The sequence below is a fragment of the Anabrus simplex genome, chromosome 1, assembly GCF_040414725.1.
Source record: "Anabrus simplex isolate iqAnaSimp1 chromosome 1, ASM4041472v1, whole genome shotgun sequence".
Lineage (NCBI taxonomy): Eukaryota > Metazoa > Arthropoda > Insecta > Orthoptera > Tettigoniidae > Anabrus > Anabrus simplex.
This window is the reverse complement of record NC_090265.1, coordinates 1,711,723,348-1,712,300,063: the sequence shown is the minus strand read 5'-3', so window position 1 is coordinate 1,712,300,063 and position 576,716 is coordinate 1,711,723,348. Positions and strand designations below refer to the sequence as shown.

Genomic DNA, 576,716 nt, shown 5'->3' with positions numbered 1-576,716 from the left:
CATTGGGCCTAAGAAATTTTATCATGATTCTTCTTTCTAGTATTTTAAGTTTATCTAAAATATATTTCAAAACTAGACATTCATCACTGTATTGTTTTATTTGAAGAATTTTAGATAAGCCTTTCTTGTTGTAACATTCTTAGTGATGCCATACGCGCCTTCTATTTTGCGTAACCTTTCTTCTACAACAGATATTTCTAAAGCATTTCCTTGAATTATTTCTCCCATGTGTTCAAATTTCTATACTTTCTCTATTCGATCAGTATCTGTCGAATTATTATTATTATTAGTTATGGCACCTCAGCAACTCGACAAATCCTAAAAATTTGTTAGTAGTACGTAAAAACGACAACCGTGTAATCATTGGGTTTTTCGAGTGGCGTGTCACATCTTTACTGCCACGTCTTGCTTACAGTTCCTTTTGGCTGTTTTAAGGAATGTTTCAGGGTGTTGTGTTTTATGTGAAGTTCTGTTCCGTCCGCCATCAGCTTTGTTCGCACTCTCATGCAAATTACAGAGTTGTCTTGACAGCCAAGTGGAAGCCACACGTGTTAAGTCGAGCATACATAATACAACGGTGCTTAATATTTGAGCTGAAGCCTTGTGACTTGTCGCTTGCAAGATTCATGCAACGCAGAATGCTGAGGTTCGAGCCTGATCAGGATATTAAATCCTGGAGATTATAAACGCACGTTATCTCAGCAGCTTCCGTTGTACGTCTATTTTAATACCTCATGCCTTTATTCTTATACATCACACTGCCCACGAAATTCCCCCCTCATTTGCCGTACAATTAACATTATTACGTCGTGAGCTACTTTACAGAAGTCTGCCAGTTTTCACTTTCTCTAACATTATGTCCTTAATTTTTGCTTTTCTATAATAATAATAATAATAATAATAATAATAATAATAATAATAATAATAATAATAATAATAATAATAATAATAATAATAATAATAATAATAATAATAATAATAATAATAATAATAATAATAATAATAATAATAATAATAATAATAATATCTTTAGGCAACCTCTCAGGCTCAATACCTTAGTTGTAACATTGAGGTTGATCACAATCAGCCTGTTGGCATTATGCCGTTTTTCAACGATGCACCTACTCCAGGCACTAGTATACATACTAGTTTTTCTGGGTCATCGGATTCTGGGGGGACGGAGAACATCATGGGGGAATATATAGGAGCTTCACAAATCTCTTCGCCCAAAATGTAAGACTTTCATTGGTAGTCTAAACATCAACACACATCGGAAAACTGAGAATTTAATGCAATTGAAAGACATCTTAGATAACTTAAAGATCCAAATTTTAGCATTTCAGGAAACTAGACACAAGGATGAAAATCATTTTGACTCAGGAAATTATAGAATTTACAAAGGCTAGCCAGCAATCTCCCTTTATAAAAGGCCATAGAAATTTGGCGCTGGATTCGCTGTATGAAGAAACATTATTAAGTCAATATTGAACTTTTCTACACCTTCTGAAAAAAACTTCAAAATGATCCCTTAAATCAAGAAACGAAGCTTATACATTGATTAATGCGCATCTCCCACCAATAACTACAATAGAAAACATCCACAAGTCATGAAAGACTCATGCGAACTGCTAGGAGAAACTACAGCCACAATTCCAAAACATCACATAAAAATTCTATTGGGAGATTTTAATGCTCAAATTGGTAGGGAAAAGAAATTCAGGTTCATTGTAGGTCTATACCCAGCGCACAATAGGACTAGTAAAAGTGGAGATAGATTTAATTTTGTAAAAATTTTGATCTGAAATTAATGTCAACACATTTCCGGGCGCTTTCACACAAGAAAAACCTGGAGATCCCCAAAGTTTCACTTGGGAGTGTTTCAGATAGATCATGTGGCTATTTCTAACAACAATCGAAAAGAAAGTTTGAATGTTAAAAAAAGGAACCATTGACTCTGATCTTAATCAAGGTGAAATTTCAACCAAATAGGTCCAAGCCAAGAATAACAAAACCCTGTGCTTCGATCCGGAATATCTTAACCAGAGCACCAATACTTTCATTGAAATTATCCCTACTCACAATACTTCGAAATGGGCAGAACTCAAAGACATACTTTTGAAGGCTTCCCAAAATGTTGGCACACAACCCAGGAAACGCAAAACATAGGTGGTGGAGTGATACCCGCGACAAGGCCATAAACTTTAGAATTAAAGCCTGGCAGAAATGGAATTCTCATAAAACTGAAATAACCATAAAAATCATCACGTCTGAGAAACACAAACATGATCACTGCAGGTTGGCAGAATTTTTTTTGCAAAAACCTATACACGTAAGTACTACAAAAATTTTCCGAGAAGAATTATCAAATTATCAGGCACTTGGTCTTTGCTTCAAACGCCCGGATGGAAAATTAGAAGGTAATAATCAAGAAAATTGCAAAATTCTAGCAGTGTATTTCAAGGATATTTTAAACTCTAAAGAACAACTCTCCTTTGAAACACCCCCATCTAATCAAGATTCAGAACCCCCAATATTGGAAGAAGCCAAAGAAATAATCCACGGTCTCAAAAATTACAAAGACCCAGGGGAATATGTCATAATTGCTGAATTGCTAAAGATGGGAGGTAAGAGCGTAGCTCGGAAAATCCACTCGATTCTTAAAAACAACTATATCATTGAAGAAATCATTTTTATTTATTTATTTAATTATTAGATACAGACTATGGAGGGCCATTTTACTCTAATAATAATAATGTTCACACGGCAGTGCATCGGCCTCTCACCGCTGGATACCGTGGTTCAAATCCCGGCCATTCCATGTGAGATTTGTGCTGGACAAAGCGGAGGCGGGACAGGTTTTTCTCCGGTTTTTCCTGTCATCTTTCATTCCAGCAACACTCTCTATTCTCATTTCGTAGCATCTATCATTCATTAATATATCACTTTTGGGAGTGGCGACCCCATCGTTATAATAGCCTATATATGATTCATTCATAACATCCCTGGCCCGGTCACTGACTGGACAACAGGTTGTAGGTTCTTTTAATTCAAGTATAAAAGGTAACAAACGTATAAACAACAATATTAAGTATCAACAATAAATTTACAATTATTATCAATAACAATGTTACAACAACGGAACAATAAGTGGCAAGTGTCGGTTACAGAATTAGGAAGAAGAAAGGTCGAAGGTTGGATGGACAGAAGGAAATGGAAACATGGAGATGACTGCAAAGGAATCTTTTCCTTGTGGTTTGGAAATGTGCGCTAATCCATCCACTGCACAAGCAAGAGGATAAAACTAGATAATTATAGAGGAATTATCTTGCTACCGGTTGCTTACCAAATATTTTACAAAGCCCTACTCACTAGACTTGAGAAACCAACAAACTATATAATTGGTGAATGCCAGGCAGGTTTCCGAAAAGGAAGATTTTATACAGAACAAATCCTTAATATTAATACTATCCTACAAATAAGCAAAACCAGACAAACTGTCATTACTTTTGTATGTTTCAAAAAAGCATATGACTCTATAGACCGTCAAACATTTTTCAGTACTCTAGAAAGGTTTCAAGTGGATAAAAAAAGGCAAGGGAATTAATCTGACAAACACTGTCTGGCACTACTTCAAAAGCTAAATTCCTAGGCAAAATACCTGAGCCTTTTACTATTAACACCGGTTTCCTTCAAGGAGACGGATTATCTCCATTAATGTTCAATCTCATACTTGAGAAAGTCATAAGGACCTGCGAAAAGGAAATTAAATGAATAACCTTGGTAGACTACTTAAAGATAGAATTCATTAGCCCTGTCTGGCCTTTGCAGATGACATAGCAAACCCTTCTAAGAACAGGCAAGAAGCAATTCATTATTGTAAAATTACATGAATTTCTCATATGAGAAAACTCAAAATATGGAAGGAGCTACACAATATTTATATGGACAACCTATGATAACTAAATTCGGCAAAACCGTTCAATTCAACCAATTCAACCGATTCAGATATTCAGGAGAAATTATTCAATCCTCTGGTTTAAACCGCGACGCAAATAAAGAAAGAGTTTTCAAGTTACAGAAATCTTACAGGATCACTTGAAACAGGTACACCGAGCTCGATAGCTGCAGTCGCTCAAGTGCGGCCAGTATCCAGTATTCGGGAGATAGTAGGTTCGAACCCCACTGTCGGCAGCCCTCAAAATGGTTTTCCGTGGTTTCCCACTTTCCCACCAGGCAAATGCTGGGGCTGTACCTTAATTAAGGCCACGGCCGCTTCCTTCCCACTCCTAGCCAATTCCTGTCCCATCGTCGCCGTAAGACCTATCTGTGTCGGTGCGACGTAAAACAACTAGCAAAAAAAAAAATGAAACAGGTACAACAAAACATCCATATCTCGGAAAGAAAGACACTATAATACAGTAATCAAACATGAAGCGTTAAATGCTTCAGAAACCTTAATCATTGCTGGTGGGTCTCTAACCGAAGACATAGAGAAGCTGGAAAGAAAAATTTTAAGAAAAAACTTTGGCCCTGTTTGTATAGAGGGAATATGGATGAAAAAATCATTCCAGGAAATATATTGCCATTCTGAAAAGTATCTCTCACTTTTCGGAAAACACGACTGTAATTGTATGGACAGATTATCAGAATGAACAGTAACAGAATAACTAAAAGAATTCTCAGCCTGGCCCTTTCATCTAAAACGAAGAATAGCTGGATTGACATTGAAACAGATCTCCAGGAAATCAACATCTCGGAAGACATTATACTGGACAGATGTAAATTCAGAACCAAAATCAACAATCACCAGTTTGAGGACAAACCCAACACCAAAGCCACTATTACTTAGACAGAAGAACGAAGGAAGAAGTTCAGCGAGAGGATGAAGAGATTTTGGGAGGAAAAGAAGGCCAAAACAACGACGTAATAATAATAATAATAATAATAATAATAATAATAATAATAATAATAATAATAATAATAATAATAATGATAATAATAATAATCCAGGGTCAACAAAGTGAAAATGTCATACTTTTAACCAGAAGCAGCTATAATAAAATAATAAAAGATTACTGTAACGTTATCCTATAGAGGCATTCTATGCGACGTAATTCTTTGCATAATAATAATGCCCGCCTCTGTGGTGTAGTGGTTAGTGTGATTAGCTGCCACCCCCGGAGGGCCGGGTTCAATTCCTGGCTCTGCCACGAAATTTGAAATGTGGTACGAGGGCTGGAACGGGGTCCACTCAGCCTCGGGAGGTCATCTGAGTAGAGGGGGCTCGATTCCCTCCTCAGCCATCCTCGAAGTGGTTTTCCGTGGTTTCCTACTTCTCCAGGCAAATTCCGGGATGGTACCTAACCTAAGGCCATGGGCGCTTCATTCCCTCTTCCTTGTCTATCCCTTCCAATCTTTCCATCCTTCGACAAGCATAGCAGGTGAGGCCGCCTGGACAAGGTACTGGTCATCCTTCCCTGTTGTATCCCCGGACCCAAAGTTTCACGCTCCAGGACGATGCCCTTGAGGCGGTAGAGGGTGGATCCGTCAGAGAGTCTGAGGGAAAACAACCCTGGATGGTAAACCGATTAGTAATAATAATAATAATAATAATAATAATAATAATAATAATAATAATAATAATAATAATAATAATAGTATTACGTCCTACTAAGTATTTTACGGTTTTCGGAGATGCCGAAGTGCCGGATTTTGTCCCTCAAGAGTTCTCTTACATGCTGGTATATCTACTAACACGAGGCTGACGTATTTGAGGACCCGCAAGTACCACCGGACTGAGCCAGGATCGATACTGCCAAGTTGGGTTCAGATGGCATGCGCTCTACCGTCTGAGCTACTCAGCACCCCCCCCCCGAGAACAAGGGGATGAAAACAGTGACAACGTTGCCGTGATTTACGATGAATTAGCGACATAGTCTGACTTCTTGTAATAGAAACATTTGATTATGACTTCCTAGTTTATTAATTAATTATACCCAATTTTTGTTAACAGTAAAAAAAATGTGAAATGTAGAAAACAGAAAATAATTTGTAAATAAACTTTTTTCATCTGAAAACATACTCCGGATTGCATGGAAACAGTAGTCTATTTTATTAACAACCATTTATCTGATTCCCTTGTATTGATTGGCAGCCTACTGTTAACCTTTTTTGTGTTTGACAGATAAAAGTCTGTTGTAACAGTTTGATACTCCCGAGCCCTCTACCAATAATAAAAACTAACCATATGTCTCCATTTAATTGCGTGTCCTGTGTTTAGCTAGAAAAGGAGTTCAAAGCGAATATTTCAATCCTTGCCAGGTAGAGTGAAATGCTAATTTCTGTGCCTACACTTCGTTGAGATGAAACTACTTAAATATTTCACTATTAGATTAAACATAGAATTTGGAACAATTGTTACTCGTTTATAAGACTATGAATAAAAGTAAATATGTTTTAATTAAACTAATCCACTTGATTTATTATAACTTTATGTTGGAAACGATTTGTTTGGGTATGCATTTGTAATAATACGAATATAATAAATCATAATTTAATGTAATATTAAAATGTATAAGAAGAAATGGGATTATACGGCACCTTGTCTTGTGGCGATATTCGTAAAGGCGTCATGACTTTGTGTCGACACTGCGGTAGGTCAATTCGAGTCCCATTGATGTAAAAAGAAAAATTACTATCAGAATTGTAGTCGGCAGGGTACGAGAGCGGGTGCTATCACTAGATTGCGAGCCCAAAGCCTGGATTCAATTCCAAACCTGTTCTTAGTGTTAATATGGAGTGAGATATGGTGGTGGTTGTGATTATTGTTTTAAGAGGAAGTACAACTACTGTAGGCAACCACCCTCTATATAACACTAATTAGAGGGGAAGAATAGAAGGGATTCGACACTTCGAAAAATGAAAGTATCGGTCAAAGGAAGACAAGGGCCACGAAGGTCGTGAAAATGAAACACCAGCTATTGAGTGAAAATAATGCTTGAAATCAGCTCAGGGCCCCGTGGTCGCCAGGCAACGCTCCCTAGTTGAGATCCTCCGGGACATACGTTGAAGGTCATTCGTACGTCGGATTACGACGTTAAGCCCTGAGCAGAATCCTCGCTGTTATTGGACAGGAGTAGGCTACTTGTCGACACCTTGTTTCAAACACTCCCTCATGATCATTGTCGCACAACCAAATTCGCAGGTCGCCCATGGGAGTCATATAGAACGACCTCCACCATGTGAGATGAGCATGTCCTTGGACACTCCCGGCACTAAAAGCCATACGAAAAATAGATACAAGTAAACATGTTGTCATTAAATTAATTAAATGCATTTGTTATTACTGTATGTTAGAAACGGTTTGTTGTTTGCCATGGTCAACCTGTGTGTGTGTGTGTGTGTGTGTGTGTGTGTGCTTGTCTCACTAACAAAGGGAGATCACCATGTTGTTTTCTAGACACGTCTTCAAATTTTGAGGATTTGCCTTGCATTAACATATAGTTTAGCACTGTTTGGGAGTTTTTGCCGATGGTCCTTGTTTTGTTAAAACAATTACCGTATATAATCTATCCTCAATTTTTTTAAATTTCTGACCTGTCTCCTTAGCGTAGCCGCTAGCGCACTGACGTTGACAACTGAAGTTTCCGAGTTCGAATCCGACCTTGTTCTACATTTCCATTCTTTCTTCATTTTCCTTTTAATTGTATGTTTTTGTGTCAATATTTAATTCTGTAGATTACATCAAATACTTTACCACTTGTTGTTGTTTTTTCTATTTACGTCCGCCTCTGTGGTGTAGTGGTTAGTGTGATTAGCTGCCACTCGCGAAGGCCCGGGTTCGATTTTCGGCTCAGCCACGAAATTTGATAAGTGGTACGAGGGCTGGAACGGGGTCTACTCAGCCTCGGGAGGTCAACTGAGTAGAGGTGGGTTCGATTCCCACCTCAGCCATCCTGGAAGTGGTTTTCCGTGGTTTCCCACTTCTCCTTCAGGCAAATGCCGAGATGGTACCTAACTTAAGGCCACGGCCGCTTCCTTACCTCTTCCTTGTCTATCCCTTCCAATCTTCCCATCCCCCGCAAGGCCCCTGTTCAGCATAGCAGGTGAGGCCGCCTGGGCGAGGTACTAGTCATCCTCCCCAGTTTTATCGCCCGACCCAATGTCTGAAGCTCCAGGACACTGTCCTTGAGGTGGTAGAGGTGGGATCCCTCGCTGAGTCCGAGGGAAAAAACGATCCTGGAGGGTAAGCAGATTAAGAAAGAAAGAAAGAAAGAAAGAAAGAAAGAAAGAAAGAATAAATATTTAAATTAAGTACTACGTTTGTCACATTTTCACTCTTCGTCTGACAATGAGTCGGTTAAACTTGACTCATTATTACACTACTTTGGGTGGTATATTTTATGGAAGCATTGGAAACAAAACATTTCGCGACAACGAGCACATTTAATAAATCCAGGTTCAGAGCAACACTTTGACCTCATTTTTCACGAGAAAAACAGGTATTGTTCACAAATAGAAAAAATCAATGTCGAATTTGAACTCAGAAACTTTATATCCCAATGCCAATGCAGTAGCGACTATGCCACGGGGACAAGTCGGAAATATCTGCGGGAATAAGGCTACAAACGTTTGAGGATCAATTTTAAACGTTACATTTGGAGCAAAATAAGGCCCATTGGAAAAAAAACGCTCGAACAGGTCTAACATATTTTTAAATGAAGGGGTAATCCTAAAAATTGGAACACTTTTCTAGAAAACCACATGAGCTACTGTAAAAAACGCCTTCACACTTTACTTGGCAGAGTGATTTAACTACTTAATATAACTTCCTCTTCTCACCTAGTGATGAGCTTTGTTCATGGTTTAGTTTTTCTGTACCGGAATTTACTTGAAACCACTGGACTAACTCATGAATGAGCTGGTGTTATCAAGAGATGAAAATGAGTTTCTGCCAACGTTAGATAAGAGGAGACGTTACTGGATACTAGATGCAATGGGACAATTCCCTGCTTTTGATTATGAATAATATTATTAAGAATTATTTTTCGCTGTGTTCAACCTTAATTAAATAATTTAAATTTTATTTACCTTAAAACTTGCATTTGACGAGTTCACCCTTCGTATTTGCAACACTTCGTACCAAGGTAACGTCATATTATCCAGTGTTATACTGGATGGTTTGCATCGTATTACGGAATCTGCATGTGTTGGTACGTGGAGCGCATAAACCTACTCTGCAAACTTAATGGCAGTTAAATGCATTCCAGGTAGCGGCCGAATAAGCCACTTTGATTCCACCTATAAACAAGAATTAGCAGTAATTGTCAGTCAAGTCTGTTCCATTCTGGCTTATCAAATATTGTGGAGAGACCAACGAAAAGTCTCGTCTGTCTGTTACAGCTTAGGAACCTTGGTCACCAGAAAGAGCTATATCCGGCTTGCCGAGCAAATATCGATTATATCGTATGTTCCCCACGGGTTCCGATCCCAGGAAGAGTCCCTCCCCCACACGTCTTTATCCAGAGAACGTGAATGTGCCACTGTGCTGACATCTAGTTGGCCACAAGCACAGCCTAAGAAATCGATATACGACCCCACAATCGATAACCAATACTCGATGGTGAAACCCAGATAGAATTTTAAAGGAAGCTGCTATTCCACACCGGCTAGTCATGAAATGGCATTTTTGGTGTTACATTCCGTAGCAGGTCTCTCTAATTAGCTCGGTATTTATTTAATGGAATTCCTGCAGAATGTCGGCAAAAATGTGCGTTATTCTGCGGTGCATGCATTCCTCGATAAGCTTCATTTCAAGTAGCTGAAAAATAACGTATAATCTTACTTTTTGATGAGGAATTATCTACGTGGTGTATTGGGCTTTGTGCAAGTTTTGTTTTGAGTGATCCTAGGGCTTGGATTTTTTTTGGCAGTAATAGCTTAGAATGCCAACTTATTTGGCTAGTGGGAAGTGTACGGTAGCCCGTTGTTCCGAAATGTACCTAGAGTAACGTAAATCCTAGGCGTTCTAATAGGCTGTACCCCTAACGTTTATGCAAACCTCATGGTAAGACGGTTGTGCGGTTGGATTACGCATGTTACTCGCGTCATAGAGATTGCATTCTTGCCTACAAATCCGGACTCTAGGCTAATCATTTCTATTACGTACGTTCACACATTCACTTGCATATAAGTCAGTGCTTGACAATCTCCGAGTTATCTTGAAGAGAACAGTAACTGTTACACCAACAGGTCAATAGTAGCTGTCCTGATGGATCAGCAGCAGTGACATCCCACGTTCACTGGTTCAATCCCGCCTCAGGTAGCTCTGAAGGTCGGCCCTCCATGCCAATGTTGTTGGCATGTTTTGAATCTCTGGGGGCGCCTTGAGTGTTACCTGACAAAATTGAATTCACTCAGCCATTGAAACCGTCCAGCAGCATTCCAATTTCGTTGCTACAGAGCGGCTCAATCGGAATGTTGAGATTGGTAGACATTGTTACGTGCCAACTCTCTCGTAGATCCTTTCAGTATTTTCTGGCAGGGATTTGCGAGTCCAGACCATCCGGCCTGGAGGGCATGGCCGGCCTCTCCCTGCCTGATTACCCGTGTGCTTTCTTGAGGGGGAAACTAGAAACTTCCCTTTTAACCGTTTCGCGAATATTTCGGTATCCTATCGACCAAGCTATAAAAAGGAGGCTAGCTATGAACAATCGGTCATTGTTGGAGTTCAGTCGTCGGACTGGGGCAATAGTAGTGCTGCGCGTCGCCAGTGTCCCTACTGAGTCTGAGTATCGCCGTGCGAGAGTACTGTGTGTATACTACCGCGGACTGTATTCGTGGGGTCAGAGTATGAAACGGTTCGTGTGAGTAGAATTGGAGCTGTGTCAAGTGTCGTTGGTTTGTAGAATATTGTAGTGCTGACTAGCACTGTTGAGTTGTTGTTGTTGAGTGACCGCTCCTAGTTGTCATTGTTCAGTAGTTCAGTATGTGAGAATGGTGGACTTTCTTTGGAGTCGAACCAAGGAACAGTCGCTATGTATTTTGGCTATTGGCCCTCTGTTCAAAACTTGCAGTCTGCGAGCAGCTACTGCTTGTAAACGGACTGGGCTTGCAGGAGTGAAACTGAAAAGCCTGTGTATAGGTAATACCAGCAGGCTGGACTGCCTACCATGAAGAAGACCGACTTTGTACACTGACTGACAGTGACAATGCAACACCAAGGAGGAGTGGTTTGAAAGGGATGAAAGTTGGAAAAAAACAGAGACGGCACGGACGAATAATTGATGTTTATTTCAAACCGATATGCAGGTTACACAATGCGCACGGCATCGACTCAGTAGGATGTAGGACCACCGTGAGCGGCGATGCACGCAGAAACACGTCGAGGTACAGAGTCAATAAGAGTGCGGATGGTGTCCTGAGGGATGGTTCTCCATTCTCTGTCAACCATTTGCCACAGTTGGTCGTCCGTACGAGGCTGGGGCAGAGTTTGCAAACGGCGTCCAATGAGATCCCACACGTGTTCGATTGGTGAGAGATCCGGAGAGTACGCTGGCCACGGAAGCATCTGTACACCTCGTAGAGCCTGTTGGGAGATGCGAGTAGTGTGTGGGCGGGCATTATCCTGCTGAAACAGAGCATTGGGCAGCCCCTGAAGGTACGGGAGTGCCACCGTCCGCAGCACATGCTGCACGTAGCGGTGGGCATTTAACGTGCCTTGAATACGCACTAGAGCTGACGTGGAATCATACGCAATAGCGCCCCAAACCATGATGCCGCGTTGTCTAGCGATAGGGCGCTCCACAGTTACTGCCGGATTTGACCTTTCTCCACGCCGACGCCACACTCGTCTGCGGTGACTATCACTGACAGAACAGAAGCGTGACTCATCGGAGAACACGACGTTCCGCCATTACCTCATCCAAGTCGCTCTAGTCCGGCACCATGCCAGGCGTACACGTCTATGCTGTGGAGTCAATGGTAGTCTTCTGAGCGGACGCCGGGAGTGCAGGCCTCCTTCAACCAATCGACGGGAAATTGTTCTGGTCGATATTGGAACAGCCAGGGTGTCTTGCACATGCTGAAGAATGGCGGTTGACGTGGCGTGCGGGGCTGCCACCGCTTGGCGGCGGATGCGCCGATCCTCGCGTGCTGACGTCACTCGGGCTGCGCCTGGACCCCTCGCACGTGCCACATGTCCCTGCGCCAACCATCTTCGCCAGAGGCGCTGCACCGTGGATACATCCCTATGGGTATCGGCTGCGATTTGACGAAGCGACCAACCTGCCCTTCTCAGCCCGATCACCATACCCCTCGTAAAGTCGTCTGTCTGCTGGAAATGCCTCCGTTGACGGCGGCCTGGCATGCTTAGCTATACACGTGTCCTGTGGCACACGACAACACGTTCTACAATGACTGTCGGCTGAGAAATCACGGTACGAAGTGGGCCATTCGCCAACGCCGTGTCCCATTTATCGTTCGCTACGTGCGCAGCACAGCGGCGCATTTCACATCATGAGCATTCCTCAGTGACGTCAGTCTACCCTGCAATTGGCATAAAGTTCTGACCACTCCTTCTTGGTGTTGCATTTGCTCTGTCAGTCAGTGTAAATTGACAGCAATTAGTAGAAATCGGTCATTCATGGTTGAGTAGAATTTTGTGTGTGTGTGTGTGTGTGTGTGTGTAATTATTACGTCATCCTAGATGCAAATTAGATCGCTATGACGGACAGTGAATCATTCGTATTATTTTTCATTCGTCAAGAGTAGAAGTCACAAAATTTCGAAGCACTTCACCTTCAATGGATCAAAGATAAAAATTTTATTCGGTTCTTTTTTTTTTTGCTATTTGCTTTACGTCACACCGACACAGATATGCCTTATGGCGACGATGGGATAGGAAAGGCCTAGGAAGTGGAAGGAAGCGGCCGTTGCCTTAATTAAGGTACAGCCCCGGCATTTGCCTGATGTGAAAATGGGAAACCACGGAAAACCATTTTCAGGGCTGCCGACAGTGGGGCTCGAACCCACTATCTCCCGATTACTGGATACTGACCGCACTTAAACGACAGCAGCTATCTATCTCGGTATATTCGGTTCTTAATGCAAGTTAGAACTTTCTTCATCCTAACTTACTCTCTCCTATGGCTCCTTTCACACTACACGGTTTCGACCGTACGGCAAACATACCGTACGGCCACACTGCTTTAGTGGCGTGAAGAAGAGAATTACACCTTTCATATTACACGTGCCGTTGCCGTGCCTTGCCACTGGAATGGACGGCTGCCGTTGACTCAGTGGCGCACACAGCTAAATGCGTGCTTTCACACTTACGGTTTGTTAATCGTAGAGCAGCCCCCGAGCAGCTGTAAAGGAGATAACGCAAGAGATATCTAGACACAAGTTTAACGCATTAGTATTGTAGTGTTTTATTGTTTTACTTTGCTGTTAAAATGTTCAGTGCAAGTGCTTTGTAGGATTTATGGTTGGTTTTGTGAAATGGTTACATAGATTGTGAAATTCTGATTACTCTGATTCAAGCCAGACCTGCGCTGTGGGACAATACTACAGACATTTATACAGTAGCGCCGGTTGTGGGGGGGGGGGCGGGCAAAAATGTACAGACAGCAAAAAGTATCGAGGTTTGTGAGATATGGCCGTGGCGACGGGGTATAAACCTCTAAACTTTAAAAAAGCCTACAAAGGAAGGTAAAACTTATCAGACTACCAACTTAAGAGCGGTAATAATAGTTTCTTTTATAGATTTTGATTCAATACTATACAGTAAAACTTTCATCAAAGGAGCAATCTTACACATGTACTAAAAGTAATTACAAGTACTGTGTGATAACAATTAAAAATCGTTTGGTATTTGACTACATACTAAGAAACTAATACACTAAAGAGATTGCCACACTGATGAATGCGCCCGGCAGGCGGGTGAATCATACCTCAGGGTCCATGACCTTAGCAAAGAAACCACCAAGCGAGTTGGCCGTGCGGTTAGGGGCGCGCACTGTGAGCTTGCATCCGGAAGATAGTGGGTTAGAACCCCACTGTCGGCAGCCCTAAAGATGGTTTTCCGTGTTTTCTCATTTCCACACCAGGCAAATGCTGGGGGCTGTACCTTAATTAAGGCTACTGCCACTTTCTTCCCATTCCTAGGCCTTTCCTATCCCATCGTCGCCATAAGACCTATCTGTGTCGGTACGACGTAATGCAAATTGTAAGAAAATAAATATATACCCCTGCTACCCTTCCTCACAGCACAGACAAAGGCTCCACTAGTTGCTGTAGCGCTATACAAATCGGTTAGCCACGGCGAACGAATTTTTTTGCGTATTCCTGCTAATAGTTTAGTTGATAATCAAATAAAATAAAGCTGATAAGACAAAAGGGCTTGTACTAATTTTTTTTATTCCTATTTTCAGCCGGTTAAAATGGAATAAAAATGTAATGTTTTCTCCACAGAGTGGATCTTTATAAATGCAGGAAATTATAAATGCGAGAGGATATGCCTGGCTTGAAGTTAACTTCACACTGAAACCAGATTTTGAAGTAATTGAAGACAAAGAAAAATGCGTTTGGTAAGTTTTATTTTCAGTTATACAATATTATTACACATACAGATTCACAAAAAATTCTTATGATACAATTTCCCAATTTCATTTTAGCCAAAAATTACTAATATTAGGAAATCATCCTATTATTTAAAATTACTCTCTTGCATGACTAGCATCAAGACATACACTGAGCTTCCCGCGGCAAAAAAAAAAAACGAAAACAAAAAAACCGTTGCAATGTGAAAGCAACATCACCATTGCAAAAGAGTCGTACGGTTTTTTTGCAGTACCGTCGGAAGCATGTAGTGTGAAAGGAGCTTATGTGAAGTGTGTGATTCGAATCCGAACATTACTACAACTAATAATGTACTTGTTTATTTAATCCTTTTACCCTCCAGAGTTGGCTTTTCCCCGGACTCACCGAAAGATCCCACCTCTACCACCTCAAGGGCAGTGCTCTGGAGCGTGAGATATTTGCTCGGGGATACAACTGAGAAGAAGGACCAGTATTTCGCTCAGGTGGCCTCGCCTGCTATGGTGAAGAGGAGCCTTGTGGGGAATGGAAAGCTTGGAAGAGATAGGCAAGGGAAAGGGAAAGAAGCGGCCCTGGCCTTAAGTTGGGTACCACCCCGGCATTTGGATGGAGAAGAAGAAGAAGAAGAAGAAGAAGAAGAAGAAGAAGAAGAAGTGGGGAAACTACGGGAAAGCACTTCGAGGATGGCTGAGGTGCGAATCGAACCTTCTATACTCAGTTGACCTCCCGAGAAAGATTCGACCCCATTCCAATCCTCGTATCAATTTTCAATTTTCGTGGCAGAGCCGGGAATCGAAACCGGACCACCGGGAGTGGCAGCTAATTACACCAACCACTACACCACAGAGGAGGACTTTCTCCGAATGTCTTGTTGACCGTTCGGCTTATGAATTACTCTCTGCTGCTGATTACAAGGGAAAGGCATTTTAGCCACTAATATGTTAGAATGCAAACGTATTTAACCAAGGCGCAAGCGTCTACCCGCACAACGGTTCTGCAGTGAGATCTACATTAATATCAGCCATCTACCGGAACGCCTAAAATCTATGCAACTCACCTATATAAGTGTAAAGCGCCTGGATGATAAGATCACATCTGCTTTAAGTCCAATTTCCTCCGCACCCCTCTTTACCTCTTCCGCCGACTTCAAACCTGCAATGTAGTTAAAGATCTTCGTCGTCAATCACTTCTCGTCCATTCTCACCCGATATACATAGAATTTCAACCTTCGTGATGTCATGAGTGTATCTGTAAATGTGCCTTCTTTTCTTCCAGTTCCCATACGTAAATCTCAGTGGTTCATGAATGTTTCCTCAGTATTTTCCTATCTTTTTCGTTCGAGCTCCTGCAGTTCCCCTTATAATAATAATAATAATAATAATAATAATAATAATAATAATAATAATAATAATAATAATAATAATAATAATAATAATAATAATGTCCGCCTTTGTGGTGTAGTGCTTAGTGTGATTAGCTGCCACGACCGATGACCCGGGATTGAATCCCGGCTCTGTCACGAAATTTGAAACGTAGTACGAGGGCTGCAACGGGTTCCATTCAACATCGAGAGGTCAACTGAGTAAATGGGATTCAATTCCTTCCTTAGCCATCCTCGAAGTGGTTAGCCGTGGTTTCCCAACTCTCCTCCAGGCAAATGCCGGTATGGTACCTTACTTAAACCACGGCCGCTTCCTGCCCTCTTCCTTGTCTATCCCTTCCGATCTTCCCATCTCCCATAAGGCCTCAGTTCAGCATAGCCGGTGAGGCTCCTGGGCGAGGTATTGGTCCTCCTCCCCTGTTGTATATCCTGACCCAAACTCTCACGCTCCAGGACACTGCCCTTGAGTTGGTAGAAGTGGGATCCCTCCCTGATTCCTTGGGAGAAAACCAACCCTAGAGTGTAAGCGGATTAATAAAAAAGATAATAATAATAATAATAATAATAATAATAATAATAATAATAATAATAATAATAATAATAATAATAATAATATGGCATTGCATATTGAGTTCCATATCTGAATTGGTGCCATGTAAAAAGCCTGCAAACCAGTTTTTACATTCCAATCATAGTGGCATCTAACAACAAAACCTGAATAATTGTAATGGATGGATAAACTGGCGGAGCGAATGTGATTATTTTCGGGTGACTCCCAGTGAGTCACCAGAGATCTCAACATACCAACAATGATGATATGGCAGGCCACAATTTTTGACCATATTTCGACAGTCATAGCTGGGATCGAATCATATTAAAAGCCATATTTATTGCATGTTGTAGAAACGGATATAATAGACATAATAACGCATCACATATAATTAGAATATTAAAGATCAGCGTATAACAGAATATCAGAGATATTTGAATAAATTTTCGTTATTGCAACGATCAAACATAATGATTAAATGTTAGGCAAATACAATTTCTCAGCAATGCTTGGAGAAACCAAAGCTATATACACACAGGAACGCAAGTTGTAGTATCGACTATTTGAGAAACTCGCGTACGATATGAAATGACACATAATGTGCATTACCTTGCAAGTAACCTCCAACTCTGTCTCCAGTATTGGTCCAAGTATACACACTCACCTGCAAAGAAGAGAGAAGGCAATTAGTAAAATCTTATTAACGATGCTCAGGAGTACAGTCTGTGCAAGGAACAATCAATTTTAACGAGTCTTTGTAAAGGCACTCCAGATACATTCAAACGCATAAAATATGATCACTAGCTAAAATCGAAGAATCCGCCTCATTAAAGACCCACCAATCAGTGCAAACCTGTACATTACTGGGCATGAAATGGAAGAATACATAGTATGTGGTTTGTAGACATCACTGAGATTCGATTTATAGATCGACGCATAACGTACAAACAACAAATAGCGCGGGGAATTGTTTCTATAAGGCGATGGAGCGACCCTTTATTAACACAGCTCATCGCTAAATGGAGGTTATACGTCCTGTTCCGACTGTGGGAAGTAGTAGCTTAGTTGACAGAAGTGCTGTATGTGGGCGATAGGACATAAATCGCAGTGCTCGAATCCACCGAGTGCTCGCTGTCGCTAAGTGGAGCAACTTGGAAACACAATTACAAAGAACGGGCAACAGTTATTGCCATTCTTTTCTTTTCATCGGTCAAAGGAAGACAGGGGCCACAAACGACATGAAAATGAAGGACTCCCTAGGGTTCCATACGTAATACCGTCGGGGTCTGAAAAGGACAAGAGTTGACCACGGGAGGTCGGATAGATTAAAGTGAGGAGCCTGGCACAAGTAAGTGGAAGCAATGCCCCATTTAGTCGCCTCTTACTACAGGCAGGGGATACGGTGGGTGTTATTCTACCGCCCCCACCTACAGGGAGAGGCCCGTGAAGGAAACGAACCTTGGGGCCTTTTGTACCGAAGGTGAAATACTCACAGTTTAGCCATGATACCAGACATAAAAATAAATACATAAATATTATGCGTTACCACTGAACGTAAATTGGGGAAACCGCCTGGTGGCCATGATCGTTAAGGAGTTGAAGTCTAAACGGTCTGACACCGTTGTTAGCCGGTTTGATTCCCATTAGTCAAAAAGGTTTTCACCATCAGAATGTTAGCCAGCAGGGTAGGGGAGGTGGTGATATACAATTTCTAATCACTAGATTGCGTACCAAAAGCCTGGCTTAAATACCAAACCTCGTCACAGTGCTCATATGGAGTGAAGGCATATGACGCTCTTGATGAAGATTCGTCCGTCGGATGGGGACTTTAAGCCTTGAGCAGACCTCTTGGTGCTGTTCAACAGGAGTAGGCTATGTGCCGGCACCGGTTTCACCCTCTCCCTTCCTACTATCATATATCACGTCATTCGTTTCATCTTATTAACTCCTCAGATGAGGTTGACGTCAAGAAAGGCATCCGGTCATAAAAGCCCGTCACGACAGGCTCATCTCACCTCATACTTGACTCCGTAGAGAAACGGGTCAAGGATTGAACAAACAAAATGAACGTAAATTGAGGCTATTGTGCGAACAAACAACTAACTACAGAATCAACTTGTATTGGGATATCATGAAGGAGAATTTCACACTCGATCACTATAGGGAAGCTGATATACATTTTTTAAATTGCCGGATTGGCTCATAACGTTCCTAAGGGCGATCTGACCGAGGAATTTATCTGCGGTGTCTGTCATAGCTTGCTGCGGGGTTAATACAGACATGTGACCCGTCGGTCACTCGCATACCATGAGGTTAACCCTGCTATCTTATCGCAGCATAGCTAACTGACCCTCGTGTTGGGGTTTGTGCCCGGGGCTGTGCCCTAAAAATATGCATTGCAACAGTTGGATTATTGAGGTCCAAGCGAATGTTACAGATATTGCACTGGGATTAAGCTGATTTTCCAATGACTTCACCAGCAGATACTAGCTGGCAGTCATTACATTTAGTCCTGTACTGGACACTGCGGTAGATTATCACATGTTTAAGTACAGCATCCATGTTTTTATGCCTCACATGATCAGAGCGCCATATTGTGCTGCAGGTCAAGTAGGTCAACCATTGAATTTTACTACATTGCGCAATTATCTACAGAATGTATGAAAACGCAGTACTCCGACTGGTAGGGATGGTGGAAGGGACCAAAGGGAAGGTTTATGGTAAATAACCATGAGTCTGAAGTGAACTATTGAATGAAAAACAATAAACTGCACTGTAAATGTATAAATGATGCCTATCATTCTTAAAATATTTCTGTTAAACATGCCATGATATCAGGATATGATAGTATCCGCATTAATATTATTTCTTCTACTTATTCTTCCGTTTTTTCGCACATCTGTGGGGTCGAGGGCGTAAACTGTCTCCACATGTGGATTTGACCCTGCTTTGCGACCGGATGTCCTTGCTAACACCAACCCTAAATGGAGGGATGTAATCACTATTGCGTGTTTCTGAAGTGGTTGGTGGTGTAGTGTTCTGTCTGAGTAAGAAGATGAAAGTGTTGGGACAAACACAAAAACCCAGTTCCCGATACAGATGGATTAATCGGACCCGATTAAAATCCCTGATATTGCCATGGAATGAACTCGGGACCCTCTGAACCGAAGGCATCAACGCTGACCATTCATCCAATGATTCGGACAGTATTATTTATTTACAATGATTCTGTTCAGAAATGTGAAAGTTCTAGAGGAAAAGAGTGAGCTCCCATGTACATATAAAATGTTCCCTAGACCTAACATAAGATGAGATATTAGTTATGATATTTACATAGTTTACAAAATACCTAAATGGTACTCCGCGAGATATACATATATACTTAATCTCCTACTGCTCGTTCATTCTGTCTATCGATAGCTAATTCTATCATTCCTAATCTCACATACTACCTTTCACTCTACATATATGCCATTTGCTCATTCATCGACACAATCAGAGATACATGCAGCAGTTCCATTAAATTACATTTAAAAAAAATATAATACACATCTGAAATTATGGACGGGACAAGTTCTTGACATTCCCTGACAACGAGTTCCATGGCTTTGCTGAGCACCAATAGAAACCCTTCTGAAAATCAGAGGTGTGGTCGAAAGGCGGACAACTCTGAGCTGAGTCATAAACAAGTGATAGACGTTGGAAGGGATCAGTTTCTATAGTACAGGCAAAGAGGGACTTCTGGAGAAAGATCAGTGTTTGGCTATTGTTTCAGTGGAAGGTAACCTTATTGGACGGAAGGGAACGTGACGGTTAATTGGCCTTTCGGCCCGGCGCTGTACTCTCTGCTTCATACTTATATTCTCCGATGTCGTCGGCACTTAAATGATCTCTCATGACCCATCTGATGTTCACCCGACAACATTAATCAAAGCTCAGCTATAGATGCCCAGAAGAGATTCCGTTTACTCCGCCATATAGTTGGCTTAGAATAAAACGGAACGTCGAATTTGACGAGCAGGCAACTAGATAGCGTCAAATGAAAATGTATGAACACAGTGGCTGAGGCCCTACGAATCTCCTTCTTATTATTATCTTTCAAAAAAAAGCTTTAAGTAAAACTAAATTATACGTATTATTCAAACCATACGAATTACTTCATTCTGGTGCAGTGAATTTAAAAGAGATGCGAGAAACTACTCTACAAATTTAAATTTTAGAGACACAGGAACACCTTAGGCAGTTTTAGCGCTGAACTACCCTTTCATCAATGATTTGTCACCTTACACTTATTTATTAACTGTACGGGACAGCAGCTGTAGTCTATAAAGTGCTGATAGAGGAAGATTTAGCGGTTTATGTAGGCACCATGAATGGGTATGTATTCACGTTTGAAATTGCGATTTAGGTCAAAATAATCAATATTTAGCTTTTGATGTCAAATGGAAGCCTGGAATTTCTAGTTTCTAAATATGTAAGTATCATTGGCCTGAGACATATAGAACTGCCGTAAATTGCATTTAAATGGACCACTGCATTCATGATTTATTTGCTCTGGGGGCGTGGTCTGGTGCTAACATTCACTAGCTTTCCATACTCAAGCAGTTTTTTCCACATAATTACATTTCAATACATCGCACTGGTGTTTCCCCATGTAGTACCTTTGTGAACCAAAAGATAGCAGTGGTTGTCACATGATATATCTCTGGAGAAGGAATGTTGAATCTTGCATAAATGCTGTGCAATCCAATTATGAATGCCACGTGCTGTGTTATTTGTGTTTATATCGAGTAACTAACTTCTGCTAAGTGAATAATGGGTAGTAATAGACATAGTGGCTATAAAAGAAAGCGCCGTTTTAATGGAAATAAGTATACAATGAATAAAAAAATATTACTGAGACAGTAGTCCAAAATGAGAACAATAAAAATCAACTTCCCAATGTCAGTAGTGCTTCTGAGTCTAAAACTTTCTACTTCGCATTATGACAGTAATTGTGGTGATTCTCAAGTATTTTTAACATTAAATTTAGTGTGTAATGTGTAGAAAAACTGTTATCTGAAATGTGGATCAATATCGCTGAAAAACTTCTGTAAACAGAGGTTAGGTTGGGCATTTTGTTTTTTTTGTTTTTGTTAGTTTGGTGTGTAGTAATAGTGATTTTCAATCTGAACCTCAGTGTACATCAAGGGGAAATTGTCAGATTATGAAATTAATAGAAGACTTGTGTATGGGATGCGCTTCAATGGGTGTGGTGGAAGTGAAGCAAGAAAATTTTCGAATATTTTGAATTTACCTCCACCGCCCGCACCTGCAGTATATACTGAACATGTCAAGATTCTGGCTGAAGTTACCACTGAAAGTATCTCAGAGGAAGAAAACGACTCAAAGAGGACAAAATACTACAATAAGAGGGACCTACTTATGCATCAAACCAAACCAAACCCACTGGCACTAGAGCCCTTGAAGGGCCTTGGCCTACCAAGCGACCGCTGCTCAGCCCGAAGGCCTGCGGATTTCGAGGTGTCGTGTGGTTAGCATGAAGAATCCTCTCTGGCATTATTCTTGGCTTCCTAGACCGGGACCGCTATCTCACCGTCAGGTAGCTCCTCAATTCTAATCACGTAGGCTGAGTGGACCTCGAACCAGCCCTCAGGTCCAGGTAAAAACCCCTGATTTGGCCGGGAATGGAACCCGGGGCCTCCGGGTAAGAGGTAGGCACACTACCCCTACACCACTGGGCCGGCACTTATGCCTCAGGAGGGTTTTAATTAGCCAAAGTAAGCAATTTCAATCCCGAAATAAACTTCCAAGATTCAAGTTCAATTTTCCACACAGTGAATTTCTCCAGATTTTTCATAATTCAAAAAATCATAACGTCTTCAAATTTTAAGTTATAGAATACATTGATAAGTCAAATTGAAGCTTATTAAAAGTAGAATGTTCTGAACTAAACATAATAATAAATAAGACTATAATAAAAAGGTGCCAAATGAAAAAACGAATCTAAATATTCTAAAATTTTGACCGCCATGAAAAATATATTATAAAAAATATGATATCAGTGAATTATTAAATTCTGTTTAGTTCATCACATTATATGCATTATTAGGATGAATTATGCGCAAAAATAATTGGAATTGAACTATTTTCCTGAAAGCTATGATTTTTGGAAATTTATGCAAAATTTCGGAGTTTTTGTCAATTATTTAGGAAACGGTACCTTAAGTGTGAAATTTTTATAGTGTAAATATATTCCGTAAATGCAAGTATTTCGTTGTAAAAATTTCAAAAACATTGATAAAATAGTATAGATTTTGGTCCGAAACGTGAATACATACCTTAAATGATCTCTCATGACCCATCTGATGTTCACCCGACAACATTAATCAAAGCTCAGCTATAGACGCCCAGAAGAGATTCCGTTTACTCCGCCATATAGTTGGCTTAGAATAAAACGGAACGTCGAATTTGACGAGCAGGCAACTAGATAGCGTCAAATGAAAATGTATGAACACAGTGGCTGAGGCCCTACGAATCTCCTTCTTATTATTATCTTTCAAAAAAAAGCTTTAAGTAAAACTAAATTATAAGTATTATTCAAACCATACGAATTACTTAATTCTGGTACAGTGAATTTAAGAGAGATGCCAGAAACTACTCTACAAATTTAAACTTTAGAGACACAGGAACACCTTAGGCAGTTTTAGCGCTGAACTACCCTTTCATCAATGATTTGTCACCTTACACTTATTTATTAACTGTACGGGACAGCAGCTGTAGTCTATAAAGTGCTGATAGAGGAAGATTTAGCGGTTTATGTAGGCACCATGAATGATAAACGACAACATTGTGATGTACTGAATAAAAGATAGCGACGCGACGTTAATTTCAAATTTATGGTTGTGGCGACCGCCCCGAGTTAATCACGTCTACACGGCGCTCTTCTTCTCCTTCTATATAATTCAAATCTCCTCGGCCAAGCTGTATACAATTTCCACTCAATAAGTGTAGAGATATTGGAAAATCACAACCTCACGTTACATTTCGGTTGCTTTCCTGGACTTCCTTAATACGCACGGAACAACCATAGCTTTGTAACTCCGAAACGTAATCCGGAGTTCGATCCCTGACGAGTAGACGACTTTGAAGGGCGCACGATACCAAAACTATTGGCATCCTAAAGGCCCGCGGGAGCATAGCCAGTATTCACTGAAAATAATTAATTAAAATTTAGAAACAATTCAATGAAGTTATGCTCTGCTGCTAGATGGTGATGAAAATGGTACCCCGATAATGGTTCCTTAAGTATCAAAGTGCAGCAGTTCAGAATGTTTTCAAGTTGATAGCTCAAACCATATTCTTTTTCTTTTCTTTTTCTTTTTCTTTTTCTTTTTCTTTTTCTTATTGTTGTTGTTGTTGTTGTTGTCGTTGTTCTTATGTCCGACTCGTTGGCTGAATGACCAGCATACTGGCCTTCGGTTCAGAGGGTTCTGGGTTCGATTCTCGGCCGGGTCGGGGATTTTAAATTTCATAGGTTAATTCCAATGGCTCGGAGCCTGGGTGTTTGTGCTGTCCCCAACATCCCTGCAACTCACACACCACACATAGCACCATTTTCCACCACAACAACACGCATTTTCGTACACATGGTTGATGCCACCCACTCTCATCGGAGGGTCTGCCTTACAAGAGCTGCACTCGGCTAGAAATAGCCACACAAAATTGTTAATGTTGTTAGTAGTAGTAGTAGTAGTATAAGAATTTAGCTGTGATTACATACTTCATTGACACTGGGAAACTAGAAAAGAAAAGAAAAAACAACAATTTTGACATATGTATGTTTCATGGCTGGAGCATCATCCAAAGATTTGTGTAACGTGACGCGACAAAATGTGTGACAGAAGTGTAACCCTAGCAACCGTGCAGGCAGCGATGTAAGGTATGGATGGATGATCAGACAATGTTACCTAGCAACCGTGCAGTCTGTGATGTAAGGTATGGATGTATGGTCAGATAATGTTACCTAGCAACCGTGCAGGCAGTGATGTAAGGTATGGATGTATGGTCAGACAATGTTACCTAGCAACCGTGCAGGCAGTGATGTAAGGTATGGATGTATGGTCAGATAATGTTACCTAGCAACCATGCAGGCAGTGATGTAAGGTATGAATGGATGGTCAGGCAATATTACCTAGCAACCATGCAGGCAGTGATGTAAGGTATGGATGGGTGGTCAGACAATGTTACCTAGCAACCGTGCAGGCAGTGACGTAAGGTATGGATGGGTGGTCAGACAATGTTAGCTAGCAACCGTGCAGGCAGTGACGTAAGGTATGAATGGATGGTCAGACAATGTTACCTAGCAACCGTGCAGGCAGTGACGTAAGGTATGGATGGGTGGTCAGACAATGTTAGCTAGCAACCGTGCAGGCAGTGACGTAAGGTATGAATGGATGGTCAGGCAATGTTACCTAGCAACCGTGCAGGCAGTGATGTAAGGTATGGATGGATGGTCAGGCAATGTTACCTAGCAACAGTGCAGGCAGTGATGTAAGGTATGAATGGATGGTCAGACAATGTTACCTAACAACCGTGCAGGCAGTGATGTAAGGTATGGATGGATGGTCAGACAATGTTACCTAGCAACCGTGCAGGCTATGATGTAAGGTATGGATGGGTGGTCAGACAATGTTACCTAGCAACCGTGCTGGCAGCGATGTAAGGTATGAAAGAGTGGTCAGACAATGTTACCTAGCAACCGTGCAGGCTATGATGTAAGGTATGGATGGGTGGTCAGACAATGTTACCTAGCAACCGTGCTGGCAGCGATGTAAGGTATGAAAGAGTGGTCAGACAATGTTACCTAGCAACCGTGCAGGTTATGCCTTATGACTGGTTGCTATCTGAAATTAGCAGTCGTTGATGCATGGCCATGACCGGGAGACATATTTATGATCATTTGATTTTTGCAAAGGAAAAAGTGGTTTCTTTCTATACATCATTTCCAGCTCTTTAATCGAAATTCATCCTCAACTACTGCGAAGGAGCGGGGGCGACATGGGCTGGGCTGCGCGTCACGGAATATGAATCAATTCGTTTGATAGAATGGCAGAGTTGTCTCGCTACACGGAGCACAGACAATGGTGTGACATTGACGAGGGTGTAACACACCGAGTGTTGTACCCAGTCCACGCGACTGCTCTCAGTTATAGCTATCAATTAGACACAACAACTGAATTACCTCCCAACGCACGCGCCATTTGTAGACAAGGAATAAGGACAAAACCTAACAGGCGAAGGGATAATGTATTTTTTAATTAACGCGATTTAATGGACATGCTCTTCTGAAACTTAAATTACAGAGTTTACTTTTTCCCTTCTTACTGTTCAAGAATATAAAGTTACTCTGATGCCTCCAGAATGACATAAATCATATAAGGGTATCTCAGATTAACTGTCAGTTTTACAAGTTACAAGCTGGACCGAATTAAAATGGCTTGGGATTCAAATCTCAACGTTTGACTGCGTTGTAGGCACAAAGAACACTACCTCACACTAAACGCAGGCGACTGAGAAACAAATCGTTCATGGACAGTTCAGACGTCAGGCTGGTGATACTTAGTGGCTATTAGTAGAAATGAATGATCAATGTCTATGGTAAATGCCTTCTCTGTGTCGATACAGGTATGGATACCGGAATTATGGCCTTAATAGCAGTCCGGAGTCTTTGTACACTGCATGATATACCAACTAGATGGCGAATTCTGAAGCTCACCTAATTATTTTTAAACTTACCTACACAAAATATTTTCAGATTAAAACAAACTTACACATAAGAAGAGGATTTTAGGCACTGGCAGGTTAGAATGCAGACGTATTTAACCAAGGGGAAAGTGTCTTCTAGCCGGCATAACGGTTCTGCATTGAGAGTTGCATAAATATTAGTGATCTGAACTACCAGAACCCCTACAGTTTATGCAACCCACCTACATAATTATTGAGTGGCTGGACTATATTGACGCCTATCAGTGCCTAACAATTCTTGACCTACGATACATAATAATGTGTGCGGCCTGGTGCAGATTTTTGAATGAGGATGGGGGCCTACCTATGATGAATGATAACGAGCCATCGGAATTAACCAATTAAATTAACCTTACCCCGATCTGGCCGGGAATTGAATATGGGAACTCTTGGATTAACCATTAAGCTATTGAGCAGGACAACTTTTACAAGATACTACGCGAGTGTCCAAAAGTTAAGCATAATAACTAAGCGAGGCCATACCGCCTGATAGGTATGTCAGACGGATTGCTGAACGAACGAAAGCTGACTCACACGCTATATGTCACTCAACTTGTCCAAAAAAAACAGTGTCAGAATGGTTCTGATAGCTAAGGTACACCTTTGACAACAATTAACAAAACTTGGCAATATCTTTCACAACAAAATATGCAGTTAATAGGGTGTATGTTTATCCCTAACGGCCACACATGCTTCGCAGCGACGTGGCATGTTGTCTATCAGATGGTCAAAGAGCTCTGGTGGCACTCGATTCCATTCCTCCGAAAGGGCAATGCCAAGGTTTTAGAGGGTCCTTGGTGGAGGCTGACGGAATGAAATTCGCCTCCCCAATGCATCCCAGGTATGTTCTATAGGATAAAGATCCGCAGACTTCGCTGGCCAGTCCATGCGATGAATGTCTTCCCCAGCCAGAAATTTATCCAGCGCGGTGTTGTCGGGCATTATCGTCCATTAAGAGGAATTCTGGAGCAACGGCACCTCTGGAGAGTCGAACATGTGGTCTCAGCACCTCATCCCTGTATCTCCGAGCGTTAACAGTGTTCCTCGGACCACCCATGAAGGTGTGCATGTCCGTACGGCCATTCAACCACCACCACCTTACAGGTCCCGTTCCACGATGTTCCTGTGGTTGTATCGGCTACTCGGTTCTCTTCAGTTTAATGTGGGACGGGAATCGTTCTGCAAACTGAAGCGGGATTCATCTCTGAAGAGCACATGCCTCCATTCATTCATGGTCCAGTTTCAATGTTGGCGGCTCCACATTAAACGGGCCCGTCTCTGTGCTGGAATGAGCGGGACGCACACCGCTGGACGTTGGGCAAACAGCCCTGCTGTTCTGAGCCTCCGGTGCACAGTTTGTCAGGAAACTGCAACCCCTGAGGCGGCTGCAAGCTCCGCCGACAATTGTCTTGCAGGTGCACTCCGATTTCGTTGGGCGGTTAAGGCCAGACCAGATATCGGTCCTGCTGTGGGTGGTTACCCTTGGTCGACCTGGTACTGGCCTATGACTTACATCTCCCTGTCTCGAAATCGTCTCCAAAGCCTGGAAATGACACTATGTGGCACATTCAAGGATACGGCGACTTCGGTCTGTGTCTGACCTGCTTTCAGGCGGCTGAGTATTCTACCCTGCAAAACGGGCTCCAAATGGCATCGTTGTTCCATTATGTTGCCACGTTCACCACGAGGCTACACTCCGCACACTATACGAGGGCAAACACGACTGAGGGAATATGAGGAGCAGGCACCGGCTATGTTTACCTTGCGGTTATGCCGCTGGTCAAAGTAGGGATCACGCCTTTCCTATACAGAGCGAACACGTAAGTTTGGTAGGTGCATATGTCATGCGATTTGCTTTCTATTTCCTGTTGCCCTGCTTACTCGTAACTTATGCTTAACTTTTGGACACTAGTGTACTAATTAAATACAAGATATTTCTTGGAAACAAATAGAGTAATATACACCTAAAATTCCGCCATGCGTTGAACATTATCTTAAGCTTATTTGACCGTTGAGGCTGTTTAGCTGTGGGAATAATTCAAAACGAGCTGAGCTGAGTGGCTCAGACGGTTGAGGCACTGGACGCCTGACCTTAACTTGGCAGGTTCGTTCCTGGCTCAGTCCGGTGGTATTTGAAGGTACTCACCTACGTAAGCTTCATGTCTGTAGATTTACTGGCACGTACAAGAACTCCTGCGGGACCAAATTCCGGCATCTCATCCTCTCCGAAAACCGTAAATGTAGTTAGTGGGACGTAAAAAAACCAATAAAATTATTAAAAATTGAAAACGAAGTTCTAGCGGTTGTAAAACTGACCCAGTAAATGTAATGAAGTTATAATGACTGTTGTCCAAGTACATAATTTATACTGTTGTACTACTAATTTATCTTCCAGCCCGAAGGCACTACTCGATTAGTAAGAAACATTGTACGTATCACAGCAATACAAAAATATATTTTCAATTTACTGGAACAATACTGTTATTGATTTCGTTAGCGACCCAGTCCGACACGAGGCTGTCCTATTCAAACACCTTGAAATTCCATCAAACTGATTGTCAGACGAAGTTGCGAAATGAAGAATCACAAGTGTAGTTCTCTACCGTCTGAGTCAGTTACTCCGCCTGTCCCAATACACACATCACACTACCATTCACGACAGAAATACACAGCATTGGAATATATGACTATTGTCAGGAATGATATCGGTTCGTAACGCTGCGAGACTCGGATCGCAACCACGACCACACCATAGTGTGAGATAAGTAGCCGAATAAATTTTAACTCGTCAAGAATTTGAGCAATTCATTCTTAAACTATTCATATAAGAAAAAGTCCATCTTAAATTCCCTGCACGTACATTTAACGGCTGATTATCTTTCAGTTCCGTTCTTTAAAAGGTTAACTGACACTCCTCTGATTCCTTCAAGGACTTCTTTCCTTGATGGTCACTTGCTAGGTTTCATGAGAAGTACTGAATGTCTGTGCATAGGAAAAACATCTGAAGACATTTTGCTTACAATGAATTTTGGAATTTCATATTCACGGAAATGACGTATATATCAATTCCATCCCTCCGTCTTCTCACCACCTGAATGTTTCTTCTTTCTGTTGTAAGAATTTGTCTAAAAAGTAAATAGTTTTTCTTTAGAATGCTATTTAATTTAATTGGAGCGGATGTGTGATTACATCTGTCACAGAGTGAACAGTGATTCTTTTTTTAACATGATATCGAAGGTATCATTTACATTAACATTTTACGTATCTGAGTTAACGAATTAATTCGGGAAAGGAAAATTATACAATAAGCCGTAGTGGTACAAAACACTGGTAAGTTCATGACGAATTAAATTAGGTGCGATAAAACGCTCACGTGCGACATTGCGCGTCACATTAGACGTTTATTGATATTTTACTTACTTTTTGATTATTTGTATGCTTATTTATTGATATAGTTAGTTAGGTAGTCATTTCAAAATTTCCGTTTACAGAGCTTAACTCCACATAAAAAAGAGAGCCCATATAACGCTGACAAAGAAAATAGAGAGAGGGAGAAAAGAAGAGGAAATTAACGCGAAAAAGAGCCTCCGTCTCGCAGACAATATGTATTTTTCTCTAAAGGTCCACTTTTTGCAATATTTGTCCCAGAGAGATCAACTGAACTCCATACATAATATTTATATATATAGATTTACATACCAGGTAAGATATTATATTGATCTTTCTAACAACTTGTTCATAAAGAAACACTTTAAACGTGAACTATCACATTTTGATATTTAATATATAATATTTTTGTGATCAATATTATGCTTATTTTCAAGATATCTTTCACCTGTTATGTAGCTACTATCCCTGTAGATACCCTCAACAAATATTACTTCAAATAGTTCAACAGTTTCAGATAAAAGTGTACCTTTAGACAACAATACATTGCAAAATAATATTTTGCACATGAAGATAAAATTAATTTTTTGGAACTGAATGCATAAATCATGCCATTCTTTGTTCTGGGTTAAGGAATATCTATGTATGCGTGTGTAAAATTTGAGTGTTCTATGTGTAACAAGATGGGATTAAAGGGAATAAAACATGTATTTTGAGGTTAGTTCTATTTCCAACTCTACCCTGTGTCCTTAAATCTACACATGAAAATATGTTGTTTTTTTTTAAATGAAAGCATAAATCATGCAATTTATTGTTCTTTATTAGAGAAGAAATATATAATGAATGTGTAAAATTTGAGTGTTCTATGTGTTCTTTTTCGTGTGGCTATTTCTAGCCGGGTGCAGCCCTTGAAAAGCAGACCCTCCGATGAAGGTTGGCGGCATCTGCCATGTGTATGTAACTGCGTGTTATTGTGGTGGAGGATAGTGTTATGTGTGGTGTGTGGGTTGCAGGGATGTTGGGGACAGCACAAACACCCAGCCCCTGGGCCATTGGAATTAACCAAAGAAGGTTAAAATCCCCGACCCGGCCGGGAATCGAACCCGGGACCCTCTGAACCGAAGGCCAGTACGATGGCCATTCAGCCAACGAGTCGGACGTTCTATGTGTAACAGGATGGGATTAAGGTGAAGGTGGTTAGTTCTATTTCCAACTCTACCATGTGTACTTAAATATAAAAATGATTAGAATTTTAATTCTAATTAGTAAGAACACCTACAATCCTCGAAGTGGTTTTCCGTGGTTTCCCACTTCTCCTCCAGGCGAATGCCGGGATGGTACCTAACTTAAGGCCTCGGCCGCTTCCTTCCCTCTTCCTTGTCTATCCCTTCCAATCTTCCCATCCCTTCACAAGCCCCTGTTCAGCATAGCAGGTGAGGCCGCCTGGGCGAGGTACTGGTCATTCTCCCCGGTTGTATCCCCCGACCAAGAGTCTGAAGCTCCAGGACACTGCCCTTGAGGCGGTAGAGGTGGGATCCCTCGCTGAGTCCGAGGGAAAAGCCGAACCTGGAGGGTAACCAGATGATGATGATGATGATGATGATGAAGAACACCTACAACCTATTTTCCAGTCATTGAGCGGGTCAGGAATGGAATGAATGAAGCCCCCATCTTGCGGCGAGGATAGGAATTGTGCCGGCTGCCGAGGCCTGTCGCACTTCTCTGGTGCAATGATTAATGACTGACAGATGAAATGAAATAATATTGGAGAGTGTTGCTGGATTGAAACATGACAGGGAAAACAGGAGTTCCCAGAGAAAAACCTGTCCTCCCTCCGCTTTGTCCAGCACATATCTCACATGGAGTGACCGGAATTTGCACAACGAATCCCAGCGGTGAGAGGCCGACGCGCTGCCGCCTGAGCCACGGAGGCTTTTTAATTCTAATTAGAAATTTTAAATAATATTATGAAAAGCGAAACTGCAGTAATAACAGAAATACTCCACGCTTAGGTAACACTTACAATGAGGTCATGCATAAACAAATAATATGACCCAGTAATAGCAATTTATTTATTTCCTACCGTCGTTTCGCCTAGAAAAACCGCTATGTGATAGTATTTTAGCTTAGAACTCTGACCAGGAATGTTCTGTCATCTAAGGTTCAGTATTGCATGAACTATATCAACGAGTCTTCGTTCTAAATGAGACCTGTACTGCGGGTCAGTATTTCTCCCCTGAACAGAATCACACAACGGTATTGCAAGGCATGGCGACGATATAATCCCTAGATACAACGACCAACGTTGGGTTAAACCGGTAGTATTCAGTTATAGATTCGTTCCTCGTGTTTCAGTCGGCCCAGACCACATCAAGGGAGCGGAGGACGGTAGAACTTGTGTAAACTAATAGCCTATAAAGTCTATAGAAGAGATAACGGTAAGAAATACAACACACACACATGGGCCGATGACCTTCGATGTTAGGCCCCTTAAAACAACAAGCAAGCAGCTACAACACACACAGCTATGTGCGGATAAATAGAAATGAATAATCCGAAATGGTAACAGACACAGAGAGGAGATTACAACTGAAGTCCAATTACAATACTGTTCTGCCCCAGGAAGGAACTCTGGACCACCCGGAATGCACAAGGAAATGAGACTGTGTATTGAAACACGGAGCCTTGTTGATGCCACCAAACTAGGGAGGGTGCTATTAATACTCCCTGGTTTGATTCATAGCTTATAACGTCCATCCTGAATTAGACCCTCGCATGGTTTAGTGAAGCATTTCAACATTAAAACCGGGCGAGTTGGCCGTGCGCGTAGAGGCACGCGGCTGTGAGCTTGCATCCGGGAGATAGTAGGTTCGAATCCCACTATCGGCAGCCCTGAAAATGGTTTTCCGTGGTTTCCCATTTTCACAGCAGGCAAATTCTGGGGCTGTACCTTAATTAAGGCCACGGCCGCTTCCTTCCAACTCCTAGGCCTTTCCTATCCCATCGTCGCCATAAGACCTATCTGTGTCGGCGCGACGTAAAGCCCCTAGCAAAAAAAAAGTCAGCATTAAATGTTTGAAGTCAGAGGGTACTTTAGTTAAGTCTATCTCTGTGGATCACTGATCGAATCCCAGTCTCTGAATTTCTGACGTTTGATGTGACAAATTCATAACTAGACATAACACCGGGAGTTTCAGAAAAGAATTCTTTCGTGTATTTTCCGATTTGTGTTTTTATTCCGGAGTGGATTTCATGCCTTCCTCCTCATCGGAAATGTGGAAAATACGGCCCCCGAAATGGCTACAATTTCCTGTTCTAACGATAGAAGTAGGCTGCTAAAAATGCTGGGAACACATAATAATGGTAGATAAATGGCAGTGAGTTCCTTTATTCTGGCCAGTTGTGTGGCGGTGCTCCCCTTTCACCAAGGCTAACCCATAAATTGAATCTTGACTCTAGAGCAGCGGGGAGCGCACTGCTCCGAGTAAAGAATTAGCCCCTGCGTTTAAAAGGCTCCACCGATAAATCTTAGTGACAGCAGACTTCTGACCACACCGTTTCTACGTTGACTTTTTAATGAAATGCAAAATAAGGAAACAAAAAAACGCAAGAGTATGCTTATATTCCTCGGTTGAAAAAGGAGGAAGAAGAAGCGCATTGCAATTATTGTACGAGTAACGTTGAGAAAATAAATGCATTGCTATTGACGATTCGTTGAAGGTATTGCAACATTTTTGTCAAAAGTATCATTTTCTTATTGTGTGCTTGTAATGTAAATGTGAATCTGTGTTGTTTTGATGTCTCCACTATAATGAGCTCTGGACGCCAGAATTCGGTGTTAAGCAGGGTGATATGTGTAATGAATACTTTCCCAGCAATAACATTGCGTTAGCCTTGGAATTTAGTGGATTTTCCTCGAAACATTTTTCTTGAAAGAAATCTATTGCATTTGATTTAACGATTCAGGCTCAAATTTTGAGAGAAAACCGGGGTAATTTTGGATAGAAACTTTATTCAAAACACTATTGTCTCCTTTTTTTGCTAGTTGCTTTACATCGCACCGACACAGATAGGTCTTATAGCGACGATATTGTCTCTTTTGAGACAGGTATTCTTTGGTGAAGAAAACCTATTACTCGTGGAGAAAAAGTAATGCTAATGATTCCAAAAAAATTGACCTGTATACCCTACAATCAAACTTAGGAACGGAAATGTAGTTCCACGAGAAAGTAGGCGATCTCCAGTGACGTAGCAGAAAGGAGACTCCCTGAGGTGTGGGCTGCGTCCACTGTCATTGGAGGGGTGATTTTCTGGCACGACGAAAGAAAGAAAAGACACTAATCGTGCACTAATGTGGTAGAGAGGTCTCTGTGGACTATCTGGCCCACTGTTTGTGGTTTCCGTGCAGCATCCTCAACGAAATAAGAGCCTAATAGAGCAATATAAGACTTGTTGGAGAATTCGTCGAAATTCTCGTTCGTGGCGACGGTTCGTGGGCGCCCTGTTGTCCTCTTTCGTTGACATACGAATAACACTGTCTGACGGAACCTGTCATTGACAGGTAACATTGTTATTTTGTTTCATGCCTCGTTACTAAATCACTTCTCGTACCTTTCTTTAACTTGAAGCAAACGTGGACCTTTCTGACGCTCCACTCTGTACGACTGGAAATGATGTTCTAAGATAAACACTTTCTGCTCTGTTGTGAGAACCACAATTTCAAAAACCAACACAATACTAAATTCACAATGTTCCAAACTATTATATAACATAAAGAGAGAGAAAATCTAAAACAAGTAACTGACCTTGTATACGGTGAATGTAGAGCCTTATAAGTAATTTTTCAAACAATATTTGGATAGAATTTCGAGTTAATGTGTCTGTTATTTATTGATCGACTATTTTTCAAGATTCTACTCAAGAGTAAGTTATTTAGTTTGTAATTTGTCGTGCTATACAAATGGTCATTTACAATTTGAAGAGAGTCGCTGAGAATATTAGTGGCAATTTCTTATACAGTACCTAAAAACCGTAAGCGAAAATCAGTTAATGAACTCGTAGTCCTACATTAATTATACGAATTGGTCTGAAAATCATTTAGGATTATTCATGTTTATATACAACTTATAAAAATGAAACCTTGAATTATCGAATGAAGTTTGTGGGTTATAACTTTTGAAACGTTTTGAGAACTATAAATGTATCTCACTCTTCAGTGTAAAGACCAGCGTGTTGAGCAAACTACAGCAGACATCAAGGCTACATAATTTTCTTTAATATCTCTCCAATATAATGTACTTTTCCGTAGAAGCCGAAAGATGAAATCATGTCAACGTTTTCCGGGCTTGTAGCCGGTGGTCCAGGAGCATGTGACGTCCCGACGTTTCACCGAAGACTGCGTTCGGAATTATCAAGGCTTCCGACTGATTTCGATAGTGAAATGAAGTGGTGTTGTAATTCCATATCATTATATAGTGCAAGCTACGGTACGTTGCTTGCCTATTGGTCCGCCATGCTGGGAGGTGGCGGCCGCTGATTGGCTGTTCTTCGACCAATGGTTGAAGATGAAAGTATCCCAGAGTTATTTATTCTGCGTTTTTCACGACACTCACTTTCGGACAGTGACTGTAACCTCAAAGATAAGAAAGATATTAGTCAGCAATAATTCTTCATCTGTAACATGTATCAATCCCTGCGATCTGTTAAGCGAAGCTGTACTATGTGAGTAGCCCAAGTGCTGTGACGGTAGCTAATTTCAAACATTTTTTCAAGCATTTCTAAAGACAGTGTTAGTTTTTATTATTTTTGTGAGAAATTTCTAAAAGAACTTCCCAAGGAAGACGACGCTATGATATTAACACTGATGCTTTCACGACCCGTACTTGAAGACTTGCGCTTACGCCGTGTCACGGAAATAAAGTATTTTTTATAGGTTCTCAAAATGTTTGAGAAATGATAACACTTATACTACATCCGATTTCAAGGGTTCTTTTTCATAATATGTACATTAACACAAACAAGCCAAAAACATGGTATCCAAATATTCTTTAAATTGAGTAAAATTCGATAGGTAAACTCCTCTCTGATGACAGTGGTGTTAATATGGAACGTGTGTGTTCAATTCAACTTAACCAACTGTCTGTACTATGGGTGTCGCATAACAAGGCACATATACCACCTTTTAGGAGGATACAGTGGGGAATTAGTACAATAAATTCGTAAAATTCGTACAATAAATGGGGGAGCAATTCGTACAATAAATGCAGAACTACGAGTTCATTAACTGATTTTCGTTGGTGGTCTTATACTTCTGTTAGGTACTGTAGTTTCAACATACTAACTCCAAAATTCCGAAAGAGAGATACCACTCCTCGAACACCAAACTGCAGCTCAATCACCTCCCAATTTTGTAGCGGAATGTATTTCTCCTCTGAGTGTTTGTATTATCTCTTGTTTTCAGCAACAACCCCTACTGCTTGTCTGCTTCCTGCTTCAAACCTCACACTTGAATCTATAGCGAAGTCGATCTTCATCTTTTTATCGATTGCTATGGTGTCTACAGACTTTGCGGAGAGCTTCAGATGAAATATTTCTAATTTACTTGACTTTTTGAGGTAACTAACAATGCAGTTGTGGTGTCCCCTTTGCGGCAGGAAGTCAAGAACATGAGGAATGGTTTATTTCTCGTTGCAGTGAAGGGTTTCTTGGCTTCTACCAAGGATACTGCAGACTGCGTTGATGTTCCAATTCCTTTATTTTTGCATTAGACCATTGAAATGAGTTCAGGCCTCTTTTTCGTGGAAACTGAGGGGTGCAACAAGAGATACCTCTCTACCTCAGAGATAAGCATTTCTAGATATCATACAGTTTTTCTCCTAATTTGGCTCTAAGTTTCCGCTTGGAAAACGTGGAAAGCAGACAAGCAATAATTTCAGTATCATTTGGTTTTCCGAATACCGTAATAATAATAATAATAATAATAATAATAATAATAATAATAATAATAAGAAGAAGAAGAAGAAGAAGAAGAATGAATGCAGAATTTTCAGCAAAAGTGCAAGAAAGGTAAAAGTGAAACGGCGTACAAGACAACGTCACAGGTATCCTTTATTAATTATTTTGAAGAAATAATTCTTCCTTCGGGATTAGACAGTTTGTCCAATAGAAAAAGAGTCTCAAAACTTCAGAGGGTATTTAGAATAACATGGGATCACTACAATAAACGTGTAATGCCACGTAAAGATAAATTAAAACATTGCAAGAGAGTTATCCTACTGTAAGCTACATCGGAAACCTTAACCTTAGGTCATTCTAAAATTGCAGATATTGAAAAATAAGAACATAAAATTCTTAGGAAATTTTTCGTCCCCAGAAATAAAATGGAATTTGGGTCAAAATGACAAATGCAGACCTCTATAGTCACACAGAGGAGACGTATGAAATTTTGCACCCATTTTTAGGATGGATAACAATAGACTCACAAGATGATTTCTCAATATAATAAATTCACATAACAGGATGATAAATTGTCTGGAGGAAACAGGAAGAGTTCGGAATGAATTGAACATCGGAGAAGACATACAGAGTAATCGCAAAATCTTCAGGACCTCAGTAAATATACACACCCTTATGATGGAAACTAGCAGCAGGACTGGTACAAAGTGGTCAGAAGAACGGACGAGGCAACACAATGAGTTCATGAAGAGATTTTGGAAGAATACGAAGGCTAAAGTCATCGAGCCAATTAATAAGTTCTATCGCGCTCTATAAATGGGCATAAGGAAACAAGAAGAACAACAAATTAGAGAGAATGATTCAGAATGACATATTCTAATCAGGAAAGACATCTTATGAGCCATGAAGAAAGGCAATGAGATGTTAAATACAGAGGATAAATAATTTCCGCTTTCGTTTACTTTCTCCTTACATAAAGTACTATTATGTCAAGATTCTTAATAATAATTTCCGCAAAAGAAATAACGACGAGACGGAATATCATTCTCGTGATGCTGTAGACGGTCATGGAAATCAACGTTTAATCAGTTTGTTGTCTGGTGGAAACATCGGGGCATGGAGTTCATAAGACATTGCCCATTGATCACTTTTTAACTTTATACATTGTTGAAGGTGATCGAGATCAGACACCGGGAGAATTATCTACAATGTGTATAAAAATCAGTCTGCAGTGATAATGTGAATGTAGCTTCGGTCATGCTATAAATATAACGTAGGAATGAATATTATTGTAGAGACTCATTGCTCTGTTAATTGGGGAGTTCTTACGAAATTCAGTCGTAGCCTTTGATAGAAAGAAGATATTTCTAGGACGACATAGTCTCTGTGGTGCGTTGAAAGTGGCTGACAGCAACAATTTGAGTCACCAATTGTATAATTATTTTATACAAGAAAATCAAATATTTGCAATTTCGTCTGTGGCGCAAGATATTCACACCATGTTCCTTCAGTACACTTGAATAATTTATGAAAGTTGGGTGATTTCCTCTGATGTTATTAGTCATGAATTTTGTTTTGAGCACTGCCGATAAGACTGATATTCTTTGTGGCCATTGGGTTCCAAATAATTGAGCCGTACTCAATTCTCGACCTTACGAATGACATGAAGATTTATGATGGTGAATGCATTACTGAAATCTATTGAGTGTTCCAGAGGCTAGTCTTCGCAAACGAACAAACTCACAATTTTCCTTTCTCTTTCTTATTGGTATATACAAGTGGTGAGGGGAGAAGTTTGCCTCGTTGAACTTTCACTTAAAACAATAATCAACCCCCACCGTCACCTATTCCTCGCTAGCGTTCTCGCCGCAGGTGTAGGGTCCATAATTTTTTACACGGAACTCGGTGGGATATCTCCACATGTCATTATGAAGTATAAATTACGGGAAGTGCTGTTCTGTAGTGGTCCAGGCGCTAATGAGTACGAGGAAGAGTTAGTTCCAGCTGCACGGAGAGTCACGAGCGGAATTTGCATGTGAAACGCTCAGCATTGTCCGGAGAAGGCACAAGTGATAACTGTCAGAGAAAATGGCCCGGAGACGAGGAACTAGGAGATTATCCCGGCTCATATCTTGGGCGAGGATTACGGTCTTAGGAGAAATGACACGTAAATACGACGATAAGGGAAAGTGTGCAGGCATGGCGGGAGATATAATTAAATTATACCTGACTGCGAGAGGTCCTTTAGCTCCACGGCTAAATTAAGGTGAACTTATTCTGGAATATATCCAATAAGATATACTCTTCACCAGTTGTTTGTATGGAGCTTTTAAGCAAGTGCAGAAGGATTCTGGATAAACATATGAATTATCATATCATCTGTGACAGTTGAAGTGGAGAGTAGCAACCTACTGTGTTATACGAAGGATAATTTTAAGTAAGGTACGTTCGTCAATATAAAAAAAGTAATGAAATTGCCAAGGACTTTTGTCATTGTGTCCTCTTTACACATTGAGCTAGTATTTCACATAATTACCGTGTTTGTTTAAACATTTATCATAGAGTTCCACCAATGTTTGTATCCCCTCATCGCAGAACTCTGCCGCCCGTGACTGAAGCCAAAATTCAATTACAGTTTACACTTCCTCGACGGTGTCAAAGCATTGACCTGCCAGGAACTGCTTCAGGTAACGGAACAGATGATAGTCGCTCGCCGCATGATCCGGGATGTACGGTGGATGATCCATTTGATCCTATCCAAAAGATCTGATTAACTCCTGAGTTTGAGCAGAAGAATGAGGTCGTCCATTGTCATACCGCAATAAAACTCCAGATGACAACAGGCCACGTCTGTTATTCTGTACGGCATTCCGATGAATGTCAGCAGCTGACACGTTCTTTGTTGTAAAAAACAATCGGATGGCATACCTTATTTCATACTCGGCGGGGCGCTCAGTGATCTGAAATATTTCTACTGCCCACACCAAATTGTTCTGGGTCATTTCCAACAAAAGAGTAGCAAATGTAGCAAAGTTTGGGCTGGGAAGAATTGGGAGAAAGAAGAAGAGCTGCTCGACTAAGTGGTATGTTCAGAGCTGTCAGCGGAGAGACGGCGTGGAATGACATTAGGAGACGAATAAGTTTGAGTGGCGTTTATAAAAGTAGGAAAGATCACAATATGAAGATAAAGTTGGAATTCAATAGGACAAACTGGGGCAAATATTAATTTATAGGAAGGGGAGTTAGGGATTGGGGATAACTTACGAAGGGAGATGTTCAATAAATTTCCACTTTCTTTGAAATCATTTAGGAAAAGGCTAGGAAAACAACAGACAGGGAATCTGCCACCTGGGCGACTGCCCTAAATGCAGATCAGTATTGATTGATTGATTGATTGATTGATTGATTGATTGATTGATTGATTGATTGATTGATTGAATCATACGCAATGATGTTATGACAGCAACTGGTCTCGTTTCATGCCCAAGACATGCTGTGAGACAGCGCGCGAGCATATTTCGTAAAGGGGCACTAACTTAACAAAGCTACAGGACCTTAGTAAAAAGAAAAACCCTCCTGGTACACAGCTTAGTTGACTAGGAATAAGAGTACGAGATACCTATTCCTAAAACGGAAGAGAGGAAAATGAAAGAATACTTGTTTCCTTCCTGGAACCGTATCTACCTCCATCGTGTAACGGTTATCTGGCTTCGATTCTCGTTACTTTCAGAAATTTAATTCTGGAAAGAAGGCTGATATGCAATTAAAATCGTTCACAAGTACACATTTCTCAAAAACAATAGGACCTACGAATATAATGTTTGTTTTTGGTGTTATAGAGTTTGTCTACATGAAAGGTGAATTACGTTTTAATAATCACTAAAACCAAGTATGATAATATATTGAATGTGATGAGTGTCTGAACATGATGTTCACCTCCATTGACGATTCTGCCTTCTCTGGACAACGACACGAATTTATATATTTTTTTTTTTTTACCTGGAACCGTGGGGGCCGCGAGAAAACAAAAATTCACGAAGAGAATTCGGACAGTAAAAGTAAAAGTAACACCAGAGTCACAATGTACCAAGTGATCAGCACACGAGTCTCTCAACTCTTGAATTCCTGGAGTTATGAGAAAAAACACGCGGCAACTAATGTACATTAAATATTTGTCCTTATTTGTTACAGAATAAAAGTATGAGCTTTAGTCATCGAAAACGGGCAAAATATAAAAGGATTTTCTGGTATACGTTTGAGATTGACTCCATTGGTACCAGTCCAGAATGAAGGGAAATAATAGAAGTCGTATTCATATCATAAGCAATGGTGATTTTGGTGCCGGTGATGATTGATTTAAGGGAAAGTAATACGAGATAACCGACAGCAATCAGAGTTGAATGTTGAATGTGGGGAATAAATGTATCATTAAGAAAAAACGAAGGGGCATAAAAGGCGTGAAAATGAAAGACTCCCTTAATTTTGAAGACATTCATATTGAAGGCGGGCCGGACGAGCTCAAGTGGTTCAGTTCGGGTTCAATCGTTCACTTGGAATTGACGAGTCGGTCTATGTGTGTGATGTCACTCTGTGTTAGGTTCTGTGATATGTGCGAGTGTACTGCTGTTAGTTCACAGTTCACTGGTTCAGTTCGAGTCGAGGAGTCAGTGCAACGAGTGCAGTTCTATCCATGAAGTGAGACACTGGTGCAGCGAGAGAGAGGTTGGCAAGGGAGACTGAACGGAGTCTGTTGCGAGTGTACGGGTCGTGTACGACGTACAGGATTGTGGGACTGTTGTGCGTGAGCAGTGGCTGTGATAGTGTACAGCGAGACTATTTGGAAAACGGACTTAAAATATAAGTGACAGTATTGATAGAGTGGTAAAGTGATTGTTTTAGTTCGTAAGTGGTAGAGTATGACAGGGTAGTGAGAGCAGAGAGAGCGCATACTGGTGTCAGAAGGGAGATATACTGGTAGCGTAAACCGTAGTCTGTAGAAATTTCTAGTAACGAAATGGATGCCGAATCCATCCTGGCTCCTTTCAGCAAGTTCGTTATCGAACTTGAACCTAGTCATAGAATGTTAACGCTACTATTGTTATGTTTCGATTAACCACCCCACCACGCCATAATGCTACTACTAATAATAATCGTTTCTAGCAGGCACAATAGTGGGAGACGTCAGACTTTTCTTACCGTGATGGGTGTCAAACTGCTTTAAGAGAGGAACATAGAAAAATGGGAGTATTTTAAATATTTTTCCTCAGCAATGGAAATAAATACTAAAAGGAAATTTAGTGTGACAAACGTATTATAACTTAAAATATGCTTACATATTCAGAAATCATATAAACCTACGTCATTATATATAATTTTCAAAATGGCGGTGTATAATGTCAAATATTTTGCCGTTTCTCCACTATTCTTTATTATTATGATTAATAATGTTATAGGTAAAAATGCACGAGAATCAATGCAGACCATCAAGTATAGATATACTTTTCATGATGTTATTTTCGAGTAGTCAAATTTATCATTAATTTTCATTTGAAAATATATTTTTTAAACTTAACCAACTCTTCTCTATGAAGTATACATGCATGCAGAATTTCCTCATATTATCTTTAAAAGTTTCAGAGTTAAAAGGGAAACAGTTCTGAAAAACCAAAATTACGGGGAACGAGAAACAAACTTACCGATAAAGGGCTTGCTTGGCTGACAGGTTTTCACTTTTTTGGTGAAAAGTCCGAAAGTATTGGGGATATTAACAAAACATTTGCATCGTATTTTTGGTTCGCTCGAAGGTGTTGTTCCGCACCCCCCCCCCCTTTCTCAGCTGGGATCCAAACTGCTGTCTTGGAACAGGGTTACTGAGGGTGGCGCTATGTTTCTGATGTTCTACTGGAAGGAGATTGTTTCGTCATAAAGCAAGGAAATAAACAGCATGTGTTACTAATAATAAATGACAAAGTTAGCAGTACGTAAATCCTCTCTGAGAGGCGGACGGCAGAGCAATGGCACAAAAGAATCTCTTGAAATGTGATGGCTCATTAAACTCTACTTTCACACTTCGCCGGTCTTTCATAGCGACATTAATACGGCAGTTTAAATATTCAATGAAGCTGTGTCGCACAGGATGGAGAGAGAGTACTTCCTACTTCAGCAGCATGTGACTAGCATTCATGGAAAGATATCATCTGAAGAGTTTGCCTCCCTGACCGACCCAAGTGTCTACGTTCCTTACATTTGAAATATGCCCTAAAGGTTACCGGTGCGCGATCCGACGCCTGTGCCACGCTGTGTGGGTTGCCTATCCTTCGGGTGAATACTGGGTGCTTCGGGAAGTGTACATCCAACCAGAGTTCGAAACAGTACAGTAGTAGGTTTGGCTACATGTAGGAGTGTATACGATGCTGACATCCAGGTGTCAACATAGTGCCTCTGGAGATTACACTCTCGATTTCGGAATTTAAAGTGGTTCCAAGCTATGTGTGTTTTCTAGTGTACAGAGTGGTCCACCAGTACCTTAAAATCCTTGAAGATACGCAACCCATTTAACACTAATAGTCCTTAAGGTCTGTTCGCTAGTTATCCATCAACAAAATAAAACGAGCCATCCGTACATAGGAAAAGGAAATTACCATTCCACAAACATGCTATATATTGTGCACTATTGTACTATGTACGATACTACGTACGGACTATCGTACTATGTGCGATAATACGATCAGGACAATATGTTGGGCGAAGTTATCTGTTGACGGACAGAATGGTAAATTAATCTTGTAAATAATTAATCAGGGGTTTGCCATGGAGATTAGTTGTCGAGGTGGAAAGAGCACACAGAATTAGTGCAATCCCTTCTATCGCGGAGAACATTGTCTTTATAGAAGAATCAGTAAATTAGTGGATGTCTGTGGGATCTGAAAATGAATGGACGGGTCGAATCTTACACTATTCAGATATTCCTCACCGCTTCATTCTTCTCGTATGCGGAATAATAATAATAATAATAATAATAATAATAATAATAATAATAATAATAATAATAATAATAATAAAAATAATAATAATAATAATAATAATATTGTTGGTTTGGCATCTCTTCAACAGGCACGGATTTAAAAGAACGTCGTAGTGGCGGACTTTCTGCCCCAAGAGTTTCTTCACCTGCTGAAAGTTAACGACAAGAAAATATTATTTTGATCATCGTCAATTGTCATAGCTAGACTCGAACCAGCTATCTTGGGAATTGAAGTGCTATGAAACACTGAAGTCGAAAATTCAAAGTAGCCCTATGTTACACAATCTTCAGTTTCCTCTGCCTCTTTTACTACACACATGCAAACTTGGCTTTGGTTAACGGCTGGATGCCCTTCCTGTCACCAGCCTATGTCCCATAATATAACATAAATTTGTACTTCACAAATGATGCCAAACTCTATAAACTTATTCTTCTAAATGACCCTAAGGAAACCTGTTTCTTGGTCAGATGGTTTGCCCAAATGTTATGGCTCCAAAGCGTAAGAAAGAGAAATATATGAGATAATCAAGGTCATTGTTCTTAGAACTGAGTAGAGAAACAATTGCTAACAAACAGGCCATCGCATGGACGAACGCAAATTAGCACTTAGACAGTCACAAAGAAATTCAGTTCAAACAAACTGTTCTATGTGTATATGTTGATTGTTGAAGGACTTTTGTCTATCGCTGATAATTTGCTTACAGACGCAAGCCTAATTGGACTGAGAACTGAAGCAGTACGTCCATCATTCGCTCACTGTTATTTTGTCAATAAACTTCTCCTTGATTATTGCAGTCTTGCTATTACTTCCACTTTCATTACCAGCTACAGAAGCTTTCTCCTGTAAGGCGTATTTATTCAACTCTTGAATTTGTTTGAGGAAGCTGGATGACTTTAATCACGGCACATAAGATTAAAAGAGTTTTTCAAAGGAACGGATGAGTACACGTCGTCGACGAGAAGGTCTTTATTTTCATTCTCCTGTGACTTGCAACATTTCATAAATCATACGATTCTTTTCTTACATTGAGCTTAAGAAAAATAAGTAGTGTCTCTTCTCTTGACGAAGAGTCGTGTGATCTTTTATAGCAGTATTTTTGTGCTGCCTCCAAGACAGCGGAAACTAAACAACCAGGCCAAGCTGACAAATGTTTGTATACATTCAACAGACGAATTCTTTGTTACTCCTCGCCAGTTTGGTAGCTCTGCTGAATTTTGTGATAGCGAATGGTTATATCTGACTAGTACAATGTTGAAAGTTTAAATGTACTGTCCAAATATGGCTCTTTAATGGTTATTCTTCTTCTGCTATTACTTCTTTTTCTCATTCTTCTTATTGTTAACTCCAAGAGCACAACAATTGTAAAAGTTTACTTAATCATTCTCGACTGCTCGTTTACAAACTCACTTTGCTTTTACAAACGCCGTTCAATACATCTGGGAGCTCATCGTATTAGCCCTGCCATACCTTGATATCGTTTCACAGAATTTATATCTGATCTATTTGAAATGATCTACCTGTTCCATTTCCGTGTTCTTCCCAATCAATTAGGTCATAAAACTGTTAATATTCGTAGAGTTTCTTGTCAGCCTCTCTCCTTGTCTGAACGGTCAGCGTATTGGCTTTCCGTATTGGCCGTGGGTTTGATTCCCAGCCGGGCCCCGGATTCCAACTATGTATAGTTTATTCCTTTTGTCTGTCTCCATGGCTAAAAGGTTAGCGTTCTGGCCTTCGGACCAGAGGGTCCCCGTTTCGATACCCGATCGGACTGGGGACTTTGACTTTCATTGGTTAATTCCGATAACTTGGCGGCTTGGTAATTTTACTGTCCCCAACATCCCTGCAACTCAAACACCACACATAACACTATCCTCCACCACTATAACACGCAGTTACCTATACATGGCAGATGCCGCCCACCCTCATCGGAGGGTCTGCCTTGCAAGGGCTACACTCGGCTAGAAATAGCCACACGAAAATGAATTCCTTTTGCTCGGGGACTGGTTATTTGTGTTTATCTTACTGCAACACTTCACATTACCAAGAAACATATACACACGCCATGGTTAATACGTCCCTGCTCATAGGTTTGGAGTCAGGAAGGGCATCAGGCCGTAAACCTGGGCTTAATCTACATTAGTGCCGACCTTAAATGATTTGGTAAAAGCCAGGAAAGAAAGAAAAAATCGTCGCATTTCTTATCAAGCTCATAGACTTCAAACGAGAAATATTCAAAACAACATGTCATTAATAACAATCGTATAGCCTAAGCTATTTTGTATAGGCATTTTGATTCGACGTCACTGAAGCTGCCTGAGTATCAGTTTCGAAGTTCCATTTCACCCCACCAGATGACAGATGAACGAATTTCTGGTGAGTGGTCAATGGCTGAGTAAACACCAAATATGTCACCAGAGACCTTCTACATGCCGACATCGTACGACTTGGAGTGTCGAATGGAAATTTCCTCTCCCCTTCAAATATCTGACTACCACTGATTGGTTTGAACCCAGGATCTTGGGATATGGACGTCGACACTCTGACACTGATCTTCAGAGGGAGGAGCTTAGTTGACCATGATTTATTTATTGCACAGTAAAGGGATTATCATTCCATTTACAGTGTCTTGCTTGAGCCTCCGTGCCTCAGGTGCCAGCACGCCGCTCTTTCACTGCTGGGTTCCATGGCTCAAATCCCTGTCACTCCATGTGAGATTTGTGCTGGACAAATCGGAGGCGGGACGAGTTTCTCCGGATACTTTGCTTTTTCCCGTAGTCTGTCATTCCAGAAACACTCTCCAATATCATTTAATTTCATCTGGCAATCGTTAATCATTGCCTCAGAGGAGTGCGACAGTCTTCAGCAGCCGGCACAATTTCTATCCTCGCCGCTAGATGGGGACTTCATCCACTTCATTCCTGACCCGGTCGAATGACTGAAAACAGGCTGCAGATTTTCATTGTACTGTAATGTAATAAACTATGAATACTAACAATTACACAAGCAATGATTATGAATACGTGTTACATTTAAATATATATGAAATACACAATTAAATTTGTCTTTACTTTAATAGTCGGTGATTTTATTTATTTAAATAAGTCGAAAGATTTATGCAATTTGAAGGGGGACCACTAACAGAATAACAACATATAAAAATAATTTATTTATTTATTTATTTATTTATTTATTTATTTATTTATTTATGTATTTATTTATTTATTTATTTATTTATTTATTTATTTATTTATTTATTTATTTATTTACCGTATTTCTTTTAGGCCGGGAGTGTCCGAGGACATGTTCGGCTCGCCTAGTGCAGGTTTTTTCTCTTTAACGCCCATAGACGATCTGCACGTCGTGATGTCGAATGACGATGATAATAAGGTAGGGAGAATTCGAAATCCATTGTCAGCATATACCCTACTCCTGTCCAGTTATACCAAGAGTTATGCTGAAGACTTAACGTATTCATCCGACGGACGAACCACTATCAACAGCTTCAATTACCCTCACTCTGTATGAACAATACGAAGAGGTTTGTAACTAAATGCAGGCTTTTGGGACGCAGTCTAGTCATTGTACACCACCACCTCTCCTACTCCGCCGGCCAACATTTTGACGGTGAGAAGTTTACCAAAAACGGGACTCGAACCGGCGAACCACGATATCAGACCTTACAGAGTTAGCGATCATGGCCATAACGCGGGCTAAAAAAATACTGATTTGCCTTCTATATACATTACCAGAAAGGTGTGGGTGAATGTACAGTCATTTACAATTTTGTTGTTCGGAAATCATGAGTGGATGACGGTTTAGACGCTGTGATGTCTATTATGAAGACTTTGATTGGCGATATGAAGTCCATCTAGCTTTATTAAAAACCGACTTGTGTTAAAGTAAATGCATTTCCATGAAGGCAATGAAGGCCCTCGGGAGGAGTTGTAGATAATGATTTTCATTGTCTGTAATCACTACACCACGTGAAATAGAGTGAACAGCGCAGTGTTTGAATGTCTGTAGGCTCAGAGCCACGCCTTGTCACCCTCCCAGCTGTCGGAGAATGGAAGTTAAAAATGATGACGATACCCTTGTCTAAATGAACGAGTGCGAATGGAAGGCTGAATTCATTAATTCCCTCATTAAAGTCTGGCAGAATTAAATTAGTTTGTTTTTATGTTTTAAATACAAAAAAATCTCTCTTCCTTGTCCCTAGCCCTGCCTCGTAAAGTAACGTTTCAATTCCGGGACACGAGGGGATGGAGTTTCCAGCAGGCCCACGCCGTTAATTTCCGCTCACATACATACAACTCCCCACTACGCGCAGAATAAAATCTGTCGCCATGTTCAAGCGAAAATAATTTCTTTTGTATCCACTTATATTTGTAAACTCGTCTGGATTTTAACAATGGCGAAGTTGCGGCGATTTGCTGCTAGTTTGTGTACAGGAAGGGCCGCGAAGTCAAGATAAGATATTTTCTATTCAGTTATTATATAGCACTGAGATCTTTCTTTGCTCTTGTGGGGAGGAGAGAAAGCGGAGTCATGGTTGTTACAAGGGAACTGTTTGGGCTGGAAACTACTGTACAGCTAGGTCATCATCCCCTAATGACACGAGGTGCTACGAAACGAAACGATAATTAAAACTTCAAAATGTATCCATTGACTAGAATCTAAACCGATTGATGATTAAAAAATGACCATGAATTCGAAACAATTATTGGATCCGATTCACAATGCCTTATTTTTAAGGATGATGTTTGTTGTCCAAAGGGGCCTAAAATCCATGTCACCGCCCCCTCGTATTACTAATCACAGGTAACCAAGAATCATAGTGCTCCTCGCATGGTGGTACTAATCATAGGTAATGTAGACCCAGGGTATCGCGTACATAACGGTACTATTCGCAGGCAACGCAGACCCATGGTATTCCTCACAGAGAGGTACTAATCACTGGTGCCAGACAGAGCTGTGATGTTCCTCATATAAGGATAATGAGATTCCTCACGTAAGGATACTACTAGCAATTAACGCAGACCCATTGTGTTCCTCACAGGGAGGTACTAATCATTGGTGCTAGATAGAGCCGTGGTGTTTCTCATATAGTGGTACTAATTACGGGCCAAGTATACCCATCGTATTGCTGGCATACTGGTGCTCATCATAGGCAATGTAGACTCACGGTGTATCATACATTACGGCACCCCCGCAGGCATCACAGACTAATGGTGTTCTTCACATAATGTTACTACTCCCATAGCAATCCTCTCCCGATGATACTAAACACAGACCCAGCTGGGAGCATCAGCAGCAGTACGAGTTCCTCACGTAGTAGTGATTATTGTCTAAGAGGGAACACAACCAGGCACATGTAGTAGAACCAATCGGCAGTAAAGTCGACACATGGTGTTCATCGCGTAGTGGTAATAATCACAGATTGTTTTATGGTTATAAATGTATCATCCCTTGGTCCCCCCCTTTTATTCGCATCTTACGACATGCAAGGGATACTTTGGGTGTATTATTCGTCTGCGTCCCCCACCCACAGGGGATAAATCTAGAAGAGATCACAACAAGACCAACGTACTGAATTCAGAGACGAAATGGACGATAGAAGACCATGTGGTAGAGAGAGTCGGCATATTCCGGTCCCTGGGTGGGACTACAGGCAGACTATAGGGACAGAGCACAACTATTGCAGAAACTACGATACACGTCCAAGGCAATTTACAGGAAAATAACCTTTGCATTCGTTAATTTAATTTTCTTCGCTACACGGAAAAGCAAAGATTCGTGGACACATTTTTTGGGTTTAGAAGCCGAGAGAGCAAGTTCATACACGCTTATGTTCCTTTCCGTCTACTGGAGAAAATATACGAGTGTACAGCAGCGTAGAGCAGGGCGTCTCCGAGTGCATTGCGCGGCACAAGGTGCATAAGACGACCTCGCTAGGTTGACGAGAGTGTCTCTCTCTCTCTCCCTACGCCTGTCTCGCTCGCTCCACCTGTCTCCCCCTTCCTCATTTGCTCTGCAGCGCTCCACCATCCGAGCAGAGTTGAGCCGAGCTTAGCTGAGTTGCCCCGAGACAAAACGCCGGTCCGAGTCGAGCCGAGTCGGACTGATGCACGGTGCACAGAACCTCTGCACCTTGGTTTGCACGCGTGAGATTTCGGGCGTTGAGAGGCCCTGGCGTAAGGGTTCTATTACGTATTTTTCGCGAAGAAAAATTACAATATCGAAGGAACGGGACAAAAATATACACATAGGTTTGGATACTCAGTAATGGATGGTGACAAGTAAAGTACAAAATATACGGTTGGGTTGTTAAATGGTTTACGTCAAGATAATTCTTAAAATAAATTAAGAATACAATTTTACACCTATTCAGTATAAAGTTATTACCTCTTTAAATGATATATCTAATATGTTATATAATGAAAGGGCACGTTTCTACCTTACTAGAGGTCTTCTTCAGCTTAAAGATGACTAAGAAACAAGATATACATACAAAATAGTGGTACAGTAATAAGAAGACAACGTACCCAATTTGTTCAAAACAAATTTTTCATCTTATGACAACAAGACTGAAAAACGATATTCGTTCTAAAATACTGAGTTTTATATTATCTGTGTAATTTTATATCACAGGAAATATAGTTTGGGAAAACTCCAGCTAGAAATCAAAGTATGACCTAGGAAATTAAGGGAGAGAAGGTGAAAGTAATTTTTATAGTGAGGGAGATTCTAAGTGATGCGTGGTAAACTGCTACAGAGTAGGAATCCTTTCATCTCGAAAGCCGATTTAAAGTTGCGAAGAATCTTCAAATCTCCACCAGAGTTGTAATGCCTGTTCTGTATGGATTTTATGAATATTCATGAAGATACCTTAGTTCCAACTACACGGCCAATTTATCGTTCCTGAGTCTCATTTCTGCTCAAGTCTTGACACGTTCTTCCACCTAAAGTTTCTTTTTACCAGTTCACCACTTAGTAGAGAACTTGTGAGCTTTTCCAATACACTGGCCGCCCACTTCAAGGTAACTAATGGACTCTGACGTGTGAGAAGCTTTCCTAATATTGTCTTCTAGGCTGGCGTGCGTCAGACACAGCTGTTAGTAGGCCCTTCGTCAGAGGACAACTAAAACAGCAATCAAACTTGCACCTTTACGGGAGTCTTGATGTCGTGATCCACATTCAGTTTTAGGTGCAATTACAGGGCCGTGTTATTTCAGTTTAGAAATCCCACGTGCAGCGACCGGCATTCGAACCGGGGCCACTTTCATGAGAAGGTAGTAGCGATGACACGGGGCTATGACGGTCTTTTTTGTTCTTCTTCTTCTACTTTGTCATATAACATTCCCTTGACACTGGCAACAATTGAGCAACTGTATGATACATAACTGACTTTGGTTATCAGGTTTTACTGTTTTTGAAAAAATATGGGACCTACAATCCGACTTGCAGATACACCAGACCACACTGCGATCTTTAAAATGGTGAATAGGCTCCTCATGAATCATATGCAGATTGTTTGCTAACCAGAATCTAGTGTTGTGGGAGTTTACACGTCCTGTCGTATGTAACCAAGCTTCATCACTTATGGACAGGGCCTGGAATTTTAGACAAACGTTGTTTAGAATGCAAACCTATTGAGGGGAACCCGGTCCCTAAAAGTGATGACATTTTGGGTTTTCAGTTTATTATGAAATTAAATACTACGGTTTTTCCTCTTTAAAATGAGGTATTAACCCTCCTGGTAGCTCATTACCAAGTATTAAAATATGTCTTTAATAATGTGTTGTAGTATGTTCCTTCCATTAAAATTTCCCGGTCTTTCCGAAGACATTATATTAATTATGTAAGGCATATTTCTTGTATTGGCTTCTTGATATGACAGGTCTGCATTGTCTGCATTAGTGTATTCCTTGGATATCGTTGTTTACATTGAGTCATTTGGCGGTTAGTTCAAGATTCGTATTGGAATATTTCCATTGTGTGACTGGAACTTATCGAACATGCCTCGATTTAGTAACATAGTTTATGGGATGAAAAAGCCTCCTTTGGTACGCTAGTGGAACTGAGAGAATTTCTCATATCGCAGGAAATGATTCTGAAAATATTGAAGATATACATGAAGTGATACCTACTCCTGTCTCTAGCACAAGCAAGATGTTACATGGATCAACTGACAAATACTCCCATTCATTATAACAGTGTATTGATGATAATGTGAATGAAATAATTAACAATCCCTTGTTATAAAAAGTGATATTTAATTCGGTATTGTGTAATGTATGTTGAAAAATGACCTATCTCATTAAATGTTAAGCAACACAAAGAACTTAAAAATAAAAATGAGAGTTTAAATAACGTAATATGGACCAGAATCACAGAAAATGTGTTCGTTAAAACTTATACTCTTGATTTTGGAGTATATGATGCTTTGTTACATACAATAAAGGTAAAACTATAAATTATGAGGATGCAGTCGATGGGAGTAATGTCCGGAAAGTACCTGGTAACTGCTATGATGTCGATAGACGATAATAGAAAACGGAATGCTGATAGGAGAAGGAGTGTGACAGGCAAGCCAAATAAATAATGAAAGGTGTAAAAGGAAGGATAGATGAGGAGATGTCTACAGACAGTGCAAACCGCTCTTATGGTTTTGGACTCCACTAGAAATGTAGTTAAACTTTGAACCTTGTTTTACACAAGTTTACTTGTTGCAATATAAAGAATATTTTCTCCCAAACTATGAGAGATACAGATCTCATATTTTCAGAGATTGTAAGCAATGCCAATATACACCTCCTGTCATAGCCCTTTTGTCCTACTTAATTGACGTCAGATTTTATGTCAAAGATATTATGTCAAATATGTGCCGACTATTTTCAGTAACAAAATAATCTTGCCCATAAAATACCGAAACATTAAAATCCCTATGGAACATGATCTTAAATAAATGTAATATGCTACTGTAAAAGTGTTAATAGTTTAGAAGAAAATGTTCCTTACATTTAACATTGAAGGTAGAGGAAGTTTCGTTTCTCCTGAAGCGGATAACAAATGTAGTCCATCCTGCGCAACGAGTTTTGCATAAACGTTAGGGGTACAGCCACAGCCATCTTGATATATAAGAGGCATGCTACCAATAGCTGTGACGTCACGCGTACAGTGCTCAGCGTCCGCCGTCTCGTGTAATTCCTATATTCCTGATAGGATCCTTTTTCTCAGAATAGGACAAAGGGAATGCAATAAGCCTATAAACGCATAACATCGAAGAAACACTATAAACAAAATACGAATTCACAAATATATGCACTCAAGGTAGTAACTAATATTATATATCGTAAAATGTTCACCTGGACTGTACGCTGATATTGAATAGGATAATTGTTTTCTCTAAAAACAATGTCATTCTTTTATGCTCGTTTGAGCATATTATTTTGTTAATTATTTATGAATGACTCTTAAAAAATTTGTTTCCCAAAATATGACAGATCTTGGTCATATTTTGGGACATACCCACACTTGTCACAGATTTTTCAACTGTCATTATCAAAACACTGAAAGAAACAACCCTACGATTTCCACTGTTAAAGAATTAATCTTCGAATCAGATAGAAAGGGCTGAGTTAATGTGTAGCTTTCCACAATTTGAAAAGTAGTACGACGGTCACTAGGCAAACTGTTGCTGTCTCTAAAATGTAATTATATTTCACTTATTTCAGCACATAGTGGAATTAATTATGTATGATTAACAGATAGAACTAATATTTGCAAAGCTATGATAGATATTGGCCACAAGACTCATTAACTCTACTGCACACTCGTCACAGAAATTACCATGTTCTTCAACTTTCATGTTGAAAACCTTGAAAGAAACATCCGTATGATTTCTTCTATTTAAAAGTGCGCCTTTGTAACAGGTATCAAGGTTTCAATTAACGTGTAGCTCTCCACAACAATTTGAAAATAGTATGACGGTCACTAGGCAAAGAGTTGCTGTCTCTAAAATGCCATTATATTACACTTATTTGAAGGTTAGTTCATCATTCTGCAAAATATATTCTCTCCTTTCTTCTGGCGATTTTTGTTTGGCAGGTGTTGGGTGAGACATATATGACGGCTGCCTAGGAAATATAGTTCAAAGCATCGTCAGTTAATTTTAGCTTTACCCACGGCACAGTTAAAACGGAACCGTCTGGACTTTTTGCAGTGTCATCTCGAATTATGCCATTTTCGGATTTTTTTATACAGGCATAGACATATTTACTGGGATCAAAATTAGCTCGGTGTATAGCATGAATCCATTTAGCTCGCTTCTCCTTATCACTAGGAAACGCAAATGTTGAGATAGTCACCTCCTTATTTGAACGGTAATCGGATGTACATCCAGGCACACTATACGTCCGTCCCATTGTGCAGAAAGGAGCGTACACCACATTATAATAATAAACATAATTAAATAATAAACTTTATAGTACCTTAGACAATTCATAATAGCTCAGTGGGTTCACATAACCTATCACATAACCTAGCAATATTTCCTAACACCAGGCTGCTGAAATTAGAATGCTATAGTATTTAACACATATATTTGCTGAAAATACCTGATGCGTTTTCATACAGTTATCACTTGGAAACACGAACGAACGCCTCTAATAACGTTGAAATAACAACAACGTGCTACCAAACCACCACGAAAACAAGACTCGTACCTCCATACCAATGCACTAAACGGCTGACGTCATCACTAAGGAACTGTCATGTGTAACAGACCGGAACTTCGAGTTGGCCGTGGTACAGCCCATCAGAACCATACAATCTATGCTACTCTCACTACATAACGGAAGAACGTGCTAAACGGCACTTCCTAATACTCAAATGAGTTTGAATTCTAACCTCTTACTGTCTAAGCTGCCGGAGTCCACTCATGAAATACTGCATTTGATACAACATCGCACTCAAAATTATTTGAAATAGCCATATGCAGATATTCACACGTTTTGCCTTGTATTCCTCCTTCCATTCTTGGGCTCATGAAATTTTTCAGGGTTTCAGCCCTACAACGTGTAGAACACACGGTAATCTAAAAGTTCATCTGTTGTGGCAATTTACATGTGGACTTCCGGTTTGGGTCATTCGTGCTCAAATATCGTGCACGAATGGATGGTGTTCGATTCCTTTTTTTTTTTTTTCGAATTTGCAACTGACCCTGTAAGTACACTGCCTTTTCATCAAATCCTGTTTACTGCGCTTCTGTGGATGGAAACGCCACGAATCTTGCTTGTAAAAATGCCCCGAGTTTCCTGAAATTAACCGGTAGACACGTAAGCCTTTACTATTGCGATTCTTGGTAGAAGAAAATACGAGGGTGAGTCAATAAATAAGTCGCAAAACTGAACTGAGGCAAAAATAATCAAAGTAACTTTCTGACATTTATTTCACTTTTCCACATATTCACCCTGTACATTCAGGCCCTTATCCCATCTCTTTACAAGTCCTTGAAAGGCAGCAGCAAAGAAGTCCTTTGGTTGCTGTCGCAGCCAACGTAAAACCTCATAGATTACGGCGCAATCTTTATCAAAATGACGGCCACCCCAAAATATTTTTTAGGGGCCCAAGCAGACGAAAATCACTGGGGGCTAAGTCAGGACTGTACGGTGGATGTTCCAAGCGCTCCCCATCTCGATGCTTTTCCTTCCATCGTTAAACTTCTGGATCCAATTCAACACAGCTTTCCGTGAGAAACAGTTTTCACCATAGACGGGATACCATTTCGCGATGCAATTCTTCCCTGGACAGTCATTTGGCCCATAAAAAACGCACAACTGCACGCTGTTCTTCTTGTGTACAGTCATGCAACACATGTGCCATCGTTCACTAACAGCCTCTGACTGATTGAATGCCTGCGAGATGTCTTTCGACAAGCATACATATGCTGCCATCTGCTGGCAAAACTTGCGCGCGTAATTTCAAATGGTATAAGGCACACACATGTTTGCGACTTATTTATTGACTCACCCTCGTACATCTCGCCGAGCACTTCCCTGACAATTTTTTCTCACAATTGGCTTTACGTCGGACCGACACAGATAAGTCTTATGGCGACGATGGGACAGAAAAAGGCTAAGAGTGGCAAGGAATCGTATGCTGTGGTTTTAACTAAGTTACAGCCTCAACATTATTCTGGTGTGAAAATGGGAAACCATGGAAAACCATGTTCAGGGCTGCCAACGGATCGGTTTGAACCCACTATCTCCCGAATGCAAACTCACAGCTTTGCGCCCCTAACCGCACGGCCAACTCGCTCAGTTAGTGACAATGTTAAAGTACACATAATCCCAAGAGATTCGTAACAATAAGTGACCATGACAATGACATTAACAATGAGGCAGTATCAGTTTATATACGGGCCGGTGTTTCGTGCGCCACTTTATCTCTTCATATGTAATGATTTTCTACTTGGAGTCGATAAAAGTAATATTCTAATAGGACAAACAGCGCTTTGATGTCAAGTGGTTTGTCACCCATCAATAAACGCTAGTGATATACGGTACGTGTTCTATTAAATTTGCCGGTGTACGAGTTTTATTATTTTAAAGTCTGTGGCTGTTGCCCAAATCCCCACAGTTGAGTGTAATTGCTGCGCTAACTAGGACGGCACATTATGCAACCCACCACACAAACAAACAGCTCAAAGCTACCGGGATAGTAGGATAGAGAGCACTAGTTTCAAATGCTACCGTAATCAGATCAGCAGCATTTTCAGCAGCTTGCCAGAATTGAACGTTGTAATTGGAAATGTTCTTATTCTGAACTAAAATACACACAATAGACTGAGGGAAGTACATTCGTGTAACCGATTGCATTATCCAGAAATAATCTAAGCAGTGCATGAGATGAATCAATGCAAATTTTAAGAGGAAAGACTTATCGAGTCGACCGCGTGATGTGATTCGGAGGTCCCGGGTTCGATTCTCGGCCAGGTCAGCAATTTGTACCCGGATCTGACGGCTGGTTCGAGGTCCACTCAGTTTACGTGTTAAGATTTAGGGAGCTGTCTTACAGTGAGGTAGCGGCGCCGGTCTAGAAAAATAAGAATAAAGACCGAGAGGATTCGTCGTGCTGACCACACGACACCTTGTAATCTTCAGGCCTTCGGGTTCAGTAGCGGTCACTTGGTAGGCCAACGCTCTCCGGGACTGTTGCGACATAACACATATTTCTTTCTTAATCCGTTTAACCTCCAGAGTTGGAATTTTACCTTCCGACATAGCGAGAGATCTCACCTGTACCGCCTCAAAGGCAGTATCCTGCAACTTGAGACATTTTGTCGGGGGATACAACTGGGATAAAGGTCCAGTACCTCACACAGGCAGCCTCATTAGCTATACTGGACAGGGGTCTTGTGAGGAGTGGCACGATTGCAAGAGATGGACAAGGAAAAGGGAAGGGAGTAGCCCTGGCTTTAAATTAGGTACTATCCCAGCATTTGCCTGGACGAGAAATGGGAAACAACGCAAAATCGGTTCTAGGATGGATGAGGTGGGAATCGAATCACCTCTACTCAGTTTACCTCCCGAGGCCGAATGGACCCCTCGTACAACTTTTCAAATTTCGTGGCAGAGTCGGGAATGGAACCCTAGCCTCCGGGTTGATAGCTAATCATACTAAGCATTACACCACAGATAAAATAATGAGACATTTATTATCTTGTCCAGTCCTCTAGGAGATATTTATTGTATTTTCTCTACAATGTACATTGCAAAGAGTCTGGTTCAGTTATATTTATGATTTCATCATTAGTGAATATTTCGTCGTAGCGGCTGCTACTACAACAACATGAAATATTTTAACTTAGAACTTTGGTCGGTAAGGTTCTGCCATTTAAGTTTCAATACTGTGCGATTATGATCAAGGAAATCTCGTTCCTCATAATATACAGAGTGAAACAGAACTATACGTGCAAAAAGATCAGATGATCTTCGTGTTAAGGTGCAATCGGTTTGGCGGAGAATCATTTTTTAGAGAAAAATGAGGTTACATTGTTCCTTTCGGGTGCACGATTCAAATTGACGAACTCCCCGTATTCGCATTGCCAGAGCACAAGCCGCTGCCCTGCCTCATGGAAGAGAAGGGGAGGGAGGGGAAGTGAGGTAGGTGTATGATGGAGACGGAGATAATGCTCCACACGTACGCACAAGTTTCCTCGTTCGACTCGCACAGGTTTGTCCTTGTGTGTTATACACACAATATCAACAGTTCGTTCATTAAACAGCAGTAACTACACACGTAGTACAAGAACACACTGTAATGTAGACACGCTTGTCAGTCAAGGAATGCACCAGATCGTTTCTCCTCTCTTCTGTTGATCGCAGTAACGTTCTTTATTATTTAACATGCTCGAAGATGCAACGCTGCCACCCAACGATTGCGTATTCCTTCACTCACAATATTGTAAATGGAATGGAATACGAACTAAGGAAACAATACACCCACTGTTTTTTTTTCAGTTGATGTTCAATATGCTCTCTCCTCCTTTGATGTCCAGGTAACAGTATTGAACTTTGGACTGCCATTCACTTCTCGTGAAGCTCTCAAAGTACAACATTGTCAAAATAATATGGGTACCAGGGCATGCAGGTATAGAAGGAAATTAAAAGGCAGATAAACAAGCCAGAAATGGGGCAGAAACACATTTCGTAGGCCCAGAACCTGTATGTGGGATATCCTAAGGACAAGCTAAACAGTACATGGGAAAATGGGTACAAAAGAAACCAAATGGAGAACTGGAAAAATACTCCAGGGTGCAGGCTTGCAAAGGAACTGACAAAAGGACCAAACAAGAAGAATACTAAAGAACTGTTGAAACTCAGCAGAGAAAATATATGTTGGGTAGTAGGACTGTCTACAGGACACTGCCATCTGAGAGAACACCAACATAGAATTGGAGGTATTAAGAGACAATATATGTAGGAAATGCAATGAAGCAGATGAACCAGATGAACACATACTTTTCGAATGTGAGGCGCTGGGTAAAATCATTCTCTCCACACTAGGACTACCAGGTGAAGAGAAAAAATGTCCAAGAAGACCCAATAAGAACAACCTGCAACTTTGTGAAGGGAGCAGGTACATCTAGGTGGGAATGAAGGAAAACCATGGTAGCAAAATATCTTACAGGTCGAAGCTAATTAGGAACTAATATTTAGAGGCCCCATGAAGAAAACAAGAAGATGAAGAAGAAGAAATTTGGACTCTTTCAGGATGTGTGGTGTGTCACGAACGACCCGGAAAGCTGCCTGTATTCTTGGTACGAGTCCATCTCCTCTTTCTATGGGGTTTGCATAGTAGTCAGTTTGTGCAGAACAAACTGTACACTGTCTACTGGAGCTGGGAAGCGACTATGCGAAACGAACGAGAAACTTGTACATTTGCACCGAGCATTATCTCTGTCTCCCATTACCCACTTCCCTTCACTCTTCCGACGCACAGAAACAGGCAGCGGTTGGTTCTCTGGCACAGGAAATATGGCAAGTTCGTCAGTTTGAAGTAACATCATTTCCTCGAACAGAACATTTTGACCGCCAATCCTAATAATAATGTTATTTGTTTTACGTCCCACTAACTACTTTTAGGGTCTTCGGAGACGCCGAGGTGCCGGAATTTAGTCCCGCAGGAGTTCTTTTACGTGCCAGTAAATCTACCGACACGAGGCTGTCGTATTTGAGTACCTTCAAATACCATCGGACTGAAACCGCCAATCCGATTGCCCCATCGTTTATATCATAACACGAAGGGCACCCCTGATTTTTATGTCGATATAATTCTGAAACAGCATGTATGTTCTGCGGGTCAGTATTCCTCTAATAATATTATTATCACTGCTTTCCCAGGCGCAGCGAATTTAATTTTCTATTTCTAAGAAATTCCAGTGGCATATGATGTCTAAAATCTAAATTAGCAAGGGAGATTACACAGTGTTTTAAGTACTATTCTGATTTACGTCGCACCGACACAGATAGGTCTTATGGTGACGATGGGATAGAAAAAAAGGGTTAGGAGTGGGAAGGAAGCGGCCGTGGCCTGAATTAGGGTACAGCCTAGCATTTGCCCGGTGTGAAACTGGGAAACCATAGGAAACTACGGGAAACCATTTTCAGGACTGCCAACAGTGGGGTTCGAACCCACTTTCACCCGGATGCAAGCTGATATCCACGTGACCCAAACCGCACAGCCACTTGCTCAGAATAATAATAATAATAATAAAAAGAACATCGCAACTAAGTTAGTGGCACTTACTTGTTAGAGTGCACAAATCACAGTGATTTTAAACGCATCATCATTTTTCGAACGATATAAATGAGGTCAATGTAGGAAATATGTTTTATATTCGATACCAATCAATGTTTTGGCTGAAGTATAGCGGTGCTCTGTGTGACTGAGTTGTCGTAAACAATACTATTTCTATAACACGTGATCTGGTTGACTTCATAGTTTCAGTCTCCAAACTTCTGCCCTTATTTAATACGAGTTTTTGAGAGCTCAAGAAATAAATACCGCATTCGAATTATCGAATTATTAATTACACCAGAAGCTTCAATCAATGAACGTGACACCTTGCGTGGCGTGCCGTACGCCACTGACGGCCAAGGAAGAGCCCTGTATTTTCGCACGTCGTTGCAAAGAGGAGAGAGCACCTCATAGCGCACGCTACATTCCAGAGTGGACGTGCTACGCGTACCGGAGGGTTCTATTACAGTCTGGTCACACGAACCACAGAGCGCAACTTGATAGGACTTTCACTCTCAGCGTTTGATACACCGCCAACGTTTTGCTCACACTGGTTCTAGATTGCAAGCTAGATTTTACTCACTTGAACACTGACTTTCCATTCATTTATTCATTTTAAATTGTGTATCCATTTGATGTGTTTCTACTTCCATGTTTCCACGTGCTAGTGAGGTTGCGGGTGTGAACTGCCTCTTACTCATATGCTTGGTCCTGTTTCACAGCTGGATGCCCTTTCCGACAGCAACCTATATGGAGCTATGTTGACTGTTCCTTTGGTGGTGTATTGTATGAACTGGGACACGCACAAAGATATGGCCGCCCGAGTCATTCGTATTAATAATAATTTCGTGAGGCTATTTCTAGCCGGGTGCAGCCCTTGTAAGGCAGACCCTCCGATGAGTGTGGGCGGCATCTGCCATTTGTAGGTAACTGCGTGTTATTGTGGTGGAGGATAGTGTTATGTGTGGTGTGTGAGTTGCAGGGATGTTGGGCACAAACATCCAGTCCTCGAGCCATTGGAATTAACCAATGAAGGTTAAAATCTCCGACCCGGCCGGGAATCGAACCCGGGACCCTCTGAACCGAAGGCCAGTACTCTGAACATTCAGCCAACGAGTCGGACAGTCGTATTAATGAAACGGGGTTAATATCCCCGAACTGACCGGGAATCGAACCTGAAGTACTGAAGGCCTCGACGCTAACCAGTCAGCCAAGTAACTAGATATTAAACTTATTTTGGCTAGTGGCTTTACGTCGCACCGACACAGATAGGTCTTTTGGCGATGATGGGACAGGAAAGGCCTAGGAGTTGGAAGGAAGCGGCCGTGGCCTTAATTAAGGTACAGCTCCAGCATTTGCCTGGTGTGAAAATGAGAAACCACGGAAGACCATCTTCAGGGATGCCGTCAGTGGGATTCGAACCCACTATCTCCCGGATGCAAGCTCACAGCCACGCGCCCCTAACCGCACGTCCAACTCGCTTGGTAATAATAATAATAATAATAATAATAATAATAATAACAATAATAATAATAATAATAATAATAATAATGGCGTATGGCCTCCGAAGAGACCTGGTGCGGGTTTTTTCTCGTAGACGGCCTATTAGGCGACCTGCATGTCTGTAAGGATGAAGGCCCTACATAGGATGATTTCTAATGCTGAATACGCCACACACACCCAGCCCCCGAGTCATTGGAATTAACCAATTACGGTTAAAATCCCCAACGCGGCTCGGAATCGAACCCAGGACCCTCTGAACCGAAGGCCAGTACGCTGACCAGCCAACGAGTCGGTCTTTAAACGTTTATATATTTGTACTTCATTATAAGCTTAACTCGAATGTTTCATTCATGGCAGGAGATAATTTATGTTTCTCACGTGACACAACCTACCAATTCGATTGCTGCCCACGCACATCGTGTGTGACGTAGTCAGTGTGATGACATCCTCAGTCGTAGAGCTCGGCTTTCCCGGCCGGGTCTGATACTTGCCATGACGTCATTTCCTTACTTGTCCTCAAGACGCTGATCTCACTTTAATTTATTGGGGTGATGAAAATAAGGTAACATGAGGATTCAGACGTCATTCATTGTAATAAGTACGAGAGGTGTTGTCGACTTTTTGATGTGATGTTACTTCGGCAGCTTCTATGCCAGTTTCAACGCTGCGATTACACTGCTACCTTGACTAAGAATCGCTTTCAATAACTGGAAATTCGTGGTTAATTTAGTGCATTAAACACGTCCAAAAAAAACCAAACCCCATGGCACTACAGCCCTTGAGGGCCTTGGCCTACCAAGCGACCGCTGCTCAGCCCGAAGGCCTGCAGATTACGAGGTGTCGTGTGGTCAGCACGACGATTCCTCTCGGCCGTTATTCTTGGCTTTCTAGACCGGGGCCGCTATCTCACCGTCAGATAGCTCCTCAATTCTAATCACGTAGGCTGAGTGGACCTCGAACCAGCCCTCAGGTCCAGGTAAAAATCCCTGACCTGGCCGGGAATCGAACCCGGGGCCTCCGGGTAAGAGGCAGGTACGCTACCCCTACACCACGGGGCCGGCAAACACGTCCAATAAATACATAAAAATATAAATATGGAAATAAAAATCTCCCTCGTACATTTTCTCCCCCATTTATCGGAATCCCTTTATTTCCTCAGTGTCATCTACAAAATAATGGTAAGGCTCATGAATTGTGAGCAAATGAGATATTCTAGATGTCTTAAATATAATGCTAAGATTAATATTAGCCTGCCCTGTGGTGTAGAGGTAGTGTGATTGTTTCTTATTTCAAGAGCCTGGGTTCGTTTTCGGGCTGAGGAATAGATTGCTGTTCACGTTATAAGAGATTTTCTGAAGATTTTATTTACAAGAAGAAAGCGCACAGTGAGAGGATGTCACTAATGACCTCGTATGGATAGATGCACACTCGCTGTCATGGTTACAATGGTGTTAGAAAATTGATAACGATAATTCCAGACAGACCAAAACATATCGAGGTCAATACATAATATAAATAAGTATATACCAAAAAATGGGTATCGAAGTGTAGCGAGGCATAAAGGAAGGTCATCGTCCATGTTATCATCATCATCATCACCATTAAAGTCCGGTCAATTTCTTTTCGGACCAAAGGCCTGCCCATCATCTGTCTGGACCAGTTATCCGCAACGGTAGTCACAGTATCTGACCACCTAGATTAGAGCTTTGCCAAGTGGGTGCTACGAATTCGATATAACATTTACGGAAAAATTAATACTGTGGTAATCTCCCTTGACCCCGTAGTATTAACAATAATCTGATTATTGCATACCAATACAACGCTGAAGTACACCCTATGCATTCGATATGGTTGCCACGATAATCTGAATTTGAGAAATGGTGCCAGCAGAGAAGCAAGGGTCTAGGTTAGAAACAACGATAACCTTTCTGGCACGGAGTGGAGAGGCGCACTGAAAATTACATGCAACCTTGCACCTGTAAGACCTGTACCTGGAAGTTCCCTTGATGGTAACCGCTGCAGAAGATGCAGTGAGCCTGATATACCACCTCACGTCTTAACTTCCTGTGCCTTCGGTGAAGTTCGTCGAAACAACAGACATCACAACAGGTCGTCCATAAATTTTACAGACGCTCCGTGAGAAAGGATTTCAAGTGTATGAGGAAGTCCATGGCATGGGAGTGAATGGCAACACGAGAGGGATACACATGATCGCCATTAAAGGGAAGAAATTATATATATTAGATCCCACAGTAAGATTTGAAACGCACCCTGACCAACCAGACCAAGTAAACAGAGAAAAGAAATCTGTCTAACTGCCTACAGTACCGTATTATGTGGACGACGTAGAAGTGACGGGTCTTATGATCGGTGCGAGGGGGGAAGTCCCTAAAACGATAAAACTGCTGAAGACCTTCAAGATTATTTCCAATAAACTCATCGACTGTGGCAGAAAGCGTTCAGGGGTTCTCTTCTGATACTCAGATACGACTTATTTTCGCCAGACTGAGGCATATTTAGAAACAAATTTTTTGAATGAAATTGTTTTTGTGTATTCTTTGTCGTAGACAGCCTCCAAGTGGAGGAAGATTTTGAAAATAAACTATATAGTTGAGTTTCTCAATCCTCGCATTCCACAGAGCTAATGCTTCGTTAGTGGCAGAAATAGCCACTTGTTTTCTTCGACATGTGTTGTTTCTCAGTTGTGTGTTGTATTTTAAAAGTGAATGAAGCAGCAAAAGTGGAGAAATTAAGGTCAGACATTATGAGAACGATAACCCAACAAAGAGAATAAGGAGAGAGGACGCACTATTGGAGCATTTCATTAAGACAAGTTATACATTTCACATATTTAAGGATACAAACAGAATTTAAACATTAATGTTTCTTTATGTCCAAATTTTTTAACTAAAATGTGTGATTTGATAGAATTTGATTATGTTCTTTAAAGAGCGAGAGATACCATTATTTGTTTAATGGTGTATTTTGTATGTAGGTGTTGGACAGATTGAAGAAACTGAGTCGACATTGAAAAGTACGACTTACTTCTTAACAAACTCACTAAAAAACATCTACTTCTGATGAAGAAATTAGTTAATATATAACGTTAGTATTTCATACTAAAGTAATTAAAAATTGAATATTTCTTTATTCCTCAGATAACACTGGATTAGTGCCGCGTAAAATCATGTGGTGTTAAAAGGTGCCGATGTGAGACAAAGTTTCTCGGATACCACTCCATTAATGCCTTCGTCCATTTCTGAGAAGTATATCTTGCTAAATGCCAGTCCACTTCCACTTCCTTAGTCCAGGTTTAAGCCATATGATGTTACGGAGACGGTCTCAGGGAAACACCCACTCAACTTCCTTCCATCCTTCGCTGACAGCTTAAAAGTTGTTTGACCTTTTATCTAGTTGGGGACCTTGTCTCAGCACCGATAGAAAACAAGTGTCCGTTACCTCTCTCCTGACGTTACGTGGATAATCATTCTTAAGACGGTAGGTATAAAACTAAAAATATATATGACACCAATAATTCCTGTAGAAACTTACAGATTGGTACATCAAATCTCCACATTCTTTTAAAAACCTAAAGCGCCTCAAACTCCCGGAGGAGTTTAGACTGGAAGGAGAGAGGCCTGGTTCGTAACTGGGTGTCATAACCAAAACCACTAGTCAAAAATTGTTATTATACTGAAGAACTTGGTGGACGTAGTTCAGCTCTTTATGTAGCGCGATCCATTACATTCGTAATATCCACTTATCGTTCATAACTCATGACGCGTTGTACGTGTAGCGAAGTGCAAAACATTGCGAGTATGCATATAACTGAGCAAATAGGATACAAATTCTGTTTTGTTGAATAAAGTTTGTTTTTCTAATAGTCTCCAGGTATCTGAGGATTCTCCAGGGATTGGTGATGCCCTCATTCTGTCAGAGCACGGCTCCGGGACAAGTGGACTTAAGTGTAGTGCGACGTATAGCTGTTGTTACCAGCATATCCCTGAGGAGACGACCAGCATCATGACAAACTGTCACTTGAACAATTTCTCTAACTCTCCTTGCAGTGCAGTAATCAGTCTACCAGGCCACTGATGGTGCATAATATCTGCACAAGTTTTAAGAACACGATGATTATTTACTGTACATTACAAGTTCGGCTTCTTAGCTGAAATGTAAGCGTAGTCTTCTTGAGTTCAGAGGGGTCATGTGTTCGAATCTCAGGCGTGCGAGAGTTTCAGCTATTTCCTCTACCTCGGGAGCTGGTGTTTGTGTTCGTCAACAATCCAGCACAGAATACGCAACAGTGAGTACACTTCTCGACATAGAGTTGACGTTCGGTCACAAAAGTGGGCTAAATCTGTACAAAGTTCGACTGCAGTCAGAAAACTCCAGCAAGAAGAAAAAGAAGAAGAAAAGAAGTAATTCACGTTTTTATGGCCGAAGGTGAATTTTTATGTACGACTTGAGATGCTTCCAAATGAATACGTGGAGCTCTTTCGCTCGTAAGACGTACAATTTTTTATTTCAAACTATGATCATTTTAAAATTTAAATACACTTCAGGGTCCCTAATTGGAACAGTTTATGCCACCCACGAGAGAACTGGTATCATTCAAAACTCAGTCAGCAGATGAACTAATCTGACAACATGAGACAGTGCGGTATAAGACTCTTTACCTGAAAGGCCAGCGTTGAGGCCCTCAGTTCAGAGGGTTCCGGGTTCAATTCCCGGCTGATTCGGGGATTTTAAAAGCGTCTAATTAATTCGTCTGGCTCGAGATTTTTGTGTGTGATTCAACACCTTCCTCTTTATATTCAGACAACATTATACTACCAACCACCATAGAAGCACGCAATATATTAAAGGGAAGGGCATCCTGGCGTAAAGCAGATCCAAAACAACGTGTGCGACATAGCTCACACCCGCGACCCCACTGGTGTAAGTAAATATGAAGAAGAAGAAGAAGAAGAAGAAGAAGGGACGATGCAGTCACCTGATAAACACCTATGTAACTGTTTATTAATCACAATATTATTGGTTTTACGTCCCACTAACTACTTCTACTGTTTTCTCAGACGCCAAGTTGCCGAAAGTTTGTCCCCCTGGAGTTATTTTACTTGCCAGTAAATTTACCGACACGAGGCTGCCATATTTGAGCAACTTCGGATACCACCGGGCTGAGCCATGAACGAACCTGCCAAGTTGGGGTCAGAAGGCCAGCGCCTTAACTGTCTGAGAGACTCAGCCCGGCACAAATCAAATAGAACGGTATTTATAACCTATACAGAAAACAGAACTTAAGCAGGTAAATACACAGTTTCATTTTTCGCGTTTAAATTATTTGGTACTCAATCTCCCAGTATGCCAGCTATTAGCTTCATCAGAGTGTCTTAGGTACGTCCTGCTGATTGTGTGGTCTGAACTCAAATATGCCAGGCGGCCATCGAGCGCCATACTTTCTACTTACAAATGTTCCGCATGCACACATGATGAATGGGATGCCTTAACCGATTTTCACAGGGGTCCTACTACCAGCAGGTAAGTTACGTCAGAATATGTAGAGATAACAACTGGACGGTCGCACGTAGCATGTTCCTCAGCGCTACCCGTCTAATGCAACCTCTTGCGTTAATAAATCTTGTTTCCGACCACATAGAACTAGACTGGTGTATGATACAGCAGCACTAATTTTGCTGTCTGCAAATCGGCATTGGCTAGTATGTTCAGCAACGACGAATATACTGTACATCTATGGAGAATCTGGTCGGAATGCAGCCGAAGCTCGCAGATGGTATGCACACGAGTTTCCAAACAGACGTCTGCCTTCTACACAGGTATTTCGCCGAACAGTATTAGTTTTTGTTTCATACAAACAACTGTCCTATAGAGTGGAATGTCTACACGAGTATAAATTAATAAGTTATTAAATTTTACTTTCTGCATCTTTGGCGTATTTACAAATGCACCTTGTTAAGGAACGTCTGCAGCAAAATGACTGCTATTATTGGTTCGCAACATCCAAAATACAATATGTTGTAACGCTCTTTCGAAAACAAGTGACTAGGCATCCCTCGCGTCACCGGTGGATGCGGGACATTTGCAAGTAGAAAGTACGGCGCTCGTGGGCTGCCTGGTATTACTGAAAATGTTTCAGTGCGCTATTTTAATGAACTTATAGAAGAACAAGTGCACATAGACGTGATAAAATGAGAGTGATGTCAAGAGTGCGATAACATTTTGGCGATACACAGCTGTTGATTGGTTCAAGTTTCTAAATTCTTACACCCGGTTGGTTACTGGAGCAATGAACAAAGTAGTCAGAGAAAAGCAACGAATAAGTAAAGTTTTGTAAGACGAAGTACGATGAAATAAATGTAGAGGAGGGTAGAGAGCTGTCGCCGTCATTATTAGAGAATAGTTGTGATGTGAATGATGACTAACATTCTTGGCTTACGTGTTTCTAAGGTAAGTCGGTTTGTACGTACCTGAATAGTTCACTTTCAAACTGTAAAGTTTGAAGGAAACTTTACTCAATGTTTGGAAGTGAAACTAGGTCACAACCTCATTATATACAGAGTAATTCATTCACTGCTTTGTGTTAATTAACTACGAACTTTATTGTCCAACTTCACAAACGAACGAGCATTATTTGTTTGAAAGTAGTGTGTAACCAACATGTATTGATATAACAGACTTTGGAATACTGGAACTGTAATTTACATCAGAATTAACAAGACCAGCAGAGAGTAGAAATTACTGTCGAGATAGTTTATGGCCCGCGAACAACAATAGCAGAGAAACACAACAAGAGCCATGTAGTTCTTCTCAGCTGGCGTGTAGCAAATTGCAAACGAGAAAGCCGCAATATCAAAGAAGATATCTGGAGCGTGGAGTCCATACGCGAAACCGATTATAAGCTTACTGAATTTCAGTCTACTGAGAATAGACTGAGAACATTATAGCTAATGACAAAGGGTAACATTTCTGTTAGATGTAACGTTGTAGGTAATATGTTAATGGCACATCCAAAAGATTCTCAACATTCTTTCATAGTCGTGCCGGGATGTTGAGAACGGTCTGCACATTTACAGTAGAGACGGAATTACGAAGTGCAAAGTATTTTTAAAATATGGCTCGCATGAGTTCAGCCCGCCTAGTGATATCATCGTTAAGGCTCAAGTCTATATCGTGTGACACCGTCGCTACCAGTTTCGAGTCCCATTCGTCAAAAAATAACTTCAATATCAGAAAGTTGGCCGGCAAGGTAGAATAATACTGTTATTCGCTTTACATCTCACTAACTACATTTAAGATTTTCGGAGACGCCGAGGTGCCGAAATTAGTCCTGCAGGAGTTCTTTTTGCGTAAATCTACCGAACCGAGGCTGACGTATTTGAGCACCTTCAAATACCATCGGACTGAGCCAGGATTCAACCTGCTAAGTTGGGATCCGGCAGGGTAGGAGAGGTTGTGGTATACAGTTTCTAACCACTAGATTGCGTGCCAAAAGCCTGGATTCAGTTACCAATCTCTCCGCATTGCTTATATGGAGTGAGGTCATTAACGACGCTGTTGATGGTGATTCGTCCTCAGCTAAGCCTTGAGCACACCCTTTGGTATTATTGGAGAGGAGTAGGCTATGTGCCCCGTAGAGAATATGGACAAGGGTTGGATATACATGATTGGCCTCGGTGCCTCAGAGGGTAGAGGGCGGAGTTTTGAGCTGAGGATGGCTCTCGGGGATGTCGAGGACCCGGAATGTTATCCTGTATACCTTTTTTTACGTCGTGCCAGTAAATCTGTCAGCATAAGGCTGAAATGTATGAGCATCTTCAAACACAACCGGACGGAACATTTGTATAACAACTGGCAGATCGAGGAAACGCGGGAATTAATAATGATGCTCAGATATCAACTAAAAAAGTAATCGTTGTATTAACAGGTAAAAAATCAGGCACCTGGTAGCGAAATACCTCTTGCTTCTTCAACAATCATGTATAAAGTCGACTCGACCAGAGGAAACTTTGAAATACCTAGGAGTACAGTCAATGACAGCATCAGATTCGACTTTGAAGACGTTATGACCTTTCTAGGAAACGACCTCGAATTGTTAACATCAGTGTTACCACAAACCAGAAACCCAACATGGTATATCAATATATTTGTCCGAAACTTGTTTATCCCTTGCAGATCGCTTCCTGTCAAGGAAACTCTCTTCCTGGCACCCGGCATTCCAAACAGCATGTTCTATACAAGTACAGAAAAAGGCTCAGATGTTTGGAGTTGATCAATTCACATGAAAATCTATTCTTCAGCAATGCAACACTTGCACAGTGTTGATGATATCTGATCATGCTCATATTAAGAGAGACAGATCGCTTATGTATCCGCCCTAACCTATCATATCCGATCAAATTAACAACACCTATAATGAACAACTTCCGAATTGTGCAGACGTGAGTTTGAAAGTCTTAATCCGGGGAAGAAAAGGGAGGGCAATTGTTCCCCTAAGTGACTGTTGTCGCAGTTAGATCTCACGGACAAACATCCTCAGGGCTGCCGGCAGTGGCATTCGAACCCACTATCTCCCGGATGCAAGCTCACAGCTCTGCGCCCCTAACCGCATGGCCAACTCCGTGCAGAAATGACTGCCCATAGGGATAAACACTTGGTCACGCCTTGTGAGAATGTGACCGTGGATTGCACGTGCGAAATGCCCACTACCATATTGCTGCAGTTCTAAAACTTTAAGGTTGGGAAGTTGTTGAGGAATGCTCCTATATTGCTCAGAATGCACAAATACAACGTGTTGACATTGTAGCCTACAATACCAAAACTAGGCTGTTTTCATAAAATGCTATTTATTCGGGGCGTCGACGTAGAAAGATCTTTTGTACTTGCAGCTGCGTGTATTTGGAAATTGCGGAAGTGTAAAGTGTTGAAAGTGAGGAAAGGAACGTTAAGGACGACACAAACACCCAGTCCCTAGGCCAGAGATATTAATAATTTACAATTCAAAACCCCTGACCCGGCCGGGAATGGAACCCGGGGCCGCCGTGTGACAGGCGGACGCGTTGCCACCTATACCGCAGGACCGGACATGCTGGGGTTTATTACTGATTCAACAATTACGTGGTGATCAACTTTCTGATGTGGGCAATGAAAATAATATAATTGCAGTTGTCTGCCAAATTATTACACTCACAAGGATAATGATTTTTGGAGTACTGTATATAGTATATACGGAATGGTAAAAAATTATTCTTCCTTTATTCGATGCACATTTTATGTGATTTATAATACATTTTCTAGAAAAACAATTTGATAATCATTTTTTTTTCACTCTGTCATCAGCCACAGTTTCAGTCTCTTGAAATGCATTTTCCTGTCAGTTTCTTGGATTTGCCAGTCCTCATTTGCTCCTTATATGAGCATATTATAGTTGCTAATAACTCCTTCTTTCTTCTGTGCCATCGAAATATTTTCTATGGGGTTCAAGTTAAGAGAACTTCCTGGCCAGTCTTTAGTATTAATTTCTAGATTATATGCAATAGCTGCATCAGATTTACCTAGTGCCATGGTGCAGCATCAAGTATGATAATATAAATATTTGTTTGAGATAGAAAACTAACTCATGTTGATCTCTCTCCACTGTTCCTTTCAGACATCCTTAAAAATGGAATACCTACCTGAGAGTATATTAATTTGGCAGACCGCTGTGTTTATATTTCCACCAGTCCATATTTCAAGGGGAATTTAAATCTGACCAACATCGCAGAGTTGGGTGTTGTAGTGGGAGCGCGGGGATCTATTTCTAAGTTCTTTGATGAATTTAGGAAGCGTTTCCGTTTAAGAGATGAAACTGTACTATCTGTACTGAAAAAAAAATCATACTAATTGTTGAACCATCATCTCAGTTCAAGTTAACTGTTAGCATACAGTAGCTATAAATTGTACATTTATGTATTTTTACACTATTCTGTAACAAACTTATGTGTGTACATTAAGTCTTATTTACTATTTTCGTTGGAAAGCAGTATTTATAAATTTAAAAATGAAATAAAAGACCGGGTGAGTTGGCCGTGCGGTTAGGGGCGCGCAGCTGTGAGCTTGCATTCGGGAGATAGTGGGTTTGATTCCCACTTGCGGCAGCCCTGAGGATGTTTTCCCGTGATTTCCCATTTTCACACCAGACGAATACTGGGGCTGTACATTATTTAAGGCCATGTCTGGTTCCTTCCCACTCCTAGCCCTTTCCTATCCCATCGTCGCCATAAGATCTGTCTGTGTCGGTGCGACGTAAAGCCATTAGCAAAAACAGCTGAAATGAAAGAGGTAAACTGTTACATCAATTACAAATGACAGTAGGATATATACTGTATAACCAAAAATCTGTTCATTTGCATTACATATAGTTTTAATATATACAAAATAGCAAGATAAATGTTAGATTTATATATTACTTATTAATAAATATTTTTACTTCTTACCAACAGATTTAGGTTTTATGGCGACGATGGAATAGGTCTAGGAATGGGAAGGAAGTGGCCGTGGCCGTGACCCAGCATTTGCCTGGTGTGAAAATAGGAAACCACGGAAAACCATCTTCAGGGCTGCCAGCAGTGGGTTTTGAACCCACTATCTCTTGGATGCAAGCTCACAGCTGTGCGCCCCTAACCGTAAGGGCAACTCGCCTGGTTATTAAATATTTAGTTTCCTTCGCAGCCTATGTCGTTTCGAAAAAATGCCATTTTTGGTACATTTGCAGTGTGTTTGTGTCATAAACCGAAAGAGTAATAGTATAAATACACTTGCAACTGTACAATATGGTATAAGAATAATGAAATTTTTCTTCTGAAAAATAATTACCTCGTCAGCTATTCAGAAACGTAAAGCCCTATCTATCATTCCGACCTCAGGATGAGAATTTCCGAATAACTCCGTTTTCGTCTAAATCTAGCATTTCTAAAATAATGTCATCTTGACTACATGTGGATGTTTCATCACGATCCTAAGTGGAAACTTCATGCGCTTTCCTTTGTGAGTGCAAACCAGAAGAAAAGAGTGAAATAACATTACAAGGTCACCTGTAAAACATCAATGCATAATACATGACCACAAACAAGTGTAATCAGTAATATACGAGTGATTACCCTATCAGCTGAGGTTTGTGTTGCTCAGTAATAAATTGCTGGTCTGCTACTTACATAATAACACTTGCGTCCTCTTCGACCTGAATGACGTCTTCTGAAGTCAAGGTGACGTTACTACGTCTTAGGAGACTTAAACGAGAGCGTAAGCTGTTATTGTTGCGTTAAGCAATATTTCTTAAGATCAAAAATAAGAAAGATACTCAGACGATATTGTTTTGGTTAGTGAGTCATGTCAGGCAGTCTTGGAACCATGGCGAATGATACTAGAGGCAAATGGTCGCAGAAAGCAAAGTACATTATGTTGTTCAATTTTGCGCACCCTGGGCAAGGGGGCCCACACAACACTGTCCTTCTTGCTGGAGAACCACTGATGATGACAGGTAAGTTCAAATATCTTGGATCAGTCATCACAACTGATGGTAATATCAATGCAGATGTCAAGAACCCCACCAGTGTTGGCTGGATGAAAAGTTGGTCCCTTGCTGGTGTTGTGTGTGATATGCGGATGACAGTCAAATTAAAGGGCAAAGTGTAAAAAACCACTGTCCGGCCTGCCCTTATAAACAGCTCCGAACGCTGGGAAAAGCAGAAAAAGCATGCCCAGTGAATGCATGTCACAGTGATTGCGGATGTTGCGATGGTCGGCGGGAGTCACTCTGCATTCTGCGCAATGAACACGTGCGAGCATCCTTTAAAGTTGTGCCCATCAGCGACAAGACGGAGGAAAAACATCTTCGCTTCTTTGGTCACGTCAGAGGAAGGAATGAACACCATTTAGTACAGAAAGCTCTTGCTATCCAACAGCCGAAGACGGGAAGAGGGTGTCCTAAGGAAACATGGAAACGAACTGCTGAGGCTGCCTGAAAAAGTGAAGTGCCGTTAGATCTGGTGCATTTTCTCTCTGAGTCAACTATGAGTGGGTATATATACAACCAGCAAAGAAGAAGAAGAAGAAGAAGAAGAAGAAGAAGAAAACCTAGTCGTCTTACGAAAATTTCTACATAGTCTTTGATTTCACTTCTCAGCACTGCATTAGTGAGATATCTTCCTGATACCATCTTGCTGTTGAGGGCCCCAACTGAGATATCTTCCAATTACCTATCTTCAAAATTGAATTCTTTCTTCCTCTCTTTACCAGAAAAATACATTCTCTGTTACCACTCTTGCTATTTACTCCGGAAGCCTATAATGGATAATTTATTGGGATGGACACGAGATTATGGAACTCAGTTCTGAATAACTTTCGAAACAAGAACTCTCCATTTTACGAGTTTTCATACGGAAAATCCCTGCAATGAGCATAAGCTAAATCAACCGTGTGAATCGTAAATGATACCGCAAGCGTCTCGTAAATTTTAGTACAATAGTAGTTTTCCTAATGGTGCGAACATATTGTGTCATTGCTGGCAATATGTAATGTTTCTAGTGCACTATTACCTAGAACGTCGGCCGCGCGGTGTAGGGGAAGCGTACCTGCCTCTTACCTGGAGGCCCCGGTTTCGATTCCCGGCCAGATCAGGGAATTTTACCTGTATCTGTGGGCTGGATCGAGGTCCACTCAGCCCACGTGATTACAATCGAGGAGCTATCTGACGGTAAGATAGCGGCCCCGGTCTAGAAAGCCAAAGATAACGGTCGAGAGGATCGTGCTAACCACACGACACCTCGTAATCTGTAGGCCTTCGGTTGAGCAGCGGTCGCTTGGTAGGCCATGGTCCTTCGGGGCTGTTGCCCCATGGGGTTTTGTTTTGGTTTGGTATGAGCTGGGGAGTCCGCCTCTGTGGCGTAGTGGTTAGCGTGATTAGCTGCCACCCCCGGAGGTCCGGGTTCGATTCCCGGCTCTGCCACGAAATTTGGAAAGTGGTAAGAGGACTGGAACGGGGCCCACTCAGCCTCGGGAGGTCAACTGAATAGAGGTGGGTTCGATTCCCACCTCAGCCATCCTGGAAGTGATTTTCCGTGGTTTCCTACTTCTCCCCCAGGCATATGTCGGGATGGTACCTCACTTAAGGCCACGGCCGCTTCCTTCCCTCCTCCTTGTCTATCCCTTCCAATCTTCCCATCCCTTCACAAGGCCCCTGTTCAGCATAGCAGGTGAGGCCGCCTGGGCGAGGTACTGGTCATTCTCCCCAGTTGTATCCCCGACCCAAAGTCTGAAACTCCAGAACACTGCCCTTGAGGCGGTAGAGGTGGGATCCCTCGCCGAGTTCGAGGGAAAAGCCAACCCTGGAGGGTAAACAGATTAAGATAAGATAAAATGAGCTGGGGAATTGACCTTTCTCAGTCTCACCTTGGCTTTGACGATGCGGAAGTGACCGAGGTATGAGCGATGCTAGAAGTGACATTACCGAGTGAGTGGCCGCTTAGTTTTTGGCACCTAGCTGTCAGCCTGCATTCGGGAGATAGTGGGTTCGAATCCGACTGTCGGCAACCCTGAAGATAGTTTTCCGTGGTTTACCATTTTCACACCAGGCAAATGCTGGGGCTCGGAAACTTGTGATGTGTACGGGAACCTGTGTGTTATTGTGTTGGTGGAAATTGTTAGGCTATACGTGAACGGCAGGAATACAGCACAAAAACCCAGTCACTGAGTCTGGGGAATTAAACATTTACGAATATAATTCCATGACCAAGCCAGGAAGCGAACCTGCGAAGCTCAGGACCACTTCGTGTTGATGTGTAGTTAATACCTATTTAGAATGACCGATATATTGTGTATATATAAGAAACTAATTTCAGAGACTTGATGTGAAAAATCGCCAAAAACACCTCGAGAATGGCGAAGATTTCAAGCCATATTTTGTGCCAATTGTGTTACCTGAGATGCAAACTAGTTCCAAAACCTGTCTAATAATCGTCGTGGCAAACAAGGGAATAATTAGGATTTATTGAGGAGATTGTATTCAGTGTGTACATGACATCTCTGGTGAATTCAGTAGCCAAAATTGTATTCAGTAATAATTGGGGAAAAGGAATCCACCTTTTAGAACTTCTGCTCCCTATACAACTTCTTCTACAGAACAGTAGAACGGACTGCATTAATTCCGATACCAAGCTGCGTTAACGAATAGGAACATAGAAACAATGGCATGATCAACCATTCTGGTCAGTTCCAGAAATAGCTTTTAGGGGCCACTCGAATGGATTGAAACAGTACTGAAATAGCGACCGTCCCGCACAAGAACACAGGGCTATCTTTACAATTAATTAGATCTGACAAGCTGATAACTACAACAAAGCTTGTCTATTCAACCACAATTGTCTGTGCTAACTCTCTTGCCCAGAAGTACATTAATACCTTGGTGTCTGTCGTTCGGTATTAGCGAACGACAACACAACACCTATACTAATAGAGAAGTTGCTTCAGTTAGCATAGTGATAATAATAATAAATTAATTGTGTAGTGAAAATGTTTTTAAGGGCATTAATAAATTTAGTTCTGAGCTTCGTGTATTGAAATTAGTATTAATTAGAACAATTGTTTTGATAATCACCCAGCTTTTTGACTGATAATCGCAAGTTTACGTGTTTTCAGTCCTATTTAGTTGGGTACAGTTCGCATTATTTGAGAAACAGTGAAGTTTAATGGAGTTATTTTTTATTTTTACTTTTTTACAATTGGCTTTACGTCGCACCGACACAGATAGGTCTTATGGGGACGACTTAATGAAGTTAAAGACACAGACTAGATATTTGTTCATTTAAAGATACGGTGGATGGGAACTTGAAGAGCAGGCTTTGTAAACGTATTATATTTGTCATAAACAGACTCTGTAGGTCTCAAATCTTTATAAAGGTAGATCGAAGGCTTCGTTTCTTTAATGCTATGGATAGTAATAGCTATTGAAATATTCGACGTTTCTGAAGTCTCAACCGTTGCGACTCTATGTAGTAGGAAGCTATGCGTTCAAGACTGTGTGTGTGTGTGTGTGTGTGTGTGGGTGTGAGAGGGAGAAAGAGACATCTTAAAAACGACAAGAATATTTTTAAGTCCCATATATACGAACTGAATACAAAGGTCGCCTGTGTTTATAAACTTATGGCTTAGAGGTTAAGCACATTATCATCAGTTTATGCTTATTTTATAGTGGTGAAGAAATCTGAGGAGGGCTTTCGTAACTTCTCAGTTAAGATATCGAGGAAGATAACGAATAGATTATGGAGTTAAATAAAACGCTTATGATGATGACATTTTGTCCGGAGGTCGGGGAAATAACATTTTCAATGTTCTTACGCTCAGGGCAAGAAACGTTGACTTGGACTGGAAGCACGAGGATACAATTCCAAATCTTAAAAGATGTCACAGACAGTGTGTCAGTGAGTGTGTGGGTGAGAACACAGTAGGCCATCACCTGTGTGTTACAAGAACTGCATCGGGTAACCGAGCGAGATGGCAGTGCGGTTAGGGTCGCGTAGGAATGAGCTTGCATTCCGAATATCGTGAGTTCGAACCCCACCGTCGGTAGCTCTGAAGATGGTTCTCCGTGGTTTGTTATTTTCACACCAGGCGAATGCTGGGGATGCACCTCAATTAAGGCCAACTCCACTACCTTCCCAGCCCTATCACTTTTCCATCCTTGCATCGCCGAGGACTTTCGATATGTTAGCGCGACGTTAAACCACTAACAAAAACATCGGATGCTAGTTGCTTTACGTCGCACCGACACAGATAGGTCTTATGGCGACGATGGGATAGGAAAGGCCTAGGAGTTGGAAGGAAGCGGCCGTGGCCTTAATTAAGGTACAGCCCCAGCATTTGCCTGGTGTGAAAATGGGAAACCACGGAAAACCATCTTTAGGGCTGCCGACAGTGGGGCTCGAACCCACGATCTCCCGGATGCAAAAACATCGGATGACATGACAAAGTACACAAACATACATTATAGAGTGTTATGGCTTTTAGCGTTCAAGCTGCAAACCTCTGTGGATGAATTATGTTGTATTAGAATCACAAGTGGAGAGATACTGAAGCGAATTAGTGAGACGAGAACCACTGGGCGACATTTGACCAGAAGAATAAATACACTTGTAAGACACATCTTAACACACTCAGGGCCTGTTGACTTAGGGAAGTGTGGGCGGTAAGAACGGTAAGGGTAGACCAAGGCATGAACATGGCCTCGTTTAGTTTCACACCTCGTATCAGTAAATCATTAGAAACTGAGTCTAGCAATTACCACTTGGTCTCACTCTACTCTTCTTACCCTGAGTCCATAGTTCTCTTAGGTAACATGACACCATAACCAAAGTCCGGTTATACGTACAGATTCATCCATAGAGTTCATTTCTATCTTAGCCTTTATCTCCTGCCATTGTTACCACCTGATTCTATTCGCACTACTTTCATTCTTGTCACTTGGAACTTATGAGTAAAGACCCTGAGTCACCCAGCTTTCACTCCCATACAGGAAAGTCGATGTGAAGCACAACCGATATAAAGAGAGTTTCGTCCGAGAACTCGCTCCTTTTTTGTTGCAGTATACCGCTGAACGCAACTGCGAGCTCACTACTACACCAGCTCATTATAGTAGCATCCTACATCCCAAGTTCTTCACCTATTTTAGAACTGGCATTAATTCCCCCTTTTTCCTTTCCAATATCACATTAGTGTTGGAGATACTAATTTTTATATCACATTCGCTGCACCTCACTCCTTGCAAACATTCGGGAACAGCGCAACTTCGCGTTACATAGGCCGAGGATACGAGCTTAGACCGATAGAGCGCAACTGCTATGCAGAGATCAACAGTAAGCTCCTCGCGCTCCCACTGTCAGCATTCCCTGTATAGGTCTCTATAGTGCTGAGAGGGAACTTCAGAGAGGGACATGTGAAGAACGTCCAAAACGACTACTGTGTGTCTGTTAAAGCTAGAACACACCAAACGACAAAGTTGCGGAACACACGTATCGCGACAAGTTCCAGAGAAGTCCCGCGACATTTTTTCCGTGTTTGGAACTGTCGCGATACAAAAGTTGCATGTCACAGGTCTCCCATTCGAAATGGGATACATGATACAAATGTTGCGCAACATGATGTAGTCTGGACGTGTCGCGAGACAAAGTCCTGGACACGCCAATGCAAGTGTGTAGATAGCCGCAACATGTAGGTGTTGTGTTTCGTGTTCTGTTGTTCTGCGATGGAAACTACTCTAAAAATCATTGAGGATTTACACACCCTCCCTTGTCTTAGGGATGTTATGTCTACCGAGTACAAAAACAGAGACAAAAGGAGGGAAGCAATGGAGTCTCTGGCTAAAAGTTTCACTATGTCCATTCACGAGATGGAGAAAAACATTCACAACATTTAAAGCACATAAAGCAATTTCTTGCACCATTTCGCGCCGATTCCTGTGGTGCAACTGGCTCTATAGGTGTGGACGCGGGACACTGTATCGCAACAGTCTAGGTACAGTGTCTCGCAACTGTCCCCACACAATGTCCCGCGACTTTGTCGCTAGGTGTGTACTAGCCTTTACGGTCCACCGACCCGAGTCGAGTATGGATTGGGATGTTGTGGATGTTGTATTGGTGAATGCACAAAGATATTTTCAGAAGACAGTTGTTGTTTGACCTGCGGTCGTGTCAATCACTCAGCATACTGATACCTTTCTCCGTCTTGTTTTCCATTTCATAATGTGATGATTTATCTGTGGAGCATAATTACGATGCTGGTCAATTAAAGCCTTAATAAATATGATAACTTGTCGCACACTGCAAGGTGGAGAGAGGGAAACAGGGTGACAGGATATTGCTCAATGCATGTTCCGCGAGTGTACTGTAGTTAGAGGAAACATTCGGCTCGAAGTAGGTTATATACACTTTCCTGAGCGATCTTTCAGAATGAATGCTGGTGCTAGCATTAAGAAACACATATGATTTTCATCTTCAAACGAAAAACGTGCATTTATATTGCTGCTGTCTAATCAAAAGACATAACACAATCACCAAGACTCATGAAAAGACTCTCGTGTATTTCAAGGTTTAAAAGTTACCAGTAGTGAACTCTTCATCTGATAATCCTGGATAATTACCTAATTTACACTTTACGATCTCAAAATCTACCTTTCTCTGTGTGGATGTCACTAAAATCTTGAAGCCCCCAGTCTCAATAATACCTCACTCAGGAAGTTCAAACGACGCCTGTCACTCAGTCTGAAGCTGAGACACTACAAAACAGTTATTCGTCCGGAAACCCTGTTCACCATGAACTGTCTGCCACTAAACAGAAAAGGTGACAATGAAAAACCGAAAGACAGAGAAAAATACACAGTCTTACTCCCAGAAAGAGAGAATTTCTGTGACATGAATAGAAGAGTAACTTTATATCGTCACGTGGCAAGATTGTCTACTTGTTTATATTCTGTCGAAAGAAGAAAGTCAGTAACCCTCTGGCTGATGGAGATTGAAAAGGACATGAAACAACTGGGGCTGGCAGACTGACTGTAAGAAACAGTCAGATTCTGAAGAAAGTCCGTTGTTTTCTATACAAACTTCTGTAGAAGAGAGTTACCTCCTGTTCAGAGGAACGATATTAGTTACACCGCGAGAACATGCAACAGTACTGTGCAAAGATCGCCGCTCAGTGATTAGGTCCATTCGAGACTAGGTAAAGGAGAAGAAGAAGGAAGGAAGAACTCAAAAAGTATCAAAATAGAACTGTGGAGTACTCTAACTGCGGAAGTGTCAGCTGGGCTACGAGCGGGAGAGAAAAGCTTCCCAGGTCATGAGTGTGATCGAATAACCTGGAAACCCTAAACAGGATTCGAACAGGAGAGCAAAGATTCGCAAGAATTTTACATAAATGGGAATATGTGGGCAATAACGATACTTCACTATGTATATTCGGAGAAACCCAGACTTTGAACTATCTTACTCAATGCCCAATGCATCCTGCTGCAGGTAGTGGAGTACTGGGGCTAGTGTGCCACTTTTAGATATGTGTTATCTCTGGCATTGTAAATATCTGATGATATTGTTTTTATCTGTGCAGAATACAGTATGTTCTTTTCTTAAAGCCATGCCTAAATATTCTGACACGAATAAAGAAAAAAACTTAAACATGGCAACACGGTGGTATAAATATATTTCTTTGAGGAAGAAGGGTTTTACTCCATCATGTAGGAAACGACAAAGGAGGAGTGGGATTTAGTAACCGGTAGTAGAATTCCAAATCACCTGGCACACCGTTTGAATACAAAGGAGAGATCTTACTGAATACAGTTGGTATGAGAGTCACATCGCAGTGGCCCTCACGTTCAACAAGAGGGGATCAAAGATATTGCCTCTCTGGGGGTATGCATATCCTTGTGTTACCACGAGACAAGGTATGAGTCCAGGATTAATCCGCAAAATGGGGAGCAGAGCTCCTGTCACACCAGTGGAAACAACGCTCAGCGAACAACCTCCGTCTAGTTCAACCACCCCGTGAGATAAACTGACACACATCTTATGCACTGAAAGGTCACTGAGCACCAAATGTTGTGATAAATTTAATTTCTCCTATTTCGTTTTAAATTGGTGATAATTTCTCTTTTACATACGGTAAGAATTATGTTAACATCTCAACTCGAAATACTTCGTAATTATTGTTTTGGAAAACTATACATATATTTCATGCGCAAATGCTACGCATTTACATTGCGACTTCTGAGCGGAAGGATGCATGACAAATATTTTAAAAAAGGGTCACTCGCGTGACTCGAGAAAATATTGACTTAAAGTATACATTGTCCGCCTCTGTTTGGCAGTAGTTAGTTTGATTAACTGCTATCCCGAGAGGTCCGGGTTCGATTCCGTATCTGCCACGAAATTTGAGAAGTGGTACGAAGGCTGGAACTGGTCCCACTCAGACTCGGAAGGTGAACTGAGTGGGGGGGGGGGGGTTCGATTCCCACCTCAGCCATCCTGGGAGTGGTTTTCCACTCCTCCTCCAGGCAAATGCCAGGATGGTACCTAACGTAAGGCCACGGCCACTTCCCCTGCTCTTCCTTGTCTATCCCTTCCAGTCATTACATCCTCCCACAGAGCCCCTGTTCAGCATATCAAGCGAGGACGCCTCGGTGAAGTACTGGTCCTCATCTTCAATTGTATCGCCCGATCCAAAGTCTCGCGCTCTACGGCCGGCCGCCTTTGCCCCCAGGAAATAACCTGGTAGTCATTTTTGGTGTAGGCTGAGTGAACCTCAGGGCCATATGCACCTCCGGAAGTGGAAATCTCGTTTCTTAAATTTTACGACTTCCTGACGGGGATTCGATCCCACGTCCTTCCGGGAGAACCGAGCACGTCTTTACCGCCTCGGCCAGGCAGACCCTCTTACAAACCAAGGTACAATTAATTAAACATCAAAAAATTAAAATATTAAAAACTGACGAAATAATTTTTAAAAAGCTCGGCATACCTTCTGCAGAGTGAAGATTGACGTCAACACAATGTTTGACAAGGAAAGTCGGGCGGTGGAAATAAGCTAAGGTGTAAAACTGTTCAATTTATTAATAACAGAGTAGTCAGGAAAGGAAGTTTGTTTCCTTAATTCACGTTTCTTCATTATTTTTGACACATTTTAATATTTCTACAGAATATAACACGGAGCCGCTTGTTTCATTATTAAGAATTTTGACCCGGCTGAGAATCGAACCCGGGATCCCATGGACCAGATAGCCGCGGAGTCGGACTACCACAGAAATATATTTACAGATAATGTGTTGTAGAAGAACTGCATCCCTCGAAGAAATGCATTTTCTATTTACATAAAAGCTTAGCTAACCTAGGGCCTCCATTTACGTTGTTCCGTGTTCGTTTCACGGCCGGATCGTGGATTTTTACCGCGTACATATGTTTGTGTTTGTCCCTGTTTACTCCTCTTTGAGTACACTCGTCACACCGTAGTGAATACAGCCTTCCAAATCAGGAAGGGCATCTGGCCGTAAAGCAGGACCATGTTCACACGTACTGTGTCACACCTCTGCAAGCGCACAGAAGACGAATAATAATAAGAAGAATAAGAAGAAGCTGACCAAAATACTGTTCCATATACTCAACGTACGAATGAGTTATCATGGCGTACGCCTTTGAGCTAAGGCTCTATAAGATGGGTATGCTTAGCCGCCATTTTGGTTCACACATGCGCAATGGGCCATGTGATCAAACTCTAGTTTCTCCTACGAGCGCTCGCTTCGTCACATTGAACGTATTGCTTTAATCACCGCGTGCATTGGCAGAATAGTGCTATATTTGTGCGCATATTTATTACATAATGGTGGGTTGTTCTGCAACTAATTGTAGTAATGTCTCTACTGCGCGATACAGGTTGTTTCGATTCCCTTCTGTCATGCATTATGCCTCCACTGCCTCTGCTACACCTTCTACTTCAACTGCTGACTTAAACCCGCATCCAGCTCCCACTGACATTACTACAACCCTTAATTCAGTCACATTGATCATTCAATATTCAGTTCTACCCCCATATTCCGGCAACAGGAGTTCGACATCTAAACAACACAGTTACAATATTTGTCAAAACTAACTTCATATGACAGAAATAATTTGTTTAACATTGGTGGTAGTACAACAAATGCATTATTGAAAACCACGGTCTGCGGTAGGCCTATATGCAGACAGGTCTTAAACTATGAGCTTTTAGACTCAAGCTCTGAAACATTCGGTTTTTTTAAATTTGCGTGGTCTAAAGAAACCAAATTGTGAAGTTATGAAATTAATTTGTAACTGTGAGGACTTCTGTAGGGACTATAAGCATAATATAATGCAAAATGGTGCAAATCCTGTACTGGAGAAAACTTTGAATGATAAATATACCAGTACATGTTCTCCAATTTAAAAGAAAAAATTGTTAGACACTTCCTCAAAATTCGTTCGTGCTGTTCTGGACTTTAACAAGAATGTACGGAAACGAGGTAAAATGTATGGGACTGCTTCGGAAAAGAAGAGCAAAATGTAAACAAGAAATGGAATGTTATTGTTTTGTAAATACTGTATTAAAAGGAGATAGGACATTTGTGAAATATTACTTAAATACCTTTCCTTTTTAAAGATGTTGGCTGAGAAAGTTAACCAATGTTGCAACCCTTTGAAGTTTAATAAGGTGAGTCGTGTTGAGAAACCATACTACTCCTCAAACCAGAGGAATCCATGTAAAAACAAAGTACTGTTAACTTTGGCAAAATAAAAAATTTTCAATATCCTCCATAGCACGTGGGTCATTCCTCCTACAAGTCAATGGTAACTGATTATCAGTGCAATACTTCAGGATGGGAGAGGAGATTCAGCTATATAAGTAGTTACTCTATCCCTACTTTCTTCCTGAATGTCATTTAAAATAACATAACATTTGTTTCATGAATGCTCGGTTGAATAAACTAAAATCCTCTGTTCATTATAACTGCATAACTTAAGCAGATGAGATTCATAACACTCACTGGCAAATAAGAAAAGGGATTCAATTTTAGAAGAAATAAACTTAAAGAATCCCAGTTACTTGGGTGTGCTCGTCTTCGTACATCACATTTCAGCGTTATTTTTGTTCGAAAAATATTATCCTTATTATTTTTACAACACTGAAAATAGCGCTGAATAAAATTCACACAAGTGTAAAATACCCACTGAGATCATATGGTATCAAAATCTCCTTGCACAATTTATATATCTTCGAGAATGGGTGATTACCATGTCAAATCCCAATATTTAAGAATGACAGCAGCCTATATCAATACCACGGTGTCCCTCATTTCATTTGACGGTACCACGGCGCATAGCTTACGAACAACGTATCCTACTTATCAATAATATCATAATAATAAACCGATTTACTAGTAAGCTATTTTTCTAATATTTATCCTGTGAGAGTACATGCCTAGTTTGTTTGTTTGTTAAAAGGCAAATTATCAACGACCTTGTCTTTACAATCACCATCTCGAGTAAAAATTACACAATAATGGTACGAAATATACTAATATTTATGTTGAGTAACCGTTTGAGTAATACTGAGAATGAGTATTTTTACAGTATGTTTAGCATTATTTTCTAGTGTGGAGAACAGTAAAGAAGAGGGATATACAAGGCTGGGGCGGTCAAAACTGCCTTACCAACGTAGTGCAGGAATGAACCATAATGGCGGGAGAGCATACCTAGTCTTTAGAGAGCCCTACTTTGAGCTTTATCGTGTTATAATAACTTAAGCTGAATAGGAAAACTTTCGTCGTCTTTACTGAGAAAATTAAAAAAAACGGTCCTTTCCGTAATTTTCAAGAAAGTGTTAAATAATGTATAGGCCCATATTAAAGATGTTCAGCTTATTTATTTTCATAATGAACGGTGCGGACTTTTCTGCAGCTGTCACTTTGACAGCTTGGAATTCCTTGCACGCTATTTTAATTCAAAGCTCGTGATATGTTTGAACGCTTCATTTGTTATACTCAGATGTTAGTCTCTCTGGTGAGCAGCAGGTGACAGCGGACCTAGCCAGATTGTATTCTTGGCGAAATGTTTACATAGGAAAACACAGGATCCCAGTGAATCGTTCAACGGCCTGATTTAGCAACGTTGCCCAAAGCATGTGCACATAGTAGCTGAGAGTATTTCACACCGAGCGGGTGACTGCGTAGTTTTAGCTGTCAGCTTGCATTTGGGAGGTAGTGGATTCAAATCCCACTGTCGGCAACCCTGAAGATGTTTTTCCGTGGTGTCCCAATTTCACACCAGGCAAATTTACATTTATCAAGGCGAGGGTCGATTCCTTTCCCCTCTAGCCCTTTCCTGTCCAATAGTCGCCACAATAAATATATATTGGTGCAACGTAAAGCAAATCGTACAAAAATAAAAGAAACAAGTATTTGCTATTTTAACAATGGAAGCACTTTAGTAATGGATATCCTGAAGTAGGCTGGAATCAATCCGGCCAAGCAGACAGTGTCCGGCGTAGGTGTCGTAGATAAGAAACACCTCAATCTGCCTCTGAAGCAGTGTACTCCGGAGCAAAAATGACGGAGATGTTTATGGGCTAAGAGGAAGCAAAATATAGACCTAAAATTTCAAGAATAAGGCAGCAGCTATGACGCTGGATATTTATAGCAGTAAAAAGCTAAGGGACCTTACTCTAAATCTGTACCTCAATTTTAAGTGACCTGATAATTTTTTCAATATTTATCATTATTTAAGCAAATTAAGTGTCCATTTAGAAATTCGATTTCTTTAAAAATTAAAATTAAAATAAATAATGCAGGCAGTTTTTTTTACCAGAATAATGCAATTATATTGAAATTAAGGGTACGATCCCCCCCGCTTACACTTTTCTCCCAGAGAATAATTTATAGAACAACATTAATAAATTTTCCCCTATCAAATCAACAAGAACTATTCTGCTATACAACACTGAGAACATACTGCAGAGCAGTTTTCTGTAACAATGAGTCCTTTAGGTTAAATAGGAACAGATATATAGAGTTCTAAAAAATGCTATTTATGTAATTTGTCTTTTAAAAAAGAGCCTCCAGAAATTATTTAATGTTAGAAATTCATTAACTTATATCTCAATAATCTGTGACATAAGTTTAAAGAAAGTGGGATCACTTTTGCAGAAATTTTATCACTAATGTCAAGGAATACCTGAAGACAAAGTGTTGCTTCACAGTGGTCGAGGTAGAACACCTCTTCAGAAAAGTTTATATCTGTGTTTGTGGAGTATTTCACCGCTCATATATAAAAATGAAAGAAGGTAAAGGGGAAAGAATAATGAATACAGATAGAGGGCAAATATGTGGTGGGAATGTGGAAAGGAATCATCAGATTAGCATATCATTGTGGGGTTTATAATTGACTACGTGTGTATCTCCAGCGACGAGGATTTTAGCTCAGGTAATTTGCATACACATTACGAACGAACACTGTGAGGGGGAAGAAGAGATCAGTGGGGTCAAGAGTTAGTTAACCCCGTGTCGCCATGTCTCGTCTCCGCCATCAAACACAGTCCAGTGGATGGCTTTACAGTTCCAAGGGGTGTCGGGATGGTACTTCTTCCCTCGAAACAAGAATATCATTTGAGTTGTGAAACTCTCGGAGTGATCCGTGTTCAAACAGACGTCGGTATATTACGGAATATTTCCACAAAACAATTTATTCTTATAACTTTAGATTTGTACAACGATCTTTCCATGTTCCAAGTGGAATCAGAAAAAAAAACACTGGACAACCCCCAAATAAATCAGCGCTTTCATTATTTTGATGGAACAGTACAGGTAATCAGGTAAAAGAAAGTATCCCTCAGATTTTTTTGATGCAGATTTATCTTATCAGGTTGGATGTAAAATTGAAGTGAACTGTATTACAGTGTGCAGGGTAGAGACATGACCATTGCATAAAACTGTTGGATGGGACCTTGCTCCCTGTTTCCAAGGCTCCAGATTGTGCAGCAAAACGATTTGCTTTACGTCACGCCGACACTGATAGGTCTTGCGTCGACGATGGGAGAGGGAAGGAATCGTAGATTATAATGACGATGATGCTGTTGTTTAAAGAGTCCTAACATCTACGGCATACGCCCCTAATAGCACGAGGTTGAACGAGGGAAATGAGAACTGATATTTTGAAATACATCCGTTGATTAGAACTTAAAACGAATGATAAAAAACTATTACAAATAAAAATTATTCAGTGGATCTAAATCGCAATGCCTTATTTGCTGATAAAATTATAGAAAATGATGGTGACGATGGGACAGGAACGGGGTAGGACTGGGGAGGAAGCGACCTATGTCTTAATTAAAGAACAGCCCCACCATTTACCTGGTGTGAAAATGGGAAACCACAGAACACCATTCTCAGAGCTGCCAACAGTCAGGTTCGAAATGCAAGCAGCCAACTCACTCGGTCTGATCACGGGGCAACGTGCTCACTTTCTTTCACTACCAGTTAGGAAGTGAGCCGGTTAGTTCCAAAACTCAAAATGCCCATGTTAACTGAAATCGCAGGCTGAAGTGCACGCAACTACTCAAGCTGCCAACCAAGACTGCATTGGCATTGGTACTGTTATATTGATAGAGGAAGGGAGTACAAGGCAGGTAAACCTCATAAAGTGTTGCGTTCAAAGTTGAATTGTTGTTTTTCGAGCGGGATTCGTAGGTACATTTCCAGTATTAATGCTATCACGTAAAGACAATTATTTCATTTTGGCAACAATATTATATCTTTCTGCCTAAATAATAGATTCAGTTACAGCCACAAATTTCAGATAAATAGATACGAATTGTGTAAGCAATCAAGCTGATAAGGGTTGATACATTTGGAACACTTACTTCAATAACGGAATTTGAAAACGTGATAGCTTTTAAATTCCATATTAAAATGCTGGATGATTTCATACTTTTTAACTGATATTTACTCTCTCGTTCCGCTGCTCCATATTTATATTTCAATATTTTAAACGCTCAGTTGTTGTTTAGAGTTGACACATGTAATCACAGTGGAACATTTCATTCGAAATTATTCTTCTTCTAAAAATATGGCAAAAGGTTGAAAATGTTCTCGTTAATGGCATCGCTGTAATTTCCGCGCATTTCAAGCGCTCCATTTATTTGATTTAGAAATTATTTTATTAGGACAATGTAGTAATTAGTTTATTAGAATATTTGTCATGCCTGTTGTAATTAGTACTCCGCAGTGTCATGTGATATTCTCCCAGACTGCAAGGGCTCACTACATTCTCTCTCTCTGCATTAAACAACAGCATGTTGTTATAATATACGTCAACCCCTTCAGGCTCTCCCTGTATAATCATGCACATCGATTCTGAAGCTCGTATTTGGCTGTAAAATTCATTTAGACACATCAAGACGTGTTGTGCACTTATGAACATCAGATACAGCAAATTTTAGTACTGGTGCAGCCATCTGCAGGATCTCTTTTACGAACCCAGACCGAGCGCACGGTGTTTGTACCCTACGATACAGCAGCTGCTTCAGCCCAAATTAGGTCGCGCGCGGCCGCCCTGCTTTAAGCGTGTATACAATCTTATATGAAACCTTACCTTTTAAATGCCAATGGCCCTAGCCGTGTTGAAACACCGGATCCCGTGAGATCTCCGAAGTTAAGCAACATTGGGCGTAGTCAGGAGTTGGATGGGTTGCCACGCGCTGTTGGTGGGGGGTAAGGGAATGGAGGAGTGGAAAGGAACTGGCCACCCTACCGCACGTAAACTCCGGCTCAAAAACACCTCTGCGGAGGTTCGGACCTGACTTCGGGCAGAATAACCCTTACCTTAACTATAGTGAGAATTATGACTGTTCACGCGACCAGGCCTCATCCGAAAATCGAATGAACGATCATTAAATGATGCAAGATACCGATAACAATACCTCACTCTTGTGACTGGATCAGCAGGTTGTAAACAATGGGCCCGTGTAACCTGTGTGGTTTGGTGTGTAACAGCTTTGTAGCTCTGTGTGCAGAGCAAACAGAAACCCCTACTGTGCTAATTTTGTAAGTAAAATGAAAGGTCGTATGGCTTTTAGTGCCGGGATATTCCAGGACGGGTTCCGCTCGCCCGGTGCAGGTCTTTCTAACTGACTTCCGTAGGCGACCTGCGCGTCGTGATGAGGATGAAATGATGATGAAGACAACAACACACCCAGCCCCCGTGCCAGTGGAATTAACCAATTAAGGTTGAAATCCCCGACCCGGCCGGGAATCGAACCCGGGACCCTCTGAACCGAAGGCCAGTACAGTGACCGTTCAGCCAACGAGTCGGACATTTTGTGAGTGATTTATTCGGTGACCGTTCAAGATTCGTAACAATGTCGAGCCGACTCGTACTTAAAATAACTTGTACACGGTGTTGCAATGATAACTGTCTCACCGTGTTAACAGCTGAGATTCAGAGTGGTGACTGATGCTTGCCAGGTCGAACACGTGCAGGCTGGTTGCAAGGTCAAGAACTATGCGCGCGCCTTCTGTACAGCTGCTTAGGTCTTGGAGAGTACAAACGCCGCTGGACGGTCTGGGTTTAAAAGAGGGATCCTGCATACTGCAGATTACGGAACCACAGCATGTTGAAGAAATCATGGCTGACCATCAGCTCGTCGAGGTAAGGATACAACATTTTGTTTCTTTCACAAGGGGACATTACCTACTCGTCACCACCGATTGCGCTCATATTTATAGAACATGCAGGGCTTGGCTAGAAATGAAAGTGCCCGAAGTGGGAACCCCAGATGGCTAAGCGTATAGAAAATAAAAATGTTGATGCGGCTCTCGCACCGTATAAGCCACTTGCGTTTGTCCGCTCGCCGAGCAGTAGTTGGCGTAGCGGTACGAGCTCGGACTAGTATTTCGATGGTGGTGGGTTCGAATTTTGAAAAGTGGTACGAGGGCTGGAACGGGGTACACTCAGCCTCGGGAGGTCAACTGAGTAGAGGTGGGTTCGATTCCTACCTCAGCCATCCTGGAAGTGGTTTTCCGCGGTTTCCCACTTCTCCTCCAGGCAAATGCCGCGATGGTACCTAACTTAAGACCACGGCCGCTTCCTTCCCTCTTCCTTGTCTCTCCCTTCCCATCTTCCCGTCCACCGCAAGGCCCCTGTTGAGCATAGCAGGTGAGGCCGCCTGGGCGAGGTATTGGTCATCCTCCCCAGTTGTATCCCACGACCCAATGGCTGAAGCTCCAGGACACTGCCCTTGAGGCGGTAGAGGTGGGATTCCTCGCTCAGTCCGAGGGAAAACCGACCCTGGAGTGTAAGCAGATTAAGCAGAAGAAGAATGGTATGTTCAGATTACAACCTAAAATCAAAATTTCGAGGCTTCTTAGAAAATGGATTCAAGAGATATGTCGGTTTTACAATTACATCTCTGCGAATGTTCAATAGAGTGAACTCATTGACTCGATTTTCACTTGTTTCTGTTTATTATATTTTAGAAAATTTCTATAGGGGGAGGAAGTGTTTCTAAATCCCAGTAACCCACCCTTCCTCCTTGGTTACGCCGCTGCTTTATTTTATAATACGTAAAGCCCTTTAGTTTGGAGTTAGAACTCCTGACTGTTTAGTAAATGTTCATCGTATTTGCGTTGTATAATTGTAATGTCAAATGTTATTTAAATACTATATTCCTTCTCTTAGGGGATGCCTGGCTAAGACAGTAAAGCCATGCTTGCTTCTCCCGGAAGAACGCGAGTTCGATTCCCCGTCAGTAAGTCAAAATTTTAAGATACGTGATTTCCAATTCGGGAGGTGCATATGGTCCTGAGGTTCACTCACCCTGCACCAAAAATGAGTACCAGTGGAAAGGCGGCCAAGCATAGAGCTAAACACTGTATCGCACCAAGAGCCGAGGTTACGGATTACTTCCACCCCCTCGATATTTAGTTCTATACCTCTTAAATAGTTAGAAACTAAGTCTAACGATCGTCGTCTTGGTCTCCTTCTATTTGTCTTCTCCTACATAACACTCCATTATTCTCCTACGTAACCTATCCTCCTTCATTCGCCTCACATGTCCCCACCACCGAAGTCGGCTTATGCGTACAGCTTCATCCTTCGAGTTCAATCCCAACTTAGTCTTACTTCTGGCCGACATTGTACCTTCAAGAACGGCTCCTGTTAAGTGGTGCGGTAAGGACTACATTTGATTATTAATCTTTAATCACACCGGTAATAGCTGAAGGAACTCCCACGTTTAAGTTCACATACTTCCAACAGTGTTTGATGAAAAACTTAGATACGTTATGTGTTGAACATAAGTTTCTTAAATCTCCTATTAATTAACGCTGTATCTATATAAGGGAACATTCTCTTGTGTTTGTTCTATTGCTCCCGTTCCCAGATCATAGTCAATATTACGATCATGAAATCAGGCCTCCTTCAAAGTCACTTCTTCCATAAGGGAACATGCTCACGCTTTAATAGCCAACTCTTGAAGAGAAGGAAATATTGACAGACTTCCTTGAAATAACAGGGAACATGGGGCTAACTTTCTTGTAACAGTCTGAAACAGCAGCGATAGAACGTTAACACAATTTGAAATTTTAAATCTTAATAAATTGTGTCAGAATTATGCTCCATCATGCAGAAAACTGAAATTTTAAACACGTTTGAACATGACGTCAATCATGGGAGAGAAGTTGGGAAATGCTTCAGTGATTACAGCCAACTTAAAATTGTTCGTTCAAACGTTGTGTTAGTAACTAAAATAGAGAAGAAGCTACAGTGATGCTTGCATGGAGATAAAACAATAGGGTTGCCTAGTTAATTCCCAGAAAACTGAAGGATGTAATACATTATGAAGAAAATGTTCACAAAGCAGTATATTAGCACTGTGCAATACAACATGGAGTTGCTAGCATTTTCCCAGCGTGTTGACCATGCGGTTAGTGGCGTGCAGTTGTGAGCTTGCATTCGGGAGATAATGGGTTCGAATCCCACTGTCCGCAGCTCTGAATATGGTTTTCCGTGGTTTCCGATTGGCTGAGTATTATACGTGTTCCGACGTGACACCACTCGAACCGTCATGGTGAAGTTTGGGTCTCTCTCCTCCCGGCTAGGTTGAACCACTTCCATAGTCAGCGCTTCCGGTAGCGGAACTGAGAACTCCAAGATTTTCACGTGCTAGACAAGTTATGCATACATCAAACTTAATTTCGATGCAGGACATTAGGAAGCGTTGTCTGAAGGACTGCATGTGAAGGGTCGCGTTGTCTTCCTGATGTTCAGTTGAGCAGTGTATGGCTGTGTTATTGTACCACGTGCTATCGTGTTGTGAAATAGATAATAATGCTGATAATGGCCGCATTGTCTTCCAAAGAAAGGTTACAGTACATACACGTGAGAGGAATTCTATTGTAACATGCTAGTACCTCACATGTTACACAACACGGAACACTTTCCTTGAGTCAAGATACATCTTCTTGAACCAATATCAGTGCCACAATCTATTAGGCGTTGTCCCTCTATACCCAGGACACTGCGTTCCATCCACATTCAGGTTTAAATAAGAGCAAAAATTACATAACGTCTGTAGACAAAATTTTGACCACTCGGAGTCTCTTAATAGAAATTGAAGGTGCATTAAACAATACAACAGTAATGTGCTGAATAGGCCTCTTCCCTCTGAGCCTGTCAGCCCGGCGGAGCTAGGAAGCCAGTCGAATTTAAAGTCTTTAGAAGGCTGACTGAATCTTATCCAAACGGTTCCAGCATCAGCACTTACAGAAAAGTAAGAAGGTACTGAGTGGTTGTACTAGATACTTTTCATCGCTTTCCTCACTGAGTTATTCCTTAAGGCTGCAGACGGTAAGATGTGAATCGTCCACCTTCCGAGTGCAGGATATACCGAGCGGGTTGGCTGTGAGGTGGGTGCCATGTTGCTTGCATTTGGGTGGTAATTCACCACATTTTGAAGCGATTTATTGTCCACAAGTTGCAACATTTTCAGGTGATTTATAGCTCACATATTACCACATTTTGAGGTGATATATTTTCCACATGTCCCCACATTTTGAGGTGATTCATTGTCAACATATCTCTACATAATTTTGAGATATTTTTGTCCACATATCGCCACATGTTCAGGCGATTCATTGCACAAATATTACAGCATTTGAAGATAATTCATTGGCCACTTGTCACCCCATTTTGAGATGATTTACGGTCCACATGTCGCCACATTTTGAGGTGATTTATTGTACGCATGTCACCACATTTTAAAGTGATTTTTGAACGCATGTTACCACATTTGAGGCGATTAATTGTCCGCATGTTACCACATTTTGAATCAATTTATTGTCCACATACTTCCACGTTGTGAATCAATTTACTGTCCACATACTGACATATTGTGAAGCGATTTATTCTCCTCATACTGACACATTTTTAGGTGATTTATTTTACACATACTGCCATATTTTGAGCTGGTTTATTGTCCACACACTGCCACACCGTGAAGCTATTTACTGTCCACATACTGACACACCGTGAAGCTATTTACTGTCCACGTACTGTCACACCGTGAGGCTATTTACTGTCCAAGTACTGCCACACCGTGAAGCTATTTACTGTCCACATACTGACACACCGTGAAGCTATTTATTGTCCCATTATGAACATTTTGAGGTGATTTATTATCGTCATACTTACACATTTTGAGATGATTTTTTGTCCACATACTGACACATTTTGAGCTGATTTACTTTCCACACACTTCCACAATTCGAGGTGATTTAACGTTCACGTACTGCCACACCGTGAAGCTATTTACTGTCCACATACTGACACACCGTGAAGCTATTTACTGTCCACGTACTGTCACACCGTGAGGCTATTTACTGTCCAAGTACTGCCACACCGTGAAGCTATTCACTGTCCACGTACTGCCACACCGTGAAGCTATTTACTGTCCACGTACTGCCACACCGTGAAGCTATTTACTGTCCACATACTGACACACCGTGAAGCTATTTATTGTCCCTTTATGAACATTTTGAGGTGATTTATTATCGTCATACTTACACATTTTGAGATGATTTTTTGTCCACATACTGACACATTTTGAGCTGATTTACTTTCCACACACTTCCACAATTCGAGGTGATTTAACGTTCACGTACTGCCACACCGTGAAGCTATTTACTGTCCACATACTGACACACCGTGAAGCTATTTACTGTCCACGTACTGTCACACCGTGAGGCTATTTACTGTCCAAGTACTGCCACACCGTGAAGCTATTTACTGTCCACGTACTGCCACACCGTGAAGCTATTTACTGTCCACGTACTGCCACACCGTGAAGCTATTTACTGTCCACATACTGACACACCGTGAGGCTACTTAATGTCCACGTACTGCCACACCGTGAAGCTATTTACTGTCCACGTACTGCCACACCGTGAAGCTATTTAATGTCCACGTACTGCCACACCGTGAAGCTATTTACTGTCCACGTACTGCCACACCGTGAGGCTATTTACTGTCCAAGTACTGCCACACCGTGAAGCTATTTACTGTCCACGTACTGCCACACCGTGAGGCTATTTACTGTCCCCGTACTGCCACACCGTGAAGCTATTTACTGTCCAAGTACTGCCACACCGTGAAGCTATTTACTGTCCACGTACTGCCACACCGTGAAGCTATTTACTGTCCACGTACTGCCACACCGTGAGGCTATTTACTGTCCAAGTACTGCCACACCGTGAAGCTATTTACTGTCCACGTACTGCCACACCGTGAAGCTATTTACTGTCCACGTACTGCCACACCGTGAAGCTATTTACTGTCCACGTACTGCCACACCGTGAAGCTATTTACTGTCCACGTACTGCCACACCGTGAGGCTATTTACTGTCCAAGTACTGCCACACCGTGAGGCTATTTACTGTCCACATACTGCCACACTGTGAAGCTATTTACTGTCCACGTACTGCCACACCGTGAGGCTATTTACTGTCCAAGTACTGCCACACCGTGAAGCTATTTACTGTCCACGTACTGCCACACCGTGAGGCTATTTACTGTCCCCGTACTGCCACACCGTGAAGCTATTTACTGTCCAAGTACTGCCACACCGTGAAGCTATTTACTGTCCACGTACTGCCACACCGTGAGGCTATTTACTGTCCAAGTACTGCCACACCGTGAAGCTATTTACTGTCCACGTACTGCCACACCGTGAGGCTATTTACTGTCCCCGTACTGCCACACCGTGAAGCTATTTACTGTCCACGTACTGCCACACCGTGAAGCTATTTACTGTCCACGTACTGCCACACCGTGAGGCTATTTACTGTCCACGTACTGCCACACCGTGAAGCTATTTACTGTCCACGTACTGCCACACCGTGAGGCTATTTACTGTCCACGTACTGCCACACCGTGAAGCTATTTACTGTCCACATACTGACACACCGTGAGGCTATTTACTGTCCACGTACTGCCACACCGTGAGGCTATTTACTGTCCACATACTGCCACACCGTGAAGCTATTTACTGTCCACGTACTGCCACACCGTGAAGCTATTTACTGTCCACGTACTGCCACACCGTGAGGCTATTTACTGTCCACGTACTGCCACACCATGAAGCTATTTACTGTCCACGTACTGCCACACCGTGAGGCTATTTACTGTCCACGTACTGCCACACCGTGAAGCTATTTACTGTCCACGTACTGCCACACCGTGAAGCTATTTACTGTCCAAGTACTGCCACACCGTGAGGCTATTTACTGTCCACATACTGCCACACCGTGAAGCTATTTACTGTCCACGTACTGCCACACCGTGAGGCTATTTACTGTCCAAGTACTGCCACACCGTGAAGCTATTTACTGTCCACGTACTGCCACACCGTGAGGCTATTTACTGTCCCCGTACTGCCACACCGTGAAGCTATTTACTGTCCACGTACTGCCACACCGTGAAGCTATTTACTGTCCACGTACTGCCACACCGTGAAGCTATTTACTGTCCACGTACTGCCACACCGTGAGGCTATTTACTGTCCACGTACTGCCACACCGTGAAGCTATTTACTGTCCACATACTGCCACACCGTGAAACTATTTACTGTCCACATACTGACACATTTTGAGGTGATTTATTTTCCACATACTGTCGCATTTTGAGGTGATTTATTGTCCACATACTGCCATACTGACACATACTGAGGTGATTATTTGTCCAAATACTAACACTTTTTAGGTGATTTATTGTACACCTATCGCCACACTTTGACGTGATTTATTTCCTCATTTCACCACATTTTGAAGCGTTTTATTGTCCACAAGTTGTAATATTTTAAGCTGATAAATTGTCCACATTCTATCATATTTTGACGTTGTCTCTTATCGAGGGCTGTGAAAGAATAAAGATCTAATTGTACTCTAGTAGTTTTTGTGTTCATCAGCATCTCCTCCGGTTGTCAATTAATTTCTGGCGTCTTCGTGTGGCACGGAATAATTACTAACGGATAAATCCCCATATACCACCTATGTAGTTTGTTGAGACCTTGCCTCAGGTGCTGACGTCACAGCGCTCATTAGATGCCGTAAGATGAGAGATGAGATTAAAGCGTGAGACAGTGAGACGGGATGAAGTGTCACACAAGTGCTTCACAAAGCTTTGTATGCTGTGTTGATAGCGAGTGCTCGCTCATGCCACGGGAGACAGAGTTTTGAATCTCTGATACAAGAAAGTCGCAGTTCCTCTCATTCATGTACAGAATGTCTACTGGCGATTCCAGACGCCAGAATATGTTATATCGAAGTTTCGACATGGTAAGGAGCTTTGTCGCTTAGAACAGTGCCACATTCGCAGACCACAAATGGATTTAATTCTCCGTACGAATGTATTTTAGATAGTTGTATGGTATACGAGGGCAATTCAATAAGTATCTGCAATTTTGCTCTAATTGTCCTTGGGTTGGCCCTATGGCGTTGTGTGCTCACCAGCCGCTAGATGGCACTGTTTGCACCAAGGAAGAACAGTGTTCCGTAATCCGTTTATTGTGGTCTGGGGTTGCTCCAGGAGCGGAAATTCGTAGAAAAGTTACTCATCTGTTATTCAGGATCATATCGCGCACTTGCTCAATATTGGCATCAGTTACGATTGCACATGGACGCCCGGAGCTTTCCTCATTCTTCACGCTCGTGCGACCTTTTTTGAACTGTTAAATCCACTGGTAAACACTTTGCTGTGGCAAAACATTGTCCCCGTATTATGCTGAAAGTCCTCTGTGAATTTCCGCGCCTGGTACACCTTCAGACCACAAAAAACGGATGGAACGGTACGCTGTTCTTGTTTGGTGCAACGCGGCAACAGCAGAAGCTGTACTGAACCATAACGTTGAAACATACCAAAGACGTAGACAACGTCCCCCTGTGGGTGGGGGCGGTAGAATTACACCCACGGTATCCCCTGCCTGCCGTAAGGGGCGACTAAAAGGGGCCCCAGGGGATCTGAACTTGGGAGCGTGGGTTGGCGACCACGAGGCCCTCAGCTGAGTTCTGACATTGCTTCCACTTACTTGTGCCAGGCTCCTCACTTTCATCTATCCTATCCGACCCCCCTGGTCAACTCTTATTCTTTTCCGTCCCCGACACTATTAGGTTTGCGAGGCCTAGGGAGTCTTTCATTTTCACGCCCTTCGTGGCCCTTATCTTCCTTTGGCCGATATCTTCATTTTTCGAAGGATCGGTCCCTTCCATTTTTTCTCTCTGATTAGTGTTATATAGAGGATGGTTGCCTAGTTGTACTTCCTCTTAAAACAATAATCACCACCATCACCACGACCGTAGACAACGGTGTCACCTAGCGGCTGGTGAGCACACAACGCCATAGAGCCAACCTAAAGACAATCAGAGTAAAATTGCAGATACTTATTGAATTGCCCTCGTATATAACAGTTTATTTATTTATTTATTTATTTATTTATTTATTTATTTATTTATTTATTTATTTATTTATTTATTTATTTTACAATTTGCTTTACGTCGCACCGACACAGGTAGGTCTTGTGGCGACGATGGGATAGGGTAGGCCTAGGAGTGGTAAAGAAGCGGCTATAGCCTTAGTTAAGTTACAGTCCCAGTATTTGCCTGGTGTTAAAATGGGAAACCACAAAAAACCATCCTCAGGGCTGCCAACGTTGGGGTTCAAAGCTACTATCTCGCGGAAGCAAGCTTACAGCAGTGTGCCCCTAACCACACGGCTAACTCTTGTGGATATATATCCAGCTGTTTGCTTTCTGTGCAGAACAAAATATATAAGAGACCTGAAGACATAGGTAGCTGAAAATTTAAGTGTATGTATCATCTAAGTGGTGAGGGTGCAAGAATAATTTAAGAAAAACTTCTCATGGAGACAAAAAACCTGAATTTGCTAACTAAGTACTTTTCATTATCCACAACACATCATACTTTGCATATATTTGACTGTATTGTAAGAAAGTCTACCAGGACAGTTGAGGGGTGTCTGTTCAAAAGATACTACTATTCGTCCATTTGCATTGCAGTAGTAGAATACTATCGAATATCATGAACAATCCAGGCCAAAAATACGTAATCCTTTAATGGTAGTTCCTTGTCGTTTCCTTGCGGTTTACCACAACTTTCTTGGGGTAGAAACAGCGTCTTAACAGGCACTCCTCAGTTTGTAAGACGATACTAACTAGGGTGGGGAAAATAGGGGAAATTTCCAAAAACCGAGAAAACCAGAAATCCTCTACGAAGTTGTAAGGTTGTATGTAAACAACTTCTGAACCGTAATGCTGACAAACGATTACCACAGGGATCCATACAGAGGGACTCTTCCGGAAAATACTCAGAAACTGAAGAGATATCCTTTTCCATTGTCATCAATGGACTTTGCATGAAGAGGTTGACACAAGAAATAACGCCGGTAGCTCGATACATAAGGCACCTCACCAACAATGCACACACTTCCTTCTGCGAAACACACTTGATGTGATCACCCACCAATGAACTCCTTTTTACTTTCTCCCGAAAGGTGAATGCATGGAGAACGCTTCTTTGATTTATTATTGCTCAAGTCATAATGTCAAGCTTTCAGTTGGTTTGAATATTTTGTCTCACTTATTTCATCAATCAATACTGATCTGCATTTAGGGCAGTCGCCCAGGTGGCAGATTCCCTATCTGTTGCTTTCCTAGCCTTTTCCTAAATGATTTCAAAGAAATTGGAAATTTATTGAACATCTCCCTTGGTAAGTTTTTCTAATCCCTAACTCCCCTTTCTATAAATGAATATTTGCCCCAGTTTGTCCCCTTGAATTCCAACTTTATCTTCATATTGTGATTTTTCCTACTTTTATAAACGCCATTCAAACTTATTCGTCTACTAACGTCATTCCACGCCATCTCTCCGCTGACAGCTCGGAACATACCACTTAGTCGAGCAGCTCTTCTTATTTCTCTCAATTCTTCCCAACCCAAACATTGCAACATTTTTGTAACGCTACTCTTTTGTCGGAAATCACTCAGAACAAACCGGGCTGCTTTTCTTTGGATTTTTTCCAGTTCTTGAATCAGGTAATCCTGGTGAGGGTCCCATACACTAGAACCATACTCTAGTTGGGGTCTTACCAGAGACTTTTATGCACTCTCCTTTACATCCTTACTACAACCCCTAAACGCCCTCATAACCATGTGCAGAGATCGGTACCCTTTATTTACAATCCCATTTATGTGATTACCCCAATGAAGATCTTTCCTTATATTAACACCTAGATACTTACAATGATCCCCAAAAGGAACTTTCACCCCATCAACGCAGTAATTAAAACTGAAAGGACTTTTCCTATTTGTGAAACTCACAACCTGACTTTTAACCCCGTTTATCAACATACCATTGCCTGCTGTCCATCTCACAACATTTTCGAGGTCACGTTGCAGTTGCTCACAATCTTGTAACTTATTTTTCACTCTATAGAGAATAACATCATCCGCAAAAAGCCTTACCTCCGATTCCACTCCTTTACTCATATCATTTATATATATAAGAAAACATAAAGGTCCGATAACACTGCCCAGAGGAACTCCCCTCTCAACTATTACAGGGTCAGACCAAGCTTCACCTACTCTAACTCTCTGAGATCTATTTTCTAATGCTGACAAACAATTACCACATGGATCCATACAGAGGGACTCTTCCGGAAAATACTCTCAGGTCATCCCAGATGGAGCCACCCAGGATCACTTAGGTTCGGACTGTGTCTCTTCCTGGAGCCACCCAAGGTAATTTTTGTTTTCGACGGTGTTTCTTCCTGGAGCCACCCAGTATCATTTAAGTTCGGACGGTGTCTCATCTTAGAACCATCCAGTATCATTTAAGTTCGGACGGCGTCTCTCCTTGGAGCTATCGAGTATCATTTAGGTTTGGACGGTGTCTCTTCCTGGAGCCATCCAGGGTTATTAAGTTTTTTGACGGTGTCTCTTCCTGAAGCCAACCAGTATCCTTTAGGTTCGGCGGTGTCTCTTCCTGGAGCTACCCAGCATCATTTATGTTCGGACAGTGTCTCTTCCTGGAGCCACCCGGGAGAATTTTAGTTTTAACAGTGTCTCTTCCTGGAGCCATCCAGTATCATTTACGTTCGGACGGTGTCCTTTCCTGGAGCCACACAGTGTCATTTAGGTTCGGACGGTGTCCTTTCCTGGAGCCACACAGTGTCATTTAGGTTCGGACGGTGTCTTTTCCTATAACCGCCCAGTAACATTTAGGTTCGGACGGTGTCTCCTCTTAGAGATACCCAGTACCATTCAAGTTCGGACGGTGTCTCTTCCCGGATCCATCGAGTGTAATTTTGGTTTTTCACGGTCTCTCTTCCTGGAGTCGCCGTAGCTCATGTCGGTTTTGCTGATGCCTTATGACTTTTACGTAGAAATAACTTTGGATGGACCACGATTTTAACATTGACCGTCGGGTCTAAAAATAGCAGCTAAGTTACTAAACAAATCAGGAAACCCAATTGTTTACAGACTGGGAATTCTTGATTCTAAATTTCGATAATGATAGATGTACTGTGGAAAGCCACGTGAGGCATGTTAAACGCCATTCTTCAAGATGTATTATATTCAACACTTCTAACGGTGGTGATAGACGTCACAGTGTCTCACAAGAAGCCAACGACGCAGAATTGTCCCATTTTACACCCTCCAGTTCCACTTTATTTTCGCGTATGGCTTCAGGAGAGGCCTAATGCAGAACTTTTGAGATGACTCCTAAAAGCGACATGCGAGTGTGTGAGGATGAGGCCCTACCTATGATGAATTTAAATGATGAAAACGGCTCACACTCCTAGCCTCCAAGCCATCGGAATTAAACACTGAATTTTGAAATCCCCGGCCCGGCAGGAGTCGAATCACGAACCCCATGAACCAAACGCCAGTGCGCTAATCATGTAGCCATGCAGCAGGAATCTAGTTTCACTGATAACAGGTGGGACATTAATTCGCGAAATTGTCTTCGAATATACAATTTTAAGCTGGAAGGTGATCCAGTAAACTTGGAGGAACGCTCTCACTAGTCTTAGTAAAAATCTGAAATTATCGGTAAGTGTTTGAATATTGGACACATGAGCAGCACACCTACAGGTATATTACATCTGTGGAATCACTTTGGCTTGTTATGGCCTTTGGCTGCGGACTTAAAAGCAGATACCGAACCCGATGCTACATGAGTTTTCAAGTGTGAAAATTGCAGCTTGGGGTCCGCAGGAATTCGAACCTCGTCCATCCGAGAAGTGTATCAGCAACTAATACATTGTGCTAATCTCGCCCCAAGTCATTTACTGTGTATATGTAGGCATTATGGGATTTAAAAAATATACATATGCAGCTGGCGTCGTGAATTATATCCAAACTCATTAGGACCACACGAAATCAATTCATATTTGAGGGAGAATTTATTTTATTTTATTTTATTTTATTTTATTTTATTTTATTTTATTTTATTTTATTTTATTTTATTTTCTTCACCAGCGAATATCCATAAGGTAGGTTGATCAGAATCTCAGAATTCCAGGACGGATAGCCAGCTACTATCAGACCCACCACAGATCTTCGTCTGTTGTATACAGATAAAGAAGATGACAGCTCAACCATTAGCGAGTATATTCATTATTCTATTTTGTACACCGAAACTACCGCACCATTCCTAATGCAGATTGCACTTAATTGTGTAAGAAGCCCATATAGAACGAATGAATTCTAAGTGGTCTCTGCCTAAACTCATTTAACAATCTGCATAGTTATTGGTATAGCACTTCGGAACTATATAAATTCAAAACTGAGTGTAACAACGTGTTTGTGGTTTCGAATCAAAACTTCGAAAGAAGAAAATACCGAGCAGAAGTAGAGGTTGGAGATGATCGATCAAAGTAACATGTTCAATGAGCTTCCTATTCCTATTAAGCGGAGTCATCTTACAGCTGTATGGAGACCGTATTTTAACTTTATAGATACTACTGAGAAATACGAGAAGGAACTTTTACCTGACGGATTCGAACCCACCCCTTCCTAATGAACTGAGTACGCCTTTCCCGCCTCGGCCAGGCAGCCCCTTGGACATCGGACACCCACCTCGTAAGTTGTTTGTAAACCTACCCACACTACCTACTGTTGGGACGCCACACTCGAATCGAAGGCAGCATTTCAGGTGAAGTTTAAGGACCGGTAAGGAAGCATTAGAGGCGTGTTTGGATCTGTGTAGTGAACTTCCAACATTTCACGAAGGACACTGTTAGCCATTGATCGGGCCCGCATAATTACGTTACGGCAAGAAGGTGTCAACCACGGAAGTTGCTCGACGTGTGCACGGGAGACAAAGTGATATGGTGCGGGCATGGAAGCGGTTAGGAATGAAAATTGGTGTGAGGACTTAACCCGCACTGGCCGTCCACGTGCGACAACTGCTGGAGATAAACACTACTTTAACTTTTCACCCGGAGGAACCGAGGGCCTAGTGCTGCGGCATTGAATTCGGATTTCATGGGGTCCTATAAAGCCGTCTGGAGAAGACTACACCTTGTGCAATGCGACACCATGAAGATCGTAACATTTGGTCAAGAAATCATTCCGCGTGGTTGCACCAGGATTGGCTTAGGGCGGTTTAGGATGAATGTCGGATCTGTTTGTCCCTTGACAATGGCAGGCAACGTGTCTGGTGGTAAAATCGCACGCCTCCAACACAGTGCCACGCATGTGGAATAAGGTGATGGTGCAGTTATATTCTGGGGTGGCTTTACATGCAGTAAACGTACACCCCTCCAGGTTGTTGAGGGTACCATAAGTGCCTGACAGTACAGGAACAGTATTCTGCAACCCAATCGTGCATTTCTCGTGAACACCTTCCTTCATAGTGTTGGCATCATCCAGATTATGTGGCCTGGCTCTTTCCTAGACATAAACCCCGTCGAATATATCTGGGATCGACTGAAAGGTGCTATTTCTGGACGTCCGGACTGACCGCCTATTCTCCATGACTTACGCAGAGTCACTCATGGATCAGATGTCACAACGGACAGCAGCCTGTATCCTAAAAAAGAGACGTGCTGCCCCGTATTCATATTTATCATGACTGATGTGCAAACTCCTCATGAGAAACAAATTAATCTTGTACAAATGTATTACTTTCTGCGATTTGATGAGCTGAAATTATTGTAAATATATGCATTATTAGCGGCACAAAGGCTGCCCTCACAGAAGATTATTTTCTTTCACAATCCTGTTATCTGAAATAGAATGAACATACTGTGCAGGTGGTAAGATTTATAACATCCTCTTCAGACTAACGGCTATGTTCTTCAGTTTAGAGAAGGTATAAAATTAAATATTCCTTTGCCAGCCAGTATTTGGGCGGTTGACTGCATCCTCATGAATGAGGATCATGATATGAACTACATAATATCCGGGTGACACAAAACTTTTGTTCATGTGTGTGTTTTTCCGTATTTTCCTTCAAAGCATTTCTCAACTTTTGTGTCATAATATCTCGTTTTCATCATCAATTTAATGTTTTTAAAGAATGTCTTTCGCATCCGAAATTCTGACTTTTGTCATACATTGTATTTCTTTAACAATATCTTAGTTTAAATTTTCATGACTGAAGTTTTCTCACCGTTCACAAATCTTCTTTTTCTTGTTTTTAAAATGAGAGCTATTTTCTTTTCAGTTTTGTCCCGTGTGTCGAAATTACTGTAAAGAAATATTCGGGAAGAAAGACATTTAGCCTACTTAGTAACAGAACATTCCCGAGAAAGATAAATGGCTTTTAGACAGACTAGAAAACTAAAAGTTTATATACGTTCACAAGTAGACACTTGAGCAACCAATCAGACTGGGCGTAAGCACTCACCCCATCTTGAGCGACGTAAACGTCAAGATCCTCCTTCAACCGTCACTCACCTGGAAAAAACAACCATATCGTAGAATACAAATTCAAGGATACTAGAAAGAAGACGTGTAAAACATTAGCTAATACAAGCTACTTATTAGATGCTAATAAAGTAAGCAGAGTTCTAGGAATCCGTAACCACGTAAAAGAGAACAGTGTGGGACGACCATGAATGTCAGATGAGACCGTGGAACTCATCATGACAACCTTGTTGCTCAGTGCGCCGGGCTGGTCATCAAATAGCAAGAACTGTATATTGTGATATCTTCTTGAACTGCCTCTTCCTACAAATATAGGATGAAAATCAAACGATCATTTGGCAATGCAGCACAATACCATGCTGTTTCCCATACAAAGAAAATGCGGCCTATCCTGATGGGAGGGGCTGCCTTACTGGGTGCGTAATAGCCAAACGAAATTGTCTATTTATTATTATTATAAATAATACTTTAATATTCTCTTGTGCATAATAAGTACACAATCTGTATATATTTAGTAGTGGAACGTTAATGCAAATGTTGAAAGTGTAATTTACCGTACTTTATAGGTTGAAATGTGTAAAATTTCTTTTCGGTCGACTCACAGTGCACGTGAATCCACAGCTATTGTGAGAGAACTAGAGCAATACCATGCCTGGTTGGAGAACTCTTTCTTCTCGGCTGATCAAAGAGCTGTATAATTGTCCACTTAGCTCTGTGTGTGTGACAGGAATGGCGCGTCCTCCAGAAACAATACCCGGCCATTATCTGTCTCCCCTCTCAATCATCATCGGAAAAAAACGGAAATCGTCCGTTCAAAATTAAATAATTCCAGAAATGTTATCATCGGTACCTAATTCATTCATGAGTTTAAAGGAAAAACATTCTGTAGCTTTTCGCCTTCCCTATCCCGTCTGGAAGACCCTCAATCGACTGCGGATAGGTGTTTCAAAGTGAAAGTCTAACCGAGTTAAGAGGGGCTATGTACAAGGAGACATGACATGTGATTGTGGACTACTACAGGATGAAGAACACCTTCTGGTTTGTCAGCATTTACCATCACCGTGCACAAAGGAAGATGTCTTGTAGGCGAATAATAAAGATGTCTTTGTAGCCGAATATTCCTTAGCAGTGTATCCGGACACGGGAAATAAATAAATAAATAAATAAATAAATAAATAAATAAATAAATAAATAAATAAATAAATAAATAAATAAATAAATAAATAAATAAATAAATAAATAAATAGGCAGCTACTGATAATGAAGCATTGTGTTAAAAGAATGCGGCAATAATAATAATAATAATAATAATAATAATAATAATAATAATAATAATAATAATAATAATAATATGAGGTACTAGAAAGGAGAATACATACATACATTATCATTATAGACTGTTATGCCTTCCAGCGTTCAGTCTGCAAGCCTCTGAGAATTTACTAAACGTCGCCACAATCCTCTATTTGCAACTAGTGTTGTGGCCCCATTTAGTTCTATACCTCTTATCTTTAAATCGTTAGAAACCGAGTCTAACCATCGTCGTCTTGGCCTCCCTCTACTTCTCTTGCCCTCCATAGCAGAGTCCATTATTCTCCTAGGTAACCTATTCTCCTCCATTCGCCATGCGTACAGCTTCATCCATCGAGGTCATTCCTAAATTAGTCTTTATCTCCTTATTCCGAGTAACCTCCTGCCATTGTTCCCACCTGTTTGTACCAGCAATCATTCTTGCTACTTTCATGTCTGTTACTTCTAACTTATGAATAAGATATCCTGAGTCCACCCAGCTTTCGCTCCCGTAAAGCAAAGTTGGTCTGAAAACAGACCGACGTATAGATAGTTTCGTCTGGGAGCTGACTTCCTTCTTACAGAATACTGTTTATCGCAACTGCGAGCTCACTGCATTAGCTTTACTACACCTTGATTCAATCTCACTTACTGTATTACCATCCTGGAAGAACACACAACCTAAATATTTGAAATTATCGACCTGCTCTAGCTTTGTATCACCAATCCGGCATTCAATTCTGTAGAATTTCTTACCTACTGACATAAATTTAGTCTTCGAGAGGGTCTCGTGATCGATTTCCCGTCGAGCCGGAGATTTTGTGCACGGCAGGTCCAGCGTTACTTGTACATATTTTAGAGTAAAACACTGTTCGAGAGAGGACGTCATTCCAAGAGAATGTCAATTTCGTTGCAGTATACCTGCTTTTACGGTAAAAAGCCCCGAGTTGTACTCACAATGGGTTGAGTTCCGGATAGCCTGATGATGTATACCAAGCTCGTCCAGTGGACAATCAAAGTCGATTTTCACATATCCACTGAGGACTTCTTTTTGATAATTATTGTATATGTGAAAGTACATTCTTCTACGTTCTCCACTTATTTTCTTGTCCTCGAATGCATAATGGTTCTGTAGCAGGTGGAAAGGGCCCTGGTGAATTTATGTTTCATAGTGGGAGCACAGAACTTGTGTAGCAGTAGTTGATGATTAACTGTAATAATCAAATCCATCCAGCCTTCTTGGTGGCGGTGGTGATTACTGTTTTAAGGGAAAGTACTGTACAATTGGGCAACCATCCTCTATTAACACTAATCAGAGGGAAAAAAGTGGAAGGGATCCGACACTTCGAAAAACTGAGATATCGGCCAAACATAGACAAGGGCCACGAAGGGCCTGCCCCTCGGAAATATAATATCGTCGGAGTAGGAAAAGAACAAGAGTTGACCAAGGGAGGTCGGATAGGATGGATAAAAATGTCCTAAAAGTCGCCAACCAACGCTCGAAATTTAAGTGCCCCAGGAGCACCTTAGGGTCACGTTGTACACTTGTATTTTATCACGTGGATTTCTGCGTGTTTTTCACATAGCTGGACGACATAGCGTGGCTACACTTGCGTATTTGCACGGCGTCATTTTATTAGTGTGTTGTATATTGTGAAGTAGCAAAACATCGCCATTGCTCTGGAAGTAATTCCATGAAATAATAACTCCGTTGTTGCGTGATGTGCTGCGTTGTTCGTCGTCGTCAAAGAAAATATTGGATCCATCCTGTCGTAAGTGACAGGTCATCAAGTGGACAATTTATGCTCCTACATTCAATAAGAAATGGAACCCTTGGAAATTGTTTGAATATTACAGAATGTTCCTGACCTCATTTGAAATGCTTCTCTATTTGTTGAGAAATGCTATTAGCAAACGAATCATGTCTCCTCCAACACAGCGCCCGTTACTGATAACGACGCATCTCTCTTCATGTCTCTCTTTTCGAACTCTTGGTCTTTTGTATCGTAAACGCACGGGTATTTTTGTACCTCCAAAGTTATTAATTCACTGTCCAAATCCACTCTACAAAGTGAAAGTACAAAATGAACGCGCGGTGTTCCAACAAGGGAAATACTGCAGCGTCTCCTTCCCGCAAGTGTAGGCCTGGCGCGAACGGGAAAATACGCAGACAAAATGGACCTCGGCCCGTTCTGAAGCGGGCGACCTTGAGTACGTGTCTTGTCTCTTAAGGCGGCCGTACACGAGTGGGACTTCCTCAAGGTTCGGCCTGAACAGTCCAATACGTGAGGAATTCCTCAACGTGTGTGTTGGCGTCCTTAAGGCCGCGCTGGGTGCGAGTGATCCAAAAATCCCGAACAAAATTCAATTCTTTTCCGCCTTGAGGCCAAGCAGACCGTATTTTCCCAGTCTCTCGCTGGGTGTATGTGTTGACGGCAGTAGGCCTTGAGGATATGTGAAGTGAAGTGATTGTCGGGAGTGTCCTATATCGTCATGTCTCGAGAACTTTTAACACAATTTATACAAATACACCAGATTGAACCTTTCTTGTAGCAAGTGAGTTCAAAAAATTACCATGATGAAAATTATTTCCAACATCACGTGAACAACCAACCACCACCAGTCAACCTGGAGTTGAACCTTGAGAAAATCCCCAAGGCCTTTTCCTTGAGGATTTCTTCGAGGATACCCTCTCCGTGTGTGTGCGAGGGTTCGGTTGAGGAAATCCTCAAGGAAATCCCGGAGGCTTTTACCTTGAGGATTTCCTGTACGTGTATGGCTAGCTTTATACCGCTGCGGGAAATGACGCTGTGTGTGACCGCTCCCGTCCAAGTTAGTGTTGTGCATTTTTGACGCCAGATTTTAGTCAGTAATGCAGCGTGAAATCAAGCAAGTTTGATTGTAGCCTTAAAAATATCTAATTACTGTTATGAGAAGCTGAAATAACTACTACTAATATTATTGGCAGTTTTAATATCCGTCATATTCAGGCACTTTGCGAATGTCCCTTGTAATTTGCACGCAAGAAGGTGAACGCTATATGGTATCCCCTACTTATAGCATGTCCAGCAGTGAAACACGAGAACGCGTTTTACAATAATGTTCATACTCAGTAATTGCCGTATCCACTTTGATGTCACACGGGCAATAATGTATCACATTTGGCAATGTGCCACTTCATTTAGGACGTCATATCAAACACGCATTAACCACACTTTAATTAAAACTAATGAGTTATTCCTTTTAATAACATTTTTAATCTATCGTTTGTACGGTTGTAACGAATGCAAGAAATAATGCATTAGCGTATAATAGGCCGGAAAACAATGAGCTAGTCGACAAATCAAACCCAATTTACACATGAATGTCACATTTAACTAGTTCGACTGCACGATACGTGTCGTGTAACTGTAAGCATGCAATCCAGAGCTAGTGGGTTCCAACCTCACCGTAGGGCATCCTACGGTTGATGGTTTCTCCAGGCTTAATGGTGGTAGTGGTGGTGATTATTGTTTAAAGAAGTACAACTGGGCAACCATCCTCTATATAACACCAACAGTGGTGAATGTTATTGTTTTAAGAGGAAGTGCAACAGGGAAACCAGCCTTTATTAACACTAACTGTGGTGGTTATTGTTTTAAGGGGAGGTATAACTAGGCAACCATCCTCTAATTGTGGTGGTGGTTATAGTTTTACGAGGAGGTGCCACAGGGAAACCAACCTTTATTAACACTAACTGTGGTGGTTATTGTTTTAAGGGGAGGTATAACTAGGCAACCATCCTATAATTGTGGTGGTGGCTATAGTTTTAAGGGGTGGTGCAACAGGGAAACCATCCTTTATAGTGCTGGTGGTTAATGTTTTAAGAGGAAGTACAACTGGAAAACCATCTTCTATATAACACTAATTGTGGTGGTGATTATTGGTTTTACTCTATAGACGTTATTTTCCAGTTCATGTATTGCCAGGTATATCGAGTATCCGTATAGGAGTCGCCGGTGGGCCATTTAATTTATTGTTTTGGTTATACTACTATTATTATTATTATTATTATTATTATTATTATTATTATTATTATTATTATTATTACATTATTATTTTATTTAGGAGAGTAAAAGTTGAAGGTGTTTGCCTAGGTTGGGCAATATTATTTTTCTCCATTAAAGATCACTAAGGTAGAAAATACTGTAGATCTGGAGGGAAATAATAATAATAATAATAATAATAATAATAATAATAATAATAATAATAATAATAATAAAGGTTATTGGTTGTAGAGGAAGTATTACGAGGCAACCATTCTTTATAGTGCTTGGTTTTAAATTTGTTTTACGTCGCACCGACACAGATGGTCTTATGGCGACGATAGGAGAGGAAAGGCTTAGGAGTGGGAACGAAGGAGCCGTGTATTTAATTAAGGTATAGGCTCAGCATTTGCCTGGTGTGAAAATGGGAAACTATCATCGGGGCTGCCGACATTGGGGCTCAAACCCACTACCTCCCGGATGCAAGCTCATAGCTGCGCACCCCTTTATAGTGCTGGTGGTTAATTGTTTAAAAGGAAGTATAACTAGGCAACCATCCACTTTTAACACTAATGGTGGTGAAAACCGTTTTGAAATACAACTCGACAACCATCCTCTATTAACACTAATAGTGGCGGTGATGATCACTGTTTTAAAAGGAAGTGCAACCCTCAATTGTACTGGTGGTTATTCTTTTTTTTTTACAATTTGTTTTACATCGCACCGACACAGACGATTGGTCCCAATTAAGGCACAGCCGCAACATTTCTCCGGAGTGAAAATGGGATACCACGGAAAACCATCTTCAGGGCTACCGACATTGGTGCTCGAACCCACCATCTCTCGGATGCAAGCCCACAGCTCCGCGACCCTAAACGCACGGCCAACTCGACCGGCGATTATAGTTTTAAGAGGAGGTGGAAGTGGGCAACTATCCTCTATTAAGACTAATAGTGGTCGTGATTTTTGTTTCTTACAATTTACGTTACGTCTGCAGATAAAATAACAATATCATAGGCAAATTTCAGAGTTTTGATTTATTCTCCTTAGATTGCGATTCCCTTTCCAACTTCCTCTTTGATTTTAACAAAGTTTGGATTAACGTAACCTTTTCTATCTCACATCAGTTATAGCAAGTTCTAAGGTGTCTTCTCAGGCTCGACCTTCTCTACCTCAAAATGTTCAACTGTTTTATACTTGCACACTATACTGTAACACCATGCAGGAATCTTATTTGCTGTGTTACAGTATAGTGATGGACAAGCTGGTTTATTCTCTCAGAGAAAATGTAGGCTACTTCTCATACATTATTTTACGAAATTGGATGGTCTCTGCGATCACAATTTTATGCCTTACAAATCGTTGTCGTCCAGTTACAATGCCCGCGGTCCGTGGAGTTATATCACCTTGCAGACATCCATATTGCATGCGCTCCCTCCGTATAGCAGGCTTAAGTGTCCGTATGGAGCTGTGGACAGAGCTGAAAGATGATTTACCGGTAGACCAGATAAAACCTCGTTCTCACTTCCCTAGAAACCTGGTGACAATATGCTTTCAAGATTCGTCTGTTCGTGATGGACATTGCACAAGTAAGTGTTTGTGGGTATTCTAACAGTAAATGTGAAGAAACCGGATTAGGGTCTCCAGAGATGCAAATAAATGTCCTCAAAACTATAGTGCGTGATAGCTGAGTGATATTAAAAAAAATTGACCATGGTCAGTCAATGAATATGTGATTTTGAAATACGTCTAGACTGGCCGGCTCCTTGGCTCAATTCAAAGCATGGTGGCTCTTTCTTTAGAGATTTCCCGGCTCGATTCTCGGCTGGGACGGTGACATCAGGCTCGTTTGGTAAAGCCGCTGAGTAAGTGTTTATTTTCATCACACGATAGTTTCAAATCCCTCCACATAGCAATGACGCCTGGAAGGGTATCTGGTTGTAAAAATCACATGGGGTGCCGACCCCGAGTAAATTTGGAAATGAAGAAGACGATATTTTTTGCAAATTGCTTTACGTCGCACCGACACCGAGAGGCCTTATAGCGACGATGGGACAGGAAAGACCTAGGAGTGGGAAGGAAGCTGCCGTGGCAATAATTAAGGTACAGCTCCGGAATTTGCGTGGTGTGACAATGGGAAACCACGGAAAACTATCTTCAGGGCTGCCGACAGTGGGGTTCGAACCCACTCTCTCCCTCATGCAAACTCACAGCCGCGTGCCCCTAACAGCACGGCCAACTCGCCAGGTAGAAGAAGTAGACGAAGAAGATACAGCTATACTGAAAAGTTATATCTCGTACTGACAACAGATACATTACCGAATATAAACTTTAATAATAAACTATAAAAGTTTTAAGTACGTTCAACAACTGTCCAAATCGGAACCACGAGGATGTTCATGTTCATAGACAAGACGTCGTGGGTCACGATGGCAGCGAACCGCTGTATATTTAATAATTTTCTGTGAGCTTGCTTTCGGGAGATGTTGGGTACGTAACACACCGTCGGCAACACTGACTTTGGCTTTCCGTGGTCTCATATTTCCACACTTCAATTAATAAATATCGATATCCTAAATGCAGTTTCATTAGCAGAATGTTCAGCGTACTGACCTTCGGTTCAGAGGGCCCGGGCTTCATTTCCCGGCTGGGTTGGAGATGTCTAGGCTACTCTGTATGTTTATATTTTTTGACTCGGTGACTGGATCTTTGTGTTCGTCCCAACACTCTCCTCTTCATATTCGAACAACACAATACAACGCAACACAGCGCAATTGAACACATACCTCCACACAGGGATGGAGTCATGAAGGGCACCCGGTCGTAAAACCGGGGCAAAACGCCATGTACGGCACACTTTGCACGTGCGACCCCACTAGTGTGCAAAACGAGATGAAGGAAAAGAAAAATAAGGATAAGAAGAAGAAGAATAATGTTGATATTCTTAAAAAGTCTAGATATACTTGCCTCCTTATTGGCTGTATTTTGTTCGACTGACTAGTATCTTGTTTCATATTACTAGGCACCATTATGAATCAATATTATTATTATGTAATCAGCCGATAGAATTGTTCAATACACTTCTCCGAAGCTCGTACGACAGCCTGCCGACCTCTCAGCACTAGGTTCCGTGATTCAGACCCAGGCTATTTCATGTCAGACTTGAACTGGACGAGGCGGAGATGGGACAGGTTTTCTCCGGACACTCCAGTTTACCATGCCAACTTTCATTCCAGCAAAATTCTGCACAATCATTTGTATTCATTAATCATTGTCCTAAAAGAGTAGGTTAGGTTTCGACAGCCGGCACAGATTCCTATCCTCGGCACTAGATGGTTATTCATTCATTCATTTCATTTCATTTTATTTTATTTCTGGCTCGATCTGTTGACGGGATACAGGCTGTGGAGTTTCATTTCTCAAAGCTAACATATTCTATGTTGACCTCTTCATTTCTACACTCTGTTTCATTCAACGCCAATATCATTGACTATTAAATGTCCTGACTATAGTATTGAAAGGTAATCAAATTAAACAATTTGGATTTTTACATAAAATAATATCATCAATACCAGTAATTACATGGACTCACTACTGTTGTTAACAGTAAACCCCACAGCGCATTCACACGTTTGTCGACGACGCTATGAATGTGATGTATGGAAATGCTGAAAAATATAATTATAGATAAATGAGGTCTATGTAACTGAATTATATTGATAAAACCACAATTTGCAGCACAATTCACAAACCAATCATTTCAGAAACATAACGTAGATACTTCATATTCCAATACGTTTGATGTACCCCATCACTTTGTGTCATCCGATGTGTCGACTTTGAAATTTGTTACGAGAAGTGCCCTAATGCTGATTCCATTGGCACCCTCCATAATTAATATAGTTACGCAATGAGACGATAGATAACTGAAGAAACGCTGCTTGAATGTATGTAGACTGTTTGTAAGGTCTGATTATGTTTCTAACTGGGACCAATTAAATCTTTTGTGCTTTCTTCATAGGGATAGGGTATAATCTGGTGTTGGCACGTAACCCACTCCTGCCGAATAACATCGAGTGGTCTGCTCAAGAGCCAAAGATAATCAACAGCATCATATGCCTTCACTCCATACGAACCCTGCAGAGAGGTTTGTAATTGAACCCAGGCTTTAGGCACATATTCTAGTGATTAGAAATTGCATGCCAACATCTTTCGTATATTTCCGGCCGGCATTACGATGGTGGATTTTATAATGTTGAAGATATTTCTTAACAAAGTAGGAGTCCCCATAGTACTAAAAACACCTAGCTCGATAGCTGCAGTCGCTTAAGTGCGGCCAGTATCCAGTATTCGGCAGATAGTGGGTTCGAACCCCACTGTCGGCAGCCCTGAAAATGGTTTTCCGTGGTGTCCCATTTTCACACCAGGCAAATGCTGGGGCTGTACCTTAATTAAGGCCACGGCCGCTTCCTTCCCACTCCTATCCCTTCCCTGTCCCATCGTCGCCACAAGGCCTATCTGTGTTGGTGCGACGTAAAGCAACTAGCAAACAAAAAGTACTAAAAACGTATAATTAAGCAATTTCCTCAATTGCGTAGAAATATGAAGGGCTAAAGGGCCCGGAAAGGTTTAAAATTATGAGTCTCGGATAGCTCTATCGAACTAAAAAAACAACTTTCGAAAATCACTCTCGGCCTAAATGCAGTTCCTGGAAAACTCTTTAAAATTTGCTTGTTTCTTTACTCGTTTTGCTTTTGATTCAAATCCTAGCCAAATTAATGTATTTACATCATTATTTATTTATTGTGTTCCTTGGTTCATGAGTCTTACTCTAGTCAGAGAGCCAACGGCCGTCACCGTGTTGAAACACCGGATCCCGTGAGATCTCCGAAGTTAAGCAATATTGGGCGTGGTCAAGATTTGGATGGGTTGCTACGCGCTGTTGGTGGGGGGTAAGAGAATAGAGGAGTCAAAAGGAACTAGTCACCCTACCGTACGTAAACTCCGGCTCAAGCACACCTCTGGGGGAGTTCAGACCTGCCTTCGGGCAGAATACACCCTTACTTTACCTAATTAGAGACTGTCTACGAGTTACACTAAAAATGTCAGAACAAGATCTGACTCCATGCAATTGGAGAGTACCTTGACAAACCATGTACGAATTGGTGCCGTTATCTAATTTTAGTTAACATACACAACTATTCATCTGTTACAATAATTCTAGGGTCGGGGGATACATTACAACCGGATAGGAGGACCAGTACCTCGTCCTGGCGGCCTCACCTGCTATGCTGAACAGAGTCCATGTGCGGGGATGAGAAGACTGGAAATGGATAGACAAGGAAGAGGGAAAGAAGCGGCCGTGGCCTTAACTTAGGTACCTTCCGGAATTTGCCTGGAGAGGAAAAAGAAGTGGTGAACCACGTAAAACCACTTCGATGACGGCTGAGGTGCGAATCGAACACCCCTCTACTCAGTTGACCTGTCGAGGCTGAGCGGACCTCATTCCACCCCTCGTACCACTTTTCAATTTATTTTGGCAGAGCCGGGAATCGATTCCGGGCTTCCGGGGATAGTAGCTAATCACACTCACCACTACACCAGAGAGGCGGACCAAAAATTACTTTCAAAACATCATTTCCTCCTTTTATTAAAACAAAGTCCGGTTTCTTGGCTGGTCGGTAAGCGTAGTGGGTACCGGGTTCTATTCTTAGCAGGGCTGGGAATTTTACCCGAGTTTCTTTAAATTCTCTACGCCGGGGACTGTGTCATTTTGATCACCTTATCACACGTGTTCTTTTACGTACAAGTTATCGCCATACCAACCACCAGAGAAGCATGAAATAGGGTTGGCGTCAGGAAGGGCATCCGGCCGTAAACGACTAAACCGACCAAGTCGCGATAAAGGCCTAGAAATGAAATGAAGTGAGAGTAATATTTGGGGCAAAATTACTTTTAATTAATTTCAAGTTACATGTTTGCTCATTCCAATGGTAAATTCAATATTTCTATTTATGTAAATGAAACATTAACCCTTCGGATGCCAAGTCAGAAGAGGTTCACATGTACATAGAACGTGAGATAGCATTCATTCTAGATTCATTTTAATAGAAGCACCAAAGCATACCTTTCCTATATTTCAGCTGACTGACGGTAGAGTTCAGGCTTTCGGAGACCAAGTCGGCGGGTTTGGTCCCTGCTCAGTGCGGTGGTATTGAAGGTGCTCAAACACGCCATTTCAGGGTGCCAGATTTATCGGAACATTAAAGAACTTCCACGGAAGCAAATTCTTGCAACTCGGCGTCGACGGAAATCGTAAAAGAAGTCCGTAAAGGTAAAATCAATAAATAGTTATATTATTGAGACAGACTTTACTGTACGTGAGTGAATGTTGGGTGGACTCAGGATATCTTATTCGTAAGTAGAAGTAATGGATATGACATTAGTGATAGCAGTGTACTGGGAACAATGACATTGTAAATGAGATGAGAAAAGCTAAGGTCGATGGATGAAGCTGTGCATGGTGGTGGGGCCATGCGAGGAAAGTGGGGAAAGGATGTGTTAGCTAGGAGAATAACGAGGGTAAGAGGAGTAGAGAGAGGCCGAATGTATGGCGGTCACCATAGAGATGACAGGAAACAGAAGACTGTGGGGAAGCGTAACTTTTCTTTTGAGTGTGCAAGTCTTCGAGTGGACACCGTGTAGGCAACCAGCCTATGTGTGTGGATGGGGCTTTGTCTAAGATGAAATCGAATACCAAAAACGTCACAAACACTCATGAATGAAACTAATGAAAGTTAAAATCCTCGACCCAAATGGGAATCGAACTCTGAAGCCCTTGAACCAAAGGTCAGCATGCTAACCATTCAGTCATGGAGCCGGACGAAGCGTAGCTAATGCAACCGGGTTTGCAGACTGAGCGTTGGAAGGTATAGCCGTCTATAATGAGGAAGTATCTAGAGACATGATATTATTAAGTTTCCAGGGTAGCTCAAGTTGCTCTAGAATAGCCGGCGATTGCAGTCGCTTAGCTGCTGGCTTTCCACACGAGTGATCAAGGTTCGATTCTCTGGGGATCCAGTATTTGAATTTTTACCTGAAAATTTGTGCAAATACAAGAAGCACTAGCAGCCACACAAATAACTGGAATAAGCTGAAAATAGTTTAGTTTATTGTTGGAGTGACAGTTCACTGTGCTCACCCTGTGGTCGGAGCCGGTCCCAGATAACACACAGTGAGCTGACCAGACGCTCCATTGTTTGCTCTGCTACTCCACGGATAAGGGCTCTAACTTGCTCCCACGGGGAATGAAACTCCAATAATTTGCTCTGAGGATCAAATGGCTGAGGTCAGACGCAAATCCATCTCCTTGATCACTACAAAGTGAATGTGTTAGGCGCTCCTCACATCGGTAGCATTGGCGAAGACGTGAATTGGACTATAATAGGCAAGAAAGTGAAGCAATCTCGAAAATATTTCGAGAATACAAGTGATGACCTCGGTGCAAAAAACAGTCGAGTCCAAAAAATCAAATTTTACAAAAGAGAAAAACAAATTTCAGAACTTCCAAATGTTCATGAATTTTAAATCAAACTGTTCGCATAAAATGTAGGGTAATTATTGGAAATGTTGTGTCAATTAGTCACTACTGATCAATATTTAGGGCAGTCGCCCAGGTGGCAGATTCCCTATATGTTGTTTTCATAGCCTTTTCTTAAATTATTTCAAAGAAATTGGAAGCTTATTGAACATCTATCTCCCTTTGTAAGTTAATACAATCCCTATCTCCCCTTGTTATAAACGAATATTCACTCCAATTTGTCCTCTTGAATTCCAACTTTATTTTCATAATGTGATCTTTCCTACGTTTGAAGACGCCACTCAAACTTATTCTTTTATTAATGTCATTCCACGCCATCTCTCAACTGACAGTCGAGCAGCTCGTCTTCTTTTTCCCAAGTCTTCCCAGTCCAAACTTTGCAACATTTTTGTAACGCTACTCTTTTGTCGGAAATCACCCAGAACAAATCGAGCTACTTTTCTTTGGATTCTTTTTCCAGTTCTTGAATAAAGTAATCCTGGTGAGGGTCCCATTCACTGGAAGCATACTCTAGTTGGGGTCTTACCTGAGACTTATATGTCCTCTCCTTTACATCCTTACTACAACCCCTAAACACACTCATAACCGTGTGCAGAGATCTGTACCCTTTATTTACAATCACATTTATGCAATTACCCCAGTGAAGATCTTTTCCGCATATTAACACCTAGGTACTTACAGTGATCCCGGCCAGGTCAGAGATATTTCTCTCGACATGAGAGCTGGTTCGAGGTCCACTCAGCCTACGTGATTAGAAATGAGGAGCTACCTGACGGTGAGATGGCGTCCCCGGTGTAGAAAGCCAAGAATAACAGTCGAGAGGATGCGTCGTGCTGACCACACGACCCCTCGTAATCTGCAAACCTTCGGGCTGAGCAGAGGTCGCTGGGCAGCCCAAGGCCCTTTCAAGGGCGTTAAGTGCCACGGGATTTGGTTTGGTTTTGGCTCTTTACTTACAGTGATCCTCATAAGGAACTTTCACCCCCATCAACGCAGTAATTAAAACTGAGAGGACTTATCCTATTTGTGAAACTCACAACCTGACTTTTAACCGCATTTGTCATCATACCATTGCCTGCTGTCTATCTCACAACTTTATCGAGGTCATTTTGCAGCTGCTCACAATCTTGTAACTTATTTATTACTCTATTATATGCAAAAAGCCTTACCTCTTATTCCACTTCTTTAATCATGTCATTTATATACATAAGAAAACATAAAGGTACAGTAATACTGCCTTCAGAAATTCCCTTCTTCTGAAATGTTCCGGACTGCCACAAACAAGACAAAAATAGCCATCATGATCGCCAACATCCGAAACGGATAGGCACCCTGAGAAGAATTATTACAGGCTCAGATAAAGCTTCGCCTACTCTAATTATCTGAGATCTATTTTCTAGAAATATAGCAACCCATTCAATCACTTTTTGTCTAGTCCAATTGCACTAATTTTGTCCAGTAGTCTCCCATGATCCACCCTTTCAAATGCCTTAGATAGGTCAATCACGATACAGTTCATTTGACCTCCTCAATCCAAGATGTCTGCTGTATCTTGCTGGAATCCTACAAGGTGAGCTTCAGTGGAATAACCTTTCCTAAACCCGAACTGCCTTCTATTGAACCAGTTATTAATTTCAAAACGATGTCTAATATAATCAGAAAGAATGCCTTCCCAAAGCTTACATACAATGCATGTCAAAATGACTGGCCTGAAATTTTCAGCTTTGTGTCTATCAGCCTTTCTTTGATACACAGGGGCTACTATAGCAACTCTACATTCATCTGGTATAGCTCCTTAATGCAAGCAATAATCAAATAAATACTTCAGATATGGTATTATATCCCAACCCTTTGTCTTTAGTATGTCCCCAGAAATCTTATCAATTCCAGTCGCTTTTATTTTCAAATTTGTATCTTATTGTAAATGTAATTGTTATCATAGGTAAATGTTAACACTTCTTTAGCGTTAGTCACTTCCTCTATCTGGACATTATCCTTGTAACCAACAATCTTTACATACTGTTGATTGAATACTTCCGCTTTTTGAAGATCCTCGCATAGACCCCCCTTGTTCATTAATGATTCCCGGAAAGTCCTTCTGGGAACCCGTTTCTGCTTTAAAGTACCTACACATACCCTGCCATTTTTCACTAAAATTTGTATGACTGTCAATTATGCTTGCCATCATGTTATCGTTAGCTGACTTCTTTGCTAGATTCAATTTCCTAGTAAGTTCCTTCAATTTATCCTTACTTCCACACCCATTTCTAACACTATTTGTTTCCAATCTGCATCTCCCACTTATTTCTCTGTTATATTAAAGTGGGTCTTTTACATTACTTACCACCTTTAAGGGCACAAACCTGTTTTCACATTCCTAAGCATTTACAGTTTTATTTGCCGTTTTCCACCGATCATATTTCCTTTTTAAAATCTCCCTCGTGCCTGTTTTATCAGCCATATGGCGCTTCCTAATAGTCCTACTTTTAAGACATTCCTTTCTATCACATTTGTATTTAACAAAGACCGTTTTTTGTTTTGTTTCGTGCTTTTTTGTGTTTCGTACATAGACACATTTTTAGGATGACGGATCGAAGTGTTTCTTGACCCGAAAAGATCGAGTGCCGTATTAGTTATGCTAGAATTGTCTTTGTTTGTTAATTACTTGAAAATAAAACCATAAATCGTAGTTTACTCCCAGAAGTCAGGTTAATTTCCAAATAAGAAGATTGAGTGTTAAAAATCATTGCAAATGTTGAAGTCTTATACATATTTGCATACGCATATGTAAAGCACACACAAACTTAACTTTTTTCCATGTTATCCCAGCAAGGCCCGCGCTCTCTGTCGAGGCGCGCGGACGCGCGATTGGTGAAAATTACCCACAAGCAAAAATCGTCCTTAATTCTAAACCATGTAAATGATGATACATTAATGTAGTAAATCAATTGTAATAGTTTCGGAATAATTAGGTCGATGTTCAACTTTTGATTATACGAATGGATATTGAAATATCCACTTTCTCATAACGCTCACACATACCATGGCATCACTTAGTTGTATACATCACGTCGTTTATACTAGACACACATTTTCTTTATCAAAAGAGTCACATATGATGAAGACCCGTTAGGTGTAGATGGAAGAGCAGAGAGTAAGATTTGCAGAGGATGTTCAAAGATCGGACTTGATTGCACTTCCCTCCTGGTCCATTGTTTCCTGTTGTTCGTTCACATGTTCGACACATTCTCCACACGTTGGCTTCACAAGTTCCCGGCAAATTAGTTTTTCGCACATTACTCAACACGTTGTGGTTGTGGTTTTTCTGTCCCTTTTATATCCACAGCCTTTGTATATTCGTGCTTGACGCTTTCTGAGGATTGTGCTTTGCGTTTTCTCAGATTTTCCTGAAAGTCACTGACTTCGATGTGTTCCGAAATGTAAAGGAACCAAAATTGACGGAAGCATCACCAAATTTACTGGACATGAGAACCTGTGACTTCGTCCGTTACAAAAACTAAAGAACCAGATTCGATGGAAGCATCCACCAAATTTCTATCTATCTATCTTAATCTGTTTACCCTCCAGGGTTGGCTTTTCCCTCGGACTCGGCGAGGGATCCCACCTCTACCGCCTCAAGGGCAGTGTCCTGGAGTTTCAGACTTTGGGTCGGGGATACAACTGGGGAGAATGACCAGTACCTCACCCAGGCGGCCTCACCTGCTATGCTGAACAGGGGCCTTGTGGAGGGATGGGAAGATTGGAAGGGATAGACAAGGAAGAGGGAAGGAAGCGGCCGTGGCCTTAAGTGAGGTACCATCCCGGCATTTGCCTGGAGGAGAAGTGGGAAACCACGGAAAACCACTTCCAGGATGGCTGAGGTGGGAATCGAACCCACCTCTACTCAGTTGACCTCCCGAGGCTGAGTGGACCCCGTTCCAGCCCTCGTACTACTTTTCAAATTTCGTGGCAGAGCCGGGAATCGAACCCGGGCCTCCGGGGGTGGCAGCTAATCACGCTAACCACTACACCACAGAGGCGGACATCCACCAAATTTACTGGACATAAGAACCTGTGACTTCGGTCCGTTCCCCAAACTAAAGGAACCATCTTTGAGTGAAGTATCCACCATATTCACCGGACATAAACTCCCGTGATTTAAATCTGTTCTCCAAACTGAAGGAACCATGTTTATGGAAAGCATCCACCATATTGACTGGACATAAACTCCTGTGACTTCGATCTGTTCCTCAAAGAAAAGGAACTATCATTGAGGGAAGCGTTTTTATATACGAGATCCCATACCTCAAGTGACAGGGCACTCCGCCATTGACATCAACAATGACGGCACTCCTAGTAGTACCCTGCACCTTCCATGAATCAGACGAGGGTGAAACATGTTGCAGGAGATTATACTGAAGTGCTTTGGAGGGAGTTATGGTGGTTCTAAAATGAACGGCTTTACATATGGTATGTCTTATGTAAAGTCTGGAAATTACCTCAAATATTACGGATCCTTGCAAGAAGTATTTATGCGATGTCCTACAGTATATTAATAAATTATACTTACATAATCTTGTAACGTTTCGTTAGTTGTAGTATCATAAACAGTGTGTGTAATTAAAGTAACTTTTGTGTTAATTATGCCAACGGCCGTAGCCGTGTTGAAACACCGGATCCCGTGAGATCTCCGAAGTTAAGCAACATTGGGCGTGGTCAGGAGTTGGATGGGTTGCCACGCGCAGTTGGCGGCGGGGGGAGGGGGTAAGGGAATGGAGGAGCGGAAAGGAACTGGCCACTCTACCGCACGTAAACTCCGGCTCAGGAACACCTCTGCGGAGGTTCGGACCTGCCGCCGGGCAGAATAACCCTTACCTTGTGTTAATTATGATTAAAATAGTTCAATACTCTCTTCCCAATACGTGGTCATCTGTGGCTGGGAGAGAATGGTATTCCATTAATTCATTACTTAATTAATTAAATAGTTCATTCATTCATTTACATGTATATCCAAAAATTGTTTCCAGCTCTTGTATTGTTTATGCAGAGTAGAGCTTTCATTTTTCATAAAGAATTACTTTGTTAATGCTAACCTATAAGGGACAGTCAAATTGAAACCGAACACCCGCTACAATGTGACATGGAATGGTTTTATTCAAAAGTAATTTCAAAGCGTTAATACGTTTATCACAATGGGAGATGAGAGAATCAATTCCAGTTTTGTAGAAAGAGGTAGGTCGCTGATGGACCCACAACTGCAACCACTCTTGCACTCCATCGTGCGAATTAAACCGTAGTCCAGGAATGTCTTTCTTAAGATGTGAAAATCACAATGTGAATGACTTGGGCTGTACGGAGAATATTGTCTTTCTCAACCGAATTGTTGAAGCGTAGCTTTCACCAGATTGGAAATATGGGGGCAGTGATGTGCATCCTGCTAGGAATTTCCTATGCCGCTCGTGTATACTGGTCATGGACATGCAGTGTCGCAGACCCCAGCTTCCTCAGCCACCAGAAAACGAACCACACACCTCTGCTTTTCATTGTTTGCCTCCATTTCTTCAGATGGATGAACACACTAGATCAGACCGCGCACCAACACACACTTAACCCAACACTGCGTGCTTCGGGTGGGGACGGAGCGAGTAGAACTGTAGAGTAACTCGCTTCTTCAGGTTTACGTGACGTCACAGCGGAGCACCGATTCAACTCGAATACTCCGTATAGCGCTGCGGGTGCTTCAGTAAACCTTCCAGCCAGGCTACAATCGCAACACCACTGTGCTGTTGTTCAGACTCCAGACTGAGACGTCTGTTCTTTTTGTGTTTCCTTATACTACATATATCTTTGTTTAAAGTTGTTGTGCTATATTTTCTACCGATATTTGTAATAACAAAGAAGCAATAATGCCATGACAGTCCTCCTAAGCATGGCAGTATTTTACTAGCAGTCCAGGTAGAAAATCCGCTACTTGTAAAATTTCCAATCAAGGTGGAGGAACGTCAAATTTATGGAATCACATAAAACGGGAGCATCGTAAGGATATGGTACAGATACAGTTGCACATCGTAATTCCATTCCTACGTGTGGATGAGACAGTGCAGGAAAAAAAAATTGTTGCATAGGAGTTTGGCTACTTTTGTATGCGAAAACAGCAGTCACTGAGGGTTGCAGAGGATAAAGCCAGACCTGTAGCTTAGATCCTTTCCAACAGAACAAAATAGTACCAGGCCACCATAGCTCAATTGGTAGAGCTACCAACGCGAACTCGGGAGGTTGTTGGTTCGGATTCCACTGGTGTCCGGTTAGCCATTTTTTCTGTACTTAACATCTCTTCAACACGTACTAAATGTACGTTACACGACCTAATAGGTTGAAAGTCGATTTCGATTACAATGCGGTCGTGAAATTTTAAAATTCATTGACAAGTGAACTTTTTTTGCTTACCTTAGCGTACCTGCTACATCTGTGCCCGCATAGGAGGTGTTTTCATGTACTAGACAAATTATTTCAGACCGAAGGTCGTTGCTTTCTGCAAAACGAGCGGAAACTCTGACATTTCTGGATTGAAATTCCTCCTATATAACACCTGTTCCATGCAGTACAGAACACTAACGGTACTTCCCATACTGTCTGTTTGACATTATGTAAGTTTAGGCTCATTTCAAAGCACTATATTTCGTTTCGTCACTTATCACATTATGAAATACGGTACGTTTATCCATATGAATAAATATTTATTGTATTTATGTATTCATTTATATGTTTATTTCTTTATTTATGTCTACTTGATATGCCTCATATTAAGCACAAAGTTGTAATTACACTGTTTGTCACGTTATGTGTTAAATTTATGTTACATTATAAAAATTGTGCAAATAACCAACAATAGATAGTACCTACGGAACATTGTACCACTGATAATAATTGATAATCTTCTTTATGAATGTAAACTGTAACTTAGGAGGTCAATGTGAAGTTTAAATTTACCACTATAAAGTTGTACTCGGTTCTGTACTCGGTTTAACCGAGTAATGACGCCACACTACTTGCTCCGAACCGAACCGCTCCGTCCCCACCACAGCTGCGTGCACCTGTGAGCTGTCACTATGCAGTTCTCCTACCACAGCGATGACAGTATCGATAGGTAAGAACAGTACTGCCATCTTTCACGGGGAATGTGTGTTTTGGCGGGCGTTCGGTTTTCATGTGACTGCCCCTTATATATTTTATGCCATTCAGAAGACACTAGTGCACTGCAAACAGTATGTATCACAAGGGATTCACTCGAGCAAATGTTTGCATACATGCTTTTGTATGTAAATATGTGTAATTATACCATTAGTTGTTACGGAAACAAAGAAAATCGCGAGATCGGTGATTGTAACGTTCCTAGCAACAGATATTAGTGGGAAGGTTTCGTGTTATACTCATTCTGCTGGAAATCAGCGTGAAGTGGCTGAAATGAGGTGATTAGGGGGAGAGATAGAGAGGGGCGGGATGATAACGAGAAGGGGTACGCAGAGGCTCGGATACAGAGAATGGGAGGAGAAGCACGGAAGCATGGAGAGGGTAATTAATTAATTAATTGACTACTAATCATGTATCATCGTGATTGAACACTAGTGAGTGGCATCAAGGATTTGCATTATTCAGGGAGGTCCCGGAGGGGAATACCAGTTATAATATACCACTCGTAAAACTCATATGTTCCTAAAGAATTGGGAGAGGCAGGGGAAGAACTGTCCTACTGGGATTTGTAACAATGTCGCCCGCATTTAGAATATTACTTTGAGTGCAATGAAGGAAACATTAGCTAATTAATTCTATGGAATTTTATTTTCAAGTAGCCGATGGTAACTACAGAGAAATAGCAGAATGATAATGTAGTGGCTAATCATCACGTCAAATGTTCGTCTTCTTGGCTGAATGGTAAGTGTAGTGAATTTTAGTTCGGAGGGTCCCGGGTTCGATTCCCGACCGGGTCTAGGAATTTACTCTTAAATGCTTAATTCCTTGGCTTAAGGACTGGGTGTTTGTGCTGTTTCCAACATCCCTGCAACTCACACACCACACACAACACTATGCTCCACCACAAAACACGCAGTTTCCACACATCTCAGGTTCCATCCACCCTCGTCGAAGGGTCTCCCTTACAAGAGCTACGTAATGCTAGCAATAGTCACACGAAACATAAATAAAATAAAATAAATAAAACCGGTTAACTGATTTTATCTGCTCGACTATTTTGTTGTTGATGCTATTTATTGGGCATCTAGCGACACATGTGGCTTATTTTATATAGCCCGAACATATTTTTCAGTACGTTACTTCTAAAATGTGGTTCACCATGTAATTGTCCTAAGTATACCATAATGCTACCGTTATATTGGACAGAAGATTCTCCATTTAATGACGCTCGCCTGAGTATCGCAAATTGTATTCAGAAGTGAATATACAGATAAATTATCACGTTTTCTTAACTTTGACCCTAATCGCATTAGGGATTAGGGAGAGAGAGAGAGAGAGAGAGAGACTGCTGCTGCTGCTGCTACTAGGAGCTTTACGTCGCACCGACACAGATAGGTCTTATAGCGACGATTGGATAGGAAAGGCCTAGGAGTTGGAAGGAAGCGGCCGTGGCCTTAATTAAGGTACAGCCCCAGCATTTGCCTGGTGTGAAAATGGGAAACCACGGAAAACCATTTTCAGGGCTGCCGATAGTGGGATTCGAACCTACTATCTCCCGGATGCAAGCTCACAGCCGCGCGCCTTTACACGCACGGCCAACTCGCCCGGTGAGAGAGAGAGAAAGAGAGAGGGATTTCTAATAGTACCTCACATGCGGGATCGCAACTGATATTTAGATAGGCATATTCTTGATTGTTCAAAATTTTGGAGCAACGTTGCTATGTTCACAGTCACTTGGTCACAAACTATACTTGCATTCATCATAAGGCCACTTATATTTGTTAACCTATCATTCTATTCTCGACGTAATCGTGGGAATTTCATTGTGATCGATTCATTCCTTCGACATCGGGGATGGGTGCTTGTGCTATCCACGTCATCTTTGCACGGCACACACAACAGTTCACTGCAACACGCTAACACACATTTTCCTATACCCGGCAGTCACCACTGAGGATGAGGTTTAAACCGTACCATCTCCCGAATGCAATTCGCGCCTCATAGCAATCTATATATATATATATTAAAAGAGTTTACTAAACCAGCTTTGGCAAATCTGTCCGTCCGTTCCACTGGACCGATTTGCTCCATTTCTGTTTCATTTTTTCCATAATTATCCGCCGGTGAATGATGACACATTGATAGGCCTCTCAGTTCAGCCAACGTTGAGTACTCATAAAATCAAATATCATAAAATGATCACTCCAATAATTGCAGGCGAAGGCAGGTTGCTAAATATTAATATTACTGTACCGCTCGATTGTATAAAGCAGTTGATCCTAGATCAAGGATCAAAACTGATACCAGATCACGCTGATCCTGAAATTTGTGTTGTATAAACGTTGATCCGGGATCATTTCTTCTAGATCTCGGATCAAAATTGATCCAACAAATTCTTTGGATCAAACCTTGTGGTCCGGATCAAGTAGTGTTCTTGTATTGTAGACCACATTTGTCAACGTGAAAAGAAGGAGGCTTTTGTAGTGAAAAACAGTGCCATAACAATAAATCATGATAAGAAAATATAAAAAATGAGGTTATGCATTATTACCGGTATTTAGTCTGATGAAGGGATTTTTATCGCGATTCTTTCTTTGAATTACAGATGTCTGACTACCCCGATTTTTCTTCGAATGACGATAATGTATTTCGACGGTGTCCTCGAGTATTCCATGAAAGACGAAAGCCAATCATAGAACTTATCGACAAAGCCTTTAAAATGCGATTCCGTTTAACCAAACGCACTGTTGAGGTTATGGAAGGTAGACACCGAGAAGCTCTAATGAGAAGATCCAATAGAAACCAGCCTCTTACTCCGATGTTCCAGATTCTGTTGACTCTGCGATTTTACGCGACAGGGTGTTTTCAAATCGTAACTAGTGATTTATTCAAAACTGATAAAGCTAATCTCTTCTACTATAGATAGTACACAAGTGCCCATCATAATATCGCCAGAGAGTAACAACGCTGAAGTGTTCAGGAACAGGCATGGATGGTTCTCCCTGAATGCACACGTTATATGTGATACTAATCTGCGTTTTCTTGACATAGTAGCAAGGATCTGCACATAACAGTAATATATTCTATAAGTCTAGAACTCATGCTCTGTTTGAGGCGGAGGAAATGCCCGAAGGGTTTCTTCTCAGAGATAGTGCATTCCTACCTTTGCTGCAAGTATCTCCTCATTCCAGCATTACACAAAGCGACACCTGCAGAGTAACAGAGTTCATAAGTGATCGCGATCCACAATTGAAAGAACTTTCGGTGTTGTTAAATGACGATTTCCCTGCTTGAAGGTTGGTCTTCGAGTGAAGTTCCGCCTATTATAGTGGCAAACTTTGTCCTATAGTCCTATAACATGGCTTTGGATTTCATAGATGGTGAACCTGAAGTAGAAGGAGATATTTTAGCAGGAAGAAGGGTTTTCGAGGAACTTCCAGTCGTCGAGGAAGCTGGTCAACCAGTCATTAATATATAAATAGCCTATACCATATTTCTATGCTTGCCTTATCGTCTGCGGCCAACTTCATCATTCGTAGTTTATCATTCTTGTAGCATAACTGTACGGTTTTCCAATCCAGTCACGTCAAATTTGCGTGGGAATTGAAGTCTGAAACTAGTGCTTTGGAGGCGTTTTTCTTCTCTTTCGTACTTACAGCATCAGCCTTTATATTTTCGATGGCATTCTTATATTTTGTAACAACTAAACCAATTAACAAGTCCTTTTCATTCGCTGAAAAATTCGGGACTCGATTTGTTCGCTCATCGACATCCCTGTCATGCTTTTCCATGTTCATGTCCATTTTCCAGTCAATATGTTTGAGATCTGATTGACACTACATCAAAGAGAACAAAAGGATGAAATAAAAGGACACTACTACCAACACACTCCTGATCAGTTCGAATTCCCCAGGCTGTTTACGACGTTGCCAAGCGAAATTCTATGATCACGGATCAAAGTTGATTCGGATCATGAGATCCAAGATCAACGTTATACAACACAACGAGCACCTTGAAAAGGATCATTTTCTGATCTCGAATCAAAATTGATCCCGGATCAGCTATGTTTATACAATCGGCCCTACATGTGATTTTCGTCCTTAGTAATGTGATGTCATTGCATGCAGCCATGTTTGATTACTTCCTGTCAAGCCAGAGAGTATACACTTCTTCAGATGATGAAAGAATACTATTCTCTGCTAGATACTCTTTGATTCTCTGACCTTCCCCAGCATCTGAATATACTCAACAGATGGCAGAACGTTCCTAATAACTTACACGCTGCTAAGAGAACACAGTCTACGTACATACAGACAGGAAGGAATAAACTTGACTAGCCTTCTTTATGGCCATTAATAAAGCGCAGGGACAAACCCTTGAAAAAGCGGGTAGTCCACTTATTCAGCCACGGTCAACTGTATGTTGCACTATCTCGGGCAAGATCGTTCGAAATTGTTAAGATCCAGTTACGGCCGAATGGTCGAAGTAAAGGGAATATTGTATAGAAGAAGTGTTATAAACCACATTACGAATGAATCAATGTGTGTACCGGTATGAATTGTTCATGAAACTATTGAAAGGGGCACGAAAGAAATACCACTGTGAAAAGGATATCAATACGAGTTTTCTAACTTATTTTTAAGGAATGATACGGGTCCACTAGTGATTTTATTATTATTATTATTATTATTATTATTATTATTATTATTATTATTATTATTATTATTATTATTATTATTATTATTATTCTGCACCGATATGCTCTAAACAATTGAGAAATAGAATTAGAAGATATTCTATTAGCCAATATAAATGTGTTTTCAAGCCTCGGTGTTTACGCATAGTTTCATGAACTGATAATAACCAAACTGTTGCATGCTCCTAAAGCGATTCAACAGCATAAAAACAACACGTCTCAACTCGTCCTCTGAAGTGGAAATATGACTGGAGACCTCCATAATCATGGAAAATACCAGACGACAAGCTGATTACATTCCTTCTGAATGCTATTATCATACTTCAGTGAACTGTAATCCCCAGCCCTTTGATGTGGAGTCATTCAATTATATTTTATTAAACTTCAGCTCTTAGAAGATGAGAACAAAATTAATTTTACATGAACATTATGTGGAAATATTTGAATTTCGTACGTAATTAATATACAAATTCAAAGATGAGCTTATTTGATCAAAACTGCTAATATGCAAATAAAACCAGCTTGCGAATCAGCAACACAGTTTTTATCGAGGTTTTGTTCCAAATATAATCAGATACTTTATATGATATAAATAAAACGCACAGCAGATTTTACTAGTAAGAAGTCGCAACCAAAGCAAGAAAGTTAGGCTCAATATACAAAGCTTTGACACACCTTGTCTGAAGTAACGACTGTACGAACACAGGAGCGAAGTACAAATAATATATTCCCCAAATAGTATCAAAAAATCTATGTCAAAGATTTAACTCACAGAACATGTTTATATGCATGGAATTATGTTCGTGCTGTTGCTTTAATAAGAAACCGAATACTTTGAATAATAATTGGATGACTATCGTTAAGTTAAAGGATTAGGAGCATTACAAATAATGCAGGTGATTTTAATACACCTCCTAAAGACAACACTATCTCAGTATAATCGGAGCAATACATTAAAAAGTGCACCTAAGTGCCCAATTAATAATAATAATATTAATAGGAATAATCTACGTTATTAACTACACTGTGCGGGCATTTTGCTTTAGCCAAATTAAGGATGATTGTACGTCAATTTCATGGTTACATTAACCCTACCTGATAGCTAGGGTAAGTGACGATACAAGGACTGATCAAACAGTTACCCGAATAGGCTACTGTGTTGAAGAGAATATTACCTACCCGTGCCTACGCAGTCATCATCATTATCAATCATCAACGATCTGAATCTAGGTGGAAGATTCCCTATGAATTGCTTGCCTCATATTTACATTTATTTACAATTGTTTACCTAGCTTAAATATTTTTAACAAACTTCGAAATTTATCGAAAACTTCCCTTGATAATTTTTTCCAGTCCCTTAATCCTCGTCCTTTAAACAGATATTTACCCCTATCTGTCCTCTTGAATTCCACCTCCATCTTCATATTATGATCTTTTCAACTTTTAAAAACTCTACTCAAGCTTATTTTTCTACACATATGATTCTACGCCAGCTCTCGACTGACAGCTGGAAACATACCACATGATCGAGCATCTCGTCTCCTTACTCCCAAGTCTTCCCGGGGCAAAGTTTGCAACATTTTAGTAACAAATCGTGCTGCCATCCTTAGATTTTTCCAGTTCTCGTATCAAGTCTTCCTGGTGAGGTTCGCATACACTGGAGCCATACTCTAACTGATATCTTACCAGATACGCCCTCTCCTTTATATCCTTACTACAGCCTCTAAATACTCTCATAACCATTTGAATGTTCGAATTATTCATTTTTCACCACAAAATCGCCAGCCCAACAGTTTCTGACATTGCTAAAATGCGGCTTGGTAGTCATTTTGAACCCAGAGAGTTGGCCGTGCGGTTATGAAGCGTTGCTGTGAACTTCCATTCGGGAGATGGTGAGTTAGAATCCCACCGTCAGCAACTCAAGTTTTCAAACCAGGAAAATACTGGGGAAGTCCATTAATAAACGTTGCGGACGATTTCTTTTCCATCCTAGCCCTTTCCCATCGCTGCGTCGCACATAGGGGTATCTGATCCAAAATTGTGGACAAAATTCGGTAGTTACAAGCAAACGAATACGTCGAAATGGCGACTGATAACGTTGATATCCTGAGTGAACGTAAGAACATGGTTTGATTTTACCTGATTCACTCAGCGTGGCGTGGTCAGCCGTCGTCTAATCGCTTTGGTGAATGCTTGTACGAACTTCTGAAGTGGAATAAGGCAAGGTGCTGTGTTACATTCTATTATTTCTTAAATGTTGAAGACATTTCCTAACCAACTTATTACGAAAAACATATAATAATAATAATAATAATAATAATAATAATAATAATAATAATAATAATAATAATAATAATAATAATAATAATAATTTCGTGCGGCTATTTCTAGCCGAGTGCAGCCCTGTAAGGCAGACCCTCCGATGAGTGTGGGCGGCATCTGCCATGTGTAGGTGACTGCGTGTTATTGTGGTGGAGAATAGTGTTATGTGTGGTGTGTGAGTTGCAGAGATGTTGGGGACAGCATAAACACCCAACCCCCAGGCCATTGGAATCAACCAATGAAGGTTAAAATCCCCGTCCCGGCCGGGAATCGAACCCGGGACCCTCTGAATCGAAGGCCAGTACGCTGACCATTCAGCCAACGAGTCGGACAAGTCCTATCCTAATTAACTTATTTACATAATTCTTTCTGTAATGTCTTCCTTTGTTCAATACCCTTAGGCGTTCTTGGTTTTTGAAAAACTTCCGCACCGAATGTACCTAGTTATAAGGGCTTAATTAAATACAGTGCACTGACTCAAATCTAATCGACCGGATAACGATGGTTAAGAAAAGTATTGTAATTCTTAGGAATAAATAAAGAATACAGTATATTCTCATATTGTACTAAATTTTATTTACCTAAAATTCTTAGCTCATATCCCCAGGATCTTTTCAACATTGAGTTGCTTGCCTAAAGGTTTAGAACTGTGGATTTTAAAGTATTGTTGTGAATTTTGAAATGGATAACATTGAGCCAGGTATGTACTATTATTCGAACTAATTTCAAGTGTTTATAATTGCAGTGATTTACGTATAACTATATGATTTTGAAACTGAGAAGAAATGCCGTCTGTTTCATCTCAAGTTAAATTTACGAGTTAGTTAGTTAATGTTCCGGACTTCTTCGGGTTATGCTTTTTCTGAACATTTGAATTTTAATTGCCAAAATAGGGCCAATTAATTTTATATTATATGTTTTAGTGCAGCCATTGTTTGAGTGTTTGTTAAGAAAATTAATAAATTTGCGACTGGTCATCTCATTTCTCACTTTCTTTATGTTCAGGGCCTTCTAATGTGAATATTGGTACTCGAGAATTCATATTTAAGAAATTGAAGCAATATTCTGAGAAGGATTTTACGAACGAGAATGGATATATTTCGAAATGCAGTAAGAGATGATCCCAGTTTTCATAAAGAGCAATGTGCACATTATAAATAGATTATTATTGACGTCTGATCCCTGTTTAAGTTCCATTAGACAAAGAAGAACCAAATCAAAGCCTTTAGCTGTAGGAATGCTGCTTCGTTGAGAAAATAATGAATAAGTGTGTGAGAAAAATGCAGAAGAATAGGATGAAGAAGGTTGGGATTATTCCTGAGACATACATTTTTGCCTTATTTGTAATCATTTTAAAATAGTTAAAAAATATATTGTGAACTAAACTGTTTTATTTCCGTGTCCGTTCTGTATGAACAACTCTGTTTGTATACATACATTTAGTTATTACAAATATTTTTAAATTTTTCAAGTAAATAGAAATGTAAACAAAAAATCGCAGTGAGGAATATGGAGAAGCAGTTTAGCTCAATAGGAACTGCAACTACTCATATTTCTCTTTGCGTTGTTTGACAAGTAAGTGACAGGTGGTGAGTTTATCGTCACTATGAGGTCCTTTCTGTTTTATAATAAAGCGAAAGGAAGAGAAATTAGAAGGAATTAATTTTTTTCCCACTTGTGGCTAAATTCCTACCTCTGAGTCGCCGTAAGCCTCCAATATGTTAGTGGGGCGTTAAAATCATTAGTAAATAATAATTTTGCGTCGAAGACTTCAGAACCTTTTGTGATTCGAGCTAGATCTCGGCAATAGTATGAAACTGCGCCATCATGTTCGGGAAGAGGAAGAAGCTGGCAGAAGATAGTGAGATCGTCCCTTTGACGACTGCCGATTTGTCTCAGGTTTCTACCCGTACACTGAAGACTCATCATCGGTGATGACATTGGAGATCTTAACACAATCTGGTGTGATTTTCCTTACGGTCATTGTCTGCACTGACCCGTACGACACATTGGCGATATCTGCAATATCTTTAATTGTCCTCCGAAGATTCTCACGCACAATGTCCAGCATTCGTTTCATATTTACTGAAGTAATGCTCGCTGAATATCTTTCAGGTCGCTCCTCACCTTCAAGGGAAGTTCTTCCAACCGTTAAGTGCCTTTGCTACTTGAAACATTCACTGCTTCATCGTCGTCCACTTATCGAAGCATGTTCAATGTCCCTGTGGCCGATTTACCCTCTTTTTTGTACGAGATATTTCACGTTGGTTCGCTGTTCTTTCTGTCCACGATTTAATCACTGTCACCACACACATGTAATCACAGAAACACAACTGTAATATCTCCCACTTTTAGCACAGTGATATATCTTGGCATATAGCGTTATCACGATTGAAGGTCACTGTATCTGCCAGCGAAGCCCTGTTATGCAATTTCTTGGCGCACTACTGATTTAATCCAAGTACCTTTCTATCCGACCTGATACATTGTATTACATATTGCACAATTTCAATTAATTTTCTCGAATAATCAGCGAATATGTCAAGAAAGATAATTTACTTGGCGTTATAATAAAGTAAAGCTTAGTGCTATAAACTGCTATTTTCGGAGGCGCGCGTTCGATTCCCGCTACTGTCAGAGATATAAGACTGGTGTTTGGTTACAGAGGTTACCCTCCACAGGAAAATTGCTGTACCACCTCGGGGTCATGAATTCATCTTTCTTTCCGGCCCCAATGATGAGTGATCAGTGTCACGTCTTCAGTCCCCGTCGTCACGGAATCAATTCAAGGCTGGATGAAGGGATTATAACCTTAAAGGATTAATTCCTTTGGACCGGAGACTGGGTGTTCGTTCTACCCCAACACCCCTGTAACTCACACACTGCACACACAACAATATCCTCCGCTACAATGACACGTAGTTTCCCTTAAACAGCAGACGCCACATTTCCTTGTCAAAGGGTTTGTCCTTTAAGGACTGAACCAGGGAAGAAAGTCATTCGAATTTACGGGGAAAAACAAGGGGTACTGAAATTATAAACAAGCTGTGAACAACAAGTTAGTCATTAAATCATGTAACACGTATCTCTCTGCGTCGGTGCAGCAAGTTTTCTAATGGTGTACCGTCACTACACGCATTGTTCATGACGGTCTTATATAGATAGTCAAACATGTTGATGAGCACAGGTTGCTGGAAGGACACAAAATACTGTGAGTCGCTCAGGCGAATAGGACCAATCAGTCTACGGGAAGGTCCCTAAACTGTGAAAAAATGGATTCTCACAGGGGCGTTGTGTAAACGGGGTAGCATCCTACATCGATAAGTGGAAAAACAATGTGGACACAAGCACAACGAATCATAAACTTTGTCATTGAGCACAGCGTCATTTAAGGAGTGTGATCAATTGTTCTGTATGATTACACACTCGTTAGCTAATGGACATGAACATTGAATTTCTTACCTTTTTTACAATATGCTCTACGTTGCACAAACGCGGGTAGGTCTTAAGGCGACAATGGGATAGGAAAGGGCTACGAGTGCGAATAAAGTGGCCGTGGGCTTAATTAACGTACATCCCCAGCATCTGCCTGGTGTGAATTTCAGAAACCACGGAAAACAATATTCAGGGCTGTCGACAATGGGGTACGAACCCACTATCTCCCGAATGCAAGCTGACAGCTGATGAACATTCAAGAACAAGTGGCAACCTCTCCTCAGCACTTACGTTATATGCGGGGAGATCTATGTACCAGAACCTTCAGGTACATACTTCTCAGCAGAGTGAGTTGTCTGCCTTGTTCATTGTCGGAGCATTCAGCGCAATGCACGAAACGGCTACCTGCAACAACGTTACGTCGAAAAGTTGCCGCATGTTGCAGGGGCCACAAACTAGAGTGGAAACGGTGCGTGAGTAACCGTCTGCACTGCTCAACAAAATGGGTAGAGTTATATCGTATCCATGGAACAGGCGTGGGTTATTTGGAACATTTTTTTTGTGACTGAACATGTCACAATATTCGTACCTACTTTAATTTATCTTTGACTTCCATAGCCACACGACTGGACCTGCTAGATGATGCAATCCAACATACCGCAGAGTATGTATCTGAACCACCCGGTGCATTAACAAACGAACCTCACAGAACCTATTGACGTAAAAACATAACATTATTGTTATTAAGAACCCCAATGTACAAATAATATATTAATATAAAATTCTGAGGAAAATTCTTGGACCTCAGAAAACGACGGATGGTACGTGGAGGAAAAGGAGAAATGAGGATCTGTACAAGTATTCCGAAAAGATCACGGACACAATGCGAAAACGAAGACTGAAATTTTACGGACATCTCGTCAGAATGAATGACAACCGCCTGACTAAAAGGATATTTAAATATATAACTGGATTGAGGAGAACAACGAAATTGGTGGAGGAGGTTAAGAAGGACGCAGAAGAAATTAAAATAACACCAGAATTGATCCTCAACAGAAAGAAGTTCAGAACTCGAGTAGATGACCAAAAATTTCATGAAGAGTAGCGGAAGAACAGGCCGAAATGTGTAATATCTGAGGAGCAGATAAAAATAAGGAGTGAACGAATGAAGAATTTCTGGGAAGAGAAAAGAAGAAGACTGGCCAGAAAGCATTACGTTTCACGTGGGCCATAGTTGGCCAAATTCGGAAGCAAGAAGAAGAAACATATATTAAGGGCCTTCGCTTTCCAGCCAGATGGCCAACAGATATATAATATATATATAATATATCATCAGCATGAAGACATCTTTAGCTGTATTGCTTCGAATTCGTGACTGAATACGTTACTTCAGACACCGCTCAGTTCCTGAGTTTCCCACACGGGTATGATGTAAACTTCACTCCAGTTCTCAATCCAGACTTAATATCATGGCGTGCAAATAAAACCAACAATTGCGTTTATGGACGTGTCTGGAAACATTGTACCAGCCTGTTTATTGGTATTTCTCAAAAGTTAACCTAAACTGTAAAGACGAATGATTGGAGAGAGGGTACAATCATTTCAAGTACAACACTGCCTCGAAATTTGTCACCAGTAAATGCAAAAATTTCTGTACAAAATTCACTTCTCCGTCGTATGCCGCCGTGTTTTCAATTCCGAGCGTCGCAACTCCGACATCCTGAAGTCAAAGGTAAGCGTGTCTAAGCGTTGTAATTTACGAAGATGGGTGTGGACTTTACCTCGAGACATGGCCATGTCGCGTGAGAAGGATGAATTTTCCCTTCTCCTGCCACTGACCCGGGCTTACGTGTTTAGGTCGCAGAGATGAGGGGAACAACCCACCTTTCTTCAGTGATGTCTGATGCAGTCTTCAAAAACCTGCTCATATACGCGTCCGAATCAATGGCTGAGTGGTTCTCCTGGTTCACTTCTCGGCTGGACCGAGGAATTACTTGTAGAATGTCTGTTCGCTGAGCTCGGGGATATTTGCGCTGTCCCAAACAGTGTTGAAACTCATTTTATTTATGCTAGTTGTTTTACGTTGCACCGACACAGATAGGTCTTACGGCGACGATGGGACAGGAAAGGGCTAGGTGTGGGAAGGAAGCGGCCGTGGCCTTAATTAAGGTACAGCCCCAGCATTTGCCTGGTGTGAAAATGGGAAACCACGGAAAACCATTTTCAGGGCTGCCGACAGTGGGATTCAAACCTACTATCTCCCGAATACTGGATACTGGCCGCACTTAAGCGACTGCAGCTATCGAGCTCGGTGTTTTAACTCATACACCACATACAACGCTTCCGTCTAACACAACCAACCGCAATTTCGATATTTACGACAGAAGACATACTTTCTCGTCAGACGGTGTGCTTTACAAGGGCTGCACCTAGCTAACAGTCATCTCCTCCTCCGCTTCTTGTTCATTCCTTCTTCTTCAGTATATGGACTTCAACTGCTGAACATGGGCCTCCTATAATCTCTCCTGTACTCTTCTTTGCTGGGCAGTCTGGACTTTATATTTAATCATGCCATCTTGTCTAGCGTGCGCCGATGATTCTCCTTGACTCTTGGATTATCCAGCGTACCACTTTTGACCACTCGAGGTTACTTCTTGCTGTATGATCTACCAAATGCCACTTGAAATTCTCTACTCATTCCACCACATCTTTTGCTTCCTGATCTCTTCTTTCCGGATTCGATCTGTTAAGCTCATCCCCAAACATCACTTATCCCATTACTCGCTAGCAGACTCTAAGTCTCTTAGCCTTTTTCTTTGTGACAGTAGAAGTTTCAAGCCAATAGGTTATGACAGGTAAGGCGCATGTATTATAGAATATTGTCTAGAGGCTGAGAGGAATGTAGCCGAGTCTGTCGAGGGCCACGAAGGCATGTTTATCCTTCTGGTGATATAAATCATCTCGTTGTACCATCCAAGTGTACGTCATGTACACATGCCCATCGGTTTTCCCAAGTGTGTAATTTGAATGCCCTTTAGGCTCAAAATTTAAGTTTTCTGAGGGTTTATTTACAGTCCTACAGCTTGGGAGGCTTTCTGAAGTTCATTAAGCATTTCTTCAAGTTAATTAACATCGCTACTGAAGAGGACAAAATCAGTAAAGTGAATGTGGTTCAAATATTTTCCGTCGATGTTGGATCCTTTTATGTTCCGGTGTAGATATCTGCTTGCATCTTTCAGAGCCATCCTTTTTATTCTTTGTTAGTAGATATTTTATGTGTTAATTGATAACTTTGATTTCCAGAGCCAGTTAGTTACAGTCTTACTTGTAATTAACTTTAAATAAATAAATTTGTGATTTATGATTTCATTTTTTTGCTAGTGGCTTTACGTTGCACCGACACAGATAGGTCTTATGGCGACGATGGGATAGGAAAGGCCTAGGAATTGGAAGGAAGCGACCGTGGCCTTAATTGAGGTACATCCCCAGCATTTTCCTGGAGTGAAAATGGAAAACCACGGAAAACCATCTTCAGGGCTGCCGACAGTGGGACTTGCACCCACTATCTCCCGAATCCAAGCTCATAGCCGCGCGCCCCTAACCGCACGGAGCGGAGTGGCCACGCTATAATTATGAAGCCAAAAAGCTCTTAATTCGGGAGACGTGTGGGTTCAAACCCCTCCCCTCCGTCGTCTGTCTTGATAATGGTTTTCTATGGTTTCCCACTTTCACTTCCAGGCAAATACCGTCACAGCCCCTATTAATATTCCAAAGCCGATTGTTTCCACCTCCTTACCCAATTTCATCCATCATCTTTCATTTTCATTAGCTCCTCAACTGAGATTGGCGTTACGAAGGGCATCCAACCGTTAAAACATGCCATATATGTTCATCACACCTCATCCCCAACCCCGTAACAAGAAAGGGACTATGACGATAGACAGGCATACAATTTATTGACACAGTGTTATAAAATGTTCCATAGAAATGATATTGCAAAATATTAAGCGATCCTTTCAGTACATTATTACAGACGTCACTACCTTACATTCAGTGATGTCGAGTTCTTTCAGCAGAACGTGTTCAGAAACGTACGTACGTTCGTGGAATTCTGTTCTTAATATTCACATGCATTGGCCAGTATTCGAACCGCAGGCACCTTTCTGCGACTACAGCAATCATGTCAGCCAGTTGACATTATTTCATCTTAATTTAAAACACTCTGCTGAGGATTTAAATTCCTTTTTTCTTAAAAATATTTTATTTACATTTCCGTTAATTAGAAGTGTAAAATTAATTTAGAAACATCAGAACACGAAGCTGGACAAAGAGACATAGGAAAGTAGTTTTAGCTGTGAAACACTGAAAGTACTCACACAGTTTTTGGGAGATGATCCTTTCACTTGTTCCAGGTCATCTCTGTAGGAAAGGAATTCGCAGGTCAAGTACACACAACTCCACTCCACCGTGCCATTTCCATATCGGCCGTGCAGCGATCCGCACAAAGAACAAAGGCATGACGTCAGCGAATAATTAGCAGACTCACATTTCATGTGTAACAAAACTCTTTCGTCAGGAAACAAGATACGCAGTAATTATTAACGTGACTTATCATCCCCAGATCGATTTTATATTCAGGTTCATGATTGTGTTAATTAAATAACCTAATAAAAGGTGAAATATTGCTTTAAAATAATATCCGGATATTGCAGATAAATTCGGTTTGATGCTAGTTATGGCACGCGCGCGCACGTGCTAACATTTTCCCTGCCGAAATGCAGCCTACTACTTCAACGTGATCCGGTACAGCATTCAGCCCCTGTCATTCCAGATCGCATTTATTCACAACGAACATCTGAATGTGCACAAACACCAACAGAATAATACTCAGAGGTAACTGTTGATTTTAACACATAATACTGAACCCTTGAACTTACCATTCCATCGTTGGTCGGCGACAGCTGCTGCAGTAGAGCAATATTGAACTCTTAAATCTTGGGGTCGTAGCGGGAATAATTCGGTCACGATCTTAACCAAATGATGGGGTTCAGAAGAGAGCCTAACTACTTAAAATGAGGAGCAAATACGTGCTTACTAACTTTTATTGAATCAATTACCTGCAAAATAATATTTAATATAAAATCACTGATCAAAAAGATTAATTATTTAATGCTTCAAACGAAGTCACTTTGCATGGCGTTAGTTTCATTAGTTGCAATATCGAAGAATTTTATTCGGAGATAAGTAGAAATATCACAGATTAGTGGACAGCGAAAACTATAAAAATGAAAAGTAACCTGAAAATCGGGCACCTATTAATCCAAACGATAACTGAGAATTAATCCACACGATCCGTGGAAAATCTGACCTTCAACAAATATAATTCCAGATTTACTCTTAATTAAGGTTATCCACCATTCAAATACCCTGTCGAATATGGGAACACCCGCCGAATTGACCCTTAATCGAACCAAATTGACTATGAGTTGCTTTGGATAGGTTGCGAAATACTACTGGAAAGCATTGTGTTCGCTACACGTTAACAGCAACATTCATAATTGAAAATAAAATTCCACCATATATTGTCATCTCGTGACACCCTTAAGTTATAGACTAATCCCGATGCTGAAACGTGCATCACCCAAACAGCTGTTCAGAAGGAACCAACAACTCTCCATCCGAAAGGATCTTACGTTACGTCGTTCTGAACGAACAAAACTGCGAAATGCAGGAAACATTTATTCATCACGCATTTAGAAGAAATGCCAAATACTGAAGTTAAATGAAAAGTGGTAAATCACTTGAAAAATATTCTTAGAAAACCAACTTTTATGTTATGAACGGTTACGTTAAGGTTAATAAAATTATAAGTCCACACGGTAAAATAAAATCCAAATTTTAGGAGTTCTTTCCTTTACAACAACGACTACCATTACAGATCCATCTACTTATTGTTTGCCCCAACAAACTACCTACAAAGTCATTGATCGACCACAATCAACTACGTATTATAAAAATGAAGGAATGACAAAAATTGAAGAATAAAATATATTCCCGGCTGACGAATCGAACCCACGTTCGTAACTCAGGTCTCATACGAATAACCTAAGTGTCTACACGCACACTAGAAAAGCAGTCGGACGTCCGAACGACAATACAATTAAGTCCAAAAGTAAAATAAAATACTAAAGTTCAATGAACTCAAACACGCGTGGCGCACTGCAATAAATATTCAATCACCGTTAGCTCAGAACCCAATATTGGACAACCCTCGCGTTCATGCCACTAGTGGATCCATAATCTTAGGTAAACACCTTCCAGCAGGTAAGGGCTGTGCCAAGACATGGCCTCAATATTACATCGCTAACACTCTTCGCATTGCATACACTACTGCAGACACTACCATCGCTCAAGTCACTTCGCAAAAATACACCTAATCTAAGACTTGAGGATATACAGCCGATATCCTAAACCTATCGCCCTAACACTAACCTCTATGTACATACTCACACCTTCCTAAACCTATCGTTGAGCGTGAACTAGGACGTCTCATCATCAGTACTCCTAGGATAACATGTGACGTCCTAAATCTATTGTCGAGTGGAAATTGTGTTGTCTACGATTCCTCTAGAATGTCAGGCGAAATCGTAACTTCAAACACACTCTTAGATAGTGTTAGCTGTAAACCAATGTCGAAACTAATAGCACACAATGGAACAAATCTTGCCACAGAATGAACGCAAGTTGGGAAATGCAACTAAGTCCGTATCTTGTTAATAAAACGTGAAATTGAAAATAAATAACGCGTGGCAAACAATCCAAAACTCAAACACGATCTCGACATACGCAATGAAGTTTGGAAAAATAATAATGACTTTCAACACACGTCTAACATTAAGTGAACATCGCCAAAACAGTAATCATTACCATCGCAAAAACCACACTGTAATTCTAGAGTGGGGCCCACAAATCGCGTACCATCCCACTACTCCAAACAAATCGTATCCATAACTATCCAGTGAAGCGAAATTTAATGAGTCTACACAGCCAAACATATCGCTTTAATAACGTCCAATATCTTATTCCACAATGTTTCCGATTTAATGATAAATTATCGTCTCGTAATTATGAAACTAACTGAGTAGAAATTTGTTATTACAGTCAAATAACACCAACCGTGTAATCAGAATGGTCTTCTACCCTTGAGGTCGTATAATATAATATTCATTACGCTGACTTTACGTAAACTCGTCACTTGGACTTTTTTACACTCGGTGTCGATTAACAGCGCAAATAACGCACTTTCTTCGCGTTTAACATGCGACGAGCACGCTTTTCAAATGGCGACTGCCACAGTTTTCCCAGGACCCTGCTTTCGTTCACGATACTGCTGGCCAGACAAGAAAACAGATAAGAAAATCAGACCTCGCGGCCAACCTCCAGACTTCCCTTTCACAAATATTAAACGCACACAATTGTAATACAGATAGAAACTCAGCTACGTATTGTAACCAAATATCTAAATCCTCAAAGTTTTCATCGGCGGTAGTTCAGGAAAATTTCTATCATCTTCTACTTTAATATACTCCTTGAACCATTGACACGAATATGTAACAAGTTACTTTGAGAACAAAACCCCGCACTTTCTTGCAGACGAATGACGTGGGCTTCGCCGTTCAGACAATCAGACAGAGTGTGTCAAATAGGCGGAGGGTGTTTCTTTTATACCCTCTGGGAGGGAGGCCACCCTCTCCACGAGGCTCGGTTATGCAATCTGCTAATTCCACATCCACTGGACCAATTTTCTTGAAATTTATTCCATAACTTCGGACAGACTTACAATTCATTATGCTGTTAATTTCATATTTTTCCCGTACTTGCAACGGGCGAAATGGATTATTTCTGCCCTGGAGTTTCACGGCATTTTCTTCATAAAAATGACCTCGCCATGTGTCGCCGATCCGCGAGCAGGACGCCAACTTTTCTCCAGGCTTTACTGCATTTATATTTACCCTGGGGATTCTATATTCACATACGGTTTATAAATAATTTAGATCCTCTATTCCTGGATTTACCATGTCGCCAAAATCTCTCGTTATGAAGGATTTCTTGAATTTGATAAATTATTCATTACTCGAGGTCCACCGAAGTGTCCCGGCATTTCACGAGCTTGCGGCTCGCTCGTCACGGTGAGTTCGTTCCCAGGCGACAGAGATGCTCTTTAAATAAAAACCTGGCTACTCTCAAAAAGTTGTTTGTAGCTGAAATAAATATTTGGAAGTACATTCTTTTCATCGTAGAATTATGGGTTCAATACATGTTTCGGAGCGCCTACTGTATGTAAAGTGACGTACGGACGGTTTTATCAACATTCTTACAGCACATGCGCATATTCTGCGTGCTCATAGTTAGCGTAAAGCATTCGTTAAAAACAAGTTCGTGCGTGAAATATGTCTGTTTAGACATCACCTGCTTCGTTTATCCATTTGTGAATTTTAAAGACTTTTTGGGCAAATAATTATTAGAATATTAGCAGTAACAATTACGCTATGGCAAGCACACTGTAGATATTAATAAAACAATAAATTGGTAGGTGATACATAGTATCAAGTGAAAGTCTAAGGATATATGACGAAAGATGGAAAAAAGTATTTTGAATAACATTTTATGTATCGTACATCTTGTGTCGTATCATTGCTAGAAGGAAAACAATGTTCTAGGTTTGTTTTCACCGGGCGAGTTGGCCGTGCAGCTGTGAGCTTCCATCTGGGAGATGGTTGGTTAAAACCCAACTGTCGACAGCCCTGAATATGGTTTTCCGTGTTTTCCCATTTTCGAACCAGGCAAATATTGGGGCTTTACCTTAATTAAGTTCACGGCCGCGTCCTTCTCACTCCTAGGTCTTTCCTATCCCATCGTCGCCATAAGACCTATCTTTGTCAGTGCGACGTAAAGCCAATTGTAAAATAAAAGAAGTCTTCAGAATGTTTTCATAAAGTCAATTTAAAATATTTATTGATATAATTATTTAAAATTCATCTAAAAGAAATTATGTTAATAATAATAATAAGGAGAAGAATGAACAAGAGTCGACTAACAAAGAAATTCTTTAACTACACCATCAAATTAAAAACTACTAGATGGGTAGAAGAAACCAAAGGAAAGAAAAGGACTTGGAGGAAGTTGGCATTAATCGAAAAGAAACCTTCAATAGAGATATGTTTCGAGCTAAAATTGATAAATTCAAGGTGTTCCAGGAAAACAAAATAGAAAGTCCAAGAACATGTGGTCAGACGAGAGGAGCAACTACAACGAAATGATGAAGTTCTGGGAGAAGAAAAAATGACTAACAAGCAAGTCAATTGCTTACTGTGGTCCAAAGTAAGCCAAAATCAAAGATATAATAATAATAATAATAATAATAATAATAATAATAATAATAATAATAATAATAATAATAATAATAATAATAATAATAATAATAATAATAATAATTCTACAATTGGTTAGATCTTTCCGTAGCTTTAAAATGCCGCAGTTTTTCCGACAGTGGTGTTGTCAATTCAGAACTGACTAAACTACTTATATCCTAGACGTTCTAATGTTTAGGAGAGGTCCCTTTCTGGTACTTTCTAGTGCTACGTTGTGCTTAGGGACTATAACTAATTATTGAAAATGTTCGTGTTTAGAGGTTCGGAAACCTAATCACCCTTCAGTTGTTTGTTTGTTTGTTATTTTTGAGTTATCACTGTTATAAACATTATTCGCAAATCAAATTAAACATTACTAGATTCAATTCAACCATTACTATTTTTAAAGGCGTTATTATTCCAGAATTATATACCATCCTTCTGTAAAAGTTGCGATTTTTTTTAGCTAAGGTGTCTTTCTGCAGTGTATCTTTGAGAGTTCTACGTGACTGAGGAGATCTCCCTCGTGAAATTCTGGGGCGGGGGCTGGCGTGAGAAAGCGCTATAACCAGTTAAAGGCAGAATATTAACCTAACTATGTAATCATTATCTGCGTAAGAAGAAAGGGAAGATTTCAGCGTTCCCCCTTAGCATGTAAAGGTTAGGCCTACCTGGGTTTAATTTAATGTAGGGATTTATCTTTTGACTTTAAATGTAGATTTTCGTAGACAGTCTTACGACTTAAGATTATTCATCACTAATGGGAATTTTATAAAATGTAAGGACGCACGAGTGTGTACCGTCGTTTCCCTTCTTCTTATTGCTTTTGGGTGACTAGCTTTCCAATTTGTTTAAATTCTGCTGCCTTATTTCGGACTTAAGTTTCGTTTTCACCAGTCACCTAGTAGTAATGCTTAGCCGCTGCATCATCGGTCCTTATGTCCTGTAAAGTGCTTTCCTTAGACCTTAATTTCGGAGTGCTTACGTGTTTCAGCTTCCATTTTTCATATTTTGTTCTCAGTCTTTGTTGTGAATATTTATTTCTTTTCATAGCCGTGTAGTATGGGCTTCAGCCTCTGTTAACTTCTGGACCTTTCGACTCTTTTCGAGTGTATCTCCCCATAAGATAAGGGTAGCAGAAGTATCACCTTATTAATTTATTAAGCAGAATGATTTTCCTGCTTTAAGTGTCGGTGGTGTAAGACACTTAACATTAATGTTATCCCCTGTCCCATAAAAGTGCATTTCCAACTTATAATTGTGAATTGAGCTCCGGGGTTCGAGACCCGTCATGCGAAGCTAGCCTACCTTTGTTACGTAGAAGTTTATAAGACCGGCGGGTCTTACATCTCTCAAAGACTTGTTCGAAATGGGAGGTCTTCTTCAGTTTTGCGAACTTGACCGAGCTTCTAAGCTCCCTTTGTATTGTATTCCTCTTGTTAAACGTTCGTTGTTTAGGTTAAAGAACTCAAATTATAAGGAAGTAATTTTTTTCAGTAGAAAGTGTTGCTCAGTTTTAAACATGGTTTATGCTTTGTCCAGGTATTCATCCCTCACGCTTCGTTCCCTCTCACTATCACTGGAATCCGGCTGCGTGGTTTGGTTCACATAGGTATCTGCTTAGACTCGGGAGATGGTGAGTTTGAACACGACAATCGGCTGTCCTGAAAACAGCTTTCCGGATTGTCCCATTTCACTTCAGGGACCTTTTGGGGCTGTGCCCTAATTACCGTCATGGCAAATTCCTTCCAATTCCTTGTACATTAATCGAAAACCTGTCTGAATTAGCACAACTTCAAACCACTTACAAATAACAGTAATATTAAACTTGGTGTCAAATTTCCCTAGGGGACAATTAAATGATCATACGTTTATTTCTCGGTCAAGGCGATCCATCAACGGCTGATAATTTCAGATTACCGTCAGCCAAAAGACATAGCCTGAACGGTTGCTAGGTAAACATTGTCTGGCTATCCACTCATACATTTCATCACAGCCTGCACGGTTCTTAGGTAACATTGTCTTCCCATTCATCCATACTTTTTATCACAAAGTGCATGGTTGTTAGGTAAAATTGACCGACCATTCATCCATACCATTCATCACAGCTTGCACGGTTGTTAGGTAAAATTGTCTGGTCATCCATCCATACATTTCATCACAGCCTGCATGGTTATTAGGTAAACAATGACCATCCATCCATACATTTCTTCGCTGCCTGCACGGTTGCTAAGTAAACATTGTCTGACCATTCATCCATACCTTTGATCACAGCCTGCACGGTTGTTAGGTTACACTTCCATCACACGTTTTCTTACATGATATTATTTCATTACACAAAACTTCGGATGACCCCGACCTCTAAGACATATTTTGTCAAAAGCACAACCGTGATACCCACCACCTGGCTGATAACTAATATTTTATGACTGACTTCTTCTTAGAACCATAGAGACCGGGCGAGTTGGCCGTGCGCGTAGAGGCGCGCGGCTGTTAGCTTGCATCCGGGAGATAGTAGGTTCGAATCCCAATATCGGCAGCCCTGAAAATGGTTTTCCGTGGTTTCCCATTTTCACACCAGGCAAATGCTGGGGCTGTACCTTAATTAAGGCCACGGCCGCTTCCTTCCAACTCCTAGGCCTTTCCTGTCCCATCGTCGCTATAATACCTATCTGTGTCGGTGCGGCGTAAAGCCCCTAGCAAAAAAAAAAAAAAAAAAAGAACCATAGAGTTTTGTGACAGCAGACCTTTCATTTCTCACCTTCACATTAAGTCACCATCGTTGATGTAATGGCACGCCACAAATCATACATACTAAGATATTTTAATGTTTTTAGCATGTGCCTGCCTCTTACCCGAAGGCTCCAGGTTCGATTCCCGGCGGGGTCATGGATTTTTACCTGGATCTGAGGTCTGGTTCGAGGTCCACTCTCGCCTACGTGATTAGAACTAAGGAGCTATCTGACAGTGAGTTAGCGGCCCCGGTCTAGAAAGCCAAGAATAAAGGCCGAGAGGATTCGTCGTGCTGACCACACAACACCTCATAATCTGCAAGCCTTAGGACTGAGCAGCGGTCGCTTGGTAGGCCAAGACCCTTCAGGGCTGTAGAGTGCCAATTGGGGAGGGGGAGTTAGTTAGTTAAAGTGATCCTCAGTGACGCTAACATACTGAAGCGAGTAACAAGTATAGTCTAGCCCGGACAACATTTCTGCTATGAGATTTGCATGAAGATTACGGGTACAGCCTACTAAAACGCCTAAATGTTATGTTACTCTCAATACATTAATAAAGAGCCGGCCAGTCAACACTTCCTATTAGTCAAATTACAATATAATTATTAGTTTACATTCCGACCTATTACTGCTTAAACATCCAAGATCTAGTCATCATGTCGTCATGAATTTCATAATTATTAAGAAAGTGTTGTAAATGAGGCGGTGTGGTGATCCCGAGCGTCTTCAGGTGGATTATAACATATTTACCCTTCACAAAATAATAGTCTCTGTAGGGAGTTATAAACTTGGACCGTTTCTGTCATTCTACCACATTCTGTAGATGGAAACTTACCTCAGGATGTTACAACAGCGTTCTGACCGCTGTGAGGGGCACTCGACTGGCAGATACAGGAACCTAAAACAAGACAGATAGAGTGAATTGTTACATTTGTGTTATCCCACAACCTAAGCGTAGTTTCACAGAATGTACATAAAGCCAAGAAAATGGTCTACATGAATAACATTCCGTACCACCCTCCAGAGTCTTAGAGTCCATTAGTGGTTACACCATATTTATTATTATTATTATTATTATTATTATTATTATTATTATTAACGGAAACGTTACAATTGGGAGATATCTCGGTAGTATCACAACCAAGTAAAAATAAAACATATATTACATGACAACAACAGAAGTAAAAAAAAAAACAATTCCGTGAAAACCTATTATTACAACGAAGTATATCGCAACAAGTCATTTCTGGCCATAGTTCACGCGGCCGCGTATAACGTAAGCACCTCGGCACGATAAGACCGCCACACTAATCCGTTGCTTACATGTCCGTGCTGATATACCCGCATCCGAGTCGCGCTACGTTACATATCCGCTGCAGCAACGCTCTCAAACAAAAACGTTTTGTATGCGCCATATACTTTGCTACTCATGTCAATTTGCAAATTTTGTTTTAATGCACTTTCCTTTTTTATAGCAGACGGTGCAGTAGTGAGTGAGTAGCCGAGCGCACCAATTCAAAAATACGAACTTTAACGCTTTCTGCAGGTCGGACGAATTAATTTACGAAAAAAGTATTCTGGCCATTGTAATATTACTGGCTGATTTTACGTTTGTGCAAAATATGCATAAGATCGGTGATTCCTCGGCACGCACCCTTCCCATTGTCAGTCCCACTGTTGATTTTGTCAATATGAAAGTTGCTGAGCCGTGTATATTAGGAGTAACACCATTACTAATGCAGCTAGTCCCGGGCGTGAAAGTGTTACTCATCTGATCAGTCGGTATGTACACTTCAGTGAGTATGGTACACTGATATGTAACAGCACCTTCTGGTTGAATGTACAGAGTAACTGGAAACTACCTTACACCTTATTTCCTTAGTACGCGTCTTATGTGACGAGTACTTCTAACAGCTGACGCCGAATCAGTTAAGAATCCAACCAGCGTTCGGGCACGAGGGAAAAAGAACGGCTGGTCATTAAGGAGTCACAGTCGTTACCCCTCCAGTCTAAGGGCTCGTTTAAATTGGTTGCACGCTTGCGCGAGTAAACGGGTGGTGCGAACTCACGCAAGCTTGTACCAAGAAACAAACTAATCTGATTAAGAAATGGAATCTCTCTGGCGGCTGTTTACACTATCCGCACATTGGTTGCGCGTGCCTGCTCGTGGTTGCACCACCACCTCAATGAAAGAAAATAATTTGTTTCTGGACGAAAGCGTGCTGCTCGTCGATTGAAGCTGCGAAGTGTCTTTAACTTTTTAAATCATTTCATTAAAATACTAGAATAATTTATTTTTTAAACCTTTTGATTTTTATAGTATTTCTCCGTTTGTATAATCATGTCCGCCTCTGTGGTGTAGTGGTTAGCGTGATTAGCTGCCACCCCCGGGTTCGATTCCCGGCTCTGCCACGAAATTTGAAAAGTAGTACGAGGGCTGGAACGGGGTCCACTCAGCCTCGGGAGGTCAACTGAGTAGAGGTGGAAGTGGTTTTCCGTGGTTTCCCACTTCTCCTCCAGGCGAATGCCGGGATGGTACCTAACTTAAGGCCACGGCCGCTTCCTTCCCTCTTCCTTGCCTATCCCTTCCAATCTTCCCATCCCTCCACAAGGTCCCTGTTCAGCATAGCAGGTGAGGCCGCCTGGGCGAGGTACTGGTCATACTCCCCAGTTGTATCCCCGACCAAGAGTCTGAAGCTCCAGGACACTGCCCTTGAGGCGGTAGAGGTGGGATCCCTCGCTAAGTCCGAGGAAAAAACCGAACCTGGAGGGTAAACAGATGATGATGATGATGATGATGATGATGTATAATCATACTCAAGTACAGAGTGGTCACAAACAACATGAGCCGAGCATATGGGCATTGAGCGTTGGTCATACTGATAGGTAATTTGAAAATAAATACGCCGGTATATCGCGCCATTGTTACTTTATCAGCTGCTGAAGTTATCCAATCAGATCGTTTCGCGGGCGAATTCAAATGTAGCTGAATCTGCACGTGGCTAGATCGGGCTTGAGAGTCATGACGAGAAATGAGCATCAAACACTAACACACCGTGGGTTTCATCCAGTGCCACCGTAACGTGCTTACTATGAGGCGAGCTTATAAGCAGGAAGGTCCTTGTTCAAGTTCCTCCCCTGCAGAAGTTTATATATTATATTGGCGCTCGTCATAAGCCATGGCGAAAAATGAGCATCAAACACTAACACACCGTGGATTTTATCAAATGCCACCGTAACGTGCTTACTATGAGGCGAGCCCATCAGCAGAAAGGTCCTTGTTCAAGTCCCTCCCCTGGAGTAGTTTATATATTATATTGGCGCCTGTCATAAGCCATGCGCAGATTTAACAACACCGCCTCGCAAAGCCCATCTGAAGCCACATGCGCGGCGATCTGATTGGCTAAATTCAGCAGCTGATAAAATGACAACGACACGAGATATCTCATTATTGTTTTCAATTATGTATCAGTACGACTAACCTTCTAACGCTCATACACCCGGTGGACGTTGTTTCCGACCACCCTGTGTATATAATACTACTGTAATATACTACAGTGCGATAGATATTTGAAAGCTAACTAAAATTACTTCATATACCAATTTAAAAGACCAGGTTGTTTAAAGGTTGTAGGTATTTTTGTAAAACTTTAAGGTTACTTCAATGTAGCAGCGAGCTTTTCTTCTGGGACACGCAAATCCTAAAATTTGATTTGATTGTAGGAATATTATTTGAATTATTTTTGCTAATTGTCTTACATCGCACCGACACAGATAGGTCTTATGGCGACGATGGGACAGGAAAGGCCTAGTAATGGCTTTAATTAAGGTACAGCCCCAGCGTTTGCCTGCTGTGAAAATGGGAAACCACGGAAAACCATCTTCAGGGCTGCTGACAGTGGGGTTTGAACCCACTATCTCCCGGATACCAGCTTACAGCTGCGCGCCCCTAACCACAGGGCCAACTCGCCCGGTGAGTCATTTTTTACCAGGGTGTAATAAAATATTCGAAAGCATCGTTCGGAAATTTCCAAAGATCTTTTCCGGTTGTTTCAGTAGTACAGATAGGGAAAAATACATTTGTATTCTCCTGTATCAGTAAAATTTCTTTCAGCCATTCTTCTCTTATTACAACCGAATCCATGACTAAAAACATTAGAATACCATGTTCCATTACAAAGCTCTCGTTGTGTTGCATACAGTATGGCGACTTCACAAACATGCAAGCCACTTGTGCACCGCTCACATCACCAATTACTCGTTGAAGCGTGCATCCAATGTAAAGGAACGATAAGACTTCCTCATGCCAGCGTTAGTGTCACGTTAATCACATAATACTCTCTGGTGTTGAAAGGGAAAAATGCATGCTAACATGTTTTGGAAGATCACGATATGTAAATCTTATGACGTTAACTGTAGTTTCTGCTGTATGCTTGTCATTTTTCAGTTATTTATGAGGCAATTAGCAGATGCAATGGAAGTGAATTTATAGCCATAGCAGAAATACCGGCTGAATGGAGGGACGAGTAGCGTCAATTTGCTGCGCACTGAACGATAACTACGTGGACGTCCATCAATCAGTTGGCTGAGTTGGGACTACAGTTCGCCCTCGGAGTTCCGAGCGAGTTCATCTTTCCAGGTCACAGGCTTATTTTTGCTACTTTCGGGAATTAAAACACGTTACTCATGACGATCTCATCTTTTGTCGGAATTTGAGTCTTTTCAAGCTGCACTTTCTCAGAGCGTTGTGGAGTATACATACCAGAAACTCTCAATTTTGTAACACAGTCTGGTGACCATCCGCCTCTGTGGAATAGTGATAACTGTGATTAACTGCCACCCCAGGGGGCCCGGGTTTGATTCCCGACTCTGCCACGAAATTTGAAAAGTTGTACGAGGCTGAAACGGGGTCCACTCAGCCTCTGAAGGTCAACTAAGGAGAGGGGGTCCGATTCCCACCTCAGCCATCCTCTAAGTGGTTTTCCGTGGTTTCCCACTTCTCCTCTGTGCAAATGCCGGGATGGTACCTAACTTAAGGCCACGGCCGCTTCCTTTCCTCCTCCTTGTCAATCCTTTCCAATCTTCCCATCGCTCAACAAAGTCCTGTTCAGCACAGCAGGTCAGGCCGCCTGGACGAGGTAATTTTCATACTCCCCAGTTGTATCCTTCGGCCCATATTCTCTCACTCCAGGGCACTGCACTTGAGACGGTAGAGTTGGGATCCCTCGCTGAGTCCGAGGTAAATACCAACCCTGGAAGGTCAAGTTCAACAGATTAAGAAAGAAAGAAAGAACGAAAGGAAAAATAATAATATTTGGTGACCAAATTCCCGTAGCTGAGTCTGGTATATTTTCCCGTTACTACTATTGGGCTCCTCATTTTCCTTTTTCCCGCCCAACCTCTGCTGCTAAATATTTAGTTCCTTTCCAATCCTGATAGCATTAGTTTTCCAAGGCCTAGGGAATCTTTCATTTTCAAACCCTCCGTGGCCCTTGAGTTTCTTTGTCGATATCTTCATTTTTCGATGTGTCCAACCTCCTCCGTGTTTCATGTGATTCCAGCAGCGTTAATAAAGGACCGTTACCCAATTGTACTTTCTCTTAAAACAATAATCACAACCACCACCACCTAAGACGGTCGCATAATAAGATCAGTGCTCACAATAATGTGTGATTGTTTAGTTTCCAATATAGGTGCTGCAATAAGAATATCCCGTGACTCTTCAATGATGGACGTTAATTTAATTTTCAAAACCAGAAGAACTGTAAGGGTTATGTTCTTCTTTGTAGAACGCATCGGAAAGCTGGTGTCACTATACGACAAATGCATAAATCGTTTTGGCGATTATGTGGAAAAATGAGTACGAATCTATTAAACTTTTGGTGATAAAATAATTTTGTTATGAAAATGTGTATTCTTATTACCCATCGGAATTTGAAAAAATATAGCTCTCATAATTCGTAAGATCTGACTGTAAAGAACGAAGAATTACTTCAGCAAGAAGAACTGTAACGATTAGGAACTAGATATTTCTCAATCATTTACTTTCAAAAATGTCACATTGCTTTCACTTCCAGAAGGTGAACGTTTAGGAACTACGTTCTTCACAGCATGTGACTGTGGATATCACTTTACTCTCAATGTGGAACTTCGTGACTACAAATTGTGGAACCTCTCGACGTCGCTCAGTATCAGGTGATCCGTACGCTCCTGATACTGTCGACATGATCACTACAAAAGCCTGTCGTCACGTGTTACAAATAGGATGCTCTGAGAACAATGAGGAGCTGTTAGGCTTCCTCAATAGCTCATCTGAATTCTCCACAAGCTGCAGTTACAAGAGGCCTGTCTGGACCTGATTACAGCGACAGTAATGTAACCTCTCTACCCACAGAGTGCGAGAGATTAACTCAAAAGCCTCAAGGAAAAACTAAACAGGCCCGTCAGATATAGACTTTCAGGAGGAAAGAAAGCCGTAAATTGTAAGTGAATGTGCAGTTCTTCAAATAGTATTTTTAATGGAACAGCAAATTTTTCTGTATAACTAGCTCAGATCAAATAACGATAATTCATTCCGTGTGTAAAAGTGTACAAGTCTGGTTTTTCTCAAACTGCATGTATAGTTGGGGACAAATCATGACGACCTCGCCTCACACCACTACTTTCCAGCGGCAGCTTGGTGTCTATTAGCGACTTATAGGATTTACTATCTCTGCTGCAGCCAGAGTTGCCAAATCGGCTACTGCACTCTACACGAAGAAAGAGTAACTACTACAGAGAGTAAGAAAGTGGTTTGGCAGCCTCTCCAAAACAAACAAGGATCGCTTAGAACCCGTTAACTCAGCAGGGTGCAGTGTGTGATTGACTACTGGCTCCCAGCTCCCTTCTAGGAACTGAGGCCGTCATGTTTTGTCCCCAACTATAACTATTTTCACTGAGACGCTAGTAGGAGCTCTTACTGTTTGTTTAGGTGTTTGTAAGACTTGTTTCGTTCTTGTTAGAGTTTTTAGGGGAAGAAAAGTTGGGAGGCGGGATGTCACGTGATAAATTATCGGCCTGTGATTGGCAGTTCCTACATTTTATCATATGCTCGGCGCACAACTAGAACATATTTGCTTTAGCTCACACCCACACTTTCATATCTTCAATATTTGGAAGATCTGTTCATTTATGTTCAGATTTCAGAACAGAAACTGATTCAAACATTACTGTTGTACCAGAACGAATGGTTACTTAAATATTTTAAATTTGGGACTTTTTAGGATTTGTTCGTACGCTACTCGACCGTTACTTAGTTGATATTTTGTTTATTCTACGTATAGGACATGTTAATGACAGCATTTTATTCTTTTAGCAGATCACCGGAATATTTTTTTTTCTGAACGAAAAGTATCATTTAATTTAACCGAACACTCAGAGAATTACGACGATCACTGTTAACTGCAATAACAAATGGAATATTGATTGGCAGTCACTGCAATTTTGACGTAAGAGGAAGATTTGTACCATTCTTCAGCAAACGTTTACATTAATATGTCAGAGATTTAGGTTTCATCCTCCTCCTGTGGATGGGAGTTGTTAGAATATCATCCACGGTATCACCTGCCTGCCGTAAGAGGGGCGACTAAAAGGGGCCCAGGGAACCTGAAATTTGGAGCGTAGGTTGGCGACTACGGTGCCCTTAGCTGAGTCCTAGCATTGTTTCCACTTATTTATGCCAGGCTCCTCACTTTCATCTATCTTGTATGACCTTCCTTGGTCAACCCTTGTTCTTTTCTGACCCCGACGCTATTAGGTATCGAGGGCTAAGGAGTCTTTCATTTTCACGCCCTTGGTGGCCCTGGTCTTTCTTTCGCCGATATCTTCATTTATCGAAGTGTCAGATCCCTTCCATTTATCTCTCTGATTAGTGTTAATAGAGGATGGTTGCCTGGTTGTACTTCCTCTTGAAACAATAACCATCACCACCAACACTTGGGTTTCATCCGAACATTTGTGTAACGAAATAGCGTACGTAAAAAATGTGTGACGTGATGTAACCTAACAACAGTAATTTTAGTGTTGTACAGGCCATGGACCTGTATATTATGGCCATCCATCAATATTTCACATGAAAGCCTGCACGGTTGCTAGGTAACATCACTTGACACGTTTTACTGAAATAATTCATCATTAGATTTTCCAGGAGGGGAATTTCTTATGTTAGTTTTTTCGTTCCGTCGTGCCCCCTTTACTCTTCATTCCTTTCTATCACTAATCATTCGGTGTTAATTTATTGAAATAATTTATTTATTTATTTATTTATTTATTATTTAATTAATTAATTAATTTCAATTTATAACCCGATATGAATAAGAACATGAATTGTATTGGGCGGAAGCCTGTTTGTTCAACAATAAATACAATACAATACAATACTCATTCGGTGGCACAACAATTCGGACCGGGCGAGTTGGCCGTACGCGTAGAGGCGCGCTGCTGTGAGCTTGCATCCGGGAGATAGTAGGTTCGAATCCCACTATCGGCAGCCCTGAAAATGGTTTTCCGTGGTTTCCCATTTTCACACCAGGCAAATGCTGGGGCTGTACCTTAATTAAGGCCACGGCCGCTTCTTTCCAACTCCTAGGCCTTTCCTATCCCATCGTCGCCATAAGACCTATCTGTGTCGGTGCGACGTAAAGCCCCTAGCAAAAAAAAAGAAAACCAACAATTCGGCCGACGAGAAATTCTGTTGTTACTAATACTAATACTAATGCTAATACTAATACTAATGCTAATACTAATACTAATACTAATAATTAGTGGCCTGCGACAGCAAATGATGCCAGTTAAAACTTCTAAAGTGCTCTTACTGCTTTCCTAGGAACTGTAGAATGTTTTACTAGGAATTTGACATTAACTTTCAATTGTTGCCCTTGATGGTTAAGAGAGTCGATAGGCTTACTCACATGCTATGGTTGTTTTGTCTAGAAGTGTCATGTAATTTTTTCTGGTTTCAAGCAATTGTTGGCTAAAACATCCTGTTTATTCAAAAGAATGTTAGTGACACCTAGTTTTAGACATTCGTCTTGAAATTTTGGTACTTTTAATATTGAAAAGAATTCTTAGCAGGCAAATTAGGGGTCCCCATACCATGAAATACCTAAAATTACGCAACTTCCTCAATTGTACCGAAACTTGAAGAGCTAAATTGCCCGGAAAGGTTTTAAATTTTATAGTGGTAGAAAAAGGCAAACTGCTAATCGATTGGATCGGATAACGATGGTTAAGAGAAATGATTGTAATTTTTAGGAATAAATCAAAAATATATTCTCATACCTTCTTATATTTTATTTACCTAAATTCGTAGCTCATATCCCTAGGATGTTTTCAACAGTGAGTTGCTTGAATGAAGGGGTAGAACTGTGAATTTATATCGAAAAATTTACCTCACCAGCGAGAGGTGAAGCAGATTCGCATACTGTTCTTTAGTCGGCATTTGCTTGGGAGAACAGGCACTCGACGAAACACTTCCACGCGTTCGCCTTTTACCACTGTGAATCAACGACTTGTCTATAATTATGGCGATACATTTGCCACTAAAAATGTTAACTACCCCTACGCAGAACTCGAATAAATCCATCTGCGCAGAACAGTGTACTGTTCGCTGACATTGACAACGTGTTTCAGACTGAGTAAGAATAATCTATTCTCGTGCCTCGGTAAACTTTTCAAGTAGCGTGTTGTCAATATGCTACAATGAGAGGAATTTGGCACCACAGGTGGTATGTTCGGATCTGAAAAGCCGCTGGTTCATTGCTGTGGTCAAAGTCGTATACCAGCACAGAGTCTCCAAACTCCTGCTAGCAGGGTCTAATTGCTAGCCTTTCTTGTCAGCAGTTGTGATATTCTGAGTATGGTAATGTGTTTTCGTGATATTATAAGTTACAAGATTGTGAGCGGCTGCAGGGTGACCTCGATAGTGTTGTGAGATGGACGGTGGACAATGGTATGTTGATAAACGGGGTTAAAAGTCAGGTTGTGAGTTTCACAAATAGGGAAAGTCCTCTCAGTTTTAATTACTGCGTTGATGGGGTGAAAGTTCCTTTTGGGGATCATTGTAAGTACCTAGGTGTTAATGTAATAAAAGACCTTCAATGGAGTAATCACATAAATATGATTGTTAATAATGTGTACAGATCTATGCACATGGTTATGAGGGTGTTTAGGGGTTGTAGTAAGGATGTAAAGAACAGGGCATATAGGTTAAGTCTCTGGTAAGACCCCAACTAGAGTATGGTTCCAATGTATGGGACCCTCACCAGGATTACCTGATTCAAGAACTGGAAAAAATCCAAAGGAAAACAGCCCGATTTGTTATGGGTGATTTCCGACAGAAGAGTAGCGTTACAAGAATGTCGCAAAGTTTGGGCCGGGAAGATTTGGGAGAAAGGAGACGAGCTGCTCGATTAAATGGTATGTTCCGAGCTGTCAGACGAGAGATGACGTGGGAGGACATTAGTAGACGATTAAGTTTGAGGGGTGTCTTTAGAAGTAGGAAAGATCACAATGTGAAGATAAGGAGAACAAATTGGGGCAAATATTAGTTTATAGGAAGGGGAGTTAGGGATTGGAATAACTTACCAAGGGAAATGTTCAATAATTTTCCAATTTCTTTGCGATCATTTAAGAAAATGCTAGGAAAACAACAGATAGGGAATCTGCCACCTGGGCGACTGCCCTAAATGCAGATCAGTAGTGATTCATTGATTGACAATGTGTGAGTGTTGAATAAAAATTTTTAACAGGTGCTGAAGATCTTCTTACCCGGCTTACTGTACTGAAAATCTGAGGTTAGCAATAAATCTTCAAAAATGAGATGAAGTTTGTATCTTCATTTGAGCTTCCGATATTAAACGGTACCCACTTTTTTCTATACGAACGAGCTCTGTAGAAGGAACTGCGGAGTACAGCAGTAGTAGACGCGTGCGGCACAGAGAAGGCAGGTGTAGTAGCACAAGAGGACTGAATATGTTGTTAAGTGGCAGCATATTGAGGCGTAAATCTGCTTCCTGCAGTTAAAACGCTTTACGTCACAAAATGCATTTTTTTAAGGAAAACTAAAATAATGACCATTATTTGTTACAGTTGCCCGAATTTTAAGGAAAACCTTCATACATTTCTTTTCCAAATATTTTTTCGACCTTTCAACAATCACTGATCAATTTTGATTACTTTTTTTAGAAGCATATTGGACCTGGTGCCTTTTACGTCAAACTCGTTAGCTTGTTCATTATTACACGTAAGAAATAGCGTTTTCACACTGGAAATGAATGCAAACATTGCGGTAAAAGAATGGTCAAAAGTCTAATTTCGTAAAAAATGGGCATGGTGTGATTTACCTCCGGGCCACAGATATTAGCAGCAATTGTTGAGACTCTTTAAAGGGGATTTTTTTTAAATATTGTATATATTGCGATATATTCCACAGCAGTAGCCTATTTTAAACTCGTGTTTGTTGCAGTGATTTACGGAAGCGGTATTTTAATTTAGTGTTCAGAGAAATGTATTGGTAAAATACAACCTGTGATAAATTCATAATTCTAGCCACGCTGGGATTAATTTTCACTACTACCACGTAAGAACCAAGTTCTCCAAATTCGCTGTATAGGAACCGTGCCAGGTCTGTTCCTTTGAAGCTCACCAGCCCTTCACTTGTTTACGTATTTATTTATTTATTTATATAATTATCTACTTATGTTTTGTCTCCTGGATTTTAATGGTCCGACTCCTTGGCCGAATGGTCAGCATACCGCTCTTCGGTTCTGAGGGTCCCGGGTTCCATTCCCTGTCGTTTGTTTATCTATTCAAACTTGCTTTACGCCACACTACCACAGTTAAGTCTTATGGTGACGATGGGAGAGGAAAGGCTAGGAGTGCGACGGAAACGGCCGTGGCCTTAATTAAGGTACCTTAACATTTGCCTGGTGTGAAAATAGGAAACCACGGAAAACCATCTTAAGGGCTGCCGACATTGGGGATGCAAGCTCACAGCTGCGCGTCCCTAACAGCACAGCTAATTTTCTCGGTCATTCTCTGTCGTGTGGGGATTTTTAATCGCTTATGATTAATTTTTCTGTCTCGGGGACTGGGTGTTGTATCTCTCTCAAGACTTGACCCTTCGTTTTCAGACAATACACCACACTACCAACCATCACAGTAAAACACAATAGTGATTACATCACTCCATGTATGTATAGGGCGTCAGGAAGGGTATCCGCCCTTAAAACAGGGCTAAATCCTCATGTGTGACGCGGTTCGCACCCACGACCCGACAGATGTGCGACTGGAGTTACCGTGGATATTTGAATCCTATGGGTGACGAACACGTCTAGGTATGAGGTGAGGTAGAGACAGGGTTAAACCCGGTCTCTACATAGCCTAGCCCTGTCGAATAAGAAGAAGGAGTATACTCTAGGCTTAACGTCTCTTCTGACGGATAAATCACTATCAACAGTGACATATGAGAACGGCGGAGAGGTTAGAAGTGAATAAAGCCTTTTGGCAGGTAATCTAGTGGTTAGAAATTGTATACCACCATCTCTTCTACCCTCCTGGCCAACATTGTGGTAGTGAACATTTTTACACCAATGGGGCTGGAACCAGCTAATCTCGGTGTGGCCACCAGGCAGCTTGCAATCACCCCATGGCCTGCAAGGTTCTCAGTATATACAGAGTACGGCCTCTCGAGGTATTACGTCATACCGACCACTGAGACAGAACAGAAGCAGACGAAGAGAAACCCACTTTTTGCACTGTAACTAGACCTTCAACGAGCTCCCTGATTTGTGACGTGCTTTCAAAAGATTAAAAGCAAATAAAAGTAAATAATAGAAGCAAAGAAAAAAAGGAAGCATAGTCATCTGTATTAAGGCCATGAAGGTTCGTAACCTGGCACTAGGTGGGACAGCGTGGATTCTTTTCTTCATCCGGGCTGAGTGAACCTTAGGGTCATGCGATTCTCTACTACCTGGTTGGGAATCGTAACCATGTCGTTTACTATCATATTGCTAAATGAAAGAGCATTTCCACAGCTCTGCTGAAGGTTTTCGGTCGATCCCGCATGAGTATCGTAATATGAGGAAGATTTGATATCTGTAGGTGTCACAGTTTCATTCTCCGGCTTCGGTTACGACACCCCCCCAACGGCGCGGCTTTTTACGGGTCCATCTTCAATCGAGGGGATCCACTTGTTACTGTTCCAAGGGAGTAGGAACCAGATTCCCTTTCACACCATGGGATCCTAACACAGTACTCTCGAACCCAATGGGCATAATATTTCTCCTAGGGCTTAGGACCGACTGTGCAGCGGTTGTTCACATGTCAGTGCTCCAGGCCATCGCTGTAATATTTACTACTACCTCCAAGGTCTAAATCCATCTGTGCTCACCTCCGTGCCTTTTCCCCTGCGTTGGTCAGGCAGGTCCTTGCCCCAGCGTTGGGGTGGTAGTGGATTTCTACTCGGCCGAGTGGTGATGCCGAGGTTGACGGGCTGCGCTCTTCCTCTCGTTTAGCATCGAAGGTCTGTTCATCCTCGTCGCAAGGCGAGGAGTGGTGTTGAAGATATTTGAAAATATGAACTCTTATTAACCTTTTGACCGCCAGCCTCATATGCGGTGTCCATGTCCTATACCGCCAAGGCCTAATGATCACTTTTTACATTGCAGTAAATTATTCGTAATAACTTCTGTTCAATTTATGTAAATTGGATGGTAATTTTTTTGTTTCGAAGGTACACCCTTCTTACACTGTTTACAAATGTATCTGGTCTTTTTTCCAATTACCACCTTGACAGCAAGTTCCTCAACTAAACTTGTTGTATATAGTCTTATTTAATCCAATACTAGTCCAAAACATTTATTATACATTATTAAAACGAATAAATAAGTTGAAAAGTATTTTTTCCGGAACGTCCGATCAATTGGCGTTTTTAGACTTAACCTCAAACGTCCGATGAATCGGACGTTGGCGGTCAAAGGGTTAAGTGGTCTTATTACTTTGATGTTCCGAAAAATGTTTAAACCCAAAAAGTCAGTGTCAAGGAAGATGGTATAAAATGAGTCACTAATGTATAAGGGTGTACTTTAAACTTAGACTTAAGGGACTTCCGTTCACGCGACGTATTTCATTTTTCATTCGAACCAGAAGGTACAGCAGTAAAGTGAACAGCTGACGTCACTCTACAGTCTACTTCGTTCTCTACCACTCTCACAAGAGAGTTTCTAGCAAAACCACGTTTACCGGGCGAGTTGGCCGTGCGCGTAGAGGCGCGCGGTTGTGAGCTTGCATCCGGGAGATAGTAGGTTTGAATCCCACTATCGGCAGCCCTGAAGATGGTTTTCCGTGGTTTCCCATTTTCACACCAGGCAAATGCTGGGGCTGTACCTTAATTAAGGCCACGGTCGCTTCCTTCCAACTCCTAGGCTTTCCCTATCCCATCGTCGCCATAAGACCTGTCTGTGTCGGTGCGACGTAAAGCCCATAGCAAAAAAAAAAAAAAACACGTTTGACTATTCGCTTTACAAGCCTCATCTTGCTCCACGCAACGTTTTTTAAGATCATTAATGTTGTTGTTTTTGTGTCCCATTAACTACTTCGACGGTTTTTGGAGACGCCGAGGGACCGGAATTTTGTCCCGTAGAAGTTATTTCACGTGCCATTAAATTTATCAACACCAAGCTGCGGTATTTGAGCGCCTTCAAATACCACCGGGCTGAGCCAGGATCGAACCAGCCAAGTCGGGGCCGGAAGGCGAGCGCCTCAACCGCCTGAGCCACTCAGCCCGGCTCTTTTAGGATGAAGCTCATTGGCAGCTAATTTAGAAGATATTAGTTGTACCCATCCACTTGGGTTTCCTTTCTTTCGTTAGTGATTCTGTTTTCAGCCACATAAGGATGAGAAGGAGCTAGAATTGCGAACGAGGCAGGGTTCGAACCCACTATCTTCCGAATGCCAGCACATAGCTGAGTTAACCGGACCGTGCAGCCTACCTGCTTGGTCTATCCGATTAACCTAAACTTTGCAATGAGATTTAAGTAACAGATCACTATAATTGTACATTACGAATGTAATGTATCGAGTTGAATAACAACAGCAATGAGCAAGCGGGACAAGTTAAGGAGTCCCAATACTTTCGGTGAGATATGTGTATCCATAAATGTATAAAATTTGTACTACTTAAAAGGAATGTATCGGCACTACAGGAAGGAAAGAATCGTGATCTATTTCGGCATTCATTAGGAACTGTAGAGAGAAAACCAAGAAACATGACTTCTCAGATGTCTGTGTGAGCCTTAGATTTAAAGCTCTGCATGGCTGAGCAGTGGATGAAACACAGGCCAACCGCACGAACTCGGCGCTGTTCATGTTGTATAGTTATGAAAGGAATATTTTCCTTTCTGGCTGATGGAAACACATTTCTCTGTCAGAGGAATAAATCGAGAGGCAACGCCACTCTTTACGAGATGGCTGCTTGGAGAGTCAAAGGAGTCGAAGGTCTGACAGAAATTCAGAGCGGTTCATAAGGCAATATTATGAAAAGCAACATAATGGAAAACGCAAAGTAAATATTTGCGCAGGAAGCGAATTAAAACCATGTTAACTTTTATCCCAGGCTGCCACTGGCTGATTCTACCTCCTTTCTCACAGTCTGTGAGTGACATGTTCCACAATATGAGAGATAAGAGGATCGTCCGGCGGATTGCAGAATGGCCAGCGTCGAGGCCGAAGCAGGCTAGTGATTGTTCTGGTAGGCTATGATCGTGTAAGGTGGGTAAAACTGAAACATAAAGCGTAGTTTCAGCTTCATCAGCAAGGTTCGAATGTTAAGGAAAGTCGTATTTCATTCTCGAGGTGCACAAATAAATGCCGTGTAGACTCCGGAGAGGCCTCGTGCAGGTCCTTTGATTTGACACCTGTAGGCGACCTGCGCGTCTTGATGTGGATGAAATGATGATGAAGAATGCACAAACTCCCAGTCCCCGTGCCAGGAAAATTAACCAATTATGGTTAAAATTCCCCACCCTGCCGGGAAGCGAACTCGGGAACCCTGTGACGAAAGGCCAGTACGCTAACCACTGAGCCATGGAGCCGGACATTCCTGAGGTCATTTCACCCAAAATCTGAAAATTAACTGTTAATTACGGGTTGCTGACCACGTTGAAAGCAATTTTAGGCTATGTTGCGTATAACTGCATATGTCGGTTTGGTCATGATTAATGATTATAAGGTCATAAAGTATTTGGTTATATTTTTAGCATTTTTCTTAAAATTGAAGCGTCGTTTTTTACAAAGTACATGTTATCTGCGTCGAGTTTCAAACACAGGATTTCAGAATACTGTAGTAGATGAATTTTTCTTTTTTTCCCTGAAACAGGTAGCAGATTCAGAAGGCATGATTCCGGGAAAGAGATGCTGCACGAACTTACGCCGACAGTCACAAAAGCGCATGCTAATACTTCATTTCTGGCACTTGGGAGATATTGGGTTCGAACTCCACTGTCCACAGCCCTGTATATTGTTTTTGCGTGGTTTCCCATTTTTACACCAGGAAAATGTTGGGGATGTACTATAATTAAGGCAACGACCGCTTCTTTCTCACTCTATGCCCTTTCCTATCCCAACGTTTCCACACCACAAGACCTTTCTGTGACGGTACGACGTAATTACATTTGTAAAAACTCAGTTTTGGTTTTTTAAGTAAACAGAATGATAACTGAGACTCAGAGCTACATCACTGAATGAATGTATAGAGTGGTAATTTACCTACTGTCAGTTCGCTTATCACTTCTTGAAACGTCCAATGTTAGTAATACTCTAATACAGTCAAACCTCGATATCCCGAACCTCGATATCTCGAATTTCGATTACTCGAAATTTCAGTATCTCGAAGTAACTTAAATTTCCCGGCCGTTTGTCCTATTCTACGCGTATATGTATATTTCTGTTACTCGAAATTAGGTTAGACGAATTTCTCGATTTCTCGAAGCACACATTTCCTCTCTTCAAGCAAGAAATACTCTGTAACTCGAATTTTCCGCAACATTAACTGTGCAATACGGCATTTGTGGTTTCTGAGGAACAGTTAACAAGTAAGGAAAGAATTAGAGTGATGCTGGGAGCTAATATGACGGGAACCTGAAAATTAAAACTTTCAGTGATCGGAAAATCGGCGAAGCCTCGCTGTTTCTCGGGTGTGAATTAATTACCGGTCAGGTACGAAGGCAACCCACAAAGTCGCGGATGACAAGCTGCGTGGTACTGACGAGAAGTTTTAACGAAGATGAACAGCACCAAACAGAAGAGACTAACGCAATTTTTCCAAAGGTGTTAATGGAGGTACATATAATTTTTTAAAAATTAATACTTATCTACATTTAGGGCAGTCACCCAGGTGGCAGATTCTCTCTCTGTTGTTTTCCTAGCCTCTTCTTAAATGATTTCAATGACATTGGAAATTTATTGAACATCTCCCTTGGTAAGTTATTCCAATCCCTAACTCCCCTTCCTATAAATGAATATTTGCCCCGATTTGTCCTCTTGTATTCCAACTTGATCTTCACATTGTGATCTTTCCTACTTTTAAAGACGCCACTCAAACTTATTCCTCTTCTAATGTCATTCCACGCTATTTCTCCGCTGACAGCTCGGAACATACCACTCAGTCGGGCCGCTCGTCTCCTTTCTCCCAGCTCTTCCCAGCCCAAACTTTGGATCATTTTTGTAACGCAACACTTTTGTCTGAAATCGCCCAGAACAAATCGAGCTGCTTTTATTTGGATTTACCGGGCGAGTTGGCCGTGCGCGTAGAGGCGCGCGGCTGTGAGCTTGCATCCGGGAGATAATAGGTTCGAATCCCACTATCGGCAGCCCTGAAAATGGTTTTCCGTGTTTTCCCATTTTCACACCAGGCAAATGCTGGGGCTGTACCTTAATTAAGGCCACGGCCGCTTCCTTCCAACTCCTAGGCCTTCCCTATCCCATCGTCGCCATAAGACCTATCTGTGTCGGCGCGACGTAAAGCCCCTAGCAAAAAAAAAAAAAAAAAATATTTGGATTTCTTCCAGTTCTTGAATCAGGTAATCCTGGTGAGGGTCCCATACACTGGAACCATACTCGAGTTGGGGTCTTACCATATACTTATAAGCCCTCTCCTTTACATCCTTACTACAACTCCTAAACACCCTCATAACCATGTGCAGAGATCCGTATCCTTTATTTACAATCTCATTTATGTGATTACCCCAATGAAGATCTTTCCTTATATTAACAGCCAGATACTTACAATGATCCCCAAAAGGAACTTTTACCCCATCAACGCAGTAATTAAAACTGAGAGGACTTTTCCTATTTGTGAAACTCACAACCTGACTTTTAACCCCGTTTATCACTGTCTATCTCACAACATTATCGAGGTCATTTTGCAGTTACTCATAATCTTGTAACTTATTTATTACTCTATACAGAATAACATCATCCACAAAAAACCTTACCTTTGATTCCACTCCTTTACTCATATCATTTTGTTTATATAACATAAAGGTCCATTAGTACTGCCTTGAGGAATTCCCCTCTTAATTATTACAGGGTCAGATAAAGCATCACCTACTCTAATTCTCTGAGATCTATTTTCTAGAAATTTAGTAACCCATTCAGTCACTCGTTTGTCTAGTCCAATAGCACTCATTTTTGCCAGTAGTCTCCCATGATCCACCCTATCAAATGCTTTAGACAGGTCAATCGTCATACCGTCCATTTGACCTCCAGAATCCAAAATATCTGCTATATGTTGCTGGAATCCCACAAGTTGAGCGTAGTCATATATATGATTCAATTATGTGCTATACATGATCAATACGGTATTCTCGATATATCGAAATTTCAATAACTCGAAATAACATTTAACTCTCGAAATGATTCGAGATATCGAAGTTCCACTGTATATCCCTCAAATTCTTAACTCATATTTTACTTTGTTTTAGGTCATATATTACCTCTTCTATTTCATATTAATCTAGATTCATGGCATATTTGCTTGCATGTTTTGTACTTCTTTAGGTCATAAACCTCCAAAACCTATTCACCAGTTTTATCGTTGAATGTACACACACCAAGTATGCAAATCATTGCTAGGAGATGGTGGAAAATAAAGGGAAAGAACTTTTGTTTGGATTTATTTGTGATAAGAAAATTATGCCATAGAGATACGGCAATTTAGGTAGCTATTGGAATATCTAAAGTCCCCACTATAGGCTTTATTTCCCGCTGGACAGCAACCTGATTGACTAGTTAACATGGATATAATGATTCTGGAGTGGGAGTATATCTGGAATTAGAGTCCTCAATTTCTCAATTCCATAGTAACTATAGCAACCAGCGTTCGTCTATGAACTCAACGATCAGTAGCGCCATCTTCTCACTGTGCGTTTTATTCGTGTAACTAAGACATTGAGAAAATCTGGTATGAAGCGAATCTCGCTCTACTCTCACTCCAGAATTAAAATTTGCCGTGCTGAGGAGCTCACGTGGTTGAGGCGCTGGCCTTCTGACCCCAACTTGGCAGGTTCGATCCTGGCTCAGTCCGGTGGTATTTGCAGGTGCTCAAATACGTCAGCCCCGTGTCGGTAGATTTACTGGCACGCAAAATAACTCCTGCGGGACTAAATGATGGCACCTCGGCGTCTCCGAAAACCGGAAGAGTAGTTAGTGGGACGTAAAGCCAATAACATCATAGAATTAAAATTCTTGAACTGTCTGGAAAACGAGTCCACGGACTTAGAATAAAGATGGGCACGCTACCTCTACAGCACAAGGCAGAATAATAATAATAATAATAATAATAATAATAATAATAATAATAATAATAATAATAATGATAATAATAATAAATATACTCCACGTTCATCGTAGTTGGAGTCAACAATATTAGCAAGGCACTGACGATTGAAGACAGCTCTTGCAGCGAACATGATATAGCACTCAACATTCAGTTGCCACTTCGAGAAATTAATATTGCAGATGAAGAAAAAAAAAAGCTGATAGATATCTTGAAATATCTGTAGGACAGAAGAATTACGTGAGGTCACAGAAAGATCGAGTTGGGAGAAAATAATTCTTACAAGAGAAGCAGTAGTTCGTACCTCAGCAAGTCATATTCAAGTTATGTAAGGACTGTGTAATCGTGAGGTGGATCTAATGAGGTATTACAGCTTATTTCCGTGACATTTGTTTCTTTCGCAACTTAACAAGATAATTTTTATTTCCTTAATCACTGTAATCTGCCACGATTCCCATTGTGCTCCGACTACGTGATGGATTATTTCTCCACTACCGACAACAGCCAGCCTTGGTGCAGACTGCTTCAGTATTCCACTTGACAGGAGAGATGGTCCAACGTGCAGCAGTGAAGCAATAATTTTATGGGAAGCAGAATGAAGAGCTAGAAATACAGAACATGGCCGTGAATTCTTGTGAAAAAATGTTTCTCATTATTACCATTCATTGTTTCATTCATGTCATTTAGGCCAGCTAAGGACCACGTAATTTCACCTGTCTCCTTTTAGGTTTGTCCAGTTTTCCTGCATTCGTTGCCGGTTTGCTTCGGTCCATCCCTTCGCTGTTTTTAGATCCGGATTTTCTTGGAAACCCTTGTGATTTTGGAGTTTCTTCTTAAGTGCATTGTGCTCCAGGGCATCGTCACGTGTGATGCCCAACTCAGTCACTCAATCAGTCACTATTGAACTGCATTTAGGGCAGTCGTCCAGGTGACAGATTCCCTATCTGTTGTTTTCCCAGCCTTTTCCTAAATGATTCCGAATAAGTTGGAAATTTATTGAACATCTCCCTCGGCAAATTATTCCAATCCCTAACTATCCTTCCTATAAACGAATATTTGCCCTAATTTTTCCTCTTGATATCCAACACTATCTTCATTTTGTGATATTTCCTACACTTTAAAATACCATTCAAATCTACTAACGTCATTCCACTGACAGCTAGACCATACCACTTAAACGAGCAGCTCGTCTCCTTTATCCCATGTCTTCCGAGCCCAAACTTTGCAACATTTTTGTAACGCTACTCTTTTGTCGGAAATCACCCAGAACAAATCGAGGTTTTGTAGATCTTTTTCTACCTCATTCAACCAGTCCCCTTGGTTGACCTCGCAGGGCACATTCTTCTCACGTGACCATAGAAAGCAATATTCTTCTCCTCCACATCGCGTCGATTACCTTTTCCACATGGAAATAGAACTCGTGGTTGTGCCGTGTTTTATATTCACATTTGACTTTGATTAGGCCCAAGATTTTACTCAAAATATTTCTCTACTTGATCTCAAGTTTCTCAATAATACCAGCTTTGTTCATTGCAAGGCACTCCGCTACATAGAGGGCCGCCGGACGAATGACGGTGCGGTAGTGTCTGAACTTTCCGTTCAAAGATATTGATCATTTGATGTATACACACCCTTGGTTAGATGATATGCCACTTGTATTTTATTCATGAGTGGTATGAAGGCTTCTTTCTCTGTCATTCTTATTATTATTTATCTAGAGATAAGAGAGGATTTTACTTAAAATCTTCAATCTAATTATAACACATACAGGTCAAAATACTGTATTTTATACAATATTCCAACTAATAACAAGCTGCAAGCTGAAAGAAGTGATTCAACCCCTTTTAATACAAGAGATCCGGTCGAGGATTATCTCCAGCTACCAGGAAATGAAACGTAGTGGAGACGTCATTTCCGTTCAAATGAACAGAGTATTCTCCTGGACCTCTCCCTTCTTGGCATAAAGTTAATTTATTTGCGAGGATAACGAGCGAGAGGGATTTTGGAGCAGAAAGGGGATCTGAACTGAGAACCTTGCCTATAAGGTAATATCCATATCTCAGGTAGGATTAGACCTACCCTTCCCTGCGGTGCGCGCTCTATTACAGGATTTTGGAAACAAAACCCTCTTAAGGATAATATTGGACGAATAAGCTGAAATTACTGTATTTGTGGTTCTCACAAAAGAGCTGGTGCTTTTCCTGTTATTTATATCGGAGGCAAGCAAACGGGAACAAAGCATTGTTCAAGCGAACACAAGGAAATCACCTACTCTTTGATTTGATTATTATTGATGAAAATTGTGATTACAGCGTAGAATAATAGACGCTTTATCGAAAAATTCGTTTTCACTTTCGTTTGTTTTAGAAAATTAATAAAGACGATCAGTTATAATCTGTCATCTATAAATCCGAACATAAACGATGCGATATACATATCATTTGCCTGGCTGCCATTTCTTGATGGATACAGTACTTTTGTATCCATCCCTTGGCACAGGCCAGAGTAAAGTGTAGCTTTCACCGAAGTCCCAGTCTCATCCATGGCTGTGACAATATGGAAGCTGCTGGGGTATGGGTGGTACTGAGTAATGGCATTCAGAGCATGACTAGTGCATCTGAGTGTTATGAAAGGTGTTGCTCATAGGGTCAGTCGTGCTGCAATAGCACTTTCTGACCCAGTGAGGAAAGCAATGGAAAACTACCTCACTCCTTGTCTTGCCTAGTACGCCTTATTTTGGTGCTGCCATTGGTTTTTGCGGTTTCCTTATAACCGCATAACCTTTGGTGGTGCTATTTGAGGATCCAACCAGCCTCTGGGCTGATGACCTAACAGACAGACAGACATACATATCATGGCGTGATAGCATAGCGACACCGTCACTGGCCTTTTCAAAAAAGACAACCGCCGATGAAATGCCCATGGGAAACTGGAGGTCCCGTAATCACAATCATATAAAATTATATGGTTACTTTTCGAATGGACTGAAAATGTACGAACTCCCGAGTAGAAGCCTAACCGAAAGGGTGAAAAATACCATATTATTAGGTTCGGCAGTTAACACTTAGCAATAAAAGGCCAAACTGATCTGCTTTTAGGACGAGTTTAAATGGTAATATTCTTCATGCAATGTCGTAGACGTTGCTTCTCACTTCCTAATGTAACTACAGAATAATGTACATTAATGACTAAGAGGTCATTACACCAGACGAGCTATTACAAGTTCGATGTTGATTCTTCTGAGTTTTTATGGTAGAATGTGTCCGTTTATAGTTTTTTATATTTTACAATCCGTTACCTGCTATAATAATTGTTACGGAGTATTCCGTGGTAGTTAGAGGTGAAAGAAGGTGCGGGTGTGAACGGGTCTCAAGCTACGAAATTAAAGTTAATGTAAAACTTAACAAGGCTATATTTTCTTTTCAAAATTAAGAAATAAGCATGGCAGGTACAGAGTAGCAAGGCAACAAAAGTATAGTTACAATATTTATCGGATTAGGGCTTCGCGCCCCGACTTCACAATTCTTGGGCAATCAGCCCAACCTTACTCCAAAATAAGTTTTAACAGAGGGGCAGAAAACCCCATTCATGCTCAGGAGCACTTGCTCCAAATTACACAGAAAAGCCTCCTTGAGGCATACAACACTCAATTTTCAAGAAAGAGCCACTCGCTCTCAAACTTTAAGCCTCTTAAAGGCCACACCAAACTCCACCTTCAAGTTGTCCTCTCAGGACATAGACACAGGGGTAAAATACCCAACCTACTGAGGTCTATTAAGTGAGAAAAGGATTAATTATATGACCTCTAAAATAACAATTTGAGAGGAGGCGATCTGCACTCCGAATGTATTTGTTTTAAAACCTAATTTGGCTCTAGGCCACTAATGCAAGGGCTAATCCCATACTAAAGAGGTGACTTTAGAAAGGAACAATTTACATTAAGTTAAAGAAGAATAGGTTGAGAAAAAAAGTTCACCTCAAAACAATAGGAGTGGGAGCTCGAGAGGGTTAAGCACTCTCTATCCCGATATGCAGTTTAAAAGATAGAATAGATACCAAGTGTCTTTACATTTTAAGGAAGGTTACATTATGGAAAAACTTCGGACCCGCCCCGAGAGTTAAACTGCTGAGCTAGCAAAGAAAGAAGTTATTAATCGGCCATTACCTTGTTGTTGACTGTTGCCGAAGAAAGAGGCGCTTCCCGCCCCCTGCTATGTACTTTACACACTAAAAGATGGAACAGAAGTGGCGCAGAGACCCAAAAATCAGCAGTTTATATACTCTCGCGGAGAGTTCGAGGCGTTTTTGGAATGAGAACACCCTCCCACCAAAACTTTATTGGTTAGGGATAAGCAGCATATTCAAGTTGGGGGAAGATACATCAGATTGGTCAGAAATTAATTAAAGAAATTCGGGATTGGCTAAATACAAACAAGGGGAAAGAGAGGGGTATACAGCCAACTTAAACAATAACAGAAAGAAATTTAACAAGAAACAAACTTTTGAAATAAAAATTTCTCCAAAAAACAGTTCTTTCACATCGCACTAGGGTGCACCATTGTAGTTTTTCAGTAGTGTCCTCTAGAAGAGAAAGTTCACACTTCTTACTACCGGTAAAACAAAAATACATCAAAAGTGGCACAGTTCAAAAACTCCAAACTTTCCAAGTAGTGACATCTTCTGAGAAACTTGAAAATTAATACCGTCGATAAAGTTCAGACTTCCTCCAGCAGAGGAGTTTCAACTGGCGCAAATTTTAAATTAGCGGCGTGGAGGTGTACCACCCGGTATAATAATAATAATAATAATAATAATAATAATAATAATAATAATAATAATAATAATAATAATAATAATAATAATAATAATAATAATTGTACCGGGAGGTACCCCTCAACGCCGTGCATTCAATTTAGCGCCTTAATGAACTCCTCTATCCAAATGATGCGGAAACTACTACAACTGGAAATTGGAACTATAATCAGAAGATGTTACAACCGAAATATTACGTAATTTTGTTATTTTACAGTTTCCTAAACTGAGTGAATTTCTCCTTGTTTTGTTTGCCATTCATCAACAAGTTTGGATATTCTCCCATAGATGACACTACAAAAAATTTATAATCATGCCCTCTCGTGCAAAGTGAAAGAACTTATAATTTAAAGAAGTATTGTATTTCTAGGTTTTTGTAACTGATTGATGTTCATTTATTTTTGGGTTGGCAATATTTACCTTTTCTTTGCGCCAGTTTTGAATCTAGCAAATCCCAAATTTCTGCAATTAATTTTCAACCTATCACAGGCTTCTTGTTCGATTCTGATTGTAACTTTGAAATTGACCAATTAAATTGAGAGGGTGTGGCTGTTTTAGTCTTGAATGATCTCGAACCTTCCCTGAGGGTTTATAAACTGCATCTTTTCACGTTTCTTGGCCAATTGATCGTCACCTTTCTGAGTGTGTGTGTTAAGCAGGAGGCGGGAGGCCTCTTTCGTCGGCAGCTAGAACATCTACAAGGTAATGGCCACATAACTTTATTCCTTCTTGCTATCTCCGCAGTTTAACCCGAAGGAAAGGTCCGACTCTTTAGTACGTAACAATTTATCTAAAATTTAACTTTCTTCCGGCTAATGTAAAAACTTATACAATCTTTAACTGTAAATCGGGGCTAGAGAGTGAAGTACCCTCTCGAGCTCCCCTTAATCTTGGTTTGGGGTAACTACGTTTTTCTCTAACTTTTTTTTCCTACTGCAATGTGTTAATGTAATTTCTATACGAGTCACCTCAGTAGTTTGGGAATAGCCCTTGTTTCATCGGCCTAGAGCCCTTTAGGTTTTTTAAGTGTTCATTATCTTGGAGCGCAGTACGCCTCCATTCAGTTTGTGTTTCGGGCCATTTATGTAACCTGTTCGTCTCCGCATAGGCCCTATAGTTTGGGTACGAGATACCCCTGTTTCAAATTGTAAGTTGGACCATGGAAGGCCAGAGAGTGTAAGATTTTTGAGGTTGCCTCGAAGAGGCTGAAAGAAACGGAAAGCCTGTTAGCTCTTTTTCAAGTTCTGTAATTGTAAAGAGTGCCTCTAAAAGGCTAGAAATTGTATTTTGGGGAGCAAGTGTTCCATGAATTAGGCGATTTCTGCCCTTAACCAAAATATTCTTCTTCCATTTGTAAAATTATAAAACTAGGGGCTTAAAGCCCAAAGTGTTAAGGTTCTGAGTCATGGATTTTTCCTAATCTGGTTTCTAGTTTGGCATTGTACCTGACTGTTATTTTCCATTGTGGAAATTTGTCAAGTTTGTTTTTTATAATGAAAGAAATATAACCTTTGTTAAAGTTTTAATTCAATTCTTGACATTTTAGTTAGACCCATTCAAGCCTGCACCTTCTTTCATCTCTGCGTTCCACAGATACCCCGAACAATAATAATAATAATAATACTCTGGCTCTATCAGTCCCGAGAGGCTACTGGCCAACCGACCGACCACTGTTCAGCCCGAATGTATGCATATTGCAAGGTGTCGTGTGGCCAGCACGACAAATCTTCTCGCCCGTTATTCTTGGCTTTCTAGGCCGTGGCCGCCATCTCACTGTCAGATAGCTCCCCAATTGTAATCACGTAGGCTGAGTTGACTTCGAACCAGACGTCAGATGCAGGTAGAAGTCCCTGACCTTGCCAGGAATCGAATACAGAGCCTCGAGGGAAGATACAGGGACGCTACCTCTCCACCGTAGATTCGGATTGATAATAATAATAATAATAATAATAATAATAATAATAATAATAATAATAATAATAATAATATTGGATAAACATCGCAGTAACTACCCAAATGGTTTCCGGACAAGTCATGATGCCATAGCTTTATCCCGCTGACGTTCGTTTTTCGTGCCAGTAAATCGAGGCTGACTTACATAGTCACCTTCATGTTCTACTGGATTGAGCATTAAACACGCCGACATGGGCTGAAAAATCCAGGACAATATAATCTAAGCCACTCAGACCGTCTATAGGGATCGTTGACAGCTGAGTAATAACGAAAAATGATTAGGTTATACTTCCAGTTGAGGAAGTTGGGACTCTTCAGGAAATGTGTTAAATAAAGGCTTCTCTTGCACTTATTCTGATTACTTATGGGGGTTGCTAGAGCCTCTAGAATTTTCCCCTGGGGTTTGAGGCCAAATGTTCTTTGCGATGAAAGTTCCAGGATAAGATGCATTAGGATCTGAACCTGAGTCGTCCAGGTGGAAGGTCAACATACCACCCTTCTCCGGAGACTCATGTAGCGCTCGTCTTGGCAGGCTCATAATAAAATCTCAGCTATAATGTTGTAGAAAATTTGATTTAACACCAATCGGGGTGCCTGTGTGTCAAATTCTAATTTCCATTTTATTCTCCAGAGGGCACAAACCGTAAATTTTGTTGGGTTAACACTAAATTGGTCCAGATCCATTTATATGAAGACATGTTGTCTACTGGTACGGGATAGTCTCAGTCTCAACCTGGACTTTCGCCGTATGAAAGTGATTGAGGTAAGGGTCTTAAGGAGTCGCTCAAAGGTTTTCCTGCTTGAATGCTTTGCAATGGGCTTGGCATCCTGACTCAGTGAGGAAAGCAACAAAACTATTTCACTTCTCAATTTCTTAGCACGTTCTTCAGGAAGGCTCCGACTATTTAGGACAACTGGTGGTGGATCTGTTCAGGATCAAAGCAGAATTATTGTTAACGTCTCAACGTACAAACACTGAATGTGTCGCTAGATATCATTTACATGCTGACATCGAACGACATGGAGTGCGGAATATACTCCCTTTCGTCCGACTAACTGCTGGGTTCGAATTCACGGTATTCGGACTGGATCCTCAAGCCAAAATACTACCACGAATCCACACAGGCTAATGGCATCAGTAAATTATTATGTCACACTGTTTGGCTTGGTGTAATAATATACAATGAGGTATAATCTTATTTATTATCTCTGAAGTATTTTTCTTTATCTCCTTCTTCTGAGCTTTTTTCCACAGAAGTCTCTCTCCTAGTATCGAATTGGGGAGACTTTGACCCCCTTTAGGAATTCAACCCTTTAATCCCCTCAAGCGAGGGCGCGTGGCATGGACGACGGACCTCCGTCCCGGCGTAAATCTTGAACGAATGAGATTTCGCAGCCTTACTAGCTGTTATCATATCGTAGAAAGAGTTCGGCTTCTTGTCGGAGTGGCGTTCTGTACAAAAGAATCCTGGGTTCGATTCCCGACCTCGAGGGTGATTTTATCCGCGTCTGGGTATTTATGTATATTTCAATACCCGCCTTTCTTCATATCCTCTCGACACTTTCTTTCCGTTTTTTTTTACAAGTTGCTTTACGTCGCACCGACACAGATAGCTCTTATGGCGAGGATTGGATAGGAAGGGGCTAGGAGTGGGCCTTAATTAAGGTACAGCCACAGCATTTGCCTTGTGTGAAAATGGGAAACCAAGAAAAATAAATTTTCAGGGCTGCTGACAGTGGGGTTCGATCCCATTATCTCCCGGATGCAAGTTCACAGCTTTGTGCCGCTAACCGCACGGCCAAGTTGGTCGGTACTCGACACTATCGAAGACCACAACATTGAATACATTTTATCATGTAACGTTAGGGGCAGGAAGGGCAGAGGGCCGTAAAAACAGGTTCATGTATACCACGGTTCACGACCGTGACCCCATTAATTTGAAGGAAAAGCCGTAGAAAAAGAAGAAGACATAATCAAAAAGTTATTTTGGTATTACGGGTAAGTTTTCATTCTCCTGACTGGGATGGTATAAATTTAGCAATAATCACCGTTTCTTGCACGTAACTCCATTATGGAATACACCAACTACGGCGATAATGAGCTCTGCACATAGGAGTGTCATTGACACCGCTCCGAGACATCAACCATGTCTGACGAGACATCACATGCAGAAGATAATCACAGCTGCTACATCTCCTCCTAACACAGATAAATGTGTCCCCATTCAAATGGTATAATAATATGTCCTCGAACACTGCAACATCAATGTATGTAACACTCCAAAAATACGTCCCGGATATGTTTTTACATCCTTTATTTTACACATAAAATATGTGACATTGTTTATCTCCATGACGGAGCAAAACACTTTTTAAAAACAGAGAAAGAGCGTCCTCGCATACGCTGTAAGGAGAACGACAACTCCCCGCACCCTCCAATAAAAAAAGGAGGCGAGCTGGTGAAATGTGCGGGAGATAAATTAACGGAGATATCGCCAAAGCTGTTGAAAAAGCTATTCTTGGTGACAAAATAGAACAGTGTGGACAACATATCGCCGCTGAAGTACGGTTTACATTACCTGGGCGAATCTAATAATTCTTACAGATATATTCTCTCGTAAAATTTATATTGATACCAATACTCCTCAATTTATATCCTGAAGACATTTTTCAAAATGCCTGGATAGATCCGATAAAGGAAACAAGATCAAGGGTAAGCGAATAAACATCTGTATCGATTATTGGCTTTACTTCCCATTAACTACTTTTATGGCGTTTAGAGATGCCGTAGTGGAAGAATTTTCTCCAGCAGGAGTTATTTTATGCGCCGGTAAATCATGGACACAAGGATGAATTACTTGGGCACCTTAAAAATACCATCGGAAGTGACAGGATCAAATTCGCTCAGAAAGCTAGGGCTCTACCGCCTGAGCCGCTTAACCAGACAGCTTTTAGATTATTATTATTATTATTATTATTATTATTATTATTATTATTATTATTATTATTATTATTATTGGTTCGTATAGGCCGACTAAGGACTACGACATTCAACTATTGCGCTTGGGCTTGGCTTTGATGGTTTCTCAGTAATTGTGCATCCTCTGGCTGTGTTGTTTTTTCGTCTCCTTTGTCCAGAGGGTACCTGTCTCCCTTCTTGGTGGTTTGTCCTGGAAACATATTACTGTTTAAGCATCCTCCTGATAGGTGTCCGGCTTTTTAAGTCTCTTTCTATTCCTCCCAGTTTCTGCATATCTTTGTTTACTTCCATCAACCATGGTGACTTGGACTTCCCCTCTTGGCAGTAAATGAGAAGATGGTTGGTCAACCTGGCATAAAGCATCCTGTCCATAAAATGCTAAGCTTCTCTTCCTGCCTACGTCCGTGAGTATTTCACAGTATTTGTAGAGGTTTTGGTTGGTTCACCTTTTTTATTCGTTTCCTAACTTGACTGGTCTTGATACTTTTCTCTCCTGGATTTCGACGTTGTCCCCGACATTCTGTAGCTTATATAAGGCTTCACGGTGGATGACTGCCTGGTAGTGCTTCATTTTAGTGTTACGGGAGAGACACTTTTTATTATAGGTGTTCTTGTTCACTTGGTATGAGAGTTCTAGAAGCATTCTCCCAGGTACTTATACCTGTTAGTTTCCTTGATCGTGTGTTGCTCCAGATGCAGTGTACAAGGAGATCACTGATCTTCGTGATGTTTTGTGTTTTCTCAAGTGAAATATATAACCATACCTTTGGTGTTTGTTGTTTGAGAATATTAATTTATTTTATTATTACTATTATTATTATTATTATTATTATTATTATTATTATTAAATAATAAAAAATATTATGTTATTGCCTTTACGTCTCACTAACTACTTTTATGGCTTTCGGAGACGCCGAGGTGTCGAATTTTAGTCCTGCAGGAGTTCTTTCACGTGCCAAGAAATCTACCGATACGAGGCTGACGTATATGAGCACCTTCAGATACCGCCGGACTGAGCCAGGATCAAACCTGCTAAATTGGGGTCAGAAGGCCAGCGCTCAACCATCTGAGCCCCTCAGGCGTCCATTATTATTATTATTATTATTATTATTATTATTATTATTATTATTATTATTATTATTATTGCACTGCCGGAAAGATAGTACACCTGGAAAGACGACATCGATTTTGATCCGATGACGGCAGATGCCACCTGGGGAATAGTAGATATACTGATAATGGCTTCAACGTCGTCCGCCAACAGATAGCGTAGTGACATAGCTGCCAGAGCGCCATCTGCATGTACTCTTTAATGGGGAATATTTACAGAAATAAAGCTCAGAGTGTTGTAAACGTGTGAAGCAAAGAGGCGCCATGCCACGGAGATGCACTCGTGCTTCCTACAGCCAACTGAGTGCGTTTGGCAGGGGTAAAATTGTGGCCTTTCTAGTAGCGGGATGGTCCTTTCGGAGAATTGCCACACACTGTAAGTTGGACGTGCTACGTCAGTTGTGCAACGATGCTGATTGCAGTTGTCACGTGAACGTTCTTACACCCGTAGACGAGGTTCTGGACGTCCACGCAGAACAGGTCCGCCAAGATCTTCGTATTAAGGGCAGCAGTGGCAGATCGCACAGCTACTACAGCACAGATAAGAGTGTTTGTGTCCAGAAGTGTCAATACGAACTGTCGTCAACCGGTTACTAGCAGTGGGACTAGGGGCACGCACACCTCTAGCCCGTCTTACACTCACGCCCGGCACTGACGTGCACGGCTCGGCTGGTGCTGTCAGAGGATCACTTCGAAGATGGAATTGCAGGCCGTGGTCTTCAGCGATGAAAGTAGATTCTGCCTGAACACAGGTGATGGTCGTTTCCGCGTACGACGTAGACCTGGTGAGCGCTGTCTCGTAGAGTGCATTCGTCGAAGATGCACTGACACCACCCCCAGGTCTTATGGTCTGGGGTGCGATAAGCCACAAATCTTGTTCACCTTTGGTGTTTGTGGAGGGAACGCTGACCAGCACTCGGTACGTGCAGTATGTTGTAAGACCTGTTGTTTTGCCATTCTTGCAACAGGAAGATGATGTGTTGTTCCAACAGGATAATGCTCACCCACACACTGTCCGTGAAACTCAATGTGCTCTGCAAGACGTGCAGAAACTTCCCTGGCCAGCACGTTCTCCGGACTCGTCTCCCATCGATCTTGTGTGGGATATGATGGGACGACAACTGACTAGCGCGAGTCGTCAACCCACGAATCTTGCAGAACTACGTGTACAGGTCGAACAGGCTTGGAATATTGTGTCCCAAGACAGTATTTGCCATCTGTATGATCGAATGGTTGCCAGAATCAGCGCCAGCATTGCCGCCCATGGAGGACACACCACGTAGGGTACTAATATGGATGTTTCTGCACGGATCGACACCTGGTACCTGAGCTATTGATCTGTAAATGTAATCTCTTCATGTACTCCATATACACTGTTTCAACACTAAATCATGAGTGAATTGGAAAACTCTAAGAGGGTGTACTAATTTTTCTCCGGCAGTGTATTTGTTTGACATCACACCGACGCAGATGGGTCTTATGGCGACGAACCGGAAAAACCATCTTCAGGACTGCCGACAGAGGGGTTCGAACTCACTAATCTCCCGGATGCAAGCTCACTGCTACGCGTCCCTGGCCGCATGGCCAACTTGCCCGGCATTATTATTATTATTATTATTATTATTATTTGCTTGGATATTCGATGGTAAATCAATGGAAGTTATGGCACGAGTAGGGCAGCGTCATATTTCTCTACTTTGGAAAGGGAACCGAGAACCATTAATGTTTATTTATACCGAGGTGCACGTGATGAGAGTAGGAGGGACACAACACACCACAGCTGACGGGGATGGCTAGACATAATAAATTGAGTCTTATTTTAAGTTAACCCATTGTATGTTTCGATGAGGAAGCAACTAAACTTGGAAATTGGATAGTGATACTCCAGAGAAAATTTTAGCCCAGGAAGAATCTATTGACATTACGCAGGAGAATAATTCAATAAATCAGTGGTTGAACCATGTAATTCCGATTTCCATGACGTACGTCTTGTTGGCACATCCGTGAGATATAAAAATTTAAACATAAATGATTTTTCGGGATTATAAGTAAATACAATTTTTTTTTTTGGAAAACGCTATTTGTTCGGGGCGTCGACCTATGAAGATCTTTTGCCCATATTTGCACCATATGTGAGGAACGTGCGTGTATTATGTAAATGGCTGAAATGTAAAGTGTTGAATGTGAGGAAAGGAACTTTAAGGACGACACAAACACTCAGTCCACAGGCCAGGGATATTCATTATTTACAATTAAAAACCCCTGACCCAGCCGGGAATCGAACTCGGGGCCGCCGGGTGACAGGCGGACACGTTGTCCCCTATACCGTCGGGCCGGTCAAATATTATCATACTGCGAAAGAAGATTAGAAATCTTGAAAACAATTATGGGATTTATCAAGTTGAGAAATTATAAATGGAAGCGAAAGCAGCCTCCAACCCGGATACCGTATTCCTGTTTGGGTGAGGGAATTTTAACTACCTACACACTACTGTTTTAGACATGTACACGCGGACAGGCTTTGGCTAAAGGGGCATTCGATATAATCATTGGAAGAGATAAGATTGCAAGACTATATGTAGTGCAGTTGGATAAGTTACCAACTCTTCAAGTACAGTATATTGTGAACAGAAGTATATGAAAAATCGAGATAATCATAATAGCGCAAGATGTGTGTTCCGAGTGATTATAAAGCATGTACGTAGTTAATTTGCAATAGGAAATTGCGTTACAGTAAGTCGGGTCTGTGTAAACGTGAAGTATTGGTGAATTTATGTTCAAGTTTCTGTGGTGCATTACTAACATAATCTATCTCAGATTTCTGGTACTCAACTACGCCAGCATGTATCCATACAGCAAGAGGAATACAGCGTTAATTATGGAGAGGCTCTAAGCATGTAACTGAGGCGAGGCCTGATGGGCCAAAACTTGGAGATGGATACATGTATAACTACTGATAGTTCAGCCTACAGCCAGAATCATTTTTTATCTTTCTACAAAAGATAGTGCTTCATTTAATTCAATCCATTTTATTACCACGTACGATAATAATTATCTCTCCGTTTCTTGTTTATTTTGCATTATAACGGATTTTACCGCAGATTTTATCCTTGTTCATGTTATTTTGCCATATATATTGAAGTTACGTAATGTTAGTAAAGTTAGATGTTAATTTAATGTGAAGCGATGGTAACTTGAGAGGGTAGTCAGGGTCTTTAACATAGACACTTCACCACGACATCCAAAGAATCGCTTCAATCCGACTTAAATCCAGACACACTGTGGACTGCGGAATTGAAATGAAGAATGGACTGATAAGGCCCCCAAGGAACTGAGATCGATCTTTGACCGTACGCAGTCCCTGCCTGTATTTTCATCAGAATGAGAAACTGGGCATGAAAGAAGTGGCTCTGCAATGACTTTTTTGGGGCCTTCGACTTTCTTCAAACTCTGACTTTGGTGAAGAATTCCAGAAAATTTGACACTTCACCTTCGGATGCCCACCTACTGTAGAGCCTTCCGGAAAGTATCGGCGACCTTCTGACAGCTTCAACAACGGCTGTTCATTGGCTGCAATAACTGGATATGCCAATTTAGTTTTCATTTTTCATTATTTCATTTTGTATGTACTTTCTTATACTTAATATCATTTCTGTGTTTTGCATTTTTTCGTTCTAATTTTCTCTGTTATGCATACCACTGTCGGTTTCTATTTTATGTTTTACCTTGGAATTTTATATTCATTCTGTTTTGTAAGTTATTTGTTGCTTTCATAATACTACTTGTAACATAAGATAAATAAATAAATAAATGATCACCCAGGGCGAAGCCGAACTCCACCGACAAAACTTTCGAAGGTTGTTCAGGGCTGCGCATATTGGTACAAAAGACTCGCTGTCTCCACTCCAGTGGCTCATTACAGGGAATTTACATTTCGTTTGGTTTGTTGCCTCAGTTAGCTTTTTACTTGTATTGCACTAGAAACAATAAATACTAGTTCTTGACAAACGCCGGCGTGTCGCAATTTTGTCTCGCAAGAGTTCTTTAACGTGCCGGTAGCCAACGATGCTGTGACCATGATGGTCGATATTTTTTTTACAATGCCTGTAAGAGGACAGTTCTGCACTTGTTACGTACTGTACTGTACAGTACACTAACAGAAATGATTGAACACACTGTGATAATTTACTATACGTATCTCTTCTGAGGATTGTTACATTACTCTGTATTCCGTGTTGTACGATTTGGTTATTGCACATCATTTTTATTTTCGTCGATGTGAAAGTATTTTCACAGAAACAAGGATGATTGGGATAACGAACCGAATAATTGTAATTACTCTATTACACTTTAAACAGCCACCGGAGACCACGGGTCACTCATACCAATATGCTCAGAAGATAGCCCTAAACATCATCCTAAAGTTTGTCGGTAAAATTCGGCTTCACCCTGTCTGATTATTGAGCCTTCATATAAATGATCAAGGACATATGTAAACAGTCAGTATAGTTAGAGTTCTGGAATACATAACTTCAGTCATCTAACTATGAATGAAGATTAATATGCAAATCTGTGATGTGGACAGGAATATTATGTTGGGTTTAACGGGAGAAGAGAGAGAAGGTTATCTACAGTATATGGCAGTGTACTTTTTTGTGTGTTTATTCCAATGTTTTGTAGATACGAAAGAAGAATCTTGTTTACTATTTCCTTTAAGTCACACCGACACAGTTCGGTGATATTGCGACGATGGGATAGGAAAGGACAACCAGTGGGAAGGAAACGACTGTGGTTTCAATCAAGGTACAGCCCCAGCATTTGCCTGGTGTGAAATTGGGAAACCACGGAAAACCATTTTCGGAGCTGCCGACAGCGGGGCTCGGACCCACTATCTCCAGAATGCACAAAGAAGAAATAGGAATCCTTAAATGAATTTATAAATGTGTTGATGTAGAGTCTCTATGAAGGAATAAGAATGATAATCTCAGCAAACAGTAGGTCGATGAGAAAGTTAAGTTTATTGAAGGTAATTTAATTTCTTAATTTCGTGTGGCTATTTCTAGCTAGTGCAGCCCTTGAAAGGCAAACCCTCCGATGAGGGTGGACGGATTCTGCCATGTGTAGTTAACAGCGTCTTATTGTGGTGGAAGATAGTGTTATGTGTGGTGTGTGAGTTTCAGGGATGTTGCGGACAGCACAAACACTCAGTTCCCGAGCCAAGGGAATTAAACATTCAAGGTTAAAATCTCCGACCAGGCCGGGAATCGAACCCTGGACCCATTGGACCAAAGGCCAGCACGCTAACGGTTTAGCCATGGATCCGGACTTATTGTAGGTAATAACAAGAGACTCAATTCTTCGGAGTAATACGCAAGTGTGATAATGTTAATTTAGGAATTGAATCTACGATATATATGCATAGTATTGTGATGTCGGCCCCGTAGTGTGAAGGTAGCGTGCCTGCCTCTTACCCGGAGGTCCCGGGTTCGATTCCCGGCAAGGTCAGGGAGTTTTACCTGGATCTGAACGCTGGTTCGAGGTCCACTCAGCCTACGTGATTAGAATTGAGGAGCTAGCTTACGGTGAGATAGTGGCCCCGGTCCAGAAACCCAAGAATGACGGCCGAGAGGATTCGTCGTGCTGACCACACGATGCCTCATTAATCTGCAGGACTTCACCATGTAGGCCATAGACCTTCGAGGCCATTGCACCATGGGGTTTAGTTTCGTTTCTACATGTTGAAGATTTTGAAAGTAGGTTATTTAGGTGGACGCTATGCCACGAGTATAACGGGTTGCTAGAAGAAGAATGTGAGTGTTCGATATTTAGCACATGTGAATCGAATGTAGTTAATACAGGATATTTATCTATAGGATGATCCGTCTAATAAGAGTTAAACGTAGGACCTTCTGAGAAAATTTACTGAGAGAATGACATGACTAAGGAGCAGGGATTGTTTTTCACGAAGAATTTGCACGTATATTTAGTCATGAACTGAAACAATGTTAAGGTCATTGAAACCACAGTTATCAGTATGAACGTGCATAGGATAATCGAGTAGCGTCATCTAGTTGGCAAAATTTAATAGACAAAAGAGTTAATAGAAATGATCACGGTTTTCGTCAAAGTCATCGTTTAGAACGACAGTACCCATCGAACGATGGTAAGAGTCTTAGAGGAAGCAGGTACTGTGCATCTTCTACGTCAGATTCAATGCATTTATATTAGAAAATAAGCTTATTAGTTTTATTTTTGGTGGACCATCTTAAATGTATAATTATCACCCTATATTTGTATGCAGAATATCGTGATTTCTTTTCAGTTACAGCAAAGATGGAAGTGAAGCAGAGTTAGTACTAACTAACGTTAATATTGTGGTGGAGGTATAGTTTATCCACTCAGGTCACCGATGACAATTTATTACTGCTGTATTTTATTTTATTTTTAAACGGAGTGATAATATAGCCGTGAAGAGATTAATTATATTCCCTTATGCACAATCCCAAGCAATCAAAATACTATCTTGAGAATATACGTTTATAATGCGAACCGAAAGTTTGCGTGGGTGTAGGGGTACGAGTTACAAATAAGTGAATGCGCACAGTTTAGGCTTAGAGAGGTTTTTTTTTCCTTTGTTTGGGATCTTCTCTTGTTAATGTTAAGGAATCACATTTTTTGCAATCCCATCGACTCGATTACATCGTAGGGGTGTTTTTATCTATCTCCATGGGTTGTATGGGAGCAGTAGATGAAGACCTTCGCGGTTGCACCTCGTGACGTTCGGCAGTCTCCGCTTGCTTACAGTACGTTCTACGTGGGCTTGCTTACGTCCAGATTTGGAAAATTATGGATATACTTGACTCTTTTTGGCTGAATGTTTCTACCTGTTTTGGTTTGCGATAGGATTTAACCTTTAAATTAAGGAAATTAAGGATACTGAGGCATTTTAGAAAACTTCATAAAATACCTCATACCGGGAGTGTTGGCCGTGCGGCTTGTGGCGCCCAGCTGCGAGCTTGCATTTGGGAGATAGTGGGTTCGAATCCCACTGTCGGCAGCCCTGAGGATGTTTTTTCGTGGCTTCCCATTTTCACACCAGGCAAATGTTGGAGTTGTACATTAATTAAGGCCACGGCCGCTTCTTTCCAATTCCTAGGCCTTTTTACTATTCCATCGTTGCCATACGACCTGTCTGTCTCGGTGCGACGAAAAGCCACTAGCAAAAAAAAAAATACCTGACTGTTTCTGACACATCAAATCACATTAAAAATATCAATAGATCACGCGTAGACAAACTGAATTACACCTTGCCGAACATGTTGTCATGTAATTATCCAAAACGTGCTATCATGTAGCGATCCGGAGTTGTGCTAATATTACCGAGCGCTCTGAGCTCAAATTTCACCGTACAATGGCAGATACGCGTGCCGCTTACTATTGGGTCACCTGGTCATTAAACGGTAATTCAATACACATTTGGGACTTTCATCTCTTCAGATCAGCCATTATATTTTGGCTAGAATTTATAGATTTAACCTTATTGAAGGTAGTCTGGTGTACAGTTTTCTGGGACACACAGACTATTACCGAGATGGGATGAAATAGCAATTCCCTTTATATGTGTTTTTGAGTGTACCAACTAGATTCTCGGTATTATCCTTGAGATGAGCAAGTAGCCGTAATGATTGCCTTTAGCAGATGAGACGAGGAAGGAGCTTACCATAAACAGAACGTACATAATAGACTTCAAAGAGAACAACTACAAAGGATTCATTTATTCTAGATGCGTTAATCATGTTTTAATCCTTTCCTCTGCGGTCAGTAAGAAGAGATGAACCGAGAAATAAAATATCGGATACACACAACTGACAGCCTTTATTACAAAATAAAATACCACCTTTGGGGAATAACAGTAGCATGTAATGTAGGAGAATGTAGGAAACAATGTATCGCTTGCTTCAAATATGCACAGTTCAGTAAGTTGGGTGGCCTAAACTAACAGGAGCATCGGAGAAGTACATCTTCAGTTGAAATAATTCTCGATGAGTCATCATCCTCTCTGCTGTCCATGTACCGCGGAATGATCTAGTCTGAAAGCCTCGAGTAAGTACAGTTTTATTTTCACAATACCTTATGTTTTATAAAACCCATCCTCTTGTTCCACACAAAGCATTATGCTCCTCATCATGCTTTCTTGCACTCTCGAGACTATGAGGGTTGTGCCGCTTTCACTTGCTTCTCTAATCCCCCCTCGAGATCATCCCCATTATGTCCACCTCCGTAATATAACGGTTAGCACTATTACCTCCCGTCCACGGAGGCCAGGGTTCGATTTCTGGTACTAGCAGAAATATAAGAATGGCGGGAGTGCTGGTATGTGGTTAACATGATACATGCAGTTCAGCTCCATTGGGGTGTGCCTGGAAAAAGCTGCATTAACTCGTTATGAGGACACGAATTTACTTTATCTCTGTTATGTCTGGCTCCATAGCTAAATGGTTAGCGTGCTGGTCTTTGGTCAATAGTTAATTTCGCTGGCACTGGGGCTGGGTGTATGTGTCGTCTTCATCATTATTTCATCCTCATCACGACGCAGCAGGTCACCTACGTGTGTCAACTCAAAAGACTTGCACCTGGCGAGCCGAACATGTCCTCGGACACTCCCGGCACGAAAAGCCATACGCCATTTCATTTCATCTCTATTTTCAGCTAATGTTGTATACAATTTGTCATACTGAGCACGATAGCTACATTCGCTGAAGTGCTGCCAGTATCCAATATTCGGGAGAGAGTAGGGTCGAACCCCACTGTCGGCAGTCCTGGAGATGGTTTTCCGTGGTTTCCCATTTTCACACCAGGCAAATGCTGGGGCTGTACTTTAATTAAGGCCACAGCCGCTTTATTCCCACGCTTAGCCTCTTCCTGCCCCATTGTCGCCATAAGACCTATGTGAGTCAGTGCTACATAAAGCAACATGTAAAAAAGAAAAAAAAGGTATGTCACGCATGTAGCCACAAAAAAGGAGATCCATTTCTTCGAATTTCCCCGTACACAAGCAGCATATCCACCAAGTCGTCTTTACTGTAACACCCCTTCCCCATACGACCAACCTTTCTTAAATAAAAGGAACACATAACCAGCGTTCTTGGAAAAGTATTTGCGAACTAAATTCAGTTAGAAGATTTTGGAACATACTCTGACTAGCATTTACGAAACGTCCTGTTTGTGCTTCGGTATTACCTCATTTCGACTACTGCGATGCATTATACAAACAGCTGACCGCTACACGTAATGATAAACTGCAACACGCACAAAAAGTAATTGCTCATATCCTAATCTTCCTGGAACTGACAACTGCAATACAAGAGTCGGACAATCGGTTCGAAAACAAACACATAATTGAAAAGAATTAACAATATATATATATATTATAATAGTTTTATAATAGTACTTTGTTAATGATTAATATTATCTGTCTACATTACCTAACAATACCTCTAAATCATACATGCACACATTCACTCTCTCTATATATATTTTAATTGTTAATTCTTTTTAATTATGTGTTATCTAGTCGTAATATTTTATGGATGTAAAACAATTTTAACGAACAAATGAATTATGAGAAGGTTCAATGTAAAGACTCATCGTTGAGTTAATCGTTTAAAAATGCTGAAGATACTCAATGTAATGAGCGGAGCATGTCCCTGTTAATGTTTGTATTATAATAAAAAATCCTTCTAGAGGCAGTAAACATTTTTATGTATTGAATTAGTTTGAAAATAAAAACAAGAATCGTATCTATTTGTAGTAAGATCAATACTGATAAAAAGACATGAAAATAGTTTTATACAAAATGTAACGATGCCATTTGCAACCCTCTACAACAATGGAGTTGAAAAATGGAAGACACCCACACCAGTCACCGTACGGTCATCCTTTACTGAAACTAATTTCAATTAATATTTTCTTATTTACATATTTAATGTCTTTGTATGTGGCGAAGTTAGGGCTCACAGTCCTCTACTACACTTAACCACAACATACAGTACATAGTCACATAATTTGAAAAAGAACACTGTATACAGTCTCTAGAAACTGCCTAAAATAATGGAATAAAATAGTTTTATAATAGTATTTTGTTTATGATTGATATTTCTATCTACATTACGTAACAATACCTCTAAATCATACATGCACTCATTTATTCTAACATAGCTGTTCACGTATGTAAGAGGGAATATCGACAAGACCATTTAAATGAGGCATTTGTAGTGTTATTAAGTGTACTGACAAGCAGAGTGTTCCATAGCCTTGCCCCCAGACACCTGGAATGAGCGGCTGTAACTTATACGAATGAGTGACTAACCGGTATCATAAGGGTAGAAACAGATCTGGTATTATGTGCATGAATATATCAGAGGAAGTTAAAATGTGAGGATAGGTATTCAGGTGTAGATTCGTTCAGAAGTCGAACAATTAGTGTCGCAGCATGTAGGTTTTCTTAGTTTAACGATTTTCAGCCAGAACAGCTTCATAATAAGGGGAAATATATATCCTAAAGTTCAAAGAAAATATAAATCGCATGCAAGAGTTAATTTCCATTTGAAGTTTAATATTTTTCACCGAACAGTAACAATTTAGATAAGTTGTTGTTACGACGTTAGGGGATGCCTGGCCGAGACGGTAAATGTGTGCTCGGTTCGCCCGGAAGGACGTGGGTTCGAATCCCCGTCAGGAAGTCGTAAAATTTAAGAAACGAGATTTCCACTTCCGAAGGTGCATTTGGCCCTGAGGTTCACTCAGCCTACACCAAAAATGAGTACCAGGTTAATTCCTGGGGGCAAAGGCAGCCGGGCGTAGAGCTAACCACTTTACCCCATCACGTGCCGAGGTTAACAATGGTGGAAGCCTTTACCTTCCACTTCTCCAAGGGCCTTCATGGCCTGTACGGATGTGACATTGCTTTGCTTTGCTGTGTTGTTACAACGTTACGGAGTCAAACTTACTACATATTCTCGTGTGATGCTCGAAATTCTACGCGGGCATAATACACGAAACAAATGACATAGTCTACATCCATACATAAGCTTTACTTTCTGGGTGTTATAATGTAGAATGGCTCTGTTACAAATTTATTTCTACGTCTCGTAGCTTAACGAATACCGTGGGAATATGGAAATCAATTATTGCATTTCAAGCAAATACCCGAGCATAACGTTTTTACATCCACAAGAACTGTCTTCCGCAGCAAGTTTACGGGCCACAAGACAAAGGATATCATAAACGGTGAATCGACGTCTGCTCCTTTACGACACCCAAAATGCGGTGTTTTTCACCGGTACACAAAGTCATAAAGTCAATGGCACTCGCTGCATACTTTTGCGTCTTGGAAATATCGAGCAAGATAAACAAAGATTGTGCTGTCAAGTGCACCAGTAGCTCCGCAGACTCTTATCTCTTTCGCGCTCGAATATTCACATCTCGAGCAGTGACAGATGTCTCGTTCACAATGAGCTCCAAAGAACCTCAACAGGAGGTCGACAGCATGATACATCAAACATCACAGTTACTCTCAGCGAATCAATTCAACCACCTAGCCCAGTTAGTGCACTGGGGGACTCTCAATTAGGGAACTGACCGAAATTGCCGCGTAGCCGTGAGCTTAAATTCGGGAGGTGATTGGTTCGAATCCAACCAAGGGAGACCCCTGAACATCGTTTTTCGTGGTTTCCCATTTTCATACCACGCTTAATTAAGGACATGGCTGCTTCTATCTCGAACCTAGCCCTTAACATCCTTTCGTCTCGAAAATGTTCAATGTGATACTGCGACGTTAAACTATTATCAAAATAAATAAATAAATAAATAAATAAATAAATAAATAAATAAATAAATAAATAAATAAATAAATAAATAAATAAATAAATAAATAAATAAATAAATAAATAAATAAATAAATAAATAAATAAATAAATAAATAAATAAAACTGGGTGAGTTCTTTCGTGTATTCGTACATCATTGCACTATATTTCATTATCCATTTCATTCTCAGACTATTTTCGATCGGGTTTCGGTTTCGTTCTTCCTTGATATCCATCCATCTTTAAACCTTATTTTTAAGTTATATTTTCACAGATTTCCCTTAATTTCTTTCTTTCTTCTTCTTCTTCTTCTTCTTCTACTTCTTCTTCTTCTTATTATTATTATTATTATTATCATCGATATGTGTTTATCTCAATAGTTTAGCCGATGGCTTCCCACCCGGAAGGGTGTCATAGCACGTGGTGTCAAGAAGAGCATCCGGACTTAAATCCCCAGTCAAAAACAAAATGAGCCTTGGTGGCACCAGCTCCTCCAGAAATAACTGCGATATAATAATAATAATAATCGGCACTGGTGGACTAACACATAGACGCAAACTAAATTGCGTACTGTGGTATTATGAGTTCTAATGAATGGAGCTAGAACTGTCAAGGCGATTCCAACTTTCTTACATAACAAAGCAAGCTCTCAGATGACAAGTACTCGGCTCTGGGTACGAATGCAGCGCTATGCACACAGACCTTGCCCTACTCTACCAACTTTTCCTTTCGCCAGAGACCTACATTAGCATCCGCAAGTGGAGCGCTCAACATTGCCCTAGCAACCGCGTCTCCCAGAGTAAACACCATTAGAGAGGGCCTAATACAGCAAACTGTGCGCTGCATCTGTTTCAGTCCTGTCTTTAGACCTTAGCGGATACACAAGGGAAATGTCGTACCAGAGCGGTGGAATAACAAGAAAGAGGAGTACTGCTGTCCGGATGGGTTCTAAAAGGACACAGCAGCTCACAGAATATATGATGATGATGATGATGATGATAATAATAATAATAATAATAATAATAATAATAATAATAATAATAATAATAATAATAATAATAATAAATTGGCATCTGAAGGACGCTTTATAGATAAACTAATTCTGATTTCCAGGTCTATTTAGAAACTGAAAATGGTATTTTCATATTTTATCTGTCAGTTTCTTACACGTGTACATAATTCTTTAACTACTTGTGCAATTCTTGATCATTCACCCCGCCTTCACAATACAAATTGCCTGTCTTTATTAAGAAAACATTAAATTTAATATGTTTCTCCCCTTATCAGGACATCTTCAGTCGAAAATTACAGATACAAACCTTAAAAACGGTAACTATGGTATTTAACGTATTTTGATATCTTCTGTGTTATTATTGAACATATTAAATATATCACTGTTACAATTTGAAGGTCTGTACATTTAATTTTTGGACTTAAGATGTCATGATAAAGGACGAAACGTGTACTCGTATGTAATTTAATGTCTTAATAAAGACAGGCAATTTGTATTGTAAAGGTAGAGTGTATGATTAAGAATTGCACAAGTAGTTACTTGAGACAATACGTGATATACGATGAAGTTTATTTTGTGTAACATAATTCTTTATTAAGAACTCTTCTTCCACACGCGTTTTTTAAATATGTATACATTCTACAATTTATTTCGTGTCATATTATTATTATTATTATTATTATTATTATTATTATTATTATTATTATTATTATATCATCTCAAAGGGATGGTCTCCCCAGCTGGGGTTCGAGCTCTGAACTAAATGTGCAATGCTATGCTGTGTTTAACGACTGCTACAGCTGGAACGACTTCCGTCCGGTTTGCCATTCAAGCTCGTGTGTGACCGCTTTTCGGGAGCAATAAGGATGTTGTGTCTGTGCTGAATCACGCTCTAAAATATCGCAATCATTTCCTGTCGATTAGTTGGCTTTCTTATGCAATGAATTAAAAGTATTATTTTGAAATTCCTTACTGTAATTCGCATTTTCAGGATTGTAAATTCATACCGTATCCGGCTAAACAGTGCCGTTGACTAAGCAGTTCTTTATTTATTTACAAACTGCTTCCCAATGGAGGTAGCTTCAATGGCCTTAATACAATTAATGACAATTATGTTATAATTGACATTAAAATTATAATTACAATATTAAAATATAATAATAATATGACGTAAATGTCAAACAACACCTAGAGGTGTGGATTAAGATGATGCTAGAGAATTTGACAGTTCTTCTTTAGTACAAAGGTGGCTAACCTCATCTCGTTCGGAAGTCCGAATGTGATATTTTTTTCGAAATTTAAAAAAGCTAGGTTTTACACCTCATGCTGCTATCAGTTGACATATTACATCAACGCATTTGAACTTGAAATAATTAACAGTAGGTTCATGGATAGTTTCTTTTCTTTATCCACCTCCGCAGCTTTTTGAAGATCAACCTCGAATATGACAGAAGGGTCAACAATTATGCCATGCCTAGAGTTGTTAGAATATACAATAATAGCAACTCTTATAGTAGACACGTCTGAGGAAAAATGTGTGTGATTTCTTCGTGCACTTGCCACTCATTTTGTCGCAAAGCATTAGTGATCTCAGACCTAACTATATGATGGCGTGAATTATGCAGTAATATTCCACTATCACAAAATCCTACGACATGTCCAAGTGATTCGTTGTCGTTGCAGTGTCTGCATCGGGTACCGTCTAAGGATCTACCTGGGGTGGTCCGGACTGCCGCCACGTTTGCGTTCATTTTAAAGCAGCTTATCCATTCAGATGTGGAAAATACAGATTTGTTAGACATCCACTTGTTAGAGTCAGATACATCTGCAAAGGCTTCAACACCCCTACCTCGTCCAGGTAATGCCTTCCAAGTTTCAAATTCGCGAATTCTTAGATCTTTACGAAGGCTTCTCAAGTGATGTTTTCGACGAAACTTCAGGTTGAGGAAGACTAAGATGTTTACACGAAGCTTGGAGTTCTTCCCGAAGTGGGCGTATACATGGATTACTATACTGATCCGTTCGGTCCGGCTGGTGGTGTTCAGTTTTGGGTTGACAAATTAACAAGGTTAGACGAAAGAGATTTCGATAAAATTATGGTGAATGATCAATTCACCCCAGATTCTTTTCAGCAGCAATAGTTTAGTATTCAAACTTATTTGGTTAGTTAGTAGGGTGTGTCATACAGCCCGCTCTTCCACAAGGTAGCGAGAGTAACATAAATTATAGGGGTTCTGATCGGCGGGACCCCTGATGATTATGCAGAACTCACAGCTTAACGTTTGTGCAGGCAGGAGTATACTTGTTACGCACTTCAGCAAGTTTGTATTCTAACCAATTTCTGCTTAAAAATACGCGCTCTAATTATTAATTAGCATAATATCCTAAATTTACTGGTAATGATCAGTTCGTCCGGAAATCAACGGTAGAGTTATAATTAATTAAATTACCGACAATGAGATGCGTGGCTCGGGGCAGTTAGCTGATGATGACATCGCTGTGAGTTCTACACATGAAAAACAGAGACTTCCACACCACGAACAGAATTTCACACAGTACAGATTTATTTTAATGTGTAAATGTTAAGGTTTTAATACTTCTGTGTCGTTTATAATGGAAGCTAAAGTACACTATAGGGAATGAGGTGACATGAAATTATATATCATGAATATTTATGACAGGATGCCCTTCCTGACGGCAATCTCAGTTGAGGAGCTAATGAAGATGAAATTAATGAATGGTGAATTAAATTGTATAAGGAAGTGGAACGAATCATCTATGACCTATGAATAAGAACTGCCCCGGCATTTGCTTGGAAGTGAAAATGGGAAACATTCAAAACCATTATGAGGGCAGCCGCCGGTCGGGTTCGAACCCACTCTTCTCCCGATTGAATACCTCAGGTGCAGAGCAGTAGCATGTTAACACGCGCGGCCACTCCGCTCAGTAATGAAGCTAAAATATTACGTATAATCAAATGTAGTCCATAAGAGTCGTTAGATATTTGTTCTTCTTCTTCTTCTTCTCCTTTTCCTTCTTCTTCTCCACCTTCTACGCGAAGAGGTCACTTGGGACCACGCGGAGTCAACATTTGTTGATCTTTCCTCCTTGCCCAATACTTCTTCATTTTCGTCCATTCTTGCAATTTCTGTTCCTCCGACCAAGTACGTCGTGTTGGATTTTTCTCGTCTTCCTCAAAGCCCTTCGTGTGAACAATAATTTTCCTGATTATATTTCTATCCTGCAGATTTGGTGATCCTAATTCAGCGAGGTCTTTCTCTACTTGCTTATACCATTTTGATCTCGTAGTTTTGATTTGCAAAATTTTGTGTATTTGATAAGTAAGTCTATTGTTATTCATTCACCTCAAATGGCTTATAAAGTGAATTCGTCGCAGTAAGTTTAGACATTTATAAGTGTATTTCTGAGTTGGGTTTGTGGTAATGCATTCCATTTTTAATTCTTGGCCCTAAGATTTTTCTCGTGATTTTCCTTTCTTTAATCTCTAATTATTCCTTTAAATTTATATATTCAGTATTTCATATTCAGTATCAGACATTCTGACCCGTGAAGTTCCTCTGGCTTAATAATCGTGGTATGTTTGTCCGTTCGGCTCGTTGGCTGAATGGTCAGCGTACTGGCCTTCGGTTCAGAGGGTCCCGGGTTCGAATCCCGGAGATTTTAATCGTTTATGATTGATTCTTCTGGCTCGGAGACGGGGTGTTTGTGTCCGTCCCAACACACAGCACACTACACTGCCAACCACCACAGAAACACGCAATAGTGATTACATCCCTTCATATAATGTGTAGGGGTAACGTGCCTGCCTCTTACCCTGAGGCCCCGGCTTCGATTCTCAGCCAGATCAGAGATTTTTACCTGGACCTGAGGGCTGGTACGAGGTGCACTCAGCCTATGTGATTAGAATTGAGGAGCTATCTGACGGTGAAGTAGCGGCCCCGGTCTGGAAAGCCAAATGTAACGGCCGAGAGGATTCGTCGTGCTGACCACACGACACCTCTTAATCTGAAGGCCTTCGGGCTGAGCAGCGGTGGCTTGGTAGGTCAAAGCCTTTCAAGGGCTGTAATGCCATGGGGTTTGGTTGGTTTGGTTTTTATATAGGGTTGGCGTCAGGAAAGGCATCCGGCCGCAAAACAGGTCCAAATCCACATGTGCGACCCCACAGATGTGGGAAAAAGCGGTAGGCAAAGATAAAGAAGAAGAAGAAGAAGTTTATGATCTTTGTCCAACCAGAGCGTTCTTTTGCTTTCTTGTTTTTTGCTAGTTGCTTTACGTCGCACCGACACAGATAGGTATTATGGCGACGATGGGACAGGGAAGGGCTGGCAGTGGGAAGGAAGCGGCCGTGGCCTTAATTAAGATACAGCCCCAGCATTTGCCTGGTGTGAAAATGGGAAACCACGGAAAACCATCTTCAGGGCTACCGACAGTGGGGTTCGAACCTACTATCTCCCGAATACTGGATACTGGCCGCACTTAAGCGACTGCAACTATCGAATTCGGTTCTTTTGTTTTATCTATTATCACGAAGACTACAGCTGTTTGAATCCCAATCAAGATGAATTTTAAAACTGGAGAACCACGCACCAGTGGTTCGGAATCCGTGTGAAACTGTAGGTGCAGTGGCCAGCGGTTTAAGTTACGTTAATATCTGAGGTAATGTCTCTACATTCGCAAGATATGTGATTGTAGGCAGTAGCAGATTGTGTGAGAAATGTTCATGACGGCTCGCTCTCAATGTGAGAATTATCTGGCTCACACATGGCTACAAGGCCAAAGTTTTGTAATGTTGTCCTAGGAACCACGACAAATGCTCGTTCCCACTTATCTGCTATCTGCTACTGCATTTCCTAATATTCCCTTGCGTTCACTTGTGTACATTTTGAAATATAATGATGGACTCGTCGACAACCACTGGCCCTTGATGGTTTCCAGTACGTTCTAGTGAAAACAAGGTTTTCTAAATTTATTCACAATTTGCTTTACGTCACACCGACACAGATAGGTCTTATGGGATAGGAAACGTATAGTAGTGAGAAGGATACGACCGTGGCCGAAGTAAGGTAAAGCCAAAATATTTGCCTGGTGTGAAAATGGCAAACCACGGTAAACAATCTTCAAAGCTCCCGACAGTGGGGTTCGAAGGCACTGTCTTCCGAATGCAAGCTGATAGCCACGTGAATGAAAACTCACAGCCACTTGCTCGGTATTTTATTATTATTATTATTATTATTATTATTATTATTATTATTATTATTATTATTATTATTATTATTATTATTATTATTCAATTGTTGAATTTACTGTGTGACTTTTTCATACAGGCATTGTGTCAACTTTGTTAATGTGTAAACTTCCTGCCACCAAAGACAGATTCAATAATTTGTATAATACTTCCTCCAAATTTCACACCATGTTTGTTTCCTTTAAGGATTCAGACAGGATCTTTCTCTTCATTTCCGAGCCTGACATTGGTTTTATCATGATAGGATAAATAAATTAGGTAGGTTACTGGATGGGGGCAACCTATTACTTTTAGGTGTGGAAACTGCTTTTAGCAATTTACCTTGCGAATACTTTATCATATTAATAATAATAATAATAATAATAATAATAATAATAATAATCAATACATGCACACACAAAAAAATCACTCTACGCCTAGCACTCTTTATCCAAGACAGCGTAGAGAGTCAAATGAATCACACGTTGACAAGTGGTTACGAAAGCCGAACTGTCTGTCATCCAGATAATGTGCAATATAAAATTCCATTATTTTTTTAAATATCCGCGGGATTTTCGATAGATGAGAGATAATGCTAAAAGTCCAGTAATTTCTGCATTCATCTGGTACCGTTTTGTTTGAAACTGGGATAATGGCTAAGGTGTAAAACTGTTACGTCGATTTTCCTTCCACGAGAATTTTACTGTAAATCGATTCGAGTACGGTCTCCGCCTTATTCTTCATTAGTTCGTCCATAATTTTGTCGATAGCTGGTAGTTTGTTTGTGGAAACTGGTTTTAGAACATCTGCAAACTCTTCGCCCACCTTTTCGTATTCTCCGGCTTACCAATTTGGCGCATTCCCCGTCACGAATCTGAATTGGGGGTTTCGCATGATGACGGCCAGTAATGGAATTCAAAGCTTTCTTTGTTTTCACTCCTGGAGGTTCTATGGATGAAAAGAAACGCAGGATGAGAAAATACGAGAATCCCTACGATGACTGTAAGAATTGTCTTGAGGAGGAAGCTTTTCTGAAGTTAGAAAAACTAGAAAGAGTCTCACTTCAAAATGTTTCCATTTAAATTGAAAGGTAATAAAGGTCCTGGAGGGATTGGAACGAGTGACCACTTGAATAGCAATCAGAAGCATAGCACACTCATAGGTAGGATGGCGGACCGAGTTTAGCGTAAACAGCGGCTGAGGGAAGTTGATCGTCATGGTTGGTCTGTCACCTGAATTATTTAGCGAGTCCACAGCGGCGGGGAGTAATCCTCCCATTCTGTGGACGACCGCGGGCAAGGAGAGAATTTTACACCATCTCGTGTTGAGAATATTATGATATTTTGTGCGCACCAGTAAGTTGGAGATGGTCATGTACTTACAATGCACCTTTTTGAAACTTTAAACACAAGGTGGAGAGTTTGCAGATGTTCTAAAACCAGTTTCCACAAACAAACTACCAGCTATTGACAAAATTATGGATGAACTAATGAAGAATAAGGCGAAGACCGCACTCGAATCGATTTACAGTAAAATTCTCGTGGAAGGAAAATCGACGTAATAGTTTTACACCTTAGCCATTATCCCAGTTTCAAACAAAACGGTACCAGGTGAATGCAGAAATTACTGGACCTTTAGCATTATCTCTCATCTATCGAAAATCCTCCTGCGGATATTTAAAAAATAGCTCTCTTATGATAAGAAGATTCAAATTTGGTTAACTGAAGTGTCCTAAACGATGAATTGCAGTAACGCGGTAGGGAATCTTGCATGTCTGTGGAGTGTTTTTTTCAACGAAGGAAAGGATCTATTCGTTATTTTTCCTTTGATTTGTCTTAAGAGAAAATGATTACGCAGTTTTTCCACTTAAAACAATAACAATCACCACCATCCTTTTCTTTTATGAAATTCGGGTGCAGTTAACACCAAATTACACCCTTAATTAAGAACTTGCCAGTATTTTGAAACACTTTTGAGATAGAGGTTGTTGATCGACTTGTGAGTGACCAGTGACCTAGATATTAGAGGAGTCTTACAGCAAAAAGAGTCAATATCATCATCAATCGGTGATCGAAATCATTGTTCAAAATGTTCAAATAAAGATGCTAGTTTTAATCAACTGTGATGGTGAGGAGAGCAATTAAGGTTTTTTTTCGTTATTGGCTTTACGTCGCACCGACACAGATAGGTCTTATGGCGACGATGGGTTAGGAAAGGCCTGAGCAATTAAGTAGAAGTGTAGATGACCGTGGACTCATGCCTGAAACTCATCCAATGGCGAATCACTGTCGGTAATACTTGCGTTGGTACGAATCCGACCCAGGTTCCTTCCTCTCCCGGTGAAGTATGTTCCGTTCAGCGCTGACCGCCCAAGAGAGGTTTGGTTTACGAGTATTCCGCCATGTTTTTTTGCTAGTGGCTTTACGTCGCACCGACACAGATAGGTCTTATGGCGACGACGGGATAGGAAAAGTCTAAGAGTTGGAAGGAAGGGGCCGTGACGTTAATTAAGGTACAGCTCCAGCACTTGCTGGTGTGAAAATGGGAAACCGCGGAAAGTGAAAATGGGAAACCGCGGAAAACCATCTTCAGGGATACCGACAGTAGGATTCGAACCGGATGCAAACTCACAGCCGCGCGCCCCTAACCGCACGGCCAACTCGCCTGGTTCGCGAAATATTTGGCAGCTTAATATTTGCTGGTGTTTCACTGCTCTTATCTCCAAGCATCTTACTCATTTTCCGGCAGTAAAGAAAATTTTATAGAAACTGCTTTTCTAGGTGCCTCTGGAGAGCCAATTTTTCTGTCATGCCTTCTGCGTACTGGATTGATATCAGCAGTGGCAACTTCTTTGTTACCAACTTCTTCATCAAACTAAGTACTCTGGCAAAAAGTGTCTGTTTGAACACTAGGTCATTTCTCATATTTTTACTGCAAAATGTCTCCCCTGCTGGTTGCACACAGTTATTTGACTGACAGTCAAAACTATCAATCGCCTGCACAAAAATTTTAAAAAAAATCACAACAAATATAATAAAATATTCATTAAAATATTCAAAGTTTCCATTGATTCTCTCCATCAATGCAGTATAAGTGCCAATAAGATAAATATTAACTAATATAAATATTAAGGAAGGGAAAATTTGTAAACCTTACAAAATATGAAGCCATGGCTTAAGGATATGAAATGGCATATTGTGCCTGTGATGTAACCACGTCCACCCATGTTGACGCCCAGTGGACGGTGCTCAAATGACTGGGCATATTACTAGTTTTACGTCTTGATAACTACTTTCACACTCTTTCTTTTGCTAGTGGCTTTACGTCACACCGACACGGATAGGTCTTATTGCGACGATGGGATAGGAAAGACCTAGGAGTTGGAAGGAAGCGGCCGTAGCCTTAATTAAGGTGTAAAAATGAAAAACCACAGAAAACCCTCGGAAGGGCTGCCAGCAATGAGATTCGAACGCAATATCTCTCGGATGCCAGCTCACAGCCGCACCGCCCCTAACCACACGGCCAACTCGCCCGGTCTTTTACAGTCTTGAGAGATGGCGAGGTGAATGAATTTTGCCCTTTAGGATTTCTATTTACCTACCAATGAAACTACCAACACGAGGCTGACTCATTCATGTATCTTCAAATACCACCGGACTGAGCCGGAATCGAACCTGCCAAATGAGCTCAGAAACTGTCTGAGCTGCTCGCCAGACAATACAATTATAAGACTCATACCTGTCTGACAGCTGGAAAACTAGCCATAGGAACAATAACAGCATCTATAGTATGACGAAGTGAGTGTCTGAATTCACGTAGTGAGGGCTAGAATGTAATTTATTCTGCGTTTTCCTCTGTGCTGGAACTGAAATCACAAACAGAGTGGTCCATCCCTCGCAGTTCCGGTCCTGATAATACAGAGGGGTGCCTTATCACACCCTCCGGAAGTACTAAGCATTACCCTCTGACCTGACATCCCTCTTCCACGACCAGATAACGCAGCCCGCCAACTGACAACTCTATATTAATTGAGGATTCTAGCGGACTCCAACCATTAATTCTGACATCGACTGCAGGTCGCATTATCTGCTCGTTGGCAGGCTCAATTCAGATGGCTGCATGAAGTGCAAAAACTGTCCACCCTTTCTCGATGTACATATAAAATAAATTACGATCACAAATTAAATTCCCAGGAAAGAGCCATTTTTTGTTATGAAAGACAAAGCCTGGCATTTATATCGTTGAAATATCCGGCTCCTTGGCTGAATGTTCAGCGTAGTCGCTTCAGTGAAGAGGGCCCCATGTTCGACCCCCAACCGGGCAGGAGATTTTAACTTTTAGTGGTTATTTCCCTTGGCTCGGGGTCTGGGTGTTCGTAATGTCCTTAACATCCCTGCAACTCGCACAGCACACACAATACTATCCTTTACTGCAAAAAGACACAGTTCCCATACATGGCAGATGCCACCCACCCTCGTCGGAGGGTCTGTCCTGCAAGATCTGCATTACGCGAAATATAATAATAATAATAATAATAATAATAATAATAATAATAATAATAATAATAATAATAATAATAATAATTTCGTGTGGCTATTTCTAGCCGAGTACAGCCCTTGTAAGGCAGACTCTTCGATGAGGGTGGGTGGCATCTGCCATGTTTAGGTAACTGCGTGTTATTGTGGTGGAGGATAGTGTTATGTGTGGTGTGTGAGTTGCACGGATGTTGGGAACAGCACAAATACCCAGTCCCCGGGCCAATGAAATCAACCAATGTAGGTTAAAATCCCCGACTCAACTGGGAATCGAACCCGGGACCCTCTGAAACGAAGGCCAGTACGCTGACCATTCAGCCAACGAGTCGGACACGCGAAGTTATATGTATATATCATTGGAGTTACAATTCACCTCTAGTTCACCGTTACGGTCCAAACTGCTGTAAAATATTTTTTTTTAAATCAGAAAATGATGTCAGTGTCATCATTCCTTGTTTTATTCCTCGTCATTTACTAGCGCAAAGGTGTTTATACTTCATTTATTTATGTATGTATTTATTTAGTTATTTATTTATTATTTATTATTTATTTTCATTTTATAAAGTGGCGAAGTTAGGGCTCTTGGCCCTCTCTTACATTTCACCGCAGCAGCGAACGAGTAGAACAAAACATTCTTTCATTGGTGAAGTTAGTGAGAAGTTCACCGTCGTATTTCTTGTATATTCCGTTTATTTCGGGGTATTAAACCACGTAATTCGAGTCCCTATCCTTCAGCCATATTCTGAGGAATATGTAGCATTATTAGATCAATAAATTCAATGGTTATATATAAATGTGATACTTTATGGTGTCTAAAATTAGCATTTACTAGAGCACGTATCTCATATTAACGCCCGTAAAATGAATATATGAATGCTGCTTCTAAGAATTTCCCCATTACACATTTTGTATGAAAAGGGCCATAATATAAAAATATTGAGCACGAAGGAGAAATACGGCGCGTCAGTAATCAATCAGCCCTCGCGTCGTTTATTCAACGGTAGCGTTGTAATTAAATTGCAACGTGGGAATTTTTATAGCATTGACATCAATGAATTGTTGAAATAAATTTAGGGGACGAAGCATTTATTTACGGCTGAAGTTACATGTCCCAATACACAAACAAATTATACGGAAATACCCCATTTCACTCAGTTATGGCAGAGTTAAAATCAATACATGGGTAACTATCTCCAGGAGATTAGTAAAACGTTCCAGGGATGATACCTCGCATGTTACATCATACCACTGATGAAAGTACCAAAGAAACGTCAGTCCTTGAAGGTCCCTGGAGGAGATGAAAGTAATAACTTCCCGTCTCCTTAACCCCTACACCAATGGGGGCAGATTTGTTAGATCATTGCCCCCAAGAATTAACCTGGTGCTCATTGTTGTTGTAGGGCCACGTGGCTCCAGAAGTGGAAATGTCGTTTCTAAAATACTTCGAATTTCCGTACGGGAATGGAACCCATAACCGTATTATTATTATTATTATTATTATTATTATTATTATTATTATTATTATTATTATTGCTATTGACTTTACGTCGCACCGACACAGAAAGGTCTTATGGCGACGATGGGACAGGAAAGTCCTAGGACTGGGAAGGAAGCGGCTGTGGCCTTAGTTAAAGTACAGCCTGCCTTTTATTTGCCTGGTGTGAAAATGGGAAACAGCGGAAAACCATCTTCAGGGCTGCCGACAGTGGGGTTCGAACCCACTATCTCCCGAATACTGGATGCTGGCCGCACTTAAGCGACTGCAGCTATCGAGTTCGGTATTATTATTATTATTATTATTTTTTTTACGACCCACTAATTAATTTAGCGGCCTTCGAAGACTCCAAGGTGTCAGAATTTTGTTCCAGGGAGGATATTTTCCGTAGGCCTATTGATAAATCTGCGGACATAAGGCCGGAATATTTGAGCTCCTTCGATAATCACCAGACGGAGCGGGGATATAACACGCTATCTTGAGATCGGAAGACCAGCGTTCTATTATTATTATTATTATTATTAATATAGTACGCCGAAAAGTTCAGTATTGAAACTGTAAGCCTTCTCTGAACATCAAGATGTGTCATTATAACATGCAAAGTGACAACGGAAACACGTATCTAACTGGGTCTGTACAGAATGTGTTGGCAAAGTGCAGCTTCACATCTCGCAAACAGCTCATAACAGCCCTGTGGACTGGCGAACATGTAGACAAACACAGGTTACCGGAAGGACACAAAATATGGTTTACCTGCCCTTGGGAACGTTCGTAGATGATTCTTTCAGCATGAGCGATATGTAGGCATTTGGGGGCGTGAGATAGGTATGGGTAATTAAGAGATATGCAGGAGAAATTACTCCATCTGGTGTGCTTGTCTGGTGACATTCAGTAGTGTTCGATCTTCTTATTCATCTTCTTCTACCGCTTTCCCTACACCTGTGAGGTCGTGGGTGCGAACTCTGTCACACACGTGGATTTGTTTCAAAACCGGATGCCCTTTCTGATGTCCACCCTATGTGGAGGGATGTAATCACTATTGCGTGTTTCTGTGGTGTGGTATGCCGTGTGAATATGAAGAGGAGAGTGTCGAGATAAAATAAAAACATCCAGAATAATTAATGAGATGCTATTAAATTCCCCGACCCCGCCTGGTATTGAACCCAGGAACCTCTGTACAGTAGGCTTCAAATTGACATTGTCGCACACGTCCAAGGAGTCGGACTTTCAGTAAAAAGCAAAGCAAAGTCACCTCCGTACAGGCCATGAAGGCCCTGGGAGGAGTGGAAGGTAAAGGCTTCCATCATTTTTAACCTCGGCACGTGATGGGATAGAGTGGTTAGCTCTACGCCCGGCCGCCTTTTCGCCCGGGGAATTAACCTGGTACTCATTTTTGGTGTAGGCTGAGTGAACCTCAGGACCATATGCACCTCCGGAAGTGGAAATCTCGTTTCTTAAATTTCACGACTTCCTGACGGGGATTCGAACCCACGTCCTTCCGGGCGAACCGAGCACGCCTTTACCGCCTCGGCCAGGCAGCCCCTCGAACGTTCAGTAGTGTTTAATATTCATAGCATATTAATTTATAGGTTTTGAGTGCTGTTAGTACTGCACACTTTACATCATTTATCGTGGCCTGTGACTGAGAAACATACAATTCATCTGCCACCATATCAGGTCCTGTACTGACGTTTCGCATTTATTACTTTTGAATCAGAATCCCATAAAATACTGGATCTATACGTGGAATACGGATGAGGATATTCTTGGTTAGTATTTTAAAAGAATTTGTCATTGTTTTTCAGAAAGGTGGCTGCCATTTCTTGATGGATGCAGTACTTTTGTATCCATCTCTTGGCACAGGCCAGAGCAAAGTGTAGCTTTCACCGAAGTCCCAGTCTCATCCATGGCTGTGACAATATGGAAGCTCCTGGGGTATGGGTGGTGCTGAGTATTGACATTCACAGCACGACTAGTGCATCTGAGTGTTATGAAAGGTGTTGCTCATAGGGTCCGTCGTGGTGCAATAGCACTTTCTGACCCAGTGAGGAAAGCAATGGCAAAATACCTCACTCCTTATCTTGCCTAGTACGCCTCATTTTGGTGCTGCCATTTGTTTTCGCGGTTTCCTTATAACTGCATAACCTTTGGTGGTGCTATTTGAGGATCCAACCAGTCTCTGGGCGGATGACCTAACAGACACACACTCCATTCCATTTAATCGCTAAGCGAAAATAGTTTGCGAACTCGTACATCTCCCGAGTTCAGTAAACCTGGTTCTATGTCCACAAAGAGATGGATGAGAAAGGTCCGTGCCAGCATACTTACGACATAATTTTTTAATTCAGAACAATGAAGGAAATTCACTAAAATCCGGATTCCAGCAACCCATCGTAGGATTCAAAATCTTCTCCATAATTCAGGGATGAAGAAATCAGGAATTTCGTAACATGGACGTGGAATAAGGTTGGAGTTGGCTTACAGTATCAGGCTCCCTGTTTACAGTGGCGTACATGCTGCGCTCAAAAGGTCAACCAACGATACGCTGCATTACATAAAAGGATTTGCTTACTCATTGTGCTTTGAGTAGCAAAGTGTTCAGAGGTAGTTATCGCTTATATGGAACAATCAATTATTATTGTTATTGTTATTACCAGCAGCAAATTATCGCGCTATGTACTGTGGTCACACTCTGGTACCATATGCGTACAAGCACGTGTTCGTATTTCTCATGAGCACGTTCTTAACTTGACTCCACCGTGCTGTAGGCTCTACCAACTAATTGCAGAGGTTTTGTTCAAGGTAAATTGCTCTTCAATCTACTGTATTCAACTCCAGATACCCGTTCAAAGTCTTCTGATATGACGCCACCTGAACAAATCTTGGGAGTTTCAAGACCATTTACATTGCAAGCAAACCGTCCCTAAACAGGCCATGAAGGCCCTTCGAGAAGTGAAAGGTACGCTCAAAACTGCATGGGTAGTTCTATGGTATGCCCAGCTTCTTTTGCGGTACATTCTTGATACATATTTTTGGTATAGGCTAACAAGTAGAGGTGTTATACTCGAATTCCACGCAAAGTTTGCATACAAATAGCTGAGCTAGTGTACATTAGAAAAGGTAAAAGCTTAAGTGCGCAGATTATTACTTAATGATGTTCTTTAACGTGGAAGGTAGTGTCTTTACGTGTGGAGATCTAGCAGCTGAGGTACGTTTGGGAGCAATGAATCACTGTCATAAAGTTGACTGTCCGCTGAATTCGACGGACCGATCATTTAGGAGCAGTATGGAAGATAACATGCAAAAAAAAAAAAAAAAAAAAGGAAAAAACGGTGTCGATTGTTGAATATCTACTCATCCACACGAACAGTGAACGACACGGGCAACATCGTACACTGATGTGTTAACTCAACGAAAACTCGAAACACATAGTGTACCAGGTGTGAGCAACTTCGAAATGACCTCAATAATGTTGTGAGATGGACAGTAGGCGATGGTATGATGATGAACGGGGTTAAAAGTCAGGTTGTGAGTTTCACAAATAGGAAAATTCATCTGAGTTTTAATTACTGCGTTGAAGGGGTGAACGTTCCTTTTTGGGGATCATTGCATGTACCTAGGTGTTAATATAAGGAAAGATCTCCAATGGGGTAGTCACATAAATACGATGGTAAATAAACGGTACAGATCTCTGCACATGGTAAAAAAAAAGTGAAATGGCGAAGGCTTTTAGTGCCGGGAGTGTCCGAGGACAATTTCGGCTCGCCAGATGCAGGTCATTCGATTTGACTCCCGTAGGCGACCTGCGCGTCGTGATTAGGATGAAGAAGACACATACACCCAGCCCCCGTGCCAGCGAAATTAGCCAATTATGGCTAAAATTCCCTACGCTGCCAGGAATCGAAACCGGGACCCCTGTGACCAATGACCAGCACGCTAAACATTTAGCCATGGAGCCAGACTCTGCCCATGGTTATGAGGATATTTAGGGGTTGTAGTAAGGATGTAAAGGAGAGGGCACATAAGTCACTGGTAAGACCCCAACTAGAGTTTGGTTCCAGTGTATGGGACCCTCACGAGGATTACTTGATTCAAGAACTTGAAAAAATACAAAGAAAAGCAGCTCGATTTGTTCTGGGTGATTTCCGACAAAAGAGTAGCGTTACAGAATTGTTGCAAATTTTGGACTGGGAAGATTTGGGAGAAAGGAGATGAGCTGTTCGACTAAGTGGTATGTTCCACGCTGTCAGTGGGGAGATGGCGTGGAATGACATCCGTACATGAATACATTTGAGCGGTGTCTTTAAAAGTAGGAAAGATCACAATATGAAGATAAAGCTGGAATTCAAGAGGACAAATTGGGGCAAGGATTCGTTTATAGGATGCGGAGTTAGGGATCGGAGTAACTTACCAAGAGAGATGTTCAATAAATTTCCAACTCCTTTGCAATCATTTAAGAAAAGGGTAGGAAAACAACAGATAGGGAATCTGCCACCTGGGCAACTGTCCTAAATGCAGATCAGGATTGATTGATTGATTGATTGATTGATTGATTGATTGAATGATTGATTGATTGATTGATTGATTGATTGATTGATTGATTGATTGATTGATTGATTGATTGATTGATTTAAAGTAGACCAAACATCCAGGCCACACTCCTCACACGTAGAAGAAGAAACGATGTTACGTGGACATGGGCCAGGACATGTTCCTCTGGCCTTCACGTTCTCCGGACCTAAACCCACTTGAGCTTTCTTTGTGGGAGCATTCGAAAGCTCTTGCGCATCCAAACTCGGTACAAAATGCAGGGAGTCTTCGTGCCCGTAGTATAGAAGTCTGGGAAAACAATACTCATTACTCGAGGAATATATCAGTGCATCCGATATTCAATGCGATGGTAGTTCGATGCATTTTTTAATACTAATAGAGGGCATTTTGAACATTTCATGCGGTCTGCTGGTACGTTCTGTTCCTGTGTGTTTCGCATGATTAATGCACTAAGAGTTGTAGAATATGAGTTCTACCATGGAAATAAAGCGTTTCCGGGCACACGTTCATGAATCATATTTTCTTCTTCTGCGTATGAGGAATGTGTGCTGAAAGTGTGGCGTACATTATTGCTACACCCTGTAGGCTGCCTCATGCACGTGCTCTATTTTCCAGTCGAGAATGCGGTGTTTGTAAACATACCTACATCATAGTCTCAACAGTTCATTCGTATTTCAAATGTTGAATTAACATCGTCGCTAAAGATTCCTCCTGTCTTTCTTTGTAGTAGGGAACTGTAGACACAAATAGATTTACCCCCGCCTGGGTTCGAAGGGTCTACTGTACACGCTGTCAACTCTAACGGATGACCGGCGCTTTGGGACTTCAGCTACACTTGCCATACAATGCGTGGCTGTTAGAAATTGTATTGTATTTGGAATGCATTCCAGTCCCCCTCGCAATTTATTGTCATCTTCACATCTCTGATTCATGTTTTACACCATTCATTTTGCAATCTTCTACAACAGATCACATGACAAACCTATCATCTAGTTCGTATTTGCGACATATGTGTTATAAATGTACACAATGCACACCAAATTTTTGGAATAGTGCCGTAAGTATAGCATATAGTTCTTTTCGTGTTCAAGGTCTGCTTTTTTTTATTATTTGTCTTAGTTATATTGACACACACAGATCTTGCGACAACGATAGGATAGGAAAGGCCTAGGAGTGGGAAGGAAGCGACCTTGGGCTTAATTAAGGAACAGTCTCAGTATTTCCTGAAGAAAATGCGAAGACCGTGCGATATGACCGTACTGTTACTGTCGTAAAGTTGTGAGCTTGAATTAGGGTGATGGTATGTTCGAATCCCACCGTGGTAACCCAGAAGATGGTTTTCCGTGGTTTCCCATTTCACACCCTGCAAATGCTGGGGATGTACCTCAACTAACGCCACGGCCGCTACCTTCCCACTCCTAGCCCTTTCTATCCTTCCGCCGCGTCGGCGAAATCATTCGAAGTGTTAGTGCGACGTTAAACAAGTATATAAGAAGAAAATGGGAAACTACGGAAAACCACCTTCAGGACAATCGACAGTGGGGAGACATATATTGAAACGGTGGAATGTTTCTCCTCCATCCCGTATTTAAGCATCTCCAAATACCAAATAACCGATCTGGGATTGAACCAACAAACTTGAGCTCAGGGGACCTGCGCTCTACCATCGGAGCTACTCAGTTCGACAAACAGTTCGAAATAAAAACACCGATTTATTTCGGCACTATTTCTTTAGTTTATGACAGATCCATGAACGTTTTTCAAGTATTTGACCTTGCACAAAATGAGTTTATCGTTTCTCTGCGGCAGAGAGAGACGTCCTTACTCATCATCACACAATATTTCGTCTACCGAATTACCGAATCGTGTGATGTTTATGGACGGCCAATCTACTTTTTGTCCTCCTCAGTTGATCGATTTTTTTCTACAAATACACGACACCATTTCCATCCTTGTTGGATATTTAGGATAAAGGTCGGTATATTCGTGATACAGCTAAGCTCGAGATAAATCCTTGAGTCAGCATCATGAACTTAAATAGCAGATTGATCATTTCAACTTTACTACTAGTTCCTTGAGTTCTCAATAGATGTCTCTAGTATTCGCCGGTTTAGCTGGTACATAATACTTATTCAAATATTTAACACAAATATACCAGTATCACGAACATTCCTCCCTTTGCCCTATTACTTTATTATTCATACTATTTTTTTCTTCTCGGTCTTTACCGCAATATCCTGAGTTCGATATAAACATTCGGTGTATTAGGACGTGTTCAGCATATATCGCATACATGTTAAATACAGTACACAAGTGGCCAACCAGATACCAGTCAGATCCGAACCCACAACATTCCGACTTCACGTACAATGGCATTACCAGTCGAGCTATGGTAGCCTAGGTCATACTTTCTCCGTCGGAAACGTTCTAAGCTGGATCGCACCAGTTGGGCCATCTTTGTTGCCTGACCACTTAAACGTCGAAAATTTATTTCGAGTTGTGAAAATTCAAGATTCCCGTCAGAGCCGGGTATTTTAATAGCATGGGTTTTCATATAGACCACATTACTAACCACCATAGGTACACGCAAGAGTGAATACATCCCTCCTCAATGGGTTGGCGTCAGGAAGGGCATCCGGTCGTAAAACTGAACGTTAATTCGCATACAGTGCCGACCCCAAGGCGAGGAAAAATAAGAAGAGCAAGAAACAGCTAGGTCATGAATATAAGTTTGGATGATCAAGATGGTGAATTTATAAGCCAGTGCGGGTGGTGGCGTTTAAGGGGAACTGCGCCAGTAGTTTTCCTGACGTGGTATAGCATAGGCCCGTATTGCCGAGGCGACTGGTGCACAGCCAGATATTACAGTGCATTGCTTGGTCTTTTTGAACGGATGTAGTAGTCATTTCGTGCGCCTGTTGGCAGTCTGGTGAAGCCCTTGTAAGACAGACTTTCCGACAAGGGTGGGTGGCATCTGCTATTTTGGGAAACTTCGTGATATTGTAGTGGAGGATAGTGTAGTATGTAATGTATAAGTTGCAAGGATGTTGGGAAGAGCACAGTCCGTGAGCCAAGGGATTTAACCATTTAAGGCTGAATTCCCGACGCTGCCGGGAATCGAACTCTGAGTTACCATTTAGCAAAAGAATGGTCTATGACTCCTGTTCCGTCCAAAATTCTGGCATTTTTGTTAGTGTCTCAAACAGAAAGAGGTGTTGCCGGCAAAGATTTCGTCTTCCTTATTCCTTTTATAATTATTCCTAATGCTTCCTTTCACCAACCTGGATGCCCTCCAAGTGGACCCACTTGACTCCTGCATAATAGGATTCATTGAGCTGACTTGTCACGTGTGATTAGGGTCGGTAGAGAATATCTATGACATTCCAGCACTTATGGACTACTTCCTTGTGAACGCTGTGAATATAAACAGTCAGATTTCTTGAACGATATATTCCACTCCACAGGGCTATCTTTGAGTTTTACTCAAGGACACAGCGATGTGAGCATTTTACACCTATGAGTGCACGCATTTCAAACTTCTATTTCATGTCTTATCATCTGATAGAGGGTTTTGAAAATCTATACAATCTACCGAGTAATAATAATACAGGATGGGAAAGATAAAACTGCCCAAGAAAATATTTACTATAGGACTGGCGTGGGATTGTCCCTTTGTTAATTAAAATCACAGAAGATGCTGCAATTGGCCTCATTTGAAGAAATTAAGAACTAAGGATACAAAAGTCCTGACTGCACTTCACTCAGAAATCACCGACAGGAATCAAACCGTGAAGGTTCACCTGGAAGCTTTAACGCATGCTCAACAATAAATTTGTAAGGATGCAGATCCCGAAGAAGAGGATTTGCGCAAGTTAGAATTAAATTTCATATTAAGTCCTTTTGATTATCTCACTTATTTTACTTTCAAAAGACAATTCCTCATCATCGTGGCGTTTACATTACCACTCATTACTGTAAGAAGGGAATTCTCCAACAATGTGGGCTGGCGATCGTTAGTCTGAAATTCCTTCCTTCCTTCCTTCCTTCCTTCCTTCGTGGTAGGCTCTTCCATTTCGTCTTTCCTGTCCCGTCTCTCTTCGAAAACAATATTTTCTCTCTGGATCCTGAATTGAAGTCCTCGGTGCAAGAAGGGGATAACTCACATTTTACAAATTTTTCAAGAGGCACAAGAATCTAATTTTAAAAATCTAGACATACTATCTTTTATACAGGGTGATTAAGGGTATAAATGTTACTTTGTAGCCACAAAAGCAACAAAATGAATACATTGATTTTTAAGTAATCAGCTAATTGAAAATGTACTTATCCCTTTTTTTGCACCGAAGTATGAAAAAAGTAACTATATTGCCTACTTCAGTCTACTTTAATGGAACTATCAGTCGACAAGTGTTGAACACACACATTATAGCTTATAGAACATTTTTATTAGTAATACACACCTTATTATTATAGAAAATTATTTGAAAATTATATTAATGCAGTTTCTTACCTGGAATATTGCTACTAATATAATATATAAGAAGCAATATTACAACATATTCTCTATCACTTATGAGTCAATCTCTGAGAAGAAAAATGATCACTTTTTGAACACAAACCCAATTCCGATATCAGAAATTCATATTGCCACGTGTCATTCTTACAAACATTCTGCGATGCATGTTTCATTGTATACTTGAGCCTGGCATCCTTAATGGGAAGCCTACTGTTATATGCAGGCTCATCAGTGAGTGTTACTTGTTGTCCAGGCTTCATAAAATATCAACTATGTTCGGTGGAAAATAGCGATATATCCAGTATGTATCCCTTTCCTTCACCGAAGTGTTGTAAGGGATAAGGTTATAAAGCTTATAAAGGCTGGTGTATGTTTATGAGATATCTTCTTATACCGAAATAAGCGTATTTTTTGCCTTTACAGAGCATTAAGAAAGTGGTTTACGACGCCGAGGTCTTCAGTTACTATATTTAGTGATTATCCCATGTGTATGAGGTGTACGTAAGCAAGCCCATCTTCATGAGTCAAGCCTACTCATCTTTTTAAATCTAAATTTGATAATGTGTTGTAAAAACATATTTTTCAGTGCGTTTCTATTTTGCTGGTCAGTCAGGTCCTGTGCAAACCTGGCAACTTTCTTTCAGTTACTAGCACTGCAGTGATCTCTCAGATGTGTATATTATTATTGAAGCAAAATTCACCGCTATAACTTGTCACACTGCTCAAGCAGGATTTCGTTGCACATATCTTTTTCACCTTTACTTTTGACTAGGATTGACGACGCAGAAGCCACTTTTATATTCAGATATGACGTTAGTCAACAGCATTGTGTCTCTAGGGAATGATAGAGTGACTTGCTCTCACACAAATTTTACTTCCAACATTTCTTGTTGCTGAATCTCTCAGTATTTTATCGGGCCTTTGCTGTCTGTTGAGTTGTTCTTTTCTTCTCGTTCTCGGTCCACTACACCTCCGGCGCTTTGTCAGACAGTTCCGTGCGCGCCACAGCGACCAAAGGAAGCTTAAAGGGAAGAGGCCACGATGTAAGTAACTACCGAAACTTGATGAAGTTGAAGGCGTATTTGGAACACAACATCGAAATTTAAATAAATTAATTGAAAACGAATAAGCAGCCAAACCGGATCGCTTACTCTACGAGATAGTGATTAACATATTATCCACAGCAGCAAGTCATAATTGACTGATAAGGTACAAACAATGCGACGAATTAGGAAGATGTAGAATTCCATTAGCAATGTCGAAGATCGCTACAATTCTTCCACCCGTTCTGTCACAATATTCCAGGATGGTTCGCTCAGACGATAGAGTGTCCTTACAAGTTTATTTACGTCGCACCAACACAAATAGGTCTTACGACGACGATGGGACAGGAAAGGGCTAGGAGTGGGAAGGAGTCATTCGTGGCCTTCATTAGGATACAGCCCCAGCATTTGCCTGGATTAAAAATAGGAAACCACGGAAAAGCATCTTCAGGACTGCCGACAGTGGAGTTCAGCCCAGTATCTCCCGAATACTAGATGCAGGCCGCGCAGATCTTTTAAACCCAGTTCATTGGCTTTTAGTCCATCTCTATAGCTAAATGCCGGCCCCGTGGTGTAGGGGTAGTGAGCCTGCCTCTTACCTGGAGGCCCCGGGTTCAATTCCCGGGCCAGGTCAGGGATTTTTACCTGGGTCTGAGGGGGTTTTAGATCCACTCAGCCTACGTGATTAGAACTGAGGAGCAAACTGACGGTGAGATAGCGGCCCCGGTCTACAAAGCCAAGAATAACAGCTGAGAGGATTCGTCGCGCTGACTACACGACAACTCGTAATCTGCAGGCCTTCGGGCTGAGCACCGGTCGCTTAGTAGGCCAAGGCCCTTCAAGGGCTGTAGTGTCATGTGGTTTTGTTTGGATTTTTTCCATGGTTAAATGGATAGCGTGATGGCCTTTTGTCACAAGGGTCCCGGGTTCAATTCTTTTAACCATCATTGGTTAATTTTGCTGGCACTTGGGCTGGGTGTATGTGCTGTCTTCATCATCATTTATCCTCAGCACGACCCGGAGGTCAAATCAAAGGACCTGCACCTGGCCAGCCGAACTTGTCCTCGGACACCGCCGGCACTAAAAGCCATACGCCATTTCATTTCACTGGCTTTTAGAGCTGCTCAAATATGCCACCCTGGTAAAGTAAAAGAATTCCGACGGGACAAAATTCCAGCATTCAGGCGTCTGCGAAAATCGTTGAAGTACTTATTGGGACATAAGTCATCATCATCATCATCATCATCATTATTATTATTACTATTTCTTCCCGTTATGGTCTTAGGGACCGCCTGTAAATTTCAATTTCTCAGCCGCCTTTGATGTTTCCTCTTCTTTTCTTTTCCAATACTTCTTCATATTTTGGCTGTGTTTAATATTATTATTATTATTATTATTATTATTATTATTATTATTATTATTATTATTATTATTATTATTATTATTATTATTATTATTATTAACGGCCTCCGTGATCCAGAGTTACCGAAGCAGCTTCCTACCCAGTGAGAGAGCGAGTTATTCTCACAAAAAAATTTCTCTCAGAGTGTCTTTGTACTGGAGATCTTACAGATGACAATTGAAGAGCTACAGGGAGTACAATTTAAGACTTCGTACTTCTGCTCACAGGCCGCGGGAATCCCCAAGCGAGCACCATATGGCCCGTGTCGAGCTTGACATGATGAGAAGTCTTGGCAGCTGACGCAGCAGTTCGCTAGCAACTATCGGACTTTCAAAGAGTATTGTGAAGTTATTATACTACAGCACAGATAATATTCTTGATCGAGTGTTATTTGCACAAGAAGAAGAAACCTGTTTTAAGATGCCTTTCAAAATTCCGTTGGCAGTTTCGCGGTTCTACAATACCATCAAATGGTTACGCGCAACAACTCGTTCACAAGTGGCGTAGTACTGGTGACGTAAGTAATAAGAAAAACAAATGAAGGAGAAGAGCTCTCATACAGGAGAGGTTAGGAGATACACATAGCCTACAAAACTGATAGTCAGTCCACGTAAGTCGCTTCGGAGAGTAGTTCAGGAACCTGCTATTTCACATTAATCAGCACGCAATGCACAAAACACGTATTACATTCACGATCTTACCGGACTCATTCAATGGCGAGTTCAGTTTTATTTACTAGTTTATTTGTTTGTTTTATTTATATATTTATTTATTTATTTATTTATTTATATGTCCTGAGCATGTATATATCTGTTGAGTGCAGTTTCGTTTAGTTTTCATGCCGCTTATTCGAGACGACTACGTTCACTCGCCCTTGCGGGATCTCCGCTTGCTGTCGCCGCTTCTCTGCGCTCCTAAGCCTCGGCACTCCGCTGCGAAGTCTTAAATCATTACTCCCTGTGTCTGATGGTGAGATAGCGGCCCTAACAGTGTACAAAGACGCAGGAAATATTACGTCTTCAAAGTGTAAAAATAACTGTCAAACATAGCATGACGTTTATCTTCAAAGAACTAAACACGCCTTACTCAGTGGCCTCTTGTATCCGACTGACAATGTTATCAGCTGATACCCCCCCCTTTTGGCTGTCCCGTCAATTATTTGCAGCGTTGCCAGCTCTTTCTACATTTGAACTGCGCAACCCTTACAAAAAGGGAGAGATTTAAGTGAGGAAGGGGAGGATCAGGGGCTTCTCAATTACAGCGCACCCATCCTCTTCATAACAGTAATGAGATTCACATCTTGACCTCCTTACTTAAAACTTCCTCTCTCGAAACCTTTCAAGAATAGCGAAATTATAAAAACTTTGTCAGCTGAGCCGCCTCAGGAATTTAATATGGAAGGATTCACATTTATAAAGGAGGGAAATAATTTTGCGCTGACATTGAAATCAATGTAGAAGACAACTAGGAAGGAAGAAAATGGGAAAAATATAATTATCAACTGATACAGCACGTCGCTCTGCAGATTCCATAAATACATATCCATAACAAGAACACGAACTCTTATTGAATTCCCAAGCAAGAGGAAATACAGAGGGAGAAGTATCTGCTGTATAACCAGGGCTTCATGGATAGAAAGCTTCATAACATAAACAGTGACGGAGTGAAATTAATTAAGTCCCGGAGTACAAACACGACTGAAACAAAGGAATACTACTACTTAGTTTGCGCTGAAATGAATAACGACGTGTGGGATATTTTCTCATTAGTTGTTGGCAGCACTCATGGCATCATTTGCTGCCTATGTGCCGACTATCTTTTCTTCTTTTTTTTTGTTTGTTAATCGCCGCATTTGAGAATATCTGCTACAGAACCATGCAAAAATGTCAATGTTTTTGTTTCCTTACATAAAACTACTTCAGAGACATTAAGAGTGCTGAAACGTATATGGAGATGTACCGATACAAAATCGCAAGTTTATTCCTGTATAAACAGTGTTGTGCGGGCCATTCGAGGATGGATGCCATATCACCAACCTAAGAAAAAAACAGATCATCAACCTGAAAAGAGAGAACACAGTCTACTGATGGAATCTCTGTACCTTAATCACTTTTATCGGCCCATCACCTTTGTCATTAATTTTCTTTTCATTTTATCGATCGTACTTTTCTGAAGATGAAATCTTCTGCAAAAGAATTTTATTCTCCAACAAATAGCGGTGAAACTGGATTCAACTGAAATGTTTTAAGTTATACTTCAAACACACTACACTTTTCACAGTCTCAATTCTGAACCCGTTTCTCTCTTTGGTCCACTGTCAATTAAGGAGCTCCGGTAGGGTGTATCTTTCCCATCCATATTTTACAAAATTCATTGCACCTTTTCTCAACAACTAATTAAGGCACATGTCTGAAAAAAATAAGGTGAACCTATGATGGTTTTCTAATACATTAACACAGGGATTTCCAAAAGTACTGTTTTGTTTGGCTGAATTATTTTAATACTCCAATTCTTTTGCACTTTTGGAGGTGCTGTACAGTCAATTATTCGCACACTATGAAGTAAAATGAAATATCTCTGAGTTAAAATACACACATAAAAGGTCATGCAAGTAGTTTCCGGGAAAAGGTACACTAAATCTTTCAAAAAGTAAACTTACGGGAAACTGCTTTCAAAGATGCAGTGCATTAAAGAACCATAACTTGGGTCATCTGGATCGTCCTGATAGGTTTCTTCCAGCCTTCTCTTCAGTTTCTTTCTCTTCTCTCGTGCCTCATTTTCCACTTTCCTCAATCCTTTCTGTTTTTCCTTGTCAAACTTGTACATTGCTCGTACGGCGTGATACCCAAGTTTCTTCAATGCCTCACAATTTGACAAGTTGGTATTGTTAAAAGTCATTACAGCATTGTCAACAAAAAAAATGAATAGGATTAAATGCTACAAAAACTGTTTTTGGCATTCTTAATCACATAACACTGTTGATGCACTCATTCTGATTTTTGGTACGACCATGTATACACTTTCACTAACTGTACATCAGATAGGTCTCTGAAAATAGGCTTAAGTTCCTATATGACAGCCTATTGTAAACCATTCTTGAGTACAAATATTTTCGCTGCTGCTTGTGGCCGGGAAAAAGAGGACATAATGTCATCCCTAGTTTGAAGTGTCGACGACGATCCACTCAGCGGCTGACCTTCAACTGCGATGAACGAAGCAAACGTTCAGCGAGTGTGTCATGCTGCGAGGGGACGACAGACTGTTGAAGGCACATCAACACAGGTTGGAATTTCTGTTGGAAGTGTATCAGTGCCTTAGGGGCAGAATCCGTGGTTCGGTGCAGAATCAGTTGAAAAGACTACCACGCCAGCAGCCCACACTGCTTCCTCTTAAATTGTTTATTTAAAGCATTTTTAGGTTTAAAACTTAGACCGTAGATCAATAATCAGCAAAAAATACGAAAATAATAAATTTCATCATTTTCCACCATACCGGAGCCCCTCAAGCAATGGAAATATTCGTTCTGTGCTTGCATTATGACTTGGAATACAAAATAAATGCTCCAAGACTCAAAGACTCATAGTTTATCAAGCCTTTTCCACGATTAGGACAAGGTGTTCTTAACAATGTGTTGTTAATTGTTTGTATCTATGAAACCTGTATTTTGTGTGTATTTTAATCTTGAACTATGTATATGGCTGAAGATGTTCTCAAAGGAAAACGAAATATATGCCGTTTTTAAATAGACTATATTTTTTTAAATCTAAAAATTATAAAATTATTGAAAAGGTGGACTTTTTAACTTATTTCATTTTTTTACATACTAAAATTCCACTGCGGACCAATATGAAGTTTATAACGTGTATTAGCGTCGGATGTGGATGCGATTATTATTGTGATTATTATTATTAATAATAGATTATGAATGTAGATGTAAAGTTGAATCGTTACACTGTGATGGACGTGTTAACTATGGATAGGCTACTTCTGAGTGGAGTATCAAAATAGTATATGGACTGAAGATCGAATCAACAATAATAATAATTTCGTGTGGCTATTTCTAGCCTACTGCAGCCCTTGTAAAGCAGACCCTGCGACGAGGGTGGGTGATAACTGCCATGTGTAGATAAGTGCGTGTTATTGTGGTGGAGGATAGTGTTATGTGTGGTGAGTGAGTTGCAGAGATGTTGGGGACAGCACAAACACCCAGCCTCCGAGCCACTGGAATTAACCAATGAAGGTTAAAATCGCCGACCCAGCCGGGAATCGAACCCGGGACCCTCTGAACCGAAGGCCAGTACGCTGACCATTCAGCCAACGAGTCGGACGAATCAACAATAACAAATGTACATATTGAGAACCAGACTACGAGTTAAGTGGACGGATACCATCGATATTATGATGCACTAATTTTCCGTGCTTATTACTGCAAACCTCAAGCAATATACTGTATAATACATTATTTATGTATTTCTTCGCACAACCTTGTTGAGAATTAAAATCTTCAGATATGTTAATTCTATCGAGTGTCAGGATTGGACGTGCATAGCTTGACGGCTTATCTCCATTAATCCTTAACATGAGCTCCACATGTGAACACGCCATAGCAATCAGACGCAATCTGTGTATATAATTAGCCCATTACGCATAGTCTATGCAGTTAGGGGCGACAAGCAGACAGCGATAACTATGACCATCGCAAAACATGCAACAACGTCTGCGATAGCTCTAGGGTGTACACGTTCAGCAAGATCAGATCCTAAAGCGATGGAAAGTGTAACTTGTGGCGTGGGATGACGTTTTATGATAATGAGAAATAAATAGGTATTTAAATATAGTAATGAAATGAAAATCCGCAGCCTGTTTCTAGTCGTTCGACCTGGTCAGGAAAGGAATGAAATTAAGCCACCATCTAGCAGTGCGGATAAGAACTGTGCCGGCTGCAAAAGCCTGTCACATTCCTCTAATGTTATGTGTAATGACTGAAATATAATGGTATTGGATAACGGAAAAACTTTCGTCGCCTCCCCTTTGTCCACCACAAATCTCAAATGGAGTGCCCGAGATCTGAACCACTGAACCCAGCGGTGAGAGGCCGGTGCGCCGTCACCTGAGCCACGAAGGCTCTAAATATAATAATAACAATAACGATCCGAAACGCTCTTCAAGTTCCAAGAACCCCACTTAATCTAAGTCGAGCCTCGTGGCAGGCCAAATACCGCAACTGCACACTTTCAGCCTGCGAGTCCTTGGAGGATATTTACTGCTCACAAATCGCCAACACAGTAAGAGAAATTAGATTAGGCTGATGAAGGCAGGTAATGAAGGAACAGTACCGAAGTAGGCCTCTGGGGACACTTCGCTAGGCTAGTCTCGAGACCCTAGGCTATCGCAGCTTAGAGATGTGCAAAACTACGTGTGTCCTCACTCATACTCATGTACTGCACACGGTCTCTCATATAAACCCAGTGTTCGTACTCTGCGCTACGGCAACTGCAGTATGGGAGCTGCGCGCATAGTTCTTGACCTTGCAAGAAGCCCTACACGTGATCGACCTGACAAGCATGAGTCCGCAGTCTGGATCTCAGGTGTTAACATGGTGAGGCAGTTATCATTGCAACGCCGTATATTCGTACGTAAAAAGTTCTGGTTTCATCTTAATGGTCTTGTGAGCAGTCATAACTTATGGGTGTGCAGAAAATCTAATGATGTTTATGAAGTCTCGCATTATGACATGAAGATTGGTGTTTGGTGTGCTGTTAGTGCAAGCGACAGTAAATTTGGAGTGGTACCATGACGACATTTTGATGCCGTTCTTCCGTCCGTTAACGGAAGAAGAAAAATCATGTGGGTCGTTACAAAAAGATTCAGCCCCTGCTCATACAGCAGAAGATTCTCTTCTTACAATCTCGGAAGTGTTTGCAGACAGTCTCATCAGTGCTGGTCTATTTCCCCCTCGTTATCCCGATCTACCAGTGTGTGATTTTTACTTGTGGGATAAACTGAACGAAAAAGTGTATCGAACAAATCTCACATGTTGGAGGAATTGAAGGAAAATATTACGAATGAAAGCAGAACCTTTACAGTGAAAGAACTTACTCCCATCAGCAGAATGTGATTACCAGATACAGTGCCTGTATAACCCAGAAGTGAAGACACTTCCAGAATCTTCCATAAGTTAAGATTTTATATAAGATTGTACACACGCTTAATACAGTGCGGCCACGCGCGACGTAAGTTCGGCTGAAGCAGTTGTCGTAGCGCAGAGTGCAAACACTGTGCGTTCGGTCTTACTTTACATGCGAAACGCAGTATAAGGAACTGGTCTTGCTCAATATTATTAAGCGTCTAGACTCGTTCAAAGCTCCCTGCTCGACCAGGCAAGTTAATGAGTGTTTGAAACAACTAAAGTCGAATAGAGGCTCAACTTCTCTGCACAAATGTGCTCATCGAATATCCGATCACCATGAGCAGAACTATTCTGGGTAGTGCCTTTGTCGTCACACGCGCTGCTTATTGGCACATGTTTGCACCATCACTCGTAAAGCACACACGTGCAGGAGGAACAAGGCGCTTTGATCACTCACTGAGTGGGTGGACACGTGAGTGGACAGGTATCGAGTTTACGTTGAATCAGATATCAACCAAAACGACAGAGCAACTAGAGTCTGCCTACAATCTGTCCAGCCTCGTTTATTTAAATGTCTCCCCGTTCATTCTCTGACCAAACTAGCAGACTGATAGGAGTAGAAAGGAATAAGCTCAGGCATTAATGAGCACTCCGATTTCAAGATCTTGGTGCCCCTATAGAGACTAAATCTAACTTCTACGTATTTAGTTAGTTAGTAATGTTTTATTTTACCTGGCAAGATTAACGCCTTCAGGCCTTCTCTTCCTTCTGTAGAGGCACAGAAATAGACGTATATTACATAGTATTACGTTACAATAATTAGATTAAATACAAGCTTCAACATGTTATTTATTTATTTATATATTTATGTATGTATTTATTTATTTATTTATTTATTTATTTATTTATTTATTTATTTATTTATTTATTTATTTATTTATTTATTTATTTATTTATTTATTTATTTATTTATTAACAGGCTAAATCCAAGAGCATTAAATTTTGTCCATAAATATTATTGATATTATTGAAATTATGAAAATATTTTATCGAATATGGAATGGAATTAAATGCTATTGTAGCCCGATACAATACACCATTAGTTCCACACTTCACTGTATTCATTCTAGTGACATGGATGTTTCCAGATAGCCGTGTTTTCACGAATAGATGAATTACTGATGAATGTGAGTTTTATTTTTCCTCGAGCCAAACTATGTTTAACTTTGAAGGCAAGTGTTCCCAAGGAGTACGCAACAGATAGCCAAAATGTAATAATTGATTTGAAAACAGGAGGGTTTAAAGAGTCAACCCAGATAGCTCTCAAAGTGAGATGGCACAACAATGAACAGTACGCGCATCCAGAATTTCGTAGTGAAATTCGGGCTCGGAGCGTGAGTAACGTTAATATAACGTGTCGGCACCTACCATGAGGTCTCGTTCGCTTAGATCTAGCCGAGTTCTACCGATATCAATAGATATAATAATATTTGTGAGGAATCTTCATTATGTACATTCTATCGCCATTGAAGAGGATGACTATATTTCAAAAAACCCTTTCTTTGAAATAGTATTAACCTTTTCTGCAAGTGGCAGTATCCTAGAATTTTTTTTTGGGTCACCGAGTAACTACAGTTTACAAATATCCTTGCATTTCATGAATCTCTTCTTCTTCTCTTTCTACCGCTTTTCCCACACCTGCGAGGTCTTGATGTGAACTGCGTCTAACACGTGCTCTTGGCCATGTTTTATGGCCGGATGCCCTTCCTTACGCCAATCCTGTGTGGAGGGATGTAATTCCTAATGAATGTTTCTGTTGTGGATGGTAGTGTATACTACACTGAATATAAAGAGTGTAGGGACAAACAGAAACAGCCAGTTCCCGAGACAGAGGAATTAATCACACGCGATTAAAATCCACGATCTGGCCGGAAACTGAACCCGGGACCCTCTGAATGGAATGCCTCAACACTGATCATTCAGCCCAGCAGTCAGACCTGTCGTTTCTTGAATGTATGGAATTAAATATGCAATAACACAGCATGACAAGGTATAGTCAGTAAATGGCCGAACTGTGTAGACCATTGGTATACCGTCTTATATCTAAACGAAATTTCTTTTTTGCCCTTTTGGTCCTTGATATTTCCTCAGTAGGAAGAGGTACAGACAATGTTGCTGCAAAATTAAGGTGAAGATGCAAGGAGTGTTGTATAAGGCATAGTCAAATGAAAACCGAACTCTCACCATAACACAAATTTCGGGCGATAGGTGGCAGCACTGTTGTTACGTATCGATACTGCCATCGCCGTGGTAGGAGACCTGCATAGTGACAACTCACAGGTGCACGCAGTTGTTGGTGCGACGACTGGTCTAGTGTGTTCGTCCAGCTGTAGAAATGGAGGCAAGCAAAGAAGAGCAGAGAAGTGTGATTCGTTTTCTGGTTGTGCAGCGCTATGATGACATTTTTCAGAAACTGCGACCGACGCGCCATAAAGTCAAAATGCCCTGGAATGCTGTCGGACGGAGTCATCCTGTTGCATGATAATGTTCGCACCAAACTTCCAATCTGGCGATTTGGTTGGGAAACACTTCAACATCCTCCGTAGAGCCCGGATCTTTCACCATGTGATTTTAACATTTTTGGCGACCTGAAGAAAGACATTTGCGTATGTTGGTCTCATTCGGACAAGGAAGTGCACGGGCGGGTGTTATTGTGGATCTGTCAGTGACCTACTCCTTTTTACAAAACGCTTTGTTTAATTACTTTTTCTGTTGACACGTTGTAATGGGTGTTCGGTTTTCATTTTACTCCCACTTATATATGACATATAATACAATATTTCGATTGACGTATTGTTCAGTCGTCAACATAAGCCATTAAAACTAAGCTCATCCAAAGCAGTCATATCGTTGTATGTGTCTATTATGGTTAATATCCTAAAGAAAACGAAATGTTCAATTAATAAATGCAATAATGGTATAAAAATTAATGGTAATAACAGATAAGTTACATATTTCTGTCCTGAACCAGTTCCACAAAAAACTGTTTGTATAAGACATAATTTAAATTCTTAATATTGTGCTTATGTCCCCCGTACAGCCGCAAATATGTAACAATTTCCAGTATTTTGAAGAATTTCCCTTTCAGCTTGATATCTACAGTATACACTCACGTAATTTCAAACAGTTTACGAATATTGCACAACAGAAATCACATATCCGTCTGCAGTGCAGGACTTCAAATATATTTTTCTTTATTTCCCAACATTGTTTTGACATGGACACAGCAGGTTTTGCAAAAGGGCACCTCAACTCGTATCACCAGGCCTAAGCGGGTCAGTTTATTAGCCGCTCCTCCTAACGGGATACCGTACTCACCCGCAACACGGTACAAGATTGATGGGTTGCCTACCCAAAGCATGTCACGGCGTTGCCGAGCACGACAGTTCTCCTTCACTGAAATAATATTTTTTTTTTGCTAGGGGCTTTACGTCGCACCGACACAGATAGGTCTTATGGCGACGATGGGATAGGAAACGCCTAGGAGTTGGAAGGAAGCGGCCGTGGACTTAATTAAGGTACAGCCCCAGCATTTGCCTGGTGTGAAAATGGGAAACCACGGAAAACCATCTTCAGGGCTGCCGATAGTGGGATTCGAACCTACTATCTCCCGGATGCAAGCTCACAGCCGCGCGCCTCTACGCGCACGGCCAACTCGCCCGGTGAAATAATAATAATAATAATAATAATAATAATAATAATAATAATAATAATAATAATAATAATAATAAACTTAAAATAAAGCACTAAACTACAGTGGTGAAACCGGAATACCTATACGCAAGCGAATGCCTGGAACCAAACTAGAGATAGATAAACTTGAGGTACAGCAGATAGAATCATAAGAAAAATGAGAAGTATGGAAATTAAGATCTAATGATAAAATATACAGGAACATAGGAAAGATAACAGAAACCATAAGAGAAAGGAGATTACAATTTTTTTGGACACATCTACAGAATGGATGATTCCAGATTAACAAAGGGATTTTTAAGTACCTTTGGAACAAAAGGCAACAAATAGCTGGATTCAAGAAATGAAGGAAGATTCAGAAATAAATAAAATAAGAGAATAAGAAACTATGGATAGAGAGATTTTTAGAAAGAGGGCAGTATGAAAGGATTCCAAGGAAGATTGAACAAGAAACCTGGTTCGAAGTGGTCCAAGGATAGAAAGAAACAGCATAGTGAAAGGATGAAATAATATTCGAAGGAACGGAAGAGAAAACAACAGAGTATGAAGAACAGAACTGAAATTGGCGCATGGTCCATAGCAGGCCTCATCGTAAATAATAATAATAATAATAATAATAATAATAATAATAATAATAATAATAATAATAATAATAACCTGAATCTGCATATTGAGTAAATAATAGGCACTATTAGGAAAAGGATGATTTATTTCCATAGCCACATAACACGAATGACACAGGAAAGATTATCTACTCGAAGATTTGCCTACTTTCTGGATAAGAAAACTAAAGGGGACTGGTTCACCCAGGTGTAAAAGAATTTGCAACAATTGTTGATCTTACTTGATGACATCTTGCAACGTGACCCTTTGAAGAAGAAACTTGTAAATCTACAAAACATTAAAAAAAAAAAAAACAGAAAATGAAGACAGGCAAGACGTGGACAACGAAAATAATAATAATAAGAACTGTTATGATTTTTCGTCTCAAAAACTACTGTTACAATTTTCGGAGACTCTGGGGTGTTTCACAGCGATGATTTTCTGGCGTATTCAAGCACCTCCAACTACCAGCGGATTGAGCAGGGATCGAACCCACAACTTGAGTGTTCGAAGACAAGCACACTACCAATTGAATCACTCAGCCAAGAGGTATATAGATGTAGGTTAAACATTATGCGGGGTTATTTGGCTTAGTGACGTCGATACATTCCTCTCACTAAGGGGATCGGGATTTGAATCTCGGGCAAGAATGTGGGATTTTTGAATTGAAAATAAAACGTCACTGTGGTTCGAATGTCATGTAAAATAGGATAGATCTTAATCGAAAATGAAATTTGTAGTAGGGAAACCTACTTTAATTTTTCCGATTGAAAATATTAAAAACAACTGAAAATATTCAAGCTTTCTAAATCGTGAAATTACTGACGTATCGCCCCGAATGTGTGGAGTGGCCGCGTCTGTTAATGCGCTACGGCTATTGAGCCGAACTCTGTACTTCGAAGAGGAGTGGGTGCGAACTCCACCGTCCGCTGTCCTTAGAATAGATTTCTGTGGTTTCACATTCTCACTTTAAGGCCACAGCCGATTTCTTCCACCTCGTTACCCAATTTAATTCATAATTAATTTCATCTTCGTTAGCTCCTCGACTGGTGTTGGTGACAAGAAGAACGGCTGTCAGTAAAAGCAAGCCATAATTTCGTCTCACCGCACTCCCGACTCAACTAGGAAACATAGGCCTACATACTTACTGACGTTTCGTCCCAGTGTGGCAGATGGGTCATCAGCTGAAAAGACACAATTCTCCAAGCCATTTGCTAGCACAGCATTGAAAAGTTCTAAAATATACTCGAATACTTGCTAGTTTTGTTGATATACATTTTTCAATCGCTGAAATTGAATCTGAAATTAAATTGAAGTTAAATTTGAGGATAGGAACGGTAAACTATCGCGGGGAGGTGTTAATAGCCACCAGAGTGGGGCGAAGCACTGCTTATTTCACCAGTTAAGAAGCCTGAATACTTTAATATTTTTATAATATACAATATTGGAATCTGCTGACGTATGGGTGGTGCTCAGTAATGACGTTAGAGCACACGACTAGTGCGTCTGAGTGTTATGAAAGGTGTTGCTCATATGGTTAGTCGTGCTGCAATAGCACTTTCTGATCCAGTGAGGAAATCAATGGCAAACTACCTCACTCCCCATCTTGCCTAGTACGCCTCGGTTTTTGTGGTTTTCCTATAACTCCGTATACTTTGGTGGTGCTATTTGAAGATCCAAGCAGCCTCTGGGTTGATGACCTTACAGACAGACACGATATTCTCAGTTTGTATAATAATATAACGGATTACGGTTCCCGGAGAGGGTGGTGCAGGTCTTTCGCTATTTGCTTTACGTCGCACGGACACACATAGGTCTTATGGTGACGATAGGATAGGAAAGGCCTAGGAATGGGGAGGAAGCGGCCGTGGCCTTCATTAAGGAACAGCCACAGCATTTGCCTGGTGTGAAAATGAAAAAAAAACGGAAAACCATCTTCAGGGCTGCCGACAGTGGGTCGAGCCCACTGTCTCCCGGATGCAAGCTAACAGCCGCACGCCCCTGACCGCACAGCCAACTCGCTCGGTAAGGTCTTTCGAGTTGACGTCATATAGGCGATTTGCGCGTCTGTGAGAATTGGACCGTACCTATGATGAATTGTAATGTCGAGGATGGCACACATACACCCAGCCCGCGAGGAGCCAATGAAGGTTAAAATTACCGGCTCGCCCGGGAATAGAACCGCACCAAATGCCGGCACGCTAACGATTTAGCCATCGAGCCGGACTAAAGTCGTGATCTTGTCTCGACGTTGTGCAGCGCTCTTGAGCCACACCCCCAGTGAGTTGAGCTGCATGTAACCATGTTAATCGCACACCGGCCTTCCTGTCATTCTTAAACTTTTGCCAGTACTTTGAATCGAACATAGGCCTCCGAGGACGGTAGCTATTAGTACTAACCTTTAAGCTACGAAGGCGGATCTGTATAATTAAATTATGGTTCCCTTCTATGAACTTAACGTTCGATTTAAAATCCAAAGGCAAGCAAGTAAAGGTGGAGTTCATTCCTAGTGCACTGTAACCGCGTTTTGTTTCAGACGAGACTTACAATGGTGCACAAGCCGCCAGTATCATGAAGGGGAGTGGCATTTAAAGTGGTAACCCAGTCTGACACTGGTGTGAACACTTTAAAAGTTTGAATAATTTCAAATTTTGTTTACAGGATGTCTGTTACTTAGATCACCTATAAGTACAAGCTTTTTCGCTACTGACGTCCTCGTACTGACTTGAATTGAGATGTTTGACTGGCAAGAGATCATTTTGCCAAGGGCTCATTTGTGTCTCAGTAGTGTAGAAACACGATACCTCTGCTTCTTCTCCATTTCAACGCTCTCTGTAACGCGAGCGCTCTTGTTTTATCTCACTGCCACACCATTATTTAGAGTCAGCATTCTCCACATGTGTGGTGTCGCCTGAAACACTACTGCACGCTATTCAGCGGCACGTTGAGCAAATTAAAACATTATATACATTACACTCCAAGCGCTGATTCACATTTGTGATATCAAAGCTCATATTTCATTCAGGAAGGTTTTATTATAAAACGATGCGACAGAAGACTGGTGGGCACGGTGACATTGTTAAGTATAGGAGATGGTATGCGGATTCACTGTCCGCTAATTTTAATCTGTTAGGTATGTTTCAGAGTCACGACCTTTGACCGCAGTAGTTGTACAATATATCAGCACACATGTCATACGTAATATTTTAATTCCTTTAATTTTGTCCTTATAAAGTGGCCCTCCCCTGCACTTAGCAACATACTCATTTTATATACTGAAGCATTGATTTAAAAGATAGTGGTAATTAATTACAGGTAATAATATAAAAACCCACAGCTCTAGGCCTTCATACAAGCAACTCAATGTTGAAAACACCCTAGGGATATGAGATAAGAATTTAAGATAAATAAAATATAATACAGTATGAATATATATACATTATTTATTCCTGAAAATGATAATCCTTTTCTTAATCATCGTTATCCGGTCGATTAGATTAGCAGTTTGCCTTTTTTCTACCACTACGAGCGCTAATGTGAATCAATGCATTGTTTCACTTAAGCACCACTACGAGCGCTAATGTGTGGCAATGCATTGTTTCATGTAAGCACCACTACGAGCGCTAACGTGAGTCAGTGCAGAGTTTCACTTAAACCCTTATAACTATATTCGGCGTAGTCATTTATCAAAAAAAAAAATAATTAAAAAACGCCTTAAGATATTGCATCAAGAAACACATTACAGAAATAATTATGTAAACAAATAATTTCTGATAGGATTTGAATAGAAAAAAAACGAGTAAAGAAACAAGCGATTTTAGGCTGTCTTTTCGGAACTGAATTTCGGCCAGAGGTGATTTTCGAAATGTGTTTTCTTTAGGTTGATAGAACTATCCAATACTCACAACTTGGATCTTTCGCGAGCCCTTTAGCCTTTCAAATTTGGTCATAATCGAGGAAATTGGTTGCCGGCCCCGTGATGTAGGGGTAGCGTGCCTGCCTCTCACCCGGCGGCACCGGGTTCGATTCCCGGCCAGGTCAGGAATTTTTAACTGGACCTGAGGGCTGGTTCGAGGTCCAATCAGCCTACGTGATTAGAATTGAGGAGCTATTGACGGTGAGATAGCGGCCCCGGTCTCGAAAGCCAAGATAACGGCCGGGAGGATTTGTAGTGCTGACCACACGACACCTCGAAATCTGCAGGCCTTCGGGCTGAGCAGCGGTCGCTTGGTAGGCGAAGGCCCTTCAGGGGCTGTAGTGCCATCGGGTTTGTTTGTCTGAAGAAATTTGTGAATTTTACTTTTTTGTATTATGGGGATCCCTACTTTGAATGCTAAGAAAGTTTTTCAGCATTAAACCAAGTAAATCAGATAAGGAGTAAACATAGTGCAATTAATTTCGATTACCATTCATGAAAAATTGTAGGTTAAATACGGAGCATGTAATATAATGATGTTATTGGTTTTATGTCCCACTAGCTACATATTTTACAGTTTTCGGAGACGCCGAGGTGCTGGAGTTTAGTCCCGCAGGAGTTTTTCTACGTATCAGTAAATCTACCGATATGAGGTTGACGTATATGAGCGCAGGAGCAGACAATAACATAAAAATATCACATTAATAAATAAAGGAATTGTCTACTAACCAGCTAAAAAAAAATTCTAATAGCCTATGAGGCAAAATGAAATTAACTGAATATTACTATTTTACACCTTGAGTTCACTAATAACCTTATTATTATATTATCTATCCCTAGCAACAATGTGCAATCTTAAGTGAGAAGAGTAAATCATAAATGGGATAGCCTGTATATATTTTAGATACATTCATACATCATTCACTCCTATATTCATTCAAGTCAACTGTATGCATTCTAGAGGAATTTACGGGAGGCTGCCTTTTTTAAATATTGCTTTTACGTGCCACTAACTGCTTATTGACGGTTTTCGGAGATGCCAGGGTGCCTGAATGTTATCCCACAGGAGTTCTTTTACGTGCCAGTAAATCTATCCACACGAGGCTGACATATTTGAGCACTTTCAAATACTACCGGACTGAGCCAGGATCAAACCTACCAAGTTGGGGTGAGAAGGCCAGCGCCTCAACCCTCTGAGCCACTGATCCCGGCAGGAGGCTGTTTTAAACATACTAGACCAGGTATGGCGAACATATGACACGCGTGCCACTAAGTGACACGCGAGCACGACTTCTGTGACGCGCCACAGAATATGCTAACATATTTTTTTTGTTTTTATCACGTAATAAATAGGTCGAAAATCTTGCAACAAAGCATATTTTAACATGACGCTTTAATAATGAAGCATGTCAATATTAATTCTATGGCCATATTTTTTACAAAGTTAATTATGTTAAGGCAAAAGTAGGCTTAAAATTTACCTACTTTAAAACGTAATTATCTGTGATGTTTGCAACATAAAGTCATTAAACATTCAGTCGAATGGATTTATATGTAATGCAATCTAATACCTAAATGAAGTCAAATGAGGAGGTTCATGATAATTTCAAAGAAAAATAATCGATGGCACACTAGAGAGTAAAATGTAATAATCAAGTCTTCAATTACACGCTACTCAGAAAGTGTTTTCCATCCTTGTCCTCGACCAATAAGAATTTTTAATGTCTTTTTTGCTAGTTGCTATACGTCGCATCGACACAGATAGGTCTTATGGCGACGATTTGAGAGGAAACGGCTAGGAGTGGGAAGGAAGCGGCCGTGGCCTTAATTAAGGTACAGCCCTAGCATTTGCCTGGTGTAAAAATGGGAAACCACGGAAAACCATCTTCAGGGCTGCCGACAGTGGGGTTCGAACCCACTACCTCCCGAATACTTGATACTGGCCGCACTTAAGCGACTTCAATTATCGAGCTCGGTTTTTTTAATATCTACCAGATCATATTCCATAACGTCGAAGCTGTGACCATGAAGAAATGAATGTAGGTATTTGTTCGATGCGGTGCTATTTCGAGCAGTGATACGAACGAGTATTCATTTCGTGGGATGAAGAGCGGAGCCTAAAATTGGACGACAGATAGGTGTGGCTGTTTGTGGAAAGCAACTGGTATGTTGGGGTGATTTGATGGGTTTGTCTACGGTCGTTTAAACGTAACCATTCTAACATTTTGCAGTATGGTGTTATATGAGCGTCATGTCGAAGCTGAAAGGCATATTGAATGCGAGAGTTCTGTACAGTAGATTATAACAGTAGCTGTCGACTACAGCAAGCCTACAATACTTGTGTTCAATTCATATGAAGTATTTCATTCCAGCCCTGTCAGCTCGAACAGGCATACCAGGAAATCTCAAAATAGGTGTTAAATACTTCTCTCCAGGTGAAGTTCCCTCAAGGTCATCAATACAACCCCTCTTGTCCATTCCATTTAAAAATGATAAGATGTTTCATATTCAATTTCACCCAATAGCATGCATTCTCGTAACTCAAGCCTTGGTGAAGTTAGGAGCACAAAATAAAATGTATGCAGTATTTACACAATATGTACATTATTAAAAATAAAAATCACAATTAGATAATAGCAAAATTAAGTTTATCTAAATATTACCACTAATGTATTAAAAACAGTAGAGCTTTAGTAAATTAAGTTTAATAATATTTTGAAATACATAATGATTTTAGGTATATTAAACATATTCTTATGCAATTGTAAGAACTAATAAAGGAGAAATTCTAGCTCTGAATGGAAATGAAAAGGAGGCATTGAAAGAGAGGGTCAGGAGGATGGAGAAGGCCTTCAGACTATGTCATGTCATTTACAAGTCCAAGTCTATCTCTATTCAAGTCAAATTAAAAGATTACTGCACAGTGGTCAGAATGGAGTGCCTTTATGGAATGAAAACACTGGTGAAAGGTTGGACACAGACCTTAAAGGAAAGAGCAAGAAAATTCCTTCGAAAATGTTTAGGTCAAAAGAGGTCGCAAAATGGCAAACGTACTTTCAGGATGAGATCGAAGAGAAACTCCCAGCAGGCTTGCCTTCCCATTTTCGCACCAAGAAAATGCTGGGGCTATACCTTAATTGAGGATACGGCCGCTTCTTCCTTTCCATTCATTGACCTTGTCTATCCCATCGTCCACATAAAACCTATCTGTGTCGGTGTGATGTAAAGAAAATTGTACATAAATTATAAGATAAAAAGCTTCATCTCAGTTGGCTTGTACACTTGCATGCTAAAACTATGGCCCATACCCTTTAATCTTCCGTAACTAGCACTTGACTCCACTCCGCCCTTCATTCGGCGTTATGCTGTTTCTGATACTGGATAAATAAATAAATAAATAAATAAATAAATAAATAAATAAATAAATAAATAAATAAATAAATAAATAAATAAATAAATAAATAAATAAATAAATAAATAAATAAATAAATAAATAAATAAGTGCTCCTCTCTATGGCCGGCTTGAAGAAAACCACGAAAAAGCAAATGTGAACCAATGAACAATATTACTTTCGGTGCAAAATTAATAGTGGGTCAGAAATAGCCTCTCTTAATGAAATTTGTAATGATTCGGGAGCACATAAGAAGAGGCGAGTGAGCTCGATGTTAACATGAGCAGACTCAGCTTGTCCAGTGTTACCACCAGCTCATCTTTTGTGAGGAGGCAAGTAAGTCGTCAATCATGTTGCTAGAATCATGCACGAGGGGAACGAGGTTAATACAGCAGCCTATATATATTGTACATGTGACACATATTAATGTCATATTTTGAAAATCGATTTATTAACAGCTTTAAGCTCAACAGCCAACGTGGAGAACCAGAGAAATATCTGTCAGAGTCAGTGTACCTTATATGGAAATATCCAGGTTTTAGATGCCATCGCAACTGAATTAAAGAAACTGAAAAAGATCTACTTGAATTTAAATCACTAATAAAAATCACTATTCGATAGAACTGCTAAAGTAATAACTAAAGACGAAAATATAAGGTTTCAAGAAAAATGTACATTAAAAGCCAAACCTATTTTCTCGGAAGACGAGAGGAAAGGAAGATCAGAAATAATGAAGAAATTCTGGGCTCTAAGAAGAGAAAAACACATAGAGAATGATTTATTCAGTGCACCCCAAAGAGGGTGAAACGGAAGAAGAAAAAAGTGTAGGATTTGCTGATTCCATGACATACCATCATCACCATCATCATCATCATCATCATAATCATCATCATCAAATCGGCATTCCTATACGGGCCAAATGTTCTGTTTTCAGAACTTTGTAACTTCACATTTTCAGCCTTTGCCGACCTGAGCTAGTGAGCAGACGTGTGTGGCAACGATCCTGATATGCCTGGAAAGTAGTATGGATTTAACAGTGCAACAGTATGGGAATTGGATTGGGCGATGGCACAGTCAGGTTAAGTTAAACAAGACGAAGTGAAAATTGGAATATAGTAAAATATTTGACCTTTCAGAATTGTTGTTGGAGAGTCATGTAGTCACTGGAACCGTCAAGAAGAATCCAGTCTTTCGAGAAAATGGACAAAACTTAAGAAATTATGCGCGAAGCACCTTAGGCTGACCAGACAAAAGAAAAACTGCAAATACAGTCTCATCAGATTGAGCACAGGAAGGACTGTAACTGAAGAACTGACAAACATAAAGGATAAATTTGGATAAGACAAAGAGCTATACTGAACCAGAGGATTAAGGCACAAAAACAGCCTCAGGTATTCCAATGGGGTAGTAACAGAATGCACGCGCAGAAGAAAGGGAGCATAATTATTTACGTCCTGGAGGATACTGAAAGAGAATCCACGGTGGAATTATTGATGAATTCTGTTTTAAAGTCAATGACTGAAAATGTACGCATTGACTGAACAGAAAGAGATAGAGAATTGGAAGGATTAGGGGGAGAAGACACGTCAGAATTTTGTCTCGGTACTAATGGTAAGCCGAACACTAAACTGGTCGAGCAATATGATATGAACATTATTCATGAGGAAATAATTTACAGTTCCATTTTATGGCAAACCAAGGAATGTAATCTAGGAATGGAATGGAATGGAATCTAGGAACATTCAAAAGAGGAAACCGCTTGCATGTGGTAGGGGATACGTGGGCTCGAACGCATACGGTGAGTGGACTGGGTGCTATGTTGTTTTAAAGAACAACATAAGCAGTTTGTGTCATCAGCGGAAGTGGATAGTGTACAAGTGATGACCGGAAGAATTCCTGAGTTCGTATGAAGTGTTAGTGTTGATAACCCTGGACAGATGACTCGACAGTCCACCTGACAAGAATTGCCAGCTGCGTCAGCAAATAACGTGAGGAGAGATGATGCGATGTCAACAGCGGTAACAAGTGGAACAACTGAGGACACTCCAGGGCGTGAGATAGTGAGTTTAGGAGACTTTTCCAGAAGAAGGGTGAACATTCCAGATGAGCTGTTTCAGAAGGAAGTTATTTGATCTCATGTGGAGAGTATAATGGAAGTGGAAAAAGCTACGTTGATTAGGAGTAAGGCAGGGGTTCAGTGGGACTCAGAACAAAAAAATTACTAGAGTTACAGGTAACATTTGTAAATATTGAAGGAATATGGATCAAAATGGGGTAAAGGTTTTGCAGAATTATTTGAACGAATGAACATTCTTAGACTTATAGCAACTTGGACATGTTGAACTCACGAGGCTGAGTGGACCTCGTTCCAGCCTTCGTACCACATTTCAAATTTCGTGGCAGAGCCGGGAATCGAACCCGGGTCACCGGGGGGTGGCAGCTAATCACACTAACCACTACACCACAGAGGCGGACTGGAAACACGATCTACCCACAGAATGTTCAACATTCTTCGCCATACCAATATTTCAAAGACATTCAGACTTTCGACACCGTTAACGAACGCTGATAACATTCCATTAAATCTCGAAAATGTGGCACTTCACGTATTGAATGACCGATTTTGATTTCTAAACCAAGGTCCTAGTCTCACATTAGTCAGTATACTATGCACCTGAAATGGTGTTTTCATTCAGGGCAATATCTGTCTCTGTGTATTAGTGGTAGAGTGTCGGCCTGCGGATGCCAAGGTAGCGGTTTCAAACCCGGTGGAGGTAACCGGATTTTTGAAGTCCCTTCGACACATCATGCCTGCCATCTAGCTACATTAAAAGAGAACTTCAAAACTGAAGAGGATACAGCCAAATGGCATAAAATTGAAATGTCTGCACACGGTGTCCGCAGCCATACGATGATTATTATTACTATTATTATTATTAACAACTACAGCGTAAATGGGAAATATCCCGGTGGCAACGACCACTTACAATAGTGCGGTAATAAAGTTAAAACATAATTACCTGACAGCAACATCAAATACCTGGGCGGTACAACAAGCAATTCCATGGAAAGGAAATATTACAGGAAGTACTATTAATTTAACATTGTAAATCCAGCATCATATCATGTGGTCGAATACTATGTTCCTTAGCCTCAACACGTGTATCACTAAAATGTTATGTTTATGGATTAGGGAACTAGAACTCCTAATGAACTCTCTTTTTTTTTTGTACACTGCAGTAATCAAAGCATACCCACATCCAGTTTGCGCTCATTCTCGACAGGTGAGCTATACGCCTGTGTAATTTGAGTTTGTAGCTTCAAATGTGTTTTCACGCCAAGAAGAAAACCAACTACGACGCATTCTCGCAGTTTGAGAGCTAACATTACAAGTGTTCTAATTACCAGTTCTACGCAGTACAGTGTGTGTTGCCCACCACAAAAACTACATAACCGTCTTGGAGAAATGAACGGTAAGGTACAGCACAATTAATATGCAACAGGGAATGAACGAAACATTAAGATTTATATATGTATATTTTTTGCAGTTTGCTGTACGTCGCACCGACACAGACAGGTTTTATGGCGACGATGGGATAGGAAATGGATAGGAGTGGGAAGGCCTTAATTAAGGTACAGCCCCAGCATTTGCCTGGTGTGAGATTAGGATACCACGGAAAACCATCCCCAGGGCTGCAGACAGTGGGGTTTGAACCCACTATCTCCCAAATGCAAGCTCATAGATTCGCGTCCCTAGCCGTACAGCCAACTTGCTCGGCCATTTCGGACGATACAACCAAAGATATGCCTTTCAATCCTGGCCTTTCCTGGTCCGTGTGCAAATGACTTTGCTTTCAGATTTAATGTTTATTATAGCTGTCGTTAACAATACAGAGTGTATCAGAGCTATGCCAAAAAATAATCAGGGATACTCTTCATGTTATGTTAAGAAAGATAGTGCAATCGGATTGGCGGAGAAAATGTTTATTTTTTCGAGAAAATGAGGTTATATATTTTACTTCCGGGCGCGCGATTCAAATTGATGAACTAGCCGTGCTTACTCTACCAGAAATCCAGCCGATGCCTGTTGCTGTGCGCCAAGGAGAGAAGAGAAGGGAGGGGAAGTGGGAAGTGGGAAGCTGGAGACAGAGTTAATGCTCGATGCAAATGCATAAGTTTCTCGTTCGTGTCGCATAGTCGCTTCCCAGCCCAGCAGGCAGCGTACAGTTTGTTCTGCACAAACTGACTACTATGCGAATCCCGTAGGAAGAGATGATGAACTTGTACCTAGAATACAGGTAGCTTTCCACGCTTCCTGAACAGAGCCCAGAGGTCACTACTACACCGTTGTAGATCTACAGTAATTAAGTCATTGGGCGTATTGTTTCCTTCGTATAGTATTTCATTCATTTTCAATGTTTTGAGTGAAGGAATACACAATCGTAGGGCAGCAGCATAGCAACTTCGAGCATGTTCAATAATAGAGAATATTACTGCGACCAACAGACGAGAGGATAAATGATCTGGTGTATTCCTTGACTCACAAGTGTGTCTTAATTACAGTGTGTTCTTATACTGTGTGTACGGCTGTTTAATAAACAAACTGTGGATAATGCCTGTACGGGACAAGAACATTCCTGTGCGAGTGGAACGAGGAGCATTGTCTCTGTCTCCATCATACACCCCACTTCCCCTCCCTTCCCTTCTCTTCCCTGAATCATGGCAGCGGCTTGCTCTCTGGCATACAGAGGGCACTAGGAAAGTTTACAAATACGCAAAAACGGTTGGCTGGACACCCCTGTTATTTTGAGGGATGAAGAGAGGGGTGAAAACCGGTCTAGAAGACAGCAAGAAGCGACCTTCACACCAGTTGTTACCAAGCAGTGGGATTGAAAGCAAGTTAAGATGTGAGTGTGGTCTAAAGGTGAATATCGCGCAATTATCCGCTACAATTTTGCTAGTGGATTAACTGTTGACCAGTACCTGGAGGAAATGACTCCTGTGCTAGGGAAAGACTGTCCACATCGGACAACAACTTTTCGCTGGTACAAAGAGTTCAAGAGGGGAAATTTTGGGTTTGAAGGCGATCCTCTTTCTGGGCGACCGTCTGAATCAGTGACTGAGGAAAACATTGAAGGTGTGAGGAAAATGTTGCAGCAAGAGAGGCGGTTGACATATCGGCAGGTAGAAGAGACCCTCCACATCCCTGCACCAGCTATTCATTCAGTTCTACACGACCATCTCCATGTTAGAAAGGTTTGTACCCTTTGGGTGGCCCATTCTCTTTCACATGAATAAAGGGCACATCGAATGAAATGGTGCCGAGAAATGCTAAAACAGTTTGAAAATGGGAGTTCGCGTAACGTCAATAGCATCGTCACAGGTGACGAAACTTGGCTTTATTATTACGATGTCCCAACAAAATGCCAGAAAAAAGTGTGGCTGTTTGAAGGTGAGGGTACTCCTATGACTGTGCGAAAGTCAAGGTCAGTGAAGAAAAGGATGATTGCAGTATTCCTCACTAAACGGGGCATCTTGACTCGGGTTGTGCTAGAAACACAAAGGACAGTTACTGCGAAGTGGTACAGTGAGACTTGTCTGCCTCAGGTCATCTAGGCTCTCAAGCAGCTCCGTCCAAGTTCACGGCTCAATACTTGGCTCTTGCATCACGACAATGCTCCAGCACATCGTGCTAATGTAACAATGGATATTCTTGCCAGATCAGGGTTGACTGTGCTCGATCATCCTCCATACAGTCCTGATCTTGCCCCATGTGACTTCATACTTTTCGCAGAAGCGCATCCGACGAGGAGCTTCTAGCAGCATGGGATCAAGAGTGTGAAAATGTTACCGAAGAAAAGTGGCAGAGTTGGTTCAGTGACTGGTTTCGACGTATGGAGAAGTGTATTGAGTGTGGTGGAAATTATTTTGAAAAAGTCTAAAGCATTCACTCACATAGCAAAACTTTCCTAGTGCCCTTTTGTAGCAAATATGAGCTCGTCAATTTGAATCGCGTGCCCGGAAGTAATAAAGTAACCTCATTTTCTCAAAAAGTAATATTTTTCCGCCACTCTGACTGCACTATTGTTCTTAACATAACACGAAGAGCATCCATGTTTTATTTTGTCGGTATGGCTCTGATACATACTGTATATATTTTCATTCACGACGAGTGTATAATTGTTGGAAGGAAGTTACTTTGTTAGTGAGATATAACGGAAGCACCATCAGTAGCCTGTAAAAGAACTCTCGGTGAAACAATTCCAATATCCAGGAGCGTACGGAAGAGAGCGGTTTATTTAATAATGTGGACACGCACAGACCGTGTCGGTGAATAACACTCAACAGATGCGGGGTTAAGTAAGGAATGGCATGTTGCCCGTAACTAAAACAAATTCCAGTACTAAAGTAAATTAATTTACTTCCATATATTAAAGTAAATGTTTCTCGGTAGCTTTTATAAAACAGAAAAAACCATGATTTGATAAATTAATGTTTACGAGTGTAAATACCAACTAGATGGGGATTTATAAAACTACGTATATTTGTATTATAATTCATAACTATAACCCTGTATTTCCCAACTATATGTAGGAAGAACAATTTACGACATTCATTTATTCCAGTTTATGACCTGTCACCGGGCAAAACTCGGTCGAAGCCGGCAGGCTGCGAACCTTTCGGTAAATTTTCTACCCGTACTATATTAGTAGCAATTTGAAATATAATCAGCCTACTCGTATTGTGTTGTCAATATGTTTCTTGATTAGGAGTTTATCTTCTTCATCTTCTTCTTCCTCCTCTGCTTCTTCTTCTTGCTGTGCCATCCCCTCGCTAGAGATTGTCGACGATCCTGGAGTAATCTGTGTTACAAGTATAATAAATGTAGAACCACTGTCAAAGTTTCGGAGTCCACTATATCTTCTCTTCCCAGCTTTGGCGAGTGTTTGTAAACATCACGTCGTGTGCTTGTTGCGTTTCACTCTAACCTTCGTCCAGGTGTGTTGTGTTTATCACAACAGGTCGCTTGACCCTGTGATTGGAGTGACTCGCAGTTTGCAGAAACATGCCACTGTACTCTCATACCAATTGTATTACCTTAGCTAAATCTATTCGTTTTACTACGCCCGAAAACAGTACCTGCATTGCGTCCGACAAATAAAATGGTATGCACATATGCCGTGCTATTCTGTATGACGGCGGTACAACATTACCTTATAGAGAAAACCTCGTTATTTTACAGTTCTAATTAAAATTAATGCGTTCTTAACACAAATTAATCACAATTTATGAAATAAATACGACTTTCTACGCAAAAATGTCAAATTTGCATATGCAATTTTTCGAACTTAAATGGGTTTGTAATATAAATTTTACATTCACTGGATATCTACATGATAGGATTAATGGCTGATGCTAGAGAAACCATTCCAATTCTTTTCCTTCCAGTTGTGCAAATCATTCAACTTCAATTAGGCATTAATAAAAGAAATTGCAGTGACTGACTTGAAATATTCCTTCCAAATCCTGAAGAACCATATCTCCCAAACGTTTTAATACACCATACAGTACTGTATGTCAAATGTGCTAACCAACTCAAAATTGCTTTTAATATTGTATTTTGTATACTTGTCTTCATGGGCAATCTTCAGTTGGAGAAAGTCGAAATAAAATTTCTCATATTATTTACTTATATCAACACTATACTCTAGAATAGGGCCTCTCAGGGTGCATGCCCCGTTCGGCCTGTCGTCGCCTTCTCCACCTTCCCCGCTGATCCTCCCCTCACTACGAAATGTTTATGTGCGGTGAGCGGTGACACTGTTGTATGGGTCAGTTTAACCTGTGTTAAAACACCCTCCTTTCAATTTGGTTTGAACATACAATTTAACTTCTCTAGCTCTACTTTTCCTTCATCTTTGCAACGGTACCAGTTGTGCCTGGAATAAGGGACCGGCTGACAGCAATGTGAGAGCCTTCTTTAAACTACAATCAGAAATAGGCCTACTCGCACGCAATCTAGTTTTCGTACAAGTCGGAACAGGAAAAAATACCTTTCACATATGCATGTGGAACCAAACATAGAAATAATCTTAGCTGCTTCTCGATGCAGCTTAGGAAAATCTTCCTTCGACAAATTGTAGTAGAATTTGAGCAAAGCCTTTGTATTGGAAAGTAGATCTTTTCGATTAACTTATCACTTAATTATTGTCCCACGGATTATTTTTTGCTACTTATTTTACGTCGCATCGACACAGATAGGTCTTATGGCGACGATGGGACAGGAAAGGGCTAGGAGTGGGAAGGAAGCGGCCGTGGCCGTAATTAAGGTACAGCCCCAGCATTTGCCTGGTGTGAAAATGGGAAACCACGGAAAACCATTTTCAGGACTGCCGACAGTGGAATTCGAACCTACCATCTCCCGAATACTGGATACTGGCCGCACTTAAGCGACTGCAGCTATCGAGCTCGGTATCCCACGGACTGAGCATTTGGCTTTATCGTCACGACTGACAAAGAAATACGAAAGTTCCCAGTTCGATTGAAATGGACTTTCGGAAGTCTTTGCTTTCTTTGAAACAGTTTGCTCCATTGTTATGTTGTTGTCTTACGCTTATCTATTTCACTGATAAACAAGCCGTCTTATCACCGAACGCTTCGTCGATCTCAGCGCACTACACCATCCAAGTTAAGCCGAGCTGAGCCGAGTCGAAACGATGCACAGTGCACGGAGTCTCTGCGCCTCGATATGCACGCGGGAGATTTTGAGCGTTTGAGAGGCCCTGCTCTAGAATGTCATAGATATTTTGGAAATATTATTTTATTAATTTTTACCTCACGTATTGTATTTTTTCTTTTGCTACTGGTAATTATTTTAAAATTTACATTGATCATTTCTAAGGAAAAGGCCCAGAGCATATTGTTTATATTAATAAAATGCAATACCGTCCAAGTGTCATGAATACTTGTAGAATTTTGGTGAAAACTGAATTTAAAAATTGAAGTTGCGGAAGATACAGTAAGAAATAAATGGCAGTGAGTTGTATGAAGGGTATCCAGTCGTTTCATCCCAGGAATAATTCACACAAATCACTTTCACCACGGAATCTGCACTCCAGATTTTTCATCCATATTTATTTCAAACTTTCACCACTTTCAGACCGACTCTTGGTTCATCACTCTCAGTTATTTCAAATATTCATCGCAATACTAGTTCATACTTTCTTATTGCATTATTAAGAAGCAAGATGACATTGATCACATGATTGCTGAACTTGAGTGAAAGAGAGAAAATACAGGATATACACTCACATAAAAGAATAAATTGGACAGCATCACTCGACAGTACGAAGAATTGAAGGAGACAAGTGTCTATTGAACGACCCATTAACTGAAATGAATTAATGTAAATTATTTATTTACGCTGTAGATGGAGTGTAACTAATTTTTGGACCTTTATTTTGTTAGGTTTGAAGCCATACTTTTCAGTGTCAACTTAGTTAAATGTATCAAAAAGTTTTCAGTCTGTCAAACATACAGCAACAACAATATAAATTATGGCGCTGTAAACATACCTGTAAAAATACACATCATTTTACAAAGAATGGCATGTTTCGTTCTACAACAACATCCTCAGGTTCTAACAAATCATATCAATCATGCTTATATACGTACAGTATTTTTTTACTGTTGCATAAACTTGTCAATGATAGGGAGTTTAGTGATAATATAAACCAGTAATATCAGAAAATAAATGTACAAGAATTAATATAATGGAAAACGTCTGTACTTACCTTTCAGCCCTGAAATAGTATTTGGTGACAACGGACGTAGCATCGGCAGTCTAGATAAGTACAGAAGTTTTCATTATGTTATATTAATACTTGTAAATTTATTTTTTTGGCATTATTGGTTCACATTAACACTAAACTTCTATCATTGACAACCTAAACAATACTGTACATATTTCAAAATGTTTTAAGTGATTTGTTAGAATCTAAGGTTGTTCTTGTAGGAAGAAACATGTCATTCTTTGTAAATTAATGCGTATTTTTACAGGTATGTTTATAGTGTTATTTGTATTGTTGTTGCAGTGTGTTTGACAGACTGAAAAGTTTTTATTACATTTAATTTTTAGATTGCAGTAGTGGAGAAAACTAAATATGGATAATTTCAAACGATCATATAATACCAACTGACAAATATTATTTCAACTGGTATCAAATCCTTGGGTGAAACAGGGATGGGACGTATGCAGGAGAAAGAATATATCGGTGAAACGTAAACATATGAAGCTGACAAGGATTAAATCACTACAGGGTAAAAAGATTTGAGAAAAACGTCTAAACAAGCAAATAGAAGCATATGCGTTAATGGGCGAAAACAATTTGTCAAAACTTCTAGAAATAGGTAGGAAGACACATACGTTGACCTACTTTAAAAAGTTGAGAATTAATTGTTTTCAACAGATTAAAGGGAAAAGTACAGAGGTTCAGAGAACATAAACTGTTGACACATCATGGTGTAACTCTTCTATGAATGTGAGCGCCAGTCGTTCAATGGCAGGTTTCACTTCACATCAATCAATATTATTTTTCACTTTCAGTGGTGCATTTGTTTCTGTTTCCATCTCACGCACTGCCTATAAACACACCGCAGCCACCCCCATACTTGGAGCTTGCGGCATGAAAGTCGCCTGCACCAGAACGTGACTCAATGTGTGTCTCAGTGGAAAGTAAGGTCACGTACGGGCTCACATGGAGTATGACCAGGAGACAATTAAGTTAGCGAACACCTGGATCGAGACCCGGCATTTCTCTTGGAGTCTAGCAGGCATGGCAAGGCCAGTATGAGTGTCTCAGGCGGTATAACACTGTTCTTATGAGCCTAAGTAGGCAGGTTTGATCCTAGCTCAATTCTGCGGTGTAAATACCCATCTTCTTATTGGTAGATTTATCAACACGTGAAAGAGCTTAAAGGGACAAAATTCAGCATCTAGGCGTATTGGAAAACTGTAGAAGTAGATACATGCATTAAGGTCGGATGCTCATCTTGACGACATTCTCAGTTAAGGATATAATGAAGATTAAATGGAATGTTGTATGGCTTATAGTGCCGGGATTGTCCGAAGATATGTTCGGCTCACTAGATGCAGGTCTTTTGATCTGACACCCGTAGGCGACCTGAGCGTCGTGATGAGGACGAGGACTAAATGGTGAAGAATATGACACATACACCCAGCCCCCGTGTCAGCGGTTAAAATTACAGACCCTGTCTGGAATCGAACCCGGGACCCCTGTGACCAAAGGCCAACACTATAAGCATTTAGCCATGGAGCCGGACGAAGATGAAATGAATGATAGTGAATTAAATCGAGGGAGGAATTTGAAGGAATCAGCTGTGATCTATGAATAGGAACTGATTATCAGAACTGCCGACGGTGGGATTCAAAAACACTCGTCTCCGATTATACAGCGACAACTATCCTTTGCACATCACCTAGCAGCTAATGCTCGAACTTTTAAGGAGAGTAATGTGCTTTCAGAAGTAGAAACCTCTCTAGGTCGGGCGGCAATGACAAGGCTATCATCACGAAAACGTAACCATTAAAAGCTGCTGGTAGACGGAGACTTTTGTAGTGGTATTTTCATGTAACGTTTAGGGTAGGAACTTCGGTATTCCCTGTTTGATTTAATTCTGTAGGCCTCTACTCAAGTTATTGTCCACTACTTCAAAACTATGTAAAGTACATGTCATTATCTGGCTACAGAATTCTACAGGATTCACGAGTGTTAACCCTCGTTTCCCTTTATCAACATTTTTCACCACAACCAGAATTTTTCAACATTTCACTTTCTCTAAAATGTTTGACTGTAATTTCTCGCTCCCTCGTCGCAGTTTAACCTGGGCTTGTCCTATGCGTCAACTGGCAATTATACCCCATTAAATATTTTTAAAACGTTATTTCTCGGCTATCGGGAGTTATCACAATTTCCTCGTGTTTATGGCATTTTCCAAATTTTCCAATTTCTGTCTTGATTTAGATCTAATTTATAACATTATGTCCCGTTGTAGTATGAGCTCTGACCCTGTTTATTTTCAGGCAATGTCTTCCATATGTGTATGTCGAGTTGAAAGGAGAACCTCTGCTCAATTTGTACCTAAATGTTTTAAGGCCTACTATGTCTATATTTTGTTGTTGATAAATTTTTGAAAATCAACATTATGACAAACGTACACATAAATACCTCAAAGTCCAAGACTAAAATATTGAAATAGTAAAATCATTCAAATATCATGGAGAATAGATTAGTTGGAGTGCTGTGGAATGAAAAGCAGTGGAATCCAGGAAAAATAAACTTGAACTGGCCTTACAACTAACAAATGATACACTCAACAGGAAATCCCCTTCATGAGGGTCCAAAACTAAGCATTGCAAAACAGTGATTAAACCAGAAACACAAAACATGAATTTCAAAGGCCAGATGAATAAACTCGAGCTAAAAGAAAGAACATTTTTAAGAAAGATCTTAGAACCAAAATTTCTGGATAATAAGATAATATTATAATACGGTACACAAGGAGAAACACTATAAAAGGAAATTGAAAAACACTCAGATACTATGCGGAAAAATTAGATAAATTTTTGCAATCACCTTCTCAGAACTAAACAACTCCTTGGCTTCCTTCGTAACCGCAAAACAAAACCCAACTGGTTTAAAGAAACTAAAAGGAACCTAGTAGAAAAAATACAGAAAATTCACTATTCCATCGAACAGCTACAAGTAATAACTTTCTTTCTTTCTTAATCTGTTTATCCTCCAGGGTCGGTTTTTCCCTCGGACTAAGCGAGGGATCCCACCTCTACCGCCTCAAGGGCAGTGTCCTAGAGTTTCAGACTTTGGGTCGGGGGATACAACTGGGGAGAATGACCAGTAACTCGCCCAGGCGGCCTCACCTGCTATGCTGAACAGGGGCCTTGTGGAGGGATGGGGCGATTGGATGGGACAGGCAAGGAAGAGGGAAGGAAGCGGCCGTGGCCTTAAGTTAGGTACCATCCCGGCATTTGCCTGGAGGAGAAGTGGGAAACCACGGAAAACCACTTCCAGGATGGCTGAGGTGGGAATCGAACCCACCTCTACTCAGTTGACCTCCCGAGGCTGAGTGGACCCCGTTCCAGCCCTCGTACCACTTTTCAAATTTCGTGGCAGAGCCGGGAATCGAACCCGGACCTCCGGGGGTGGCAGCTAATCACGCTAACCACTACACCACAGAGGCGGACTACAAGTAATAACTAAAGATGAAAACATAAGGTCCCAAAACAAATCCAAACCTATTATATTGGAAGACGAGAGGAAACGAAGATTAGAAAGAATGAATAAATAGTGGACACTAAAAACATACACACAATTGATTTATTCAACGTATACAACAAAGAGGGCGAAACGAAAGAAGAATAAGAAAACAGTGAAAGAAGAAAAGGACACAGGGAAGAAATTATTTGTTCATATTCAAATATATTCTTATCTAGGCATGGCTATGGCGATTTGAGTTACTGATCGTTGGTGCAGCCCTAAAGATCCTACCGCTTATTATACAGTGTGATTTAGCAGCCCCTTCCAATATCGTTTGCTGCAGCCCAGCTAACGTGCACATAGTTATAAGGGTGTTATTCCCCTGCAGGTCTACTGTGTGATACTAATGTACAGTGAGCAGATTTTGGACAAGATTCTGAACCCTAGCGAAATGTTATATCATCCGTTCGCAAAACATGACGCCTTGAAATCATGTAGCACCGTCCATTTACCATGTAACTATATTAATGTGTCGTACCTCGTGACCGGGTTGATGAAGAGTGGAATCTATACATAGAACTAGGTAACAGTGCAGTAATTAATGTCTTAAACACCGAATCGGATGGTGTATGTACTCCGCTCTCGTCGTACTACCAGCATGTTCCCAGCAGTGCAGCGTAGCGGATGTGGTTTGGCGTTCGCCTAGCGATCGATGCAACGTGCCAGCGGCGGTTCGAATCCTGCATCGTTCAAATATTTTTGTATCGGTATGATGTTTGAAAACGTAAACACAGGCCCACTTTTGCCATTTTTAAACAGTAGAATGACGCTGTTATTCATACTGTGCCCTGCGCGTACTCCGCTGGTTAGGGCCTGCATGTACTGTAATCTCTGCTGTCATTCGGCATGTTTTTCACAGAGTAATACGTTGACATGCTCCTCATTATTGGGGAAGAAATACAAAACGCGTGCGTGGCACCAGAAATGATATCCTAGCAAGCGACACCCGGCTGTTATGACATTCCGTCGTGTTGAAAGACGCCTAAAGACAACATGAGTGATTTCCAACCAGCCACTAGTCCGAGATAGGCCCGTTACATCGGGTGAAACAGAAGAGGCCGTTCTGGAGGCAGCTCGTAATAATCCACACATCAGTACAAGGGCGATTGCACGATAGGTGAACACCAGCCAGCCGTCCATCTGGCGAATATTACATGGACATAAATTTCACTCATACCATCTTGATCTACACCAAGAGCTCCATCGGCGGAATTTCGAAGCTCGAATGGAGTTCCGTCAGTGGCTATTAGGCAGGCTGGACAATGATGCAGCATTCGTATCGCATATCTTGTTCCCGGACGAATCGCGCTTCCACAATCATGGGAACGTCAATCGCCACATTATGCACTAATGGAGTCTGGACAATCTTCACTGGGTGCGACAGGCGGCCCAAAAAGTACGATGGGGAGTGAATGTTTGGTGTGGAATCTTGGGGGATACCCTGATTGGACCTTATTTATTTGAGGGCCATTGGACGGGTCCACGCTACCTCCACTTACTGCGTCAGGAACTCCCACTGCTGCTGGTTGATGTGCCCTGCCACGATCGTTTGACGATGTGGTTGCAACACGATGGAGCTTCACCACATTCGTCTTTGCCCGTTCGTAACCGTCCGTACTAGGAACTGCCAGGGAAATGGATAGGACGATGAGGCCCTGTTTCTTGGCCCGCCAAGTACACTATGGTTCCGTACGGCACACTTGGCAGCTTATAGCAATTATCAGGTTTACTGCTGTCGCAATATCAATTTAGTGTTTCGCCTGCGTGTGAGGATCATATAATCTAAAAGGCACACGCGTGTCTTCCAGTGTTTAATACGAGTAGAATATTACGGCGTCCTAACAAGGTGAAGCGGTAAATACCAAGATATCCGGTTGTGTTGTCTGAGAGTGCCGGCAGGGCAGATGTTTTCAGGACGGAATTAATATTGTGGATTGCATAAAACTACTTTGGAAGGAGCGGATGAATCACGCTATATATCCTATAACATGCCTGCCATAACAGTAACTATGGCAGGGTAGATTAGGGCCTACGCGCTGTCCGTGACGAAGTACGTTAAAAGAATAACAGAGATGATAATTCAGATCTTTCAAACTGTGTTGATATTATTTACGAGAGACACGAGAGGTGATATTCTTAATGAGATGTCTTACGTTAAATTCAGTCACGTGTAAACAAGAGCATTAGGCGATGAACCGCTCCACACTTTTTGACACATGACACTTAAGCTCACCAACTGTGTTCAGTATTATTTAATCAGAGCAACTTTGAGTGAGTGAGTGAGTGAGTGAGTGAGTGAGTGAGGTGATACGAAGCAGCTCGCTGTCAAGCCTGGAAGTTACTATTCCAGAAATGTGTGTGTACCTTATTGTATCTTAATCGGATCATAAGCCGCGGCGCACAGAGTATTGTCTGGAGCTGCGTGAAAGCAAAATTAAGTCAGGAAGACAGACACTTCCGACTCCACAGGTAAAGACACTGTTACCAACACTCCCGGCACTTAGTTTAAATATTCGAATTAGACCCTGGTCTGCCGATATATCGAGAACCGGTAAAACTTAAGAAGTCCATCAAGATGCCCCTCAGTGAATGTTTATGTTTATCATTTTTAATGAAGTGGAAACAGAAATGAGTTTAACTCTGGCCTGGGAAGGAATGGAACCCATGTGGATGCACACACGGCATTCCCTGCCTCTTGAAAAAGACGACTAAAAATCCATAGTCCTATCCCTCCAGGTAAGAAACTCAATGTTGAAAACAGCCTAGAGATATGAGATACGAACTTGTAGGTATATAAAATAAGTTCCCCTCTGTGGTGTAGTGATTAGTGTGATTATCTGCCACACCCGGAGGCCCTGGTTCGATTCCCGGCTCTGCCACGAGAAAAGTATTACGAGGACTGGAACGGGGTTCACTCAGCCTCGGGAGGTCAACTGAGTTGAGGTGGGTTCGATTCCCATCTCAGCCATCCTGTAAGTGGTTCCCTGTGGTTTCCCACTTCTCCTCCCGGCAAATGCCGGGATGGTACCTAACTTAAGGCCACGGTCGTTTCCTTCCTTCTTCCTTGCCTATCCCTTCCTATCTTCCCATGCCCCAGCAAGGCCCCTGTTTAGCATATCAGGTGAGGGCGCCTGGAGAGGTACTGGTCATCCTCCCAGTTGTATCCCCAACCCAGAGTATGAAGCTCCAGGACACTGCTTTTGAGGCGGTAGAGGTGAGATCCCACGCTGAGTCCTAGGGAAAAACTGACCCTGGAGGGTGAAGAGATAAAGAAGAAAAAGAAGGAATATAATAAAGTATGAGAATATATCCTTTACTTATTCCTAAAAATTACAATCCTTTCCTTAATCATGCCCGTTCACTGGAACCCGGTTCATCACCGAATCTTATTGCTGGTGCATTTGTATTTCGTTGTTTTCTCCAATTTTCCTAACGCAAAGGACAAACTAAACGTTTCTTACGATGTGCCGGCATGATGCCATATCCGGTCGATCAGAACAGCACTTTGACTTTTTCTACTACTTTAAAATTTGTTTTGCGACGTACCAACACAGATAGCTCTTATGGCGACGATAGGATAGAAAAGGCTTAGGGGTGGGAAGGAAGCCGCCGTGGCCTTAATTTAGGTTCAGCCCTAGCATTTGCCAGATGTTAAAATGGGATGTGTGGACATTTTCCAAAAATAAAAAAAGGCTGACGGTGTTAAACCAAGGACTACATTACAGAAATAACTATGTAAATACGTTCATTTGGCTGGGATTTGAATAAAAAAGATACAAGTAAGGTGACAAGCGATTTTAGACTTATTTTCAGAAACTGCATTTAGGTCCGCCTCTGTGGTGTAGTGGTTAGTGTGATTAGCTGCCATCCCCGGAGGGCCAGGTTCGTTTTCCGGCTCTGCCACTAAATTTGGAAAGTGGTGCGAGGGCTGGAACGGGGTCTACTCAGCCTCGGGAGGTCAACTGAGTAGAGTTGGGTTCGATTCGCAACTCAGTCATCCTGGAAGTGGTTTTCCGTGGTTACCCAATTCTCCCGGCAAATGGTACCTAACTTCAGGCCACGGCCGCTTCCTCCCATCTTCCTTGTGTATCCCTTCCAATCATCCCATCACTCCACAAGGCCCCTATTCAGCGTAGCTGGTGAGGCCGCCTCGGCAAGGTACTGGTCATCCTCCCCAGTTTATGCCGACCCAGAGTCTGAAGCTCCAGGCGGTAGAGGTGGGATCGATCGCTGAGTCCGATGTAAAAACCGACCCTGGATGGTAAACAGATATATAAGAATAAGAAGAACTGAATTTAGGCCCGAAGTGATTTGTTTTTCAGTTTGATAGAGCTATACAATGCTCATAATTCGAAAGCCTTCCGGACCCTTTAGCCATTCAACTTTCGAAACAATTGAGGAAATTGTTTAGTTTTACGTTTTTCGTAGTAGGGGCCCCTTACTTTGTCTGCCGGGAAGTGTTTTCAACATTAAATGTAAACCCCAGGGGCCCTGAACATGGGACCGTAACTTACTTAGTCGTAAAAGGCTCCTCACTCTCGTCTTTCCTATCCGACCTTCATTTGTGAACCCTGGCTCTCCTCCAAACCGGAACGTATTAGGCCAATAAGTTGTTGGACTTGTTCATCTGGCCGTATGGCGACGAGAGAACAAATCGACAGCAGCGAATGCATCGAAACTTGGTCGAGCCGCACACCTCGCCACTCATGTCGCCGTTCACCGGGAATCAAACGTGTCTGATATTTCAGGATGCCCGGAGGAGTGGGACAGGCTTCGGCAGCCGGCACATTTCCTATCCTCGCCGCCGCTAGACGGGGGTTTCATTCATTCCATTCCTGACCCGGTCGATTGACTGGAAACAGGCTGTGGATTTTCATTTTCATTTTTCATTTCAGGATGCAGCTGCCTGGAAGTAGCCTTGTGATTGGTTGTCACAAGTTCACCTCCCCGTCCCGGTGGTGGTGGTGGTGATTATTGTTTTAAGAGGAAGTACAACTAGGCAACCATCCTCTATATAACACTAATCAGAGGGAAAAATGGAAGGGATCCGACACTTCGAAAAATGAAGATATCGGTCAAAGAAAGAAGGGCAGGAAAATGAAAGACTCCCTAGCCCTCGCAAACCTAATAGCTCCGGGGTCGGAAAAGAACAAGAGTTGACCAAGGGAGGTCGGATAGGATAGATAAAAGTGAGGAGCCTGGCACAAGTACGTGGAAGCAATGCCAGGACTCAGCTGAGGACCCCGTGGTCGCCAACCCACGCTCCATAGTTCAGAGACCCTGAGGCCCCTTTTAGTCGCCTCTTACGACAGGCAGAGGATACTGTGGGTGTTATTCTACCGCCCCCACCCATAGGGGGACCTCCAGGTCCCCTCTGTGCGATATCTTATTGCTGGTCGTATAGTATCGTAGCACTGTAACCATGGGTAAGAAGCGATTAAGAACCAAAATTTCACCCTATGATTTGTTCTAGATAACTTTTAGAAAGCGGTTGCTGCCAACTGTTGTGCTAATGGTTCGAATGATGAATATAATGATGAATAATTCTCTTTATTGACTTGCATCCAATTTGTTCTGTTTACTCATTCAGTAAATTAAGGAAAAATGAAATGAGAAACTGAGTAAAAATGGAAATAGAAAGTAATATGAATCAATTATCAACTGTCGTTACAATTTTTGCTTTACGCCACACAGACAGACATAGATATTATCACGACGATAGGACAGGAAAGGCCTAGGAGTGGGAAGAAAGTGGCCGTCGACTTAATTATAGTACAGCCTGCAAAACCACGGCAAGCCATCTTGAGGGCTGCCGAGAGTTAGGCTCGAACCCACTGTCTTCGGGATACAAGCTCGTAGCTGCGTGCTCCTAAACGCACGGCCAACTCTCCCGGTATCAACTGTCGTGATATAATCCATTATACTCTATAATGTCTACAATAGATAATAATAATGTTATTTGTTTTACGTCCCACTAACTACTTTTTAAGGTCTTCGGAGACGCCGAGGTGCCGGAATTTAGTCCCACAAGAGTTCTTTTACGTGCCAGTAAATCTACCGACACGGGGCTGTCGTATTTGAGCACCTTCAAATACCACCGGACTGAGCCAGGATCGAACCTGCCAAGTTGGGGTCACAAGGCCAGCGCCTTAACCGTCTGAGCCACTCAGCCCGGCGTCTACAATAGATACACCAAGCTTATTCTTCCTCTTCTTAATCTGGTTATCCTCCAGGGTCGGCTTTTTCACTCGGACTCGGCGAAGATTCACACCTCTACCGCCTCAAGAGCAGTGTCCTGGAGCTTCAGACTCTGGGTCTGGGGATAAAACTTGGGAGAATGACCAGTATCTGGCTCAGGCGGCCTCACCTGCTATGCTGAATAGGAGCCTTGCGGGGGGGGGGGGGTAGATTGGAAGGGATAGACAAGGAAGAGGGAAGGAAGCGGCCGTGGCCTTAAGTTAGGTACCATTCCGGAATTTGCCTGGAGGAGAAGTGGGAAACCACGGTAAACCACTTCCAGGATGGCTGAGGTGGGAATCGAACCCGCCTCTACTCAGTAACCTGCCGAGGCTGATGGACTCCGTTCCAGCCCTCATACCACTTTTCAAATTTCGTTGCAGAGCCGGGAATCGAACCGGGGCCTCCGGGGGTGGCAGCTATTCACACTAACCACTACATCACAGAGGCCGACCAAGCTATTTCAAATTATTTATTTGGTCTCAGCGATGAAGTTGGTGGCAGAAAATTGTAAATGCCCGCGGAAGTATATTTAGAAATTCCATGAAAATTGCATCAGATTATTGTGAATTTTACATTGCAGGAAAGAGCAAATGAACTAAAATACATTCACTGTCAATTCTGTACAGCTATTTACAGTTGCAACGCATCACATATCTTCACCTCTGGTGCGTAGCAAAATAGCTTTTAAACGTGTTCCTCACTGCAACAGATTCAATTGTGTACCGGTTGTATCATCTAAACATTCGAACTTTTAGATCACACTGCTGTATGGTATCTCTGCAGTCTCATTTTTATATTCTCTCTTCTATTTACTAAAGTTTGCTTTCACAATAGCTTGTGCAGTTTCAGGACGAGTTTTTATGGCTTTTTGCAATATTCGCGGATAATATTCCGAAGCTGCATTCCACTGTTCATCGCGCCGTCGGTCGACAGTTTATTAAATAGCTCCTTCTGATCATCAACATGTCTGCGAGCATATGGTTTAAAACACATTCTTTAACAAGGCATTCTCATATTCCAAACCGAAAGAAATTCTTATCATGGGACATTTAGAGCAAGCTTTTCCATTAATTTGTACAGTACTGAGGTCCGGAAACTTCCACCAACGCTCTGTTTTTCCATATGCACCTACTTGAAAATAATTCCGTTAGCATCGTTTACTTCCTGCAGAACAATGGAAAATAAATTCTTTCCGACCGAATCTGGCACTTCAATCGAATATGTTTTCCGTCAATTGCACCCAGACATAAAGACTATCCTTGGTTCGAATTAGTTCAGTTTGTGTTCAGTTCTAGTACTAAAAGGGTCTTTATTCTTATTTTTCATAATCTGTGTTTCTTATTTGAATAACCGGGTTCATTTTAAGCATATCTAGTAATAGCGGTGGTGGTGGTGGTGGTGGTGGTGGTGGTGGTAGTAGCAGTAGAGTCTGAAGTATTTTTGTTTACAGAGTAACTGTTTTGAAATCTCCGCAGACCAACCAGGAGACATTGATAGGCAAACGATCATTACATCACTCATTCAGGAAAGGTCATTTTTGCGTCCATATTTAATATAAAAGTAGTGTGCCTACTTTCTTCGTGATAAGTAGCTGTAAGTTCTCACCGAGATCATTATACTTACGCACCACCGTTATACTACTACTACTACTACTACTACTACTACTACTACTACTACTACTACTACTACTACTACTACTACTACTACTACTACTACTACTACCGGGCGAGTTGGCTGTGCAGTTAGGAGCGCGCAGCTGTGAGCATCCGGGAGATAGTTGGTTCGAACCCCACTGTCGGCAGCCCTGAAGATGGTTTCCCGTGGTTTCCCATTTTCACACCAGGCAAATGCTTCAGGCAAAAGCCACGGCCGCTTCCTTCCCATTCCTAGGCCTTTCCTGTCCCATCTTCGCCATAAGACCTATCTGTACCGGTGCAACGTAAAGCAACTAGCAAATAAACTACTACATCTGCTAACATTTTTTGCTGTTTAGCTTCACGTCGCTGCAACAAAGGGAGGTCTTACGCCAACAACGGGAAAGGGAAGGAGTCGACCGCAGCACTAGTTAAGGAACAACCCACATTTACCTGGTTTGAAAATTGGGAATTAGGGAAAACCATCTTGAAGACTTGACGGTAGGGTTCAAACCCACTATCGTCCACAAGTCACTAATGTCGTATAGTATAATTCTCGTCTTGTAAAATCGGATGATTGTTGGACGTGTGGTTAGGGTCGCGTAGCTGTGAGCCTGCATTTGGAAGATGGTGGCTATCCCACTGACGGCAGCCCTGAAGACTACTTTCCGTGGTTTCCCATCTTCACACCAGGTAAATGCTGGTGCTGTACTTCAATTATGACCACGGTCACTTCCTTCCCAGTCGTAGCCCTTCCTGTCCTTGCGTCGTCGAACAGACTTTCGGGTTATCCTGTACAATGCAGTCGTGAAAGGTAAGTATTGTATTAGGCTATGTACTTACCGGTGAGGTTTCGGCGCATGCGTGTCTTTACTTCCAGTAGCACGAGTTATGGAGCGCTTACGACAGTATTATAAGTTCTGTAACAGAAGAGAGGCGGAATTATTGACAATGATCGAGCAGCAATATGTTACTTACTTACAATATGACATCAAGAAGAATTTACATAACACGTACGTATGATACACAAAAGTTTTTAAACCGATGTTCTCTAAGATCCTCAGGAACCTCTGTGCCAGAAAGAGAGATAGTAAGAACGCTACAGCTGAAAAACTAACTAAAATAATAATAATAATAATAATAATAATAATAATAATAATAATAATAATAATAATAATAATAATGGGTTTACGTCACACCAACTATTTTTACGGTTTTCGGAGACGCCGAGGTGCCGAAATTTCAACCCACAGGATTATTTTGCGTGCAGGTAAATCTGCAGACACGAGGCTGACGAGCGCCTTCAAATACCACCGAACTGAGCCAGGATCGAACCTGCTAAGTTGGGGTCAGAAGGCCAGCGCCTCAACCGTCTGAGCCATTCAGCCCGGTTAACTAAAATATGTAGATAGTATGATTTCACTCTTAAGAAGTTCCTCACAGATAGTGATAATGCCGTATTACCTCTGTAGAGACTTGGTGAAGGTATTTATAGGCTTGACGGCCTGTGGGCGGCCTTCGTGACAGTGAGAATAGGACTCTGCATAAGATAAATTCTAATGAATGAAGACGCGAAAACAGCCTGATCTCAAGCCACGAGAATTAAATAATTAAGGTGAAAATCCCCGTACCAGCCGGGAATCGAACACAAGGCCCCTGTGACCAAAGGCTAGCACGCTAACCATTTAGTCATGGAGCCTCAATAAAAGTGTGGAATTTTAATAATAGATCGTCGTCAACTATCGTGTGCAGACATTTTAATTTGACGCCATCTGCCTGTCTGCTGGTCATTTTCGACGTTATATTTTACTCTAGGTCTACTAGATGGCAGATAGAATAAACCGAATCTCTCTTGGGTATTAGTGGCTGAGTTTTAATTATTACTTTTTGCGTAAACACCAAATAAGTCAAAATAGATCTTTTACATGCCGACATCGTACGACCTGGGGTCTCGAATGGACTTTCTTCCGACCTTTAAAAATCCGACTCCCTCTTCCGGTTTGAATCCGTTTTTTTGGTTTCCAGGTACAGACACTCTACCATTGATCTACCTAAAATAGCCTGAATTGAACGAGCTATTGTTCTTGGGCTGATGTGTTAATTTGAATATTAAGTAATAGAAATAAACGTTCTTCCTTATCTTCTAATGTATAACACAGAATTCGTTGCATTATTCTAACATGTATTTGCTCGGCTACTTGGCTAAATGGTAAGCGTTGAGGCCTTCAGTTAAGAGGGTCACGGTTTCGATTCCCGTCCGGATCGGGGATCTTTATTGCGTCTGATTAATTATCCTAGCTCAGGCACTGGGTGTATCTGTTTATCCCAACAGTATCCTATTCATATTCAGGCAGTACACCATACTACCAACCAACCAACCCAGAAACACGCAATATTAATTACATCCTTCCACATAGAGTTGGCGTCAGGAAGGGCAACCGGCCGTAAATCAGGGCCAAATCCAAATGTGCGACCTCACAGGTGTGGGAAAAGCGGTGGAATATGGAGATTCCAGAAGTTATTTATGGAATTTTTACAATTCCTTATTAATTTTATGGGTTTTACAACCTAATAATTACTTTTACAGAGATACACTGGTGTGAAAATGAGAAACCGCGGAAAACTATTTCCAGGGCTGCCGACAGTGGGGGTCGAACCCACTATCTCCCGTATGCAAGCTCATAGCTGCGCGCCCCTAATCGCATGGCCGACTCGCCCGGTCTGTTTGTTCTTGCAGTAGTCCAAGGTGGTTTCGTACATCGGTGATGTCCTGGGCAGTTAGTACTATGTAGTCTGAAATATTTTGGTCTGATTCGGTGTATTGGTGCACCTGATTTTCGGCATTCCCTTTCAGATTTTTCAAGCGTATAATACATTTATTTTTCGGAGAAACCTTTCCACTTTTCCCGTCTGATTAGTTTTGATTTCCGATTGTTTTCTTACGTTGCACGGACACAGCTAGGTCTTATGGCGGCGATGGGATAGGAAAAAGCTAGGAGTGGGAAGGAAGCGGTCGTCGCCTTAATTAAGTTACAGTTCCAGCATTTGCCTGGTGTGAAAATGGGAAACCTCGGAAAACCATCTTCAGGGTTGCCGAAAGTGGGGTTCGAAACCACTATCTTCCGGATGCAAGCTCACAGCTGTGCGCCCCTAACCGCTCAGCCAACTCGCCCGATGATTAATTTTTGGGGAGGATGTTTGCCTAGTCGTACTTCACCACTACAATGACCGTCAGAAGGCCGCCATTTCCACCTTCTAAAGCATTCAGGCAGTCATCATTAGAGAAGGCGAATCTGGCCGTGTGCATTCATAAAGTAGAGCATACACTTCTATCAGCTGGAGCGAACACCATTCATTCTGCTGTGATTGGTCAATGAAATATTGAGAGGTGGCAGATAATGGAGCGGGCATGAACAATATAGATACAATCACAGCTAATGACACGCTGGCCTCTTTTTTAACTCCCTTATGTCATTAAAACAATGAACTTATCACGTCACTCTCGCATTACACGTTGAACGGAATTTTGACAAATGTGCGAAATTATCTCGTTCATTTCATGTGACATTTCGGATTCACGATAAAACTTTCAAATCATATTTGTCAGATGGTGTTACATGTCACATCATAACACATTTCTTTATTTTCAATATCTGTCTGGCCTAGCATTTCAGAGAACCACATGTTCAAAATTATATTCATGGAAATGTTTTATCGGAGAGTGTACGTTCCCTTGCAATGAATTCAGACCGCGTAAAATTCCCTTTATCTGCATAAAAAAGGAATAAAATAATTTGAGGGGTTACTTCAAGGTTTACCTGGTTAGAGGGGCGGTAAAATACACACCCGAAAAAATACATGCAACATCCTCAAGGACAAGGTCATTCTATTCACAAACGATGTGACAGTTCATCATTGCAGGAGTACATGATTACAAATGCAGACTAAATGAAACACACGCCACAGTAAAGGGTTTACAAGAAGTTACTTCAATATACAGTGTACTCCATTCCGGAGGCAATTCAGGCGTGTATTCGCGCATGGAAACGATCATAAAGGTCCCGAATGGCATCCTGCGATAGACTGTCCCAAGCATCTTGCACTTCTTGATGCAATTGAGCAATGGTTCTTGCAGGCTCTGGAGAACGCGTATGTTCCCGCTTTATCACGTCCTATACGTCCGGTTCCATGGACAAATGGTTAGCATACTGTCCTTTGGTCACAGGGGTCCCGGGTTTTGTTCTGTTCCCAAAAGGGTCGGGATTTATAACCATCATTGGTTAATTCCGCTAGTACGGCGGCTCGTTGTATGTGTCGTCCTCATCGTTATTTCAACCTCATTGCGGCGCGCATGTCGCCTACGGGAATCAAATCAAAAACGACCTGCATCTGGCGAGCCGAGTTTGTCCTCGACACTCTCGGTACTAAAATCCATACGCCATTTCCATTTCATTTATGTCCCATACTTGTCCAATTGGTGAGAGATCCGGTGATCGTGCTGGCCAGGGCAGTGCTGAAAAGGCACATCACCTTCCTGTCGAATAAATGGTACTAGCACGGGGACAACAAACCTGTGTAATGAAGCGGGCACTGGTTACGTTATCCAGCAGAAACATCGACTGTGACCGTGACTTGTAACTGATGCCTCCCCACCACAACCACCACCACCACCATACCATAAAGCCTGGGGTGGGACCTGGGTAACGCGGGCCAATGCCTGCAGTTGTTCAACAACAGCACGTACTTGTCGGCGGGGCATGGTTGTACCCTAGAATGAAATTTGCGAACACTGTTCACCTCTAACCTCAGCGCATGGACAGGCCTCCTGAGCGCCATTTGCTCGCCGATGTTCGTGACAAATGAGTCACTAACACAACAACCCCTCAGTATTCACATATTATACCCTGGTACCACCGAACACAGTCCTTAAGGAAACTGCATGTTTTTCTTTTCGGCAGTGTCAATTTATTCCTTTGTATTTTAAAAGACCTGCAATTCAATCTTCACATACAATGTACTCTTTTGATCGAAAAAAAAATAGATCCTACTAAATGTTAGTGCGGTACTTCTGTTACACCTATACAGGATGAACCAAAATTCACGCACTTGGGTGTCGCAGCGCGACTCCTCACATGCCATAAATAAAAAAATTATCTGTCACAAAACTTCGTCCTGCGAGTACATCCGGCAGAAAAAGGACGTTGAAGAGTGGCAATCTGGCAACACTGTAACCACATGTAGGGTAACTACCTCTGTCAGCACATATTAGTCGTGCTGTACAGTTGTTGCAATGGATGGAGTTTTGGGTTAGCATACAGGAGGTCGAGGGGTCGACCATGGGTTGAGGCGTATGTTTTTTATTTCGTAAATGTAGTCCAGGTGGTATGTTATGTGGCACCTTAATCGTCAACAGCGATTGAAGCGGGTCCTCTAGAAACAATTTGCACTTACATACTATGATCCTAGAAATGGACGAAAAATCGCTTTCATCGGTCAGCTTTGAAAGGCGTCCTTTCCACATCGTCGATGCACTGGCCTGACCAGTCTCCAGAACTTAATCCGCTGGAATTCTATCTGTGGGAACATACGAAAAATGTGGTGTACGCTAGTCCGGTTAACAACATCAATGACTTGGTACAGCGTATCAATAACGCTTTCTGACAGGACAGAGTTATCTGCGAGCTGCCAGTCCATATTGAGGCTGCTAGTGGCTCCTGCGATGTGCTCAATACACGTCCTATAACTCAATGAGGACGCATTGTAGAACATCATGTTTTGATGGTAGAAAGACCCTCCTACATGTTTTACAGATGTTTAGATGCACCCTGTGAACATGTATTCGGCTGATGTACATGCCTGGCGAGACCTAGTGTCTCCTGGTATGGGCTAGATCACGGACCTCTCTCAGTCTCATCCTTGGCTTTGACAATATGAATGCATGAGCGATGCTGTAAATACCATTCTTTATTCCGCTAGTTCTTGTTATGAATGGTGTGAAAATTGCTCTTATAGGGTTGGTTAGAGCTTTTTTTTTTTTTTTTTTTTTTTTTTTTGCTTTACGTCGCACCGACACAGATAGCTCTTATGGCGACGATGGGACAGGGAAGGGCTAGGAGTAGGGAGGAAGTGGCCGTGGCCTTAAACGGGCTTAAATTTTCGTGGGCCGCGCTATAATAATAATAATAATATAATAATAATAATAATAATAATAATAATAATAATAATAATAATAATTTTGTGTCGCTATTACTAGCCGAGTGCAGCCCTTGTAAGGCAGAACCTCCGATGAGGGTGGACGGCATCTGCCAAGTGTAGGTAACTGCGTGTTATTGTGGTGGGGGATAGTGTTATGTGTGGTGTGTGTGTGTGTGTGTGTGTGTGTGTGTGTGTGTGTGTGTGTGTGTGTGTGTGTGTGTGTGTGTGTGTGTGTTGCAGGGACGGTGGGTACAGCACAAACACCCAGCCCCCGGGCCATTGGAATTATCCAATGAAGGTTAAAATCCCCGACCCGGCCGGGAATCGAACCCGGGACCCTGTGAACCGAAGGCCAGTACGCTGACCATTCAGCCAACGAGTGTGGACTGTGCTGACTGACATGTAATAACAACTTCTGACTCTATAAAGAAAGCAACGGGAAGCTACCCCACTACAATTTTCTTTGTACACGTCTTCAGTGTGACCTAGTCCATCTGTGACAGCTGATGTTGGAACTGTCGAGAATCCCACCAACTCTCGGAATGAGTAAAATGTCTCAAAAATATATCTTGTCTGTTCCTTCACCTTACCATTAATTTAGGCCTACATAAAATTTAGCATAACGATAAGTGACCAAGTAATAAGGTTTTTACGTTATATAGACTATACAGAGACTACTATTATCGACAGTTCCATCATGAGAGTAATTTCCTGTTAAATCCTTCCCAGTAAAACTCATTATCATGTAATTCCCTGAAAACCGTAGAGTAAAAATAATTCAATTCCCTCATTATTGATGTACATTTTTAATTAGTTTGCATTACCATTTTGATAGCTTGAAAAACGAAGTATAAAATTATAGCTGCAGTCCGGAGCTATTTCAGCTCGTGGCGTGGTAAAGGCAAGGGTAGACGATTAGCACATGATGCGCTCACAAAGAACCGGACACAATCAAATTATATTTGCTCGCCTTTTAACTCTGTCATGGCAGACCTTGAGCTTCTCCTCGGTGGACAAAACCTCAAGCCTTGTCTGTCGATCCCACACAGTTCACTCTCGCATGGACTGGTCAGGTTTTTCTGTAGACTACGGTTACATCATAAATGCCTACAATAAAGGAGCTTTTTATTGAGGTCTCACTGTACTCTTCATTTGAACAAGTGGTTGCGCGGTGGGGATCACGTAGCTCTCAGCTTGCATTCGCGAAATCGCAGGTTCGGCGGCCCTGAAGTTGCTTGTCCGTGGTTTCCCATTTTCGCAACAGGCAAATGCTGGGGCTATACCTTAACTAAGGCCAAGGTGGCTTCCTTCTCACTCACAGCCTTTTCTCATCCTTCCGTCACTAAAAATCTTTGACGTGTTAGGCAATATTAAGAACAAGTAGCATAACAATAACAATAATAATAAAGAAAAATGGTATCCACTTTTTCTAAAGGTTGTGCAGCTCTTTCCAGGCGCATCCCTATTTGACGTGAGCTACATGTACCAGCTCTCGTGACATTCCTAAATTTCTGATGGTACCGGGAATCGAACCCCGACCTGCGTGGATGGCAGCTAGTAACGCTAACCGTTATGACACAGAGGCGGACGTAATAATAATAATAATAATAATAATAATAATAATAATAATAATAATAATAATAATAATAATAATAATAATTGGCATTCCTACCAGTTCTCATAGGTTTCAAGAGACACCATGATGTAAAAATGTTGCACCTTGGGAGTTATTTAAGCTCACGACTCTGAGTTTACGCATTTGAACACCCTGGAATGCCACCATCTTCAGACGGTTTGAATTCTAATACTTTGGAAACCGAATGGCAATAAAGTCAGCCGTGACTCAGTTAGGTTTCAACTTTACAACGTTTCAGTTCGCATTTCGTTCGCCATTTTAAGTCGTTCCCTGCCTTCAGCATATGCGAAAGCCTGAACTGAATAGATCATCCAAAGTCGAAAAATGTTCTACATACATGTTACACACATGTTAAAATGAAGGGCTTCGATTAGTTTCATTATAAATTGTACAGCCTAAGGAGGTCTCTAAGATATAGAAGCTCCAATCTAGAAATATTTTACTATGAAACAGGTGGTCAGAATGAATTATGCTTCGTGGAAATGGCTGAATAATTCACTACTTTTATTCATCTGCCTCAGTCCCATTTTCCAGCTTCGGCATTATGTAAATTCAGGATACGAATTATGAGCTAGTAAAAGTAAGCTCGTATCCTCATCCTGAGGAGCTGAACCCCTTTTCAGGGACACCCCCAGTGGAGGTGAACTGTATGAACATTTTTCACCATCGTTAACTTCTAATGTCGGCCTCTGTGCTGTAGTGGTTAGTGTGATTAGCTGCCACCCCCGGAGGCTCGGGTTCGATTCCCGGCTCCGCCACGAAATTTGAAAAGTGGTACATGGGTCGGAACGGGGTCCACTCATCCTCGGAAGGTCAAATGAGTAGAGGGGGGTTCGATTCCCACCTCAGCCATCCTGGAAGTGGTTTTCCGTGGTTTCCCACTTCTCCTCCAGGCAAATGCCGGGATGGTGCCTAACTTAAGGCCACGGCCGCTTCCTTCCCTCTTCCTTGTCTATCCCTTCCAATCTTCCCGTCCCCTGCAAGGCCCCTGTTCAGCACAGCAGGTGAGGCCGCCTGGGCGAGGTACTGGTCATCCTCGCCAGTTGTATCCCCTAACCTAGAGTCTGAAACTCCAGGACACTGCCCTTGAGGCGGTAGAGGTGGGATCTCTCGCTGAGTCCGAGGGAAAAACCGACCCTGGAGGGTAAACAGATTACGAACGAACGAACAAACGAACGAACGTAAACGTTTAATTCCCTTCGTTCTGGAACTGGGTGTTTGTATTATGCTAACATTCCTAGAACGCACACAACACTAACCTCCACCATCTAAACCCCCAGCTTCCCATACACAGCCACACGCACCGGTGGTCTGTCTTATAAGGGCTACATCCGGCTGTATTAACCAAAACGGAATTATTCTGGGACTTGCAGTTTTGCCTCCGTTGAATTTAGGCAACACCTTTTCCAATTTGCTCATGTGCCACCTAGTGTAGTTTAGCCGAACCACCAGCCATGACAAATGTTATGCCCTACGTCAGAAACATATTGAAAATGTTAGTGTGGTATCACTGCCACCAATCATAAGTCCTCGTCAGCCAGCAGGTGACGGCGCTGAGTGTCATTCACTGCCTGTGATTCGGACTGTGACTGTCGTGTGACGGGAAGACTCCTCCATGGCTGGTGGGTGAAGAAGGTCAGAAATGACTGTCTGATATCGACTACCTCAAGATTTTCACCCCCTGATTGAGGGAGATACTTATTTTAATACACAATGGAAGATAGCAAAATTTTGGTCTCCCTCATTTATCTGGCCAGCGGCCGTAGCCGTGTTGAAACACCGGATCCCGGGAGATCTCCTAAGTTAAGCAACATTGGGCGTGGTCAAGATTTGGATGGGTTGCCACGCGCTGTTGTTGGTTGGTAAGGGAATGGAGGAGCGGAAAGGAACTGGCCACCCTACCGCACGTAAAATCCGGGTCAGACACACCACTGCGAAAGTTCGGACCTGCTTTCGGGTAGAATACACCCTTACCTTACCTTTCATTTATCATAGTTATCTTAGATAGGTTCAAAATTCAGGTAAATTCTACTGCCTTTTCTCAAGCAAATAGTTAGACAAATATGTCTGAATTTACAGCCTTTTGTATCGTTATGTGGGACTGACTTAGGTACTAGAACGTTTTTCTGTTTCTCTACTCTCCCGGGAATTTTCCCATGTGTTTGCTTCGGAATACTTTTAATTCGCTGCGAATCGGTTTTTGTAAATTTATACTTCCGCTGTTTTGAATTTACGCCTTCCTTCCCACGGGGATTATCCTCTGTTTAATTGTGTAGCTTTTCCCTAGTATTTTGTAGCTAATGTATGCTTATTGGACTCCAAATTAGTTTCGAAACCCTTGCATCTTGTGTTGTCCTGCCTTTTCTAAATGTATCTTTGCATATTGTGTGTTCTTTTTCTTGTTGGCCGTCTACGATTATGAGATTCACTACCGTTTTATTAGCTTTTATATACCCAAATAGGGTCGGATTTTTTTTAGGATCCCTTTGTATTTCTGATAATGTAGCTGTGTGAATGACGCTTGTTGTCAGGTACTAGGCACTCTGTGTTGAATGTTAACACTCAGTGTCTGCATTCCCCTCTGTCCTAGTTTGAATGGGGATTTCAATTATTGCTTTACTATCTTTTTTACAGTTGATTTATCACCGCTTTTCTTAAATCCTAAATGCAGTCTGCTACTCGCTGTGTTTTTTTTCAGCTCTCTCTTATTAAATTTCATTTTATTAATATAATGTAATTATTGTTGGGTAATTAAGTCCGTTATTCATATTTAAGATATTATATGTTTGTATGGCCTTACTTTATTTATTCTTTAATAAAAAGGAGTGAGATATACTGCACATCCTGCAATTTCCATGTTATGATAACCTTTGCAACTTCCAAGTCCAAAGCCGAGGCACATGGTGCTTCCTTATTCCATCACCTATAATAATAATAATAATAATAATAATAATAATAATAATAATAATAATAATAATAATAATAATAATAATAATAATAATAATAATTTAGGTTCAAAATTCAGGTAAATTCCACTTCCTTTCCTCAAGCAAATAGTTAGGCAAATATGTCTGAATTTACAGCTATTTGTATCGCTATATGGGACTGACTTACGTACTAGAACGTAAATAATTTATTATTATTATTATTATTATTATTATTGTTATTATTATTATTATTATTATTAGTCTATTATTATTTAAGAATTAAGAATAATAATCAGAATTATTTTTATTATTATTCTGGTTCATTGGCAGGATGGTCAGAGTAATGTCCTTCGGTCCTGAAAGCTCTGGGTTCAGTCCTAGGCTGGGCCGAGCATTATGACTTTGTATGATTAATTCTTCCCTCTAGAGGACTGGGTGTTTTATAATCGTCGTAGTACACTTCTTTACACCTACAAACAACACACTACCGTAACAACCCCGTAAGAAACACGCAATAATGAATCAGCCCTCCGTGTAGGGTTCGCGTCGGAACGGACAAGCAGCCATAAAACCGGGACAAAATTCACACTCAGTGTTGACCCCAATAAATTTAGAAGCATGTCACGAAGATTGTGATTATTATGGTTATTATTAATTAAACTGTTTATTATATTTATGTGGTATCCATCTTGTATTCATGTCATTCCTAGATCTCCCTGGTGAGCAATAACGAACTTCGCATCATAAAAGTGTCTCCGTTTTGAACACACTACGTAATTCTTGTAATTAAGTAAGAAAGTCAGTGAATACTGAATAAGATTAATTCCTTTCTCCATTAACGAGCTTAATTAACACATTGATGCAGTAGTGGTTGGCTTGCAGAATAACGTGGTGTTGGGACTTGGAATTATTAAGTCGGAAGGAAGATCGCCTCAAAGGGGATGCAGAAGAAAGAGCGAGATTATATCGGCAGCGCTAGAAATGTGCTTAGATTAGTTCTTGGAAGTTTATACTCGACAGACTGCAGTAATATGCCATCAAGGGGGTGACTGTAATCAGTAGAGATTAGAGAAATTTTGATGTCAACCGCCGTGGATTAGTTGATAGTCTGAACTCGTCCGGAAATTAGCAATGCAATTTGCTCTCCTAGAGATTTCATATTCGAACTCAGACTTCGTCACAAATGCAAGTCAAGCTTGAGGACGTTCCGAATCCAGCATTGCAAAATAAGTTGTTGCCTGGTGTGAGGGTAAATTAAAGCTGCATCTACTGAAGATGGGGTCAGTGTTCTCCGCGTTGCGTTGTGGGCGGGTATCAACGGTACTCCCTGTCTATCGTAAGAGGTAACTGAAAGTGAAATCTCCAACGGGTTTGATTACCAAGAAGCCCTTAGCAGACCATGGCATTGCTGCTTTCAGCTTATCCCATCCGATCTCATTCGAACACTTCTTGCTGTCTTCGGAATTCGATGAAGTTAGGTTTTGTATTTAAATATCGTGGCCCTTCTCTTTTTGGTTGCCGATATCCTCATACTTCGAAGTGGCGGAATTCTTTAATTTTTCCCTCTTAATTGTTTGATTAATTTCGTGTGGCCTCCAGGCAGATCTGGTTCAGGTTTCTCTATTTAACACCTGCGGATAACCTGCGTGTTTGTGTATGTGATATGATTATTATTATTATTATTATTATTATTATTATTATTATTATTATTATTATTATTATAATTATTATAATGAGATCGGATATTTAGGCATTTAGAGTATAGAATACAAACTAACTGCCGAGCTGAGTGGTTCAGGCGGTTGATGCACTGGCCTTCTGACCCCTATTTGGCAGGTTCAATTCTGGCTCAGTCCGGTGGTATTTGAAGGTGCTCAAATACCTCAGCCTCGTGTCAGTAGATTGACAGTCACGTAAAAGAACTCCTGCGGGACTAAATTCTGGCATCTCGGCGTCTCCAAAATCCGTAAAAGTAGTTAGTGGGTTGTAAAGCCAATTCATTATTTATTATTATCATCAAACTTACTGAAGCGAATAACAAGTATACACTCGCCCGGATATCTCTGCCAAGAGCTTTGCATAAACAATAAGTGTTCGGCCTGTCAGAATCCCTAGCAGTTATGTTACTCTACTTACGTCACGGAAGAGCAGGCTAGGCGATACCTCCTAGGCCTACTACTCTCATTAGTTTGTATTGCAACCTGTTACTGCTTAAACATGAGGAGGTAGGAAGACGGTGAACCCTGGTGTAGGCACGTAGTCTACTCAAGTTTTAACGTCTCCATTCGACGGACGAATCCCTATCAACAGCGTCATATAACCTCACTCCTTATGAACACAGCAGGACGATTTGAACTGAACCGAGGCTTCTCAGCGCGCAATCTAGTGACTATAAACTGCTACTCCACCACCTCTCCTACCCTAATCGGCCAAAGTTCTGATGGTGAAAATTCTTTCCACAGCGGGACTCGAACCAGATAACCACTATGTCAGATCATAAATACCAGGCAGCTTCACGATCATGGCCACAAGGCCGGCTGTATTTCACTCTAATAATGTGAAGAAAGGGTCATTGTACTTGATCTTATAATAATTATTACAACCAGCAGCAGGAGCAGAACCAACCTGGTATTCAATTCTGACGTAGGTTCCTTTTAATAAACATTGGCCAGAATATGAATGAATCGGAATTCCATAAGTATCAATAAAGGAAACAGACGAGCTACGATGGAAGTGATAATGAATGGCTTCCTAGACCACAGTCCTGTGTCTGAGGAGAACAAATTTAGGTAAGGGACAACAAGTTTCCCACGGAACATAGGAAACGAAATTGGAAGCAGTACCCGACTCAGCTCCGTTGACACCAACTTTGTAGTTTTCTTGCTATTGGCTTTACGTCGCACCGATACAGATAACTTATGGCGACGATGGGATAGGAAAAGCCTAGGAGTTGAAAGGAAGCGGTCGTGACCTTAATTAAGGTACAGCCCGAGCATTTGCCTGGTGTGAAAATGGGAAAGCACGGAAAACCATCTTCAATGCTCCCGACAGTGGGATTCGAACCCACTCTCTCCCGGATGCAAGCTTACAGCTGCGCGCTGCTAACCGCACGGCCAACTCGCCCGGTACTTTGTAGTTTAACCTCGTCTTGTCCCGGATAGAAATTCCAAGTTAAAGGGTTGAATGTATGTCCAAACCCGGTCCCATTTCTCTACGGGTCGGGTACGAAGTGAGATGAATCTTCGCACTGAGATTTTACGACCTTCTTGACGTTAACCTCATCAGCCAATGAGAAAAATTAAATGACGTGATGTATGACTGTAGGAAGGGACAGGATGAAGCCCGGTGTCGACGGGGTCTGCTCACTCCATAAGAGCGTCCGACTCCATGGTGAAATAGTTATCGTGCTGGACTTTGTACACAGGGGTCCCGTATTCGATTCTCTGCAGGGTCGAAAAATTTAACCACAATTGGATAATTCCGCCGACACGGATGTATGCATCATCTTCATAATCATTCCATCGTCATCACGACGCTCGGGTCACCTACGGGCGTCAAATCAAAATACCTGAATATATTGAGCCGAACTTATCCCCGAACATTCCTGGCATTCAAAGCCATACGCCTTCTTTTTTACTCCACATGTACACTACGGAGTGATTTGGAATTGAATCCAAGGTTTTACGATATAATCTAGTGATTTGATATTGTATACGACCATTTTAAATATCCTGGTCTCCTTTATCATGGCCCGTAACCATACTCAACGCCGTAGATCTATTTATTACACTCAGTAAAAAGGAAATGGACTTTAACTGGGTAGGTAACTCCATCCTGTCACTCCAGGGTTTATTAAACTCCACAGCAATTTGAGATGACATTAAACAAATAACAGTTTTATTCACTTGAGTGATTTGAGTGGCGAGGTCGTAATCGTCAAGCACTAGGTTTCTTAAAGAGGACATGAAAAAGTCGGCATGTCGGTGAAATTAATGTCTACCTCATATTATAGCAGAGTAGTGGACCACAAGTAGTTCCGCCTAATGAGGCCGGCAAGACATGTTGAGAAGTGAACTAACAAAAACAGATGTCTTCCTCCGAGCTGTGATGACGAGCGGTATTACGTGACCCAGCAGTGGGCTCCGATGACCACCATTATCATTAGGAAGCCGACCGCAGGTGGCATTGCCCCTGCGCTCATAACGACTGTAATGACAACTCTCAGGAACTCAGCAAGGCCAACTAGCAAGGATAACTCCCACTTAATTGCAAGACCAAAATAAATATCCGCTTCGAGGAGGAATTTCCCCTACACCACGAAACATCACAATTGCTTACTCACGGTGATACTGTAGCCTATATCTTTAGAGAATACATTATATTATACATGATGTTTCTACGTCAAAATTAATGTCAACGTCGTCGTTATCAATAGTGTTGATAACATGCAGCCTAATTTTTCCCCCATTGCAGTACAGCCCTGAAGGGTCTACCAAGCGACCACTGCTCAGCCCGAAGGCCTGCAGATTGCGAGATGTCGTGTGGTCAGCATGAATAATCCTTTCGGCCGTTATTCTTGGCTTTACAGACCGGGGCTGCTATTTCGCCGTCAGAGAGCTCCTCAGTTATAATCACGAAGGCTGAGTGGACATTAGACCAGCCCTCAAATCCAGGTAAAAATCCGTCACCTGGCCGAGAATCGAATGCGGGTCCTCCGGGTAAGAGACAGGCACGCTACCCCTACACCACGGGGCCGGCACCTAATATTCTGAGATTTGAAGAGAAATTCAATGAGTATGACATGACATGTATCATCACCAAGACTCAAGTAATGTAGTTCGGGAAGGAAATAATAATAATAATAATAATAATAATAATAATAATAATAATAATAATAATAATAATAATAATAATAATAACCGCGTTTCCGTGGCTCACAGAGGAACAGGAAACCCCTGGACTGAATGGGCAGACAAGTAACTCCCTTTAACATCAAGTCAGCGGGATAAAACTTGAAAAGAAAGGTTATATTTGCTTTTTTTTCATCACAAGGTAAAGTAACAAATTAATTACAAAAACAATACGAGAGGTGAGCCCTCAGCTCAGTTAACAATGCAGAATACATGGAATGGACAGGACAGAATTACAGACTACACCCAGCTATTAACTTACAATTCAGAAAAACCTTAGGTTAGAACCTCAGGTGGAACAAGTAACAAATGGGTACCCTGGCACGGATAACCAACACCATGAGGTGAAGCCGCAAACAATTACACTCAATTAAATTTACTTCCAAATTTTACACAACAATGTTTATGTCGTACGCATAACTTGGTATTATTAGGCTCGACAGTATAGGAGAAGCAACAATAGATGGAGCCGTAGATCCTAGTTGCCTTTCAAACGGCCGTAACTTCAACATTAATAGTGTTAGACTTAGCAGGTCCGTTTACATTCGGGTTAGTGCCCCATTGCTAAAGTAAAGTGTACACTTGTTAGTTGGGAAGCATGACAACAAGGATGAACAGATCCGAAACCGTAAGAGCAGAAGGCTCATATTGACATGGCCAAAAATGTAAGGAGAAAAACTATATTAAGCTAAGTGGAGAGCAAAATATAAAGTGCTAGAAGGCCCTATTTTGCGAAGGCTACTCTATTCAACCATGTGACTCAGTTAAGAAATAGCAAAGAGAGGGAAGAATGAATATTTGAAGTCAAAGCAAAGGCCAGCACGCGAACAATTTTGCCATGGAGCCGAAACCAGAATAAATGGAACAGACATGACAGAATTGCACATTACACCCACCTAGGCCTCCTAACTTACAAATGCCAAAAAAAACCGTAGGTTGGAACCTCTGGTGAAACAAGTAACAAACGTGAAGGGGTTAACGAGTGTACGTCCCTCGAGCTTCCTTGTATTTCAAAACATCCCATTAGGGCATAATTCGTACATTACGTTCGATAGGAGAAGGCTACTTTAAGGTTAGAGTATTAGCGAGGCTCCTACCTCCAAAATGTATTAGTGGCAAACATAGATATTACTTTCTACAGGAATTCGTAGGAATCTTCGCAACACTAATACAAATTAAGTTTTCTGCTGTACCTTAGTTCCCGCCACAATTTTCCATTAATCTGCCAGCCCCCACCATACTTATCCCGGAGGGGAGAGCTCCCAGAAACAACACTCCCTCAATGATCAATGTTAGATAGATACTGGGCTCAAGGAACGCTCAGTTTATACAGAGTGGCTGGTGCATGTTTCCAGAATAATGACGGAATGTCTACACAATTGGCTTAAAGTTATCGATAAGACGAACACTGATTGGTTGTGAAAGGCAAACAAGAGTAGTTAATGCCCAGAAACAATTGACAGTGAATCCAGGTTAGCAAACTTTAACACATCCACCATGCCTTGAAATTTAAAGTCAATAAAATGCGCTACATATGTGACAGTAGAAACATCTCGTTGCAAATTCATAAATCATTTAAATATCTTACTTGCTTGATGTTTTAAGGGGCCTAACATCGAAGGTCATCGGCCCATATTTAAATATCAAGTCTTTGAGTCTTTTCTGGATAAAATACAGCATAGTTACACTTCACAGTAGTTTTAACCAGCCGGGGAGGCCACACTGAAATGAAAATCTACAGCCTGCATTCCAGTCATTTGACCGGGTCAGGGATGAAATGAATGAAGCCCCCATTTGGCGGCGAGGATAAGAATTGTGCCGGCTGCCGAGGACTGTCGCACTCCTCTCGGGCAATGATTAATGACTGACATATGAGATGAAATGATATTGTAGAGTGTTGCTGGAATGAATGATGACTGGCAAATCCGGAGTACCCGGAGAAAAACCTGTCCGGCCTCTGCTATGTCCAACACAAATCTCACATTGAGAGATCGGGATTTGAACCACAGAACCCAGCGGTGAGAGGCCGACACGCTGCCGCCTGAGCAACGAAGGTTTCTCGGGGAGGCCATACTACCGGCACAATAATAGTAATAATAATAATAATAATAATAATAATAATAATAATAATAATAATAATAATAATAATAATAATAATAATAATAATAATAATAATAATAATGGCGTTACGTTCCACTAATTACTTTTACGGTTTTGGTAATCACTGAGGTGCAGGGATTTAGTCCCCTCCGTGGCTCAGACGTCAGCACGTCGGCCTTTCACCGCTGGATACCACGGTTCAAATCCCGGTCACTCCATGTCAGAATTGTGCTGGGCAAAGTGGAGGCAAAACAAATATGTCCCCGGGTACTCCGGTTTTCCCTGTCATCTTTCATTCCAGGAACACTCTCAATTAACATTTCATTTAATCTGTCAGACATTTATCATTGTCCCAGATGAGTGCGACAGGCTTCGGCTGCCGGCATACTGTATTTCCTATCCTCGCCGCTACATGGAGGCTTCATTCCTTACATTCCTGACCCGGTCACTGACTGGAAACAGGTTATGAATTTTCATTTTCTGAACTTCTTTTACGTCCCAGTAAATCTACCGAAACAAGGCTGACGTATTTGAAACGTAGCCTATTTATGTTGACGGATGATCCAAACAATTTATTATATTATATTATATTATATTATATTATATTATATTATATTATATTATATTATATTATATTATATTATATTATATTATATTATATTATATTATATTATATTATATATTGTTAATTTTTGCCCGGCTACCGAACTACCGTAGTGGACACTGCAAGGGCGTTACCAGGAAGATGTTGGTGCTGTACCAATGCTAGCTGCAGGTGTAATTTCAGACATGGCCTTCATGATCTCGTGTCCCGTACTTGATGTGTTTGGGCGTCGCCTCACGCACTTGACTTGACCTTGAGAGACTTACATAAATATGTAGCAGTCATTCTATTTAAATTACACTAAATAAATCTCATACATCCTATAGTAATGACTTAATATTCCGTGGCCCACCTCAAGTACGTCTGGGTTAGACGAGATCCGTAACGTTGAGAAAGGGATCTTGCTTTTGAAAGAAGTACAAACACTATTTATTCGCAACAATTAACAACTTGTCAGTCACTTTTATGGCCTAAGATATGGAACAAAAAGACCATTATATACAGTATATCTGAGTTTAATTAATGTGAATTACATACACAAACGGAAGATAAATGAGCGCAATAAATAAATGAAAATCCACAGCCTGTTTCCAGTCATTCAACCGGCTCTGAATGGAATGAATGAAGCCCCCATCTAGCGGCGAGGATAGGAATTGTGCCGGCTGCTGAAGCCTGTCGCACTCCTCTGGGCCAATGATTAATGAATTGTAGATGAAAATAAATGATATTGGAGAGTGTTTCTGGAATGAATTACGACAGGTAAAACAGGAATACCCAGAGAAAAACCTGTCCCGCCTCCGCTTTGTCCAGCACAAATCTCACATGGAGAGACCGGGATTTGAACCACGGAACAAGCGGAGAGGGGCCTGAGTGCTGCCGCCTGAGCTACGGAGTCTTCGCAATAAATAAATAAATAAATAAATAAATAAATAAATAAATAAATAAATAAATAAATAAATAAATAAATAAATAAATAAATAAATTATAATAATAACTGGTAGCTGCCTCTGTGGATCAGCGGTAGAGTGTCGGCCTCCGGATCCCAAGATAGCGGGTTCAAACCCGGCAGAGGTAGTCGGATGTTTGAAGGGCGGAAAAAAGTCCATTCGACACTCCATGTCGTACGATGTCGGCATGTAAAAGATCTCTGGTGACACATTTGGTGTTTACCCGACAAAATTAATTAAATCTCAGCCATAGACGCCCAAGAGAGTTTCGGTTTACTCGGTCTGCCATCTAGTGGGGGCCTAGAGTAAAACGGAAAGTCGAAATTGACGAGCAGACAGCCAGATGGCGTCAAATTGAAATGTCTGCACACGGTAGCTGAGACCATACGATTATTATTATTATTTATTATTATTACTGGTGAACTCTCCAAGAACCTCAAACTCAGAAACTACAATGAAGTAGTAAAACGATGTGTTCCCTACTCCTCTGAAAGTGTCCTGATACCAGGAAAGGCCCTCCAGAAGGCACCTACAGAATTCTTCACAACGATGAGCAATACAAACATCAGGAAGATATCGTAACTTGTGTAAGAAAAAAGGCGCTTGGACTCCTATGGGCACCTAACCCGCATGAACCCTTGCAGACTTACCAACAGGATCGTTGCTGTGGCGTCCGGCTCCATGGCTAAATGGTTAGCGTGCTGGCCTTTGGCCACAGGGGTCCCGGGTTCGATTCCCGGTAGGGTCGGGAATTTTTAACCACCATTGGTTAATTTCGCTGGCACAAGGGCTGGGTGTATGTGTCGTCTTCATCATCATTCATTTCATCTTCATCACGACGCGCAGGTCGCCTACGGGAGTCAAATCAAAAGACCTGCACCTGGCGAGCCGAACATGTCCTCGGACACTCTCGGCACTAAAAGCCATACGCCATTTTTTTCTTTGCTGTGGCAGGCAGTGGGAAGACATCGAGGAACAAGTCGATCTCTTCGGTCAAGCCAGATCTGAACCACTGGTGATGACGCATGACTCCATACATGATGGCCCACAGTTTCGGAAGACATCCAGGGCAGAATTTTACCAACATCACTTAGAAGTAAGAGGTACACAGCAGCCAGTCGACTTATGTGGACGGCTTCCAGTCAGAACATAAAGGAATACTGGAAGAGGACAAAAAAAAGGCCCAGGTGATGAGAAGATACGAGTCCCGTGGTCCTCAGTGGGCCCAAGCGACGAAAAAGAAGAATAAGAAGTAGAAGAATGAGTGGTGACATTGAAGTACCTCGGCGGTTGGATTGACACCAACTTGTCAGAGAAAGCAGTCGTGTGCACGAGGGTTAACACGCCGGAAGTGGCCTGTCGACTGATTTAAACACCTAACAGCAAGCGATGCCTGTCACGAAATCTGAAGCTGAAACACCACCCATCTGTATTAAATGGGGTGTCTATTACTAAAGAGAAAAGGTTTGACTAAAACACTGGGAGTGGAAGAGAGAAGAATTATTAGCAGATCCTAGGTCCAGTACTGAAGGATGATGCTGGGGTTTCAATATGAACCCACGACAGACTGCAATATCTGCAACAGATGGAGAAAGCCGGATACATCACTTAGCAGAGCACCGAGCTCGATAGCTGCGGCCAGTATCCAGTAATCGGGAGATAGTTGGTACATATCTGTGTCGGTGCGACGTTCGTTAAAAAAAAAAAAGAGCAACAACTTAGCAGAGCTTTACTACCTGATAGAGAGGCTCTCTAGCTGTATCAGGAAACTAACGATAAACTTCTATAGTTATGTGGTAAGATAGTCTTCCAACAGAACGACAGACTAATGGAGACTGAACCCTTGTAAGGCAGACCCTCCATCTGCCATGTGTTGGTAACTGCGTGTTATTGTGGTGGACGATAGTGTTATGTGTGGTGTGTGAGTTGCAGGGATGTTGGGGACAGCACAAATACCCAGCCCCCGGGCCATTGGAATTAACCAATGAAGGTTAAAATCCCCTACCCAGCCGGGAATCGAACCCCGGACGCTCTAAACCGAAGGCCAGTACGCTGACCATTCAGCCAACGATTCGGACAAAACCTTTGGCTGGTATTCCACGACATATCAAGAGAATGCCGAACACCCGACATACTAAAAACAGATCTTGGAGTACACAGAAAGTATCAATAACAAAAAATAGATTGCCGAAGTCAGAGAAGACTTGAAGGACGCTGACATAACAGACTCAGATTTACACGACAGAGAAACATTCAAACACAATGTACTCAAGTGGAAAGTGAGCCACGATATCAAGAAGTTCAAGATTCTAATGACTTGGTCTGAAGAAAGTTCGTTATGGGAGATGAAATTGAATGAATGAATGAATGAATGAATGAATGAATGAATGAATGAATGAATGAATGAATGAAAATTTGAATGAAAAAATGAATGAATGGATACTTAGAAGGTCTTTACGGCTTTAATTTTAATCTCATTACCTGAATGTTGTAATTTTCGATCGTTAATGGTACGAGAGATGTTCCACTTGTGAGACTAATTATGCTCCCTTCCTATAAAGCGCAATTTTACTCATTCAACTACATTACTTTAACGCGTTACCGACCAGTGGGCTACAAAATGTACCCAAAAATTGCTCTGCAAGAGGGTTAAATCTATGTAATCGTTAGGCGCGATATCAAAGGTTACATGTACACAAAATAGCAAACTGAGGCGTGGCGTCTCAGAAAATTTCACATCAACTAGACCCTTCACGCTGTCCATTTAGCAGGCCATACATTATTAATAATAATAATAATAATATGTTATTTGTTTTTACGTCTCACTAACTACTTTTGCGGTTTTCGGAGACGCCGAGGTGCCAGAATTTAGTCCCGCAGGAGTTCTTTTATGTGCCCGTAAATCTACCGATACAAGGGTGACGTATTTGAGCACCTTTAAATACCACCGGACTGAGCCAGGATCGAACCTGCCAGTTGGGGTCAGGAGGCCAGCGCTTCAACCGTCTGAACCACTAATCCTGGCCCCATAGGTTAAAATTAATAATAATAATAATAATAATAATAATAATAATAATAATAATAATAATAATAATAATAATAATAATAATAATAATGAGAAGATGAAGAAGATTGAAATCGTAATCAATCTCCGGTAGCAGCAAAAAAGGGTAGAAGATAAGTAAGTAGGCTACAAGATTGTGACAACTTAATAAAACTGTGTCCAACATTTGTGGGACTGAATTAAATTATCCTCCTTGCTATCACGTCATAATAGCGTTTTGTTGCCCACATCTATCCTCTTTTCCGTTCTCTCTGACTACATTATCTAGCCCCTTAAAGACCAGTCTCTTTCAATTGGAGACAAATTTATACCGAGATCGATCTGGAATCTCATTTGATCCAGGCGGGTAGCAGCTGTGAGTTGAGGCCCCAGTCACTTGATTGCTGGATGCTTGGAAGGTCTTTACGGCTGTAATTTGAATCTCATTACCCGAATGTTGTAGTTTTCGATCGTTATTAATGGTATGGGAGAAATTCCACTTGTGAGACTAATTATTCTCCCTCCCTATAAAGTGGATTTTTACTCAATCCCACTACATTGTTTTAACTCGTTACCGATTACTGGGCTACAAAATGTACCTACAAATTGCTCTACAAGAACAGTAAATCTATCTAAAATGTTCGGCTCGACATCAAAGCTCACATGTGCACAAAATAGAAAACTGGTAAGTTCAAAGTGAATTTTGAGGTCAGAGTTGATAATGTCATTACACTAATCACTGCTCAGAGAAGACACAGGTGTCGTGAGAAGGATTTGGCAAGGATTTGTTTTGGTTGCGATTTCTAATATCAGAAAGAATATCGTAAGTTGTTAATATCTCAAACATAAGGATTCAATTTTAATGAAACATCATACGTCGAAAAAAATGTGGATTTTATGATTATGCGTAATCAAACATTAAATTGTGAAGTAAAATTTAATCTTAGTAGATGTGGGGTTAACTTACAAATACATTTCAATATTTATTCATGTTTTGACAAGTTCTTCGGCAAAGTTATAAAATTTAACTACATCCACGTGCAAATGCAATTACTGTTGCTTTGGCTACATTACAATTTAATAACACCAATTTAGCAACTAACTGCAAAAACGTTATGTTACATATGAATGTGAAGTTTGAGGCTATTAAACTTATTATTATTATTATTATTATTATTATTATTATTATTATTATTATTATTAGTAGTAGTAGTAGTAGTAGTAGTAGTAGTAGTAGTAATGTTCGTTTCAACCACCTATTTGTTCCAATTACACAACGCCCACCATAGGCTTAATCGTGCTCATTCTTATGCCGAGAATACTCTGTCCTTTTTCGTTTTCTAGTCGAACAGATCCTACAACTCCGCAACCTTTCTTCTAAAGACTTCTCTATTTTCATATGTCATCTGCTCTTATTCCGCACTCTTATAGATCCCGATGGACTTCTTCCACCCATGGAACTTGCATTTCCCTATTCTTCTGGGAAGTGAAAATCCTGTTGGCGATCCTTCGTTGTTCCATCCTTTTAATGTGTGTTCTATTATTCATTGTGAGTGTGATATTTTCAGATCTCTGGAATAGTTCATTGATTGGTTTTAAGCGGAAAGTACAGTGAGTTTCTCTCATCATTTGGCCGCCAGGCGCGTCCAGTTTATCTGCCTCCTGTTGACTCATCACTTTCCGTTACACAGCGCAGTGACAGCACGGGAATGCCCGCACTTCGCAGTTCAGGTCCGTGCTTAGAACGTGTATTAAGTATTGTTCTGTCGCTCCAACTGTTCTCGAGTTGTGAAGTGTTACTTCGGGGTATAATTCCCATAATGCCTCCACATATGTACACGGTAGAGAAAAGGGTGTTTATGTGTGATCATTATGTAAAAAACAGGGTCTTGTAGGGAAGTAGTTAGGCGATTTGTAACCCAGTCTCCAGGGTTACGTCCTCCACATAGAGTGACTGTGCGGAAACGCTTAAACAAATTAGGAGGAACTGGTCCTTTACTCGATGACAAGCGAAATGTTAAAAAAACGTGTACTTAATGAGAAAAAGTAAATGAAATCGCAGTAAGATTAGGTCGTTCGCCTACAAAATCCCTAAGATGATTTGGATAATAAACTAGGGTTTTGAAGAGCTCAGCATAGCGAACTACGAAAATGTTAAATTGAGGACATGGCCAGCCATGATGTTTCCTTGCAGGCGACATCTAGCTGTTAAACATGTGAAACTTTCAGTGGCTTATTATCACAGCCGTTTAAAATTTTCTCAAAGAAAATAACTCTTATTGAACGTAAAGTGGATTTAAACTTCAACAAAGTGTTGCCTCCTGGACTGAAGTTGGTAGAAAAGGATGACATTTTTTCTCTGCTCAAGTTTATGACTCCAGAAAATTTAGAGTGGTTGATGAAAGTTGTAGACAGTGTGCCTTTCGATGACTTTAATGATTTATAAGAATATGTGACAGTGGAGAAAATGAATCAAATTTGTGATGAACACTGCATCTGTATGATCTATTATTTACCAACATATTTCTCTATAATGTTCAAAAATCAGTTTTAGTGATTCGTTCTTTCGTGCGCTGAAAAAACAAGTAAATATTAATTTTTTGTGAATATCCTCCTATAGAAGTGTATTTTGTTATGATTTAAACTTTTTAGATAAAATATTCAGTTAAGAGTTAGAGCAAACACTCATTAACTCGGAAACTTAGGTTTTAAATATGTTCATGGACTAACGACTTAAGACGTGTCTTTTGTGATTAAACATATGCACTAGATATAAAATTTTAGAGTTAAAGTAAATACCTACTCACCCTAGGAAAGAATTATACTAGTAATGTAACTTCAAAATAATAGCCGATATATGTAGTGTTCGATTGGCAGAGATTCTTAAACTTTGATCGTCTTTTTCTCAGAACTTCATTTTCTGACTTAAGTCGTTAGTCCACCCATGTCCTCAATTTGAAGCCATGCAAGGTGACTGTGGTAGGTACATGAACGAGCTTATTTTCTTAATTCTGAATTACTAATTTTCTTAATTTTAATTGTTATCTCACGTCATATACGGATAAATTGAGCGAAGTGATGTCCGTGTCGCTATGCCGCGGATTGGGGAGTGATGAGTCAACGGGAGGCAGATAAGCTGGCCGCGCCTGCCGGTCAACCCATGAGTAAAACTGAGTGTAAATTCATCTGTTGGTTTCCTCGGTCCGTGTACCTTTCTAAGAAACTTCCTTTCTTTATTTTCCACGTCCGAGAGTCTCTTACTGGCTATTGTCTTAACTCCATTTATAAGCTTTCAGGTTAGACTACAGTACTGTAATACCTGAATTTGGTCTGATAGGAGAGTGGTTTCGATTAGTAAGTGTTATGACATAGTCTGAATTCCGTCATCATCTTCTTTGCTCATTCTTCAATTGTTGCCTTTTCATTGATATTATTTATTTATTTCTGTGGCATGATTCCGGCTATGAAACCTACTATTGTACCAAAACATGTCCTAAAATGTACTTACAGTATAAAGATATATTACACATAATAATAATAATAAATATATCAATTTAAAACACTAGGCTGATTATTGTTACATAGAGTTTGTAAGGATGGCTGAACCGATTGACATTGTAAAATATTCTGACGAAAGCTCTTGCCCCGTAGATTAGCAGTGTCTTTAAAATCATACAAATTTCTTGCCGTTTATTTTAAATTATTAAGGAAAATGTAGCATTCTGATCGGCTAAAACGATCGCCAGCACTTCAAGGCCACCTGGACTGTGGGAGCGTTGAGGCTTGATAGGATGCCAGAGTGGTTGTGGAAGGGGCAAGCATGCATGCGCAGTCGAACATCTTTCTGGTGAGCTGTTCCAGGTTACAAAGAGTCACTTAGTCGAGAATAAGCTATTCAGAGCAATGTTACTGTCTCTTTGTAGCACTCTCTATATTTGCTAGCTTGAAGTGCTCTTGGAGAAATGTAAAAGTCCTTTTCTCCGTGTGGTAATTTTAACACTAAGGCTGTGAACTTCTTCCACTTCGGTAGTTAGGAATGTAAGTCGATCCTCCGTGTCAAAATTCACCGTCATGGAAATCCGAAGGATTGTACCTTTACTACGAGGAAACTAATAATGTACCAACTTTCAATTCTGATTTGGCTGACATTGTGGACATAGCAAGCCAAGAGCAACTTTATTATATTAATAAATTCCTTGATGTGCATTTTTCATCGATGGTCCCGATTGCATAAAAAAAAACGATGCTTAATACAAAAATACTTCAATGTATGGCTTAGTAACGTGGGCAGAAAGAGCTACCACTTTGCTTCCGAACGGTCGAACAGGGTACTGTACAGTACATTCAAAATAGGCAGAGTGCTATAATCCCTCGAGATGATTTAACTCCACCACATGAAGAAACCTCTTCAATTTTCTTTTCAGTGGCATCAATTTCCATTTCGCTTGACATTTTATATCAGGATCAATAAAGCTCAAGGGGAAACATTAGAGCGTGCAGGTTTCAGCTACGGCATATGTTGCAATGTCAAGGGTGCAAACTTTTGACATCCTTAAAAGTTGCAGTATGTGGAAATCCTTCAGTAAATATTTACCCCATTAGCCGCCATGTTTTGACGGGGTTCTGCTAGTAATAATTTAATGTGAGCCATCTGGCTGCTTGCTCGGCTTTCCGTTTTACTATAGGCCTAGTAGATAGCGGAGTAAACCGAATCTCACTTGGGAGTCTATGGCTAGTTTTAATGAATTTGGCGAGTGAACACAAAATGTGTCACCAAGGATTTTTTTACACGCCGACATCGTAAGCCATGGCGAATCCGATTACCTCTGCCGTGTTTGAACCCGATCTCTTTGGATCCGGAGGCTGACACTGTACCACTAATCCACTGATATGCATTACACATATTATGCACACACTAAAACACTCAACTGTACGCATAGTTATACAACACATTGAAATAAAAATGAATGGAAATGTTTATGAAATATTCCAGAATAATGAATGTTGTCCCAATTTGTCAATGAAAACACATTTAGCACGAAACTCATTAAAATTAATAATTTCGTGTGGCTATTTCTAGCCGAGTGCAGCCCTTGTAAGGCAGGCCCTCCGATGAGGGTGGGCGGCATCTGCCATGTGTAAGGTAAATGCGTGTTATTGTGGTGGAGGATAGTGTTATGTGTGGTGTGTGAGTTGCAGGGATGTTGGGGACAGCACAAACAACCAGCCCCGGGCCAATGGAATTAAACAATGAAGGTTAAAATCTCCACCCGGCCGGGAACCGAACCCGGGACCCTATAAAACGAAGGCCAGTACGTTGACCATTCAACCAACGAGTCGGACACGAAACTCAGTAACACACGGGATGAGTAACGACATAGGAATACATAATTCATGTACTGTATTCACACTCAACCTAATCTGTCCAAGTACCGTTGCCAATATTTCTTTTTCAATACCGCTTCAAATATAGAGGGTGAAGCCGAAATCCAGCGTAAAATTTTGCTCCAGAATAAACATCAGACCGGGCCGAAGGCTGGGAATTGTTGAACATGATGATGATGATGATGATGATGATGATGATGATGATGATGATAATAATATTTATAATCCTATTCATGTCGAATCAGTAGAATAGAAATTTTGGCACTAGAGCGTGCTGAAAATAAATTAGGACAGTACTGTTTACCTTCAGCAACACGAGACGTGGTGATGTAAGATCGTGTGTCACGCTGAGGTAGTGAAAGTAAGCGAAACAGTTCTACAGACAGCAAGCATTCTTTATCCAGAGCAATGTGAATGTCAGCACGCCTCTTGGGCGATGGTCGAGGAGGTGGAGCTATCCATACATTCTCACTGTGTATGAGGGGCGTTTTAATGGTTTTTTAGTTAACACCGCTTTCGTATTTATCCGGTGCAGCGCTGTGGACTGCCGTGTTAATCATGCGAAATGACTCCCTTCATCTGTTGACACGTCACATGCAACGTTAGAGACATTCACATAGTGTGGCCGTCTTGTAGCGAGTGTTTTAAAATGAACCAACCGACTGAATAATAATAATAATAATAATAATAATAATAATAATAATAATAATAATAATAATAATCATAATAAGGCGGTACGAGCGCTGGAACGGGGTCCACTCAGCCTCGAAAGGACAACTGAGAAGATGGGGGTTTGATTTCCTCCTCAGCCATCCTCGAAGTAGTTTTCCGAGGTTTTCCACTTTTCCTCCAGGCAAATACCGGGATGGTAATTTACGTAAGGCCACTGTCACATCCTTCCCACTTCATTGTCTATCCCTTCCAAACCGAGCTCGATATCTGCAGTCGCTTAAGTGCGGCCAGTATCCAGTAATCGGGAGATAGTGGGTTCGAGTCCCACTGTCGGCAGCCCTGAAGATGGTTTTCTATAGTTTCCCATTTTCACACCAGGCAAATTCCGGGGCTGTACCTTAATTAAGGCCACGGCGCTTCCTTCCACTTCCTAAGCCTTTCCTATCCTATCGTCGCCATAAGACATATCTGTGTCGGTGCGACGTGAAGCAAATAGCAATATATATCCCTTCCAACCTTAATTTCTTCCCACAAGACCCAGTTCAGCGTACCAGGTAATGCCGCCTGGGCAAGGTACTGGCCATTCTCCACAGTTGTATGTTCCCGATCCAAAGACTCACGCTCCAGGACACTGTCGTTGAGGCGGTAAAGGTGGGATCCCTCGCTGAGTCCGAGGGAAAATAAACCCTGGACGGTGAGCAAGAAAGAAAGAAAGAAAGAATAATAATAAATGTTATTGGTTTTAGTCCCAGTAACTACTTTTACAGTTTTCGGAGACGTCGAAGTCTGGAATTGTGTCCCGCTGAAGTTCTTTTACGTGGCCGTAACTCTGCCGGCACTGGGCTGACGTATTTGAGCACCTTCAAATACACCACCAGACTGAGCCAGTTTAGGCTCAGAAAGCAAGCACCTTAACCGTCTGAACCTCTCAGACCGGCGCCGACTTAGATACGGTCCATGATACGATTCTCTAATGCACGAAACATACATACCTGACATACGTGTTAGGTGTATTGTGAAAATGACGGATGGAGTGGTGAGGACAAGGTTTCGAATGTTCAATGAAGGTCACTAAACATTTGCATCACCGAGTGATTTTGCCTTGCGGTTAGGGGCGTGCAACTATGAGCTTGCATTCTGGAGATAGTGGGTTCGATACCCTATGTCGGTAGCCCTGAAGATTATTTTTCTGTGGTTTCCCATTCCCACACCAGGCAAATAATGGAACTGTACCTCAACTAACGCCACGGCCCTATCCTTCCTTCCAACTCCTAGCCCTTTCCTATCCCACCGTCGCCATTAGACCTATGTGTGCCGGGTCTACGTTAAGCCAATTATGAAAAAAAGAAAAGTGCATGACGTCCCATGGAGCAGCCGATCCATTTTCGTCACAGGTTTGGTGTGTGTGAAGAAAAACAACGGTGGGTGTCTTTCATCCCAGGCAGTCTCGTTCTATGATAAAGGCATACAAAAACTGGCGCCCCGAAATGGAAACCAGTGACTACGTGTAGGAGTATTTTAAGGACTAATTTAAAAACGCGTGCCATACGTGACGTTTGGTGCTGTTTATGGAACTCATTTCGGGAGGTCATTCTAAGGAACGGATCTGCTTGATAATGTACGCATCTTGGCGGGGAGATAGTTTTTGTAAACAAGCCAATACATGTCATAATTAAGGAGTGGGAAGGTAGCAGCTGTGACCTTAATTAAAATACAGGCCAAGCATTTCCCTGGTGTGAACATGGGAAACTGCGGAAAATCATCTTCTGCGCTGCCGACAGTGGGATTCGAACCTACTATCTCCCGACTGCAAACTCACAGCTGCGCCATCCTTACGGCGCGGCGAATTCGCTCGGTGGTCAGGAATTCCGCGAAGAAAAATAGCCAAAGGAGTACTGAGATCTAAGGCACTACTCCTACGAACAGCAACACTGTTGATTCAGCGGTGAACTTATGTGGGCCAATGTCCCACTTCTTTTGTTTGCAAACGTGAGGCTGTTCCTTGAATTGATGCGCGCTCCATACATTGCAGGGCGTTGTGAATTCTCTAGGTTGTCATGTAGCATGATAACTTAGCTTACGAGTTTTGGAGCACTTCAACTAGCGCGAACACTTGCGAATTCCAGAACCAGCTCGAGATGGAGGAGATGGAAATTGTTCCAGAACTATGTAACATATATTATGTCCTGATGGGAAATATAATGTGTGCAAAGTTTAGTTGCTCCTTCATTCACAAGGATCAAAATATGGTTTTATTTCAGATCATAACGAAGTACGTCAAATATGACAGCAATGAGATTGTGTGGCTCTGAGTGGCTCATACAGTAGGTTAAGCTCTGAGCCCAAATTTGTGGTATCGGGCGAGTTGGCCATGCGGTTAGGGACGCGCAGCTGTGAACTTGCCTCTAGGAGATAGCGGATTCGAACCCCACTGTCGGCAGCCCTGAAGATGGTTTTCCGTGGTTTCCCATTTTCACACCAGGCAAATGCTGGGGATGTACCTTAATTAAGGCCACTGTCGCTTCCTTCCCATTTTTAAGCCTTTCCTCTCCCATCGTCGCCATAAGACCTTCCGTGCGACGTAAAACAAATAACAAAAAAAAAAAACAAAAAAAAAAAAACAAGTTTCTATTCTGGCTGAGTGCATTAGTGTCTGCGAATGCTTAAATACGTCAGCTTGTTGTAGCTAGCCCGCCGGCACCTCGGCGTCTCCGAACACCGTAGAAAGGCTAATGGATCTAAACATGATTATTACTACTACTACTACGTGCCCTGTAGTGAGCCTGTCTACCTGGAGGCCCCGAGTTTAATTCTCGGCCAGGAAAGGGCTAGCTTGAAGTCCTGTCAGTCTAAGTGAGAATTATTATTATTATTATTATTATTATTATTATTATTATTATTATTATTATTATTATTATTATTTTAATGATTTTACGTCCCACTAACTACTTTCTCGGTTTTCGGAGGTGCCGAGGTGCCTGAATTTTGTCGAGCAGGAGTTATTTTACGTGCCAGTAAATCTACTGACACGAGGCTGACGTATTTAAGCACCTGAAAATACCACCGGACTGAGCTACGATCGAAGCTGCCAAGTTGAAATCAGAAGGCTAGCGCCTCAAGCATCTGAGCCACTGAGCCCTACAGTGAGAAGAATTAAGGAACTACTTGAGAGTAAGGTAGCAGCATCGGTCTAGAAAACCAAGAATAACGGACGAAGACATTCGCCACGCTGAACACGCGTCACCGCGGCTGCCTGAGCAGCATCGCTTGGTAGGCCAAGGCCTGTCAGAATTGCAGCAGTATTGGCTTTGGTTTTACTCCTACCTAATGCAACATCTCTCATTTTGCAAGGTGTAGGAGCTACTTGGCCGAGATGGTAAAGGCGTAGTCGGTTCACCGAGGAGGACAGCGGTTCGGTTCCCTCCAGGATGAGTGTAAAAGTAGAAATGAACTTCTCACTTCTGGAGAGGCCCGAAGTTTCACTCAGCCTACACCAACAGTGCGTACCAGGTTAATGCCCGGTGACAAAGGCGGCCAGGAATAGAGATAACCGCTGTACTTGGGTCACATTACACACATTTCAATGAAACTTGGATCAATGATTGAAGAATGTATCCTAAACGTTAGGTTGAAACTAACCGTAGTGTTCGAATTAATTCCTGAGGAAAAACGTAAATATTGTGAAAATAACGTGAAGTTTGTGATGTCATAATTAAGCATCCTATCAAGCAATCGATCTTGTTTCCTTGTCACTGCCAAGGTTAATGGTAGTGAAGGCCTTTAACTTGCATTTTTCCACGTATCTGCATAGCCTGTATGGAGAGTGGTGTGTTTCCTCACATTCTAATTGCTACAGAATCTAGCAGCGAGGCCGAACTGTACTGGACGGTTAGTTAATCGGGAAGGAACCATTCCCGGGGCAGGTAACTTACATCAGTTCAATGCGCAGGCGAGCGACACGGCAGAAAGATTTAATAGCACTGCTCATCGTATCACGAGTTCAGCGATAGATAGTTATCATAAGAAGTACCTTCATTCCTGCTGACCTTGGCCTTCTACTTAGCCGCAGGTCTCATCGTGGATCACGCTGCGCTAGATGCGCGTCCTGTTTGAAGTGGGTCTTTAATGAAAAGGATAAAGAAAACGCATTCCTCAAAATTACGTATATCTACTGCCACAACTTAAGCTAGGAGTTTTTTTAAACAGTTTTACGTTCGAAAAGCAGACCTTTTCTAAATACTGAAAAAAATATATTATTTTACCGCACATTTCATCACCGATTCACCTTCTCGCTATCATTCATCTAGACACGTAGGTCACCCATAGACATCTATTCAGCCTCTCCTGACTGGAGGCGCAATCAATCAATCAATCAATCAATCAATCAATCAATCAATCAATCAATCAATCAATCAATCAATCAATCAATCAATCAATCAATCAATCAATCAATCAATCAATCAATCAATCAATCAATCAATCAATCAATCAATCAATCAATCAATCAATCAATCAATCAATCAATCCCTTCACTGTGAACATACATCACGAAGTTAGTGATTATTTCTTGTTCAGATACGATGAGAAAACTTCAAATTATAACAAAAAGGATGACATGTCGTAACCTTATTTTGAAACGATCTACGTACTGAAGAAAGAATGAACTACTTCGGTGTATGGCATCATAATATGTTCGTCTTCCTAGACAATTTGTATGGCTTACTGTACTATTATACGTTATACCATAGAGTAGCCTACTCTATATTGTACCCTTGAAAACGCTTAAGACAATTTGGCTGCAATATACTTACTATAACAACTTGAAGACATCCCTACAATACCAATATACTAAAGACAATCTCAGTTCTACTTAATTGATACATTTGTTATGGTAAGAGATACAAAGTATGATGCAACTTGTGTGTCAGGAACATTTTACCAATCGTGCAATTTAAGAACGAGGCGTTTTCAGTCAAGATAGGAAAACTACGCTTTACGCACTATTCATATACATGACTGATCAAGCGAAGTGCAAAAGGAAATACGAAAGAAAGGTGTCCAAAACAACTAAGTGTAAGTAGCGTTGGACTCAGCTAGGGTCCGCATGGTTGCAAGTCAATGCTTCCAAGTTGAAAGCACGTGGGTAGTTCCGCCCCTCTTTTAACAGACAGATAACGCCGCCGAAGTTACCTTTGGCTTCACCGGTGGCGTTCATGACTTAAGAAGATCGCTTTGCTATTCTTTGAATGAAAGAATAAATGGCAATGTTGTTTCATGAGCTCTTTAAGAAACTGTTTGTACCAATAATCCTAGGAAATACGAAATGTATGTTCGGTTACATCTCGTTTTACTTTCACTACTTTCATACATACATACATACATACATACATACATACATACATACATACATACATACATACATACATACATCTTCATTAGAGTCTGTTGTTTTTCGGCGTTCAAGCTACCAGCGTCTGTGAATGAATTAATCAAAGGCGTACACAACGCTTCATTTGCGAATAGCCTTGTGGCCTTGTTTATTTCCTGATCTCTTATCACTAAATCATTAAAAATTGAGTCTAACTACCGTCCCTCTACTTCTCTTACCCTCTATGCTTGAGTCCAATATACTCCTAGATAGCCTATGCAACTCTATTCGCCTCACATTACTTCACCATGGAAGCCTATTTATGCGTATAGCTTCATCCACCGACTATCTTCAGATTTTATCTCCTAATTCCGAGTACCCTCCTGAAATTGTTCCCACCTGTTTGTACCGGCTTGTGAATAGAATATTCTGAGTGCATCCAGGTTTCACTGACGTACAATAATGTACTGATAGTTTGATTCGTAAGCTGACTTCTTTCTTACACAATCCAGAAATTGACTGCAACTGCACACTCCTTATATTTCATATTACGGCTCACTGAACAAGGCTATACAGCACTTTCCTTATACCGTATTTAATAACGTAGCTCACCGAACAACGCTGTACAGCACCTACCTTATAGTTCATATCAGGCTCACTGAACAACGCTGTACAGCACTTTCCTAATATTTCAGATCATGGCTCACTGTACAACGCTGTACAGCAATTTCCTTATATTTCAGATCGTGGCTCACTGAACAACGCTGTACAGCACTTTCCTTATATTTCAGATCGTGGCTCACTGAACAACGCTGTACAGAACTTTCCTTATATTTCAGATCATGGCTCACTGAACAACGCTGTACAGAACTTTCCTTATATTTCAGATCATGGCTCACTGAACAACGCTGTACAGCACGTTCCTTATATTTCAGATCATGGCTCACTGAACAACGCTGTACAGCACGTTCCTTATATTTCAGATCATGGCTCACTGAACAACGCTGTACAGCACGTTCCTCATATTTCAGATCATGGCTAACTGAACAACGCTGTACAGAACTTTCCTTATATTTCAGATCATGACTCACTGAACAACGCTATACAACAGTTTCTTTATATTTCATATCATGACCGGCTGAACAACGTTATATAGCACTTTCTTTATACTTACGATCATGGCCTCCTGAATAACACTATACAGCACTCTTCGCGTATTTAATATCATGGCCTACTGAACAACGTTGTATAGAACTCTCTTTATACCCAAGACCATGGCCTGCTTTATGTTTCCATAACGACGTCGAGATCCTTGTCTAGGTCACTAGGTGTAGTTACCTGCTTGAACGTATCTTGTATGACCATCACGTGCCGAGTATTGCTGAACAAAGAAGGAACGACCTTGTATCACCTCTTTAGTCGCATGGTCTATGTCTTCAGTTGCAAGTAGACATTAGAGCTCACAATAGCAATAGATTAGGAAGCCTGACGTCATCGGCTAAGCAAGACTTGCACTTTCCTTTCAAGCAGAGAGCAGTTTCATTCTTCAGATGACCTCACGAAGAGAATTGTATGGCTATGCACATCTTCATATCAATATTGTAAAGATTATCATTTAAAGTGTCAAAGAAAGGGAGGACATGGAAATCCTTCAACCCTCAATCATTCGAGAAATATGTAGTTCCACAAAGACATAGTCACATATCATGGGGTCAAGCTTAATTCAGAAATTTCAATACATCGACATATTTAGTAATTTACTTTATCAGCCTATTCGTGCAACAGTGAAGCATGAACTTAATTTACTATTGCAAAATAAAAACTGTTATATCATATAATAAAAAAATAGAAGGTAAGCTTGCAGTTATTATCAGCACGGAATCACAATTAACCACATCTGTGATATGCTACTTATCAAGGAATGCAAAATTAGCTCCGTATTTCAACAAACCTCAACCATTTTATAACACTTATAACATAACTAGCTTTTTCCCACGTGGAAATTAATTTTGTGACCATTTATAGAATGCGCGCCGGTCCCGCGGTCTAGGGGTAGCATGCCTGTCTCTCATCCGGAGGCCTCGGGTTCGATTCCCCACCAAGTCAGGGATTTTTACCTGGACCTGAGGGCTGGTTCAAGGTCCACTCAGCCTACATGATTAGAATTGAGGTCCTATATGACGGTGAGATAGCGGCCCCGGTCTAGAAAGCCAAGAATATCGGCCGAGAGGATTCGTCGTGCTGACCACACGATACCTCGTAACCTGCAAGCCTTCGGGCTGAGCAGCGGTCGCTTGGTAGGCCAAGGTCCTTCAAGGGCTGTAGTGCCATGGGATATGGTTTGATTTTTTTATATAACTGGTAAACATTGGGAACTGTATGAAAGCCAGTCCAATATTTTTCAGTAACGTTGAGTGATGTCTTCTGTTGATTTGTCGGTCGCTAAGAAACGATGGTAGTGGCACCTCCAGTGGTACACCACCAAAGCCGTCGTGCTAGAATTCAGTATTTCGGATGGTTTTCGATATCACGCAGCGAGTTGCAGTTAAGTGAGTATGTCTAAACTTTCACACAGAACGCTACTACGGACACCTCGAAATGCGACTCAACTAAAACTGACGTGCGGCGCAAGAGTTACTGCAAGTACAAGTGTGAGAAAATTAACTTCAAAGATTTCAATTAAGTAACAATCAGAAAATAGAAAATCAGTCTCAATGCTATGTTAATAGTTCGGTTCCAATGGCTTTGTATTGTACACGTCTAGCGGAAGACAACGAGTACTGTTAGGAGGAACTCATCAGTGGGCCTATGTCGTTGAACTCATTGCTTGCCTTTCTAATTCTAGTGGTTAATATCCCAGCTCCTACTTGACAGACTGAGATAAGAACAAGAGCAAGGCAATATCGAATATCCCTCCATTAACACTGGTAAGTTTAATGAAAAAATGGCTTAGAAGATTTCCCGTTTATTCAATCTAAACAGAATGACTGACAGAAAAACTACACACTCGTAATTTCCTCCACCACACGGAAAAGCATACAATCATGGATATGTTTTTGGGCTGAGAAGACGAGAGGGTTCTTACTCTCTTAGCAAACTCTTACAAATAAAAGCTGGTACAGATATTGCATTCTTTGACTTCACCTACAAGGGAGATAAAGAGTTGTGATAAAAAATATTATATTTATTTATTTTTCAAGGTACATGTGCTAAAGCTCACTGTGGTTCAGCACACTTACAATGGCTACAGAGTATTTATAAAGTAAATTACTACACTCCGGTAATATAAGTTTATAACATCATTTCATCTTACCTATAATTTTGGTTACATGAGTAGATCTAAGTATTAAATATCACTCATACGTTAGTATCATAAAAATTAATATATCATAGAAATATAATCATACGTATATGTTTTGTTTTATATCAGTGAATTATTTCATACTGATACACTGTAAGAGTAAACAAGCAGGCAAACAAACAACTGAATACCGAGCTCGATAGCTGCAGTCGCTTTAATGCGGCCAGTATCCAGTAATCGGGAGATAGTGGGTTCGATTCCCCTGTCGGCAGCCCTGAAGATAGTTTTCTGTGGTTTCCCATTTTCACACAAGGCAAATGCTGGGGCTGTACCTTAATTAAGGCCATGGTCACTTCCTTCCCATTCCTAGGCCCTTCCCATCCCATCGTCGCCATAAGACATATTTGTGTCGGTGCGACGTAAAGGAAATAGCAAAAATACGACAACTGAATATATAAGAACGAAAATGTAACAGTCAGATTCAAAATTTATTTACTCTACAACTTTATTCTACTTAAGACAATTCTTTAACTTCGTTTCAACCATATGTGTTTAAGAATGCGTTCTTTATATCTTTTGACAGTTTATTGTAGAGACTAACAGAACAATGCCACAATGAATTATTACTTCCATATTTATTCGAATAGATAACTGTGCAGTGGATATTATTGGCATTTCTTGTATTATAACTGTGAATTACTGAATTTGTTTTACATGATGTATTTGATTGTGTTATAAACTGCCAATTGTAAATCTAAAACATAGTTTATGAAATAAAAAATTTTTTCAACATTCATTTAAAATCGATTTTTACAGAACCATATTTCAATTAAATTTACGCCATCCAAATACTAATGACAAGGCTCATGAATTATGCGAAAATGAAAGGCATTTTATACCTCGTAAACTTATTATTATTATTATTATTATTAGTAGTAGTAGTAGTAGTAGTAGTAGCAGTAGTAGTAGTAGTAGTGTATTATTCTACCACTTTTCCCACATCTGTGGAGTCGCGGGTGCGAACTGTGTCGCACATGTGGCTTTGGCCTTATTTTAGGGCTGGATACCCTTCCTGACACCACTATTATCACTATTGCATGTTTCTGTGGTGGATGGTGGTGAAGTTTATCTGAATATGAAGGGTAAGGTGTTGGGACAAATACCCTGTCCCCGGGTCAGAAGAATTAATCAGACGCGATTAAAGTCCCCGACCCGGCCGACAATCGAACCCGGAACCGTCTTAACCGAGGGCCTCAGCACTGACCATTCAACCAATGAATCACTCATTATTATTATTATTATTATTATTATTATTATTATTATTATTATTATTATTAATGACAATGGGATAGGGCAGTGATAGGACTGGGAAAGAAGCGACCGTAATCTTAATTAAGATACAGCATTTGTCTGAAGTGAAAATGGACAAACACGGAAAACCACTTTCAGGGCTGGCGCCAGTGAGGTTCGAAACCACTATCTCCCGAATGAAAGCCCAGTTACTCAAACCGCTTAGGGCAGCTCACTCGATCAGAGTAATAATTTGACTCCTCGGCCGCCAAACAGCATTGAAACTTCTTAACCGGCATTTCTCTTCTAGCTAATTCGTAAATGCATCCTGCATACAGTATCATACTTCTATGTATGATTAAAGTGTTCTGTCTGTCCGAGGTGTTGGGAACGTGTTCTGGTTCGATTCCCCATTTGATAGCCGATAAACTGAGAGGCGATATTTTCACTTTTGGAGTTTTTTCATTAGAAATTATTACCGATGCAATTCCTGCACGTAAAGACGGCGGGGCATATAGCTAAGTACTCTATCCCATTTAGTGCCTTCCAGTACTTCAATGACCTTCCTCGTCTATACGGAGATGTAATATCTGTATTGTAGTTGGAGTCGTTTCGCCCGATTGATTGCCAGACCAAAATGAAGCAAAAAAGTGAATGTAGTTGAGTAACATCTTAAAAACGTTGGCCAAGATCATTAACAAAGGAACCGCCGACGAATTATTTGGCGTCGAATACTTCTTTGTAGAATTAGCGATGAGGAAGTGAAAAACGCTCATCACCCGCGGACTTGATGAACGGACCCGCAACACTGATGTGCAATGATGAAATAATAACAGACCTCAAAGAACACTGACAATCAATTAAAATTGAAGGTTTTGAGAAGGAAAGTGCTGCTATGTCACATATGACAGACAGATCAGTTCTCTTTTTATCGAGCAGTGTATTGACCAACTACTTTGTTGTGCGAGTCTTAAATGTAACTTCAGACCACGGAGTGTGTAACGAGTGACTTGCCTCAATTAATATTACGAGCTACCGGGCGGTAAAAATGAAACTGGCGCGGAAAATGTTTACGATAACGCTGAAACCGGATTTACCCTTGATAATGAACACCACAGAAGATGTTGGAAATGACCTCATGAAATGAAAAACTGAGGATCAAAAATTCTTGACTCTACTTCACTCAGAAACCACCGGCAGAACTCAACACGCGAAGGTTCGTCTAGATGCCTTAACGCAGACATCGTCAATGCAGAGCGAAATGCATTCGGAGCCAGTTTGCTCCCCGCTCTTGAGGAACAAGGGCAGCTTAGTGAGGAAGTAGGGGAAGTGCATGACGTAGTATTCACTGTAGGTCGGTGGCGCAAAGGTATAGCACATCTTCCTGGACAGGTTAGATTGCAACACGATACGCTGGAACTCATGTGAGGTGACAGTAGTTTGTTCCCGCCTTTATCCTCACACCACACGACGTTCAAGCCTAGTCGGTAACTGTTTCATTTACTATGGAAGAGAGTTCAGGACAGCCTACAGTAGGTCATCGACACCAACAAGTTTCAAACCTTCTTGGGAAGAAGAGTATTTGATACTTCAAGAAAATAGCACACAAAATGTTTAGTATGTAATAAAATATTGAATAAAATCAAAACTTTAATCTGCAGCGCCGTTGTTACTTATGTCATTCCAACAGGTATCATAAATATGAAGGCCGGAAGAGCATATCGTTACTAGAAAAACTTAAAAATAATAAATTTGAGGATTTACGTACATTTCATATTACCCTAAAAGTCAAAGTCATCTCCCTACAGGCCATGAAGGCCCTTGGAGGGGTGGAAGGTAAAGGCTTCCACTATCCGTAACCTCAGCAGTTGATGGGGTAGAGTGGTTAGCTCTACGCCCGGCCGCCTTTGCCCCCAGGAATTACCCTGGTACTCATTTATGGTGTAGGCTGAGTGAACCTCAGGGCCATATGCACCTCCGGAAGTAGAAATCTCATTTCTTAAATTTTACGACTTCCTGACGGGGATTCAAACCCACGTCCTTCCGGGCGAGCCGAGCACGCCTTTACCGCCTCGGCCAGGCAGCCCCTATATTACCCTATTCAACTCAATTTATTTTATAATGTTTGATAATTTCTCAGAGATGATTTATTTATGTACCGGTATGTATTTCATTGCTGTTGTTCATATGGTGAGATTTCCGAGCGGCAAGTACAGTACCGCCACGGTAGGCAACCCGCCTGTCCGCTGCTCTCTTGTCACGTGACCGACAGCCGTCCGGAGTGGAGCAAGTAACACCGGCTCCCTAGAGTTAGTACGTGATGACTTCTGCTTTAACGCATACATACGAATATGGATGCAGTTCCTTATCATTAATGTTTCGACACGACGATCTCTTCATTCCCACTTGAACAGATAAACGGCGTTGAGATTTCATCGCACTTCGTCCCAGGCTTTCCTTCAGTCAAGCAATGTTGTCTGGTGTTCGAACACTTTTCGGATAGTTACGGGTTTTATTCGTTACAGAGCTCGTTTCGAGTCATCTTGCCAATAAGTTTTGCATTGTAGACTTTGCTGGAGGTTTTGCCAAAACACTTCCAGTCTTAAACTCTTGCGCAAACAGTTCCGCACAGGTTTTCTACCATGGTATAACACTCGACAATGAACACACGCTGTTTTAACGTCAGCACGATATTGTGTTGCACTCAACTGGTTATTAAACGCGTCTGCTCCTCTCACACACTCACAGCGACGTATTCGGGACAGATCATGCCGGAAATGCGCACGCGCGGACATGTGACAGCAACCGATTGGTGCATCGATATCACGGATTCCAGCATTTCCTGCGATGGGCAGTTCTCCTGTTCATTAACAAGGTTCAATTCCGCGTCAATCTTATAAATATTTTCCGAGTTTTATTTCGCCCACTCAGTGCCATCGTTGACGAGGAAAATAACTTCCTCACCTGTCTGCTGTGCAGCAGCATCTCCTTCTCCCTCCCAGGCTCGCCGAGCGCACGTCCGTATCATACTTTTATTAGTTAAATCCTTAAATAAAACTTCACATGAGCGAGTGATCACTGTCATTTGTTAAATTATATCTGTTTTCTATTCTGAACAGAATTCCATATGAGCGAAAAAGTTGATCGCTATCACATGTCCATTCCCAAGCAATAAAAATGATATCTAATCGTGTGAGACAAATGAATCCTTCTCTTATACTTCTTCTTCTCCCTCCTCCTGGCATTCTTCCAGTCATATTTGGGGGTCTGTCTTATTGTATTTCCCCTCCATACTTACTGGTGGTTGGCGTCGCCAGGTTAAACACCTACGTTGTCCATCTGGGCTTACTATAATTGTTCGCTTCGAGTTGGATTATACGTCAGATCTGATCATATGACTATTCTACCTCAATATTGCCTCTGTTATTTTGTCGAGAACCCGGGCAACTCTAAGAAAGTTCCTGACCTCTTCGCCACGTGATACCCAGCGTCCATCTAAGCATATGCATCTCCTACCTCACACATCGAATCGAATCGAATCGAATCGAATCGAATCGAAACGAATCGAATCGAATCAAATCGAATCAAATCAAATCGAAACAAAATCTCTTTATTTGCAAACGACATTTTCCTAAAATACAGTATTATACAATTTATTATACAATTTACACTAACAAATTTTCTATTGAACACACAGCAAACGTAATGAATGTATATTATTTACAAAATTCTACTCATAATATCTTATGCTAACGAACATAATCAACTCATATACAGTATGTGGAATTGCTTCAAATAATACTATGCAACTGCTATAAGATTTAAATCTGCGTTGCTTTTCTCAACCCACTGTGGTAGCTAACATGCATAACGTGCTGCTGCATCTTAACCAGAACCCCTTTCACCACCACTTTTCGGAGATGCTGAAGGGCCTTCACAGCTACCGTAGCAGTCCCAGGGCCCTCGAAGTCCCAACTGTACTTCACCCCTACAGGCAGTCTCCTACTTCGGCTGTCCAATCTCCATAGACCAGGGGATGGAATTAATTTATTCACAAAAATTCTTTATTTACCAGCACAGGCAAAATGCCCTCTAACATTTAATTTCTTTTATCTTTTGCTGTTTATTTTTTCCTTGAATATCTGCACAGCTTGTGGAAAAGGATCAAACCCTTCTACTGGTAAACTCATCAAATCTTTCACGCGCTTCACAATGAATAAAAACTTACCCCAATCGCTTCTGAAAAAATCACTTCTACTTGTGGTCAGCCATGCCGATGTAATTATTTTCCAACTGAAGCCTCTCACGGATTTTCCCCATGCTTCCTATACTGTATAGAATTTACATAACCCTATTAGTCTAGTTTCCTCCCTTCTCTTACTTAAATTTCCCAGCCAAGTTTCTCTAACATTTCTTATACACAACTTTTGCTCCTGAAATCCCCTGTTACAAATCTTGCTGCTTTACTCTACACGCCATCTATTTCTTTTAGGTATTCCTGGTGAGGATTCCAAACACTGTTTGCATATTCCAGTAATGGACGAACCATACTTTTGTAACTGTTTCTCTTTTAATTCTTTGTTACATCCTTTAAGTAGCCTCATTATGACATGTAACTATCTTTCATCACTTTACAAGTTGTGTAATAGCTACAACAGATCTATCATGGAAGAGCAAACACGAGACCTAACTTTGCCTATCAAACAGTTCTTAAATATTATCGCCACACTGATGAAACACTAACATAACTGACAGAAGACACTACTTATGACTCTATGCTAGTTTACTTTGTCTTAGTTTTATAATCGTAAACTTTGTACCGGCATTCTAGCAGTAACCACTATCTCATTCATTGCCGAAGTCAGTACCTTTTAGGGGAAGACTTCACATTATACTCTTCGAGAGAAATTCATGGTCTATACGAAAGTGTTTTGGTTTTTTATTTGATTTTGTTGTCGTCTGTATCTTTCGTTAGCACGCATGTCTCATAATTGTGAGTTCAATTAATATCAACCACGGTTCTACTTTAGTGGTGACACGGTCAGACTGTACGGGACCGAATTTTGATTCGCGCAACCCAGGAACGTTCGTGAAATTTTCCAGCACGTCTTTCAAAACCATTCTCTAATGGCAGATACTATGTTCTCACCACCATCATCATAATCATCATTAAAGATCAGCGAGGTTAATAGCTAGGTAAAACAGTTCAAATTACATCTTTTAATAGGCATTGCAGTAATTTACCTCTACCTCGGACTAAAGTCTCATCTGGAGTCCCTCAAGGGCCAGCCGGGGCCGTTCTAATTTTTAGTTTTTAAAAGCTTCCAGATATATTTATGTCAAAAATTAATTATTCGAGTGTAATTCGGCCCCGCGGTTCTCTACCCGGTCCGCCCAGGAATTTTGACCTTCATTTCAGCGTTAGTTCGACGTTCTCTCAGCCGAAGGGAAAACAAATGAGAAGCTTTTTGATGGTGAAGAGAGTTGCTTCGGTTTAGAAACCCAGGAATAACGGTCGAGTGGTTTCGTTGCACTGGCTACGCGTTACATCGTTATCTGCTAGCCTTCGGACTGAGCAGCAGTCACTTGGTGGGATAAGGCACATCAAGCCCGTAGCTGAATGGACTTAAATTTTTAATAAGTTCTTTCTTGTTAAAATTTCAGTGTGCGATTTAAAACTACCTCACTATTCACGTACGTTACCCGTTGCTGAGTCCATCACTCTAGTGTTAAATTTGTGATCGTGCTAGGGATCACACATAGGATCTCCGAGTATAAGGCAGAGACGGTGATAGGTCTGTAATAATGGGAGTTACGTTGCATTTTATAAAATACTCGTCTGCAGTGATATTGATAGTTAGATGGCTGAGCGGTTGAGAGATTATTTTGAAAGGTCTTGAGGAAGGCTGCTCATCCCGTGTAATTCTACCATCTAGCATCTAGATCCCGATGTTTCCAGTAAAACAGCAAGCTACAAGTTCCCACTGGGTCTAATTATCTTAGCGCACACACATACGTCTTTGATGTCTCCTCATTAGTGAATACAAGTGACGGTAAATACAGCAGGTGTTGGTATCACGCAACTCACGATGCAGCCTCCCACTCACAAATCAATTAATTACATTACTCCTCTAATTGGACGTACATACATACATACATACATACATACATACATACATACATACATAGGAGGGCTGTAAATACAGTAGTGGCAGCACTGATAGAACACAATATTTAATGAAGTAACAAGAGTATAATTTCATAGCATTCCTTCAATGTAGTCACCTGCAAAGTCTATTAAACTTCACCAAATATTGGGAAGCCATGGAGGACCACTGGCAAGGCGTTCTTTATTGACGACGGCGACGGAGTGCCCAACTGCGTGAAGTACAGTTGCCACGTAAGGAATTTGGCTGCCTCGGAGTGGTTCCTTCAACTTTGGAAACAGGTTGATGTCACAAGGACCCATGTCTGGTGAGTACGGAGGGTGTTCCAAGACTTAACAATACCATCGTTGCAATAAGAGCTTTACATTGTTTGCGACATGACACCGTACGGTACGGTAATGTATTCTTACCACAGGCTTCAAATAATCCCTCCATAACATTCTGATGCATTTTTGCCACGGGAAACCTCGATTTTAACACAAGAACGAAGATCACCTTTTTAAAACATGCTTTAGAGCGGTGAAATCGACACTCTTCACTTTGAAACTAAAAAGCAACAACACTCCCAACTGGATGCCCGGCAAGTGCACACTACACATCGACAACAGCGCCACCTGACTGATTCCATATCCTATTTGTGCATTTCCGATCTTCTGCGAGTGTCTTGACTACATTGCCCTATTCCAGGTGAGGAAAGCAACGGGAAAATACCTCACTCCTCATTTCCCTATTACACCTCTTCAGCGATGCTTAGGCCATCTATGACAGCTGATGGCGGAGCTGTTGAGGATCCAACCAGCCTTAGGGCTGAGGACTGCCATTCTGGATGTTGGTAACTGTCGTAGCTGCATCTTTCCTGTAGACAGCTGCTCGGAGTAGCCTTGTGGCCGTTTCTGTATGTCTAGGAGATCCTTCTCCTCCCAGCAAACTCTCTCTTGTAAGGCCACGGTTTCTTCCTTCCCCTTCTAACCCTTTCCTATCGCATGTTCACCATAAGACCTATCTGTGTCGGTGGGACGTAAAGCAAGATGTATGTGTGTGTGTGTGTCTGGAACGCAGCATTACATGGAAGTGAAACATTAACAGTAACAGGTGAATAAAGACATAAGAAAGAAAGAAAGAAAGAAAGAAAGAAAGAAAGAAAGAAAGAAAGAAAGAAAGGAAATAAAAGCCATTAAAATGTTTGAAATGTTCGGCAGATCAGATAACAAAAGGAGATTCTGAATTAAGTTGTAGAGAGGAATATGTTGCGATTTAGCAAAATCTAACAAGGGTAAGAAAAGGGTAGTAGGCAGGGCATTCCTGCTCAGTATTTGAGGGCATAATGCAGAAAAGAGTTTTACTAGTTTCATAAATGTCAGTTTGTGTAACTCTTTAATTCTTTCTATAGCTCACAAACTGTACTTTCACACTAAGGCACGATTCTCTCTCCTTGGAGGCTTGCTCGCAGCCCTACGAGCAAGGGGTTGCCCTGGAGATGGCCTATCATAACAAGACATATTTTAGGGACGGTATAGCAGGTAAGAATGGGGCACTAAGTCTGAATCATGAATGTGACAAAAAGATTAGAACTTATGTGGGGCTAGTATTTAGTCTGCCATCTGATGGAAACTTTATTGGCGAGACACAAACTTATGAGGGCAGGGAGAGACAGTCTACATAGACTCCATCAACATCGATGCTTTTGTCCTACCATTTCATCGGCTTGAACAACCCCTGTTGGGAACATTCCGCTTACTGGGGACGGATGAATATCAGTACGGGAGATCTGCAAACCCTGCATGTTTAGGCAGTAATAGGTCAGAATGCAAACCAACTCACCTGGAAGCAACTGTCGTCTACCCGCACTTCTGTGGTGTAGTGAGTGTAACATAACCTTTAGGTGTTCTAATAGGCCAGGACCCGAATATTCATGCAAATCCCAAAATAGAAGTGTTGTTTGATTAGATTCGTTATTTACGTTAGTATGCATGCTAACCTACTACAGCCTAAACATCTAATGCAAACTGTTGTCTAGCCCACTAACTTAAATTCTAGGGGCTATAATTGTACTACCCCGAATGTTTATGCAAATTTCATAGCATAACCGTTGTGCAGGCTAGAATATACTTATTACTCACTTCGGTAAGTTTTATTCAAACCCATTACTGCCTAAAATTCTGGCTCTACTGATTTGATGTCATCATTGGTAGAGAAACGACGCCCGTCCAGAGTCGTCGTCAATGTAGGTGAGACGTAAATTTCAGTACAGACGACTGATGCACGCTATATGGTATATCTGTTGCTAATGCCATGTTGAGTCCCGCAGTGTCGTGCTGTGAAAAGTCCAGGTCTGCTTCGTCGGATGGTAATTTTTTTCGTTCTCCGGACAAGCTCTATTCCGTTCAGTGTTGCCAGATTTTTAATAATATTTCGTAAGGTAGTGCTTAAAAATTTCGGAAGATCTAATCAAAATTTCAAAGTATATTTAGAAATATGTCAGTTTGTATTATTTTACTGAAAACCAAATGATCATACAATTAACACTGAGTGATAGATCTCAGTAATTTGCAGTCAGCCATCTAAAGATCTTGTTTCTGATGATGTGAATGATAATAGTTATTTAAATGGGCCTAACATCTAGATCATCACCCTTCTCACCTTCCTCTTCATCCTTGCCCTCATACATGTTGTTCTCCGTCAGATATAGAAACGCCATGCAATGTTCAAAATCGCAGCAGGTTTTTATCGATTGCCCCGTGGAGTGGTAGATCATGTTCGTATTAATATCCCAACTCAGTCGACTGTCGGTTAAGAGTGCTCATAAGTGAAAGACCCATACCGTTGACACCTTAAAGTACTCATTCTCATTCTCAGCATCGCACCATAATTTCTGTCAAAATTCATAGCATTTGAAAGGAAGTTAAAAACATAATATCTTATCGGTGTTCTGCTGTGTAAAATACTTCCACATAGCGGTTTGCGTCGATAAAATAAGAACGTAAAAAGTGGAAGATTTCCACCTAATTTTATGTTTTCTGGAATATTTTTTAAAACAATAGGATGAACATCTTAAATTTCGAAATATTTGGCAACACTAGGATATCTTTAACACATAAATATAAAACAACAAAAAAAAAAGTAGCCACCACCATCTCTTCATTACCGTAAAGAAATGTAATTCCACTGGCCTGAGTGGCTTACATAGTTGAGGCTCTGACCTTTTGACTCCAATATGGTAGGTTTGATCGTGGCTCAGTCCGGTGGTATTTGAAGGTGCTCAAATACGTCAGCCTCTTGTCGGTAGATTTATTGGCACGTAAAATAACTTCTGAGGGACTAAATTCCGGCACCTCGGAATCTCTGATAAACAGGTAAAAGTAGTTAGTGGGACGTAAAGCCAATAACATTATTTCTCCAAATACTTTATAAGTTGAACTCAGACTAATCCTCAGCGCTAACTGTGTCCCCTGTCAAATCGGGATAGAAATATTTCGCTAGCTTCTTAGCGGCAATTTAAGAATATTTTCCACTAAATTCCTCCAAGAGCTACTCGCCTCTCGTTCCCAATTACTGTTAACGTAGCGCCTAACTTCATAAAACATTTTAAAACCACTTAAGGAAGTGCTTCTCGACACATTGCCGATATTACTTCCTCCCATCTACATGAATTAGTTCTCATTCAACGATGAAATTGCTCTAACAATTTTCAAATCCAATCGAAGTAAATGACGTCGCTTTACAGAGGTGGTTCACGAGCTCTTTCTTTGCCTTGACCTCGCTCTGAGAAATGCTGGCTGGGAACACTTAGTTCATAATAGTGGTCGATATGTAGTGTGTTTGGATGACAGACACGTCAGACTAGCAGCATACAGCTCAGGGGCCACGGTTTAGATCACATTTATTTATTTATTTATTTATTTATTTATTTTTTGATTGATTGATTGATTGGTTGATTGATTGATTGATTGATTGATTGATTGATTGATTGATTGATTGATTGATTGATTGATTGATTGATTTTTTTATTTATTTATTTATTTATTTATTTATTTATTTATTTATTTATTTATTTATTTATTTATTTATTTATTTATTTATTTATTTATTTATTTATTTATTTATTTATTTATTTATTTATTTATTAGGTACAGCCTATGGAGGACCATTTTACACTAATAATAACAAGTTTAAATAAGTACAGAAGATTACTATAAATTACAATACTGGGTATCAATAATAAACTATTAACAATTATTAACAATGACAATGTAACAACAATGGCAACGATAAATGGCCAGAGTCGTTTATGGACTCCGGAAGAAGGAAGTTCGTGGGTTGGATGAACGGAATAGAATGGAAACCTGGAGAAGACTTCAATGGAATCTTCTAATTTTTTGTCTGAAGGGTGCGAAAGGTGTGAATAAGTCAATATCGGATAGTGAGTTACCAGGAATTGGGAGACGGTGGAAGTTACAGCATTGTCGAAAGGTTAAGCGCGGGCGGGACACTTGATGAGTTTACCAGTTGGGTGTTGGGAGCGGGGGGCGGGAGAACGTTTATAGGGAAAGAGTATTACATTTAGTGTGGCCATTGATTATTTTATGAAAGTAACATAGATCGGAGAACTGTAAACGGCTTCTCAGGTCAAGTACACCCAGGTAGTTCTAAACGTAGGATTTAGTTTTGTTCTTAAAAACAGGATTGCTAGTCTTAACAACGAAAGTGAAAAAAAAGATAAAGATAGTATTTTAGTTGAGATATATTTGTAATAGCAGATAAGGACCAAATGGGGGAAAAAGTTATTAGTAGGAAGACCTTCCGGGACAAAGTATAATTTTAAGGCGTTAGTATCATTAATTTCAGTGAACCCTCAAATATACCTGGGGAGGGCATAGAAATTTGCACACAGTTTACATAATTCTGGAGTATATTCTTGAAGCTGCTTACATTTTTTGTCAAAGGCTCTAAGAGAGATTCCTTTTCACTCATCTCCAGGTTTCCATTTTCTTTGGTTCATCCAACCCACGAACTTTCTTCTTCCTTAGTCCGTAACCGACACTTGCCATTTGTCGTTGCCAAGCATTACAATAATCAATTCCCCAATTTACAAACTAATACTTACCATAGTTAGATTTCTGCCATCTACCTTTTACTTTATACGGATGATCTATCTTACTTATGTTACAGGTAACGTCTCACCTTCTCTAGAGCGATGTTAAATAGAATCGGTGACAAAGGGTCGCCCTATCGCAATCCGTTTCCACTGGGAAGGGCGTCGACAGTTTGTTTGTAAACCTTACTTGACAGCTTCAGCCCTTGTGGCAAGACTCCGTCAGTTTAATGTATATTCGTAGGATGTCCAACTCATGAATTAACTTCCACAGTGCTAGTCGGGCAATGCTGTCATATACCTGCTAGAAAGCAACGAATAAAATGTGAAGCTCTTTATCAGATTCATGGAACTTAGCGTCAAGGTATGGTCATTAGTCCAGCGGCCTGTCATAAAACCAGAGTGATACGGACACACGATCTCTCCAGACGGCTCGGTATCTATCTGCAGCAATGAGATGCCATGGCAGTTATCCACCCGTGCAAAAACACCTTTTCTGGAGAACGGAATGGAAAATAACTGCGGTCGTCCATTCACTGGAATTTCCTCGCTCGAATATGAACGCTCTGTATTACAACATCGTTACTGAAAGATGCCAGTAATGGATTAGTGGACACAAATGGATGTATCTACATTGTACGTTACACACTCTGAACTGATATCTTATTTCACTACATGTTACGGAAGAAAATAAACATTAAAAAGCTGATTTCTGGAAGGAACCTTTATGAAGGCTGATGATATAATAGCATTCAGGCTACGGCCATTCAACTGGGATCCTATCTTGTCTAAACAGACTGTCAGGGAGACGGATAATGTGTAAAAGCAAAACGAATATAAAAATAAGAATTTGGGAACTAATATGAGATGCTTATACGAGGGGGTACCAAAAAATAAACGGGCGTAATTCACTGTTCGTGTCGCTGCTGTAGTTCGGGCTTCTCCCTCTAGGTGAGTGTTAAGTAACCTCTTCTGAGTCCCCAACAGGTATAGTTTGAGACGGTTGTAGCGATCCCCTGTGACAGTTTTCGTGCGACGATAACCTCAATCTCTTCGATTTTTGTGATTTTATGAACGGTGAACCATGTCTTCCACCTGAGTGTTTTGAAGTGGTTGCTTGAGTGTGTTCATTTGAAACGGCCCGATTTGTGGCAGAGTGGGGGTTTGGTTCTTTCATCACGAAAATTCTCCAGTTCACACAGCCATTTCTGTGCGTGATTTCATGGCGAAAAATCGCATGGACACCTCTTCCTCACCCACCTTGCTCACCACATCTTGCACCTTGTTATTTCTCTTTATTTCCCCTGATGAAAAAGGATCTCAAAATGAAACGTCCTGCAGACATTCCGGCGATTCTGCAACACACCTGAAAGGACGAGTACAAAAGGTGTTTCGCGCAATGGAATAAAACGTTTGAACAAATGCGTAAGTGTTCATGGCGAGTACTTCAAAGGTTACGAAAGTTTGTAAATTCTGTACTGTTAAAATTGATGCCTTCACGCCCCATACTTCTAGACATGATATAGGTTTTTGGGCTCATGCTGTGTCAAGAAAACAAGATGAAACTCTTTATGTTTCGCACAGAACTTTGCTCCGCGTCTTCAGAAGAAAATCTCGACTTTTCGCAAGGAAGACTTCTACAACAATGAGGGTTTGAATTTAAAATGCCGTGCCGTTACAGCTGTGGTGGTACACTCGTTCGTCACCAGGTGGCTCCCCGTATGCTAGCACAGCGCTCCAAGCGGGAGCTGACGACAACAGTAGGCTCAAATTAAGTTGTTTTATCACACCGTGTGTGCTTGAGAAGTATCAGAGAGGACATCGGACGAATCAGGGACGCATGTGGTAGAAGAAATTTATAGAAACTAAATAGAAACGTTCGAGATTTCCTTCTGAAGACGTGGAGTGAAGTTCCCTGCAAAACGTACAGAGTTTCACCTTATTTTCTTGATACGGCGTAATCTCAGAAGCCCACATCATGTCTATAAATTCTGTGAATTTTTAAAAAGGTGTCCGATTATTTTTGGTTCCCCCTTAGTATGCAGTAATTATTAACAATCCGTTTGTGTTAGTATTACTATTTCATTCTAATAGACAACTATTATTTGCCCCAAGAGTGTCTTAATATACACAAAATATAATGGAAACATATATATATATATATATATATATAAATAGACTTACTGTTTACTCTCTCAAGTTGTATACAACAATGGTTTACAGTAACTATGAGCATTGCAGAGTACGCGCATGACTGTTCGTGTATCGCTTTGGACCAGGTAGTTCCTCGGAGTAAAAATGTTCTACCACCGAGCAGGTGGCCGTGCGGTTAGGGGCGCGTAACTGTGAGCTTGCATTCGGAAGATAGTGGGTTAAAACCCCACTGTTGGCAGCCCTGTAGATGTTTAACCGTCGTTCTCATTTTCACACCAGGAAAGTTCTGGGGCTGTACCCTATTTAAGGCCACGGCCGTTTCCTTCCCACTCCAAGCCCTTTCGTATCCCGTCGTCACCATAAGACCTCTCTGTCTCCGTGTGAGGTAAAGCAAATTATAAGAGGGTATGAGATGTTCTACCTTAGAAAGAAAGTCGATTGTTACACGTCAGTGCTCAAAACAGCGACTATAACATTTTACAAATCTCTTGCAGAGTTCGTGTCTTGAGTCACCGGCGATGGTATCGCTAAATAAGGAACACAGTGGTCGCCAGTTTGTATGCGCAGAGGGTGACACAACCTGCTGTTTGCACATTGTCGAGGGGAAATTAACAAGTGATGATCGTTACGTGATGCTTGCTTGTAGGTGTCACCTCACATGCGAACTGTGTGGTAATACATGACCATTAACATATAGGTGTAACCTGTTAGCAACCAGCTGACAGACCTTGAACTACTTTCTCTCTCGCTCCTCGGCTCCTTGTAACATCTGCTGGAGGATCTATGAAACCATGATGTACAATTGATTTTGAATCCATGTGCTGGCCCCGAGGTAGTACAGCTTTTTCCAGACACAACTCCAATGGAGGTGAGTTGCATAGACCATTTAACCGCATAGCAGGCATCAAAAAAAGCATGGCACAAGAGGCCCGAAGGGTCCGGGCCGACCAAGTGAGCGCTGCTCAGCCCGAAGGCCTGCAGATTAGGAGGTGTCGTATGGTCAGCACGACGAAACCTCTAGGATTTCTAAACTGGTGCTGTTATCTCACCGTCAGATAGCTCCTCAATATTGTAATCACGTAGCCTGAGTGGACCTCGAACCAGCCCTCAGATCCAGGTAAAAATCCCTGACCTGGCAGGGAATCGAACCCGGGGCCTCTGAGGAAGAGACAGGCACTCTAACCCTACACCGCGGGGCCAGCATAACAGCCCTCCTGTCATTCTTAAATTTCTCGCAGTGCCTGGAATCGAACCCGAGCTTCAGATGACGGCAGCTAATAGCGCTAACCATTACGCTACGAAGGCAGACCTCATAATATTTATAAGAGCAGTCCGGATGTTTGGGCGGTTACAGCTTATAATACAAATTAATGAGGGTAATAGGAAGTGTCGCATAGCCTGTTCTTCCCTTTCGTAAGTAAAGTAAGAAACATAATTGTACGGGTTCTAATAGGACGGGCCCCTACTATTTATGCCAACCTCGCAGCAGAAGTGTTGCCCAGGGTAGTGTATATTGTTATTCTTTCAGTAAGTTCGTATTCTATCCTACAAATGACAAAACATCCGGTATTTAATAATAAGATGCTAGTGTTATTAATATGTTAATACAGAGGTGCCGGCCCCCGTGGTGTAGGGGTAGCGTGCCTGCCTCTTACCCGGAAGCCCGGGGTTCTATTCCCGGCCAGGTCAGGGATCTTTACCTGAACCTGAGGGCTGGTTTGAGTTTCACTCAGCCTACGTGATTAGAATTGAGGAGCTATCTGACGGTGAGGTAGCGGCCCCGGTCTAGAAAGCCAAGAATAATGGCCCAGAAGATTCATCTTACTGACCACACAACACCTCGTAATCTGCAGGCCTTCGGGATGAGCAACGGTCGCTTGGTAGTCCAAGGCCCTTCAAGGGCTGTAGTGCCATGGTGCAGGGGGGGGGGGGGGAATATACGGGGTGAAGAAGTAGAGCACGGCAATGACTGTAAGTATGACCAGGGATGATATGTACAGCACAAAACAGAAATTAAGAAGAGAATTGCCATGGCAAAAGAAAGTTTCAAGAGAAAATTGAAATTATTCTGTGGGCCACTAAACAAAGATGTAAGGAAAGAAACTTGCCAAGTGTTATATCTGGAACATTGCGCTGTGTGGTGCAGGTACTTAAGGAAGACAAAAGAAGATTGGAGGCACTAGAGGTGTGGATATTGGGGAAAGTAGAACAAGTGAACTGGTAAGGAATAAAGAGTTGAAGAAGATCGAACTATGTTGCAAATCATTAGAAGGAGAAAACTCCACAGGCGAGCAACATAATGTTGAAAACATCCTAGGGGTATGAGCTACGAATTTTAGGTAAATAAAAGTAAGATACTGAGAGAATATATTCCTTATCTATTCCTAAAACTCGCAATCGTTTTCTTAATCATCGTTATTCGGTCTATCAGATTAGCAGTTTGCCTTGTTGTACCACTGCGAGCGCTAACCTAAGTCAATGCAGAGTTACACTTGAGCCCTTATAACTAAATTCCATGTGTACATTTTCCAAAAAACTAAAAATGCCTGAGGTTATTGAACCAAGGAGCACATTACAGAAAGAATTATATAAATTACTTTGGCCAGGATTTGAATTTAAAAACCAAGAGATTTTGACAGTTTTTCCAGAACCTCATTTAGGTCGGAAGTGATTTTCGAAATTTGATCTTTTAATTTGATAGAGATACACAAAACTCACAATTTGAAATCCGGGTTCTGTAGCCCTTCAACTTTCGGTACAATTGAGGGAATTGCTTAAGTTTACGTTTCACGTAGTATGAGCCTTCCTACTTTGTCTGCTATGAAATGATTTCAACATTAAAATGAACTGGATTTTACATTGTTTCAGGAGGGACTGTTTGCTGAAAGGTAAAAGAAGAAGAGGAAGGAAAATATTTCAAATGATGGACATCAAAGGAAAGAAATATTCGGAGATAAAGAACTCGGCTATGGACAGGCAGAAGCGGAAGAGGTTTATCCCATGACAAGACCTGCCATAAGGCAGAATAACTGAATTAATAAATTGTTGTAAAATTGCGACAGTAAAGTCGTCTATTGGAGATCGCCTCAACTAGTCAGTGTATCGTTACTGTTAATTTTGGACGCTCTGGAACGCGTCATTGAAACGCAAAAGCGTAATTTCGTGGACAATTATTGTTACAAAGAAAATATAAATTATTTTTCTGGTGGAAAACAGACATTTTAACCAATTTTCCGGCCTTTATATCGTGAGAAAATTAACCGTATGCCAATTATTTTGCTTTTTGTGGAAAAGGCAGGTGTAAAAGCGCACGTATTAATGAGCACCGTGTATAATATAATATTGAATAATTTCTAGAGGCTTACATTTTAGCTGAATATCTGTGATACCACCATATGATATTTCAGCTCAATATTCCCAGCACTTTAGGCGTGAAAAAAGCAGAAAAAAACATACATTATCTCCTTTTGAGCTATTTTGCAATTCTTCGCAAATAATAAATTTGCGGTTCATTGCTCAGAATTAGAAGTACAAGGGAAAGGCATTGTGAAAATTGGTGGTCAAAACCTTGGAATTGTTGACAGTTTCAAGTACCCAAGGTAGGAATTCATGCAGAATACAAGGCTGGACATGGATATTAGCAAGAGTGTGCAACAGGGCAATTTACTCTACCAGAGTGAACGGAATTACCAAAGAAGTGTAAAGGGATAATATACAAAACGTACTATGCACCCATATTGACTTATGCGGCTGAGACCTGGATAGTGACATTTGGGGAAGGGAGTAGAATTCAAGCAAGTAAAATGAGATACCTAAGAAGTATGATACGAAAGACAAAGAAAGACAGATTGAGAATCTAAGATATGGGATAGGAGGTCGGAATGGACTGAAGCCTTTCAAGTCACTAATTAAAACCAACAATAACAAAGCTCTGACTTTCATTTACTGATTTAGTCCTCCAGTTACCACTATGACGACCTGGTAGACATCATGAACAAACATGCACATTTTGGCACACCCTGTTTAACTTACGTAACTCTACAATTTTACGAAGATTGTTGTCTGCGAAATAACGCCAAAAAATTGTAGAAGCGTGACATATCGGCTTGTGTGGCTGGTAAAGATCAAGAGAAATATTTATAGGCCTTACATGTGGAGTTTGAGGTCGCCTTAACAAACCTCTTGTAGGATTGAATGGAGAAGCGGACGTCGTGCGAGGGAGAGGCTCACATAAATGGCCGCTTCTCTACGTCTTATTCAGGATACGTCCTTTCGTGGTCCGGTCAATAAGTGAGCTTAAAGTTGGTGTGTCCTTTACCGGCTGTCTATGTGAGAGGGTTGAAAGACGCGGGTTACCTTCCCCGTCAAGAAGTAGAGAAAGTGATGGCAGTAGCTGCAAGTTTCCGTTCGGGAGACTGTTGCTTCGAACACCATCACTTATTTCCATGCCAGGGCAAATTCCTTCTCTAGAACATCATAACTAGCTGTCCCCGTGGATCAGTGGCAGGGTGTCCAACTTATGGTTCGATCCCTTTCAAAAATCTAGGCAATCTGTGTCAATGTTAAAGAACTTTGGTGGCATTCTCGGTATCATCCGGTAAAATAAGTCAGTCGTAAAACAGAAATATCTGAGTGTCCACCCGGCGAGCCCCGGGACCTCCCTCGGGGTCGGGAAAGAACAGGAGTAGAGCGGATAGGGAGGATAATAGTGAGGAGACTGACACAAGTGAGTATAATCAATGCAAAACTCAGCTAGGGTCCTCGTGTTCGCCAGCACCTCCGGTTCCCCTCTTAGACACCTCTTACATCAGGCAGGGGATAGCGTGGATATATTCTATACCCGCACTCACAAGGGATGACCGCTGGCGCAGGTTGCCTCGTGATCAGTTCCGATGTTTATCCGAGAGCACGAACCACGAATAGAATAGGTAATTAAGAAAAAACGCGAAATTTGCTTTATTTCATACTGTGACGTGCTCAATAGTCACTTTGGCCTACTGTAATTACATTCCGCTCTGTTTCATTAGAAATCGTCCAGCCCCGTGACTAAATGGTTAGCGTGCTGGCCTTTGGTCTCAGCGGTCCCGGGTTCGATTCCCGGCAGGGTCGGTAATTTTACCCATCTTTGGTTAATTTCGCTGTCACGGGGGCTGGGTGTATGTTTCACCACCACCATTTTATCCTCATCACGAGGCGCAGGTCGCCTACGGGAGTCAATTCAAAAGACCTGCATCTGGCGAGGCGAACATGTCGTCGGACACTGCCGGCACTAAAAGCCATACGACATTTTTTTTAACATTGGAAATCGTTTCCAGTTGGTTGAACTCCGCTTCACAGTAATGTAAACACGGATAGTCAGAGAGTTCGTGAGTCAGAGAACGTTGTTGAATAGTTTCTCCTGATTGTACCACTGTCGTTCCATACCCATCTACAGGAAAAATGGCGTCTCTGCATTCCCCGCTATTCAAAATGCCCCGGTGTACCCATCCTCATTTTATATTACACGTTTTTAAGATTTTACTTCGGTTCAGATCAGTTTATGATGACTCGAGGAGACTCTAGGAAGAGACAGCCTCTGGACAAGAATCATAAACTCCATAAATGAATGGAACAAGGTACGGATCTCGGACAGCCTAGACCTTTCAGAACCAATAGTTCAAACAAATGGTGTACTCCAAGGGGACCCACTAAGCCCTCTGCTGTTCATCCTGGCAGCGAAGGACATTATGGAAATTACACAAAATGAAGATGTAGCAGCATACGCCTATGCGGATGATATTGTGATTGGTTTAAAAGGCTTAAAGAAACTGCAGAACACTATACACTAAGTGGGAAAATGGTGCATTGAACACAAGTTCGAAATTAACACCGAGAAGACGGAAATGAAGGTGTTCAGATCAGGAGAGCAAAAACCAAAATTGACAGCAATCACCGTAGAAGGGAAAATAACATCTATCGCCAAAGAATACAAATATCTAGGGATAACACTCCAGCCGTCTGCGAAATGGTTCACTACGCACACAATAGAGAAAGCGACACAAGCAATTAGAGCGAACAGAACACTAAATCTTGACACAGCAATGGCACTCTTGAAATCGAAATTCGTTCCGGTACTTACATATGGGATTGAAATTATATGGACACACCTGAATGAAAAGAACTTAGCAACACTGGGAAGAGTTCAAGCAACGTACATCAAAAGAGCAATCGGAGTGGCAAAAACAACAAGATCCAGATTAGTCTACTTTCTCACGCGGGAAACCTTGCTCATAGAGGATTTAAGGACAATGTACCCCCTACCTAACACAACGGCATCGGAGAACCTACTAAGGACACTAATAAGGAAAAGAGAAGAAGTACCCACGAAATTCTATGGAACTGGGGCCATGATTGATCGTACATGGACAGCAGCAAATTTTGAGACGAGGCACGTGTTTACAAGACTTGCAGTATATGGATTCCACCATGTCATCTGCGAAAACAAAACATACCACGAACCGTCAAACTCATGCAAGTGTACATTATGTGGACAGTTATGTGAACGATATCACTTATAACTCTGCAACAAGAGGACTAGATCAATCAGAGACTATGCGACCAATGGTGCAAGTGTTAAATTGTTATAACACCTTATAACACCTTATAAACTCATTAATACTATAAAAACCGCCCACAGCATGTATGGCTATTTTGCTGCAATAAATGTTTTAAATAGTGTTCATAGTGGACTCTGTCTTCTGATATGGGCCACAACAAATGTATTACTTTCGATGACCAGTGCTTGGCTTTGACAATATGCAAGTGACTGAGGTTTTGAGCGATGGTAGTAATTATGCAGTAAATGCACTGCATTCGGCATATTGATATCTAAAAACAGCTTCTGGCACAGTCAACTATCTATGACAGCGAATGTCAGATCTGTTGAGGATCCAACCAACATTCGAGGTGAGTATTTGTCAAACAACTCTCTCCAAGTTGTTCCGATGCGGTGTGGCAAGTGAATGACAGCTTCATTTCCTTTTTCTAGGTTGTTCTAATAGAATAAGTCGCAGTGTAGAAGAAAAATGATGCGCAATAACGTTTAAAGAACCTCGGTTACATCAGAAGAAGTAAGGCGAGTTGGCAACGGATAGTGTCACAACAAGCTGGATACTCTTTACTTGCATAACACCGCTCACCATGACCTTGGCATTCATTGTAACCTGGGGAGTCCCCGTTATAAGTACTCTAGGTTTTTACGGCCTCCAGCTGAAGCAGAATTCCAGTGCTTAGTTAACGAATGGAACTTTTTTAGTGTCTGGAATGTCCGTGGACATGATCGTCTCAAGGGTGTCTGAGTGTGAGATGATGGTGAAATCTGGTGTCAACACGTAGTTCACTTCTGCTGAAGGATTAACGTCTCCATCAGACTGACGAATCATCATCATCAGCGTCATATGACCTGACTCCGGAAATGCCTAGAATTGAATCCAGGCTTTTGACATGAAATCTAAAGTAATTAGCAGGGCGACGAGTTTGACGGGCCCCGGCTCTTACTCGGAGGCCCCGGGTTCGATTCCCGGCCAGGTCATGGATTTTTACCTGGATCTGAGGGCTGATACGTGGTCCACTAAGCCTACGGAATTACAATTGTGGAGCTATTTGACAGTGAGATGGCGGCCCCGGTCTAGGAAACCAAGATAAATGGCCGAGAGGATTAGTCGTGCTGATCACATGACACATCATTATCTGCAGGCCTTCGGGCTGGGCAGCGGTTACTTGGTAGGCCAAGGCCCCTTCGGGGCCGTTGCGCCATGGGGTTTGGTTTTAGGAGTTTGACGACCTAATTCTTTTAAATGACCTATAAAATGACGGCAAAAATCAAGTAAAATGTTCCGAAGAGTTAAAAAAATGACATTTTAAGTGAAATTTTACAATCACTTAACTCATTGAGTTGGTACGGCCTATATTTATGTTATAGAGCTTTAAGGCTTTTGCCGTGTCAAGAAAACGAGGACCGGGCGAGTTGGCCGTGTGGTGTGGGGCGTTCGGCTGTGAGCTTGCATCCGGTAGATAGTGGGTTCGAATCCCACTGTCGGCAGCCCTGAAGATGGTTTTCCGTAGTTTGTCATTTTCAGACCAGGCAAATGGTCGGGCTGTACTTTAATTAAGGCCACGGCCGCTTCCTTCCAACTCCCAGGCCTTTCCTATTCCATCGTCGCCATAAGACCTATCTGTGTCTGTGCGACGTAAAGCCACTAGCAAAAGGAAAGAAACACGGCGAAGTCCTTTACGTTTCACAGACAATTATGTTCGCGTCTTCACAAGAAAATCTCGACTGTTTACGGGGAAGACTTCGCCAATTGGAAGTGTCCCTCCTGGAATGTGGACATTTTAAAGAAGTGGTGAGCGAAGTTTCTTTAGTCCCAAGATTGTCAAAGCGTTGTGATAATTCTCAGGTCTTCCTATTCATCCTCAGTTAAAGTTGCGATAATATACAATACCACACACGTGAATGCTTCAAAAACCTCAAACATGTAAGAAAATGAAACAAAAATTGTAAAATTTTCTTATAAATTCCATAAAATGACCAAATAATAACGTGATAACTTTGGAAAATGACGTAAAACTAAAAAATTGCAGAAAATCGCAAAACAATTATCTAATAAATTAGCATATCTACAATGTGAGAACTATGATAAGGATTTCTGTACAAGTTAGCAAAGTCTGTTGTGAACCAATTGAAAGACGATATGTCATCAAAATATTAGCCGTGGTATCTAGCATCCTTCCTACCCTTGTGTCCAACATTTTGTCGGTAATTCTTTTCGACCAGCGAGATTCCAACTGGCTAAACGTGGTGTCAAATCATATTGACTTGACGCCCCAATTATCAAGTCTACCAGGTGGGCTGCACAGTTTTTATAACACTAACAATTGCAAAATGATGGTACCTTTTACTGTTAATGTTTCATTTTTTCTATTTTAGAACATACTTTAGGTCGTTCTTACATATCACGGAAGATTTACCCAAACGAGACTATTGTTCTGCGTTGTGCTAGGGTGAAGACAAGATCTGATTTAGCTGCACAATGAACTGTACAGCAGTTCCATTGTGCTTACACATAAAAATTCAAAATTTCAGTAAAAGAACGATCTTTATCTCTTAATGTTGCTACGACACTACATACTAATCAAAATGTTCATTTTCTACTGAAAATCCACAGCCTGTTTCCAGTCATTCGACCGGGTCAGGAATGGAATGAATGAAGCCTCCATCTAGCGGGGAGGATAGGAAATGTGCCGGCTGCCTGTCGCACTCCTCTGGGGCAATGATAGATATCTTACAAATTAATTGAAATGTTAATGGAGAGTGTTGCTGGAATGAAAAATATGACAGAGAAAACCGGATTACCGGGGGGAAAACCTGTCCTGCCTCCGCTTTGTCCAGCAAAAATCTCACGTGGAGTGACCGGGGTTTGAACCACGATATCCAGCGGTGGCAGGCCGATACGCTGCCACCTGAGGCACGGAGGCTTTTCATTTGCTACTAGACAACGACAAAGTCACCTCCGTACAGGCAACGGAGGTCCTTGGAGGAGTGGAAGGTAAAGGCTTCCACCATTGTTAACCGCGGCACGTGATGGGGTAGAATGGTTAGCTCTACGCCCGGCCGCCTTTGCCTTCAGGAATTAAGCTGGTACTCATTTTTGGTGTAGACTGAGTGAACCTCATATGCACCTCCGGAAGTCGAAGTCTCGTTTCTTAAATTTTACGACTTCCTGACGAGGATTCGAACCCACGTCCTTCCGCGCGAACTGACCACGCCTTTACCGCCTCGGCCAGGCAGCCCCTTCATTTGCAACTACCTCTGGATATATTAGTGTAAAAGTAATAACGACAGGATGAAACAGTCACACTAATCCTGAGTACATGTTGCCTTGGACGAAGCACTGATCTGCTTTAATGTCTTGACCGAGAATTCCATTGAAGCCCAAGATAGCGGGGCAATTCAAGTGTCCTCTGAGGCTGTGGTAAGCGCGGACGAGTGGACCTCATCAATCTGCAGGGAGAACGTCTTCATCAGACTCCTCTGCACTCCATCACTCCTGGAGACGGATGTGTCTTCCGTTTCCTGGCACCAATAGGGAATTACAGTGTCACCCTAGGCAATACCCACGAGGTGTCCCCATCAGACTTTGAGAGCCGAACTCCCTGAGAAGGAGTACATAACAAACTAATTTGGCTTCGAACTGTTTGTTTTATTTGGGGAAGGAAAAATGAAAGTAATGATATTTGACAATGACCTCTTACAAAAAAAAAAAAAAGGAATAGGACATGCAGGAACAGTTAGATGCATGGGAAGATGAGGTGGAACATTATGGAATGGTACTTAATACCAAAAACAGCGAGATAATGTTCTCAACTAGAAAAAAAAGGAAGAAAAGAAAAAGAGAAAAAAAAGGAGAGACCTACGATAGGAATAATGCTTGGAGGAGAACTGCTTAGGAAGGTAGAGAGTTTCAAGTACCTGGGAAGAATCACAGAAGAAAATGGAAGAAATGCTTTGGAAATAATCGAACGTGGAAGACAAGTAGGGGGCATTCCTGAAAAGTGTCAGAAGCCTGGTTTGGAGCAAGGATGTCCCTCAGAGAAGCAAAAGAGTGATATACAGGACATACTCTGTACCCATTGTGACGTATGTAGCATAACATTGGGTAATTAGGGTCTGTGTGTTTGTGTTCGTCTTGATACTCATATCAGTCTTCCTACAACACATTACACTACAGACCACGTTCTGCCGCAATTTGACAGGTTCGATCCTGCTCAAATACGTCAGACTCGTGTCGGTAGATATACTGCCATGCAAAAGTACTACTGCGGGACTAAACTCCGGCACCTCAGCGTCTCCGAAAACCGTATAAAGTAGTTAGTGTGACGTAAAAACAAATATTATTATTTCTACAGATCATCGTAGAAACACCCAACAGTGAGCACATTCTTCCACATACGATCGGCATCTAACCGTGAAACTGGGCTTGATTCACACATAGTGCTGACATCAAATAATTGGGAAAAGGCCAGGAAGAATAAGTCTTATTAACTGAGATTATTTACATCTCTATCCTTACATTGAATGTTCTATCTTTACAATACGATGAATCGACTTTATTGATAAGTCTACATTAAAATATATTAATGAGACATGTTTCGACTCGCTTTCGAGACATCTTCAGTCGCAAAACATAAACTATTAAAATATAAGACGTGGATGATAGAACCATTAGGCATTTTGGATAGCTCTATCAAACTTAATTTTTATTTTTTTTGCAAAAATCACTTCCGGCCTAAAGGCAGTTCCGAAAACAGAGCCTAAAATCGCTTCTCCCTTTTCAATTCAAATCCTAGCCAAATTCCCTTATTTACATAATTCATTCTGTAATGCGTTCCTTGATTCAATACCCTCAGGAGTTTTCTTGATTTTTGAAAAAGTGTCCACACCAAATGCGGGCTTAAGTGAAACTATGTATTGACTCACATTAGTGGTGGAAGAAAAACAGCAAACTGCTAATCTAATCGGCCAGATAACTATGACTAAAGAAAAGGATTGTAATTTTTAGGAATAAATAATGAATATATTCTCATACTTTATTATATTGTATTTACCTAAAATTCGTAGCTCATATCCCTAGGATGTTTTCGTGTGCTGTACTACATTGTATTCACATTCATAGCTTGATTCAATCAGTTTCATCCTTGTTCTTCTTTCCTCGCTCTTCTAAGATCAGGAGTAGAGTCTACTTCAGCATTTTTTTTTTGCTATTTGCTTTACGTCGCACCGACACAGATAGGTCTTATGGCGACGATGGGACAGGAAAGGCCTAGGAATGGGAAGGAAGCGTCCGTGGCCTTAATTAAGGTACAGCCCCAGCATTTGCTTGGTGTGAAAATGGGAAACCACCATCTTCAGGGCTGCCGACATTGGGGTTCGAACCCACCATCTCCCGAATACTGGATACCGGCCGCACGTGACTGCAGCTATCGAGCTCGGTCAGCATTTGTTTCAGCAGCCAAAATAATCTTTCTGCCAGTTTCACTTCAACTTGATTCTCTATTCCTCTCATAATTAGTTATGTCTTTCTAACTCATAGGTTTTAGGTGACGATGATGATGATGATAATGATCATGTTTGTTGTTTAAAGGGGCCTAACATCGAGGTCATCGGCCCCTAATGCTACGAAATGAAATGAAAACAAAAGGTTCAAAATCATCCACTGACCAAAATAAGAAAAATGCCATGAAGAATGAATGGATGGACATGAACCCAAAAAAAAAAAAAAACAAAAAAAACAGACAAAAACAGTGTATCCGACTCAAGAAAAGGTCATAAATAATAGTATTACCGACCAAGGGACCACTTATAAAGTACAATCCTGAATCGAGGATGCTTGATGTCTAAAGGGGTCCAAATTCCAGGTCTAAGGCCCCTCAGAATGGTACATGTCGCGAATTAAGTAGAACCATGGTATTTGTCATGTTGGGGTACTAATCAATAGTAGCGAATACTCACGGTGTTACACACAAAATGGCACTACTCACATGTATTGTACTTCGTACAGGTAACGCAGACCTATGGTGCTTCTCACACACTGGCGCCACTCATAGCCAACGCAAACCGATGAGGTTCCCCACCTAGGTGTACCAGTCATGGGTGCCGGTATTCCCGTGGTGTTCCTCACATAGGGGGTACTAATCACAGGCAACGCAGACCCACGGTGTCGCTCATATGGTGGTACAACTCACAGGCAACGCCCAGACCCGCGGTGTTGCTCACATGGGTACGACGCACGGGTACTGGAAACCCACAGGGGAACCAACTCTCTGCTGCTACTAATCACAAACATATGTCGTACCTAATATAGTGGTACTACTCGCAAGTACAGGCAACCCATGGTTTTCCCGCGTGATGGAACGAATCAAAAGTAGTTTGATGGTTCTAATTCTATCATCCCTTGGTCGCCCCTGTTAGTCGCCTCTCACGACAGGCAGGGGTACCGTGGGTGTATTATTCGTCTGCGTCCCCCACCCACTGGGGGTAAAGAGAGAGTAAAATAAGAAGAAAGAATAAGAAAGAAGGGATCCGTCACTTCGAAAACTGAAGTAACGGACGAAGAAAGGCAAGGGCCACGAAGGGCGTGAAAATAAAAGACTCTCTAGGCCTCGAATGCTCTAATACGGTTGGGGTCGGAAAAGAACAAGAGTTGACCAAGGGAAGTCGGATAGGATAGGCGAAAGTGAGCAGCCTCGCACAAGTAAGTGGGAGCAATTCCAAGACTCAGCTAAGGGCCCCGTGGTCGCCAATCCACACTCCCAAGTTGAGAGCCCCTTGGGCCCCTGTTAGTCGCCTCTTACGACAGGCAGGGGATACCGCACATGTATTCTACATGTGCGACCCACACCCGCAGGGGTTAAAAAAGAACTAGAAATGGGAAGGTTTTCCTGGGGTGAAAATGAGAGATACCGGAAAACCACCTTCAGGACTGCCGACTATAGAAGTCGAACCTATCATCTCTCGAACGCGCGCCCACACATTCTGACCGTGTAGGCAAGTCAGTTATAATATAACCTAATCCATTTCGGTAAGGAAATGAGGAAACACGGCATGATTATGAGTGGATGAAATTCTTTACTGGTCTGCGCATTTTGGAAATTCATGTACGTAATGGACGCGACGCTACATATACTCAGCGCCATAGGGTTTTGATTGAAATGGAGGAAGTGTAGAGTGTTGAATGTGAGGAACTAAACGTTAAGGACGACACAAACACCCAGTCCCCAGGCCAGGGATATTAATCATTTACAATTAAAACACTTGACCCAGCCGGGAATCGAACCCGGGGCCGCTGGGTGACGGGCGGACGCGTTGCCCCCTAGACCGTGCTGCCGGACTGACACAAGACTAAAAACAAAACTATTTTAAACTCTGATGCGACCGATACTTGACTCTGGCATCCTCGTTGACGCGACCTGTCAATAAACTACGAAACGGCACGAGCATTTAAGTCTGATCCTCGATTTGCTTTCAGTTTGAGTTACGATGTTTATGTAACCCCTGCTATTGAGCTATGTCTTGTCTCAAATGTACTGACGTTAAAATATCAAACTCTGTGTAAAAATATCCCCACAATTATGCGGCTAATTGTAAGTTGATAATACACAAGGTTGGAAAGATACTTCGTACTTGGTACGGTAAAGCATGGAATCGCGGGTATGTTTTCGGGCTTATAAGACGAGTGAACGAGTTCATATCCACAAGTTTCTGTGCAGCTGATAAAATGTACGAAACCGAAGTACGAGAGTCTGTAATAGAATACAGGAGTTTAAAGATTCGGATCAGTATTCTTGGTGATGAAGAAATCCAATATTTGTGGAATTAAAACAAACATGCATTTATACATTAATGTACAGACACATATTTGGGTACATGAGTTATACAGAGTAATTGACGGTGATAAGAGAAGTACAAAATATACTGTTGGGTTCATCTCAACTGCACGAAGGTAGACCTTATGATCTCGTAGAACCCGACATCCCTCCTAAGTCATGGTATTATAAGTTTTATCGATCAAGAGGTCTGGCGGTTTCAGTAATCCGAATGAGTCTACATCTACATCCCATCTACATCGCATAGGGGTTTTGGATTTACCGCGTTGTCGATGTCAGTATGCGGAGGATGCAGATCTCAACTATATTTTATGAGTGGGCTTTATGATGCTTCTCGAAGCCGTTTTCAAGCTGAACTACTGTACGTTATTTACAAGAGCCGTTCCCGACCAGCGCTGCATTGGTGTTGCAAGGTGAAAACAATTCAGTTCTCAATGTGTGATGGACTTTTTGAAAATCGCGGATGTTAGTATTTGACTTTGTGCTCCTCGCATTGTTGCCAGTGTTTTGTTTGTTCTCCCCCACTCCTCCCGGAAGAGTGATTCAGTGTGGTGTTATGTACTTGAAAAATGTGGACGATTTGGTTTTCATTTCTTATATGTACTTTGCGCTGACAATATTTATATTCTTGTACGTACGCTGTGAGTGTTCCTTGTACATAGAGGATGACCAAATGATGATACACTAAAGGCCAATTAAATAAATGAATAAATAAAATACTGCTAGGATGTTAAGTGGTTTACGTAGCGACTAAATACAGCACCGTTGCACGTACTATTCCCCTTAGTGGAAATAGGTGGGTAGTTGTTTAATTCGAGGGCGAACGTACCACGCATGAAGGAGAAAAACTCTTCACCAGGCACTGATTTCAAATCGATATTCAATCCACCACTAAGTACGATATGTAGTAAATGTTACTCGTTCTCAGGAATATTGCGTTCTTATAGCAACGTACAGATGGTGCTAGTGACCTAGTGCACATAGATGACGAACACTGTTTGTCATGGTTACAAAGCTCTCGGGAAATTGATAGACACCCGCTCCGAAAAAAATGAAAACCTACAACCTGTTTTCCAGTCAATGATCGGGTCAGAGATGAAATGAATGAAGCCCCCATCTTGCGGCGAAGATAGGAATTGTGCCGGCTGCCGAAGCCTGTCGCACTCCTCTGGGGCAATGATTAATGACTGACAGATGAAATGAAATGATAGTGGAGAGTGTTGCTGGAATGAAATATGACAGAGAAAACCGGAGTATCCGGAGAAAAACCTGTCTCCGCTTTGTCCAGCACTAACCTCTCCGAAAATATACCCATGTTAAATTGAAGTCCTGTCCGATGAAAGGAATCTTCATGTACCCTAATTAATTTTGTTGGTCGACAAATATATAAAAATACCGAACCCCATGGCGCAACAGCCCCGAAAGGCCTTGGCATACCAAGCGACCGCTACTCAGCACCTCAGATTATGAGGTGTCGTGTAGTCAGCACGCGAATCCTCTCGTCCATTATTCTTGGCTTTCTAGGCTGAGGGTGTCACCTCACCGTCAGATAGCTACTTAATTTTAATCACGAAGGCTTAGTGGACCTCAAACCAGCCCTCAGATCCAGATAAAAATCCCTGAAGTGGTCGGGAATCGAACCCGGGGCCTCCGGGTGAGATGCAGGCACGCTACCTCCACATCGCGGGGCCGGCAAGCCTATACAAAGCGTACATACAAAATACCTATCTTTATCCCCTCCTTCCACTGGTTTTAGGAAACGTTAATACTCATGTTAGTGAACCAGAAATGTTCAAGCCTGTGAGAGACGCATGCGCAGTGAGAGAACTGCATCCTCGCGGGCGACAACCAATTAGTAGGCGTTCTGATAGAGATATTTTCCGGAAGCGAGGCATCAAACAGAATGTTGCCGAAATAAAAAAAGTTAGTTCCGTTTCTGAACAGCTGTGACCCTCAATGATAACCTTGGTGTTTGACCTTGTAGTACTGGACTTATCTTCGTCGCCTATAGCGCTGCGCTCTCTGAGAGCCACGCGGTCCAGGCTGTACTTGTACTGACCATTGCAGTCCTTCGTTAGCTTTCTCAATGGATATATGAGTGAGGATATACAGGTTAAAGTTGTAAATCGGGATCTCTGTAACTGGGAAATTATGGGCAATTGTCTGCAGAAATAAAATGATAAATTTGCCTCCACACTTGAAATTTTTAGCAAAAACATTTTATTTGGGAGTTCGTATAGGCTAGAAAAGTTGAACATGGGCTCAGTTTGTTTGTTAAGATGTAATGGGAAATACTGATTAACTGAATATCTAGAAACTCGCTGTTTTTGTCGAGGAATAGTCAGGTGGTGTTCTAAGCTGTGTATACAGTGAAGCAGCAATATTGGAGGCAAAAGCAAAGTCACCTCCGTACAGGGCATGAAGGCCCTTGGAGGAGTGGAAGGTAAAGGCTTCCACCATTGTTAACCTCGGCACGTGATGGGGTAGAGTGGTTAGCTTTACGCCCGGCCGCCTTTGCCCCCAGGAATTAACCTGGTACTCATTTTTGTGTGTAGGCTGAGTGAACCTCAGGGCCATATGCACCTCCGGAAGTGGAAATCTCTTTTCTTAAATGTTACGACTTCCTGACGGGGATTCGAACCCACGTCCTTCCCGGCGAACCGAGCACGCCTTTACCGCCTCGGCCAGGCAGCCCCTCAATATTGGAGGAGGAATATTGAAAATACAGAGATATTACACGTGATAAATTTCGTATTTGAGCCCGTATTGTCGTTAAGTCGTTAACAGCTACCCAAGACTCACAATTTGAAAGCTCCCCGGGCCCTTTAGCCCGTCAAATCGGCACAATTGAGAATATTGCTTAATGTTACGTTGTTCGTAGTAAGCGGCCGCCAACATTGCTAATAAATGTTTCCAACATTAACATTATACTCTACACTAGTTATATTGAAAGTTGAAGGATCTGGAACAAGGGTTTCAGTTCGCTTCTCCACCTTTTCATTCTTCAAATGCAGGCAAGAGAAGAATTTGAAGAACTAATTAAATTGACTCTTAATTCAAGCAGAAGAAATCAAAACTATGATTCTAATTGTACCTGACTCTGTTGCGGATCTGGGGAAGTTGATTAATGGTAGGAACGCAGTCTTGAAGAATGAGTAGAAGAGATGATATGTTTGTTGTTTAAATAAGCCTAACATCAAGGTCATCGGTCCCTGATGGTACGTGATGAAGGTCAAATATATGATTAGATTACAAAATTCCAAAACCTATCCTCTAACTGTAATTCAAAAAGACGATGAAGAATGATTATGAACTTGAAACTATCAGTGGATCCGATCCGCAATGCCCCACCTTAACATAAAATAATTCAGATCAGTGATATAAACTGAAACAATTAAATGCGTCCAGAGCAAAATCATATATCAATGATGCATTTTGTCCAATGGTGTTAAAAATCCAAGTAACAGGCCCCTCATAATTGTACAAATCACTGGTAAAGTAGACCCACGGCCTTCCTCATATGGGTAACGTAGATTCATGGTGTTCCTCAGATAGTGGTACTAATCACAGGTAACGTAAATCCATGGTGTTTCTCATATAGTGGTACTAATCACAGGTAATGTGAACTATGGTGCTCCTCCCCTAAAGATACAAATCGCAGACCCAAGGTGCTCCTCGCATAGTTACACTAATCGCAAGTAATATTGACCCATAATGATACTCAGGTGATGATACTAATCACTGTTGATCTCATGGTTCCAAAAACAATATCCCTTGGTCGCCTGTTTTATTCGCCTCTCACGACACGGAGGGGATACCGTGGGTGTATTCATCACCTGCGTCCCCCACCCACAAGTGGTAGGAGTAGACGATGAACATATAATCAATCGAAAGTGATATTAATGGAAAGCAATTGAATGAAGTTCGGGGAGCAGTAAAACGAACAGTTACAGGAGAGTAATAAGATACAGCCTAGCCAAAGTAAGCGTGACATTTCTTAAGGAAATATATATGCTTACCTCAAATATATTCAACCTTCGAATATTTCACCGTATGCAGTTTGAGTAACAATGTACGGGATTGGCTTGATTTGATAATACTGCAAGGTGACCTTTATTATTATTATTATTATTATTATTATTATTATTATTATTATTATTATTATTATTATTATTATTATTATTATTATTATTATTATTATTATACAATTTTGCTTTACTTCTCACCAACACAGATAGGTCTTACGGCGACGATGGGGTAGGAAAGAGCTAGGAGTGGAAAGGAAGCAAACGTGACTAACCTCCGAATATTAGAATGGAGGGAAGTTTATCTTTCTTGTGGAAGTACACTTTCATCTGTTACTGGAGTTCTCAATTTCTATCTCATAAATGATCCTGGAGATCAACAAATCCAGATTTCAGACTGATAGTCCTTTTGTTGTTTAGAGTGGCACTCTGACAATAATTTGACGACGATTGGACACGGACTGGAAAGGAAGAAACCGTGCTCTTAATCAACGTGTAACAATAGCAAATCACAGAAATCCTTTCATCCTCTGGACTGTACCGACCATCTGCTGAATACAAGCTAACACCTACAGTAGACATCGTCTGTACTGGAGTAGCGTTAACAAGGGCATCCTGTCGTAAACCAGGTTCAAGTGCACTCAGCTTGCACCCACCGAAGTGCGCTGACCGTCCCAGATGGGTTATTGAACAATCCCAGCCCATTAATGGATTTGGCAAGAAGTTTCTTAAAATCTCCTTTTTTATTCAGTAAAAAAACATCGAACGAGGAGGATGTATCCGGATACTCCGCGCTTAGATACTACCGAAATGAAGTAGTTAATTAGTACGGTTTTCTAATTTTATTGATGACATTTCGGTTTACTTAGTGAGCCTCCGTGGCTCAGGCGGTAACGTGTCTGCCTCTCATAGATGGGATCCATTGTTCAAATCCCGGTCACTCGATGTGAGATTTGTGCTGGATAAGCGGGGGCGGGACAGGTTTTTCTCCGGGTACTCCGGTTTTCCTTGTCGTCTTTAATTCCAGCAACACTCGTCAATATCGTTTAATTCCTTCTGTCAATTATTAATCATTACCCCAGAGGAGTGCGACAGGCTTCGGCAGCCGGTACAATTCCTATCCTCCCCGCTAGATGGGGTCTTTATTCATTCCATCCCTGACCCAGTCAATGACTGAAAACCAGGTTGTAGGTTTCCATTTTCATTTCGATTTACTTAAATATTGTACATATTTGGGATCTCCCAGATCATGAGTTCTCCACACTGGAGCAGTAAGCCTAGATGTTCTGGGCTCGGACTTCAGAAGTGCGGAAGTCGCCTAGTGGCGCTCAGCCGCCTTGACTTTTGAGATTTTCGACGTTCGTGATCTTTGAAATTTTGGGATTGGGATCAGCTGACATATTTTCCCAATCGCGTTTAAATAATTTTAATTATATTAATGATATTAATATAATTATATACTTTAAGTTAATTATATTTAATTATATTCATTGTCCATTTGACTGGATATTTAAGGAAGAAAGGTATCCTTTGCAGCGCAGTTTGCTCAAATATTCATTATTTGAATTGTTGTTGTAGTATGCGCGGAGATCTAGGTTAGACTGATCAAACGACGTCTCACACGTCGTGCTACCAGCCAGGAGTACAGGGCTACAGTAATTTTGCCACAGGGATTTTAGTGCCTCCGGACGACAGCACGATTGCGTCACTCGAGGACGTCACAGCGAAGTCAGACTCTTGTTGCTAGTTCTAGACCTCGAATGTTGAGACTGTAATAGGATAGAGTGTAAAGTGTTCACTACTCCACTCCATCGTAATGTGGAGAGCGTAACACATTCATGGGCTCTGAAGGGCAGTAAACCTATTGCATATGCAAAACTCATAGCACAACCGTTGTGCGGGCTACTCGCTTCAGTAAGCTCGCATTCTAATCTATTACTGCTACATACGGACTCTACAATTTTACACTGAGATACTGAAAACTATTGTCGAACTAGAAGTTATTTCGACCTGAAAATCTTCAATGACTTTACAACGCTCAGCAACCCACTTCGACGTCAAGCAGTGGGGGATATAAAATTTTCTACTACTTCTGTTACATGCCGAACATTTCCAAAAATGATCATTTTTCTATGCTGTCATTTCCCACGTCGCACAGTCCAATGAATTGTAAAACCCTTTGTTTACATATTGATGATAATCTAATTCTGGGTTTAAGCTGGTTTATAATAGAATCATTGGTGCAAAGTACTACCCAAGGTATGCGTAACATTCTTTGCCAGCACAATATTTCAAAAGAATCCATCTTCTTCAAGTCTGTAGCTTGAAGTGTCCACGTGTCGGCTTCATAGTGGTAAACTGAAAATACCAGACTGGATTGGATAATAATCTCATTTTGAGAGATCCTTTCATAATGGGAAGAAAATCGTCTTTACATTTTTAGCCATAGTTGTTTTTCTCCTAATGTCAGTAGCACAGCTACCTGAACTAGAACTGACTAAACCACAAAAACACACGAAGTGTCGCAAGTTATAATTCCACTTTCAGGTTTTCGATGTAGCTAGTTTTAACGGACAAATGCCATGTTTCCTATTTTGGCACCCCTAATGCCGCTGTAAATTAATCTACAGCTTGGCGCAGTGATTCTCAACCTTCGGAAGACAGTGGCCTGGTAAATCCTGGGACCCGGACCGAATAAATTTACTCGTAAGCAGGTTTCCAATTTCCTTAATGTTAATAAATTGAACTAACATGTATTAATAATTATTATTACGTGATCTTAATATGACACTATGAATACGATGTGACATGTTAATAAAAACTAATTATCAATCACTGGATGAATGTAATTTTGTAACATGTTTGCTGTTCTGTTCTTTTGAGCTTGCATCATTTGTTATTTTATGCTAAGTTTCATTGATATATTACACCATTCTTATCATCTAAATGGTGCAAAACGTACAACTCTGATCAGTGTATTGATACATTAGTTTTAATGGTGATAGTTTAAATACGGTATGTAATTTAGGAAAAAAAATATGCACTGTACTAAATCACAGATTACTGCTTGCCAAAAACCTTGAATGAGTCCCAAACCTCTCCGCTCTGATCGTATGGTGTGAGGCCATATGAGGCTGCTGATGGTGATTCTTCTGACGGATGGCGACGTAAAGCCTCGAGCAGACACTTTGCTGTTCTTCAACAGGAGTAGCCTATGTGCTGGCACCGGATTTCACCATCACCCTTCTTACCATCACACATCATATGATTCATTTCATCCCATCTCATAAATTTCTCCAGTGAGGTTGACGTCATGAAGGGCAGCAGGTCGTAAAAACTCTCCACGAGGATTCATCTCACTTCATGCCCAACGTCGCAGAGGAACGGGACAAGAGTTGGACATACACTGTACTTCCTCACAGAAATCATCAAGGTAGGAGGAGCAGCTTAAGGATGTCAACTTATCGGCGAAACACTTGCCACATACACATACCCCAAATGCTTTAATACACTTTTCATATAATTATTAAAAAAAATTGTATGAAAAAATCATTTCAGAACATAATCACGAAAATGAATCTTCTAAGAATATTTCCACCATGAAATATTTATTCGTAAAAAATACTTAGAATAAAAAAATCAGGAGAATTTCTCACGACCCGGCGCTTGCGAAACACTTGTCTTGTTCCCGTCTCCTGAAGTTAAAAACTGATACTCGGGGAATTCTCTTGAGGCACTTTCCCGTGATATTATTATTATTATTATTATTATTATTATTATTATTATTATTATTATTATTATTATTATTATTATTATTATTATTATTATTATTATTGGCCTTTTTCCTAGTTTTTTGAGATCATCACATCACATTGCCTAACTTTTACGAGGAGATTCTCTTCTAGACACCAACCCTAATGAGAAGGAACTATTCACCATCGCGTGTTTCCAGTACTGCGATCTTGCATGTAAACGAAGGTGTATATTAAAGATGTACATAAATACCCAGTCCCCAAGGTTAAGTAATTAACCATATAATCCCTTCTTCGGCTGGAGTAGCTGGACTTAAACTCAGTCATTATGGATTATGACATTTCTATAGCACGTTCCTTACAAGGGTGTGGGAGGATCTCTTGAGGATGCCTACAGTATGAAATGCGAACTGCCCAGAATAAAGGTTGGCCATATATCGCACACGAGACAAATCATGACACACACTATTTTCCCTGCGTGCAGTACAAAGGGGTAGCCCTTCCTGCGCGAAGTGCCTGTTAATACAGCAGCCCATCCACCACTTTGTCAGCCGGACTTCCCTCGGGCAGCTACGGAAATCGAATACGAGCGAACGGAAGAAAAGTTCCGTCGACGGCGCGGCGCGGCGGTTGTGGCAGTGGCTGAGATGGTATGAATCAAAGTCACGGCCCCCTCACGTGGCGCCAAGGGGAGAAGCGTGAGTGATGGCGCTGTCGCCCAAGAGAATGAAAATGTTGGGGGGGAAGGAGATACGTCTTTGTCGGAGTCGTTGTTCTAACAGCCGATATCGCCCGGCAGCTGTTCGCTACTCTAAGTATTGTCCACGCAGTCACACGAGTGCCGTGCAAACAGACGTGGCGTGCTCTACAAATGTCACGGACAATGCCAAGTACTGGGAGAGTTAGAGGCGACACTGTCTTACATGAAAGAAATGATCAAACACTTACTGAATCTGGTATTCTTCAGTTGTCCATTGGCAGATATTAGAGAAAATTATACCTTTATAGAAGTGTCACTCTCATTTATGGATGTGAGAGCGCGGACACAGCTCAGATAAGGGAGGTACTGAGAATGTATGTACGCCTTGAGTCCAGAGTTCCTTGCTCTTCCTACATGTAAACGCCAAATTCTCCGTTCCGTGATCATATCTTTGTCCATGTACCTTTTCACCAACATTGTTTCTCCTTTCAAGTTTTCAGTGTTCCCTTAGAGCCGATAACAACGTCACTTTATTTGGCCATTTTCACCTTCACTTTCCTCACTCTGTGTACGTCATCTATGTCTACTTCACTGAAATTTACCTTCATGCGGTTTTATATGACGTCCAACACCTTATTCGCTATATCGTGACAATTTTCAGTTTCCCTCTCAGGTGCACCGTAAATAAAAATATTTTTCCTCCTGGTTTCCTGGTTGAGCATGTTTTCTTGTCGCTATACATGTCTCAACTCCTCCTCTAAGCCCTTTATTTTGGCCTTTCAATATTTATAACTCACCAGCATTCTGCACAGTCTACTCTCTTATTATTCTTAGTTCCTCTTTTAAGATTCTTTTCTTTCTAATTATTTCTTTGATCTTCTCCTTCTCTTCCCAGCTAACTGCTGTCACTGATCTGGGACCAGGATTCACCTCAAGACCCCCTGTTACAAGGAGTATCGCTACCACTGTTCCTGCCATCAGTGATACCTGCAATTCGTGTTGTTGCCAGTTACTCTTGGCATATGCCGCACGTCCGTGCCATCGACCTACAGTACTGTTGAGTGGTAATACCCATATTCCTCTCTCCGCACTCACATACAACACATCCTCCCTCTTCGCTTGCTCGATTACAAGTGTTTGAGGTAGTCATAAGGATGAATATAGGCGCTCAATTTCCGGCTCAGTGAGAGCGGTTTAACTTTCCAGAGATTTCAGTGACTGCGTGTGACGCTTCTCGCACTTCTGTCAGTCGGCTTAATTAAGAATTTGAATTTAGACTCCTTTTCTGAAACAGAGTTCCTAGATTTAATTTGTCTGAGTTTCAACAGAGAAGTTCGAACTGAATTTATAAAAAATAGTAATTATTGATAGAATTGAATGAAATTTGGTTTATGGTCTCTTAATGGTGAAAGAAGGCCATATACCAATTTTCAAAAAAATAAGAACGGAACTTTCTGAGAAATTAACACTTACAATTTAAAATTTTTAAAAATCGATAAGCATAAAAAATGCTCCAGCTGAACAGTTACTTCAAATATCACATTGAAAACTGGTGTACAGGCACTTCAAGGCATGGAAAGAATTTTAACAGAGATAAAGTCTGCATACGTAGTCCATGAATGTGAGGAAAAATGGATTTTATGTGTTTATGTTTTTCTCAAATTATGCTAAAATAATACCCCTTTGTAGGCTACTATCTTTTAAAGTATCAACATTATAAAAAATTCCTTCAGTTAATATCAAGGCAATACAGGTGTTAACAACCCATAAAATTCTCATGGAATCTGAAACGAAATCGGTTCAGCTGGAACATTTTAAATACCTGAAATGTATATATGAAAATAAAAAACATTTTCGTAAGTAAAAGCTAGTGGATGGGGACTCAACCGCACATTTAAATGTCACGCTAGTACTTTAAAAATGGCGGAACCCGAAAAATACTACCGCCAAATGATCCGCAGGAGTCGGGCGTACAATAATATGCATAAATTGAAAAATCAATAATGTTCACTTTTTTCACCAAAAACTCAGTCCCAGCCTCCCTTAATTTCTTGGAATAACTGATTACGTTCAGCAGTTTGCTTGTAATTGTAAGATCTGCAAGGTCCACTTTGCTTCTGATGGACCGTGATGCTTAATTTCGTCCATCACTGTCCGCCTCCATGGCTAAATGGTTAGTGTAGTGGCCTTTGGTCACAGGGATCCCGGGTTCGATTCCCGGCTGGGTCGGGAATTTTTAACCATCACTGGTTAATTCCTATGGCACGGGTTCTAGGTGTATGTGTTATCGTCATCATCATTTCATGCTCATCATGACGCGCAGGTCGCCTACGGGAGTCAAATCAAAGGACCTGCACCTGGCGAGCCGAACATGTCCTCCGACATTCCCGGCAATAAAAAGACATACGCCGTACACTTTCGTCTGACACTGCTGCTGAATTTGCGGTTTCGGTGGTTTTCTAAAAGAAGAATATTGAACGTTTGAAAAGGCATAATTTGTACAATTGGAGTGGGAGATAAGGGGGATGGAGGTTTTGATCTCTGGAGTGTTCGCTTTGATTTTGATCCAAAATAGCTGTGACATCAGTAAAACAGGTACTTAGGCATATCATTACGCTGCGTTAATTATTTTATTATTGGCGATGATTGGTGTCAAAGTAGGAATCCACGGAAAAACATTTACAGATTTACCGGTGATGGGGTTCGAACCCAAGATCTACCGAATATTTGCTGATGGACTTCCATTTTATATCGCGTAAAAACCGATGAGTCAGTGAGGTTTTGTTGTTGTTATTATTTGAGTTATCAGTCCACAGACTCATTAGATGCGGCCCTCCATGCAACTTTATCCTGCGTTAACCTTTTCATTTCTAGGTAAATGCTGCAACCTACATCTGCTCTAATCTTCTTCTCATATTCATACCTTGGCCTACCCCTACCGTTCTTATCCATGAACTCCCCTCAAAAATCAACTGATTAAATCCTGGGTGTATTGAGATGTTTCCTATCATTATGTCACTTCATCTGATCACATTTAGCCAAATCTATCACCTCTCACCAATTCGTTTTCGTATCTCTTCATTCGCGATTAGACCTATCCATCTCACCTTCAGGATTCTTCTCTAACACCACATTTCAAATGCTTCTATTCTCTTTCCGTGCTAGTTATCGTACATATTTCACTTCCATACAATTCCACGCTCCAGACGAAAGTCTTCAAAAACATTATATCAGTGTTCGAAGTGATCACATTTATTTTCCTAAGAAAGGCCTTCCTTGCTCGTGCTAGTCTGAAATTTTTGTCCTCCTTACTTCTACATCTTAGTTACTACCCAAGTAACAGTATCTATCTACTTCCTTTAAGACTTCATTTCCTACTCTAATGTTAGCTGCATCACCTGAATTTGTTCGACTGCACTCCATTACTTTTCTTCCCTTCGACAGTGAATAATGCAACATCAAACATTTTTCCTAGTGGTTTTACGTCGCACCAACACAGACAGGTCTTATGGCGACGATGGGATAGGAAAGGGTTAGGAGTGTGAAGGAAGCAGCCGTGGCCTTAAGGAAGGTAAATCCCCAGAATTCGCGTGGTGTAAAAATAGTAAAATACGGAAAACCATCTTCAGGGCTGCCGACAGTGGGATTCGAACCCACTATCTCCCGGATACAAGCTCACAGCGGCGTTCCCCTAACCGCACGGCCAACTCGCCCGGTCAAACACTTTCTACTACACAGAAACACGCAGTAGTGATTACAACCGTCCGCATAGCATTGTCGTCAGGAAGAGCATCTGGCCGTAAAATTGGACGAAGTCCACATATAGTGCCCACTCCACGTAACTGGGAGGAGGGTAAGAAGGAGAAGAAAAATATTTTTATTACAAGACTTCTTGTTTGCTGATAGTCGAATGTCGACCAGCCGAAAAAATCATTGAACACCAGCTACAGGTCATGGGAATGCTCCGCAGAGCAACGGGCATATTCCTTCTCAAACACGATAGCAATGATATAATTCGGCAATAAATGGGCATTGCGCCACTTTGTGGTAAAAGTGGGAGACGACCGCCTCCAACGGTACGGCCATATTCAGCATACAGTGTCATGGTACTGTTGAAAACTCCGTCCACCGCTTCAGCGTGGAAGGCCACCGCCCCAGGCGATGACTTAAGCAGTGTTGGTTACATGCAAAAAGTGCAGACTTGACGATCTTCAATCTGAAGCACAATGACATACAAGGCGGTGCAAAGCGGCGGTCAGTGACACTCAGAGCGGACTCTGCTTGTGCGGACAGCACTTGGAAGATGACTTATTCTTTCCTGAAGAAAAGCATGTTAAAATTAAAGGCCAATGAAGTGATTTCAACCATAAGATTCATAACATCCACAGAAATGTAAGCACATTAGGAGGAAGTGAGATCACCTTATGACATTGGACTCTCTCCTGAATGCCGCCCAGAATATTTTGCTACCCAGAGACGCTAGTAGTTCATCGTAATGATTATGCTAATTTGGAGAATCAACTTCAATCACAGTTGTTAGTCTCGACATTTAAATGGCTACAATCATGAAATCCAAACCTACAATTTTTCACTTATCGTGAGTAGGAAATGACAAGTTCTAGTTCAAAGTGAAGTTTGGAGAGGGAAGCTAATTGTCGTTTTCTTTTTTCCTCTTATCTGTAAAGTAATCAGAGGCGAGTTGTATGACAGGCCGCTTCCTTGAAGCGCATCGCCCGTCTTTTACAGTGAGTGAGCGGCAGGAACAAGGCCGTGCCCTTGACCTCCACAATTTATAACTAACAGTCATCACTAATTATTATTATTATTATTATTATTATTATTATTATTATTATTATGAAACCGTCCATTCTGCCATCTCTTTGTCTGCTGAACATTTCACTCGTCATTCTTACGTTTTTAATAAAAGCCGCTATCCACGGCAGTTTTTCATTGTTATTTGTCGTTACCTATAAAAACAACATTATAATTTTCTCTGTATACAACACATTTTTGTCTCATGCCTCGTCTCTATACTGAATGCTTGAGACGTAAGTACAGATACGAGGGCTATATGTAAAGTAGTTTGCAACGTAGTCCAGACACTCGCGGCAGATCGAGTATGAGCAAACAGGATATGGGAGCGATCAGGCGGTGCTGTTGTCGATGTGTAGGGTGCACTTGACGGGCATCCAGTTGCCGGTGTTGATGCTGTGTGGTGTTAAAGTGAAAGTCTGAATTTCACCCCTCTAATGCAGATTTTCGTCTGCCTCCGTAGCGTAACGGTTAATGTTATTAGCTGCCGTCCTGGGCAGCCCGGGTTCGATTCCCGGCACTGCCAGAAATTTAAGAATGGCAGAAGGGCTGGTATGTAGTTGAAATGGTACGTGCAGCTCACCTCCATCGGGGATGTGCCTGAAAAGAGCTTCACCACCTCGGAATGAGGACGCGAGCAGGTTTTCAATAGGTGATCAGCGTATGTGGATTAAAATCGAGGTTTCTCAAGGTAAAAATACATCGAAATTAGGATTACGTGAAGCCTGTGGCGAGAATGCATTACCGTACAGGACGTTTGCACGATGGGTCAAGGCGCTTCGTGCGGGTCGGAATAAGGTCTTGGAGCACCTTCCGCACTCACTAGACTTCGACCTTTTCCTGAAGTTGAAGGAGCCGCTCCGAGGCCGCTGATTTCCTGACGTGGCACCTGTACTCCACGCAGTAGGGCGCTCCGTCGCTGTAATCGACAGAGAACGCCTTGCAAATGTTCTCCAGCGGCTTCCAGGAACTTGGCGAAAGGTAATAGACTTCGCGTGTGACTATATTGATGAAGTGCAATGCAATTGTATTTATACTTGTTAATTCGTTAAATATTTCCTTCGTTAAGTATTGCCACTACATTAATTACAGACGTCGCATATTTTCTTTTCGTTATTGGCACGGTCCTAAATATATAGGAAGTCAAGATAATGGCTTTTATCAAAAATCAAATCATTAAGTTGAACATGTTATGTTTGTAACTCAGTAATTAGTAACGAACAATTTAGGGCCGTATACGTAATACAATATTGACCAATGTGAAAACATTCGCTTCTTGTTCGGACAACGTTTCCGTACAACTTACGCATGCAACTGCCTGAGATGCAGTGCAGCAATGTATTTAGAATTGTTTATTACATATTACGCATAAAGAATACTTCCTGAAGAAGTAGAGATGTGATATGTACAGCTGCAGTGATACATTTAAAATTGCTTCTTACACATTACGCATGAAGAACACTCCCTGAAGCTGCGGGGAAGTGATGTGTACAACTGCAGTATAGTGATGTATTTAGAATTGCTTCTCATACATTACGCAAGCATACTGTCTGACAAAAGGTAAGACGGGTGGTATAAGCCTAGGGGCAAACAAAGCTGCTGCCTACCTCGCAAACATTCCACTGGCTTTCGAGTATCTCCCTCGGACACGCCATTCCATCTATGTCAAAAATGTATATACAATTTTACAAACTTAAGATATAAGATTATTTGTACTTGTCTCGAAAAGAAACAAAGAGATGAAAACTGGTTCAGTTCTATTTTTGTTTGTTACGACGAATAGGCTGCATGGATACGGAACATGTGTCATTGTTCAATTACAGGTATTATCCAGAAAATATTTTTTTAATTTTTATATTTTTACAATCTACTTTACGTCGCACGGCAAAAATAGATCTTATGGCGACGATGGAACAGGAAAATGGGACTGCCGACAGTGGGATTCGAATCAGCTAACTCCCATATGCAAGCTGACAGCTACGAGACCCAAACCGCACAGTCATTGCTCGGTAAAAGAAACTGTATGGTTACGATTATTTATAAGGGTGCTTCATTATCACAAGTCCACTGAAATCGTCTAGTGAACGAAGGTTTGACAAGCAAATAGAACAATCCAAATTCCGAGTATTCATCACACACAATTACAAACTTGATGAAATTAAATTAATAATGTAATAATGTAATATATAATTTAATATATAATTTAATATAATTTAATAATTTAATTAATAATGTAATTTAATCAAGTTTGTGATTGTGTGTGATGTATACTCGGAATTTGGATTGTTCTATTTGCTTTTCAAACATTCGTTCACTAGATGATTTCCTACCCATTATCGATAGTTCTAGGGCACCACGGCCTCGATTATTAATTCACGATCGAGCAAGTGGTTACGGTCGCGCAGCTGAGACCTTGCATTCGAGACACAGTTCGACCGAACCCCACTGTCGGGAGCCCTGAAAATGGTATTCTGTGTTTTCCCATTTTCACACCACTGTACCTTGGTTAAGACCAAGGGTGCTTCTTCTCCACTCCTATCCCTTTCCTATCCCAGAGTCGCAATACATATATGTATCGGTGCGGTGTAAAGCAGATTCTAAAGAAAAACAGTAATTCACGAGTATATTATTACGAAATATTTTTCAGCTTATACCAGAAATTTCTAAGGTTACTGAAGCCACCTAGGCACATTTCCGTTTTGGCCGTTTTAGGCCCGGATGTCCCTCCTGACTCCACATGATTTTCGAGAAGAAAATCTCAACCCGTAATCGAACGTGATTCGAACCTCAGCCTTCCGGGCAGGAAGCCAGCAGCTAGGCTACAGAGCTAATCACGTCCCCCTCCCCATTTGTAATTATGGAATAATGCTTGAAAATTGGAGTCAGCCAGGATATACTTTAAAAATGGGGCTGGATGTGAGAGACCTTCAGAATGTGGGAATTGCAGAACAATGAAAAATTAAGTACAAAATTCATAAGTGCACGATAATAACCCACGTCCTTTCTCCTCTATCCTCACATCCAAATCTCATCTCCCTATCGGGAGTTACATTTACAACGACAGAACTAGGAACTGAAACCGGCTAAACCGGATGGAATATCAATATACGACACATACCCGCTTTGTTTTATAACTGGACATTTACAAATTACAACAATACAAATTTGAATGTCTTTGAGCTAAAGTGCCAACGGCCGTAACCGTGTTGAAACACCGGATCCCGTAAGATCTCCGAAGTTAAGCAACATTGGGCGTGGTCAAGATTTGGATGGGTTGCCACGCGCTGTTGGTAGGGGTAAGGGAATGGAGGAGCGGAAAGGAACTGGCCACTCTACCGTACGTAAACTCCGGCTCAGGCACACCTCTGCGGAGGTTCGGACCTGCCTTCGGGCAGAATACACCCTTACCCTTACCTTGAGCTAAAGTAAATTCGCAGTGGTGTAGCTCCTTTCATACACACCCATAGTGGAGGAGAGTTGCATGTGCAATTTTATCCACATACCAGCCCTCCTGCCAATCTTAAATTTCTGGCAGTAACGGGAATCGAACCCGGACGTTTTTGAGGTTAGATTTCATCGACGTTGTTTCAGATTCGTGGTGCAACGAACGCGGCGTGCGAGGAAAGAATCAGAATAGATGAAACGTGTCATAAATAGAAAGACAACATAAGAAGATTTCATCCCGTTCTGGCTAACCATCATCATCATCTGTTTACCCTCCAGGTTCGGTTTTTCCCTCGGACTCAGCGAGGGATCCCACCTCTACCGCCTCAAGGGCAGTGTCCTGGAGCTTCAGACTCTTGGTCGGGGGATACAACTGGGGAGAATGACCAGTACCTCGCCCAGGCGGCCTCACCTGCCATGCTGAACAGGGGCCTTGTGGAGGGATGGGAAGATCGGATGGGATAGGCAAGGAAGAGGGAAGGAAGCGGCCGTGGCCTTAAGTTAGGTACCATCCCGGCATTCGCTTGGAGGAGAAGTGGGAAACCACGGAAAACCACTTCCAGGATGGCTGAGGTGGGAATCGAACCCACCTCTACTCAGTTGACCTCCCGAGGCTGCGTTTACCCCGTTCCAGCCCTCGTACCACTTTTGAAATTTCGTGGCAGAGCCGGGAATCGAACCCGGACCTCCGGGGGTGGCAGCTAATCACGCTAACCACTACCTCGCGACGATTTCGACGTTACGTCTTACCAGTCGGCAGACAAATTAAAATTCTATTGGGTGACCCAATGCTGAGTTTAATTTTGTTCCGGGTAAAAACCAAATGAGTTCTCATAGTTCCATGACAAATGTACTGCGTACCGAAATAATAATAATAATAATAATAAATAGCAATCTTTACGGGATTACTTGCGGATGGATGGTCAGACAGTGTTACCTTGCAGCCGTGCAGGCTGTGTCTTACGGCTGGCGGTCATCTGGAATTAGGAGCCGTTGGTGGATGGCCATGACCAGGAGACATATTTATGATCATTTGATTTTCAGAAATGGAAAAGTGGTTTATTTTTAAAATGATTCTCCCCACAGAATTGATATTTTTCATATGGTAATACATAAACTATGCATGCACTTTGTGTGGTGGGAACCTTTCTGCAATCGTGTAATTTAAGCATTCAATTAAAGCGTCCTACCAAGAAATTTCCTAGCCAAACTCAATGGCGTTACAGTCCTAATAAAGGCTCATAAATTGACTGATGGTCAGCCCAAATGCTTGCTGATTACGAGTAGATGCGAGTTCAGCGTGACGAATCCCCTCGATCGTTATTGTTGACTTTCCGAACGTAAGATGCTCTCTCAGTGTCAGATATCTCCTCAAATTCTGCTCACGTAGTCTCAGTGGACCTCGAACTGGAACTAAGTTCTAGGTAAAAATCCTTGACCTGGTCGGGAACTGAACCGTAGTAAGGTGCAGGCTCGCTTCCCCTAAATCGCAGGGACGGGTTAAATATTTGCACTCATTCAAATAATCTTCACTTCAAGTACAAGTTTGATAATTAACTATTTCGGGCTCTAGGTCCTCGGTCTTGTTAGGAGGATTTAAATACAGGATAGTGAATCGATAAAAAAGGACGATAAGTTACATCCTTGACTCATTCCTTTCTAGTCTCTGCATCGTGCACAGATTGCCTTGAATTAGTCATCAGTGCAGCTAGGTCTGCTCTATGCAAGGGAAACAGAGCGAGCAGTCTTGTTCACGTCCAAGCATTACATTCAATATGAGGAATGTTCTCGTTCCGTTTTTAAATAATGCTCCGCACGACAATAATACCAGCACTTCTTTCGGACCTTTCCAATTTTCGGTTTCATTTCCATGCTTCTTCTCGCATCATTGGGCAGAGCAACCCCTCCGGCTTTCTTATGTCTTCACTTACGACTCGGAATTGCTTTTCTGAGCAGAGTGAAGGGGTGCTTCAGAAGTGGATTTGCATACTTATGTGAGTCCTCTCTTGCAGACAGACGCAATCAGATTTATCATCTTAACTCCTATTTCCTGCCCATTCCTTCACTTCAGATTTGTGTTCCGCACGCAGCGAGCTCCTGCACGTGTGTGAGAAATTAAGGTCTATGTGCATGTTCACATCTCTGTAACGTGCACTTGGTTCAGGTGAAGTTTCTTACAGGCATGTCATTATCGTTTGTCCCTTTCTCTGCTCACACTTAAACCTAAGTTTTATATCTGCGGAATAACTAACAGCAGAAGGAAGTTTATTCACTACCTCTCGATCCGATACTTGATTCATTATTATTATTATTATTATTATTATTATTATTATTATTATTATTATTATTATTATTATTATTAACAAATACATAGCAAGTGGGAAATGTGCCGGTGTCAATGGCCACCTAGAGTAGTGTTATAATAAATTAAAGTTAAAACATAATTACCCAACATAAACAACAAGAAAAACAAAACTACAACAAAAAAGTACAACAAGCAATTCCATAGAAAGAAAATATTACAGGAAATACTACTAGTTTAATATTCTAAATCCAGCATCATCATACACAAATTTCATTTACCTCTAACGAGTCTGTGTGCGTCTTACATTTGACATACCGGTACCTGTTGTGAGAGACGAAGAGTTGTATCTTTCAGGTAAACACATTCCGTAAGTTGCGTCTTACGTTTACTTCGTGGTCACGGAAGTTACGTCCCGTCGTTTTGTATTTAACGGCTGTCCACGCGAGTTAAGATATTTATTATCTATAACAAAAAGCTAGGAGAGCCTCCGTGGCTCAGACGGCAGCGCGTCGACCTCTCACCGCTGGATACCGTGGTTCAAATCCCGGTCACTCCATGTGAGATTTGTGCTGGACAAAGCGGAGGCGGGACAGGTTTTTCTCCGGGTACTCCGGTTTTCCCTATCACTTTTCATTCCAGCAACACTCTCCATTCTCATTCCATAGCATCTATCAGTCATTACTAAATCACTTTAGGAGTGGCGACCCCATCGTACTAATAGCCTATATCTGCTTCATTCATTACATCCCTGACCCGGTCAATGACTGGAAAACAGGTTGTAGGTTTTCATTTCAACAAAAAGCTAATATTTCATAGATACAGTGAACATGTATAAACTGAGTCAAAAAGGCCATAGCCTGTACGATTGCTAGGTACTATTGTTTGATCATCCGTTCATACCTTACATCACTGCCCCTTGAAGATGGTTTTCCGTGCTTTCCTATTTTCACACCAGGCAAATGCTGGGGTTGTACCTTATTTAAGTCTACGATCGCTTCCTTCCCACTCCTAGGCCTTTTCTATCCCATCGTCGCCGTAAGAACTATCGATGTCTGTGCGACGCAAAGCAAAGTGTAAAAAAATGCATTGCAGGGTCAATACTCAGTTTAAATCATCAGGTGAGCAGGTCCTGAGGAACATTATTATATAGGTTATTTCCTAGTTTGTTTCGTCAGAATGTATTACTGCATGCTGTAGACTTGGGTAGTCTCACCCCTGAGCGCATGCAATGGTGTCTTTCGAGATCAACAATTCCCGAAAACCTATTATTAAATTCTTGACACTTGTACAGTTTTTACCCAGGGAGGGTTGAAATTCCTTCTTTGTGAAAGAGTACTCCAGCACATTTCGTTCTTGCATAGCTTCTCCTCAGAATGTTTGTGGAAGTGTCTTTTAAGTTCCTGAGATTCTCGCCACGTGGCTATGATGTGTCATTCCCCTAATACACCAAAACTTAACGTTTTGATCAGTAATTTGCATCATATTAATTATTATTTGTGAATCCTGTCGTGTCCGTCTCTGTAGTGTAGTGGTTAGTGTGATTAGCTGTCATCCCTGGAGGTCCGGGTTCGATTTCCGGCTCTGCCACGAAATTTGAACTGTGGTACGAGTTCTGGAACGGGATTAAGTCAGTCTCGGGAGGTCAACTGAGTAGAGATGGGTTCCATTCACCCTCCACCCCCTCCCCCCTCAGCCATCGTCGAAGACGTTTTTCGTGGTTTCCCACTTTTCCTTCAGGAAAATGCTGGGATGGTACCTAACTTAAGGCCGTAGCCGCTTCCTTCCCTATTCATTGTATATGCCTTCCAATCCTCCCACAAGGCCCCTGTTCATATCAGGTGAAGCCGCCTGGTCGAGGTACTTGTCTTCCTCCCCAGGTGTATCCCAACACAAGGTCTCACATTCAGGATGTTGTCCTTGAGGCGTAGAGGTGGGATCCCTCGCTGAGTCCGAAGGAAAAACCAACCCTAGAGGGTAAAAGTATTAAGAAAGAAAAAATAAGAAAGAATCTTCTCCTTTTAATGCACTGTATACTGATCTTTCCTCAAGCTAATTTGTATTGCACATCCCAGAAAATACACTGCATTTGTAAATAAATTAATGTTTATACTGTCCATGCACATTTTAGGTGGATCCTGATAATAGTTTTTCATTGTTCACGAAGCAGTACTACAACAGAAAGGCTAGAACAGCTCCTCTTCGTAACCTACAGTAGTGAAGTTCTGTTCATTTCAATATACAGCAATTTGATTGCAGCCGACACTTATAAAACTATTAGTTGAATTTGTGAAATTACATGTTGCATCATAATATTTAACATTAAATACCTAGGCGAAAGGAAACACTGCAAGCGTCTGGATTGAAGCTTGCATGACTTGGACAAGTTTTATTAAGGTCATCATTCAATATATTCATCACTAGTTTTTGTACCCGTGCTTCGCTGCGGAATTCCACATTGTATACAGAATTCTCGATGAAGACGTGAACAAGTTGTGAATAATGGTTTATGAATGGCATAACACATAGGTAGTTAAAAATAAAATTTTAGACACCTTTCCTAAACAACAATTTCATACAGCGTGAATACAGTTATTTATAGCCTTTTCTGTAGTGCTTTATTCCCCGACTTTACATAACGATTTTGATTACATTATCTTCATCAATTTTCTCGTGGTTTGACATCGATATGGACTTAGCAACAAAAATCGAAATTCATGAATATCTCTGTCATCAAAAATGATCGGAAATTTAAATCAATATAACTTGAGATATGCAGGAACATATCCAGCAGTTGTATCAAGATAAATATGTAGATGATTTGGTTCTGGGAAAAGAAGAGGCTGTTGATGCTGATGAAATGGGAAACCCAATTTTGAGGTCAGAGTTTGACAGAGCTGAGAGAGACCTGAATAGGAACAAGGCACCTGGAATTTATGACATTCGCTCTGAATTTCTGACTGTCTTAGGAGAAACCAGCATGGCAAGGTTATTCCATTTAGTGTGTAGGATGTATGAGGCAGGGTGAGTGCCATCAGATTTTCGGCAGAATGTTGTTATACCTATTCCCAAGAAAGCCGGTGCTGACAAGTGTGAAAACTACCGCATCATTAGTATCTCATGCCTGCAAAATTTGAGCACGTATTATTTACAGAAGAATGGAAGGATAAGGTGATGCTGAGTTGGGAGAAGATCAATTTGGCTTCAGAATAAATTTAGGAACACATAAGGCAATCCTGACTTTACGTCTGATCTTTCTTATACGATCGAATTAAGAAGGACAAGCCCACGTACATGGCGTTCTTAGTTCTAGAAAAGGCATTCGATAATGTTGATTGGACCAAGCTACATGAGATTCTGAATGTGATTGGGATCGGATACCGAGAACGAAGAATTATCTATAATCTGTATAAAAATCAATCTACAGTGATAAGTATCGAGAGATTTGAAAAAAAGCAGCAATCCAGAAAGGAGTGAGGCAAGGCTGCAGCTTGTCCTCCCTCCTTTTCAATGTTTACATAGAACAGACAGTAAAGGAAATCAAAGAGATATTTGGAAACGGAATCAAATTCCAAGGAGAGGAAATCAAAACCCAGAGATTTTCCGGTGATATCATTATTTTATCTGATACTGCAGAAGATTTAGAGAAATTTCTGAATGGTATGGTCGGAGTCTTGGGTGAGGAGTACAAGATGAAAATAAATAAGTCCAAAACAAAAGTAATGGGGTGCAGTCGAACGAAGACAGGCGATGCAGAAAATATTAGATTAGGAAATGAAGTCTTAAAAGAAGTAGATGAATATTGTTGCTTGGGTAGTAAAATAACTAACAATGGCGGAAGTAAGGAGGACAGAAAATACAGACTAGCACAAGCAAGGAAGAGCTTTTGAAGAAAATAAATTTGCTTACTTCAAACATTGATATAGGAATTAGAACGATATTGCTGAAGACTTTCGTGTGGAGCGCGGCGTTGTTTGGAAGTGAAACATGGACGATAACTAGCTCAGAAAGAAAGAGAATAGAAGCTTTTGAAATGTGAGGTTACAGAATAATGTTGAAGGTGATACGGATAGATCGAATCACGAATGCAGAGATATTGAAGAGAATTGGTGAGAGGAAATCGATTTGGCTAAATTTGACGAGAAGAAGAGATAGAATGATAGGACACATCTTAAGACACCGAAGACTCGTTCAGTTGGTTTTTGAAGAAAGTGTAGGCGGTAAGAACTGTAGGGGTAGACCAAGGTATGAATATGACAAGCAGATTAGAGCAGACTTAGGATGGAACAGTTACGTAGAAATAAAAATGTTATCAAGGATAGGGTGGCATGGAGTGCTGCATCAAACCAGTCTAACAACTGATGACTCAAAAAACACATGTAGTATATATCGATAGGACCACTAATAACATAAATATTTGAGAATTGAATGCTAGGCCTTCCCTTGAACTACCATTTCACTCAACGTGAATAAAAATAGTTATAGACTAGATTGTAGTGCCTCATTCCCCGACTTTACATACCGATTTTCATTAAGTCCTCTTCAGCCATTTTCTCGTGATGCCCGTACATACATACATACATACATACATACATACATACATACATACATACATACATGTATAAAGACAGACATGATGGAAGATTAAGAAGTGAAATTCCTTGTTACTGTGGACACGACCGATAAAGAAATACCGTTCTTTTTAAATTCTGTTCAATGTTAAATACTCTTATTTTATACATATAGATTTAGCTACATAAAACGGGTTACTGCATTTCGACATCCACATAGTAAACACGGTAAGTATGTCACACCGAGAGAGACAAAGATGACGCTCAGAGCTACTACGAAGAAAGAAAGCTTACGTAAATTTATGTTTTTTACCTCCAGGACTCTAAACAATTCTAGGAGAAAGCATATTTCAGGGATGGTACCATCTAGCAGAAATGTTTCCAAATACTTGTCAAAGGAGACCTGTGGCAATTATCGACATCGGTGAATGAGATTAGGTTCTATGGTTAACTGAAATGTAAGCTGAATGAGAACGGAACTCATTTCAGAGGAGCAAAATTTCAATTCAAATGACTAATGAAAGAACTAAAAGATCTCCGTTTACGGTACTCTAAGTAAAATGAAAATCCACAGCCTGTTTCTAGTCATTCGACCCGGCAAGGATAGGAATTGTGCCGCTTACCGAAGCCTGTCGCACTCTTCTGGGGCATTGCTAATGACTGACAGATGAAATTAAATGATATTGGAGAGTTTCGGTGGAGTGAAGTATGACACGGAAAACCGGAGTACCCGGAGGAAAAGCTGTACCGCCTCAGCTTTGTCCACATGGAACGACCAAGATAAGAACCACGGAACTTAGCGGCGAGAGGCCGTTGCGCTGCTGCCTAAGCCACGGTGCTAAGTATGAAGCACAAAGAAATGGATATGTACTGTGTTGTCTCACAAGTGCCTGGTGAACCTATTACGTACTTTCGGGGTAAGATTTTTATTTATTGGCTTTACGTCCCACCGACGCAGATAAGACTTACGGCGACGATGGGATAGGGAATGGCTAGGATTGGGAAGGAAGTGGCCGTGGCTTTAATGAACGTACATCCCCTGAATTTGCCTGGTGTGAAAGTGTTAAGCCACGGGAAAATATTTTCGGGGCTGCCGAGAGTAGGTTTCGAACCCACTATCTCCCGAATGCAAGCTCATAGCTGCGCAACCCTGACCGCACCGCCAAATCGCTCGATAAAGGGAGAGGGAGGTCAGAAGAATACAGGATGTGACATGGAGAGTTCAAGTACGAAAGGTTGAAGTCGGATCGTAGGACAAGTGGCCATATGTGTGACAGATTTTCTTTTCTATTCATGTATTTAACATCCGTTCAACTGCTGTCGACTTTTAGAAACACTGGAATTTAGCCCTAAGGTGGATTTATTTACAGTTTCAGCATATTTACATATTTTCAACGGTATCCTGGACTCTCAAACAGCATCAGCACTTTATTCGTGAAGCCATGTGGTATGACAAGATATTAGTATCATGAAAAGCGGAACTACAAATTTTGGCGTGTAATCCTTATGTTTATTTATATTTATTTTATGTATTTCTATGTGGCAAAGTTAGGGCTCACGGCCCCCTCTTGCACTTAACCACAACGTACAGTAGGTGTCATATAATTTGAAAAATAATACTAGACGGTCCTCTTGTGATTGCTTGCGTTTTATTCGGGTTATAGGTAGTTTTCTTTTACATATGAACTAATTGAGTTCAAAGACGATTTCATTTGGTGGATTGCATTGTCAGTGTCGGAACATTTAAAGTATATCTGAAGATTGTCGGCATAAAGGTGATAGTTGCAGTCATTCAAATAAGAAGAAATGTCATTAATATACTGTACATTAAGAATAAAAGAGGTCCTAGAACAGACCCTTGGGGAACGCCAGATAGCATAGTATCCCATTCTGTAGTCGTCGTGTTTGATACAAATCTCTGTGATCTACTTTCGAGGTATGAGCTGAAAAGCCGAATAGCAGAATGAACCATGCGAAGCTTTTGTAACTTAACTAACAATGTACCTATATTTACAGTGTCAGTACGTACTAACTTTAAATATTTTACGTCCTCTTAACTACTTTTACTCGTTTCAGAGACATCAAAGTGCCGGAATTTCATCCTGCACGCGTTCTTTTATATTCCGCTAAATAGACCGTCACGAGTACCATCGGCCTGATTAGGCCACGAACCCACGTTCTTCACCACCTGAGCCACTCGGCTCTGCCGGACGTTAAGTACACGGGGTATCGTAAGATTCGGAAACAAAGTACAGTGTAATAACTTCGAATGTGTTTTGTTGCAGCAAGTTTGTGAAGCCAGCTCACAGATTAGCTACGGTTTAGTAACCAGTTCTTGACTGATCGGCCTTGGCAGCTGCTCATCGCTGACTTACGAGCTCGCTTGTACCTTGTTTCCTCCATCCATTGCTCATTCGCTTGCCTGCAGGATGTTGCACTACGATGAGGGGAACGAGGGGAACCACATTACAACACTACACGTGTTCCTCCATGGCTCACTCACAGTATAAATATTTCCTACATTTTAGAGGGATTGTCCGAATTCTTACATCTATGGTTTGGTTTCAGAAGATCTCTGGTTCGATTCTCGGTTGGGCCAGCGAATTAAATCCTCCGGCCTGGGACTGGTTGGTTGTATTTGTCTTAACTCACGTTCTCTTCACTTATACAGTACGAGTAAAATTAAAATAAAATTTCCCTCCACATAGAGTTTAGTCAGATAGGACATGCCTGCCATGGTGATAAATAAAAATTTAATGTCACTGTAGAAGGTTGCTAAAGACCAACAAACTTACTATCTTTCTTTCTTCTATGTCTCGCACCTGAACCTACTAGGATGAACCCACCTTACAAGATTTCACCTTCCTATCTACTCATCTCTCGAAGACATCTTTCATCACGAGAGAACTAGTCGTGCAGTTTGCGTAGCTGTGAGCTTACACTTGGGAGATGGTGGGTTCCAGCCCTGAAGATAGTTTTACATCCTTTCCCATTTTCACACCAAGCTAATGCTGGGAGTGTACGTTAATTGAGGCCATGGCCTCTACCTTCCCAATACTAGACCTTCCTCATTCTCCCTCGGCAAAAAATTTCGATATATTGATAATTAATTAATGTTATTGTTTGTACGTCTCACTAACTACATTAGAAGGTTTTCGGAAGCGCCAAGGTGCCAGAAGTTTGTCCCGCAGGAGTCCTTTGTGCCAGTAAATCTACTGACACGAGACTGACGTATTTCAACACCGTCAAATGCCACCGGACTGAGCCAGGATCGAAGCTGCCAAGTTGAGGATAGACGGCCAGCGCTTCAAGCGTCTGAGTCACTCAACTCGACACTTCGATATGTTAGTGTCACATCGTCATCCCTCTTGAATATATTTTCTTCCACCATCAATCTTTAAAATTTCCTCCCCGTATCCCGTCCTTTATTGTAATATCTTAGTATGTTCCTATCCTGTTCTATTTTATGTCTTGTTATGATATTATTTTACATTTTCTTATATTAACTAGGCGGTAGGATATGACTAATATTGTTAGTTTCTAGGAAATAGTTCATTTCCTCTTTTCGACCTTCAGGTTCACACAACGTCTTGAGTGTATTTTGGTTGGGTATACATCCGCTCTATCACACTTGTGATTACGGCGCCATTATTTTCAAACTGCAGTGTTGTGTCAAAAACGTATGCCATGGGGAGCTGTATCTGGATTCTAAGGAGGCTTTCTGAAGATCGTAGAGCGTAGATTTCGAACCCCAATATTGGCAGCCCTCAGGATGGTTTTCCGTGACTTCCCCTCTTCACACCAGGTAAATGCTGGAGATGTATCTTAATTGAGGCCACGATTGCTTCCTTCTAAGCCTTGACATCAATTATCAGAATGCGACTTGGACATGCATCTTACCCCAGTCATCTGTTCAGACTCAAAGTCATAGACTCCTCAAATTGTCCCTCTGACCCCACTCAAGAAGCAGACCTCAACCATACAATTTTAGGATGCACTAGATACAAACCACAAGCGACCAATTTATATCAAACGCTTATACAACTGCAAGTTCCCCTTCCCACCTCCGTTTCGTCGTTGTTCAGCAGCTATGACATCCGTATATATCAAGCAATAGCCAAATTTTTAAGTGAAGCCAATTTAACACTGTGATACGTTTGTTCTGTAGTCTGTAGTTAAACTGTTCTCATCCAACCAAAGTTCCCGTACCGTGGCTTTCCATCACCAATTAGTCACAATGACATGAACGGTCCCATGTTGTAAAGACTTGTTGTTGACTTTCCCGTTTTCTAAATGTACAGAGCTGGCAGCATGGTCTTACGGACCAAATGCCAAAATGTAAATAAATAAAAAAACCTTCCCTACCTGAAAAAGGAAAACAAAATGAAAGGAGGTTCTGGCCGACAATCATAAAGTTCATTCTCACCTCTCTGCAATATTTACACCATTCAAACAGTTAGGTTGGAGAGAGCCGCTCTTCTCCACACTGAAATATTTCCGATCGTAGATAACTTCAACAAGAAATCTGATGATAAGGCGTTGTTCCACGCTGCACACAACTTTCTGCTCACTCATCACTCTTATTTACCCTCGACATGGCCGAGTGAACTTCCCACCGTGAAGAAAGGAGTTCTAGTCCCCTATAGCCATAGGATTACAGTGCCCGATTCTTGGCTTTGTGAATATCAGTCAGTTCCCATTACACCGGAATCACGTATGTCAATTTAATTCGGACCGCCGGCTGAGTGGTTCAGATGGTTGAGGCGCTGACCTTCTGGCCCCATTTTGGTAGGTTCGATCCTGGCTCAATCCGGTGGTATTTGAAGGTACTCAAAAACGTCTGCCCCGTGTAGCTAGATTTACTGGCACGTAAAAGAACTCTTGCGGGACAAAATTCTGGCACCACGGCGTCTCAGAAAACCGAAAAAGTAGTTAGTGGGGCGTAAAGCCAATAACAGTATTGTTATTATTACTATTAATTCGACTTACGCTATTTGGATAGTAAATACATCACACATGGATCTTCATTGTGGAATGTTATGCCTTTCATCGTTCAGTCTGAAAGCTTCTCTGAATTCACTTCACTTCTCCACAACTCGTCAGTGGTAACCAGCTCTGTAGCCTCGTTTAGATCCATACCTCTTATCTTTAAATCAATGGAAACTGGGAGTAATAAAAGTCAGATGAACCCAACACCGTACAGCTTCGTCAATCCAGTTCATTCCGAGCTCCCTCCAGCAGTTTTTCCCACCTGCTTGCAACAGCGATCATTCTTGCTATGTTTATGCCTGTCACTTCTGAAGTATGAATTATATATACTGAGTTCACGCAGCATTCACTCTCGTAATGCAAAGTTGGTCTCAAAACAGATTGGTGTAAAGATAGTTTCGTTCAGGAGTTGACATTTTCTTACTGTGAATCGCCACTGTGAGCTCACTGCATTAGCTTTGTTGCACCTTAATTCAATCTCCCTTACCGTACAACAATCCTGGGAGAATTCATATCCTACATACTTGAAACGATCAACCTATACCACTTTTATACTTCCAACATGACATCCTCTCCTAGGTTTCTTCCCTACTGACATCACTTTAGTACTCGAAAGGCTACTTTTCATATCAAACTCATTGCACAATCTTTCTAGTTCGAAGACATTAGATTGCAGATTTTCAACACAGTCTTTCATTAAGACTAAGTCGTCAGCATAGGCCAAACTCCTTACCACATTCCCTCAGTACCATATTATACCTTTCAGTAGATGAACCATGAAAAACTATGAACAAAAGTGAAAGATTAGGGCCTTGTCTAACCGCTACAAATAAATTGAACCAAGAAATAATTCTATCATCAGTTCTCACTGCAGCCGAATTGTCAAGAAAAAATGTCTTTTTTTTTTTTAATGATCTACCCTTAAATCCAGAATCACGCAGAAAAGTGAATATATTTTCCCTCGGTACTGTGTCATATGCCTTAGGTATATCTACGAAACATAAACATAACTGACTATTCCTCCCATAGCATTTGTCAATTACCTGGCGCACACTCAAGATCGGATCCTGACAGCCCCTCTGTTGTCACAAACCACAATGGTTTCCGAATAAATAAATAAATAAATAAATAAATAAATAAATAAATAAATAAATAAATAAATAAATAAATAAATAAATAAATAAATAAATAAATAAATAAATAAATGGCATAAGTAAATAACGAACATCTCGATTAGAGACTGTCATATATTTTAACGTCAGTCTGCAAGTGCCCGTGAAGTAACCAAGCTCCTCCACAATCGTCTGTTTGCAACTAGTTAATTTCTACACTTCTTATAATTAAATCACCAAAAATCGAGTCTTGTTATAGCCGCCTTTGTCTCCCTCTACTTCTCTTACCCTCCAAGCCCGACTCCTATCCTGCTCCATCCTCATCACTTGATTTGACAACCGTAGCTGGACAGCTTTATCCATTGAGTTTATTCCTAAATTAGAAGGGTAGCATCGTACATAACAAAAGTTTACAGAATAAAATAAAAGTAAAATAAAATAAATTAGCAAAATAAATTTCAAAGAATTCACTTCTGAAGCACGTTTCACCATGAAGACATAATTAATGAATTTCACGCACTAGGACATCAATATGCAAGTCATGGCAGCATTCAGTAATTATGAATAAAATTATACTGATGTTTGCAGCCTTAAGATAGAAGGGAAAGGTGTCATCACGAAGTAATCAGCTGTCGTTCTGGTGAGAGAAGCTCGTATTTTGACCTCTGAAGGCCACCGTCTTTTTTTCTTCTCGGATTTACTTGGTACAGCCAAGCATCAATTTTTTTGTAGGCATCAAGTAGCTTTTATAACTATTCGCCTTACATGGAAGTGTCAACGTAATATTTGTGTGATAAACACAGGAGGGGCATGAGGTTGATGCTCTACATGGCCACGCCGGGTCAAGGCCTCTAACGCACCTTCTCCCGCTGAGTGAACGCCCGCTCCAAGGACAGGTGTAGATACACACACATCTTCAATGGTTACCATGCCAACTGGCATTGCGGTCAGGTCCCTGCTCCATTGCCTTTAAGAAAGACTGACAGTCTCCTGCGCACAAACCGCAGCTCATGGCTCAGATACTTACGTAAAAATGCTATTTATTTAGATTTTCGCCAACTTCAACGACAGAGTGTACTCTGGTATAGGTTGTAAATAAGTTGATTTATATAAAACTGATTTTCCCGTTCCACTTGTGATTTTTGTGGGATACGCATGATTACGTGTCCCTGTTCTAGGACCAGGTGACCTTCCTGACCAGACCTATCTGGAGGTATGTGCATGTTTCTGAGGTGGTTGGTTTTGTGTGTATATGAAGGTATTTGTATTGAGACAAACTCATAAACCCAATCCCCGAACTTGAATAATTAATTCAAGGCAGTTAAAAGCAACGGCTTGGCCACAAACTTAACCACTGAGCGAAAGAGCAAGACATAACGATAACTTTCAGTAGGTAGGCCTAATAATATAAACTGTTTATCAATCAATCAATCGATCACTACTGACCTGCATTTAGGGAGGGTCGCCCAGGTGGCAGATTCCCTATCTGTTGTTTCCCTAGCCTTTCCTTAAATGATTGCAAATAAATTGGAGATTTATTGAACATCTCCCTTGGTAAGTTATTACAATCCCTAACTCCCGTTCTTATAAAAGAATGTTTGCCCCAATTTTTCCTCTTGAATTCCAAATTTCTCTTCATATTGTGATCTTTCCTGATTTTAAAGACACCACTAAAACTTATTCGTCTGCTGATGTCATTCCACGCAATCTCTCCACTGACAGCTCGGAACATAGCAGTTAGTTGAGCAGCTCGTCTCCTTTCTCCCAACTCTTCCCAGCCAAAACTTCGCAAAATTTTTGTAATGCTACTCTTTTGTCGGAAATCACTCAGAACAAATCGAGCTGCTTTTCTTCGGATCTTTTCCAGTTCATGAATCAAGTAATCCTGGTGAGGATCCCATACACTGGAACCATACTCTAGTTCGGGTCTTACCAGCGGCTTTATATCAGAGACTTTATAACCACAAGAATAGCCAAGAATAATGGGCGAGAGATTTCGTCGTGCTGACCACATGGCACCTCGTAATCAGCAGGCCTACGGGCTGAGCAGCTTGGTAGGCCAAGGCCCTTCAAGGGCTGCAGTGCCATGGGGTTTGTGTTTTTACAGCCACAACACGGCTCCAACGATTGATCGATGGATTGATTTATTAATGATTTGTTTCTCCTGAAAAATTACAAGCGAACTTTTTTATCTCACATACAACTGCCGTGATAAATCACTTACATCAAGTAGTTTAGAGCTGAATATGCCGTCAGTCTATAAAAATAACCAAATATCGGATAGTTGTGACGGCATATAATAATACAGGGGGAAAATATTTTGCATATTACGGCTTGCACCCTGCATGCAGAAGAGCGTCTGTAGCTCAGGCTGTCTCCCACCGCTGGGTTCCGTGGTTCAAATCTATGCTGGACGAAGCGGAGAAGGGACAGGATTTTCTCCGGGCACTTCTGTTTTTCCTGTCGTCATTCATTCCAGCAACACTCTCCAATATCGTTTCATTTCATCTGTCGGTCATTAATCATTGCCCCAGAAAAGCGAGACAGGCTTCGGAATCCGGCACAATTCCTATCCTCGCCGCTAGATGGAAGCTTCATTCATTCCATCCCTGACCCGGTCATTGACTGGAAACAGGCTGTGTATTTTCATTTTCATTTTGCACGCAGCCAAATACTACTACATAATGTATCAATATCTATATATTTTTTAAAATGTTTACTAAAGCACCTTTAGCTCCGTCGGTCCGTTTTACTGGACAGATTTGATTCATTTTTCTTTTATTCCCTCCGGAATTACCTGCAGGTGAATCAAGAAATATTGATAGGTCTCTAAGTTCAGTCAATTTTGAATAATCATAAAATCATGTCATTAAATGGTCACTCCAGTAACTGCAGGTGAATGCTTATCCTAACCCGCAATACTCACTTTACTTTGCCGGTTGCATACAGTTAAGGAGCAATATAATTATGTAAATATATCAGTGAAATTAAACTGTTAAAATAGACGGTGACTATAGGCAAACCTGCAATTTCAATCAAACTTGGTACACATATGAGTTATTACTACCGTATCTAGAGAGACATAGCATGGGAATGGGAGTAAGACGTATCTCCTAGAGTGGAGTAGGAAGGGAGCTGCATATTTGAAAAAGATCTGTATTATTTCTTAAGAAAGAAACCATATTTTCCAGTATCGACTTAATATATCATATAAAAACTTTCAAGTCTTTCAGACACACAGCAATTTCAAATGAAAATTAAAACATAATAAGCATACCAGTAAAAATCACATATAATATACCAAGAAAGGCAGGTTTCGTTCTACATGAACATCCTCAGATTCTATCAAATCACTGAAATCATGTGCATACATGTACAATATAGTTTACGTAGTGTAAACTTCTCAATGATATGGACTTACCTCAGAAACTTACGTAAAAATGTTATCTGTTCAGATCTCTTATAGTGAGAGATGACAACAGATGTTACTTCGGCACTGTAGATAAGTATAAAATATTCCATTATACCGTGCTGGTTGTTTCCCATACAAACATTTCTTGCTCACATATGGTTCATACTATCACCTAACTCCATATCATTGCCAAGTTTATACTAAGTAAACTATACTGTACACATATGCAAATAATTTATGTGATTTCATAGAATCTCAGGACGTTCTTGTATAACGAAGCGAGCCTCCGTACCTCAGGCGGCAGCGCGCCGGCCTCTCACCGCCGGGCTCCATGGTTCAAATCCCGGTCACTCCATGTGAGATTTGTGCTGGACAAAAGGGAGGGGGGACAGGTTTTTTCCGGATACTTCGATTTTCCCTGTCATATCTCATTCCATCAACACTCTCCAATGTCATTTAATTTCATCTTTCAGTCATTTATCATTGTCCCAGAGGAGTGCGACAGGCTTCGGCAACCGGCACAATTCCTATCCTCGCCGCTAGATGGGGGCTTCATTCATCCCATTCCTGACCCGGTCGAATGACTAGAAACAGGCTGTGGATTTTCATTTCTTTTAGAACGAAACATGTCATTCTTTGTTTATAATATGTGATTTTTACAGGTTTGCTTATAGTGTCTTAATTTGCATTTGAATTTTTGTGTGTGTCTGACAGACTGGAACGTTTTTATTACACATGACCTGTATTATTTTCCCATAGCTTTTGGTGTCACTGACATGAGTAGTGACACTCCGGACGGCATTTAAGTCCACCTTCAGCCACCATAGGCAAGGAGGGTGAGAAGGGGTGATTTTTTTTTCCATAATGACCAACATTTTAATGCACATTAGAATTGAGCTGAATTTAAAAAGTTTCAAATGAGTTACTCTACATTTAAAATGTTACCCAAGAAGACGTGCTGAATGGCTCAGACGGTTGAGGCATTGGCCTTTTGAGTGCAACTTGGCAGGTTCGATCCTGGCTTAGTTCGGTGTTATTTGAAGGTGCTGAAATACGTCAGCCTCGTATCGATAGATTTACTGGCACGTAAATGAATTCCTGCGGGGGGAAAATCCGACGCCTTGTCGTCTCCAAAATCCGTAGAAGTACTTAGTAGGACAGAGCCAATAACATTATCATTATTTACACAAGAACGCAATTTTGCTAACAAGTTAAAAGTTAACGACACAACCCATCCAGTTGCCTGAAAGACACTTATGGTTGATGTAGTTCTGATGTTCTCCAGAATATCCCTCCATTCACACGTAATGTGCGGTTTATTACCTTAGCTACTGAAACATTTTACGTCAACGCAGCGATCAACGTTATCCGATTCTTCCAATGAAGTCCACAAAACAACAGGTTTTGCTTCCTGGCGCACAAATAATAATGTCAAGGATAACGGTGCGAAATGGCAAAACAACACAAAATCTGCGTGAGGATCTCCTATGCCTGCCATTATTTGTAACAGACACTCGCAAGTGATTCTGGGATTACTTACATTTATTTGTACCTGGCCTTTCAGTTCAGTATTTTCTCTCCATTCTCCCCACGTAAAACCTTGTATTTCTTAGATCCTGGTTTGTGAGGTCGAGAGATATTTTATTTCATCACTTTCTATCGCCCCTCTCCTTACTTAACCAAATTATCTTCCCGCCTGTAAGTTCACTATGAAGTAAGAAACGGATGTATTTGCTAACTGTATCTCCAAGCTAAATTCAATCTCGACACAAGCCCTAAGAGCCGCGTAGAAGTTTCCACTATCCATAACCTTTGCACTAAAAGGGATGGTTTTCTCTATGCTCGGTGGACATTGCCCCCAGGACTGAACCTGGATACCATTTCTGGCGTGGGCTGAGTGCACTCGAGGAGCAAGAGCTTCTCCAGACGTAGAAATATCCTTTCTAAGTTTCTCGACTTCATGACGGGGAACCGACGTCCTTCACCAACTCAGCCAGACAGCCTTTATGCACTACAATATATGTCGTAGCACATGGTGACTTCGCTCATTATATCAAAATATTGAGAGCATCTTTATAGGAATATGTATTTGTTAAAATTAGATCACTAGAATATTAAAATAAAGATTCAGCCGTAAATGTTATTTATATCATTACATCGTTAGTGTATACTGCATTCTACGTTCTACAGTTTGAGAGATACAAGTACATGTTTTATTAAAAATATTGGCCGACAAATATTCCCAGCGAAATAAAGTTTCATGTTACTAACGTAACGAAGCACGAGTTACGAGGCAAAGGACCTCACTCTAGGCTATCATATTTTACAGTAACGTTACCAACGTAAATAATGAATCTGTTTCTACAAGATAAAAATAATCAAACCTCATGGCGCTATAGCCCTGCAGATAACGAGATGTCGCGTGGTCAGTGCGACGATTCAACTTGGGTTTCTTGACCGGCGTCAAAATCTCATTGTCAGCTTTTATCATACGGGTGAGTGGAACTAGTATCAGCCCTCAGATTGAGACCTGGCCGAGAATCGAACCCAGGATGTCCGAGTAAGACGGTAGGGCCGGCTTCTGCAAGTTAGTCGAAACTGAAGCTTCCTTCTCTATCACCAGATTTTGTAAATGTGCAGGTTTCACAAGAAGCACGTGAAAGAGAACTGTAACTTTGAAAACACCAATAACTTGAAACTGGAGCGATTTTCTTAACCGGGAACTTCCACTTTTTATTTGCGGAGTGAAAATGTAAAAATATCCATATTTATACAATTATAGTTTCAGCTCCCATTCAACACCGAACAACTCCAAGGAGGATTGCTCGAATTTTTTACGGAAGCAACCACCCGTTCTGAACCACATCAGATATTAGGAAGTTCTCTCTGGTTTCCGCTCTAAAATTCAAGAACTCAGCTCAGCTTAGTTATTTCGCAATAAACACTGCAAATGTTTGGGTTGGTGCGTATCCTATTAAAGAACGATTGTACTTGTTGATGTCTATGACAAACTACTGCCGATGCCCCTTGTACTTGCCTCTCAGTCTCTCGGGGACAGTTAGGTGCGTGCTTGACCACTATAAAAGCCACCGAATGAAATACGGAAGAAGCGACGGAAGCACGGCCTTGTTAGACGTCTGTATTATTGACCCTCGAGACGCTGACAATGGACGTCAGACAACACAGTAGCTCGCCGAGGGAGCACATTCAACAACTTCTCGGAATCAGTTATGTTCAAGCGACTGGTTCTGAATGCCCGTGTCATGCGGGTAAGATAACCTCGTGGCGAGAATAATGGGACACTCCAATTAGAGATTACAGCTAATACAGGCAGGGAGAAAGTTTGGAACTGCGCGTAAGTGTAGTGTTGTGATGTGTCACTTAAAAACCAAACCAAACCCCATGGCACTACAGCCCTTGAAGGGCCTTGGCCGACCAAGCGACCGCTGCTCAGCCCGAAGGCCTGCAGATTACGAGGTGTCGTGTGGTCAGCACGACGAATCCTCTCGGCCGTTATTCTTGGCTTTCTAGACCGGGGTCGCCATCTCACCGTCAGATAGCTCCTCAATTCTAATCACGTAGGCTGAGTGGACCTCGAACCAGCCCTCAGGTCCAGGTAAAAATCCCTGACCTGGCCGGGAATCGAACCCGGGGCCCCCGGGTAAGAGGCAGGCACGCTACCCCTACACCACGGGGCCGGCCGATGTGTCACTTACCAGATAGAAATTCAAACTAAGTAATATCGTTGGATGAATGGAAGGTAAAAGCTCACACAATTGTAAAAAATAAGCAAGATTTTACATTTACATGACTGCTGATATCGTGACCATGGTCAGAGAATCCTCACTATTACTTTGAATCCAAAGCGCAACAACATGATTTCATATTTCAAAAAACCCAACTGTATTTGCCAGGATTCGACGAGTGGCCATTTTGGCGAAAAGCCACTGATGGTGTCACTCGGCTGTCATGCCCCTTTAGAAAGGTTTCCACCATTCTTAACCTCGGCTCTAAGCCCAGCCGCATTCTTCCCAAGGAATCAATCTGGTACTCCTTTATGTTGAAGATGGAATGAACCCTAGGATTTTGTATCTCTCAAGAAGATTTTTTTTTTTTTTTGCTATTTTGCTTTACGTCACACCGACACAGATACGTCTTATGGCGACGATAGGATAGGAAAGGCCTAGGAATTGGAAGGAAGCGGCCGTGGCCTTAATTAAGGTATAGCCCCGGCATTTGCCTGGTGTGAAAATGGAAAACCACGGAAAACCATCTTCAGGGCTGCCGACAGTGGGGCTCGAACCCACTATCTTCCGATTACTGGATACTGGCCGCACTTAAGCGACTGCAGATATCGAGCTCGGTAGACTGTTTTTTATCGGAATATATTTCAATAATAATAATAATAATAATAATAATAATAATAATAATAATAATAATAATAATAATAATAATATGCGATATATGTGATATGTATATATTTTATTATTATTATTATTATTATTATTATTATTATTATTATTATTATTATTATTATTATTATTATTATTATTATTATTATTATAGGTTTTACGTTCTACTAACTACTGTTTCGGTTTTCGGAGACGTCAAAGTGCCCGAATTTTGTCCCGCAGGACTTCTTTTACGTGCTACTATATTTATACAGACACGAGGCTGATGTATTTGAGCACCTTCAAATTCCACGGGACTGAGCCAGAGTCGAACATACCAAGTTGAGCTCTACCACCTCAGCTATTCATCCCGGCAAGACATATTTTAAGTGAAACCAGAACACAGGACACTTCCATGGAAAAGATTTTTACGTAACATATGATCCACTAATAAATTAAATTTCGTGTGGCTATTTATAGCCGAGTGCAGCCCTTGTAAGGCAGACCCTCCGATGACGGTAGGCGGCAACTGCCATGTGCAGGTAACTGCGTGTTATTGTGGGGGAGGATAGTGTTATGTGTGAGTTGCAGGGATGTTGAGACAGCACAAACACCCAGCCCCCGGGCCACTGGAATTAACCAATGAAGGTCAAAATCCACGACCCGGCCGGAAATCGAACCCGGGACCCTCTGAACCGAAGGTCGGTACGTTGACCATTCCACCAACGAGTCGGACATCCACTAATGATAGCTCTCTTTAATGCCAACATTCGAACCCACAACTTTTAGTATAAGAGGTGAAAGTTTAACCACGTAAGCAATGCCGGCAAATAATTCCTTCCGTTAGTGAAAGAATGATTGTTTTAAAACAGCGGCCGAAGTGGTCGCTAAGCATTGTCGGAGTTCCACAGTAGTGAAATCTCATTACAAGTTTTAAACTAATTTTCGCCGTATGAAGATTAATATGGCTACACTCTAGCCTGTTGCATGAGAGGGTTGTAGAAACTTTCAAGGTGAGTTAAAGCAGACGAAATTAATTATGGATATACTGTATTTATGTTGCGGGGTACTGGCTGCACTTATTATATGGCTGTAGTCGGTATGTATAAACTACTGTGAGTATATTAACGGCGTACTGTGTTCATTTGTTACTCCGCTACCAGTGTAATGGAAGCTAATTATATAGACCTCTCTTATTTTGGCCGAGACTCAGCAAGTTATTCTCAAACCTAGGGTAGTAATCTTTCTCCTCCACGCCTGTCCGTAGTCTGTTAATCTCCCATGTCTTCATATGAGCCTCCTTCTCAGATCTGTCTCGTGATTTGTAGTCTGAGCATCCCTCCCTCTCTCCTACCCCGTATCATTCCTTCCTCTAAGTCTAAGCACATGCCTATATTTCTATGTACAATTTTTGAATTTTTAACTACCCAGAGAGATGGCCGTGCGGTTAGGGTTGCGCATCTGTGAGCTTGCATTCGGGTGATAATGGGTTCGAGCTCCACTATCGCAAGCCCTTTCCGGCCCCGCGGTGTAGGGGGCAACGCGTCCGCTTGTCACCCGGTGGCCTCGAGTTCGATTGCCGGCCAGATCAGGAGTTTTTAATCGTAAATGATTAATATCCCTGGCCTGGGGACTGGGTGTACCTTTCCTCACATTCAACACTTTACACTTCCGCAATTTCCAAATTTACGCAGGTTCATAACATATGGTGCAAAGTAGGGGCAAAAGATCTTTCTAGGTCGACGCCCCGAATAAATAACATTTTGAAAAGAAAATGAAAAAGAAAATCGCAAGCCTGAAGATGCTTTGCGGTGGTTTCCCAAATGCTGGGAATGTACCTTAATTAAGGCTACGGTCTCTTCCTTCCAACTCCTATCCCGTAAGACCTATCTCTGTCGGTGCGACGTAAAGTAAATTGTAAAAAAGTGTATTAACTTAATACTTTATATAAGGGCTTCTCAGGGTGCATGCGCCAGGTGCAAAAGACGACTTTGCTTGGTTAACCAGTGTGCAGACCCCCCCACTCCTCGATAGCGCTGTCTCTCTCTTTCCCCACGCCTGTCTCGCTCGCCCCCTTCTGTCCCCCCTCTTCCTCACTTGCTTCGTAGCGCTCCAAATCCGAGCTGAGTTGAGCCGAGCTTAGCCGAGTAGCCCAGAGACGAAGCGTTGGACCGAGCCGAGCCGAGCGGGACCGATGCATTGTGCACAGGAACTCTACACCGCTGTTTGCACGCGTGAGACTTTGGGCGTTTGAGAGACCCTGCTTTATATGTTGAAAACATTTCTTAGCAGACAATGTAGGGGTCCCCTTACTACGAAAATGTAAAATTAAGCAATTTCCTCAATTGTGCCAAAGTCGATAGGCCACAGGGCCCGCAAAGGTTTCAAATTGTGAGTCATGGATATCTCTATCAAACTTAAAAAACCGTTGAAAATCATTTCCGACCAGTTCAGGAAAACAGCCTAAAATCGCTTGCTTCTTCACTCCTTTTTCAAAATTAAAATCCTAGTCAAATTAACTTATTTACATAGTTCTTTTTGTAATATGATCCTTGCTTCAGAACCCTCAGCCGGTTTTTTCATGTACTTTAATGTCCAAACCGAATGTAGTTATAAGGGCTTAAGTGAAACTGTGCACTGACACACATTAGCGCTCGTAGTAGTAAAAAAAGACAAACTGCTAATGTAATCGACCGGATAACGATGATTAAGAAAAGGATTGCAATTTTTAGGGATTAATAAATACATTCACATACTTTCTCATATTTACCTAAAATTCGTAGCTCATATCCCTAGGATGTTTTCAGCATTGATTTACTTGCCTGAAGGGCTAGAACTGTGGATTTCTCTACCCCAGACAAGATAAATAATAGCCTATATAAAGATCTGTTTAATTTTTGGCCGGCTGCAGCATAATGGAGAACGTGAAGGTGGATTTTCAAGTAATTTCGTTTATCAGGATACATGGCCGTAGGATCTTATCTGTTCAAGAAGGAGCCTATCACATAAAACTCAATGTGGTCTCGCTCTCCGCTGTTTTCATAGAAAAATTGTTCATGAGAATTTAAAATCTTATCACAAACGATTTTGTTCCATGCATTTTTATGATAAAATGAGAAAACAAAATTGAAAAATCCACAACTTGTTTCCAGTCATTCGACCGGATCAGGAATTGAATGAATGGAGCCCCCAACTACCGGCGAGGTTAGGAATTGTGCCGATTGTCGAAGCTTGTCGCACTCCTCGGGGGCAATTATTAATTACTGACATATAAAATGAAATGATATTGGAAAGTGTTGCTGGAATGAAAAATGACAGGGAAAACCGGAGTACCCGGAGGAAAACCTGCCCCACCTCCGCTTTATCGAGCACAATAAAATGAGAAATCAGTGGCGCTCGTGTGGAAGTGTGCAAGTGCTGGTAACTAGGGAGAGTTGCTATGGAGACCATCCGGGCTTCGTGCATCTGTCTGTACTTTTTATGTATTAACCTGATAAGTGGTTTACATATTTTTATACACAGACCGGCATTAATACATTCGAGAATCATATTCCATATTTCACTACCACCTTTCTTCCATGGCCTTCTCACCTTTTAGCAATGTCTGACAGGCCTCATGGCGAGAAGAAATAGCACCATTCCCTGTCTTTGATCACAATCAGCATGCCAAAGGGCGAACAACCAAAGACCATAATGTAAAATCCACCAAAAAACAGCACACTAGATAACAGCCAAGAACTACTGTGTAAGGTCAAATTGGCAGGAGGAATGGATCAGCAAAGCTCCTTGCAAATGAAGAGCATTATATGAGACCACTCATCCTCCGTCTGGTTTCGATTTACCTCGAGAATTCCATGGCCGATGTGGTTCGGTCCTTTATAAGTTATGTGTACGATCTTTCCCTGCCTGTGATTGTGGAGAACCTACGCAATATATCCACCATATTATCCACGAGTGCTGAAAGATGGCTTTTCCTGTATCCGATTATGAATTTATTTTAAAGTGGCTGGACAACCTTGACTTGTTAGTGTAAGTATTAATATTTTTTGTATTTTGTTTGTTAAGTCTGCATATATATAAGCGAATTAAGTAGCATTGGGATTTATAACACCCGTATCCATATCCTGATATCCGGCCGGGAGAGGAGTACCCTATCAGCAGAAATGAAACCTCGAAACATGAAGACATTAAAAGTATATCCGAATATTTCAAAGTCCTAATTCCACAAATGGTCGATAAAAATGTAATAAAGCACATTCTAAGTGATTGTGTCGTTAACGGAGGGAAAAACAGCCAGTTAACTACGAAACTATTGTGTCTATAGAGATGGCCAATTAATTGGACTCTTCGTTTCGTTATCGTTGTATATTGCTTTTCATCGATTGTTTCAAAAATTATTTCATTTGTCAACTTTGCTGTTCACGATATTCTTCTATCCTTTTCATGCACCACATCGCAAATTAGTCCAGGCGTCCCTACCGCATCCACCTACAGTTCACGTTTCTGAGTCATACAAGGGCACATTCGGGACGTAGTGCTTCTATGCAAGAGGACTCATTTCTTCTAAAAGGCTACATTTACCCACAAAACTTTGTTCTTTATATTGCATAAACTTAGGATCAGCTATTTAAGTAACCAAGCCAGAGTAACAACCACACCAGTAGTGACGATCTTTTAAGGGGACAGGGAAGTTGAATCACCGGAGATACGGAGGTTTCCATATTAAAAATATCTTAGAAATTATCAGAATAACTTAACTGAAGGGTTTAGAACGTACTTAAAACACTTGAATTATTACGTGTGCAGAGTCTAAATATTACATATCAAATAACTTTGTTAAAAATAATATTTGTAAAGACAAATTGTAAGAAAATTGTTGTTAAATTTTCGAAATGAATGTACCTTTTCCTGAAAAACTGTATGCCCAGTGTTATTGAAATTTCGCGTTCTCTTATAGAACGTACACTTGTATATTCGGAAGTAAATTTATCCAAACATCTTGATTAGTTAATGAGATAAACTTGAAAGGCACTGAGAATTTCACAAAAGGATTTAAATATGAAGATAGACTTGAAAAACACAATTTCTCCACTTCTGAATAAAATAGGATAATAAATTTGCTTATGTAGCTCATCAAACATCTCATAAGTAGACACAGCATGCTACTTTAGTGTATAACAAGACAGTAGTTTACCAGGAAGTAGTACTCAAAATGAATATATATTTTTTGATCAACTTTAATTACCATCTCCATTTTACAAGCTTATTTTTGACAGAAATGCTTGACAAAGAACATTCAAACACCGCACGCATAATAATAAAACTGTTCTAAATAAGGGAGAAATATTCAATTAAATATCTCTCATACTTTCTTATATATGTTTATTAATACGGAAAGCGGCGGCTTTGAGTTGATTCACACTTCGCGGTCCCTTGATCCGTGTATTCGCGTTAAAATCCCCGACATTCTAAATATTTTAATGCATGTTTTAAAACTTCAAATGGGGGCCACCGAAACGCGTGAACAAGTGTCTGGTGTGATAGACAGTGAATTCCAATCCTGAATTTCAAACATGCAAGACAAAGTAAATTGTCTTGCTGACCAGGTGATACTCCTTTTTATATGCGAATAAAGTGAGAAAGAAGTGCCTCCGATGGTACGACCTCGCCCAGCGCCTGGTAAAGTTGTCAACTTCGTTGACCGTCGAAGGTCAACGCCCCAGAGTACAACTGAAGCAGCGCTGGCGAGATAGAATGAAGTCTTACTTAATGATCGTTAGTCTGAAACTCAACAACAATCAAGGCCACACAAAATTGTGTTCATTGACCTGTGTCAGTAGGATAACGCGAAGAAGAAGAAGAAGAAGAAGAAGAAGAAAGATTTATCTCGGCAACAGTCGCCTGACAGGTTCTACCTACAGGATGGCCAGGAATTTTTAGTATTTAATAATAGCTAAGAGTGAAATAATTCAGGTCCAATTACTGGATCTTGAGGTGAGCAGTAATATAGGTTTTGCTCTTTTCCTCAGATTGTAAGTAAGGATTTCTATCCGTGACGTTTAAATGACAACCTGTAGTCGTTAGAGAAAGAGTGAGATTCATCTTCTGGGTGATTTCCGACAAAAGAGTAGCTTTACGAAAATATTGCAAAGATTTGGCTGGAAGACTTGCAAGAAAGGGGACGAACTGCTCGACTAAGTGGTATGTTCCAAGTTGTCAGTGAAGATATGGCGTGGAATGACATTAGTGGACGAATACGTTTGAGTGGTATTTACAATAGTGTAAAAGATTACAATATCACGATAAAGTTGGAAATCAATATAACAAAATTGGAGAAAATATTCGTTTATAGGTAGGGGAGTTAGAGATTGGAATAATTTAACAAGGGAGATGTTCAATGAATTTCCAAATTCTGTTCAGTGATTTAAGAAAAGGCTAGAGGAAGAACAGATGGGGAATCTGCCACCTGGGCGACTGCCCCAAATGCAGTTCAGTGTTGATTACTGGAGTGAGTAAATAAGAGAGAAAATTAAATTTATTGAAGATTTAATGAAACTGAGGCTGAAAATCCCCTCCATGTAGCGCCTGCTTTAAATAATATACAGGTCTAATATTATACTAACTAAACTATTACAATATAAATTTAATTAAACATTAAACTGAAAAAATATATTTAAATTAGGATTGTGCATGTAGATATATTAAATAGAGTTAAATTACAAAGTAGATTACACACTAAGTTTGAAACTAAAGCATTACAATTATTTTTGAACTACATTTATTTAAAAATAGCAATGATTAAAACAGTTGTCTAAGAAATATGCGGCTGTTCCTATTTGAAACACAGTATTGTTAGTTCTCGACCTCCTCTGTGCCCCACCAGGATGAAAGAAGTTAACAATTGCTTTACTTGATCATAGTTACTGGCATTTGTGAAACGGTGAAGGTTAAAGGCGTTAAAGATGCGTGACTCTGGTTTGAAGTTTGTGGCACGGCGGATGGGAGTTTAAAGAGTGGTCTTTGTAAACCTTTTACCTCTGTTATGTACTGACTCTATAGATTTAAACCCATGATAAAGGTAGAATGGAGTTTTCGTTTCCAAAATTGTGTGGAAACTGAGTCTAACCATTGTCACCTTAATCTCCTTCTACTTCTCTTGCCCTCCACGACCAAGCCCATTATTCTTCTAGGTAACTTTTCCTCCTCCATTCGCCACACATGACCCCAATGCCAAAACTGTACAGTTTCATCCATTGAGCTGATTTCCAATTTATACCGAGCTGGATAGCTGCAGTCGCTCACGTGCGGCCAATATCCAGTATTTCGGAGATAATGGGGTCCTAACCCCACTGTCGGCAGCCTTGGGGATGGTTTTCTGTGTTTTCCCAGTTCCACACAAGGCATATACTGTAGCTGTACCTTAATTAAGGCCACGGCCGCTTCTTTCCCACTCCTAGCCCTCTCCTAATCGTCGCCATACGGTGCGACGTAAAGCCAGTTGTTTCATTCATTCATTCCCGATTTCTAATTTAGAGTTTATCTCCTAATTCCGAGTATCATCCTGCCATTGTTCCCAATATTTTGTACCAGTGATCACTTTCGCTCCTTTTTTGTCTGTTACTTGAAGCTTATGAATAATATGTCCTGAGTCCACCCAACGTTGACTCCCGTACAACAAGGTCAGTCTGAAAACAGACCAATGTGAAGATAGTCCTGCAGCTGACTTCCTTCTTACAGAACACTGTTGATAACTGTCATTATACTGTCATTGTACTAAGGAAAGGTTTCCAAAACGCAAAATACTGACGGTAATGCGAAAGCTCTGAAATCCAGGAGTAGTTTTCTCCACACAACAGAAAGCCTCAACGAAGTATCTCAGGCATGGAGAACAAGATTTTGAAATTTCTGAAACTCTCGCCTCACTGGCTGGTTTCTTCACTTCGGAATTCTTCCTCCAGACCCTGAGAAACATTGGACTATCCGGAAGTCACTTTATAGGGTACATGCTGAGACTGGTATATCTAAAAGTAGCATGATAAAGAGGAAGTCTATGGAATGGGTGGAGGAATGACATTGAGCACAATAATTCAACAGATTGGATGGAAGTAAACACACTTTATGACAGGGAGTAATCAGCTGGGGTGAATGGATGACAGCAAGCTCAGGGGTAAACAAACCGAGTTGTAACATAAACCCCTCTTGGTCTGAAACGAAGTATCGCAATCCATGGTTTCTTTAACAAAACGTGATTGAAATAAAGTTATATACCCAACCTTGAAATCTGTCGCTCTAATTTAGGAACAACCTGTATATGTGTTTTATTACGTTAGTTATTATATTTAGTTATGTTTATTATTATTATTATTTCTCTATTAGGGTCTTCTAAGGGACCACGTGACAATTTCAATGCTTCATCGTTTGTTCCTTCTTCTTCCTCAAATACTCCTTCTTCTGCTCACTCTGCCTCCCTTTCCTCTCCACGGACCATTTTGAGCCTGTTTTCTTTCCCTCCAGACCTGCATTTTTAATGCTTTCTTTCTAAAAATCTCTCTCTTTCTCTCTCTTTCTTCCTACTGAGCTCGATAGCTGTAGTCGCTTAAGTGCGGCCAGAATCCAGTATTCGGGAGATAGTGGGTTCGAACCCCACTGTCGGCAGCCCTGAATATGGCTTTCCGTGGTTTCCCATTTTCACACCAGGCAAATGCTGGGGCTGTACCTTAATTAATTAAGGTCACGACCGCTTCCTTCCCACTCTCAGCCCTTCCCTGTCCCACCGTCGCCATAAGACCTATCTGTGTCGGTGCGACGTAAAGCAACTAGCAAAAAGAAAAAGTAAGGGGGCGATGACCTTCGATGTTAGGCCCCTTTAAACAACAAGCAGCAGTAAGAAAAAGTAATGTTTCTTCCTGTTCCATTATGACATTTTTTCCAAATTTGTTTGACTTTATGTATCCAATTTGTTGTTGATTTCTTGTTCCAAAGATACCTGAAGGTCAGTTTGGTTAATCTGTTGTCATCCATTCTGTTCAAATGTCCAAAAATGTATCAATCGCCTCTTCTGCAGTTTATCCATTATGTTTTCTATGTTCCGGTAAATTTCATCATTACTTCTTGAAGTCCAGAATTCTGCAGTTTGTAGTGGACCGAGTATTTTCCGTATAAGTTTTCTTTCCAGTACTTCTAATTTATTCAGCTTGTAATTTTATTATTATTATTATTATTATTATTATTATTATTATTATTATTATCATCATTATTATCATCACTGCAGCGCTCTGCTTTGTCTTGCCTAGCTTTTATTAATATAGGGCCATTCTAGAAGCAGTATTCACCACGTCTTTGTTGTAATGACTGCCCTATATTGGTTTCCTTCAGCTGAATGTTAATGGCCGGTAGGTCGCCGTAATTACTCCAAGCTCGTCTTTGTTCAACCTCTGGGCGGTCAGCTCATCATCTTACACTCCAGGGTAATTTCAATCATATTGCAAACCACTGAGGTGCTCTTAACACAAACTACCGAAGTACTTTGGGTTTCACAGTCACCGTTATCTAAGCTCTTCTAGCAAACTGTTTGTCTAATGGCATTGTATGTATCTGATGCTTTCTGTTAATACTGTGGAGCAGTGGTAGAATTCCATCCGCGGGATCTCAGGATCGTAGCTTGAAATCTATGAGGTAAAGTCCATTCGACACTCCATGTCATACAATGTCGGCTTGTAAAAGATATCTGGTGACTAGATCCCGGATTATATGTAATTACATATTATGTTCCCATATATGTAGCTACTATAAAAGCTAAGATGTAGGCGAATCACACTAAAAGGACCATCACTCCAGGGGTTTAGAGTTACATATTTCGAGGCATAATAAAAATCTCGATAAATATTACAAATTTTAAATATTTTGATATACTGTACATAGTGCGTTTTAAAGCAAACATAATTCCGTTTTCACTAATTTTACATCGATTTAAGTTTTTAGTTAAAAAATTAAAAATAGTTTAAAAGACTGTACGCCTATAACATCTAAAAATAATTGAATAATTTAAATTGAGGTATTCAGTCAAAGAATCGCATCTCTTAGCTGTGTTGACGATGCAAGTCTTGGGTATCTCGAGCTGTGCCTATCAATCCTGCCTTGCACAAACTTCGCCACATTGTTCTTTTCTTAGATTTAGTTGACTATTCATCGCCAGTCTTCGGTTTAAATGTCATATGTGAAAAGCGCCTTTTCTCTTTCTTTCTTCTTCGGTTATTTCCCAAGTCCACTTTCACAAGGGGCTACACTCCGTACAAAAGTCTTCAGGAACTTTTTCTAAAAAGCATATTAGAAAAATATTATTATTATTATTATTATTATTATTATTATTATTATTATTATTATTATATTATATTATTATTATTATTATTATTATTATTATTATTATTATTATTATTATTATTATTATTATTATTATTATTATTATTATTATTATTATTATTATTATTATTATTCGCTCTTGATAAGGACCTTCCTTGCTTCAGCAAGTCCACAATAAAATATTTCTTTGCCGGGCAATTTGAAATAAGCGGCAGTGACTTCATGTGAAGTCGAAAGGTCTTTTTCTATAACAGATAGAAGGTATTCGATGACCGCAGAATATTTGGAAAACTGTCTAGTTTCTACAGATGACACATTAGGTGTTCACCCAAGAAAGTTTTTTTATTTTTTTTTTTTGTACAAGTTTCCCACAACAGCCGCAGGTTGCCTAGCTGCAAAGAGTAACTGAATAACAATAATGGGTATAGATGAACGGATTAGCCCTACACGAGAAGTTGGAACGGGCAACCGACCCTCAGTCGATAGCAATGAAAACGGCACACGTTTGATCTCCTAGTGCATCGCATGCCCAGCAGGAGGTGATTTATAACGGTAGTGGGCTTTAAAAAAAGGAATTTCTCATTCCCCAACAAAAATCCTCACAGTTTTGTTGCCAATGCACCTCTTACAAACAGTACAAGTGCATGAAGCACGGCACGGGTAGCAACCAAGCAGACAATGACGTGGACTACGAATAGCGGTAAGGTAAATAACGCGTTTAATTTTTTAAATTAACTCAGTTTGTTGGAATTTTTTAATGTCCGAACTGCGATTCCGACGACTATTATTAATATTATTATTATTATTATTATTATTATTATTATTATTATTATTATTATTATTATTATTATCCCAGTCCCTAGTTCGTGATTTTACATTTATTGAAAGCGTGACACTGATATTAGCAGCGTAAAAGTTATATTTTAATAGGCTTACTTTGATATGATTTTAGTATTTTTGGAAACCTGTTATTTGTATGTATAAATAGCTTATGGCGATCATTTACGGCCTGCAAACCGAGGCACAGAGGTTCTGTGCACCGTGCATCGGGTGGGCTCCGTTCGGCTTGGACCAATGTTTTTCTCTCGGAGCGGCTCGGCTAAGCTCGGCTCAGCTCTGCTCGGATAGCGGAGCGTAGCAGAGCAAATGAGGAAGGGGGAGACAGGCGGAGCGATCGAGACAGCGCTTTTGCTCAAAATCTAGGAGTGCGGCTCTGCCCTTTGGTCAACCTTGCACCTTGCACCTTGCGTCGCGCAATGCACCAGTGTACGCACACTGAGTTTTTTGTCGAGTTTGTTGGAAAATTCTTTCTTTCTTTCTTTCTTTCTTTCTTTCTTTCTTTCTTTCTTTCTTTCTTCCTTTCTTTCATTTATTCTTCCTTCCACACACCGGTTACGCACGAAACAAAATATTCTGCGATAATGGTTTGTGCTGTGGTTCATGATCAGGTTTTTATATTTTTTCTTTAGAATAAATTAAATGCTAACATGTTTAAATAATCTACGCAAAATATGACAACCATGCTCTTGACAGCGCTCACTTGCCTTTTGAACGACACGCGCCCCTTGTGTCCAGAGGAAAAAAACCGACCGACAATCCTCAGTTTCATTAAGTCGGGCCACGTTTTGGGATCAGAAGTTTCCGCGTGGTGATACGTTCGCCGTCCCAACTTTAGTATGAAGTTACATAAGAGTAGGCAAAAGAGTAAGGCACGCCAAACATTTATCTGAGGTCTACAAGATCATGGTGGAATTCTTAAGAGTAGGAAGTTACTAGATGAAATCTCTATTCAGCCCAAAGGTATTGCGCAAGTCGACAAAACAATTAGTTATGATTCTTCGGGCACTTAACATCAAGCCGATTACAGATATGGATGCGGGAATATTATTTTTCTCGTGGAAGTCCACCACTTCTTCATAAATTCTTGATTCGCATCGGCCACTTCTGGCTGGATTTCGTTTTCTAATTGTTGGATCAATGATGAAACCTTCAGAACAGAATGGCTTGAAGGCAATAATGTCAATGAGTAGGTCGTTTCCTCTGTTGGAGAGACTGTATAGCTCTTCATAGACATTGTTCTCTCAAAGCGTTAGCTATCATTGTTCTGGCCGCATTACGACGTGAGGTGCGTAGTGAATCAGCATGTGGGCAGGCTCCCACAACGCGTGAAAGAGTTTCGAACTCTGTGGCAACGCCGACAGAGGCTATTGGCCTGGGACCTGCCAGATACAGTACGCACAGCACAGATATTGACATTCATTTTTTTATTGCCTCACATCATTTAATGCAAGACAAGCATTGATGACTACGAATGCATGCATTGGCTGGCGTATGTTGTTAAATTGGATAACACCTTTGCCTTTATGCTCTTTCTTGTTTCAGTTGTCGAAAGTTCTACTTCTCAGTTCGAGTCGTGGCATAGATCGAGTTACAGAGATACGGGTTTCTCTGGAAAACATGCAGGCATCGGAAGTGGCGTCACCTCATAGCTGAGGCCATACGATTCTTGATTGGCTGAGATGGAACAGTAAATACTAACATATACGCAGATGATATGGTCATTGGTAACAAAAACTGTTCAGTCTGACAAAGACACAGCCGAGCTGAGTGGCTCAGACGGTTGAGGCGCTAGCCTTCTGACCCCAACTTGGCAGGTTCGATCCTGGCTCAGTCCGGTGGTATTTGAAGGTGCTCAAATACGTCACCCTCGTGTCAGTAGATTTACTGGAACGTAAAAGAACTCCCGCGGGACAAAATTCTGGCACCTCGGCGTCTCCGAAGACCATAAAAGAGTAGTTAGTGAGACGTAAAGCAAATAACATTATTATTATTATTATTATTATTATTATTATTATTATTATTATTATTATTATTATTATTATTATTATTATTACAAACACACTGCAGTTACAATATAAATTATAACACTATAAACGTACCTGTAAAAATATACACTAGTACACAAAGAATGACGTTTCGTTCTACAAGAACATTCTCAGATTCTATCAAATCACTTGACGTATGCTTATATATGTACAGTATTGTTTACGTTGCGTGAACTTGTCAATGATAGAGAGTTTAGTGATAACGTGAACCAATAATGACAAAAAATAAATGTACAAGTATTAATATAATGAAACACTTACATACTTATCTAGACTGCTGATGCTAAGTCCGTTGTCACCAAACACAAACAACAGCTAGAGTCTACAGAGCCCAATACAGTCTCGAGTAACGGCGGCATCCAAAGCCATATATGATATTAAAACAATCAGGAAGCTTTCACTGGGAACCGCTGTGAGATTATTTGACGCGAAAATAGCTCCCGTCGCCATATACGGGCTGGAAATCATCTGGAAAAAGCTGACTATGGCGGATTTGATCTTGATGACATTCGAAGTAGTCAAGTCGCGTTTTCTGAAAGTTACGCTGGGGAGATCGAAATTCGCAAAATCTCGACCAGCATATCAAACTGCCAAGGAGACCTTCTTCATCGAGGACCTCTGGATGAAGAGAGGGCTACCATTCACAGACATCTGGGAGAAACTAATGCAGGGCAGAGTGAAGAAAAGAGATGAAATCTGGTTCGTCTTTTATACAACGGAGACCATGAAGTATAGGACATGGACAAACACTAATCAAGACCTCAAAATCTTTGTTAACTCAATGGCGGTACACGGATAATACCATAAGCTGTGTAATATCGAGTAATTTCATGACCCAAACGAGTCCTGTATATGTACTAAATTCTGCGGTGTGCAATGCAGCCGATACCAGGTACTCATTTGGAAAAATGTGGGATCTTCTATTTTGATCTTTTGTAAAATTGACTAAAATTGTTCTCAACTCTATGCACAATTTGTGCGCTGTATCATCAATTATTATTATTATTATTATTATTATTATTATTATTATTACTATTATTATTATTATTATTAATAATAATAATAATATTCGCGTATACAGTTCAAACCCAGTCGAGGTTGCAGGCACTTGAAGGTGTTTAAATGCGATGGTTTGTAGCAATATTTTCCGGCACTTAAAGAATAGCTGCTGGACAACATTTTGATATTACGGTGTGTCTTACCATCAATATTAATTTAAGGGATGAAGCAAATAACATTATTAGCCTACTTGTTATTAATACATTAATGCCTGACTGATGCAAATAACAATAGTAATTATTGGGTTGACAGCACTTAGGCTATTATCAATCTACCTCAATCACCTCGGTACTGCTGCGAGATCGGTCATACGCAAGCTAAACGAACAAATATAAAGAGGTAATTCAGACCTGTCTGCGGTGGAAGCAATGGCGCTGTGGTGTCAGGAGGCCAAAAACCTTGTTTCCGATGTTGGCAGATAATTAAACTCTGTCACTGCAGAACCACGTTCCACTGAGTTCCAGCGACAGAGTATTGGAAATGCAATACAGTAGGGAATTGCGGAAAAAGTTGTGGGTACCTGTCCTGACATTACTGAAAATGCTTGTTCCCACTGATTTCTTACTAAACTGTAACAATAATAAATGCGTTCCACAGTGAAGTCCATCCTCAACAGTTGATATCGATGGCGTATTTTGGGGAGATTCAAAACTGATTAGTCTAATGGAGGAGTCTATCACCAAGAGATAAGATACATCTGTCACAGTGGTTTGTACATAGAATGCACCCTATTCTGGGAAGAAGTGATAGAGTTATTCCATGCAATCTTCTTATCATTACACAGTAGATAATGATGACGATTCTTGTTTTCTAAGGGGCGTAACATCTAAGGTCATCACCCCCTAATGGTACGAGATGGGCGACGTGATACGATAATTAAATGTTTAAAATGTATCCTCGGACTAGAATTTGAAACATAGGATTCATTGCATAGTTACCATAGAACACACATATATGGGCAATAACATTTAAATTACATTACAAATAAACAGCAAGGGGTTGTCACAGGGTTAGGAAGAGACATGAGTAGTACAATTGTTCATTCAGCCTTTGGAATGAAGTGGCGGATGGATTTTACTGCTGAAAGTATCCGAGAAAAAGTTTGACTCCCGTAAGCGACCTGCGCTTCGTGATGAGGATGAAGTAATGATTAAGATGTCACATACACCCAGCTCCCGTGCCCGCGGAATTAACCAATTAATGTTAAAATTTACGACCCTGCGGGGAATCGAATCAGTGACCCCTGTGACCAAAGGCTAGCACGCTAAGCATTTAGCCACGAAGCGGGATATTTAGCCTCTGAATCAAGGGTACTGGAACATCTGTGACTCCTAGTGTGAGAAGAGTGAACATTATTGCCACTTCAAATTCACTATTGGGTGTGTGACGAGTAAGTTAGCGCATCTTTCATATGTTCTTCCCATCTTATTCAGCGATATCCAAGTCCTAAAGGAGAGAGCAAATTCTCGAGGAATTCGTTTGATAACAAACGTAGATCAATGATGTTCCAATTCACCTGCTAAGTTTAATCATGCCGGTGTAAAGTATCTGTCTATTCTAATTAATGAGCCTTCTGCTGCAGAGGTCCTCGATGTCCCTGTGAATTGGTAGGAAAACATAAGGTGAGATCTTGTACTCTTGAAGAAGTGTATTTCAAGGGCGCACATCAGGTGGAGCAATGTTTCTTATCCCTGGGTCATTAAGAGCAACTTCACTGAGTGAGTTGGCTTTGCAGTTAGGGGCGCACAGCTGTGATTTTGCATTCAGGAGATAATGGGTTCGAACCCCACTGTCGGCAGCCCTGAAAATGCTTTTCCATGTTATCCCATTTCCACACCGGGCAAATGCTGGGTATGTACCTTAATTAAGGCCATGGACGCTTTCTTCCCACTCCTATCCCATCGTCGCCATAAGACCTATCTGTGTTGGTGTGACATAAAACTAATTGTAACAAAAAAAAGAACAGCTTCCAAAACAGATTTATTTCAAACAGTGAATGTGTGTAACAACTATAATAATCTTCGATTCCGGCTCAGTCCGATGGTTTTAGAAAGTGCTCAAATACGTCAGCCTCGTGCCGGTAGATTTACTGGGACTTAACAGCCGCGTGACAAAATTCCGACACTTTGGCGTCTCCAAAAACCGTCAAAAGATTAGTTATTGAGGCGTGAGAGCAATATTATTATTAAAATAATTTTATTGATTTTAGGTCCTACTTTTACTCTCGTCCTGGACAAGAAGGTGCCTAAATTTTGTCCCATAGGATTTCCTTTACGTGTCAGTATATATACCGCCACGACGTTGAGGTACTTGACCACCTTCAAAGCCACCGGACTACCGCTTAATCCACTCCAGTCAGTAATGATTTTACCTCCAATAGCTGAAACTTGGGTATGTAAAATACATCTAAAATGTTATTATCGAGAAAATATCATTGCAATAACATCCTTAAAAATACATTTGAATACTGGATAAATTTGCCGTAAAAATATGCAGATATTTTATCCGAAAGTTGAAAATAATTGAATTACCACTATTAACTTATATTTATTACTACAAATTCAAGTTCTCATATATTTAATCACACACAATTGTATTACGGACGGTACAAATTTAAAATTTAACAAAACTTATTAACTTAAGGGACCTCTGAGAACAATACATCAAAGTTTTTAAGCGGTAGGTGACAGATATTAACGTTCGAATATTATCTAGTATCACGCACAACAGGTAGCACCAATAACAGTCGCTCAGACGTAAACAAACCAAATAAAAGTATCAGTTTGTTTGGGTCTTCTGAATCACTTCCACTTTCGTTCTGGCCATGCTCCGATGGAGAAACTGTTGCTTCATTCGTTCTAGTTGAGTGCTGTTCTGATTACCCAGAATTGTCTGTGAACAGTAGACCATCATACTATTTCAATTCGCCAGTGTCCAAACGTACCGTCCAAGTACATACATGAATGTGTGATTATTGACTTCCAGATGAGATTAACTTTGATATTTGTGAAATTGTTTTCATTAAAATATTATAAACTATTCATATTTACAGGTGTCGTCCGATTAATTAGCTGAATGGTCTGCGTTGAGGCCATCGGTTCAGATGGTCCCGGGTTCGGGGATTTTAATCGCGTCTGCTAAATTTTTCTGGCCCGGGGACTGGGTGTTTGTGTTTGTCCAAACACTCTCCTCTGCATATTCAGGCAATAAACGAGACTGCCAACGACCAAATTACATCCTCCACATAGGCTTCGCGTCAGGAAGGGCAACCGGGCATAACGTGCCCTCCCCAATAAATTACGAAACAAACTTGGAAGAAAATGGTTCTTACTTAAAGGTATATTTCGCGGAGAGAATTTGTAATTTTACATGGCTGTCATGATCACAGCTACGTGACATCCAGATTTACATGGAATCAGAACCACGGCGACCACAGCGAGAAAATAATGGAAGCCCTACTCAGCAAACGAGCATACTTATGATATTACTCTGGTAGATTTTTGATACTTCATATTTTTATTATTAGACCTCAGTCAGTAATAGGTTAGAATGTTAACCAATTTCTTTAGTAGGAAGTGTTGTTCAGGCCGCTCTTCTTTAATGCAGCTAGAGTAACGTAAATTCTAGGAGTTCTAATAGCCCATACTCCTAAATTGTATGCAAATATCATAGCATAACCGTTGTGCGAAATAGACTACACCCACTTTTTGTTATAGGCCAAATGCAGGAATTTATACAAGTGGAGGCACATGCTTCCCCTAGTGCACTGTCACTGCATCATCTTACATAAGAGGCTTGCAGTGGTGTCTCAACAGCGCACTAGCTGCCAGCGTTTTGGAAAGGTGTAGCATTCCAACTGATGAGCCCACTGCTACACTGGGGGTGAAAAGCTGGTAATTTCACGATTGAAAAAGCCTAAAGACTTACGGAGCTTAGATTATACTTGTTACTTGCACCAATAAGTTTGTATTGTACTACAGAATGCGTAGAAATAATGCTACGAATAAAACATTGACTCTTTTACCGAACTAATTTAATCTAACATGATCCAATTATTACCCACTCCCCCCCCCCACACACACACACCTTTCACTAATTTTTGGCTATTCACAAAACTCTCTTGTGCCGGGCTGAGTGGTTCAGACGGTTGAGGGGCTGGCCTTCTGACCGCAACTTGGCTCCTGGCTCAGTCCGGTGATATTTGGATGTGCTCAAACACGTCAGCTTCGTGTCGGTAGATTTACTGGCAAGTAATAGAACTCCTGGGGGACTAAATTCAGGCCCATCGGCGTCTCTGAAAACCGTAAAAGTAGATAGCGGGACATAAAGCAAATAACATTATTATTATTATTATTATTATTATTATTATTATTATTATTATTATTATTATTATTAAACTCTCTTGTCTCCTCAGAGTGGGCCTTCGCCTGGCAGTCTTTACCTGGAATGGGCGATTCTCCGTATTCTTGAATAACAAGTTTCGCTTCCAGTTTTAACTTCGCTTCGGGAGCACCACAATTACTTTACATAGCTGTTCAATGTACTCTGATTCGAACACATGAACGTTGGCTCTCACAACCCACGACAACTGTATACTTGGCGCACCGCATATTCAGAAAAGCTTACTTCATCCAAAGGATTGAAGAACCAGGATGTTCATGTTCTACGACGTTTCTATTCCCTTTCACGGAAACACGATTTTATAGGTCTTAGAAGATTAACATCCACAACAACAACAACTTTGGTCCGATTTAACTATACTAAAACCAGGAGGCACATAAGATTCGACAAAATGATTCCCTTAGTTCCATACGAAAACTAAGAACTGTATAACAATATGTACATTTAATAAGAAGAAACACGCGAGAACTTTTCCACAAAGGAAGATGGCAAATAGAGGATATAACTCTTAAAAAAACTTTTCAAACAAATGAATTTATATTTTAATTCTTTTATAACATTTTAATGCACTGATGATGATCCAAACGATCGAAGCATGTCTACGTTTTAAGCTATCCATGTGTTAATTTTAGATCTAAGAACATTGTGTATTGAATAAGGTGGATACAAATCCTATATTTTAATTATAATTTGTTAATACGGACCGAAGATGCTTTTTATCATACGTACAATATCTTTCAACAGTTTTCTGTATGAGAGTCATAATGAACAGCTACAACAATTTCAAATTAATAGGACCAAAATTGTAGGAAATATAAATTTTAGTAGAATTTACCTCTCTGAAGTTAATTGGCCATCACTGAACTACTCGACTTTGTCTCTTTGCGCTCAACCCACTCCGTTATTCAGCTTCTCGCTGCTCCATTATTACATCCCTTTTTACATGTCAATAGACGATAAACAGAAAGTGCAATTTAGCTCTAATATGCTCGCGATCGTGAAATAGCGGTCTAACCTATGGCCATTATTATTCATAGTATTCATGAACCTAACGCTCAGTGAGGTTAGAGAGTGAAATTGGGTGCTAGATAACTACGTTCCCTGACAGCCTGACCACCCGCCCAACATGTGTGTATTGACGAGATCACTTCAGTTTATAGAAGATTATTGGTCACCATTCTTGAACTGACAACTATGTGGAGTTTTAGCAAGAGGATCTGAAATATTATTTACAGTTCTCTGACAAATTATAATACTCACAGGGAAAATAAGATATTTTTCTCATTTCCTCTTCGGAAAATAGCATTAACGGACTGGTGAAAAATTACACCTCTTCTACTGTAAGACTGTTTGAAATGGTTTACATTACATTTCCTCAACGAAAAACAATTATATAGGTAATCGCCAATTTTCCTCACGCTGAACTAACTACAGTATCAGTATTTTGTCGAGTCAGCCTTAGCTAAAATCACTTTAAAAGCATTTTCTTGTAGGTTCCTGTGCCTCTCCAAGCCTAATTTACTATTTCTACGAGCATATTTTCATTGATAATAACTCCATCTCTCCTAATGTACTTCTTCTGCGCCATATAAATGTTTTCTATTGTGTTCAAGTCAGTAGAACTTGCTGGCCAGTCTTAGATATTAATTTCCGATTCTCTGAGATAGCTGTCACAGTTGTTTGCATATGTCACGGAGCAGCATCATATATCAATGTGTTACTTAAAACTACCTCGTGATGATCCTCCTCTTTCCCCTGTGGGTGGGGGCGGTAGAATAACACCCACGGTAACCCCTGCCTGTCGCAAGAGGCGACTAGATGGGGCTCCAGGGGCTCTGAACTTGGGAGCGTTGGCGACCACGGGGCCCTCAGCTGAACAACATAATGCAGTACCTATCAGTGGTAGACCACTGTATGTTTTTATCTAATCTTCTGATTTAACGAGAGCTATTGATCTGAAATATCCTTAAGAGTATTTTGAATTTAAGGTTTTATATTGAGAGCTTGAGAGGACCAACCGAAGAAATAACTTTCGCCACGGGAGAGATTTGAACGTGGACCTTCGATCTGACAAGCCGGCATCAAAAGCAAGTACGCTACGTTGACGTCGGGTGAAATCCACGGTGTGTTTTTGTTTGATGCTGATTTATCAACATGATTCTCAAACCGGTCTTGTGTGACGGTTCAGATTTAGCAACACCGCCCTGGAAAGCCAATTTGAATTCGCCCGCGAAGCAATCTGATTGGCTAATTTCAGCAGCTAATAAAATGACAACAGCACGAGATATCGAATTATTTCTTTTCAGATTGTTTATCAGTCTGGCTAACCCTTTACGTCATATACCCAGTTCACGTAGTTTCTGACCACCTGGTATACCATCTTTGCTGTTATATCGTGCTTCAGTTTTCTTCCATAATGTGTTATTCTGATGAAGTCGACAGCTGACATATTTCTAGACTGTGGCCAAATAGTTTAGAATAAAGAAATAAAACAAGCCGCCTCTCCGGTGTAGTGGTTAACATGATTAGCTGCCACCCCCGGAGGAGTTCTATTCCCGGCTATGCCACGGAATTTGAAAAGTGGTAGAATGGCTGGAACGGGGTCCACTCAGCCTCGGGGGTCAAATGAGTACAAATGAGTACCTCAGGCATCCTGGAAGTGGTTTTCCGTGGTTTCCTACTTCTCAACCAATCAACGTTGATCTGCTTTTAGGGCAGTCGCCCAGGTGACAGATTCCCCATTTGTTGTTTTCCTAGAATTTTCTTAAATATTTGCAAAGTATTTGGAAATTTATTGAACATATCCCTTGGTAAATTGTTCCAATCCCTAACTGCCCTACCTGTAAACGAATATTTCCCCCAATTTTTTTTCTTGAATTCTGGGATGGTACCTAACTTAAGGTCACAGCCGCTTCCTTTCCTCTTCCCTGTCTATTCCTTCCAAACTTCCCATCCTCCCACAAAGCCCCTGCTCAGCACAGCAGGTGAGGCCGCCTGGGCCAGGCACTGATTCTCCTTCGGAGTTGTATTCCACCAGGCCCAAAGTCTCACGCTCCAGGACACTGCCCTTAAAGCGGTATAAGTGGGATCCCTCGCCGAGTCCGAGAGAAAAAACAAACCCGGTAGGGTAAATAAATTTAGAAAGGAAGAAAGAAAACAATATATTTCCACGCTGGAAGTTTTTTCTATGTACAGATTATGAATATGTATATATTTGATGTCTTTCATATTTATGCACGTTAGCACCGTGACTTGTCGGACTCAATGGCTGAATGGTCAGCGTTAAGGCCTTCGGTTCAGAGGGTACCGGGTTCGATTCCAGGCCGGGTCGGTGATTTTCATCACGTCTGATTAATTCTTCTGTCCCGAGGACTGGATGTTTGTGTTTGTCCCAACACTTTCCCATTCATATTCAGACAACACACCAAATCACAAACCAGCACAGTGTTGGCGTCCGAAAGGGCGTCCGGCCTTAAAACAGGGCGAAGTGCACATGTGCGAGACAGTTATTTTTTCCCGCGACCCCATAGATGTGGGAAAATCGGTAGTAGTAGAAGAAGTAGAAAAATAAGAAGGAGACTCCTCATGAATTATTTCATTTTGTATTCATTTGCTAGACATTCACAATAAACACAACACGAACTCTAGGTTCTCTCTGGATAATTTCACTCACAACTACGTTTCTCTCGAATTTATTTATAAAATCTGGAGCCCTTTTTATACTATTTAAGGTAACGTGCTTCGTTTTTTGTTCGTGTTTATAACCGGGTACTTAATTTTCACCAGATTCCTTTTTGTATCAAGAAATTAATGTCTATAAAACTTCTATAAATCACTTCACTACTTATTCAAAGGATATTTGCACAAAGAGACGCATCTTGCAAATTGGAAGTAAGTGTATTTCCTCGACAATTAGATCATGCACTGTAACCAGTACTCATCTTACTCGTAAGTACATACAAACAGATTATGAAAATTACTCAGGTTATTGCATGAGTCGCCACAAAACTTACTCAGACTTCGGTGTGATATTTGCTTCCTTCGTCCGACTGGATGTGTGAAGACTCACCTGGAAGGAATGAAAACAATATTATCAGTCACATCAACGTCAATCATGGTAAAATATTACATTATATTTATGTCTATCCTTTAGTCTCGCGCCTTGATACTGATTCGAGAATGAGGCGAGATGAATTTATATGGCATTATTCTACGCTCGGATGCCCTTCCTGAGGCTAACCTCAGTTGAGGAGCTCATGAAGATGAAATGAATGATAATGAATGAAATTGGGTAAGGAGGTGGAAAAATCAGCTGGGGCCTATGAATATGAACTGTCCCGACATTTGTAGAGAAGTGAAAATGGAAAACCACTGAAAACCATTCTCAGGTCAGCCGACAATGGGATTCAAACTCATTTGTCTCCTGAATGCAGAGCTTGGCTCTATAGCCTTAATGCTTGGTAAATATTACTTCACATAATACCTTAAAAATTCAACAGCGTTATTCAGAGAATAAATAAATAAATAAATAAATAAATAAATAAATAAATAAATAAATAAATCAATCAATCAATCAATCAATCAATCAATCATCCCTTCTGAAGTCCGGCTCCATGACTACACTATTAGCATGCTAGTATTTGGTCCGAGGGGTTCCATTTTCGATTCCCGGCCGCTTAGGGGATTTTAACCATGATTGGTTTATCCCTCTGGCGCGGTGGTTGGCTGTTTGCGCCGTTTCATTCATTATAATTAATCTTAGGTAGGGCCCCATTTCCAACTGACACGCAGGTCGCCTACGGGATGTCAACTCGGAAAAGACCCGCTCCAGGCCCCTACGAAGACCATACGCCATAATTGTTTAGAAAAAGAGTCTCCCACAACAACATTCCAGTATAGCTCAATTAGTCTGTGAAAGATGTATTGACCTATACTTGGGCTGTGTAGCTCAGACGGTATAGCACTCGTCTCTTGAGCCCAAGCAAATAGGCTTGATCCCAACTCAGTCCACCACGGAAACTTGTTATTTCAGCTTCGGAGTAAATTTTACATTTCCCTGGGAAATAATGTTCTACCTTGGTTGGTAAGTTCTCATTATAATTTTTTATCTTCTTTGTTGTGTAATCTACACAATTTTAGATCTAAATCAGTGTCCTCACCCCAAGATGGTGTTCGTCTTTTCATGCACGTCCCTAATGAAACTGAGCTCCATGTACCTTCTTGACCATATAGCAGCCCTCCTGAAATGAAAACCTACAACCTGTTTTCCAGTCTTTGACCGGGTCAGGGATGCAATGAATGAAGCAGATACAGGCTATTAGTACGATGGGGTCACCACTCCCAAAGTGATTTATTAATGACTGATAGATGCTATGAAATGAGAATGGAGAGTGTTGCTGGAATGAAAGATGACAGGGAAAATCGCAGTACCCGGAGAAAAACCTGTTCCGCCTCCGCTTTGTCCAGCACAAAACTCACATGAAACGACCGGGATTTGACCCACGGTATCCAGCGGTGAGAGGCCGACGCGCTGCCTTCCTGCCCTCCTGCCAACCTTAAATTTCAGGCAGTATCTCGAATCGAACGCAAGCCTCCGATGACGGCAGCTAATAGTCGTCACTGGTACACTATGGAGGAAGATACTCTTTAAACGAGAATGATAATCTTTCGGCAGATATATTGAAGTGTGTGAAAAATGTTATATCGAAAATATCTTCAACCATACTTTTTATGCAGTAAGAGCGCATATAGTATTAACAAATTATTACGTTTCCCTTTGGAAAAACCGAATGGTCTGTAAAGGTGTCTTTCAATAAAATGTGTGACGTGATGTTACCTAGCAATCGTGCAGGCTGTTATGTGAAATATTGATGGATGGCCATGACACGGCCTGTGCAGCTCTCAAGGTACTGTTGCTAGGTAACATCGCGTCACACACTTTGTTTCAAGACACTATTTCGATACACAAATACTCGGATGACACCTCAGCTCCTAAGACTTATTCATGTCAGAATCTTAAGTTAAATTTCGCACAAGCCTCATGGTGCAATTTTATGATAATCTAATATTAAAACAGAAGTTAGACATATTCTGTATTGGTACACGTATGCACAGAAATTGTGTCCCAATATAAAGAAAGCATGGTGTCCCCCCACCTTCTCGTGTAACTCAGTGCTGCAGGTAGACAGCCCGCCACAAGACTGTTGTGGTTGAAATGGGATGTATAGGAACACACACACTATGCCTTCAGCACTACCCGTTCACTCTCTTCCCCTCCTTTTTGGTACTGTATTGGGGCAGTGTTGATTGTTTATGTCGGGACACCATTTTTGTGCATGCGAGTACCTTAATATTGCTACGCCACCGTAGACCCTTCTTTGAAGTCAAATACGGAGTTTCGGGAAAATATGTTTAGCTCCTTCCTCGTGCTGTCGTAACAAACAAACAAACAAACAAACAAACAAACAAACAAACAAACAAACAAACACACAAGCAAAATTTCAATTGAACCTAGATTTTAATTTTATGTATCTAAAGCGAGTAAAAGCTAAATATGAGGCTACAGCCAATATGTACAAACAAAATTTTTGAAGTATGAATGGTGATAGAGTATGCAATGTTCTGTATTTTTTCACCTGAAACCCATCCAACTGCTTTCCGACTCAGTACACGAGTAACAGGAATTCCTATTCAAACGCATTGTTCCGAATAGCTCGGAAAATGTTTCCACGTGCATTGAGGGGAAAGTTTTGGAGCGTGTTCTTGAATAATAGGAGGCCATTTGTAAATTATAATCCCGGTGTAAAACCTGTGCGATCCAATGATTTAGCGTGTTCGTGGCTCGCGGATGTGATTCATTGCCTGGTTTTATTTCGCTGCTAAGTTATCAGCTGGTAACAGAGCACTGTGCTTAGTGTGATTGCCTCAGGTAATGTCGGAGGGAGCTGGAATTGAACCGCCATTAAGTGAAGTCTCTTATCATGTGTGAGAATATTTCTAAACTCACTCGGTTAAAGTCGTATTTATTTTTATCAACAGGATGTTTGTTCTATTTTGTTAGTTGTTTAAGGAGAGTTAGGACTGAATGTTGAAACTTCCGCAGTTTTTATCCGATTTTTACAAAATTTAGTTCTAGCATTTTAATACAAACAAAAACATATTTCACCACATTAGAGGTGTGCAGCTGTATCGGTTCAAAATGTCACTTCAATTTTGTATACTTGAAAAACAGTCCCGTAAAAAGCCCATTGCGTAACAGTTTTCGTTTTATCAAGCTGAAATTTTGTTGGCGTTTACCTAATGTATATAGAAATACAAATAATAATGGGTCTTAGTATCAGATGAATATTATCCAGTCCACAAATATATAATACTAATGTTATTTGCTTTACGTCCCAATAACTACTTTTACTGTTTTCGGAGACGCCGAGGTGCCGGAATTCAGTCCCACAAGTGTTCATTTACGTGCCAGTAAATCTACCAACACAAGGCAGACGTATTTGAGCGCACCTTAAAATACCACCGGACTGAGCCAGGATCGAACCTGCCAAGTTTGGGTCAGAAGGCCAGCGCCTCAACCGTCTGAGCCACTCAGCACGGCCACATATGTTTAAAATGGTGTTTCTAAATTTAGAAAATCAATATTAATCTAACATTGAACATCAAAATTCATGTTAAATTTTAAAATTTAAATTATTTTAAAATCCATTACAAATTTAAATTATTGTACCTTTCAGAACAATCTCACCAAGTTAAAGCAAATTCTGATAAGAATTACATTGCAAGGATCATTTTTTACAGAGCAAAATATTGGACCATATTTCTCCTATTCTTTCTCCCTTGGATATTTTCTTCCACTTCTAATGCCTTCTTCTCATTTTCTGTTGATCACGGCTTCTCTTTCTGCCCTGAGCCACAAGGTCATTACATACTGCGCTACTTCAGGGCATAGCATGGTCGCTAAAGGATTTAAAAATGGCGGAGCAATTTAGACATGGGAAGGAATGGACTACATTTTTATGAATAAAACAAAAAATTATTGGTCCAAAAATCGAATGTTGCAGTCATAACCCACTTAACGTAGCAGGAAAACATCGTAGTATTTTAGCGATGGAAGAGGGATATGGTCTAAGAATTGGCAGAAATCTGTTAAGGATAGAGTTATTTTACTGTTAGATAACGTACAGTTGTAAATGACAAAATCGATCACATAGTAAAGTGATTGAATCTGCTTGGAACATGTAAACAACTTAACGTACGTCTATGATTATTATTTAGCGTATGATGTAATACAACAGAAAAGTAACACAGATCCATAAGTACACCATCAAAATTTGGCCTCACACAAGCGAAAGACATATAAATTCTTGATCCAATCCATGGCTTCAGAAGTAGCTGAGTACAGATCCTCCAGACTTCCAGAGAAGACACGTAGGGGAAGTCCAACACTATGTGTTCCATTGTTTGTAGAATGATAGCAGAGTATCAGAAAGGGCTGCCTCTACAACCCCACTTACGAAGAAAAGAAGCGATTCTCCCTAAGCCGCATCGGATACGGTTTAGCCTACCCCAGACACACCTAGGCAGATTGAAACCACTAAGTTTTACGCTTGAGTTCTCAACTTTCAGGATGCGTGGTGGTATAGAAGATGTTAAATCATTCCGCCAGTTGTCTTCGGGATTAAAGTGACTGTTTATTAATTCTTAGTCACTTTTATACGCCGGTTTTCGGAATTTGAGTCTAGATGTTCCCAGTTGACTCACGTCTTCATGTACTGTATTAGGAGTGCTTTGTTCATGCGCATGCGCAGATGATCAAGACACTTTTGTTTGCTGATTGGATGAGGCAGGGTGTTACTCCCTCTGAATACATTCTGAAAGTTTTGGACTACAAATTATTTAACCGTTCTGAAGCTATTCATTTTATGGTCACCTTTACTGCTAATAACTGTGACGGATGGGCATCACAAGCCAAGACACTCAGAAGAATTGACGCAATGCTGGTTGTTGATCAAATTGTGAAGAATGTGACAGGCGTCCAGGAACGGTCTGATGCAGTAAGAAAGATCTTGGAAAGTTGGAGACTTCGAAAGAGTGTGGAGAAATGCAAGACAGATGAGATGACAAAAAGAGAAGCACAATAGAAATCAGAGATAAAGATATTAAAATGTGGAGAGCTTTGAGCTGAAACAAATTGAACTTGAGTTGAAGAAGATAATTAAGGAGAAGCCAAAGAACTTGCCTGGGTTGAAAATGAGCGAAAATGATACCTTGGAAAACCACCTTCAGGGCTGCGGACGGAGGGATTTAAATCTGAATGCAGCTTGACAGGTACATGATGCGAACCGCACAGTAATCTCGCTCGGTACCAGGAAGTAGATGAAGTCTGTTGATTAATTTTTTTCGTAAATATGTGTTATTTCTTCTTATTCTCGTTTCTGAAGCTCCTTGGACCACGTGATTCCTAACTCTGGAGAGTTTTCTTCTTATTCTAGTATTCCTTCATCTTTGCACTGCGGGTTTCTTTCCTTTCCTGAGTTCACTTCGTTGCCATTCCAGGACACAACGGTTTAGCTGTCAGTGACTAGAGTGTGTCAGATGTAATGATCAGCATTATAAATTTTTCCCTGATCAATATATCCTTCGGATCAATTTTTAAAATTTCTAGGTCTTCTCGAAGCAGTTCGGTCCATTTAGCTTTTGCCTCCTTCCCTCTAGAAATTGTGTTGAAGATTCTTGAGGTCCGTTCTGACTTCATGACCGTGGAAGATAAATCTCCTCTTTCTCATGGTTGATGTTATGCTCCCTAAATATTGGTAAAGCTCGTTGTTATGCCTGATTCTCTATTCGCCTCCCTCTTAAATGGGAACGATGTTCTTTCTCACGATCTTTCGTCGCTTCATTTCCATATTCCTGAGTTGTCGCTGTTTGACCATATTCAAGAATTCTGGGTACCGAAGGTCATACTACAGTTTCAAAGTGTCGAAATTTGAGGCGAAGGAAAAGGGATTTGGACTGGACTAAATGTTCCTACAGAGATGGAAATCCCTCTCCATTTTGGTACACCTGACTTAATGGTTAGATTATTCAATATTATAAATTCGTGAATAATACCAAGAAATATAAAAATAGTGAAAAAATTCAAATAAGTATATCTAGAAATTATCTATGAGTAAAATTGCTGAAAAGAATATAAGAGCTAAATGTAAATAAACATAACGTAGAAACTAGCTGTAGATAATCCTAAAAACAGTAACATTTATAACAATTTTAACCTCACACTTCCTTAAGACGGCCCGGGATGAGTAGCTTGGACGGTAGAGGCCAACGTGGCAGGTTCGATCCTGGTTCAACCCGGTGGTATTCGAAGGTGCTCAAATACGCCAGCCTCGAGTAGATAGATTTACTGGCACGTTAGAAAACTCGTGTGGGACAAAATTCCGTCACCTTGGCTTCTCAAGCCGTAACAGTAACAAGTTAGTAGAAGGTGAAATTATTATATTATTTTATTATTATTATTATTATTATTATTATTATTATTATTATTATTATTATTATTATTATTATTATTATTCCTCCTTAAGATTTCTCCTAATATTCTCGTTTCCCTGTGAGAAAATGTTCAGTGCAGCATTACACATTTATGTTTAGAAACACTCTTTATAAGGAATAGAATGAATAGAAATAGACTATACATTTCTAACGAGAAAGGAACATTATTTTTCTTGCTGCTACTTACGATTTTGTCCGAAATTTGCTTAAATGGATCTCATAACACTTAAATGCAGCACTCTTTCTAGGTGAGGAGATATCACAGCGCATGACTCACCCCGAAAAGGTACATCTGAGAAGGGTTGAGATTTCATGCATCGTAAAAGAGAGCGCCGTAATGAGTTAACTTGAGACGCCTCAGTGTGTATAATTTTAGTCATTAGTTCCACAAATATTAGCACACTTTTAGCAGCTCACGGTGAATTTCCCAAGGGCTTAAAGGGTACGTACTCTTGCACCAATTTCTGCTGCATGCGTCTGACAAAGTAACCGAGATGAGAAAATAAGAAATGCATTCTCAACAATGATTAACAGATTTCCTCATTATGTACTGTAATTCATTATTGAGGCAAATATAAAATTTACCTGAATACCAGATATCATAGAAGGCTCCGTAGCTCAGGTGGCAGCGCGCCGGCCTCTCACCGCTGGGTACCGTTGTTCAAATTCCGGTCACTCCATTGTGAGATTTGTGCTGGAGAAAGCGGAGGCGGTACAGGTTTTTCTCCGGGTGCTCCGGTTTTCCCTGTCATCTTTAATTCAAGCAACACTCTCCACTCTCATTTCATTTCATCTATCAGTCATTATTATTGCCCCAGGGGAGTGCGACAGGCCTCGGCAGCCGGCAAAATTCCTATCCTCGCCGCAAGTTGGGGGCTTCATTCATTCCATCCCTGACCCAGTCATTGACTGGAAAACAAGTTGAACGTTTTTATTTTCATTCACTAGATGTCATAATAAAAGTATGAGCAAGAATATAATCACGCTGGTATAACAACTAAGTTATTTGACTTTAAGGTGCAGATTGTGTGGCTGTGAGCTTGCATTCGAGAGATGGTGAGTTTCATAAACCCATCAACAGGAATGACTCATATTTGCGGATTTTCCTTTTTACTGAAAACACCAAACCTTAGTTTGGCAATGTAAATTTGTTATTTCTATTATACTCTAGAATTTATCTAAACCTGTGCACAGAGTGATTGTTGAATTTTTCAAAAATATTACATGTGTAGTGTCAGTCGCAGGGAGAAGAGAGGTTTTCGAAAGTTTCCTCAAACTTGCGTTTTTTAAAAACCTATAACATATACAATTTGTAATTCCAAGTTAATATTTTTGTTTCTTGTAGTTTGTAGAATATATCCAATAACATTTTATTTTCAAAAATGATTTTCTACTGAAGCAGGTGAAGCTCTTTCTTTCTTTCTTTCTTTCTTTCTTTCTTTCTTTCTTTCTTTCTTTCTTTCCTTCTTCTTTAATATGTTTACCCCGCAGGGTTGTTTTTCCCGAGGACTCAGCGAGGAATACCACCTCTACCACCTCCAAAGCAGGGTCCTGGGGCGCTATTCATTGGGTAGGGAGATACAACTGGATAGGAGGACCAGTACCTCGCCCAGGCTGTTTCACCTGCTATGCTGAACAGGAGCCTTGTGGGGGTGATGGGAATATTTAAGAGGATAGACAAGGAAGAGAGAAGGAAGTGGCCATGGCCGTAAGTAAGGTACCATCCCTGCATTTGCCTGGAGAAGTGGGAAACCACTTCGAGGGTGGCTGAGGTGCGAATCGAACCCCCATATACTCAGTTGACCTCCGAGACTGAGTGAACCCCGTTCCAGCCCTCGTACCAGCTTTCAAATTTCGTGGCATAGCCATGAATCGAACCCGGTCTTCCTGGAGTGACAGCTAATCACACTAAACACTACACCACAGAGGCAGACGGGCGAAGCTCATAATACATTACGCATCAATCCAAACCACACGATACTACAGCCCGAGGAACCTTCGCGTACTAAGTGACCGCTGCTCAGCTCGAAGGCTTCCAGAGTACGTGATGATGTGTGGTCATAACGGCGAGTCTTGTCGGCAGTTTTCTTTTTTTTTTTTCTTTTTGCATTATAGACGAGGCCAGCTATCGTTCCGTGAGATATGTTCTCAATAGTCCACACGTAGACAAATTAGACAGCAAAGCAGTCCTCAGCCCCACGTAGGAAACCATGACTTGACACAGAATTGAACACAAGACCCTCCAGAAAGAGGCTATCTGGCAACCCGGGCCTGATAAATTTTAGTTAACCAGAAATGTGTGCTTTATTTTATTTTTCCCCGGCCACATGGTATAGCAAGCCTACGAAACAAGAAAGTAGTTAGCAGTTAATGACCCTTCCTTGTACACAATTGTTTTGAAAGAATATTACCAAGAGTACCCAGCGAAATTTCAGTTACATAAGCATGGAAAATCAGCAGTTGTTGCACATCTTTATGAAATAAAAGACATGAATCAGAATATAAACAAATTTCTCTCATAATTTTACACAGACATCCATAAAGGATAGGACTGTAAATTTTAGAAATCCTAGGAATATTTTGACATCAGGTAACAAATGCACATGTCCGATACTCGGTTAAATGGTCAGCGTTGAGGCCTTCCGTTCATAGTGTCCCGGGTTCGATTCCGGCTAGGTCGAGGATTCTAATCGCGTGTGAATAATTCTTCTGGCTCGGGGACTCATTTGTTGTGTTTGTTCCAACACTCTCCTCTTTATATTAAGAAAATACACCACACTACACCACCAACCACCACAGTAACGCATAATAGTGATTATATCGCTTCAGGTTGACTTCAGGAAGGGTATCCGTCCTTAAAACAGGGACAAAACCACATGTGCGACACAGGTCACACCAGCGACCCGACAGAGTTGTGGGGAAAGCGCTAGTAGAAGAATTTTAAGAAGAAGAAGAAGAAGAAGAAGACTGATCCACATCTTGTGCTACATGATAGAGTCGAAGACGAATATTTGAAAAAAGCACTATTAAGCTTTAGCGGAAGTTGTATATTTCTGAGAAGACAAACACCTATCTATAGTTGACCCAAAATAGATGTGCACTCATATTCATAAAAAGCAGGATACCTTAAAAGACTAGAGATAGTATGTTCACATTCACAGGATATGTTCATTGGTATGTTCTGCAGAAACGATTAGCATTTCAGTCACCTAGGTTCAGCATGTGTCCTGTTGCCTAGTAGGCACTGGGTCCTCCATGGGAACTGATAACTTGCTCCATGCGTGATGGAATCGGCACGTATAAGGCGTGAATGGCTTCCTGGGGTATATCCATACATGCTGCATTCATCTGGTTCCACAGTTCATCTTTGGTGGTTGGCATTGGGTCATAGCGCCACACCCGTCGTTTCACCATATCCCACACATTTTCGATTGGCGGCAAGTCCGGTGATCAGGTGGGCCAGAGAAACAATCTGATATGCTGTGACAACAAGAAGATACGTACTCGTCACCAACATGTAGTCGCGCATTGTCCTGCTGAAATATGGCGTCTGGGGAGTCGTGCAGAAGGGGTATGGCTACGGGTCGCAGGATGTCATTCGCGTAGGTCAAACTGGTCACATTTCCCCGGACACGCACCAATTGTGATTTGTGATTGTACCCAATAGCACCCCACATAATAAGGCCTTAAGTTGGCGCTGTATGTCTTGTGCGAATGCAGTCAATGTGATGCCTCTTCCCCTGTCTGCGGGGAACCAAAATGCGGCCATCATTTTCAAACAAGCAGAACCTGGATTAGTCCGAAAACACTATCTGCTGCCATTCCTGCCCCAGTGACGTCGTTCCATACACCATTGCAGTCTAGCATGTTTATGCACATTAGTCAAAGGTAGGCGGAGAAGTGCACGACGCGCCGGTAACCCAGGCCATAATAAACGGCGACGGACTGCCACTTCTCATAGTGTACGATGTGTTACACTATTACACTATCGCGCCAGAGCCGAGGAGGACGCAGATCGGTCCTGCAATGAGGTGTCGATCTTCTCGGGCGGTGGTCTGAGTGGTACGTCCAGACCTATCTCGTCGTGTTCTACGGCCTTCTGTGAACTATTCTGTACACACCCGTTGCACTGCCGACACACTTCCTCCCACAAAAGTAGTATTTTCCAGGATGGATGCATCACGTTCTCTCATGCCAATAATGCGCCCTCTCTCAAACTCACTCATTTAACGGTACGGTTCTCCCATACGTCTGCGAGGCATCCTGCACGTTTGCTCAAGTCCCACTGATCCATTACTTTTGGTTTATAGCGATAATGAGAGCCGCAGGCACGTTTTATCAGTCGGTGGCGGGACTTTTGTGCGGTTGGAGTACACTTATTACTCGCCTAAGGAAGATTGCATTGTTACCAATTACTGCCTACAAATCCGGGCTTTAATAATGTACATGACTTCTACATTACTTTCAAATGCAGTAGTATAATACACTTTGACGATGATGATGTTTGAAGTGGCCTAACAGCTAGGTCATCGGCCTCTAATGGTAATAGGTGAATGAAACGAAAATTAAAACTTCAAAACGTATCACTGACTAGAATCCAAAAGGAATGATGGTGAGAAAATGATAGTAAAACGAAAACTTTTTTTTCTATTGGCTTTACGTCGCACCGACACAGATAGGTCTTATTTCGACGATGGGGCAGGAAAGGGCTAGGACTGGGAAGGAAGCGGCCGTGGCCTTAAGGTACAGCCCCACCATTTGCCTGGTGTGAAAATGGAAAACCACGGAAAACCATCTTCAGGGCTGCCGACAGTGGAGTTCGAGCCCATTATCTCCCGAATACTGGATACTGGCCGCACGTAAGTGGCTGCAGCTATCGAGCTCGGTGAAACAAAAACAATCAGTGGATCCAGTTCACAAAGCCTGAATTAGTGGGATGATGCATTATTATGTAAAGGGGTCCAAAAGCCAGGTCGCCGGCCCCTCATAATGGTACTATTAACTGGGAGGTAGAACCACGATTTTCTTCCGATAGTGGTACTGAAATGAAATGTCGTATGGCTTTTAGTGCCGGGATATCCCAGGACGGGTTCGGCTCGCCAGGTGCAGGTCTTTCTATTTGACTCCAATAGGCGACCTGCGCGTCGTGATGAGGATGAAATGATGATGAAGACGACACATACACCCAGCCCCCGTGCCATTGGAATTAACCAATTATGGTTAAAATCCCCGACCCGGCCAGGAATCGAACCCGGGACCCTCTGAACCGAAGGCCGGTACGCTGACCGTTCAGCCAACGAGTCGGACATAGTGGTACTAATCACAGGTAGCATATACTCATGGTGTTTCTCTAATGGTGGTACTAATCACAGGAAATGTAGACTTATCTTATGTCGCACACAATGACATCACTAAAGGTAACACAAACCGATGGTGTTTCGCACATAAGGGTGCTACTCACAAGCAACGCAGACCCATGGTGCTCCACACATAGTGGGACTAATCACAGGCAACGTATACTCGTGGTGTTGCTCACATAGTGCTACTAATCACAGGCAATGAAGACCCACGGTGTATGACACATTATGCTTACAACCACAGGTAATACAAACCCATGGTATTCGCACATTGAGGTAACTTACTATGGGCGCCAGCCAAACCCGTGGTTTAGCTCACATAGTGGTACAAATCACAGGCAACGTACCCCCATGATCTTTCTCGTAAAGTGGCATATCTCAGATCTATTCTGAACCCATAGGAACCGACAGATTCCAGCATAGCGTCACGGCACAGGTACATTAGATTGCGCAGCCGAATGCTCGCTTCGGTGGAATACACACGATCGTAGACCCTACTAACAACACTACCGTAATGTTCCTCACATAAAGAAATTACTCATTTGTAACGTAGATCCATTGTGTTCCTCACATGGTGGTACTAATTGCAAGTAACATCGACCTATGGTGTTCGGCACGTAATGATACTAAGCACAAGTAGTTTCATGGTTCTAATGTCATCATCTCTTGGTCGCCCCTTTTAATCGCCTCTTACGACAGGCAGGGATACTGCGGGTGTATTCTTCGTTTGCGTCCCCCACCCACAGGGGGATAATACTCTTTGAATATAATTGTGTGTCAAATAGAGCAACAAATATGTGTCACCATTTCACTACCTGACGATGGAGCAAAGTCTCCGAAACGCGTAGTGGAGTACATCATTTAATAAAACACGTGCCTGTCAACAGTTTTAAAGAATTACTTCACAGTCACGAACAAAGAATGCATAAGTTTAATGTAAACACTTCTTTTTGCTTGTATTTTGAGGTTGCTCTTATTCAGTGAGGTTTCGGGCGACGTTGGGAAAGAACCTTGAAACGACATTGATGTCAAAATAGTGAATCTGGCTCTTATTGGCCCTATGATTCGTGTATTCTTTCCCCACAATTTTTCACCTGAACTTCTCTAACTTTTCCTACTTTATTTATGTCGTACTCGCACATGAACTTGTTGTCTACTCCTTGATTCCCTTCGATCTATTCGTAGAAGAGACAATTGTTCTCGGATTCCTTCGAATGGACTTACAATTTGCATGCATTACTGTCCCTAAATTAATTTAAATGGCCAAATCACAAACACTTAAGTAAATACTTCGTCAGAGACTTAAACGATGAGATTGATTTCTTTACATCGTTCTTGAACAAATTGGCACCATTAGCTTCCACCTCTGTCGTATACTTTCTAAACTCTGAGCTATTTTCGTGACAGTCATATTTTTAACATTGATTCAATACTCTGGACTGAATTCAAAGACATATTCACTTCAGAACTGTGAAATATTAAGGTCATATGTTAAATATACATATAATGAATCCCTCTACGAAGATCAGGTATCTGACTACCCCCGTGTTCCACACTCTGTATATGTTACACTGTTACGGCCGAGGGTTAGGCAGGGAGTTGTATAATTACGAACATAACTGCTACGCAATGGCGCGATTATTGTCTAGCAGAACATCTGTACATACAAACCGTGACCTCCCTACTAACATGGAAAATGTATTGATCTCGACGAGATGTACTTGGGAATTTAATAATGTGGGTCAGCTACAACAAAATGCGTGTAGTAAAAATACCATACCGTTATTGAAATAACCATCATTTTGTAATAACGTTAACTAAGCCTTATATCCAGAACTGAGTATGTTAAGTATTTGAATGCGCTTTCATTCTTTTCATATAGTTTTAGTCCACCTCTGTCGTATACGGTCATATATTTTAATATGGATTCAAAGAAATATTCACTTCAGAACTGTGAAATATTAAGGTCATATGTTAAATATACATATAATGAATCCCTCTACGAAGATCAGGTATCTGACTACCCCCGTGTTCCACACTATGTATATGTTACACTATTACGGTCGAGGGTTAGGCAGGGAGTTGTACAATTACGAACATAACTGCTACACAATACTACACAATCAAATGACATACGCACATGTACACACACACACACACACACACACACACACACACACACACACACACACACACACACAATTCTATTCGTCCATGAATGACTACACTCACCACAAATTGCTGGCTATTTACAAGTCTCTCTTCTTTAAACACAGCAGGAAGTCCCAGCTCGTAGGAATGACCTGAGATTGCTTTAATCCCAACCAAAAGTTCCCCTTACTTTCACTTCACCAAGTCCAGCTGCTCGTGCAGGCCGCTAGGTTCGAACACACTGCTACCCGCTACACAACACCCGATAACTGTACCTTGGTTAGACTCCAGTCCGGTCTAGTCTAGTAACACACACAGTTTATCATAGTGAACAAATAACTGCACCACGGAGTTCAACACTGATCTTCTGTCCACAGTCAGCCTTTTTCTTTATAGCTCGGGCGATGTGCACCATTACAATGCAGTAAAAGTCAATAAATGCATTGTTGCGAGAACAAGAAAGTGCGATATTATTTATTAATTTATTTATTTTACAAGTTGCTTTACGTCCGAGCTGTCGCAGTGGGGTTCGAACCCACTATCTGCTGATAGCTACGTGACGTAAACCGCGCAACCATTCGCTCAAAATTTCAGAGCCCTTCGACCCCCTTTCAGTTGCCTGTTATGGCAGATAAGGAATACCATGGATGGATTACACCGTCCACGCCCACAGGGATACTCTAACCTGGAAACACCGTGTTCGATTTCCAGCTAGTCCGAAGAGTTTAATTCTGCACTCTGGGAGATGGGTCACCCGAGGATGGCTTCACGCTGACCATGAGGGGCTCCAGTATCTGCTAGCCATCATTTTGGCAGGCGAAAGCCGTATTGGGATAGTACGCCACCGATGTGTTTCCGTTATTATAAAATAACGATTACAACAATCAATTCTCAAACTGAAAAAAAAATCTCCCACTATAATTGCATTGGTGTCGTTGTTTGCGTTGTCAATGAAATGGTACGAAAAAACAGCCTATGTTTTATTACTCTAATAGGCCTATATTTCAGGATGGCCCAATAAATGACATACGCACATACATACACACACAATTCTATTCGTCCATGAATGACCACACTCACCACAAATTGCTGGCTATTTACAAGTCTCTCTTCTTCACACATAGTAGGGAGTCCCAGCTCGTAGGACTTACCTGAGATTGCTTTACTTCCATCCAAAAGTTCCCCTTACTTTAACTTCACCAAGTCCAGCGGCTCGTGCAGACCGCTAGGTTCGTACATATTGCCACCCGTTACACAACACGCGATAACTGTTCCTTGGTTAGACTCCAGTCCGGTCTAGTCCAGTAACACACACAGTTTATCATAGTGAACAAATAACTCCACCACGGAGTTCAACACTGATCGTCTGTCCACAGCCAGCCTCTTTTTTTATAGGTCAGAATATTCGCGATGTGGCTACAGGCGGTTTCATGGGTTTGAATCGCCATCAAACTCACCTTGTTTTCAATACTAAACTCTTCTCCAGTAAATTCGTGTACCACAGTTGCTAACCAGCAGGGCAGTACTCATAAAACGACCATTAACGCTGTTCCAATTACATTCACGATAGCTCATCTGGTCGCCGACTCAAGGACGATTTTCAGTCCACAGAAGTACACACATACAAAGTACTATAAGACAGTACACAGCGTTCTTTCCCGTACGCCGTCTCCAGTCCAGTTACCCTCTGGACACTCCGACACACCGAGAGCCATAACTCCTCGTTCAGACCTCGATGGGACACAAGCGACAGCAAGCATCTCAGTCGCCCTTTAGACCAGCCACCGTACACCAACACACTGAGTCCCACACAGACACCACCACGGAATCCAACACTGATCGGCAGTCAACACTGACTCCACCACGGTGTCGAACAATGATTCCGAGTCCAGCACTGTCTCCACTATGAAGTTCAAGACTGCTACCTGTCTGCGACTAGCCCCCATTTTTATAGCTCCGGTGATGTGCACCAGAATATTCGCGGTGTGGATAGAGGCGGAATATTCTCGCTGAATCTCCGAGAAACTCGCAGGTAGGCCAGCCGACGAGAACAATACACAGAAAGGCCGTCCCTGTCATCCAGGCCGGCTGGGAGATCCCCGATCGTCTGACTCACAAGCCCCTTCCAGGAAGGAAAAGGGGCTACCACACGGCTGACACGTAACATAAAATTGAAATGACTGAAGAAATCTGCGCTGGAAAGCCAGATTGAATCAAATTCGTTCTTTTCTTCATAGTTTGAAATGCAAAAAATTACTTGAACTTAGTAAGGTGCTTAGGTCTTGATAGCGATGTGGTGCCACCAGAAAAGTACTATGGTTCCTTTGTATAAAGTCGTACAAAAATTCACCAATTATTAGCAAGCTGGTGGATTGTGTTCCCTATTACTCTATGTTTTTGACTTAACACAAAATCTATAATTGTCCTTTAAATGAGCAAAGGCCACTAATAAATACGGGTCAACTAGAACTCCTGCACCACAATAGTCAAGAGAAGTACGTAGAATGTCGGGCAGTGATTTTATTGAGTTTTCGCGATGTAAATCTACATGGATAGCCTATCAATATTTAATTTACGAGAGTTAGGCGTTTCACTTTTGAAATACCAGGTCTAGTTGTTACACGTAATTAAAGGCAAGATGTTCAGAGAAGTCTTCTGTTAGCATGGTAGTCAAGGTACTAGGTCCGTAATGTAAGGTGTATAGGTTTGAATCGCCATCAGTTTCACCTTGTTTTCAATACCATATTAAATTCTTCTCCAGTAAATTCGTGTACCACAGCTATTTACTGGACATTTGGAGTACTTTCGTGTATGCGATATTTACAAAAAATGATGTTGAAATGAAAAAGTTATAAATAAACTCGTGCATGAAAACGACACGGAGTTAAAACCAAGATTATTAGGAACAGTATTCCGTTGAGTTCGGACGGCAGATCGTGCATGCACAAGGATAAACAGCAAGGGGCCAAGAGTACTGCCTTGTGGTACACCAGAGGTGACTGGCAACCATGATGATGAAGTGTCTGATATTACCAATCTCTGTCAAGGAAGAAGGCTATTAAGACTGCCATGTACACTAAATCGTTCGGAGAGTTTATGGAGCAACAGAGCATGGTCTACAGAATCGAAAGCTTTCGAAATGTCTACGTAGCAGATATCCAGCTGTGATTTAGCTGCAATGGCATGTGATGCACAGCTATGCAGAGTGACCAGATTTGTTAGACAAGAGCCATCTGGTAGAAAACCATGCTGATTGGTTGAGATATAGGGCAAGGTGAATGCGAGGAGACGCTGGTGTATAATTTTTTCAAAGATAAAGAATAGTGTGGGGAGAAAAGAAATTGGTCTATTGTGTTATTAATTTTTTGATTCAGTTAAATTTTGTCCTTGTGGCAATCCAGAATGTCTGGAAAGTAGTTGAGTTTTTCAATATAAATATATAAAGCCTACTTGACAGAATGCACTCGTGTAGATTAACATCGCGAAATATCGTCTCAATCGGTGTCCACTCCCCTAGTCAGCTTATAGGTCCGATTGAATCTGCGGATCTAGCAACAAATATATTTTCATTACTGTCGTAAATATATGTCCTAGATCTCCCACAGTTTCTTGATTGTGGATGTATGTTTACTAATAGTAGCTGAAGTAGCCTTTCGGGACTGTCTATTTTGTCACGCAGATCGTTTATTATTTTGTAAATGATGGATACAGCTGCCAAAGTCAAAATATTTCGGGGACCTTGACCTCTTTTACGTAGGTAGGTGGCCACAAATTGTAATTGAGGAACCAAACAGAAAGCTTCTCATCGGGTGAGTGGCTGCGGGTGGATTGGGAGCCCGTCACTTAATCTGTGGGGTTGGGAACTCTAATCTATGCAGGAGCAGGTCCTGTTTATTTGTGTTGAGGAGCACCGCGCTAATGTATTCTAAAACAAGATACACATCTCCAATTTGAAGCCACTCCCACGTCATTAAAGCAGCTCTGTATAAGTAGAGGATCCTATCTGTTTCTCCTTCGCAGGTTGGTTATGCTGGACCGTGTAGCCCAGGCAGCAAGGCACCCGTTTATTCGCCTTCCTTAACTACTGTGTGTACTATTTCCTGCTAGTGGTTTAAAGTCACATTAAGTCAGGTTTTCGGTGACGATGGGTCAGGACAGGGAATAGCTAGGACTGGGGCAGGATTTTACCTGGATCTGAGTGCGGTTCAAGGGAATAATTGAGGAGCTATTTGACAGTGAAGAGTAACCACGCGTTACCTCATAATTTGCAGGTTTTCTACCTGAGCAGTATTCGCTTGGCATGGCAATGCTCGTCAGGGCTCTAGTGTCATGGATTTTGGTTTAGATTATTTATATAATATCTGGCAGGTGGGTGGTGTTCAACGATTTCAAATCTAGAAGTAGTGTGACAACTATGATAGAAAAATTTGAGTGGGAGACACTGGGAACTAGAAGGAAACGACCTTGATTATGTGCCATGTATAATGTCTGCACGAATAAGAGTTGAAGAGTCGAATAGAAAAGCCCTGTTACTTCAGTAGGACAGATCATCCGCATATAGTAAAATGTAGATCGCAGAATACTAACTATGGTAAATATTTGTTTGCAAATCGGGAAATTGATTATTAGAATACATAACCTGCATCTGTCTTCGAGCCTTCTCCAAAACTTGTAAGATGCTTCAAGAATAGACTCCAGCTTTCTCTAAATTGTGTGTAAATTAATATGTGATGGTGTTATACTCTTTTTCTTGCTATTGGCTTTACGTCGTAGCGACACAGATACGTCTTATGGCGACGATGGGACAGGAAAAGGCTACGAGTGGGAAGGAAGCGGCCGTGGCCTTAATTACGGTACAGCCCCAGCATTTGCCTGGTGTGAAAATGGGAAACTACGGAAAACCATCTTCAAGACTGCCGACAGTTGAGTTCGAACCCACGATCTCCCAAATACTGGATACTGGCCGCACTTAAGCGACTGCAGCTATCGAGCTCGGTGTGTTATATTTTAATGCAACGCTTAACCTACTGTATATTTTAGTATTAAGGCATCTGAATTATTTAAGGTATATGCGAATATGTATATGAACGTGCTATATTTACAATGTTAAGGTAATAGTAATTGGGTCGCTCAATGTACTGTAAGTAATATTGTAAAAGTTTGAAGTAGTTAAGGTAAGAGTGAATTTGTATATGATGGTGTTGTAATGTTAAGCTAATAGTAAGGTCAACCTATAGTATTGTAAGCCGTAGTGTTAAGCATTGGAAATACTTACGTTTTGTATGAATTTGTATATTGTGATACCGGATTTATAATGTTAAATTAGTAGTATTTCTTGTAATGTTTTCCTTCCATGGAATTGCTGGTAGTACTCTTGCTGTTGCGGTTTATTTTGATGTTGTTGCTGTTGTTGTTGTTATTGGGTAATTATATTTTTACTTTATCTTATTATAATACTACCGTAATTGATCATAACCACCAGAATACTTAGCAATTTTGGTGTATTTTAATAATAATAATAATAATAATAATAATAATAATAATAATAATAATAATAACAGATAATGGAAAGTATGGAAAACCATCCTTAGGGCTATCAGTAATGGTGTTTGAACCCACTATCTCCTGAATGCAGCGCGGCTTGTACCACGCAGTCAGCTCACCCGCCTGCCAGCCTGTGAAGAGCTATTGTTGTAACGAGAGGGGAATCACCTTTTTTTAAACGTCTAAGTGCACTGAGTGAAGGTCAGATTTACCTTTTCTTAGCTGTGAGACAGCTGCAGGCCAGCCGTCACGTGGGACGATAACCGTCGACTTCCTGCAGACTGGGAAGTGCCTACTTAGGGAATTGAAGAAAGGTTTCGTACGGCCAATTAGTGGTAATCTCTCCACACATTCATGTGCTACTGCAATTTACTTTACACCGGCTTAAGTGCCAGAGATGCAGCTCTTGTCGCGAGGAATCTCAGAGTAACAAACTCGCGGATCTTCTGTCCAGCAAGCGCATTTAATGTGTCAACTGCCCATTTAACCAACAACATAAACTTTTTCAGCAATTACAGAATTTTGTAAAACAATTCAAAATATGTCAGTTGAGGATCAAAACGTTTTGCAAAAGGAATATGAGACAGAAAATTTTGTGTTTAATGGAAGTGTATGGGTCTGAAAGGTTTACTTTAACTCATTACCACTGAAAATGAGAGTAGTACCCAGTGTGGTATTCTCAGTTTTTCTCCATGGAGCTGAGACGTGGACACTTCGTGCTACAGACCTGAATAAATTCAATTCTTTTGAAATGTGGTGCTGGAGAAGAATGATACGCAAAACTTGTATAGAATTTCGCATCAATGACTGCATTACAAAACAGCTGAACCGCAGAATCAGATTATCATCAATATGTAAATAAAGTGTTCTACAATTCTTTAGGAACACTATGCGACGTGGAAACGACAGCACAGAAAAACTTATCATTCTTGGAAATGTTCCCGGAAAGAGTTTTTTATAAGTAGCTTTATGCCGCACCGATACAGATTTGTCTTATGGTAACGATGGGAAGGAAACGCGTGTGTCCTTAAGTAAGGTACAGCCTCAGCATTTGCCCGGCGTGGAAACGGGAAACCACGGAAAACCATCCTCAGGGCCGCCGACAGTGTGGTTCGACCCCCCTTGCCAAACAATGCCACTACTTGCATGGACATTTCAAGTTTTAAACATGGGTCATTGCACTATATCTTACACAGAAAAAAATCCATGTTGTATGAAATTATATGCTAATGTGGACGTCCATATTTATTTTTACCTTATGTATTTTTTACTCTTTTTTTGCGAGTAAGTGAGTTGGCTACGCGGTTTGGATCACGTAGGTCAGTGGGTTCGAATCCCACTGTTGGCAGCCCTCAAGATGGCCCCCCATGGCCCCCCACTCTCCCGCCAGACAAATGCTTAATTAAGGCCCGGTTCCTTCCCACTCGCAGCACTGTGTTATCCCACCATCAACATAAAATCTGCCTCTGTAAAACGACATATAAAGAACATTTTTATGTGACTGTACATCATTCTCCGTGGTGTAGGGGTAGCGTGCCTGCCTCTTACCCGGAGGCCCCGGGTTCGATTCCCGGCCAGGTCAGGGATTTTTACCTGGACCTGAGGGCTGGTTCGAGGTCCGCTCAGCCTACGTGATTGGAATTGAGGAGCTATCTGACGGTGAGATAGCGGCCCCGGTCTCGAAAGCCAAGAATAACGGCCGAGAGGATTCGTCGTGCTGACCACACGACACCTCGTAATCTGCAGGCCTTCGGGCTGAGCAGCGGTCGCTTGGTTAGCCAAGGCTCTTCAAGGGCTGTAGTGCCATGGGGTTTGGTTTGGTTTGATTTGATTTGGTAAATCATTCTAGCGACTACGTAGATGTGTGTAGTTATCGCTTCCTGGCACCTGGTGGATTTCCTTTCAACTAAACGAATACTAGTGACGCCGTGACTTATCAGAGTTTAAAACCGCAAATCACCACAGAAAGATACCGTGTTGTACTATCGACGAAATGTTTTAAAGTACTGCGTACAGTTAGTTACAAGCTCAATTGCGTTTGAATTTACCCAATAGAATACTCACGGACGCAATAAAACACACAATCCTCTGGCTCATCGAACACCTGCTCTTCAACACAGCCTCTCGCAGTGCAGCAGTTCTCTACACAGCTCGCCGCACTCCCCGGTATCAGGACCGTCTAACTCACTATTGATTTGTCATTGACTCGTAGTTCTCTCGCAGCTGACTCAAAACTGTTTGACGTTCGGTCCACACGGTTTCCGCTTCCAGATCATTCCGAGTGCCTGTTCCATCGTTAGGATTATCCAGCTTCCTTATCTCGAACCTCAGCAACTGGTTGGCAGCTCCACATACATTGTCGCTTCTGGCCGACAGTCTACCCTTCCGCCAGTCCATCATCACTACATCCATTGTCCCAATAATAATAATAATAATAATAATAATAATAATAATAATAATAATAATAATAATAATAATAATAATAATAATAATTTTATTCAATCCGTTCACATTCCAGGATTGGTTTTTACCTCCGGACTCAAGCAGAGATCCTACCTCTATCACCTCAAGGGCAGTGTCCTAGAGCGTGACACATTTGAACGGTAATAAAACTGGGAAGGAGGACCAGGATCTCGCACCTGCTATGCTAAACATGTGCCTAATGGGAGATGAAAAATGTTTGGAAGAGGGAAGGGATATGCAAGGAAGAGGGAAAGACGGGATCGTGACCATAATTAAGCTAGGTGCCCGGAGAAGAAGTGGGAAAGGACATAAAACCACTCCGAGAATGGATGAGAAGGGAATCGAACCCTCTCAATTGAGTTGACCTCCCGAGGTTGAGTGTATCTCGTTCTATTCCTGGTACCACTTTTGAAAATTCGCGGCAGAGTCGGGAATCGAACCCGGGCCTCCGGGGGTGAGAGCTAAACACATTAATAACTACACCACAGAGGCAGACAATAATAATAATAATAATAATAATAATAATAATAATAATAATAATAATAATAATAACAATAATATGGCCTCACCTACCGTATTTCATATATTTATATGAAGCCATTTAGACGCCTGTATGGAAGTTATATCTTAATTCATCATGAGAAAAGAGTCAGAACTCTGTTGGTTTACTTATGGCTGAGTTTTAATTAATTTTTTCGGGTAAACACTAAACGTATCAGCTGAGATCTTCTACAGTCCATTTTTTTTTTTTTTTTTTTTTTTTTTTTTTTTTTTTTTTTTTTTTTTTGCGACGTGTATTGTCGATTGGAATTTCCTTCCACCCATCAAACGTCCAAAAGCCTCCGACTGGTTTGAACCTACAATTTTCGCAGGCACAGACCGACACTCAACCACTAATCTATAGAGGGAACTGAAATGTTAAGAAAAAAGCCAATTTATGAGAGCTCCTCACATTCGTTTGTTGGCTTAACAGGAACAGGAGAATAAGGGATAAAACGTTTCACCAAGTTGTCTTCTCAGCTTCTATTGGAACAGCTGAATTGAAACAGAGGTGCAGTTCCAGTGAATTAAGCATGCACGTTTCGTCAATATTTGCGAATGAGATTCAACAGCTAGTAGAGGGAAATCAACGGACTGATTTGATGGCTTGTAGTTCAAACGCGAAATTGTAGGTTTGGATCCCGTTTGGGGAGAGAATTTAAAGCCTCTGTGTTCCTGCATTACTTCCTGTGTGGTGCGGGAGGGCTGTGTGCAGGCACGCGTGTAGAGTACCGCTGTGCACTGCCGTGTGGTATTCTCGGTGGGACACAGGGACAGCAGAGGAATTCGATTTGGCGAGGCGCAAGGGCCCAGTTTATCATGGGCAGCCTAGACCGCACATCACATCTGTAATCGTGAGTTGTCTCACACAAAACATATAATGAAGAAAAAAGAATGTTTTCTCTTAACTGAAATGCGGCCTTCGTTTGAAGCGTTCTAGGAATGTCAAGTGCGAGAATCAAATTTTAAAAGCATAGAGCCTGACCAGAAAATTCAACTACCTGGCAAGCAGTAATATTTTAATTTATAATTTTTGGATATTTGTATATTATTATTATTATTATTATTATTATTATTATTATTATTATTATTATTATTATTAAAAAAATTCTCACACTTTTCCGAAAAGATTGAAATTTTGTAGACAGATTATCAGAATGAACACTAGCAGGCTAACTAAAAGAATTGTCAACCTGGCCCTTTCGTCTAAAACCAAGAACAGCTGGCTTCGTGAAATTGAAACAGATCTCCAGGAAATCAACATCTCAGAAGACATTGTACAGGACTGATGTAAATTCAAAACCAAAATCAACAATCAGCACTTTGAAGACAAACCCAACACCAGAGCTACTATAACTTGGACAGAAGAACAAAGGAAGAAGCTCAGCGAGAGGATGAAAAGATTTTGGGAGGAAAAGAAGGCCAACACATCAGCTAAGCAAGTTCAACCGTGCTCCTAAGTAGGACATAAGGATGTAAAAAAATAACTGTTTAACGTCCCTTCAATACCTACAGATTTAAGGGAAGTTGTTATGCCAAACTTACGTCCATAGGACTTCTTCAACGCTCCGAAAACCACCAACATGGGAGCTATTGTATCCCAACTCTTCCAAATACCGTCCATATAAGCCGATTTCGAACCCGCTATCTTGAGACTGGAAGGACGACTAACAGACTACTACACTAAGGTTATCAGTATATAATTATGTTCTAATCGTTGACATGTATGATTATCCAAAACTTCTCTACTCATTTTATTCCTAAGAGGGTTCAAGAGAAATGAGGCTGTCAAATAATTAGTCTTTCTTTTATCAGAGTTGCCTATTCAAGGCAGTGAAGACACAATTTGTTCGCCTTGAAGGTTGTTCCTCATCAGAGAATCAAAGAAATTTCGAAACGAGACCTTTCTTGGAGAGGCGCGTGATTCCTGCCTGAGTTTTGACCAGCGGTTTCTGCCAACAGCCTGTTGCCAGACAAACAGTCTGTCCCCGCGCTGAGGTGCTGTAATTGAACTGGCCGAGTCCATAAGGGAAAGAGAGCATGGCCTTGGCAATCAAATGTTACTTTCTCTCGTGTATGTCACTTTCGTTGGGCACGCCAACTTCCCACAACGCGGCTCTGCTGAGGTACGTCCAACTAGTTCTAGCGGATCTCCGAGAGTTATGCAAACCAGTCGGGCGTGTCATTGGCCCCACGCCTCTCATGTGAATGGCAAGAAGGTAAGACCACCTCTGGATGAAAATGGATCGCCTAGGGCAGGCACTGAGTGGCAATAACCTACAACAGCCCAAGCTGACTAGCCGGTTTGTAATTACAGATTGCTGGTAAGAATTTTACCTCCGCGAATACAAGGAGGACGAGGAACACTTTCACTGTTGTCCAAACTGAAGATCTGCTCAAAGGTCAAAATCCTGATAATGAGGAAATCCGTCCTCTTTATATGGCGATGCTTGTGTCAGACCGGTTCTTAAAGTTTCATCAGCAAGGAGAGACGGTAATGCGTCGACATGAGCTGGACGTAATCTTATGCCCGCTTTCATGGTACATACAAGTAATGGTAGTTGTTCAAGTTTATGCAATTTGAAACAAAAGAAGTTGACGTTTCATAGATCCGTAGCTGGCTGGTTATTCTCCTGGCATTCGGGTCTCTGTGTCTTCGGATCGATTCCAGGCTGGATTATGAGATTTTAATCGTAAAAGGTCAAATCCCTTGGCTCGGGGACTAGGATTTTGGGCTGTTCTCAACATTCCTGAAACTCACATAACACACCAATACTATCCTCCACCACATCAAGAAACATTTTACCATACCGGTACTCGACAGGTGCCGACCACCCTCGTCGGAGGGTCTGCCTTAAAACGGCTGCAACAGCTGATAATAGTCTCACAAAATTACAGTATTATCGGTTCGGCTCCGTGGCTAAATGGTTAGCGTGCTGGCCTTTGGACACAAGAGGTCCCGGGTTCGATTCCAGGCAGCGTCGGGAAATTTAACCATAATTTGTTAAATCCGCTAGCAGAGGGGCTGGGTGTATGTGTCGTCTTCATAATTATTTCATCCTCATAACGACGCGCAGTTCGTCTACGGGCGTCAATTAAAAAGACCTGCAGCTGGCAAGCCAAACTTTTCCTCGGACACTCCCGGCACTAAAAGACATATGCTATTTCGATTTACAGTATTATCGTAAAGTCAAAATTTAATTTCAACGTTACTTTTTTCTTTTACGAAAAGATGTCCTCTTTCAACACCAGATGGTTCACAATACGTCATTACCGAGAAGTTGTGATTTTGGCGATTATTGGGTTAAGTGGAAGTAAACATTCATAATCAACGCCTCAGAAGGGAGAAAATGGAGAGGTATGAACCATCCATAAATGAATGTAAAGGGCATGAAAGACATGGAAATGAAAGACATTCTAGTATAGTAAGCTGAACACACTCTTGATCGGATGGCAACGGAAACTGTCCAAAGGAGGTCGTTTTTAATGCAAGATATTTTAATGTTTCCGTAACATATTAAGGACATCCATTATGGTAGAATAGTACAGGGATATAATCGGAAAGGAAGCAGCCATGGCCTTAAGTAATACATAGCCCCAGCATTTGCCTGGTGTGAATACAGGAAAACGCAGAATAACACATGCATCTGAAACACTTATCTCCGACGGCAGATCATTGATTGAAGATCTTGAAAAGCAGGAAAGAAAAATCTCAATAAAATATTTTGGACCAGACTGTACAAGCGGAATCTAGTTGATAAAAATCTGATAACTTATACCAACAATAAATGAAAATCTCAGACATATTTAGGAAAAGGCGTTTGAAATTTTACGGACACAGTCTGAGTATGAGTAATCAGAGACTGGCCGAAATAATTCTGAACCTTCTCCTCTCAATGAAAGTTAAAAAAAAATTATGTTTGCATTACGTCCCACTAACTGCTTTTACGGTTTTCGGAGACGCCGAGGTGCCGGAATTTCGTCCCAGAGGAGTTCTTTTACGCGCCAGACAATCAACCGAAACGAGGCTGACGTATTTGAGCACATTAAAATACCACCGGACTGAGCCAGGATTAAACCTACCAAGTTGGGGTCAGAAGGCCAGCCCCTCAACCGTCTGAGCCATTCAGCCCAGCTAAAAACAGTTGGCCGATCGAAGTTGGAAACGATATTCAGGAAATAGGAATCACACATGACAATGTACTAAACAGGTTTAAGTTCAGAAAATTAGTCGACAATCGCTGTTTTTGCGGACCACGTAAGCACCACCACTGACAAAACCTTGTCAGAAGATCGCAAAGAAAATTCTACAGTGAGAAAATGGAGATATTTTGGGAGACTAAGAAGGCAACGACTTCAGTTAAATACTGTAACTTCAAGCTCGTTCGTTAGTGGGCCATAACAATGAAGAAGAAAAGTACCACAGGGTCACCGACGGTGGAGTTCGAAGCCACCATCGTACAGCTACGCTTCGTCAGCTCCAGAATGATTCAACAATATTCGAACTCTATACTCAACGGTAAGGGATTGGCATCTAACAACCCTAGCCGTGATGATGTTAATAGTAAGCGGCTTGGTTGAACGATACAGGCCGTGTAGCTGCAAGCTAATTTTCGGGTGATGGTGGATTCGAACCCCAATATCGGCTGCCTCAATGTAATTTTTCGTGGTTTCCCAATTTCAGTCTTGGCTGTACGTTAATTAAGGCCACGATCGCGTCCTTACAAGGCCTATTCCTGCCCTATTATGTCGTTAGCTTAGAGACGGAGAGACGCAAAACCAGTAGTAAAATAACAATGATTACTTGTCATACGTTCCACTTAGAAGTCTCTCTCTCTCTTTCTCTCTCTCTCTGATCGTTCCTTCATTTGTGAGGCTCGTGATCTGTGAGTAGGCTATCGTTGACTTTGTTTCCTTTGCTTTCCTTCCTCACCCTTAAGGGGTGAGGCGGGCCACCCAGAGGGCAACACCCTCTCTCTGCCTGGTATTGTCAATTTTTCTTCATCTGTTGCGGTTCTCGTCCAGGCGTGCTCTAGCAAGAGTTTCAACTCACATGCTGTCGACCACGGAGTGCGTCAGTCTCTCTATGCTATCATTGACACATCGCATAGTACGTAGTTGGGATGGGCACTATGCCCGGCTCCGACACACTGTCCCGGTCCACAGTTATGTTCCGATGATCCGGAACAGGGAGTGTCACTTGTTTCGCAACATTCTCAAGCGAGACCGAGAGAGGGACTCACTGTCCCGTCAAAACCGCCACTATGCACTGCCCTTCGCCTACTAGCTGACTGCGTGCCACTACGTGCTCGAGTGTTCTGTGTTCTGTCATATCCCCTTTGTTCTGCGAGCCCCGTTGCACCGGCCACTGGCCTTCGTATAAGCGAATCTGTGAATCACTTAATGTGTTCTGCTTTGTTTCCAACTGGTCTATAAGAGTGTTTTCAATGAAGCCTAGTAACATATTGTATAAAGGTAGTTGCAGAATGCCACACGAGGGTTCTGTTTTTGATATTTTTAAACACATATACTGTTGGTGTAATCGACAGGTGTATTTCAGAATGAATGAAAACATTCTTATTCTAAAAGTAACATTTAATCATGACTTTTTGGGTGCGTATTTCAGAGTTCCGATTGATTTTTCACGTGCCTTGAAGCTTTTCATTGGCCGTACTACATACAGCACGCCCTGTGCAGACACTTTCTCACTGATGCGGAACATTTACCTCACGAAGTTGTATCTTCCGCGTAGTTACAGTTCCAAGTGTCGTGTACTGGCACAGTGTACCGAAACACTCCACCACAAACTCCTAATGTTTCGGAACAGCTGACTGTTCCGGTCTGCCCAAACCTAGTACGTAGTATTTGCAGTGTGTACAAATAAAGTGAAGAAGATCTATGGAGGAGGTGAGTTATAAATTATAACAATAATGTAGTAATTACATCCATTTAGATAAAAAAATCTCTTTGTTTACATCTTGATGACAATCTGCTTTTGAGGTCGAGCTGATTACAAACGGAGTTATTTTACAGGCCGGTAAACTCTACCGAAACCAGGCTGCCGTATTTAAGCACGAGACAGAGCTGAGCTCAGAAGGCCAGCGCACTACCGACTGAACGAATCAGCCTGGCCCACTGACTCGGCCAACACGCCCCCGCAAAGAATTTGATACTGAAACACAGATTTCGAGCCGCGCATTTCCCTTGTAAGGTCGGCTGAGTCACAAGTTGTAACGCATGCACTGTGAACTTCAGACTCCTTTCTAATTTTGCAACGCGGAAGTGACCTATCCTCTGATGTAGGAGGTCTCTCGAGGTTACATTTGGTCTTGATTTATTGATATGAACCGGTAATTATTAGAGACTGAATTTGAGTACTGTAATGAGTACCATTGTAACATCGAACACACTGTCTCGGATAAAATACTTTTTTACAATATGGTTTACGTCTCACCGACACAGATAGGTGTTATGGTGACAATGGGATAGGGAAGGCCTAAGAGTTGGAAGGAAGCAGCCGTGACATTAATTAAGGTACAGACCCAGCATTTGCCTGTTGTGAAAAAATGGGAAAGCCAGTATCCAGTAATCGGGAGATAGTGGGTTCGAGTCCCACTGTCGGCAGCCATGAAGATGGTTTTCCATGGTTTCCCATTTTCACACCAGGCAAATGCCGGGGCTGTACCATAATTAAGGCCAAGGCCGCTTCCTTCCAATTCCTAGGCCTTTCCTATCCCATCGTCGCCATAAGACCTATCTGTGTCAGTGCGACGTAAAGCAAATAGCAAAAAATGGGAAAGCACGGAAAACCATTTTCTGGGCTGCAAACTGTGGGTTCGAATCCACTATCTCCCGGATGCAAGCTCACAGCTTCGTGGTCCTAGCCGTACGACAAACTCGCCCGGTCGGACAAGAGAAGTTCAACTTCTTCCATGTAAGGATTAGTGTTTGAAGACGGAGTAAAATTTGGTAACCATGCTCTAATGAACACTACTGTAATTAGAAACAAATTGAAACCGATTTTTCCTTTGCGAAAATAAAATGATCAAAAGTACGTCTCCCGGTCATGGCCATCCATGTATACCGTACGTCACAGCCTGCACGGTTGCTACGTAACATTGTCTGGCCATCCATGCATACCTTTCACCACATCCTGCACGGTTGCTAGGTAACCTTATCTGGCCATCCATGCATACCTTACATCACAGCCTGCACGGTTGCTAGGTAACCTTATCAAGCCATCCAAGAATACCTCACACCACAGCCTGCACTGTCGCTAGGGAAACACTTCTGTCTCACTAGCTTACCTCACGCTAAAAACTTACGTAACGTAAATTTTCAAATCACCCCCAGACAGAAGGCATACTTATATTAAAAAAGGAAGAGGTCCAATTCTTCGAAAACTGAAGATATCGGCATATGACACGGAAGGGCCACGAAGGGCCTTCAAGGTCAGAAAAAAACGAGATTTAACCGAGCGAGGTCAGATAGGCATGATGAATGTGAGGAGCCTTTACACAAGTAAGTGAAATCAATGCCAGACTCAGCTACGGAAATAATGGTCACAAACAGTCGATCCGAAGTGAGAGATCCTGGTTCCCCTTTCTAGTAACCTCTTAGGGCAGACAGCGAATACCGTTTATTTTTGCGCCCCCACCCACAGGGGGAATACATTACGGGAGAAAAATAAAATGATAAATTCTACTACTATAACATATACACTTTGTGTAATTTTACGTCAAATAGTTTTGTTTCAAGGCAACATTCTTCTGACTTCAAACCCACCATGTAGCGAATACCAACTAACCTAAGTACAAATAGCCAATAGAGTTATGAATTTTTGACCTTTTATAAGAAAAAAGATTTCTTGTGTCATGAAATTTTGCCCCAAAAATTAGTGAAAAAGGTCCCAATTCTCTTTCGATTTAAAAAAAAAAATTCACCACTAACATGAAATTTGGTAAACAATATATACAAGATACATCCTAATTACTTTCCTGAGTGTTGTCCAGCTTTCTTCAATCACCTTAACATTTTGGAACTTTATAGAGTATTCTGGATGTTTGTAAAACTCTCTGGAGTCTTCTAGGACAGTATTGAACTCCCTATAATTTAACAGAAGTATCCATAAATTTGTAGAATAATAACTCATTTTAGAAGTATATAACTGTACAAGCTTGTGCTTTCCTGAATAATTGTGTAATGTAGTAAATCACTTTAATAAGTGAATAAGTTGTATTGTTAGCTATCTTACGCAATGCCAGATGGAATTCCCGAACAATAGTAGCTCGTTAGTCATTTATTATTTTACAAGAATGAAGAAACTCATCGCTCAAAATTTTTAGATTTATCTCTTGCAATTGTGCATATGATTGGTTTTCTAACCAAATAATAATAATTTCGTGTGGCTATTTCTAGGTCGGCCCCGTGGTGTAGGGGTAGCGTGCCTGCCTCTCACCCGGAGGCCCCGGGTCCGATTCCCGGCCAGGTCAGGGATTTTTACCTGGACCTGAGGGCTGGTTCGAGGTCCACTCAGCCTACGTGATTAGAATTGAGGAGCTATCTGACGGTGAGATAGCGGCCCCGGTCTAGAAAGCCAAGAATAACGGCCGAGAGGATTCGTCGTGCTGACCACACGACACCTCGTAATCTGCAGGCCTTCGGGCTGAGCAGCGGTTGCTTGGTAGGCCAAGGCCCTTCAAGGGCTGTAGTGCCATGGGGTTTGGTTTGGTTTGGTTTGGTTTGGCTATTTCTAGCCGGGTGCAGCCCTTGTAAGGCAGACCCTCCGATGAGGGTGGGCGGCATCAGCCATTTTGTAGGTAACTGCGTGTTATTGTGGTGGAGGATAGTGTTGTGTGTGGTGTGTGAGTTGCAGGGATGTTGACGACAGCACAAACACCCAGCCCCCGAGCCATTGGAGTTAACCAATTAAGGTTAAAATCGCCGACCCGGCCGAGAATCGAACCCGGGACCCTCTGAACCGAAGGCCAATACGCTGACCATTCAGCCAACGAGTTGGACTTCTGACCAAATGTACAATGCAGATGATTATCAGAAGCTGTGCAGCACCCTGCAGGGTCATGGAAAAGCATTAGATAGTGTCAAAAGGCATTGAAATCAAGAACCTTCAAGATTGGAAATTCCTAAATTCCTAAGAGCCTTCAATATCCTTATGACGTCTATATAAAAAAGATACGCTACCGTTTAGATTAATTTTGTTTCATTTTGTCTAAAAAAAATAATGACTTCACATTATTCTATTATAATGCTAGATACTAATTTTCGGCTATTACAGCTTAATACAGCCATTGTTACTTGTAGAATCGATATGTAAGTTAGTGATTTAGTGGTTTTTTCTATTTGTGTGTGTTATTCTATAACAATAAATTTTCAATTGTTTCAAAACTACGTGTTATTAATTATATCATTATAATTTTATGTATATCACTGCTAAAAAATGATATTTTGATATTGTTACCTTTTAAATGCATCTGCATAGCCTATTGGTAAAACCAATTTTTGTTTTGGGGGTGACCTGTTACAAAGATTAATTAAAAATAATACATATTTCTTTACTTTTGAGGAAAGGTTCATCTATCTATGGCACGGTAACATGGAGTCACAAAAAGTCATCACCCTAGTAACCAGCCGTCTGAGTTGGAAATTTTGACCATCTTTGGTTAATTTCTCTGAATCGGGCACAGAGTTTGTGCATGTCGCAACACACTACCTGCCAACACTGAATCACGTAATAGTGAGTACATCCCTGCACCCAGTGTTAGCATGAGGAAGGGTATCCGTCCGCATGATAGAGTGAAGTCCACCTGAGCAGGCGAAAGTGGTGGAAGAAGAAGTTATGCAGACCTAGAGATTCCCACATGTAGGCCTTGACACGGTGCCCTTGTGTGATGTGGGAAAATTACGAGTCCTGTCTCACTCAGAAGTTAATTTCTCTCGTAGTTTTCACTTTCATACTCGTACCTCGGTACTTCTCAGGACCGTTAGCAGTTAACGGGATCTTTAAATACAAGGCCTTCTCCGTGACAGGCCACTGAAGGAGGAGAAATACCAATATTGTAAGTCAGCAGGATGCCTTTTCCCCTGGGAATGTAGGCCTATGTGGTGCTCATTCCTGTAAACCTGAACTCTTTCTGATTACAGTAGAACCTCATTAATCCGGACTAATTGAGACACTAGGTTGTCCGAATTATTTAAAGTCCGGATTAAACAAAGTAACTTATGAAATGAGCCATGGTACATGTTTAATCACTCTGTTCAGTAAACAGAACGTGTACAGTATTTAAAATGTAAAAAATACAAAGTTTAATTAGTATACAAGATATAATGCACTAAGAAATACAGAATAAATAGTGCAGTACAGAATTAGAACATCGCAATCAAGGCACACCTTCATTGACAAAACTTGACACGCTCACTGGTTTGAAGAAACTGCTGATCGTTCATTGCCTTCCTTTGACATTCATTTCTTTAATGATTAATTCAAGCAGACGACTCAAATGTTCGTAATATGCACATGTTTTCATCGGTGTTATCTTCAACGTATTTATTGACAATCTTAGAAGGTCCTTAATGTCACTGAGTTTTGGCTTAGAGTTAATAATATCATCTGCTTCACCCTGGTCATATTCATCCGTTTCAGAGCTTTTTTCAGCGATCACCCTTTCAATGATCTCCTCCTCTGCGTAGTTTACAACATTGCGTTCGTAACTCAGCTTTATACTGTAATAGAATTTATGTATTATTATTAAACGGATTAATCGAAGTCCAGAATAATAGTGTCCGGATTAATGTGTTCTAATGTATTCTATTACAACTTCTTCTTCTTCTTCTTCTTCTTCTCCTTTCCGGCCTCTTTCCCAACTACCTGCGGCCGGCACTCAGTATGGATTCAGCCCAGTCATACGTCGGGATGCCTGTGTGGAAGGAAGTATACTGTGGTGGGTTTCAGTGTAATGTGTTCACTGGAAATGAAGATGCGTTTAAGACGAATACCTAGTCTCCACGCTAGAGGAATTAACCGGACACGGGAATCGAACCCGGGGCAATCAGAACCTAAGGTCACAACGCTGACCATTTTGCCAAGGATCCGGACTCCAATCATTTCACTACAATGAAAATAATGAAATCCACAGCCTGTTTCCAGTCATTCGACCGGATCAGGAATGGAATAAATGAAGCCCCATCTAGCGGTGAGGATAGGAAATGTTCCGGCTTCCGAAGCCTGTCGCTCTCCTCTGGGGCAATGATAAATGACTGATAGATGAAATGAAATGTTAATTAAGAGTGCTGCTGGAATGAAATATGACAGGGAAAAGCGGAGTACCCTGTCCTGCCTCCGCTTTGTCCAGCACAAATTTCACATGGAGTGACCGAGATTTGAACCACGGTATGCAGTGGTGAGAGGCCGGCGCGCTACCACCTGAGCCACGAAGGCTACACAATGACAGTAATAATTCTCAACTAATTCGAGTGATTCCTGTGTGTGCTGTGTTTCAAACAAAGGCAAGGTTATAGAGTTCAGTGAGTGTCGACGTACTGATCATAGCCTCGGGCTTCCGGATCAAAGTGGAATTCAAACCATAAGTACGTTCAGAAGCCGGTGACAATGCCATTCGGCTTCCTCAGCCTTTCATTTCGGATCTCCTGCGGGACCAAATTCCGACACCTCGTTGTCTCCGAATACCGTAAAAGTAGTTAGTGTGACGCAAAGCAATTATTATTATTATTATTATTATTATTATTATTATTATTATTATTATTATTATTATTATTATTATTATTATTATTATTATTATTATTATTATTCCTGATGCTGATCCCTTTCAAAGCGAATTATATAGTCTAATACAACATCTTTACAGGTGTGCCGGTGTGTTGCCACAATATCAGCTTGTCTAAAGATCTCTTAAGAGGACTCACTGTGTACTTTTTCATGGTTTTCCCTTTGTAACGATCTCAAGGATGAGGCCAAATCACTTCTTACTTTGTGATGTCTTGCGTTCACCTTTCGGGCATGAGCCAATCACGTGTCCAGTAGTTTCAGTCGCATTGCAGTCTGGATAACGCACGGCAGCGAGCCGATATTGCGTGAACCGCTGTCATGTTGCGTGCCATCTTCAGAGAACTGGTCCATTCGGAGAATGAAATCCTCTTTCTGTTGCTCACGCATGAAGTAGTTAGAGGGAAATTTGAGTACAGAGCGACTCCCTTACCTCTCAAGGTATGCCTTCTATCGGCAAGTTGTTTAGGCTAGATAGGATTGAAACCTTTTCCGCAGGAGGATTTCTGAGGAAGTGTAAATGAGCGTCATTGACGTGCAACAAGGTAATACGCATGTTGATGTTCTGAACTGAGGCCTGCCAAGTGGCCTTCATCAGCGCTTTCAAAATTTTACCAAGATATTCTAAAAATTCATGTTTGATTTTTGACTGGCGTACAATGACGAGGATTTTATTATGCTGTTGAGCCAGATATATCGGTTCATAACTGAAAGTTTCTGGTCTAATTTTTAGAAGAGGAAGGGAACACAGTTTTAAAGTTTAATTTAATTGTACTATTGTAAGCATACAGCCGAATTCCATGGCTTAGTGGTCAGAGATAAGACCTTCGATACAGAGTTTCCCGGTTTCATTTCCTGGCCGGGTCGATTATTTTGACTGCGTCTGGTTGATTCCTCATTTTCGGGGACTGGGTGCTCGTGCTTGTCCCAGTACATTCTCCTGCATATACACGCAATGCAGCATAATATAATAAATAATAATCTATACCTATGCTACTGTGCTAAAGGTCTTCTGAAGTTAGTGCCGTCCAGGCAGCTTGCCAATCAATTTCGACATTCCGATTGTGCTGCTATCAAGCAAGGAAAGCGGAGTTCTACCAGAGGAACAGGAAGACTGGCATCAGGATATCTCGAAGTATTGCTGTTAATAATACTTTTGTTTTAACAACTCCCTCCGTGGACCAATAGTAGTGTCCAACTGATGAGCCCAAGTTCACGGGTTCAATTCCATATGAGGTAGTCGATTTTTGAATGTCGGTCAAAAAGTGTTTGCAATCCATGTCATAACAAGTAATAAACTTCATTCCGGTTCCGTATTAACTTTAAAAATGTAAGATAAAGTTCTGAAATAATTTAATTGTATAAAGTCCACCAGTTCAATACACGTTTGCCATTTGATAAAAGGTATGTCTAAAAAGCAACATAGGTCATGTTTCGACCTAGCCTAGAGGTCATCATCAGCTAAAATGACACAAAGATCAAAGACATATATAAAAAGTGATACATAAAAAATTGAGATAAAATACAATTAACAAATGCAATAAAAATCTATGTTAAAATATACATAGATTCCATCTTGGACGAATTTAGTTGTAAAAGGTGTGGGTCCAAACTTATTTAACACCTGCACACCCAACGCAGCATCAGAACGGTCGCCAGTCAGTGTGGAGTTCAACACCGATCCGACCTGGTCTATACAAGCACAGGGCTGGAGGAAAGAGGAAGTGAGTAATATTTTGCGACTCTTCATATTATCGTTTACTTCTACTTTATTTTTTTCATTCTCATACTCGGCTTTTTGTTTTCACTTTCAGGTCCTGGCTATACTTACATTCTCCATGAAGAAATGTAACGGATTTTTAAAACTTCACTCCGTTATCTAGAAGCATGACAAATAGAACAACATTTAACAGTCTTCACAAGTTTGAAGTACTTCCTCAGACTAACCAAGAGTTGTGTTAAATACGGTTGGACCCACACCTGTTGCAACCTTCTTTTTTTTTGCTACTGGCTTTACGTCGCCCCGGCACAGATAGGTCTTATGGCGACGATAGGTTAGGATAGGCGTAGGAGTTGTAAGGAAGCCTTCATGAAGGCACAGCCCCAACATTTGCCTGGCGTGTAAATGGGAAACCACAGACACTGGGATTCGAACTCAGTATATCTTGGATGCAAGCTCACAGCCGTGCGCATCCTGTTACGACTAGATTCGTCCAAGATTGAAGCTGTGTACATTTTGAAAATAGGTTTTCATTGTATTTGTTGATTGTATTTTATCTCATGTATCATAGCTTTTGAATGTTCTTCATCTTTGTGTTATTTTAGCTGATGATGACCTCTAGACTACGTCGAAACATGTCTTATGTAGCTTTCTAGACATACCATTTATCGGATGGGAAACGTGTATTGATCAGGTGGACTTTATACATTGAAATTCTTTTAGAATTTTATCTCCATGCCATTGTTAAATATCTCAGTGGAAGCACGCGAAAACTTAAATTCAGTCACAGAAGCTGTTCATTACAATTCCTTTTTCATTGCTAGATAGAAGCACAAATGAAATGTCGAAACTGTTGCGCAAACCGCCTGGATGGCACCACGTGAGAAAACCTGCAGCACAGTAGCAGAGGTATAGATTATTATGTTATTTTTCAGCTCACCGCAGGTCCAATAAAAGCGCAAATTTCCATTGTTCTCCTGTGGACATATCTCGCAGTTGATACTGCGCATGCGTAGCGCTATCAACGATATCATTGGTCGTTCATGGTCTAGAAATGAGAGGAGTTCGTCGTGAGAATCTACTGTATTTGGAGCATAACGTTATCTTACACAACCTGCTGGAGACATTCGTACCAGTGGTTACGTAGTCATCTAAAAACTGTGTTCTTGTCACGTGCATGCGGAGTACGAGGTAGCATTGCCCACCAGCTCGACGTACACTGAGCCGTACAAAATTTCGCTGGTAGCAAAAATCAGAGAAACCGCTAAATTAGAAACCCACCTGCACAGCATTGGCCATGAGAGGGAAGCATGCTTGCAGACATCACTTGAGATCAGACTTCTATATCTACTCAGGAAACTGTTTCTAGAAGGTAAAAAAAGGAGCAGCTACCTTTCCGATAAATCCGTTAATAACATGCCTTGAGATCATGCAACCTGGTTCAACAGTGGGATGTAGTAGCTGAGTTCATAGAGGCGGTGAATGTGGGCAGTGGTTTGAATCCACTCATTGCTCACTGCCTTTATTTTTTTATATCGCTCACTTGAAAGCGCAGACGCTTTATGGAATACCGAGCTCGATGGCTGCAGTCGATTAAGTGCGGCCAGTATCCAGTGATCGGGAGATAGTGGGGTCGAGCCCCACTGTCGGCAGCCCTGAAGATGGTTTTCCATGGTTTCCCATTTTCACACCAGGCAAATGCCGGGGCTGTACCTTAATTAAGGCCAAGGCCGCTTCCTTCCAATTCCTAGGTCTTTCCTATCCCTTCGTCGCCATAAGACCTATCTGTGTCGGCGCGACGTAAAGCAAATAGCAATAGCTTTATGGAATAAACTAACAATATTTACAGGAAACAGTTAAGGTAATTGCCCTATTTCGTTTCATTTCTCCGTTTAGCAGTATCTACGATAGTATTTCGACCATTATTAAACTAGGTTAAAAGGTAAACAAAGAGATAAGGCGCATTATTTATTGTTACTAGCTACTTTCACTTAATTAGACATTATTTTATGGTTTAATGAACAAAAATTGGTGGTAGGCTGTCATTATTTTAACGGCCACCAGTTTTTGAAGGTTTAGTAAACTTGCTTATTTGAAATAAAATACAAATAATATGTTTAATAGAACATGGTACACTTGGATTGTGGGTAATAACTCGGTGTAGTATGAATCTGTGATTAGAGACATAATTAAAGATTTTGGATGTAACATTACGAGTAAACTTCTAACAAAGTCATACTTGATGTAGATCCACCTTCAGTTACTTCAAAGTAGTTACTTTTTGTAAATTATTTTTCGCTGTTTCAATTTCTCATAGTAACGACTCTTACGCCCTTTTCATTTCATTTCTTTTATTCCTTTGACATTCACTTTTCTCGTTTCAACGCTTTCTTTCGCACTTTTTTGCAGAATCCTAATCAAATCATTCTTCTCCATTATTAATATTTTTAATTCTATACAACTGACCACGATATATTCACAACGACAGCTAAACCTCCAGCTGAGCGCGCGAGTCAACACAGTGCCATCTTATAACGTAGTATGCGTGTGACGTCACATATTTAGCTCAAATTTTGCCTAACTTTGAAGCGCTTTTTATGAAACCTACTTTTCAAGTTTTAATTTAGATTTTCAACAGGTAGCCTCCTGTTTTATCTGTCATCTGAGACAATAAACATTATCGTAAGTTAAACACTTTTGGCGATACACGTGTTCTACCCCAATACTAGAAGCATCCTAATTTTTTATTTGCATGTTCCCGTTGTTGAGGAACGTGAATCTACGTTGAATCGACGCTATTATTTTGTTTATGTATCATACGTCATTGTAGAAATTGGATCTCAGTGATTTCTACAAGGCACATAAAAAGTATTCTTCCGTTCTATGAGCAGTACTCTTCAGGTTTACACTGATTGGTGGGTCTCTAATTTGGCGGATTCTTCTCAGCACCCGAACGAGGCGAACGACAAGCTTAACTTCATAAACACATCTCGTCATCGAATAACGAGTTATATGACTGCGAGACAAGGGAAATAAGGGGAAAATTTATGAATGAGGAGGATGGGAGGAAAATTGACAATGAAACTCAATTATATACCGTTGTAATGTTATTGAACAGAGAGCGGATGCACCAGGTAAGAATTGCTAAATTATTCATCATTGTTAAGGGAATGTAGAGAAATAAACTGATAGAGGTAAGAAGTGATGCATGCTAGTTAGTGACGGAATTGTGTCTAAGGTAACCTAGACAATATAAGTTTGATGAAGTCTAGAGCTTTTAGGTACGTAGATTATATTTATGGCATATAAACAATGAACCGTCATATTCTATTTAAATTGCATGTTCTGAAAAGGCAATAATAATATTCAGTGGGGGCGTTGGAGGTGGTATGCAGGGACTGAGGATGACTACTGTGGTGACCCTCACGTTTCCGGAGTATCCGATGGACCTCATCGCATGTCCAAGGAGTCTCATGTTTCCTTTTCGTTTGTGTTTTGCCTTTAAAGTTCAATTTATTAATATAATTTGTTCTAACATTCGTTTTCTCTTCAATACCTAAATTATTTATGTGTTAAAATTGATTTATAATTTTTCTTGACACTACTTCATTTCAGTTTTTTAATTATTTTAATGTATAATTATGCTAAAGGATATCAACATTTGTATACTGCACATATCAAAAATAATAAAAGATTACAATAAACAATACCCTCTCTCTGATCTGTATTTTCGAAATTATGGATGATGGGTATTATCTTCTCTTACATGAGTGCACTGCATGAATGTCGCGTAAAATTATAAGTAAAAGTTCAGTCGACAGCGTCTCATTTGTCGATGAACAGAGTTTTAGGAGCAAACATTCGATGATCAGAGCTAAATACCTCTGGTATCGATATACGCCAGCGATTTATTTTAATGAACGAGGAGGGGAGAGAGGATTGAGACGTAGAGGATCGTTTGAGGAGCTTACCTGCCGAGAGGCTTAAATACTAATAGTACAGGTTTAACTGGGACTCGCCAGAGCACAGCACTTTTGCGGGATTGAAAGTTGAATTACAACAGCATTGTTTGCAGATTACAGTATCAACTGTATGAAATTACAACCTTCAAAACGACCAAGACTCGCTAGTTTAGGGACTGGTTTGGTACGGTGCGAGCTCTCGAGTAGACCTTTTGAGATTACTAATGTATCGAATAACATTCTATAAACAATAATTCTGCGTAAGTTTTGCCTCGTTGGAGGACATACAGAATGGAATTAAAAATCAAATGTTTAGGAAAATAATTTAATCATATTTCACACTCACCCTCTGTGAACGGCGGCGGGTGGGAGGCGTTGACACAACAATGTATCCATACTTGATGAAAGGAACGATTATAAGAATTCAGTGCCAATGCTGAAGTCCAAATATTCGCAAAATAAAGGTATCATCATAAAAGGGAATGGAGAGCCGTGAGAAAACACCATTAAAAAATTAAATGATAACAAACATAAAATTAATAATAAAAAATAAATATAATAAATAAAAATAATAAAAATACTCTACACCAATTGAATGTTCGAACCCCACTGTGGGCAACCTGAAGATGGTTTTCCGTGGTTTCCTATTTTCACATCAGGCAAATGCTGTACCTTAATTATGGCCACGGTCGCTTTTTTCCCGATCCTGGTCGTTTCTTATACCATCGTCACCATAAGACCTATCTGTTTCGGTGCGACGTAAAAAGGCTAGGAGTGGGGAGGAAATGGCCTGGCTTTAATTAATGTACAGCCCCAGCATTTGCTTCGTGTGAAGATAGGAATCCACGAAAAACCATCTTCAGGATTGCACGATAATGGGGTTCTAACCCCTATCTCCCGCATCTAAGCTCACAGCTGCGCGCCCCTAACCGCACGGCCAATTCGCTCGGCGTGACGTAAAGCAACTTGTTGTTTATCAACAGAATGTGCAAAGTCAGATAGGAATGCTGAACGTTTGAGGCAAGTAACTGGAAACAATATCACACTCACTAAGTGTCTGTGAACGTCAGCATTGATGGTAAACCCCTATTTGTTCCTTTCATCAACTATGGATACATTGCTGTGTCACTCCCCCATCCCCCACCACCATCGCCTTTTACAGAGTGAATGAGAATTTTTTTGATTAATTTATTTTACTAAGCATATCCTTTTTAAACTCCCTATTAGGCCAACACAGAATTATTGTTCATTAAATGTTATTCGGTACATCGCGTAACCTCAAAAAGAATACTGCCGGGCTGATTCGCTCAGACGGTTCAGTCGCTGGCCTTTCGACCCCAACTTGGCATGTTCGATCCTGGCTCAGTCCGGTGGTATTTAAAGGTGCTCAAATACGTCAGCCTCATGTTGGTAGATTTACTGGCACGTAAGATAACTCCTGCGGAACTAAATTCCGGCACCTCAGCGTCTCCGAAAACCATAAAAGTAGTTAGTGGGACATAAAGCCAATAACAATATTAATTGAGAAGTCCATTCGATATCTTTTTCTTATCAATGTATCAGATATTTTACATTTTTTTCCTATGGTTAGAGTAACGGAGCTGATCATCTTCATGTATTTGCCATTAAATTTATACGGGTGGTTTACTTATTAGAGACTAGATTGGTACATACGCAAGCACGTGGGTTCAATTGCCATCAGGTAGTCCAAACATTTACAAACGGGATTTGCACTCCTTGAGAGGCACATGGTTCTCAGTTTCACTCAGCCCGCACCATAAGGGAGAACCAGATTGATTCCTCCCCATATGAACTTGAACTCTCTGCCGTACAGCATTGACGAAGCTTTTATTGCACCTTCTGAAGTGCGGATCCTGGATCTCATCCTCACAGACACTCCCATCGATTATCCGTCCAGGGCGGTAAAGGCGTTACAGATTTTCTGCTTGCTGACAACTAGAGCCCGGATATTTAATGAGTAACAGGTTACAATGCTAACTTGGCTCGTAGGAAGTGTCGTCTAGCTCGGTCTTACATAAATTAGTGAGCGTAACATAATATCTAGTGGTTTTAATAGACCTGACCTCTACCATTTGTTTCACGTCGCACCAACACAGATAGAACTTACGGCGACGATGTGATAGGAAAGGCTTAGGAATGGAGGAAGCGGGCGTGGCCGTAATTGAGGTACATCCCAAACATTTGCGTGGTATGAAAATCAAAATACCACGGAAAACATTATCACTGCCAACAGTGGTCCTCGAACCCACTACCTCCCGGTTGCAAAGATCGGACCCCTACTCTTTATACAAATCTCACAACAGAACTGCTTTCTGGGCTTGTTGCTTGTTTCAGTAAGTTAACCAATACCTAAACACCCTTGCTCTACTAATTACCACGAATTTTATACACTGAATGTTTACTGTAATTTGAGACCAAATTCCTTACCTATTTCCTTGATGATGTTGAAAAGAAACTGAGAATTTTCTACATTGTCTGCAATTATCATGTAACGGTTAGTGACATTAACTGCCATCCTCGGGGCCCCTTGTTCGATTCCCGGTACTGGTGTTTGGTTAAAATGGTGCATTCAGCTCACCACCATTGGGGGTGTTCCTGAAAAGAGTTGCACCACTTCAGGACGAGAACAGGAGTATACTTTGTTCTTCAGTTCAGAGGGTCCCGGGTTCGATTCCCGGCCTGGCCGACAACTTCTAATCTTAAATGGTTTTCCTCTTGTCGCGGGGACTCTATTTTTATACTGTCCCCAACAATCCTCTACTTAATACACCACACATAATCCTGTCGTTAAATAATAATAATTTATATTATTGCCATTCGTATTACGTACGAGTAACTACGTTCTAAGGTGTTCGAAGACGCCGAGGTGCCGGAATTTTGTCCCATGGGAATTCTTTTAAGTGCAGGTAAATCTACTGGCATGGGGCTGGCGTATTTGAGTACCTTCTAATACCACCGGACTGAGCCGGGATCGAACCTGCCAACTTGGGCTCAGAAAGCCAGCACCTTAACGTCTGAGACACTCAGCCTGACAATAATTGCAATTATTATTATAAAGATCCGGTAATTGAATTGTGGTAAACCGAGCGACTTGGCTGTGTGGTTAGGGGCACGCCGCTGTCAGCTTGCATTCAGGAAATTGTGGGTTCGAATCTCACTGTCGGCAGCCCTGAATACTGTTTTCCGTGATATCCCAAGTTCATACCAGACAATGCTGGGACTCTATCGTAATTAAGGCCACTGCCGCTTCCTTCCCATTCCTGCCTCTTTTTTATCCCATCGTCGCCATAAGACCTGTCTTACCGGGCGAGTTGGCCGTGCGCGTAGAAGCGCGCGGCTGTGAGCTTGCATCTGGGAGATAGTAGGTTCGAATCCCACTATCGGCAGCCCTGAAAATGGTTTTCCGTGGTTTCCCATTTTCACACCAGGCAAATGCTGAGGCTTTACCTTAATTAAGGCCATAGCCGATTCTTTCCAACTCCCAGGCCTTTCCTACCCCATCGTCGCCATAAGACCTATCTGTGTCGGTGCGACGTAAAGCCCCTAGCAAAAAAACCTGTCTGTGTTGGTGCGAGGTAAATCAGCAGGAAAACGTATACAAAAACTGTGGAAACCAGACTGCTTACACTAAAGCCACACTGTTGTTCGGGAATATTATTTTCTGTCGATAACAATCTTCAGTGAGAGTGAATCTAGTCACCAGTGCGTTGAGAAAACAGAACTGAAGTTCCAGATGCGGGGCCCCAAGCCATTCAATGACGTAAGATGAAACCAGTATGGGTAATCTACTCGCAGCATTCGACAAAGTTCAAGGCTAACCCATGACAATGCAGCAACGAAGTAAGACCAGTTTTTATTTGACGCCCTCCGGCTCAGCGGTCTCGACAGACCACAATATGTAAACAATTATAGTCCCTAGATCATGTTCTTTGGCAGGAGGTGAGGTGAATATTTTTTGGTGTTACTGACAGGTTTCTTAGTGTGCAACCTTTCTAGTGATAAACATAGCTACTACCAGTAGATGTATCTCTGGGGCACTACTAGTCCTATGAACGGGTGCGTCAACCTCGGTTACGAGTTAACCGTGGTAAAATGGATAGCTTACCATTGTTAAGTTGAATTTCTGTTGCATCAAGCCCGGTTTTGAAATTTGTGACGTTTTACCGCGGTTAAAAGTTAACCAGCCGTGAATGAGTGGTTAAGCAGCTACCCAAGGCTTTAAGTTCTACGTCCGCTACATATCCTCACGAGTAAGTTGTATATCATGTGCATTAAAAGTGTCGTGATCGGATTTAAATTTTGACCGGTCGTGATTGAGCGATATAACCTCACATTGAGTGCATCAAAAGTACCGTTATGTTGTCATTAAAATGAATTTGGCACCATATATCGTATATCTACAATATCTTGAGGATGATTAACAGAAAGAAAGAGACTGTGGCGTCCTTCTTACAATTAATATGTGACCAACTGGAGTTTCCAACCCATAGAAATGATCCTGTTTTGCCAAGAAGTAATCTACAGTGAGCATTTCAATTTCAAATGCACTAAAATTTGGTGTTCCCGTTCGCCCGCTAATACTGATAACTTAATCTAAAAATAAAATGAAATGGCGTATGGCTTTTACTGCCAGGAGTGTCCGAGGACATGTTCGGCTCGCCAGGTGCAGGTCTTTTGATTTCACACATGTAGGCGACCTAAGCGTCATGATGAGGTTGAAATGATGATGAACTCCACACGTAAACCCAACCTCCGTGCCAGAGAAATTAACCGATGATGGTTAAAATTCCCGACCCTGCGGGGAATCGCACTCTGGACTCCTGTGACCAAAGGCCAGCACGCTAACCATTTAGCCATGGAGCCGGACTTAATCTAATTTAACCTAACGAAACAAAATTATCTTATAAATAAAGTAATATAATAGCAAATATGATAAAAATAACTATAATGACAAGGAGGAAACGATTATGAAACTTTTTTACAAGTGTAAAATTAATTCATCCTAGAAATTAAAAGATAGATGACGAATACAGACAAAACGTAAACAGCTGGGAACTGGATAAATTAGAGACACACAACTAGAGTCCGGATTATTACTTACTGATAGGTTAGAAAGCAAACTTACTTAAGTCAGTAACAAGTATACCCTACACTGTACAACGATTATGCTATGAGATTTGCATAGATATTAGGGGTACAGCTTATAGAACTCCTTGAATTTATTCTCCTCTTCCTACATTATGGTACAACGGGTTGCATGACACTTCCTACAAACCAAATTACTTTGCATTCTAACCTATTACCACCTAAAAATCCGAGGTATACACATAACTGTCGAATAAACTAAATACAAGTGACTGTCGCACTCACCACTGCCTTCTGAATACTAGTTTGAATTATTTCCGTGGTGAATAATAGCGAGAGAAAAGTGCGCCAAGAAACCACGGTTTCGAAACCAATGGTGCAACAGGTTAATGGAAATATCACGGTAAGAGTTTTACCACGGTTTCGTAACGCCTGATATTTACGGAGGATGGTGAACTAGTGTATGAAGCAGGATAGCGGATTTTAAGGCAAAGTGCGCACTATCCTGCTGCGCTACCCCCACCACTGTGCTGTGAATTTTCTTGCGTACTTACCACTGATGATCAGTGGTACTTACCCAATGTGACGGGGTTGCAGGACCATTCCAGACTACTCGTACAGATACGGAAGTTCGATTCCTTTATCTTTATTTATTTACGTGACTGGTTTATAAGCCGGCCCTGCGGTGTAGGTGTAGCGTTCCTGCATAATACCCGACGGCCCCGGATTTGATTCCCGGTTAGATCAAGGATTATTACCTGGATATGAGGGTTGGTTCGAGGTCTACTCAGCCTACAGGAATAACGGCCGAAAGGATTCGTCGTGGTGAACATAGGACACATCGTAATTTGCAGGCTGAGCAGTGTTCGCTTGGTAGGTTATGGCTGTTGCGCCATGGGTTTTGATTTCGATTGACTGGTTTATACCATTAAGTTATCTGAAAATAGAGAGTTATCTCAAGCTCTGTACGGACTGGTAATGTAGACCTATCTCTATAGTCTAACATTTTATGTCTGAGAAAATACGCTTTAAATTCTCTGGCATCAAAAAGTGTCTGCATTGGGTCCTCTACAGCTAATTCCTTTAACAGGCTAAATGAAGCTCTGGGCTTTCTTCTCCTTTCAACCAAACTCCTACCCGCTCCTTTTTTTCGTTAAGGAAAGTTTTTCCTTGATAATTGCGTTCAAATATGGTCCTCAAAACCGTGCATACAAGAAAGATTCTTCTTTCTTCAAAATTTGACAATATTTTCGTGGAAGGTTACGCCCACGATACATGATCGTCACAGACTAGCCACTTCACAAGAATGTGTGTCCTTTATTTGTAAACAGCTGCTATCCTGTTGGAGAGATACCATAGTGAATGGTCTTACTTCTAGGCTTGGTGTCTAACTGGTTACTATCCAAATGTAAACGTAGCTTAAGGGATAAGACATCTTATCTGTGTGTTTTCAAGGGAACTGGCTACGTAATACGGGCTGTAAAGCCATAAAATTCCATTACCAAAAAGTCCGGTTTTCTATCCTAGGCTACAACTTAACTAATGTAAATCGAAGGCCGACACCTTGTAGGCCTATGTCCGGCTTGTGTTACAGAGACGATAAATCAAATACACTATAGAGAATACGTGCCACGTTGCGAGATATCGCACGACATTCATTGCGAGCGTACCTAGCGGGACGGCCTTGACAAAGAGTGTAGTAGTGCAATATACGCTATGAACTATGCCGAAAGTGTTAGGTTGCAAGTCATCTCTAATTAAAAGTGGTTCCAGGAGTATCTTCGTTTCACATCGGTATAAGGGATAACTGTGTGATGTTCTCGGCAAAGAGGTGACTAAAACTTGTTTTATATTTCCCGCTGACGAAGTATCAATTTAGCAAAATAAACATGGTTTATAATTGATGCCTATTCAAATACTTAAAATTAAAGCTGCTTAAACATATTTTAGAACTTATTTGACAGTCCATTTTAGGCAGCTAAAATAACATTTGCCGTAGCCGTGCGGTTAGGCGCAGGCGGCTGTGAGCTTGCATCCGGAAGATAGTGGGTTCGAATCCCACTGTCGGTAGCCCTGAAGATGGTTTTCCACGGTTTCCATTTTCACACCAGGCAAATGCCTGGGCTGTACCTTAATTAAGGCCACGGCCGCTTCTTTCCAACACCTAGGCCTTTCCTATCCCATCGTCGCCATAAGACCTACCTGTGTCGGTGCGACGTAAAACCACTAGCAAAAAAACCCACATTTAAACACTTTAAAATCCGAGGTCAAATATTAACTATTGCATGTTTCTGTGCTGGCTGGAAGTTGCAGTGTGTTGTCTGAATGTGAAGAGAAACATGTGGGAACAAACACAAACTCCCAGTTCCCGAGCCAGAATAATTAATTATACGCGATGAAAATCCCGATCCGGCTGGGAATCGAATCTGGGACCTATTCAACCGAAGGCCTCAACGCTGACCATTCAGCCAAGGATTGGGACAAAACGAAATCATTATTTCTATCAATTTTAACATGCAACTGTTTTAGTTTCAACCTTGCAGCCTGATGCTTAAGGTCGGGCCGCCAGGTGCGCCACTGTCAACATGTCTCTGATTTTAGTACGGGCGAATACGAAAGTGCCCAATATTGTCTATAGTGGATTTGGTTAAATGTCAGCTGAATCATCATTCCAGAGGTCGGTTGGATCCACAGATATCATCACGAAATTTTATTCAGTTAAGAGTAAACTGCAAAATGTCGTCATAATAAGGGAATCTCTGCACTACGGTCAGGACAACTATAGAGCGTGCGCTAGACACCACGATAGCTCAGTTAGGAGAGCATAAGACGTTTGCTTCCCGGTGATGTCTGTCTTGTTCTGTTCTTTACAATCTTTAACATATACTCTAACTAACTACTGCTGACTAGCCCAAATACATACATATAGGAATACATCAGTTAACGCATGCGCACTAAGAGATATCTGCTCTTAACTTGGAGGTCAGTAGGTAGCAGACTCCAAGAAAGAAATACAAAACGCCTTCACCGTTTTATTTGGAGAGATCTAAGAAGTAGTAATGAAGTCGGCTGCTGAGTCCTTTTCAGCTGTAATGGGGGCTATTGTTCGGAGAGTGGCCTCTCAGATCCACGAGGACGAAAATGGTATCTAATGAGCGGTAAATGTGAGGTGAAAAGTGCTCAAGATGCCAATAGGAGCTATCAAATAGCAAGAAGTCCCTGGCAAAAAGTATCCCCTTCATCTCAGGAGACTCGCGCAAAGTTCTTAAGTTTTTAAATGATAAGCTGTGACGTGTCTGTGAACCTGCCGTTAGAGAATTAGCAAGTTTCAACCAAACCCCATCAGAAACAGCTTCATGATTCCCCAACCTCAACCCTTACAGTTTCCAAGCATTCTGACGTACTATAAGGTATTGTGAATCATTCCGGCGTACTCTAAAGCGCTCTAAGTCCATTCTGACATAATGTAAGGTGTTATAAATCAATACCGAGATACAATAAAGTATTACAAATCATTCTGACGTACTCTAAGGTGTTATAAGTCCATTCTGACGTACTCTAAGGTGTTATAAGTTCGTTCTTACGTACTCAAAGGTATTGTAAATCCATTCTTACGTACTATAAGGTATTTTTTAATAATTTGCTTTACGTCGCACTGACACAAGTATGTCCTATGGCGACGATGGAAAAGCCTAGGAGTGGGAAGCAAGCGGCGTGGCCTTAATTAAGATACAGCTCCAGGATTTGCCTGGTACAAAAATGGGAAACCACGGAAAAGCATTTTCGGGACTCCCGACAGTGGGGTTCGAACCCACTATCTCCCGGATGCAAGCCCAAAGCTACGCCCCCTATTATGTTGTAGTACAGCAGAAAGTTTTTCCTGGTAACATAAAACTGAGTTGTGTGACTCATTGTGTGTATGTTGTGCGAATGGGTTTTCTTCATTTATTATTATTATTATTATTATTATTATTATTATTATTATTATTATTATTATTATTATTATTATTGTCACATTAATTGTTGTACTGATATGTAGGCCTAACTTATCGGTAGTCTTAGAATTATCTGTCTGTAGTATTATTTCTTTTTAGAATTTCTATGTCTTACTTTTATGTTTACATTTTAAAATTCTGTTTATAGTGGTTAAGTGTAAGAGAGGGCCATGAGCCCTAACTTCGCCACAAATGTAAGTCAAGAATAAATAAATAAATAATATATTCTGACGTACTCTAAGGAATTATAAATTAATTCTGACGTACTGTTAGGTGACCATTCTGGCGTACTCTAAGCGGATGTAAGTCCATTTTGGCGTACTCTAAGGTATTATAAGTCCATTCTGGCGTACTCTAGGGTGTTGTAAGTCTATACTTACGTACTCAGAGGTATTGTAAGTCCATTCTTACGTACGCAACGGTATTGCAAGTCCATTCTTACTTACTCTAAGGTATTATAAGTCAGTCCTGACGACCTCTATGGTGTTGTAAGTCCATTGTCGCAACGTCTACTCCTTCGCTGAGTGGGCAGAATTGCGGACTTCAGTTCAGTTCAGGGTTCGAATCCCTGCCGGGTGGGTGATTTTAGCCATGTTTGGTTAATGTCTCTGGCTCCGAAGGTAAGTTTTACATTTTCCACACGCACCTCTTTATTTACACACAACACCACCAACAACCATAGAAGCACGCAAAAGCGAATTCATCTCTCCAACTAGGTTTGGCGACAGTAAGGTCATCCAGCCGAAAAAGAGGGACAAGTTCACATGTGCTGCACAAGCGACCACACCAGAGCGTGAGAAATAATAATAATAATAATAATAATAATAATAATAATAATAATAATAATAATAATAATAATAATAATAATGTATTCTCAAATGTCTCTTCAATTGCTTCAGATTTCATGAGACAGTAAATTGTTGGAACTAATTAAGAAAACGGGTAATATAAGGTGCAAACTGGAACGCGGGTCTTTGGAGCTTTAGAACGTTTATTAGGTAAATTGCCACGCCGTGATTCGATCCTATAACCGTGAGTACACTGGTCATCACAGACGGAGGATAAGGAACCCTATGCAGCCTTCAGCAAACCTATCATACAACTCCATTCCCTAGAGGATGGTGGCGGATAAAATATAATTTGGAATAATCTATGGCATTTGCCTTAGGAAAAATATACTACCATTATGTTATCCCTGGAGCCACAGTGATTTATTATGGGTTTAGACCGGTGATTTAAGACAGGACACAATATGATTTTTTAGGAATTGCGCACCGCGTTCCAGTGGATTAGGAACCTTCTTCTTCTACACAGATAGCCAGGAGCTGATGAACAGCTCTGCGAAATCTTTTCCTATAATCAGAAATATACTTCGGTTTTAATTAATCCCTTGGAATCTCCGACTATAAACATAAATGCCACTTTTAATGTATCCAGAAACGATGTACGTGAGAGTAATACCCTCCTTAAGGGGATTGTTGAAGGGCGGTGTTGGTTAATAAGTACAATTTTAGTTCTTTATGATTTGGTTAACCTTTGGAATTTGTTGTTTAATTTGGCGTGTGTTTCGTCAGTGTTGGTTGACTTCAAGTATTTTTAATTATTTGTTAATTATGTTACAGTGCCAATCATGTTTTGGCATTGTCGAGCAAGTGTTTTATTAAAATGCAACAACTCAGGACAGAAGACTGTGCCTTTTCTTTAATTATAACGAACGTAGAGATACATAGACTGCTCTCATGTCATCATTTCCTATTCAACATTCAAATACCGATGCACTTAAGTTTTGTAAACAGCTGATATTTCTAAAAGGACTGATTTTTTTGTAAGAGTCCCCATTTTTTCACGAGCTGCTTCAGCTGAAAAAATGTTTCTGGCTGTTCCTAGTATTACTTTAGTAGTGAATTGACAATAAACATCTATAAGAAGAAGATGCCGAGTTTTGGAATCAAATTACGACATTACAGCACTGTTGTTAGACCATGTGCATGTATCGAAAAGGACAAGTCAATCAACTAATTAAAAGTGAGTGCAGGTTACTACGGACGAACTTGGGCAACGGATGGGTTGACGGGCACGTTCGACTGAAATAAAATAAAGAAGTATAAAGCAAGGTGGAAGCGATAACAACAATTAGAACGAGTAGATTGCTATGTTATGGACACATCTTCGATATGAATAATGAGGAGTTCTCAATGAAACTCTGATTTCCTCAAGCCAAAGGCATGGTTCCAGGAATGTAAGGAAGAGGTGGGCATTACGGAGGACAACATCTATGACAGGTTTAGTTTCAGAATGATGCTGAAAACCAATCGGGGTTTTTTGGTGGAGACACAACCCAGAAGACGGATAGAGCCTTAAACAGAGGAGCGGAAGGAAGAGCTGATGGATGGGCTCAAGAGATACCGACAAGATGTCAAAGCCGGCAGACGAACAAGACAAACACACTGAATATGAGATTGATGTTAACACGCAGTCCATAGAGGATAAATAAATAAATAAATAAATAAATAAATAAATAAATAAATAAATAAATAAATAAATAATACATAAATAAATATATATAAATAAATATAAATAAATAAATAAATAAATAAATAAATAAATAAATAAATAAATAAATAAATAAATAAATTGTAGTAGTGCGGATGTAGTCTGCTATGTCACTATAAAACAGTTTATAAAAACAAAGAAGTGGTATTATCATTTTAAAATATACCTTTCTTTCTGCCAACGATGGCACGAAAGCGATCAGTAAGCGTACAGGATACAGGATACGAATATACATGTAATAAAACTCTTTTAGCTTATGTTAAAAAGAAAAGGGATATGAATTTGTTAAATTTAACATTGGCAATATCATGGAGACGTACATGAATGCCTTGAACCTATCTCTCTTGATTACACAGTGTTCGATAATGAGGGGTATTGTACTACTAATGGCTCCCAACTTGAGTTAGTTACGGGACGAGCTCTTAAAGACGAGCGCACTGCACAGACGTACCCACTAAGTGATTTCCGTTACCCAGTCTTCTCTTCCGTATCATTAGCCCACTTCAATCTACGTGCAACGTAATTCTTCCCGGATATTTGTGTGTTCCTGTCCTGTATGACAATTGTAATCTAAACTAAATACCCTGAATACAAGAAGGAGGTTGACCTTAAAATGAACATTGAGGAAACAAGATTCACGGCAATCAGCTAACAGATGATGATGATGATGATGATGATGATGATGATTGTTGTTTGAATGGGCCTAACATCTAGGTCATCGGCCCCTAATCTGCTAACAGAAAACAATCAAGTTCGTTTTCACCTTGGACGAAAACACCGATAGAATCTGTTGTTCTCTCCAATAATTTTTTGCACATTATTTTTTCTAAGATACAATAATAATAAAAATAATTTATTGTCCCACGAGAGAAAATGGAATATGAATTAAGAGGAGATCAGCGGACCTCTACTCATTAACTGACAGGTTCACTGGTGCCGTACGCAAGAGACGCAAAAACTTGTATGGCCATATCTATAGAATGGATACAGACAGACTCACCAAAATATTATTTACAGTAATCAACTCAAAGAAGGTTGAAATAAACTGGCTAGAAGAAACTAAGGTGGAACTCCAAAAAATGAATATTACGGACAACGTCATGGAAGATCATTGAGCCATTAGTACAATAACAGCCAAGCACAAATTCATTGAGCAACCTAAAGAGAAAACTGGCAGGACGTGGTCCACAGAACACAAGATGCAACGCAATGCATTCATGATGTGATTTTGGGAGGATAAGTAGGCGAAAACTATCAGGCCAACGAAAAAGTTCAAAGGCACTCTTTGAATTGGCATAACTAAGAAATAATAATAATAATAATAATAATAATAATAATAATAATAATAATAATAATAATAATAATAATAATAATAAAGTCTTGGAAGGGATGGTGCTATATCAGTGGTTGAGAGTAAGTCGGACGAAAACCAATGTGGTTTCAGACCACAGAGGGGCTGTCAGCATCAGATTAGCAGCATGCGCCAGGTAATTGAAAAATGCTACGAGAGGAATAGACAGTTATGTCTATGTTTTGTAGATCTAGAAAAAGCATATGACAGGGTACCGAGGAGAAAGTTGTTCGCCATACTGGGGGACTATGGGATTAAGGGTAAATTATTAAAATCATTCAAAGGCGTTTATGTTAAAATTGGGCTGCAGTGAGAATTGATGGTAGAATGAGTTCTTGGTTCAGGGTACTTACAGGGGTTAGATAAGGCTAAAATCTTTCATCTTTGTTGTTCGTATTTTACATGGATCATCTGCTGAAAGGTATAATGTGGCAGGGACGGGTTCATTTAGGTGGAAATGTAGTAAGAAGTCTGGCCTATGCTGACAACTTTGTCTTAATGGCAGATTGTGCTGAAAGCCTGCAGTGTAATATCTTGGAACTTGAAAATAGGTGCAATGAGTATGGTATGAAAATTAGCCTTTCAATGACTAAACTGATGTCAATAGGTAAGAAGTCCAAGAGAAGTGAATATCAGATTGGTGAATCAAGTCGTAGTAAAGCTAATGCAGTGAGCTTGCAGTTGCGATCAACAGTGTTCTGTAAGAAGAAAGTCAGCTCCCGCACGAAACTATCTTTTCATCGGTCTGTTTTCAGACCAATTTTGCTTTACTTGAGCGAAAACTGGGTGGACTCAGGATATCTTATTCATAAGTTAGAAATAACAGACATGAAAGTAGCAAGAATGATTGCTGGTAAAAACAGGCGGGATCAAAGGCAGGAGGGTACTCGGAATGAAGAAATAAAGACTAATTTAGGAATGAACTCGATGGATGAAGATGTACTAATAAACAGGCTTCGGTGGTGGGGTCATGTGAGGCGAATGGAGGAGGATAGGTTATCTATCAGAATAATGGACTCTGTTATGGAGGGTAAGAGAAGTAGAGGGAGACCAGGACGACGATAGTTAGACTCAGTTTCTAATGATTTGAAGATAAGAGGTATAGAACTAAATGAGGCCACAGCACTAGTTGCAAATAGAGGATTGTGACGACGCGTAGTAAATTTCCAGAGGCATGCAGACTGAACGCTGAAATGCATAACGGTCTATAATGATGTATGTATGTATGTATGTATGTATGTATGTATGTATGTATGTATGTATGTATGTATGTATGTATGTATGTATGTATAATAATAGCGTATGGCCTCCGGACAGCTCTGTAGGCGACCTGCCTGTCTGTGATAATGGGACCGTACCTACAGTAAGATGAAAAATGAAATGAAATGGCGTATGGCTTTTATTACCGGGAGTGCCCGAGGACAAGTTCGGCTCGCCAGGTGCAGGTCTTTTTGACTTGATTCCCGTAGGCGACCTGCGCGTCGTAATGAGTATGAAATGATGATGAAGACGACACATACACCCAGCCCCCGTGACAGCGAAATTATCCATGATGGTTAAAATTCCAGACCCTGCCGGTAATCGAACCCGGGTCCCCTGAGACGAAAGGCCAGCACGCTAACCACTTATCCATGGAGCCGGACAGAGTAAGATAATTTATTATGATGAAGACAGCACAAACCCCCAGCTCCCGAGCTAGATGAAGTATGGGAAAGTATGTGCCTCCATTTGGATAAATGCCTGATTAGCGCACTTCCACAATGGGGCAAAATTGTGGTAATTTCACGGTTGGAAAGTCCTAAAACAGACTGAATGATTTTAACACTTGCAGTCGATGAAATTAAATTATGGTTTCCTTTTGGGAACTTAATTGTTGATAAAACGGATGATATGGTTTGCTGACTGCTCGTCATCTCGTAGAACGAAGGAGTTGGATCTCGGAAGATTTAGACTACGGTGCCAGGTCCGTGGCCGATCCGAAGACGACATAATACCACTGCTTCTCTCAGAGAAACACGCAAGGAAGTCATCCATACCTTCGTAGTTACTTGAATCGTTCTCAGCTAAGCTGAAGAGATGGGTGACCTGCCACTCCATGAAAGTAGTAGGGGTTAAAGCAGGTCATACACCAAAAATACATGCAAATCTTGTAGATATATCGTCGTCCTGGAAGGAACTTAATATTTGCTTTCATTCTAACCTGGTTCAATTTGAAATCTGTGGCCCTTGATATGAGAAGACCGAGTGAAATGGCCGTGCGGATTGCATTCAGTAGATGGTGGGTTCTAATCCCACCGTCCACATCTCTTTAGATGGTTTCACGTGGTTTCCCATTTTCACACCAAGAAAATACTGGGGCTGTACCTTGCCTAAAGCCACGGCCGCTAGCTTCCCATTCCTCGTCCTTTCCCTTCTTTTCGTCGCCAAAATGTCTCGGATAAGTTAGTGCGAATTTAAACCATCAATAATGAAAAAGAAACAGAAAATGGATATGAGGAGGATGTGCTTTCCTATTTCAGTGGTACGTAGGCAGAACCCAATAACTAAAAATAATATATAGATTTTTTTGTTTTAATGCTAGTAATGTACATTTTGCGTCGAAGAGTATGTTGGAAAAGCTTGGTATGATTCTGGTGCCCATATAATACGCTGTTCCCGATTCCGATATGTTCAGTATAAATATTGAGGCAAGCGAGTGTTTTGTTTCTTGAGCGTGCTGAATAAATGATTGTAAAACTTGTTTCTTCTTTTTATTACATTCACATATGTATGCCACTTCAATTTTGTTTAGAGGTCATTTATATACAGCATGAATTTCAGTGACCTTGTACCTACTGAAAAATCACCTTCTTTAACATACGTGGTTCTGCCTTAGTACCACAGATTTAAAAGTAGTGTACACTGCAGAACGCTCCTGTTAAATGCTTTGCATAAACAGTAGGGGCTTAAGCTATGAAACTCATATTTTTGACGCAACGTTCCCTATGAAGCAAATCAATATCTCCTATAGAAAAGCGCTCGCTAGTTATGAGTGGCGTCTCTAATTGGTGGTCTAAATAATGTGTATGAGAGAGGTTATAGGTCACAGCAGTGGTAACCAAGACCCCAATCAGCAACAGAAGACATAAAAGTGCGGTCTGAGGCTTCAGATGGTGTATTAAGTACAAATGAAGGTCGCATGGCTCTTTCGTAATAGAAACAAGCAGTATAAAGCGTGGGAGAAGAGGACGAAGACGGTAGACAACCGTCCTCTTCTTAACCGTGTCAGTGCCACATGAAATGTTTCATAACTGAACACAAGTTAAATAATCATGCCACTGGTAATAATAACAATAATGATAGAAACACAATAAGCTCATCTACTGTACTGATGATGTTTTGATGTGATAGAACTTACACTGCCTGTATGTCAATTCTGACGTTCCGATTTACTCTACCAATAAGTCAGGGAATGTAGAGATCTCTAAAGTGCTCTAGCAGAGTTTTTCATGCTAACTCAGAATGCCCTTGGACATAGTCTACCGGGCGAGTTGGCCGTGCGCGTAGAGGCGCACGACTGTGAGCTTGCATCCGGCAGATCGTGGGCTCGAGCCCCACTGTCGGCAGCCCTGAAGATGGTTTTCCGTGGATTCCCATTTTCACACCAGGCAAATGCCTGGGCTGTACCTTAATTAAGGCCACGGCCACTTCCTTCCAACTCCAAGGCCTTCCCTGTCCCATCGTCACCATAAGACCTACCTGTGTCGGTTCGACGTAAACCAACTAGCAGGACATAGCCTAAAGGCTTGCAATATCCGCAACTTTGGCACCAAGTTCAAGGCTTGTTCAAGGACTAATGAAGTGCATAATGCCTGCGTTCGATTAATTTTAAATTCTCCACTTCGTTCGCACATTATCCAATTCCTCCGTCAGATATCCTGATTAAGATTAGTTAATAGACGTAAGTACCATACTGCTCCTTTCCTTCATGAAATACTGCAAACAGGCAAATCACATGACCTCACAGTAATGTTTCGGGTACCACTCACCTTCATGTACAGCATCCTCAATATCACCAACACAAGTCTTACTGTCCATCCCTGATTGCACGTCGAGGTGCTGGAATTTAGTCCCGCAGGAGTCCTTTTACGTGCCAGTAAATCTACCGACACCAGGCTGATGTATTTGAGCATCTCCAAACACCAGCGGACTGAGCTAGGATCGAAACTGCTACGTTAGGGTCAGAAGTCCAGCGCCTCAATCGTCTGAGCCACTCAGCCCGGAAATGCGACTAGATGACCTGAACCATTGAAAACGAAGGGAAGAGGAAAGTAAACGAAGGACACGTCAAACGTTCAGTGCCACTAAGATTGATGGGGCTGTGTGGCACGTACCGCGTGACAGGTGTTCTATCTACTGCAGTGGCGCGGAATTCGCCTGACGACGCTCTGCCCCCTGATAATCCCTTTCACACTCGGCTTTGGTGATTTAGTTTTTTAGGAAATTCTGAAAAGCCAAGCCGCTCTCGAATGCGCTGTCGATAATTTTGGGTGCAGTTATTGTCCATACCTTGCTGGTCCTATATTGATTCTTTCCCGCCACACTCTTGTAGAACTCACTGAGACCAAACAAGCGATATTGCACAGGACCTTCTGGCATGCCGAAGTCCAGAGCAAGATTAATTGTTAGCTTCCACGGCACGGCTATTTTAGTATCTCAAGATGGCGGAACTACTGCACCAACGGTGACGTCATGCCGAATTAGGACGGTTTCCTATTTACAATGAGATATTGATCACTGCCATTGCATGCGTTGTCTAGAAATTATTTCGGTTTTTATACTTTGACATTTGTGTAACCCTCACTGGGCCATACTCGTATTGTACGTCAAGAAAAACAGAGCAATGGAGATCAGATAGGAAAAATGATCCTGAGGATTCTATAAAAAGTGAACAATGCGATACCCAGCTCTAAATCCAACAGCAGGCACGCTTTCAAACTGAAGCTCCTCGGAAAGTAAGATTAGAAGCCCAAGAAATACATATGCGAAGTACGAACAGAAAGAACGATGCATTATGCTTTTCCGCGAGACAAGATTCTCACTAAATCCCCCTTTTCTTGGCTCGAAACTTGCTGACTGTCAATCTGCAGTTCAATGTCTTCCTAATCGGAGTGTGAGTCACTCAATTACTTGAGCACTTATGAACGGAGGATGAAATTAAGGCTGCAAATTCGACCACAATAGTTAGCTCGAAATCCTTCTGTGTATCCGAGTATTCTTGGTTTGACTCAACTTTGTATGGGCATGCATGGGTTGTAAAAACAATTTGAAAACTGTCACTTTAGTGTAGGACTGCATACATTTCTCACAGGACTACCGGGATGAATGGCACAGACGATAGAGCGCCGGTCTTCTGGACTTACAATTCCGGATCGATCCGGTCTTATTCTTTCTCAAATACGACAAGTTCCTCTGCAAATTTACCGTCATGTAAAAGGACACCTGTGAAACAAAAATTCCGGTACCACGGCGTCACCAAAAACAGCAAAATAGCAAAATGATTCAGCTGGACGTTAATCCATTATTATTATTATTATTATTATTATTATTATTATTATTATTATTATTATTATTATTATTATTATTATTATTAATCGATTCTTCCCTACTAAGGATCACCTAAATAACTCATTATGATTTCACTTTCCCATTGCACCAATAGTCCTTCATTCTCCCGCTTGCAGCTTCTTTGTTTTCATCCGTCCATTGTTGCTTCTAACTTGGTCGATCGATATTTATGATTACTGGAATCCCTCAAATGCCTGTTCTTGTTTCTAAATATGTCTTTTCTTTCACAATTTGTTCTTGTTTCTAAATATGTCTTTTCTTTCACAACTTGTTCTTGTTTCTAAATATGTCTTTTCTTTCACAATTTGTTCTTGTTTCTAAATATGTCTTTTCTTTCACAATTTGTTCTTGTTTCTAAATATGTCTTTTCTTTCACAATTTGTTCTTGTTTCTAAATATGCATTTTCTTTCACAATTTGTTCTTGTTTCTAAATATGTCCTTTCTTTCACAATTTCTTCTTGTTTATAAATATGTCTTTTCTTTCACAATTTGTTCTTGTTTCTAAATATGTCTTTTCTTTCACGATTTGTTCTTGTTTCTAAATATGTCTTTTCTTTCACAACTTGTTCTTGTTTCTAAATATGTCTTTTCTTTCACGATTTGTTCTTGTTTCTAAATATGTCTTTTCTTTCACAATTTGTTCTTGTTTCTAAATATGTCTTTTCTTTCACAATTTGTTCTTGTTTCTAAATATGCATTTTCTTTCACAACTTGTTCTTGTTTCTAAATATGTCTTTTCTTTCACAATTTGTTCTTGTTTCTAAATATGCATTTTCTTTCACAATTTGTTCTTGTTTCTAAATATGTCCTTTCTTTCACAATTTGTTCTTGTTTCTAAATATGTCCTTTCTTTCACAATTTCTTCTTGTTTCTAAATATGTCTTTTCTTTCAAAATTTGTTCTTGTTTCTAAATATGTCTTTTCTTTGACAATCTATTCTTGTTTCTAAATATGTCTTTTCTTTCACAATTTGTTCTTGTTTCTAAATATGTCTTTTCTTTCACAATTTGTTCTTGTTTCTAAATATGTCTTTTCTTTGACAATCTATTCTTGTTTCTAAATATGTCTTTTCTTTCACAATTTGTTCTTGTTTCTAAATATGTCTTTTCTTTCACAATTTGTTCTTGTTTCTAAATATGTCTTTTCTTTCACAATTTGTTCTTGTTTCTAAATATGCATTTTCTTTCACAACTTGTTCTTGTTTCTAAATATGTCTTTTCTTTCACAATTTGCTTTACGTCGCACCGACGCAGATGGTTCTTATGACGACGATGGGATAAGAAAGAACTAGAAGTGAAAAGGAGGTGACCGTGGCCTGGTGTGAAAATGGGACACCACGGAATACCATCTTCAGGCTTGCTGATACTGGGTTTCGAACCGAATGCAAGCTGACAGCTGCGTGACACAAGCCGTGCAGCCTCTCGCTCGGTCTGATTGTGCTCGTGCCGAGGATTAATTTTGCTCATTCCTCGCAGGTCCTCGATGATGATAAGCCATTTTTCATACGAGTTTCCTTTTCTATTTAACTGTTTGAAAGGATCTTTTTTGAGGGCCTGTCCTCGTTCATTCTCAAAATGTACCTGGAGAATTTAATCCTTTAATTTCGTATGACGTCTGATGTCTTATCGCGTATTTTTTACAGTTCTTTCTTGCTGCGTAATCTGTTGTCAGCGCATCACCTGGGTCCGAATAATCTGTTTGCGAGTTTTCTTTCTTGATTTCTTCAATGTATTTTTTGGTTGTTAATCCTAGGCATTCTGGCTGGATCACCCTCTAATAGCAGATTAGTATTAATCGAGATCGTTTTCTTGCTGTGTGTGTCACTGACATGAATATAATTTAGATCGGTTGAGGGGGAGGAGGAGTCATGCGGAAATTTGTGTAACGAAAGATAAGGTAAGGGTTATTCTGCCCGAAGGCAGGTCCGAACCTCCGCAGAGGTGTTCCTGAGCCGGAGTTTACGTTCGGTAGGGTGGCCAGTTCCTTTCCGCTCCTCCATTCCCTTACCCCCCACCAACAGCACGTGGCAACCCATCCAACTCCTGACCACGCCCAATGTTGCTTAACTTCGGAGATCTCACGGGATCCGGTGTTTCAACACGGCTACGGCCGTTGGCTTGTAACGAAATACTGTATGTAAAAAAATTTGTAACGCGATGTTACCTACAAAAACTATCTTGCGAGCTGCACAGACCGTGGATCTCTATGTCATGGCCATCCATAAATACTTCACATCACAGTTTCCACTGTCGCTAGATAATATCGCGTCACACTATTTTTTTTAAACAATTAGCTTTCGCACCGACACAGACAGGTCTTATGTCAAGGATGGGATAGGAGTGTGCTAGAAGTGAGAAGGAAGTGGTCATTGCCTTAATTAAGGTACAGACCCAACATTTGCCTGGTGTGAACATAGGAAACCACGAAAAACCATCCACATGGCTGCCGACATTGGGGTTCGAACCAACTATCCTCCGAATGCAAAATCGTAGCTGCGCGACCCAAACCGCACAACCAGCTCACTCTGTAGACATTTTATTGAAATATATGTTTATGGGCATTTGAATTTCCCAAAGGGAGATTTCATATTATTATTATTATTATTATTATTATTATTATTATTATTATTATTATTATTATTATTATTATTATTGGAAATGAGTCGCCGAGAGAGTAAATGCATGATTGATTCACCTACCATATGATTCGCATTTGGAGTAAATGTAGGGACATTTTAATTGATCATCGTAGGGAGGGGAGGGTGTAATGTCGTAGCGGCATTTTCACTTGCTTCTCACGAAGCCGCTCATCGTTCGAAATCCGGGTTATTCAAGCGCAATTTCAAAAACCAGAATTCACGTCTCTGTAGTTCAGATTGGTTTATAGGGCTGTAGCCCAAAAGTTGGTGAGACTGAGTGATAGTTTACAGTGACTTTCCACGATTTAGCATAGTACAGGATTTTTAGATTGAGAATTTAGTATTAATAATATTCGCTACGGATGACAAGTTAGCAGCTATTCTGACCGGGGAACTCAAACTTAATATAAAAAGCTATCTAGGCAGACATATTAAATAAGTGGCTTGCCGAACAGACTAGTTATTTGGAACACTGGGGCGAAATGTTACTTTCATAGGTTTTTTTTTTGCTACCTGTTTAACGTCGACTAACGCGTCGTAGGATTTTGGCTACCGAAGGACGAGGAACCGCTAGGGTTGAGAAGGTAGCGGCCGTAGTAGCCCCAGCATATGTCTGTGCGAAAATAAGAAACCATGGAAAACCATCTTGAGGACTGTCGACCGTGGGAATTGAAAATAATGCAAGCTCACAAGCACGACCCCAACCGCACGGCCATCTAGCTCGGTAATATTTTACATTTAAAATGATTGCATTCATTAACATAAATTAATCTCCATGAAATAAATGTTAACATAATTTCTTAGGTATGGAATTTATGCCAACGGCCGTAGCCGTGTTGAAACACCGGATCCCGTGAGATCTCCGACGTTAAGCAACATTGGGCGTGGTCAGGAGTTGGATGGGTTGCCACGCGCTGTTGTTGGGGAGTAAGGGAATGGAGGAGCGGAAAGGAACTGGCCACCCTACCGCACGTAAACTCCGGCTCAGGAACGCCTCTGCGGAGGTTCGGACCTGCCTTCGGGCAGAATAAACCTTACCTATGGAATTTATGTACAACGCCGAAGAGTTTTAGCTTTAATTATCACAAGGATTTTGTACACAAGTTAGGCCAAAGAGAAAGGTGGATGAAATACGGGACAAGTGGAAGTGTTGACGACGTCAATGACATCTGTTTCCGCTGTCGGCGCAGTCGAGCAGAGAGTCGAGCTGAGATAAGCAGTTCGAGGAAACTGCTCCTCCACCCAGCCTACCTTGGAGCATTGGAACTTGTTTGTCTGTTTGATTGATGTTTGTTGTTTAAAGCGGCCTAACATCGAGGTCATCGGTCCGCCATTGGAACTTGGGACCACAAACGTTATATCTCAGGTCACTACATACTAGATTACTGTCCTTATTTTTTTTTTCAGCGTCTCGAATATTTGCCCAATTTACTGTGATAGGCACTTTATGTGAATCTGGGCTAGTTTTACGGCAGGTTGGCCTTTCTTAAGCCGAATCCATGAGAAGGGATGTTTTCACTAAAGCGTGTTCCTGTGGTGGTTGGTAGTGTGGTATATTGTATGTAGATTAAGAGAAGTGTATTTAGAAAAACACCTCACCACTCCCCCCATTCTGGCCGAGAGGAATTACCAATCGAAGTTAAAATCCCTAGCTCTACCGGGAATTAAGCACAGTACCCTTCTAACCAATGGCCAGTAGCCTAACTATTCAGCCAAAGAGTCAGACACTAGATTAATACCGAGCAAGTGGCCGCATGAATTGGGTCACATAGCTATCACCTTGCGTTACGGAGATAGTGGGTTCGAACCCCACTGCTGACAGCTTTGAAGATTGTTTCCGGCAAATACCGGGGCTGTACCTTAAATAAGCCCACAATCACTTCCTTCCCACTCCTACTCCATCGCCGCCATAAGACCTATGTGTGTCAGTGAGATGTAAAGCAAGCTGCAAGAAAAGAAAATTTAGAGTACTCCTGGAACAATATGTTTTATAATTTCTTTTATCTCCACTGATAACTATAAACGAGATGAGGATCTTAAACAAGATATAAATTTAAGTGACTTATTACCATAAACATAGCCACAGAACCTTCTGTTGTAAATGAAATCCGAACTATCGGGGCGTGACATGTAATTTCAAAACCCCACATGCACTGACTGAGATGTGAACTATGGCCACGTGGGTGAGAAACCAGTGACTATATCACTCGCCTACTAATTCCCCCACCACCACAAGTCCAAGTGAGTCTTTATGTTCTTATGGTTGCAGGTTGGATGCTAGCTGATACACAAGGAATTCGAAGGTATTTAGAAGTGACAGGTCTGAGCCACTGGCTTCCGGGGAATTAAAGAATTCCTGTGAAAAAAAATTTCAACATACCGCATCTGATATTCAGTATCTGATTTCATAAGACATTCTGTAGTTCAGAGTTCGGTCCCTATGCGTACACTACCCCATTATGAACCACAATGTAATTTCATCCCCATTTACTTCTCTTCCCTTTCGATACTGACTACTTATTGTGGAAAAATGCGCCTCACAGCATTTTCGGATATCCTATCGGTCCATCTTCTTGTTTAATTAATTAATTTAATAATAATAATAATTTCGTGTGGCTATTTCTAGCCGAGTGCAGCTCTTGTAAGGCAGACCCTCCGACGAGGGTGGGCGGCATCTGCCATGTGTAGGTAACTGCGTGTAGTTGTGGTGGAGGATAGTGTTATGTGTGGTGTGTGAGTTGCAGGGATGTTGGGGACAGCACAAACACCCAGCCCCCGGGCCATTGAAATTAACCAATTAAGGTTAAAATCACCGACCCGGCCGGGAATCGAACCCGCGACCCTCTGAACCGAAAGCCAGTACTCTGAGCATTCAGCCAACGAGTCGGACAATTAATTTATTAATTTACTTATTTATGTACTTATTCACATCGTTACAAACAACTGTGGACTATGGTTACACAAGATACGTGCCTCTTATTCCCAGGTTGTCCGGCTGCATAGCTAAATGGTTAGCGTGCTGGCCTTTGGTCACAGGGACCCGGGTTCTATTCCCGGCAGGGTCTGGAATTTTAACCATCATTGGTTAATTTCGCTGACACGAGGGCTGGGTATATGTGTCGTCTTCATCATCATTTCATCCTCATCACGACGCGCTGGTCGCCTACGGGCGTCAAATCACAAGACCTGCACCTGGCGAGCCGAACATGTCCTCGGACACTCCCAGCACTAATAGCCATACGCCATTTCATTTTCTCAGGTTTACACATTTTTTTTGTTTACGTTGTGACCGAAGGCTATTCAACCTCACAATCGTTTTCAGTCGTTCATTCGCCGAAATGTTCCGCAGTTTAGCACATTCTTTTGCTGGATTATTATTATTATTATTATTATTATTATTATTATTATTATTATTATTATTATTATTATTATTATTGTCATGAAGGTAGGTTGTAGAATTCCGTCCTTATGGATCAAGCAAGCAGGTCAAAGATATAACACAGCATTATTAAAATAATCCCCCTGAATGAATACAAGCTTGTCCAGTCATTCATACTTCAGACATCAGAAGCTCACCTGCTTGAGGAAGTGACTTCAGCCATGGCAATGTTCCAATTCAGCCACACCCGATTTACAAAATATCGTCTAATAATTTCTGTGCTGCACGTGCAGTGAAGCAGATCTGATTTATATTTTACAGACGTGGATAAGGTAGGAAAGGAAGTGTTTCGTACCATTGGTCGATCATGGCTATTAAGCCTACAAATTGCTGTGGTTGACTGGTTTTAAGTGTGCTAAAATTAGCCCAGCAACACTGTATAGGTGTAATACATGCACTCCAGATCATTGGCTGAAGGGTCAAGGGTTCAGAGGGTCCCAGAATTGATTATCCGGTGAGTCGAAGATTTTTGGCGCTGTGATCTGGGTGACTGTGTTTCTTATACCTAGAGTCGCGATGTTTAGACAATAATAGGTTAGAATGCAAACTAGTTTGGCCAATAAGTGATATCGTCTAGCCCGCTCTTCCGTATTGCTGAGAGAGTACCACTACTTCTTGGGATTTGAATAAGCTGGGCCCCTAGTGTTTATGCAGCTATCATAACAGAACTGTTGTCCGGGCTAGAGTATACTTGCTTCTCCTTTCAGCAAGTTTGCACTGTAACGTATTACTGCCTAATATTCGGGCTCTATATCGTATCTGCCTTCACACAACTTAAGTAATGCCAGATGGTAGTTGATGTAAAATAACGTTTAAGAATTAATCTGTCAAAAATCTTCCCCTGTGAATCACGTGACGTTACCGTGATGTGGAGACTGGTGCGTCCCAATGAAGCATATAGCCGAGCAGGAGCTGCAACCATATCAGATGGGTATCGATCGAGAGAACAGACTAACGAATTGTTTATCGAAAGCGGTATAAAAGTTGCAATTGCGGTAGACTGGTTGAAAGCCTAAAATGACCGTGTAAAAATATATTTAACATGGCTTAGCTATGTTGATACCGCTGCACGCCTGAAAGCATCGGCAAACTACAGCTGTATCGAACTCCCGAGGACATGCAGCTCTCACTGTTTGAAAGAATGAAGTACTGATGATGGCTTTCAACTGGATAAAATACTCCGGAGGTGAAATAGTCCCCCATTTGAATATCCGGGTGGAGACTACACGAGAGGGAACAATGATCAAGAAGATAAATACTGACATTCTGTGAGTTGAAGCGCGGAATGTTAGAAGTCCGAATCGTTGTGGTAGGTTAGAGATTATGAAAAGGGAATAGATTGACTAAAGTTAAATACAGTTGGCATAAGTGAAGTACGTTGTCAGGAAGAGCAGGGATTTTGGTCAGAATTACCAATTCAAAATTCAAATGGAGAAAATGCAGGAGTTGATTCAATAACGGATAGTGAAATAGGGCACCAGATAAGCTACTATGAGCAGCATAGTGAACGGATTATTGTTGTCAAGATAGACTCCAAGCCAATGTCCACGAAAATAGTGCGACCTACTAGTTCAGCGGCTGATGGCCAAAAGGAAGGAATATGTAAAACGTATTGAGAATATAAACTTGATGGGAAATTAGAATGGAGGGTTTGGCCGAGGAGAATAGGTGAACAATTTCAAAAAATGTAAATCTTGGTAGGGATTAATACACAAAAGGCTAAAGTCATTTCAGTTGGGTTGGCACGTACAATGTCAAGTACGGAAAACGAAACTAGAATTTTAGCGCATATGACGTGAATTCCGCAAGGATATATGCACACTAAATGAAACCGAATGAAGATTCAGTAAAGCTAATGCAGTGAGCTTGCAGTTGTGATCAATAACTTTCTGTAAGAAAGAAGTCAGCTTTCGGACGGCACATCGGTTCTGTTTACAGAACGTCTTTGATGTCCAGGAGTGAAAGCTGGATGAAATCAAGATATAATATTCATAAGTTGTAAGTAAGAAAGCAGCGAGATTGATTGCTCGTTAGAACAATTGTAGAAGGGTACTATCAATGAGGAGTTACAGGCTAATTTAGGAATGAACTCGTTGGACGAAGCTCTACGCATTAACTGCCTTTGGTAGTGGACTGAATGGAAAGAAATCGATTGCTTTTGAGAGTAATAGACAAAGACTGAGGAGGTAATTAATTCACAGTGGTTTGCAAACTGAAAGCTGAAAGCCGTAAGGTACATGTATAATAATGTTATTGGTTTTATGTCTCACAAACTACTTTCTATTGTTTTCGAAGACACCGAGGTGCCGGAATGTTGTACCGCAGGAGTTTATTTTCGTGCCAACACATTTACTTTAATGAGGCTGGCGTATTTGAGCACTTTATAATACCACTGGTCTGATCTGAGACCGAACCCGTGACCATCATTGTCTTTTAGCCTTTTAGATCCTTATTTCTTCCCAGAAAGCATAACAAATTGAAAATACAGTCCCTACTCTAGAGTATATTCTACAGGAAATTGATCTGAAGTGAGCCGCGAAATATATGCCTTCTCCAGGATACTAGATTCTAACGGAGAATACATTAATCCGCAATTTTAAAATATGCGCTTACAAGACAAAGAAGCATTTTGTGTGGTACAGTGCATAAAGCATGTGCATCATAACGATGTTTTACTGCGTACTATTTACGCATACAGAAGGAATCGGGGATAAAGAATGCATTCCTTCTTATTTACAGGAAATATTGTATATTCTTCGTTGTATATCACGCAAATTAGATTAAGTACTCCCTCTAACACAGGAGGGAAATTGTGCCTGGGTGCACACCTCCACAATTCTCGACTTCCAGTGAAGAAAGTAAAGGGCAATTATTCTGCAGGGAATCAGTAACCAACCTCATTTTTTATCCATTGTTATGATAATTGAAAATCTACAACGAGTAGCTTTGAAGATATTCTTTATAAAATACGTGTAAATATGCGCTTTGTAATGAAAGCAATGATGGAAGTGATATGGCATTTACTCTGATTTCTCACTGCATTTTCGATAATCCCAGTCGTGCCATGAAGTATTGAAAAGAAAGTGGAAATTCCATTGTCGTACTCTTTTAGGCGAGAGCTGTCATGACCTGCCCTAGCGAGTGGTTCCCAGTGGGTTCGAACCCCATCGTCGGCAGGCCTGAAAATGCTTTTCAGTGGTTTCCCGTTTTCATACCAGAAAAACGCTGGGACTATACCTTAACCAAGGGCATGGGTCGATTCCTTCATACATTCACACTGTCGCATCGTCGTCATAATACCTATGTGCATCGGCGAGAAGTAAGCAAACTGTAGAAAATAAAACATTCTTCCCTTTGCGAAAATCAAATGATCATAAATATGTCTCTCGGTCATGGCCATCTATCAAGGGTTGCTAATTTCAGATAACCACCAGCCACTATACACAGCCTGCACGGTTGTTAGGTAACCTTGTCTGGTCATTCATCCATATTTTACACTACAGCCTGCAGAATGTTAGGTAACATTGTCTGTCCAACCGGCCATACATCACAGTTGCTAGGTAGCTTTGTCTGGCCATCCATTCACGCCTTCTCACATCACAGCCTGCACGCTAGCTACAGTTACACTATCGTCACGCTAACTTCCATAACGCGAATTTTCTGACAATCCCCAGCCATAAGTCATATTTATGTAAAAAGAAAAAGAAATGTTTCAGGATCACACTATTCGTATTCTTCCTAGTATACTGTTGCCATGGCCTTAGATGCTGCTTTAGGATCACACTGTGGTACTTAGACGACTGTTGTCATAACCCAATATAATACTTGACTACCACACTGTAGAGCCAGCTACTCCTAGATGACTGCTGCCATGACCCACTACAGTACTTGAGTAGCACACTGTAGAGCCAGCTACTCCTAGACGACAGGCCCACTGTCACTGGAGCACTACAGCACATCATGGCCCACCCGGGCGACCTCACTAACAAGGTCGACATGCACGGCAGCTAATGCCACAGGGGGTCTTGGTTCATAGCCCATTAGAAGCACTACGTACACAGTAATTGAATTCAAACCTACACATGTACGGGGTTTCGCAGCTTACAATGAAACATTTACAATACAAGCATAGAATTTCCATTATCAATCCTCAAGCAGGTACTAATCAGAGAGAGAGAGTAGATCACATTATCGATCATGAAATACGTTACAGAATTGCTCGAATAATATTTTGTTTGTCAAGAAAGAGGTGATCTATAATAATACAAATATTATTAATCACATCATGCATTTTAAATACGAAAAGAGAGAAAAATCTTGAGGAAAGTACTAGGGCCTAGAAAGGTAGAACAAGATTTTCGGCTGCGACCAAATGCGGAATAATACAAAAGAGAGAGAAAATCATACAATCATTTCAAAAGAGAAGACTTTGTTTCTACAAACATAAAAAAGTATGCCACCAGAGAGAACAGCTAAGAGATTTCTGAAATATAAATGGAAAGCAGGACGACACAAATTAATTTTCTTAAAGGAATAAAGAAGGACATGCAGGAAAATAACATACCACAAAATACAGTATATAATGAGCATTATTATAGGAAAATCAACAACAATAAGGGATTCCAAGAGCAGAGGATCAACGAAGATCGCACGAATAGGGAAAGGACCGGCGACACCTGGTCGCAAGAACTGGGCTGATCGAACGATAAAGAACCAGAAATAATAATAATAATAATAATAATAATAATAATAATAATAATAATTGTCCACCTCTGTGGTGTAGTGGTTAATATGATTATCTGCCACCCACGGAGGCCCGGGTAGATTTACGGTTCTGCCACGAAATTTCTTTTTTTCTTTGCTATTTGCTTTACGTCGCACCGACACAGATAGGTCTTACGGCGATAATAGGACAGGGAAGGCTCAGGAATAAGAAGGAAGCGGTCGTGGCCTTAATTAATGTACAGCCCCAGCATTTGACTGGTGTGAAAATGGGAAACAACGGAAAACCATCTTCAGGGCTCCCGACAGTGGGGTTCGAACCCACTATCTCCCGGATGCGAGCTCATAGCTGCGCGCCCCTAACCGCACGGCCAACTCGTCCGGCCACGAAATTTCAAAAGTGGTACGAGGGCTGGAACCTGGTCCACTCAGGCTCGGGAATTCAACTGAGTAGAGAGGGTTCGAATCCCACCCCCGCCACCCGAGAAGTAGTTTTCTGTGGTTTCCCACTTCTCCTCCAGGCAAATGCCGGGATGGTGCCTAACTTAAGCCACGGCCGCTTCTTTCCCTCTTTCTTGTCTATCCCTTCCAATCTTCCCATCCCCTCACAAGGCCCCTGTTCAGCACAGCAGGTGATGCCACTTGGGATAAGTACTGGTCCTCCTTCCCAGTTGTATCCCCTGACCCAAAGTCTCACGATCCGGGACACTGCACTTTAGGCGGTAGGGGTGGGATCCCTGGCTGAGTCCGAGGGAGAAACCAACCCTGGACGATAAACAGTTTAGGAAAGAAATAATAATAATAATAATAATAAATAATAATAATAATAATAATAATAATAATAATAATAATAATAATAATAAACTCTCATCAACTCCTGTCAGCCTTAATAGATACCTGAGAGGTGATTTTCAGTCGCACCACCTTTTTGCTAGGTATTTGTTTTATGTAACCTGTCCGAGGCAGTAAAGGCGTGGTCGGTGCTCCCGGAAGGATATTGGTTATTTTCTCCGTCAGTCTACCCCACCAAGTGCCGAGGTTTCGGATAGTGGAAGCCTTTACTCCCGACTCCTCCAAGGGGCTTCATGGCCTGTTTGCTTTTTCTTATTTGTTTTATATAGCACCGGATATTGACAGATATTACGGCGACGATGCGATAGAACAGATCTAAGACTGGGATAAAAGTGGATGTGGTCCTAATTAAGGTACAACCCCAACATTTCCCTAATGGAAAATGGGGAAACACGGAATGTAATTCTAAGTGACCCTATCTGCGAGTCAGTCTTCAGTCTGATTGCAAGAACAGCTAACCAACTGCTCCGTGTCAACAAGCAAGTAAAATTGCAAGCTTGTTTGGTAGCGTGCGTTATCTGTAGAACGAGAATTCTCCATCTGAATCGACCACCGTGGAGAGCCAACATTTCCTAGGTTTGATGACGATCCGCTCCTGAAGGCTGTTTGATTTTCATTTGTGACATGCCCTTCTGTTTTATCTTAGCTCTCCAGCTACTTCAGTCCATTGTTATTCTCTTACTGTCGACACATAACGCCACTCGAGGTCAAATGCGACAATTGAGGAGCGCTTGAGTGCACTCATGAACGCGGAATGACATCAGATAAAATATTTAGCTACAACAAATTTTTGTAGTTCTACAGTTGTAGGCAGGCGACAATCATCTGAGCAATAGAAAGGAACTGGGTGCCTTTACATTTCTGTTCAGAATCAGAATCAGTAGTAAAATAGCGCAGTATGAAATTGCATAATTGGCGGATTGAAAGTAAACAAGACTTTTAGGTTCACACCGAAATAATACTAATAATGCTATTTGCTTTACGTCCCACTAACTACTTTTACGGTTTTCGGAGACGCTGAGGTGCCGGAATTTAGTCCAGCAGGAGTTATTTTACATGCCAGTAAATCTATTGAGACAAAGCTGATGTATTTGAGCACCTTCAAATACCAACGGACTGAGCCAGGATCGAACCTACCAAGTTGGAGTCAGAAAGCCAGTGCCTCAACCGTCTAAGCAACTCAGCCCGACAACACAGAAAGAGATATCATCTTTAAATAAATATACTGTACCGTGATGGTGTTACATACTTTCATAGATGATAGAGGACGGCAAATGAATCAATGAGTGATAACGTATCATATTCCGGTAAAGATCGAGTCAAAATTTAAGTAAAATTCTACTCATTTAAGTCTGTTTACCTGCACAAATTTCACAAGCTTCTCCATTTACAACAAATAATCGAAATAGCGTCTACCTGCGTCAATGCAGCCGTGGCATTGCCGCACAAAGTTCTGTCGTACCCGTTCAAATATTCCCAGTGTCGTTTGAACAGCGTCGCAGGCAGCGAGAATTCTTGCCAAGAGATCCTCTTCAGTCTCGAAAGGTGTCTCATGCACAAGGCTTTTCACATGGCCCCTCAGGAAGAAATCAAGTGGGGTGAGATCAGGTGAACGAGTGGGCCATGGAATAACCTCTTCTTCCTATCCACTTTGAAGGGAATGTCTGATCAAGATGTTCACGAACCCTCAGTCCAAAGTGAGGCGGAGTTCCATCATGTTGAACCACATCAGCTGACGAATGGCAAGTGGGATGTGTTCCAGGAACGTGGGTAGTACATCTGTAGGCATCAGTGTCTACACTGCTGTATTTAGGCGTGGAGGAAGAAGAAACGGCCCTACTGCGTAATCATTGACTATGCCCGCCGACACGTTGTCTGAAAGTTTGTGCTGATGGCTTTTCACAATTGTAGCGTGGGGATTCTCATCGGCCCAAACATGAAGCACATACGCAAGAAAGTAAGGATCGACTGCAGGGCGCTGCAAGACTCATTGGCTAAACATGACTCGAGGTGCGAAGTCAGCTGGACTCAACTCCTCCAATTGCGGTGGATTGTAGGGGTGTAGCTGCATTTCACGTGATACTCGCCACTCAGCCATATGCAAAACATCCATTTCACGTGGAACTGTTCGAGTGCTGATTGCAGCCGCCTCATCCACGCCAGCAAGCACTGCAGCTTCTAAGGCGGAAATCCGTGTAATTCGTCGTCCTCCTGGCTCATTGTACTGTGGTACCTATTGCCCTGTTTCACTTAATCGTTGGAACAGTCGTGGAAATATGGTGTGAGCCGGATGTCTTCTACGTGGATATTTGGTCCTGTACAACCGTTCGGATTCTCTGCTGCTTCCATTTTCTTGCCCCTACAGGAACGCCATATCTGAAAGTTTCGTAACCGGGTACAACTCTATTTGGGTAGGGCTGATCAACGTACCACTCAACCTGTAAACACAGACTGAAGCCTACAGTACCGACATCGCACGCCGATTACGTCAGTACACAGTACGCCATGCACCACATGCATTGGAGTCATTGAGTTACTATCCTAGCCTCTTCTGCTCGTCGGGATTTTCTCCTCTATTGTACTCTTAGCACATGTAGTGCATAGTACAGTCAGAGGTATCAGACCGATTTTTGCTGTAACTTTTGACTGCCAGCCGCAGTGATGTAGTGGATACGGCGCTGGTATTTTTTTCTTTTTTTTTGCAAGTTGTTTTACGTCGCACCGACGCAGATAGGTCTTATGGTGACGATGGGCCAGGAAAGGGCTAGGAGTGGGAAGGAAGTGGCCGTGGCCTTAATTAAGGTACAGCCACAGCATTTGTCTGGTGTAAAAATGGGAAACCACGGAAAACCAACTTCAGGGCTGCCGACAGAGGGGTTCGAACCCACTATCTCCCGAATACTGGATACTGGCCGCACTTAAGTGACTGCAGCTATCGAACTCGGTCGTTGGTCTTCTAATCCCAAGTTAACGGGTTCAAACCTGACTGAGGTGGGTTGCTTTCAAGGGTGTTTAAAGGTGACAACAATAAGTCATTGGCTTCCGGCACGTTAAAGAACTGTTGCGGGACGAAATTCCGACACTCCGGCGTCTGTTGAAAACGGTCGGACGTTAAACAACTTAGACTCGAACGTTTCCTGACTACGGTTTCTTACCTCAAACTGATCCGTTTGCCGTCATCCATTTTTCTTGAAAGTTTGTAATGTCATCATGGATAATCCTGTACATTACTATCACAATTCGAGGAGAACAGAGCTTCGGAATTAGTTATGTGTTTAACAGAGCAATAAATATAGTGTGGTTTCTTTAATAACAGCCCCGAAGGGTCTTAGCCTAACATGCGGCCCGAAGGCCGTGTGGTTGGCACGACGAATCCTCCGGGCTGTTGTTCTTAGCTTTCTAGACCGGAGCCGCTATCTCACCGTCAGACAGCTCCGCATTGTTCTAGAGCGTGAGACTTGGGATCGGTGTATACAACTGGGGATGAGGACCAGTACCTCGCCCAGATAGCCTCACGTGCTATGCTGAATAGAGGCCTTGTGAGGGGACGGTAAAATTGGAAGTGATAAGACAGGAAGAGGGAAGGAAGCGGTCGTGCCCTTATATTAGGTACCATCCCGGCATTTGCCTGGAGGAAAAGTGAGAAACCACGGAACACCACTTCCAGGATGCCTGAGGTGGGAATCTAACTCCCCTCTACTCAGCTGAAGTTCAGAGACTGAGTGGATCCAATTCCGGTCCTCGTACCACTTTTCAAATTTCATGGCAGAGCCGCGAGTGGCAGGTAAATCACTAACCACTACACCACAGAGACGGATGCTGGAGAACCTAACAGTTATAAAGGGTGGGCATACGTATGTACATAAATCGTGCAGGTTCATTAGACTGAGTAATACAGTCATACATCTGAGGAAGTGATTTGTACTTTCAGTTATTAGTAGCGAACGCGCGGCGACACTAGGTGTTCAAAAGGAGATGAACAAAGCTGTAAAGGAACATTTCAGGTTCATGTCGTCATGTCATTCGCAATCCAAACTTAATTTGATGAATTCTTTTCCCCTTAGTTTTGAACCATTCTGGCTAAAATCACCAAACGTGGTTCTGGTCCCACCGGGCAAGTTGGCTGTGCGGTTAGGGGCCCACAGCTTTGAGCTCGCATCCGGGAAATAGTGGGTTCGAATCCCACTGTCGGCAGCCCTGAAAATGGTTTCCCGTGGTTTCCCATTTCCACACCAGGCAAATTCTGGGGCTGTACCTTAATAAAAGCCACGGCCGCCTCCTTCCCATTTGTAGGCCTTCCCTGTCCCATCGTCGCCATAAGACGTAGCTGTGTCGGTGTGACATGAAGAAAAATACCCACAAAAAAGATTCTAGTCCCCTAATTAGGTGATGTGTGTGATGTTTCATCACATCTACACCGTTGATCTTCTTATGGGCAGTAGAAATATAATACTATTTACTCTTGAAATCCACTGTATAAAGTCACGAGCACCGACTGTGTAAGATATCCTAACGTTAACGTTCAAGTAGCTCAGAGAGCCGATCCCGTGGTGCAGGGGTAGCGTACCGGGTTCGATTCCCGGCCAGGTCAGGGATTTTTACCTGGACCTGAGGGCTGGTTCGAGGTCCACTCAGCCTACGTGATTAGAATTGAGGAGCTATCTGACGGTGAGATAGCGGCCCCGGTCTAGAAAGCCAAGTATAATGGCCGAGAGGATTTGTCGTGCTGACCACACGACACCTCATAATCTTTAGGCCTTCCGGCTGAGCAGCGGTCGCTTGGTAGGCCAAGGCCCTTCAAGTAGCTCAGATATTATTTCAAGAAGCACGAGCTGGTGCATGCTCTAAGGCTGACTAATTCAATTTAGCTCGTGTTTCTTTTGAAACACATTAGCGAGTACAACACGAAACGAGCTCCCTGTCTGAACGCTCCGCATTCCGGTAATTTTGTACGACAGCCAGCCGTATGCTTGATGGCGTGACTGAGAAATACTCCGGCCATTCAACTACACTCATTGATCGGTGGTGAGCACCACGAGGCTTCTGTCCCTGTTCAGTGAACGTTTAAGCGTCTTTATGTGAGAGGTCCTACCACTAGCCTTCAAAATGTACCAGCCCAGTTGAATTGTAGGCCTATGTCACCCTCCCTGTCCGATCTTTCTTGATCAACACCTCTCTCACGTAGGCCTGCTAGTTCATGGATCCAAGTTATATTTGCTATTGTTTTCATTTCTTTGTGTCCTCTGTTAGTGACGCCAGTATTTCCAAAACCACGCATGGAAGGCATATTTACCTTTATCGCTTAATTTATTATTTCTTTGGGGGAGGGATTGAGGGTTTTTATATTTTCCATACTTATTTAACGTATTTTATTTAGTAAATTTAATAGAAGGATTGAACTTCTGTCTTATGTTTTCAAAATATATGCTTTCATAAGCTTAATAACTAGTTTACTAGATTATCTCAAATTATCTCAAATCTCTAATCTTACTTGGTCTAGAGTACTGTGACATTGTACATATCTCACTATAAGATGCTCGAAGAGTTTAAACACCACTATTACATTTATATTTAAACTGCGATATGATTCTCACATTTCACCTTTTTACCGGGTGAGTTGGCCGTGCGGTTGCACGCGGCTGTGAGCTTGCATCCGGGAGATAGTGGGTTCGAATTCCACTGTCGGCAGTCCTGAAGATGGTTTTGCGTGGTTTCCCATTTTCACACCAGGCAAATGCTAGGGCTGTACCTTAAGGCCATGGCCGCTTCCTTCCAACTCCTAGGCCTTTCCTATCCCACCGACGCCATAAGACCTATCTGTGTCGGTGCGGCGTAAAGCAACCAGCCAAAAAGAACCTTTCACCTTATTGTAGCGGGACTGTGCGGAGTGTCCGCGCGTGTTAACGCGCTACGTCTATGGAGCCAAGTTCTGCATACGGAGTTCGAACCACACCGGGGGCTTTCCTGGGAATAGTTTTCCGTAGTTTCCCATTTTCACTTCCACGCAAATGTCGGGACATTTCCTATTCATAGCCCAGAGCAAATTCTTTTCACCTTGCAATTTTTTATTCACCAAAATTCACCTCAACTTCAAATATTTCTATCAATCACTTAAATGTTCCTGTCATTTCATTATAATAAGGAAGGTTCTTCGTCTTTCAGTTCGGAGAAACTTCGGTAAGGTGTTGCTTGTCAGATAGTACATTGCTATCACATTCCTTTCTACGAGCTGATTCTACTTTTACATTACCCTCAATCCAAAGCTAACGCTTATCTTAATTGGTCGTTCTCTGTTGTTCGGTCGCTTTCCCTTCTGTCGACCAGAGATCATCAATTCAACATCTCTATTTGCTTGCGTACACTTACCGAACTAAGATATTTACATTAGGGTTAATCCTAGACTTATCTCTGGTGAGGAATACTCTCCTTCTGCCGGAAGAGACAATCTCTCAAAGTATGAAAATCCTCGTCAGTATATTTCTAATGGGAAATTTACGTTTCGACAGTTCAGACATAATTAAAAATATTTTTGCTTATAATAATCGCATTCTCCTTCTTCTCCTTCTACCACACTTCCCCACATTGGTGGGGTCACGGGCGCGAACTATGCCGCACTTGTGGATTTGGCTCTGTTTTACCACCGGATGTCCTTCCTGACCGTAACCCTAAATAGAGGGATGTAATCACTATTGTGTGTTCTTGTGGTGGTTGGTAGCGTGGTGTATTATTTGAATATGAAGAGGAAAGTGTTGGTACAAACGCAAACGCCCAGTCCCCGAGCAAGAAAAATGAATCTGCCACAAATAAAATACCCGACCCGACCGAGAATCGAACCCGGGACCCTCTGAACCGAAGGGCTCGACGCTGACCATCTAGCAAAGAAGTCAGGGCATTTTGCTAATAATAATAATAATAATAATAATAATAATAATAATAATAATAATAATAATAATAATAAATATAATAATAATTATGTTACCTACCGAACTCGATAGCTGCAGTCGCTTAAGTGCGCTCAATATGCAGTATTGTAGAGATAGTGGGTTCATACCCCACTGTCGGCAGCCCTGAAAATGGTTTTCCGTGGTTTCCCTTTTTCACACCAGGCAAATGCTGGGGTTGTACCTTAATTACGGCCATGGTCGCTTCCATCTCACTCCTAGCCCTTTTCTATCCCATCGTCGCCATATGACCTATCTGTGTCGGTGCGACGTAAAGCACCTTGTAAAAAAACTTGAATGTATTGTTACCTAAACTTACTTTAATTATTTCTGGGATCACTGAAGCCACTATGGTACATGGTTTGTGTCCTGATTGGTGTTAAAGCCAATATATCTTCCTGATGCCGTTCGATATAATGAATTACGCTTTCTCTTTGTGGTCACCAGGATTCTAACTACAGCAGTAAGGGTAGAAAACCAGCAGATAAGGCAATACACAACTAAGACATTCTTACGACGATAATAATAATAATAATAATAATAATAATAATAATAATAAGTAAACTCGTGTCCTCATCCCGAGGTGGTGCAGCTCTTTTCAGGCACACCCCCATTGGAGGTGAGCTGCATGTACCATTTCAACCACATACCAGCCCTCCTGCCATTCTTAAATTTCTGGCAGTACCGGGAATCGAACCCGGGCCCCCGAGGACGGCAGCTAATAACAATAACCGTTACGCTACGGAAGCGGATATAATAATAATAATAATAATAATAATAATAATAATAATAATAATAATAATAATAATAATAATAATAATAATAATAATAATAATAATGTAAAATCCCTCATATTGCCACAATGATTAATCGATGTCACGGTACTGGAAATTTATCTCCCAAGTTTTGGGATCTTTAAATGCCATCGATTATGTCGGGCTTCATGTCAAAGCCTTGAGTATGAACCAACTAAATTACTATTTTTCTCTAAAGTAATTTCCATGGACAATTCTAGACACACGACTATCTTTTTCCGGGCAAACATTAGTATAATATTACAGAATGGAGTGAAATTGACCTAAAAACTCAGACTATTATTTACTTGGTCGAACATAGTTCGATTTTAAAAAAAGTATTCCATTGGAAATATCCTGAAATATTAATACGGAATATTGTGATCCGCAGCCACGATTGCATTTCGGGGCACGAAGAGAGTAGGTTGAATTTCCTGGACGGCCACTGGCTTTGTTGCTATCACAGGCATCACACTTCTAGCAGAGACAGGAAGCGTAACGTGTATACATAAAAAAGGAAATCACGATCCCTTGAAGTGCTGATATACGTATCTTGAGAATGGGGTCACAGTGGCCGGAACACGGGCAGTGGACCAACACTTGTTCGGTTCTACCTTCTAATTATATTATGACCTGTGCTGGAGGTTGGAACGCTTAGTTTCACAAAATCCATTACTGTTGTCATCAGAGTGGTCTGCGAGTCACGCTTGGTTCTTCCGCTGCGCAATTCAAAGAGGCCCGCATCTGTTGAAGTGGGAATCACAAAGTGCAAGAGGTTTGTTAGATATATGACGTACTGGAGGTTATTACAGGTTCAGAGATGTTCTTTAATGTACATTGAGAGAAATGGAGAAAAACAACAACCGGAGGCAGTATTGATAGTGAGGTGAAATATACCAAGGGAATAATGATAATGAAATTATGTCAAATGATTTGTAGCTGCAAGTAATATGGCAATGTATTTGCCACAGAGAGGTCGAGGGTTACACCGTGCGCTGTTATGTAAGTTCGGATTCTAGTTTGCATAGTGTAGTACAGATTCTGAATGCAGTGCTGAGATACAGCACCCCACGCCTTTTCCAGTTGCACATCCACAGATGATGGATCTTCTCATCCCGTCCCACACGTGCTAGATCAGGGAGAGGTCTGGAGATCGAGCAGGCCACTAGCGTCATCCTGCTTCGTGTGTAACGCCCTGTGATCATACTTCAAGTGGAGCAGTACTGCTGCACGTGATGCGGCTGTCAGGATACCATTGATGATGAAAAGACTTGTGCGACTATTGCAATGCTTCAAGTGGGTTCAGTGTAACATCCTCCAAGCCTCCGTCGGACATGCATACGTCCATCACTCTCGCCCTGGCAGAATCATCATAATAACTCTTTCCATGCAGTTCCTTCGCAATAACACTGCAGGCGTGCTCTGCAGTAGGCTGACTTGAATGGTGATCTACCCAGAGTAACGTGTGTTTGAAGACACTCTCCATCTGCAATGAAAGCTCGAATGCGTGTTGCCATGACTGTACGTTTCTCATAGCGCGCCGGTCTTCACGTTGACTGGACTAACAGGGCGCGACCACACGTGGTCTAGGAGTGTGCACACCTTCCTTTTTACATCGCAGAAATCGCTAATGTACCCTTGCAACATCTCTCCCCAGTCCCTCGGCAATTTGTCTACATAACCAACCTCCATCTCAAAGGCCCTCTAAGCGACCTCTCTCAAATTTGCTGCAAGTCGGCACTGCGTATATCCGAACCTACAATTGATAAAGAGTCGCACTATTTCTTTATCAGTTAGATAAGAATTAAAACACAGTCTATATCAACACAAATTACTTTGTTATGTTAAAACCGTTTTTAGGAAAGAAATTCCATCATCGGTAACATATATTCACATTAAACCCATTAACTTCCATGGATTTGAAGAGTTTTTCCTGCATGAATTTGGAAGCAATCATTAGATTGGCAGTGCCAATTTGTCCTATCCGATGTTAATCAGAATTTGCTCAAGCTTTTGCATGGTGTGATTGTTGAACTACCCAAAACATGTGGTTCTGGAGCGTTATTTGCATGAAGATCGCGGGATTTTCAAGATTTCCTATCTTCGTTTATGAAAGGCTGTAAATAATATTTTTGTATGGACAATCTATAATTTAAAGAGATTATTTTGTTTCGTTTAGTTTATAGATGACACTTAATAGTATGTCGTTTATACAACTATTTTCGTATATGAGTAAAGGAGTGGAATCGGAGGTAAGGCTTTTTGCGGATGATGTTATTCTCTATAGAGTGATAAATAAGTTACAAGGTTGTGAGCAACTGCAACGTGACCTCGAAAATGTTGTGAGATGGACAGCAGGCAATGGTATGTTGATAAACGGGGTTAAAAGTCAGGTTGTGAGTTTCACAAATAGGAAAAGTCCTCTCAGTTTTAATTACTGCGTTGATGGGGTGAAAGTTCCTTTTGGGGATCATTGTAAGTATCTAGGTGTTAATATAAGGAAAGATCTTCATTGGGGTAGTCACATAAATGAGATTGTAAATAAAGGGTACAGATCTCTGCACATGGTTATGAGGGTGTTTAGGCGTTGTAGTAAGGATGTAGAGGAGAGGGCATATAAGTCTCTGGTAAGAGTATGGTTCCAGTGTATGGGACCTTCACCAGGATTACCTGAAAAACTGGAAAAAATCCAAAGAAAAGCAGCTCGATTTGTTCTGGGTGATTTCCGACAAAAGGGTAGCGTTACAAAAATGTTGCAATGTTTAGGTTGGGAAGAATTGAGAGAAAGAAGAAGAGCTGCTCGACTAAGTGGTATGTTCCGAGCTGTCAGCGGAGAGATGGCGTGGAATGACATTAGTAGACGAATAAGTTTGAATGGCGTTTATAAAAGTAGGAAAGATCACAATATGAAGATAAAGTTGGAATTCAAGAGGACAAACCGGGGCAAATATTCATTTATAGGAAGGGGAGTTAGGGATTGGAATAACTTACCAAGGGAGATGTTCAATAAATTTCCAATTTCTTTGAAATCATTTCGGAAAAGGCTAGGAAAGCAACATATAGGGAATCTGCCACCTGGGCGGCTGCCCTAAATGCAGATCAGTATTGATTGATTGATTGATTGATTGATTGATTGATTGATTGATTGATTGATTGATTGATTGATTGATTGATAGGCTTAGTGACCCGTGTCGGTAAGCGGCACGTGACTTTAACGTCATATCGGAGATTTAAATAGAATATTCTCTGCGATGGATTCATATAAAAAGATTTCAGGAACAGTTCCTTGGGCAAGAAATATTTCCATCTTTTCGCGGATATTTAGTTCTAATCCTTAATTACCTTTACAAATCATGAAAGTTGTAAATTTTCTGCGATACATTTTAGCTGGTTCTGAAAGCTATCTTTGCATTAAATTTCTAAAAATATTGGAAATTCTGTAAATTTGCTTTCCGAAATTTGTAAATCTTGCATATTGTTTTCTGATTTGTTCTTTCGTCTTGTTTAAATCTTCTTGTCTTTGTATAATTTTATCAATCTTTTCTTTGTCGTTTGCTTTCACTATATGCTTTCTTAGTCTTCTACAACAACTTTTCCCACACCTCAGGCGTCTTGGGTGCGAACTGTCTGGAACATATTGATTTGGCATTGTTTACGGCCGGATGCCCTTCCTGACGCCAACTGTACGTGGTGGGACATAATCACTATTGCGTGTTTCTGTGGTGGTTAGCAGTGTGGTGTGTTGTGTTGGGACAAACGCAAACTCCCAGTACCCGAGCCAGAATAATTAATCAAACGCGATTAAAATCCCCTCCGGTCAGGAAACCGAACCCAGGACCTTCTGAACCGAAGGCCTTAATGCTGACCATACAGCCAAGGAGCCAAGCTTTTACTAAATGTTTTATTTGCAGTTTTCCGGTTTTTCTCTGTCTCATTTTAAGTATGGCTTTGTCATTTTTCTATGACTATGGAGCGTGTTTCCTTATCACCAACTGCGCCTGTAGAAGGGCATCATGCAGTAAAACAGGGGCCAAGTTTACATGCGTCCGGACTAGGGTGGCATAAAAATGACAAAGAACAATATTTTTTAAGCCTGGAAAAATAAGATTACGAATAACTACCGGATGCCTTGGTCAAGGACATTAGGTTCGAATACTGATTTGATTCAAAAGAAACAAAAAATCCTCAACCTCTTTCAAGTCATTCGACCGGGTCAGGAATGAATGAAGCCCCAATCTAGTGGCAAGAATAGGAATTGTGCCGACTGCCGAAGCCTGTCGCACTCCTCGGGGCAATGATTAATGACTGACAGATGAAATGATGTTGGCGAGTGTTGCTGGAATGAAAGATGAGAGGGAAAACCGGAGTACCCGAAGAAAAACCTGTCCCATCTCCACTTTGCCAAGTACAAATCTCACATGGAGATTTGAACCACGGAATCCAGCGGTGAGAGTCCGGCGCGCTGTCACCTGAGCCACGGAGGTTCCTTGATCCAATAAATGAGTGTATTTTAAAAACAAGCAGACTACTGAATTTGCCCAATTTTACAGTGGTATGCCGCAGGATGTAACATGTAAATATCCATTAAAAGAACAAAGCTGGCATAGACAATTTCCCCAGAGGATGAGAACAATGGATTCACAAGCCTTCATTTGATGTAAGAATATGAAATTAAAATGTCGACGTCTTTAAATGAATCTAAAGCTATTTTAGGCGAACATTCTTACATTCTTACGTATTCATCTTGTGATGTTCTTTTTCCCCTTGGTCAATGTGCGAATTTAAAAAGTTTCATTTTTAAGTTGTTCAGGGAATTCCAGCCTATATCATCAGAGACCTGCCGTTAATTTTACGAACATTTCAGCGTGTCGTGTTTAATACGGTTGCTCCCCACCCCACGACGGCGAGTGGTCGCGGAATCTACGGGCTTACAGTCTCCCAAATTAATCACTAGAGCCATTAATATTATCCGTATCATTGCAGACAATAGTAACTAAAAGCATCGGAAAACTGACACATACACACACGAAATAAATACCACTGTTGTTGGGAGTTCACCGCTGAGCACAGGGTAATGAGCTATTCACAGCTATTGCTCATAAACAGCTACATCTCTCTGCCTCCTGTTCATACAGTGTTTACCAGAAATGCCGTCTCACAATCATAGACCGTGATTAAGGGAAACTTCCCAACAAAAATGAGAACTGGTGCCAACCCTTTAATTCACAGTTTTAATCCACAGTGAACTGCGGGAATTTACGTGATGGAATTTTTCAACGCCGGAGTTTTCACAGTCGTCTTGTTAGTCACAGGTCCACTGATTATGTTCGAACTATGATGGGAGTGAAATAAGTTCAAAACTCGACGGCAATTGTTTCGGAATAGTTCCTCAAACAAGACAGCTCTAGGGCGTTCTTCTTTTGTTGTTACCACCTTAGTCAACTGCTCACGTGATTATTAGTAATAATTACGACTTTTCACGAAAATCAACGATCTATTTACAGCATATCGACCAAACAAAGTGAATTAATTTAAGTGTATTATTATTATTATTATTATTATTATTATTATTATTATTATTAGAGCCTCCGTGGCTCAGACAGCAGCGCGTCGGCCTCACACCGCTGGATACCGTGGTTCAAATCCCGGTGACTCCATGTGAGATTTGTGCTGGACAAACCGGAGGCGGGACAGGATTTTCCCCGGATACTCCGGTTTTCTCTGTCATCTTTCATTCCAGCAACACTACCCATTATCATATCATAGCATTTATCACTCATTAATAAATCACCTTGGGAGTGGCGACCCCATTGTAATAATAGCCTATATATGTTCCATTTATTACATCCCTGACCCGGCCAATGACTGGAAAACAGGTTGTAGGTTTTCATCATCATCATCATCATCATCATCATCATTATTATTATTATTATTATTATTATTATTATTATTATTATTATTATTATTATTATTATTATTATTATATCCGGCTCCATGGCTAAATGGTTCCTTATCACCAACTGCGCCTTAGAAGGGCACCGTGCCGTAAAACGTGGGCCTAGTTCACGTGCGCCCGGACTAGGGTGGCCGCCGAACAGATCTAGTGCACTTCTATTAATTTGACACCCAGTGGTGATCTGCACTTCCGAGTGTGTCTGTGATGATGATAATGAGGTAGGCAAAAGTGAAACCCGCTGTCGATACTTAGCCCACACTTGTCAAATAACACCAAGGTGGTCTGGTCAAGGCTTAACGTCTCCATCTGACGGACGAATCACCAGATACGCAATCTAATCATTAGAAAATTTATATCACCACCTCACCTATCCTGTTGGCCAAAAATCTGGTGGTGAAAATTCTTTCCGCCAACGATATTCGAACCAGCAAACCACGGTGTCAGACCATGAAAAGTTAACGTAATAATAACTCTGGCCATCAGATGGGCATATAATGATAATAATAACACACTAGTAATAATAATAATAATAATAATAATAATAATAATAATAATAATAATAATAATAATAATATTAAAATTAAATGCAACGTCATATAGCTTTTAGTGCCGGGAGTGTCCGAGGACAAGTTCTGCTCGCCAGATGCAGGTCCTCTGATTTGACACCCGTAGGTGACCTGCGTGTCGTGATATGAGGATGATATGATGATGGCGACACATACACCCAGCCCCCGTGTCAACGAAATTAACCAATTATGGTTACAATTCCCGACCCTGCCGGGAATCAAACCCGGGAACCCTGTGGCCTAAGTCCACCATGGTAGCCATGAAGCCGGACATAACAATAATAATAACAAAACCAGACTAATCAAAAGTTATTCGACTACCTGTGTAACAAGAAGAAAACGACGGCCTGGATGAAGGAAGTTCGTTAAGATCTAGAGAAGTCCAACATCCAGGAAGTTCACATGTTATACAGGAAAATATTTCAGACCATGATTCAAAATTTGGAAGGGTTTCCAATCGAAAGAACTGCAAAGACGGGAAGAGCCTAGACGGATGAACAGACAAAACAGCATAGCACTCATACGAAGCAGTAACGGAGGAAGAGGAACTTTCAGACAGAAAAAAAAAAAAAAAAAAATTGTAGCAAGATCCTTAGTAGTCAATTGTCCGGCTCGTTGGCTGAATGATCAGCGTACTGGCCTTCGGTTCAAAGGGTCCCGGGTTTGATTCCTGGTCGGGTCGGAAATTATAATCGTTTCTGATTAATTCTTTTGGCTCGAGGACTGGGTGTTTGTGTCCGTCCCAACACTCTCCTCTTCATATTCACACAGCACACTACACTACCAACCACCACAGAAACACGCAATAGTGATTAGATCCATCCATGCAGGGTTGGTGTCAGGAAGGGCATCCGGCCGTAAACAGGGCCAAATCCCCATGTGCGACGTAGTTCGCACCTGTGACCCCACAGGTGTGGGAAAAGCGGTAGGCAAAGAAGAATAAGAATATCCTTAGTGGTCAATTCGCAAATAATAATAATAATAATAATAATAATAATAATAATAATAATAATAATACTTATCTTCTCTTCATAATAAACAAATAATACATAAGAAAACTAGTTTTTCGTGATAGTTGACTTTGTGAGCATTAGTCATAAGATATGTTGCTCTTTACTTTGAATCCGAAGAATATGGACGTTGAAAGCCATTACATAATGTCCGCAGACATTACCCCGGGTTCGAGCCGCGGCCACTTCGATGAGAACTCAGATATCAAGCCGAATACAAAGTACACCCTGATCACTTCCTTCCAACCTCAAAGAAACATCAAAGAAGATTGAAATTCATCCTTGTTCACAGGAATGAGTGGAAAGTCATTTTGTTTTCCACATTCTATGACAGGACTTCCCGTTTTCGACATTATAAAGTTCTTACATCTCAAATCACTCGTCTGTAAACTGAGAGTTGCAGTGCAGGTGAGAATAGAAACCGGGTTTAATTAACTGTGTTGAAATATTGTTAAAATTCTAAAAACTATATATTTTTTGCGCAAAATCTGTAGACGTTTCAGCAAGGCTAAGGTTACGCTACCGTAACCGGTAGCCACAGTGGTGTCTAACTTTCAGCACGTGAAGCAATGTCTCAGTCAATTAGATACACGACAGGTAGTCTGCCAGTGAGAGTGAAAGCTGAACCAACAGGCCGTTGCCAATCCATCGTCTACGTAGTTCCTGAGTTTGGGTCTCTATAGGCGCGTCAGCGACGCTGTGATACGGAAGAGTAGGAATTCGAAGAAGACTGAAATACCTTGGATACTGCAAGTAGCACCTAACACAGAATGATGTACAATTATAGGATGGCCGAAAATTCTTACGGGAGTTCAAAAAATGCGTGAGATCCCCCCCCCCCCCCCCAAAAAGATTAAATTACGAAAGCAGCAATTATTTCTATTCACTGACTGTCTCTTAAGGTACCCTACGCTGGTAGTTTTAAAAGAAGGGGAAAAGTGGATTTCTGGGTTCTAAAAAAAAAAGAAGTCAATGAGTAGACGGCGTAGGTGTGATTTAATAAAGGGAGGAAGGATATGATACATAAAAGTGAAGAGCCTGGTACACCTTGATTCGAGTAATGCCAGACTCAGCTGGCTCACAATGATTGCCATGCATGTCTCGCAGATAAGCACCTACCTGACGGAAATATTCTGTTGCTGAATTGGAATTTGTAAAATCACGATCACAGACAAATTGTTCTCTAATACTACTCATTGTGGTTAGATTCTTCTTCTTATTTTCTTACCGCTTTTACCAAACCTGTGGGGTCGCGGGTGCGAACTGCATAGCACATGTGGATTTAGCCCTGTTTTACGGCCAGATGCCGTTCCTGACGCCAACCCTATATAGAGGGATGTAATCACTATTTCGTGTTTTTGTGGTGGTTGGTAGTGTAGTATGTCGTGTGAATATGAAGAGGCGAGCGTTAGGACGTACACAAACACCCAGTCCCCGCATCAGACGAATTAATCAGAAGCGATTAAAATACCCGACCTGGCCAGGAATCGAAACCGGGACCCTCTGAACCGAAGGCCATTACGCTGACCATGCAGCCAACGAGTCGGTAATGTGGTTACATTAATAATACAAATAATACAAATAATAATAATAATAATAATAATAATAATAATAATAATAATAATAATAATAATAATAATATCTACAGGGTGCCAGGTTGACCAATCAGCTTATCGTTTACTTGCAAAAGAGGTAGACCGAGTCACCATGATTGATGGACGTAAACAAAGATCTGCACGAACTGGGAGGAATAGAAAGAGACTTAAAAGACCGGACATATCTTGGGAGGATGCTTAAACAAAAGAGATTCCAGGACAGACCACCAAGAAGGAAGAGAGATGCCCCCTGGAGAAGAGAGACAGGATAACCACAGCCGGAGGATGCGTAAAAACGGGGCAAACATTAAAATTCACCTCAAACGAAATACTTTAAAATCTTGGTCCTTAGTCGGCCTGTACGAAACAAGAAGAAGAATGTTATTATATTACGTCCTAGTAACTATTGTTCATGTTTTTGCTAACGTCGAGGGACGAAATTTTTTTCTGCACGAATTCTTGTATTTCCTGGTTGATCTACGAACATCAGGCTGTGCTAGTCCGGTGGTATTTTATGGATTCGAATAGCCCTACCTGGTGGCCATAATCGTTGGGCGTCTAGTCTATTATGGTCTAACACCGTGGTTAACTGGTTCGAGTCCCGTTAGTCCAAAAAATTCACCGTCAGAATGTTGTCCGGCAGGGTTAGTAGAGATGGTGGTATACAATTTCTAATCACTAGACTGGGTGCCAGAAACGTGGATTTAATTCCAAACCTATGCGCAGTGTTCATATGGAGTGGGGGCATATGGCGCTGTTGATTGGTTGGGGACGTAAAGCTTTGACCTGACCCTCTGGTATTATTCGACAGGAGTACGCTATGTGCCGACACCGGGTTTCACCCTCTCTCTACCTTATTATCCTCATCATCATCATCATCGCACAATCAAACGAGCGGGACGCCTTGCAGTCAAACACAAAAACCTGCACCAGGCGAGCCGAACATGTCCTCGGACACTCCCGGCACTAAAAGTCATACGATATATAAATAAAATCACCGGAATGAGACAGCATCGAAATTGTTATCAGCTAAATCCAGTAATGAATTGAAGATTGACGTAAAGTCTTTGAGTAGCGAGTCTACCTCTTACCGTGAGGCCCCGCGCTCCAATATTGGACAGGTCAGGATTTTTACTGGGATCTAAAGGCTGGTTCGAGGCGAGGGTAATTGAGGAGCTATATGACGGTGTGTCTAGAAAGTCAAGAATAACAGCAGAGAGGACTCGCCACGCTGATCACGCGTTACCTCGTATTCTTCAAATCTTCGGAGCGGACAGCAGTCGCTTGGTAGTAAATAGTCCAACTCGACTGAAGCGTCATTAGTTTTTGGTTTGTTTGTAAGCTGCTGGGCATGCTGCACGTAGCCTCATGTAACACCAAACACAAGCTATTTTGGAAGTAGTTTTACATCATCATTATCACCATCATAATCATTAGTGTGCGTAATGAATGTTACATAAAAATTTTACCTGTGTTGAGTCTCCTCCGACTGAGCTTATCTTGGGTTCTTCGTGACTCTTCAGGCAAATGCCAATGAGGAATGTCATCATTAGCGTGTTTCTTGGCCTTCCACGAGGATATTTCCGAGGTATTTTGCCCTCCAGTTCCTAGTCTTACGACATGATATCATGACCAGTCACGACATCTCTAAACTTATCAAGAAATACTAACCACAAATGCCTTGATCCTTTCGTACCACAGCCTCTTTGGTGAGCAGCCACTCACGATGTCACTGGCCTACTAAGTCCCAACTTCCTCATTTGAACTTCAGGTGAATTTCCGAATGACTTCTGACATATCGATACGTGGCCGGTAGGGTTCTGTCTTTCATCTAAATCAGGGCCTCTCAGGGTGCATACGCCTGGTGCATGCACTGTGCACAGTGCAAAAGACGACTTCGATTGGTTGACCAGAGTGCAGACCCCCCACTCTTCGATTTGGAGCAATAGCGCTGTCTTTCTCTCGTTCCCCACGCCTGTCTCGCTCGCTCCCCCTGTCTCCCTCTTCCTCACTTGCTCCGTAGCGCTCCAAATCCGAGCCGAGTTGAGCCGAGTTTAGCCGAGTAGCCCAGAGACGAAGCGTTGGTCCGAGCCGAGCCGAGCGGGACCGATGCACAGTGAACAGAGCTCTTGCGCCTCGATTTGCACGCGTGAGATTTTGGGCGTTTGAGAGGCCCTGATCTAAAGTTTAATGTTGTTTTCAGATGCATTTCCGAATGACTTCTGACATATCGATACGTGGCCGGTAGGGTTCTGTCATTCATCTAACGTTCAATATTTTGTGAAAATCAAAATCTCTTTTTCATTCAGTACGTGCTGCGGGTCAGTATTTGCACGAATCCCGTAACACTGATTAGGTTTTTCTTTCCGGTTACTTCATCACAAATGAAATAGCGTATGACTTTTAGTACCGGGAATATCCAAGGACATGTTCGGCTCGCCATGTGCAGGTCTTTTGATTTGACTACCGTAGGCGACCTGCGCGTCGAGATGAGCATGAAATGATGATGACGACGACACATACACCGAGCCTCCTGCCAACTGAATTAACCAATGATGGTTAAAATTCCCGACCCAGCCGGGAATCGAACCCAGGACGCCTGTGATCAAAGGCCATCACGCTAACCATTTAGCCATGGAGCCGGACATTTGTCCGATAATATCGTCGCACAGCGGTATTTTCACGTTCAACGACGATAAATGCCAATGCTGCTTCCTTTCAAATTTATGTCAAATGGGCAGAGCGCAATTATGGAAGGGACTGCTGACCGCGATATCCTAAATTGTAAATACGAATAAACAACAAAATAAATTAACTTTTGTCGATAGTTTTGTATTAGAAATTCTCGCCGTTACTTTTCTCTTCATTATATGGCCGGAATAGGATTATTTGCAATCCCCCTCGCACGTCCGTAGAAAGGATTACATAAGTAGCTGACTACCTGTTCCTAGTCCGACTTGTTGGCTGAATGGTCAGCGTACTGGCCTTCGGTTCAGAGGGTCCCGGGTTCGATTCCCGGCCGGGTCGGGGATTTTAACCTTCATTGGTTAATTCTAATGGCGCGGGGGCTGGGTGTTTGTTATGTTCCCAACATCCCTGCAACTCACACACGACACATAACACTATCCTCCACCACAATACCACGCAGTTACCTACACATGGCAGATGCCGCCCACCCTAACAAGGGCTGCACTCGGCTAGAAATAGCCACACGAAATTATTATTATACCTATTCCTAGAATGTTATACCTAGAAGTCACACAGTACATTCACGCTTGTCTGTATGTTGCTAGTCAAAAGTCGGCAGTGAATTCAAACGGACGTCCAAAGGTTATCGGTGATCATTCGTCAAGCTAGGTTTGAGTGAAGGACAGTTCCCACGGTAACCGACTTAGGGTGGACTCCCATCAGGGTCAAAGTGGGCCGCACTGGTTGGACCTCACGAATCTTGGCGCCCTGTGACCTAACCTCACAGCTCTCTTTGCGGGCTGATTCACGAACACCACCTGGATTCACATTCCGACAGTTACTACTGAAACACGTTTTAAGATTATCTTTCTCTCCCTAGCCGATTAATGTCGCACGAACACAGACAGGATTTCGGCGAGTCTTACGAAAATTCATTGCTTAAAAATGCAGAAGAAATGTTGGCCTGTTCTTGCATATATTTAAAATGTAACGTTTTCATATACCAGTTCATATATTCACCGTACATCAAATTACTTTTTAATTTAGTGTGGTAATTACTAGCCTTTAAATGACGAGCTAACCCCGCCGAGGGTGGGCGGTCATTATGTTAGTGTAATACACATCATAATTACGCGAGAGTTGGTCATAAGTCCTTGCAACTACTATAATTTTTCACACGAATGCAGACTCTACCAGAGATACGGCAATATACAGATGAGTTTGGAGAGCGTAAGCTCTTATGGAATGTAATGGAAATGGTTGCCATAACTTATACCCCAACAGTCGTGTTATTATTATTATTATTCATTATTCATTATTACTGGTTTAATGTCCCACTAACAGCTTTACGGATCCGAGATTGAACCCAAGAACTTAGGTGCAGAGGACCAGCGCTAAATCACCTGAACCACTCATCCCGTTAAACATACTACTCAAATAAGTTGTAAGCTGAGTGGACCTCGTTTCTAGAGCACTCCATTCTTGATGGACGCAGTAATTGAGCCTGCGCAGGCCAGAGCTAATTGTAGTTAATTCTGAAAAGCTGCTCCATCCTCCCGAAAGCGTTTCTGTTAAATTTGCAGCATTGTACTGACAATATGTCAAGACATTTTGCAAAGTAAATCAATGTTTCTTATTTTTCGAACCGAAATTCACTCAAAAATTAAATTACTACTGGTCCATTGGAATAATTTCTATTTAATACTTTTCTTCTTCTTCTTCTTAACCTGTTTACCCTCCAGGGTCAGTTTTTCCCTCGGATTCAGCGAGGGATCCCACCTCTACCACCTCAAGGGCAGTGTCTTGGAGCTTCAGAGTTTGGGTCGGGAGATACAACTGGGGAGAATGGCCAGTACCTCGCCCAAGCAGCCTCACCTGCTATGCTGAACAGGGGTCTTGTCGGGGATGGGAAGATTGGAAGGGATAGACATGGAAGAGGGAAGGAGGCGGCCGTGGCCTTCAGTTAGGTACCATCCCGGCATTTGCCTGGAGGAGAAGTGGGAAACCACGGAAAACCACTTCCAGGATGGGTAAGGTGGGAATCGAACCAACTCTCTACTCAGTTGAGCTCCCGAGGCTGCGTGGACCCCGTTCCAGCCCTCATACCACTTTTCAAATTTCGTGGCAGAGCCGGGATTCGAACCCGGACCTCCGGGGGTGGCAGCTAATCACGCTAACCACTACACCACAGAGGGGGACTTTAATACTTTTTACAATGAGGGAAATCATAATTTCATTTCGTCGATTGAAAACGTTAAAAATATTCTAGCAGTTTAGGCACTTTCGATCATGAAATTACCCAAGATTCGCCCTAGTTTGGCAGGGGAAGGTCAGTTGGATTCCCCACGCCTGGCACATACGAAGACACCCTGGCAATTTCACGATTTAAAAGTCCTAAAGGGCCTGATGTCTTTTCACATTAATGTCTTAATTGTTTACTATTTGAATATTTCACATTACACCTGTAGAACTCACCAGGAGAAACCAAACGACATCCCAACGTAGTCCAGATCAGTACGTCGTGATTTTAGTATTTCAGGATGACGATGCTACTGCATTACCCGGTGGTATCATATTGAGTTCAGGCTTCTGTTGCTAGGTACAATGGCCCTTCCTATTTACAATGAGATATTTAATCTTGGCGTTGTAGGCCTACATGTTGTCCTGAAATTAGTTTTGTTTTTAAACCTTTCTTCTTTTAAAACATTCGTTCGTTCGTAATCTGTTTACCCTCCAGGGTCGGTTTTTTCCTCGGACTCAGCGAGGCATCCCACCTCTACCGCCTCAAGGGCAGTGTCCTGGAGATTCAGACTTTGGGTCAGGGATACAACTGGGGAGAATGACCAGTACCCCGCCTGCTATGCTGAACAGGGGCCTTGTGGAGGGGTGGGAAGATTGGATTGGACAGGCAAGGAAGAGGGAAGGAAGCGGCCGTGGCCTTAAGCTAGGTACCATCCCGGCATTTGGCTGGAGGAGAAGTGGGAAACCACGGAAAACCACTTCCAGGATGGCTGAGGTGGGAATCGAATCCACCTCTACTCAGTTGACCTCCCGAGGCTTTTAAAACATTCATCGGCCTAAATGGGGTTACGAAAGTCCAGTCCTGTTCTATGCCAAAATCAAGTTCGGAGTTTAATGCAAAACCGAGTGAGTTGGCGGTGCGGTTAGCGACGCGCAGCTGTGAGCTTGCATTACGGAGATGGTGGGTTCTGTTGGCAGCCCTGAAGATTGTTTTTAGTAGTGTCCCACTTTTACATCAGGCAAATGCAGGGGATGTACCTGAATCAAGTCCACGGCCACCCTTCCCGGTGTGCCAGCCATTTCCTATCCCATCGTCGCTGACTGTGCAACGTAAAGCAATTTGCAAAACATCAGTTAAAAGGTTTCTATTTTTTATTTTACTTTTTCTGTTAATTAATATATTCATTCATTCATTCATTCTTTTATCGACCTGACAATTACCTGCTACTCTCATATTCATATCTTATTGTAAATAAAATGGTATTGAATTTAATATCTACTGGGATTAAGGGATTGGAATAAATGATCGAGGGAAATGTTCGATACTTTCCCAAGTTCATTGAAAATATTTAAGTAAAAGGTAGGTAAACAATTATAAATAATTGTATATATATGTTGTATGTATGTTGGGTATTTAGCCCGAAGGCTGGTTTGATCCTCCACAGCTCCACCAACAGCTATCATAAATAGCCTAGGCGTCACTGAAGAGGCATACTAGGGAAGTGAGGAGTGAGTTAGTTACCCGTTGCTTTCCTCTTGTAAATATGAGATAAACAATTGATAGGGAATCTGCCACCTGGGCGACCGCCTTAAATCTGCAGATAATTGAAGATTGATTTTAATTGATTTTACTGTATTTTCCATTTCATTCGTATGTCATGTGACATTCTCACACTAAACCTCACTGTCTCAACCTGAGTATTTTGTGGTGGATGGTAAAGTAACGTACTGTGTGTAGATTAAGAGGTGCTCCCACCCACTTTTGCGCTGATATTTTTCCATTCACGATTATTGATCTCTTGATGTGATAAGGTGGATGTCGCGATACTGGCACCTATCCACAGGTCACTATGTCATTTAACATCACCTGTCCCAGCAGCCTCTTATAATATGGGTCACATTTGTTTGGTGCTTTGCCAGCAAAGTCATGACTGAACTTGACACCCATAGAGTTTCCCAATAATTGTGACTAGCTCAATGCTATCCAGCATTAGATGCGGAGGAGCATTGCATGAAGTATGTTTGTCCCCGTTTCACTCAACAGGGGTGTACAAGACTTCCTTCGAGTAGCAGAGGAAACATAGCACATAGCCCACAAACTGTAAATACGACTAAGTTATAATTGAAGAAAACAAGGAGAATATTGCACTGAATGAGCTTTCTACTGAATAATCGCATTACATACACCACATTACGTAACGGTACCAAATATTTCTTTATTTTGGCTAAAATATATCTTCCTAGAAGGTTTTAAATATGAAAAGGTTTCACCGCGTTTAAACGCGTCCAATTACATGTTAGAATTTGTTTCAGAACCCGTATAATACTCAAATATTTTATTTAGACTATAATTATGTATTATGATTATTAGAGTTATGTAAGTAGTCAGATTTTCCTTTTTTAAGTTTGCTCTACGTCGCAATCGACACAGATAGGCCTTATGGCGATGACGGGATGGTAAAGGGCTAGGAGTGGGAAGTAAGTATCCTTGGCCTTGATTATGGTACAGCCCCTGATTTGTCTGCTATGAAGATGGGGAAACAACGGAAAAACATCTTCAGTGTTGCCGACAGTGGGGTTCGAAACCACTATCTTCCGGATAGAACCTGACATCTACGTTACCCTAAACGCACTGATACTCGATCGGTGATTTTGTTCTCCTTATAATTTTGTATTAGGATTAATTTCAGAGTAATGTTTCTTCCGAATATTATCATAATTTTAATTACCGTATATTATCATTGAAAATAGACATTTTTTATGAAGTTGATCTTATTTAAGCAGATTTCCTTTTCTTTTGCTGTTCCCAGAATCTCTTCATTCACCTGCAGTAGCTCTATCGTGTAGCTCGACAGTTTCTGTTGCCGGTCCGAGGCCCGGATAAAGAAGGAGCGTAAAAGAGTAGCCAGAAACTATCTTGAGGTAACCTCTAAAATTAAAATCGACCTTTCTCCTATTTTAAACTTACCAGCGTGATGGAATCAACAATCAATTATTATTATTAAATGTTATAATATTAGGGCCTAATTTGGTAGCATTTGGTGGTTAAGTGTATAGAAGGGCCCAGAGCCGTAACTTCGCAACCATTAAAGACTCTATCTATGTAGGCCTATCTAGACATAATGTTTGTTCTGAGAATCGACGGAGTTTGTATCTACATGGGAGGTGAATTATTTATTTTGCTAAGAATTAATATTAACCTAATTCTGATAACATATGAAATGCGAGGAATGTACAATACCACGCGCATAATCTCTTTTTCTTAGCGACTATATATGCCGAAGTCGTGTTAAGTACAAATCGCTGACAACATAATAAATGACTGAGGCTAGCGTAGCTCAATCGGCAGAGCAACGGACGTTAAATCTGATTTATATATTTCTGACCCCCACCACCACTTATCGGCCTTTTTCGTTCAGTAATTAGATATCTTGGGCATGCACTCTATGTAGGCGACACGACAGAATGAGATGAAAGTTTATTTCAAGTACAGTGCGGCCGTGAAAGTTAGATACTCAAACCTGCAATTATGCCTGAATCACTGACCAATTTAGTAGAATGATTAAATCGTGGTGGCAATGAAGTTATTTCTTTCACTTCTGAACTTATTTCTTTGTCTACTATTTTGTTTGCTATTGGTTTAAAGTCACAATAGCACTTCAGGTTTTCGCTGAGTAGGGAGGAAAGTGCTAGGACTGTGAGGAAATTGTCTGTGGCCTTAATGGAGGCACAGCCACAGCATTCGCCAGGTGTGAATGTATCACCTTTAGGGCTCTCAGCACTAAGGTTCAAGCGTACTCAGAGCTACGTTGCTCCTACCATATAACCCACTCATTCGGTGTTAAACACTTAAAATCTCTTTGGCATGTGCTATACACGACCTAATCACTGAAAGCTTACCGGAGGTACACTGCGGCCTTGAAACAGAACGGCACACAAGGGGCGACTAGCGCAAGCTACACTTTGTGTAGCTCAGTGCTAACCGACAGAGCAGAGTAGTTCAATGAATACAGCATGGGATGCGAAATACGAAGACTGTGTATTGAGGACCGGCTCTATGGCTAAATGGTTAGCGTGCTGGCCTTTGATCACAGGGGTATCGAGTTCAATTCCCGGCAGGGTAGCAAATTTTAACCATAACTGGTTAATTTCGCTGGGACGGGGGATGGGTGTATGTATCGTCTACATCATTATTTCATCCTCGTTATCGACGCGCAGGTTGCCTACAGACGTCAAATCAAAAGATCTGTATCTGACGAGCCGAACTGGTCCTCGGACACTCGCGGTACTAAAAGCCATAGGCCATTTCATTTTTGTGGATTGGGACAGCACAGATATAGGTAGGCCATTTTATTCCAACATTTGTTTGGCATCGCAGGAAAAGAAAACCTTTCTACTCCTGGCCGTTTAACACAGATATTCCACTCCTTCTCTCCCTGCGTAAATCTGCGTTAAGGAACGCACCATTAACTTGCAGTGAGGCAATACTTCTATTTTATGCCAAGGTTACATATTTTAACAGAACTTCTTTCCAATGAAACATTTATTTCAGAAGTGATAACCGACATTATTTTGTTAATCAAAGGCAGATCTTTATAGGCCTATTTATTTTCTATGTTTGAGCCTAATTTCATGTGAGAAAAAATGTTATTGCTATCATGCGTTCATTCCTCAAGTAATAAAAATAAGATCTAATTCTGAAATGTTCGCTTTAACCTTTCTGCACAATTATTACGCTTTATTTTTTCACGTGAAATTAGCATGTATTGATAAGAAACAAGCCCACTCGTGTCTATTTCGTGTCTCGCTATTCCACAACAATAATACTGCTTATACAAATAGCAGCTTGTCTACCTCTCTCCTGGAGGCCCCGGGTTCGATTCCTGGCTAGGTTAGGGATTTTAACCTGGACTTGATGGTTCGTTCGAGGTCCTCTCACCCTACGTGATTCCAGTGGAGCAGCTATATGACAGCGATATGATGACCCCGTTACCGTGGTTATATGATTTGTGTACCGATGGTGGAATAACATTTTTAATATCAGAATGTTGCCTGACAGGGTAGGGGATTTTGTGGTATATATCTTCTAATCACTAGACCTTCTCGCAGTGTTAATATGGAGTCAGGGCACACGCCGCTGTTGGTGGAGATTCGTCTAGCGAATGGGGATTAAAAACCTTAGTGTTATTCGACAGGAGCAGGCTATATGCTGACATCAGATTTCACCTTCTCCCTACCTCACCATCATCGCATACTCACCCATAAGTGCAGGCAGAAACACATGCACCAGGCCTCTCGCCATCACATTACTGATTGACACCGCCCGAATTCGATTTCGAGGCCTCGAATGTGAAGGTGAATTTGTGTTTGGATTGGTCTTACATTGAGCAAGTAATTCCCAAATTTTGTTCATGGGTAATACTGTTATTTCGTCATATGCAAAGATAAACAATGATCATGATGTTCTTTTACATAACACAACGAGCTGAAGAAACTGGCGATCAATCTCACAACACTAACACGAACTTCATCTATCGTCAGACAAATAATTTTAAAAAATGGCGTTATGGCTTTTAAGAGGTACCGGGAGTGTCCTAGGATAAGGTCGGCTCGCCAGATGCAGGTCATTTGATTTGACTCCCATAGGCGACCTGCGCGTCATGATAAGGATGAAATGATGATGATGGCGGCACATACTCCAATCCCCCATGCCAGTAGAATTAACCAGTTGTGGTTAAAATTTCCGACACTGCCGGAAATCGAACACTGGACTCCTGCTGCCAAAGTTCAGCAGGCTAACCATTTAGCTATGGACCCGAACAGCGTCAGACAAATTTAGACGCATGAAATCTACTGTCCTGAAGTATGTTTCTTTGATGAACTTATGAGATAACACTGATATTTTTGATTCGTCCAAGAGAAATGATTATCTTTGATCATCAGTCTTTTTTAAAAGTAGACCCAAGAAATATGTCTTTAACATAGGCTACATTTTTTTCTTTTTTGCAAGTTGCTTTACGTCGCACCGACACAGATAGGTCTTGCGGCGACAATGGGACAGGGAAGGGCTAGGAGTGGGAAGGAAGCGGCCGTGGCCTTAATTAAGCTACAGCCCCAGCATTTGCCTGTTGTGAAAATGGGAAACCACGGAAAACAATCTCCAGGGCTGCCGACAGTGGGGTCCGAACCTATTATCTCCCGAATACTGGATACTGGCCGCACTTAAGCGACTGCAGCTATCGAGCTCGGTGTAACGTATTTACTATCGTGTGTAACTATTGGAAGGGAATAAATAATATTATATCATATTATAATATGACACTATCATAAATGAAAAATGTTTTACTATTCCATCCATGATTTTAGGAACAGTCCATAATTCTTGAAGTTGGTAACTGTCTATGGCTCGGGATTCAAACCGAAGACCTACATGCGATCTGAGTTCCTAACTTTGCCAAGTATAATTAGTCAGTCTGTTGGGCTACAAAGGAGGTATTAGGAATTACTCAAAAGGGTTCTCGGCCCAAGTGGCTCTGCTCATCAACGAAACAACAACATCCCTGGTACAATAATACTGCTGATGATATGTCCGTAAATGCTTCAAACACCTCTGCAGCGTTTAGACTCTCATTACACGAGGACGTTTTAATAACTATCAATTAAGTGAGTGAAAGATTTGTTTCACTCTTAACTTGCTGAATTACTGAAATGTTGCCACTGAAACCGGTTTTCTAATATTTCACCAGAAGTCGCCGGGATTCGAACCCGGGAGCCTCGGGTTGCAGTCGAGTAGCTAGATTATAGAGCCCTGAATATAGCTGCCAATCCTTGTAAAATTCGGCTTCGTGTTGCTCCTTCCGTCCTTCACTCCCAAGCATAGTAATTATATTCACTGACGAGGACTTTCACACAATCCGAGGACTAGACGCTGCAAGATCCCAAGGTCACACTGATGAACGTCGAAAAATATGTGAAATATGCCTGCCTTGCCGAGGCGGTAAAGGCTCACTCGTTTCACTCGAAAGGACGTGGGTTCGATTCAACGTCATAATCTTGCTCTTGTTTTTTTCCGAAATAACTCTCGTCGGCACATCAAGTGGAATTGGCCTAGTTTAACGGTATGTAGCCCTTCCTGATGTATGGGAATGTGTTTTTGTGCTGGGTGTCAAGTGCTGTGTACTAAGAACACAAATACCTCTTCCCCGAGTGACAAAAATAACCATAAGCAGACAACATCCTCGACCCAGCCGGGACTCGAACTCAGTGCTCTCTCAACCCAAGGTCAGTTCACTGACCATTCATTGAATGAGCTGGACGGTTCAGTTCTACGTCATGAAGTTGGACAATTTAGAAACAAGACTTCCACAAGGTACACGGCCCAGGGTTCACACAGCCTACACCATAAATGAGCGCCGGGTTAGTTTCTGGTCCAAAAGAGGCCAGGCGTTGAGCTAATCGCTATATGCCACTCACACTTTACCTCTCGCTCCTTCAAGGAGGTTCATGATAATTACGAAAATGGTTTGGATTTTAGTTTTTCATGAGTGGAATTTTAATTTAGTGTATGTACATAGCTTAATCATTACTTTCACTACATGTCCTAATAAAGCAATTACAACACATTTGAATATTAAATTTAATGTCATTCTTCCCTGAATATTTCGCAAATTAAGAGTCATGGACGTCCAAGGTGTAATGCACTTAACGTCGGCACAATGTGAGGTAGAGTTGTCAGCTCTATGAAGGAATTAATTTGGAACTCGCTTATATAGCAGGCAAGAATAACGGCCGAGAGGATTCGTCATGCTGACCACACGACACCTCATGATCTGCAGGCCTTCGGGCTGAGCAGCGGTCGCTTGGTAGGCCATGGCCTTTCGAGGCTGTTGCGCCATGCGGATTACCGATCTCGATAGCTGCAGTCGCTTAAGAGCGGCCAGTATCCAGTATTCGGGAGATAGTGGGTTCGAACCCCACTGTCGGCAGCCCTGAAGATGGTTTTCCGTGGTGTCCCATTTTTCACACCAGGCAAATGCTGGGGCTGTACATTAATGAAGGCCACGGCCATTTCCTTCCCAGTCGTAGACCTTCCCTGTCCCATCTTCGCCGTAAGACATATCTGTGTCGGTGCGATGTAAAACAGAACCAAACCCCATGGCACTACAGCCCTTGAAGGGCCTTGGCCTTGTAAAGCCAATAGCAAAAAAAAAAAAAAAAAAAAAATAGCCATGCGGATTTTTATATAGCAGGATAAGCGAACACCAGTCATGCGTCAAGCCAGAAGTAAACTTCTCAGCTTCCTGATAATGGGTCGTATCAACGCCCTACAAGGTGTATGGGACGCACCTTCAGGCCACGCCTACTAACCTCGCTTCAAAATGTAGTCAGTTTAGTAGAAGAATTGCGGTATTTACGATATAAACTCAGGTATAATTAAAGAAAGTGAAGATCCCAAATGTACAGATATTGTTAACAGATTACTGTTTGTGAATGACTGGATTGATTGAAATAAATCAAAATAACTGTATTGCTATTCTTCCTGTAACTATTATATCAAATTGCTCGCTTCATTCAGAGCTATTTGCACATTACTAAAAGTTATTGTGGTCTTTCAGTGGCTGACTAAAATGTGCTGGACAAGGAAAATTTCGACCTCTTGTGCCTAAAAGCTCCCCTTTTCAATCGTTATTTGCGCTTTTTACGAGCTTAGTATACGTCACACAGCATACAGGATCGATAAATTTTCAGAGCGCTGAATTCACTTTCTTTTTTAATATTTGTGTCAATATTAACGTCAATATTAACGTCAATATTTCCTTTGCCTATTACATTTTGAAGGCCCATCAACACATCCAGATTTCCCAATACAGAGGTTGAATATCACAGTACGCCAAGAACAGTCCTTAGTCAAGGCCTCCTGTTCTTAACCGTTTTCACTTTCGGTAGCAATACTGTACACTCCAAGTTACCATAGCGACATTACACTCTCCGTTTCATAAGACGTAGACCCATGTTAACGTTTGGCAGTCCATATATTCCTGCTATTTATACTCCAATAACGCAATTTATGAGATAAAAGCGCATGCATTTTTAATGAATTTTGCACGAGAATAGAAGATACATTGTAAAATATAAAACGTATTTTATATGATCCAGCTGTATTTTTCAACACACTTAGTGAAAACAAACCTTAGATATTTTTGTTTTTATCTCTTGTAACTTAAACTCTATACATAAATTCCTTTTCTTCATTATAATTTTTTTTTTTTCGAAATCGCAACAATTCTGCTTCTTATCGAATCTTTCTTCTTGATTTAACAATACGTAATAATGTACTGCTGCACCTGTCGGACGTCGAATTTTGCACCAACTCTTCAAGATTTCTTATCAAGTTCTGTCCTAACTCCCGTGAACACACTTACTCACGACATGACAGAAGTGAAATGACCGAGCGCGTTGGCCTTGCGGATGGGGGCACACAGCTGTGAGCATTCGGGAGATAGTGGGTTCGAACCCCACTGTCGGCAGCCCTGATGATATTTTTACGTCGTTTCATCTTTTCAAACCAGGCAACCTTAATTAAGGCCACGGCCGCTTCCTGTCCCATCGTCGCCATAAGACCTATCTGTGTCGGTGCGACGTAAAAATAAGAAAAGTGAACAGAATGCAAATAAAATACACATGCGTGTGACTGAACAATGGACTGCAATGAGAAAGACGCACGCCTATATATTTTAATTTCCTTACTTTTTTAATTTTTTTATTTTAATTTCTTTATATTTTTACTTTTTAGCGTATGGCTTTTAGAGCCGGGAGTGACATATTTGGCCCACCAGTTCTTTACTTGCTTTTCTTTGTACACCCCCATGGGGGTGAGCTACGTGTACTGTGGTGCGAGGGTGTTGTCTGTGGGTGTATGTGTAATTGTGCTGGCTAGGAGTGGGGAGGAGGCGGCTATGGCCTTGAGAAAGGTACCATTCTGGCGTTGGAGTGGGAAACCGTGGTGAATTATTTAGATTATAGCCGACTGGGGATTCGAACCCAGCTGTCTCTGATCATGCCACAATGCACTGAGCTGTCCTGCTTTGTTACGCCTATACGTCAAGTTTCCATGAAGAAAGGACATCAATTCAGAGTTTCGATGTGAATTCATCAATATTAACGATTTTTTCAAAGAAATTGATCTTCGATTAGCCATTAATCCTGAGTGATGATTTCTAGATTAATTATCATAACCCACGATAAAATCAACTGGTGTGACTAAATAAATTAATAAACAAATTAATAAATTTCTATCAGATACGGTTTATCTCACTTTGTAGGGTATAAACACAACAAACTGTCATGTCTATCACACGAAATGATGTTAGAAATGTAAAAGGAGATAGTACTTAGGTTCCCACAGTATTCACCAAATTTATTGTTTGTCATTATCTCGTAGTAAATCTTTTAAGGGTGAAAAAGGGAACTGTTATTCGATACAACTAAAGCACACGGAAATAACAGAATAATTAACAGTTAAGTGATGGATGCGATGTGATAACTATCTTCTTACATCATAGTATGTTATTATTATTATTATTAGTAGTACTATTATTCAATTTAATGTTAACGAGGTAACGTTTTATTCAACAATATGCATGCTCATTTGAAGTAAGTTTATTTCTACTGAGTTAGTCTTTGCTTATGGCCTTTTGTGTTGAATGGGAATTCAGATGGACGAAGCAAGGAATTCAGAAGAAAGTAAAACTATATTCACTGCGGTGCAAATTGTTATAAAACACCTATACAGATAAATAATTTCAAGGACAGCCGACGATTTGATTATAATTCGGGCATTTCCCAAGTCTAATAAATCTAACTTCCAATGCAATAACGTGCAAGAATGCGAAGCAGGCTTTTAGCGATAAGGTCGTTTAGTATACATAAATACACGCTAAATATATGTTAAGTACAGAGCAAATTTTACATTACTGTAGCTCATTAGACACGAAATTCGAACGTTGTGAATTCAGATCTCACTGGTGTCCGGTTGGAGCAAACAGAAACAATAGAAAAACTAACAACTTTGTGAAAGGTGCAAAATGACAATAATGTTGTCACACCTAAAGACACGCGTTTGTTTTGAACTTACCTTGTTAAGAAGCGAGGTAGTCACAGGTTATATCATCAAACACACACGAGACACAGTAGTTCACTAATACACTGAACGAAGGAAGTAATGTCAAAAAGAGGTGCGCGCGGACGCACTAAGTTAGCTGCCCCAGTCGACACCGCACCGTCACTCCCGTCGGCCGAGCTTGACACTACTGACGGTAGTCGCCAGAGCCCGGTACCTTGGACCGCTCTGGTGGGGATGGGAGTGGGGGGAAATGGGAGGGAGCGAGCCGTCGAGAGCGGTGACAGGGGAAAAGACGAGAATCACACTTAAATACATTAAAGACGTGTTGTAGGCAATGTGTATTTGACATGGTGTTTGTTTACATGTGAACCAGACATGGTCAAATGACTGCTCGCTGAAGAGGAGACCAAATTATTATGGCGCAAATAAACACACAACCTGTGCCATCAAAAGGTTTGTTCCAACAGGTACATTTCATGAATTACCGGGCGAGTTGGCCGTGCGGTTAGAAGCGAGCGGCTGTGAGCTTGCATCCGGAAGATAGTGGGTTCGAGTCCCACTGTCGGAAGCCCTGAAGATGGCTTTCCGTGGTTTACCAAATTCCCACCAGGCAAGTGCTGGGGACGTACCTCAATTTAAGGCCGCGGCCGCTTCCTTCCCATTCCTAAGCCTTTCCCATCCCATCGTCGACATAAGAATTATCTGTGTCGGTGCGACGTAAAGCCAATTCTAAAAATAAAAAGTAATCATGAACTGACAGGAGTGTGCACATTGCTTACTAGTGTCCGAACTCTCCGTCTCATCGGGCAAGTTGGCCGTGCGGTTAGGGGCGCTCAGCTATGAGCTTCCATCCGGGAGATAGTGGGTTCGATGGTTCGAGCCCCACTGTCGGCAGCTCTGAAGACGGTTTTCCGTGGTTTACCATTTCACACCAGGCAAAAGCTTGGGCTGTACCTTAATTAAGGCCACGGCCGCTTCTCTCCAACTCCTAGGCCTTTCCCATCCCATCGTCACCATAAGACCTATCTGTGTCGGTGTGACGTAAAACAAATTTTTTAAAAAACTCTCGGTTTGTCAAGAGCCCACACTAGTGTGTTGACTGGTTCATGAATGGCCAAAATAGTTCATGGAAAACTGGAATAATAATAATAATAATAATAATAATAATAAAGACAAAGTTTGGGAGAACTTGAATAAAAGTAATCGAATTACTTGTAACACTTCTTTTTCTTCTCCATCTTTCGAATAACCCATCTGGAGGGTACGATAAATCAATTTCAGAAACTTTCATTGTATTCGATTTTCTTTACATCCATTTCCTTCATCCTTCGAGAGCGTCGTTCTTTTTCTTCTTGGGTCCTCTTTCTTCTAGTTGCCGGTTTCTTCCTCTCCTGAAATCCTGCCTTTTGAGTTACTTCTCTAAATAGTTTTCTGTTTTCTATTGTGTCTGTTTGAATTCCAGCCTTTTTCAATTAAAAAAAAACATGTGGGTTTGGATTTGTAACTGTTCAATAAATTGCAAGTCAGTTTGGTTAGTCTGCTCCTTTCTATTCCATAAATGTGTCCAAAAAGCTGTAGTCTTCTCTTCCTAATTATATCAGTTAATTTTTCAATTTTCAAATGTAGCTCTCTGTTTGGAATTAACCTGTTTTCTGCATTATTATTTCTTTTAGCTCCTAGCATTTATCTCAAAATTCTTCTTTCAATTTTCCTTAGTTTTTCGAGGTCTCCAGTTCTAGTTAGTTTACGTGTCTCTGCTGCGCATAGAGTTTCGGGTCTGACCACTGTTTGGTAGTGTCTTAATTTCGTGTTCCAGGATAATGATTTTTTGTTATATACATTCTTTGTCAAATGAAACATCCTTTCCATTTTGTGTACTACGGTTTCTATGGCTGTCTTTTCTGTAGAGTTGTTCGTTATCTATTCTCCTAGGTATTTAAAGCAATTTGTTTTACATATTGTGTTGTTATGAATTGTGATATGTTGGGGGCGTCACTGATGTTTGTCATGAACTTCGTTTTTTTTTTCAAATGTAATTTGTAATCCTTATATTCTTAGTAACTTTTAATTTTAATGGTTACTCCTAACGAACTGTTATTTCTTACTTATAATTCAGTTCTTGAAATAAAATTATCATCATCATCATCATCTGTTTACCCTCCAGGTTCGGTTTTTCCCTCGGACTTAGCGAGGGATCCCACCTCTACTGCCTCAAGGGCAGTGTCCTTGAGCTTCAGACTCTTGGTCGGGGGATACAACTGGGGAGTATGACCAGTACCTCGCCCAGGCTGCCTCACCTGCTATGCTGAACAGGGGCCTTGTGGAGGGATGGGAAGATTGGAAGGGATAGGCAAGGAAGAGGGAAGGAAGCGGCCGTGGCCTTAAGTTAGGTACCATCCCGGCATTTGCCTGGAGGAGAAGTGAGAACCACGGAAAACCACTTCCAGGATGGCTGAGGTGGGAATCGAACCCACCTCTACTCAGTTGACCTCCCGAGGCTGAGTGGACCCCGTTCCAGCCTTCGTACCACTTTTCAAATTTCGTGGCAGAGCCGGGAATCGAACCCGGACCTCCAGGGGTGGCAGCTAATCACGCTAACCACTACACCACAGAGGCGGACGAAATAAAATTATAATCGTTTAATTCTAGTAATTCATACACGGTAAAACTTGCTCAAAGCGGAATCGCAAGGGACCCACCTTTTTCCGAATGAGACAAGTTTCCATAATACACAAAACATCGGTTTCCTTGGCTTAAAACAGTAAACAGTAATTTTAGATGTTATTTAGAGTTTTTGTCAGTCTCTGTGGTGTAGTGGTTAGCATGATTAGCTGCCACCGCTGGATATCCGGGTTCGATTCCCGGCTCTGCCACGAAATTTGAAAAGTGGTACGAGGGCTGGAACCGGGTCCACTCAGCCTCTGGAGGTCAACTGAGTAGAGGGGGATTCGATTCCCACCTCAACCATCCTGGAAGGGGTCTTCCGTGGTTTCCCACTTCTCCTCCAGGAAAATGCCGGGATGGTACCTACCTTAAGTCCACGGCCGCTTTCTTCCCTCTTCCTTGTCCATCCCTTCCAATCTTCTCATCCCGCACAAGAAACTGTTCAGCAAATACCAGGTCTCTCACCATCACATCACTGACTGACACCGCCGAAATTCGATTTCGAGGTCTCGAATGTGAAGGTAGTCCGCCACTGTGGTGTAGTGGTTAGTGTGATTAGCTGTCACCCCCGGAGGCCCGGGTTCCATTCCCGGCTCTGCCACGAAATTTGAAAAGTGGTACGAGTGCTGGAGCGGCCTCCACTCAGTCTCAGGAGGTCAAATGAACAGAGGGGGGTTCGATTCCCATCTCAGCCATTCTCGAAGTGGTTTTCCGTGGTTTCCCACTTCTCCTCGAGGAAAATGCCGGGATGGTACCTAACTTAAGGCCACGGCTGCTTTCTTCCCTCCTCCTTGTCTATCCCTTCCAATCTTCCCATCCCCCACCAAGGACTCCGCTCAGCATAGGCGGTGAGCTCGCCTGGGTGAGGTAACGGTCCTCCTTCCCAGTTATATCCCCCGGCCCAAAGTCCCACACTCCAGAACACTGCCCGTGAGGCGGTGGAGATGGGATCTTTGATTGAGCTCGAGGGTAACCAACCCTGGAGGGTAAACAATTTAAGAAAGAAAGCCACAAAGAATTTAGAGTTTACCTGTATCTGTATACGCATGACGCTCAGCCGTGTACTGTAGTACACTTATTTTATTATTATTATTATTATTATTATTATTATTATTATTATTATTATTATTATTATTACTATACATACATTATCATTATAGGCTGTTATGCCTTTCAGCGTTCAGTCTGCAAGCCTCTGAGAATTTACTAAACGTCGCCACAATCCTCGATTTGCAACCATCGGCGTCTTGGTCTCCCTCTACTTCTCTTACCCTCCATAACAGAGTCCATTATTCTCCTAGGTATCCTATCCTCCTCCATTCGCCTCACATGACCCCACCACCGAAGCCGGTTTATGCGTACAGCTTCATCCATCGAGTTCATTCCTAAATTAGCCTTTATCTCCTCATTCCGAGTACCCTCCTGCTATTGTTCCCACCTGCTTGTACCAGCAATCATTCTCGCTACTTTCATGTCTGTTACTTCTAACTTATGAATAAGATATCCTGAGTCCACCCAGCTTTCGCTCCCGTAAAGCAAAGTTGGTCTGAAAACAGACCGATGTAAAGATAGTTTCGTCTGGGAGCTGACTTCCTTCTTACAGAATACTGCTGATCGCAACTGCAAGCTCACTGTATTTGCTTTACTACACCTTGATTCAATCTCTCTTACTATATTACTATCCTGGGAGAACAAACAACCTAAATACTTGAAATTATCGACCTCTTCTAGCTTTGTATCACCAATCTGACATTCGATTCTGTTGAATTTCTTACCTACTGACATCAATTTAGTCTTCGAGAGGCTAATTTTCATACCATACTCATTGCACCTATTTTCAAGTTCCAAGATATTAGACCGCAGGCTTTCGGCACAATCTGCCATTAAGACCAAGTCGTCAGCATAGGCCAGACTGCTTACTACATTTCCACCTAACTGAATCCCTCCCTGCCATTTTATACCTTTCAGCAGATGATCCATGTAAACTACAAACAGCAAAGGTGAAAGATTACAGCCTTGTCTAACTCCTGTAAGTACCCTGAACCAAGAACTCATTCTACCATCAATTCTCACTGAAGCCCAATTGTCAACATAAATGCCTTTGATTGATTTTAATAATCTACCTTTAATTCCATAGTCCCCCAGTATGGCGAACATCTTTTCCCTCGGTACCCTGTCATATGCTTTCTCTAGATCTACGAAACATAAACACAACTGCCTATTCCTCTCGTAGCATTTTTCAATTACCTGGCGCATACTGAAAATCTGATCCTAACAGCCTCTCTGTGGTCTGAAACTACACTGGTTTTCATCCAACTTCCTCTCAACGACTGATCGCACCCTCCCTTCCAAGATGCCAGTGAATACTTTGCCTGGTATACTAATCAATGAGATACCTCGATAGTTGTTGCAATCCTTCCTGTTCCCTTGCTTATAGATAGGTGCAATTACTGCTTTTGTCCAATCTGAAGGTACCTTACCAACACTCCACGCTAATTTTACTACTCTATGAAGCCATTTCATCGCTTCCTTCCCACTGTACTTCACCATTTCAGGTCTAATTTCATCTATTCCTGCTGCCTTATGACAATGGAGTTTATTTACTATCCTTTCCACTTCCTCAAGCATAATTTCACCAACATCGTATTCCTCCTCCCCATGAGCTTGACTGTTTGCATCACCACCATGATGATTTCCTTTTATATTGAGAAGATGTTCAAAATATTCCCTCCACCTCTCCAGTGATTCCCTGGGATCTATTATTTCACCTGAATTACTCAAAACACTGTTCATTTCCTTTTTCCCTCCCTTCCTAAGATTCTTTATTACTGTCCAGAAAGGTTTCCCTGCTGCTTGACCTAGCCTTTCCAGGTTATTACCAAAATCTTCCCATGACTTCTTTTTGGATTCAACAACGATTTGTTTCGCTCTGTTTCTTTCATCTACGTACCAATCCCTGTCTGCCTTGGCCCTTGTTTGGAGCCATTTCTGATAAGCCTTCTTTTTACGTTTACAGGCTGCTCTCACTTCATCATTCCACCAAGATGTTCGCCTTTTCCCATCTTTGCACACAGTTGTTCCTAGGCATTCCCTTGCTGTTTCTATTACAGCATCCCTGTATGCCACCCATTCACTTTCTATATCCTGAACCTGCTTACTGTCTACTTTTCGAAACTTCTCACTAATCATATCCATGTACTTCTGTCTAATTTCCTCATCCTGGAGACTTTCTACCCTTATTCGTTTGCAGACAGATTTCACTTTCCCTACCCTAGGCCTAGAGATACTTAGTTCACTACAGATCAGATAGTGGTCTGTATCATCGAAAAATCCGCGAAAAACTCGTACATTCCTAACAGATTTCCTGAATTCAAAGTCTGTTAAGATATACTGTAGTCTATTATGGATCTGGTACCCCTAGCCTCCCATGTGTAGCGGTGAATAGCCTTATGCTTGAAGAATGTATTCGTAACAGCTAAACCCATACTAGCACAGAAGTCCAGCAAACGCTTCCCATTCCCATTAGCTTCCATATCTTCCCCACATTTACCAATCACCCTTTCGTATCCTTCAGTTCTATTCCCAACTCTCGCATTGAAATCGCCCATTAGCACTATTCTATCCTTGCTGTTGACCCTGACCACGATGTCACTCAATGCTTCATAAAACTTGTCAACTTCATCCTCATCTGCACCCTCACATGGTGAATACACGGACACAATTCTTGTCCTAATTCCTCCCACTGACAAATCTACCCACATCATTCGCTCATTTACGTGCCTAACAGAAACTATGTTGCGTGCAATGGTATTCCCGATAAAGAGCCCTACCCCAGACTCTGCCCTTCCCTTTCTAACACCCGTTAAGTACACTTTATAATCTCCTATCTCTTCCTCGTTATCTCCCCTTACCCGAATATCACTTACTCCTACCACATCCAGATGCATCCTCTTTGCTGACTCAGCCAGTTCTACTTTCTTTCTTCCATAAGCCCCATTAATATTGATAGCTCCCATCGAATTCCATTTCGTTCGCCAAGTTGTTTCCAAGGAGTCCCTCGCCTGTCAAATGGGAGTGGGACTCCATTACTCCCATAGGTCCGAGGCTTGCTTAAAGTGTTCTGAGCTCGGTAAATTCATGAAGCAGGATGCTGCCCTACTTGCACATAGTCCAAGTGAGGATCTCTCCTCTAACGGGTTATGGACCACCGGTGAATTGTATAGTCCTAGCCGCCTGAGCACAAGGAGGGCCACGACTCAGAATATGTCCGAGATGCACACTCCCATTCCATAGCAACTGGTATCCCGACTCTCAGGACCACTTACTAGGCCACTCAGCCGTTGCCCATGGTTCACGAACTAGGACGTGACTACAGTAACCCACAAACATGAACCATTATTATTATTATTATTATTATTATTATTATTATTATTATTATTATTATTATTATTATTATTATTATTAGTATTAGTATTAGTATTAGTATTAAATATACAATTATTAAAATTGCTTTACGTCACAAAAGCACTCGGGGCCTGTTCGTCGGTTCGAATTTTGTTTTGGTCTTGATATTCTTACTCGTCTCCTTCTTCTTCCGGCTTCCCCTCAATCTCGGCCTTTCTCACTACTAGTAGGGCTGTAGCTGATTCGAAAATGTGGTGTGTAAGTTCTTGCTTGACATAAGCTGCATATTGCCGATGTTATCAAGCACTTCATCCATTCCACCATCCCAAACACGTGCGTCAGTTTGTCCAACCAGTGAGATTGACCACACCAGTACCAGAAATGTACAAGTAATATGCAGAGGATAACATCAGTTCTTAATAATTTCCGCATTGTGCAAGGAGATTTTAAAAAATTCTTTCATTTTCGTTTTCCGTTTCCGCGTTCAGAAAATTCCTTATTATACAAAAGTAAGAACATTTTAACGCCGTAAACTTCGCCGGAACTCAGAAAATATTCGGTAGTGGGCAAGTTTCCTCTTTATTAGAGTTCCGTTTTGAACACGTTTTACTGTACACGCTGGAAGCAGAAGCGGGGAAAAATTAATGATAATGAAGATAACTTTTCCGTTTCTACTATTGCAGAACCAGAAGCTTCACAAGTTCTGGATGAGGTTCTTATATCTCCCGATCTTTCAAAGACATCAAACTTATTCCAAAGATATTCTTTAAACACAGGTATTCTTTCAAGCGCCCCTAGAGGGTGACTTTTCAGCAAATGCGAACATGTACTCTCCCCCCCTTCCCAACCCTTCCAAGTCATCGAAGATTAGCGATGCCAATTTTAGAACCAATCAATTTGCACAGCTTGACAAAAAGTGTTAAGCACACAGAAGGAGCGGTTGAAAGTGAATGAAACTACAAATGCTGACAGGTCATGTGCCTTTATTGAACTGATTACAACATGGGATGAAAGAGACAACGCCATTGGCGATTACAGGCGGAATGTTGGCGTCAGGTCAGTAGAGTGTCGCACTACACCTTCGAATGGTGTCAGACAGCCTTTGGACCTTCACCTGAGGCAAGTTCGTCCACAGTTGTTGCAGCTGTCCCTCCAGATCTCACAGGTTGGTACTGGGACGGAGTCGCTTCCCGATGTCATCCCACACGTGTTCAGTGATGGAGAGGTTCGGGGATTTTGCTGGCCACGGGAGGACCTCAATATGCTCTAGGCAATTCATAGACACACTTGCTATTTGTGGACGTGTATTATCTTCTTGGAACGCTATCCCAGGGTGCTGTGCCAAAAGGGGTAGAACGTGCGGAAGCAGAATGTCTGGGACGTATCGCTGTGCGTCAAAGTCTGCCGAAGCACGCATATCCTACGGCTCCCCACACCATGATACCAGAGATTACTCCTATGTATCTTTCCACAATATGGGCTGGATATGTTCTCTGCCCTCGACACCACCAAACCCGCTCAAGATGGTCATCGGTGGTTATGGAGAAGCGGTATTCATCACTGAATATGATGCGAAGCCAGTCGTCCTCTGTCCATGCATCCCGGGCAAGGCACCACTTCAAACGCAGGCGCTGGTGTTTTGGTGTCTATGGCAACCGACATATGGGACGGTAGGGCCCCAATCCGGCGGATGCGAGTCGTCGACGCACTGTGTGGGAACTCACAGGATGTTGTGGAGTCTCCGGTACGTGTTAACGAATGGTGAGCGGGTGCTGAAGGTATGGGGTCTCGCAATGCTTGGCGCACCATACGATAGTTCTCGCTCGGGCTAGTGTTTCTTGATCAACCCGAACCTACACGACATGATTGGGTGCCCACATGTACCGATTTAGTCCAACGTTGGGCCACTGTGACATCTGGATGGCCCACATGCCTGGCTATTGTACGATACGACCAACCAGCCTCATGCAGTCCCACAATGCGGCCTCTGTCAAATGCTGTCTAACGCGTCTACGAGGCATCGCGGGTGGTTTGTACTGTACGTATGTAGTCCTCTCTTGCTTAAATGCCTGACTCACTTCAACAACAGGACGGTGCCATCATGAATGCACTCTGGTGGGAGTTCTACACATTAAGATCCTTGTAAATCTAATCATTTACTCACACATCAATCGTATGCATGTATACCGAAATGGGATAATATTGGACAACACCTTTTGGGTGCTTAATTTTTAGCCAAGTAAATGGCAAATTATTATTTGAACCTCTGAATGCCATTTACTAAAAGTTATAGGAAAGAGATAATTTTTAAAGTTCCAATGTGGGTAACACGTTTAGTCTTACTTTGTGATGACGATAGCCACTTAATGTCCCTGTGATAAAAAGCTATAAATGAAGTAGTATCTGTTGCTTATTGTTTATACTATTCCACCTCCGTGCGAAAAAAAAATTGATTTCTTTAAGACAAGCGTTTCTTTTACCGAGCGAGTTGGCCGTGCGATTAGGAGCACGCAGCTCTGGGCTTGCATTCAGGAGATAGTGGATTCGAATCCCACTGTCGACAGCCCTGAAGATGGTTTTCCGTGGTTTCCCATTGTCATGCCATGAAAAGGCTGGGATGTGTAGTGTAGTGGTTAGTGTGACTAGCTGCCACCCCCGAAGGCCCTGTTTCAATTCCCGGCTCTGCCAAGAAATTTAAAGAGTGGTACAAGGGCTGTAACGAGGTCCACTCAGCCTCGGGTGATCAACAGTAGAGGTGGCTTCGATTCCCTCCTCCTCAAACTGGTTTACAGTGGTTTTCCGCTTCTTCTCCAGGCAAATGTTGGGATGGTACCTACTTAAGGCCACGGCCGGTTCCTTCCCCCTTCCTTATCTATCCCTTCCAATACCCCCCCCCATCCACAAGGCCCCTGTTCAGAATAGCAGGTGAGGCCACCTGGACGAGGTACTTGTCCTCCTCTCCAGTTGTATCCCCGACCCAAAGTCTCACGCTCCAGGACACTGCCCTTGAGTTGGTAGAGGCGGGATCCCTCACTGAGTCTGAGGGAGAAACCAACGCTGGAGAGCCTTTCCCACTCCCACTGTCGCCATAAAAACTATGTGTGCAGGCGCGACGTAAAGCCTGTTGTTGGAAAAAGACAAGCGTTCTGTACAGTAATTGTAATTTTAGTTATTTGTATTTGAAAATGTAATTTGTAATTATAATTGAGTAAAATATTTCTCAACTGTAATCCTGCGCAATTACTTCTTTCCTGTACTTTTCCAATCATTGAATAATAATAATAATAATAATAATAATAATAATAATAATAATAATAATAATAATAATAAATGTAACATTTTTAAAAATTTGTTTTACGTCGCACCGACACAGATAGGTCTTATGGCGACGATGGCAGAGGAAGGGGCTAAGAGTGGGAAGTAAGCGGCCGTAGCCTTAATCACGTTACAGCTCCAGCATTTTCCTGGTGTGAAAATTGGAAACCACGGAAAACCATCTACAGAGTTACCGACAGTGGGGTTCGAACCCACTGTCTCCCGGATGCAAGCCCACAGTTGCGCGCCCCTAACCACAAGACCAGCTCCCCCGGTAATAGACATAACTAAGATGTTACAGTAGGATCTCAAAACCAGAGTGCCTCCATGGATCGGAAACATTAATTTTGAGTATGAATACTGGCGTATAAAAAATAACCCAAAGGAAAATTCAAGGCGCAAGAATCACGAGTGAACTCGAAACAAACAGTACACGGATGTTCACAGAGATATTGGAAAGCACACTTAAATATTATATGTACATATCAAAACAATTAATCCTGACGGAGTCACAAAGAATTGATTGAATTCTATGAAATCAAGAGCTAAGTCGAAACAGACGCTTGAAATGCGTCGGTGAAATAAACAATGGCAGGAATCGCAAAAGGACATCAAGTTGACGAAGAGGAAAACAAGTTGGATCAAAAAAGAGAGATGAAACATACAGCGGCGGCTGGTCCATATGAAGTACGTGTTAACGTTGCTACACTACTGAGAATATGTCACGTAACCTCAGCCTAGACCGCCTCTGTGGTGTAGTGGTTAGTGTGATTAGTTGCAACATCCGGAGGCCCGGGTTCGATTCCCGCCTCTGCCACGAAATTTGAAAAGTGGTACGAGGGCTGGAACGGGGTCCTCTCAGCCTCGGGATGTCAACTGAGTAGAGGGGGGTTCAATTCCCTCCTCAGCCATCCTGGAGTTGGTTTTCCGTGGTTTCCCACTTCTCCTTCAGGCAAATGCTGGGATGGTACTTAACTTAAGGCCACGGCCGCTTCCTTCCCTCTTCCTTGTCTATCCCTTACAATCTTCCCTAGACCTAGAGTTATAGTACTGTACGGACTTGTGACTACATACATTTACCCTGAACTATATACATGTGTGTACATAGATTCATCATACGATAAATAAATAATTCTCCGTATGTGAGGAATCCCATCCTGCAATTATGTCGTGTATTTTCGAAACACAGTGTATACGTTACTAACTGCCCGCCCAGGCTTCGCTCGGTCTAACTATTACAAAGGCTCCAAATTTTCTGAAGTCCCTCGCCTTGTAACATAGCACATAACTTGTGGAATTATATTGTACAGATTTCAAAATGGTATGTCACAGGGTTATATGGAAATAATTAAAGGAGGAATGATCTAACAGAGTGAAGATCAGAACAGGGTGAGGCAATGAACTTCGACAACACGGAATAAAAATCCTATACATACATTAATGTATATAACGGATGAACTCCTCCTACTTCTCGGCCTTGTAAATAGCGAAAGCAACACTCTGGTGCTAATCACAAACATTATGATGATAAGAGTATGGAAATGTGGATCCGGTAGTCGCACGTACCTCGGCAGATTAACGCTGGTTAGAAATCGGTCTTGTAAGTATCGAAAGCATTTTACTGTTATTCACAATAATTATGCTGATAAGAATATGGAAATGTGGTTTCAGAAGCAATAAGTATAACGTCATATTAACGTAGCTACGAGTTTAAAAGGTTTTAAAGCCGAGCTCGATAGCTGCAGTCGCTTAAGTGCGGCCATTATCCAGTATTTGGGAGATAATGGGTTCGAACCCCACTCTCGGAAGGTCTGAAGATGGTTTTCCGTGGTTTCCTATTTTCACACCAGGCAAATGCTGGGACTATAGCTCAATGGCACGGTCGCCTCCTTCCCACTCCTATTCAGTTTCTATCCCATCGTCGCCATAAGACTTATCTATGTCGGTGCGACGTAAAGCAAATAGCAAAAAAAAAAAGTTCTAGTGCCTTAAAAAATACTTTTCGATGTCCAACAGAGACACCGAGTTTCGTTCTTCCAGTCATGACTCTTAAAATGAGCCTTGTCTCGTCCTTGAACGACAAAATCGATATTTCGCCTATATTAGCCTATGTTAAAGTGAAAAGGGCCTAAATATAGGGATTGGAGAGGGCTGTTCAAATTTCTTTCAGATAGGGTTACCCGCAATGTCCTCAGAGGTGCTTAGTATATAAAATATGTTTCATGTTGGTGGAACGGTATAGATTTGTAGAAGAAACGGAGAGACAGCAGTCAGACATTCTGCTTTGTAGATAGATAGATTCATATTGCCCATTAGTGTAGCATCGTGCAGTTCTCCCAACAAAATTTGGATCGTTGCCTTTGGAACTACTACTACTACTACTACTACTACTACTACTACTACTACTACTACTACTACTACCAACAATAATAATAATAAACGAATAAAACATTGTCTTATTGAACTCATAAATCAAAGGTGACCCAGTTATTGGGCTAGTGTACGGGTAGCGTGCCTGTCTTTTACCCCGAATACCCCGAGTTTGATTCCCGGCCAGGTCAGGGATTTTTACCTTGATCTAAGGGCTGGTTCGAACATCCGGCCTATGTGATTGTATTTGAGGAGTTATCTGACGGTGAGATGGTGGCCCCGGTGAAGAAAGCCGGGAATAACGGCCGAGATGTTTCGTCGTACTGACCACAGGACACCTCAGATTCTGCAGGCCTTCGGGCTGAGCAGTGGTCGCTTGGTAGCCCATGGCCCTGCAGAGCTTTCGTGCCATGGGCTTTAGTGATTTTACCCACTAGTAACTAGTAGTAGTTTTGTTGGGAGAACTGCACGATGCTACACTAATGAGCAATATGAATCTATCTATCTACAAAGCAGAATGTCTGACTGCTGTCTCTCCGTTTCTTCTACAAATCTATACCGTTCCACCAACATGAAGCATATTTTTACCCACACACACACAATTACATTCTACATTTTAATGACAACAGTTCACTAATATTACTGGATATTTACAAACGTCTCTTCTTCTTACAGCGGGTAGTAGTCTTTACGTAGAACGGGCGACCCTCTATGATCTTGACTGACAGGTCTCACTTTTCACTTATCTGCACACGCACCAGTCACATCACACAGCAGCTTCATGCAGTTCAGGTTCGAACGCATGTCCGTTGGCTATCACAACACACGACAGCTGTAAATTTGGCTCAACTCCAGACAAGGGCAATGTCACGTGACCGCTCCACACACTGAACTCTCCGCTGACGTCTACTGTGCCACACACAACTGTTAGGACGCTCTAAATCCACCGTCAAGTACTCATAAAACGTGTAGTAACTGACTATCAACACCCCACACAACGCAACACAACACAACACAACTGTTCGAGACGAGCCAGCTTTTATATACGTGGTGATGAAGTTCTTGTATCTTCGGGCTGCGGCTAGAATTCGACTGCTCTAGTATCACCTTAACCGAGCTCGATAGCTGCAGTCACTTAACTGCGGCCAGTGTCCAGTATTCGGGAGATAGTAGGTTCGAACCCCACTGCCGACAGCCCTGAAGATGGTTTTCAGTGGTTTCCCATTTTCACACCAGGCAAACGCTGGGGCTGTACCTTAATTAAGGCCACGGCCGCTTCCTTCCCACTCCTAGCCCTTCCCTGTCCCGTCGTCGCCATAAGACCTATCTGTGTCGGTGCGACATAAAGCAACTAGAAAAAAAAACAAGTATCACCTTCCAGAAAATTCACGGAGTCACCAGACGAAAAGGAAGAAGTCTTCACGTGTCCACAGACCGGCCAGTAGTTCTCCAGCATAACCCACTCACCCCCTTCTAGGAAATACCGAAGAGAACTAAGACTCACATTGCTACGTAACTACAATGTTATTGTTTTACATCTCACCAACAATTTTAACAGGTGTTTTGGGAGACAGTAAGTAAACAGAAAATTTTGTCTCGCCGAAGTTGTTTGAGTGCAGTTAGTTGACAAGAGGCTACCGCATTTAACTGTCTTCAAATACCACTGGACTGAACCAGAATCGAACCCGACTAATTGGGCTCAGAAAGAAATCTGAGCCACTCAGAACTCGGGAACAAATTTTCAAGACATCGACAAAAGCAAGGAATTTTGGGTATGTGTTGTTGGGAAACTGGAGGAGCTACCTGACGGTGAGGTAGTGGCCTCGGTCTAGAAGGGGAGAATAAAGATCAAGAGGATTTTTAGTGCCGACCACATCGTAATCTGCAGGCCTTCGGGCTGAGTAGCGATCACTTGGTAGGCCATGGCCTTTCAAGGCTGTGCTACGCCAAAGGCTTGGTTTTGATTGTTGGTAAAACCGATTATTCACATATTTTGAACCTTAATCATTTAGACATACTATTTATTATTTACGTAGCCTACCTATTACTTAGAAATTACATAGTTTAATAATTAATTGTTGACGTGATCACTGAACCGTGAATGTTCGAAGTACTGATACGGCTAACTTAAAACATCAGTTTAAAACGGTTTCAAAATTATCATATTTAGCAGATCAGCAAGTAATTGAAAGATTATTGGCAGGTATTGGCAGTTGGTCATAAGTCCGACTCGTTGGCTGAATAGTCAGCGTACTGGCTTTCGGTTCGGAGGGTCCCGGGTTCGATTCTCGGCCGAGTCGGGGATTTTAATCGCTTCTGATTAATTCTTCTCGCTCAGGGACTGGGTGTTTGTGTCCATACCAACACTCTCCTCTCCATATTCACACAACATACCACACTACCAACCACCACAGAAACACGCAATAGTGATTACATCCCTCCAGATAGGGTTGGCGTCAGGAAGGGCATCCGGCCGTAAAACAGGTCCAAATCCACATGTGCGAAGCAGTTCGCAGCCGCGACCCCACAGGCGAGGGAAAAGTGGTAGGATAGGAAGAAGAATAAGATTGGCAGTTGATCATAAATGAGTTACATATTTACTGTAACTACGCATTTCTCCATATTATGTGAAGCTAAATCACCTTTAAGCAATAAATATAATGTATAAGTACCCCATTTATAATCCTGCTTCATTTTCCTGCACCGAGCGAGTTGGTGAAGCGGTTAGTGTCGCATGAGGTTTCATTCAAGGGATAGTGGATTCGAATCCTACCGTCGGTAGCCCTGAATATATTGGTCACAGGCGTCCTGGGTTCGATTCTCGGAAGGGTCGGGAATTTTAACCATCATTGGTTAATTTCGCTGGCATGGGGGCTGGGTGTATGTGTTGTCTTCATCAGCATATCATCCTCATCACGACGCGCAGGTCGCCTACGGATGTCAAATCTAAAGACCTGCACGTGACAAGCCGAACATGTCCTCGGATACTCCCAGCACTAAGAGCCATACGCCATTTCATTTTCCATGTCAGAACTAACTTTCTCCGACGTTATATAGCCAATAGTCCGAGTGGCGGTAATAAATGAAGGAGGTACCTGGAAAGTATTCCGTAGTTAATAATAGTTTGGTATATGGTTTGTGGGTACTATGTGGAGTAGCATTTGAGTTTTTGACTTCGACGACCCTGTGCTAACTTGGGAGAGCCGAAACCTAGAAATGTTCGGATTTGTTTCAGCTTTTCACTTATAACTTCTAAACCAAGCGTTTTTAGCGGAAATCATTTATTTACAGAATTTAAAAGAAAACATTAAATTTCCTTAATATTTCACTGGTCAAAAGTATTTTTGATCCAATAGTTACAATGGTTCTCAAATTATTACAAATAGCAGAAAAATGCAGGTTTTTGCCTTATAGCTTTAATTTGTAAACATTTATATGTAAATTATGTTAGGTGCAGAACTCTCCGCTCCTTTCAGGTAAGGGAATCAATTCTCTTCCTTCACGCACTGAGTGGGTGTGTCACTACTTCAGCCCCCTTCGGAATCGGGAAGAAGAAGGTAACGCAGACCTATAAGAAAAACCCTTGGTTCTCATCAATAGGCGGTGTTTTCAAAATAGTACATTAATCATTGGAAATAAGTAGGAACAGAACATCCCATTAGACAACATGAAAAACTCTTTCTTACATTTAATGTACAAAATGATCTCCGTTCGCACTTATACAGGCTATATATCAACCCCACAGCTTTGCCATTGAATCCCTAGTTACAATCTGTATTATTGTAAATCAAAGAAAAAAGACACAATAACTGTCAAGAAAACATAATGAAAAATTAAATTCCAAGAAGTTAACCATAATTTAACTTCACCGAATGCAAATATTAAATTATTATTATTATTATTATTATTATTATTATTATTATTATTATTATTATTATTATTATTATTATTATTATTATGATGATGATGAAAAAGCGACTTTATTGTGGCAAGATATTTTTCCATTGTTTCCTATTTTCAGACCAGGTAGGTGCCTATTTATGTACATGGGGTGGTTAAGTGTAAGAGAGGGCCCCCCGGAAGAAAACGGCCGTGGCCTTAATTAAGTTACACTTAACCACCCCATGTACATAAATAGGCACCTAATTTGCAATATAAGTTTAACAATGGAAGAATTTCAAAATTTTACAATTCAATATACAATAACGGAGCCTCCGTGGCTCAGGCGGCAGTGCGCTGGCCTCTCACCGCTCGGTTCCGTGGTTCAAATCCCGGTCACTCCATGCGAGATTTGCGCTGAACAAAGCGGGGGTCGGAAGGTTTTTCTCCGGGTAATCCGGTATTCTCTGTCATATTTCATTCCAGAAAAACTCTCCAATATCATTTCATTTCATCAATCATTCATTAATCATTACTCCAGAAGAGTGCGACAGGCTTCGGCAGCCAGGTTATATCGCGGCATTTGCCAGGAGGAGAAGTGGGAAATCACGGAAAACCACTTCGAGGATGGCTGAGGTGGGAATCGAACACCCCTCTACTCAGTTGACCTCCCGAGGCTGAGTTGACCCCGTTCCATCCCTCGTACCCATTTTCAAATTTCAGGGCAAGGCCTGGAATCGAACCATGGCCTCCGTGGGGTTGCAGCTAATCACACTAACCACTACACCACATGGGCCACTACACCTGAACTATTTTAATGAATATTTTTTATTATGTTTGTTATGATTTTTATTAATTTTTGTGCAGGTGATTTATAGTATTGACTGTCAGTCGGGTAATTGTGTGCAACTTGAAGAGGATAAATTATGCAGTGAAATCATGAAAGGAGACCTAGATTACCTACAGGCACATTTTGCCTACTGTGATGGAAAAGTTGGAAACGAAGCAGTTGCCACTGCTGACATAAGTCCAGTACGTACACTGACTGACAGAGCAAATGCAACACCAAGAAGGAGTGGTCAGAACTTTATGCCAATTGCAGGGTAGACTGACGTCACTGAGGTATGCTCATGATGTGAAATGCGCCGCTGTGCTGCGCACGTAGCGAACGATAAATGGGACACGGCGTTGGTGAATGGCCCACTTCGTACCGTGATTTCTCAGCCGACAGTCATTATAGAACGTGTTGTCGTGTGCCACAGGACACGTGTATAGCTAAGAATGCCAGGCCGCCGTCAACGGAGGCATTTCCAGCAGACAGACGACTTTACGAGGGGTATGGTGATCGGGCTGAGAAGGGCAGGTTGGTCGCTTCGTCAAATCGCAACCGATACCCATAGGGATGTGTCCACGGTGCAGCGCCTGTGGCGAAGATGGTTGGCGCAGGGACATGTGGCACGTGCGAGGGGTCCAGGCGCAGCCCGAGTGACGTCAGCACGCAAGGATCGACGTATCCGCCGCCAAGCGGTGGCAGCCCCGCACGCCACGCCACGTCAACCGCCATTCTTCAGCATGTGCAAGACACCCTGGCTGTTCCAATATCGACCAGAACAATTTCCCGTCGATTGGTTGAAGGAGGCCTGCACTCCCGGCGTCCGCTCAGACTCCACAGCATAGACGTGCACGCCTGGCATGGTGCCGGGCTAGAGCGACTTGGATGAGGGAATGGCGGAACGTCGTGTTCTCCGATGAGTCACGCTTCTGTTCTGTCAGTGATAGTCACCGCAGACGAGTGTGGCGTCGGCGTGGAGAAAGGTCAAATCCGGCAGTAACTGTGGAGCGCCCTACCGCTAGACAACGCGGCATCATGGTTTGGGGCGCTATTGCGTATGATTCCACGTCACCTCTAGTGCGTATTCAAGGCACGTTAAATGCCCACCGCTACGTGCAGCATGTGCTGCGGCCGGTGGCACTCCCGTACCTTCAGGGGCTGCCCAATGCTCTGTTTCAGCAGGATAATGCCCGCCCACACACTGCTCGCATCTCCCAACAGGCTCTACGAGGTGTACAGATGCTTCCGTGGCCAGCGTACTCTCCGGATCTCTCACCAATCGAACACGTGTGGGATCTCATTGGACGCCGTTTGCAAACTCTGCCCCAGCCTCGTACGGACGACCAACTGTGGCAAATGGTTGACAGAGAATGGAGAACCATCCCTCAGGACACCATCCGCACTCTTATTGACACTGTACCTCGACGTGTTTCTGCGTGCATCGCCGCTCGCGGTGGTCCTACATCCTACTGAGTCGTTGCCGTGCGCTTTGTGTAACCTGCATATCGGTTTGAAATAAACATCAATTATTCTTCCGTGCCGACTCTGTTTTTCCCCCAACTTTCATCCCTTTCGAACCACTCCTCCTTGGTGTTGCATTTGCTCTGTCAGTCAGTGTATAATGCCTGAACGAAGAATTGGCTCAAGTTCCAGGGGCTCCTCGAAAAGCGGATTCTGTATTATTTTCCTTATTGCTGAGAAATAATTTAACATACAACATTACCCTTCAAATTAGTAAGATGCTTAAAGATAAGAGCAGTGAAATATCAGTAAATATTAAGCTGCCAAATATAGCGCGATGAAAGTATGCTCCCATTACATCACGTGATGTGGAGCGTTCGCTGAATAAAACAATAACTTATTTCTTCCTTTCTTTCTTTCTTTCTTTCTTTCTTTCTTTCTTTCTTTCTTATTCCGTTTATCCTCCAGGAACAGCTCTTCCCTTGGACTCAGCAAGGGATCCCACCTCTGCCGCCTCAAGGGCAGTTTCCTTGAGCGTGAGACTTTGGGTCGGTGATATAACTGTGGAGAAGGAGCTGTACCTCGCCCGGTCGGCTTCACCTACTATGCCGAACAGGGATCTCGTCGTGGATGGGAAGATTGGAAAGGATAGGCAAGAAAGAGGGAAGTAAGCGGCCGTGGCCGTAAGTTAGGTACTATCCCGGCAGTTTCATGGAGGAGAAGTGGAAAACTACGGAAAACCACTTGGAGGATGGCTGAGGTGGGAATCAAACACACCTCTCGAGGTTGAGTGGGCTCCCTTCCAGTCCTCGTACCACTTTTAAAATTTTGTGGCAGAGCCGGGAATCAAATCCGGGCCTCCAGGAATGAGATCTAATTACACTAACCACTATACCATAGAGGTGACTAAAACAATATTTACCGATATAAAATAACCTATTACCAGAAAATATTGAAAAGCTGCTTGTATCATATTGTAATTCTCATTAAAAAGCTAATTGCTGAATACCCTAAAACCAAACCAAACCCCATGGCGCAAAAACCCCGAAGGACCATGGCCTACCAAGCGACCGCTGCTCAGCCGGAAGGCTTTCAGATCACGAGATGTCGTGTGGTCAGCACGACGGATCATCTCGGCCGTTATTCTTTGCTTTCTAGACCGGGGCCGCCATCTCACCGTCAGATAGCTTCTCAATTGGGAACATGCATCATTTTCAAAAATATTTTTTTTGAAAAGTACACCAATGAAATAGTACGTAAACGTATTACATTGTGGTATGTTGCCTTGTTTTCTACCACTAAAAAAATATTTAATAGTGCCTTTCCGCAAGGCGAGTGAAACGGCCTCTGACGTAAGCGGCGCGCTGTGACGTCACGATCCAGTACCGCATGGAGCTCTACCAGCCGTTGTGCATCAGCCGTTGCTAAAAGCCGATTGTTTATTATTGATGATCGCGAATAACTTAGAAATGACGGAAGAAAGGTTCAAAACAGCACAGTCAGACAATCTATCATGTGTAAATGTCATCATTCTTGAAAAATAGTGACTTTTATGGCCGCAGAAATTCGCGGATAACAAGCAAGTTTGTAAGTGGTGTCTTTTATATACGTTCAATGTACTGTAACCCATAGTATTAGGATAACAACGAACCTGGATAGATATCACATCACTTTCAACATTTCCTTCTAGACTGACTCCCCTATTAAAGAATAACATTACATTTTCGGGCTTTCAGCATTAGTAAAGCAAGAAATCGGATTTCAGCACTAACATAAACATATAGGTAGAATTATAGTACTAGTCCGCTTCTGTGGTGTAGTGGTTAATGTGTGCCACTCCCGGAGGCCCGGTTTCGATTCCCGGTTCTGCCATGAAAGTTGAAAACAAATAGTACGAGGGCTGGAACGGGGTCTACTCAGCCTCGGGAGGTCAACTGAGTAGAAGGGTTTCGAATCCCACCTCAGCCATCCTCGAAGTGGTTTTTCGTATTTTCCTACTTCTTCTCCAGGCACCTAAGGCCACGGCCGTTTCCTTCCCTCTTCCTTGTCTATCCCTTCCGATCCTCCCATCCTCCAACAAGGCCCCTGTTGAGATTAACAGGCGAGGCCGCCTGGGTGAGGTAATGGCCCTCCTCACCAGTTTCATCACCATACTCAAAGTCTCACGTTCCAGGACACTGCCCTTGAAGTGGTAGAGGTGAAATCCCTCGCTGAGTCCGAGAGAAAACCAACCCTGAAGGATAAACTGATTAAGAAAGAAAGAAAGAAGGAAAGAAAGAAAGATCATAGTACTATAGGGCTATAATCTATCATTCCCAAAAAATATATATATATTTATGGTTGGGACAACTGGCCTACCCACTTACGGGGCCCATGAAAGAGAATTAAATATCTTTGTGGAGGGAAAAAGTTAAACATGATAAAGATAAATATGACTTCATCTAGTTTTCACAAGTCGGGCCGAGTGGTTCAGACTGTTGAGGTGCTGCCCTTCTGACCCCAACTTGGCAGGTTCGATCCTGGTTCAGTCCGGTGGTAGTTGAAGGTGCTCAAATACGTCAGCCTCGTGTCGGTAGATTTACTGGCACGTAAAATAACTCCTGTAGGACTAAATTACTGCACATCGGCGTCTCCGAAAATCGTAGAAGTAGTTAGCGGGGCGTGAAGCCAATAACATTAATTACATTTGGCTTTTAACAAGCTGAGCATATCAGAAAAGACAAGTGTCCTGGTGACATTTTAGTCGCTCAATACAGGAATGTCTTTGGGTGCTGTGACTTTTATTTTTTTGCTTTACGTCACACCGTCACATATAGGTCTTATGGCGACGATGGGATAGGAAAGGACTAGGAATGGGAACAAAGCGGCCGTGGCCTTAGGTACAGCCTCAGCATCGCGCTCACAGCTGCGCGCTCCTAACCGCACGGGCAACTCGCGCGGTATTTTTACCCTTCGGTTTATTGACTTGGCTTGTATAACCTAAAACTTAGGATAAGTTGGATAATATTTTAAACACCTACATCACTATTTTCACCTGTGTGCAATTATGTTATTTATTTCATTAATATTATGATAATTATTATAATTGAGCATTATTAACTTATAAGACCCCAACAGACAAGCATTGGTTTTGTGTAGAGTTATACATTTGTTAAATTCACGTTGTTTCCTTTCATGATGTACACGCTATTCTTTGTTACATTATAGAGTATTTAGATATAGCCTAAATTTCTTTACCAATTAAGCTCTTCAATAAAGACATACATAACTGTCCCATGCCAAGGTATATTGGTAGAATTAGAGCTGTCACAATGGTTCATAACCCCTTTGATTTATTATCTTGACATGGATCACCCAAAACATAGGTTAGGTTTGGAGAATACTTTAATAATCAGCATTATTTAATGCACTGTTTATTACTTTCATATTCCAAGATGTAATTGAACCATTTAAATAAAGCATCATACATTAAAATTTAAAGTATTACCACTAGAACAGCTGACATGGAAAAGTGATTTGAAAATTCAAACAAATTCATCTTACGTTAAAATCTTCAAAAAAATAAACTGTAGACTTTTCCGATATATCACCAGCATTTCTCCAGCTCGCCAAAATCCATTTCTCCCTAGTTTTAGCGTCTTTGGAACGTTTATAAACAATTTGTTTGGTATGCTATTGCACATCGGAACTCTACACCATTTATAAGTTTTCTGCCTCACTGTCTGCGCAGGATTCATTTTAAGTCTAAAATATACCACTCAGATTATTATCCAATGTATAGACCTCGAATTTAACCATACTAGACACTAACGTAAAGTAGAAATACGCGAAGTGTATCCTGCTTCTCACAGCACACTGTGTGTTACTTCGTCTGCTAATTCAGTCAACCTGTACGATGACGTCAGGCCAATGAGATCGCGTACTTGCGTGACGTGACATTTTCGTAGATTTTTATCATGTTTCGAGTTATTATTTGTACATTCTGATCACATTTTTCAATTCTGCATGCAATTTTGAATCAGATTAGCATATTTTTAATTAAAACCCCGGATCATGCATGTTCCCTATTGTAGTCACGTAGGCTGAGTGGACCTCGAACCAGCCCTCAGATGCAAGTAAAAATCCCTGACCTGGCCGGGAATCGAACTCGGGTCCTCCGGGTAAGAGGCAGGCACGCTACCCTTACACCGCGGGGCCGGCTACCTTAGTACCCTACGAAGGTAAAATATAATATTTTAATTAGAGTTTTTTTTTTTTTTTTTTGCTATTTGCTTTACGTCGCACCGACACAGATAGGTCTTCGGCGACGATGGGACATGAAAGGGCTAGGACTTGGAAGGAAGCGGCCGTGGCCTTAATTAAGGTACATCCCCAGCATTTGCTTGGTGTGAAAATGGGAAACCACGGAAAACCATCTTTAGGGCTGCCGACAGTGGGGTTCGAACCCACTATCCCCCGATTACTGGATACTGTCCGCACTTAAGGAACTGCAGCTATCGAGCTCTGTACAGTGATTATTAACTACTAACTAGTGATTTATTTTGTTCTCTAAGTAGAATTGTTAACCATTTATGTCATTTAAATCCAATTAAAATATAAAGTGATAAAATTATATAATTTATTTTACTCCATAATATTATTAAATATATTTTCTTACTGGCATCTTTATCCAAAATAAATTTCATGTTTTTGCACAATTTTCTTTATATTGTGCCTGTCTTTTGTACTTATTATTGCCTATGGGGGTGGTAATTAGCTGAGTGGCTTAGTTGGTGGCTTCCCACGCAGAGGCTGAGGTTCAAATCCTAATCAATCCTGGATTGAGGTATACATCTCAGGGTGGTACTGCTGGTGAAAATTGTTATTGGCCTATTTTAGTGGTGGATATCCTATATTTGTTATACTTTTCACTTTGAGTGAGAATCTTTCTTTAAGGGGGAGATGCAAGGAAACGTAGACCTAGTCAGAGGAAATTCAGCCTACGTGTGGGACTCTTAAAAGGTAGTACACAGCTTAATATGTTAGGAGTACAAGTAATGTTTCCCGGGTATGGGAACTGACACAGTAACAGATGTAGAGGCTGAAGAGAGAGGTTGACCAGACGTTTGGCTGTTCAGTATTGCCACCAAGTGTTCATAATCGGTTTCTCTTTCACATTTCAACGTGAGCAGTGCCATGTGTATTGGCAGTCAGTTCATAATTTATTGTGTGAATTCTTTCTAAACTCAGAGGCATAATTTCACTGCTATGGTATTCAGGAAGAAATATTTCTTAATTTCTAAATACCTACTAATCACTTCCTTTGTTTGCAGTACCCAAGCTTAGAAATTCCAAATTCTTGCCATTTCCTTTTGTGCCATACGAAATGTCTTGTTGTATGAATTTTGTCCAACCCTTGTCCCGTTTCCCTACGGGGTCGGGTATGAGGTGAGATGAATTTGTCGTGGCGGTTTTTTATGACCGGATGCCCTTCCTGACGTCAACCTCATCAGAGGAGTTAATGAGAGATGAAATGAATGACGTGATATATGATAGTAGGGAGAGGGTGAAACCCGGTGCCGGCACATAGCCTACTCCTGTCGAATAGCACCAAGGGGTCTGCTCAAGGCTTAACGTCCCCATCCGACGGACGAATCACCATCAAAAGCGTCATATGCCCTCACTCCATATGAGCACTGTGGAGAGGTTTGGAATTTAATCCAGGCTTTTGGCACGCAATCTAGTGATTAGAAATTGTATACCACCACCTCCCCTACCCTGCCGGCCAACATTCTGATGGTGAAAATTTTTTCGACCAACGGGACTCGAACCGGCTAACCTCGGTGTTGGACCGTTTTTAGACTTCAGCGCCTTAACGATCATGGCCACCAGGCGAAATGTCTTGTTGTATAAACTTACTTAATCTTACTCGTTTAACACATCTAGCAAAAGTTACCTATCCTAGTATTTTTGCACGCTGCATGTTTCTATTTGGCAAGAAATATTTTTGAATGTTGTTATTTGTTTCGTGAATAACTTATACACTAAAATATCTTCAAGTACTAGGACATTTGAAGAGAAAGTAATCTCTCTCTATTAGCTCAGAATATTGGCATTGAACTAAACTCACATGAATTCTGGGAGGACTGGGAGAAATCACTTCACAATTCGGTATTTACGTGTACCTGAAGCAGGAGAGAATATTAATAATAACAATAATATAAAAACAGAGAAATTGAATATAATCACAAAGGTTCGTTGTCCAGAATATATGCTTCACAACTACTAATGTACTGTTTATTTGAGCACATGTCTTCCTTCATTCGTCAACAGATATAATAAGCAGACAAATTAACCATAGATTTTTCGTGTTATAGGAAAAAAAATACTTACTTACATTTATGCTGTTTTAATCAGCGTCGGATAAAATTACATCAGGTTTGGTATCACGCAAACTTCCCACTTACTAAGTGTGGTTTACATAGCATTTCACTGTTATTTCCACACTGATAATTTCCTACATACTGTAATAGTTTCCTTTAGAGATTTGATTCATTCTGTGATGGTACGAACATCCTGTACTTACAAACAAACACGATAATTCAACAGATGAACAGCAGGAACACTAGAACTTGCGAGAGGTATTGTTCTGGGTAAGTATCATTAGCACCATTAAGTTTGTATCCGACAAACTAGAAGCGGTTTCTGTAACACAGTTCAAGTTCAGGATTTATCAGTTAAAACAGCGTTTCAAGACTGGTATTACTTAAGCCAAAAAACTGGTACAGAACCACTTTCATTTCAGTATTATTCCAAAACTAGTTTCAGTGTCATAATTTCCGAGAGAGACCGAGCTCGATAGCTGCATTCGCTTAAGTGCAGCCAGTATCCAGTATTCGGGAGATAGTGGTTTCGAGCCCCAACGTCGGCAGCCCTGAAGATGGTTTTTCGTGGTTTCCCATTTTCACACCAGGAAAATGCTGAGGCTGTGCCTTAATTAAGGCAGCTCTTCTTATTGCAGTCACTGAGCTACTATTTCTGACGGCGATAGGAAAAGCTGAACTCACTTTTTTGAAGGAAAACAAATTATCACCAATGCCCATTCTGAACACCACTCTAGAGCAAACTTGTCACTTTCTACAGTCTCATCACCCAAGTGTCCCGGCAGGGTCGGGAATTTTAGCCATAGTTGGTTAATTCTGCTGGCTCGGTACTGGGGGGTATGTGTCCTCTTCATCATCATTTCATCCTCATTACGACGCGCAGGTCGCCTACGGGAGTCAAATCGAAACACCTGTATCTGACGAGTCGAACTTGTCCTCGGACACTCCCGGCACTAGAAGCCATACGCCATTTCATATTTTTTCATCACCCAAGTCTCTTCATAAACTTCATTTATGAAAACTTCAATTTCCCATGGCTGCTTCATTTACACAGATGGATCCCGCATACCAAGCAAAGATGAACAGGACAAAGTTGGATGCGCCTTCGTTCTTCATGAAAACGATTCTGAGGTGTTCTCATCCCAGTACTAACTGTCTTCCACTTACTCTATTTTCCAGGCTGAAGTGTGGGCGATCAAATTTGCGATCGAATGATGCAAATATAACTACGAGAAATCTCGGTTATTAAGTGATTCGCTAGCTGCGGTGAATGCGATAAATAACAAATATAATACGAATCCAATAGCTGTAGCTATTACAGCCAAAGCTCAACACAGTCCGCACATCTGTTTTGACTGGATTCACGGTCATTGTGGGACATCTCAAAAGGAGAAAGCTGATCTTCTGGAAAAAGCAGCGGCTCCGTCTAATTTGGAAATTACTTATGACAAAACGTCACCTAGCTACGCTAAAAACATAATAAAGAAGGAAGTAATCCATCAATGGAACAACATTTTGACTTCTTCCACTAGAGGCCAAGTCACCATCGAAATATTCTTTCCTGGCGTTTTCAACCGCCTGCAAAGTAAAATGTTGGTGCCAAGCTTTGAAATAACTCAGTTTTTGAATGGTCATGGCAAATTCGGTTATTATTTTCATCGATTTGGAATCGATCATCCTGATGGCTACATGTGTGTCTGTGGATCCTCACAACAGTGGACCACCTACTGTTTGAATGTGCCCATTTGAAGGAAGACGGCATGACTTTTAAATTTTTGCAACATTGAATTATCAAAACTCCTGTATCATTTGTTTCAGAAGCCATGCTGTTACAAATATTTTATTAATAACTTCATCCACTTCATTTTCCGCGGATTAGATACATAAATTCATTTACATTGTAAAACTGAACATGCATTTTAAATATAACCCTAGTATACTATGTAAAATAGGGTTCCAAACAGCTCTGGACATTCAATAATAATAATAATAATAATAATAATAATAATAATAATAATAATAATAGTACATAAGGCCACGGTCACTTGTTTCCCACCCCTAGCTCTTCCATCGTCGTCATAAGAGCTATCTGTGTCGGTGCGATATAAAATAAAAATAAATTTAAATAAAGCAATTTCTTATCACTGTATTGCACGCCAACAGCCTGGATTCGATTCCAAACCTCTCCGCGTCCTTCACGTGGAATAAGGGCGGATGGTGCCGTTGATGCTGATCCGTCCGTCGGATGGAGACTTTAAGCCTTGGTTCTATTCGACAGGAATGTGCCGGCACCGCATTTCACCCTCTCCCTTCCTACTATCGTATATCATGTCAATCATTTCACATTATTAACTCCTCTGATGGGGTTGACGTCAAGAAGGGCATCCGATCGTAAACGCTCGCTACGAAGATTCATTTCGCTTCATACCCACCTTGTAGGAAAAATGGAAAGGGTTGGAAATAATAATAATAATAATAATAATAATAATAATAATAATAATAATAATAATAATAATAATAATAATAATAATAATAATAACTAGGTCGGCTTATGTGGTGTAGTGGTTAGTGTGATTAGCTGACACCCTTGGAGGTCCGGGTTCGATTACCGGCTCTGCCATGAAATTCTGAAAGTGGTACGAGGCCTGGAACTGGGTCCACTCAGCCTCAGGAGGTCAACTAAGTAGGGGGGGTTCGATTCCCACCTCATCGTTCTCGAAGTGGTTTTGCGTGGTTTCACACTTCTACTGCAGGCAAATGACGGCATGGTACCTAACTTAAGGCCTCGGGCGCCTCCTTCCCTCTTCCTTGTGTACCCCTTCTGATCTTCCAATCACCCCACCAGGCCCCTGTTAAGCATAGCAGATGAAGCTGCTGCGCGAGGTACTGGTCCTCCTTCCCATTTCCATCCTTCCGACACAAAGTTTCACGCTCCAGGACACTGCCCTTGATGCGGTAGAGGTCGCATCCCTCGCTGAGTCCTGCGGAAAAAACCATTCTGGAGGATAAACGGATTAAGAAAGAAATCTGTCTGTCTGTTAGGTCATCAGCCCAGAGGGTGGTTGGATCCTCAAATAGCACCACCAAAGGTTATGTGGTTATAAGGAAACCGCAAAAATAAATGGCAGCACTAAAATGAGGCATACTAGGCAAGACGAGGAGTGAGGTAGTTTGCCATTGCTTTCCTCACTGGGTCAGAAAGTGCTATTGCAGCACGATTGATCCTATGAGCAACACCTTTCATAACACTCAGATGCACTAGTCGTGTTCTGAATGTCATTACTCAGGACCACCCATACCCCAGCAGCTTCTATATTGTCACAGCCATGGATGAGACAGGGACTTCCGTGAAAGCTACACTTTACTCTGGCCTGTGCCAAGGGATGGATACAAAAGTACTGTATCCATCAAGAAATGGCAGCAGGCAAAAGAAAGAAATAATAATAATAATAATAATAATAATAATAATAATAATAATAATAATAATAATAATAATAATAATAATAATAATAATAATAACAATAATAATAATAATAATAATAATAAAATTGCAGAACTTCTCTAACGATTGTAATTATGCGATCTACATGAACATTTTGTTATGTTATAACCGTGCTGAGATGCAATAGCGAAGCAGAGCGCTAGCGAAGGGTTCCTATAGGTGAGATAATTTTGTCGAGTGGATGAAGAGTGAGCCACCACAGTTATCTAGCGTGACCGGGATCGAGGTCACCAACTTGATTCCGTGAAATGGATATTCTACTTTGATCCACCGAGATAGCTCCCACACGAACCCTTGAGAGCAACATCGCTTACACTAAGTAATGCCGCACCCAACCCCCTCTACCTGTTTAACGTCGCGCTAACTCATAACCAGACAGGTGATCGGCAACGTTAGGAAAGCAGACGAATAAGATTGAGATAATGACGGCGAGGCCTTAATTAACGTACTGCCCCGGCGATCGTTTTGTATGAAAATAGAAACGCAGGGAAAATTATCTTCCACACTGCTGACAGGAGGGTTGAACCTACATGTAATTTTTCGTGTTTATTTTATATCGTGGTAACAGCCATAGAGCATGCAGTTCGACTTGGAATACGATTCAAAGGGCAGGGCCGAGTGGCTCAGATGATACAGGCTTCTGAGCCCAACTAGTCAAGTTCGATCCTTGATCAGACCGGTGGTATTTCATGTTGCTCAAATACAGTACGTCCGCCTCGTGTCGGTAGATTAAGTGGCGCGTAAATGAACTCCTGCGGAAGAAAGTTCCGGTACCTCGGCGTCTCCGAAAACCGTCAAGGGTAGTTAATGGAACGTGAAAAAAGTAACATTTTTAACGAACCAGATGATATGACGGTTCATCACTAAAACTCAATATGCACCGGCCGGGGTTCATGCCGCGGGTTGCATGGTGAGGGAATTCGAGACATGATTATTATTATTATTATTATTATTATTATTATTATTATTATTATTATTATTATTACTTCCGCCTCCGTGGTGCTGTGGTTAGTGTGATTAGCTGTCACCCTCGGAGGCCCTGGTTCGATTCCCGGCTCTGCCACGAAATTTGAAATTTGGTACGAGGACTGGGATTGGGTCCACTCTCTCTCGGGAGGTCAACTGAATAGAGGGACGTTCGATTCCCACCTCAGTCATCCTTGAAGTGGTTCTCTGTGGTTTCCCACTTCTCCTCCAGACAAATTCCGGGATCGTACGTGGGCTACGGCCGCTTCCTTCCCTCTTCCTTGTTTATTCCTTCCAGTCTTACCAGCCCCTAACAAGGCCCCTGTCCTGCATAGCAGGTGAGGTCACCTGGGCCAGGTACTGGGCCTCCTCCCCATTTTTACCCGCCCGACCGAAAGTGTCCCGCTCCACGATACTGCCCTTGCGGCGGTAGGGTGGGATCCCTCTCTGAATCCGAAGGAGAAAAAAATCCGGATTAAGAAAAATAAGAGAATTCCTCTGACGGGGTCGACGTTAGGAAGAGGAACCGGTCGTAAAACTGGGTACGGTATTTCAGTTCACCTCATCACCGACCCCGTAGGGAAACGGAGCAGGGGTTGGACATACATATAATGCCTTTGAGCTGTTGTACAGAGAAGATCGTAGGATGACAAGGTCATATGCGATCTAATAGTGTGCTTCTAGGATGAATAATAAATAACAATTATATATGTGGTGTCCCTACCGCACGTAAACTCCGGCTCAGAAACACCTCTGTGGAGGTTCGGACCTGCCTTCGGGCAGAATAACCCTTACCTTACCTTATATATGTGGTGTGATGCGGTGTAACCTCTGGGAATGTCTTGTAGAGGCCTTTCTAATGGTGTCCATGGGTGACCTGCACGTCTTGGTGTAACGTAGATAGTAATTTAAGGAATAAAGGAAACTGTTGTTCTGAACATAGCTTATTCCTGTCGAATAACACAAAGGAGTCTACTCAAGGCTTCGACAGACGAATAGCAATCACTGCGTATGAAGACTGCGGAGAGATCCGAGAGTGAATCCAGTCATTTAGCACACATCTAGTGATTATACATTGTATACCAGCACCTCTGCTAGGTTGGTCGCCAACATTTCTGTGGTGATTCTTTTCCAAGAACGGGACTCGAACTAGCTAACCGCGCTGTGGGATCGTACCTGCCCGCTATGGACATTACTCGAAAGTTCCTTATGAACAACTCAAGCAATTTTCTACGCACTACCACTTTTTGATGTCTCTTTCTTTGTTATATCTTGTTATTGTCATGGTTGTTGGTAATCTTGTTGCTTTTTCTGCTAGGAGAGGAATTGCCAACATCCAATATCCAGTTCTCGTTAGCTGTCTCCGTGGAACAGTGGTAGAGTGTCGGGATCCATTCGACACTCCATACCTTACGATGCCGGCATGTAAAAGATCTGTGGTGACACATTTGGTGTTTACCCGACAAAGTTCATTAAATCTCAGCCATAGACACCCAAGAGAGTTTCGGTTTACTCGGTCTGCCATCTAGTGGGCCTAGCGTAAAACGGAACGTCGAAATTGACGAGCAGACAGCCAGATGCCGTCAAATTGACATGTCCACACACGGTAACTGAGGTCATACGATTATTATTATTATTACTATTCTGTTTTAGGTATCTTCTGCCTACATATGAGAACCAAATAGTATAATAACACTTGACATAATGACATGTAGTTTGTGTTGAAACTAGAACACGTTTCAATTGAATAATAATAGAGCAATTACAGTAGGCTATCGGCAACTGGCATTGTTGCGAAGATTCCCATCACCTTCGACTCGAACACCTGGGTGAAGTAATTACATGCCATAATAAACACATGCTACACTGGACGGGAATTAATGAACCTTAACAGACGCATGGAAGCTGTCTAAACGTATGAGCATGTTTAGACCGTACGAAAGGATGTAGGTTCGATTGCCCAACAGGAAGAGAAAATTTTAGGAAAACGAATAATTGTTGGTTTCAAGATCCGCTAACTACATGTGTGGTTTTTGGAGACCCCAATTTAAAAGAGGAGATTTCTCCTTCAGGAGCAGCATCCGTCTTTGGATCCACTCAGCCAGGGGCCTAATGTTAGGGCCTGCAATGTGGGCGGGCCCGGGGCTTTAAGGGGCCCCGCATACTCGTCGAAGGTAAATAAGAGTAATACAGTCTATCCAGCCTAATATCGCTCTGCACAGAAATGATCTCGGCGGTTTATAGAATCAGTCGATTAAAAAAGTACATTGAATACACTAGCAGCAGTTCACTGTAGCGAGTGTAACACAGCACAGCTGTGAAGAATGCTTGAGCAAGCAACACCACGACGTGCTCTCCACAAGAGACCTGCACCAAATTATTGAAAAATAATTACAGCAATAAAAATTGATACCAATATATCATATTTCAGTAAGAAAATGATACTTTTTTGATGTGTAGTGCACCTGATATCGTATTATTTGTTGAACATTTAACTTTTGTCTCACATTTATTGGGCAACGACTTATAATGATATGATGGTATAGGGGGGTTCTAGTAAGGATGTGAAGGAAAGGGCATATAAGTCTCTGGTAAGACCCCAAATAGAGTATGGTTCCAAAGTATGGGACCCTCAGCAGGATTACTTGATTCAACAACTCGAAAAAATCCAAAGAAAAGCACCTTGATTTGTTCTGGGTGATTTTCGACCAAAGAGTAGCGTTGCAAAAATGTTGCAAAGTTTGGGCTGGGAAGACTTGGGAGAAAGGAGGCGAGCTGCTCGACTTTGTAGTATGTTACGAGCTGTCAGTGGAGAGACGGCGTGGAATGACAGTACTAGACGAATAAGTTTGAGTGGTTTCTTTAAAAATAGAAAAGATCACAATATGAAGATAAATTTTTGTTTATAGGAAGAGGAGTTAGGGATTGGAATAACTTGCCAAGGGAGATGTTCAATAAATTTCCAATTTCTTTGAAATCGTTTGAGGAAAGTATAGAAAAGAACAGATAGGGAATCTGCCACTTGAGTGACTCCCCTAAATGCATATCAGTATTGTTTGATTGATTGATTGATTGATTGATTGATTGATTGATTGATTGATTGATTGATTGATTGATTGATTGATTGATTGATTGATTGATTGATTGATTGATATTTTTCAAACTTTAATTGAACAGTTTTTATTTTTTGTTTTTGTTATCGAATAAATTATTATAACCCAGACTTCTGTATCAGTTACAGAGAAGCGGTATTATTCTGAAGTTACTGAAAAATGAAATTAATTACAATTAAGTTCGAACATCTATAATTGGTGCGTGGTTGGCAGCTCAGCACCGTAGCCGTTAAACCACGGAGGCAGTCGAATAAAACCTATTAAACATTAAATTTCAGTGAAATGAAGTGTCGTATGGCTTTTAGTGCCGGGATATCCCAGGACGGGTTCGGCTAGCCAGGTGCAGGTCTTTATATTTGACTCCCGTAGGCGACCTGCGCGTCGTGATGAGTATGAAATAATGATGAAGACAACACATACACCCAGCCCCCGTGCCATTGGAATCAACCAATTAAGGTTAAAATCCCCGACCTGGCCGGGAATCGAACCCGAGACCCTCTGATCCGAAGGCCAGTACGCTGACCGTTCAGCCAACGAGTCGGACATTAAATTTCAGTAATCTTAAGATAACGTATCATCCCTTTGTTTTTAAAACTTGGCAATATATGGCATTACTTCTTCCTGCTGTAAGTAAATGTATTTCACGTATTCATAGGTTTTTATATTTTATTTGTTCGGGGCCCGAATTTTCATTTTTGCCAGGCAGGCCGCATCTCATTCGTTACGTCCCTGCACCAAAACTGAGCACCAGGTTAGCTCCTGCGGGCAGAAGCTGACAAGCATAAACTACTGCATCCACTTAGAGCCGAGGTTACAAGTAGTGCAAGCCTAACTCTGAACTCATATAATGTACATTTGAGTAATATACACTACTGTTCTAATGCATTGCACGCCACCATAGAATTTAGAGAATTCTAGTACAGAGCTTCTAAAAACGCATTCATCTTTGAAATTTGAAATATTTATTAAATTATTATATTCCACAAGTGAGAGGGAACCTTATAATGAAGGACAGGATTTATTTTAATTCAACGAAATATGTCAACAGTATGTACAATAACATGCCATCTCTCTGAAGATATTGAAGTTAAATATTAAGTATTTTGATTAAATTGCTATTTAATTTGATCATACAGTAAAACATTGTGTTTCAAAAGTGACTTATTCAGTAGTCATACTTTAAATACTATTAGTATTTTGTTGGACCTTCTTGGCTCGTATGACAGCCTTCACTCTGTCGGGCATGGAGTCAATTTTCGAATGATACTGATGTCAATTTCATGGTTCCACACTTTCACAATGACCTCCAATAGCTCTAGTTTTGTTGCAGGTTTCTTCTTCTGAACCCCTTTGCCAACAAGTCTCCATAAATTCTCTATTGGGTTAAGGTCTGGTGAATTTCCTGACCATGGAAGTTCTTTGATACTCAATTCAGTCATGACAGAACGAATCTGAAATGATACATTTGGACGATGTGTAACAGAAGTAACCTTAGAAATTGTATTACAAAGATAAAATAACCAAAACTCACCTTCTTTGATATCTAGCATGGAGTGAGATCTTTTTGGAAAATCCAATACGCATCTTGGAAAGCATGACGTGCATTGTTCATCAGAGGGCGCCGTACCGCAACTTCATATTGATCACTGTTCATTGTACCCTGAACAACGTACAGCCTTCCAGCACCTTCGTATATCATTGCTCCCCACACCATAACCGATAGAGAATGTTTCATTGTTCGCACAAGGCAGTCAGGATCCATCCTTTCATAGGGTTCACATCTAACGAGCTGTAGTCTATCAGTCATCATGGAAAATCTCGTTTCATCTGAAAATGCCACCATTCTCCACTGGTCGATTGTCCAGTTTATGTGGAGTCTGGCCCATGCAAGCCCCTTTTTTCTCATTGCAGCTTTCTCTTGGCAACTCGAGCCTTCATTCCCATTGCACAGAGTCTTTTCCTGACAACTGATGAGCTTGAATCGACTCCCGTTGACTCTTGCCATGCTTTTGCCAGTTCCATTGAAGTGGCACTCCTGTTTTCCCGGCTTAGTCTGCGAAGTATTCTGTCCTCCCTAGGCGAAGAAATGCGTGGGCGTCCGCTTCGTGGTAAATTTTCCATATTTCCTCTGGTCATCAGCTTCTGCAGATTGCGACTCACAGCTGACCTCGAACAGTTTAATCTCTTCGCAATTTCACTGTTGTTTAGGCCTTCGTTGTGCAAAACCTCGATGCACTTTTTCTTTCTAGGGGTTAATTCACTAGTTTTCACCATGACTGTGAATGCACACACGCACAGTAGAAAGAAAATTAAAAATCCAGCAATGTTTCCAGACCAGTACTTGTGAATGCGTAAAACCTTTGGTAACACAGAGCACATTCTGAGGCAATAATCGGCTGAGTGAGATCATATTGCTGCTAGGGATTGTCGCAAGTCATAGCCAAAGAAAACCAGATACAAATACATGAGTAATATGAGCTATTGCTGCATTCAAGACATTTAATTATGTTACTAACAAGATAATATTGTCACAATAATAATAGTATGGCCTCAGCTACCGTTTGCAGACATTTCGATTTGACGCCACCTGGCTGTCTGCTCGTCAATTTCGACGTTCCGGTTTACTCTGTCTGCCATCTAGCGGACCTAGAGTAAATCGGATCTCTCTTGGGCATCTATGGCTGAGATTTAATTAATATTGTCGGGTAAATACCAAATGTATCACCAGAGATCTTTTACATGCCGACATCGTACGACATGGAGTGTCGATTGGACTTTTTTCCGCCCTTCAAAAATCCGACTACCTCTGCCGGGTTTGAACCCGCTATCTTGGGATCCGGAGGCCGACACTCTACCACGGATCCACAGAGGCAGACATTGTCACAATGAACGGCGCGCAATACTTTAGAACAGTAATATATGGTGCGAAGCAATGTAAAATGTCGCTACACCTGAACAATAAATAGCTTTAAATCTGTCGAGAACATATTTCTGTAGCGGCTTGCCAGAATTTTAAGAATTCCAAATCACCAATTTGAGCATCAAGACGCTTATTGGGACCGTCTCAAAATTAGGTCAAGAGGCGTGTTCCGCTTTACTGGAGCGCAAGTCGAGCACATTAGTGCTCCAGATTACCTGCCCGTGACACGAATCTGAGTGGTAAAAATAATAGATCACCCGTAATAGTGACGTCGATCTCTTGGTATATGCACTTCATATCACAGACCCATTAACCCGGCAACGGGCGCGTTGTGAAGAAATCACTTATTCCTTGATTTCGAAATGTCCCAGTGCGCCGATAATATCCATCCTTCTAGGTATTGCAAGTTCATTATTTAACGCATTAGTGTGCAAGGTTCGTGGTTTTCGTTGGAGATGCATTGTTGTAATCCTTGGAGTTCAATGAGATTTTCTCTCCACTTGCGCCTTGTTCCGTTAGAATTTCTAGCATTTTTGAATAATGTAAATATATTGCCTGCAAGTGAATATCTTGAACTATGGGAGATGAATCTGCACGAAAAGTGTTACAATGAGTAGATGAATTGGTAAAGGAGATGAACAGCAGGGAAGAAGCAGTTGAATATTCTGGTGATATAATTGACATTTGCATTGATAATGTTGAACGATTGAAACAAAATAGCGAAAGTGAGTTTTCGGAACCTGTTGTTGCAAATTCTGACCAAGTGGTACCAAATAGACCAATATACACAGGGAAAGATGGAGTTAACACTTGGGATGTACACTGCAGAAACACAGCAAAAAACTAGGCATAGGAATCTCGTGAGACATCTGCCAGGTGACAAGCTCGAATGACAATTATTTTTCCCTGAAGATATCATGTGTATTATACCAATCTCGAATTGACAGAAATGCGTAAAAGAATCACACGTGAGTGAGCTGTTCATGATAGTGATTCAACAATTTAGCATACCCTACATTTGTAACTAAAATATTGTAAAGCTGCAATAATTCTCATTAAAATAAATACAAAAATATTGAATTAACCAATTAAATAGAAAACTGTACTATAAAGATGATTTTCTTCATTTATTTCATGGACGAGAGAAAATCCTACCACGCACCCGCTTCCCCTCCTAGTATCCTAGCATCTTGTGCCGGGTTAATCGACTTTGTCTTTGACGCTCTATGGCATCGATTAGTTCCATACTTCTTATCTTTAAATCGTTCGAAGATCAGTCCACCCGCCTCTGTGGCGTAGTGGTTAGTGTGATTAGCTGCCACCCCAGGAGGCCCGGGTTTGATTCCCGGCTCTTCCACGAAATTTGAAACGTTATACGAGGACTGGAACGGGATCCACTCAGCCTCGTGAGGTCAACTGAGTAAAGGGGGATTCGATTCCCTCCTCAGCCATCCTCGAAGTGGTTTTCCGTGGTTTCCCACTTCCCTCCAGGCAAATGCCGGGATGGTACCTTACTTAAGGCGACGGCCGTTTCCTTCCCTCTCCCTTGTCTATCCCTTCCAATCTTCTCATTCCACCATAAGGCCAATATATAGCATAGCAGGTGAGGCCTCCTAGGCGAGGTACTGGTCTTCTTCCCCAGTTGTATCCACGACCAAAAATCTCACGCTCCAGGACACTGCCCTTGAGACGGCAGAAGTGAGATCCCTCGCTAAGGCGGAGGGATAAGCCAACCCTGTAGGGTAAACTGATTAAGAAGAAGAGAGAAAAATAGAAAGAAAGAAAGAAAGAACTCTTATTTAATGTCTGTTACTTCTAACTTTCACTCCCGTACAGAAAAGCTGGTTTGGACACAGATCGGTGTAAAGATACTTTCTTACAGAATAGTGTTGATGGGAACTGCGATCTCATTGTATTGGCTTTGCTGCAGCTTGACTGTTCAGAAATAGAAAATAAAATACCGACACACGAAGACAACAAACTTTATATCAGTCACTACTGCTATGCATTTAGGGCAGTCGCCCATCTGGAAGATTTCCTGATGTTGTTTTCCTAGCTTTTACTTAAATGATTCCAAAGAATTTGGAAGTTTATTGAACATCTCCTTTGGTAAATTATTCCAATCCCTAACTCCCATTCCTATAAACGAATATTTGCCCCAATTTGTCGTCTTGAATTCCAATTTTATCTTCATGTTGTGATCTTTCCTACTTTTGAAAACACCATTCCAAGTTATTTGTGTACTAATATCATTCTACCCCATCTCTGCACAGACAGCTCGGAACATACCACTTAACCCAGCAGCTCGTCTCCTTTCTGCCAGATCTTCCCAACCCAAACCTTGAAATATTATTGTAACGTTACTCTTTTGTCGGAAATCACCCAGAACAAATCGAGCTTTGTAGATCATTTTCTACCTCAATGAACACGTCCCCATTCGTCTTATTCTGGAAGTAGGAGAAGATCCGTTTGGTTCACCTTGCAGGGCTCATTCTTGTCACGTGACCATAGAAAACAATTCTCCTCCTCATCGATCGGTTATCTTTTACACGTTGAAATAGAGTTCGTGGTTATACCGTCTTTTATATCCACCTTTGTATTTGATGGGGCCCAAGATTGTCCTCAAAATCTTTCTCTACTTGATCTCAAGTCTCGCAATAAGATCTGGTTTGTTCATTGCAAGACATTACGCTGCATAGAGGACCTACGGCGTTCAAGGATACTGATCTTTTGTTGTATACACACCCTTGCTTACATGGTATGCCACATCCATTTCATTCATGAGTGATATGAAGGCTTCTTTCTCAGGCATTATTATTATTATTATTATTATTATTATTATTATTATTATTATTATTATTATTATTATTATTATTATTATTATTATTATTATTATTTTCTATTATTATATCTCTACAGATAAAACAGGATACGTTTTTATTATTTTTTAGCTGATGACTCTTAGAGTGTCCGAAGACATGTTCGGCACGGCTGTTCTGTAGTGGTTTTCTCAGTTGCCGGGCTGAGTGGCTCAGACGGTTAAGGCGCTGGCCTTCTGAACCCAACGTGGCAGGTTCGATCCTGGCTCAGTCCTGTGGTATTTGAAGGTGCTCAAATACGTCAGCCTCGTGTCGGTAGATTTACTGGCACGTAAAAGAACTCCCGCGGGACTTAATTCCGGCACCTCGGCGTCTCCGAAGACCGAAAAAGTAGTTAGTGGGACATAAAGCAAATAACATTATTATTATTATTAGTTTTCTCAGTACCCCTCTTGGTGGTGAGCTACATACAGAATGACCGCGATAATCCGGCACTCGGTGGTCCGTCAGACCCGATAATCCTCCGCACATCAGATATATATATTTTCTCTGTATTTTTCGCGTACAACTCACGTATCATGTGTTAAAAGTTTCCCAAGTCTTAAATTCATTTGTGAAATTCGCTGAGAGGAACCAACGATTCGACGTTTCTGGAATCTCCACATTAAATTGTACAAAATCATCTTTGTCAAAGAAAGAACTCATTCCATAAAACGATTAAACATCTGTACAATGTTTCAAAGGACTCAGAAGAAACTTTGTTCTTGGTTTTTCAAAACCATGATGCTATTTTATTTCATAATAGGCCTACAAAAATGATTTGTTAAAACCTTGAGCCTTTAAGGGGAAGACCTAGCTTAACACGGGGAAAATAGGCCAATATTCATTCGATTGTTATATATGCTACAAACGTTGTTGACAAATGCCACACACATCCCAGTATTGGCATGCTTCAGAGCAATCAGAAGCAACTTCAATAATGTCAAAATTCTAATTATAACTTTTTCAAATAAAATGTTCAGTATTTCCCGCCTCTTAAACAATATATCACGGTTTCATTCATAACCCTCTTACTGATTCACGGATAATTATGAATTTTTCAGAGTTTCCTCCCGTAGTGTTGTACTAAAATCTGTACCTCGTTCAAATCAATAGGATTTAAATTAGATTTTATATACCGGTACCATTTTTATTTAAAAAAATTAAATACTTTCTGGTGCTCGGAATAAAAACGCGACACCGAGCTCGATAGCTGCAGTCGCTTAAGTGCGGCCAGTATCCAGTAATCGGGAGATAGTGGGTTCGATCCCCACTGTCGGCAGCCCTGAAGATGGTTTTCCGTGGTTTCCCATTTTCACACCAGGCAAATGCCGGGGCTGTACCTTAATTAAGGCCACGGCCACTTCCTTCCAATTCCTAGGCCTTTCCTATCCCATCGTCGCCATAAGACCTATCTGTGTCCGTGCAACGTAAAGCAAATAGCAACAAAAAAAAAACGCGACAAAAATCCAAATCACCGTCTATGTTAATGATTGAGGTTCATTTTGCAACTGGACTTTTGATACACACTTTAAAAGAGGAAAAGTACGAAAATTCTTATAAACTTGGAATTCATAAGGGAAACAGTGATATATTGTTAAAAAGGCAGGAAATTTTGAACATTTAATTTTAAAATATTAAAATAATTAAAATTCTGGCATTATTAAAGTTGCTTCTGATTGCCAGGAAGCATGCCAATCCTGGGATATGTGCAATAATTGTCAACAACAATTGTATCATATTTAACAATCGAATGAATATTAACTTATTTTTTCCTTTGTTAAGCTGGGTCTCCCCTCTTAATTGATTTAACCGATTTATACTGTAATATCTGTTGATGTGTATAAAATAAATAACAATTGTTCGTTCTTGTACGTTAAAACTTTAGTTTATATTTATATCCAGGTTATTAAAATTACCTTGATAATCCATAATATCGCGTTTCTACTGTGACGATATACGTGGGTGTAGGTGTAACTGAATAGGCTAACAGTTGAAATGAGCAGCGTATTGAACTAATCTCTTGGGTACTGACTAGCGGCAATACTTAACACGCAGAATATATTCTACGTCATATCTTGCAGGTGGGATCCCTGACGCAGCGCCGTTCGATTATCTTCAACGAAAGTTTAAGAACGCTTGATGAATGCTAGCATTAAAGGAACTCGGTAAATCGTCAAATTATAAGGGTTTGGTGAAGGTAACTTTTAGCAGTTTCATATTTTCGCACCAAACAAATGCTGGGCTCTACCTTAGTTAAGTTAATTTTCTCAAGTAGAAGAACGTGCAGTCCATCCCAGTGTCGCAGTAAACCTGCGTATGGTGGTGCGAAATATAAACCGCTTCTTCTTCGTCTCCTTTCGCCGCAAAGTTTGTGTCTTGCGGATACAAACTGTATGACAATGTGGATAATTTTTCTGATAATTTCGAAATAATGACTTTATTGATTTTCACTCAGATGTAGGGCCTAATCTTATTTTTCTTACGGTTAGGCGACCCTTGACAGTGGTATGGTAGACTGGTTATATATAAATAGCCTTGAAACCATAGAGCCATAAATATGATCTAAGCCTAAACGGCTTCTGTCCGCAATTAATGGAAGGAAGTAACAAAGGTCAATACGTCGATAGTTGTTGTAAGAGAAAATCCCTCATAAACCTGTATAATAATTTAATAATTTCGTGTGGCTATTTCTAGCCGAGTGCAGACCTTGTAGGCAAACCCTCCGATGAGGGTGGGCGGCATCTGCCTTGTGTAGGTAACTGCGTGTTATTGTGGTGGAGGATAGTGTAATGTGTGGTGTGTAAGTTCCAGGGATGTTGGGGACAGCACAAATACCCAGCCCCCGGGCCATTGGAATTAACCAATGAAGGTTAAAATCCCCGACCCAGCAGGGAATCGAACCCGGGACCCTCTGAACCGAAGGCCAGTACGCTGACCATTCAGCCAACGAGTCGGACTCATAAACCTGTGAAAGTAGTGGTTCTGGTACCATGTATCAAGCCTATTTTATTAGACCTATGTCAGATCTATCCGTTTCAAAACCTTTGGTGTAATACACTGTAGTTAAACATTTACAACATCCGCTGACAACCATTCGCGGATGTGGATGCGGGTGCGGATGAAGTGCGGATGCGGAGCGGATGCGGAGCGAATGAGGATATTATTTTGTATATCCGCGCAGGTCTCTAAAACGTGGCTTGATCGGCATCAGTCAGTATTTTGTATAGCAACAAATACCGTGGAAAATGGCGAAATCCTCAGAAGCTGATTAATGGTTGATTGATCTTGTTTTGGATGAAGAGGAGCAAAATGTGAGGAAAGGAAAGTGAGTTCATCAGTCCTGATAAAAGAGAAGAACAGAAGGGTAATACTCTTTATTAGGAACTAATGGACGATGGAACAAAGTTTCGCGGATAGTTCGGAATGGCAGAAAATGCGTTTAATATTCTGTTGAGCAAACTGGACGTCAACGTGAAAAAAAAAGGACACAAAATGGAGAAAAGCCATTTCTGTGAGGGAACGGCTCGCATTTTGCTTGAGATAGGTAAGGAAGAATAACATATACAGCATAAAATTTGTATTTTGAAAAAAGAAAAGAAAATAAATCAACTTGAACTACGTTTACAAATATTTTAATTTTAATTTTAGTTTTTTTTTCTATTAAATTTGTTTGCACCTGAACTAAAGTATTAATTTACAAATATTGGATAACATAGATTAGGACTTTAATAAACATTTAAGAAAAACATTTTCATAATTTTAAATGCCTCATCTGTAAAAGAAAAGTATTTTGATTTAATTTCGATATGTATTTATTGCTGTTCGAAATCCTCAAATCACTGTTGCACTGAATAGTTCAGGGAAGTTGCCGGTTGCCTTTGACCAGTAGTTACATTTTGATGTTAATTTACAACACATTCATTGAAGCTTCCTGCAGGAAAAATACGGCAGTGGCACGGCCGTGAAATAAGGAAAATATCGGTGGGGACAAACCTGACTGCCACTGTACGGTGACGGTGGGAGTACTGACTGCGCTGTCACGGCCAGGCACCGGGCGAGTATGAACACGACCACTCAATTTCCTGGAAGAAACTTTTCGGGCTCGCCGGTAGAAGCACGAGCCTATCACACCACGGTCACCTCACTGGTGAGTGTAACTGGATCTTAATACGGCAGTTGGTGGGTAGTATGACAGCAGAGCTCTTCTGATTGCGAGTTGCTAACAATCCTTCATTTATTTTGTGCTGGTAGGTCACCTATAGGCGTCGATTCCAAAGATCTGCAGCAGACCTCTCCGCAGGCCGTAAGTCATTACTTCATTATTACGTAATCCAGAAACAATGATCTAGGTCTTCCTCTATCCACACGGCCGTCTAGTAAGATGAAGCACCTCTGTATTAGTTGGATTCTTTTCTTCTGAATGACATGCAAGATGTGCTAGTTTTCTTATACGCCAACGCTGTTTCTCGTAGGTTGCGGGTTTATCAACGCATGGGCGTTCAACTTGATGCACCTCATGCCCACTTTCCGCATGCTACTCGATAACAGCTTAATGATATGTTTCCGGAAAAGTGAACAGGAAGAAGAGATCCTGTTGCGTGGCCACCTCGTTCGCCCGATCTGATCCCACTTGATTTCTTTTTGTGCAGTTATGGGAAAGGTTAATTTTTCTGTGAGGCCGTTGTAGGAATTGAGAAATATCTCCTGGCAAAAATTCTCACTGCTAGTGACATTACTAGAACGACATCAGAGTAAGCCAGTTGTCGAAGCTGAAGGACGCTATTTTCAACAACTGTTGTATGTGTCTTCGTATCGTGTACGTGCAGTGCAAGTAAATATAAGTATTCAGTCTCCACAAAAAGATTATCAAGTTTTATTTTAATCGCACGTCCATAACCTAAGTATCCCAAAACAAAATTGGTTTGTAGCCCGTTATTTAGAAGTATTCGAGCCGGGGTCCCGTCACTAAAATTGATACATGGCTTTCTAGAACGAGACCGCTATCTCACTGTCATTGTAAACACGTGGACTGAGTGGACCTCAAATTAGCCCTCAGATGTAGGCAAGAATCCTTGACCTGGCCGGCGATCGAACCCGGGTCCTCCAGGTAAGAGACAGGCACGCTACCCCTACAGTGCGGGGCCGGCGCAGTTTTCAATACAGTCCAAACAATTTGCAGTCGCACACACGTCGTCCTCACTGGCAGTGATCCTGTTCGGAGTTTCACACGAGAACTAAACGTGACATGGTTTAGCGACTTGCGCCACAAGAGTTGAACAATCGTAACCTAGACACTGATTGTCTCATTCTGTGGGAATAAACATTCGCTGTCATAAGCTCACGTTTCTGTTCACTCTAACATTGATGACGAAATGTAACCTTTCGCTACTCCAAGAGTTTATCAAAACATGCAACTATTTTAGAGGCTAGAGGTCATCACTGATCACATCTTGAGGTTCTTTCACAAACAATGGTGGTCCTTCTTAAGATGCATGCGTTATTATTTGGAAGTAATAATTATTAAAGGTGAAGACAAGGGAGTACTAAAAGCTACACCGATCGCTGACGCCCTACTTACAGTGGGATGGCCAAATATGAATCTTCATTTTCCCTTCAACAGTAATGGATATACCGGTAAGTGGCAGAAGAGCACGTATCACTTGACAATAATCGGTGTAATGTTTGCTCCGTCCGGCTTTCGATCTGTGCGTGGGGGTGGTAGAATATATCCAAGGTGTTAGGTTTGCGAGCCCTAGAGAGTCTTTTTCCCCCCGTAGTGACCCTTCCATTTCTTTGGCAGAGACCTTCATTTTTACAAGGACTGGACCTGTTTACTTTTCCCTCCAATGAATGTGAATAGAGGATGTTTCCCTACGTGTACTTCGCCTTAAAACAGTTATCACCAGCACTGCATTGGGCTCCTTGACAGAATGGTCAGCGCACTGACCCTCGGTTCCGAGAGTCCTATGTTCGATTCCCAAGTGCACCGACAATTTTAACCGTGTATGGTTGATTCCACTGGACCATGAACTGGTCTTTTGCGTTAACTTTGTTGCACATCTCTCTGTCTTCGTACAATACCTCACAAGCACTCACTGTAGTGAATACATTCCTCACATTCCAGATATTTGCCAAGTACCGATCTTAATAAATTAGGAAGAATTCCAAGATTAATATTATTATTATTATTATTATTATTATTATTATTGTTATTATTATTATTATTATTATTATTATTATTATTATTATTATTATTATTGATTCTTTATGTCCAACTAAGGAGTGCATGTGAACTTATCTAGCACAACGTACCTTTTTGTCTTCTCAAAACCTCTTCATCCTTTCTCTGTGCTTCTTTTTGCGTTCTTCCGTCAGTCCTGTAGCTCGTGTTTCAGGTTGATCAGGAAATTTGTGTTTGTTTATGAGATTCCTGATTTTATTAATGTCTTTCAAGATTTCTTCATGTATACCTATTTTCTGAAGATCTTTGTTTATTTCTACAAGGCAGTTGCTGCGATTTTTTAGGGATACTGTGAGATTCAGTATTTTCTTTGTTAGACTATTGTTATCCATCCTCATCCAGTGACCATAGAATTTTAATCTTTTTCTAATGGCGACTGTGATTATTTCTCTTACCTGATAGATTTCCTGTGATTTTCTTTTCATCCGAATGCCATTTTCGCATTTAGGTCCTAGAACTTTCCTCTCATGGTTTTCAATGTTTTTATTTGTAATCTGCCACCAATTATCAGGAGTTTCTGATGCATAAAGAGCTTCTGGTTTGACAACTGTGTTGCAGTGTCGTAATTTTGCGTTTTGGGATATAGACATTTTGTTGTATCTGCTACAGACAATTTTGTATGCCTTTTTTGTAATTTTGTAATTCTTTCTTTGTTTGCTTGTTTATTTATCCCGTTTGGTTGTATAATTTCTACTAGGTATTTGAATTTATCTACTTGGAAGATTTTCCTATATCTAGTGATTAGAGGATTTTATACCTTCCATATACTTTATCATTTTATATGAAATTTGCAGAACTGTCCTTGCCGCTATTTCATGAAGTATTTCTACGGACTGGAGTGCTTCTTGATTGTTGTTGGAAAGGATTGGCAAGTCATCTGCAAAGGTGAGGCAATCAAGGTGAATTTGTTTTGAGAAGTCTGCCAATATTGATCCCTTTAGTTTCATTTTTTCATTATCGAACCACTGTTTTCAGAACTAGATTGAATAGTAGTAGTGATAATCCATCACGCTGTCTGACCCCTGTTGTAATTTCGAATGGCTCTGAAATTTCTCTTAAAAATTTAACTTTCGCTGTTTTGCCTGTTAGAGTTTGCTTGATCAATTTCCTTGTGTTTCTGTCGACTTGAAATTCCTCAAGTATGTTGAATAGATTCTGTCGGTATATTGAATCATAAGCTTTTTTGAAGTCAACAAAGGTAATTATTGTTGGTTTTGTTTTACGAATATGTAAAATACTTTTCAGTTTTAATATTTGTTCTGTGCATGATCTTCCTTTTCGAAACCCTGCCTGACATTCTCCAATAAGGTGGCCGGCTTATTTTTTAATCTATTCAGTAGGGATTTATAGAACATTTTGTAGACGACTGATAGTAAGGAAATCTCTCTCTAATTGTTTATATCTGATTTAATCCCTTTCTTGTGAAGTGGGTGAATTAGTGCACATTTCCAGTCTTCTGGAATTTTCTCAGTATTCCAAATGTTCTGTATAATTTCTTGAATTGCGTAAGCCATTTTATCACCACCTGTTTTCAACATTTCAGCAATTATCCCATCTTCTCCTGGTGCTGTATTATCTTTCAATTCATGAATTATTTGCTTGATTTCTTCTGGAGTGGGAGGTTCTGAGTCTGATATTATTATTATTATTATTATTATTATTATTATTATTATTATTATTATTATTATTATTATTATTATTTCCATTTCCATGGTTAAATGGTCAGCGTGCTGGTCTTGTCCAAGGTGTTTTCCCGGGTTTGATTACCGGCCATGTCGGGAATTTTAACTTTCTTTTCTTAATTCGTTTCACTCTCCTGAGCGTGAAGATTAACGAGTGGTTTTAGACCCATTTCACTACAACGATGTCTACAACTGCTAGCATCTACTTAAAGTGATTCTGAAGTACTGTGAATGTTTCTTAATTCAACTGTTACTTTATAAATTAATTCTACGTTCGCACTTCAAGGTAGTGTATTTATGGATGTTATGTTTATCCCAAGGTATAGTGCCTTCATTACGTAGAACACCACACGCGCTGTAGGGAAATGGGTCATAAACCACTTGTTACCATCTTCACTCTCAGGGAATGAATCCCTTCCTATAATAATAATAATAATAATAATAATAATAATAATAATAATAATAATAATAATAATAATAATAATAATAATAATAATAATTAACACTATCCTCCACCACAATAACACGCAGTTACCTATACATGGCAGATGCCGCCCACCTTCATCGGAGGGTCTGCCGTACAAGGGCTGCACTCGGCTAGTAATAGCCATACGAAATTATTATTAATATAATTAATTAATAATTAATATAATAATTAATAATTAATCTGCCATGTGTAGGTAACTGCGTGTTATTGTGGTGGAGGATAGTGTTATGTGTGAGTTGCAGGGATGTTGGGGAAAGCACAAACACCCAGCCCCCGGGTCATTAGAATTAACCAATGAAGGTTAAAATCCCCGACCCGGCCGGGAATGGAACCCGGGACCCTCTGAACCGAATGCCAGTACGCTGACCATTCAGCCAACGAGTCGGACAATCCCTTCCTATCATTTTATGACATATAAAGTAGGAGTCAAGGCCGTGACTTATAGTCTAGACAAAACCGAGGGATGTTAAACAAATGTTACTATACAGCAACAGAGAAAATCGTAAGGCTCTTCATCGGGTAGAATTTTAAAATCATATGGAACGACCCACACATTTCTGACCGGCCGAGTAGAGGTATGGACGCTCCTGGCAATGTCAAACAAGCAAACAAGACAAGCGCGGTGTTATGACGTAACGGAGTATTAGCATATGCCAACCGAAACAAAGAGTCTTCTCTAGAGACAGTGGGTTTTCATAAGTTGGTCACGGTGTTTGTGGGTCGCAGCTCTGCACCGTGTAGTGAATAATGTGCGGCTAGGGAGATTTTTCATTAATTCAAGTCCTGTAGTTTATCGTCCATACAACCACTCTCCCCCTAGGTGTGGTGGTCTTCTATGTAAGCGATTTATGGTATGATATTTATCAGTTCTTGTGCTGCATATGCGAAGTCTAACTCATAAACAGTGATGGAATAGAGAAATAACAAACCTGAACCTCTTGCACAAAGTGTTAGTGCTTTCTCGCTCTCCTCAACTGACAACGTTGCAAAGTAAAACAATGTCTACGTTGTGATCCTAGGAGGCCATGTCTGTGATTACCAGTGCTGGAAAGTTGAAAATCCATAAATTGCCTAAAACAAAGACCTACAATTTAAAAGGAAGGACCTAAAAACCTGCAAAAAGACGTGAAAATTCGATCCAAATTCATTTAAATTTTAGTTTTTATAACGTATTAAATGAAGGATATAAGTTTTAAAAAATGCAAAATTCTGGTGGTATGAAACGTAGAGTGCAAAATATAACTCAAATAATTCTTCGTTAATACTGTATATTAACATAAAGAAACAGGAATTCCGTGTTTGTCAAGAATACAAGTACTTGCAGAATTTAGAATGAAATGTGTTTTTTCACCGAGAATGAATTCAACAAACCCGCAAACGTACATCCTGGAGAAAAAATAAATTAGTGTAACTGGAATCATATTTGGCCTAACAACACTAGGGTTACAGAAATTTGAATTCTGAAACCTTACCTCAGTTGTTTTTGCAGTATATCACAATAGTCATCTCTAGGCTCTTAGGTTTAAAGGATCGTCGTTTCTCAGACAACACGTTGCAAAACATCGAGAAACTTCTCTCCACATTCACGGATATTAAGGGTTCATAATTGAAGCAGGTGAGATCTTCCTCTTTCAAAACACAATTTTTCTTTCTTTCTTTCTTTCTTTCTTTCTTTCTTTCTTTCATAATCCGTTTAGCCTCTAGTGTTGGTTTTTACCTCGGACTCAGCGAGGGATCCCACCTCTACCACCTCATAGGCAGTGTCCTGGAGTGTGAGAATATGTGTGGTTGATGAAACTGCGGCACAGGACCAGTTCCTTGCCCAGGTGGCCTTACCTTCTGCTGTATGCTTAACTGGGGCCTTGTGGGGGGATGGAAAGACTGGGAGGGATGGACAAGGAAGAGGGAGGGAAAAGGCCGAGGCCTTAATTTAGGTACCATCCCGGCATTTGTCTGGAGAAGAAGTGGGTTACCACGGAAAACCACTTCGAGTATGGATGAGGAGGGAATCGAAACCCCCTCTACTCAGTTGGCTTTTCGAGGCTGAGTGGACCCCGTTCCAGCCGTCGTATCACTTTTTAAATTTCGTCGCACAGCCGAGAATCGAAGCCAGGCGTCCGGGGGTGGCAGCTAATCACGCTAACCGCTACACCACAGACGCGGACTTCAAAAACACTCAAATAAAAAAAAATTCCTTTCAATATTTTTTATCTAGCACATAATTTTATACCCCTGTTTTCTTCACGCATGTTTCATTTTTTCATTTCATTTCATCTTCTCTCTTTTCAGATATGGTTCAAATATATGTATTTACTAGAGAAAATATGAAGAGGTGATGGATGAACAAATGATGATTCGAAATGAGAATGGACAGTAAAAGTGTTGTCGGAAGAAGTTGAAGCTGAAGACCTAAACCGTGGCTTAGAAAGGACCAATAAGCCAAAACCGCCAAAAGGGGCAAAAGAGAACAAATAAAATCCATCATTCGGCCTACAATATGCCAGAATGAACATATATTACGTTGGACCTCCTCCTCCGACACTCGAGAAGAAAATAATTTTTCCTCATCTTCCTAGCCCTAGTTTTCACGATAGCTAATTGGTAACCATATTGCGCTTCCAGGAGGCTATATCCGCTATTAAGATAGCCAACCTGTGCCTATGTCGTGATTGTAGGAGGACGTGTTTATTATGTTAGCCAACTGGCGACCACGCTACCACTGAGTACGTTGTCTACACTGTATTAGTCGTGTGGCTGTAAGCTTGCATTCGGGAGACAAGTTAGCTACCGGTATCGTAATAATAACCAGGTGCTCCTTAAATCACAACTTAGTCAATGACTGGTTAGCGTAATAATAATAATTTTATCCTCTTAGAATCACAACGTAGTCACAGACTGGTTTGCGTAATAAGAAGCACGTCCTCATAGAATCACAACTTAGTCAATGATTGGTTAGCGTAATAATAAGCATGACCTCCTACAAACACAACGGAGCCATCAGTTGGTCATAATAATAATAATAATTATGGCCTCCTAGAATCACAATGTAGGCACAGATTGGTTAGCGTAATAATAAGCATGTCCTCCTAGAATCGCAACGTAGGCACAGATTGGTTAGCATAATAATAAGCATGACATCCTAGAATCACAACGAAACACAGATTGGTTAGGGTAATAATAAGAACGTTCTAATAAAAACACAACGTAGGAACGGATTGGTTAACGTAATAATAAGCATGTCCTCCTAGAATCACAACGTAGGCTCAGATTGCTTACCGTAATAATAAGCATGTCCTCCTAGAATCACAACGTAGGCACAGATTGGTTAGCGTAATAATAAGCATGTCCTCCTAGAATCACAACGTAGGCACAGATTAGTTAGCGTAATAATAAGCATGTCCTCCTAGAATCAAAATGTAGGCACCAGCTGGTTGTCGCTGTAAGAAGAGCGCTCACCTTGACGGACAGTGACGTCACCAGTTTGCTCCCGTAAGAGTAAGTAAGGTCTCGTTGAGTCTTCTTGGTCAATCTCGGCTCATAATGGTGAGCGCGCTCTGGTTGAAAATTACCCAACAGTTCGTTTCAAACTGGATCTCTATAAACAGGAGAATCGCGGAACAAATGGTAATATCCTCAGCTAGGACAGTTTCCGATGATTGTCTTTAATGTGGTCTAACCCGGAGGCCCCGTCCAGCTCATGAATGTTCATTCTGCACTGAGGGCTGGAACGGGGTTCTCTCACCTCGCGTAGCCAAATGGGAAGTTGTGTGAGACGAGAAACAGTGGACCCGATTAAGAAAGGTGGATGATTCCGTACCACTGACAACGTGGCACAACAGTATTTGCAGGTAATGTTTTAGGGCAGCAGTCATCTTGGCAGTCCAAGGCACTACTATTTGTTCTTCTACGTCCTCCATATAGAGTCATGTTCACTGTGACCAGTGTGCAGTCGAGGATATATAAGAATTTCCCACATCAAAACTTACGAGTCTCGGCTAAGAAATATTGGGATACAAATCTTAGGGCTTCGCTTCGTGTAATGTACTCAAACTCCCTCACACCAGGTGCTGTAACATAGTGAAGAGAAAAACGTTTAAGGGGCCTTTCCCTGTTCACTATCTTGTTCAGTGAGGGTATAAATAGTGATAATGTGCTCATCAGTTCTTTCATTATTTATTTTAACATTTCAGCGGTAACTGTGTATTATTTTCCAGTTATACGTTGGCTGAAAATAGGTAGCTGTCACGTTATGCCTTTCTGAGAATAGTATTTGTCGAACTTACTTTCTTGTCTTTTAAAGTTGACCATTGTAATGTGCCCAGAAATTAGCCCTTTATGACTGGTCTGCAATATCGAAGCATGAACAGGCCCTTCAGGTAATAGAAACGATGATGCTTTGGTGGTCTATTGGCTTGTCTCGACTAGACCATATTAAGAACGATGATGTGGGGAAGAAATTCAGATCAGAGATAAAATATGATAATCATGTCTGTGACTGTATGGTTCTGTTCTCCGCATTAGTGAAAACTCGGTGTGACTTCGAGGATAACCTCAAACACGCTGGCTGGATCGCGTGAGAAGTGACATGCGGCTCACATAACTCAGCCCCCGGGACGGTACGGATCGATTGAAGTGGAGGGAACATTGCAATAAGGGAGACGTCACATAAATGGGAAACTACAAAGAAGATAATGAGGATGGTGAAACATGAACATAGGCCTACACATGCTCTAGCTTTTTACACAACTTTCACAGATATCGATTATTAACGCTGCAGACTGGCAAAGCATTTTAGACTAGCCTACATTTTTTTTTTTTTTTAGATTTGTCATCGCTCTGCCTCAGATCATCAGTGACGATGGGATGGAAGTAAAGGGGAGAGAAGTCATTAAGGTATTGTTCAGGTGTGAAAATGTGAAAACACGGAAAACTGTCTTCAAGGCTGCCAATGGTGGGTTTCGAAATGAGTTCTTGCGTGAGAAAATTTTAAGATTAATGATTAAGTAAAATAGTCTGATGCCTGGCTATATCGGCAAACCGCCGAACGCTTCTGTGAAGCAGTATTGTATACAAAAACCGAATGTGACACATCCGGTCAAGTATGTTAATGTCCGGTCCGTTTTGTCTGCTTGAAATGTGTCCTTTCTGGTTTCCCCTTTTTGCTGTTTAAACTAACTACCACCACCACCACCACCACCACCACCACCACCACAAGCAACAGTAACAACAACAACAACAACTTACTGACACGGACGATGTATTTTTCCTGATTTAACTGTCATTAAGTGTGAGTAATATTGTTCCGATTATTATACACTAGTCATTAATTAATATATCAGGTTTGTTAACACAATTAATTAATTAAGCAAAGTTTTAATCGTATGGAGAAAGAATACAACCCCCCACATTACATCATTAATCTTATAATTATGGGTCAGGAGCTGGAAATGTCTCCGGACACAATCTACAGTATAACGTCCCTTAAGAACTAGTACCAAACCAAACCCCATCGCACTACAGCCCTTGAAGGGCCTTGGCCTACCAAGCGACCGCTGCTCAGCCCCAAGGCCTGCAGATTACGAGGTGTCGTGTGGTCAGCACGACGAATCATCTTGGCTGTTATACTTGGTTTTCTAGACTGGGGCTGCTATCTCACCGTCAGATAGGTCCTCAATTCTAATCACGTAGACTGAGTGGACCTCGAACTAACCATCAGCTCCGGATAAAACTCCCTTTCCTGGCCGGAAATCGAACCCGGGACCTCCGGGTAGGAGCCAGGGACGCTACCCCTACACCACGGGGAAGAACTAGTACCACGTAAGAAAAAATGCGAATTTTACAACAGAACGGAAAAATAAACCGTATAAAATGGTCCAGAAGCCTTAGGAATTGGTCTGCCGGAATGAAATAATTCAGCCAATCTTTAAGTAAGAGAATAAACATAATTTTTGTACGCATTAAGTTACACGATGTTGAAATGAAATGGCGTATGGCTTTTAGTGCCGGGAGAGTTCAAGGACATGTTCGGTTCGCCTAGCGCAGGTCTTTTGATTTGACGTCCGTATGCGACCTGCGCATCGTGATGAGGATGAAATAATGATGAAGACGACAAAGATCTCAGTCCCCGTGCCAGCAAAATTAACCATTGTTGGTTAAAATTCCCGACACTGCCGGGAATGGAACCCGGGACCCCTGCGACCAAAGGCTAGCACGCTAGCCATTCAGCCATGGAGCCCCTCACACGCTGTTGAAGCGCCGCATTTGGAGTCGCGGTGTTCTCCCTCAAGCTGCGGTATTTGCAGGGGCAAGCACTATCAGTCGAGTACAACTGTCGCCTCACGTTCGCTGGTCAATCGAAGTTGAACCAGTTTGTGCAGGACTTTAGTTCGAACCCGCAATCTCCGGAATGCAAGCTTGCAGTTACTCGACACGTACCGCGCAGCTATCTAGCTTAGGGCTCTCAACCTCGTGGTGGCTTCAAGCGTTCAGTGAAAACTATTTTCATCTTTGCTGTAAATTATTCAGCCTTGATGAATTCGGAAAGCTTAGCATACACACAGTGTTAGGCGTAGGAGTCGTCCCTTCGGTTTGTAAGAATCAATAGCAGGAGGATATGGATTTCCTCCTTGTTATTACCAGCGGTAATCAATAAGGTCGGCGCCATAACGGGTCAGGAAAATAATTTAACAGGCTCGGCAGAATTGAGCAGTCTGTAAATGCTGTTCTTATTTCGCATTTTACTGGTGAATGACAGAGAAAATGACGGGTAAGAACTGAGTGTCTGGGGAGTGTCTGTAGTCGGTATTGGTAGAGTGGAGCCATTTCCGCACGGCATTCAATGTCGTGTCGTTTTTGAGTGCCAGTCTCTTGTTGGACATGGAAGTTCTGTGACATCGCCCATATCAACATTGTCAAGTTTTGCATCCAGGAAAATTCACCTCTAACTTGCCTAATTTGTAAACTCCAACAAATAGTTATTTACTAGTATCCTTGTAACTCGTCCGCCTCTGTGGTGTAGTGGTTAGTGTGATTAGCTGCCACCCCCGGAGGCTCGGGTTCGATTCCAAGCTCTGCCACGAAATTTGAAAAGTGGTACGAGGGCTGGAACAGGGTACACTCAACCTCGGGAGGTCAACTGAGTAGAGGTGGGTTCGATTCCCACCTCAGCAATCCTGGAAGTGATTTTCCGTGGTTTCACACTTTTCCTCCAGGCAAATGTCGGGATGGTACCTACCTTAAGTCCACGGCCTCTTCCTTGTCTATCCTTCCCAATCTTCCCATCCCTCCGCAAGGCCCCTTCTCAGCATAGCAGGTGAGGCTGCCTGGGCGAGGTATTGGTCATCCTCCCCAGTTGTATCCCCGACCCGGAGTATGAAGCTACCTTGAGGCGATGGAGGTTGGATCCCTCGCTGAGTCCAAGGGAAAAACCGACCATGGAGGGTAAACAGATAAAGGAGAAGAAGCAGAGGAAGAATAAGAAGACAAACTTCTAAATAAAATTGTAGGGGATCCGCTGTCTTACATGTCATTTATTTCGCCAAATTTTGATATATTTATCCGTTTCAGGTCAACTGGAGAACGTATCAGTAGTTTTTAGCTTTCATGTCTGCTTCTTGTCTGTTTGTCAGTTTGTTTGTTTGTTTGTTTGTTTGTTTGTTTGTTTGTTTGTTTGTTTGTTCTTTGTTCTAACATCACGGGTAAACGGCCGAATAGATCCCAACCAAACTTCATATTTACAGTCTACTCATCCAAGAGCAAGTTTCGATATAGATAGATAGATAGATAGATAGATAGATAGATAGATAGATAAATGTCTTTATTGGCGTAGTTAAGGCCACTGGGCCTTCTCTTACTCTAAACCAATTAGTATACATTAAAGTCATAAGTAATACTACCGTAATTAATACTAGAAGACACAATTAAAACACAATCAAAATACAACTGAAAAAATCCACCACAGTAGGACATACATACAACAGCAATAATAATAATAATAATAATAATAATAATAATAATAATAATAATAATAATAATAATAATAATAGTAATAATAATAATAATAATAATAATAATAATAATAATAATAATAGTAATAATAATAGCTAGTAATGATATTGTAGTATCACGATCACTGAAAGGCCAGAAATTCACAAGTCAGTCGCATCCTGTTGTACCTCATAACGCTCTTTTAAATGACACTAGTTGGTATTCCTCTGACGTCGTCCGGTAAACGATTCCATTCTCGTGCGGCAAACACCGAGAATGAGCTGTTATATGCGGCAGTTCTATGGTGAGGGATGATGCGCAGGTTGGATGTTTGAGCCCTTGTATGTCTGTCATAAACATTTGAGAAGTAATGGAAACGCGGAGAAAGGTAAAATGGGGAAGATGTAGTAAGAACTCGATGAAGGAGAGACAAAGTATGATGGTTACGACGATCATGGAGTCGCGAACACTCTAATTTTAAGAAAGATGGTGGCACGTGGTCGTATTTTCTTAAATTGCATATATATCTCGCACATGCATTTTGAGCGCGCTGTAGCCTTAGGGAAAATTGCGGCCTGACGTCATTGAAAACAACATCACAATAGACAAAATGTGGCATTACAAGAGCTTCAATTAATTTCATTTTAAGCATTATTGGAAATATATGTTTATATTTATATAAAGAATGTAAAGATGAGTAAACGTTTTGACAGATATGTAAGACATGTGCAGACCAAGTCATGCGTTCGTCCATGATAACACCGAGATTCTTCACTTGTGATACAAAAGGAATTGGAACATCCTGCAGGATTACTCTTGGCAACGGACGTTTAATTATACTTGTTATTGGACTTTGATGGCCAATAGGGATTACTTGCGACTTTGTAGGTTTCAATTTCAGGCCGTGCGCAGCAGAACAATCACTAACAGACTGTAAGTCAATATTTAGTAAGTCGATATTTTCCTGGAGGTCTCGTGCTGTAGAGTCTCTGTAGAGTTGAAGATCGTCAGCGAGCATATGGTATTTGCAGTGTCTTAAATTGGATGATATGTCATTCACAAAGAGTGCGAAAAGAAGAGGACCAAGTACAGAGCCTTGAGGGACTCCTCTCTTCACGTGGCGCCACGAGGAAACGATTCCATTATTACCTTTCACACATTGTTGACGTCCGTGAAGATAAGAATGCATTCAAGCAATCGTACTCTGAGAAAAATGTAGAGCCTTCAGTTTTACAAATAAAATGTCAATGTCCACGCTGTCGAAAGCTTTCCTGTAATCTAGTAGTATCGGAACTGTGAATCGTTAAAAATCACTGAAGAGACCGGGGATTTATAGGAAGGCTAGAAGATGTTTTTCAGTTTTTTTCCAAACTAATGATCATATGTCTACCAAACATCATATTTAGAGTACTCATCCAGGAACAGGTTTCGATATGCACGTTATTTAAAAATTACTTTAAAGACCGGGGGTTTATAGGAAGGCTATAAGAGTAATTTTTTAAGTTTTTCTTACAATACCTAATTATATGTTGACCAAACTTTGTATTTTGATTCTACTCATCCATTACCAGATTGCGATAATCATATCCTTTAAAAATGACTGAACAAACCGGGTGTTTATAGGAAGGCTAGAACAGTTTTTTAAGTTTTCTCTTACATTGTTCAACACATATCGACCGAACTTCATATTTTGTGGCTACTCACCAAGATTATTTTTAATGTGAGTATCGTTTAAAAATCACTGAACAGACTGGGGGTTTATAGGAAGACCAGAAATTTCTTTTCAGTTTCCTCTTACACTATTGATTATATCTCGATCAAACTTCATATTTAGAGTCTACTCATCCAGGAGCAGGTTTGACATGAATATCATGTAAGAACCACTGAATAAACTGTGGTCTAGAAGAAGACCAGGCGAGTTTTTCTCAAATTTCTCTTACATTATTCATTTTTAACATTTTAGAGTATATGTAGAACACATGTACTCGTACACAGTTTCGCTTATTCTTCCAATGAAGGAGAAAATTACTCATCTGTACGGGCTTCATGCTCTGCAGCCATTGACGGACACCCTTGCAGACCTGCAGTTATTTTAATGATCCGTAACAGGAGAAAATCAGAAGATGCATAATATTTCACTCGGCCTGAACATTTATCCCACCTAATGTAACTGAACACCGAGGAAACATGGCGTAGAACTATTTATTCTCTTTGGTGTCTGTCTGATTGGTTATCTATCTGTTTGTATGTTCCTAAAAGTGTAAAACTGCCGGACTTATTTAAATCAAACTATGTATGTATTTGGAATCTGTTCAGTCAGGATTGTGATATCAGGTGCATATGAAGCCATGATAACCTCATGGAGTTAGTATTTATAGGACGATTAGTCTCAAATATTTTCGCTAACATTAGGTCTATCAAAAGACAGCACATAACAAGCATTTAAGGACATACTATTTCCGTTCCTTTATGCCTTGTACGTATTTATCGTACGACGGATAATAACGCAGATGATTGCGAAAGCTGGGATTTTTTGTCCAAGTCCCGCGGGACACATCGTGCATGTCACTTCATGGTAGTTTACGATAAAAACTAAAGATCCATTTTACTCTTTCCGATAGGGCAGATATTGAGGGATGTATCATCAACGTCAAAGCACCATGCCAATTGTCACAGATACAACGTGCAACCTGAGAGCCACTGGGAAGTTTGCATAACTTCGGACCAGAAACTGTACCGTAAAATAAATTCGGAACTCATCTTCATTCTCCCTCCACATTGTTCAACTTCATCATATTTCACGTTACGGCAACGTGCATTCGTAGGGAAAGATCATTTTAAGATGTCGCATTAAACGTGCGAATAAAGCCATGTTGCTCGCGTAGATTCCTGATGGAAGCGTGCAATCCACTACAAATTCCCGTACGAAGAAAGGATACATATCCTAGTATTAAATAAGAGTTTTGTCTGTTCATAACTTAAAAAGAATGGTATTTCTGTACCGGTCATGTCAACACTAACAACTAAATGCAATTTTTAATTTTGCGTCATATCTGTCTGTCTGTATGTATGACATCACGAGAAAATGGCTGAAGAAAATTTAATGAAAATTGGTTTGTAAAGTCGTCCGCCTCTGCAGTTTAGTGTTTAGTGTGATTAGCTGCCACCCCCGGAGGCCCGGGTTCGATTCCAGGCTCTGCCACGAAATTTGAAAAGTGATACGAGGGCTGGAACGGGCTCAACTCAGCCTGGGGAGGTCAACTGAGTAGAGGTGGGTTCGATTCCCACCTCAGCCATCCTGGAAGTGGTTTTCCGTGGTTTCTCACTTCTCCTCTAGGCAAATGCCGGGATGGTACCTAACTTAAGGCCATGGCCGCTTCCTCCCCTCTTCCTTGTATATTCCTTCCAATATTTCCATCCCCATGCAAGGCCCGTGTTCAGCACAACAGGTGAAGCCACCTGGGAGAGGCACTGGTCATCCTCCCCAATTGTATTCCCCGACCCAAAGTCTGAAGATCCAGGACACTGCCCTTGAGCTGGTAGAGGTGGGATCCCTCGCTGAGTCCGAGGAAAAAACAACCCTGAAAGGTAGACGGATTAAGAAGAAGAGAAAGGTATGTAAAGTCAGGGAAATGAACTACTATCTAGGCTATAAATAATTTTATTCACGCTGAGTCAAATGGTAATGTAGGGGATGGCCTAAAATGTAATTCTCCAATAGTATATGTTATTTGTGGTCTGTCTATAAATACTACATAACTAAAGTTATACAGAATTAAATTTCCGATCATTTATGTCTTATAAATTTTTGTACATACTGACTGTAGTACTGTAACAATTCATGAATTTAGATTTTTGTTGCTTAGTCCATATCAATGCCGAGCTTTGCTACCATGGAAGGAATGTTCACTCGTGTTAACTCTCGATGATTTTTGTCGTGGTTGTCTTAAGAGGTAAAACTGTATGGTCATCGGTCCATATCGACTATGAAATTTGTGAAGATTGTTACGGGGATACCCGTGAAGCAGAAAGAGGTTAAGGAAGGTGCCGGGGTGAATGGGTCTAACTACAATATCAAAATTAATTTAAAACTTGAACTGAACATTTAGAACTTCAAACTTAACAATTTTTCATAACAATGAAGCATCAGGTACAATGACAATCTTGAAACAAGACTAGGAAAATCCAAAATTTATTGATTTTTACAGATTCTGGGCTTCAAGTCCTAGTTTTACAATTCCAGAAATAGCGGATCCAGTTTACAAAACAATAATGAGGAATCCTTTACTCAAGGGCAGAAATCCCGTAATTCAAGAGCACTTGCTCCCAAAATACAATATCTAGCCTTCCAGAGGCACTCGTTACTATTACAAAACTTTGAAAAAGAGCTAACAGACTCTCAGTTTCTTTTCAGCCTACTCAAGGCAACATCAAAATTTTACACTCTCTGGCCTTCCATGGCCTAACTACAAATTGAAACAGGGGTATCTAGTACCCAACCTATAGAGCCCTTGCGAAAAAGAACAGGTTAAGTAAACGGCTCTAAACACAAACTGAAATGGCTCTTGGCCAATGAAACTGGGGCTATTCCCACACTACTGAGGTGGCTCGCATGGAAATAACTTTAATACGTTACAGAAACGAAAGGTTGCTAAAACGTAGCCACCTCAAACCAAGATGAAGCTGAGCTCGAGAGGGTAACTCACTCTCTATCACCGATTTACAATTAAAGATTTTATGAAGATTTTACATTAGCCAAAAGAAAAGTTACATTTTAGAAAAGTACTGTTACACAATTAAAGATTCGAACTTTCCCCTCGAATAAAGCTGCGGAGGTAGCAAGAAATAATTAACTTATGTGGCCGCTACCTTATACATGTTCTGCTGACCGAAGAGAGAGGCGGCCCTGCCCCCTGCCTTAACACACACACTTATGCAGACGGTGATCAATTGACAACGAAACATGAAAAGCCGCAGTTTATATACCCTCAGAGAAGGTTCGAGAGCATTCAAGACTAATCAGGACACACCCCCTTAATTTTTATTTGTTGACACAAAGTGAACAAGAAATGCGGGATTGGTTGAAAATTAATTACAAAAATTCGTGATTGGCTAAATTCAAAACTGGCGGAAAGGAAAGGAATTATTTCCAACCCAAAAATAAATGAACATAGATCACTTATGGAAAACCTAGGAATACAAAACTTCTTTAAGTTATAAGTTCTTTCACCTTGCACCAGAGTGCATGATTAGAGTTTTTGGGTAGTGTCATCTGTGGAAAAATGTTCAAACTTCTTGATGTGTAGCAAACAAAATCAGGAGAAATTCAGTCAGTTTAGGCAATTTCACAATAACAAAATTACTTACATTTCAGTGGTGACATCTTCGGATTAAAATTCCAACTTGTTGTGTTACCAGTTTCACTGTTTGACCAATAGAGGGGTTCATTATGGCGCGTATTTGAATGCGCGGCGTTCGGTGTACCTCCCGGTACAAAGATGATTATAAAAGATAAGAAAAATCTGAAAGGAACGATCGCTTGAAGACAAAGGAGAGTCATGAAGGAAGGACTCCCTTTATCTTAGATGCCCTATTATCGCAGAGTCGGAAGAAAAATAAATATGAAGGCCTACAGTATCGAAAGCTCATAATAACTGATCGACAATAATATTACATTGACCATTGTTGTGACGTGATTCGTCTCTTCTTCTGCCACGCATGTCCGATAGATGGGGCTACTGCTATGCTATGTGATTGTCCCGTCAACGACGGGTTCTGCAGCTAGTAATAATATAAGGCGTCATCAAAAAGTTTCCGTTTGAGGGCGTTGCTGCAGCGGACATGAAAAGTAGCGCAAACGTAGGCGAAATATTAGTGTGGCAGTCGTGTTGCGCCGAGGTGCGTGCGATAAATGCAGCCGTGTGAACTATGGTGACATTGTTACCAAATGCGTCCAAACAGGACCAACGTGCTGTTATTCTGTTCTTGGTTGCCGAAGGACAAACACCGGTGGACATTAATCGGAGATTGAAGATTGCGTATTGGGCAGCATGTCTGTCGATAACCACTGTTGTGGAATGATGCATCAAGTTCCGTGCGGGTCGCCAGTCAGTCCAGGAGGCTAGCCTCATCCACTTCAGACAACAAGAGGGTGGTGGAAGAAGCGATAGTCCTGATGTCTCTCCATGCGATTATCACGCCTTCGGTCCCGTCAAAAATGCCTAGAAGTGCCGATGATTCCTGTCCGACGAGGATGTTCACGCAGCAGGACACGGTGTTACACCACACGGGGATCTTCCACTTGGTGCGTCGGTCGGAGAAGTGCCTCGATGCTCACTGCAATTTTGCCTGATTAGCATCCCGATTCAGGACTGTACGGTCGTCGAACGGAAAATTTCTGACTGCCCTTTATAATAATAATAATAATAATAATAATAATAATAATAATAATAATAATAATAATAATAATAATAATAATAATAATAATAATAATAATGCACAAAACCAGACAAACAGTCATTACTTTTGTAGATTTCAGAAAAGCATATGACTCTATAGACCGTCAAACACTTTTCAATACTCTAAGAAGAATATCAAGTGGATAAAAAACAAGAGAATTAATCAAACAAACATTAAATGGCACAACTTCAAAAGTTAAATTTCTAGGCGAAATATCTGAGCTTTTTCCTGTTAACACCGGGGTCCGTCAAAGGGATGGTTTATCGCCGTTACTGTTTAACTTGGTACTTAAGAAAGTAATCAGGACCTGGGGAAAGGAAACTAAAGGAATAACGCTTGGAAGACTACGTAAAGACAGAGTTCACGTGCAATGTCTGGCCTTTGCTGATGACATAGCAATCCTTTCCAATAATAGGTATGAAGCAATTCATTCCATTGAAAAACTGTACGAAATAGCCATCAAAACGGGACTTCAAATTTCATATGAGAAAACTCAGTACATGGAAGGAGCCTCACGATACTTAGATGGACAACCTATGACTAAATTTGCCAAATTGTTCAAGTGAACCAATTTAAATATTTGGGAGAAATTATTCAGCCCTCTGGTTTAAACCGCGAAGCAAATAATGAAAGAATTTCCAAATTACAGAAAGCATACAGGATCACTTGGAACAGGTATAATAAAAAATCAATATCTCGGAATGCAAAACTTAGACACTATAATACAGTGATCAAACCTGAAGCGTTATATGCCTCAGAAACCTTAACCATTAGTGGTGGATCTTTAACCAAAGACATTGAGAAACAAGAAAGGAAAATTTTACGAAAAATTTTTGGCCCAGTTTGTATACATGGAATATGGAGAAAAAAATTCATCCCAGGAGATATATTGTCATTCTGAAAAAAATTCTCACACTTTTGGGAAAAGCCGATTGAAATTTTATGGACAAATTATCAGAATGAACACTAACAGGCTAACTAAAAGAATTCTCAATCTGGCTCTTTCGTCTAAAACGAAGAACAGCTGGCTTCATGAAAGTGAAACAGATCTCCAGGAAATTAACATCTCGGAAGACATTGTACAGGACAGATGTAAATTCAGAACCAAAATCGACAATCACCACTTTGAAGACAAACCCAACACTAGAGCTACTATAACTTGGACAGAAGAACGAAGGAAGAAGCTCAGCGAGAGGATGAAGAGATTTTGGGAGGAAAAGAAGGCCAACACATCAGCTAAGCAAGTTCAACCGTGCTCCTGAGCAGGGCATAACGATGTAAAAATAATAATAATAATAATAATAATAATAATAATAATAATAATAATAATGATAATAATAATAAGTTTGAGTTGTATGCTCACTGTGGAGACCTGGTGCAGATCTTTACAGATGTCTCCCATGGGTAACCTGCGCCTCTCGGTTTGAGATGATGATTGTGGTGAGGGTCGGCAAATATCCTACTCCTGTTGAAAAACAATATAGGTTCTGTTCGAATTCTCTTCTGGTGGACGAATTCCCTTAGGCATCTGTATATGCCCTCACTCCATATGCACGCTCCGGAGTGGTATGGAACTGAACCCAAGCTTTTGCTAGATTGCGCGTTTTGAAATTGCACACAGTCTTCCTCCCGGCAAACATTCTGATGGTGAATATTTTTTACACCAACAGGACTCGATCTAGCTAACGATGGTGTCAGGCCATATAGATTTCCTACTTGGCCACCAGGCGGGATATGATAATAATCATAATAGTAGTAATAATAATAATTATACCGGGAGGTATACCTCAATCCTGCACATTTAAAGGAAGCACCTGGAAGAACGCTATCTAACACATAAAACTTGAAACAACTATTTCAAGAAGTCCATAGATGTCTCTATTTAAGAACTGATGTCATGCACTCTGGTGCAAACTGGAACAGCTAGAAATTTAAAGAAATTTTGTGTTCATAGGTTTTGTGAACTGAATTGACTTTCTTTGTTTTTGATACTTCAAGGTTTGCAACACTTCCTACTCATCCCGCCAACTTTGGATTCTGGCCAATCAGAAATTTTGTGTATTTATTTTTCAGCCAATCATAGGCTTTTTGCAACTTTTCGACTGTCCAATAAAGTGAGAGGGTGTGTCTTGTTTTAGTCCAGAGCCTTCTCGAACCTTCCTCTCAGGCATAAAAGCTGACGCTTTTTCGAGTTAACTTGTCTTATTTACCGTCGCGTTACTGAGTGTGTGTTAAGAGGGAAGGCGGGGACCTCATCGGTCGGCGAGCAGAACATCAGCTTAGGTAATGGCTAGCATATTTCCAACTCTGTAAGTATCACTGCCAGCTAAACACGAGGTCAAGGTTCCGATCTTTAACTTGAGAACTTCCTAACTGTCTGACTGAATTTACAAACATATCAATCTGCATTTAATTGAAAATCTGAATATCTGCATTTAAAATGGAAATTATGAAAATTAACATTCATTAAAATACACACTCGTCGAACCTTGTACTCACACTTACTTGTTACCTGCTTACTTACACATACGTTATTTGAAGGGCGCCAGCTGTCACTCAGTACAGCAATAATAGAATGAGACTCTTGACCATCTCTAGGGTGTGGGGTAATAAGCTTACTTTTGACAACATACCATATAAGTTCTGGGAAAAGGAGATTGGCGTTCGGTTTCCCCATTAATTTTGAGGTTAAGATATTTTACTGTCAATGAAATGAAACTCTGAATTCGTTTGATAGAACAATATATATTCTTTAAATAATATATCAAAAAATAGTGAGTCTTGTTGCGATAAAACAGATGAGAATATGAAATTATGACATTGCAACTGAAAGAAACTAGGCATGAATTTGAATTCTTCTTGACCGGACATTTAACAATTTATACGAAATATTTCCCTCACTGATTCACTTGACTGTACCTTCAACACTTTGAGTGTAATTACGACGTAATCCATTGCTCTGGTGTTTACTGTAGATGTGTCACGCCTAACGTGGTGATACATCCTTGAGACTGCTTCTTCTCCATATCATCTGACTTCTTTGTAAGTCAATATGGTATGACCTCTTGGTAGGTCCAGGGTTGCCCTCTCTGACTTCTTGGTAAGCCTTGCGTCCGCGTCTTCCACTAAGTGACGGACCAACCATTTGGTCTCACTCTCTCAATGACCAATAATGGCTCACTGAGTCTTCACCATCTCTCGTTCACTGGCCAACTAAGGCCTCTTGATCTAGTAGACTTGTTCACTGTACTGCATCCGTATAACTAATGACTGACGCTACAATGTGCACCCACCTTATATATACGTTGGTTGACACAGCTACGTAATCTCCAGAAATAACAATGACGTACTCCCACCTACGCGACAGATATTACATCCAGTGGTGAAATAGCCCGGAGGCTGACTCTCTGAGCGCATATTCTAAATAAAAACGATGACATAGCCAAGGCGCGGCGATGACTTGGCAGAATCGCCACTGGTGTCGCAATATAACAACGTCACTTCCAATCTCTGATATATACAACAATTCTCACTGTACAGGTATTGAGTGTTATACTACACATACGTATATATGTATACATCTAAGTGCAATCTTGCAAGCAACAGGCAATTGCAAAATTGAATAAAACGGATAATTACAATAATAGTACAATATCACAGATAACATAATAATAATACTGACATAATAATAATAATAATAATAATAATAATAATAATAATAATAATAATAAAATCCAGATAAAATCATACAATAATAAAAATACAGATATCATCTTGTAACGGGATTTGAACCGTTACAAACTATGTAATATTCAATTTCCTAAAATGTAAACTCTCTTCCTTCTCATGTAAAAGTTCAAGTAAGTCAAAGGTACTTAAACTGGAAAGCGGGGATAGAGAGTGCGTTACCCTCCCGAGTTCCCCTTCAATTGGACTTGAGGTGAGTACGATTTAGTAACTGTTTTCCCTATTGTAATTCGTAACTTAACTTGTCCATCTAGTCTCCTCAGTAGTTTAGGATTACCCTCTGCATCGTCGGGGTTTTAATCTTTGATGTCAAGGAGCGCAAGCGTCCGTCTCCATACATTTTGATTTCTGGGCCAGTAATTTAACCTGTACTTTTTCACGAAGGTCCGGTGGAATGGGTACTCGATACCGCTGTGTAAACTTAAAAGGTAATTGATATGGTCTTGTAAATTGTAGGTTGTACCTAGAGAGGCCCAAAAGTGTGATTTTATTGAGCAACGACGCTCTATTCCCTCAATTTAAAGGTTGCTTTGAGTAGGCTGTAAGGGTTTGGGGAGCGCAGTCTCCTCGGCTTAATCATAGAGAATCTGGTCTTGTAATGTAATATATATTTGTGTAATATTGAGTGGTGCCCGTGGAAAGCCGTAACCAGTAATATTTCGAGCAAAGTGCTCTTGATAATTGTGTTTCAAAATTTCGTGTAATAGAAATTGTGAGATTCGTCTCGTTGACTATCTGCCTAAACGTAACATTAGTAATGTTGGCACCTTTGTAAATTGTGAGCTTGAAGTTCAAATTGTAACTTACCAATTCTTGGTTGTTCCGTTGTTTTTGTTTTTTTTTTTTCTATTTTGTACGAAACTACCTCCGTACCTGAAATCTTGTTTGTTAAAATTTAATATATGAAAATAAATAGTATTTTAAAGTTTTAAATTAATCTTTGACTATCCTAGATAGATCCATTCAAACCAGCACCTTCTTTCACCTCTCTGTCCCACGGAAAACCCCGTAATAATAATAATAATACCAGCGGACAGTGAAGTCACAGCAGCCAAATAGATATAAGTCTTCTAGCAATGTGCTGAAAAAGTAGGGCTACCAATTTCATTTGTGAAAATTAAGTTTATTTGTAGGCCTACTAGATTCAACATTCAGGAATTGAACACAAAATACGAGCGGATAAAACATGTTGCACACTTCAAATACCTTGGTGAAATTGGAGAACCAAAAGGATTAGAAAAGGAAGCACGGAAAGTTCGCCTACATGAACTCAAGAGACAGTCCTGGAGAACATGCGACATTTACAACAAAAAAATGCTGCTGATCATCGGAATATCAGTTGGTATGCTTTTTTTCTTGCTAGTGGATTTACGTCGCACCGACACAGATAGGTCTTATGGCGACGATGGGATAGGAAAGGTCTAGGAATGGGAAGGAAGCGGCCGTTGCCTTAATTAATGTACAGCCCCAGCATTTGCCTGGTGTGAAAATGGGAAACCACGAAAAACCATATTCAGGGCTGCCAACAGTGGGGCTCGAACCCACTATCTCCCGATTAGTGGATACTGGCCGCACTTAAGCGACTGCAGCCATCGAGCTCGGTCCCGTTGGTATGGAATAGGAGTAAGCAGCTCATACATGTCCTGGTTGTGCTCTGGCAGCTAGTACTGTACAATCCACCGGTGGTCCCTAACTCGTTAAAGGAGAAATTCTCACCGGGACTACGGTAGCATTCTGTTTATATGAAAATGTACCGAGCTCAGAATGTTTTTAGCAAACCTCAGACCTATGGGGGTAAAAAATAATATGAAATGACGTACCGTATGGCTTTTAGTGCCGGCAGTGTTCGAGGACAATTTGACGCCCATAGGCAACCTGCACGTCGTGATGAGGATGAAATGATGAAGACGACACACACCCATCCCTCGAGCCAGCGGAATTAACCAATGATGGTTGAAATTCCCAACCCTGTCGGGAATCGAACCCGGGACCCCTGTTACCAAAGGCCAGAACGCTAACTATTTATTCATGGAGCCGGACATCTATTGAGGTGATGGCGTTTCACGAACATTTGAAAGGCCAGGGAGTCGTTGGAAATGACTTGGCGAACGAAATGTAATTCGATGGGGAGCTATCAATATTATTGGGGTTGAAGAATGAAAGAATGTTGAATTCCGCTGAGTCAGGAAAAAGGCTCCGTCTGGATGTGTTAGGAGTTAATGAAGTTCAAGTAGGAGGAGATAATGAGGGAGAGAAGATTATAAGGTTTTTCTTAACAGGTGTCAAAATGGGAAGGTTTGGGGCGGGAGTGTTCATAAAGAAAGCGTCACGCAGCATGTTTCTGTTAGGCACGTCAAAGAACCAATGATGTGGGCAGAGCCTTAGTGGAAGTAATTAGGACAAGGGTGCAGTCATACCTGGTTTTGAATTTAGGAAACCTGGTAGGAATGTCCGGCTAATCCTGGGAGTTTTCGATTATACAGATCACTATCTGATCTGCATCAACTAGGTATCACTTGGTCTAGGATTGAGAAAATTAGTCTGTCTGCAGGCGAATGTGTACGTGTGTTAAGTACTCAGCCCTGAGCCTGGTTTGGACCTCAACAGCTCTGCCAACAGATGACACAGATGGCCCAGGCGTCACTGAAGAGGCGTACTAGGAAGATGAGGAGTGAGGTAGCTCTCCGTTACTTTTTTCACTGTGCCAGAAGTTGCCACTACGTCTCAGTCTGTCAAGCCCACTGAAATGCCTGCACCAACCGACCCTATGAGCAACATTTTCACACCATTCATAACAGGGACTGGTTGCATAAGGAATGGTATTACTAGCATCACTCATACCTCAGTCACTTTCATATTGCCAAAGCCAAGGATGAGACTGAGACAGGTCAATGAAAGTAAAAAAAAAAAAATAGTTCTAGCCCATACCGGAAGACATAGTGCACTATGAACACTAGGTCTTGCCAGGAAAAGCATAGAAAATCTCCAGGATGAAGAAATTAAACATTTCTACTTGACTATGATCAATGAAAAGTTCTAAAGATGGACAGTCAACATGTTTAAGGTATAGAAAGAGAATGAGTGGCATTCAGAGGTGCTGTAGTCAAAACGGCAAGGGAATGCTTGTGAGCGATGGTATGCAAAGACAGAAAAAAAAAACGAAAATCCTGATGGAATGTTGAAGTCAGATAAATTTAAGAAGAAGGCGTATCAAAAATGGCTTCAAACAACAATTGAGGCGGATAAGAAATTGCACGCAATAGAAGGAAACAGAAGAAACGACGCAAACCGTTTTAGAAAGCAAGAAGGAATCGTGGGAAGGTTGCGGTAATAACCTCGTAAGGCTTGGCCAAGCAGAAGGGTAATTTTTATGGACTATAATAAATAATTTTAGAAAGCGTTGAAAAGAGAAATGAACAGTTTATTAGGTAAACGAGCTGGACTCTTAGTAGATCCCAGGTAACCACCGGACAGATGGAAATAACATTTTGAACTTTTTTCTCAACTTGAGAGGAAGCCTTTATGTTGAATCGTGAACAGTAATGTTCATGGAGAGAAGAACAAAGAAGGCAGTGACATTACGGTCGAGGAATTGGGAGGGATGCTAAATAAAGTATATTGTTTTATAATGGCCGGTATAGATGGAATGATGAAATATAGTGGGAAGGCAGGGATGAAATTGATTCATAGAGTAGTAGAATTAGCATAGCATATGATCAAGGTACCTTCTGATTGAACGAAAGCAGTAAGAAAATATTGAGGGAAATATACAGAAAGTTGTGAATATGAGACGGACTCATACCAAGAATTACGTAGTAAATACAATTCAACTGAAAACAGCCAAACTGTTAATTCTCCGAGACTGGAACAGTTGACACGAATGCCGAAGGAAAAGAAATCTTCTACGGTAAACCTAGTGCACAGAGGTGGAAAGAATGGCTCAGACTGTATGCAACTGATGCTTCATTATTCAACTGATAATCTAGCTGGGCAGGGATGGAACGATGGTAAACAGCTGCATCTATTCTGGCGGAATGAGCTTTTATGTTGGAAGTAAAGACAAAAGTATGAAAGCTGTCCGCTAAAGCAGAACTTTCAGTGGCAACAGCTTGGAACCAATACTTGCTACAAGTTTGTGATACTCTGACATGGTCTGCACATTCCTGATCGTCGAGAAGTATATTGCACTAGATCAAGTCATTTACGAGAGAAGAATTCAAGTATATTTCGCTGCCGCTCAAGGGAACAAAAGTGCTTTGTCACATTCCGCCCATCTGCATTTATAGCTTCAGTAACCTAAGTGTGACTTGGGATGTTGGCAGCAAAACGTTCCTGTTCGCTACCGCTTTTGCAATTGATGAATGTTATGTTTGCTCCACACAGACTATACCTAATTAAATAATGATTTATTCAAATGGAATGTTTTATATTTCCAACACTCAATACTTATATATTTGCTTAGCATTGCTGCATTTTAATTAAACTTCCAAAATACCACATGAAAGACATGTTTTCCTCTCTAAAGAATAAAAACTTGGACATCACTTTGAAATCACCCATTTTATAATATATTTTGTTCATTTAAAGAATATTTTAACGTAATTCTTCTTATTTACCTACAGCGTTTCCCCACACCTGTGGGGTCGCGGGTGCGAACTGCGTCGCACATGTGGATATCACCCTATTTTACGGCTGGATGCCCTTCCTGACGCCAACCCTACACGGAGGGATGTAATCACTATTGCGTGTTTCTGTGGTGGTTGGTAGTGTAGTGTGTGAATATGAAGAGGAGAATGTTGGGACGGACACAAACACACAGTCCCCGAGCCAGAATAATTAATCAGAAGCGATTAAAATCACCGACCTGGGCGGAAATGGAACCCGGGACCCTCCGCGAAGGCCAGTACGCAGACCATTCAGCCAACGAGTCGGACAATACTTCAACGTCATAATAACAACAAAATTCTCAGAATATATACACTGCCGACAAAACATGCAACATCCTCAAGGACAAGGTCATTTTATTCACAAGCGATGTGACATGTAGTTCATCATTGCAGGAGTATATGATTCCAAATTCAGATCAAAAGAAACACTCATGTCACAATATGAAAATAAAAACCTACAACCTGTTTTCCAGTCATTGACCGGGTCAGGGATGTGATGAATGAAGCAGATATAGGCTATTAGAACGATGGGGTCGCCACTCCCAAAGTGATATATTAATGACTGATAAATGCTATGAAATGAGAATGGAGAGTGTTGCTGGAATGAAAGATGACAGGGAAAACCGGAGTACCCGGAGAAAAACCTGTCCCGCCTCCGCTTTGTCCAGCACAAATCTCACATGGAGTGACCGGGATTTGAACCACGGTATCCAGCGGTGAGAGGCCGACGCACTGCCGTCTGAGCCATCAGGTCACAATAAAGAGTGCCCAAACATTCGCATCAATATAGTGTACCCCGATAACCCCACCGCTCTGGCGGCAATGCACGCGTATATTCGCGCATGCAAGCGATCATAAAGATGCCGAATGACATCCTGCGACAGGTTGTCACAAGGAACTTGCACCTTTTGATACAATTCGGCAATGGTTCTTGCAGACTCTGGAGAACGCGTAAGTTCCCGCTTCATCATGTCACGTACGTGTTCAATTAGTGAGAGATCCGGTGACCTTGCTGGCCAGGGCAGTTGTTTTTCACCAAGTAGAGCACGTTGCGTCGCAGCAGCTGTATGTGGACGTGCATTGTCTTGCTGAATAAAGCACATCACCTTCCTGACGAAGAAGTGACAGTAGCACAGCTGGCACTGGTTACGTTACCCAGCAGAAACACCAACTGTGACAGCGAGCTACAACTGACGGCCCCGCACATCATGAAGCCTGGGGTCGGACCAGGGTTTCGTGGTCCAATGCACTCTGGAATAGGCCGCTCACCAGGTCTACCATTCCCCTCTCCAGTCGACGTTTTCACGACACCGAAGTAGTCGTGCTTGGCGGTGTCGTGGTGTCAGTTGTAACTTGACCAGAGGCACACGTGATTGTAATAATATTGCAAGCAGCCAGTCCTTGGTGACACAGCAAGTCTACCACGTGATCAGATTTCGTTGCTGATGATGTTCGGTCGGCCACCACTGCTCCCACAATGTGTCGATCTCGACGTGCGTCTGTACTACATGGGCGCCCGGAGCTTGGTCTTCGGGTGTGGGAATTTTCCACAGACCACTGCTGAAAGTAGCGATACACCACCGATACATTGTGCCCAACATGTGTAGCAATCGGTCGATACGTCCATCGAGCTTCCCGCACGTCCACAATGGTACCCCGTTCAAGTGGCTGCAGTTGTTCAAGAGGAGCACGTACTACTTGTTGGCGGGGCATGGTTCTACCCTAGAACGAATGTTGCTAACACTGTTCTCCCCTAATCTCAATACAGTTACTGCCTACAGAGTCAAAACAACGTGCGCGCATACAGGTCCCCCTGAGCACCATCTAATCGCCGATGTTCGTGACAATTTAATACTAACACAATACCTCAGCATGCAAAATACTCTGGTGCCACTGAACACAGTCCTTAAGGATGTTGCATTTTTTTCTTCCGGCAATTTATTAAATATCCATATTAATTCATTAACTGAAAAAATGTCTCACTGACTGAAACATGTACTAACATAATATGTGGGTTTCTTTTTTGCTGGTTGTTTTACGTCGCACCGACACAGATAGGTCTTACAGCGACGATGGGATGGTAAGAGGGCTAGGAGTGGGAAGGAAGCGGCCGTGGCCTTAGTTAAGGTACAGCCCCAGCATTTGCCTTGTGTGAAAATGGTAAACCACGGAAAAATATATTCAGGGATGCCGACAGTGAGGTTCGTACCCACTATCTCGCGGATGCAAGCTCACAGGTGCGCGTCCCTAACCGCACGGCCAACTCGCCCGGTAGCATAATATGTATTTATATCTGTATTGAACGTAGGAAATAATAGACATTCAACTGAAAGGAATCACTACCGCTACCTCAAACAGTAACAACTGTTATTTCCTTACATTTAATGTGCACATTATTGAAATGGGTTTGTTGGGTAAAAATAGAAGCTGACTGTTAACTCGGTGACGTTCACGATTGTCGATCTAACTGCAGCCAAGGAATGACAGTGTTAACACCCTTATGTGTAGCTTAACATCTTGATAAATTAGGCTATGTTTTGGCAATGATTGGTGACGACAATTCGATCCTTCTTCAAACTTTCGATTAGATGTTCACTTCTGTGTTAACCGAAGAGACATTCCGTAAGAAATAACATAATTCTCTGCAGGGATCAAAATATTGTTCACGTTACCGGAGAGTTCGTCTAAAGTGAGTTTAACTGTTGGTTTTATTATTATTATTATTATTATTATTATTATTATTATTATTATTACTACTACTATTACCATTTTTCAGGCCCCGCCTGCCTCTTACGCGAAGGCAGCGGATTCGATTCACGACCAGGTCAAGGATTCTCACCCGGATCTGAGATCTGAGAGTTTGTTCGAGGACCACTCAGGATCGAGACACCGGTCTAGAAAGCCAAGAATTACGGTCGAGAGGATTCGCCGTGCTGACCACACGACACCTCGTAACCTGCAGGCCTTCGGGCTGAGAAACGGTCGCTTTGGTAGACCATGGACCTTCAAAGCTGTTCAATTATGGGGGGTTTTATTATTATTATTATTATGGTATGGTGCTATGTATTTTACCGTACCGAAGTCTGTTTTTTTTTGCTTTACGTCGTACCGACACAGATAAGTCTTATGGCGACGATGGGATAGGAAAGGCTTAGGAATGGGAAGGAGGCGCCCGTAGCCTTAATTAAGGTACAGCCACACCATTTGCCTGGTGTGAAATTGAAGAAGCACGGAAAACCATCTTCAGGGCTGCCGACAGTGCGATTCGAACCCACTATCTCCCGTTTACTGGATACCGGCCGCACTTAAGCGACTGCAGCTATCGAGCTCGGTCCGAAGTGTGGAAAATAAATTTTTGGTTGTTTCATGTTCTTGTTGGGAGCGTCTCACGGAGAAGCCTATCACTTTACATACGTTCGTCTAGGAATTGTTAAACGTATTCCTTTTTTTGTTTTGTTTATTCTTCTGGTCGATAAGCAGTGTGCACTGTTCGGAATGACTCAACTTTGTAACTCCAGTAAGCTAAAGCGCATGATTATCTTGCAGGTATGCTGACGCATATCCGCTGAGTTAGCATTCATCAGGTGACATGACAAAGACAAGTACAACTGTGTATTTAGAGCCCGTGTTCTTCATTCCATAAGAAATTGACCTCGTAGTTACTGGCTACAGTCCTTCGCTCTTGTCCTCGGTATAAGCCAAGCAATCTCTGTACAGAAGATGAAAACTTCTAGACGAGTGGAGTACATAAAACCTAGGCAATCCGACGAATAAACAGAATGACATTGTCCTTTCCGATCAACCCTGCTTCAGTCTGGAGAATCTTGAAGGTCGAATCCATGTCAGTGGTCAGTGGAAAGGGTCCGCCATTCAGGGCAGATATATTAAACTATGATATGGATTGCTATTGAATTTTAGTCTTCTAAATTATTACTTTTTTTAGAATTTGCTTTTCGTCGCACCAACATAGGCAGGGCTTAATGCGACAATGATATACTCTTTTGTCGGTATCCGGCTGCATGGCTAAATGGTTAGCATGCTGGCCTTTGGTCATAGGGTGCCGGGTTCGATTCCCCACAGGGTCGGCAATTTTAACCATCATTGTTTAATTTCCCTGGCACGGGGGCTGGGTGAATGTGTCGTCTTCATCATCATTTCATCCTCATCACGACGCGCAGGTCGCCTACGGGAGTCAAATCGAAAGACCTAACCTGGCGAGCCGAACATGTCCTCGGACACTCCCGGCACAAGGAAGCCATACGCCATTTCATTTCTTTTGTCGGAAATCACCCAGAATAAACCGAGCTGCTTTTTTTCCAGTTCTTGAATCAAGTAATCCTGGTGAGGGTCCCATACACTGGAGGTTCAAGTTTCCAATTTCCTTGCAATCATTTCAGAAAAGGCTAGCCGGGCTGAGTGGCTGAGACGGTTGATGCGCTGGCCTTCTGACCCCAACTTGGCAGGCTCGATCCTGGCTCAGTCCGGTGGTATTTGAAGGTGCTCAAATACGTCAGCCTCGTGTCGGTAAATTTACTGGCAAGGAAAACAATTCCTGCGGGACTAAATTTCGGCATCTGGGAGTCTTCGATACCGTATACAAATAGTTAGTAGGACATAAAACCATTACCATACTTATTTATTAGAAAAGGCTAGGAAAACGACAGGTAGAGAATTTGCCACCTGGACGATTGCCCTAAATGCATATCAGTAGTGATGCCTTGATTGAAGGTCTAAGATTGGGAAGGAAGCGCCGTGGCCTTAATTAATGTACAGCCCCAGCGTTTGCCTGATGTTAAATTAGGAAATCACGGAACACCATCTTCAGGGCTGCCGACACTGGGGGTTGAACCCACCATCTCCCGAATGCAAGCTCACAGCCGCTCGACCCTAACCGCACGGCCAACTCGTTTGGTAATTTTAGTCGTGCATCACACATAGTTTACATTTCGAAAAATGAAGCCCACCCACCTGTTTTCTACAGGATGTGGTACAAAATGAAACCATAGAGATAGTTGCGATAGTGGAGACTAGAGTTAATTCACAGAAGCTTGTAGAGTGAACGCTGAAAGGCATAACTGTCCATAATGGAGATATGTGTGGTATGTCTATGCAGCAGGTATTAAGGGCAGTATATATGTCACCGCTGCAAACTGAGTTTCTTCCACGGGATCTTAAATGGGCATTACCGCTCGGAACATCTCACTCTTCTCTCTCCGTGTTCTTTCTCGTTCCACCATAATCAACGATCTTCCCCACATTCTCCATACTCAGCACACAATACTTCAACGATCTTTCCTAATCCACATCCTAACTCTCTTTAACAATGCTAATAGGAGACAAGAGCTTGATATAGCATCAAACAGAAGTACATGTGAGAGGGGTGTAAATAGTCTCTTAAGGATACGTTGATGTGAAGTTGTTATACCAGCATCTTGACCACATGACGACTTGGCTATGAGCACGGACATTCTCATGGTGTTCGATTTGGACACTTGTTATTAGTAGGCGGTGTGCCTGATCTTGTTATCTTTAGTTATGTTTGTTATATTTGATTATGAATATTTACATTTATTAATTAGTCTGTTGACAGTACAAGTGAAATGTGCTCAGTGTAGCTGTATCTCTTTCTTCGTAAATAAATAAATGAATAAATAAATAAATAAATAAATAAATAAATAAATAAATAAATAAATAAATAAATAAATAAATAAATAAATAAATAAATAAATAAATAAATAAATAAATAAACAAATAAATAAATAAATAAATAAATAAATAAATAAATAAATAAATAAATAAATAAATAAATAAATGTGTAAACTGTTGGAAGCGATGGTTGTCCATCGATTTCAGGATCTTCAGGCTATTTATCAACAAGAAAATACGTGAATACAAGTGGTACCTACAGAACGCACAAAATTTCCTGAATGGCTAGCAGGTTTCGTGGCCCGTGAGATCACCGGATTTGCCACGTAATGTACACGCATTATTGCACAACTGCATACCATGGACCACTGATATGTGCAGTATATCATCTTTTGAAATGCGTAGCAACTATAGTGCGATGGTAACGACGACGACGATGATGATGATGATGATGACGATGATCACTATCATTGATGTTTTAAGGGGTCATACAGTGACGTTATCGGCCAATCTGCAATGACTAGCATACCCCAGACACACAGCCAATATCTTATTTTGTATATTATCTGATCTGTAGTGAACTAAGTATCTCTAGGCCTAGGGTAGAGAAAGTGAAATCTGTCTGCAAACGAATAAGGGTAGAAAATCTCCAGGATGAGGAAATTAGACAGAAGTACATGGATATGATCAGTGAGAAGTTTCGAACAGTAGACAGTAAGCAGATTCAGGATATAGAAAGTGAATGGGTGGCATACAGGGATGCTGTAGTAGAAACAGCAAGGGAATGCCTAGGAACAACTGTGTGTAAAGATGGGAAAAGGCGAACATCTTGGTGGAATGATGAAGTGAGAGCAGCCTGTAAACGTAAAAAGAAGGCTTATCAGAAATGGCTCCAAACAAGGGCTGAGGCAGACAGGGATTTGTACGTAGATGAAAGAAACAGAGCAAAACAAATAGTTGTTGAATCCAAAAAGAAGTCATGGGAAGATTTTGGTAATAACCTGGAAAGGCTAGGTCAAGCAGCAGGGAAACCTTTCTGGACAGTAATAAAGAATCTTAGGAAGGGAGGGAAAAAGGAAATGAACAGTGTTTTGAGTAATTCAGGTGAACTCATAATAGATCCCAGGGAATCACTGGAGAGGTGGAGGGAATATTTTGAACATCTTCTCAATGTAAAAGGAAATCATCATGGTGGTGTTGCAAACAGTCAAGCTCATGGGGAGGAGGAAAATGATGTTGGTGAAATTATGCTTGAGGAAGTGGAAAGGATAGTAAATGAACTCCATTGTCATAAGGCAGCAGGAGTAGATGAAATTAGACCTAAAATGGTGAAGTATAGTGGGAAGGCAGGGATGAAATGGCTTCATAGAGTAGTCAAATTAGCGTGGAGTGTTGGTAAGGTACCTTCAGATTGGACAAAAGCAGTAATTGCACCTATCTATAAGCAAGGGAACAGGAAGGATTGCAACAACTATCGAGGTATCTCATTGATTAGTATACCAGGCAAAGTATTCACAGGCATCTTGGAAGGGAGGGTGCGATCAGTCGTTGAGAGGAAGTTGGATGAAAACCAGTGTGGTTTCAGACCACAGAGAGGCTGTCAGGATCAGATTTTCAGTATGCGCCAGGTAATTGAAAAATGCTACGAGAGGAATAGGCAGTTGTGTTTATGTTTCGTAGATCTAGAGAAAGCATATGACAGGGTACCGAGGGAAAAGATGTTCGCTATACTGGGGGACTATGGAATTAAAGGTAGATTATTAAAATCAATCAAAGGCATTTATGTTGACAATTGGGCTTCAGTGAGAATTGATGGTAGAATGAGTTCTTGGTTCAGGGTACTTACAGGAGTTAGACAAGGCTGTAATCTTTCACCTTTGCTGTTTGTAGTTTTATATGGATCATATGCTGAAAGATATAAAATGGCAGGGAGGGATTCAGTTAGGTGGAAATGTAGTAAGCAGCCTGGCCTATGCTGACGACTTGGTCTTAATGGCAGACTGTGCCGAAAGCCTGCAGTCTAACATCTTGGAACTTGAAAATAGGTGCAATGAGTATGGTATGAAAATTAGCCTCTCGAAGACTAAATTGATGTCAGTAGGTAAGAAATCCAACAGAATTGAATGTCAGATTGGTGATACAAAGCTAGAACAGGTCGATAATTTCAAGTATTTAGGTTGTGTGTTTTCCCAGGATGGTAATATAATAAGTGAGACTGAATCAAGGTGTAGTAAAGGTAATGCAGTGAGCTCGCAGTTGCGATCAGCAGTATTCTGTAAGAAGGAAGTCAGCTCCCAGACAAAACTATCTTTACATCGGTCTGTTTTCAGACCAACTTCGCTTTATGGGAGCGAAAGCTGGGTGGACTCAGGATATCTTATTCATAAGTTAGAAGTAACAGACATGAAAGTAGCAAGAATGATTGCTGGTACAAACAGGTGGGAACAATGGGAGGAGGGAACTCGGAATGAGGAGATAAAGGCTAATTTAGGAATGAACTCGATGGATGACGCTGTACGCATAAACCGGCTTCGGTGGTGGGGTCATGTGAGGCGAATGGAGGAGGATAGGTTACCTAGGAGAATAATGGACTCTGGTATGGAGGGTAAGAGAAGTAGAGGGAGACCAAGACGACGATGGTTAGACTCTGTTTCTAACGATTTAAAGATAAGAGGTATAGAACTAAATGAGGCCACAACACTAGTTGCAAATCGAGGATTGTGGCGACATTTAGTAAATTCTCAGAGGCTTGCAGACTGAACACTGAAAGGCATAACAGTCTATAATGATAATGTATGTATGTATGTAATGTATAGAGAATGTAACAAAAAGATACGGCCAAACTTTCACGATACATTTCTCACATGTGGAAGAGGAAAATATGGTTATGGACTAGGGTGAAATGTTTTATTTTCATGATAGAATTTCAGTTTCTACATCTCTACAGAGAATATTTATCAGGGGGAACACACAGGAACATAATACAGCGTGCCAGCATACAACCACAGATACCGGCAGTGGGTTGGTGCATGTATCAGTGCCATGCGGTATGCTGGTACAGTCTGTTCTAGTGCTTTCTCGTGATTAATGTACTTTGTAAAGTTGTAGAAAATTAGTTCTAACATGGAAATAAACCTTTTCTGGACTCATGTGCATATAATATATTTTATGCTCGACGATGCCCAAATATAAATATTATATGCCAGAAAACTTAATCTTAATGAGGCTCCTTATAGTTCAAGTTTCATTATGATACAGGTTCTCCACCAATCAGAGTTCAGATTTTCATTATGATACAGGTTCTCCACCAATCAGAGTTTAGACTTGATACAACTGTTTGACCAATTAGGTATATAAGGATGGCATCAACCTCACGGCTTGCTATTTCCCCCCTGGTGCTCCCTTCGACCCAGCAGACCTAGACCGCCTCTTCGCAAATAACGTTCCCACGATTGTTGCAGGCGACTATAACGCCAAGACCCCGCGTTGGAACAGTCGCTGCACAAATCCACGGGGAAAGATCCTAGAAATGTATCTGGATCAGCGCAAGCTCATCTCTCATGCCCCAGACCGTCCTACATTTTACTCGCATAACTTCAACGTGAGACCAGACTGGCTGGACATTGCCGTCTCGCGCAACGTCAAACTCCCACTCACACTCACCACCCTGGACGCCCTTAACTCCGACTACCGCCCCGTACTCCTGCAAGTAGGCACCTCTTCAGAACACCACCCCATTCCTATACCCATCTACCGCCGTAAAATTGACTGGGAGTTTTTAAAGAATCCCTTTACAACTCCCTCAACGGTAATCCCAGCATCCGCACCCAAGATGATACTGACTCCCTGGCGGATACGTTCACGGCTGCCATCATTAACGCAGCTGAATCTTCCACCGTGGGACCTAAATATGTGACGATAAAGAGGACCACTTTACAAACTGAAGTCCTCCTCCAAATCAAAATTAAAAACAAGACTAGAAAGAAATGGCATGAAACCAGAGACCCCTATCTTAAGGCTCTTTTGAACCGGCAAAAAAGGAACCTCCGTATCCTCATCACAAACCACAATGCCGAGGCTTGGCGGTCTAGGCTTGCTGAACTAAAACCCCCAGATTGTTCACTCCACAGAATGGCTAAGAAGTTCTTTAAGACTAGGACTGGTATACCCACCCTACACGGGCAACGTGGTTTGGCCCACTCTGACAAGGAAAAGGCTAACGCTATGGCTGATACCTTTGAATCAACATGTCAGCCCAACGACGATCCCTCTGACGAGGACTTCATTGAGCTAGTGGAGAGGGAGCTTAACCGGCTCGCAGATCCCGATATCCCTCCCGATCTACAGTTCCTTAAGCCTTACAAACTGCCCGTCGGCATTAGAAAACTCAACAGCAGGAAGTCCCCTGGCTTGGACGGTGTTTCAGCGGATTTCCTTAAACACCTCCCAAGAGAGGCTCTCACCTATTTCACTAAACTTTTCAATGCGATCCTGAGACTCGGGCATTTTCCCTCATCTTGGAAAAGAGCCAAAGTCATCATGATCCTGAAACCTCTTGCCGACCCTGCGTTTCCGCAGAACTATCGACCACTTTCTCTGTTGTCAATCATATCTAAATTATTCGAGTCCCTCCTCCACTCTAGACTCTATCAACTTATCAATGATAGAAACTTAATTAACGACGAGCAGTTCGGGTTCAGGGAGAACCACTCCACGACCCACCAGCTGTTAAGATTGGTCGAAGAAATCACTAAAAACTTCAACCATAGACGTCACACAGGAGTCTGTTTCCTAGACATCGCACGCGCCTTTGATAGAGTGTGGCACCAGGGGCTGATTTACAAGCTTCATCTCCTTGGTTTCCCGCACTACATCATTACGCTCCTTACAAGCTATCTGACAGACAGAACTTTCCAAGTTGATGTCAACGGGGTTCTCTCTGACCCACGCCCCCTCGCGGCCGGTGTTCCACAAGGTGGAGTGCTGTCTTCAACTCTCTTCAATCTACTCATGTCAGATATGCCAAAACCGGCGCGTGCGAAAGTCTATCTCTATGCGGACGAACCTTGGTTCGAGAAGTGGAGAATCAAAATTAATGTCAATAAGAGCTCGGCCACTCTCTTCTCCAAGAGAACTAGAACTGACCCTGACCCCCTGGACTTCTTTGGTGAAGTTATCAGGTGGTCAGACACTACAAGGTACCTAGGGGTCATATTGGACAGGGGATTAATCTATCGACATCACATCAATATTACTGCGGCCACGGCAAGCCGCCGACTTTCCAAATTGTACCAGATTTTTCTGAAAGCCGAGAATGGGCTCACACGAGTGAACAGACTCCTGCTGTACAAAACAACTATACGAAACCTTAGAGTATGCCAGCTCTATCTGGGGATGTGCGGCCAAGACGCATCTCACGAAGCTGCAGCGTGTTCAGAACAGAGCACTGCGCTTCATCTCAGATGCGCCTTGGTTTACTCGTAATTCTGATCTCCACAGAGACAATAACATAGCTCCCATCACCGACCACATTGTGAAGCAAGCCAGAAGGCTCTATGCGAAACTCGGTACCATCCAAAATCCCCTTATTAGGGAATTTGGGAATTATGAAACTGAAGGTCTCCGGTACAAGAGGCCCAAAGTCTTAGTCTCTGATCTCCCCACCCTGCCGTAAGGCAACCCCCCTCCCCACCCCACCCGCCAATTTTCCACCAGGTCACATTCTGACCAGTCACTAGCCTATTTAACTCGGCCATCATTATTCCAAAACAGTACAGTATAGTTCAACAAAGATTCCAGAAACAGCACTCAAAGCCTCAATAAGCTGACGGGCTAAAATCCTCACGGAGCAGGCCCTGTCTGCTCCAATGAAACGGCTGCTACTACTCAACGCACTAGCTTCACACTTGTTTCCAAAATCAAACATGTCGGACACATATACTAACATCATTGCACCTTCTACTTACAATATTCGACAACCACACGGCACATTCCCGCAAATCCACTTCACCAGTTTGTATTTGAAATAAAGCTAGGTTATGATAATCTCCTGTCAAAGCTTTGAAAACATATGACATTGTGAATGTCTCTGATCCAGTCACGGAAAATCAACAACCCAGTGTTCTGTTCAGGAAACTCAACTGTCAAGTGACATCTCGACATGAATATTTAAAAAATAGAGTTATAATTATCGTCGAGCAAAGACAGTCATATGCAACTCGCCTATGATGGTAATTAAGACATTCGTATGGAAATAATAATAATAATAATAATAATAATAATAATAATAATAATAATAATAATAATAATAATAATAATAATAATAATAATAATAATAATAATAATAATAATAATAATAATAATAATAATAATGTGATTTGCTTTACGTCCCACTAACTACTTTTTTAAGGTCTTCGGAGACGCCGAGTGCCGGAATTTAGTCCCGCAGGAGTTCTTTTACGTGCCAGTAAATCTACCGACACGGGGCTGCCGTATTTGAGCACCTTCAAATACCACCGGACTGAGCCAGGATCGAACCTGCTAATTTGGGGTTAGAAGGCCAGCGCCTTAACCGTCTGAGCCACTCAGCCCGGCAATTATAAAACTCCCTCGTTTTATAAACATACTCGTGTCTTAATTATTGCCACTATAGGCTTGTTACATAATGTACTACTCTTCTTCTACGTGTGAGAAATCTGTCTCGAAAGTTTGATCATGCCTTATTATTGCACGCTGTACTCTGCCCTGGAGTTAACACGTTTCTCACTGCAGATGCGGGACTGAAAGGCTTGGACGGTAGAGCACTGGCTTTCTAAGCCCAGGAAGGAGTGTTCGATCTCGGTTAATTCCTTTGCGCAAATACGCCAGCTCCATGTTGGTAGATTTACCGGCTGTTGTTAACCACTTTGCTACAGGCCGTTACATCAAGCACTGGCTGAAAGTCATGCTGCTTTGCCCTTTAAGAAGGCGATCACCAACCACGACCACCAGCAAAACCTCCACCATCACCAACACCTTACATCAAACATAAATCTGATCACCTATTAGCCCGTGTGATGAGTCCAAACTTCCAGGAGTATGAACGGTAGCGTAGCAGGATCGGCCGTTCGGGACACTGGCTGGTGGGTGGTTATAGTTACACACAATAAGGTGCGGTGTGCGCATGCAAGACTTTTCATTATACGGACACTGATAGAAGTGAATTTTGTTGATGTACAGATTGCAGTGCACAGCAAAATCATACATTAAAATACAGATCAAGAACAATATGATCAAGGTCAACAGTTTTACAACGAATGGTATGTTCAGTTTACAATCTAAAATTCAACTTTCGAGGCTCCTTAGAAAATAGATTCGACAGATCTGTTGGTTCTACAATTATGTCTCTGAATTTTTATTGTTTATCGTCAGTTTTTGTTTATTTTCTTTTTGTAAAATTTCCATGGGAGGTTCTTTTTTTCTTTTTTTGCAATTTTTCTTTACGTCGCACCAACGCACATAAGTCTTATGGCGACGATGGGACAGGAAAGGCCTAGGAATGGGAAGGAAGCAGCCGTGACCTTAAACCTTTGATCGCCAGCCTCATACCCGGTGTCCATGTCCTATACCGCCAAGGCCTAATGAGTACTTTTTACCTTGCAGTAAATTATTCGTAATAACTTCTGTTCAATTCATGTAAATTGGATCGGCATTTTTTTGTTTCGAAGGTAATGCTTCGGACATTTTATTGATGTAAATTAATGCACCTTCATTTACAAATTTTTATTTTATGAAGTGATAATTCAAATAAAATTCAAGTAAATATTTCCTCTCTTTAAAATAAATGTATTTTATGACCAAAAACCGGTAAGAAAAAAATATTTTTACTATCAAAAGCTGCATTACTTTATTTAGAGAGCTGGTGTTTCCTATGCTATATATATGTGTACAATATTACACTTACATTAATTTTATTATTATTATTACATTAACGTGAATCTTACATTATATGCAAATGCTGCAGTTCCTGGTTCGTTTTAAGTAAAAAAAATACTACCAATGTATACTTCACACATACTTAACGCTCAAAAATTCACTTTTTGCCTTAACAATACGATACAAGAAATTATTTACTAATATTTACACATGTTTATGACGCTCTCTAGCAAATATGCTTAGGGAGGCACAAAGGGTGTCCACTCTTCTCACACTGTTTGCAAATGTATCTGGTCTTTATTCCATTTACCACCTTGACTAGTACTAACCTTTCTGAATACGGAACAGTTGCGTTCCTTTTATTTTTCGATAAAATAGTAAGGGGTTCGTTACCCGCCCGCGGGAGCTGAATTGCCGCTTGGCCACCAAGCCACTCGGCAGCAAGTTCCTCAACTAAACTTGTTGTATATAGTCTATATTTAATTCAAAACTAGTCCAAAACATGTATTATACATTATTAAAACGAATAAATAACTCGGAAAGTACTTTTTCCGGAACGTCCGATCAATCGGACGTTGGCATTTTTAGACTGAACCTCGAACGTCCGATCAATCGGTCGTTGGCGGTTAAAGGGTTAATTGAGGTACAGCCTCAGCATTTGCCTGGTGAGAAAATGGGAAACCACTGAAAACCATCTTTACGGCTGCCGACAGTGGGGTTTGAACCCACTATCTCCCGGATGAGAGCTCACAGCTGCGCGACCCTAACCGCACGGCCAACTCGCCCGGTATGGGAGGTTCTAATCCCCGAGTAACACCTCCCTCCCCACTTTGGCTATGCTGCTATGTACTGTATGAACACGAATGGACTGCTGTTGTTCCTCTAAAAAAACTAAGTCTCACTCGTCAATAGTTCAAATCCCATATACCTCCGGAATCTGGTCAGAAGTGGCATCGCCGTGGCCGATCGCTCACCTGACGCAGTGTGGCCGCACGTGCTAAGAAATCTCTTCTCCCACGTGTTCGCCTCTAAGCCAGGCTCCTGCTCCGCTTCGGGGATTACCGCTGACTTGAGCACAATCACATCGGAAATGCGATTTACTCTCAACCTTGATACAAAGAACTTGGGGACACAGCGAAGGTATTCTTGCCTCTAGTAATCCCCCAACTGATACGGCTCGAAATTAAAATTATTCGTATTTTAAATCCTCCCTATCATTCTGTTATATCTATCGGATTTAACCTGCAGGATACCATGAATTAAGCCGATCACGTTCCACAAACATTAACCGAAAGGTTAGATATAGTCTCGGGAGTAAATCTACGTTCTATTCAGGATGGAAAGGAAGTCTCCGGCTGTCCGAATGACGGATGTTTGCAGCATGTTTCCTGGCTCACATAGTATTAGAAAGATAAAATAATCGTTCGCTGAGATCACATATAACTTATTGTTCTATTTGTGATACAGTGTCCTCGTTCAATTTTGGTCATCATCATGGTTCCAGTATCAAAGTTGCCGTATCGAGGATATCCAGTTACTTCGGAGATTTCACACGCCCAAGCCCATATTTCTCCTGTATGAGGCTGTATTTGTCACTTCGGAAGATAAACAGACTGCCTTCCCACGTTCTGTGAGGGTTAATAATTCGAAGAATGTCCGGCTTCATGGCTAAATGGTTAGCGTGCTGGCCTTTGGCCACAGGAGTCCCGGGTTCGATTCCCGGCAGGGTCGGGAATTTTAACCTTAATTGGTTAATTTCGCTGGCATGGGACCTGGGTATATGTGTCGTCTTCATCATCATTTCATCCTCATCACGACGCGCAGGTCGCCTACGGGAGTCAATTCAAAAGACCTGCACCTGGCGAGCCGAACTTGTCCTCGGATACTCCCGGCACTAAAAGCCATACGCCATTTCATTTTTTCATTCAAAGAATTTTCGTTGGTCACGTAGTCCAACCACAGTAGAAACATATCCGCATTTCAAAGACCTATTGCGTAAGGAAAACCTGAAAACAATATTTTAAAAAATAATTTACCGGGCTGAGTGGCTCAGACAGTTCAGGGACTGGCCTTCTAACCCCAACTTGGCAGGTTCGACCGTGGGTGGCTCCGTCCAGTGGTATTTGAAGATACTCAAATACGTGAGCCTCGTGTCGGTAGATTTACAGGCACGTAAAATAAGTCCTGCGGGATTAAATCCCGGCACCTCGGCATCTCTGAAAACCGCAAAAGTAGTTAGTAGATCGCGCGACCAACGGAAATTCTTTGAATTCTTAACCCTCAATAAAAACAGGAAGACATTCTGTTTACCTTCCGAAGTGACAAATACAGCCGGATTCAGGGGAAACATGGGCTTCGACATGTGGAATCTATAAAGTAATTTGATTATTACTGAAATAATAATTTGTGTTTTTGTCTTAAAATAGTGTCAAATTTCGTGAATACTTTGATATATAATTTGTACAGAAGATTCTTTTCGAAACGTACGAAATTCATTTTTGAACTGCATACTGCAATTGGTGTGTGGGACGATCGACAACGTGGTTGACAGTTGACTCTGCCGCCCTGAGTGTCGGGGTAAGTTCGATGTGGTGTCCAGCTAGTTGTGTTGTGGTCGATTTGTTTGTTGCAATTAAGCGGGGAAAATGTACGTTTAGTTTTATTTTTTTCCACAACATATGGTGTTCTGCTGCAATATCTTCTCTGTATATTGAAATAAATATTCGCAGAAATACTGGTAAGGCGTTTAAAAAGTACCTATGTCGGAAAAGTGAAAGTTTTTCTAATTCCAGACAAGGTGATTAGGCAGAATACTAATAGAAAAGAGGAGGTTGTGATCTATTGTACCCGCTCAAAGCCTGAGTCCCAACCAGTATTTATCTCAGGGAGTGTTACGGTCCGAATCTATCGCAACTAATAAACAATAAAAAAATATTTTGAGATGTAAGATCTCAAACTAAATGTAAGGGCGCCATCCAATCAGTACTGCAGGGTTGAACGGGACACTCTAATCTTTAATTTTAGGGCTCATCGACAAACATACAAATTATATATATAGATTCAGATCAAAGGAAATTTATGAAGGCTCCGTCCTAGGAATGGGGACGGATATTTAAACGGTCACCAAGGGTTTACTATTCTACAAGAACAAGAACCTGGAACTGTTTCCTTGCAAATGCTAAAGGAGCATTTTATTTAAGTAAACAAAATAATTTTTACACACAACAAAATCTGTTGACCCTTGATTTGCCGGTAATTTGGCAAATTATTTCTGAAAAATGACTACATAATATTTATCACTTCTGACCACCCTACCATTTGGGTGGTGGAACCGTTGATATCTGAAGGTATCAGATAGGCTACACCTTCGGTAACACCATGACCATATTTAGTCGTGGACCAATTACCTGTTGGCTAAGTGGGCGCGATCACATGGACTATGTTATCGCCTCCACTTTGATTGAGATGAGACCAACCCGGGAAACTACAAACTCTCCCCGGGTTCCTAACCAAGATATGCTAATCGTTAGTTGAAGGAAACGACAAAGAGACTATAACCTAATGGTCCAGATGTAGGGATTTGCCTTCATTTTACGACTATTAACTTATTATTCACAACACTTGACATTATTACGTTAATTTGCCAGCTGACTTCCCTAGTATCATTCATCATCAGCATCCGAAATAATAAAATAAAATAAAATAAAAATATTTAAAAAATTATTATTATTATTATTATTATTATTATTATTATTATTATTATCACCATTATTATTAATAGTGGAAATCGTGATTATCGTAACCCGTAATCATCCTCGCTATAATACTTCAACTTCTCGCTCTTATTATTCTCATCAAAAAAATAAAAATAAAAAAGTAGCTTCCCTTTTTATTCTTCTCCTCCTTCTTCAAATATTCTCATTAATAAAATTATTATTAGTTAAAAATCTCAAATTTTTCATTTCAACTCCCAACATCATTATTATGTCCAAAATATAAAAAAGGAAATTATTCTTCTTCTTCTTCAAATATTTATTATTATTATTATTATTATTATTATTATTATTATTATTATTATTAATTTAAAAAATTTCGCTTGTTACACGGTAGTCCACTTTATATATGTTTAACGCATAGCCCCTTTTACAATTCCGATTTATTTTGGCACTAATCAATCCAGACATGATTTACTTGGAATATTATTATTATTAATATTCTTATGCTTTCGAGAATCTTTATTTTTATTCCCTATCTTTATAATTTAGTCACATACGTTCTCTCCCAAACAGAAATCACCAAGATCCGAATTCACATCGGTCGGGACATAATAGTGTTCGAACTCGCAACCTTATTTTCGTACTGTCGTTAATTCATGGAGACCATATGCTCCTAAGACGATTCTCAAATCCCATAACACCTCGCAGTTGGACAAATACCTCCAATCTCTGCAAGTGTTAAATTATTCCTTCCTTTTCCATTTTGAAGTCCATTTATCCATCGGAACTCTTCAAAACATTTTCATTAATTAACCCTCGGTGTGTGGACTCTCTTCTGCCACTCATATCACCGGTATAGAAATACAACCTCTATGTAGGCCTTAAGATCCATCTATTTCTTCATCAACATCAGTACAATTCACTTTTATTTCGGGCCGGATTTCTGTCCCACAAAACTCCAAATCTCAACTTTTGGCTCAAATCACTCTGGGCCTCAAACATAGCGTGACCATATTATCAAAATGCCTATCTCGTTTCTACCAAATTTATTTATGATTATTATGGAGTCCAAAAAAACGTTAAATCAACAATTAGTGTTAAAATCGGATTCACTGTCCAAATAAAATATTCATGCCACATAATATCTCCACATTTATATTACTTTGATTTGCAATCATTCTATCCAACTAGGCCCGTGCCTTTATTCTCAAAGATTATTATTAAACACGCCTTTACACATTACCCAATATTAATGTAATACTTCGACACTTGTACAGATTATTATTATTTTGTCCACTGGCGAACTTCGCGATATTTACAAACAAATCAACGGACTTCATTCCGTCCCACAACAATTTATATCACTTGGCAACCCTACCTCTGGATTATCTTAACCACATGCCTTAATATCTTTAAAACATCCGATAACGGAAAAACACTTTGGAAGCACTTCTAAAATGAATATTAACATTATCTTTACGTGAAACGTTCTCCATATCACATCAAACAACTCAAGCACTTGAATGATCAAATAAACCCTACTTTACTCTATTAATTAATCAAAATTATGATGAGTGCTTGATCTAATTATGCACATATTAATTTGTCCCTTTGTCTATCTATCTTTGAATTTATACGAGCCGGAAACGGCTCGTTTCACAATTAAGTTACATGATAAATTAATATGATTTCCTCCCCCTAACGATAGCAATCTACAAATATTTTAAAAGGTTACTCATCTCTGCCCTTGTAGTCTGCTAAAACCGGACGAGAAGCACAGGCCCCGTCCAGTCTTAGCCCTGCATTCCACTGGTATTCATGCCAACTTGAAGAATTAATCCTTGACCCTTTTCAACTTTACACATTTTGAATAAAAACAAATAAAATAACTGTTGCACTCTGGAATAATTTCCACCCTATATTCTACTCACAAATTTTACACTCTCGGCCTTGTATCTAGCCCACTTAATGTATATATACATTCTTCATTCCTTTCCCGGACACTAGGAACATGGGATACCTCGGGATCCCCTTTACAACGGCCCGTGCGCGCCCTTGAATTTCCGTCACGCGTTCACACAGCTGACCAGGTATCAGTTTATAATCGACTCTTTACTAGGTGAAATACATCAAACACTCGTGATTGTTCTCACGTAACGTACTTCCTAATCTGTTGGTAGAATCTCATACTCCGTAAGTTATGCTTTACTGAGTCCTGTAACTATTTGAAACACTTCATACTAGTATACTGCTCAAGACTGTAATATGAGCTACATCACGTTATGAATCACTGTACTATGTAACAATATAATACTTCGAACCCTACTCCACGAGTAAGTACACACACGCACCCCTGGCATAATCACGGCTCGAACAAAATATCAGAAGTTGTCACGCACCCCAGGTGTGGTATCCGCTCGAACGCTTTGTCAAAAGTAGTTGTCAGTCCTTGTCCACGACCTCATATTTATACTTGTATCCCTTCTCTTCCGATTTCACCAGAGTTCATCTTGAGACGCGCAGTCCCGATATCTTCATACGACAATTTGCGGTTCTGCCCGTGGCTTAAATATGATATCCAATGATGTAATTATGTTCTCAAAAGCTCTATACCAATTCTCAACTATTATCGTTCGCTGGTAAGTGATATATTTGCGAATTTAGCTGCCGTATCCCGGCTCGGGATTTCGCGCTCTATTGTGGCGTCCTTTGCCTCCAGCCAATCATCGGATAGCATTTATTAATTCTCAGAATTACACCATGCAATCTCCCGCAATTATTAACTTTTTATAATATAGTAAGGCTCCTAAATTCCACCTTATTCTAAATTGATATCTCACTTCCTTCTATCAATTTAATCCGCGGAGTTAGCCTCGGTAGTGCTTCTTACAATACGAAGTTGGCGTACCTGCGACTGGTCGATGAAATTTTCTATTGATCCACATAAACCATGGGACCGGGAAGGCTCATATTTTTTTCTTCCAGTGCCAACCCCGCGTTCAACTCCCGCTAGTACATGGAGATACCCTGCCATCATTTCTCAGAAATCTGCACCCAGCTCTTTGCGCTGTTGCCCCTACCTATTCTGCCGGGGGCTATGAAGACTTTCCGCAACTTGTCAACAACTCGTGCCTTTCTCTTTCCCCCTTCGTCACAATTTCTGAGAATTCTAATTCTGCCGTTCATTGTGTTTGTTAATCTCAGTGGAGACAAAATCTGTGCATGTTTCACCATACCATCTCGGCCTGGCCTGCTCTTACTGTATGTACAGTAAGATATTCTTTATTCTGAAAATGAAATATACATTCCTCAATAATTCATCATAATTGCATGACGCTTATCACACCCCCAACAGGGCGCACTATTGATTATAATTCTATCTTAACAACGGATGAAACACCAAATCACGGACTCTGCCCATCGTCTCCGAGCACACGGTGTAAATATAAATGCTATCGCGAGTTTCTTTCATCGACAACGGGATTTCCTGCACTTCGCAGTTCAGGTCCGTGCTTAGAACGTGTATTAAGTGTTGATCAATCACTCCAACTGTTCTCGAGTTGTGAAGTGTTACTTCAGGGTATAATTCTCATAGTGCCTTTCACATGTGTATACGGTAGAGGGAAGGGTATTTATGTATTTACGTGAAAACATACTTTTGCAGGGAAGTCGTTAGGCGATTTGTAACACAATTTCCAGGTGTTCGCCCTCCACATAAAGAGACCGTGCGGGAATTCGTAAACAAAGTAATTGGTTCTTTACTCAATAAGAAGCGGTGTTAAAACGTAACGAGGAAAAAGTAAACGGAATCGCAGAAAGATTAGAACATACGCCCACAAAATCCCTAAGACGACTTGTACAAGAATCCGGGGTTTCGAAGAGTGCAGCACGGCGGGTTTACGAAAATTTTAAAATTGAAATGCGTGGATGCAGGAAGAGAACATTTCCAACATCTCCTGTCATAAGGTACGAGCTTATTTTCCTTATTCTCAATTACTAATTTTGTTAACTCTTATTTTCTTAATTTTAATTGTTAACTCATGTCATGCACGGAAAAAATGAGCGAAGTGCTGTTATTGTTTGTATGCCACGTAGCGTGGAGGGATGAGTCAACGGGAGGCAGATAAGCAAGGCGCGCCTGCTGGCCGTCCGATAATAGAAACTCAGAACAGCCCACAGTTTACCAGCTGCTATTAGGAGAGTGAAAAGATCAAATAATCAAATACTTGTCTGATCCTACTCCCCTGGAGAAATGCAGGCATGGAGGAACGCAACATCATAAATGAAAACGTGAATAATGTAATATGGAGCAGTATTCTAAAAATTGTCGGCTTTAAAACTCTTCATAATGTTCCATGATAAACACCTTCTCCTCTGCTGTTAGAAACTTCATTGCAGAAATCAACACAACACTGAATTCACAATATGATTATATACAGTAAATAACTACTTTGTAGCTAGGTAAACGTGGACAGCAGACGATCAACAGTCTTTGTTGTTTTGTTTTCCCGCATACCGTATCAATACTAGAAATTAGTGAATATTTAAATGAATCTTTTGCTGAAATAATTTTAAGATTTATACCAAGAACGTAGAACAGAACATCAATGATATATCTTCAGAATCATTCTTTCACTATCACCTTCCATGTCAATTTTTCGAATTTAAGTAGAACTAAGTAATTTTCAGAAATTAAAATTATTTGTGTTAAATAAAAGAACCTGCGGTACGTTGTTCATATTCTCAAACGCTTTAGAATATAATGGGTAAAGTTATAGAAAATGAGCAACACATGTGACAAAATCGATGTAGCAAGTGACGTATATTTACATATCCTTTGACGTAGTGCACAAAAATTAAGAAACAATAGCTACATTAAAGAAGAAAGTATTCTCTGTGAAGAAATAAATTTATATATGGTATTGTTAGTCCATCCTTGTGGGGTAGTGGTTAGTGTGACTAGCTGTCATGCCCGGAGGTCGGGTTCCATTTCCGGCTCTGACACGAAATTTGAAAAATGGTACGAGGACTGGAACGGTGTCCACTCAGCTGCGGGAGGTCAACTGAGTAGAAGGGTTTCAATTCCCACCTCAGTCTCCTCGAAGTGATTTTCCGTGGTTTTCTACTTCTGTTCCAGGCAAATGACGGGATGGTTCCTAACTCAAGGTCACGGTCAATTCCTTTCCTCTTCCTTGAATATTCCTTCATACCTTCCCATCCCTCTCAAGGCCTTTGTTCAGCATAGCAGGTCAGACCACCTGGGCGAGGTATTGGATCTCCACACCAATTGTGTCCCTGACCAAACATCTCACCCTCCGGGACACTGCCCTTGAGGTGGTAGAGGTGAAACCCATCACTGAGTCCGGCGGAAAAAACCAACGCAATCGAATCCCGGCCAAGTCGATTGGCATTTTGAATTGCGATCATGCGACCGTCTCTCACTGGCACGGTTAAACCCCTGGCCGTACCTCATGTTTATCTCTTCTATCTAACCTGCATTCGTGAATTCCTGCTCTATTCTGAACTTGGTGGTGTTACGTTAGTGAAGTATGAATGTTCACGACACCCTCATTCTCTAACAGTCGAAATCTCTGCCTTTTCCCTCTGACTAGTGAGTGTTAAGAGAGGTTTCTTTCAGTTGTACTTCCTCTTAAAACAATGCTTAACACCACAACTCTTAACTTAGTAAAGGTATAAGACGTATTATTTAATTAATTAATGAATTTATTTATTTATTTATTTGTTTATTTATTTATTTATTTATTTATTTATTTAGTTAGTTAGTTAGTTAGTTAGTTAGTTAGTTAGTTAGTTAGTCGTTATTCTGTCGATTAGGTTTTCTCGTCTTTTCTCTGACCATATGCTCTTAGTTCTTATGCTACGTCTCTCCTGGAAGACCTTGAATGTGTTCACTTGTATTCGAAACACTCTTTATTCTGAATCTTCCTTGGACTGATCCCGAATTCATTCACGTTTTTCTTCCTTCCTCAAAACATTTTACGGTCGCCTTTAATTTGGTGATATTATTGAAGATTTTCTTCTTCACCCTATTGTCCCCTTCAAATTTGGCGATATTTATAATATTTACGACAAGTTAACATTAAAAGTTTTATTGTTCGTCGGGAGCTGTATTTGTCATTTGGGAAGCAGTTAGCGAGCTCCAAACTGGTTTTTTTGTCATTCAAAGGGGCTATGTATTGATCCACGTTCGACTGAGTGCAAGGTAGATCACGTGACGAGCCTGTGTTTCTAGCCTGCCACGCGCGGGACGACCTGGACTGCGAGCAAGCTTCGAGAACAGTCGTAGCCAATTATAAGAGACCCCGGGAACCAATGATCGTCTTCAGAAAGTACACACCTCCCGAGCCAAGTCTATAAAATGCCATGTTCGAAGTTAATCATTCTCTACTCTGCTGTACTCTACCCTACTCTACTCTGGTCTGCTGTTCATCGTGACCACGTGGAGGAGAACTTTGCCGTGCAAGAAGACATCCGTCCTGCCGAATTTAGTGAAACTTTATTAACCACTCTTATGGAGTGAATTCCAACAGAAGAGATCTAAGTGTATTTCTCCAGAAGAACATTCAGTAATTATGCGTGTGTGAGCATATCTTAATATTTGTCGTCTCAGTTACAGCCTGCACTTCTGGAACGTGACTTCATTCATCCCAGTGATCGTTGTGTACATCAAGACGGACCACTCCTCTACAATATGCGTCTTAATTTCATCGAGGGACGTCTACTGCCGTGTCTCCATGATCTTCTAAGTATGTGAGGCGCTTCTGGTCAAGGAAGGTGACTGACCGGGGAAATGCTGGAATGACGGACTGCAACCTGGGATCGAACCTCATCTAAAACTTGAGTACCATTTAAAAGTTTATTTTCTTTCTCATCTTTGTAAAACCAGAGGATCCTTCTTCTTTAAATCGTAGATCTATTAGTTCTTGTTGTAGGTAGAAGCATTTCATTTTTCCATTTCTTGAGGTGTCATGGTAGTCGAGTTACATGTGTGTGACTGAAATTTGGAACATATTAGATTAGATGTGTAGTCTGTCTTTGAGTGAGTTCCCTTACATAGGAGTAGGATATAACTAAAAATCATTGACCACGCGATAAACTTTATTTATATGCCTGTGATATTGGAATTAACCTGATTTGGAATTACGT

General features: G+C 41.3%; 1 long non-coding RNA gene across 1 annotated transcript; it reads right to left on the bottom strand.

Moving 5' to 3' along the window:
- Positions 1 to 148,081: 148,081 nt before the first annotated feature.
- LOC136882123 (uncharacterized) lies at positions 148,082 to 482,521 on the bottom strand. Its single transcript, XR_010861100.2, has 3 exons — positions 482,368 to 482,521; positions 253,505 to 253,581; positions 148,082 to 148,144 (listed from the first exon to the last, which is right to left on the bottom strand). It is a non-coding gene; the product is annotated as an uncharacterized lncRNA (long non-coding RNA).
- Positions 482,522 to 576,716: the final 94,195 nt, after the last annotated feature.